The 522,695-nt window shown below is 52.5% G+C and overlaps 8 protein-coding genes across 17 annotated transcripts; 3 read left to right on the top strand and 5 right to left on the bottom strand.

The window, feature by feature from the left end:
* Positions 1–16,963: 16,963 nt before the first annotated feature.
* Positions 16,964–24,775, top strand: LOC311515312 (uncharacterized protein). 2 transcript variants are annotated; one of them, XM_084618305.1, is made up of 7 exons: positions 16,964–17,070; positions 19,020–19,075; positions 19,903–19,953; positions 22,103–22,249; positions 22,577–22,621; positions 23,125–23,169; positions 23,572–24,775. In XM_084618305.1, the coding sequence occupies exons 1-6, from the start codon at positions 17,054–17,056 to the stop codon at positions 23,166–23,168; spliced, it is 360 nt and encodes a 119-aa protein (XP_084474431.1). In that variant the 5' UTR covers positions 16,964–17,053; the 3' UTR covers position 23,169; positions 23,572–24,775. The 2 variants fall into 2 exon arrangements, with proteins under 2 accessions (XP_084474431.1, XP_084474430.1); XM_084618304.1 differs by having other exon boundaries at positions 19,020–19,076; positions 19,895–19,953.
* A 14,020-nt stretch (positions 24,776–38,795) lies between these two features.
* HSF1 (heat shock transcription factor 1) lies at positions 38,796–133,655 on the bottom strand. 3 transcript variants are annotated; one of them, XM_084619904.1, is made up of 14 exons: positions 133,458–133,655; positions 119,644–119,752; positions 105,349–105,485; positions 101,051–101,175; positions 67,379–67,454; positions 66,884–66,945; positions 65,527–65,623; positions 60,790–60,926; positions 58,065–58,289; positions 51,984–52,070; positions 44,255–44,360; positions 44,045–44,110; positions 41,543–41,612; positions 38,796–40,532 (listed from the first exon to the last, which is right to left on the bottom strand). In XM_084619904.1, exons 1-14 carry the CDS (start codon positions 133,584–133,586, stop codon positions 40,327–40,329), a joined length of 1,632 nt encoding a protein of 543 aa, XP_084476030.1. In that variant the 5' UTR covers positions 133,587–133,655; the 3' UTR covers positions 38,796–40,326. The 3 variants fall into 3 exon arrangements, with proteins under 3 accessions (XP_084476030.1, XP_084476031.1, XP_084476029.1); XM_084619905.1 differs by lacking the exon at positions 133,458–133,655 and adding an exon at positions 106,352–106,407; XM_084619903.1 differs by lacking the exon at positions 51,984–52,070.
* A 138-nt stretch (positions 133,656–133,793) lies between these two features.
* Positions 133,794–236,387, top strand: BOP1 (BOP1 ribosomal biogenesis factor; the record flags this gene model as incomplete). Of its 2 annotated transcripts, none has more annotated exons than XM_084619901.1 (16): positions 133,794–133,994; positions 137,481–137,672; positions 155,207–155,332; positions 225,468–225,622; positions 226,491–226,608; positions 227,016–227,117; positions 227,219–227,431; positions 228,267–228,428; positions 228,805–228,885; positions 230,478–230,547; positions 231,714–231,846; positions 232,796–232,976; positions 234,006–234,294; positions 234,755–234,839; positions 235,626–235,733; positions 236,005–236,387. In XM_084619901.1, the coding sequence occupies 16 exons, from the start codon at positions 133,794–133,796 to the stop codon at positions 236,156–236,158; spliced, it is 2,370 nt and encodes a 789-aa protein (XP_084476027.1). In that variant the 3' UTR covers positions 236,159–236,387. The 2 variants fall into 2 exon arrangements, with proteins under 2 accessions (XP_084476027.1, XP_084476028.1); XM_084619902.1 differs by lacking the exon at positions 133,794–133,994 and adding an exon at positions 134,093–134,334.
* Positions 200,853–211,724, bottom strand: SCX (scleraxis bHLH transcription factor). The gene is made up of 2 exons (XM_084621694.1): positions 210,852–211,724; positions 200,853–201,472 (listed from the first exon to the last, which is right to left on the bottom strand). Exons 1-2 carry the CDS (start codon positions 211,371–211,373, stop codon positions 201,434–201,436), a joined length of 561 nt encoding a protein of 186 aa, XP_084477820.1. The 5' UTR covers positions 211,374–211,724; the 3' UTR covers positions 200,853–201,433.
* A 6,598-nt stretch (positions 236,388–242,985) lies between the features above and the next one.
* Positions 242,986–353,265, bottom strand: MROH1 (maestro heat like repeat family member 1). Of its 4 annotated transcripts, none has more exons than XM_084620629.1 (43): positions 353,249–353,265; positions 344,053–344,495; positions 335,105–335,250; positions 334,499–334,630; positions 332,827–332,989; positions 328,807–328,905; positions 323,688–323,839; positions 322,804–322,944; positions 321,590–321,682; positions 316,352–316,430; positions 314,293–314,406; positions 313,110–313,183; positions 312,193–312,312; positions 305,163–305,273; positions 301,533–301,677; positions 301,353–301,393; positions 300,487–300,628; positions 299,385–299,437; positions 298,373–298,480; positions 297,038–297,157; positions 295,598–295,720; positions 293,558–293,704; positions 293,353–293,379; positions 290,772–290,894; positions 290,224–290,303; positions 289,564–289,699; positions 288,204–288,299; positions 287,481–287,585; positions 286,141–286,276; positions 284,709–284,821; positions 281,924–282,076; positions 280,188–280,342; positions 279,060–279,225; positions 278,007–278,203; positions 266,349–266,486; positions 264,453–264,567; positions 260,744–260,890; positions 257,740–257,928; positions 254,948–255,103; positions 254,564–254,698; positions 252,931–253,033; positions 250,357–250,422; positions 242,986–244,042 (listed from the first exon to the last, which is right to left on the bottom strand). In XM_084620629.1, exons 2-43 carry the CDS (start codon positions 344,072–344,074, stop codon positions 243,957–243,959), a joined length of 4,947 nt encoding a protein of 1,648 aa, XP_084476755.1. In that variant the 5' UTR covers positions 344,075–344,495; positions 353,249–353,265; the 3' UTR covers positions 242,986–243,956. The 4 variants fall into 4 exon arrangements, with proteins under 4 accessions (XP_084476755.1, XP_084476753.1, XP_084476754.1 ...); XM_084620627.1 differs by lacking the exon at positions 353,249–353,265 and adding an exon at positions 351,522–351,580; XM_084620628.1 differs by lacking the exon at positions 353,249–353,265 and adding an exon at positions 348,895–348,987.
* Positions 353,266–361,222: 7,957 nt separating this feature from the next.
* On the top strand, positions 361,223–370,574 carry LOC311515670 (testis-specific serine/threonine-protein kinase 5-like; the record flags this gene model as incomplete). Its single annotated transcript, XM_084618906.1, has 8 exons — positions 361,223–361,426; positions 362,922–363,029; positions 364,283–364,485; positions 365,328–365,383; positions 367,878–368,010; positions 368,468–368,583; positions 369,007–369,186; positions 370,111–370,574. The coding sequence occupies 8 exons, from the start codon at positions 361,223–361,225 to the stop codon at positions 370,572–370,574; spliced, it is 1,464 nt and encodes a 487-aa protein (XP_084475032.1).
* A 913-nt stretch (positions 370,575–371,487) lies between these two features.
* Positions 371,488–377,704, bottom strand: HGH1 (HGH1 homolog). Its single transcript, XM_084621966.1, has 7 exons — positions 377,455–377,704; positions 374,966–375,524; positions 374,530–374,630; positions 374,009–374,107; positions 373,664–373,755; positions 373,121–373,243; positions 371,488–372,831 (listed from the first exon to the last, which is right to left on the bottom strand). The coding sequence occupies exons 1-7, from the start codon at positions 377,696–377,698 to the stop codon at positions 372,652–372,654; spliced, it is 1,398 nt and encodes a 465-aa protein (XP_084478092.1). The 5' UTR covers positions 377,699–377,704; the 3' UTR covers positions 371,488–372,651.
* Positions 377,705–412,711: 35,007 nt separating this feature from the next.
* LOC311516072 (uncharacterized protein) lies at positions 412,712–521,899 on the bottom strand. 3 transcript variants are annotated; one of them, XM_084619715.1, is made up of 30 exons: positions 521,803–521,899; positions 505,861–505,988; positions 504,572–504,759; positions 504,225–504,334; positions 503,545–503,616; positions 494,568–501,561; positions 491,495–492,902; positions 485,960–486,185; positions 472,244–472,456; positions 471,896–472,102; positions 470,375–470,556; positions 467,577–467,694; positions 466,472–466,561; positions 459,182–459,301; positions 458,435–458,651; positions 457,893–458,026; positions 455,374–455,574; positions 444,888–445,036; positions 443,576–443,735; positions 443,220–443,328; positions 439,863–439,996; positions 437,984–438,095; positions 437,025–437,254; positions 433,589–433,622; positions 432,618–432,758; positions 431,860–432,059; positions 430,529–430,764; positions 421,548–421,701; positions 421,043–421,091; positions 412,712–414,483 (listed from the first exon to the last, which is right to left on the bottom strand). In XM_084619715.1, exons 2-30 carry the CDS (start codon positions 505,959–505,961, stop codon positions 414,341–414,343), a joined length of 12,432 nt encoding a protein of 4,143 aa, XP_084475841.1. In that variant the 5' UTR covers positions 505,962–505,988; positions 521,803–521,899; the 3' UTR covers positions 412,712–414,340. The 3 variants fall into 3 exon arrangements, with proteins under 3 accessions (XP_084475841.1, XP_084475843.1, XP_084475842.1); XM_084619717.1 differs by having other exon boundaries at positions 431,890–432,059; XM_084619716.1 differs by having other exon boundaries at positions 466,472–466,558.
* Positions 521,900–522,695: the final 796 nt, after the last annotated feature.

Here is a 522,695-nt window from a genome sequence, read left to right as displayed (position 1 = left end):
CAAACAGACTGTTGGGAACCATTAGGAAAGGGATAAATAATAAGACAGAGAATATCCTATTGCCTCTGTATAAATCCATAGTACACCCATATCTTGAATACTGCATGCAGATGTGGTCGCCCCATCTCAAAAAAGATACGTTGGAATTGGAAAAGGTTCAGAAAATGGCAACAAAAATGATGAGGGGTATGGAACGGCTGCCATATGAGGAGAGATTAATAAGACTGGGATTTTCAGCTTGGAAAAGAGGCGAATAAGGGGGGATATGCTAGAGGTCTATAAAATCACGAGTGATGTAGAGAAAGTAAATAAGGAAGTGTTATTTACTCCTCCTCATAACAAGAACTAGGGATCACCAAATGAAATTAATAGGCAGCAGGTTTAAAAGGAAAAAAATACAGTATTTCTCCACCCAACGCACAGTCAACCTGTGGAACTCCTTGCCAGAGGATGTTGTGAAGGCCAAGACACTCATAGCGTTCAAGAAGGAACTAGATAAGTTCATGGAGGATAGGTCCATCAATGGTTATTAGCCAGGATGGGCAGGAATGGTGTCCCTGGCCTCTGTTTGCCAGAAGCTGGGAATGGGTGACAGGGGATGGATCACTTGATGATGACCTGTTCTGTTCACTCCCTCTGGGGCCCCTGGCACTGGCCGCTGTCGGAAGACAGGACGCTGGGCTAGATGGACCTTGGGTCTGACCCAGTCTGGCCGTTCTCTTGTAGAGTTTGCCATGCCAATAAAGTCCATTGCCAGCCAGGCTTTGAAATGTGCAGTGCAATATACAGCCTGCAGAGGGCAGCACAACAGCAGGACTGAGCCATTAGAGCCCGGGCGACAGGTTTGGGTTCCAGGAGCGGGGCTGGGCTGGGCTTAGCTCGCTCAGGCCGGATCCTCTGCAGACACAGCGGGGCCAGCCCCATGGCTCGGCTGGGATCGGCCCACCGCATGGGCGGGCGGGTTGAAGGCTGACATCTGTGCAGGGAAGGGCGAGTCAGCCCATGGCTCGGGGACAGGATTCAGGGCGGCCCAGGTTTGTGCAGCGCCCGGTGGGACGCGGCGGCGTAGCTAGGGACGGAAATCTGGGTGGACCCCGATTTATGGCGGACGGGCAATGACCAAAGTTCTGTCGTCCCGGCCACCGATTTCTATTGTGAGTGCGTTAAACCAATTAGCCGCCGAATACATTAGCTAGAGGCGCCCGTACATCTTCTGACCATGTTTTCAGTCGACAAAAAATAGATTCGGCGGGAATCTGCGGTAAATGTACTTAGAAGCACAGAGCCAGCAGTGCCGCCAAACCAGCAAGAACAGAGTTACTTTAAATTGTAACCAATTCGTAAACTAAACGAAAGTCAGTGAATTACGACAGTGACAGCGTCCTCTTGTCTCCACTCCGCCTGTCTACAGGACACGGCCTCAGGGTTTGCCGGTCAACATGGGAGTTACAGTGTGGTGATGCGGAGAGCGCACGGGTCTCTTTCAAACAGGCGAGCCAGCGTATTCCGGTGACTCGTCACACGGCTGTTTTAATCTCGCGTCTGTCTCCTGTACTGCCGGCTGCTGGGAGCAGGAGGAAAAGGCAGAGGTTTTAGGGGGTTGCCGCTTGCCCATCTGTCTCCCCGGGGGCACTGTTTTATTAGCGCGGATATTTTTTCCCCATGGTTGATTTGTGCTTAATTTGTTGGACGAACACTGAACCGTCAGCTTCACCCAGCTCAGGACCGCACAAGGCCCGTGCTGAGGTGAGCCCGTCGCTATAGCCAGGTGGATCTGAGTATGGCAAGTTGGTGGAAGGGGCTGGGATGGTGACACATGTGGAGGGAAGCAGACAGGGTTAATGTCACTGCTCAGCGCCACTGTCTTGCGGGGACTTTAGTGCTGCTGGGAGATGCTGCCAGCCCAGGGCCTCTCTGTCCTGAGCCAGGCAGTGCCCGCTCCCCCCAGCCCTGTTGGAGGCTATGGGAGGGGAGGGCACCTGGGGTATGAGGCGCTGGCCTGGCCCCAGCCCCATTCAGACTCAGCCGCCCTGCAGAGGTTGCTGGGGATAGGCAGCACCGATCGGGCCCAATCCAGCCCCAGGAAGTGGTGGGAGCCGGATCAAGCCCAGGGCTGAGTCAGTGGTGACCCCAGGAGTCCTCCCTGTCCTTCACTCCACCGCCTGGAGCCTGGCCTGGCCTCACTTGCCCAGAGCCCCCGGGGACCTGTGCTGTGCTGCTGGGGCCCAGGGGGCCACTGTCCCTTGGCTTCTGCTGGCAACGAGGCGGGTGAGGCCTCATGAACCCGCTGCCTTGGGCTTCTGGGGAGAGCCGGTGTCCACAGGGACAGGCGAGAGCTGGACCCAGGCTCAGCTGCCCCAGAGCTGGATGGGGCATGCACTGCACAGGGTGCACAGGGAGAGAGCGGGGCTCGGTCCCAGCTGCCCCCCGGGAGCTCCCCCTACCTATTGGCCCCAGGCCTGAGCTCCCGCCTGCAGGGTGCACAGCTCGAAAATAAATAAACAAATAGAAAAAAAGAGCCCATGAATAACGTTTACTTACACTAGGCTGCCAGCTGGGAGGGCCTGGGGGCTCAGCCGTCTGGCGGCGATGTCTGGGCAGCGAGAGATAGACGCCCACCCCTCGCCTCCCGGAGAAGCCACAAGGGCTGGGCAGAGACATGAGTGCTGCAGAGCCTGGGGAAGCCAGTGCAGAGCAAGAGCACTGGAGGGGAGCAGGGGCCAGCTGTGGGGCAGGGAGCCTGGGGGCTTGTTTCCAGGAGAGGGGGAGGGCAGGGATGGGACAGGCTCCCCCTCTTGCCCTTGCCTCCCTCCCATGCCCAGCCCCACTGCTCCCCTTTCCCCCCAGGCTGGCTGGACTCCAGCAGGGGAGTGTTCCCCAGTGGCTGGGAAGGGCTGCCGGGACCCAGCACGAAATCCCAGCGGTGCTGCCCAGTGACTGACCTAGGGGTTGGGGAGCGGAGCCAGGGCAGAAGGCAGAGCGCAGGGAGGAACTGGCTGGCAGGGGGCTCAGGGGAAAGGCATCTGCGCAGTGGGGAGCCCGCTCCCACCCTGCCCCCAGGGTCAGGCCTCGGCACCCCACGAATGCACCCTGTGTCCTCACACTGGCCGGCAGGGGGAGGTGGGTTCCTGCGCAGCTCTCAGCACTGCCAGGGCCGCAGGAACTCCCCAGGCAGGCAGGAAGGGACCCCCCAGCGAGCACATCTGGTAGGTCAGCGGGATGCCCGCACCTGGGACACCCCAGCTCTGATGCAGCATGAGCCCCGAAAGGTGCCCCAAGGACGAGCAGCAGCCCCGAGTCCCTCCTGGCCAGAGGGAGCCCGGGAAGCTGGGGAGAGGGTCCTTGGAGAGTCGGGCTCTGCTGGGCTCCCACGTGGGGGCTCAGGTCCTACTGCACTCTGCTCCTCCCTTCTGCCCTACGGGTGCCCAGCAAAGGGGGCAGGGAGAGAGCGGGGCGATGCCTTCCCAAGCGCCACCCTCATGCTCCTCATGGGAGATTGGGCAGGGCTCCCTACTGTCTGGGGGCTGCTGGGGTTTGGGGTTGGCTCTCAGTGGGGTTTGGGGTTGGCTCTCTCCCCATAATAACAGAAGGGGGAGGGCCAAAGAGAAAGCAGGATCCTGAGACTGACAGTCCCCAGGGCCAATAGGGAGAGGACAATGCTACAGGTCAGTGCAACTGACAGGGCAGGCAAGCCAATGAGGGAGCCTGGAGCCCGGGGGCCTGTCCCCCATGTGAGCCAGAGGAGGGCAGAGCTAAGGGGAAAGCAGCAGCTGAGCTGGGGAGGAGGCAGAGCAGCAGCCGCGGCTGGAACCAGAGGGGTCCAAGAAGCAGCCGAGAAGGGGGCAGAGCCGCAGCGCTGAGCCAGAGGAGGTGGCCAGGGGGAGGAGCCAGGAGCTGGGGCAGCTGCACCGACAGGAAGTATCCAGCGCTAATAAAACGGTGCCCCCGGGGAGACAGATGGGCAAGTGGCAATCCCCTAAAACCTCTGCCTTTTCCTTAAGCAAAGCAAGCTGTGGGCTCAGAGCCGGGGTAGCGGATGCCGGCTGTGCCAAGCACAGTGAGCGGCCGGGGAGACGAGGGGGCCCTGGGCAGAGGGCCCTGCCCAGGGAGACGTCGACAAACAAGACACCTTGCAGCCGGACGCGGAGGGGGGATGTGACCCCGACGGGGGGCTGATGCTGGGGAGAAGGGCCCTACCCCCCAGCGCCTGAGGGTGTGCGGCCACCACCAGGGCAGGTGTCCGACCCTCGGTATCAGCACAGCCAGGGCCTGGGCAGGGGCCTGGGATGGGTGAGGAACAGCCTGCGAACTCTTCTTACATCCCGGAGCCGGCTGGTCGCGGTGTCCCGTTGCCCGCATTGTTTCTTCAACCTTTCCCGTCTTTCCTTATTTTTCTGACTGTTGCTGGTTTGAACTTAATGCCAAGATCAATGGGTAAAGGAAGCGGCCAGTGTAGAGAGAGGACCCCGGAGCGGGGACCCCCTGTCCCAAGTGACCCCCGACAAGCCTGGGGGGTCCAGCCCCCCAGGAATCCTGGACCCAGCCTTGTCAGGGTTACAAGGACCCCGCCCGGGAGAGTCCTCGAGGTCAGGTAGGCCTCCGGGTGAAGGGAGTGGGAGCGAGGACTCAGTGCCTTTTGCCAGCCGATTCCACCAGGGCACTGCAGGAGCCAGGAAAGTTCCCCACAACAGCGGGGCCAGCCCCTGGCTCACAGGTGTGTGTGAGAGGATCCCCCAACTCACAGGTATGTAACCCTCCCTCGCCTTCCTCTCGTGCTTCACTCAGCAGTGACCCAGGTAACAACCCTGCCACTTAAACCACCATCACTGGGCAGCTGAGTTCACAGCCCCCAGGAGCAGCTTCCCCTCTCGGAGCTGCTCCAGCCGCGCGGCACGAGGGTTGGCCACCTGCGTGTCTTTAACGCAAGCTGAGATGCTGGAGCACAAGACGGCAATCTCCAAAGATGCTGCCCACCTGCCAGGCTGCCCCAGCAGCCCCCTGACTGGCTCCCAGCGGGCGGAAGGGCCAGTCCCCTCACTAGTGTCTGTCTGTGTACGGGAAAGAGGGGTGTGCTGGGCGCTGGCTTGGCAAATGATGCCTGTTTATATAGCCCCGGTATTCCCCCATTGCTACCTCCCTGGCTCGTCTCTCTGCGGGGCTCAGTAACCCGGGGAGTTTCTCTGCCTTTCTCGCGTTGCCCTCACTCAGAGCCCTTGGGGGTTGCCTGGCTCGGGAGCCCCACCGCTCCGAGGGGGTTGAATCAGGGGAAGGGGAGCTGCAGGACACATCCGGATTGCTACTCTGCCTCCGCCCAGGGCCAAGAGGCCCCCTGGAACCCAATCCGGCTCCACAATCTCCTGAGTCATTCCCCAGCAGGATCCTTCCCCAGAACAATGGCCCATTGAGCGACTGCGGCCCCGTGGCAAAGAGCCCCTTGTTCTGCCAGCCCCAGCCCCAGGGGAGGAATGTCGCTAAGTGCAGGGCTGTCGATCTCACGCGGGGACGTTGCCAAGGTGCTGTCAAGCTGCACCTGCCAGCTCAGCCAACGATCAGGTGGCTCTGCCTTTTTAATCAGGCTCCCTGCTCTTAGACTATCGGCTGCCTGCCCCCTGCAGCCGTTTCCCTCCCCGCCGCCCTGAGGGGGAAGCCAGGCAGACGAGGGAAGCTCACGCCGTGAGACAAGGGCAGAGCTGGGCCTTGAACCCAGGCCTCGGGATGCCGAAGCCCCCCCACCCTCTGCGGGGAGGAAGGACGTTCGTGTGACGCCCAAACAGCCGCACTAGAGCGATCCATGGATCAGTGCAGCCAGCGCCAGGCCAGCCCCCAGGAGGTCACTGGCGCCCCCGGCCAAGCCGGGCGAGGCCCACCCCGTACTCGGCTGCGACACCGCAAGAAAGGCCACGTGCAGCAGGCAGCAGTGCTCTCCCCTTGGTTTCTGACCCATTGGCCCCGCGTGATGCCAGGGCGGGCTGGGAAATGTGGAAACCCAGGCCCTGGGCGAGCCATAAGGGGCCCACGGTGGGTCCGTCTGGAGGGTGCATAGCACTGCTGTGGGGCGCCCTCAACTGGTGCCACTCCCCCCTCTGGCCACACCAGCAGAGGGGAGATGTGGGGGCTGGGCTGGGCAGGCGAGAAATTCCAGGAAGAGGGAAGCATGTGCCAGTCTCTTATCCCGGTCCCAATGTCCATCTTGGGACCCTCCTTCTCCAGGCTTAGGGAGGGGCTGGAGTGGAGGTGGGCGAGGCAGCCAGGTGACCTCTGAGCCGGCTCAAGCCAGGTGCAGAAGCCGGCAGTGAGCTACCCACGGGTCTCTCTGCAGCTGCCAGATACGCAGCCCTTCTCAGGAGGGCTCTGGCTAGCGATGGAGGTTTCTATGCTGCCCTGCTTTGAAGGGGACACTGGCCCCATCCCACAGGCAGGACTCTGTGATCCAGGAGGAGAGGCCAGGCCCCAGAAGCAGCTGTTCCACTTCCTTTGGAAAGAGCTGAGGGTGCTGGGTTGGGGTTATCCCCATCTTGCAGGCGGGGAAACTGAGGCAAAGAGCAGGGAAGAGATTTGCCTGTGACTGCACGGCTGGGAACAGAACCCAAGAGTCCTTACTCCCAGCCCCTACTCTAAGCAGAGATCCCACCACTCCCTGCCTAGAGTTGGGAATGGACCGCAGTGTTTGTGCAATAGGCAGGAGGGAGGGAGCTGGGCTCTGCTGGGCGTGCTGGGCAGGGAAATGCTGGCAGGCCCGCTGAGATGGGAAGGGCCGTGCTGCTGGCGTTGGGTGAGGCTTGGCCACAAGTGCACCCACAGGGTACATCGAGGATTGATGGGGCAGCACCATGCAGGCAGGAGTGGCCAACCCAAGGTTTCGGGGGGGGAGGATTTGCTCCTTCCACCCCCCCCCGCCCCCGCATCCTCTCCTGCTCCCTCCCAGGGTGCAGGCAGCCTGCTAGCACTGCACATGGTGTGAGGCGAGCCAGACGCCCGTCGGCCTCCTTGTCCCCCATGGGCCAGGCCTGCAGTGACCCTGTGTGCCAATCCCCCAGCTCCCTGCGCACATGGCCAGAGGCGAGAGCTGATGCTCGGGAAAGGTTTATGAGCCAGGCGGGGAGCCCGGCTGCCTTTCATCTGTTACAAGCCAGGCCCCGATGACGCCGGCTCTGCTGCCTGTTGGAAAGCACCCTGCAGAGAGACTGGGGCTGTGAGTCATGGGGCCAGGGCCCTGCCAGCCCCCACCCCATGGGTAGGGGAGAGGTCCTGCAGGCAGCTCCCAGGGCGATGGGGGCGGACAGCCCAGGGCACTGGGAACCCAGCCATCTGGCTGGGCCCTGGGACTGTAGCTGCCGCAGCTGGGAGTGGCAAAGCAGAGCTGGGACCAGGAGACCAGGGCCCCACTCCCCGCACCCGCAGCCTCAGCCCCCGCCTACCCTGCGGGCTTGGGCCCTGGGCAAGGATTTTGGGGTGAAGTCACTCTGGGACACATGTGGGCGGAAGGATGCTCCGTGGCTGGCGGACAGCGGCAGGGTGCCAGGACTCCTGGATTCAGTTCCCAGCTCTACCCCCGAGTTGCTGCGTGACCATGGGTGAGGCTCGTGGACCTGGATTAGTGGCTCTGAGCCCACGGAGAGGGGCTGTGAAGCAGCAACAGTGCCTGGGGAGAGTGGGGCTGACTGAGCCTGACCCCCTTTGAGGAGGCACAGGCAGGACTGGGAGCTCTGACTCCCCCAAGCGGCTCACAGCCACTGGCTGGGGTGAGGGGAGTGGCCCTGCCTTTGGCTACCGGGAGACTAGGGCACTGCTTGCACCCCCTGCTAGGATTGTGGCTGGAGCCTGTGCTCTCCCCTTGTGCACCTGCACAGGCTCCCCTCCTCCTGCCTCAGTTTCCCCCGTAAAGTGGGGTGATGGGTCCTGACCCCCCGCCAGCAGGCTCTGAGGATGCATTCATTGTCTCCCTGGGGCTCACGCACAGCACTGAGGTGCTGAGCAAAGATCCTTCTTCATGGGGGGGCTGGCACTGCCTGTCTGGGAGATGGGAGATGTCACCGCAGGGGATTTTATTCCCTCCCTCCCTTCGGAGAGCCGTGCTCCTGGGCCTCCCCCCTGAGAAAGGGGTAGCCAGGCATAAAGGCACGTTGGAAGGAACACGCTGGGCTCCAATTCACTGCGATCGCTCAGGACAGGGTCCTGGGTGCCACAGGGGGCAGCTCCATGACCCCTGCTCGGGGTGCAGCTGCGGTCAAGAGAGCTGACAAGCAGTAGCCAAAGCAGGGACTGCCTCTCTGACCCTCTTCTCTGCTGCATTCCCCTTCCTTTTCTTCCCCTTTACCTGATCCCCCACCCCCACAACATCAAGGAACTCCCATGCAGTTTGCTGCCCCGGCATTGTTCACTGTGCCGGTGTGTATGGCCGGCCTGTTATCTTGTCTGTACAGCGCTTTGCACGATGGGGCCTATTCTCTCCCCATAGGCACAACTGTAACACACACGATTAATAATAAATAGGGCTGTCAATTAATCACAGTTAACTCACGCGATTAGCTCCAAAAAATGAATTGCGATTAATCTCACTTATTACGACAGGATACCAACTGAAATGTATTAAATATTTGTGGATGTTTTTCTACATTCTTCAATATTGATTACAGTCAATCACAACACAGAATACAAAGTGTCCAGTGCTCACTTCATATTATTTTTATTATTTTTGCCCTCATTCTGCCATAGATTTCATGTTCTAGCAGTCTCAGATGATGACCTGGCACATGTTCGTTTTGAGAACACTTTCACAGCAGATTTCACAAAACGCAAAGAAGGTACCAATTTTAGATTTCTAAAAATAGCTACAGCACTCAACACAAGGTTTAAGAATCTGAAGTGCCGTCCAGAATCTGAGAGGGATGGAGTGTGGAGCATGCTTTCAGAAGTCTTAAAAAAGCAACAGTCTGACGCGGAAACTACAGAACCCGGAACCACCAAAAAAGAAAACCAGCTTTCTGCTGGTGGGATCTGACTCAGATGATGAAAATGAACATGTGTTGGTCTGCTGCTTTGGATCGTTATCGAGCAGAACCCGTTGTCAGCATGGACGCATGCCCCCTGGAATGGTGGTTGAAGCATGGAAGGACATATGAATCTTTAGCGCATCTGGCACATAAATATCTTGTGACGCCGGCTACAAAAGTGCCATGCAAACGCCTGTTCGCACTTTCAGGTGACACTGTAAACAAGAAGCGGGCAGCATTATCTCCTGCAAATGTAACCAACCTTGTTTGTCTGAGCGATTGGCTGCCCAAGAAGTAGGACTGAGAGGACTTGCAGGCTCTAAAGTTTTACATTGTTTCGTTTTTGAAAGCATTTTTTGTACATAATTGTACATTTGTAAGTTCAACTTTCATGATAAAGAGATTGTACTGCAATACTTGTATTAGATTAATTGAAAAATACTATTTTTTTATTTTTACAGTGCAAATATTTGTAATAAAAATAAATATAAAGTGAGCACTGTGCACTTTGTATTCTGGTTGTAACTGAAATTAATATATTTGAAAATGTAGAAAACATCCAAAAATATTTAAAATAAATATTATTCTATTGTTGTTTAACAGCTCAATTAATTTTTTTAATCACTGGACAGCCCTAATAATAAACAACAACAACATGTCCGAGTGCTAAGGAACAGGCTGGAGAATGGGCCAACCCCATTACACGTTGATGGGTCCCCCTCCCCTGGTAGCCGGGCTCCGGGCTGGTCTCACATAGAACTAGAGGGGGCTCAGAGAGGGGCAGCGAGAATGAGTATGGCTCTGGAAACACTCTCCTATGGAGAGAGATTGAAAAGATTTTAATCGCTGAGCTCCTTGGGGTGGGGCTAGCATTCAAGTACAGAAAAGGTTGTTACAAGGAGGAGGGAGAAAAATTGTTCTCTTCACCTCGGAGGCTGGGACAAGCAGCAATGGGCTTAAATTGCAGCAAGGGAGGGTTAGGTTGGACATTAGGAAAAACTTCCTAACTGTCCTGGTGGTTAAGCCCTGGAATAAATTGCCCAGGGAGGTTGTGGAATCTCAGTCATTGGAGATGTTTAAGAACAGGTTAGACAAACGTGTCAGGGATGGGCTAGATAATACTTAGTCCTGCTGTGAGTGCTGGGGACTGGGCTAGACAATCTCTCACGGTCCCTTCCAGTCCTACGGTTCTATGATTCTATGTTTGTGCAGCCCCTAACACCTAGCCACCTGGGCTGTGGTTTCTAGGTGCTCCCATAACAGCTACGGGGAAGTCCTAAGAAGAAGACTGGGATAGTTACCGTACAAAGGAGCTGCACAGAGGAGCCATGATGATAGCCTAGAGCATACTGACAAGGGACGGTCGATGGAACTAAAAGGCCTGCCACCCAAAGCCGACCAAAGGAAGCAATTTCCTGCACAGACGGCAGAGCTCACTGCCGAGTGGTCAGAGTTCATTCAAAAACACAGGGAGATCAAACCTCGTGCTTCCTGGCTGACATTGCGGTTTGGAAGGAGAGACTTTGGTGGGGCCAATTAACCTGTCTGTCCTCCAGGGGGTTCTTAATCTGCCTTAATCTTAAGCGCCTGCTGCTGCCCCACTCAGAGGCAGGACAGCGGGCCAGAGGGACCCTGGGGCTTGCCCCAGTCTAGCCAATGTCCCCTGCAAGTCAGGCTGCAGCAGAAACTTGGAAACGAAATGCAGCAGGTGGATGGCTGTGTACTGAGCCAGACAGCGCCGGGGAGAGACGGGGAGGAGTGACGGGCCTGTGATCTGCAGGGGGCCAGCCTAGATCATCATCATGGAGCTGTCCGGCTGTAAAGTCTCTGCCGGCTGGGAATGGAGCCAGGCCACCTCTGCAGCGCTCAAGGGGTGGCTTGTGCTCAGCACCGTGGGGCCCAGACAAAGCTGAGCTGACTGGAGATAGCCCAATGAAAGGCCACATTGTCCCAGCCACATGACATGGGCTGTTCTGCACCAACGCCTGCTTTCCCCCTTAAACGGGAGTGGGGCAGGAACAGAGGAGCAGGCCCAGCTCCCGTCCTGCTGCGTTCGCAGGGCTCAGCGGCGGCCCCTGGACAGCCCCAGTCTGGGGAGAGTCGTTCCAGGGGGGACCCCCTTGCAATCACCTCGCGAGCTGCCAAGCCTTAGCCCCACCTCCAGCCAGCCTCCTCAGCCAGCAAGGAGCCTCCCTCAGCAAAGCGGGCCCTGCCAGGGCTCCTCCCTGGCCAGAGAGCGGCGCTGAGCCGGCCAGGCCACCGGTGGGAGTCCCCTCCCCTGGGCAAGCTGCGTGGAGCCGGGCAGGGGTCCCCTTCCCGTGGGGAGGGTCATTGAGAAGGGTGCGGCAGAACGATCCCCGGGGTCTGAGCAGTCCTCCCGTCTCCCTGATCCCAGCCCACCCGGTTACAGGCTCGCACGCCACTGGGGGGAGTGGCTGATGGGCTCCCAGCAATGGCTGAAGCTCAGGGGTGTACGCATCTCCTTTTGGATCTATCAGTGTAAGGGAGCGGGACATAGGCCGTCTGGCCTAGCGGTCACAGCTGGGCAAGTGCCCACCCGTCAAGGGTGGCCACGCGGCGGTGGTCAGCGATCAGAGGCCAGAGTCATGGCTAGAGCTGGGATTGATGGGCCAGAGGCAGGGTCAGCATCAGACCGGGGTCGGAACCAGTGGTCGCTACCGGGCTGGAGTCGGGGCAGGCTGGAGAGCAGAAAGTGAGGCAAGCTCCAGGCAGGCCAGAAGTCCACATGGATGGCCAGACAACTACCTGGGCCCTGCTCCAGGGTTAAACCTTGAGCATGGGCCAATCGGCCGGGGGCAGGGTGCTGTGACTCTGGTCCCTGTGGGCGGTACGTCCTGTAGTGCCTAATCTTCAGAGCGCTCCTTGGGCATGGCTCCCCGGTGCTGAAGTGCGTCTGGCAGTTGCCCTACAGACCTAGGTTCTCGCTCCACTGCCCGCTCCGAGGGTGCCCTTCCCCCAGGCGGCTGCTGGGCCTGGATGGTCTCAATGAGACCTTTTTACCAGGCCGTGGGCAGCAGGTTCCCTGGAGCCCTTGTCGGGGCCATAGCCCTAAAGTGCAGCCTCCCCCTCTGCAGCTTAGAGTCGAGGATAGTGGGGGCTATATATTCCTCATGCCTGTGAACCTGGGCGGGCGGGGGCAGCTGGAAGGGGTCCTCCGGGTAAGGCTTCAGGAGGGATGCATGGAAAACAGGATGTATCTAAAGGAATCGAGGGACCTGCAGTGTGAAGTCAACAGGGTTGTTTTGCTGACAAATCCAGAATGGTCCAAGGAACTGGTGGGTCCACTTGCAGTCCTTGTTCATGTCTTCAAGGTGGTCCGTAAGCTTCTCCTGGGTGTAACGACTCCATTGGATCCAGTAGGTGGCTGCTGGGTTCAGGGAGGCTGCTGGCGAGGCCAGGTGGAACCTCTAATTTTCCAAAAAGGGGCTCTGCCCCGTGGAAGCATGGCCAGCGTTGTGGTATGAGAACTCAGCCTCAGGCAGCAGAGCGAGCCAGCTCTCTTGGTGGTAATTGACAAAGTACCCTAGGTATTGCTCTAGCGCTTGGGTCACCCGCTCGGTCTGCCCACGCCTCTGGGGGTGGTATGCGGAGGAAGAAAAAAGCACAAACATTCAGTAACTGGATCATTTCATGCCAAATGTGTGAGACAAAATCTAGGCCCCTTGTCTGAGGTGATACAGTCCGGAAGCCCGTGAAGATGGATAACATGGAGCATGAGGAAATGAACCGTTGTTTCAGCAGAGAGCAGGCAGTCCCAGAGGGTGAATTGCACCATTTTGGTCAGTTAGTCTACAACAGTCAAGACCACAGGGAGTTTGACTATGAAATCCAGGGGGATCGAGGCCCAGGGTCTAGATGGGGTCTCCACAGGTGTTAGAGTGCCAAGAGGCTTGGCGCGGGGTATCTTGGTGCATTCACACAGGTCACAAGAGTCCTGGACTTGGGCTGGAATGTGGGTGTGACATTACGCTCCATACTCTTCATAGAAATATCGCTATGGTATGAATATGACATAACTAAGATATGTTTTATGGAAGATGGGTCATGTGAGGTATCATTGGAAAGGTTACGATTTACTGAATGTGATTGTCCAATTTGTATGCATGTGTCATTTCTGTATCTAAAGTTAGGAATATGGACTATGTAACAATTTTGACTGTGTCTACTTTGGAAACAGACAGCAGGCCATCAGCCTTGATGGGCCATTAGGAGGAGAACAACAGAACTTTGAAAATGCTGATCGCACTCCTTCCTGAGAAGTTTACTGGGATGCTGCATTGACACAGTGGGGCCAGGTGACTGTCACCTGGTACTGGACAATATCTTAACTTGCTGGTACTTTTCCCCTGTGAGGGGATAGCCAGGGGCTTAATCTTAACTCTTCTCCATTGCTGCCCAGGAAGGGAGATTGCTAAAAACACCTGGACCAAAAGGCAGTGTTGAGTCCAGGCTGAGACAGGGGTCCAGTCTGTAGAGAGAAATAACTGGAACTGTAAGCGACAGAAACTCTGCAACTTGCCTAAAACAACACTGAGGGTGAGAAATTACATTTTGTAACCTCAGGTTTCAGAGTAGCAGCCGTGTTAGTCCATATTCGCATAAAGAAAAGGAGTACTAGTGGCACCTTAGAGACTAACCAGTTTATTTGAGCATGAGCTTTCGTGAGCTACAGCTCACTTCATCGGATGCATTCAGCTGTAGCTCACGAAAGCTCATGCTCAAATAAATTGGTTAGTCTCTAAGGTGCCACAAGTCCTCCTTTTCTTTTTGTAACCTGTTGCTTGAGTGTATTAAGTATAGTTTGCGTGTTTTGTTTTATTTGCTCAGTAATCTGCTTTGTTCTGTTTGCTATCCCTTATAATCACTTAAAATCTGCCTTTTGTCGTTAATACATTTGTTTTTGTTTATTATAAAACCCAGTTTGTGCAATTTATAACTGGGGGGGGGCAAGAACTTGTGCATGTCTTCCTCCCTATTGAGAGGGGGAGTGAATTTATGAGCTTACGTTGTATAGATTTCTCCACAGCGCAAGACAATAGTATTTTGGGTGGACTTTTCAGAGGGGAGCTTCACTTGAGCGTTGGGCCATTTCCTCGCTGAGTCTTCTCGTAGAGAGCTGCTTGCAGACGCTGTGTGATTCTACAGCTGGTGCGTCCCTACCTCTGTGTGTGTGCGTGTGTGTGTGAGCTGCCAGAGGCCGGAGAGCTTAATTCAGCAAAACTGGGAGAGGGAGCCCAGGCTAGCGGAGCAGGCAGGCTCAGTGAAACCCCAGTACATCAGGTGGCATCCATCAGCCTGGTTAGGGGACAGGATGTGCCAGTGTCCCGCAGAGCCAGGCTACCTGGCCGAGACGCGGCCCCAACAAGCGGGCGACGAGGAGGGAGATGGCAGAAATTCTCCTAGCCCCTCTCAATGGGGTGCGGCCAGCGCTGGGCCCTCGGGGTTGCAGCCTGGGGAGCTCCCTGGCTGCTCCAGGGTTCCCAGGGACCAGAGGTTGCCAAGTGCCTTGTCACTGTCTGTGCTCGGCGAGGAGGTCGCGTGTGTCTCAGCCGGACTCAGCCTTCACCGCAGCAATACGCACCCTTGTCACCTGGAGGTCGGGTCACTGCTGGGCCCACTCCCCGGGGCTGGCCCAGCCAACCAGCGCCGCTAGCCAGCGCACAGCAGCCGTGTGTGAAGGGGCAGGTCCTGGCACGAGGCCTCAGCCCTGCACCGGGGGGTCTGCCTGGCTGCCAGGCCATTTCCAAGGGGAGTTTCTGGGGCAGGTTTGGACCTAGGAATCCCTAGCTGGGTTGGGCCCTACATCTCCCATGTGGGGTTGCAGCAGGGACCCTCCTGAGAGGAACCCGTGTCAGCAGCTCCGGGCTAGTCAGGAGGGGTTCAGGGGGTCTCGGTGATGGCTCTGTAACTCGTCTTGCCAGAGCCTGGATTTGCTGAGCTACGGGCCCCTGCCAGGCTCGCTGGCTCTCCATGGCTTTGGGGGAGGGAGAGGCCAGCCTGGAGGGAGTCCTGGGGGGGCAGCTGACGGGACCTGAGGCTAGTCACAGGGCTGGGGGGCAGAACAGAGGCCATGCATGGGGGGCTGGGAAAGGGGGGGATGGAACGGAGCCTCGCACACTGGCTGCATGTAGGCCCGACCTGGGGTGTCCTCAGCAGCTTCATGCCCAGGCCAGTGCAGGGAGGGGGCATGGAGGGGCGGGGTGGCCTGGAACAGGGCCAGCCCTAGAGGAACAAAGGGCTCACAGAGGCCAGGTGATATTCAAGGAGCTGCAATCTCCAGAGGGCCCTGGCACATCCCCCTGAGTCACTCCCTGCTGGGACTCTCTAATCCAGGGGCTCACGGGGAACAATGGCCCATTGAGCTGCTGTCCAGCCATGAAGGAGCCTTTGTTCCTCCCGCAGCACCTTCTGCTCACAAGGGCCAGCAGCGGCAGGGGGGGGCATCCAGGCTAGCGAGCCCAGGGGCTGCAGCCCTCCTGCTGCCATCGCTCTGGCCAGCTCCCCGACGCCCGCGCCTGGCTTCCTGTGTCCGTCCCAGGCTCTGCCAGTCGGTCTCTGCCCAGGCTGTGTGCCTGCCCCCCCCCCCCCCGCCGAGCCGTGCACATGGCCCCATCCCTCGCTCAGCCGCGCTGAGCTAGGGAAAGCCAACCGGGCGCCCCAGGGAGCAGCGTCTGGGTCATTTCCCTGGGGGAGCGGGGGTGCTTGGGGGCGGGAACTGCCCGGCTTAGTGAGTAGGCACCAGGCCCTAGGACCCTTTCCCTCCAGGGCACCTGCTCCCACCCTGGCAGTGGCTGCTATCTCATCGCCCCAGTGGCCCCCCCTCAGGCCTCTCTCTGACTGCCCCCCTTGCCCCAGCTTTCCTTTTGGAACAGGGAGGGGTGGGGGGTATTTTCTGCACCCAGGGTTAGTGTCTGCAGTGCTGTAGCCTTTGTCCCTGCTGCCCTCCGCCAACGAGCGCCCAGCCCCCCGCTGTGACCCTGGGCGCAGGTGGGCTCCGGGCACTGCTGCGGGGAGAGGACGGGGCGTGCGAGAGACCCCAGACAGGGGAGGAGAGGGGTCCGGCCCTGAGGCAGGACTGGATCGCACCATGGGGCAGCTGCCCTCAGACACCAGCCCCTCGGAGTCTGGGACGAGAGGCTGCCCTGGCCCCTTGGTGTTGATGGGGCATTGCTCCCTTGCGGGCTGTGCCGTGGGGAGCAAGCCGTGATCAAAGCCCGCCACTGATCAGGGAGCCACGAATGGTCTGTCACCTCAGCTGGGGGGGCGGGGCGGGGGGGGCCTCCGCCTGCCTTGTGCACCAGTGCCCCACGCCTGCTCCCACAGGGAGGTGCTCCAGGATTTTTCATCCCACGCCCCCCCCCCCAGCCCCTTAGCATACAACGGAATAGCCCACTGCACCCTGGGAAACCTGAACCCCCCGACCCCCCCGGCCCATCCAGGGAAAAGGAGCCCGGCAGAAAGGTCTGTGGTGCCCGCCGGACAGGGGCACCGGCTCTGCGCACTGGCTGGGCCCCTGTTCTGAGGCCAGCTGGCTGAGTCGTCGTGCTGAGCCCCACACCCCCTTCTTTAACCCCGCCGTGCCTGCAGGGATGCCCTGGCGGTGTCTGGCACCCCGCTGAGGCCCCCCCCCCGCAGCACCGGGGCAGGGCGCGCTGTGCCAGGCCAGGCAGGAGAGCAGCTCGCCGGGAGTCTCAGAGCCAGGGGGACGGGGCAGGGAGCCCTCTGTGCAGTCCGGTGCCCTCTGCCAGGTCCTGCCCATCCCTGCAACCCTGAGCACAGGCGGGCCGGGGCAGGGGCAAAGCAGCAGCTCAGGTGATGCCCCAGCCCCCCCTGCCCGCCTCCAGGAGCTGCAATGTAAGACCGCGATGCGGGGATTGGCTGGCCGGCAGCCAGCTGGCTCCTCCCAGCGCCAGGCCCTTATAATGGCCCGTCTGTCGCCTTCCATGCAGGTCGGTGGGTGTTGGTGTCCGAGGCTCCTGCAGATCCTCCTGTGATCCCCAAGGGTCCCTCACCAGCCCACCGCCACGCCGTGGGGAAACATGCAGCCGCTTTGCAGGTGAGTGGCCCCTTCCTTCGCTGCGCCAGGGCCGTGGAGAGCTGGGAGGCAGTGCAGGGGGTGCCCCGGGGCTCTGCCTGGGGACAAACTGCTGGGCACGTCTCACCGGTAATCGCCCCCTGGACAGCGACACCGCTTCACCCTGGCATGCCTGCCATCTTGGACTCCCCTGACACCAGCCCCGGGGGGCGGATCAGACACTCCCCCCAACACACACACCCAGCAGGTTGGCCAGGACACACTAGGCTCCCCTCGTGGCCAGAGCTTATCACCAGCTTTTGCCCATTTCCAGCTCCCAAAAGAATTGCTGCCTTGGAGGGGCAGCCAGCCTCCCAGGCTGGTCAGCGGCTGCAGGGAGGGGAGAGTTTGCCCCCTTGTTCCGGCAGCAGTGTGAGGCGAGAGGGTCTCACGGTGCAGCTCGGGAACAAGGGGCTGCTCGGGGAGCTGAGAGGGCAGCGGGCAGAGAACGGCCATGAGGAAATCCCGGTCCCCGCAGCATAGATTTGCCTGTGGAACTCCCTGCTGCTGAGGCTCAGTTTGCCAGGCCTTGGAGTGGGTCTGTGAGCAGGGTCCGGGTGGGGGCTGGAGGAGTGGTCGTTCCCACCAGGAGATGCCTCCCTTCACCCAGCTGGGACCTGCGGAGGCATCGGGGTGCTGGAGGCGGAGTGCTGCAGGGGCGCCGACCGGTGGCTCACGGGCAGGCACCCGCGGAGCTGCAGGGCATCAAGCCCTGGGGTCTGGAGACGGAGGGGAGCCACCAGCCAGCCTGTCTGCCAGAAGTTGGGGCAGGGTCCTGTCGTGTCCCAGCCCCAGGCCTTGATGTTTCCCCGACTCCCTGAAGCTCCTCGCTTTACAGGCCTGTCCCAGGGCAGGGTAGGCCCTGCAGCTGGCGGCTCCAGGGCCCTCCCATCTCAGCCCTCGGCTGGGGCCCTACAGCCTCTGCCCCCTTCTTGACCCACGGGCAGACTCTAGTCTAGAGCAGGGGTCTGGCTGGGCTTGGGGTGCCCTGGAGCAGGCTGGGCAGTCGGTGTCTGGCCAGCCTCCTGGGGCAGACTCCTTGGCCTCCCCACTTCCTCTGCCCTGGGACCCAATCCCCTGCCCAGCTGGCACATTGCTGGGGCAGGCATGATGGAGTCTCCCATGGTCACTGCCAGCCTCCGCCCTGAGCGGGTTGAGGAGCTAATGGGGGCGGCGGGCAGCCCAGCGAGCCTCGGGGCGCTCTGGCATCAGAACAGCCTCTGAGTGCCAGCCACACGGGAGAAGCACCAGCCTTCTGCCCTGGGGCGGCGTGGGAGCAGCAGGGGCCAGGCCTCGAGCCTGGCAGCTCTGGGCTCCGTGCTCGCCTCACTGGGGAGACGCACACGGCTCGGTGAGCAGGAGCTGCAGAGGAGAAGGGTCTTGCGCCGACAGCAGCCAGAGGGGCCAACTCGGGGCAAGGGCAGGGTGCAGGGAGCAGGGAATGGGCTCCAGGACAGGCTGGGGTCCACAGATTTTCCATGTGGTCTTGTAGGAGTGCCCGGAATGGGGGGCAGCATGGAGGAGGGGGGATGATGGCAGCAGGACCCTGCACCTGCCAGAGTGTAAAGTGCTGGGACCTGGGGTGGCCAAACAGGGGTGTGTGTGACTGGTTGGGGGGAGGAGGGGGAATTTTTTGGCTGGTGGAGGTGACCGATTGGCTGTGGGGAGGGGGGCTGAGGAGCTGGCATTGCAGGGGGAGGGGAGCACTGTGGGGGGAGGGTGCCGAGGAGCTGGCGGAGGGTGCGGGGTGGGGGGCGCTGCACTATTTAAAATGCTGATTCCTTACTAAGTTCCAGGGTTTGCAGGTTATCCCTGCCCAGGCGGGACGCTCCCCTCCTGCTCCCACAGGTCTCTGCCCCCTTCCCCTGCCTGGCACCTGCGGGTGGGGGAGGAGGCCCGTCTAAGGGGGTGACCCCGTTCTCCCATTGCAGGGTGCTGGCTGTCGCTGGGGCCGTGGTGCTGCTCCTGGCCATTGTGGCTGCTGATGGTAAGTGGGGAGGGGGGTGCTGAGGGCCCCCGCTGTAACACATTGGGCCCAGCTGCAGCCGTCCAGCCTGGGCTGGGGAAGGCCCCGGTGGGGCTCTGGGGCCAGCGCCCGCCCCATCCCCCAGCTCTCTAGCGCCCCGTGTCCTGAGGGCGCCCACAACCCTCCCTGCAGGGACCCCTCATGCACCACGAGCCCCGTGCAGCGGGACAGGGCAGCCGGGCGGTGCCCACACCGCAGTGCCGAGGACCCTGCCCGCAGGGGCCAGGGTGGCATCGTCCTCCCCAGAGACTAGCCCCCCCCCCCTTCGGGGACAGGCCAGGGGCCCTTAGCGCTCACGACCCTGTCTGCGTGACGGCACTTCTCCGTGAGCACCTCCCGCGGCACCGTGCCCGGCACCATGCTTCCGAGCCAGCCCCGAGGGCACGGGGAGCGCTGAGCCCCTGCCCTGCTGCACAGCACCCCCTTGCGCCCCCCACAGGTCAGCACTGAGAGGGGAGAGTGCCCCTACTGAGCCCCCCCACCACCCTGCTGCCTGCAGCCCCTGGCGCCCCCCACAGGTCAGCACTGAGAGGGGAGAGTACCCCTACTGAGCCCCCCCACCACCCTGCTGCCTGCAGCCCCTGGCGTTTCCTTAGGGCTCACCCATCCCTGCCGGGTCTGTGTCCCTGGCACTTCTGACAGTCTGGAGGGGAGGGCCAGGGGCAGGGGCAGGGGCAGTCTTGGGGTCCGGCTGCAGCTCCCTGGATTTCCCTCCATGCACAAAGGAGGTTTCAGTGACGTCTCTGTGTCTCCCGCCACCCCCCCTCTCCTCCCCACGGGCCCCGAAGAGCCCACCAGCTCTCCAGACACAACGCCCCCTGCCGATGGCCAGGAACCAGGTACGGCGGGGTGGGGAACGCGGGGCACCGCTGCCGGCTCTGGGGCATGGAGGGTACTGTAGAGGCTGCCGGCAGCTGGGGGCAGGGGGCGGGATGAATGGTAGTGGGCTGGCTGGGCATGGGTGCCAAGGGGCTGTACTGGGAACCCTCCAGGGCAGGGCACCAGATGGCACTGGGCTCTGGCACTCAAGCCAGGAAGTGCTGGCACGCGATCCTGGGTCCAACTCCTGGCAGTGCCCCAGCTCACTCTCTGCCCTGGGGCCCATTCCTGCCCCCTCTGTGCCTCAGTTTCCCCCTCTACAGCCCTGGGGCGGGTGGGGCTGGGGTGGGTGGGGGCCGGGCGCCGACCTTGCTCCCTTCTTGACTCTTCCAGAGCCTGTCAGCCATGGCAAACTGGAGGTGTTGGGAGACAGTAAGCAAAGGCCCCCCCGGCTGGCTCCCCGCTGGGCCGGGGCTCAGGGGATGCCGCTGGCAGGAGAGGTCCTTGCCTGGCCCTGAGAGTGGGAACTGGGCAGGGCTCGCCCCAGGCTTGAGGGCACGAGGTGGCCGGGCTGTTTCGAGGGGGGCCCTGGGGTGCTTGTGCCCAGCCCCCAAGCCTCCAGTGCCCCCACGGCTCAGCCCAGGTCTGCTGGGAGCCGGGCCCTGTCCTGGCAATGGGACCTCGCCCGGCTTCCTGATCCCTGCTCCGGACCCAGCGCCGCAGGGCTGGTACAGGCCAGCTCTGAGCCCCGGGCTCCCTGGCCTGCTCGGGGCTGGTCCAAGGGGCTAACAGCAGGGGCACCAGCTACAAAGCCCCGGGGTGCCCAGCAGGGCCCCCTTGGCATTTATCTCACTAGCCCCAAGGCTACAAGCGGACCCCTGAGGGCTCAGAGTGGGTGGGCCCTTCCCCAGGGCCTGTGGGGCTGCGGGCGACAGGCCGAAACCCCAGAGGAAGCCGAGAACAGCCCTGGCTCCCCCCAGCTGCAAGGAGCCTTGAGGCCCCTCTGGGGGCAGCAATGGGATGGAGGGCAAGTGAAAGGCCAAGGGCCCTGCAGCCCCAGGGCACATGTTTCTGCTGAGACCCTGCCCCACAGGCCTCTCCAGCCCCTGCCCTGGGGCTCTCTCCCGGAGCCCCTTTTGGGGTCTGCCCCACTGAGATGCCAGGCCCAGCTCCCGTCCACACGGGGACACCCAGCACCAGCTGCTGCAGGGGCCTCGTGGGCAGCAGGGTCAGCGCAGAGGGAGCCGCCCACGGCCCTGGCTCTGCAGAGGGCCCCCCTCACCCCTCCCATCTCTCCCCATTGCAGGTGAGCTCAGCACCCCTCTGAGGTAGGGCCTGGGGACCCCAGGGGCGCACGCAGGCTGGAGCTCAGGCTCCTGGGCAGAGAGACCCGCGCTCTGTTCCCAGCTCCGGGCAGGATGCAGGGGGACTGGACTCAGGCTTCCTGGGTTCTACTCCTACCCCCAGAAGGGGAGTGGGGCTGGGGTTAGACCAGGGGCGGGGCTGGGGGTCAGGACACCAGGGTTCTTTTTTCAGCTCTGCCACTGGTTCATGACGCAGCCTTGGGCAAGTAATTTAAACCAAAAAGGTCAAATGTGGTGACTGAAGCCAAGCCCCTACCCCCATCAGGGGGCGGGGGACTGCAATGGGGGGTTCTGGGCTTGGCCTCTCTGGACATCAGGGGCTCATCTGTCTTCACACGTCCACCCTAAGGAACCGAGGTGGGAACCCTGCCGGCCACAGCGTCCATGAGCCCTGAAATGGGGAAAATGCCCAGCCTGCTGCAGGCTTTGCCCTTGTGGCTCCCAGCTTCCCTCCTCCCCCCGAGCCCTTCCGGTGCCCCTCAGTCCCAACCCGCAGCCCCCTGCCCTTCCAGCCCTGGGCTCCCCACATCCCTGCCAGTGCCTCTCACTCCCGCCCCACAGCCCCGACCTCTGTCCCCCCTGGGCAGAAGCTGCGGGTCTGGGTGCCCTGTGGGGTGGGTCTGTGTTGTGCCCCGGGGCTCCACAGAGACTGTGTCACTGGTGACAGGAGGCTGCCAGCCTTGGGGGTGACTGCCCGTCTCCATCCCCTCCCGCCACCGTGAGAGACGTTCCCCGGGGAGCTTCCTCTGGCTTTGCCCCATTCCCCTGCCCGCTGAGCACTGCCCTCACCTCTCCGTCCTCACAGGGGTGACCCTGGTAAGCCTCGGGGGAGCCGAGCGGTTGCTCACTGACGACGCGCACCCAGGTGGCCTGGACGGGGACTCTGCCAGCCTCGACGCCCTCAACAGCGGGACCTTTAACCTGGACCCCTTGGCTGGGGACGCCCAAAGCGGTAACACGCCCACCCCGCGCAAGGCTGCCAGGGGTGGCCCGGAGCCCCCTGGCCCTGGCAATGTCCAATGGGCCAAGGGCATTATGGGGAAGCATCAGGTGCTGGCCACTGGCCCTGGCAGGGGGTGGGCTACTGGGTGGGCTGTCCCAATGGCCAGCGCTGGCAGGGCAGATGGCCCCCACAAGCCCACGCCCCGATTCCCTCCCAGCAGGGGAGGCTGGGGCTGGGCTGGTGGGTTCAGCCATGGGCACCTGGAGGCCTTTGGGATTTGGCCCGAGGCCTGGCCAGGCCAGCTCTGACGTGTTGCTTTTCTTTTCCTCCTTTCAGGTCCTGCGGGGGACCTGCCTGCCCAGTCCAACGAGTCGCAAGAGAGTAAGAGCCCCAAAAGGCCTCCCCTCCCGCGAGCCAGCCCCGGCCTGGCTGAGCCCCTGAGCAGAGCGTGCCCCACGGCCAGACGCTCGCCCCCCGCACACTCAGTAACAAATCACTAAGTGGCCCGTGCTGCACCGAGCAGCCCAGGAGCTGCCGGACCCGTCGGCCGCAAAAGTGGCCCCTGATCTGCTGCGGGCAGGTTCCCCTGGGGCTGGGCGCGGTGGCTGGGCACAACACACAGGGCAGGTTTGCTCCAGCATCCAGGAGAGCAGGAGACAGCTGGGCCCCGGCGGGGGAGCCCAGGGGAGAGGGGGAGGGGCAAGGAGGGGGGACCCTGGTCCCGTCAGGGGAGCCCTGGGGAGAGGGGAGGGATCCTGCAGCTGAGCGAGTGCCCCAGGTTGCTGCTTCCGGCCCGCGTGGCTCGGGTCAGGGGGCTCGGGGCACATGCTCCGGGACGGCCCCCGGGGCCTGGGCTAACCCTGCGTGTTTCCCATCGTTTCCAGGTGTGGACCATGACACCGACTCGGAGGAGGCTGTTGCATCTTAAGGTACCAGGAGAAGCGGGGGGGGGGGGGGGGGCGAACCCTCTGGCCAGGCACAGGGAGGGGCCAGGCCCTGCGCTCGCTCGTGAGCCCGAAGCCAGGGGTTTCTGAGCACGGCCGGGGCAGAGGCTGCAGCCCCTGTTACGGCACGGCCAGTGCCCCCCATCCTGGGGATCGCCCAGCTCCAGGGGGGCGCGTGCTGGGGGAGACGCAGCCGACCTGGCTGCTGCGGGAGGAGCGGGCGACGTGGCTCTGCCTGTGCCACGTGACAGGACCGTGGCGGGAGCAGCAGGTCGCGTGTCCTGCGGCCACCAGCAGGGGCCGTAAAGCTCCCCTGGGGCTGGGCTGGGCTGAGAGCCGCGGTCCGGGCCTGGCGCTGACGGGTCACCCGGGCTTGTGTCTCCCCAGGGATGTGAGGCGCGGGGGTCCCACGCTGGAGCTGCCATGGAGCCCCGATGGACAGCAGCTTCCTGCCTTCCGCCAAGCTTTCTCGCCCCCCGCCCCCCGGCCACGGCACTGCCGGGGTATCGCTCTGCCCCTGCCCCGCTGTCCTGGCTGCTGTTACAGCTCCGGCCGGGAGCCTTCGCATGTCCTGGGGCTCTCAAGGCTGCTTAGAACAAGGCTGCTTCCCCTCCTGCCCCCCACGCCCCACCGTGCAGCCCCTCGGCTGGGGGAAACCAGCCCTGACGCCCCGCAAGCCGCTCGGAGCAACCCCTGCTGGGGGTCCGACCCAGCCCCCAAGCCGGGAGAAGGGCCTGAGACCCCCTCTTGGCCCAGCCTGCAGCTCCCGCTCTCCAAGAGCTGCTCCTAGGCCTGTGCCCGGCTGAGCAGCCACGGGCAGCGAGATCAGCCCAGCGCGGGGTGCGGCTCAGCACCCAGCCTGCCCGCCTGCCTGCCCCGCCCGCACACAGCCAGCCTCAGCCAGCAGCGCCCCGGGGCCGAACGCCGGGTCCCAGCGGGGCGGCACCGTGGCCAAGGCATTGCGGCTGCGGCGGGCAGGGCAAGCGCACGGGCTCCAGGCAGCTCATCTGCTCCAGCCCCCGACGCTCCCCGGGGAGGTGCTGGCTCTGCAGGAGCGCCCAGCCACGGCAGTCCCACGGCCCAGCCTCTCCCAGCAGGAATCCCTGGGGCGCCAGGGGGTGCCCCTCTGCTGAAGGTGCCAGTCGGGTGCTGGTGAGCCCCAGCAAGTGACTTCCCACCATGGATCCGGCCGGGGCCCCTGGCAGGAAGCTGGCTGCCTGGCGTTATCATAGAGATGGGCACTGGCCAGGCCCTGGGGAGAAATTGTGGACACTGCCAGGGGCCTCACCTAGTGCCCCGAGGAGACCTGGAACTGTCCTGCTGCTCTCTGGCCCTCCTGGAGAAGGGGCACCTCCTACATCTGCTTGGCGAGGGGCAGGAGACCTTGTTGTCTGGGCTTCGCGGGGTGCTGGCCCGGCCCGTGACAGCCTGCAGGAGAGGCACCTGCTGGCCCCAGCCGCGTGGACCCCCAGGCTGGAGCTGCTAACCGCTCTGGCCGCTCTGCTGCTGCCCCCGGGAGAGCTCCCAGCACTGCGCGTCCCCTGTATCCCTGCCATGCTTCCCCTGCCAATAAAACCCTTCAGCAACCGTGTGTGTGTCCCGGCCGGGAGACGGGCGGAAGGGCTCCCTCCCCCATGGTCAAAGGGGTAGAGAACCCGGCCTGCGGGGCCAGGTTAAAACCTGGGCACGTTTCGTCTGGAGAAAAGCCCCCGGAGTGGGGAGCTGGGCCAGGGCGGGGGGGGGATCAGCTGCTCTTCGGGGCCACAGGAAGTAACGGGCTGAACCTGTGGCCAGGGAGGAGAACAGTTTTAACGCGAAGGGGAGCTGAGCCCTGAGCGCCGGACCAGGCTTCCAGGGAGGCTGTGGGGTCCCTGTCACTGGCTTTTTAAGACCAGGTTTTGCCAGCCCCCTGTCCAGGCTTGTTCCAGGTTTGGGTCTGTCAAGGCATCTTCACCAGGAGTGCCAAAGAGGCAACAGTGTGCCCTTGTTGCCAAGAAGGCCAATGGCATTTTGGGATTTATAAGTAGGGGCATTGCCAGCAGATCGAGGGACGTGATCGTTCCCCTCTATTCGACGTTGGTGAGGCCTCATCTGAAGTACTGTGTCCAGTTTTGGGCCCCACACTACAAGAAGGATGTGGAAAAATTGGAAAGAGTCCAGTGGAGGGCAACAAAAATGATTAGGGGACTGGAACATATGACTTTTGAGGAAAGACTGAGGGAACTGTGATTGTCTAGTCTGCGGAAGAGAAGACTGAGGGGGGATTTGATACCTGTTTTCAACTACCTGAAAGAGGGTTCCAAAGAGGATGGATCTAGACTGTTCTCAGTGGTAGCAGATGACAGAACGAGGAGTAATGGTCTCAAGTTGCAGTGGGGGAGGTTTAGGTTGGATATTAGGAAAATCTTTTTTCACTAGGAGGGTGGTGAAACACTGGAATGCGTTCCCTAGGGAGGTGGTGGAATCTCCTTCCTTAGAAGTTTTTAAGGTCAGGCTTGACAAAGCCCTGGCTGGGATGATTTATTTGGGGATCAGTCCTGCTTTGAGCAGGGGGTTGGACTAGATGACCTCCTGAGGTCCCTTCCAACCCTGAATATTCTATGGATTCTATGGATAGAGGGAGGGGGCTGGATTTGATGACCTCTCAAGGGCCCTTCCAGCCCCCCATTTCTACAGTGCTCTGACCCCCACCCCCCAGGCTAGGCAGACATCAGACCGGAGCGGGAAGGGAGGAGGCAGCCGAAAGCTCTGGGGCTGAGCGGGCCGGGGCATGGAGCAGTTCCATGGGGCCTGGGGGCATTAACAGGGTCCAGCAGCCCTGTGATGTGTGGGGGGCTGGGTGGGGCGCAGGCTTGTTTGGAGCAGCACATTGTCCAAGCCAAGGCCTGGCTGGGTGGGTCAGTAGCTCCAGGCCCCGGGCAGGCCGGCCCTGTGCCTTCAGCCATCCCACACTCTAGAGCTGGCATGGGGCTTGCTGCCGGGGGACCTGCCGGGGGCAGCTGCAGCCCCTGGCCAAACACCTGGTGTGCGCTGGGGAGAGTGCCTGGTTCCGGTGCCCAGAGATTACGCCAAGGGCGTGGGGCTGAGTGGAGGTCCCTGGGGGAGCCAGTCTCACCCACTGGGCTCTTTTCACATGACCAGCATGAGCTCTGGGGCTGGCTGGGCTCACACGACGAGAGGCACAGCCAGTCCCGGCGTGGCTAGGGACTCCTACAGCACCTAGGGGCAGAGCCGCTGTCTGCTCTTTGCCCCAAGCTCAGTGTAAGGTTCCCAGACGCTGAGCTGTGGGGCTGTCATGGAGTCGCTGGGCAATGCTTTGGAACTGCTCCCCATGAAGCCAGGCAGGACTCTGGCGAAGTCTCCTCTCTGGGAGCAGCCTGTCTGCAGGGCACACAGCTCACCTGGCTTCCACCTTCCTGGGTCTGACCTCGGAGCATTCAGCCTCCTCTGCCCCTCCGTGCGCTTCCCACAGCGAGTCCACCCAGAGGGGGTCCTGGGGAAGCCAGAGGGTCCTGCCCCACAACTCCGCAGTCAGACGGGACTCTCAGCCAGCCAGTAAAACAGAAGGTTTATTAGACGACAGGAACATGGTCTAACACAGAGTTCGTAGGTGCAGAGAACAGGACCCCTCAGCTGGGTCCATTTTGCGGGGCAGTGAGCCAGACAACCACGTCTGCCCTTCACTCCATGTCCCAGCGAGCCCCAAACTGAAACTCCCTCCAGCCTCTCCTCCTCTGCACTTTCTCCCTGTCCCGGGCCAGGAGGGCACCTGATTCCTTTGTTCTCCAACCCTTTAGCTCTCACCTTGCAGGGGGGAAGGGCCCAGGCCATCAGTTGCCAGGAAACAGGGTGTCGGCCATTCTCTGTGTCCAGACTCCTGCACACACCTGCCCTCTAGGGCTCTGCAATGATCATACACCCTTATCCCACCACCTAGATACTTAAGAACTGCCTAGGGGAAACTGAGGCACCCCCACACTATTCAGAGGAAACATAAAGAACAGTCCCACTTCGTCACAGTGACCTGGGGAAGTTCAAAGCCACCAATTTTCCCATGGATGCCCCAGCATCTCTCCCATTCCTTGGTGGGAGTTTCACCAGGCCCTTCCAGTTTCACGCCCTCCCTTAGGTCGGGGGTGGTCGATAGCACTCACAGGCCACATGTGGGAAGGTTTATGAGGCCCGTGCTCTTTGGCCACCCCAAAACCCCAGGGGGTCAAACTGGGATTGGGTCTTCTCCCCAACAAGCTGGCCAAACACAGCCACTTGGTTTTCGGACTGTTTAACTTTCTTAACAGCTTTCACTTCATCTGAGACCTTCTCAAAGCTATCCACACTGGATCTTTCAACAGGACAGTCAGTGGATCCATTCACAACAGAAAATTTCGGGCTGTTAGGAACTGAAACTTTCTTGATTAAATCACTTTCACACTCTCCTTCAGTTGCAGTAAACTGCTTGCAAAGACTCCATGAGGATTTCCCTAGGGCTTTTCTATGCAACAATTCACCCCTCACAGAAATTCTGCTCTTATCCTCTTTACCGAGGGCTTGCTCTAGAGGAACACTTTCCTGAGCAACAACAGACTCTTTCTGGGTCTCCCTTACATCCAGAATTACCTCTGGCCCATCCGGCGGATTCCTACACAATCCCCTTTCAGGCAAACTGACAGACTCCCTAGATAAAAGGTCAGAAGCATTCTCCTTCCCTTTGCCACACACAAGTTCAGGAATCTTTTCCTTCTTGCTATAGGTTTCCACTCCCTCAGTAGGTAACACAATCACACACCTTCATGCTCTCCTTGTGCCCTGGCTAGGATCTCACCCTGATTAGACAGAGTTGCTGCACCCTTTCCCAACAACACACTAGCAACAGGCAAAATACAAGCACCAGAATTGTCTGGGCTCTGGGATTTTACGTAGATACTAACTGGATGCGACCTAGTTACAAGGCCATTCTCCTGAGCAGACACAAACTTAGGACCCTTCCCTTCCTGGGCTTTAGCTGAATCCAGAACCAACTCTGAGACAACTGCACGACCCTCAACCGTCACAGGCTGAAAGGCCCCTTCTGTCTGCTCCACAGACAAAGAAGAGCCGGACACACTTTCTCCTTTACCAGACACACCGCTTGGGATCTCATTCCCCTGGTCCCAGCACACAAGGCTGGTCACAGACAACTGCTTGGAGACCAGGGTAGCTCCCTCCACAGGCAAGTCAATACCCCTGACAGACACAGACACGTTTCCTTCACTGTCCCAATTCTCCACCCAGCTAACAGGTAAGGTCCAGGGACACTCATCTTCCACTCTCCTCGCCTTCCCACCCTGCTGACTGGACACAGCCATCAGCTCACAAGGCTGCCTAGGCTCATCCAGACTTTCCTTACCCAGCACCTTGCCACTCCCCACAGATCCCCTGCCCTGCCTGTGTCTCCCCCCACTCAGCTGGGGTCTCAGCTCCCACTGTGCTCAGCGCTGCCCTTGCTGTCCCAGTGGGGGCAGGCGGGGAGCTTGCTGCTTTCCTCACGGCATCAGAGCCAGCGTGAGCCCCCTCTCCGGTGTGCAAGGGGGACGGGAATCATCTCTCTGTCCCACCCAGCCCCAGGGATCTGGATACAGGCGGGCAGGTAGCCTGAGCCTAGCTGCTCCTCCCTGCTGCCAGCCAGGTCACCTGCATTTTCACTGACCATTTCCCTCTCCACCGATTGGTTCCCTGGATTCAAATTCAAACCTTCGGCAGTTACCGGAGCAGGGCCTGGATCCTGTCCCAAAGAGACACAGTCACCGCACAATGGGGTCTCGCAGCTGGTGTCCTGGAGAACCCCAACAACCAGCCAGCCCGACCCCTCCTGGGTCTGCACAGGGATCTGGGCCATAGGGAAGGCGAGGGGCTTCGTCCCTGGGACCCTCACCCAGCTCACACAGCCCCTCAGCATCTGAGGCTGCACCACCCAGGGTCTGACACCAGTTCTCTCTGTCCCAGGATCTCGCCACCCCAGGAATGTCTCCCCATTGACCATCCCCTTCTGCTCCCACTGGGGGTCCGAGGGGCCTGGCCCCAGGAAACTCCACACAGACATATAGGTTGGGGTCAGGAGTGGGAGCCTGTCCACCTCCCCACCCATCTGGCTGACGGAGTCTATGGCCTTGGGACCCAGCAAGGGAGCTAGACACGGGCTTTTCCGCAGGGTCCCCCTGGTTCAAATCTCCAGCCTGCTCAAAGGCAGTGAGGTGGCATCCACACCCCGCCCCCTTAACCAGGGGCAGCAATTTAGTCTCGAGGTTCCCTGCGGAACTGGCCCCCCGGGGTCTATCCCCACTCACCCCTGGGGGGTCCCCTATGTCTATCCGCTCCCCCACCGCCAGTTCATGCTGCTGCTGCTTCTGCAGCTCTTTCTTGGGCTCTCGCTGTCTCCCACGGTCCTCTTGCTCTCTCAGACTCAGCTCCAATCCCGTCCGTCTCCAATCCGCCGATGGGGAACCCGATCGTGAAGACCCTCGTTTGGTCAGGGACAGGAATCTTGGGGATGCCTGGCTCCCACTCCAGCTGCTCCCAGATCCTGCTATAGCCCCATTTGGGGTCAGGAATCTGTCCCTTAGAGCGGTCATCCTCCTCCAGCTGCACGATGAACTGTGCTTTGGTGAACTTTCCAATGCTCAACCCTCTCTTTCTGCACAGGGTTACAATGTCCTTCTTAAGGAGACGGTGACAGGCCATCACTCCGCTCTTCCCAAGTTGTTGTGGACTCACAGGCCTGTGTGCTCTCAGCTCCCCACGGTTTCCAGGGAGAACCCCTAGTGTGCCAGCCCTTCTCGAGGTCACCACCTCTTTGCCACTCCTCCGCCCCTTGGACCGCTCGCTGCAATCCCCAGGGAAACCCTATTACTGCAAAAGTCCTTCTCTCTCCCAGGGCCAAGCCGCAGACTCCTCCGCCCCTGAGACTGCTCATTGCAGTCCCCAGGGGGACCTCATTACTGCTCAGTCCTTCTCACTGGTCACACACTCCTAGGGGTTAACTGCCCCCCGAAACCGCTCCTCTCTGAGCCTTCAGCATGCCTGGTCCTCATCAATCCCCCTTCGTTTTACTGCTCCCCAGTCACTTACTGCAGGAAGTGCCATCCACGGGGTGCAGTACATCCCACCGCTGCCACCAGTTCTCCCAGCATCCATGGGCAATGCTCTGGAACTGCTCCCCATGAAGCCAGGCAGGACTCTGGTGAAGTCTCCTTTCTGTGAGCAGCCTGTCTGCAGGGCACACAGCTCACACAGCTTCCCCCTTCCTGGGTCTGACCTCAGAGCATTCAGCCTCCTCTGCCCCTCCGTGCGCTTCCCACAGCGAGTCCGCTCAGGCGGGGTCCTGGGGAAGCCAGAGGGTCCTGCCTCCCAACTCTGCAGTCAGATGTGACTTTCAGCCAGCCAGTAAAGCAGAGGTTTATTAGACGACAGGAACATGGTCTAAAACAGAACTTGCAGGTGCAGAGAACAGGCCCCCTCAGCTGGGTCCATTTTGGGGGGCAGTGAGCCAGACAACCACGTCTGCACTTCACTCCATGTCCCCAGCCAGCCCCAAACTGAAACTCCCTCCAGCCCCCCCTCCTCTGGGCTTTGTCCCTTTCCCAGGCCAGCAGGTCACCGGATTCCTTTGTTCTCCAACCCTTTAGCTCTCACCTTGCAGGGGGGAAGGGCCCAGGCCATCATTTGCCAGGAAACAGGGTGTCGGCCATTCTCTGTGTCCAGACCCCTGCACACTCCTGCCCTCTAGGGCTCTGCAATGATCATACACCCTTACCCCACCACCTAGATACTTAAGAACTGCCTAGGGGAAACTGAGGCACCCCCACACTATTCAGAGGAAACATTAAGAACAGTCCCACTTCATCACAGGGACACGCGGCAGGAGCTGCTGACGTGCTGCCCCCCCGCAGGCTGTAAAGGGCTGGGCACGCCCGTAGGCCTGGGCTCGTCACGTTCCCCAGATTTCTCTAGGCCCCTTTGGAAACGAGATCGGCTGCGTTTGCCACTCAGACGGTTTCTATCTCCTGGGAGCTTCCTGACACTATCCCAGAAATATTATTAACCCGGCCCTGGCAGGGCCTCTCCGTTGTTTTCTCCTGACCAATGTTAACCACTGAGTCGAGTTTCCAGATTTCAAATGCCTGCGGAGCTGCTTTATTGGACATTAAGTTCTCCAGTGTCAGACTTGGGGAGCCGCCAGCTCTCCCGGGAACCCCCCCATCACCTTAGCAACCTCGGGTGAGAAGCTGGAGTCTCAGGCCCCAGCTCACTGCCACGGAGACCCCTCTCTCCCCGTATCGGCTGCACCTCATCAGCCAGCCCCCTCCCTCCTTGGCATTCCTGGGGAACGCGCTTTGACAGATCCCGTTACCGCCGGGCTCCCGTGGGTGCGCAGCGGAGAAACGCAGACGTTGCTCTGTGATGTGATAAATCACAGAGGGGGAAGTTTCCATGATTGTGCTGGACTCTGGCCAGACACTGACCTCATTAGCCGGGATGAGATCATGGCAGGCCGGCCCGTGTGTCACACACCATTAGTGTGATCGTTATCGGTGCGCCCAGCGCATCCAGGGGCCCTTTCGCTCCTTGCTCCGTGGGCAGATTACACCCGGCGTCGGGCTCTCCCATGGCAGCGTGAGGGCTGGGCCCCTGCTGGCATTTCTGCCAGTAGCGCGGAGACCGGCTGGCTCGGGCCTAGGGGCTGCAAGCGCATCTGAGAGCGTTGGCTGCTGCCCCTCACCGGGCACCGCCTAGACCCTGCCCGGGGACCTGGGGTCAAACTGCATCACTTGTCTTTCGCTGGCCTAGTGCTGACACGTGCTAGCCAGAGAAGCAGCACTTGTCGTCCCCCACAGCCCAGGCGTGACTAGCCCGGGCAGCGGGCTGGCTGCGGGCTGCTCTTCCCCAGTGTAGGATGATAAACGGAACGGCAGCTGGATTCTCAGGATTTCTCTGGTGGACGCAGGTCAGGGGCCTGTGTGCTGGGAGATCCTGGCCTGGCTGGGTCACCACATGGATGGCTGAGCGCTGCTGGTGCTTTTCCCTGATGAAGCACAGAACCCGGGGGCGGGGGGGAGCCCTGGGATCTGGGTCCAAGCCCTGAAAGGAGAGCTGCCAAGGGCACTGTGCGCCCTGAAGCTACCCGCCTGTCTGAGCACTCACCTGGCCCCACCCTTGTTGTCCCCGAGCCCCTCACCGTCCGTAATGGGTTTATCCTCCCACCCCAGGGGCTGCGCTGTTATCCCCCTGGGTACGGCGCCCAGAGACCCAAGGGCACACAGGAAGTCTGGGGGAACTGAATCCAGGTCTCCCAAGTCCTAGGTTGGTGCTTTAACCACGGGCTCATCCTTCCTGGCTGCCGCCACGTCTGCCACTAGGGAACGGAGCCAACAGCTTCCTAGGAAAATGCCGAGCAAGGTGCCTCCGCCCTAACATACAGACGCCCCCTCACCTGCCTGCCAGGGGGGACCCCCACCCGGCAATACAAGTGGCCAGGAGAGAAGGCCTGTAACGCTGAAACCCTCCTGGCATCAGCACAGACCGCGGGGGCTGGAAACCTGCAAACACGAACAGGTCTGGAGTTGGCCTGCGAGGCCCCTCCTGACCATGTCCCCCACATGCCAGCGTCCCACGGCAGCACGTCCCCTGGCACCGGAGGGGTAAAGGGAGGGCTGGAGATCCTGCAGCCTGACAGCGGAGGAGTTAGCAGACTCCCCACTCACATAGAAGGGAACAGCACCCGTTGCCCCCTCCAAGGGAGCTGTGAATGAGCTCAGGCTCTGCCCTGCCCCTCACCCCGCGTTCTGTCCCCAGCGAGCGCCTGCAGACGGCGCAGCCCTGCCAGCCACGGTCCGACTTCCCAGCAAGGCAGGGCTGCGGAAGGGCCTCGCCTGAGACGCACCGTGACAGCCAGGGCCAGCCAAAGCGCAGCCCAGCAGCACCAGCCACGGGCACTTTTCACCCGAGAGACAAGGACTGTGGAGATTGTCCCGTCCTCATCCCCGGGGCCAGGCTGCGTGGCTTGGTCCTGACGTCCTTCGTGTGCCACCGACGTGTCCCGCCACGAGCTGGGGCTGGTGGCCCTGAGGCCAGCCCATTTACTCTTCTGCCGGCTCAGAAGCAACGCTGGGGGAACCGGAGGAGCTGTCTTTCTGACTGACAGAGACACGGAGCAAGGAGCTGACAGGGTGCCTTGCAGTGGAAACCACCGAGGGGCTAGCTGGCCCCATTGCGAGGAACTCACTCTCCTTGCCTAGAGTGTATCTGACATACTGATCTGCACAGGAGACATGAGGGTCCCTGTCCGCTCCAGCTTTACATACAGCTCCCTTGTGACCAGGAGGCCAGAGCGTCATCTGCTGTAGAGAGACACGGGGCCCAGGGGCTGCGATGGGGTGACTCCTGTTTTTTCCAGCTGGGCATCTGGCCCCGGCTCTCTCTTTAATCTTTTTTTTTTTTTAAATTGTCATTCGCTCTTCTGCTTCCCCGCTGGGGACCCGAAGGCGACAGCGCTGTGTGGAGAGCTGCTGCAAAGCCCCACCAGGCCCCCGCCAGCCCCTCTGCGCAGGGGTGAGTTTCCCCCAAAGCACTGTCAAATGCACCGGGCGAAACACACTGGAAGAACAGAGAAAATACGGTTTCCCCCCCCAAAATGGCTTCCCACCGCAGCCCTCGGGCCTTAGGCGGAACAAGGCGGCACAGAATGTCCAGAAGAAACACGATCCAGCCGCTCACGGGGCCCCGTCACGTGTCACTAGAGATACAAGGCCTGGGACAGTCAGAGTTTAAGGCCAAAAGGGACCATTCAATCATCTAGTCCAGCAGGTCTCAAACTTCAGAGCACCACAACCCCCTTCTGACAACAAAAATTACTACGTGACCCCGGGCGGGAGGGGGGCAGAGCCCGAGCACCGCTGCCCTGGGTGGGGGGTGTGTGTGTGTGTGGGGCAGGGGGGCAGAGTCCAAGCACCGCTCCCATGTGAGGTGTGTGTGTGGGGGGAAGCGGGGGGGGGGGGGCAGAACACGAACACCACTCCTGTGTGAGGTGTGTGTGGGGGTGGAGGGGAGCGGGGGGGGGCAGAGCCTGAGCACCTCTCCTGTGTGAGGTGTGTGTGGGGGGAGCGGGGGGGGGGCAGAACATGAGCACCGCTCCAGTGTGAGGTGGGGGGGGGGCGGGGGGGGCAGAACACGAGCACTGCTCCTGTGTGAGGTGTGCGGGGGGGGGCGGGGGGCAGAACACGAGCACCGCTCCTGTGTGAGGAGTGTGTGTGTGTGTGTTGGGGGGGGCAGGGCGAGGGGGCAGAGCCCTGCCACCCCAGGCTCAAGTCCTCAGGCTTTGGCTTCAGCCCCAGGCCCCAGCAAGCCTAACTGGCCCTGGCGACCCCGTTAAAATGGGGTCCCGACCCCACACTTTGAGAACCGCTGATCTAGTCTGACCTCCTGTAGAGCCCAGGCCAAAGAATTCCACCGTTACCCCCGTATGACCCAGTAACTTGGGTTTGGCAACAGCACTGTCTGGACAGGCAGCCAGGCTGGCTGGGAAGACATTAAGCGATGGCAAATCCACCACTTCTCTTGGGAGCTTGCTCCAGTGGTTCATCCCACTCCCTGTCAGAAATGTATGCGAGACGTGTGGGTGAGGTCAGATCTTTTATTGGACCCACTTCTGTCGGTGAGAGAGACGCTGCACGCCACTCTTAAGCTGCTCTCACAAAAACAGAAGTGGGTCCAATAAAAGAGATGAGCTCACCCGCCTCGTCTCTAATACCCTGTGAACAACACGGCACCCAGACATGCACGCCTCATTTCCCGTCTGAATCCGCTCGGGTCTCACCTCTTGGACTGCAGTGTAATTTGTTAGGCCTCTTTCCCTCAGAGAAAAGAGCCCGTTAGTACCTGAAGATACTTATACATTGTAATAATCCAGTCACTTCTCAGCCTTCTCTTGGAGGAGCTAAACAGATCCAGCTGTAAGTCTCTCGCTGTCGGGCATTTTCGCCAGCCCTCAAATAATTCTTGTGGCTCATTTGTCCCCTCTCCTATTTTTCAACATTCTTTATAAAATGGAGCCCAGAACCCGAAGCAGGATTTTAGTATTAGTCTCACCAATATCGTACACAAAATCACCTCCCTGCTGCTCACGAATTCCCTGTTCGTGCATCCAAGGATCACATAAGAACAGCCAGACTGGGTCAGAGCACAGGTCCACCTAGCCCAGCGTCCTGTCTGCCGACAGTGGCCAATGCCAGGGGCCCCAGAGGCAATGACCAGAGCAGGGAATCATCAAGTGATCCCTCCCCTGTCACCCAATCCCAGCTTCTGGCAAACAGAGGCTTGGGACCCCACCCCTGCCCATCCTGGCTAATAGCCATTGGTGGACCTACCCTCCATGAATTTATCTAGTTCTTTTTTGAGCCCTTTTTTGACACAGCATTGCACTGGGACCTCATATTGAGTTTTGTCCACTGTGACCCTAGATCCTGTGCAGAGTCGTTGCTTCCCAGAATACAGCACCCCCCCCGCAGGTCAGGCCTGCATCCTGTGATCCTAGATGTATAACTTCGCATTTGACAATAAACACATGGGTCTGAATGGGCCCAGCTTGCCAGGCAATCCAGATTGCGCTGTATGACTGTCCTGTCCTCATCCTTATTTACCTCTCTGCCAAGCTTTGCCATCCACGGATTTTATACACAGCGACTTTAGATTTTCTCCCAGGTCACTGATGACAGCATTGAACTGCATCAGTCCTAGAACCAGTCCCTGTGGAATCCAGTAGAAACAGCTCCATGTGATGATTCCCCATTGACAACTACTTTTGAGACCTATCAGCTAGCCAGTTCTTAATCTGTTTCGTGTGTCCTTTATTGATGTTGTATCGTGCTCATTTTTTAAGCAGAATGTCGTGTGGGTACTAAGTCAAAGGCCTTACAAAAAACTCTTAAATCTATTACAACTACAGTTACCTTTATCAACCAACCTTGTAATCACATCAAACAATGAAAGCAGGGTTGTTTGACAAGATCTGTTTTCTATAAAACCTTGTTGACTGGCATTAATTATATTCCTATCCTTTAATTCTTTATTGATTAAATCCTGTATCAGCTGATCCATTATTCTGCCCAGGATTGATGCCAGGCTAACTGGCCTCTAATTACCCAGGTCATCCTGCTTGCCCTTTTTGACTATTGGCACATTAGTACTCTTCCTGTCTCCTGCAATTTCCCTGCTACCCCCAAAATGAACATTAGCTGGCCAGAGATCTCCTTAGCCAGTTCCTTTAGGACTCTTGGGTGCAAGTTATCCTGCTGATTAAACAGTGTTCATTGCTAGCAGATGTCGCTTGTCATCCTCCTAAGTCACTAATGGATTGGAAAACACTTCATCATCCTCATGTGACCTGAATACAGCATCCTGCTTCTCTCCAAATGTAGAACAGAACTATCTGTTGAAATCTTCTTTCTTTTCTGCATTGTTCTAAACCATTTTGATTTTGTATGGCAGAGATGAAGTTGCCGTCTTCCCATCACAGCCTACAAACTCACAAGATGTTAGGTGACCAGTGCTGGAGGAGAGTGGGGAGCACCGACACATCAAGTAACAGAGTCCAATCCAAAGGGGACTGTTCTTTCCCAGTGAGGATGATCATTCCTTTGTCACACCCCTCAACACAAACAGCTCAGCAGGGCGGGGCCCTCTGCAGTCACATGTGTAGTATTTATAGTACAAAGGACTCTGAATTCATGTGTTCTCACTCAAACCCACACAAAGCTGGACTGGGGAGGGCCCGCGTGACGTTCCCTACAACACCAGCATTCTTCTTTTGCCTGACTCATTATGGTAATTTCACTTCATCCGGACAATTCTTTCTGCTTCCGACACACAGAGCTCCTCTTTTCACATCACAGACAGCACAGCTGGGAGGGGGACAGACACATGCCTAAGGACTGCTGGAAACCCTGCCGTGGATGTTGGGATTTCTCACATCGGAGATGGGATCCAAAACTTGGGAGAAGAAAATCAAGAAAGTAGGAAACAGTGCCAGAATGACTTCCTGCCAAGCGGGGGAAGCAAAGACCTGCCATAAATTACATGGGGAACAAGGGACATGGAGCCTGGCATTCTTGGGAGAAGGGAAGAGGCGACTCTGGTGGAGAGGCACGGCTGAGATCAGACAAGTCTGTGAGTGGGAAGCGTACCCATCCACTGAGTGGAAAAGGACAATAGCGATGCCCTGCTAGAGACACACTGGGTGGGGAGCACGTGCCATGCACGAGCAATGCAACTCGAACCCAAATGAGGGAGCAAGTTGGTAACACTGCACAGGGGAAGGCTGCCAGCCCCTCAAGACTGGCCCTCTGCTTACCCAGGAGAGCCAGTGTCACCATAAACCAGCTCGCTGGGAATACACAGGAGCAGGCTGTTGGAGAGGGAAGCGGACGGAATATGCAGGTAGTCAGGTAACACTCAGCTGCGGGCTTGAGGAGCTCCAGAGACACAAAGGGTCTGTCTGCCCTGCAATGAGACCCCTGTGGCTGGCCCGTACCAGCTTCCTTGGGCTTGTGGGGCTCAGGCCCAGGGGCTGTTTAACTGTGGTGTGGACTTTCGGGCCTGGACTGCAGCCCGAGCTCTGGGACCCTCCCACCTTGCAGGGTCCTACGGCCCCGACTCCAGCCCAAACCTCTTCTCTGCAGTTACAGAGCCCCTTAGGCCAGGTGAGCTGGCACGGCCAGCTGCGGGTGGCTACTTGCAGTGTAGACGTACCCAACGAGAACATGACGCTCCTTGGGATGCAGGGCTCTGATACACGTCACTCTGCTCTTTTTACTGGCAGCGCCAATGGGAATTGGACCAGGCCCACTGCACTGAGCACCACTCCCATTGCATGGCTCCCAGGGAGGTCACAGGGGATGTGGCAAGTGGACAGTGAGCTCTACGCTTTGGCCTGCATCTCTGCTAACCCAGGAGAGCCCTGCAGGGACCTCGCCTGCATCCAATGGCTGCCCCTCATTCATCCCTGGGTCCCTCACCCAGAGACACTGAAAGAGCCTGGTGCAGTGCATACACTGGACTGCTAACCCCAGTGCATTCTGGGACTCTACAGCACCTACCCCATAATTCTCAACTGTGTTACTGGGCACCGGACAATTCCCAATGGTGAGGCACTGCATTTTGGGATGGGTCCAAAGGACTGGCGAACTCAGTGCAGAGCAGTCCCTGTGGGAAGCAATGATCGTACATGGTACCAGCTCTGGACCTGACACACACCAGCTAGCAGATGTCGTAACCACTCATCATCACCCAGGCCTGAAGAACACCAGCGGCAGGTTGGCTCCAGGCCTTGTGCCTGTTACAACTCCAGGGGTCTGAAGCACTGGTTTCTTGCAACACTCGTTCACTTAGTGTATGCAGCCCTTGGTCTGATGTCAGCCAGGAAAACCCTGTGTATGAGCTGCTGCCTGCCAAAGTCCCACGAGTTAAAGCAGTCACAGCATCTTCTGTGCAAGCAACAGAGATACAAGTACCACCTACGATTAACCACGACATCAACTACCGACAGAGGACAGAGAGGGAGGGAAGTTTTGAACACACTCAACTTAACAATGCAATTTTTCTTTTATTGTTCTTATTAAAAAAAGCACTCCTCAGAGGCGTGCAAGTGTCCAACACACGTCTGGCACATCGACATGGGCTGAGCTCCACACTCACCCCCAATGGGCTCTAAAACAGAAACATCCTTGAAAATTCAGCCCCTAAACCTGGGGTGGGATTTCAGCAGGGAAACCACAACACGGAATTTAAAGACACACCCCCCCAAAAAATAAACCCCAGATCGTCTATCACCCAAACCTGGAGCCATCCCCTGCTCTGCTGATATGTGCCAGAGAAAACGATTTTGGCATCTGCTGTTTTCTTTTGCAGAAGCTGGAAGCAGGAATGTCGGCTCTTATGGACACAGGTGGTAACAGCTCAAGCTACTGCTCTAAAGGCAGAGCACACGACACCTGGAGCCAGGTCCCACGCGTCAGTGTCCAGGGCTGCGAGGGCAGTTACAGTGGAGGCTGTGCAGCTCTCGGGGCTACGGCTAGGGCCTAGGACCTGCTCCGCCAGCTTTACTCCCCCAACACAGAGAGGACAAAAATAAAGCTTCCAACCACAGAAGAGCCGCCAGGTGAGAGGCCATTTGTTTTATAGATATTTGTATGTATATATATAGATATTTATATATACAGAGATAGATAGATAGAAGTGGGCGCTTCTTCTCTCATGTAAAAATCCAAAATACAGTTTTTACTATTAACAATCTGAAGTGTAAATGTACAAATTTTTACTGCTAAGCAAAAACAACCAAACCAAACCAAAAAACAACACAAAGAAAAGAAACACACACGGAGCAAGAGAAAGGAAAAGAGAAAGTTCGGCTTCTCCGTGGCTGGGTTGGGGGCGCCGAGGGGCCCTGCCACGCACACACAGAGCAGCAGGAGCGAACTGCATGGCAGAGACCACCAAGGGACCCAGCCCATCAGCGCCAGTTTGGGAAACTTGTATTTCTCTTTAAAAAACACCAAGTCCACCTCACTGGGGCGAGGGGGTATTCCCCGCCGCAAAACCACAATCCCTTCTACCTGCCGAGCGAGCCACCTGTTCCTGGGAGCATCGTGCAGCCCTGCCGCCCTGCCCCGTCGCCATGGCAAGGGCGAAGCACCTGTTGACCTTCGCAGACTGTTAGGACCTTGTGCAGGGCATGGCTGCCCCCCTCGCCTGGGGTGCAGAACGAAACACAATCTCACTTAGTGACTAGCTATTCTGTGACCACCCAGATCTCCTGCCTGCACTTCCAAGCCCTGGTGCCAGTCTAGCCTCTCTGGCCGGTCGGATGACAACCACAGCACAGGGGTCGACACTGCTCAGCCCCCGAAGGCTGCCAACCTGGAGGAGCACTATACTGGGTGGCTAGAATCTAAAGCAGATTTCAAAACACCTCATTAAGCACACACACAAATGAAATCCTCACAGTGTCGGGGGAAGCAAACATGGACCGAAGGGTGGTTAGAGCTTTCAATGTCTGTGCAAAGCAAGGAGGCTGGTGGCTGGATTTCCCTTTGCAGCATGTTCTTGAACTCAGCCTTAGGACACAGCAGGGTCCTTAGGTTTGGACTGCTCAGTCCCCGACAGGAGAGGGATGGTGGGGTCTTCGGAGTACTCCTCGCCATCGGTGAAATATGGCCCTTCCCCCAGCTCAAAGAAGATGGGCAGGTCTCCGCTCCCCATGTCGACAGCGCTCGAGTCCACCAGAAAGAGGGGCTGAGCTGTGTAATGCACCAGCTGCTTTCCTGCAAGAAGATGGCTAGCGTTAGGAGGGGGGATCTCAGGGCGGGAGGGAGGAGGGACTTGCAGGCCCAAGGCCAAACACTGTGGGGGAGGAGACATTCTAGTAGCCTCTTAGCAAAGAGCTGAGCACCGGGAGCACAGCATGAATGGGCTTTACCAACAGTCCCCCAAGAGGCAGCTCAGGGACACCCCCCTGTTACAGCTGGGACCCGGGCACACGGCCACTCAGCACGTCTCTGGCCGAGTGTGAATTAATGTGGAGGAGGGCCTGGTTCCCAGCTCAGACCCTAGAGCATGCTGTCTCTGGACTGGGGAGTAGGCATGCCAAGCATCTCCCAGAACACAGGGGGCTCATGGGCCTCGCCTTTCAGCAGTGTGAGCAGCACACAGAGGGGAATGCCGGTGGGGCTGGCGTGTCAGCAGGTAGCGAGCCAGGACCTGTCTCGCTTGTGCCATCAGAGGCCAGGAGAGGAGAGCTCCAGCTTCTGGGGAAAGGAAAGGGTGCACATGGCAAGCTCAGAAGGAAGCAGCCCTGCAGTCACAGGACAAGAGTCACCTGCAAGATTTAAAATGGGGAGAGAGATGGGAACTGGTTGGTGAAAACTCCTTGATGCCCCCTCAGAACCCACAGGTTTTCAGCTCAAGGGTACACACCTCCAGGGAAACATCCCCTGGCCCAGCTTGGGAAAGGGAAGGGGGATGCACAGGTTACCACCAGAGGCTGCATGCCCAGCTTGGGTGGTGGTGGTGAGAGGAGAGCCAAAAGCACTAAGAGTTACCGTCTTGGGGGCACAGGCCCCTGGGGAATACGGAAAATCAAGGGAGAGCCCCCGCCTAGATGTCTGGGGCCCCCACCAAGAATCCCAAGCCGCGCAGTGACAATATGCACACCTAGATTTAATCATCAGTGTTTCTTTGAGAGAAGAAAGAGAATTGCTGCTGCCTGGAGAGATCCTGCCACGGGGCCTTGAGCCCTCTGCTCACAGGTCACTAATGGGAGGGGCCTTCTTACCCATGTCTGTTGTGCTGGCTTCTGTCTCAGCAGGTTTCTGCTGTTCCTGGGACGAGAGGAGATCCTGGATCTGTAGGGAGACAAGTTGGGCTGCTAAGTGCACCGCACAAGTCAAACTCCTTTGCACAGGGAGCCGGGAGAGGGAAGGGGCCCCTGGCTACCTCAGGATAAATGCACAAACAGCTGTGGTTTGTAATCCGGAAGTGCCAGCAGGCGGGAGACGGGCATCAGCATTCAGAAGACTAAAATACACCGGGGACCTAGGGAATATCATCAGGGAGCTACTGCAGGCTCTGGTGGAGTCTGTTCAGCCTGCTCCAGTCTCCTGATGACCAAGGCTGCCTTGTAGAACTGCAAGGACCAGCTCTGCTTTTCATACAGGTGTGGTGCTGCAGTGCTCCCCTGGGTCTGAGCAGGGAGCCACATTGCATGCTGGGATCTGTAGTCTCCAGGGGCAGCCCTCAGAACATGCTTGCAACAGAACATGTTTTATGCAAAGTCTTATTGTTACCAGTACGAAAGGCAAGAGCACTCCTCATGTTGCTGGTTAATGGTCAGTGCGGCCTTTGGACACCTGCCCTGCAATAAGAACCAGACTGGACTGGGAAGGAGGAGAAGATTTGTAGGGTTGTAACAACAGGAGAGAAAGCCGTGGGAGATGGCAGAACGCCCTCGATGGTCCCAAACGTTCAAGTAACTGCCCCAGGGTGGTAAAGAAAACTGGGTCATTCTAAGGCTTGACACGTTCTCTGGGGGGGAATCACTACTAATCCCAGGACCAGACAGGCTGCTGTGTTTGGATCAGGGGTTCTTCAGCTTTTTCACAGTGTGGAAAACTGGTGAATGCAGGGACTGCCTCATGTGCCTGTCATGACTGCAGCAACTGCTTCCATGGAAAAGCCACCTTAGCTTAAATGTATATTTAGCTTCTTTTAACTCTATCTGGCAGCTGGCAGCCAGAAGAAGCTGGCCCCATGTGCACACACCCAGCTCTCTGGACTCAATCCCACCACACTTTGGGAACCTGTGCAGCTGAGTCTGTCCGCAGCACAGAGATGTAGAGCAGTGTTAAGGCAAAGTGAGGACAGGAGCAAATCAAATGCCCATCCCCGCGTCAGAGAAGAGAGAACTATGACATACACACTGCACATCAATCCGAACCACTTCGTTAGCTGAAGAGTTACGCTGTAAATTTTAGAGGAGCCCAGTTAAAAGCCCATCAAAAAATCTCACTTACAAATACGCGACAGCTTCCCTAAAAACCGAAAGGCTGGACAGCCTGGAAATGAACAGTTCAGGGATCCAACCCCACAGCCATATAATTCCTCACCATCCTGCCTGACTTGCCCTGCCCCCAAGAATCCTAGCCACATGCTGCCCTGGCCTCTGATCCCACCCGATCCAGGCCCCCACCTCTTTCTCTGCATAGCAGTCCTTGCAGCAGAGGCAGGACTCAACACAAGGTCCGTTTAAATAATTTACAGCATCAATGTTATAAACATGACCCAGGTCTTTGTAATCCTGCAACTCTCCCCCAGTAACACCCAGGGGCCCCGGTCCGAATCAGCCAGACACCTGGTGTTTGGGGTCAAGCCATTTTGGGGGTAGGAAACTAGGAAAATGTTCAGAGAGTGAATGATGGATATTTGTGAAATACCTTAATTGCAAAACCCCTTTTCTGAAGGTTACCAAACCTCCCAGACAAATTCTACCTGGCCTAGAAGAGCTCAGGGGATCTGGGCATTTTTTGGGGAAGTTGCCAGAAAGTTAAAAACGGATCTTATAGTTGTAAGTTGGGATCAGTCTGAACTATGGAGTGGCTACCACTGGCCCATTACATCCGGGTCAGCGTCTCTATAGTAGCATTGGGCCTGTGAGCATCTCAGGGCTGGGACCGGCCTGTTCCACACTGAGACAAGGGGCTGGGGGAACTATCTTCTAGTGGACCAGCTTCTACTGGGGAGAGAGACATGCCTTCGAGCTGCACAGAGCTCTTCTCCAGCACGGACACATTGCTGGTGCTGGGCAAGTACATAAAATAATAAATAATACAATATGCCGTGGAAATCACTGGAGTTTGCCTTTCAAGGAAACCTCTTCTGAAGGTTTACAAAGAAAGGAGGGTTTATGGAAACCACATGCCGTTCTATAGGCTTCAGTGCAACTCCGTGCTGAGGGAGCAGGGCCTGCATGAGAGATGAAATCTCAGCACCTACTTAGCGCAGCATGAATGATGAGGCAGATCTGCTCCCTGAATGAATTATTCAGAGGCAGCCTTGGTGCTAACGGGATGATTTCCGCCTGGTGGCGCCGCAAGCCCTCCCAGGGCTGAGAGAGACTCTCCCCCACATTGTGGCCCCTCCACGCTGGAGCTGGCCTGGACTCCCTTCAGAGCCTCTCAGGGCCTTCCTTTCACCAGGTGCAGGGGCTGCTGCTGAACAGCCTGAGGCACTTTGTTCTGGCAGCTGTGTGTGCATGGAGGGATGTTTAACAGCTACTCACACTCGCAAGGCTGCTGTCCAGGTCAGGAAGGTTCATGTCTGTAACCGTCATTGAAGGGCTAAACAGCTGCCAAAGGAAAGAATGATTAGTGCAGGGAAGGAAAACACCCCAGACATGCTGTGGAAATTCCGTGGCTGCTGCCCTGACGCACATGGTACCGCGGCCCACAGCTCGGTCCCTGCTCCGGGAGGGAGGGTTTGAGATACTCACATCCAGCAGAGCACTAGTGTCTACACTGAAGCCGTGCGTGGTCAGCATGGTTTGGAGGTTATCCAGGTTGGAATCAATGGTATCCAGATGGTCATTTAGCTCATTCCTGCGTCACAGAAAGGAGAACACAGACCAGGTCAAGGTTAGCAGACTTCTTCTGGGCTCACACAGGGGACTCTCTCACCCCAGAAACAAAAACTCTATGAAAACTGAGCAGGAAAGCAGAGTTTGGACTCCTGGCTAATTACACACATGTGCCAGCCTCCAATTCTGTCCTGGCCAGTGAGCTCAGGTATGCTGATACACCACCGGAACAAGGCTCTCCCCCTCTCTCATTCAACCATCTTGCCTGAACCTTGAGATGTCACCAGGCCTGTTCCTGCTGAGAGGGGTACGGGTCAGCAACTGGGATGAGGAAGAAACAGTGGGTGTCTTATGACAACACATATGGTTAATATTCCCAGAATGCACCAGGACTCCTAACACCATTTAGGACAGGGCCTCACTATACTCGGCACCTCTACAGACGCATGCTTTGGACTCGTTCTTTGGCCCAGGTACCTCAGTCTTGTCAGAGTCCTGCCATAGCTGATATGGGGCAAGTCGAGGGTAAAACCACTGCTGACATCAATCTGGGGGAAAGTGGTTCCAAGAGCCCTCTACCGGTCCGATAAAAGCCCTGACCGCGGAACGGCCTCTGGAAAAGTCTCATTCCATCATCACAAAAGCTACTTATTTGCCCCATGACACTGAAGGTAACTGGAGTCATTCCCACTCATCTGGGAAAGCAAATGTCTCAGCCTGTGCGCACCTCTGCATGGCTACCAGGCAGGTAGGGATGGATGTATACGTACAATGTGTTCAGCACAAGGTTACCACTGAAACCATACCAGGATCATAAGCTAACAGCAACAGCTCAGGATAACCGCTCAGTGCCAACCAGGCCAGGCGGACTGAGTGACAAACATGGCTGACTCTCTGGGCCCTGACTTGGGGGGCCCAAGTCACTCCTAGGAGGTAGGTTGTCCTGGGAGGACTAGAGTTGAACTGACACAGACCTGGGTCTGGTAGATTTTGCTGATCGTTACCTGGATAGCAAAAAGATAATAATCAAAGCTAAACTGGGAACAAAGGAGTAGGGGAGCTGGCTTCAATTCCTGAACATCTCCTGGGGCGGCTTCTTATTCTTGTTCCTTGATGTTCCTATCATTGATGTTCCTGGTGTTCTAGAGCAGCCGGAGCAAACAGATGGCATAAATCTGAATGTTTCCCAGACGCTTGGGTGCAGACTGGGATCACCGTCTCTAAGAAATACTCACAAACGAGACAATCCGCAACCTGACTCCTCTTCTCAGGGCTTGTGCCTTGGGAACACTGGGCTGTGCAAAAGCCCACTGAAGTTAGTGGAGTTCAACAGCAGTAGATGTGGCCCATCGTATCTTCATCTGTGGGCCACAGAAACCCAGAGCGTGAGCTTCCTTCCCAAGTGGACGGCACTCCATGTTGGGAGGGACGCATGGTGCTATTACGGCTCCTTGCACCAAGTAGCTGTATTTTGGGTTGATTCCTAGCCACACGCTGCTTGGAACCCAAGAAAAGCAAGGCCTGCCTGTTCAGGAGAGCCCTCCAAAAGTCTGCAAGGGAAGTCTCAGCTCTAGCATGCCGGAAGCAGACTTGAACATGTGGCTCCAGGTTCAATGAGCACCGCAGTCTCTTTCGTCCTGTGAGGAATCTCACCAGTTCCTGGAGATGGTGACGGACGAGGACTGAAAATGTGTGGTGGGTCATTAAACTTTCAGGTGTCTTTAGCCCAGGGGTTCTGACAACATGGAGCCAGTGCTTGTCTGGAGCTCATCTAAGGAGATGCACTCCTGGTGAATGAAGAGGAAGACAGCAGAGGAACACATATATATTGGGATAGTGCAAAGCAAACTCAGAAGGAGCAGTCATCAGTCACCTGCTCCACAGTGCCTGTGTCGGCAGCATGATGCTGTAAATGCCACGGAAAAGAGAGCGAAAAACTACACAACAGCTACTTCTCCCTTCTCTCTGGAAACCTACACCTGGCTAGGGTTTGTTTCTCCAACTCCTGTGCCCAGGAGTGTCCTGCAGAACAGAATACCTCCTTGTCCACTCCTAATATCTTTACAATTACCTCCCTTCAAGGAAAATAATGCTTCAAAGCTCTTGCAGCTAGAGTATCACCTGCTTGCAAAGAATGGTGACACAAACCACAGAACCAAGACTGAGGAGGACTTGTGGCACCTCAGAGACTAACAAATTTATTTGAGCACAAGCTTTCGTGGGCTAAAGCCCACTTCATCAGATGCATGCAGTGGGAAATACAGGAGGAAGATAGATATATATATATATACACACACACACACACAGAGAACGAGAAAAAATGGGTGTTGCCATACCAACTCTTAACGAGACCAATCGATTAAAGTGGGCTATTATCAGCAGGAGAAAAAAAACTTTTCTAGTGATAATCAGGATGGTCCATTTCAAACAGTTGACAAGAAGGTGTGAGTAACAGTAGGGGGAAAATTAGCATGGGGAAATAGTTTTTAGTTAGTGTAATAACTCATCCACTCCCAGTCTTTATTCAAGCCTAATTTAATGGTGTCCAGTTTGCAGATTAATTCCAGTTCTGCTGTTTCTCGTTGGAGTCTGTTTCTGAAGTTTTGTTCTTGAATAATTGTGACTTTCAGGTCTGTAATTGAGTGTCCAGGGAGGCTGAAGTGTTCTCCGACTGGTTTTTGAAAGTTATAATTCTTGACGTCTGATTTGTGTCCATTTATTCTTTTGCACAGAGACAGTCCGGTTTGGCCAATGTACATGGCAGAGGGGCATTGCTGGCATATATTACATTGGTAGATGTGCAGGTGAACAAGCTTCTGAACGTGGCTGATGTGATTAGGTCCTATGATGGTGTCCCTTGAATAGATATGTGGACAGAGCTGGCAACGGGCTTTGTTGCAAGGATAGGTTCCTGGGTTAGTGTTTTTGTTGTGTGGTTGCTGGTGAGTATTTGCTTCAGGTTGGGGGCTGTCTGTAAGCAAGGACTGGCCTGGCTCCCAAGATCTGTGAGAGTGAGGGATCGTCCTTCAGGATAGGTTATAGATCCTTGATGATGCGCTGGAGAGATTTCAGTTGGGGGCTGAAGGTGATGGCTAGTGGCATTCTGTTACTTTCTTTGTTGGGCCTGTCCTGTAGTAGATGACTTCTGGGTACTCTTCTGGCTCTGTCAATCTGTTTCTTCACTTAGACAGGCTAATTTCCCCCCTACTGTTACTCACACCTTCTTGTCAACTGTTTGAAATGGGCCATCCTGATTATCACTACAAACATTTTTTTTCTCCTGCTGATAATAGCCCACCTTAATCGATTGGTCTAATTAAGAGTTGGTATGGCAACACCCATTTTTTCACGTTCTCTGTATATATCTATATAGATATATCTATATCTTCCTACTGTATTTTCCACTGCATGCATCTGATGAAGTGGGCTTTAGCCCACGAAAGCTCTTATGCTCAAATAAATTTGTTAGTCTCTAAGGTGCCACAAGTACTCCTCATTCTTTCTGCTGATACAGACTAACCCAAATAACCCAGCTAAGAAAATCTACCTGCAGAAATGATTATGCTGTCAGAATAACCACAGGCACTGACTGTAGGAACACTGCGAGGGGACGCAGGAAAAGCAGGGCACAGACAAGGACCAAGAACACATTCCTCTCTTAGTTTCCCTGTGTATACAACCAGGAGTCGCAAAGAGATTTTGCAGTTCTTCCAAGGCCCAGGCTCTGCAAATGCTCCACAGATAAGTCACTTACCTGTGTATGTTCCCCAAAGATCGTACTCTGCACAGATTTCCAGCCCAGTCCTGAGACCTTCAGTACGTAGTACCGGGAAAGTACTGCAGGATTTGAGGTATTTCCAGCAACCCCAGTTGGAAAGCAGCTTTGACTAGCATGGACTGGGGATGCCAAGAGTCACAAAGTGAGGATGGAATGAAGCTAACTATGACATTTGAACACAGCTAGTCTCTTTACTGCCAGGGGTCTTGGAGGGCAGACACACAGAGCAAGGAGTTGACCACGATCACACAACAAGTCAGTGGCAAAGCTAGGATTAGAATATTCAGGAGTTTCAAACAATTTCCAAACCCTTCCAAAGCAGCTTCTTAAAACCTCCCTGCAGCTCTTGGAGGAGAGAAAGGAATTCTGGCCCAGTGTTTTCTAACCTTGGTGATACTGCCTGGTTCCTAACATTGCTGACAGGTAAACCCCTCTTCCTGAACTCAGGCTCTAAGGTCGCTGAACTACACTCTCAAGCTGTCTCTGCCGCCAAATGCTCCGGGGCAGGGAGGGATAATGCGCAATGCACTCATACTCTTCTTCAATGTACTCTGGGTGGGAGTAAGAGGAGTCCATGACGACGCTTGCCTCCAAGGAAGATCAGAGGGAGGGCTGCGTATGTGGCCCTGAGAAGGATGGAGCTTTAAAAGTCTAGTAAGGTTTGCCCTGGTGTCTCTGTATCTTGCCAACTCGAGAGGGATGGTCTGAGGGAACTCAAAAGAGGCAAGGGAGAGAGACACATGCTGACCTCTGAGTATGGGAGGAAGGTCAGAAGACTCCTTTGACAGTGCTGAAATGGGACTAGTTCCTGTTCAAGTCAGATCCTCTGGCAAAGAGGGTTCCTGATCCACACACCTGGCAAAAAGAGCAGTGTGCACTCTTCCTGGAAACTGAAAGCCAGAAGTAGCTGTGAGACACAGCATCTGTCATCACCGCGAGCGCTGAGTGCCTGGAACTGCAGGATTGCTGAGTGGAGACAGGGAATTCTGACATGAGGCAGAACACCCTGGAGGCTCAGGCTGGAGGCCATCTGACCCAGTAGTAAGAGCTATGAAACAACAGCTGCATTTTTGGAGAATGAACCAGACTAATATACAGTAGGTTTGTCTGTCCCCAGGTACATGAATCACTGTGCAGAGAAAGCAGTTAAAAGCTAATGTAAAGAAGAAGGGGAATGATTTCAGTGATACAGATTTATAAGCTTAAATGAACCATCAGAGGTTTCTTGAATGAAAGCTCTGGATATGCTTCACCAGTCACATTCTCCATTCACACACACTTTATAAAACAGTGCATCTTCACTGGAACCACTGCTAGGAGTCTCTTGTCTCTTTCTGTTCTGACTGCCAACTCTCTCATAAGAATAACAAACCTTTGCTGTATACCACACCTCACTGCAGCGCCAGCTCCTTGGCTCCTAGGGGCAGCCTGGCAGATAGAACACATGCTCTCATGAGAGACCCTGGCTGTCTGATTTTCCATCTGAGGAAGCGATGTGGGTTAGCGCATGCAGTGTGGTCTCTCTTTGTGTGGGCTGCCTTATAGTCTGAGAAGTAGCTATGTAAAAATAGCACCTTCTTATTCAACAGATCTGCCCTCTGTGGGCAGGTACGCGCATTGATGCTGGTGGTTCTACAAACTACAACCTGCGGGCTGGATCCAGCCCGTCAGGGCTTTGGATCCGGCCCACAGGATTGCCAGCCCCATGGCACCACAGGGCTAAGCCGCTCCTGGAAGTGGCTGGCACCATGTCCATGCAGCCCCTGGGGAAGGGGGGCAGAGGGCAGGCAGGGAGCCCACCTTAGCCCTGTTGTGCATCGCTGCCACCCCGGAGCCGCTCCAGGTAAGCGGCACCGGACGGGAGCTTGCACCCCAAACCCCTGCAGCACCCCTCCTGCACCCCAACCCCCTGCTCTGAGCCCCCTCCTGTACTCTGCACCCCTCCCTGCCCTCCTGCCCTGAGCTCCCTCCCGCACTCCGCACCCCCTCCCACACCCTGCACTCCCTCCCGCACACCAACCTCCTGCCCCAGCCCTACATTCATGGACCTGCATGCAATTTCCCCACCCAGATATGACCCTTGGGCCAAAAAGTTTGCCAATCCCTGTTCTACATACTATAGGAGAGCAAGTTGGGTTTATGTTCTGCCTCATGCACTGTCAGATTATAGAGTCGTCTGTCTTGCTACTGATGTAGGAAGCAGACAGAACGCAGCTTGACTCAGTCCCCACGGTGAGTTTGCAGGGCTGGCAGGGAGAAAAAACCTTTTTTGACTTGTAAACTGAGCAAGTTTGGATATGGACATCCCTGGGAGACAATTAAACATGTCAGCCCATTATGACAGCATCATGATCACTCTTTTTTTGCACTACACCTAGACTTTTATATGTGTTGTGCTCAACGAGCAGGTCCCTAATTTGCTTGTGTCTGCCACAAGACAAGACACTGTTTACTGCCACTGTTTCCTTTAAGTTGTGTAGTCTACTGTAGTAATGGGAACACATTTGCTAACCATAGCAAGGCTTTCTAGTGGAGCTGTAAAGCTTCAATGCCTGGTGCCTAGGTTCTCCGTAAACCACAGCTAACACATACTGCTTTAGCAATGAGCAGCTCTTAAAGCCAGGAGCCAAATCTTAGCTTCACCTTTAGACATTTGCCTCCTTCCAAACTTTAATTCTACTAATTACAAGCTGTCATCTACATATATTTTATTGTTAATAGCTTAAAAGTAAGACTCTGTTTGGGCACTGCACATTTCAATACAGGCTGGTATCTCCAATGCTTTGAACTTAAGAACCAAGAGAAAAATATCTGCATTACTTCTGGTCACTACAACAATTTCCCTCGCAGACGTTCCGCTCGCAGTAAGACAGGACAGACTGTGGCAATCTGTCTAACGTCACACCAAGGAGACTGTATCTCTCTTGCATCTACCCTACGGTCTCACTAACAACGCACCTTGGTACATGGTGATGGCTGCAGCGGAGAGTTTCATTGTTCCTTCACTATTATATGAAATCATTCAAGCCCTGGGCTCACACTGGATTCCAGTGAAATGATTCATTCTTTGTATGACTGAGTTTCACACAGGCAAGAGATGCCAGCTTGGCAGCTGTCAGGAATCAGGTCCTGCAGCAGAGCCAGACTCTGGGCACTCTAACAAGCACGTTCGAGCTATACCAGGCTGCCCGATTGGTGGGAAGAGTCAGCAGACCAGCTCTTAAGCCCAGCAGCAGCACCAGTTTGGCAGCTGCTCAAAGCATTTGCTCATGGCTGCGATACCGCCATGCCTGCTTGTTTCCAGCCATCACTCCTGGCTTGGACCCAACCTTGCCGCTGTCTTGCCTCACTCCAGGTAACCTGGCTCTGACTCTAGGCCCCCATTCCTAACTTCCTAAGAGCCTTGACTCTGGCACCTGACCTCCCACTTCTGCTCCGACCTTGGGTTCCTATTCCTGGGTACCGATGACTGCTCCAACCCCAAGGAACGACCACCCATGTCCCAGGCCCCAAGAGCAGCCCTTAAGGCTGTCTCTGTCATCCACGAAGAGGTAAGGGCATCAGCAACATCAGTACAGGCTTCCCCGCACCAACCTGCCAAGACCACCCAGAGGGATGAGGAGGGGGGTTAGTCTCCACGGCCCATTCAATACTTAGGCTCTATGATGAGCTGGCCAACAAGGCTGCCATTTAGTGCCAAGTTTGGTAGTGTTTTTTTGTGATATGGACTCCAAAGAACTGCTTAAAAGCTAGTTACAGGGAAAGCTGACCTCAAAGCAAGGACAGCTCTCTGTTTAGCACCGTGTTCCCCTGCTTTCTTGCCCAGAATTGCAATGCCTAGGGACATCAGGCTATTGAAATGCTAACCCTTGCTGTGATCTGCAATGAAGTGAGGAAGAGGAAGAACTGGGGAAAAGACGAGTGACTTCTGACATCTGCGGGGTGCGAGTCAAACTGAAAAATACAAAGAGAAGAGGAATGCTAGATTCAAAAGACTCAGAATCAGACACTTTCAGGAATGAAACATTTGTTACTTTCAAAGACCAGAACAGTTAATCAACCATGCTCTAGTGCTTTAGCTAAAGTGGCATGCACCCAAGTTATCGCAGGGCTTTCCCGAGCAGCCCAGCAACTCCAAGGCTGAGACAAAACTGTTATTGATGATAAAAAACAAATATGAACATTCCCCGCAAAAGAAAGCCAGAGGACAGCACAATTCCATCACAGCCATGCTCAGTTAGAAGGCTCTCAGTCAGACAACTACTTCTGAAGTGGGTTTGCTGTACCTTAGGGGTGGCTAAGGGCTGAAGTGGGGAATTCTAACGCATGGATCACAGCGTTTGCCATCTTTCAGATGGACCTGCAACAACCCTGAGAACACAGGGCCCAGCGTGTGATGCTCCATTTTAATCTGAATGGATGGTTGCTTGGGCCAAGATGGGCTGTAGCCTCCCTGGGATATAGCTCGACATCGGGGTGGGCAAACTTTTTGGGCCGAGGGCCACATCTGGGTGGGGAAATTGTATGCAGGGCTGGGGCAGGGGTACGGGAGGGAGTGTGGTGTGCGGGAGGGGGGTGCGGTGTGCAGGAACAGGCTCAGGGCAAGGGATTGGGGCAGAGGAGGGGTGCGGGGTGTATGAGGGGGCTCAGGGAAGGGAGTTGGGGTGCAGGAGGGGTGCGGGGTACGACAGGGGGCTCAGGGCAGGGAGTTGGGGTGCATGGGGGTGCAGTGTGCAGCAGGGGGCTTAGGGCAGGGGGTTGGAGTGCACGGGGGTGCAGGGTGCAGCAGGGGGCTCAGGGCAGGGAGTTGGGGGGCGAGGTGCAGGCTCCGGCCCGGCACTGCTTACCTAAAGCGGCTCTGGGGCGGCAGCAGTACGCACCGGGGCCAGGGCAGGATCTCTGCATGCCTGCCCTGGCCCCACGCAACGCCGGGAAGTGGCCAGCACCACGACCCTGGCGGGGAGAAGGGGGAGGGGAAGGCGCACGGAACAGGGCTCTGCGCGCTGCCCTTGCCACACCTCCAGGCACCTCCCCCAAAGCTCCCATTGGCCACAGTTCCCTGTTCCTGGCCAATGGGAGCTGTGGGGGAGGGGGAGGGGGGGACAACGCACGGAGCCCTCTGCCCCCCTGCTCCCCGCCCCCGGGGCCCCAGGGATGTGGTACCAGCTGTTTCTGACAGTGGTGCAATCCCACGGGCCGGATCCAAAGCCCTGAGGGGCCGGATCCGGCCTGTGGGCCGTAGTTTGCCCACCCCTGCTCTACATTAATGATACACATGGCAGCATCTTTCTCCATTCAAAAGGCTTTGCTCTGGAGAAGTTGCTTTTGTGGCCCTCAGCTGGGCTAAGTTTGGGCTGAACTTCACTCTCAGTTTTCTCTTTATAACATGCATCGCAGCGTAGTCACCGGCAGCTGAAACATGGAGATGTGACATTCTTGTTCTCTGGGGTGACCTGCAGATTTCTACAAGTGTGATCTCTCGTGGGTTGCCTGTATCAAGAAGAGGCATCACATGCTGGGACCTACAGTCTTGTGGGCTGCACCTCTCTACTAAAGATGAGGGCAAATGAAACTTGCTCCATGAAACAGAAACTAGCTGCTGCTGTAGGATTCCTGGTAAGCTGCCACTGCCTTATTCAATGCAGGAGTCTGAACACCCCTGCTGTACATTAAGGTCTCCTATCATCACTGCACCTTTGCCTTGACACATGCATCTCAGTACAACATGCGAACTCTTGGGAGCTTAAGAGAAGCCTCATGGAAAGGGTGCTGAGCTACTGCCTACCCTTGGTATAATGCAGGCGTTTCACTCGTGCATGCAGCTGTTTTGGTCTCTCAGGGTGAGGAGTGAGCACGGAATGGTGAACTCTGCCCACAGGACGGGACTCCAGGAGAGATGGCGTCACTTAGCACAGCATATTGAGCAGACTCTGAAGTAGGGTCTGACCTCCCCCTGGGGACATGCTAAACATCGTGTGGCCCATTTAATGCAGCCCATTCCCAACATTTGAGTTAGCAGCTCACCCGTTCTATTCAGAATCTCAACCTGACTCGGGCACTGGCTTCAACACCTTCCCGCTGGGCATCCTGGCCATTTGCTGGAACCCTACTGAGACTCTGCTCACACAGCCTGGCGGGGGCTTGTGTGTAATTCTGGTACTAGGGAAAATGAGGCTCAGGTCTTGGTCTTGGAAGAAAACTCATCTGTCTGAGGTTATATAGCTCTGAAATAACAGCAGATGAGGTGTCTACTTATGCAGAGGAACTCAAACGCATACAGGGTGCAGGGAGGCATGGGAGCAAAGGCAAATGCCATCCAAACCCAGATACGTGTGGGGACTGCAAAATAAATGGCCCTCCCCTTTAATTATTTATATGTAGCTTGTTGGCTCTTTGGGACAGACCGTCTCTATTTATCTGTGTCCAGCACAATGGGGCACTGGCCTAGGGCACTGCCACGTTATTGCATGAGAGACAGTATTATTATCTTGGTAATAATAGTAAGAGAGAGTATTATCATCTTAAAAAATGAACATGACAGACGAGTTCTGAGTGATGGGGTGCTCTGGGATTCCTCGCTGGCTGGGAACTCTTACTGGCCGGATTCCTTCATTTTGTCATGCTCCCTAATGGAGCTTCCCAGATGCAAACAGATGAGGTGAGCCAAGCGTTACCTGCAGGTTAATAACAAGTCAGAAAGGGAGAGGCCTAGAGGAAGAGGCAGCACGTGTTCCTCACTCAAATAACCCTAGGACGGCTGTGTGTCTCACTTGCCACTGAGGCAGAGTTCAGAGATGCTCTGTGTTCTTTGCCTGCCCCTTCAGAGCCCGCAGCCAAGTCTCAATGAGTCAGAAGCACTCAGCAGCTGTCAATCTCACTGCATGTCTAGCTCTTTTAAATGGTCATTTACAGCTTCTGTTGAGCCACCTGTCTGTGCTTGAAGACAGCTGGAACTGCCCGTTCTCTTTTGTGCCTAAACGGGTTGCTGAGTCCCAACAAGGATTCTAACCTAGTGCTCCCTAGTGACAAGTCTGCCCTCAGGCCAAGAAGTGGGGGAAAGCCTGCGTTTTCTGACTCCTTGCGATGCAGATGGTCTGAACGTGGGCCTCACAGTTCCACAATGCAGCTAAGAGCCCCTACGTCCTTATTATGGGGCGGGGGGGAAAGGTGAGGCAGCCTTGAGGTGACTACAGAGCCCAACACACAATGCTACATCTTGAGTTCAGCAGCTTTCCACTACTACTAGGACAGGACACTGGATGCTGGGGATGCTCATCTCCTGACATCCCCTCTCCATTACAGAGCGTGGCTGCAACCAGTTCCAATTCACACAAGTTAAGTGCAGCCCTTAGACTCCTGGCAAGTGGCCAATGTGATCCTCAACTGGGCAAAATATGGCTGCTCCTGTCCTGTCCAAAGATGGAAGAGCCCACAGAAAGCATTATACATTACTGAGGCATCTGTAGGCACTCCATAATGTAAGGCTGAGTTCAATGTTTCAGTGGAAGTTGCATTTTAATCTGCTACGAGTGAACATGAAAAGAAATGTGATCCCCGCTCACTCTTGGGGCCAGGAACATGTTCTGCGAAAGCTTGAAGTGAATCAGTTCTGTAGTTTAGGGGCTTGAATCACTTATAAACTAACCGTTTAAAAACCCGTAAAGCTGGTTTTGACCCTGTTTTGGATCCCTCCCACTTATAAACGACTTCATGTCACAGTTCAGACTTCCAGGAGACACCGATCTAAATCCAAATTACAAACTCTTCCTCTTACCAGACATCCATTGCTAAGGCTTTACCATTCACAGACCAAGACAGACTCAAATTAGTGATGCATACATTGGAGAGTTTGTAAGTATGTTTGCAGGTCAAAATTAAAGTTGTTATTGGGACTTGTTAATACAGTTGTTAACCAAGATCTGAACTGTGAGAATAAGAAAATATTTATTTAAATCACTGGAATCAGCAGCCTTAACTCTAAGCTAACATTTTCTTGGTGGGGAGTAATTATTACTAATGAAAGCAGAACATTTGATTGATTTGGCCTTGAACTGCCTGACACCTGCCCAAGTTGACACCAGTCAGAATGACATCAAGATTGCCAGTTTCAGAAGACACAGCAGGAACCAGATTCACAGGGAAACGTTTAGCAGTGTCAGAAAATGATTACAGAAACCCATGTGTCTCTTGTATGAACCCTGACAAGAAGTGATATGTATACGAACAACCTGTATGGCCTTGTGCTTCAAGCAGACAGCAGGACAGAAGTCTTCATAATTTCCAGTGTATAGGGTACACTGAATTTGGGTTGAACTCTGTGAGATAAAGACTCAGAACTTCCGATCTCCTGCTCTGGATAACATTACTCTTTTGTTGCTTAGCTGGCCCATCAGTATGTGCTGGCAGAACAATGCCTGGAGGAACAGGAGACCTGGGCATGTTCAAAGAATGGCTGGACAAGTAGGAAGGTTGCAGGTTCACAACCTGCTGGGGAAGTGATTACAGCTTCCGTGCTACCTCTGCACTCCACATACACCTTTACAACAACAATCAGATTCTTTAAGGTTTCTTTTTTGGGCCTCCCTCATGTGGATCTAAAATACACTGAAGACTTGAAAGCACTGAAGAACCCAGAGCTCATCAGGTGACTAGAAATGATGTCTCACCTCAGGATAGTAAGCTGAGTGAGTCCCCATGACAGACCTGGACTGAGAGCTCTCTACCACCCTCTGGTGCTCTGAAACCAAATTTACTTTTTCAAAATTGCAGGTTTCAGAGTAACAGCCGTGTTAGTCTGTATTCGCAAAAAGAAAAGGAGGACTTGTGGCACCTTAGAGACTAACCAATTTATCTGAGCATGAGCTTTCGTGAGCTACAGCTCACTTCATCGGATGCATACCGTGGAAACGTTTCCACGGTATGCATCTGATGAAGTGAGCTGTAGCTCACGAAAGCTCATGCTCAGATAAATTGGTTAGTCTCTAAGGTGCCACAAGTCCTCCTTTTCTTTTTGCGAATACAGACTAACACGGCCGCTACTCTGAAACCGGTGTTAAGTTTGTGAACTCTGCTTGGTAATGCAGGCAGGGGACCCCAAAGCCCAGCGAACTCTTGCCTAGCAATGATCCATCTGCCACCGAGCCCAGCGTGTCTAGTGGCAACCTGAATCCAGGCGTGGTAATGAGGCTGAGTGAGGGGCTAGAACTGGCCACGCATGGAGCAAGAGGAGCAATCCTGAGTGGCTATGCAAGGCTCCTTCCTCTAGCCACACCAAGCGGAGTTGTGACAAGCAAAGGCAGGAGCACAGGGTACCACAGCAGCAGGTGCCACAGGGCAGCCCACTGCGCACAGCGGCTCTCCTCTTTATATGGAGGTAAAGCCCAGAGAGACTTCAGTTCCCACCATGCACTTCTCCATCTTGAGCTGAGTGGCAGGAAGCTCGCCCTGCGTGCCTCAGCAGGCTCCCAAGAGGAAGTGGGAGCTGCGATCTACCTGGTTCTCTGCAGCTGAGGTCCTGCGGCCCTATGCTGGGTCGTCTGAGCCCTGCTGGCTTTACAGTGGCTGACTTGTACCCTGTCGGAATGGGCAATCTGAACGAAATGATTTTATTTAGCTAAATAACTCTACCCCTTTTTCTCTGGCGTTCCTGGTACTTGTACCCCCTGCCTGCCAGGGGTCACGTCGCCTGCACTGGGGGTTAAATCACTGTGTGGGGCCAGGTGACGGCCTGAACTCACTGCCCCTAGAAGAGCGGCAATAGGAAAGAAAAATAAACTCCACGTTGGCTATTTGCACCCAGGACAGCAATGGGATCTGCAGGGCGCTCAGAGACATGGCACTGCTGGTTTTCAGGAAGCCGGTGACTAGCAATTTAAACACTTCACGAGTGGAGCTGTGATGTGGCCAGCTGGGCCCAGGCACCCGCCGGAGTCCTGGAACGGTACTTACTTGTCGAGGCAGGCAACGCTGAGGCACTTTTCTGGGGGCTGAGGCTGCGTGATGCTGTCGCTGGCAGCGGTGCTGGGTTCGTTCTCCTGGAGGATGGAGTCAATGAAGGTGGAGGGAGACAGAGGGGTTTCAACAGCAGGAGGGTTCCCAGGGCTGGCCTCCTCTATCTGGGGGCTGGGGGTGGGACTGGGGGGCTCTTCTTTGATACGAACCAGAGGGCTGCTCCTTGGAGAAAGAGAAAGAGAATGGTCACCAAGGCAGCAATGGTCTGCCAGTCTCTGCTCTCCGCATGGCATGCAGAGGAGTCCCAGGGCCAGACACTGCCTCCCTCAGAGAGCTGGTCCCTGAAACAGGATTAGCCAGAACTAGGGTGGTGAACTAAGGCAAAGTGTTTTCCGCTGGTTGTGCCCTAGAGCAAAGCCCTGGGCATCAGTGCCACAGGCTGCCAGGTGCTCTCTTTCCAACCCCCACAGCTGTGCCTCTGGTAAGTGTACCAGTCTAAGACCAGGCCTAAACAGATTTAGTCGCAGAATAATTATTTTGGTTAGGGCTGTGATTATTTTCATAAATAGTTTCATTGGTACGACCCCGAGCACATATGGAGTTACACTAGTATAAAGGTGCCATATACCAGAACGGTTTATTCTCCTTCCCTCTGGGAGTAAGCTATAGGGATCGTAGTGGTATGTGTAGCCAAGGCTTGAGATCCACTCTCTCCCTAAAGCACTGTCGTTGCTTCTTGGATTCTGTGTTTTTACGCGAGGGATGATGGCTTCTCTGACCAGCCCTAATTCCGCAGCTGGAAATCCCCTTCCCACACTGACTGAATTAGGGTGTGAGTGGTTCAAGTGGCCGCTCTGGAAGGAACAGCAGCGAGAAAAGAACAAATAAAAGGCCAATTAGGCAAACATATGGTCTATATTTAAGGGTGAGCGCTCCTGGCGGAGGCAGGGTGACCAGATGTCCCGATTTTATAGGGACAGTCCCGATTTTGGGGCTTTTTCTTATATAGGTACCTACTACCCCCCACCGCTGTCCTGATTTTTCACACTTGCTGTCTGGTCACCCTCGGCGGAGGTGTATGCGAGACTATAAATAACATTTCTGTGCGATTCAGCACTGCAGGGGAGGTGCCAGCACCAAGAATACAAGAGATGAACAAAGGAGTCAGCAGAGGAACAGGTGCTAAAGCACGGAGGACATTTCTTGCTGGGGAAGCTCAGGCCCCTGACATCACACTGGGCAGGGGTGGCAGGGAATAGCAGCTTAGAGGCTGAGCTACAAGGGAACAGGCATGGAGGCATACAGGACTAAGAGCTGCCTCGGACACCTGCAGGCAGCGCTCAGTGGAATCAGGGAGCATCATACACACAGAGCTCAGGTCGGGATTTGGCTGAGTATCCAGGATGACTCTTGTGTGCCTTGTGGCAGGAGACAGCCTGACTTTTCTGGGCTGGGACCGGCTGGAAGCTTCTTGCTGTCCAAGGTCAGATACATTTGCTTCAGGTTCTCAGCCTCCCTGTCCTCCTGTATGGTGATGACCCAGCCACTGTCTCTCCGAGGAGGAGGAGTAACTTGGGAAGAAAGGCAACTGCTTTTTAACCCATGCCCTCCTACGCTGGGGGCTTGGACTGCCAAGGTGAGTCTTTACCCTGTCCCCATAGTCAGGAGTGTCACGGAGTGTGGGGGAGTCCAGGCCCTGCCCCCCTCTTCCTGGGATTCACTGAGACTCTCAGCCAGCCAGTAAAACAGAAGGTTTATTGGACAACAGGAACACAGTCCAAAACAGAGCTTGTGGGTACAACCAGGACCACTCAGTCATGTCCTTCTGGGGGAGCAGGGAGCTTAGACCCCAGCCCTGGGGTTCCCTGTGTTCCTCCACCCAGCCCCAAACTGAAACTAACCCCCACAGCAGGCTCTCTCCTGCAGCCTCTGTCCACATTCCTGGGCAGAGGTGTTACCTCCCCCTCCCCCTCCTGGCTCAGGTGACAGGCTCTCAGGTCTCCCATCCTCAGGGCACATTCCCAGGTCAACACTCCCCCCTCCCTGCTGCGTCACACCGTCACAAGGAGTGCTGCTGATTCGTGCACTCTAGTCACTGAGCAAGCAGGTCAGTGCTTCCCAGAGGCCTGAGAGGACAGCCCGATAACTGTTCCAGAACAGCAGGGTTCAGGCTGCATCGACACTGCAGAGCTTATGCTGGCCTAGCCCCCTCGCAGAGCTGCTGCGTAGAGCGACACCTGGAGCTCTCCTGCCAGTGCAGGAACACCGCCTCCCCAGACAACGTTAGCTATGCCGGCAGAAGCACTCTTCTGTCGCCACAGCGGCGTCTGTGCTGGGGGATTCGCTAACATAGCTGCAGTGCTAGAGGTTGTGGTTTTTCCCACCCTGGTCCGACACAGCTTTGCCAGCATAAATTTGAAGTGTGGACCAGGACTCTGATTAGATCAAGGAAACAGGAGTGACTTTGGCATCTTCCATTAATCAAACAAAAGACTGAAACTAAAACAAGAATCTGTGGGGCAAGCGGTGTCCTGAGTAAGAAAGGCCCGAAGCACCTGGTCCAACTCCCAGCAGGGTCAGTGGGATCAGGCTCGAAGGGAATGCCTCCCTAACACAGCAGCTCCAAGGGTGACACCGGTTTCTTGCTGCAACTCCCTACTGCGAGAGACCCACACCCGAGCTGGTGTTCCACAATCCAAACTCATGCTCTTCACACAGATACCTTTCATCGAGACTGCCACTGGGGGAAGCTGAGGGGCTGGACTGGGCTAGTTCCGTCACATCGGAGATAATGGGACCAGAGTTGGCTGAAGAATCCGGGGAGTACAGATTGGAGCCGCTGTATGCCGGGGAAGAAGCCTGAAATAACAATCAGAGCATTAGTGAAGTCATGTGACAGGCACACATGAATAGTCCCATTACCAGGCACGCAGCCTGTGAGAGGGAGGTGCAAGAATTGCCACTGTGTGTAAGAGTACAGAGAGCTCACAGCCGATTGTGAAGACCAAGGCGGGGGTCCTATCTCAATAAAAGCCCGTGCTGGCAGTCTCCAGCATTAAAAAATCAGGACGTTGCCCTAAAAATCATTAAACTGACTTAAAAATCACGAGTTCTTTGATGCACACAACATGTTGGGTTCCTTTTGGAGTTTGGGCCTTTAGAGTTCACACATTTTCCAGTTTTTCTCTGCAGCCGAGAGAGCTAAAAGCTTCCTTTTATGTTTCGATGCCAGCTGAGATTCTCACATATTCACCTGCCTCAGGGAGTTGGGGCTTTAAGAAATATCAACTATTGTGAGTCTTGCCACCAAACTGTGAGATAGCAACACTGAAAGGCAATCCCATGGAAGGAGGGATTTACTAGTGAGGAGACTGAGTGAACCTGGATCCCCTCGCAAGTGCAGGAGTCTCAGCCAGGGAGTAAGGATGTAGGGGCTTTTTACTTAAGGCACCTTTTCAGCTGCTAAATAAACTCCGGATCAAATGATGGACCAAATTCTAGCTGCCTGGTGCACACAGGCACACCCCAAAAAACTGGCAGGCAGAGGGGGATCTGCGGCTTGTGTCCTAATTCAACAGCTCTGGCGCTTACCACACCCACCCTGAGATGACCCATGAGCCCACTAACTCTCCTCCTTCATATCCCTTCTTGAGACCCCAAAGAAATCAGCCACTGCATGGTGGCTAGGCTGCGGGCAGTTGGGAAGGACCAGGAGTCATTATTTATCATGAGGGTATTTAATTAAAATACCCCAGATGTATAAAAACCCAAGCCTATTCAGCTTTCTCCCTCTCCCACTTGTCTTCTTAGACCGTAACCTGTTTGGAACCAGTGTCACCTCGACGTGTGTTCATACGGTGTCTAGTTCAATGGGGTCCCAGCTCTGGTCAGGGCTTCTCGACACCCTCATAATATGAATATCAAACAACAGCTTGTCATTCTGGTGGCCTCCTTATTAGGTGCTCAGATGCCTCTGTGTTGGTGGGAGCTGTAGAAGTGTTAGAGAGAATCACGTGGAGCAGGTATTCTGCAGACCCTCTGCCCCAGGAACTGCCCCGGGCAGTCCTTGGACCATGCGAGAGGTTTGTGTGCATATGCCTCCCGACTTGGCGATGGTCAATGAGCAAGCCACAGTGTGGATGGGAACAGTGTGAGTGAGGGCATTGCCACTCGGAACCTGAGTGCACGGTACAGGTGGCTCAGAAGAGCTGCTCACCCATCACTTCTGCTTTGAGTAGAAAGTCATAAACACTTGAGCTTGAGAGAAGATGGCCAGCTGTGTTTCTCATAATTGGGCCAATCCTGTAACGCTTGGAACAGCTCCTGCTGGCTTTGCTTAAGTGTTTGCTGAATGTAAGAATACGGACACATTTCAAAGGCGGTAACAGGGCTAGGAGGAGGTGGGAATGAGAACACAGAAACTCCCCATGGGGAGCGGGGTGTCGAACTGCAGGGTACAGGGCTAGGAGGGGGTTGGAATGGGAACACACAAACTCTCCACGGGAGGATCTAAGTGCAGGGTAGAATTTTGAATAGGGCTATGTTTTTGGTTCTGGGGTGGAAAACTGGGTCAGGTAACAAGCTACAAGGAGAGCTGCGTGAGTCTGAGTGGCTGCGTGCACACACGCGAAGTTAGTGCAATAACTTTCCCCTCTGGGCCCTTGGGTTGTTCAGTGACACGAGCCTGGTGTTCAGTCTGCTGTCCCCATAATGCTGCAGGACATACATTATTATTCAGCTTCTCGGACACCTTTTATTTTGCTTTAACAACAGGAAAGAATGAATGGGACTCAATCCTGTGGAGGGTGGCAGGGGCAGGACTATGGGGTAGCGGAGCTGTTGGAAACTGATGCTAGTCTCTAACCACGGCTGTAACCCTCCCTTCCAGCAGTACAATGTTCACAGCACAGTACCAAGAAGTGGGCTGGTCGTAAATGCTGCCTGGCAGTTTTGCCCAAAGAATGTTTGCCATTTGGCTCCCTCATGCTAGACAGGTGGGGCCCAGACACAGGCCCTGAGCATAATTAGGGCAAACCCCATGGTGTGGGCACTCTGATTTAAAACAAACTGAAACAGGGCACCTCTGGAATCAAGAGTGGCCGCACCAGGGGATGCACCGATTTAACTAATTACACTATCCCAGAAGCAATCAAAGGCACAAGGTGATTGAGTTTATCACAGCTCCCCCCAAAAGCAATCAACACCGAAGCCAATTAACTCTATCAGCAAATGAACTTGATTAGGGCTCTTCAGCTGCGAACAGACAGGAGGAAACCTCTAATTCCCACATAGAGCCCAACCCCACCACACGTTTAATGAGACCCTGCACTCCAGGACAAAGGGCAGTTAATTACGCTCAGAAATTCAGTGCACTGTCATACCAATTAGGTGTCAATCATGTGTGAATGTGAATAGGCTAAAAGGGGAATCCAACTACACAGGATCCTGTCTCTCTTTCTCTGGCTGGGGCGGGAGGGGGGGCTGCAGCAGAAGCAATGTACATAGCTCTAGGCCTGGAAAGAAGGGAATGATGGGGGTGGGGGCACTGCCCATTCAAAAGAGAATTAAGGACCATGATTGGTGGATTTGGGATGTTACTGCATGGCAAGCTGGTATGCTGGAGAGCCATACCCTGCTTACCCCGCAGTAACATGGGTAGGCAAGTTTCAGAGTAGCAGCCGTGTTAGTCTGTATTCACAAAAAGAAAAGGAGGACTAGTGGCACCTTAGAGACTAACCAATTTATTTGAGCATAAGCTTTCGTGAGCTACAGCTGAATGCATCCGATGAAGTGAGCTGTAGCTCACGAAAGCTCATGCTCAAATAAACTGGTTAGTCTCTAAGGTGCCACTAGTACTCCTTTTCTTTATGGGTATGCAAGTCCACTGAAGAGAACCCTGTCCAGTACGCCTTGGCCAGAGGATGATAGATGGGAAGCAGGACATCAAAGGGATGGATGGATGAAAAGTGGATGGGAAAGGAGAGACAAGAATTAGGGACTTTCAGGAATCCAACAGCAAATTAAAGGCCCATCCAGAAAATAAGCAATGACGAAGCTTCCCATGTGCTGGCTCCTGATGGGTCCCTCTGGGGGACCTGCCTGCGGTGCACCATGGAGCCAGGTAGCTGGCCAAAGCGCCTGGCATCCAAACTCAGCAACAGAAGTCAAGGCCTGAAACAAGTGTCCTGTGTTGAAAGCTACCTGTGTGGGCTTTGGATGGGTGACATTCCCCTCTCACACCGGAACGAGGAGATCGAGGGATGTAATCGTTCCCCTCTATTTGACATTGGTGAGGCCTCATCTGGAGTACTGTGTCCAGTTTTGGGCCCCACACTACAAGAAGGATGTGGAAAAATTGGAAAACATCCAGCGGAGGGCAACAAAAATGATTAGGGGACTGGAACACATGACTTATGAGGAGAGGCTGAGGGAACTGGGATTGTTTAGTCTGCGGAAGAGAAGACTGAGGGGGGATTTGATAGCTGCTTTCAACTACCTGAAAGGGAGTTCCAAAGAGGATGGATCTAGACTGTTCTCAGTGGTAGCAGATGACAGAACAAGGAGTAATGGTCTCAAGTGGCAGTGGGGGAGATTTAGGTTGGATATCAGGAAAAACTTTTTCACTAGGAGGGTGGTAAAGCACTGGAATGGGTTCCTTAGGGAGGTGGTGGAATCTCCTTCCTTTGAAGTTTTTAAGATCAGGCTTGATAAAGTCCTGGCTGGGATGATTTAGTTGGGGATTGGTCCTGCTTTGAGCAGGGGGTTGGACTAGATGACCTCCTGAGGTCCCTTTGGAAAGGTTACTGCATGCTCTGGGATCGAAAGGGTTTAATATCATATAGCCCTACTGATCGAGTACCAGGGACTGAGCACAGCTGCCTACTGCTTTTGCTCCACTCCTCACACTCCAGTCCAGGTCACCCCTGCGGCCCCCCTCATGAACGCCTCAGTTCTGACCCATGGAACCCCCCTATTCCAGGCCTGGTCGTCACCAAGGCTCTACAATGCTCTCAATCCTGACGGCTGGTGTCCAGAGGACAAACCCCAGTTACGCGAGTGCGTGACGAGTTGGAAATGGGAGCAAACATTCAGCAGGGAATTGTTTGATACCAAATGCACTTAGTTTGTGACAAAAAACAAAGGTGAACCCAGGTCAGCAGAGATGAACGAGGCAACCCACCGCTAGGTGTTGATGAACTCGGTTGGTGTCAGTTTGCACGGCACATGTTCACTCCTGCCATGTTCTGCTTCTGAGTTAGCTACAGACTAAAACCCCCTCTCGGTAGGCTACAAAGCACACCCGTCACTTTGCTCTCCTGCCAAATAACACAAAAATCTCCTGAGCAAACTGCAGCGTAAAGAAGAGGCCAGCTGGAGGCGCCACAGATGACCCCTCCTTCCCCACACAGCTCTGCCCTCGTCCCCTCTCTCCAGGACCAGGTGCGCACAGAGCACTTACTGCGTATGGGGATGAACCGTGGACATGCTCCAAAGAGTACTGTCGACTGTATTTAGGCATGGAATGTGCTGAACCGCTGTCGTTCAACATCAGGGGGCTGCAAGAGAAACCCAACACCCATAAGAGCGTTACAGGACTCCAGGTGCTGCATCTCCCTGAGAACACAGGGTCAGACATTAGCCAGGTGACCCACGGACCCAGCATACATCTGGCTGCCCTGGGCATGGAAACCCTGTGACTGGCAGTGGAGTGTGGGGCCTAAGTACAGTACTGCAGAGCAGGGAAGCTAAGGGCATGCAGCAAATCCAATGCATCACACGGTGGCTCTCCACAAATAGCAAAGCAAGTGGTTTGCCATTATTATCAGTCTTCTGAATGCCGCTCTCTGAGTCCTCAGGGTAGCTAGCACCTTATACGCCGAGAGGTCCCGATTTGTGTGCCTGTGGTAAGACTTTACCCTCTTTAGATGACCATAAACAGCAACACCTCCAAGCGAGTACGGAGGAGCACTGGGGAGCATGCACAGCCCCTTCAGCTCTACTTTGGGAGCAGTGATGCTGTAAGGGGAACTGGGCCTCTCTGCAGCTCCAAATCTAGCTGGGAAAAGTCACGTGTACAATTCAGAACATAAGGAGTGAAATGCTTTGCAAATGAACACCATGTCGCAGGGGCCCTCGCTAGTTTCCTTCACCCAGGCCTGCTGGGCAAAGCTTCAAAGCACCCTGCCCTCTGAGCACACCCTTGCAGCTTCTGAACACATCTTCATGGAGTCTCACATCAGCAACGCTGGCGCCCTGCTCTGCTTCAGCTCCGTTCCACCGTCCTACTGCTCCTAGGGCAGCTCATCTGGTGCCACCCACCACCCTGTTCACTTCTGCCGGCACTTCGTATCCTCTCAGAGCGTGAGCTCCTTGGGGCTCTCCCTGCGTGGTCAGAAAGCACTCAGCGTACCTTGGGCACTACTGCTGTATAAAGAATCATCATTTGAGGCTTGTAAGACCACAGCCGTTATCAGCTTTTTACTTTGCAGCCTCATTGGTTACAGCAGTTGATGAGTGAAACGGGTTCAGGAGGGATTCTGTGTGGCTTGGTTTGCAAACCCCGCTGGATTAGTAGCAGAGGCTTGGTTAGCTCCCTGGGGTGGGTGGCATTGTGAGCTGCCCTCTAGCTGTGAAGTGTGGCTGGATGCTGACTCGATGCCAGGGACTCTTGTCCAGTTCTACCACACTGGGAAACATGCTCCAGAAGTGACAGAGGGGTGGGATCACGGAGGAATCCCTTCCCAGTCACTGTTCTGAAGCACTCTCCTGCCTTTCCCACAGGGAATCTGTATCTCAATGTCTGAACATAGACTTACATCTTTCTCTTCACCCCGAGGATACGGTTTGACTGCACCAATGAAATCAAGAACTGGATAAGCTGTGGGGAGAAAAAAGAACTCCTGTTATCACAATGCATACAGTAGCCTGCGAAAGACGATAAAATCAATAGCTAAGATCCCTTGCCAAGGGGTTCAAAGCAGTGTCAGAAGAGGACAAGCTGGAAATGGGGCAGACTGCTGAGTACTTGTGATGGTCTGTAGAATGACACTGGGGTTGCAGGGGAAAATACACCAGCAGTCAATTCAATTCCACTTTATAACATGCCAGGCAAGGACTTGTCTTCTGGTCACGGGCTGCTGATATTCATGGTGCCTCAGAATCTACTCGTCCGAACTAGAACTAGTACCTCTGCTGTTCCAGTTCCCTTCTCTGGCCCCGAGACAGCCCACTGCAACACCAGGCAACCCTACTCCTGAGGGTAGCTCGGGTCCTTCTGTGCTTTCAGGGAGCGGGGAGCTGGCTAGATTTACCTTATTGACGACTTTCTGCTGCTGGGCATGTTTCTGCCTCAAGCTGGCCACTTCCCTCCACAATGCCTCATTCTCACTGCAAGGAAGGAGAAAGCCATCAGACTGCAAAGCGCTGCTTTTGGGGCAGAACAAGCTGATCCTGGGGAAGTGCTGGGAAAGCTGTAGCAGGACTGCAGGTATCTCCAGATACCAGCTCATTTACAAGCTCTTGGGGACATGGGAGGAACTTTTTTTTCTTCACTAATTTTGCTCTGCCATTTGTTACTTGCAGTGAAACTACAGTGACGCTAGACTCGCACATGTGGGCAAATAGATATATTCGTATTTTAAAATGTCTGCACTTTTTGTTTAGCTGTTCCCATCCCTGTAGCATGTGCTCATCTCAAAAAAGAAGCAGTGGAAACAGAAGGGTTCACAAACGGGTGATATAAGCAATCAGAGGCCTAGAGAGACTTACACACAAAGGCTATGTCTACACTGGTAACTGAAGGACAAAACTTTTGTCTTTCAGAGGTGTTAACCCTCCCGCCCCGAAAGACAAAAGTTTTGCCGCGACAAGTGCCAGTGTAAACAGTGCATTGGCAGCAGGAGTGATCTCCTGCCAACAACACAAACGCCACTCGTTGGGGGCAGAAGTATTTTGTCAGCAGCAGAGCTGACAAACAGTGGTTACACTGCATGACTTTTAGTGGCCCGGTTCTGGCGACAGTCATGCCACTAAAAGCTGTGTAGTGCAGATATAGCCAAAGAGACCATGGAAAGACTGGGAGACTTTGGGAAGGACAGGAATAAGGGGGGGACACAATAAAGCTCTATAGAAAATTGAGTGAGATAGGGAAGGTAAATAATGGGCTCCTATTTGTACTTTACTGTAATACAAGAACAAAGGGACTCAGTGAAATTGAAAGATGGCAAATATAACACTGATAAGAGGAACATACTACTTGTATCACACAGCTTGTGCAACTCAATGCCACAAACTATCTCAGAGGCAAGGAGCTTAGTAAGATTTACCGAAGGATTAGACATTTTACAGTACACAGGTAACGAGAACAGACCCAGTTTTATCAGACAGTTAATTAAATCTGTACAGGCTTCGAGGCCAGGACAAGGGACTTAAACCTATTACACAGCACATAACAGCTTCTCTTAGAACTAAAGTCAGGAGAACACAACATTTCCAGCAAACACAGTGTGACCTAAAATGCAGTTCAGAAGTCTAAGGAGCTCATTCTCTCAGTATGTGAGGAGACTCTATGTGTTCGGGGTGGGGTGATCAGGGTGACTGACCCAGGAATGGCTGCTGCCTGTCACATTAAACTTCCCTTGCCAGTGGAGCAGTTGCAGGTCTTTCAGGTACGGGTCAGCTGTGTGCTGGAATTGTCAGACCTTTAGTGCAGGAGCCCTCCAGTCCAGGCCCCCAATACGTCTACACTGCAATAAAAGACCCAGGGCACAGCTGCGCCTGCTGCAGAAGATCTCAGAGCCTGGACTCCAGCCTGAGCCCGAATACCTACAATGCAGTTTTTAGCCCCAGAGCCCAAGCCCAAGTCAGCTGACCAGGGCTCTCAGACTTGGTGCTGGGTTTTTTTTTAATCGCAGTGTTGACTTACCCACAGAGTGTCTGTGAACAGCTTCTGGAAAGGGTCTGTAAAGAGCCCACATTTTCCTTGACACAGCACATTTGAGGGGGTGAAAACACAGGGAATAATCTGACTGTGGCAGCTAGACCCAAACCCGCGCAGGAAGCAGCTTCTGGGGTTTGCTCAGCTCTTAGCATTGGCATCTTTCCTATTCTCGGAGCCTGAAAGTCAAGGGAAGAACCTGCAATCCCACTTTGAGTGCTGAGCTTCAAATGTTCAGACAGCTTGAACCAAGGACACATTCCAGGAATGGTTCCTGCCCACAATGCCTGAGACACATCTAAGCAATGCAATGAAGGCTAAGGTCCTACAGGCCAAAACTAGTGAGAAATAATGAAAGATGGGGGAAAAGAGTGAGAAACAGCTAGAGAAAGGCTCACAAACAGTTAAAATGATTTGAAAGCAGGAGAAAGTGCTTTAATCCTTTCTTTAGCGCAGTCTTTTATGAGGCAATTAAATCCTGGTGAAGAGTTTATAAGGGCCAGTTTTAAACATTTCATTTCAGGGGTTATTAAAAGATCTTAGAAGTGTTTTATTTCTACAATATTTTATAGAACTACATAAACTCAGCCCCTCTCTGCACCTGGAACTTTTAAAACACTGCTCCCCGGGGAGCACTCCAGCCTTGGGTCACATGCTTTGTATTTAAGACCACTGGGTAAGGAGCTCAGGGGTAGCATTTCGAATTCAAGGACGGCTTGCGTGTCCCAGGGCTATCTGTACAAGGGAGTTGTGACTCAGCTCCATGACAGAGTTAGACAGAGTGGTACCATCCGGACCTTTACAAAGGGAGGAAGTTACTGTGCGCAGTAACAATGGTTCTTTGAGATGTGTGTCCCTACGGGGGCTCCACTGTTGGTGTGCGTGCGCCCCCACGCTGCTGACTGGAGAATTTCAATAGCAGCCTGTCCCGCCCGCATGGCTCCCTGCCTGCCACAAGGCTAGCCAGCATGTGAAGGCATTCCCACCTCAGTTCCTTCTCAACTGAAGACTCCAACAGTGGAACTCCAAAGAAGAGGGGAGGAGGGTGGGTCATGGAGCACCCATAGGGACACACATCTCTAAGAACCATCATTTGGGCACAAGGTGAGTAACTTCTTCTTCTTCTTCCTGTCCCTATGGGTGGCTCCACTGTCGGTGACTCCCGAGCAGTGCTGACCACTGGAGGCTGGGACGTCTGACTCAAGTCTGATGTAGAGGACAGTACTGTGGCACTGAATTGGGTGTCTGTAGCCGAATCCCCCAGAATGGCATTGTGTTCTGAAAAGGTATGCACAGATGCCCAGGTAGCTGCTCTGCAGAGCTCTGTTATAGAAATACCCTTGGAGAAGGCAATTGGTAAGGAGACTGATCTCGTGGAATGCATGCATATCAAAGATGAGGGTGCTACTGCATGGAGTTGGCAGCAGAGTTTAATACAGCCAGAGACCCAGCTGGAGAGCCACTGTGCTGAGATCGCTGCATCTTTCAATCTATCTGCAACAGAGAGGAAGAGTCTCAGAGATTTTCTAAAGGCCTTTCTTTGTTCTATCCAAATATAAGGCCAAGGCTCTTCTCACGTGGAGCGTACGGAGGATGGCCTCCCTGTTGTGCTCACGAGGTTTGGGATAAACTGTGGGAAGCTCAATAAGTTGATTCATGTGAAATGCAGAAGTCACTTTAGGGCCAAACTTCAGATGCGGTCTGAGTGTGACCTTGTCAAGGAAGAACACAATAAAAGGGGGATGTGCCATCAAGGCTGCCATCTGCCCTACCCTTCTGGCTGAAGTGATGGTGAAGTGGAATGTCGCCTTCATGGAAAGGTAAGTTAGTGAACAAGTGGCCATGGGTTCAAATGGTGGTCTAGTCAACCTTTTAAACCTTAGATTGAGGTCCCATTGGAGAGTGGGGGCCTGGGTTGTGGGAAGAGGTTTGCTATGCCTGTAAGAAACCTCTTCATAGTTGTGTGGGAAAAGACTGAGTAGCCATCTACCTGTTGGTGGAAGGTTGCGACTGTTGCTAAATGAACCTTCAGTGAGCTAACAGAGAGACCCGCTTGTCTCTGTTTGGCTTGTATACTGAATGTAACCATGCTTGAAGGCATCTCATGCATAATCTGGCACGAGGAATAACAGATGGGCCCACAGCCATGTGTCCCAGAAGCTGGATGCAATGCTTGGCCGAAGTTTGGGGGCTGGCTTGCACTTGTCTCTATCAACATGGAAAGATTGAGAAATCTGTGATGTGGGAGGAGTGCCTTTGCCTGAGTTGAGGTCAGCTCCTATGAATTCTAGTCTCTGCACCGGTATTAAGGTCAATTTTTGTTCGTTGATCTGTAGACCCAGATTCAGAAACAGGTCCCATTTCTGAGTGACCCGTTGAGCCTCTTTGAAGGACCGTGCTGTGAGAAGGCAATTGTTTAGGTAAGGATAAATCATTATGCCCTGAGAGCATAAGTGGGCTGATATTACCGAGAGGACCTTGGAGAACACCCTGGGGGCCGATGAGAGGCCAAAAAGGAGTGCTCTGTACTGGTAGTGGTCCTGGCCCAGCGTGAATCTGAGGTAATGCCTGTGACTTGGTATGATAGAAGTGCGGAAGTATGTCCTGAAGGTTGAGGGCCGAGAACAAATCTCTTTCTTCTATTGCAGGGATGATCGTTGATAGGGTGACCATCTTGAATTTTTGCACTTTGTTGAGCACTCTGAGGTCCAATATGGGTCTCCATCCTTCGTTTTTCTTTGGTATCAAAAAGTAAAGAGTAGAAGCCTTTGCCTCTGCGATGTACCAGCACCGGCTCTATAGTTCCTATGCTGAGATGGTTACCTCTTGACATAGTAGACTATTGTGAGAAGGGTCGCTGATGAGGGATGGGGAAGGGTGTTTGGGAGGGGGATGGGAGAAGAAGTGGATGGCATATCCATTCTAGATCATTTTCAACACCCACTTGTCGGAGGTTATCTATCGCCAGGTGCTGCGGAATTGGGTAAGGCAGTCTCTAAAGGGGGGAGTGGGGTTTCCCAGTGTAAGGTAGCAAGGAGAGCGGCACCTTGACCAACCCATCAAAACTGCCACTTCAGATTGAGGGCTGAAACGAAGTCAGTTGCGGTCCTGATTGCTTTCGCTTGGGGAACTTAGATTTCTTTCTCTGTAGCTCATAAGATCTCTGTGATGAGTACTGAGAGGTGTACTGCAATGACCGGGGCTTAAACTGTGGTGGAGGGCTGTATTTTCTCTTGTAGGCCACCGTGTATATCCCTAGGGATTGAAGAGTCGCCCCAAAATCCTTCAACATGTGCAGGGACGGGTCTTTCTTTTTGGCGAACAGCTTTGTTCCCTCAAAGGAAAGGTCTGCCACCGTGGTTTGGACCTCTTTAGGGAAGCCAGACAAATGCAGTCGCAAAGCCCTTCTCAATCACAGCCATAGAAATTGAACATGCCACCATGTCTGCTGCGTCTCATGAGGATTGGAGAGACTTTTTGCCATCAGCTGGCCCTCTTAATTATGGCCCTAAATTGGTCTTTGTGGGAGTTCAGGAGCTGATCAATAAAAGAACCTAGTTTCACATAGTTCTGGTAGTTATATTTGGCTAACAAGGCCTGGTAATTTGCTACCCAGAACTGAAGAGTGGCTGATGAATATGCTTTTCTGCCAAACAGGTCCAAATGTTTCCTGTCTCAGTCACACGGGGTGGATTTAAACTGGTATTGGCAGCTCCTAGAATTAACCGCATCCACAAGGATGGAATTTGTAGGTAGGCGGGAAAGTAAGAATTCTTTGCCCTTTGCCAGCACATAATACTTTTTATCCACCTGCTTGCATTTCAGTGGAATGGATGCAGGGGTCTGCCACATAACTCTGGCAGGATCCAGGAGTGCCTCACTAACTGGGAGGGCCACTCTGGCAGAGGTGAAAGAGTGTAGAATGTCCACCAGTATGTGGTGTGGCTCAGTCACTTGGTGCAGCTGTATTTGCAGGGCTTCTGCCACCCCCTGAGCTAAGTCCTGGAATGACTTAAAATCATCCGCCATGGATGGCAGAGGGGACATCACCGCCTCATCAGATGAGGGCGATGAAAGATGGGCATGAGAAGTGTCTTCCTTCTCTGCCTCAGTTTCCATTTCCCCAATAGCTCAGGAGGTTCCGACACCTTTGACACTGCAGATGAAGGAGGCTGCCTCCTTGCCTGTTGGTATGCCACACCACGGGCCTGGGAAGCTTGTTGCCTTTGGGCCTGCCATAGGTCCCATTACGGCCATTGAGGGTTGGAGGCTGGTGGCTGGTACCATGGCTGCCCAAACCATGGAGGTTAAGGGGTGGGCAGGTGGTACACCTGGAGTCCATGGTGAAATTGGGACCCATATGGTGGGTAGGATGAACGGTGGGAACCCAAGTCCTCTCGTGCACTATCTGACTCTGATGAGGAGAAACGTGGTATGTGGCATGGAGATGTCACTGAGTCTAATGCTCTGGGAGAACTTGGCACCGGAACCCCGGTACTGAATAGGGGCGAGTCTGGTGCGTCGGATACGGAGAGAACCGTTGCGCACTGTCGTCTGCACTGGCTGATTTCCATCTGTGCCAGTGGCTGTCGGTGCTGAGAGGCTGGTACTGATGGAATTGGAGACGCAGACCTAGTCATGTGGTCCGTCGGTGCTGGTGCCCATGACCAGGTTGATGTAGCCTTCCCCGGGACGGATCTTCTATGCTTTTCATGCCCCTGAGGTACCGGTACTTCTTTGCCTGTACCCATCAAGTCTTTGGGCAGAGCGACTTGCTCTGTCAGCTCGGTACGTCACATGCCTTGGGTACCAACTCCAGAAGCTTTGGCACCATCAGTACCAATGACACCCACAGAGCAGGAGATCGTTTACAGCTTGATTGTGGCTCTCTATGGGGTCTCACAGCCCTTTTCTTAGCGGTCTTGAGTGAGTGGCTCGTCTTCTTGGGATCACCTGCCTTCAACATAGAAGGTTGCGGTGACAGCTCTCGCTGGGACTCAGGAGGTTGAAGGGCTGATTCCATGAGCAGGAATTCTCTCTGTCCTTCCTGGACATGGGTTTTAACTGCTGGGACCAACCACACTTCTGTGGATTGAGCTTTCCCCCCCAGGCAGCGAATGCACTGTGAATGTCCCTCCATCACTAGGATGGATTCTTTGCAGTTAAGGCATTTTTTGAAGCCTGGAGAGCCAGGCATACCCTTGTCCAGGTCCCCCCACAGTGGGGTTGGAGAAAGGCAAACCCGTTCTTCTCTTTTCTTTTTTGGCACGGCCAACTAAAACATAGTACAAAAAAGAAAAAAAGGCTTCAAATAGAGCTAAAATTTGCAAAACTATAGGGAGTTAATGATCTGTGAACAGAGTCTCTAGCTGGGGCAACTGAGAAGGAATTTGCAAAAAGAAAAGGAGTACTTGTGGCACCTTAGAGACTAACCAATTTATTTGCGCATAAGCTTTCGTGAGCTACAGCGAAACCTGAGAAGGAACTGAGGAGGGAATGCCTAGCCCCATCGCAGGCAGGGAGCCACGCATGTGCAGGTGGGACAGACTGCTATTGAAATTCTCTGATCAGCAGCGTGGGGGCACACACACACAGACCTACAGTGGAGCACACTTAGGGACACTACTCGAAGAATAAGCAACTCTCTAGCTCTTTTACCAAACTGAACTGCTTGTCCCTTGTGTACCCTCTATGTCTAAAGGCAGGAGCTACTGCAGCCAATGAACAAGTAACGTGAAACATGTTCGCATTCAGAGAAGCTGGCTAGAATTATCTGGGTCTTCCTCAAAAAGAACATATAATGTCCACAAACACATCAGCCCTTCTCAGCTGGAAGGAAAGTGCAGTGTGTGTAAACTGGTGCCACATAAGGGGATCAGATATGATGGTGATGGGCACCAGAACAAAACCCTGAGACACACACAGATTTTTACACAGCGGGTCTGAGAACCAATTCCCCCCAGAAACAGATTCTCTTCCCATATGTTTGTGCTTGGGCTTACTCCCATCTCACAGAGATCTGATGGTCATAGCATAGAGACAGACATGCACGTCTAGTCAGAAAAACTTGGCATCTTTATACAGAAGCCCAGCTCTCCAGCCCCTCCAAGGATACGTCTACACTGCAGCTGGGAGCAAGCCTCCCAGCCCAGGCAGGCAGACCTGTGTTGGCAGAACTTGAGCTGGTGTGCTAAAAATAGCAGTGTGGCTAGTACAGCACCAGAGGAGTTTCAGGGTAGCCAAGAACACAGCCAACCCTGTGGCCAGCACAAGTCTCCGCCCATGCTGCAACATTCACACAGCTATTTTTGGCATGCTAGCTCTCCCAGCTGCAGAGTAGACATGCCTCAAGAGGCCTGTGATCATCTTCCAAGCGAGACCTCAGCCAGTCACGGCCAATGATGTTTGTTATCTCTTGCAGCCAGAGGAGGCAGTCATTTGTTATTAAGGGCTCACAAGGATCCTCAGGAGAACAGTCCCTCCTATTTGAAGTCTTCCTAGTGCAATTTTAATTATCAGGATGCATTTGGGACAATGATTCATTTATCCTTCCTTCAGTTAAAACTGCTTTGGGTAAAAAAACCCTAAGATTAGCTTTATGGCTAGCAATTACTTGAATTAATTAACCCATAACTGACATTTCCCATCAAATATGTTTTTTTAAACAAAATGCAGTGTTGCCAACTCACACTTTTATCATGACTCTCCTCAATTCCGGTGTTTTTCATAAAGCCCAGCTTCTGGAGACAGGTGATTAGATGAGAACCTCAGCTTTCATTTTTATTATTTTAAAAGGAAGGTTCTAATCCCTCTTGGTTGCACAGAAAAGCTTGAAAAATTCAACTCTAAATGGTCAAAAACCAGAAGGCAAAGAAAAAGAACCTAATCTGTATTCTTTTTCAAAACCCCTGGATTTGGAGCTGTAGAACACTTGGGGATCGCAATACTGAAAACACCATTTTCAATGGTGACATGTGGCTGGGACCATATCCTGGTGTGGTTTACCCTGCAGGGTTTATATTTTAGTCTCTGCTGTGTTCTTTTTCTATCTTTTGACAACCCCTCTCCATGTAAATAACTTTTTCAGGATGCACGTTGGAATCTTATATGCAAATGTAACAAGGAATAAAATTCTCACAGACTGGGTGCAGAGACATACAATAGTATTAGCCAGCACATTACACTAAATTCAAAAATAATATTGAGATTTTTATTATGCAAATCGTAAATCAGAATTGAGGGTGTTGTCACAGCATTGTTAACTATGTTCTCGTGAGTATTTCAGTGATATTTCATCTCATTATAAGGTCACAGAACAGACACGCAGTACTAAAGTGCACCTGGAACATACACCTACAATTGTAGAAGAGCATACCTCCTTCATATTCGTATAGTCTATCGGTTGTCGGATAGTATGCCACATTGTCCACAGCTGCTTGACCCCGAGGAAGATCCTAACCATAATGGGTACGTGCAGGGGCAGTGTTAAACTGATGACTGCCAGCGTCCTGGCCCAATTCCGACTTGGGTAACCACGTTTTTCCTACCTAAATACTCCCAGCAGCTTCATTTAGAGCCAGTGCTCCTCCCAAGCTGTCCTACTGCTGCGCGCTGTTATGCAGCCACATAGCAGTAGTTCGGGAAATGACTCCCGTGTCGCAATGTGTGTGCACGTACAATCTATATACCCACTCGTGGTTTGCGTTTATCGGTACAAGTTTGGGATGGCTGTATTGCTCATGGGTGACAAAATGTGGAACTCTCTCTCCGTTGCTTGATAACCATCTGACTTCCCCTGCATTTAAATCCTTCCTCCATTCTTCAAGGTCTTTATACTGCACCCATCACCATGCCTTGCTCAGACAGTATAATCATTAAAACACAAACTATACTTTACGTTCAGGTTAGAGCCTCAGACAATGTACCTTGCATGTCTTATGTCAGTAGGACATAAGATTGTATCCAACTTAGACTGCAAGCTTCTCATTGGGCCAGGGACTGTATTGTCTGCCATGTTCTGTACTGCAGCGAACACTTATCAGAGCTCAATATGTCATAATGGGTGGGACCACTCCTCTCCAGATCTCTCTGCCTACGGAAAAACAGAGGTGACAGCCGCTCAAGTCACCCTCCTCTGACTGCACGGCAGGTACTCTGCAGGTCCAGCTTCTATACTGAAGGAGAAGGAAGGCTGGAGGGCATAATCATGCAAGCCAAGCTCCTTACAGAGATTTCTTATTTCAGAGTCTCCTCCCAAGCTCGGGGGAAGCCCAGCTCCTTTAGCACCAGGAAGCATTTATTTCTGAGACCTAAACTGGTTCATGTTTCTGGACCTTAAAGCTGCCAATCCTTAAGCTCATGCCAATATCATTTTGGGGGGAAAGTCCTTACTTGGAGGAAAAAGGAATGGCTGCGAATGGCTTTTTTTGTTTTGTTTTATTAAAGTTGAGGTTTGGAATGTTAGTGACTGCCCTGAACAAGATAGATTAGTAGGCAGAGTGCAGGAGAAATAGCTGAGGATGCAAGACAAATGCCATTTGTCACAGGTCCAGCAGCAGTTCAGAAGCAGCATTATGAAACGTCCCAGCATGACAGGATTCCCAAAAGACTGATCAGCTTCAGCAGTGCTGCCGGTAGTGCACCTACCTCAGGAGAAGGTTTTTTGACACTTAGCACTGTCTAGACTAGCATGCAGAAAGGGGATATGAGGCTGAGGGACTAATCTATTGGGCAGATACAGGCACCTTATCAAGTCTCATTCTACGACATGTGTTGACTAAGACTCAAATCTGCTTCCTTTAAGTGAATGGTAAACACACATCCATTAAAACATCAATGAACCAAGCACAGAAATAAGCACCCATGGGGGGGAGGGGGAGGAGGAGGAGAAGTGAAAATACAGGAGCTTACAAGAAAGGGGACATGGTTCTCCCACCAGGAAACACTAGCCCTTACTTCTGTATTCTTTTCCTTTCTCCCACATACCTCAAATTTGTACATAGTGCCCACATAGTACACATTTGTACATAGTGCACAGTCCTGGGTGCTATCCCAATATAAAGATTTCCTAGAATGTTAATACAACCTGCCACATAAATTTGTGAGAGACCTTACTTAGTCACCTAGAGGGTAGATTCCATGGTCAGTAGCTGAAGGGATAACAGATGAGTGTTATCTGCAGCTAGAAACTTATCTTCACTATCAGTAACCTGCACAGGTAGAAAAAATAAGGTTGTGTCCTTGTCTATGATGTGTAAAGGTGGCCTGAAAAGCCCCCCCCCCCCCCCGCCCCGGCAAACTCCAACAGTTTGTGCTCGTTGTTTTTTTCCATTCAGAAATATGGGGCAAGTCTTATTTTCTTTTTGTGATGGTGGACTTCCTGTATAAGTCAGATTGTCTATTAGAAGGTTAACAAAGAGAGGTTTTCATGCAAGTGTGTTTGTGAAACAGGTATTTAAACATATTCAATGGTCTAAATATAAATCCCTCCCCTTTTTCATTAAGGTTTCACTTCTTCAGCATTCATACGACTTCAGGTTCTCCAGTCATCCATAGAATGCTCTCTGGGAAACAAGGGGTAATAACATTTTTGGACATAAGCAGCTATGCAGACTCCTAAGTCACTCAGGCACTTTTGAAAAATTCTACCTGAGATTCAAACACAAAAAGCAAGCGGTATTCATTTTTGTTAAAGCAGTGAGTCAGGCCTCTGTTATAGCATAAATAAAACAAGCCCATTTTTATAGGTCAGCTTTCACACTGCTACTGCCGAAGCAACCCCTTCATCGGAGCAATATCTGAAGATTACAACATGGGAGAACTGAGTGACAGTAAGTATGTGCCAGTGGGTGTAGAGACCTCTCTCTAAAGATCACAATCCCGTAGTAGAGGGAAAGTGTAGTGAAGGAATTAAAGGAAATTTTTATATTCAACTCAGTCATTACCTAACCTCCTTAGAAATGAAATATTGGAAGCTTAAGCAATGAGCTACTAATTTGGACAGATACAAAGCCCCCTTCCCCTCATAAGCATTTTATACCACTCACTCACTAAATACATGTGGCAAGTTAGAATTCTCAGAAATATTAACAGTAACTTATGTTACTTATCATATGATGAAAGAAAGCCAGATATTAGCTATTAATTCAATGAGGGAGTGTGGGAAGGATTTTTGGGAGAAAGCTAAAATGATCTGTTCCAGAGAGAAAACAAAGTTTTTGCTCAGACTGCTGTGGCAAGATCCCTTGGAAGAACCATGGGCTGAACTAGATAAGCTTATGGAGGATAAGTCCATCAATGGCGATTAGCCAGGATGGGCAGGGATGGTGTCCCTAGCCTCTGTTTGCCAGAAGCTGGGAATGGGCAACAGGGGAAGGATCACTTCATGATTCCCTGTTCTGTTCATTCTCTCTGGGGCCCCTGGCACTGGCCACTGTTGGCAGACAGGAGACTGGGCTGGATGGACCACGGGTCTGACTCAGTCTGGCCAGTCTCATGTTCTAGAAATTGTCCAGGAGGATCTTGGTTGTAAGAAGACTTCAGAGAGTGGTGTAACTCTCCCCTCCTTATTGCTTCTACCCACCCGCAAGCTAGGGTGAAACACGTGTCCCAGCCCCTTGAGGCAGCAGCCCAATTGGAGCTACAAACACTGAAAGTTTGTAGTTCTTCAGAACCGATTCAATCAATGGCCCTTTTCAGTTTGAGAGAGTTTCTGGCCCACCGAGATAAGCTGAATTTGTTTTCTCTGCTGAACAGGTCTCCTTCAGGGTGATTGTAATGATGCTGAATTGATTCATCTTTAAGACATGTGTCTCCAGAAGCTTCAGGTAGGCACAGCGCATCCTGTTAGATAGTAGAAATACCTTTTCTTTTCATCTATTTTAATATAAGAGGAAAGGTTCTGTTCTTAATTAACCCGTTTAGCTTAACACTAAGGTAAGCTTTTATAGCTATAGTTCACATTGTCAGTTAACAATGAGGTTTCATTCACCCCTAGAACTCACCCTAGGGCTGGTCTACATTGGGAACTGACATCAGCATAGCTAAGTCTGAAGGTGTGAAAATCTAGAGCCCTGAGCCACACACCTCTGCTGACCTAACCCAGGCTGTAGACAGCACTAGATCAACGGAAGAATTCTTCCACCAAACTAGCTCCTGGCTCTTAAGGAGGTAGATTAACTACAGCAATAGGAAAAGCTCTCCTGTTGGGGTAAGTAGTGTCTGCACTGAAGCACTACACCAAGAATTTTAACTTGCCCCATGTATTTAGCTGCAGTGCTTTAAGTGTAGGCATATCCCTAGTGACCTGGTGGATTCTCCATCGCTTGAAGTCTTTAAAGCACGACTGATCTCTTGTTAAGAGATTGAGAAACACAAATCAGAAGTTAAGGGCTTGATACAAAAAAGTTATGGGTGACGTTCTTGGGCCTGTGTATGGCACAAGGAACAGAACCAGTATTTATTGTGGTTTGGTTCTGATTCAGTTGCACTCAGTGTGTTTGAGTTCAGTGTTGGTTTAAGCCACCAAAAAACAAACCAACCAACCCACCCAGTTGGGTTAGTGGGTCGAGCCAATTCAAATCAAACTTCCATCTTAGTGGAAGTAAATTCAATAAAACAAACTCACTTGAAACTTTTGATTTTTGACCATTTAACTAACTTCACATGACTTTTCCTAGTGTGCGTATGTTGTAAAACAAACAATTATTTTATGAACAATTTGTCTGAGCGCCCTACAATACCATCTTCTAATATGGGCCCCCTCATATTGAACCAAGTGAAAGGATAAATTTGAATTTGGCGCATTGGCCCTGCCTCACGTGGGGCAACTGGAGGGAGGAGCTGCCCAGGGGTTGGGGATGGGTGGCAGAGACCTGTCTAATCGGGAGAAAGATTGTGGAGCCATTATCTTTCTGCTGCAGGTTGAAGAGTTGTTAACTTCTGAGACCAGGGAGCATTCTACCTTCTCCCCCATGGATCTCAGAAATGTCTCATCTGTCTCTGGGGCCCCCTGCTGCCTCATGGGGGGTGTAGGCAGCTGCGAAGCTTCCCCTCTCCTGCCCTACTTTTGTGGGCCGGCCTCCCTTCTATTCGCATTATACTAGGGCAGGCCTGACAGCAGTCATATGCTTACTTGTTACTGCGTTGCCTTGCTTTATGAGGAAAATAAGGTCACAGTAGTTTAAAATATTGAGCTTAAAAAATACTGAACCTTTCCTTTAACTGGGAACTCATGTTTTCTTCAGGTCACTTCCAGGTCCCTGGGTAGGGCTAAATCAAGGTTCCGGTTCTAGTACAAATCTCTGTTTGCGCCAGTGCTCTGGCTCTGGTTCTGAAGGCATTCAGACTCACTCACCTTCCTAGCCCCTTCAGGCCTCAATCTTTGATTCATAGAATTTAAAACCAGAAAGGCCATTACATTTTACCTCCTTACTCCTGTTTTGAGCCCAGTAACTTGAGTTTTGACTATGAGTTTGCATGGACACAGTATGATTCAACTAAGCAAATGAGGGACTGTTAGGGGGCAGTGTTAATTTGAACAGGACACTGCTCAAGGTTGCCACTCATTGATCAGCAGCAGGGGGACCTACGCATCAATAGCTGAAGCCATAATTCCTGCCATTCTAACTGAAAGTCAGCAACTGACTCTGTTGTTCTGTTCTGTACCAGGACTGGCAGCAAGGGAAGATTACCACTGCTCTGACTACACAGGCTTAGAGCCTTCAGCCTCCTGCTACCCTGACTGAATCACAGAGTGGCTCACTGATGAAAGCTGGTTTATATAAAAGCAACAGCCCAACAACTGAATCTGAAGAACAGTGGTGTATTGTATCCTCCTTTTCACTACAATGTCAGAGGCTTTGGCAGCACTATGTACTAGGGGCCTGCTAACAAGGCCTCAGGCAGTTGTACAGCATGTGTAATTAAGATAAGCATCTAAAGCAGTCCATTCTAGTGAGCAGGAGTAGAGAGTTCCTTTGGCAGTTCTAATGGAGCAGCAGGTTACACTCAGCATGGTGGTAGACAGCATTTCAGATCTGGAAGACTGTATTCCAATGAAATTGGATTTGGTTTCTTAAAAGATATGGGCAGCATAGTGGGAAAAATGGAGGATCAGAGGTGACTAAACAGGGCTGGATGTGGTACCTGGCCACACCTACTCACTGTTCCTCACCTGAGCAGAAGGATGCTGCAGAGCAACATGAAATACACTCCACAAGAGAACAAGTTTTCAACTCTGGAAATTCCAGCCAAGCCAGGAGGAAAGCCCAAGGTATGATCACTGATAAACACTCAGGTCAGCCCCTGCTCCAGAACAGTCTGAAATGTGAATCAGCGAAGGGAACGAGTGAAATAGGATGAGCCTCAGTACAAGAGGGCAGCTTGGAGGTAGCTTGCACCCTGCACCCAATGCGGCCCACCCCAGATCAGGAAGTGCGTCTGCGACACACCCACGATCAAGAACTTCCAGTGCAAAGGAGGAAGTTGCACAAAAGGATAGAAAATTGCTCACGCTACAAGCCGAAGTAAAAAGATGTCAGTTGGGTTTAGTTATTTTAACATCAGTATCAGGCCACAGGTGGTAACTAATTTCAGGTTCAGATCACCGCACTCTAAAAACAAGTACTCCACAGGTCTTTAACCTGTAGTTTGGAACGGCCAATAAAACTGACTTCAGATGATCTCAAGCAGTGACTAAGCTCATAAAAAGCAGCAGTGCAGATAATACACAGATCCCACATTATACACAGTGTTATACGCCATCAAAGCAATTTTAAAAATCAAGCTGATGTTTGACTCTGAGCCAACGTAGCTCCCTCAAGACTGGACTGACATGCAGAGGCCATGGTGAGAGAATTAATGTTTTGGCCCCAGCGGCTGGAACAGCTGGATCCTATGCAGCACTCGCACAGGGAGGCCATAAAACACATTACAGTTGTCTAATTTGGAGGTCATGAAAGCATGGACCACAGTCCTAGCATCAGGCTAGACTAGCCAGAGTCCAGCCAAGAAGACTGGAGTAGTTAAGAGAGCACATACAAACCCCATGCCTGCAATTAAGACTACTCGAGAACCACACTGTGCACCACAGCGACTGGGGGAGGAAACCAAATCCCTTTTTTCTGCCACCATGCAAACCTGAGAGGTGAGCAGCTTCCACACATGCAGATCTCCTCCCACCCAGCTTGTGGGAAGAGAAGATAACCATGCATGTGCATAAAACTGGACGTAGCGCTAACTGGGGGAACCCCTTTTCCCGTTCACAGAAAACTTTAGCTGCCCATTCTCTGAAACGGCGGATGTCCCAACTAATGATGCTGACAGCGTATCTGCATTAGGCAGGCTTTAATTTAGTTCCCAATGAAACCTAGAAAGGATGAGGGGAGGGAAGGGGGGAACAGGCTGGGCAATCACCTGGGTAATACCATCACCTCCACCTCTCCGCACCAGCCAGGGCTGGGGGATATCTTGTGATAACAGATGGGCCTCGCTTCATGCGCAACCTGGGAAAAGGGGCTCTGGAGAGGCTGATGCCAGCAGTGATGCAGTTGTGCTCAGATTACCTCAGCACATGAAGAAATGGAGGATGGAATCCCTGCTAATGGAATGCAGCTGGTAGGCAAGAAAGACAGCGTCATCCACACAAGTATGCTCAAACGCTAGCTCTTGCGGTCCTTTGCAGCATGGGGACCCTCTGCTGCATAATGAAACCAAGAGAACCACGTGCTTCAAAATTTACTGTGCCTCTTCCAGAAACAAGACAGTGATGTCTTATTTCCAGACCATAGCCGTATACACATACTGATTTAACTCCTTTGTTGCATTGTCACATCTGTTAAATAAAAGCAATTTGGAAACTGAAGGTAAAATGGAAAACAGGCAGATCTCTCCACAGATGCAGCAGTGGGCCAGAATCTCCCCTGTCAGAGCTGGGCAATATAGGCTTACAGGAACATCATTTGAATAGGTTTTGACCAATTGCGAGATATTTGCAAGGGCAGGAGGTAAGAGTTCCATTTGACTGGCAGATTAAAGCTACTCTCCTGCAGTATGAAGGGGAGGCCTGTGGAGACTAGAGGCTCCTGCATTTAATTCTCTACTTGATCCAGGCAGGCTGCTGGCTCATGACAGATAATGCAGGCTGCTTCAGTCCCCATAGGCCCCACACCTCTGCATTATAAGCAAAAGACTGCACTCTGGCCACCCTGACTGCAGACAGCAAAAGCTGGAATAGGATTAATTGACTTGTAGACAGCAATGCCTCACTCCAGAGTTGCCTGCAGGCAGCAGAGGAAGCATCCAATGTGTTTGGTTTAACTCATGAGGGGTTCATGTTTTGTAATAGAGAACTGGCTTTCAGGAGCTGCTGTTCCAGCTTTCCAGCAGGGCCACAGGCAGGCAAGGAGGAATCTGGGTTACTTCCTGAAGCTACTTGCATCTGTTCAAGTACCAAGAGTAAATAAAAGCTATCAAAAGTGTATCCTGGAAACAGAGCCCTCTTTGGTCAGCTTCCTCATTACTGCCTTGGGAAACCACTACCAAGGAGCTGGGGTGAGGGCCCATCTTTACTATTATTCCCCAAGGGCAAGGTCAACTTAACAGTGCTTGGCTTGTACTTAGCATTACTACACTACCGGCACCCCTAAGTTAGTACTGTGTGGACCTACAGCAACCTGGCTAACAAGTACTGATCATAGTCTCTTTGTGCAGCAACATGTGGAAGAGGTTTGCATGAGGCCCAGGTCTGTGCTTTGGGGCAGTGGAATTCCTTGTTGAAAACTGCTCTCTTGATCCTTGCAGCACAAAACAGGGAGCAGAAGGGGAGAAAAGCAGATACTTCTTGAAAATCGGCCCTACTTTCACTACAGAAGGCTGGATTTCTAATGAAATGGCCCAGAAAGTCCTGATCTCCAGGGTTTTCACTCTGACATTTCTAACATGGCAAAAGCAGCTTCCATTCATGACGGGCACTCTGATACCGTGACAAAAAGTGCTGTACAATGACCCAGACCGATAACCCAGGATTTGTACATTGCAAATTAACTAGCGCACAGCCCACAGTCTGCTCTGTCCATGACGCCAGCTGTGTGCCCTACTCATTTGTTTGTCCCATAAGCACCTTCTCCTCTTTCTATGCTCCTCTACACATAGAACACTCTCCTCCTCCCATTCACCACCCTCTCCTGCTGCAAGTTCCTCATGAAAACACTCACTACTCCCGTGATACCCGCAGTGAGTCAGTAATCACGCTCATTCCTCTCTTCCCTGGAGATTTCCTTTTATACATAAGCAGGAAGGGAAACACAACAAGGTGTGCACATGCCTTAATTGAATACTGGCATGGTCCCATCACTGTTACCCTCATCCTTCCTCTCCCCACTAGCTGACAGACACTTTTTGGGGCAGAGATCACGTGTGCCTTCTGTGAAGAACCCAATCCATTGACGAACACTGTAAAATAAAAGATTAGGGTGCTTGCACAGGATTTGTTTGCAAATAAAAAAAAAGTCCTCCTCCCCCCAGGTCTGCTGCTCAGAAAAACAGAGCAAGTTCCAGTTGGATTTCAACACAATTAAATGGAAATGGGTTCAAAATAGCAGTACAAGGATATGGGGGGTGGGAGGGGCTTTTTTTATGGGTATAAACCCATTTTTTACTCCTACCACCAGTTTACAAATGGAGGGGCTTCAGTTTAAGACACCATGCCCATCTCACTGGAAAGAGGTGTTGGTTAACCACTGACCCACTGGTCCTAGACAGACCTTTTGCCCAATCCTCAGGAATGGACACAAGATTACAAGCTCATAAAGTATAGTGTAAAACACGGAAAATATCTAGCCAGAAAGTTCACACAAGATCCTCTTCTAGATTTTATGCCTTTGCTAGATAGACTGGGCTTCATTTTTCCCCATTCCTATTAAGCCGATATTCAGAGCAAAACTGTTTCTCTAAGAACTACTCAGGAGTGGTAGAGAGAAAACAGGGTTACAAAGTTCTACCTTTTACTCTAATTTTAAATTTAGAACTAGGAAAGTTGCTCAGCTACTCAACCCCCAAAAGATTTCAAGCAGCTTAGTGCCAGAAAGTGGAAGGCTTCCATGAACGAGGTTTTCTTAGACTGACTAAAAGCTTGGCTATCACCTAGTTGGCTTCATTATGTCCTGCCTCAGCTTTTCTCTCACCTAACACTGATGGATTCAATCTTTTCAACAAATGTTCTAATGCAAAACTATCCTCTTAGGGCCATGTCAAATAATAATATATATTATGTTGCTTTTGGAAACCTGAAATGATAAAGAAAGTTACGCGGGTCAAAATTATCTGGTATGATTTACTGGCGGTTTTGCATATGGTAAACGAATTCTGGTGAAGAGGAATCATACAGCAAAGGCCAAGTTCTGGTGTCTGAGTAGATTTATTTTTATCAAGAGAAATTTTAACTTTTAAATTCTGTTAGCAACTGGGGCCTTGTAAAAAGTGGCAGGCCTTGTAAACAGAGTCTGGTCAGCAGGAAGTGCTCTCAGCGTTCCATGGCAAAGCTTCACGCGCCAAGCCAAAGCAAATGCAGTCCCTGAAGGATGCAGGGGGAAGCCGATAAAAACAGGTGCAGACACCATGGCTAGCCCATTGCTTTCAACAATCTGTTTATAATTAAACTTTTGGATACACTTCAGCTCCCACTGGACAAAAGCAGAGCCAATGAATCACTAGGAAGTGACAACTTCTCTGCCTCACCTTCCTGCTTTGTGTTTTGCATGAGGGTAGTAGCACTTAGTAAAGCAAACTGGAGAGAGTGTGTGTGGGGTACGGTCTGAGCATGGGCCATGCCTAGGAGAGGGAGACTGGTACTAGTCCTCAGGTATGGCCCTTCCCCTTCCTCCCAGCAAAGGAGCCTGTCAGCAAGAACAATCACAAGATCCAGGGAGGATTTCTCCATTCCTAACTCAAGACTGCTGGGTTTGCTTCTCCACGCTGCTCCTACTAAATCAACAATCAAACTTTGTTTGTCAGGGTTGTAGCATTATGTGAAACCGTTTCAGTATCTTCTTTTCCAAAACAGCTGCTGACCAGATGCCAATTATACATCACCCTAGTCTACAGAGGGAGCATGCATACAAATGAAAAGGTGTTCCCGTGCATGACTGTGGCCAGGGTAAGAAGTTACAAAATAATTACACCTTCTTTACAGCCACTTTCTTTAGAGGCCTGCTGATAACTCCTACATACACTCCTGTGTTACAGAATTGTTTGTTGTTTGAGACACTAGCTGGTCTGGAGCCAGGAAGGAACATTTTCAGATGAGGAACACTTCAACCCCAGGCTGCGTATGGCACTTTGTAAGAGCCAGCAGCTTTTTAATTTTAGCTGTCAATGTAAAACCAAAACAAGTTCCAGCCTAAAGATCCCAGAAGAAAGATTTTGGCTTGCAAAACCTTCTAAAACTGGAACTAAGGATCCAGGAGAAACAAAAACAGAGGGAGGAGGAATGGAGGCCAATAGAAACTGGAGCAATTCAACACTAGCCACTTTGTCTAATTTTAGTTTATGTATTGGTCACTCATTAGCCTAATTTGAAATACCTCAAGATAACAACCTAGCCACAGGGATAGGGTTAAAACTAGGGCTGTCAATTAATCGCAGTTAACTCACATGATTAACTAAAAAAAATTAATCGCGATTAATCACACTTGCACTGTTAAACAATAGAATACCAATTGAAATGTATTAAATATTTTTGGATGTTTTTCTACATTTTCAAATATATTCATTTCAGTCAATCACAACACAGAATACAAAATGTACAGTGCTCACTTCATATTATTTCTGATTACAAGTATTTGCACTGTAAAAATGATAAAAGAAGTTGTATTTTTCAGTTCACCTCATACAAGTACTGTAGTGCAATCTCTTTATTGTGAAAGTGCAACTTACAAATGTAGATTTCTTTGTTACATAAACTGCACTCAAAAAACAGAACAATGTAAACCTTTAGAGCCTACAAGTCCACTCAGTCCTTCTCCTGGTTCAGCCAATCACTAAGACAAACAAGTTTGTTTACATTTACGGGACATGAAGCTGCCCACTTCTTATTTACAATGTCACCTGAAAGTGAGAACAGGCGTTTGCATGGTACTGTTGTAGTGGCATTGCAAGGTATTTACGTGCCAGATGCGCTAGAGATTCATATGCCCCTTCATGCTTCAGCTTCCATTCCAGAGAACTTGCTTCCATACTGATGATGCTTATTAAAAAAAATGCATTAATTAAATTTGTGACTGAACTCCTTGGGGAAGAATTGTATGTTTCCTGCTCTGTTCTACCCGCATTCTGCCATATATTTCATGTCACAGCAATCTTGAATGATGACCCAGCACATTGTTCATTTTAAGAACGCTTTCACTGCTGATTTGACAAAATGCGAAGAAGGGACTGATGTGACATTTCTAAAGATAGCTACATTACTCAACCCAAGGTTTAAGAATCTGAAGTGCCTTCCAAAATCTGAGAGGGATGAGGTGTGGAACATACTTTAAGAGGTCTTAAGAGAGCAACACTCTGATGCGGAAACTACAGAACTGAATCACCAAAAAAGAAAATCAACCTTCTGCTGGTGGCACCCGACTCAGATAATGAAAATGAACATGCGTCAGTCAGCACTGCTTTGGCTCATTATTGAGCAGAACATGTCATCGGCATGGACTCTTGTCCTCTGGGATGGTAGTTGAAGCATGAAGGGACATATGAATGTTTAGCGCATCTAGCACATAAATATCTTGACACACCAGCTATAACAGTGACATGCAAACACCTGTTGTCACTTTCAGATGACACTGTAAACAAGAAGCGGGGAACATTATCTCCTTCAAATGTAAACACACTTGTCTGAGCGACTGGCTGAACAAGCACTAGGAGTGAGTGGACATGTAAGCTCTAAAGTTTTAGATTTTGTTTTTTGAGTGAAATTATGTAACAAAAAAATCTACATTTGTAAATTGCACTACATTTGTATTACATTAACTGAAAATTTTTTGTTTTTTACTGTGCAAGTATTTGTAATAAATATGAAGTGAGCACTGTACATTTTGTATTCTAGTATGGTAATTGAAATCAATATATTTGAAAACTTAGAAAACATCAAAAACTATTTAAATAAATGGTATTCTATTAACAGTGCAATTAATCACAATTAATTTTTTAAATTACATTATTAATTTTTTTAATCGCTTGACAGCCCGAGTTAAAATATGTGCCCTTTCCCCCCCAGCAGATTCCTAAGATTTTCTAGGTAAAGCTATCAAAGTGAACACAATTTACTATTTTAAGCACAGGTCAGACGATGAAATAACTGGCGAGTACAAATCCATGCAGGGCTGTTAGAGCAAAGGAAACACTGCAACAGGCTGGCGAGAGGAGGTGCAGTAAGGAACCAGAGGTGAAGAAGGGGAAGTAGAGTGGTGTTCAATGCACTGCACAAACAAGCTGTGTGACTGATTAGGGAAGGTGAGTCAGCCATCAAAGCTTGAACTGGACACACAGAACCGAGAGGAGAGGGGGCAATTACACAAAAGTGACAAGCATAGGTTTCAGAATAGCAGCCGTGTTAGTCTGTACCTGCAAAAAGAAAAGGAGGACTTGTGGCACCTTAGAGACTAACCAATTTATTTGAGCCTAAGCTTTTGTGAGCTACGGCTCACTTCATCGGATGCATGCAGTGGAAAATACAGTGGGGAGATTTATATACACAGAGAACATGAAACAATGGGTGTTACCATATGAAGTGAGCTGTAGCTCACAAAAGCCTATGCTCAGTCTCTTAGGTGCCACAAGTCCTCCTTTTTCAAGTGATAAGCATGTGGCTGTAGATAATCACAGAAGTCGAGGGGCTCCAATAACTCTGAGTTAACAGGTTGGTCTTTGCTCGGAAATATTAATTGTTCAAATCCATGGACTGTTTTTGTTGGTCTGTGTAATCACCAAGACAACAAACTACTAGTGCGATGTCACATATAGGACCCCCACACGTCAGCATGGCAGTTTTGAACAGTTATTTCTAACTACATTTCTTGAAAGGTCATGCATGGATTTTAGTCCTCGATGAGGATAAATCTGACACTTTAAAGTGAACCATCTGAGTTAGAGCACAAAAAAGCAACTACAGTTTTAGGCTATGTCTACATTGCACTTCTGTTGGCCGGGGTGTGCCCTCCTGACGGACAAAAGTTTTACAGACAGAAAATGCCAGGATGGACAGTGCTTTGCTGGCGGGAGACTCTCTCCTGCTGACAAAGCTACCACCACTCGTTGGGGACGGTTTTATTTTGCCAGCAGGAGAGCTCTCTCCTGCCAGCAAAGAGCGGCTATATGGGAGACCTTAGAGTGGCACAGCTATAGCGGCTCACCTGTGCTGATGTAAGGTACACATGCACGGTTCTCTGCTGCTGCCGGATTATGTTCTTCCGGTTCCAAATGAGGCATGTGGTTGACTGGTCAGTTTGTAAATTGTGTTCGTGATGCTCTTGCAACCTTAACTCTGAAATATCACTGCAGCCAGCTAGAGTATGAAAGCATCTGAAAAGGGTGCTGCTGCTGCCAGAGTGCCAGAATAAAGATGACTCCTTTAGCAAGAGGCCAAGGGAGTGTTTATGCTTTCTGGGAAACGTAATGAGCTGCTTGGTCTGTGCAATGTAACTTAAGGAGAAAAATCCTGAAGTGATGCGGCCTTGAACTCTACCGAGCCGGCAAGGAGCTGACTGAGCAGCGGACCCTTTCTTAGTGGATGCTGCCATTCCAGGCAGTGTCACCCAAGGCATTTCTGATTCCCCAGAGCCCCAGAAAGGAAAGGGAAGAAAAAGATAGGAACCCCCCTCTTCCTGAGGGGGAGGGGTCAGTACATTTGCTTGTCTGACACTAAGAGTACACGAGCTGAGCTCAGAACTGGAGCAGGTGGGAGTCTGTTGTACTCCAGGGAAGTCATGTCCTAGCCTGCAAACTCTCTCCGCCGCTGTGGAGCACTATCCATTCCTGCTGAATGAGCTGCTGACAAGGATGGATAAATATTTTCATACACCAAAGTTCAGTGTGTCGTCTACTTTCTATCATGGATGCCAATGCTAAAGACTAGCAGCAAACTATCCAGTCATGAGCTGGTGAACTTGTGCTTAATTGCATTCCCCAGTTTTTCAGGCAGACTGTATGAGCTAAACAAGTCAACATGCAAAGACTTGAGGAAGTCTGTTCACAGTGGTGCAATAAAGAGATAGTTACAATGAGCATTATATTGGATTTGCCCAAGATGATGTCCAAGTCAAACCCAATAAAACCGCCAGTCTTCTCTTTGCTGGCTCCAAGCCACATGCACTTTCAATAGGCTACAGAGATCTTACTCTCAACAGGAGACAAGCTGTGACCATAAACTCTCTTTAATGTCGACAAAAGGGTCTGATATAAATTGCATCTGGTGTTTTTAAGATGAGTGAAAAAACTCAAACCAAACCTTTAGATACAAAAAGAAAGAAGAATATAGTGTACTAGGCTCTGAGAACATGGCTTCAAGCTTGTGGTCCAACAGAGGCTACTTACCACACTTCAGCAAAAGGTGCTTTACAACAAATACAAACGCATTCGGTTTCACATAAATTCCTAGGAATGACCATGCTCTGCTCCACCAGCACGCATTGGGCAGACTGAACTCTACCTGAGTAACACGGACCTGAGCGTTTTGTTGAGAGAGATGTGGTTGAATAGTGCAAGACTCACCACTTCTCTCCAGATCTGTACAAGGAGGATAAGACTTGCCAATTTCCCACAGAGTTTGAGGATTTAGATAATGGCTGTTAAACATTTTGGACAGGAAAACATTAGATAACTTAGTATTGTTACAATTCTATACAAATCATTCCAATTTTGCACAAGTGACTCCTAAACTGTTACAGAATAGCTGAAAAGTGCATCGCTGAGCAGCTGATTCAGTCAGATCAGAGGCCAATGTGTAGCCAAATGGGTAAGCAGCATTTGTATACATTCTCATCTCTTGCAATTCCTGCTGGGTGAGGGCATCTTGACCTGCTATGATGATAATGTCCTTACTTCAAAGAGGGGACCAGGGGACTGCACTGCCTGAAATCCAGTCAGAAGCAGGGACAGGTAAGCTTTAAGGGCGGGGGAAAATATTGACAGGATGTCACGTTGAGCATTAGAAACTCAACTTTCATACCAGATATTGTTTTATAGATTCAGAGATTTTAAGGTCAGAAAGGACCATGAACTATTGTGATCATCTAGTCTGATCTGTATATCGCAGACCATTGGACTTCCCTGAATCAACTCATGTTTCAACCCCAATAGGCGTGGTTGAACTAAAGCATCTCTTAGAAAAACATCTAATCTTGATTTTAAAAGTTTCCAGTGATTGAGAATCCACTACTGACCTTGGTGAATTGCTCTAATGGTTAATTACCCTCACTGTTAAATTTGCACCTTACTTTTAGTCTGTCTAGCTTCAACTTACAGCTACTGGAACTTGTCACGTACACTAAATTGAAGAGCTGTCTATCAAATTTCTTTTCCCTACGTAGGTATTTACGCTGATCCAGTCCTGCCGCACTTTCTCTTTGATAAGCTAACTAGACTGAGCTCCTGGAGTATCTCATTATGAGGCATGTTTTAGAATCTTTTCATCGCTCGTGTGTCTCTTCCCTGAACTCCCCAATTTTTCAATATCCTTCTTGAAGCAGACACCAGAACTGGACACGGTACTCCAAGAATGGTCACACTAGTGCCAAACGGAGAGGTAAAACAATCCTTCTAATTGTGAGCCCCCCGTTTATATACCCATTAGTCCTTCTGGCCAGTGTCGCACTAGAAACTCGTTCAGGGTCATGGATAATTAGCTGAAGTCTTTCAGAATCACTGGTTCCTAGGATCCTGTAAATATGGCCTACATTCTTTGTCTATAGACATATGACCTTGCATTTCGCAGTACCGAAATGCATGTTTTAGAAGAAGTATGTTTCACAAGCCTCTTTGATATGAGCTTATCTATTTACAGCAATGGGGACATGGAAGAAGAAATTTTTGCTGAGAAATTCAGGGGCCAAATTGGAACTCTTTACAGGGGAGTTTTGGGGCACTTTTCATGAAACTTCTTCCCACAAAACTGACCAGTCTTCCTTTTGGTCACAATAACCTCTTCTTTACTCTGATTCTTAGCTTCTGGCTATACCTCCTCACGCACCACTGGAGTTCAGGAATATCTCTTTTTTTCTGCAAACTCTCTAAAGTAGTCTATGCTATCAGTACATGAAAAGAGCATAGAAAACCTTACTGCGTTCTACACCCCATATTCTTCATAGAGAGTGTTATATGATTATGGCATAATTATGATGTATTTTATGCAAGATGGGTCATGTGAGATATCATTGGAAAGGTTCTGATTTACTGAATACAATTATCCTATTTGTATGCATGTATCATTTCTGTACCTGAAGTTAGGAATATTGACTATATATCTGTATTACAAATGTGTTTACACCTGGGAAACGCCCACTAGACAAGAGGCTTTTATTCTGAAAAGCTGGGTGTGGAAGGGGCCATTAGAGAAAACAATATGCCTTAGAAGAATCTTATCACAAAATCTATCTTTTGTAGTTAATAAACTTATTTTTGCTTTGTGAATGTGGAAGTCATAATTTGTGGCAGAAAGCTGCTGTATATTCCTCTCTACATTGAGGGAGGGGGCGAATTTCATGAGCTGAAGCCTTCCCATGCAGGGCTGATCACAGCATCTGCATGTAACTGCAGCTGGGTGTGTCCCTGCCTGCCTGGGTGCTGGTGAAAAAGCAGGTTGGAGCCTGGAGAGAGTTTGTCACAGCCATACAGTGTAAAAGGAGCCCAGGCTGGTGGGCTCAGTGGTGCCCCAGTTCCAGGTGGCACCACAGGGGGAACCCGTCACACTCATCTTTAGCCAGAATGAGCCAAGATGTTGCAGAGTAAGGCATGGTCTTCTCCCACGCCCATGCACACTAGTTCTTTCAGATTATTTCTGTAGCACCACAATAGGAAGCCATCACTGGTCTAGTAATCTTATCTGCCAAGTGAAGCAGCCTGGGTGACTAAAAGCTTTGCAGTAGGAGCCCCGAGATGACTGGCTCATACATAATAATGGGGGAGGCCTATTTAGAGGCATTATCAGCATGTCCCAGAATGCTGAGAATTCCTCTACTGTCCATGCCATGTCTGCTCATTTATCTTTTCACCTTTCATTTCTTCAGGTGGCTGGTTTCCTTCACCCCACAAATACATAGTGGTCCCAGTCTCCTGCATATTCTAGCTACATTTTACGCTTGCATACAAAGATTAAACCCCATTATTCCTGCACATCAATACAATTCTCTGCTCATCCTCTGGTCCTGCTAAGGCAGGATTCCAACACTTGAATAAAGACCTGACTGTTGTCTGTAACAGCCCCTGTAGTGACTAAAGGGAACAGTAGTAGGAACAACTGAAAGACCTTAAAATGTACATAAGCTCTATATCAAGTTTTAGAAGTGAAACTTGCAATAGACATCTCAGAGACAGAGGGAGAATAAGAGCAAGGACAGAGTCTAGAGAGATCCCACAGCAGAGGAGATAAGAAGATGTAAAGTGACCACCTGAATGAAAAAGGAGCGGTAAGAGTTAGGGTTCAAACCAGGAGAGAGGGCTGGAGAAAACATTAAAACAGAGTGATCAAGAATAGCAAAAGCTACACAGACACCAGCTAGGATGAGAACTGAGTTGGGTTCAGAGGCCAGATGCAGATCAGCAGCCACAGTACTGAGATTAACATTAAGTATGCTCTGGGAGGGATGTGCAGAAAAGTAAGAGGAGATTATTTTCTTCAGAACCCTGCTAAGGAAAGGGAAGCTGGAGACAGGATGAAAGGGTGGCAATCCAAGTATAATGATGAGTAGGTGCTAAAGGGAGGTAAGAGCAGAGGCATGCAGCTGTATTGATCACAGACAGGGAACCTGCAAGAGGCTGGGAAGATCTAGAATTTGGACAGGGGTAAGGTGGTTGGAAAAATCACAAGAGTCCCTTGTCACGGAGACGTGGCCTATAGATAGCCTTCATCTGAATAGGTATACGTTCTAACTTGAAGGCCATGGAGCATACTCCTCCACAGGGACCACGGCCTGTCAAAGCATTTGTACCATTTCTCTATTTAACGCTTAAGTGCTTGTCTGAAAAAAAACTTAGTTCTGTGAGAGGCGCCTTGCTAGTTTATTACACAAAGTGCAACATACAATTTTGTATTTCTGGGTCAATAATTCTCTTCCTATTTGCAGGGAGACAATGCTGCTCTGAACCCTAGTGCCAAGAACGTGAACCTGGCAGCATCTTCTCTCCAGAACACTGCTGTATGCACTCCACCTAGTGGCTTACACAGGCACGCAGTTCACAGTCGATGATGTTCATTCTATTCCCACAGGGTAGTGCAGTCAGAGTACAGCCTACAGAGATCTACAATTCCACTTCAATGTATTTATCTTTAATATACAAGTATGGTCCCAGACATTAAGTCACTGCATTTGATCCAAGAAGTAGCCACAGAGAGATAAGCACTGCATGCTGGGATCTCTAGTCTCTCTGGGCTGTTACTATCTAGTAAAGATAAACTCTGCAGCAAATTACTCGTATGCAAATTAGATGTGCCTTTTGGCTCCCGGGGAAGAGTTACTTGTAGTTACAGTAGCACCTACAAACTCCTCAATTTGACTGGGGCCCAGTTACACTAGATACTGTACAGACAGGTTACCTGTTTGGACAGTACCCGTCATCTGCCAAAGAGATGGCACTGGGGCTGCTGCTTTTCTCATGAAGCAAGATGCCAGTTTCTATTGCTAAGAAAAGGTGTAGGGGGTAATATCTTTTATTGGACCAGCTTCTGTTGGTTAGAGACACCAGCTTTTGAGCTTACACTGGGCTCTTCTTCAGGTTTAAGTTTCTGTTACTGTCACATCAGCAAGTCATCAGTGGCTGTGTGTATGAATAAATAGGAGTGACAGAAATACATCTTAGAAGCAATGAAGGACAAAGACTGACCAATGGGATCCAGGTTGGCTGCTGTAAGCTCTCAAGCTCTGTATTCCCTACATACAGGGTAAAAAGGAATCAACTGTGCAGCAGGGGTGCTAGAAGGACAGTGCTTTCTACCTGAGCAGAGTGACACAGAGCAGCTGGGTCTAGAGCTGCCAGGAACATAAGCATGGCGATACTGGGTCAGACCAAAGGTTCATCTAGCCCAATATCCTGTCTTCCGACAGTGGCCAATGCCAGGTGCCCCAGAGGGAATTAACAGAATCATCAAGTGATCCATCCCGTCGCCCATTCCCAGCTTATGGCAAACAGAGGATAGGGACACCATCCCTGCCCATCCTCCAGGAACTTATCCAGTTCTTTTTTGAACCCTGTTATAGTCCTGGCATTCACATCATCCTCTGACAAGGAGTTCCACAGGTTGACTGTGTGAAGAAATACTTCCTTTTGTTTGTTTTAAACCTGCTGCCCATTAAAATCACTTGGTGACCCCTAGTTCGTGTGTTATGAGAAAAAGTCAACACCACTTATTTACTTTCTCCACTCCAGTCATGATTGTATAGACCTCTATCATATCTCACCTTAGTCGTCTCTTTTCCAAGCTGAAAAGTCCCAGGCTGCATCAGAGCAAGCAGCAGCCTTAGATCATTTTAGGCAGCTGACTAATTTCCCAGGAAAAGCAGGATAAAAAATTAACTCCCATCCCAGAAACACAGGTATATACTCGAACAGATTTAACACGGGTTCCATTACTGACAAGTCATCAGCTAGAACATGTATGTTTTAGATGAATGTCAAAGACGTCCTCTCTAACGAACATAAACCTCCCTAGCAGGCTACAAACTTGCTGCAATGTGCTGTATCAAGGTAACTCTTGGTCATCTTAAACTCTTACTGCAGAACAGAGCTTTTCATTCAGAGTGGTGCTGGACGAATCACTTTGCTTGCCTGAAGGCAAAAGGAAACAATTGCTCTGCCACCTACCAGAGCATAGGAAAAGCAGATATACCCCTGCATGATGAGGAGTATTTTACATGACACCTTTGCTTACTGGAAAGGAAAGGAAGAACTACTTTTCTTCCTCACTGGCAAGGAAGAGCCTGAGGAGAACTGCATTTCATACAGCTGGGGCTGGGCACTCTGACCCAGGGGCAGGCAAAAGATCAAGAGAATCACTAGAACAGGGGTCTCCAAACTTTATGAGATGATGGCCATATTAGATTTTTGAAGGGGCTTTGCGGGCCGAAGCAACTGTGAAAAAATTAAATATACGCAAAATCGTTAAAGAAATAGTATTTTAGGATTAGTGAGAAGTACGATACTGACAAGTATGGTAATTTCTGACAAAATTGCATTTAGCTGTGGTTTAAAGTTTGTGTTCCCTATTATCAGAATTGATTGTACGTGTTCATCAGACAAGGTCGATCTGTGGTTGGATTTCACGTATTTCATCACTGAAAATGTTTTTCACACTCACATAAGTAGTGCCAAACACTGACATTAATCCACGGACAAAGTTTTATACATGAGCATATTGAACACTTGACAGGCATTCAGAGAACTCTACCAGATTTCCTTCCTTATATTTGTCCTTTAACAAGTCATTGGATTGCAGGTCAATCGCTTCCATTTGAAGTTCAGGTGGCAGTTTTTTGAGATTGCAATCAAATGGCTTTGGAAGATCTGTATTTCTCCTGCATTCACATCAAGGTCAGAGAAACGCTCCTGGAACTGTAGCTTCGGATCAGAAATGATTTCTTGTGCAAACCTAGTTGGGAATCGTGATTCAGTTTCTTGGTTGAACTTTTCACAACATGTAAAATGAGCAAAGCAGTCCCTCATCATCTGGGACTTGAAAAGAACTAGTTTTTGCCTGAATGCTTTCACCTGGGTGTACATGTCACAGATAAACCCGTTTTCCCCCTGTAGTCTAAGACTGAAGTCATTCATGTGCTTGGTCAAGTCTACGAAAAAAGCTAATTTCCAAAGCCATTCACTGTTTGTGAGTAAAGGTAGATGTCTTTTTTTTTTTTTTTTAATTTAAAACATTTCAATTTCAGTTCTAAGCTAGAAAAATCGTGACAAAACCTTTCCACAGCTAAGCTATGGAACTGAAGTGCGGTAGGGCAAATCATGATATTCTGATTCTATTTCCACCAGAAATGTTTGGAACTGACGATGATTAAGTCCATGTGAGCGAATGAAATTCACGGTTGAAACTACAGGTTTCATAACACATGATAAATCCAAATATTTCCCGCACAATGCTTGCTGATGAAGAATGCAATGAAGACTAGGCTTGGGACAGCCCGCACTTTCACAAGCTTTGTAGATTTGTCCAACCAAACCTTTTTTTGAATCACACGTTTCTACCTTCATCGGTTGTAACGTACTTCAGTTGTTTCCATTGCAGGTTGTATTGAGAAGTGACTTTTCAACGTCTTTGAAAAAAATCTCTTCACCTGTGGTTGTTCCATGCATACTATGCACAGAAGCTAGTTCTTCCGTAACTTCAAAATTACTGTCGACCCCGCGAACAAACAACAGCAGCTGTGAAGTATCGGAAACATCGGTTGACTCGTTAAGTGCGAGGGAAAACCACTCAAACTTCTTAACCTTTTCATTCAGCTGGAAAATTATATTACTGCCAATGTCCTCGATTCTGTGAGCAACTGTGTTCACTGAAAGACTAATTGTCTTAAATAAATCTACTTTTTCTGGGTATATTTCTTTGGCTGCTTGAATCATACATATTTTAACTAGCTCGCCATCAGTAAATGGTTTTCCTCGTTTTGCTAACGGGTGTGCCACTCAGAAGCTAGCTCTTGTTGCAGCTTCGTTCTCGATTTTCTTTTTCTTAAATATAAACTGTTGTGACGATAAGCCACGTTTCATGGATTCTAATTTATCTGAATGTAGCTTTCCTGTAAATTGAGAGTAGTTCAACAAGTGCTTGGTTATATAATGTCTACGAATGTTGTATTCTTTTAGCACTGCCATAGTTTCGTTACATACTAAACACAATGCTGTACTACCTGATTCAACAACAAAACAGGCCACACTCCATTGTTCTTTAAACAAGCAACATTCAGAATCAACCTCTCTCCTGTCCTTTTCCCGACATAACTGCCCCAATAGCAATGGACTTAAACACAACGAATATATGTTTGTCACTAGTTTGACATACGCGCTAAGACAAAAACCAAGGGAAACGACTCATCACATGTCCTGTTCCTTCTGCGGCTACTAACCTGTCTACTGTGCTCATCAGCTCTGCAACCCTGGCAGGAACGCAGTGACGTCATGAAGATCTGCCATGGCTACTCGGGGGTTTCCGCTGCTGGCCCCACCCAGCGCCCGCTGCTGGCCTGGGTGAAGGAACCCAGGCTGGCAGCGGGCTGAGATCCCGGCTGGCAGGAGCCTGCGGTGGGAACCCCAGAGCAGGGGTTGGGAGGAGCCCACAGCGGGAACCCCAGAGTGACGGCGGGCTGAGCTGCACAGCCCGCTGCTGCTCTGGGATTCCCGCCACGGGCTTCTGCCGCCCAATGTGATATTGGTTGGGGGGCCGGAAAAAATATAGCCGCGGGCTGGGCCGTAGTTTGGAGAACCCTGACTTAGAACCTGGAGACAAAGCAGGTTCTCTTCCACGCCCATGCATGTGGCCAGCACTGCAGAAGTGACCTGTAAGTACAAGGGGTAGCAATAAAATCCAGGAGAAGGGAGCTCTCCGAAGGCAGTGTGGAAGATGTGCTCTCCATTGGGCATGCACACGTCCAGGTACCCATTGGGCCGGCCTGCTCTGTTCAGCCAGCGAGCTGAAGGCTAGCGCTGCACTTGACAGCATCCTCCCCAGTTCGTAAGCCACAGCAGGTCAGTCCCTAGGAACACTGGTGGAGGGTTCTCCATAACAAAGGCAAAACCTTGGACATTTGCTATCGCTCATCTTGAGGCAAATCTCCTGTGGGAGATGACTTATTCCACCCAGCCGAGATTTGCAAATCTTCCTAAGGCATCTGGATGTTCATTTCCCACTAAAATTAATGGAAATTGGGTCTCTAAATCCCATAGGTGGCTTTGAAAAAATCTCATCTTAAGTCTAACTGGCAGAACATAACTTTAAAATAAATCCGGCCATTGGGCAGGAAAACCAGCCGTTGCTGTATGGATTACAGACGCCAACGTGCATAGGTTACATACTTCTGAATTCTAATCTGACCTGTGTGGGTCAGGAGGCTGGCTTAATCTCAGTAAAGGGGTGATCAACAGTGCTCTGTGATGACCCCCAAAGGTTGACTTACCAAAGAGTGTTAATGGTGACTAGACAAGATCACATGCCCTATGCTCCCAACCAAAGGAAAAGTACTGGGTTGCTGGCAACAAAGTGGAAATTTAAATTGTGCACGTAAAATGGGCTCAAAGACGACTGGAGTATTAGCACAAAGGGGTAAGAATTATTCCGTCACTTGAACACCAAGGTGATGGTCTTGGTGTAAGAACATGGAGAACAGAATGTCCACATTTTGATGGAAGAGAATCAAGAGACAGAACCCAGCCCCATGCAGAGAATCAGACGTCTGGTTGTGACACAATCTAGGAGGTAGACACCACTCTGTTCTTAGCCGTCCCTCCAGCTGACATCTAAGGCCATGCTGGATTCCAGAAGGAAATTATTACAGCCTTACTCTGTCTAGGATTGCAGCGTTGGTCACTACGATACCAAGGTCTTTATGAGGATTTAGAGGTGTTCAGAAGCCCTCCCAAACCCCAGCTCCTCCTTCCCCTGGGGAGAGAGCCTCTTAAAGCAAAGGTTACACTCCTGAGACCACTGGGATTCTGGCAAATATAAGAAAGCAGAGAGCAATGCAAAGCAGTTAGACTCTGCCCAGAGGTGGTCTTGAACACAATACTTTCAGAGGGAAGTCAGATTGAGCACGTTATTCCACATCTCCTGGCCTGCCCATATACATACTGTTTCATCGCTATCAGTTTGGAATCCATGCTCTCTTGCTTTCCTTTCATCATCTGGACGTCAGTCAGTAACTTGGTTACATTATCTTGACGAACCTTTATATCCTCATTCTTTATACTGGAGACCTGGAGACAGAAAGGAAGAGGACAGTGAGGTTTCACCCTATAAAATTGTTCTCTAAGCATCAAAGATGGCAATGCAGATTAACTATCCTCTTTCCCCATCCTCACTGGCCTAATTATATAACGAATCAGACAGGCGCAGATTGGCCACCTATTATATAACTTTTCTACAAGGCCATCGTTTACAGACCCTTCCCTGAAGGAGCAGAATCCTTTTGGGTCAGAAATGCAAATGCTACAGCTGCACTGGAACCTTGGAAAACAGCTGTCAGCATTGTACTGACTTTCTGATTAATTCCACAGTCTTCCATTGCACCAACAGCTACCTAATTTGAAAGTAACATTCTAAGGGTGTCTCTTCACTGCAACAGTTAACTCCTGTACTAACAAGCTAGCCCACTGGAGTGAGGGCAGAGTGAAAGTGACCACTCTGTGAAACACTCCAACTACACAGTGAGATTAGATTAGCACCTGAGGAGTAACTCGAGCTACTGCACTTTAGTAACTCAAAGATCATAAGAATATAAGACTGGCCAGACTGGGTCAGACCAAAGGTCCAGCCAGCCCAGTAATCTGTCTACCGACAGTGGCCAATGCCAGGTGCCCCAGAGGGAGCGAACAGAACAGGTAATGATCAAGTGATCTCTCTTCTGCCATCCATCTCCACCCTCTGACAAACAGAGGCTAGGGACACCATTCCTTACCCATCCTGGCTAATAGCCATTAATGGACTTAACCTCCATGAATTTATCCAGTTCTCTTTTAAACCTGTTATAGTCCTAGCCTTCACAACCTCCTCAGGCAAGGAGTCCCACAGGTTGACTGTGCGCTGAGTGAAGAAGAACTTCCTTTTATCTCTTTTAAACCTGCTGCCCATTAATTTCACTTGGTGGCCCCTAGTTCTTATATTATGGGAACAAGTAAAGAACTTTTCCCTATTCACTTTATCTGCACCACTCATGATTTTATATACCTCTATCATATCCCCCCTTCGTCTCCTCTTTTCCAAGCTGGAAAGTCCTGGCATCTTTAATCTCTCCTCATATGGGACCCGTTCCAACCCCCTCATCATTTTAGTTGCCCTTTTCTGAACCTTTTCTAATGCCCGTATATCTTTTGTGAGACGAGGGGACCACATCTATGCGCAGTATTCAAGATGTGGGCATACCATGGATTTATATAAGGGCAATAAGATATTCTCAGTCTTATTCTCTATCCCTTTCTTAATGATACCTAACATCCTGTTTGCTTTTTTGAGTGCCGCTGCACACTGCATGGACTTCTTCAGAGAACTATCCACGATGACTCCAAGAACTTTCTCCTGATTAGCTGTAGCTAAATTAGCTCCCATCATATTGGATCAGACAGAGCTCAGTCTTCAGTACCAGGAAAGGCCAAGACGAGAGCAAAGACATGGAGACAGGATGGGGAGCCTTTTCCAGTGCTTCCTGAGCAGCAGTCAGACTCAGCCAGCCTCATCATTCCCATAGCAAGTACTTAAAGGGCTGAAGGGAAGCTTCTGAGGAGCCAGTTTCATTTTCCTGACAAACATCTCATGGGGAACAGCACCCTGGTATGAATCGCAAAGGCTTTAACATGCGAGAGCTCTCTGAACCTGCCAGCAATTACAGGGGTTAATACATTTCACCTATTCCAACAGCAGCTCCCTCCCACCTTTACTAGCTAGAAGGCCCTTTGGGATCTGCACCTCACAATGTGGTATATCCTTCGCTGACCGTGCAGCGCTGTGGAGGTACTAAATGCTGCTCGGCGAAAGTGGCACCTAATTATTGCTAAAGTTATTGCAGAGTGCACTGGGACTATCATGCAGCACAGGGTGCTGCCGTGTCTGGGTGGCCTGGAAGGGTTTTTGGAAAAGGATCACTGAAAACCTGACTGGCTGCATCTTCCACCCACATTGCAGAGCTAATGGAGTAGTCTAATAGTTCATGAGAAACGCTTGGCACCTAAAATATCAAAATGCTTCTATAAAATGCTTTTTTATTGAGACCGAACTAAATCCACTCCCAAGACGACAATTATGTAGCAAACGCAAAAGGCAGGACTTGAAAAGATCTAAGGACACAAAGTTTCTGAATAGGATTCCTCATATCCACCAATGAGACAGGAATACAATTTTATACCTGGCAGCACAGCGGGTGCCAAAGTGCAGCCCACAAGTCCAGTTCAGGCCACGGTTGCCTTTATCTTGAATAGATTTGACTTGTGCAGAACCCACATCCCAGCATGGAACGTTCCACTGTGCGAGGGGGTTGGGTCTGCTCCGATCAGAACTGAGTAGCGTGTGTGGAGAGCCCTACCCTAGCCTGGTCATACAGCTATGAAAAATGAAGGCAGTTGTGAGCTGCATTTTGGGGTGTGGGTTTACCCTAGTTTAAAGGAAAAGTGCAGCAGTTAGTATCTGGGACTCCCTGTGGAGGTTAACAAGTTTAAAATAATGTTCTAGTGTGTGTTAAACACCCGTGTTTCTTGCTGCTCCCATTACTCCCAGAAACATATGGAGCCATCTTCAAAGGCCTTATAACAATTTGTTTTCTGTTTTGGACCAGTCCTATTCAACATATTCATAAATGATCTGGAAAAAGGGGTAAACAGTGAGGTGGCAAAATTTGCAGATGACACAAAACTACTCAGGATAGTTAAGTCCCAAGCAGATTGCGAAGAGCTGCAAAGGGATCTCACAAAACTGGGTGACTGGGCAACATAATGGTAGATGAAATTCAATAGTGATAAATGCAAAGTAATGCACGCTGGAAAACATCATCCCAACTATACATCTAAAATGACGGGGTCTAAATTAGCTGTTCCCACTCAAGAAAGATCTTGGAGTCATTGTGGATAGTTCTCTGAAAACATCCACTCAATGTGCAGCGGCAGTCGAAAAAGTGAATAGAATGTTGGGAATCATTAAGAAAGGGATAGATAAGACAGAAAATATCCTATTGCCTCCATATAAATCCATGGGACGCCCACATCTTTAATACTGGGTGCGGATGTGGTCGCCCCATCTCAAAAAAAAATATATTGGAATTGGAAAAAGTTCAGAAAAGGACAACAAAAACTATGAGGGTTATTGAACGGCTGCCATAGGAGGAGTGGTTAATAAGACTGGGACTTTTCAGCTTGGAAAAGAGCCAACTGAGGGGAGATATGATAGAGGTCTATAAAATCATGACTGGTGTGGAGAAGGTAAATAAGGAAGCGTTATTTACTCGTCATAACACAAGAACTAGGGGTCACCAAATGAAATTAATAGGCAGCAGGTTTAAAACAAACAAAAGGAAGTATTTTTTCCTCACAATGCACAGTCTACCTGTGTAATTCCTTGCCAGAGGATGTTGTCAAGGCCAAGACTATAACAGGGTTCAAAAAAGAACTAGGTAAGTTCCTGGAAGATAGCCATCAATGGCCCTATTAGCCAGGATGAACAGGGATGATGTCCCTCGCCTCTGTTTGCCTGAAGCTGGGAATGGGAGACAGGGGATGGATCACTTGATGATTCCCTGATATGTTCATTCCTTCTGGGCCACTTGGCATTGGCTACTGTTGGAAGACAGGATACTGGGCTAGATGGACCTTTGGTCTGACTCAGTATGGCCGTTCTTACGTAACACTCCAAATGAAGACTGCATTTCAGCCAATAACTGCGTTGCTCCTTCCCGTTCTACAGCAAAGGTTCAATTGCCCTCTGACATCTCCCTCTGGGAGAGGAAAGTTTGCCATAACCTCCATTAGGCCAAACCTACATAGACAGTACTTTAAAAGAAAAGGAAATAAATCTGGAGGTGAAGCTGGCTCCCAATTTGCCAAGTCAAAGTGAATTTGGCTTCCATGTTACAGGCCAAATTCTCAGTTGTCTCCAGGGTATCCCAAGCAGCGTCATAATCAAGCCAGATGCTAAGAGAGCAATTGGAGAAATTGGCACACTAAATATCTCCCACAAACTGATTGGCACTGCAGCTTGTGACTGAATGAAATGTGATGCAGGAGTCAACTAGAAAACCACTTGGCAGAGAATGAAAACTACAGTGCCAGAATCCCCTTGATACCCAGAGCATGTGGCTGCTTTTCTGACTAAAAAAGAGACAGTAACCTCCTTAGCGTCACAGGGGTTTACTCACTGGTTGGCCTGAAATATCCGTTATGTACACTTACGCTGGTTACTTTCCTCTTGATATTCTCCAGGAGCTGCTCCTGGCCTCGGATGAAGTACGGATGTTGAAATTCAGTATCGTCCTTCTCTGGCTTCACCAAGCCACCCTGCTCAATGTGGACAACCTTCCGAAAGCCATCTAAAAGTCAAAGATGGATAATTAGAGAAACGCAGGGCAATCTAAAGACTGAGAACGTCACTGCAAGCACAAATCTATCATTGTTCGCCAAGGACAGACACAGAGTGCCCTACTAGTTCAACAGTCTTTGGGATCATTAACCCTTTGAGGGGATGTCCTCTGCCTCCTATGCCCCCTCCTCCAGCCCCTTGCCAGTGTATGAAACCCAACCCAACTCCTCCCCCAGCAGCAGACATTCCAACTCTGCCTACCCTACCCTTCTGCTAGGCTGACAGCAAAGGTGGTGAGTGCCTCCTCAGCTAGACCGCTTCATTTTCCACATGCCAGCTCCCTCCCAAGGGTGCAGGGCAGGGGAGGGGAAGGGGAACTGGAGTCTTTGGGGTTCATCTCAGACAAGAGCCCCAGCCTTGCTACATGTCCCAGTGACAAACCCAGCACAGCACCTCTTAGAAACAGGAAGCCCTAACGGCATTAAACATCTGGGGATCAGGCAATAACCTAACTTGCCTGTTCAGTACAGGGCATCAGAAGGAAAGATTCATTAGCAATAAATTTTTCTTTAAGAGTAATGCCAAAAAGAGAAACTTGAAACAAATACAGGCAATTCTCATGACACCAAAGGGGTTGCAATGTATCCAGTTTGGGAGAGAAGACGGCCTCCGATTGATACACTCAGCACTGCGCAGGACCCACAAACACCTGACCTGTCACTTCATCCACGACTGAAACACCAACACCTTTGTGATGATTCCCTGTCGCTGTTTACCACCACCCAGCAATACTACAATAATCATTAGAGCAGGAAGTGAACATTACATGTCTAACTGAAACTGTGATGGGAATTTAAGGAGGCAGAATGTAATTACCAGAGTTGGAATTTGGCCGAGACATTGGGGTTAACACCTCAAGAGTGCCATGGAATCTGTAATGAAGCAAAGTGATCAGAATCTCGGTTTTGCATCTCGCCAAAAAGACAGGGGTGTTGTGCTCCTATCACTACTAATGCTTCACTGGGGGAGGTACTGATCTACACAGATGGATGAGCTCCCTTCTGGTTTTATTTAGCATTTGTTTAGTATTCTTTGTAGCATCTGAGTATTTCACAGCACCACTATGAGGAAGGGAAGTATCCCCATTTGTGAGATGAAGAACCTAGGCTTGGGTATGCTCCACTACACAGGCTGACATAAGTCTTCTTGCGATGACATGTGTGCATGTGACTACCCCCAAATTTGTCTCTGGCCAATGGAAGTGCCCTATTATAGCACCACAGTAAAAGCACCTACCCGAATGGCATAGAGCCAGGGTTGGCATACTGAGATCAACACTGTGTGAAAGTAGAAACTGAATGACCGGTGTAGACTCTAAAAAGAGAGAGTCCTCTAGCAGCTGTCCCACAGTGCTTTGGTCACAATTTTAAAATGGCCTGGGGTCACAGAAACCTGAAGGCCACCCTCCCCCACTTGTTAAAACTCCTAGTGTGTTTTTGAAATGCCTCTTCCTGATTACTCACCTGGTGAACACACCTAGCAACTCACCCTTACTGCATGCAACCACCCAGCCAGCCAGGCCGGCTCCATGCAGTAGATGCACTCCTGCCTGCTGCAGACAGGAAATACTGATCTCCCGAGCCAGTGGGAAGAAGAGGCTGCGCGCACACAGTTACGGACCAGCTGTAGAAATGTGGACATCTCTGAGCAGACTGTAGGGGGGGATGCAGGCAAAAAGGTAGGACAGGGATCAGCAGCAGTGCCATGTGAAAGGGACAGCACGAGACCAGGGAGTGCAACAATTGATGTAGGGCTTCGCCACAGACCTGCTGCTTGTACAAGGAGCTGCAAACCATACTTGGTGAAGACTGCACCAGTGCCCCACAGACCACTGTGGATACCTCGGAGGAGACTGGGACAAAGACCCTAGCTGTGAACAGAGAAGAGGAGGAAGGGGTTGGAAGATGTGGCGGGGGACTCCAGCCATGCCATCAACCAGGACCTGCTTGAGACTCTGCCCCAGTCTTGCCAGGTGAGTGCGAATGAGCCTGATGAAGGGGAAGGGAACTCAGGTGTGTGCATGCATTTCTCCTTACAACGTTTACATGTAAAAATGATGCCCAGCCTGTCCCCAAGTTAACAAGACAAAGGTATCGACCGTTCCTTGTTTTACTCATATGAGAAGGGGAAGCAGTATAGCAAACAGAGGGAGAGCTGGCATCTTTCATTCCCCTGTTGGGTTAGGCAGTGGGAGAAGGGATGGATGCAGAGCGCTCTGTTTATGTGCACAGGGATGTCCCTTGTACCTGCCTGAGAGAGCTCAATGACACACTATTGGAGATACTCTGCAATCCTCTCCTCCAGGTTTCTAGGGATGGCAGTCTTATTTCTTCCTCCACAGTAGGACATTTTCCTATGCCACTCTGCAATCAGTTTGGCTGGCACCATTGCAGTGAGCAGGCTAGTGGCATACGGGCCCAAGTGGCTTCGGGACACATTCTCTGTGCCTTTGCGACCCTCAGGAGTGAGATAGCTAAAATCCCCACCACCTGTGGACAAAAAAAAGAGTTCCTGCACTCACTGATATTGCCCTGTGCTCAGACCCATAGAATAGGCACCAAAATCTTATAGATCCATGGAGCAGAAAACTACCACACCCACCATAGCTGGGGCTAGAGCGCTGTGCTGAGGTGTTCTAACATGGAAGCGTCAGTAAGGGAAAGGAGTTCTGAAACTCCTCCTTTTCCACTGTGATTGTAAAACCAACAGTACATCTGTTTTTATCAGCAGCTTCTGGAGTGGTGGCCTTCAGGGCTGCCCCCCTCTGCACTCACAGATCCCTGACCCCGAAGAGAGAGAGAAAGAAGGGGATGCAGGAGGACGTTCCGCAAGATCCTGTAAAGCCAGTGCTACATCGGACCATGAACAGAGGGCATGGAGGGCAAATATGACTAACAGCATAGGGAAAGAGGACAGGAAAAAGGCCCAGGAGTCCCCACAGGACAAGGAGAGGAACATGCACTAGGAAATAATGGGTCAAACAAATGCTGCAGACCTTGTTTGACCTACAGGTCAAAATTCCAGATTTTCCACCTTTGCAGTCCTTGGAGAACTGCACGGCTGCTTCACATTATGTCCCTAACCATGTCATGTGGCACAACAGGGCGCATCTGTACCCCCACCACGCCACACAGCAGATTGATATACACCAACAGTGGTTCTCATGGGTTAATATGTGTAACGCCTGTGCGCTCAAAGGGACACATTTACTTCCTTTCTCCTTCAGATTTTCACCTTGTTGTGTTAAAAATTTGTATAATATTGCCTGTGGGGTTTTTTGCACATTGATTTTCTGCAGTGTTTTTTCAACACAATAAAGTTTCACTTTGGAGAATCAAATTATCTTTTAGTTCACAACAAATATTGCAGAATGCGCAGCAGTAGCCAAAACAAACAGTACTTATAGACGCATACTGAGCGCCACAATTTATAGCTTCAGGAAAATACCAGCCGTATTTATAAATGTGGAGCAAGCACTACACAATTCAGAGCAGCATCCCAAGCTGCAGGCCCAGAGAGCTCTCGGCTCAGAACCGCTCTGTGGCCATTACAGTGGTCTCTCCAAACCTCCCTCAGCCGCGGCAGCAGACAGTCGCTCCACCCCCGTCCTCCACTCTGAGAGCAGCTTTCCCCCTTTGCCTCACACATATTAGGTGGCTATAACCACTGGATATTTTCCTCACTGAGATCCAACCTAGTGAGTAATCACCACCAATGTCACTTCAATCTACCAAAAGTACATTCAACTGTCACTCTGCACCTGCTGGGCCAGTAGCTGAACCTTCCCTTGGTGCTGTCAAGGTAACCAGTGTAAGACTTCATGAGCTAGGGGATCAAAGGGTAGGCTGGGTCGCCCAGAATCACTGTTGGCATTTCCACATCAGTCGCAATCTGCCAGTTGGGAAAAGAATAACCCTGCCTGCAGCTTTCTGAACAATCCTGAATTCTTAAAGATGCACGTGTCACGCACCTTCCCTGACCAGCCCTCGCTGATAACAGCAAAGCATTCCCAGTCATCCTCCAACACTTGCCTAACCATTGAAAAGAAGCCTTTTTGGCAAGGTGAGCTCGAGCCATAATAGGAATATGCATGTGGTCTACTGCCCCACCGCAGTTTGGAAACCTCACTGCTACAATGCATCCACTATGTCCTGCATGTTGTGGCGAGTCACAATTTTGCAGAGCAGGAGACAATTAACTGTGGATTTTCCAGCTTCAAAATCATTTCCCCGGGTAGACAGCAATACAGCTGTGTAAGCTTTCAGAGTGTGATCGTCACTTGCGTCTTAACTGTCAGTGCAACTCATTCTGGTGTCCATGCACGATCCAGGAACATGGCCTTCTGCATGCATTCTGTAGCCACTGCTGTTCATTCCAAAGCCACATTACGATGCAATCCCCCCAATCAGTGCTTGTTTCTTGGGCCCAGAAATGGAGCTCTGCTCCATGAATACCAGCACACTTCAATTGTTCGTTCCGTATGTCCCTCAAACTGTCCTTGAAGAAACAGTTATGTCCCTGTTATTCCAGGATATCCTGCAAGTCTGCAAACACGGAAGAATCATGCATCCTGTGCTTGCGGCGTTCATGAGACTAGCTCAGAGCTTTGTGGGCTCCATGTTTGTCTGAGATGGCAGACACTCAAAAGTGCTGCATGGATCCATGGGAATTTTTGTTTTTTTGTTAAAAAGAGGAGTGAAAATGAGGAGATATGGATGGTGTTGTGAGATGGAGACCATTATATGCCGTCGTTCCCAGAGAACTCTGGGCCAGTCACTTCTGTGGAAGTTTCCCAAGAGGCACTGCACAGAACAGCAGCACATGGCACACTGGGATACCTTCCTCACATCGACACCCGCACCCATGGCGAGTACGCACAGCACCGATACCAGCAGGCACACGCCTGAGCAGTATACAAACGTTGGTGGCTGTATCCCGACATACCGTGTGCAGACCACAGCTTGCATGCAGACGTGACGTAAGTAATTTGTCCAAGATCATGCGGAAAGTCTGTGGCAAAGCAGGGAACAGAACTCTGATCCCCCAGGCCAGTGCCTCAACCACAAGTCACCCTTCCTCTGAAGAGCATAGCCTGCTGCACCTTGCAAGGCTCCTGTCTGAGACATGTGGCCCTGAACTTGATATTACACATTCCAGACAGACAATCCATAACATTCCTCACAGGTACGGGGAACCCGAGGCTCAGAGGATAAGTGACTTGCCGAAGACCACACAGTGAGTCAGTAGAGGAGGGAAGATTAAAATTCCACAGTCCCTATGCAGATGCCACAAGAGTAAATACAGCCCATGCTGTCTCTGATTTAAATGCCAGACTGACTTTTTTAAATAGCCAAACACTCATATCCCTGTTACATTTAGATCCTTAAGTTTCAGATATGTACTTTGTTCCTGCTGGAGGCACAGCTGTTACACAGAGACTGGTGAAAACAGGAGGCCCATAACTGACACACATGCTGTGCTGCAGAAATACCACCCTGAAGAGGCAGTCTGGTAACTGAGTATTAGCCTGGGGTTGTGGGGAAGATTATTATTTGTATTGGTGTAGCTCCTAGGTGCCCCAGTCATGGACCAGGCCCCCATTGTGCTGGGAGCTGCACAAAACACAGAACAAAAAAATCTCTGCCCCAGAGAGCTCAACAGCTGGACACAGAACAAACAACAGGGAAACAATGGGATAATACTGGTCAGCATGGCAAGCAGTGGCCTCAGCACATCCGCAGTGGGACTATCGTCAAGTTTTTTGGAGGCATGACAGCAAAGGAGAGTTTGGGGGAGGAACAGGAGGTAGTTTTGAGACTGTTTACAGGAAGCTCCTCCCACGCACGTGGGGAAACCTCGGAAAAAGGCAGAAAAGTGTTTGACAATTTAACAAGCAGGCAACGGAGGCTGGCATCATGGGCTGATTGGAAGACATGATCGGAAGACATGATCAGCCTTTCAACACTGAATGAGAAGTGATAGGTTGGGTGGGGATAGGCCCTGAAGGGCCTTGAAAGTGAAGATAAGTTTGTTTAATATGACAGCAGAGGTAGCCAGCGAAGGGGTGCAAAGAGAGAGGTGACAGGGTCCAAGTGACGGACCGGGGAGGTTGATCTCTGCAGCAGCATTCTGAACGGACAGGAGTGGGGCAAGTCTGCATTTGGCCAGGCCAGAGAAAAGACGCTGCAGGAATTGGGATGAGAGGGTCTTAGCTGTGTGGAGGGAAAGGAGAGGCAGGATGTTAGAGAGATTATTCATGCAGAACGTGCAAGAGTTAGATGTAGCCTGGATGTGAGGTCCTAGAGCAGAGGTCAAAAAACTGTAGGGGGGCATGGAGGAAGTTCCGGGGAGGGACACAGCGGGGACCATGCCAGCCCCCACGGGGGGAGGAGGGAATGCCACCCAAACTCTCTGCCAGCTCTGCTCCATTCCTGCCTCCAGCCACACCCGTATCTCCCATCCCTGCCCCCAGCCTTGGCACAGCTCCACTCCCACCTCCAGCCTCAACCACAGCTCCGTTCCCAGGCTGAGAGCGGAGCCACGCCTGGCTCAGGGGGTGCAGGCTCAAAGTGGCCCTTACCTCAAGCGGCTCCCGGAAGCAGCAGCATGTCCCTTCTCCAGCTCCTACACAGAGGCACAGCCAGGCAGTTCTGCATGCTGCCCCATCTGCAGGCACTGCCCCTGCAGCTCCTATTGGAGCACGTAGGAGCCAAAGCAGGACCATGCCATGGCTTCCAGGAGCAGTGTTTTGCAGGCCCCGACCCTGCGCCCTGGCTGGAGCGGGGCCAAGCCACATGGTGCGGCCCTCGACCCAGTAACCCGGCTGGAGCACCGGAGCGGGGCTGAGTCACCTGGTGAGGCCCCCGACCCAGCGCCCTGGCAGAGCCGCATGGTGCGGCTCACAGGCCACTTAAAATGGCTTGGCCCGCGGGCCATAGTTTGCCCACTCCTGATTTCATGTTTAGACTCTATGAAATGCTTGTAAGTTGCTGCATGTATTAATCTCACTTATAATGTCTACATCCCATGTTATAAGGTAATATTTAAGTGTTTGGTCTGAAACTGTAAAGCCAGGCCCCCCACCAGCCTGGAGAGAAACATTACCCAGTGTGAAATACTAGTTTGCTATAGGAGGTGTTATCTCCTGCCCAACAAAAGAGGGCCCATAGACACCACACAAACCAATGTGGACTTTGTTGATTGCTTCTCCCCTTCTCCCTCCCTTCCTCCTCCCGGCACCCAAGAAGAGGAGACCTGCACATGAACTCGTCCCATCATCTTGAACTCTGGGGGAAGGGAACAAAAATCATGACAAGAAGAAACCACATCTTTTTGGCTGTTTGAACTCTGAAGGGCCAGAGACTCAAAACTGAAGCCAGAGATCCCCAGGGGCTGCCTCCTGGGGCTGCCCTGAAAGACTCTTTGAATAGACAGATCACTACAACTCTGACACTGTTAGAATTTAGACACACCAATGAGTTACTATGTTTGCTTGTTTTAACCTGTAAATAATTTGTTCCTTTTTCCTGCCTTTGGTGTAGAATCTAGAGTACCAGTTGCTCTGGGGTAAGTGACTGGTCTCAGGACTAGAAGCAACCTGAATGTGGCATGATTTTTGGTGTGTGGCCATTTATCACTAAGCCTGGCTTGTCCGGATGGCAAGTAGGGTGACCAGATGTCCCAATTTTATAGGAACAGTCCCGATTTTGGGGTCTTTTTCTTAAATAGACTCTTATTACCCCCCACCCCCGTCCTGATTTCACATTTACCGTCTGGTCACCCTAGTGGCAAGATAGACTGGAGAGTCTAGGGGGACTGTTTGTGACTCCATGGTAAGATTGTTATAGGGGTCCAGGGGTCACATTTGTTACTGGTTTGGTGAAATCTAATATAGAACACACCACCAGTTTGGGGTGTCTGCCCTGTTTTTGACAGACTTTCCTGAGGTAGGCACTCATGGTCGTGAGCCACTCAATAGTGCGACAAGAAGGAGAGAAGTAAACAGCTAGTAGTTTAATTGATGTTTGCAGATGAGGCTACTCGGAGATAAGGTGTAGAGGGAGAAGAGAAGGGGACCAAGGATGGAGTTCTGTGGAACCTTCACAGACAACTGGAGGGAGGATAGGAAGGATCCTCCAAAGGACATGCTGAAGAAGCCATTGTGGAGGAAGGAGGAGACCCAGGAGAGGACAGAGTCATGGAAGCCAAGGGAGTACAAGATTTCAAGAAGCAGTGCATGGTCAGTGATGTGAATGGTGGCCGACAGGCTGAGGATGGGATACAGATTCTGAGCTTTGGCTAGGAAGAAAAGACTTTGGCGAGAGTGCTTTTAGTGGAGTGTAACAGACAGAAGCTGGACTGAAGAGGATCTAGGAAGGAACTCCAGGCAGCAAATGTAAACAGCATATTCAGTGAGGATTAATGAGGAGAGGTTTAAACACCTGGATGATCTTGACATTTCAGCAGAAAGCTACAAATATTAGATGGTCTTTTGTACTGAACTCAGAAATGGATTTTGCTTCAATCCCTCCCCACCCCTGCAAAACAGGAGGATTAAAATAACCATAAACAAGCATACCAACTTGGTCTATACTGTTCGTTTAAAATGTTGAGCCCTCAACTAGGAACTTCCTGGCTTTGAGTGGTTTGTTACAACTGATGTGTTATAAGGGTAACTTTTGATATGGATGTTATATGACCTGCTGGTAAAAAAGTGACATTGCAATTCTACTACTTGGTGGGAGAGGGAAAGAAATGACATGCTGAAAAGTGCTTTCTGAGCAGCTGAGGTAACAGTGATATACTCAAAACTTCAAACACACTCAGAACATCTAAAAACCACTCTCAAGAGCATACAAGTCCACTGCAAATTTTTTTTTTGGAATATGCCAATTTTGTAAACCACTAGGATAAATCAAGAACGGTGGCTCTGAAGTATTATTTAAGTTAGACCACAGCTGTGGTTGAAAAGAACTTCCTGCACTGCAGCAGCAAGTAAATGATTTAGAGAAATTGTACATTACTGTAGTGACATTAGCCAGTTTCTCTGTTATTCAAGTGATCCTTAGAAACCAAAGACCTTGGTCATGAACCATGGAGACATCATGGCCCATAGTTATTCAAAGGACTAGTGTTGAAAGGTAATGAAACTGTCATCATTTCTAACAACACTGGAATACTTTCTAAAGCCCACATCTGGAGCATTAAAGCTAATCCTTGATATAGCCTCCAGGTGAGGGGTATATGAAAGGCATCCTTTATGTCGCAGCCTATCACAAGAATTTAAAGCCAAAAGGTAAATATAGGTATGTGTGTGCTGAGAGGAAGCTGAGCAGACTGCCCTGAAGCAGTGTCTCTAGGCTAATCCCAGCGTATTCCTGCTTTGCTGGCCTGGCAGGGAAGAGTAGACAAAGTCACCTACAGCAGCTGTTCTCAACCAGGGATCCGGGGCCCGCCAGGGGGCCGCGAGCAGGACCAATGTTAGACTCGCTGGGGCCCAGGACAGAAAGCCGAAGCGCTGCTGTGCAGGGCTGTAGCCCAGGGCCCTGAGCCCCGCCACCCTGGGCCGAAGCCAAAGTAACTTCGCTTTGCAGAGTCCCCTGTGGCATGGAGCCCCAGGCAATTGCCCTGCTTGCTACTCTTGAATGCTGGCCCTGGCTTTCATATGCAGAAAAACAGTTGCTGGGGTACTGGTGGGCTGTGGAGTTTTTATAGCATGTTGGGGGGAGTGTCAGAAAGAATAAGGTTGAGAACTCCTGACCTAGAGATCTTTAAGAAGTGCTACAGTACACACACACACACACACACACACACACGTCAGTTCTGCACTTCCCTGCATGTTCTCAGAGTAAAAGGAGCACTAAGCAACACAAGCTTAGACCCCAGAAGAGACAGCACAGTGCATTTGCAGAGACCATTGAACTAGCATTAACATAGGGACAGACAGATTTCTTGAGAACAGAGTAAATGGTTTTCAGGTTTTGAACAGAATGTACTCCCCACTCCTGCATCCCAGAACGCTAGCTCCTACTCTGGAGTATTTCCACGAAAACTCCATGTCCCAGGACAGCAGCTAGCACCGAAAAGAGGAGGCTTCCCCATATTTCCCTTAGAATGTTTATGGTAGATTACTTGCAACACTATAACTAGATTTACTGTCCTAATGCCAGATAGAGAATCCAAACTAGTCATGTTACCATGACCCAATGAACTAATCAGATTAGCCACTAACCAGGAGAACTCCAAATTTACCAAGTTGCACTGTGGGCCAATATAATATTTTTATACTGAAACGTTACTTGGGAGAAACACAAGATTACAGAATTGCAAAATTCTACTAAATAAGCATTGAACAAGTCAAGAAAGATACTACTGCAATAGCCACATTACTATAATATGAAAACCAAACAAGCAGATTCCAATAAACTCACTGAACACCCTCCGCTAATCAACAATTTTAATCCAGGAACCAACGAACTCAACTTTTCTTCCAGCAAACTGGATTAGTTGGTCTGGGACACTCTGAAATCACCTTTCAGTCTGGATTTGTCCAAATTCTTTAACTTCGCTCCTAGCTAAAATAAATTTAAAAACTTAACAGCCACCTACCACAATCCCAAAACCCCCCAGATAAATCAATTCCTGTTGCAACAGAGAGAAGGAAGAACAAGAGCAATATTAAATCCATCAACTTCATGAAAAAACTCGTACAGATACAGACTCAGCTGCTACCCTGAAACCGGTCATTAAAAATACAGTCTTTAAGAATGTTTTGGCTGGCCCTTCAGTTACCTACATGCCAATGGTAGCAAGAACTGTAGTTTTAACAATTAACTAGGACACATTTTTCCCCATCTAAAGCAAGAAGTTATTGTTTGCACCTGTTCTCAGCTCTGTTGTGAGAGGGATTCTGGCAAGAGACTGTTTTCAGGAAGAGCACTGTGTATTTAAAGCCTTGTCAAGGCTTATCTCCCTGGGACCTATTCACCCCCTGACTTTCCATCATCATCATATCAAGGGACAGCACCCAAAAACGTAGATGAATTTACAAGGAAGGCCATTCGAGCGCTAGCTTATTTTTGGAACAGAGTTGTGAGTACAGTCCCAGTGCATTAGAAAAATACTTCTATTGTACAGATGTTTCACAGTAAGAATGGTTTCCCAGGCAGTGCATCTCAGGAAGATTATTATACATCTCAGTAAAAGCAAGAATGTCCAATCCTCATCCTAAAGACAAAATGTAGTGACTAGCTAACCTGGCATTACAACTACCTGACACGACATGAGCTTGCTACACAAAAGGGGTGTGGATTTCAGGCCTATGGACTTTTTACCTTGGAACTCTGGAAATGGTATTAAAAAAAAAAAAAAAAAATCCACTTAGCCTAAGAACCATCTGATGCATGCTGTGAACTTGGTTTTGAGAACTGGACTCATTATCTTCTGAGACTTTTCAAGGTTGCTCTGCTTATGGGGTAATATTGTTTGGGTTAAGACCACCGGACTCTGGAGTTGCTATAACAGATTAGGTAGCTTTCATGGACTATGCAAGTATGAAAGCCAGAAAAAATTCTGTTGGCAGTGGGGATGGAAAGCTCTTAGTTGACTGTGGTTGGTCTTTCAGAGTATCCTTTTTCTTTGCTTTTCTTCTATTCCACTTTAAGGCCCCAACGCTCTACATACAATGTTTGTACCATTTATGGATTCGAGTTATAGGTGCAATTTTTCTACCCGAAATAGATAAATGGTGAAACCTCTGGTATGGGCAAAGTATTATCAGTAAAAAGCACATTCCCCTTCCCTACAGAAGGAAGGAACCTTTATACTGCTAACATTGCATTCTCACTAGGGGAGCTGTATGGCTTTAACTATACTGGTACCGTTTGTAGCACAGTTTGTTTACACAGACCAGGCTTGAGTTACAGTTCGGGAGTGAAAGCTATTGAAGCTTAGAACATGCTATTTGTTGACTTTTAATAACATACCCATGTCACAGAGCCACACAATTGGTGCTATGCCTCTAGCTTTGGAACAGACTCTCAGAGGAACCCCTTCAGGGTGCCAGACCTGCTACGGGTTTCACTCTTCCTCCAGGTAAGCCATGTGGCTCCAGTGCCCTCTTAGACTGGACCTCTGGGCCTTCAGCACTCCTGCTTCACACGGTGAGCTCCATCCAGCAAGTCCCACTGAGACAGATTCCTCATGGAGGCTTGTCCACTCTGCAGGGATTACTGCACCTTGCCCAGCATTGGCAGGGACACTCCCACAGTATCAAAACAGTGGGTTTATTAGTTAACTGGAACCCAATACAGTAAGTCCTTAGGGTAGTCTGGAGAACTGAAGGTTACAGCATAGTCCATTCCTGTCAGCCCAGAGCCCAGTCAAGCTGTAGTGAACGCCTTGGTTCAGGCTCTGTCTCTCCATCTGACCTCCTTGGTCAGACACCAGGTGAGAGGCCCAACTCCTTCCAGCAGCCAACACTTAACCCCCCCAGTCTTCTGTACTCCACAGGGAAGCCGGGCACTGTTCCCCAGCTGGAGAGGTGGGGAAATAAGCATCCCTCGGGGGTGTTGGTTTCAAAGCGTCAATGTCCGGGCAATTGGATTTGCCATTGTCTTCTAAAATGCTCCACTGATATGCGGTCTAATGCCCAGACAACAAGATGATACCCAAGCTTGTGTGTTTTGGCTTGCTCAGAGAAAACAGTCCTTTCCCACCCACTGGGCAACAATGCAGCATACAGGAGAAACTAAGGCACAAACAGGCCTCAAATATTACAAAAAATATTCCCACTGTCACAAGCCACGCTAGTCCTGGATTCTGTCCCAACTGTTTCCTGCCACTGTGAAAAAGGAGGGAACTGACAACTGGGTGAATGCCTAACCCATGTAATTTAACATGGAGATAATTAGATGAGGCTTCCCTAACATTTCCATATCTTCACTTCCCCCTGGTTCTGACAGCATAAGCGGAGGAGGCAGCACTTGCCTTAATACACACCGATGCTTAGGTCAATCCTATTCCAAAATGATCCTGTATTTGTGGCCACCCCACAAAAAGCAAGTTGCATCCTCCTCCCGCATTGGCCAGATGGATGAGCCTGCCTTCTCTCGCAAAAATGGCCTCACAACCTCCAGTCCCCTGCCTGCCAGCAGAGGACAGGAGCTTGGCTCTGCTTCCTGAGGAGGGGACGGGCCGCTCCACTTTCAACAGCAGACCAGGGAGAAGAGTAGAGGTAAGTCGTTGCACAGGAGTCCAATTCTCCAATGTAACCAACTCTATGAGCTCTTCATCCCTATGGCAGGCTTGGATTTCTTTGGTGATGCTTCTCTTTGGGAGGGGACAGGGAACTCTCCACAAGGAGCTCTTACCTCCCTTTTTCAGGGCACTGCTGCCTCCCATTGTCCTTCCCGCATTAGATCATAAGCGAGGGAGGGAACAGAGCCATGGAAAAGAGCAAGTACGAGATGTGGAGAGACTCCAAATCTAGCTGAAGTTATTTTAAACAGGTCAGGTTTGGTCAGTGTCTTAAAGTGACCTACACAGCAGCTGCCTCCTAAGGAAATTGACAAGAAATCAGTGAGCCTGTCAAATATGTTGAGCTCAGTCTAACTGAAAGGAAGTGAGGTTTGGGAGAATTCCAGATGGGATCCCTCTTGGCTACAGGGTGTACATGCCCAAGGCAAAGATGGGTGTCTGCACTGAAACGCTAGTGAAAGGTGAAACAAGGAAAGTGTGCAGGGCTCTTGTTCTAAGAGCCAAGGAATATCAAAATGTGAATGAGGGCTATTGAGAGAAGCCAGTTAGAGGCTGCTTCACCTGGAAAACTTTGTGATGAAAGCTCCTCTTTTCTAAGGCATTAGATTATTGTCCTAGTGAGGTTCTTTCTTCTCAGCAGAGGCTAACCTTATGACTGCACTCAGATCCCCTCCCCTCCCACCAAATCTGATAATGAGAAGCTTCAAAGCTAACATGCTTCCAACCCAACCAATCCAGAATGTTCCTATACTGCCCTTCCAGTTAAATAAAGAGGCAGGAGAGGAGGTGAACACTGCAGAAAGGCATATGCCTCATGATCTGGTTTCTTGAACTGCCTAAGAGGTACTTACACATGTTGAGCTGACGTACGAAGCTGGCCATGTTGTTATGTTTGAAGTACTTTGGAAGCACCTCCTTGGCAAACTGGCCTTGGTCAAACACATGGAAGCTGTTTCCACTCTGTCAAAACACAAAATGAAAGTGACTTGTTATGAACTGCATAGCATCACTGACTAGAGCTTCCCTCAAGTTACTCTTTTTCAATTTAAATGCTACAGGCTGGTCCCATGGCAATTTTCTTCTCTGTCACACAGTACATGGTGGCTCCTTCTGATCAGGCTCACTCTGTGGATTGACTGGAGATGAGCATGCTACAGAAGCAGTGCTTCAAAATTACTCAATAGTAATGCATGAGGTGGTAGTGACAAGAAGAGTCGCAAAGTAGCGAGGAGTATAAGTCATCTAAGCCAGCAATTCTCAAACTTTCACACGCTGGACCGTATCTTCACATTCTCATGGATGGCCTCCCTTCCAAGTTACGATAACACAGACCGTCTCCTCTTACAGAATAGATCCTTGTGGCAACCACAGTTGCTTATGGGGAAGAGTAACATTAGCTTTATATTTAACATATTTTTAGCTATTCACTAATTTAGTAGTTGGAAACAAGGAGATGACCAGATGGTGTCCCCTGAATAGATATGTGGGCACAGTTGGCAACGGGCTTTGTTGCAAGGATATGTTCCACATATCTATTCGGGGACACCATCATAGGGCCTAATCACATCAGCTACACTATCAGAGGCTCGTTCACCAGCACATCTACCAATGTGATATATGCCATCATGTGCCAGCAATGCCCCTCTGCCATGTACATTGGCCAAACCGGACAGTCTCTACGTAAAAGAATAATGGACACAAATCAGACGTCAGGAATGGTAACATTCAAAAACCAGTCGGAGAACACTTCAGTCTCTTTGGTCACTCGATTACAGACCTAAAAGTGGCAATTCTTCAACAAAAAAACTTCAAAAATAGACTCCAACAAGAGACTGCTGACTTGGAATTAATTTGCAAACTGGACACCATTACATTAGGCTTGAATAGAGACTGGGAGTAGATGGGTCATTACACAAAGTAAAACTATTTCCCCATGTTTATTCCCCCCCGCCACTGTTCCTCAGACTTTCTTGTCAACTGCTGGAAATGGCCCACCTTGATCATCACTACAAAAGGTTTTTTTTCTCTCCTCCTGGTAATAACTCACCTTACCCGATCACTCTGGTTACAGTGTGTATGGTCACACCCATGGTCTCCTGTTCTCTGTGCACATAGACAGCTGTCAGAGGAGCAGCCATGTTCATCTGTATCCGCAAAAAGAAAAGGAGGACTTGTGGCACCTTTTTGTGGATACAGACTAACACAGCTGCTCCTCTGAAACCTGTTATTCTGTAGAGTAGCCCAAATTAGGTTTTTAATTATGGTTCGTGGGCCTGTATTACAAATTTGGGGGCAAACACTACCCTTGATCCAGAGTGGATATCTTCCTACCCGATAGTCTGTGGTTTCCACAAAAATCAAATATAAAATGACCTTTCTGTAGTTGCTAAAACTACGTTAGAAGTTACTACTGCATTCAGCATTGCTCAGCAAGGAAGAAATCATGTAGGGCATTTAAGACCAGTGCTATTTCTACCCCTGGTTTACTTGGTCAATTACATATATTATTCAATATGCATGCATAATTCAGAAAGTGCACATACATATTAGGCATTTCTTAGAGATATTTCAGGTTAAAACAAAGTTACATTGTTGTCACATTTTGGATCAGAAACATTTAAAAATGAAAACTTGGAATTCAACATAATCTGAATCAGCCCTGGGGGAATGGACAAGTACACCAAGTGAGCCAGCAGTTTTACACCCTTACGTTAATTAGCATGCAGGCCCTGGTTACAAACAAAGGTCTGGCTGAGTGCCTCCAAGCATAATAAGTTGTGTTTAACGTTGTACATTGGAAGCCTCAATAGTCCGCCTGGCATAAAGGCATTCTGCAAAAACAACGAGAACCAGGGAGAGAGCCAAAAGATGCTATGCCCAAGTATCAAGGTGGAGCAGAAAGCTTTGTAGCCCATGGTTATTGAAACAATAGCCTAGTTTTAGCTTGAGAAGTACTGCTGCTCTGCAGAATCTAGGTCATCTATTATTGTACTGGGAGATTTGCAATTTTTTTTGCGCTGGTTTATGAGAAACATCCTTTAGATTCTGGTCTTTCAGTCTATGAGATTATTAGTCACCCCATGAAACAGATGAGCATAAAAAGTCAAAATCTAGGAAAAAGGTGACAGCTCTAATTAAAAATTTGATTTTTTTAAAATTATTTGCAGCTGTGAAGTAACACCAACTGGCCATTTTTTGTGTTTCCACTCTGAATTGTACCATGTAAATGTTACTATATTAAGATTAGCCCATGGTGGTGAAGTCACACAGATGTGGACAACAGCAAAATTGAATGAGCACACAATTTTAACAAACATCACTACCTTTTATGAATCACATCAAGCACTTAAACTTGATCTGAACAAAAGGGAAGTTGATCAACCATGATAGTCATTTGAAAATGGCATGAGGCTATTAAAATTTTATTTTAAAAAAGCTTTAAGTTTGGTTATGTTCTCACATCAGGAGGTCCCACATTTGTTTTATTAATTTTCAGCCTAAATCTGACCAATTTATACGTAAAAATGACTTTGTAATTGGTAGTCCTAAACATATTATCTGGGATCCAAAAATCCAACAGAGCTTTCTGGCTTCTACCTCACTACCACTGTTGATACACAAGACAGAAAATAATTAAATGCCCTAAGACTTTGCTAACGAGGAGCTAAGGTTCCTCTGTGGTGCCTCACACTTCTCAGTGGCTAAAGAGAAACCTCTGAAAACCATGAAATTCAAACTAAAGAAACATAGATCAATAACCTTACCCCATACTCCCATGAGGTTTCAAGTCGATTCAAATGAACATGTAAATCTGAGTAACTAGAATTGTTGTCTTTTTAATGGTAAGTGACCTAACTTTATAGCAGAACACCTGCTCTGCTGTAATATAATTCATTCTCCCACAGATGTATTGTCTCAAACTGCAGCTTTTACTATAGTAATTTGCCAAAGCAAGCAGATGAGATCTGCAATACACACAGGCAGCTGGTCTATGCCTTAAGATGTGCCATTTTAACATTTTTTTAAAGAATCAGACAACCTTTAAGCCCAGACAGCCAGCTCTCATATAAAAAACTAAGAATGACCAAGTGTAGTTATCTAATTGGTCTGAAGATATAACTTATGAAAACAGAAGTCACTAGATCCAAAGAGGAAACAAATTGAAATGTACAATTTAAAGATTACACAATTAAGACATGGTTCTCCCCACATCCTAAAAATGTCCACACAAGATACAGTAACACCTTTTACAAGTGTCAGAGTAGCAGCCATGTTAGTCTGTATCCACAAAAAGAAAAGGAGGACTAGTGGCACCTTAGAGACTAACCAATCTATTTGAGCAGAAGCTTTCATGAGCCACAGCTCACTTCATCGGATGCATAGTCTCTAAGGTGCCACAAGTCCTCCTTATCTTTTACAACTTAGAGGAGAAAAAGATTGAGATGGACTCAGAAGGTAGTTAGAAAAGACTGTCAACTACAATGGAGGATTGTTAAAAATAGGAAGAAGGTAGAATGCAATGGAACTAGCTTTATTCCATATCTGATTACTTCTCACTTTGAGCCAAATGAACCTGACTCAAGAAGCGAGACACCTGTTGCAGAGAGTAGCTTTTGAATGACCTCCCATGTCCTCCATCAAGAAGATCCACATGGGGGCTGTGTTCTCAGATGGACACATAGGGCATTGCCCTCAATTCCAAATGATATTCAAGAAGCATTCACAGTGTGAAATCCATCCAAAGAGTTTTATACTGCTGCCCAGCACTGTAGTATTGAGTACCTTCCACACAAAATCAGTATCATTAGTGAAGTCCTTAGGGTATGTTTACACTGCAGTTAGACACCTGCAACCAGCCGGTGCCAGCTGACTAGGGCACATAGACAGCTGCAGTCAACCTAATTGCAGTGCAGACAGACTCCATGGAGTCCACTAGGGATGACATCTCCCTTTTCAGAGTAAATGAAACTCTGCTTCGGAGAGGATTTTATTTTTAATTCTTTAAGATTTGATTTTCTATTTTGGGGCTGGCAGGAGCGTATTGGGTAAAAGGGATGTCAGTGTTGCAAGTATCATTCTTACAGTGGAAAGGTTTTTTTGAGAAGAAAGTTTGGTAGCATTTACCAAAGACAGACTCTGGGTTTGCCGGATCTCCTCTGGGAGTTTGTTCCCTACCTGGGTCCCCTTGATAAAGAAAGCTTTGTCCCCAGCTTTCCTGCACTTTGTCCTGAGCTTTCTGATCTGCACTGCCCAGGAGAAACGGCTGTTCATAGACTGAAATTTGATTTTTAATGGAGCTTTGACTTGATCCATTAATTAGTCATACTCTTATTTTGAATTCTTTGAAAGACTTCTGGTCTTGACTTAAAGACTTCAAATGATTGAGACCTCCCTTCCCCCCCGCCTCCATAAGTTGTAACAATTGTTATCCTCTCTGTCAAAAAATTATGCCTTACTTTGTGGTCAACATATTTGCATTGGTAACCACAAATTCAGAAAAAGTGAAAACTTAACATGAATTAATTCATTTTGATTTTAGTAGGAATTTGGATACATTCCTACAAGACACTCTCATAAACAACTAGGGAAACGTGGTCTAAATGATATTACTATAAGGCAAGTGCACAACGGTTTGAAAGATCACTCAGAGTACTTATCAATGATTTGCTATTAAACTGCAAACATGTACCAGTGGGGTCCCACAGTGGTCATTTCTGGATCTGGTACTACTCAATATTTTCATTCATGACATGGATAACAGAATGGAGAGTATGCGTATAAAATTTGCAGATGATACCAAACTGGGAGGGGCTGCAAGCACTTTGGAGGAAACTATTAGAAATCAAAATGACCTTGATAAATTGGAGAATTAGACTGAACTCAGTAAGATGAAATTCAATAAAGATAAAAGCAAAGTACTATACTTAGCAAAGAAAAAAATCAAATGCACAACTGCAAAATGGAGGAATAACTGGCTAGGCAGAGGTACTGCTGAAAAGCATCTGAGGGTTATAGGAGACTCCAAATCGAATATGAATCAGCAATGTGATGCAGTTGCAAAAAGGCTAATATCATTCCAGGGTGTCATATGAAACATGGGAAGTCACTGTCCCACTCTACTTGGCACTGGTGAGGCCTCAGCTAGAGTAGCGTGTCCAGTTTTGGACGCCACTCTTTAGGAAAGAGGTGAACAAAGTGGAGGGAGTCCAGAGGAGAGCAACAAAAATGATAAAAGGTTTAGAAAACCTGACCTATGAGGAGGGTTAAAAAAATCTGGGCACATTTAATCTTGAGAAAAGAAGGGGGGGGGGGGAGAAGAGGAGACATGGCTTGATAAGTCTTCAAATATATTAAGGGCTGTTATAAAGATGATGGGGATCAATTGTTCTCCACATCCACCGAAGGCAGGACAAGAAGTAATGGACTTACTCTGCAGCAAGGGAGATTTACATTAGCTACTAGGAAAAGATTTCTAACTCTAAGGGGAGCTAAGCTCCGGTATAGCTTTCAAGGGAGGTTGTGGAATCCCCATTATTGAAGGTTTTGGAATGGCGTAGGGTTACTTCGTCCTGTCCCAATGCAGGGTGCTGAACTTGATGACCTCTCAAGGTATCTTCCAGCTCTACAGTTCTATGATTCTATGTTTAAGCCCAACTAATGTTTTTCTTGTGAAAAAGTTTTGCAGCATGGCTTACGTTTACAAGACTCTCAATCTTGATCACTACACTGGATCACTTACTCCACAAGACTATGAATATTTTGCTACTATCTATGTATATGGGTGAAGATAAAGCATAAGATGGAACCCTGTATTACTCTTGTTAATTATTTTGCAGATATTATCTGTTAATTATCTTCCTCTTCCAGATTCCTAGCTTTTATGTTAACTTTCACAGATCATAAATTGTAACTATTTGTAAGCTGCATTGGTATGGTACAGTACCAGAATATCTTTCTGCGCATTTCTCCCTCTTCCAACTGTATTTTAAGAATGGTTGTTTGGAAAAATTAAATAATTATACAAAGCAAGTGATGAGAACATGTTCCACCAGGTTACCACCACAATTCTACAGTGGCACAAAAAAGTGTTGTCCCATCTACACTAGAAGGTTTTTGGACCATTGGGATCATCCAATCTGACCTCCTGTACAACACAGGCCAGAGAACTGCCCCATAATAATTCCTAGAGCAGAGCTTTTAGAAAAATATCCAATCTCTATTTAAAAATGGTCAGTGATGGAGAATCCACTGTGACCCTTGGTAAATTGTTTCAATGGATTAATTATTCTCACCATTAAAAATGTACACCCTATTTCCAGTCTGAATTTGTCTAGCTTCAATTTTCAGCCATCGTCAAGACAATGAGGACAAAGACTGAATCCAGGGACGTGAATTAGCCCTTTTGGCTACAACATTGCACTGGGAGCTCACGTTCAGCTTGTTATCCACCATGGCCAAATTTTTTTCAGTCACTGATTCCCAGGATGTAGTCCCCCATCCTTTAAGTATGACCTACATCCTTCATTCCTAGAGGTATATGTTTAGCTATATTACAATGATACAGCATGCTTACACCCACCTAGCTTACCAAGTGATCCAGATCACTCTGTATCAGTGACCTCTCCTCTTCATTATTGGGGGAAAAAGGTAATTTTTTGTTAAATCATTTTGTACATCAGCTGAGAAGGGTTTTGGACATTTTCAGCAAAGGGTACTTTTTCTAGTGTAGAGAAGGACCTCCATGCTGACCTGTCTATTGAGGACTGGCCTGGAATTTGGCCAACAGTGCAGAAAGTATTTATGAGCTGCAAGCATAACAAATTGCTGATTAAGTTACTTCATGAACACTCTGCTTCCCTCCTCATTAAAAAGGCTTTGTTGGTGGGATTCTACTCTGAAATGTGACTATGTAAAAGTGGTACCTTCTTACTCAGCAGACCCGATCCTTGCATATACTCCAAGTCAGATCTGTGGATAGAAAACTGGATTCTTCCTTCTTCTGCAACATAATTGTTTACTTAGTCTATATTACAGTGCTAATGAGCATTCATCTGTGGAAACCTATTGAAAAACATGGGTTTATACAGATGTAATAGCTTAATTTGAAAACAACAGAGAGTCATGGTTGTGTGAGGGCAGAGTATAGCCTGCAAAATCTTTGATGGTAAAGTGTGAAGGAAAGAAGCCAGTGTGATTTTTCAGATTCTGGGATGAATCTGCAGGGTGGAAGTTGGCAAACAAAAGTTACTACTTGTAAGATGAGCAAAGTCTATATGGAACTCACTGAGAAAAGAGTCATAAAAATCTCACAATCCCATTTGACTGAGTTACTTTTCAAAGTAGAGCCGTAATTTAAAAGCGATCTGCAAGGGAAGAGTGGGTTTGTGCCATTCTTGCTTCCTTAACTCTTTTCCACTGCATGCATCCGACGAAGTGGGTTTTAGCCCACAAAAACTTATACCCAAATAAAATTGTTAGTCTCTAAGGTGTCACAAGTACTCCTCGTTTTTTGTTTTTTTGTTGTTTTTTTTGGGGGGGGGGGAGGGGGAGGAAAAACATTTCTTTTCCTGCTTTTTACCCAATCTGCTCCCTTTCCTGCACAAACACAGACAAGACCTGGCTTCCCTCTTGCTAGAGCCTTTCTTGAAGGATCCAGGAATGTGCATTGAGGTCTCAGTCCTTAAAGTGATATGTGGCATATAACTCTTTTTCTACCTGTTTGTTGAGTGAAGCAGATGAAGAAACAAGGCAGTGAAAACACAGGGAAACAGAAAGGTATAAAAAAGCATTGAAGTTTAGAGAAAAAAAAGGAAATGAGCATTGAAGACAAATCAGGGCAAGATACACCATGACATTTTACGGGAAATAAAGTTAAGTGATGAAAGGAAAAAGTATCAAAAGATTGAGGAATGGCAAATTCTAAGTTACCTAAAAACCTGATTGTTATATACTGAATTGGACTGTTATTGTCAAACAGTACACAATGGCTTTACACCCCAACAAAGGGCACTGCAGCATATGGATTATTTTGCGGGGTTAATATGCTTGGTTCCTGGGCTATAAAGCATAGAGTACAATATCAAAACTCTGCCCTCCTTTGAGATCATTTCAAGGTAACTTGCTATATTGTTTCTTAGTTGCACTGTCCGTGTATTTAAGAACAAAAGTTCTGTGTGGTAGGGATCATATCTTTCTTTCGCCATGTCTTCACACAGGACAAACATAAACACAGCGCTCCATAAATGTGTAAAATATTTACATTCAACACTAGGCATAACAGGGAACTCCGATACCAGCTTTGTATCCTCACTCTACAAAGGCAGACCTACCACGTTTCTGGAATGATACCTGCTGAATCTAAGCATACATTTCATGCAAAATGAACTAAATCGGTCTCCAAACCATGTGCTCTTAGGCCTGTCTACACTAGAAGGTTTGTATTGGTAAACCCTCCTTGTATAGATACAGCTTATATCTTCCTAGTGTAGATACAGAGTGCTTTTGCTGGTCCACTAGATCTTTTGCCCATATAAAAAACTTAAAAAATAAAAAACATCTAAGTGAGATTATTATACTGGCAAAAGTTTCTAATGTTGACTAGGCCTTAGATGTCCTGCAACATATGTGGGTCAGTCTTAACTTTCACTACAAACGCTGAATCTACTTTTGGAAGCAACTCTAAAGCAGCCATACAGGACAAAGGTATATTTAAAGTGTTTCCAAAACAGACTGAAGTGCCATGCAAAATTTTTACTGGGCTGTATACATGGAACCCTCCCCCCGTCTAATAACCATCACCTTAAATTTATATACTGTACTTTCTTTCTACTCAAAAGCTTTCATATGAATGAAGAGGGCTCAGTTCACACAGCTATGAAATGGAACCAGTTCTGGAATGGAACATAGCAGCTATTTAACAGCAAAGAGTAATGACAACTATTTGAGCTTGGAAATTAAGACTACTGTATCCAAGTAAAACTAGAGGGTGATTTACAGTTTTGAATGAGTTGGAGTTAAAGACACCAGGATTAACGGTCACTCTCTCAAGAAAATGATCATTGAAAGGTTAAAGTTATGAGCCTTGGTTTTACATCGTATCCAATAACGATCAAGTCAAACTCTGAGTTTTCAAGATATCAGATCATAGCGCAAGGCAATGGGGCTGTTTTCTATTAATTGGAATGAGTTGGGCTGTAGTGGAGAAGGGTTGATACCAGAGGAAAGAAAACACAATTAATTGCTGTCAGAAGACAATGAGGGCTAAGACAAAGGACTCAACAATATGAAAGGATGACTGACAGACATAATTTTCTTAACTTACAACTTGTGTTTGGACCAAGATTTTAAAAACTTTATCGGTGCCAAAAAGAGAAGAGCAAGACTCTTAAAGCTCAAATGTTAACACACTGTTTTTGCATTTATAGTTTAAATTTCCTCCTAGGTCCTCTACTTTAACAGTCTTTCAAGCCAAGAGAAGTTTAAAAAGAAGTAGGTAACCTGGTTTAGCTGTCAACATAACCAAAACATCCCACTGCCAGTGGGCAGCTTAGGTGACACTAGGAACTAGAATCAACTGTGTGTTGGTGGCAGGTGGATGTATTACTTATTTCTGGCAGTAGAAGCTTGACTTGAGAGTGCCTCATTAAACAACATGATTGGCCAATCCATACAGTTAACCACTTCCAAAAAGGCACTGATTCATGTTTCTCAGGTTATTGCTTCAGTCCTGACAGCATAACACTGCCTCAGACAGGAATGTAAACAAGTTCCATACCCAAACGCTGAACTTTCATTGATTTATAGAGGAAACAAGTGACTTGTTTCTGAAAGTTATCACTTCTGAAGTTAGGATGTGTATCTATCGGAAACAACATACTGGCAACTAGATTCAAGAACATGTAACATCGCATGGTACTAGACAGTTAAACAGGAGCTGGTAGAGAGCAGCTCCACCCGTACAAGCTGTCTATTCCTCACGTGAAGTCTATCTTCTGTATGACATTTGTCAATATTAACATCAGAGTTTTATGATTTCATTTCAAAATAAGACCACAGATACAATACTGCAGTTTACACATTGAGTTTATGAATGAAACACTGAGCATTTAACTTACAGAAACATTCAAGAAACTTTTGTGCTTGCTCATTCTATGAAATTAAGAACCAAGAATGAGGAAGCATCTTTCCTTTGAACTCAGAAACACGTGTTGGCTGCAACAGAATTTCTTTTTTGAAAGACTTTACTGCATCAGTCCCTGACACTGTCACTTTTCTTATAAAAACTGAAGTTTCCTCAGCTTGGCAGAATGCAGGGGGATACGACGTTGCACAACTGCAACTCTCATTCTCATGGAAGCCCAGGTTCATGATGAGTACTCAATACGCTGGACCTATCGCACCTGTTTCATAGATTACAAAGCCAGAAGGGACCACCCTGATCACCTAATCTGACCTCCTGTATAACACAGGGTCATAAATATAAAGGGAAGGCTAACCACCTTTAAATCCCTTCAGGCCAGAAGAAAAAACCCTTTCACCTGTAAAGGGTTAAGAAGCTAAAGATAACCTCGCTGGCACCTGACCAAAATGACCAATGAGGAGACAAGATACTTTCAAAGCTGGAGGGGGGAGAAACAAAGGGTTCTCTCTGTCTGTGTGTTGCTTTTGCCAGGACCAGAGCAGGAATGCAGGTCAGAACTCCTGTAAAGGGCTAATAAGTAATCTAGTTAGATATGCGTTAGATTCTGTTTTGTTTAAATGGCTGATAAAATAAGTTGTGCTGAATGGAATGTATATTCCTGTTTTTGTGTCTTTTTGTAACTTAAGGTTTGGCCGAGAGGGATTCTCTATGTTTTGAATCAGATTACCCTGTAAGGTATTTACCATCCTGATTTTACAGAGGTGATTCTTTTACTTTTTCTTCAATTAAAATTCTTCTTTTAAGAACCTGATTGCTTTTTCATTGTTCTTAAGATCCAAGGGTTTGGGTCTGTGCTCACCTAAGCAAATTGGTGACTATTTTTATCAAGCCTTCCCCAGGAAAGGGGGTGTAGGTTTGGGAGGATTTTGGGGGGAAAGACGTTTTCAAGCGGGCTCTTTCCCTGTTAGACGCTTGGTGGTGGCAGCAATAAAGTCCAGGGGTAAAAGGTAAAATAGTTTGTACCTTGGGGAAGTTTTAACCTAAGCTGGTAAAAATAAGCTTAGAGGGTTTTTCATGCAGGTCCCCACATCTGTGCCCTAGAGTTCAGAGTGGGGAAGGAACCTTGACAACAGGCCAGAGAAGTTCCCAAAATAATTCCTAGAGCAGAAATTTTAGGAAAAAAAACAGCAAAAAATTAGCAGTGACGATGGGGAATCCACCAGGACCCTTGGTAATACATTTCAATGCTTAATTATTCTCAGGCCATGTCTACACTACTACTTTTGTTGGTATAAGTTATGTCACTCAGAGGTGTGAAAAAACACCGCCCTGAGCAACATAAATTAAACTGACAGAAGCGCTGGTGTGGTCAGCACTAGGTTGGCGGAAAAGCTTCTCCCACCAACACAGCTACCGCCACTCGTGGGGTGGTTTTATTGTGTCGACGGGAGAACTCTCTCCAGCCAGCAGAAAGCAGCTACTTGAGCAATCTTACAGTGGCACAGCAGCATTGGTACACCTGTGCCACTGTAAGCTTGCTAGTGTAGACATGGCCTCACTGTTAAAAATGTATACCTTACTACCAGTCTGAATTTGTCTAGCTTCAACTTCCAGCCATTGGATCATGTTGGACCGTTCTCTGCTAGACTGAAGAGCCCACCATTAAATATTTGTTCCCCGTATAGATATTTATAGATGGTAACCAAGTCACCCTTTAAACTTCTTTGTTAATCAAAACAGACTGAACTCCTTGAGTATTACTATAAGGCATGTTTTCTAATCCTTTAGTTACTCTCACATCTCTTCTCTGACCCCTCTCCAATTTATCAACATCCCTCTTGAATTGAGGACACCAGTCCTGGGCACAGTATTATAGCAGCAGCAGTCAAACCAATGCCATATACAGAAGTAAAATAACCTCTCTACTCCTACTACTGTTCAGGAGATACAGTTCTACAATGGTTTGTCTACACACAAAAGTTGTACCAATTTAACTATACTGGTATAGCCTGCACAGAGTTATACCGGGGTTCTCAAACTTCATTGAACTGTGACCCTCTTCTGACAACAAAAATTACTACATGACCCCAGAAGCAGGGACCAAAGCCTGAGTCTGCCCAAACCCTGCCACCCCAGGTGGGGGACCAAAGTCAAAGTCCGAGTCCCACTATCCCAGGGGCCAAAGCAGAAGTTCAATGGCTTCAGCGGGGGTGGGCTGTAACCTGAGCCCTGCTACTCAGGGCTGATGCCAAAGCCTGAGTCACACAGCCTAGGCTGAAGCCCTTGGGGTGGGCCCCAGGCAGTGGGGCTCAGGCTTCGATCCTGGGCAGTGGGGCTCAGGCTTCAGCCCCGGGCCCCAGCATGTCTAACACCAGCCCTGGTGACCCATTAAAATGGGGTCCCAACCCCCAGTTTGAGAACCACTAAATTATACCCATATGTTGGTGCTTATACTTACTCCCATAAAAGAAGGGGAATAACGTACCCCAGTATAAGGCATCCTTACAACTGCATCAGCACACTTGGAGTTGTATGGATATAATTATTTAAATTACAAAAATTACCCCCCAAAGGGGGGAGGGATAGCTCAGTGGTTTGAGCATTGGCCTGCTACACCCAGGATTGTGAGTTCAATCCTTGAGGGGGCCATTTAGGGATGTGGGGCAAAAATTGGGGATTGGTCCTGCTTTGAGCAGGGGGTTGGACTAGATGACCCCCTGAGGTCCCTTCCAACCCGGATAGTCTATGATAACAGAATAGTTATACTGGTTTAAAAACTGTTTAGACAGTCCCAGGGTCTCATGATGAAATATCACCTGTGTGGTCTTTTCACAGGTACAAAGAGTGCAGGGTCTTTTCTAAGCAAAAGAGTTGCATCAGTTTCAGTTAAAGTATTCTTTTTAAGCCAGTAGAAATTCCTGTATATCCATTCTTGAAGCTGTTTAAGAGTGGACGATTTTGGTTTAAACTCAGTAAGAGTGCCTACGCAGCCTCTCTTACGTTTTAAAAAAGAGTCCGTTCAACTCAAACCTTCAATTAAACCAGTGCAACTTTCGTGTTTAATCAACCTCTAAGAGAAAGTTGGGGAAGATCAAATCCGCTAATCAAAACCACGTGCTCAATTTGTTAGGTAGTTCAGCGATATCAACTGGAACAGGCAATTACTCCCCGGGGAACATCCTGAAAGATGCACCTTGGGCCTTAAACTATGCTGCTCTGGGCGCTCGGCGAGCGGGTGTGTTGCCTGCTCCCTGCTCGCCCCCCAAACTGCTTCCCGGCCTCCCCGCTCCGAGCCGCCCCACGTACCCGCCACTGGCTCTCGCCAGCCAGTGCTCGGAGTTCACACCACGAAGGGCCGCCCCGGGACTCCCCGGGCCCAACGCCTCCCGGGGCGGCTGCCCGCCCGGGGCGCAGCGTGGGGCTCCCCCGGGGGCGAAGGCCGCGGCCGGAGGGCGGCTGCCCTGGCGAGAGCCCCCCGGCCAGGGGCCCAGCCGCGCGGGACAAGGCCCGGGCCCCGCCACTCACCGGGCTCCAGCAGATGAGCGGGTCGGTGTCGGGATCCTCCACCAGGGTCCACAGCTTGGTGAGGAAGGCGGGGACGTTGCTGCCGCCGCCGGGGCCCGCGCCCACCCCAGCCGCCCCCAGGCCCTCCATCCCCGCGGGGCCGGGGCTCAGCGCGCGGGGCCCGGCCGCGGGCCCACGAGAGGCCGGGGCTCGCCGGGGCACAGAGGCGCAGGGGGCCGCGGGGCCCAGCCGCCGAGACAGAGGCGAGGGGCCCGGCTCGCCGAGGGTCGCTAGCGCCGCCTCCCGCCGCGGCGGGGCCCGGCCGCGGCCTGCGCACGGAACCCCCCGGAGCCCAGCATGGCCGCCGCCATCTTGGGACGCCTCACGGTGGCGGCCAAGCCCCCTTCTGAGCCAGCGGGGCGCATGCGCAGCCCACCCCACTGTCTCCACCCCCTTCCCGACAGGCCCCGAGCTCTGCGCTTGCGCTGTCTGCCTCGTGCGCTCTTCCCCCATCCGAAGCACGGGCTGGAGTGGGGCGCCTGCGCACGGAGCGCCCAGGTAAATGCGCGGGGGGTGGGAATGATAGAAAGCGCATGCGCTGGAGCCACTGGCTCCTCTGACCTTTGACCCCTTGACCCCAGTCCACTTGGGACCGGAACGCTTATCCCAGCCGTGCGGTGCAGAACGGCCTGTCCCGGGATAGGCCGCTCCCCTGGGGAGGAACCGGGAAATATTCCCGAGTACCGCGCGAAGGGGGGGCGGAGCACCGTGACCTCTGACCCCCGCACGTGGGGCGAGGGGGCGGAGCAGCGCGGCGCACGCGGGACTCGGGGAGCCGCCGCTGGAGGAGCTGCCCTGCCGGGAAGGAGCCATGGAGCCGGCGGGGGGGAGCCGCCGGGTGAGGCGGGGCCCGTGGCGGGGGGAGGGGCGCGGGCGCAGGGGCCCCGAGGCGGCGGCGGCGGCGGCGGCGGCGGGGGTGGGGGAGGGGGAGGGATCGCGTTCTGCTCCCAGTCATGCCAGCATGTGCTCGGCGCTGCACACCCCCCCCCTCGCTCCGGCCCCTGCCCTTGAGCCAGGTCTCTTCCTTCCTGAGCGTCCCAGTCTATTTCCTGGGACCAGGGGAGGGGGCCTGCCGCCCGTAGCTGGGGGATGGGGAGAGATTCCTAGGCCCACCGCGGAAGCCGGACATTCAAAGGCAGCTCTCTCTCCGGGGCTGGGACCTTTACGGTCTCTCCGCGTCTCTTGCGTACGCGCTCCCTTTTTCTGTTTCCAAGGTGGGGAGCGAGAATTTTCTGCTGAATGGCACTGGCGAAGCTGAGTCACTCTCCCCTTGTAACTTTGGGGGGACCTGTTTGTCCTCGCTGGTGCTTGTGAGAGTTACAGGGTTGCGCAACTTCAGGCGGGACGGCGCGCGCGGGTGGGGTGTTCGCGATGCACTGCTGAGAGCGGCTGCTGCTCCCCCCCCCCCTTCATTAACAGAATTAGCAGCACATCGGTGAGGAAACTGATGTTTATCCAGGGTTTCAGAGGTAACCGCTTAGGGTGGCCCTTTGCAGTAAGCGAGGCTAGCTCACAGTTCCCTTATTACAAAATCCAGCGTTGCGTGAACTCCCTTTACTGCCCTAGCTGCGCAGGGGTGGAGCTGGGACCAGTGACTGGCTCATGGGCTATGAAAGGCTTTTTATCTGAGGGTGGGGATGTGTATGTGAAGGGACTCTCTGGGAGGACGTTTCCGAGGGGAATCAGTGGGAGGCAGGTCCACAGGAGACCCAGAGGTAGGGAATTGGCCACTCCTGGGCAACCAATAGGCAGCACTGAGTGGCTGAAAGTTTCCAAAAGAGGGGTCACTAGAGCCCAGAGGGAGGCAATGCAAAGGGTAGATTCCAGGAGCCAGAGCTGGGGTTGGAAAATGGTTCAGTGGCAAAGCTGTGCCCTAGCTAGGAAAATAAATACATTAGGTGCAAGAGAAAGATGAAGGCAAGTGTAGGCCCACTACTTAGTGGAGAATAACAGCTAATAACGAGCAGCACCAAGAAGGCTGAGGTGTTTAATTCCTACTTTGGTTCAGTCTTCGCTAAACAGGTTAATAGTGCCCGAATGGTTAACACAATATTAATAACAAGGGGGGGGAACACAGCCATAATGGCTGGGGGGTGGGGAGGGAAGGACAGGTTAAAAGATATCTAAATAAGCTAGATGTATTCAAGTTAGCAGGATCTGACATTATTTGCCCTAGGGTGCTTAAAGAACCAGCTGAAAATCTGGATCCATTCGTGGTCCTCTTTAAGAGCTCATGGAGGACAGGTGAGGTCCCGGAGGACTAGAGAAGGACAAACATTGCACCTACATTAAAAGGGAGAACAAAGAGGACCTGGGAAATGGTAGACCAGTGAGCCCAACTTTGATACCTGAAAATGTACTGGAATAAACTATTAAACACCTAGAGAATAATAAGGTGATAAATAATAGTTAATATGGATTTCTCATGCAAAACCACCCTAATTTCCTAGAGCATGAGGGGAAGCAGTAGACATAATATATCTTGATTTTTTTTTTTTTGTAAGACTTTTGTGGCGGGCCCACATGACAATCTCATAAACAAACTAGGGAAATGTCGTCTTGATTAAATTACTATAGGGTGGGTACACAAATGGTTGAAAGATCATGCTCAAAGCGTAGGTATCCATGGTTTACTGTCAATCTGGGGGAATGTATCTAGTGTGGTTTTGCAGAGGTCAGCCCCGGGTGTGCTTAGGAGGGGTTGCAAACACTTTGGAGAGCAGGATTAGAATTCAAAATGACCGTGACATATTGGAGAATGGGTCTTGAATTTCATCTTGCTGATTTCATAAGTGCTATACCTAGGAAGGAAAAGTCAAATGCACAAGTACAAAATGAGGAATAACTGGCTAGGCAGTAGTACTGCTGAAAAGGATCTGAGAGTTATAGTGGGTCTTAAAATGAATATGAGTCAATATCCTGAAGCAGTTGTGAAAAAGGCTAATATCATTCTGCGGTGTATTAACGGGGCCTTCATATGTAAGACACTGGAGGTAACTGTCCCATTCTACTTGGTGCTGGTGAGGCCTCGGCCAAGGGTAATGTGTCCAGCTTTGGGCACCACACTTTAGGAAAGATGTGGAAAAATTGGCTAGAGTCCAGAAGAGAGCAACAAAAATAATAAAAGGTTTAGAAAACCTGACCCATGAGGAGAGGTTAAAAAGCCCTAGGCGTGTCTAGCCTTGAGTAAAGCAGACTGGGGAGAGATCTGATCAGTCTTCAAGTATGTTAAGGGCTGTTATAAAGAGGATGATGATCAATTGTTCTCCATGGCCGCTGAAGGTAGGAGAAGTGGCAATGGCCTTAGTCTGCATCAAGGGAGATTTAAGTTAGACATTAGGAAAAACTTTCTAACTACTTAAATACTAGAACAGGCTTCCAAGGGAAGTTGTGGAATTCCGTCCTGGGAGGCTTGTAAGAACAGGTTGGACAAACAGCTGTCAGGGAAGGTCTCTGTGTTCTTGGCCCTGCCTCAGCACAGGGGGCTGGACTAGCCAACCTCCTGAAATCCCTTGCACTTCTGTGTTTCTACAGTTAAGGGAATTGGCATGCAGGTGAACCGTGTCTCGCTTGTACGGGTGAAGCAGGCCCTCTGGAGACTTCTCCTAGCAGGGAGGGGCATCATCAAATTTAAGTAACAGCAGCATTTCTGGGAAGCCATCAAGTTTGTGACCCTTACTCGTGTCCCTCTTAGGCCTGGTCTTTGCAGATAAGTTTTACCAGCATAGCAATGTACTGCTGTAGCTATGGCAATAAAAGCCCTAGCATAGTTCTACACAAGTTCTATTGCCAGTTCCCTGAACCGGTGTAACTCATTTACACTGGTGTAACTGTGCACACAGGAGGGTTTGCTGGTATAACTGTACTAGCCAAATCTTCCGAGGGTCGACAAGGCCTTAGACTGTGGCTAACTGTGAGGATATGATCTCTTTGGGTGCAGACCGTTGAGGGTTCTGTGCAGTGATGTTTGCGCTTTCCTTTCAGCTGTCCATTCCCAGTACCCATGTGCTGGAGGAGCAAGCCCAGGAAAGTGATGACCTGACAGACAGCGAAGAGAGCGTCTACTCTGGGCTGGAGGATTCTGGAAGTGACAGCAGCACAGAGGAGGAGGCGGAGGACCAGGACAGCAATGATGAGGGGAAGCGGAAAGGCAATTCGCTCTCAAAGAAGGCACAAGTAAGTGTGAAATGTCAGAACGTGGCCGTATAATACTGGTGCCTTGTAGCTGTGCCCCGAGTTCTCTCTTAAAATGTAACTTTGCCTAGAAAGACAATTCCATGCCCAAGAAATCAGTGCTCTCCCCCCACCCTCTCCTGTCAACAGTTTATGTGAGTCACATGCCAAAGGATTTGCCAGGTAGGGAGACTCCTCAATGAGAAAGCCTCATGGCTTCAGTTTGCAGGCCTTGGTGGTAGGGGAAGAAAGGGAGGTGGTTTGTATGCATGTGACCCAGGATAATGAGACACAGCTCATGCGGACGAATTTCTTATTATTGTGGGGGCGCTTATTAAGCGTGTGGTTTATTATTCTGTGTGGTGACAACATAGGACATGCTTCTCAGATTCCTGGCTGGGATGAATTAGTTGGGATTGGACTAGATGACCTCCTGAGGTGTCTTCCAACCCTGATATTCTATGATTGTATCATTCAGCTGCCGTGCAAAAATAGCTTGAGAACCGAGGTTTGGGGAGCAGCAGTTCTGGCAGAGGAGATGTGCGTTTACTGCAGCGAGATGGTAGAGGAAGCTGGAGTGTTCCTTGCGTGTTGATAACTAAAGGACGTCTAGGTCTCCTGCCATTTCTAGAGTGAGATCCTCCACTCTCCTGCACCGCCTTCCAGCTGAATACAAATACTAACCTGGGTACAGCTCCTGTGAGCTGCTGCTGTGATTCCTGTGTCACAGATTAGGAAACTGAAGCGCAAGATCACGTCCAGAGAAAGAAAACAAGTAATTTACAATGAGCAAGTTAAAATTTTGTAACTGCCACATTTTTAAACACTAATATAGTCAGTGTTTATATAACAGTGAAACCCCTGTGCATGCTAACGCCCTGAAAGAGCAGCTCTGGGATTGCCTTGCTGGCCAGGGCGGAACACAGGTCTGGTCTCTGACAGGTGCTTTGGAGGAAGGTGTAAGCACCCCACATAGGCAGCGGTGGGATAATCCTGCCTCCACATTCAGTCTCTTTCTAACTCCTTGTGGTGAGATTAGTTTAACCCCTGAAGGGTGAGGTTTAATGGCTTGTTTTCCTTGCCTTGGCTTGGCCCAAGAAGGGAAGTGATTTACAAAAAGCTCACACAGCCAGTGGCAGAGGCAGAAGTAGAACCAGGGTTCTGGCCTTGGAGCATGTCCCATGAGTAAGGCTCCATGTCCGTCATGGAAGTCACGGATTCTGCGACTTTCCACGAGCTCCATGACTTCTGCAGAGGCCAGTGTGGCTGACTCCAGGGCTGCTCGATCAGCTCGCCTCGGGGCCAGCTGCTCAGGCTTCTCCAGGGACTGCCACGCCAGCCGCTGCTTGGGCAGCTGGCCCCGGGGACCACCCGAGCAGCAGTGCCCCGGAGGCCCCCCAGAGAAGCGGTGCCCTGGGGCCCCCCAGCTATGATTTAGTCAGGAGTATTTATAGTAAAGGTCATGGACAGGTCATGGGCTGTGAAATTTTGTTTGTTCCCTGTGACCGGACCATGACTTTTACTAAAAATACCTGTGATTAAATCGTAGCCTTACCCGTGAACCAGACTGTTCCCTGTTGTTCTTCTCCTAGACCTGTAGCTGTGTCTAGGTGCTAACCACACAAAGAGCAGCTGGTGTGCAGGGGTGGAGGTGAGCAGAGTGCCTTCAGTAACTGAGGATTGCTGGGTAGGATTGTGAATTCAGCATCTGCCTGACTGAAAGCCACAGCTTGGCTCCCGGCTGGATGCAGCCCGAGTTCTTGACCTCTCCTCAGTGTTTCTGTTGCCCCTCAGCTGTGCTGGAATTTACTCCTCTTGGGTTCGACTCCACGCTGGGTAGCGCTGCTGTCCTTTAGGAGCCTGCGTGGCAGGCAGCTGGGAAGCAAAGCCGTGAGGGTACTGCTTAAAGTCAACCCCAGCGTCATCCTGTGCACGGCGGCGTCTCGAGCGCCCTTTGTGCTGCCTTCTTTCCTCATCAGCACAGCCAGTGAATGGGCTGGAGTCAGAGCAGGGAACGGGCACGTCTGAGGACACATGGCCTTGCATAGGGCTCCTGGCTGTGTCCCCTCTTTCGCCTCCCTCCTGTTACGAAGCAGGAGTAACTGGGTGGCTGCAGCGGCATTTTACCAAGGCAAGAGCTGTTTCCCCTCCCTGTCCTGCACCTCACTTCGTACTCTGTGCGTCTACGCCCACCACTGCCCTGGCGCCAGGAACAGCCCCCATTGGGCATTTTGTGGTGACTGGAGACATGGGAATAGGAGGGCCCTGTCGGGGGCCTGCTTCCAGCCCGTGGGCCTGTCGGGGGCCTGCTTCTGGTATACGGGATGCCTATGCGTTGCAGGTCGGCTCATGCAGAGGGTTCTGTGGCACGGTAGGCTGGGAGTGTTGAAATCCAGTTTAAGCAGCCGAGGGGTTCCACACAAGGAAAAGCGATCAGACATGTCAGACTTGGCCGGGAATCCGATTACTTTTTGATTTCATGTTTAAAACAAAACTCCTTACCACAGTCACAGGAATTTTCCAGTGTGTGTTAAACAAGAGCCTCCTCTCCTGTCCTCTCCCCAATTCTGCAGTGAAGTCACAATACGTGATTTATCATTCGCAACCGATGTGGAACAGACAGTAAATGGTGAGAGGTCTTGCATTCCTCCAGCAGCTTGCCGATCCCCAAGCACTTTGTGGACAGAGCCCATACACGAAGATGAATGCAGCCATCTGTAGAGTGGAACAGAGCAGCTGTCTAACAGCACATGACAACCTTGTGTAATTGAGGACCCTGTGTAGCATTAAGGGGCATTTAGGGAGGCAGAATTAAATCACTAATGTAGAAATTTCCTCCGGACCCTACTCCTCCAGAGGGAGACGGGGTCTTTAATAACGGCAAGAAGTTAGTAAATAAACAAACAGAGCTGGTTGTGTCCCATGCGAAGGATGCCACCTCCAGCAGCGCTGCACTTCGTAGTGACTCTGCTGGGGCACGGGTTTGGTGCCGACTCAGGAAGACTGGCCTTTCCCCCTGAAATGTCCCCTGGCCATTACCACTGGTCCAGTGTAGACAAGGAGCCAGCAACAGCCCGTATCTTAACCACAGTACCCCCTAGCCCTGCTGCTAGTGCAGTTATGAGGTGGTGGTTCGGATGCTACCAGCTGGCCTACCAGAGCGCCCCTCTGTTGCTACCAGAGTTGCCTAAATTATAGCAAGGGTAGGAAACCTGAGGGGAGCAAGGCCCAAAGGAAGAGCAACACCTATCAGATTCTCCACTGCACCTCTGCATGCCTTGGTCTCTTATCCAAACACTAACCTGACCCTGCTTAGCGTAGGAGATGTGACAGGCTCCCAATACAGGGCAACGGACCGGATCCTCATGTGTATTTGCACTGAGGCTTCCCTGTGTCAGGCTGAAAATGGACTTCTGACTTTGATGCAGGAGTGGGTGTGAGGCAGAGAGCTGCAGTCAGACACAGTCTGACATAAGTGTAAAAGGAACCACAGCTTACTGGCACTGGGTAGAAAGGCTTCATTTTGTAGACGCTTTCCCAAGTTCCAAGGTTAAAATGAATATTTGAAAACGTTGGCTGGATTTGGTGCCCTGTTCTAAACCAGCCTGGTAGTTCATGACAACGGGCTGCTCGCCCTTTCTGCAGTGGCTGTTGAATGCTGGCTTCTGCGAGTTGCCGGAAGAAAGCCTCATCCACCGGACCAGGGGGATGAGGTGGATGAGGCTTTCTTCTGGCAACTCGCAGAAGCTACTAGATCGCACGCCCTGGTTCTCATGGGTGACTTTAATCTTCCTTATATCTGCTGGGAGAGCAGTACAGCGGTGCATAGAAAATCCAGGAAGTTTTTGGAAAGCATAGGGGACAATTTCCTGGCGCAAGTGCTAGAGGAGCCAACTAGGGGGGGAGCTTTTCTTGACCTGCTGCTCACAAACAGGGAAGAATTAGTGGGGGAAGCAAAAGTGGATGAGAATCTGGGAGGCAGTGACCATGAGTTGGTTGAGTTCAGGATTCTGACAAGAAAGGTAAGCAGCAGGATACGGACCCTGGACTTTAGGAAAGCAGACTTCGACTCCCTCAGGGAATGGATGGGTAGGATCCCCTGGGGGACTAACATGAAGGGGAAAGGAGTCCAGGAGAGCTGGCTGTATTTCAAGGAATCCCTGTTGAGGTTACAGGGACAAACCATCCCGATGAGTCGAAAGAATAGTAAATATGGCAGGCGACCAGCTTGGCTTAACGGTGAAATCCTAGCGGATCTTAAGCATAAAAAAGAAGCTCACAAGAAGTGGAAGGTTGGACATATGACCAGGAAAGAGTATAAAAATATTGCTCGGGCATGTAGGAATGAAATCAGGAGGGCCAAATCGCACCTGGAGCTGCAGCTAGCAAGAGATGTCAAGAGTAACAAGAAGGGTTTCTTGAGGTATGTTGGCAATGAGAAGAAAGCCAAGAAAAGTGTGGGCCCCTTACTGACTGAGGGAGGCAATCTAGCGACAGAGGATGTGGAAAAAGCTAATGTGCTCAATGCTTTTTTTGCCTCTGTCTTCACTAACAAGGTCAGCTCCCAGACTGCTGTGCTGGGCATCACAACATGGGGAGTAGATGGCCAGACCTCTGTGGAGAAAGAGGTGGTTAGGGACTATTTAGAAAAGCTGGACGTGCACAAATCCATGGGGCCGGACGAGTTGCATCCGAGAGTGCTAAAGGAATTGGCGGCTGTGATTGCAGAGTCATTGGCCATTATCTTTGAAAACTCGTGGCGAACGGGGGAAGTCCCGGATGACTGGAAAAAGGATAATGTAGTGCCAATCTTTAAAAAAGGGAAGAAGGAGGATCCTGGGAACTACAGGCCAGTCAGCCTCACCTCAGTCCCCGGAAAAATCATGGAGCAGGTCCTCAAGGAATCAATCCTGAAACACTTACATGAGAGGAAAGTGATCAGGAACAGTCAGCATGGATTCACCAAGGGAAGGTCATGCCTGACTAATCTAATCGCCTTCTATGATGAGACTACTGGTTCTGTGGATGAAGGGAAAGCAGTGGATGTATTGTTTCTTGACTTTAGCAAAGCTTTTGACACGGTCTCCCACAGTATTCTTGTCAGCAAGTTAAAGAAGTACGGGCTGGATGAATGCACTATAAGGTGGGTAGAAAGTTGGCTAGATTGTCGGGCTCAACGGGTAGTGATCAATGGCTCCATGTCTAGTTGGCAGCCGGTATCAAGTGGAGTGCCCCAAGGGTCGGTCCTGGGGCCGGTTTTGTTCAATATCTTCATAAATGATCTGGAGGATGGTGTGGATTGCACTCTCAGCAGATTTGTGGATGATACTAAACTGGGAGGAGTGGTTGATACGCTGGAGGGCAGGGATAGGATACAGAGGGACCTAGACAAATTGGAGGATTGGGCCAAAAGAAATCTGATGAGGTTCAATAAGGATAAGTGCAGGGTCCTGCACTTAGGACGGAAGAACCCAATGCAACGCTACAGACTAGGGACCGAATGGCTAGGCAGCAGTTCTGCGGAAAAGGACCTGGGGTGACAGTGGACGAGAAGCTGGATAGGAGTCAGCAGTGTGCCCTTGTTGCCAAGAAGGCCAATGGCATTTTGGGATGTATAAGTAGGGGCTTTGCCAGCAGATCGAGGGACGTGATTGTTCCCCTCTATTCGACATTGGTGAGGCCTCATCTGGAGTACTGTGTCCAGTTTTGTGCCCCACACTACAAGAAGGATGTGGATAAATTGGAGAGAGTCCAGCGAAGGGCAACAAAAATGATAAGGGGTCTGGAACACATGACTTATGAGGAGAGGCTGAGGGAACTGGGATTGTTTAGTCTGCAGAAGAGAAGAATGAGGGGGGATTTGATAGCTGCTTTCAACTACCTGAGAGGTGGTTCCAGAGAGGATGGTTCTAGACTATCCTCAGTGGTAGCAGAGGACAGGACAAGGAGTAATGGTCTCAAGTTGCAGTGGGGGAGGTTTAGGTTGGATATTAGTAAAAATTTCTTCACTAGGAGGGTGGTAAAACACTGGAATGGGTTACCTAGGGAGGTGGTAGAATCTCCTTCCTTAGAAGTTTTTAAGGTCAGGCTTGACAAAGCCCTGGCTGGGATGATTTAATTGGGGCTTGGTCCTGCTTTGAGCAGGAGGTTGGACTAGATGACCTCCTGAGGTCCCTTCCAACCCTGATATTCTATGATTCTATGTTGGGAGCTGTGTTTGATGGTGGGTGCCAAACGCAGCTAGCATAGATGGAGCCTGCGTGTCCGGTCTCGGCTGCCCTCTCCTCTGGCTAGTGGCTGTACGGGTGTGTCCAGGCTTCGCTACGGTGCGAGCTGTGCTGCTAACCTGTCCAGCAGCCCATGGGCGGTGTCAAAGAAGCAGATCAGTTAGTGTGGAGGCGTAGGATGCTGGGCGTAGGGCCTGGTCTGCGGTGTACACTGTGTCAAATACTGCTGCTCTTGGGCACCCTCCCATGTGGCTGAAGAGTTTGGCCTTTGCCCTGGAAATAGCACTCAACTCAGAAAACAGGCCTGGCCTGTCAGAACGAACTAACCGGATGGGGCTAGAGCAGGGCACCTCACCCACGCCAGTGTTGGAGACCGCTCATTTAAACCTGGCTGTTTTGCCCCGGGTGGGACGTGTAATCTCCAGGATGCCTCTCCATGGCCCTCAGTGGCAATGTAGACTCCTTTGAACTGCGCTCATACCTGCCTTCCCTCGTCCAACTTCGGAACAGCCTGCTCTTCTCCTTGTTCTTTTGCTCAAGTGCTTTGCCGGGGGTCTGCTGTTGGTGCCTGAGAGGGAGACGGGCCCAGCAATGATCAGTAACTGCTGGTGTGGAGGTTGTTGGTTTGGTACAGACCCATGGGTCCGCACTCTGGGGCCTGGCGGGGCACAGGACCCTCTTGGGGTTTGCATGGACCCTGGTGCTGCCTGATCTGGGTAGCTTTCTAGCTTCTGTCCCTGAAAGGAAGTCCCAATATCAGGCAACGTACGGTGACCTGAGGTGCCGGCTTCTCTTCCCCTCTCCTGCATTAAAGCCCTTCTGTGGTAGCTTCTTCAGCTAACCAAGCACCGGAGATCCCCAGACACTCCCAGGGACCTCTATCATCAGGCCAGAGTTGTTCTCTGGTCCACGCAGAAGGAACAAGACGCCTAGACTGCATCTTGAGTCTGAACTAGGAAGGGGATTGGGTCCTGTCAGAGCAATGTCGCAGCTGTTGGGGAGCAGGGTAGGGGTGGGTTGCCATTTTGGGCATGGGTCAAGGAAGGAGAGCAGTAAAGGTGGGGAGAGGCTGTGAAGAGAAATGTGCCCCACCCCCCGGATTGTGGAAGCTTCAGGGAGGCAGGCCCAGGATGAGTGCCTCACCGTCCTGAGGTCTTGTGGATTCTCAGAGGCTCCTGGGCAGTTTTATGGACTCTGACGCCTTACGAACGGGGCGGGAATGATGCTGGTATTCTACCTTGCAGGGAAAGTTTCAGGGCGACTCGGTGTCCTGATGAGTAAATCCATCTGTTTTGGTCCACCACGTCTTTTGCCAAACTTTTGACCTACATGCACTTGAACCAACAGTGGGGCAGTTTGAGGGCGATTTAGCTTTGAGCATAAAACTGACACTCTCCATTGCCGACCGTCTGCCGTTCTGCTTTCTGCCTGCATGCAGCGAGGGGGTGGAACTGGCAGGCCAGGACTCCTTTACAGTCAGCGTGTGGATGTCCGAGAGCTCAACTGTCTTGGCAGCCTCTTAACGCATGTCTAGCCCTTAGAGCTTGGCCATCTCTTTTGCCAGAGCTTTGTATCTTTGTCTCACGGGGCGTCCTTCTGACTTCATGGCTAGTAGAGTAGGGACCAGATCCAGGAGCAATGGTGCAATATAAACGGTCAGGACACTGAAATGCAAAATAATCTGGGTTGGTTTTGTGGGGGTGGAAACTGAGCGACACCACCCAACAAGTCTAACGTCAGCCCCGGTGACCCCATTAGAGCACAGTCATGACCCACTTTGGGGTCCCAACCCAGCATTTGAGAATCCCTGGTTTCCATGTAGAAAGCAAGCTGAAGTGAGAGTGGGCCGGGGGGGCTGTTGGCTTCTGTAGTGAAAGCCTGGGAGAACAGCTCTCTGGTTTTGGGGTTGTGTGTTCCATAGGCCTTCTGTTGATCTCTGGTGGTTGCCTATGGTCATGTGCTCCTCTGGTTCGATGCTGTGAGACAAGAAGTTTTGAGAGAGTTGGTGCTTCAGAAACCTACCCGCTTTGGTCATGCGTGTAGGGGATGGAAGTGTACGAAAGACGTACTGAATTCTGAGTCAAAGTGACTAAGCACTGTTGGTGTCTGACACCTGTATTTCTCCGTAAATCATGACCTGGACGTTTCACTCGGGGCAGGAGTGCTTTGCAAGTCTAGGGCACTAAATGCCAGGAAGGAGACCGCTTGTGGAGAGCTTTGTCCTGTGGCAGGGGTAAGCGAAGACTCTTTGAATGCTCTGGGAGTGTACACCAACAGGATTGGCCTGTCGTCTTGTGAAAGGGAAATCAGCGTGTGCTGCGACAGCTGCCAGGCGTAGGGGCTGTCTCCTTCCATACCCACAGCTAGTGTCTGTTATGCACAGTAGTTCCTCGTTCAGCTATCTAATGGGGGGATAGGGGTGAAACTAGGGTGCCTGGACGCAGGAGAGGGGCTTAGGCTGCGATGTAGAGAGAGAGTAGCCAGCGTGGCCAGGAGGGTGTTCTGAATGGCCAGAGTGGCAGAGGAGAAGGCTCTCCTGCACACATGGCATTAAAGCTCTGAGCTTGTTCTCCCGCACTGGCAAGGCCCGGAAGCTCTTGCAATGGAGCAGAACACACAGTGCCGGGGCATCCTGCTAATCCACCGTGGTGGGGGAGGACGCTTCTGGGAGGTGACTAGACGGAAGCAGCTGGGAAGCAAAGCTCTCCTGTTCAGGAGCTATGCAACAAACTTCCATCCCTAGCCCCCTGCTGTCTCGCTGCCCTGGCTCTCGTTGGGCACCTCCCGGACAGCAACAGCCACTTGAGTCCGTTGATAAGCCAGGATCCAGTCTGAGTGGGGAGGCGCTGGACGGAGTTGAGCCGCCCCGTTCCCTTCGGGGGCCCAGAGCCAAAGGGCCACTGCCCCGCCTGTCGGCAGGCTCGAGGCCTCTGTCCTTCGCGCCTGCCTAGGTTACAGGACTGTGCAGTAGTTAGGCTGTTGCCATCAGGTTAGATTTCCTGCTGAGGGCTTCCAGCACGTGACAGGCCATGCTTTCCTCCCGGGCAGCCCCTGTGCGGAGCAGAGCGGCCTGATTCCGGGGAAGCCCAGCTGCCTGCCGTTGAAGGCCACGCTGAGTTGTTTATTGGCTGCTTTTATAATCCAGGAAGCCCCCTCGGCTCTGCCGGTCTCTCTGGGGCACCGTGAAAGAGTCCGGAATCCGTCTGTGCCACGCTGGGGATAGGCAGCCCTGGGACGCTATCCATGCAGAGCTTGTGCCAAGACTGGCAGTAGGACCCTGCTGTCCCGAGGGGCCCCCCGAGAGCTTGATGTCACACTCCACGGTTCAGCAGGGAGGTCCGATCGGATGCTCTGTTTCTAAAGGATTCGGGGCACCCCCTGCGACGAGTGAGGCCGCAGTACGTTCCCCTCCATGCTGCCCAGTCGCTGCTTCTCTTCCCTCCGCCCCGTGCAGTGCAGCACTGAGGTGGTCAAAGGCCCAGAGCTATCAGGTTGGTCTGTCAGCACTTGCGAGGCCTTCCTGGCCCTGGGACACCCCATGCGTTCCCAGAGGCAGGCGCTGCTTTCTCCCTGACCGAAGGCCTTGCCTGCCATGCTTACGAACCCTAGGCTGGTTTGTGGCACTCGATGGCTGCTGCTGTTTTTGTCCGCGGGCGTCTCAGCCAGTGTGCTCAGGGGTGTCTCCCCGCAGCTGATCCCGGCAGCATGGTGCTGCTGGCAAGGCGGCTTTGGCCTGGGAAGCTAGCGTGGTGTCTGCAACACCTAGCCAACGCAGCTGGCCGCGAGGCTAGAGCAGCTCGGGGTGAGTTAGCCCCAGGCTGGTTAACAGCCTTACTAGCTTCGCTTTGTTTTCGTGACTGATCAGCAGCGGCTGCAGACCCCCACCCTTTGACTCACTTCCCCCAGGAAACAGGTGAAGCTGAGGTGTCGGCTCCTCCAAAGGAGAGACCCTCTCCCCAACCCCTGGAGCTGAAGGACCTGCCTCTTCCATCCTCCTTTTGGTTCTCTCGGGTGCTTAGCTTGGCGTGGCGGTTGCTTTGTCAAGCCCGGTCAGGAAAGCAGCAGGCAATGCTTCTTTGGGGGGGTGTCTGCACAGCTTTCTCTTGTGCCACGTCCTGGCCTCCGTGCTGGGCCGGAGCCTCTCCGGGCTCGGCATCTCCACCACGCCTAGGGCTCAGAAACTTCTTTAGCAGCTATCCTCCTCATCAGACCTGGGCTGCACCAGTCGGTACATGCTGCCTGCGAATTCACTGCACTGGTGGGCCGTGGGCTGCTGCAAACCCCGTTGCTGGATGTTCCAGGGCAGTGGGGGCAGCTGGATGCGGGGGAGCAGCAGCACAGAGACTCCCCGTTTCGGTAGCAATGGGGAGCCTAGAGGTCTAGTTCTGGTGCACGTACAGGGCCGTGAGCTGGGGAGAGCTGCCCTAATAACAGCTGGTCAGAGCTAACCTCAGTAGCCCTTCAGGCTCCTGAGAGAGGCCTAGACTCCCGAGGCTAATTGTCCCGTTATCCCTCCTTTGCCTCCTGGAGGCCCAACCCAGTAAGACCCCGATCAGGCTGGCCTGAGACGCTGCTGGATGTCTGGTGGCTTTCACACAGCTACTGGGAGGGAGGCTGGGGCTGGTGGGAAGAGGCTGGGGCAGCTGCAGCCAGGAAGATGAGCCGTCCGCCCTCTGGGGGGAGTGGGGGGGCCGTTCGCCTCCATCTACAGCTGGAGCCCCCAGCATGAGGGCTCTGGGCCAGGCTAGGCAGGTCAGCAGACTAGATCCTCAGCGTCTGTCTGCTCTTTAACATCAGTGAAAGTTTCAGACCCATGCAAGCAAATTCTCTGAACTGCGATGACCGACGTGCCCGAACTCTCCCGCTGTTCGGAGAGCACAGTCCTGGCCGGTCCAGGCTCTCGGCAAGGGGCTTTGCTCTGAGCTGGCAGACATGGCCGTTCCAGCTGCTGTTTCTGTATAATATGGGGGATTGGTTCGGGCCCGCTCGTGTCTGGGCTCACAGAGCTGCTGTAGAGACTTGAACTCCTGCATGCCTCTGCGGGTATGTCTGCCCTGCAAGGAGAGCCCCACGGCCGGCCCTCCCACCTCGCAGGGTCCCAGAGCCTGGGCTCCAGCCTGAGCCTGAAAGTCTGCACTGCAATGAAACAGCCCCTTAGCCTGAGCCCTGCGAGCCTGAGGCAGTGTCCCGGGCCAGCCGCGGGTTTTACTGCCATGTAGACCGGGGGGGGCAAACGTTTTGGCCCGAGGGCCACATCGGGGTGCAAAACTGTATGGAGGGCCGGGTAGGGAAGGCTGTGCCCCCAAAACAGCCTGGCCTCTGGCCCCTATCCCCCTCCCACTTCTCGTCCCCTGACTGCCCCCTCCCGGGACACCCCCTTTCCCCCCGACTGCCCCCCAAACCTCCATCCCATCCAATCGCCCCCTGCTCCCTGTCTGCCTCCTGGGACTCTCTGCCCCTTATCCAGCCCCCCGGCCCCAGCCCCCTTACCATGCCGCTCAGAGCAGCATGTCTGGCTGCCGTGTCGCCCGGTTGGAGCCAGAGAAGCTGCCCTGCGTGAGCAGGCAGCCCCGGAGCGCTGCCTGCATGGCAGAGTGGCTGCAGGGGAGGGGGGACAGGAGGGGAGGGGCCGGGGGCTAGCCTCCTGGGCCAGGACCTCGGGGGCCGGGCAAGACGGTCCTCTGATGTAGACAGATCCCGAGTGTGCTGGCGACTGAGGCCCAAACGCGGACGTGGCTCACTAATGAAAGGGGCTTCGGCGGTTTCCTCCTAAGGCATATCACAAAGCTACCATGCTGTTTGGCCAGGCCCACACAACTGGTCAGCAGGGGGCCCGCCCCAGACCGGGAGGGGCTGCTGCAGGTCAGCAGAGAAGTGCAGTGGGAGAGCTGTGGGGCGCAGGCTCAGAACCAGGAATTTGCAAGTCCTAATTCTGGCCTTCTCCTGCCTCCCTCTGGTAATCCTCCCATCCTTGTACCAATTCTCTGTGGGTGACGGGGTGTCTGGCTGGTCTGCCTCCCAGAAGGACTGCCAAGAGAAATAGGTTAACAGTTTGTAAAGTCTCACACTCGCGCGCACACACCCACCCCTGTGGGGGCACCGTTCCCAACACACAGACACCTACACCCATGTGATCGGCAGGTTGGACTTGAGTTTTCACCTTTCCCAGGTCAAGGCTTCCCTGGTCATTTGCAGGCTGCAGAGAGGAGCATAGACCCGATCCCAGCCCTTTCCATTCAGCCGTGGGCATGTCCCAGCCTGGCAGAACTGCGAAGGAAACCCAGCAGTCCAGACACAGCTCTCCCAGCAGGCCTCTGCCATAAACACCAGCGAGTGCAGCCCCCGCTGCTCCCAGCCACGGGCCCACCGTCCCACTCACGCACTCCTGGACTCTCTCTCGCATTCGCACATCACACTGGACTCCTGTGCACACTTCATGCTGCTTTCTCCTGCCCTGGACACCCACCCCACCTGCCACTAATCCCGCACCTGGCTCGCTGCTCCCATTCCTCCTCTTCCCTGCCCCCCCCCCCCCCAGTGCTGTCACCAGTCACCCCAAATCCATCCCTTCTCCTCTCTCGGCAGCAGCCCCTTCCCCAGACGTCTTGCATCCGCAGCACCTCTTCCCCAGGCCTGCCAGCAGACCAGAGATTCACCTTCACCCCTCCTCCTTTTGGAAGGGGGGCTCCTGGAGGGGTGGGGGGTGCAGTCGTTGGTCCCTCCCTAATGGAGGATAATGAGCCAGGTATTTTCCAGCCTGTTCAGGCGAGAGGGGAGTTCTCTGGTGCTGGTTTAAGTCGGCGCGGGGGGGTGAGGAGAGAGCAGGCCTGGGCTGGGGAGTGAGGAGCCCAGCGAAGCCGCTGAGTTTTGCTCAGTCTCCTTGGGTGTGTCTATGCCGCAGTTAAAGCCCCACGGCTGGCCTGCATCAGCTGGCTCGGGCTGCAGAGCCCTACCACGGCTGTGTAGACGTTCGGGCTTGGGCTGGAGTCCGGGCTCCAGGACCCTCGTGGAGGCCCAGACCCTGGCCCCAGCCTGCACATCTGTGCTGCAGTTAAACAGCCCAGAGACCCGTGAGCCTGAGTCAGCTGACCCGGGCCAGCCCTGCGTTTAGACCTACCCCTGTGGCCAGGCCCAGGAGCTACTGCTGAGCTGAGGCAGTGAATGGCACTCCCCCCCCCCACCCCCCCCGGGCCCTCGAGTGTAACCGCAGCAGCCGCTCTCGCCCCACTCAGCTGCAGCATAGGCCATGCTTCGTTCACCTTTTTCACGGCCACGTGGGCTCGGGGCTCTCTCCGTGCCAGGTGAGAGGATGCAACAGTGGCTGGTGCTGGCTGGACTTTGCCAGGAAAGCTGGCTGCTTGCTCTGGTCCAGCAGACGAGGGGGTTACGGGGCTGAATGCCAGGCTGCATGTCAGATGGGACATGGGGCGCCTGGATTTCCGTGTAACTTCTTGGCAGTCGCTCTCATTATGTTTTTCAAATGTAGCATCCTACGGCTGTGCTTCGTTGTGCTTTATTGTTCTCTGGCTCTTTTTAATATGCGTCTCGAAGTTTGTTCTGCCGTCCGTCTCCTTCCTTCTTCCTCGCTTTCCGTTCAGTATTTTCCCTTCTCGTTCGTTCTTTTTCCTCCCTTCCCTGATCTTGTCCCACGTCTCCGACTGCAGTCCAGGATTGAAGGGCATCAGCAGAGCTGGATGTGGGGTGTGCAGGTCTGCAATAGTGGGGGGCTGCCCCAGGGACAATTGTTAGCTTGTCCCTGTTAGCTTTCAGCGCTGCGTGCTGCCCTCTAGTGGACTGCAGTGTCCCAGCAGCTGGGCCTATTAGAGGCGCTCTTTGTTGGTTTGATCGCCGAGCAAAGCCCCCGGGTTACCCACCACTCCCGATTAGTTCAAGCAGAAGTTAAAGGGCCCTAATCTACTAAATGGTTGCACTGCTGCCCCCTGGGTGAGCTGAGCCCCGTCGCACTGATTCCTAGCAGAGCTCTTCCAAGCACCAAAACCAACCGACCTGCGAAATGCACCGAAGGGTTTTCCAGTCAGCCCTTGATAAAGGAATGACCTGTGAGTGCACTCGGCATGTACCCAGCCATCTGGATCATCTCTGCAGGGGTGAGCTGGCTTCCCCCGACGAGTCCTGAGCCTCCTATCAGCGCAAAGGCCTGCCTAGCTTCCGGGCACCTGTAGACGTCGAGAAAGCAGCTCCCCAGAAAGCCTTTGGTCAAGAGCAGGGCAGGGTCTCTGCCAGTCTGTGCTCGAATGCTGCCCTGTCTGTGGACTTCCTCGTGGCTTTTGGGGACCATTGCTTTGCTAGGGAGAGTTCTCCGCAGCTGGTTAATGCCCGGAGATGTAGTTAATCGCTAAGCACTAGAATCCTGCCTGCATCCCAGATGTGCTAGAGGGTGACTTGGGACGGATTTTACGCAAGGGCTCTGCTTAAGCAGCCCAGAGACCGTGGTTTGATCTCCGCTCTCAGGGAGCGCACAGCTTGTCTCCTCTTTGCTGGCTAGGTCACTGCTGAGGGTGTCGGTGGGCTATGCAGCCCGAGGGCTCTAGGAAGGGGCCGGCGCTGAGGGCGGAGGATGGTGTGCCACTGGCTGTCAGAGGCAGCCTGCAGCGCCAGTGACCTGGTTTGGCAGTGCGAGCTCTTTCTCCAAAGCTCACCGTGGTGGCGGGGGGAGAGGGGAAGTGAGTGGGGGGGGAGATGGAAACTCCGGTCCAAAGCCATCTGAGCGCCAAAAGCCTGGAGAAAAACTTATCTCCAATCTCCTTCTTAAAAAAATTTAATAAAGCCTTTTGTTTTTGCAGTAATCTCATCCCCTTGCTGGCCCTGTATTTTCCAGGCTCTCTCCCACCCGGCTCCCTGCGGCTCGGCGGGAGCGGCGTTGGTGTTGTGTACAGTCGAAGGTGATCGCACGCTGTGTGGATTTTACTGCTCCCCTGAGGGGGGTGTTCTGGGGCTGTTTTTCTGATTATTTCATTGACTCCTCTGGTAAACCCGATCCAGCCTGGGTCCCCCGAGGGGGGCTGGGGGAGAATCTCTTTTCCAGGGCCGGGTCTGCAGGTCAACGAGTGGGCGCAGTCTGCAACGTGGTGTTGTCTGGTTACCCATGTCAGAGTGAGGCTGAGCCCTGCCCGGGCTGCGCAGGGTGGCTAATGCCTGGAATGCCATGGGGGCAGTCCCGCACGCCACACATCCCAGCATGCAGCTCTCTGACTCAACATGCAGGGTGTGCGGACACCGGGGGCCTTGCCAGGCTGCCCTGTGCTGTGCTGGAAGCTGTGTTGGGCGCCATTTCAGGCAGATCCGATCTGATCCCATCGCTTCTGACAAGCGGTCAGGGGGACCCATGGCTGGATATGCTGTGGGCACCCCTAGGTACCGTGGAGATGCAGGTGCGCGTCGCTCTGGAGCGCTGCCCGGGGTACCCTGAGCTGCTGGGAGGCGCACAGTTAGCAGAGGGCTGTGAGTGCAGCCTTGTGCCTGGCCCATTCTTTGCTAGAATTGCCTTGGGCACAAAGAAAAACTTGTGGTTACGAAATGGCAGCACCCTTGGGTGTCATCAGCGAGCCCACACCTTGCAGGGACGCTTTGGGGGCTGGCTGTACCAGAGGGCATCAGACCGAGCAAAGGCCCATCTGCTGCTCAGCCCGTGTCTCAAATACATTGTCCATGGGCTTTAGACACCCCAGTGTGAATCTGGGGTGCCAGCACCTGCAGTGGCCTTAGCCTGAGACTTTCTCCCATCACTCTGGACCTTACTAACGTCAAGATATACCACGTCTACTGCTTCCCCCCTACCCACAAGGGTTGTTACCCTGTCACAGAAAGCTATTAGGTTGGTGTGACTCGATTTGTTCTTGACAAATCCATACCCACTGTTACTTATCACCTTATTATCCTCTAGATGTTTGCAAATTGATGGCTTAATTATTTGCTCCATTATCTTTCTGGGCACAGAAATTAAGCTGACTGGCCTATAATTCCCTGGGTTGTCCTTATTCCCGCTTTTGCAGATGGGCACTGTATTTGTCCTCTTCCTATCCTATGGAATCTCCCGTCTTTCAGGACTTGTTGAAGATGATCACTAATGGCTCAGATATCTCCTCAGTCAGCTCCTTGAGCATTCTCGGATGTATTTCATCAGGTTTAGGTTGGACATTAGAAAAATCCTCCTGTCAGGGTGGATAAGCACTGGAATAAATTGCCCAGGGAGGTTGTGGAGTCTCCGTCCTTGGGGATATTTAAGAGCAGGTTGGACAAACCCCTGTCAGGGATGGGCTAGAGAATACTTAGTCCTGCCACGAGTGCAGGGGACTGGTCTAGACGACCTCTCGAGTCCCTGCTAGTCCTACGGTTCTAAATCTTGGTTGCCATAGTTAAACGGGCTGTGGGTGGGGAGTCTGTAGGGACATGTGGGCGAGCATCAGAAATCCTGAGGCTGCTGGTTTGCAGGGAAGGGGATGCTGAATGCAGAGCTGGGTCCGGCTTGCTCTGGGAATGTGTGATGTGGCCTGCAGGGGCTGCCCAGGCCTGTGTGCTCTGAATAGCCAGACGTTTATCTCCCGAGCTGCTAGCCCCCTCCAGGGCCTGAGGAGCCTGCACACATCCCTCTCCGCTGTTCCTGGGGCGGGGCAGGGCTGGGCTAACCAGAGCATGCCTTCCCCGTCCCCATCCCCATGTCCTGTCTGGCGCCCCATCTCTGCAGTAGCCTTGTCTGGGCGTGGAATGAGCGAGTGTCCTCTCAGAGGGGGTTATGCCATGGGCTGCGTGGGGCAGGTGCCTGTGGTTTGACCCTTGGCTGGGGGATTTAGCAGAAGGTGACCGGCCAGCAGAAGCTGCAGGGGGGAGAAAAAGTCAGTCAAGTTAGAGGGTGTTCTCCTCTGTGGCTGGGGAAGGCAGTACAGCTGCCTAGAAGATTGCCCCAATGGCTAGCCCCCAGGAGGTTGGGCTAATTCCTTTTTCTCTTCACAGCCCTGGGGGCTGTAAGGGTGGGCTGTTCCTGGGGGCTGTAAGGGTGGGCTGTTCCTTTTTTAGAATCACCTAGTCTAATAAACTAATTCCTTCCTTGGGTAATATGGTGACCCTGGTCTACCCAGGATCCTGAGGGTAAGGGCTTGGGTGGTGGGGGGAAAAACTTGGGAGTTCAGTAGGTCCTGGCTTCTGTGATGCTCTGCAGCTGACGGGCACTCTGGGAGCTTCATTGAAATTCCCAAATGGGGGAGGTTACCGAGTCAAACAAGTGGTCATGTCACGCACAGTCGGTGTAATGGGGTCACACTGAACCGAGTCTGTCTTCTCATTGCCTTGCAGGCCAGGATGGCTTCCCAGAAGAAGGAACAAGTGCAGTGCCAGAGCTTGGAGACCGACTCAAAGCCCAGCGCCCAGCAGGAACTGCCTCTGAAGGGTGAATACGAGGAGGACAGCTCAGACGAAGAGGTAGGACCCAGGTTGAAGTGGCATAAGCTCTGCTGTGGTTGAGACATGGTGGGCTTGGTCAGCCAGGCATAGCTTTGTGAGCTGGGCGTTTCCTCGGGCCCATTGCAAAGTGCTGTTCATGGTGAGTGGTAAGGCTGTGGAGTTGGTCCCTGCTTGCTATAGAGCCTGCCGGTCTCCAAGGGCTGGGGCAAGGCGAAAAGAACTCTTCTGCGGAGACTGGGAAGCCAAGGGAGAGTCAAGAGGTCGGGAAGTAGTTCTTGGCAGCAGGAAGGAATGGGGAGGCGGCTGATACTACCTGGGAAGCAGTGGGATTTTTTTTTTTTTTTTTGCATGTGCAGTTTGCTCTCGTATACCTTGAGTAATTCATTGTGGGGTCCACAGCCTGGAAAACTTAGCTTCAGGCCTGTGACGTCTGATCTGTATGGAGTGTTTTCAGGGCAAGGAGGGAAATCCTCAGCAGTGTCCCAAACGGAGCGGGAGCTAGGGGCCATGCTGGAGAAAGCGGTGCTGTAGTCCCCCTCCATAGTGTGTCGGAAGATCTGGCATGTTGGCGTGTGGCAAGCTGGTGCTCAGGAAGGCCAAAGGAAAGGGAATTGAGACTAAGTGCTCGGTTAAAACAGGCAGCAGGATGGGACGAGATCAACAGGGAGGCTTTCTTGGCTCGCCTTTGGGGTGAAGGGGAGAATTTCCCCCACGCTGGCTGCTCTGTGGGCTGGGGCGGGGGGGGGGGCATACATGCCATTTCACCAGTTCCATTGTGTGTCTGGGAAATTGGTACCCAAACTGCTTTGAACTTACCCTCCACAAGACCCCTACGGTGAGTGAGCCAGGCCCGTGAAAGCGCCTGGTGCACTTAGCTGTGGGGAAAGCCATGCGTGGCAAGGGAAGATGCTGCTGTCTGGAGGGCAGGCCCCGTGCAGTGCTGAGGCTGCTGGCTAATGCCTGTCGAGTGCCACAGAGAATTGCACTGAAAAGCCAGTGTGCACTGGAAACGTTCGCAAGGAGCGGTGAGCCTGGCAATCGCTCTCAGTCTGCTTCGGACCCTGGTAAAATAAGGGGATGAAGGTTGAGAGCCAGTGTTCACGTCCGTCCATCCATCATACGCCCGCTCTGTGATTACGGCGGGTCTGGTCGCCCCAGCTCAAAACGGACACTAGAAGTGGGAAAGGAACAGAGAACAGCAACAAAAATGGTCAGGGGTCTGGAAGAGCTTTTGCGTGGGGAGAGATTAAAAAGCCTGGAACTGTTCAGCCGGGAAAAGAGACGACAAAGGGGGGATATGACTGAGGTCTATAAAATCAGGACTGGTGTGGAGAGAGTGCCTAGGGAAGTGTTGTTTACTCCTCATAACACAGGAACCAGGGGTCACCCAATGAAATGAATAGGCAGCAGGTTTAAAACAAACGGAAGTATTTCTTCACACGGCGCACAGTCAGTCTGTGGAACTTGTTTCCAGAGGATGCTGTGAAGGCCAAGACTATAACAGAGTTCAGAAAAGAACTAGATAAGTTCATGAAGGCTAGGCCAACAATGGCTATTAGCCAGGATGAGCAGGGGATGCAACCCCATGCTCTGGGTGTCCCTAAACCTCTGTGTGCCAGAAGCTGGGAACAGGCGACAGGATGGATGACTTGATGATTCCCTGTTCTGTTCATTCCCTCTGGGGCACCTGGCACTGGCCACTGTGAGTGGACTGGATGCAGGGTTAGAGGGATCGCTGGTCTGACCCAATGTGGCTGTTCTTATGTTCTAGAGGATAATGGAGCCATCAGCGGTAAGAGGGGATACAGAGGCCCAGAGAGGCAAGATACGTGGGCAGGAGAGAGCCAAGGACCCACCCTAGGCTCATAAGGCAATAGGCACTGGAGTGCTTTGCCTCTTGGGTTAGGCTGGGAGAGAAGGCTGCTGTAGCTTTCTGGGGATTGCGTAGCTGGAATCGCAATGGGGCTCGTCGCTCTTGGTTCTGTGATCGTTAGTTTGCAGTCCCCCAAGACTGCTTAACCGTCTTCAGCCTGCCTGTTTTGGGGCAGCGGTTGGGTCTGAGGCTGTGAACCCAAGGGTAAGAGCTCGCTCGGCCCAGAGCGTGGGATGAGGAGACGGTGCAGTGCTCTGCCTCCCGGGGCCGCACCGCCGAGGCTGGCGGGGTGTCCAGAGCTACAGGCTGCTGTTCCGAGAGCCGGGATGAAATTACCCGAGCAGGGGCTGGCTGGGCCGCGGGGCGGACACCCCAGCTCTCATAAGACACGCAGCAATTGCAAGAGGTCAGGACCTTCGTGTTAAGTCTGCTTTGAGAGGAGGGGGCTTGGGAGCCTGCTTGCCTGTCTGGTCCCATGAAGGCCCTGGAGGTTAGATGTTAGCGGGCTTGAGGCCCACCTGGGCCAGGGCTGTCCCTGCCCCCAGATCTGGAATAGAGATTTAGAGAGAAGTGAAATATACGACTTTAGAAAATGTACACTTGTGTAATGGCTGCAGCATAACCCAGGGAAAAACCCTTTCATGCAGGAATTCAAGGTCTGTCTCCCCAGCTGGTCCTATTTCAGGGCCCCAGTGGGGGAAGCACTGATTCAGAACCTGCTGACATCAGAACAACTTTCAGTGGTTTTGTTCCTGACTTCCCTCCCCCTGCCCCCAACCCCCTTTCTGTGATTGTATTTATCTCTCTTCCATAAGAGCCCGGAGGCTTCCGCTTCCTGCGGCTGTGATGCGCACACTGTATGCTTTGTGTTTGCCTCTGCTGAGAGCCCTCGCTTGCCTATAGCTGGCTGAGGGCTTGGGGCCCAGCCACCCCTTCCCCCTAAGAGAGCGTGGAGCCAGCCCCCCTCGGGGCCAGCCATGTTTCCCCCAACAGGGCGCCAGTTTCTCACTGAGCCTTGACTCCAGCTGACGCTCTAGGTGTGGCCTCGCCCTCCAGGGTGAATTAGAAGCTCTTTTGAAGTCTGTGTAGGAGGATTTGTTTAGAGACACTAATGCCCCCTCCCCACATCTGGTGAGTTATTGCCACTAGGTGCTGTGGGGAGCAGCCAGCCTCCCGACTCCAGTCCCACCAGCAGGTACTGGGCACTCACCCCACAACCTGGGGCTTCCTTCTGCCCAGCCACTGTGGAAGCTACCGAGCCAGTTGGATCGTTGAAGGAGTCGCCTGGCTACGGTCTCACTCATCCCCCGACCGTACGGCTGCGGTCTGGTGGGTTGGGCTGTGCGTGTGGAGGGGAAGGAGGGGGCCTTTCTGCAGAATTGCACTGCAGGTTGCGGCTCTCTTCTCAGAAGGGGCTCAGCGAGATCTCTGCTCCTGCTGCCTCTTCCCGCCTGCACTGGACTTGCCCAGGGCACTGCCTCTGGGCAGGCTGCCTCCCCCATTTCTGTTGGGAGGGCATATTGCCGTGCTTGCTGTGAGATCCTGGACTTCAAAACCTTCTAGATTTGTGATTGTTCCTGGGGGAGGGTTCAAACCCTTCCTCTCTGCAAAGGTCATTGAGTCCAGCTGGGTGTTCCTCAGCACAACTGTGCAGTTAGTCAAGTGAACCAGCCCAGGCTGTGTAAGGGCCTGGGCTGTAGGTGGTGTTGCCCAGCGGTCACAGCTGGGCTGAGGTCTGCCCAAGGGCAGTAATCACCAAGCTGGAGTTGGAGGAATTGCAATAGCCAGGTCCCGTAAGCAAGAGTCGGGTTCAGAGTCAGGCCAGGGTTGGGAGGCCGGAGCTCAGAGCTGGTACCGGGCTGGAGTCGGGAGGCTGGAGCTCAAGCAAAGGGCCAAAATCTGTGTGGTTACCTGGACAACTTCCAGGGGCAACCCCTGAGGATAAATCGGGTGCTTGGCCAATCAGAGGGCTGTAGGGTACCGTCAGTCTGGGTCTCTTGGGTGGTCTCCATGGTGCTCCCTGGCTGTACCTCTGCATGGTCTCCTGGTGGCGCTGTGGGAACATCAGCTGACCCAGGCTCTGCAGACCCGGGTTCTAGTCCCCGGATCCTCACAAGCTGTACCCAGGAAATCGGAGTGGGGCTCGCCCAGGCTGGCTGCTGCTGGCAGAGGATTTCAGCCCTCAGAGCTGCTGGTCCCTGTCAAACCAGGGGCATCCAGGCTTTGCTAAGAGAGAGGGACAGGTTGCAACTACCTTCACCTTCTATAGGAGAGAGCAGTCTGCACAGCTGACAGGACTGAGAGCCAGTCCTCCCGCTCCACCAGCATAGCAATGGCCTGACTGGGTCAGACCCCAGGCCATCTAACCCAGTCTCCTGTCACTGACCCTGGCTGGCACCAGGTGCTTCATAGGAAGGTGTGAGAAACTGGACACTCAGCAGGGTCATCTGCCCCCTCCCCAGGTGTCTGATCCATTGTCTGAAACCCCTACAGCAGGAGGTTTAATACCCCTAATTAACCAGAGCTCTGGATGTTCCTGCTCTGCACAGAAAGGTCCAGCCCCTGCAGTGGAGGTCTGAGTGAGCAGCCTGCATGGCATGCTGGGTAATGTCGGCTGCCGAGCCCCCAGGGCTGCCCGTGGCTGGTGCTGTGCTGGCTGCCCCCTGGGAGCTCCTTTGCCTGTTTCCTGGCGGGTTTCTGTGCCGAGCCGATGACCTGCGGAGGGGTGTTTTGTGCATAGCACGAAGCCGGTCCCATGTCGCCTGTAACAGCCCCCGGCCTCCAGTGGTGAGATGACACTTGGATAGTTGGGAAGTGGGGCGCTGCGTGGTGGCGTCCCCGGGCGTGGGCTGTGACTCGGGCTGCCGTTGGGCTGGCTGGCTCTGCTGCTGTGGGTGCGTGGGTTTCGGAGCTCTGTCCTAAAGAATCCGAGCTGTGACCCACAGTGCCCCCGTGCTTAACGCAGACTAAATTTCCTCTCCCTGAGCTCCCGCTCGCTTGGCAGGCGTCAGCGCCTGGGCTGGCCAGGCGCCCAAATCACACTCCACTGTGTGCTCTGAGAAGAGACACAACAAAATAACTTGGTTTCCTGGCCGGGTGCTCTCGGGCACGGGAACTCCGCATTGCCCACGGGGCCCTCTCCCTTCGCACCCGCTCTTGGTTGTCAGTGCTCAGGTCCCGCGTGGTGAAGGACATGAAAGCACAGGATGTGTAAACGTTTCCCTGGGCAGGTTGGCAATTAAGGCAGCTCCCTTTGGGGGGGCCGTTCCCCACCTCCAGGCCCCACAGCCACTTCAACACTTGTCGTCCCGTCCAAGTGTCTCTTCCTCTCCACGGGGCTGAGATGAATGGCTGCAGGGGCTGTCAGGCCTCGCTGGGAGGAAGCAGTTTGGGGCTTTTGTTTGGTTCTGTTTCCTCCCGCAATGACTATTCCATATGTCAGTGGATAATGAATGAAGGTGCGTTGAGTGCTCCTCAGTGAGCCGCCGGCCGTTCCAAGCCCACTTCCCTCCTCCGCAGCGCAGCTGACCCGGGCTGGGGGAGAGTGCCGTGGCTGGCGGGGCTGAGGGAGCTCTTCTTTCAGTAGCTGATTAGCCAAGAGAGGGGAAAAAACCCTTCAGAATGTACTGCTGGCAGACAGCTTCTTAAACTCATCACTGCGGGTGCGTGTGTGTGTGCGTGCTTCCTGACCGGCTAGCTGTAGCAGATGCCTGGGGCTTCCCACTTCCAGACCGTATTAAACACTTAGCACATCTCGTTGGAGAGGTGCCAGCCCTTAGCCCCACACAGTGGCCTCAGAGGGGTGTGAGGTAAGGCAGCCGAGAGGCCGTAATTAGCCATACGGCCATAAGGCCAGGGATTGCTTGTCTACACCCTCGCTACTTAACCCTGGGGACAGGTGCTGGCCGGACTGCCCGTCCTCTCCCCTGCCCCAGGACTGGGGCATCAGGGCACACCTCCCCCACGTGCCGACCCATGGGCTGCATGGCAGGGGCATTCAGTCCTTTTCACCGCCGTGGTGACTGTCTCGTTCAGCAGTGATGGGATGGGGTGGAACGCCTCGTCTCCCTGGCTGGGAGCATCTTGGAGCCAAGTGCATGGTCTCCTTGGAGGAGGAGGCCCGGAGGCTCCTGACCTGCCCCCTGCGGATGACAAGGCTCGTGCTGGCTCTGTGAGAGCTGGTTTGACTGCGGGGGGAGCGGTGCGGACACCTGCGCTTAGGGGTGCTGCAGTTTGCGAGCCTGGTGTAACAGGCCAGCCAGCCTCGCTCTTCTCCTGCGTATGTAGGCTCCAAGTTCGCTCTGCCCGCTCCACGCATCTGCCGCACTCTGCCGCCCTGCGTGGTCTAAGGAGCAGTGTGTTCTCCAGAGAAGTGCGCCTCGGCCCAGGGCTGGTGGGCAGCTGGCCCCATCCTTCCCGCTCAGAGCCAGCAGGAGTCCTGCTCTGTTTGTGCCAGGCTGAGGGCCAGTTCGTGCACAGCCCCGCTCACACATCTCTTTGGGGTCTCTTCTCTCCCGCCCCCTGCTCGTTGATGCAGCTGAGGAAAATACGTCATGATTTTGCTACCTTCTCCTCCAAAACATGCCCATTCCTTTCTGCTCCCATCCCGGAAACATTAGAGACCCTCGTTCATTTCAAGCCAGGGCTAGAGAAGCATGGGAGGGACTTCAGACCCTGCTAGGCTAGGTGAATGGGCAGCATGTTCATCAGTAGCGCCCGTTGCGAGGAATAGCGTGAGCTCTTCTCACACATCCAAGGGCTGTCGGAGGACAAGGCCATGAAAGCCTGGGCTTGGTGCCCAGCAGCAGAGAGAGCAGCCCACCAAGTCAGGGTGCGTAAGACATGGGATGGGGAGATATTCAGAAAATCATCTATGAATCAATGTGGTGTCCATCTGTGGAATCATGTGCTCACTTCTGATCTCCTCATCTTGAAAGGATACCGCAGAAATGGGGGGAGTGCTCCAGAGCGGGCCAAGGGGAGCAGTCCAAGACCTGACACGACCTTATGTACGCAGAGGGGTTTAAAAGACTGAGGTGGTTTAGTTTAGAGAGGAAATGGGATCTAAGGGGACACTCTATCGGTGTCTGTAAAATAACAGAGTATGGGTAAGGTAAATTGGGCAGTCCTGCCACCATCTCGGCTACAGGAGTAAAGGGATAATCAATGAGATGGAAAAGGCACAAATTTAAAACTGATTTATTCACCCCTCTTCCCACACATAATGTAAAGGGTTTAACACACAATTAGCCTGTGGAATTCATTGCCACAAGATATTGATGCCAAATGCTTTGCAAAAGTAACGAATGCTAGGCATTCCCATGGATTATGAGAGCACCAGAGTTCTGTTTAGCGACAATAAAAGTGTAAGGGCTTTAATCATGCCTGCATCAGGGTGTAAGCCAGCCACGGACTGAAGTTTCTCCCTGTGTTTTGCTATTTCATAATTGTCCACTTTGGAGTGAATTCTGCCTTCCTCTGAAGCACCTGGTCTTGGCCGCTGTCAGAGACAGGATACCAGGCTAGATGGGCTCCTGGTCTGCAAAGGGGCTGGCTCACCGCGGGAGCGCCTCCTCATGGCCAGGTGTGGCGTAGTGGCCGTTTCCCCATATGGTGCCCTCTGCCAACAGTCGTTCTGTTGCTGCGGTGGTCCCTCCTGCTGCAGGGAGTCCAACTCCGTGATAGTCCAATGACCTTGCAGTGGGATTTCCATCGGTCTCTGGGCTCCATGGTCCCCACACCCCTAACTTCAAGGGATTTCGCCCTACCTTTCTCCGTGGCCGGTAGGGGAACCCAGGCTCTCACTTTACTCCGGTTCCAGCCCCGGGACCCTGGAGCTGGCAGCCAGGGTCTGCTCGCTCAGGCTCCTTGCCGTCTCCCCAGACGGCTTCCTACCTCTTGTGTGCCTTGGAGAGTGACAGCAGACACTTGTCCTGCAGCCCTTTTCTTCTACAAACCTCCTGGCTCTCTAGTCACCATCCAGCCCCTCCCCAGCTGGGCTTCAGTCTCAGTTTAGCCTGGCTTGCTCTCCCCCCAGTGCTGCCTGGTGCGTTAACTGGCCTCTCATGCCCAGATGAACCCCCTCAGGGGCTGTGTGGGGTAGGCATCCCCTCACATGGTCCGATTCGGCGCGGCGGTTCGTCCTCCCCTGTTTGTCTTTGGTTGTGAGGCCTGAGCAAAGAGCCATGTGCCCCTGTGGCAGCGTAACAGGAGGCCAAGGGCCCGGTGCAGCCTGGAGCAGCTCTTGTCCCCTGCTGGGGGCGCTGGGCGGGTCCATGGGCTCTCTCTGTAGGTTGCTTGTTCCCACTTTGCCTTTGCAGGAGGAGCTACACCTGACTGTCTGGCTGGGGACAGCAGAGGCAGCCAGGTGGTGAACCTCTCCGCGTGCGGCTGGGCCCTCAGATGCTGCCTCTCCTGATGGTCTTGGCTTGAGGCGCTCTGGAGCTTTCTTCGGAGGGCGGAAAGCCTGGGTCTGGGCAAAGGGCCGCCCAGCCCAGCTGCTACGCTTCCCAGCTTTCCGCACGCCCTGGCTTACCCACCCTGGATGGGGCGGGAGGGGTCTGAGCTCTGTCCCTTAGTTCGTTGCTCCCTATTAAGGGGTTTGGAGGGATCTAGCACCAAGGCGTTCCCCTGCCCTCAGCGTCTCAGGCTGGACTCTGGGCCGTTGGGAGGATGGTAGAGTGGCTGGGGCTCGCCTGAGTGGGGCAGCCTCAGCAGCTGCAAGAGGCTGGCGAAGGCTCGGCCTCCAGGTCCTGCAGCCAGAGTGGAAAGTTTCTCCCTGCGCCGCGCCTGTGTTTCGGGGGCGGGGGCAATCGGGGTGTTGGAGCTGCAGGGATTTGATAGCATCGAGGCAGACTTGTTCTGCACGCTGCCACCCCAGGATAGGTCGGCGCTGCGAGACTACCTCCTCCTGCACGCCGTCCCAGCTGGGTTCTGTCTGGGCCAGGCTGGCATTTCCAAATGGAAACTCAGGCTGGCTCTGTGCCGCCTGTTGGCACTGGGCGAAAGTGCAGTAACCCTTCTGCTTCAGGCTTGCTCTGCAGAGAGCTACCCTGAGCAGAACACGAGGCCCAAGCGGGGCTGGTGTGTGGCGTAAGGAAAAGAAACCAATTAACTGGTGCTGATACAATCATAAAAAAGAGGAACTCAATGACTCTATTTTCTGGCTGCCCCAGACTTGATATTTAAAGTGTTCGCACAGCAGCTCAATCGGGACAGGAAAGACTTTCTTACTCTGGAAGGAATTACATCAGTGAATTACACTGAAACAATCAGGTCTCTGACCCAAAAAGAGAGAGAGAGAGAGAAAAACCCACAACAACTTTCAGCTGAGGAGCGGAAACTTTTTTCCATTTATTTTCCCCCTCTGTGTGCGAGGTCTGCATGCTCTGCTCCGGCTCAGTTTTCAGCTCGTCCCTTTTGAAGCAAATCTCCTCCTCCCAAGCAAACCTGCTGAGATCTCGTTCCCGCTGCTGGAAACTCACCGGCATCGTGTCTGCTGAAAGGAGAAGGCGCAGGGTTTACACTGAAGAACTAACCCCATTAGATCCTCCCCTGTCTGCACTTTATCGGTCACGCAGGTTGCCCAGGCTTTATCCAGCCAGGGCTCTTGTTGGCCAGAGGTCCAAAGGCTGTGCCTGAGCTGTACAAATTGTTGCTGATTGCAGAGCGTACCGCAGTCCCCCGAATGTAGGCAGCGCGGCATGCTCGGTTCTGGAGCCAGGCTCGCCACTGTAGAAATGTGGGTGGTTCTCCCGTGACGCCTAACGTTGGGTCTGTATTCCCCTGTGGCGGCCCAGTGAGGCCAAGGTATTGCATGTCGTTCCCGGTTTGCAGTGTACCCAAAGGGCTCTTCAGCGAAGGCCAGGGCAGTGTAACCATTGCACGTCTGTAGGCCTGGCACAGAGGAGCTGAGAACAGTCTGAACGTTCCCCTAGCCCCCAGGCAGGGCAGGGATCACTCATAGCCCCTGTGGCAGACGTTGCTCCCCCTGCAATGGCTGTGGTCCCCGCCATGGTACAGGTGAAGGTGCATGCCAGCCTCTCCACCATCTTTCCAAGGCACAAGGGCCACAGGGAAGTGTGGAGCACTCCCCCTGCTTGGAGTGCCTGGAGCGGCTTCCCTAATGTCATGGGCAGAGCGCTGGCCTGGGAAGCCAGAGATCCAGCCCATGACCTCCCCTTCTAAAGGAATGATGGGTCTCTGCTCCAAGCCTGCCCAAGCCTCCAGGCAGCTATCGCGGGCCTCTGCGCAGCCCCTCCAGAGATTACATGGGCTCAGAAAGTCATGCTGTCACCCTGCTGTAGGTGGTGGCCTGAAGGGCCCTTCCCCAGAATCAGCATCTGAGCACGGGGGGCTGGCTTAGCGGATCGGGGGCGCTGCACATCAACACTGCTCTCTCCTCCCAAGAGAGGAGCTCATTCAGAATGAACCTGTGAGGGAGGTGGCTCTCCCCGTGAATTGCTGGCCCCAGTTCCAGCATCCCGCCTCGTCAGCCTTGGTTCCGTTTCATGAGTGAGAGGAAGAGCTGGGGGTGGGGGGAGGAGGCAGGAGGCTGCTTCGGTCGAATCCAGGACCTGAAGTGGCTCTGTAAAGCCAGGTGCAGGGCTAATCAACCAGCCCCCGCGATGTCTGGGCCAAGCTCTGTCGCTCAGGCAAGGCAGTGGCTGGCCGTTGAGTCTGTGGCTCCAGGAGCTGCGCCGGGAAAGCCGGACAGGGATGGTTTCTGATCTCAGGCTGGTGCAGGGAAGGAACTGATGTGCTGTGATCTGACCCATGGTTTGGCTTCGTACTCCATGAGCGTGGCCAGGGGCTGCTTGGGAGACATTCTGTGTCTGCCATGGCCGCACCCAGCCCCTGGGCCGGCTGGGCCTGTGCTCTGAAGGCTACCGGCACAGTGGCATTTCAGGGCCGGACTTGAAGCTGGTTTGCCCAGCTCCCTGTGGAGCCTGCAGTGCCGCTGAGCAGCCTGGACCAGACTAGGGTTCCTGAGCGGGGCCCGCGGTCAGCTGGGTGTCCCCAAAAGCAGGAGCTAGGATAGCCGCTGTCTCTCCCTGGCCAGCTGCAGCCAGGCAGGGCTGCTGGGGAAAGGGCAGCAAGCTGGGCTGCCCTTTGCTTAAGGGGAGTACAGGTTGGTGTGGCCGGGGGCTTGGAGAGCTGGCGGCTTTGCGGGCGAAGGAGAGGTGTGAAATAAACTCATTGGACCCATCTGAGCTCCTGAACTCCTTTTCGACAGGCTCTTTAACAGGGCAAGTAAAAAGCTTGAACTACGGAGCACCAGGTAAACTTTCACAAACTAGCTGCTGGCTCTGTGGCCGTGAGAAGAATACAGAGAGGAGCTGGTGGCTGAGCTGGGCCGTAGGGAGCACGGGCAGTTACCTGAGAAGTGACAGGGTGAAGGCCTGACCCTGTCAATTTCAGTGGGGCCAGGATTTCACCCCGGGAAGTCTGGGGAGGGGATAGGAGAAAAGAGAAACGTGTGTGTACTGACGTCATCCTGGCTCTTGCTAGCTGGTGAGCAAAGTTCACTCCCTGCTGTGCACAGAAGGAACGACCTCAGGATGCTCAGATTACCCAGAAGGTGACGCTCCTGTAGGTAGTAAGCAGCAGTGGGAGGTGTGTTGGAAATAAACGGGGTCCCAGCTGGAATACAGAATTGTGCCCCTCTGTGCTGGGCACTGCACAGCCCTGCTTGGTTGGTTGGTTTTTTGGGTTAAAAATCCACTCAGTGAATCAGCGTGGCCGATTTCCAAATTCCCATTGGTTCCCTGGGAAGGAAATACATATGCCCTGCATGGGCCAGACCTGAGCTCTGGCAGCCAGAGGAGCGAAAGCATGTTCCAGAGCTAAGAACTGATCACCAAGCAGAGGCGCACTGGACTGTGACTGGGACGTGGGGTCCATTCCCAGCTCTGGCCCAGGCCCTCCATGTGACCTGGTGAAGTCACGTCGGGCATGTCCTTCACAACACCGGGAGCTGCCTTCCAGTCCCCATGCACACATCTACCTCCAGCCAAGTGGCGCTTTAAGCTGGAGCTAGCGGGCCCATGGGAGCAGGGAGCAGGTTGAGTCTCTAGTGCAACATCTCAAGTTACAGTGATTCACCATCAGCTACTCTGATCATTCAGCTGCTCACATCACTCTGGATAACTCAAGTGTCCTATTGAAGTATGGCCACTTGGGCTAGGCTGGCCTGAGGGCAGTAATCCCTGTACGAAAGCCTGGTCTACACTGTAAAACTAGGTCAGGCCAGGGTGTGAACAATCCAAGCTCCTGAGCAGCATAGTCAAGCCGACCCACGTCCCTGTGCGGCCAGTGCCAGGTCGACGGAAGAATTCGCCTCAGGGAGGCGGATTAGCCAGGCCATGGGGAGAACTCTTCCCATGACGTACAGCCCTGTTGCTGCTGCTTTTTAGGTGTAGATGAGCCCTCACGCATCCGTGGAAGATAAGCCCGTAATCCCTCCCTTCCTCAGTGGCATGGGGCTGACCCTTGCTTTTCCCCACCAGGCTCTTATCTCTTTGGCTTTGCTCTTCTGGAGGGGGCTCTCAGTATCTGGGCACAGCACCTGTCACGCATGGGCCCTGATCTCCGTTGAGACGCTATTGTAATAATGTTCTGCCTCTAGCTAGCCAGTTCTGCTCGTTCCGGGGGAGAAGCCGCTTCTCCCATAGGGCCAGGAGTCTCTGTACCTTGGCTTCCAGTGAAGATTTTGCTACAGTATTTCTCAGAATGCAAACGGGCTCTGCCGCCGCTTTCATGTGGCTTGGGAATTGGCCCAAGGGTAACTTGTCCTATTGCATTGTGGGGCGTGTGGCTCTGTGATGAAGCGGGACTGTTCTTAATGTTTCCTCTGAATAGTGTGGGGGTGCCTCAGTTTCCCCTAGGCAGTTCTTAAGTATCTAGGTGGTGGAGTAAGGGTGTATGATCACTGCAGAGCCCTAGAGGGCAGGTGTGTGCAGGGGTCTGGACACGGAGAATGGCCGCCAACCTATTTCCTGGCAATTGATGGCCTGGCCCTTCCCCCCTTGCAAGGTGAGAGCTAAAGGGTTGAAGACAAAGAGATCAGGTGACCACCTGGCCCGGGAAAGGGACAAAGCCCAGAGGAGGAGGGGCTGGAGAGAGTTTCAGTTTGGGGCTGGCTGGGGACATGGAGTGAAGTGCAGACATGGTTGTCTGGCTCACGGCCTCCCAAAATGGACCTGGCTGAGGGGTCCTGTTCTCTGCACCTACAAGCTCTGTGTTAGACCATATTCCTGTCGTCTAATAAACCTTCTGTTTTACTGGCTGGCTGAGAGTCACATCTGACTGCGGAGTTGGGGGCAGGACCCTCTGGCTTCCCCAGGACCCTGCCTGGGCAGACTTGCTGTGGGAAGCGCATGGAGGGGCAGAGGAGGCTGAATGCTCCGAGGTCAGACCCAGGAAGGTGGAAGCTGTGTGAGCTGTGTGTCCTGGAGACAGGCTGCTCACAGAAAGGAGACTTCCCCAGAGTCCTGCCTGGCTTCGTAGGGAGCAGTTCCAGAGCATTGCCCAGGGACTCCGTGACAGGCTCCGTGTTAGGTCTGATCTTCATGAGGGTCACTAGTGATCTGGGAGAAGGGAGTAGACAGGACAGAGAGCACTGAACTGGGGAGAGCTGCCAGGCTCAGGGAGAAACCTGGTGGCAGCAATGGCTGAGAGCGAGCGCGAGGGGCGAAGGTGAACAGCTGACTGGCTGCGCAGGCCATGGAGGGACCCTTGTGCCTCTGGTCGGCCTACACAGAGGCTCTGGTATTGCCACGGTGGGAACACTTCACGTTGAAAGGGCGTGGGGAGAGGAAAGGAGAATCCTGGACCAGAATCTCTCCAAGGTCTCGCTCATCGCCAGCAGTCCTAACGGATCTGCCCCCGGAGGCTGGGAGAGAGACCCAGCCACTCCCAGCATTCTCCCCACTCTCCCGCTCTGTTGGGGCTGGAGGCAGGAGAGGGAACCTGAAGGGTGAAATGCAAACGTGCTGAGGTATTTCCCGCAACAGGCGATCCCTTTGGGACAAAGATCTGATGCCCGCCCCGGTCCACGTGTGTGTGTGTATGGCCGCGCCCGTCCGGCACGGCGGCTTGGCTGGCAGAGGCGAGAGCACTCGCTCGCTCCTCACCACGCTCAGGAATGCCTTGGCTCCGGCGCCGCTCGCTGCTGTTTTTAAACCCCACGTCATTCTGTCCTGTGTCTTTTCCTGCTGCTGCTGCTGCTGCTCCATTGGTTTTCATTTAATCCCAGCATGAAGTATTTTATTTTTCTGGGAAGCGGGGATAAGGTTACGGAGCTTGGCTACTTAACTGAGCTGTAACGAAGAGAGATTGGGAAAGATTTATTTCACCAGAAAGGAAAGCGGCTCCTTGGCCGCGCTAGTTTCGTGGTGGGAATTCGGCAGCCCCGGGCTCTGCTACAGGAGAGGCTCTGGGCTCACGCGAGCAAAGCACAGGCACCCGGCCCCATGGAGGAGCGGCTCTGTGCAGGCAGGCCCCTCTTGTGGAGCGGGAATAGAGGGGGAGGTTTAGCAGGAGAGTGGGACTGGGGCGCTCTGATGAATTCCCACCTGCAGGTCTGGGGGGTTTATTTATGTAAGGCAGGCTCAGGGAAGGGGTCTGTGTTAGCAGGGGCACATCGCCTGGGGTGCTCAGGGGTGTTAGCACCTGCCCAGCTCTGGGACCAGACTCTCATCTCTGTACAGCTGTGGGGAGCAGGAGGAATCCTGGGAGCCTTGTCCAGGGGTTCCTGGTGGGTTCACAGTCGTGCAGCATTGTGCCCTGCCCTGCTCAGAAACGCACTGCAGGGAGCCCTCCCGCTCCCAGGTGTCAGGGGAGCTGTAGGGATTTCCCTCGGCGGCTGTCTACATGGCAGGCCGCTGCGCAGCAGCCAGGGGTGACTGCACCACACCAGCCTGCTGGGCAGGAGCGGCCGCTGCTCCGGCGCTGGGAAAGTCCAGGAGTGCCGTTCGGCATATGACTCCTTCGAAGGGCAGGTGCCAGGCTGCGCCCCGGGACATCTCACCGCACTGGAGCAGGGTCCGTGGGGCAAGGTGGCATGCTGCTCATTCAGCCCCCGGTTTGCGGCGTCAACGAGCCCTACGTCCAGTCGCTGAGCGCAGCCGTCTCTCTGCACAGGCTGGGAGTCAAGGAGGGTCCCTGCTGCTGAACTGGCTTCTCCGGGTGGCTGCATGCCTGCTAGAGCCGGTGCGCTCTGGGTTCCAGCCCCCGCAGTAGCCGCAGTAGCCGTGCAGCCTGCACTCGCCCCCGGGGCTTGGCTGTAACTCTAGAGCGCACGGAGCCTCTGCCGAGTGCACGCCCGGGAGCCGTGCTTTGCTTTGCTCTGCAGCCAAGCGCTGTTACTGGCTTCTGCTGGCTACTGAACTGACAGCTGCCTGGAGGGTTGGCCGCTGCCCCTGCTCCCTGAGTGTCCCCCGTCCCTCGGTGTCCCACCCCCAGCTGCTAGGCTAGCTCCCAGTCTGCCCTCTGGCAGAGGGGGTGCTTTCTCATGTTTCATGAACTCTAGAGCAAGTCCTCTTTGTTTGGGAAAGTGGGTCTCCCGATTCCAGCCGCATCTTGAAAACCATTCACGTCCCCGGCTCTCGAACGCCACCGCCACCGCTTCACCCTCTCACCTCGGCGGGAAGGGTTGAGTTCCCGTCTCCGCAGCTTCCCCTCCTTCCCAGGCTGGGGTGTCTGCCCCAAACCCCCTTTCTGTCCAGCTGCCCCCGCACTGGTCTGTCTTGTTTCTTTCCTCTTCTCCAGTCAGGTTTTCCTACCACAGCCGGTTTTTTCATTACGTGTTACTCGGCGCAGTGGAGGTGGGTGACAGTCAGGCCCTGGATTTTATAGCAAAGCAAGTCCATCTGCGTTAAAGAGAAGAGCTTCCTTTCCCTTGGATGGCTGCTGCTGAAAGCCTGGCCTCCTTCCGGAGCGGGAGCCGGATGGTAGGACGGGGAGGCGGCACACAAGGGACATGGGGATGACTAGAACCTCACTTTCCTTTGGTAAATGGCAGAGGCCCTTTAATCCCTGCTCTGACGGACTCGCTTGGTGGCCTGGGCAAGTCACTTCCTCCCGCCCCGGGTTTCCTTTTCCCTATGTGTAAAGCAGGGAGATCACCCCACTGGGGAGTGTGGGGCTAGCGTTTGCAAAGGTCCCTGTAGGAGCTGGCAGGCCATAGTGAGGAGATTGCTACAGGAACCTGACTGGAATGACTCCAGCTAGCCTAGCATTGGGGCCTGGGCAGGCCCTGAGGAGCTTACCAGGACCCCCGTTGTCCCCTGCTCATCTGGCTTCTGCCTCTCTCGTCCATAGGGCCTTCACCATTGCCTGTCTTTTTCACCAGTCTCCTGCTGCAGGCTTAGCTTCCTCCCATGTCCTTCTGATAGCTTGCAGCTCTGGGTTCTTCTTGGTCCGCCTTGTCACCTCTTGCCCAGGGGTTCAGTGCATCACCTGTCTTGTTATGCCCGTGCTCATAACAGGGCGACACTGAGTAGGCATGGTGCATTTCGGCGAGAGATGGACTCTGTCTGTTCACTCTCCTTTGGGCTGAAACTTTCCAGGCTTGGCATGGGGCTAGGGAAGAGTCTCCTCTGGCTCCCTTTAGCTGCGTGGGAGGGGGTTATGAGGTCCCTTTGCTCGCTTCTGACTTTCTTGTGGCCACTCTGGTTGTTTAAAGTAGCAGCAAGGGGGCTTGAGGAGCAGGTAAGGCTGGAGTTCCTCTGTAGAGGTTGCCATCTCCTGGCCATGAGGCTACCCCCACTTTCCGATCCTCCAGTTGCAGCCCCAGATGGCTTCCTTCACTGAGGAAACCCTTCTGTACAGGGAGCAGGTTTGTACGGCACCCACCCTGGCTGTCTCTTGGCCAGCCAGTGTCCCTCCGTCTTGTCTCCAGTAGGGTTTGGCCAGCCCATCCTGAGCCAGGTGTGGGAGAGCCACGCCCCCCTGCCTGTCAGCTTCCCATAGAAGGAGGCTGCTCCCGTGGCTCAGGAGAGGGGACTGATGGTGCCCTGGGAGCCGCTGCCCAGCTCCCCGCAGTAGAGAAGGCGCACAAGGCTCCAGCTGGAGTTCATCCTAATCCCTTCTGGGTTGTAACCCCCCCTCTGCTGGCATTCTCCTGGGCCTGGCCTCCGCCTGGAGGGGAATGGCGTGTCTGCCGAGTCCGAGCCATTCGAGGACTAAAGGGCTGGAAAATACATCCTGGGCTGGAAGATGACAAAGCACCTGCAGGGCTCTGGTGCCAGGACAGGTGTCTGTTCCCCCCAAAAACAGCCCTTTGCCATGTGGGCACCTGCCAGGAGCGGGGGGTGCTCCTGGGGAGGCTGGCTGGTTCTCCTGAGGGGGCGATGGCCTGGCATGGCACAGCCCTCGTTTCTTCTCTTCTCTGTAGTGGTTCAAAGGGTTGCCCTGGTAGGGAGGGACGAGCTCAGGCTGGATGCCCCTCATGAGCCCTATAAGGGCCCGGGCACTGATCTGCAGGCCTTGCTAGGTTTGGTACTTTACCCAAAAGAAGTGGGGAACGGAAATCCTTGCCTAAGGCTATGTTACAAAGAGAAACTGGGCCCACCCACGAACGCACGGCTTCTCCCAGCAGCACGACAGTGAAAGCAGAATGGCCAGACCTGTGCGTGCACCATTGGAAATGCTAACCCCTGGCACTAAGAATCTGGCTGGGGAAGGGCCAGCTGCCCGAGCTGAGGGGATGCCGAGGGAAACCAAGCGGCCAGACACAGCAATGGGGCTTTGACCGTTGTGTTGCTCATTGTCCCCTGGGGGTTCTCAGTAACGCAGGGGCAGCTTTGGATCACAATTCTAACTTCATGGTGGCCCTTGTATTTTAAATATAATAAGCAGTCAAAACTCAGGACTTGGCCTCTGTGTGGCTCAGTTTCCTGTCAGCAAAATGTGGATTACAGCACTGCCCAACTTGAGGACACTAAGGACCGTCCTGTGCTTAGATACTAGGGCAGTGGGACTGATATGTGCCGTAGAAAAGACATGAACAGGTGTAGGTCCTTGGAGCAGCCAGGGTTGGCACTGCTGTGTGTTTGCCATCTCTTGGGGGCTGGAAGTTTCTTTGGTTCTGGGTTTGTCCAGCACCTAGCCCAGTGGGGCCTGGTCCATGGCAGAGTTAACTTCCGCTCTCCTGTGTTTTTACAACAGACCTAGCCAAGGCTAACAGTGGGTTAGGGCCCAATCTGGTGTAGGCACGAGCCAGAGGGTGATCAGGTGCAGGTTTATCTTGGCCAGTTGCCACACCTGTCAGAGTAGCGTGGTGGGGTCCCAGGCCTCGTTCAGGCCTTTGGTGTTATGGAAGTAGGGGTAGTGCCCAGCAGCATTTAACTTCACAGAGGGGAACTGAATGCAAATAAGGAAGCTAGTTAAATGGAAATGAAAAGGAACAATCACAAGAGTGAAATGGCAGCAAAGTGCACGGACTATTTAAAAATACAGTAATAAAGGCTCAAACTAAATGTATATACCATATAAAACAAATAGGAGGAGGACCAAAAAAAGTTACCATGGCTAAACTGTGAGGCAGTTAGAGGCAAAAAGGCATCCTTTAAAAATTGGAAGTCAGATCTACTAAGGAAAATAGGAGCATAAACTCTGTCAAGTCAAGTGTGAAAGTATAAGGCAGGCCGGCCAAGAAAGAATTTCAACAGCAACTAGCTAAGGACACACAAATTAACAGCAAACCTTTTTTAAGTACCTCAGAAGCAGGAAGCCTGCCAAACGTAAGTGGGGCCACTGGACGACCGAGGTGCTAAAGCAGCACTCAAGGATGACAAGGCCGTTGCAGAGAAGCTGCATGAATTCTTTGCATCGGTCTTTGTTGGAGAGGAGGCGGGGGAGATCCCTCTACCTGAGCCCTTCTTTTCCGGTGACAAATCTGAGGAACTGTCCCCGATTGAGGTGTCAGTGGAGGAGGCTTTGGAACAAACTGACACACTGAACCGGAATAAGTCACCAGGCCAGACGGCGCCACCCGAGAGTTCTGGAGGGTCTCAAGTGTGAAACTGCAGAACTACTAACTCTTGCTTAAATCAGCTTCTGCACCAGGTGGCTGGAGGGCAGCTAATATAACAATGATTTTTAAAAAACAGGCTCCAGAGGCAACCCTGGAAATTACTGTCGTTGGGCTCACTGGCCCGCACCGGTAAAGGCCAGAGTGACCAGACGCAGAGATGGACACCATTTCTTGGGGAAGAGTCAACACGGTTTGTGTAAAGGGAAACCCTGCCTCCCCAATCTACTAGACTCTTTGAGGGGGTCGACAGGCATGTGGACAAGGGGGAGCCAGTGAGTAGAGTGCACTTAGATTTTCAGAAGGCCTCTGACAAGGTCCCTCGCCAAAGGCTCTTAAGCAAAGCAAGCTGTCATGGGATGAGAGGGAAGGTCCTCTCGTGGTTAAAAGACAGGAAAGAAAGGGTAGGACTAAATGGTCAGTTTTTACAATGGAGAGAGGTAAATAGTGGTGTCCCCCAGGGGTCTGTACTGGGGCCAATCCTATTCAACATATTCATAAATGATCTGGGAAAAGGGGTAACCAGTGAGTTGGCAAAATTTGCCGACAATACAAAAGTAGACAAGATAGTTCTAAAGCTGACTATGAATTTCAGCTGCCATTTTGTTGCCTAGTCACCCATTTTAGTGAGAACCCTTTGTAACTCTTCAATGTTGATAAATGCAAATTAATGCACATTGGAAAACATCATCCCAACTCTCCATTCAAAATGACGGAATCTTAATTAGCTGTTACCCCCTCAAGAAAGATCTTGGAGTCGTCTGAAAATATCTGCTGAATGTGCAGTGGCAGTCAAAAAAGCTGGTTAAATGTTAAGAACCATTAGGAAATGAATAGATAAGAAGACAGAAAATATAATGCCTCTCTATAAATCCATAGTACGCCCACACCTTGAATACTGCGTGCATTTCTGGTCAACTCATCTCAAAAAGATATATTGGAATTGGAAAAGGTAGAGAGAAGGGCAGTGAAAATTATTAGGGTTGTGGAACAGCTTCCATATGTGGAGAGATTAAAAAAGACAGACGGTTCAGCTTAAAAAAGAGACGAAGGGGGGATATGACTGAGATCTATAAAATCATGACAGGTGTGGAGAAAGTGACTAGGGAAGTGTTATTTACCCCTTCACATAACAAGACCCAGGGGTCACCCAATGAAATTAATCGGCAGCAGATTTAAAAGAAGCATAAGGAAGTGTTTCTTCACACAATGCAGAGTCAACCTGTGGAACTTCTTGCCAGAGGATGTGGTGAAGGCCAGAACTGTAACTGGGTTCCAAAAAGAATGATACACGTTTCTGGAGGCTAGGGCCATCATCGGCTGTTAGCCAGGATGGACAGAGACACAATCCCATGCTCTGGGTGTCCCTAAACCTCTGACAGCCAGAAGCTGGGACTGGACGACAGGGGATGGATCTCTCGATAAATTGCCCTGTTCTGTTCATTCTCTCTGAAGCACCTGGCACTGAGCAGTCAGAAGACAGGACCCTGGGCTAGGTGGGCCATGGCACTGGCCAAGTGCGGCCGTTCTTATGTAAATAAGGCCGAGTTAGCCGCCTCTCCGTTAGGGATCGGTGCCCATTTCTGAATGCGCCATGGCGTTCTCTCGGCCCGGTCTCTGGTGGGCATGTGTCTGCTGCACGAATGGCACTTCGGCAAAGTCTAGGTCTGTACTGGCAAAGCTGTTCTGGGAAGTGGGGGATGGTTGCTCCAGATGTCCCTGACTGCCTGATGCTGGCACTGGTGACAGGCATTGGAAATCCCCCGTTCAATGGGCTCCATCTGAAGCATCTGGCACTGGCCGCTTTCGGAAGGCACTGGGCTGGATGGACCCAGTGCAGCCGTTCCTATGTGTTCTTTTTGGAAAGCCTGGAATAGTAGTGAACTGCCACGGGTCAGGACTGAGGGGCGCTGGCAGAGCTGGGGGGAAGCCCAGGGCTGGGTGTCGGGGTGCTGTGACTCAGGATTGAGGGGTGCTGGCAGAGCTGGGGAGAAGCGCAGAGCTGGGGAGAAGCCCAGGGCTGGGTGTCGGGGTGCTGTGACTCAGGATTGAGGGGCGCTGGCAGAGCTGGGGAGAAGCCCAGGGCTAGGTGTCGGGGTGCTGTGACTCAGGATTGAGGGGTGCTGGCAGAGCTGGGGAGAAGCCCAGAGTTAGGTGTCGGGGTGCTGTGACTCAGGATTGAGGGGTGCTGGCAGAGCTGGGGGGAAGCCCAGGGCTGGGTGTCGGGGTGCTGTGACTCAAGATTGAGGGGCGCTGGCAGAGCTGGGGAGAAGCCCAGAGTTAGGTGTCGGGGTGCTGTGACTCAGGATTGAGGGGCGCTGGCAGAGCTGGGGAGAAGCCCAGGGCTGGGTGTCGGGGTGCTGTGACTCAGGATTGAGGAGCGCTGGCAGAGCTGGGGGGAAGCCCAGGGCTGGGTGTCGGGGTGCTGTGACTCAGGATTGAGGGGCGCTGGCGGAGCTGGGGAGAAGCCCAGGGCTGGGTGTCGGGGTGCTGTGACTCAGGATTGAGGGGCGCTGGCGGAGCTGGGGAGAAGCCCAGGGCTGGGTGTCGGGGTGCTGTGACTCAGGATTGAGGGGCGCTGGCGGAGCTGGGGAGAAGCCCAGGGCTGGGTGTCGGGGTGCTGTGACTCAGGACTGAGGGGCGCTGGCGGAGCTGGGGAGAAGCCCAGGGCTGGGTGTCGGGGTGCTGTGACTCAGGACTGAGGGGCGCTGGCGGAGCTGGGGGGAAGCCCAGGGCTGGGTGTCGGGGTGCTGTGACTCAGGACTGAGGGGCGCTGGCGGAGCTGGGGAGAAGCCCAGGGCTGGGTGTCGGGGTGCTGTGACTCAGGACTGAGGGGCGCTGGCGGAGCTGGGGAGAAGCCCAGGGCTGGGTGTCGGGGTGCTGTGACTCAGGACTGAGGGGCGCTGGCGGAGCTGGGGAGAAGCCCAGGGCTGGGTGTCGGGGTGCTGTGACTCAGGACTGAGGGGCGCTGGCGGAGCTGGGGAGAAGCCCAGGGCTGGGTGTCGGGGTGCTGTGACTCAGGACTGAGGGGCGCTGGCGGAGCTGGGGAGAAGCCCAGGGCTGGGTGTCGGGGTGCTGTGACTCAGGACTGAGGGGCGCTGGGGAGAAGCCCAGGGCTGGGTGTCGGGGTGCTGTGACTCAGGACTGAGGGGCGCTGGCGGAGCTGGGGAGAAGCCCAGGGCTGGGTGTCGGGGTGCTGTGACTCAGGACTGAGGGGCGCTGGCAGAGCTGGGGAGAAGCCCAGGGCTGGGTGTTGGGGTGCTGTGACTCAGGACTGAGGGGTGCTGGCGGAGTGCCAATTTGAGGTACAGCTGGACACTCTCTGCGCGTGGCACTTGCCGTCTCTCTGGAGCGGGGCTGTGAGCCCGGTGCAGAGCATTGTCCTGGGCTCCCATCCTGAAGGATGGCTCTGAAGGGGCTGTCGTCCTGGATGCGCCCTGGGCCCTCCTCTGCTCTCTCCCCGCACTGGCAGGAAATGTCTCTTCAATGGGCTGTGCTGGGGCAGGGGCTGTTTTCCGAGCAGCGGGAACGTTGACACAGAAGACTGGGGCTGGTTCTTGTTGGCAGGTCCCTGGGAGCTGCTCTGCTGGGTTGTGGGCTGCGCTCACCATGCCGCCTGGTCCTGCCTAGCGTGGTGGAGCCAGGCTGGCGGGGGGGAAAGATGCAGGTGCATATAGAACCTGCGGGGGGGGCTGTGGTACCCGTTGAACCCATCATCTGACGGCAGGGATTTAATCCCACTGCCTTTCCTCCCGCTCTAGCTCTGCACCCAGCTGGCTGAGAGAGGAGGGTCCCCCGGGGTTGTGCGGGGCCTGGTTAGAGCCAGCATGTGGCTGGCTCTCTGTGGGAGTGAGGGGCAGAAGCATCTCTGAGCTCGCCCAGAAAGAGGGTCCCCCGCCTGAGTCCCGAGCAGAGCAGAGGCCCTGGGCAGGCGTTAGCTGGTGCTGCTGGAACTGTTCCTGCCCCGGGGCCGGGAAAGCTGGCCAGCCCTCCTGTGTCCACTGGCCCCAAGCAGTGTCCTACAGGCCGCTGTCCGGTGGCTTGTGCCCTGGGCTGCCACCCACCTGCACAGGGCCCCTTCCCGCTCTTCCCCCTCCCTGGCCTGTTCTCAGAGCCAGCAGAGGAGCTGTGCTCAGCCTTCGCCTCTCATAATCTTTAACGAGCTGGGCCTGCTCTGCAGAGAAGCAAGATGCTGGCAGTTGCTTTACAGGGGAGGCCAGCAGGGGGTTCTGGCATCCAGGCTGCAAGCAAGGCAGCCCCGTGGGTGCAGGCAGCGCCCCGAAGAGGAGTTACTGGTCGTATTCAGATCAGATTGACACTCGGTGTCTGGGCACAGCCCTGGGTGCTGGCTGCAGCCAGCTCAGGCTGTCGGCTGGTGCTGGCAGCTCCCCTGTTGATTTGGATCCAGTCCCCACCCTAAAATCAAGTAACTGTCTTGTGTGGGTTCCCCCTCCCCCCCGCTAGAGGACCCCGAACATCCCTCCCGTGCAGTGTTCACTGGCCTCCCCTTTGGCCCATGCCTCATTAGCTGTCCTGCCTTGAACTGTGGGGTTCGGCCTGCTGCCCCAAGAGCCATGGAGGGGGCCCTGTAGGGTGAGGGTTGGGGGAATGGAGATATCCCCTCCCCAAAGGGGTCTTTCCCAGCAGTGCAGCCACTTGGAGCAGCTTCCGAGCTGGGCTGGCCCAAAGTGCTGAGCAGGGCTGTAGTGGTGAACCTCCCATACGGCCTGTGGAAAGCTGCGTCCCCTTTCCCCCCGCACCGTGAAGCAACCCGTGTCCGGCTCAGAGCAGTGGGGAAACTTCGGGGGGTGGCCGGTGGGGGGGGGTGTCTCCACCTCTGGCCCTGGTGTAAATTCTCTGTGGTCGTCCCTTACCACAACCTTCCTCTACAGCGATGGGACCGGGCTGTTCCCTGCAGCTGTGTGGGTGCAGCCCTGCCTCTCCAAGCCCCCGCTTGCTGGTGTGTGCCCGGCGGGGTAGACGCGTGGTGGATGAACAGCCTCGGCCATTGAGGCGGTGTCCCTGTGTCTATGGCGAAGTCCCAGAGACACCTGCCAGGCTCCGGGCTCTAGCGAGGACGGCAGAGTGCCGTGGGGCATGCGGGGGTCTGCGTCCCCTTTGGGAGCAGCTCCCAAGGTGTCGAGAACGGAAAAGTCCAAGCAGCGTCAAAGCAGAAAGTGGAACCTGCCAACATTAACACTTGATTTGGGCTTGTGGGAGCAGAAGCCAAAACGGAGGAATCTTGGCTGCGGAGAGGGAAACTTTCTGCTGCGGGCAGTAAGTCGGCCGGGGGTTGGGGGGGAGCCATTGACAGGCTCGTGCACCGGCTGCCGGCATCTGGGGAGCAGGGGCAGTGCTGTGGGGCGTGGGTGGAGGCTGGGGTCGGGAAGGCCCCTTGGCTTGTGGCTAAGCAGCATCTGCCTCGGTTGCTTTGCTGTGCCTTGCTCGGTGGCCCTGTCTCTGGGGCTGCACCATGGGGGGATAGCGGTGCGGGCGTCCTGGCTACATCACACTGGCCTGAAAAGAGCACGGTCAGAGGCCCGTAGATGGCCTAGCGCAAGGGGGCTGCAGCTCAGCGGGGGGCTGGCCTGAGGGGGGACCCCACGTTTGGGTGCTGCCCAGCGTGGGGTGGGAGGGCAGCTTTCTGCCCAGAGCCCACGTGTGTGCCTGCCGCTCGCTCTCGCTCCGAGCCCGTTGGGAAGAGGAGGTCTGGCCCCGAGGCCCACGGCCCTTCCAGGTGCAGGGTGAGACGCACCGACAGGAAAGCCGCTGACAGCTGGCTTTGCTAAAGAAAACAACCCTCCATAAATCAGGCCTGGCTGCGGCTGGGGGAGAGCACCAAGGCAGCCTCTGCCGTCCCCACCATGGTCTGGGAGGAGAGGAAGCAAGTGAGCGCTTTCCCCCTCATTAACTGCCTTAAAGCTTCCTGTGTGTGGTGGGGGAACCCAGCTGATCGTGCCTCTTTGCCAGGAGATGCTCTGCCACCCCCACTGCCACACACACACACCCCCGGTTTCGTGGCATGGGGACCCCGCTTGCCAGCCTTAGCGGTGGGGGAGCAGGGCTCTGTCTCAGTCCAAGCCAGGGCTGGGGTGTGGGGAGAGGTGGTGGCCGGGACCTAGGTGCAGCTCAGGGCGTAGAGCCAGGGACCAGCCTCTTGGGCTGCAGGACTGCTCCCCCTTGCTCTTGTGCCAATGCAAGGGAACAGCATTTGCCCCAGGTCCTGCTCTGCTGCCAGGCTCGGGGACCCGGGGCTGTGCTGCAGCCCCATGCCCTGGGTGTTCCTAAACCTCCGACCGCCAGTAGCTGGGAGGGGACGATGGGGGATGAGTCACGCGGTAATCCCCTTGTTCTGTTCACTCCCTGTGAAGCCCTGGCCCCCAGCCGCTGCGTCTGCCGGGCTAGGTGGACCATTGGTCTGGCCCGGTGTGGCCGTTCTCGTGTTACGGTGAGATTGCCACTCTGGGGGCACAGCTTCCTGAATGCTGCTGGGGAAGCTGCCATTGGCGATGCCCGGACTCGGCTCAGCCTGGCCAAGGGGGAGCAGATAGCCATCAGGGGGCCAGCCCTGCTGATGGGCACCCGCAGGAGGTCACAGGCGCCTTGCAGGCTGTCCTCCCATGCTAGTGCTGAGTGGGCCCTATGCTATCCACTCTCTGCCTTTGCCGCCTGGTCCTTGTGGCTGTGACAGGGCCAGGAAGAGGGGTGAAGCGGAGGGGGGTGGCCACTGGCTGTGAAAAGCTCATTTGTGCTGGGGTCTCCAGGACACAGACCTGCTGCCCCTTCCCCCCTGTCTCCAGGGAGCAGAGCCAGCAACCAAGCGTGCTCAGGAAAGTGACTCCTGTGGTTGTCAGCCAGGTGCGTTCTGAGGACAGCCCGTTAGCAGCTGGGGGGCAGCTTGCACGTCCAGAGGTTTGTTACTTACAGGGCTGTGGGGCTGTGGGAGTCACGTACTGATCAGCCCATGGGGAAGAAGGCTGCCTGCAACCAGACCAGACAGCTGCGGTCTGGCTCGGCTGCCCAGCAGGCCGGCAAGGGCTGCATCCTCTTCCTGCAGAGGGAAGCCATTGGCCCAGGTAAGGCAAAGCCGAGGCCTGCTTCACCCCGTGGAGGGGTCCAGAGTCCTGCGCCCGGTCCCTTCCTGCGCTGTCATCCGTGGCCTGTCCGGTGTCTGTGGAAGGTCTCCTTCCAAGTTGGGGCCCGGTGAGTACTCTCCTGCTGCACCCCTGCCGTGGGATCCCACACAACTTTGATCTGGGGGCAAGGCCTGCCCCCTGAGCAGTCGCCCCAGGAGTCTGTCCCCCCGGTGTGCTCCTCCTACTTACCACTAGAGCGTTGTACAGCCCTGCCTCATAATGCCACCTTGTGAGGCCAGCTGGTAAGATCCCCTTTTACAGAGAGGGAAACTGTGGCATGGGGGCAAAGTAATCTGCCCTAGGTCACCCAGAGAGTCCGTGTCAAAGCTGGGAAGGGATCCCAGGAGTCCTGCTCCAAGCACTGGACTCCGATGCCTCCCCTTTGGACTCTGGAATCGATATTGGTTTTAACACACCAGCCAAGGGCTTGGGGAGGGGCCAGGGTGTCTGTTCTGAGCTCTCGGGACTCATTGTGCTGTCCAGCTGACCCCTGGCTCCTGGTCCGCATGTCTGCATGCTCGCTCTCCTCCTGGGATGCCGGCTGCTCCCCCAGCCCCTTCCCCGTCCCGCTCGCTCCAGTTGGAGCTGACGTGCACTATTTGTCAGAGATAAAAAATAGCGGAGAAGGCCTGGAAAGACAGGAGGCACAGGAAGGCAGTTTGGTAGTTCGAGACAGAGGAGCAGAATTAACGTGCAGTGGGGGATTTGGAGTGAACACTGCCTGCATTGTAATCCGATAGGGGCAAGGGAAAAAAGAGAGACCGAGAGAGAGAGACTGACCCCGCGGCCCCAGGAGAGAAGTGGGGAGTAGGAATGAGGAGAGAGTGAAGAATTCCAGAGGTGGACTGGCTTCCTCTTTCACCAGACAGACACAAGGGAGCCGGGCAGCGAGCCAGCCCCGTACCTGCACTTCCAATCTGAGCCATTGACAGCTGGAGCTGCTTTGGAAGGGGGAAGGGGAGGAGATGGAGGCGGGGAGGGGGGGTGCTCCGGCACTGGAGGGAAACCGCACAGCCCAAGCCAGAAGCGATTGCTGCTGTCGAGGGGAGAGGCCTGCTTTCTAAACAATAGGATTAAAGCAGGCAAATGCAATGTGGGGCGGAAGGGGGGCATCCCCCGGGCACCCTGTGCTCCCTCAAAGGTGTCGTCTGGGCCTGGTGCTGGGTCTGACGGGCTCCTTTCTTTCAGCCCAGGGAAGGGGCAGCCTGTGCCTGTGTTGGTCTCTCGGCCCCGGAGCCAGGGCTGCTGGTGTTGGCGCTGGGGAGTCCCACCTGGCCGGCATTGAGTGTGCGAGCCCGGCAGTGGGGTGAGGCAAGGCAGGGGAGGAAAACACCTAGCAGCAGCTAAATCAGGGGAAGAAAGGGCTGCTGAGCGCTCGCCCCAGCAGGGTCACATGTGTTTCCTGGCAGCCTGGCAGGTGCGGAGCAGGGATGCCGGCAGAGCGCCGTGTGATGGATCATGTGGTGAGCGCGGCAGCTCGTTCCCTGATGCGTGGGGACAGGTAGTCCACAGCGGAGGGCCTGGCTGGGGCAGACTTTCCGTGGCTGGGCCTGGGTACCCTGTCAGGCTGGGCAGGCCAGCTCCGGGAGTGGGCGGGGCTGGGGCAGCAGGGGGGCCTACCCCTGACATGGCAGATTGCACCACGCAGCTGTTAGCCACTCTGTGGAGACGGTCTGCTACATGTCGACACCCCCGTCCGCCGTGCAATTGCACAAGAGCGGTGGAGGAGCAACAGCCCCATCAAGGTGGTGCGTGGCTGGCTTGTCCCTCTGCTCCCCACAGGCAGCCAGCTCACACAGCTTCGCTCCCTTCCCTGTTCCACACGCGGCCCCCACGTGGGCTGCACGCAGTGCGTGGAGACCGAGAGCTTGGAGCCTCCAGCCCGGCTGAACTCTTGGGGGCTGCTGGGCCAGACGCGCTCTGCATGCCTTAGCCAGGAGTGCTGTTGGAATACGTCCTTTCGGGCTGCTGGAGCTAGGCCTGCCCGTGCAGGCTCTTCCCGACTCCACGGGGAGGGTGACATTCACAGACAGTCCAAGGGCTTCCCTCTGGCTTCTCTTTAGCATTTTCTTTACACCTTCCTTCCCCCACGGTACCTGCACTGAGGCAGGGTTAGCCCTGCTGACCCTTGCGGTCCCTGGGGTTCTCTGATTCTGCCCGTATGGCTCGCGGCACAGCTGTCTGCAGGTGCCCACCGCTGCTTGCTGGGCCTACGGTACTTCAGGGGAGAAACTCCAGCTCTGTGGCCATTCTCTCCAGGACGATGCTTCCCCAGGTTCCGGCTCAGTGATTTCAGAGGAAACGGCAGTTTTCTAAAAGCTGTGGCCAGCAGATCTAGGCTTGCAGCTTTGGGTGGCAGGGGCCAAGAGCCAGTGCTCTGGTCTTCCCAAGCCCTTTCCAAGTTACCTGCTGCCACTCCTGTGACCTCGGGTGTGACAAAGTGGGACTGTTCTTAATGTTTCCTCTGAATACTGTAGGGGTGCCTCAGTTTCCCCAATGCATTTCTTAAGTCTCTAGGTGGTGCGATAAAGGGGGGTAATTGTTGGAGAGCAAAGGGCCAGTGTACATAAATGGCTGACACTGTCTCCTGGCAACTGATGGCCGGGGCCCTTCTCCCCTGCAAGGTGAGAGCTAAAGGGGCTGAAGAATGAGTCAGTTGGGGGCTGGCTGGGGTCGTGGAGTGAAGTGCGGACATGGTTGTCTGGCTCACTGCCCCCCAAAATGGACCCGGCTGAGGGGTCCTGTTCTCTGCACCTACAAGCTCTGTTTTAGACCATGTTCCTGTCGTCTAATAAACCTTCTGTTTTGCTGGCTGGCTGAGAGTCCCGTCTGACTGCAAAGTTGTGGGACAGGACCCTCTACCTTCCCCAGGACCCCGGCCTGGGCGGACTCACTGTGGGAAGCGCACGGAGGGGCAGAGGATGCTGAATGCTCCGAGGTCAGACCCAGGAAGGTGGAAGCCGTGTGAGCTGTTTGCCCTGAGGCTGCTCCCAGAGAGGAGACCTCACCAGAGTCCTGCCTGGCTTCGTAGGGAGCAGTTCCAGGGCATCACCCGGGGACTCCGTGACCCCGGGCCAGAGGATGCTGGGCAGTTCTTGGCCAGAGGGGGGTGGTGGGTGTGACACAAGGGTCTCTAGGAAAGGTGCATTGAGTCCTGGGGAGGAGAATCAACGCTGACCTCCCTCCAAAGGTTGCTTTATGGAAGAGCTCCACAGGCTGACAGTGGGGTTTGTTTGACCTGTCCATGTTGCATTCAAACCCAGAGCCTGGTGACTAGAATCAGTCAGGCCCTACTGCAACTCCTGCCCCGCAAACCTCCCTGCATGCACAGCGTAACCAACTGTACAGGGAAGTGGAGAGGTCAGAAAGCCGCAAAGAATATAGTGAAACATGGTAGGGTGTAAGCGGGTCCATCCCCGTGTGCTGGGTTTGGGATTTGAAGAAGAGGGTTGGAGGCATGGGCCATATGGCGTGTTTGATCCCAATGCATCTGAGACCAGAAGAGATGTATGTGGTGGTGGATTTCCTCTTAACCAGCAAGATGAATGTTGCATCCGTGTAGGGCCCCAGGGTGCTCAGTGTGGAGCCGGAGAGCTACCGAAAGCAGAGATGGAGGAAATCAATATGCCATGGCCGTTTCAGATGGAGTTCCCTGGTGGCCTGAGGGAGCAGTCCTGCCTGTGTTCCTGTGTCCAGTCCTGCCCCCACTTAGCAGTCATCCGCACCTCCCTCTTCCCGTGGTGCTTCCTGGGGGCTAGCCTTGTTTCAGAGCGTGGGGGGAAGGTGGGGGAATGGCAGAGAGACAGCCCCTGTTCAACTGGCTGGGCACAGCCCCCCTTCCCCAGCCATCTGCGGGTTCCTGGTGGATTAAGAGGAGGAAATCTGGAATTGGGTTACTCTCAATATTGAACCTGCCATTATGGTGTGTTTTATTTTGTTCTGTTCCGATAGGATTGGATGCAGCCTCCTTTTTAGCCCTTAATGGCTTGGCTTTGAGAATTTCCTTCAAAATTACACCACTGGCTTCCTGTTCTCAGAGCTCCCTGGAGCCCCGCAGCCTTGTGCAAGGGTTGGGGGAAATTGATCCCTGGAGCAGAGCTGGAGCCTGGGACTGGTGCTGCTGCCGTTCTGTGTTGGGTTTTCTTGTTTTTTCTTTTGAGTGTTTCACTCGCCCCGTGGGAGCAGGGGCTGAGCGCTTGTAAACTGAGATCTTGGTTAGTGCATGCGTTTGCCTGGGAGAACACCCCGCCGCCGGGAGTCTGCAGTGCAGCTTCCCCCTTCCCGGCTGGGGCCTGAGGGGGTCCGGGCGTAAGGGAGAAAGGGTCTGTCACCCCAGGCGTGGTCGCTGCTGCTGTTCTGATGGGCTCCCACTTCCATCCGCCTGTCCTGGGGCCCTCTGCATGGGCCGCGCCTGGCGGTGCTGGCGGCATAGTGAATGACCAGGCAGGTGGGTGAGTAGGGCACGGGCTCCAGTCAGTGAGAAGTTGAAGTGTCATCTGAGAGCGGGCGGGGGGTCCTTCCCGTTCTCGCCGTGAGGCTCCCCGTTTGGTGACTGTGGGTGGCGCTACCCAGACCCTCTAGCCGGGCTGACTCCATTTGTGTAAACCCGTGTGTTCAAGGGTTGCAGTCCCTGCTGCAGAACGGCTGTGTTTGGAGCCAGGTGTGCACCTTTGCATTTCTCTCACCTCCTTCCCTTGCCCTGCGACCTACATGCGGGTGCTCTCCTCCTGACCGCTTGCTTGCAGGCAGCCAGGGCTGTCTAGGTGCCTGGCGGTTCGGCCAGGCCCTGTCTCCACCGTTGCAGAGAATGCCTGGAGCTGGCGATGCCAGCTGAACCGGCCATGCTGCTGGTGCTGTTTGCACTGGAAGCCACGGGGCTGCCCCCACTGGCCCAGTGTGCCGAGCTCCATTTGGGAACTACCCCAGAGCCCTGCGTGAGCAGTGCGGCTGGCCACCGGGGACTGTCCGCGCTGGAGTTCTCCCTCGATGGTAACTCAGGGCAGTTAACATGCTTGCAGAGGTTATTCCGGACATTTCCCAAACGGCTGTAGCCTGAAACAAGCCCTCGTGGTTTACCCTGGGGATCAGCCCATCGCTCAGCGCTTCCTTGGCAGCCGGTGACCTTGACATTAAAAAAAACAGGTTAGTGATGGCCAGCGCGGTGGGGTCGGTGCTCTGAAGTCGCAGAATGCTGTGCTGCAACAGATGGCAGGGCTGCCGTGTGTGGCTGTACAAAACCACAGTGCTGCTGAGCGTACTCCCCAGTAGCGGAGGAGCCCGGCTGTCCCTGACCTGGGCTTTGCAGGCCTGGCCCTCCCCGATTGCTTTCCCATGCTGTACGTCCGGCCCGCAGCCAGTTCCCATCGGTAACGCTGAGATTGTTGGGGAAAGACCCTTCCTCGGGTGAATGGACTGCGGGCTGTTCCCGCTGGGCAGCTCTGATGGGGCTCCTCACCGGGCCCAGCCGTTCGTCCCCAGCTGCGGCCGCCTGAGGTGGGCGGTGAGCCCCGCTTTCGCCCTGCGTGTGCGGTGTGGCCCGTGGGTGCACGGCGCCGGGCAGAGAGCCGGCGTAGGCCTGGTCTTCCCCAGCGAACGGCCCGATTCAGCCCTGGGGCAGCTCCACCTATGGTAGCTGAGGCAGAAGCTGTACGGTGGGCAAGGTGCAGACGTTCTTCTTGCCACGCTGGGTCTGCGCCCGGCGGCTGCGACAGCTGCCACCAGCGGGGGCGCGTGCCCGTTGTCCAGACGGCGGGCATGGTGAGCGCTCACGTCTCCAGACCGTTTCCGTTCTCTGCTCACTCAGAACCGCCGGTCGCGTTTCTCGCGTTCAGTGCGGGGGGAGAAGGAACAGCTGCTCCAGCAGGATTTGTTGGGCACGCACCTGAGCGGGGCAAGGCTGGGGGGTTCAGGCGGGCCCAGAGAGAACTCCTGTCCCTGCTGGTTGGAGAAACGTGAGTCTGAAATGTAGACATGGAGGGGTGTTCGAAACCGTGGGTTGGAGCTGAGTGGGAAGCCGAGGGGGCCGTATCTTCCTCACCAGTCACTCCCCAGCCAGTCGGTGATCCGCTGGCAAAGACAAGTGAGGGCATTTCCTGTTATTCCCTGTCTCCCACTTAGGGGACAAGATCCCAAAGCTCTGTTACCGCTGAGGGTTGCAGACTGTCCTGTTATATCCTGCCACCTGTCGTTCAGTCCCTACCACAATGTGTGCAGGGTGTGCAGCCCTGCTGAATTAGGGGGTGTTGGCAGCTAGGCGCCTTCCTGTTGACTCTGCAGTTTGAATGTGGCATGCAAGGTTTTTTGTTTTGAATATTAGCTGTTCTATACTTTCCCACACACCTGCTCCCTCCTCCCCAGAGCTGAGCCCTTGGTAAGTCTGTGACACGTTTCTAGGTGTGCACCCCGTCCCTTCCAGCCCCAGAGTGCAGCAAGGGAAAAGGTGTGGGAACTGGAAGCATAGGAGCTATACAGACGTTTCTCTTGCAGCTGTCTTATCAGATTAGCTCTCTCCTCCAGCACAGGGCTGCAGCAGTCCTGGAGGAGATGGTTACAGAGCCAAGGCCGGCAATCCCTGGCTGGGGTGTTCCCCGCTGTTCTTTTTTCAGAGTCATAGCCGTGTTAGTCTGTATCAGCAAAAACAACGAGAAGTCCTTGTGGCACTTTAGAGACTAACCAATGTATTTGGGCATGAGCTTTCGTGGGCTAAAACCCACTTCATCAGATGCATGAAAAATACAGTAGGCAGGTATAAATATACAGCACATGAAAAGATGGGAGTTGCCTTATTGTGACGAAGCGGGACTCTTCTTAATGTTTCCTCTGAATATTGTGGGGGTGCTTCAGTTTCCCCTATGCAGTTCTTAGGTGATGAGGGTGTATGGTCATTGCAAAGCCCTGGAGGGCAGGGGTGTGCAGGGGTCTGGACACAGAGAATGGCCAACACCCTGTTTCCTGGCAACTGATGGCCTGGGCCCTTCCCCCCTGCAAGGTGAGAGCTAAAGGGTTGGAGAACAAAGGAATCAGGTGCCCTCCTGGCCCGGGAAAGGGACAAAGCCGAGAGGAGGGGGGGCTGGAGGGGGAGTCAGTTTGGGGCTGGCTGGGGACATGGAGTGAAGTGCAGACGTGGTTGTCTGGCTCACTGCCCCCCAAAATGGTCCCAGCTTGAGGGGTCCTGTTCTCTGCACCTACAAGCTCTGTTTTAGACCATGTTCCTGTGGTCTAATAAACCTTCTGTTTTACTGGCTGCCTGAGAGTCCCGTCTGAGTGCGAAGTTGGGGGGCAGGACCCTCTGGCTTCCCCAGGAGCTCCACCTGAGTGGACTCGCTGTGGGAAGTGTACGGAGGGGCAGAGGATGCTGAATGCTCCGAGGTCAGACCCAGGAAGGTGGAAGCTGGGTGAGCTGTGTGTCCTGCAGACAGGCTGCTCACAGAAAGGAGACTGCCCCAGAGTCCTGACTGGCTTCATGGGGAGCAGTTCCAGATCATCGCCCAGGGACGCCGGGACAACTGGTGGCAGAGGTGGGATGTACTGCTCCCCATGGATGGCGCTTCCTGCCATAAGTGACTGGGGAGCAAAACGAAGGGGGATTGATGAGGACCAGGCGTGCTGAAGGCTCAGAGAGGAGTGGTTTCGGGGGGGCGGTTAACCCCGGGAATATGTGACCAGCGAGAAGGACTGTGCAGTAATGGGGTCCCCCTGGGGACTGCGGTGAGCAGTCTCGGGGGCGGAGGAGCCAGCGGCTTGGCCTTGGGAGAGAGAAGGACTTTTACAGTAACAGGGTTCCCCTGGGGATTGCAGCGAGCGGTCCAAGGGGCGGAGGAGTCTGCAGCTTGATCCTGGCAAAGAGGTGATGACCTCGAGAAGGGCTGGCACACTAGGGGTTCTCCCTGGAAACCGTGGGGAGCTGAGAGCACACAGGCCTGTGAGTCCACAACACCTTGGGAAGAGCAGAGTGATGGCCCATCACCATCTCCTTAAGAAGGACATTGTAACCCTGTGCAGAAAGAGAGGGTTGAGCATTGGGAAGTTCACCAAAGCACAGTTAATCGTGCAGCTGGAGGAGGATGACCGCTCTAAGGAACAGATTCCTGACCCAAATGGGGCTATAGCAGGATCTGGGAGCAGCTGGACTGGTAGCCAGACATCCCCAAGACTCCTGTCCCCGACCAGACGGGGGTCTTCACGATCGGGTTCCCCATCTGGGGATTGGAGACGGACGGGATTGGAGCTGAGTCCTAGAGAGCAAGAGGACTGTGAGAGACAACGAGAGCCCGAGAAAGAGCTGCAGAAGCAGCAGCAGCATGAACTGGCAGTGGTGGGGTGGAGAGGCCTAGGGGACCTCTCTGGGGAGAATAGGGATAGACCCTGGGGGGCCAGTTCCACAGGGAACCTCGAGACTAAATTGCTGCCCTGGTTAAGGGCCCGGGGGGGGGATGTGGATGCCCACCTCTCTGCCTTTGAGCAGGCTGGAGATTTGAATCAGGTGGACTCTTTGGGAAAGCCCCGGTGTCTAGCTCCCTTGCTGGGTCCCAAGGCCATAGACTCCGTCAGCCAGATGGATGGAGAGGTGGACAGGCTCCCACTCCTGACCCCAACCTATATGTCTGTGTGGAGTTTCCTGGGGTCAGGCCCCTCGGACCCCCAGTGGGAGTGGAAGGTGAAGGTCAATGGGGAGACATTCCTGGGGTGGCGAGATCCTGGGACAGAGAGAACTGTTGTCAGGCCCCGGGTGGTGCAGGCTCACCAGATGCTAAAGGGCTGTGTAAGCTGGTCCCAGGGATTAAGCCCCTTGCCCTGCCTATGACCCAGATCCCTGTGCAGACACAGAAGGGGTCAGGCTGGCTGGTCGTTGAGGTTCTCCAGGATATCAGCTGAGAGACCCTGTTGGGGAGTGACTGTGTCTCTTTGGGACAGGATCCAGGCCCTGCTCCTGTAATGGCCGAGGGTTTGAATTTGAATCCAGGGAACCAGTTGGCAGAGAGGGAAATGGTCAGTGAAAATGCAGATGACCTGGCTGACAGCGGGGAGGAGCTGCTAGGCTCAGGCTGCCTGCCTGCCTGTAACCAGCCCCCTGGGCCTGGGTGGGACAGAAAGATGCTCCCTGCCCCCTTGCACACCAGAGAAGGGACTTGTCAAAGTTCCTTCCTGACTCTGAACTCTAGGGTACAGATGTGGGGACCTTCATGAAAACCCCCCTAAGCTTATTTTTACCAGCTTAGGTTAAAACTTTCCCAAGGTACAAACTATTTTACCTTTTGCCCTTGGACTTTACTGCTGCCACCACCAAGCGTCTAACTAATATATAACAGGGAAAGAGCCCACTTGGAAACGTCTTTCCCCCCAAAATCCTCCCAAACCCTACACCCCCTTTCCTGGGGAAGGCTTGATAAAAATCCTCACCAATTTGCATAGGTGAGCACAGACCCAAACCCTTGGATCTTAAGAACAATGAAAAGCAATCAGGTTCTTAAAAGAAGAATTTTAATAGAAGAAAAAGTAAAAGAATCACCTCTGTAAAATCAGGATGGTAAATACCTTACAGGGTAATCAGATTCAAAACATAGAGAATCCCTCTCGGCAAAACCTTAAGTTACAAAAAGAGACAAAAACAGGAATATACATTCCCTCCAGTACAACTTATTTTATCAGCCATTTAAACAAAACAGAATCTAACGCATATCTAACTAGATTACTTATTAGCCCTTACAGGAGTTCTGACCTGCATTCCTGCTCTGGTCCTGGCAAAAACAATCCAGACAGACAGAGAGAACCCTTTGTTTTCTCCCCCTGCCTCCAGCTTTGAAAATATCTTGTCACCTCATTGGTCATTTTGGTCAGGTGGCAGCGAGGTTGTCTTAGCTTCTTAACCCTTTACAGGTGAAAGGGTTTTTCCTCTGGCCAGGGGGGATTTAAAGGTGTTTACCCTTCCCTTTATATTTACGACAGGGCTCATGCTGGCTCTGATGCTGTAAGGAGAGCAGAGAGCCACTGGAACAGCAAGGGCAGCGCTGAGCACAGTGGGAGCTGAGACCCCAGCTGAGTGTGGGGAGACACAGGCAGGGCAGGGGATCTGTTGGGAGTGGCAAGGTGCTTGGTAAGGAAAGTCTGGATGAGCCTAGGCAGCCTTGTGAGCTGATGGCTGTGTCTAGTCAGCAGTGTGGGAAGGCCAGGAGAGTGGAAGATGAGTGTCCCTGGACCTTACCTGTTAGCTAGGTGGAGAAGTGTGACAGTGAAGGAAATGTTTCAGAGTAGCAGCCATGTTAGTCTGTATCCGCAAAAAGAAAAGGAGGACTTGTGGCACCTTAGAGACTAACCAATTTATTTGAGCAGAAGCTTTCGTGAGCTACAGCTCACTTCATCGGATGCACGCAGTGGAAAATACAGTGGGGAGATTTATATACATAGAGAACATGAAACAATGGGTGTTACCGTACACACTGTAAGGAGAGTTATCACTTAAGGTGAGCTATTACCAGCAGGAGAGCGGGGGGTGGGGGGGGGGAGAAAACCTTTTGTAGTGATGATCAAGGTGGGCCATTTCCAGCAGTTGACAAGAACTTCTGAGGAACAGGGGGTGGGGGGGAATAAACATGGGGAAATAGTTTTACTTTGTGTAATGGCCCATCCACTCCCAGTCTCTATTCAAGCCTAAGTTAATTGTATCCAGTTTGCAAATTAATTCCAATTCAGCAGTCTCTCGTTGGAGTCTGGTTTTGAAGTTCTTTTGTTGAAGAATTGCAACTTTTAGGTCTGTAATCGAGTGACCAGAGAGATTGAAGTGTTCTCCCACTGGTTTTTGAATGTTATAATTCTTGACGTCTGATTTGGGTCCATTTATTCTTTTGCGTAGAGACTGTCCAGTTTGACCAATGTACGTGGCAGAGGGGCATTGCTGGCACATGATGGCACATATCACATTGGTAGATGTGCAGGTGAACGAGCCTCTGATAGCGTGGCTGATGTGATTAGGCCCTGTGCCCCTGAATAGATATGTGGGCACAGTTGGCAATGGGCTTTGTTGCAAGGATAGGTTCCTGGGTTAGTGGTTCTGTTGTGTGGTGTGTGGTTGCTGGTGAGTATTTGCTTCAGGTTGGGTGGCTGTCTGTAAGCAAGAACTGGCCTGTCTGCCAAGATCTGAGAGAGTGATGGGTCATCCTTCAGGATAGGTTGTAGATCCTTGATGATGCATTGGAGAGGTTTTAGTTGGGGGCTGAAGGTGACGGCTAGTGGCGTTCTGTTATTTTCTTTGTTGGGCCTGTCCTGTAGTAGGTGACTTCTGGGTACTCTTCTGGCTCTGTCAACCTGTTTCTTCACTTCAGCAGGTGGGTATTGTAGTTGTAAGAATGCTTGATAGAGATCTTGTAGGTGTTTGTCTCTGTCTGAGGGGTTGGAGCAAATGCGGTTGTATCGCAGAGCTTGGCTGTAGACAATGGATCGTGTGGTGTGGTCTGGATGAAAGCTGGAGGCATGTAGGTAGGAATAGCGGTCAGAAGGTTTTCGGTATAGGGTGCTGTTTATGTGACCATCGCTTATTAGCACCAAAGTGTCCAGGAAGTGGATCTCTTGTGTGGACTGGTCCAGGCTGAAGTTGATGGTGGGATGGAAATTGTTGAAATCATGGTGGAATTCCTCAAGGGCTTCCTTTTCCATGGGTCCAGATGATGAAGATGTCATCAATGTAGCGCAAGTAGAGTAGGGGCATTAGGGGACAAGAGCTGAGGAAGCGTTGTTCTAAGTCTAAGTTTGGGGGTTGGACTAGATGACCTTCTGGGGTCCCTTCCAACCCTGATATTCTATGATTCTATGATAAGTCAGCCATAAAAATGTTGGCATACTGTGGGGCCATGCGGGTACCCATAGCAGTGCCGCTGATTTGAAGGTATACATTGTCCCCAAACGTGAAATAGTTATGGGTGAGGACAAAGTTCAGCCACCAGGTTAGCTGTGACATTATTGGGGATACTGTTCCTGACGGCTTGTAGTCTATCTTTGTGTGGAATGTTGGTGTAGAGGGCTTCTATATCCATAGTGGCCAGGATGGTGTTTTCAGGAAGATCACCGATGGATTGTAGTTTCCTCAGGAAGTCAGTGGTGTCTCGAAGGTAGCTGGGAGTGCTGGTAGCATAGGGCCTGAGGAGGGAGTCTACATAGCCAGACAATCCTGCTGTCAGGGTGCCAATGCCTGAGATGATGGGGCGCCCAGGATTTCCAGGTTTATGGATCTTGGGTAGCAGATAGAATACCCCAGGTCGGGGTTCCAGGGGTGTGTCTGTGCGGATTTGATCTTGTGCTTTTTCGGGGAGTTTCTTGAGCAAATGCTGTAGTTTCTTTTGGAAACCCTCAGTGGGATCAGAGGGTAATGGCTTGTAGAAAGTGGTGTTGGAGAGCTGCCGAGCAGCCTCTTGTTCATATTCCGACTTATTCATGATGACGACAGCACCTCCTTTGTCAGCCTTTTTGATTATGATGTCAGAGTTGTTTCTGAGGCTGCGGATGGCATTGTGTTCTGCACGGCTGAGGTTATGGGGCAAGTGATGCTGCTTTTCCACAATTTCAGCCCATGCACGTCGGTGGAAGCACTCTATGTAGAAGTCCAGTCTGTTGTTTTGACCTTCAGGAGCAGTCCACCCAGAATCCTTCTTTTTGCAGTGTTCGTAGGAAGGATTCTGTGGGTTAGTATGTTGTTCAGAAGTGTGTTGGAAATATTCCTTGAGTCGGAGACGTCGAAAATAGGATTCTAGGTCACCACAGAAATGTATCATGTTCGGGGGGGTGGAGGGGCAGAAGGCCCCAAGATAGGACAGATTCTTCTGTGGGCTAAGCGTATAGTTGGATAGATTAACAATATTGCTGGGTGGGTTAAGGGAACCACTGTCATGGCCCCTTGTGGCATGTAGTAGTTTAGATAGTTTAAGGAAACGTGCCTGTGTCTGTCAGGGGTATTGACTTGCCTATGGAGGGAGCTACCCTGGACTCCAAGCAGTTGTCTGTGACCAGCCTTGTGTGCTGGGACAAGGGGAAAGAGATCCCAAGCTGTGTGTCTGATAAAGGAGAAAGTGTGTCCGGCTCTTTGTCTGTGGAGCAGACAGAAAGGGCCTTTCAGCCTGTGATGGTTGAGGGTCGTGCAGTTGTCTCAGAGCTGGTTCTGGATTCAGCTAAAGCCCAGGAAGGGAAGGGTCCTAAGTTTGTGTCTGCTCGGGAGAATGGCCCTGTAACTAGGTCACATCCAGTTAGTGTCTATGTAAAATCCCAGAGACCAGACAATTCGGACGCTTCTATTTTGCCTGTTGCTAGTGTGTTGTTGGGAAAGGGTGTAGCAACTCTGTCTAATCAGGGTGAGATCCTAGCCAGGGCACAAGGAGAGCATGAAGGTGATGTGATTGTGTTACCTACTGAGGGAGTGGAAACCTGTAGCAAGAAGGAAAAGATTCCTGAACTTGTGTGTGGGAGGGGTTCTGCGGCCCCTCCGTTCTGTCGCGACCGTGACTAGCACACAGGGCTGCAGGGCCCCGAGGGCAGCATGTCGGCAGCCGCCAGAAAGGTGCCTTGAAAGAGGCTTTTCCCTTTCGTCTCAGAGACCTTTCCAAGGCTTTGGTGGCTAATCTGTAATTGTTACCTGTGTTGTGCCCTGTGGCAGGGAAGGCAGCTGGCAGGACGGGGGAGGGAAGCATGCATGGAAGTGATTGGGAGCAGATTTGATCCAATGCCTCCAGCAGCCCCAGGACTTTCCGCTTTAAACGCAGCTGGCTTTTTAGGGGGGGCTCTGATGGGGGGGTCAAGAGAGTGCTGGGTGTGCCCGTTTCCCCGCGTCCAGGCCCCCAACCCGCTGGTAGTGAATGTTTAGTTACCATCCGCCCTGTGTGGCAGTGGGGGCGGATTCCGGGCTGTGATTGGGAGGTTGGGGGGGACAAAGATCAAGGAGGGCTGGGGGGAGCTGAGCAGCGAGCGGAGCCGAGCAGTGGCTGCTCGGAGCGGCCGCTGGCAGGAGAATGATCCCTGGGCGATCGTCTGGCTAACAAGTATGAAAGTGCCATAAAGCTGCATGGCTGGCGGCAGGCCCGCTGTCTCTGCTGTTGGTTTCAAGATTGCTCCTGAGACATCCCAGCCACGCTGGGGAGCAGAGGGGGTCAGCGCATGTGTGTGGGGGGTGCGACACAGACGGAAACCTCAGGCAGCAGAATCGGCGACGGCTTCGGCTCGGGTTGCTACTGGTGCTCGGGTGTCCCTAATTCACACCAGATCGGAGCTGTTGATGGTTACCGCCGCGGCTGCTGCTCATCAGTGCAGAGCATGGCACCAAGGAGCCAGAGGAGGCCAGGCCGAGGAGCCAAGGCTACAGCCCTTGACTTGCGGAAGGCTGTCCTCTTGTCCTGGCCGTGTCACGCTGAACTAATGCCCACCTAGCAGCCCGGACACTCTGGGCATTTGCTTTCCCTTGCCGGTGCCAAGGCCTTGGTCCAGGGAGGCGCTGAGCCCCTTGCAGGATTGGACCCTCAAAAAGCAGGACTGGCTAACTGGTGACATTAGGCCAAATGCAGCTGCCCTTCAGAATCTGCAGCACCCGGCTCCAGATGGAGCATCGTGAAGTGAGACTGCTCATTTATTATCTGCCCGTAGTGCCCACTGCGTGGTAGGCAGAGCGCTCACACACACACCACGGTCCCTGCCCCAAAGAGTTTCCAAGGCCTGTGCTAAAGGGGGAGAGAGGGAGGAGAGGGAGACAGCTTAGAGCTAAAAACATTTGGTTTTGGTTCAATATGAATCAGTCCCCTCACCCCACCGTCTTTCCACCTCTGCCATGGGTTACCTGGTGCCTTTGCAGAGCGGTGGGCACTTACCGGCAGCAGTCGCTGGCCCGGCACAGCACTTGCTCCAGTGGTTCCTCTCCAGCATAACTCGGGGAGTGGGGGTCGGTAACTGCGCCCCCTGTCCAGGCACCGACAGGGATTCGTGCCATCCCCGTGTCTCGTCAGGGTCGACATGAGCCCATGTGGGAGGCGGGGTCAGCTGCCTGCAGCAGGCCAGGGGCGCTCAGTTATCGATCTTGTTCTCGTTGATGCAGCCACGCCCACAGTGCCAGCTTGCCTGCGAGAAATCTGCTCCCAGAGGAGGAGCAGCTGGCTCCAGCAGAGCCCAGCCAAGGCCGGAGCCATGCTGCTCTGCACAGAGAAATGCCTTGAAGAACCGGCCTCTCGCTGAAGCTGAATGGGAGGGTCAGGCAGAGGCTGTGGCTGGTACAGAATGAGGCTGCCTGCCTTGTCCACCGTCCCAGCTGCCATGAGCACATCAGGCACATAATCCAGCGCCTCACTTGGCCCCGGTCGGCTTCTGATCCCAGTCTGAGGCTTTGGTCTTAATCATCCCCCTAGTTAATGGCTCAGCCCCCAGCTGCTTTGAAGCTGAACGTTGATCTGTGACCAGCTGAGGTCGCTGCGCTCCTCGGGGAGTGCTTGGGACAAAGCGTCCCCCAGGGGAGCGCACCTATGGAACAAACTCCAGAGGAAAAGAGGGGAATCCAGCAGCTTAGTGAGTCTCCCTCTGGGACCAGGAACCCCAGGACCATGGGTGCCGCTGCCAAGTGGCTGCAGGGAGCCAGTCCGTAGCTGCGGAGCGGCTTTTGCCAGGGTCTAGGAACGAGCACTCGCCATCCCACTGTCAGGCCAAAATGCAGCAACCATCTGTGCACCCAAGGATAACCCTAAGCTGAGGGACGGGTTCAACGGCCTGTCGCCTCTGGAGCTTGGCTCCAGGGACTGCCCTGCCCCTCGGGCTGCCAGGAGCCCCCTCCGATCTTGCAGCAGGTTCATTTTCAGAGCAGGAGGAAGAACTTGCTGGGCGAAAGGGGGGACCAGTCACCCAGTTTGAGCTGCTGTTTATTCCTCTGTCCACCTGAGCTGTGGATAGGAGAGTCCTGGACCTACCTGCGCCATCACCAAGCAAATATGGGATGGAAGCCAGGGGCTGGCCTGGTGCAGAGCTGCCCTGCAGCTGAGGACAATTGCTTCTCAGCTCCGCACAGATGTCCACTTGTCTGCCTAGTGCTGGCAGGGGAATGGAAATGACCTCTAGGGCAGGAAATACTCTTCTGGCCTGCTAAACCTGGGAGCGTGTCCTTGGGCACTGGCCTCTGCTGGGCTGGGAGTACGCGGGCAGTGCACCAGGAAGGGTGGCTAAGTTATGTGGGCGCGCTCAGCCGTTCTGCATGGCGGGTCGATCTGTCTGTCATCCAGGAGCTACCAGGTGGGACCGAAAGGCAACGTGTTCACTAACATCTGCCCAGTGTCTAGTGCGGGGCCACGGGCAGGCTTGGCCTCTGATGGATCTCGCGTGTGGTCAGCCAGAGGGGGAAGCCCCATCCTCTGGGTGTGTCTGCAAACATTTCCCTCCCAAACACCCTGTGCTGAATCCCCCCCACCCCCCCGCTGGTCCCAGCCCTGTGCCAGCCGCCCGCCCGCCTTTGCATTGCGCCGTGGGGGGCGGGGCAGAGTGGCAGCAAAACACAGGCGCAGAACAGGCCTGCGTTGGATCAAACGGCTGGACACACTGCAGCTGCTGCCCATACGGGCCCCTGGCGGTGGTGTGGGAGCCCAGCGCTGAGTGCAGCTGAGATCCCCGCTATCGGCTCAGCGCTGGGCCCAACTCCCACGCCACTCGGACCCCCCAATTCTCTCTGCAGCAGGAGAATGACCCCAATGACTTCCTCACTGCTGCATCTGCTTCTGCTTCCTCGTTGGAGGGCCAGCCCTGCCCCCAGGTTCGCACCTGTGACGTTCACCTGGCGTGAAGTTCTTGGCACATTCTTGTGGAAGCGGCTAGCGGGACCTCTGGGGGCAGGAGAGGGGCACACGCACGAGGGGAAGGCCCACACGTTTGATCGTGTCTTCCGCGCACTCCTCGCTGTTCGGGCTCGTGACCTTGCACCCCCCACGGAATGCTTTTGGGAGCTTGTGAACGGAGGAGGTTGCATTAGAAATCCCCTTCCAGCCGTAACTAGTGTGTTCTCGCGGCAGCACGGTCTAGGGACTCTGCTGTGTCTGTGGGCCCAGGTTCTAATCCTGCCTGTGTGGCCTTGGCCAAGGCTCTGTCCCGTCTGTAAAACGGCATCCCTTGACCCTGGCGGGTGCAGGGAGTCAGCCGGTACCGTCTGCTGGCATGGGGAAATGCCCTTTACGCGCTGAGCGTGAGGACTTCATCTGAAGGATCTAAAAACGCTGCCCTGAAAGAGTCTCCCCCTCCCCACTTGTTTTTAATGATAGCGTGAGCTGCCTGCAGCCGCCTCTGCCAGGCTCCACGCTGGAGGCCGAGAGTCATTCCTAACCCCTCTCTCCAGCCCTGCCACCGTGAACAGGAACGCACAGAATAAGTCTCCAGCTCTGTAAAGCTGAGCGGTTCCCAATGCCGACCTGAACCCCCCCAGCCCCGGTCCCTGGAAGGGATGGGCACGTTCGATGTGTCAGGCTCAGGCACCCCCCAGTCCTCGGACACGTTAGGCCTGAAACAGGACTGGCTCTGCCTGCTGCGTGACTGCTGGGGGAGCGGGCTCGTGCTACGTCCCCGCTCAGCTCGGACGGCTTGTCTGCACTGGCTTTGTAGCTAGCGGCCCCACAGACTAGCAGGGAGAATGCGCTTCCCCCCTCTCAAGGACCAGCCTGTCTTTGCAGCTGCAAGGCCAGAGCCTGGCTCAGCCTGCAACGGCCTCCTGTGCCAGGGAAAGGCCATGCCAGGTGAGCCCAACCTGCTTTCTGGCCCTGGCTTGCCAGGAGCAGAAATCCCAAATCCCATCTTCCTCTGCACTGATTTACTGGGGGAGGGAAGCCAGCAAAATGTCCTCCCCTGCCTGGCCCGCCTGCGTCCCAGCGCTGAGCGTTCCTGGCCGGCGAATGTGTTTACCTCCCACTCTCACTTGCCGTGGCGTGGGTTTTTCCCCTCCGATGCTCTGCCTGGCTCCTCGCCCCCACGTGGGACTGTCCCGAGCTCACAGGGTGTCTGTTTCCTTGGCAGTCGCCCTGGAGCGCGTCGGCTCTCGGAGAGCAGCCCTGGGGAGCGGGAGCCCTGCTGGGTGGGTGAATAGCTGTGGTGGTTGCTTCCTTTATATTTACGGGCCTCGTCTCTTCTGCCCTGTGCCAGAATGGGACCAGGGGTGGGAATCACCAGGCTCCTCCTGGGTATGTCGCAGCCTGGGCTGGAGTCTCGTTAGACGCCCCTTCTCCCCCTTTCCATTCTGACGTACGGACCCTGCGAGCTAGCGGGAGGTCTGTGCTGCGGAGGCTCGCGGCCTGGGCTTGTCTGTGTTCCCGCTGGTGGCTGATGCGTGCTGGCAGTGAGCGGGGCACACCGTGACATGCTGGCACCGAGGTTACGCTTGGGTAGGGTGGCAGTCCCGGCACAGTGTCCCTCTCTCTCCCTGGCTGCAAGCCAGGGCCCGGACTTGCTAGCAGAGAAGCAGACCTGCCAGCTTTAGCCATGCACCTCTGGTGAGGCCAGGGCTTTGGCGCCAAGACCTTCAGCCCCATCCCCTCTTGGGGCAGGGAATGCTTTCCTGCCTGGGGTGGGTACTGGGTGCCCTGGCCCAGCCCAGCTCCTGTCCTCCCCCACGACCACCCCCCGTGTTGTGTGCTGCTGCTCCCCTGTGGCCTCACCTTCTCATTTCCGGCCTCTCACTTTCCTTCCTACGCCTACCTGCCTGTCCTCCTCCTCCTGGCCAGTCGCCCCCGGCAGAGCCTGGCTCTGGGCAGCGGGGCCACTCGTGCTTTGAATGGCTCCCACGAGAGGCTCCGTCTTTGCCAGCCTGGAGCCTTGCAGAGAAAGGTGGGGGCCATGAGTGCTCTGGGTAAAGTACATTCCGGCTGACTACGCATGGATTAGCCCCCGGGATTCAGATACACCCCGGTGCTGTCGGCTTTGCGGTTCTGCTGGTGACGTGAGTGGGAGCCCAGCACTTTCTGCGGCCCCCTGGCTCCAGGGGTGCTTCCCTCCAGCCTCTCAGAGCCAAGGGGGGCCAGGGGTAGCTTTGCAGACCAGCAGAAAACCCAGAGCCCCTCACCTGCTGCCGAAGAGGCTTAGAGCACAGTCTCCCACTGCAGCTTTTGCTCTGCCTGGCGCTTTGAACTGATCCTGCCGCAGCCTACGTGTGTAATTTATTTCCCCAGGAAACTCAGCTCAGCTGCAGCATCTGGTTTTCACTGAGTCCCTGCTTTTTACCTTGGTCTCCAGCTGCATTTAACTGGGCCATATGGGGACCAAACAACTCGCCCTGGGCCACGCCACGGGTCTGCGCTGAAGGCCCTGCTGGCTTCCGGTCCTGTACTGTGGCTCCTTGCTTCCCTAGAGCAGCAATGCCTCTGTGGCCGGAGCCTGGGGCTGGCTGGGGCCTTAGAGCTGTGTGAGCCCGGGGATGGGGGGAAGGCTGCAAGCAGACACTGGTGCAGGGAAGCTAAAGGTTTATTGTGTGGCGCTGGACAGGGCTTGGAAGGAAGGGAGCTTGTGCCTCATCTCTCAATCATATTTGTTTTAATTTTACAAATTACTCCGGCTTTATATTATTGTATCAATGACATGAACCACCAGCATGTATTGATCAAGCGCAGCACCTGGGACTCAGGGTACGGGGCAGGGTGGAGGAGCGGGGTATTTTGTACATAGTTTTTTCTAGTGCTGCTCAACAAAACCCGGTGAAGGGCAGTGTCCTCACTCCCTCCGCAGGAGCGGTCCTGGGTCATTCCCCAACATCAGGGCAGGGGTCCCATCCAGGGAGTCTATAGATCATCTTTTCCAGCCCCTCTGGTTCACTGGGCTGGAGCAGGCATGGTCTTCGCCGTCGCAGCCGTGTCCCGATGCCGCCGGGCATGGTCCTTCGAAGTCCTGCCATCTATGAAGCCTCCTGGAGCTCCCAGGTCCCTGTCTGCCATCTGCCACCACAGCCTGGCCAGGAAGATGTTCGGTGTGTCCGGGGTCGGCGCGTTCCCCCGGTGCAGCTCTCCATGGGCAGCAGGGGGAAGGCAGGAATGTCTGTGTCTTTGTTTGGTGTGTGTGGCTTTTCCATCCCTCCTCCTTCCGCTCCTCCTTTCCGAATCTGTCTAGCTCCGAATCGCCGTCTTCCTGTCTCGGTCTTTACTCTGCAAAGGGGTGGGGGGAGAGGCCGAGTTAGAAAAACACACCTGGTCTAGGAGCCTAGCCAGCACCCCTCCTCCAGCAGGCATTGGCCGCCTTCGCCCCCAGGGGGTCTGCTCTCCCTAGAGAAGCCGTGGAATGGCTCTCATTGCTTTTGCCCTGGTTGCCATGCTGGACATTTAAAGGCATCACCTGGTTACGCAGACCATCCCCTTCCCGGCTTGTAGGAAGTGCTCTGACAGCCCAATTCGCCCTGTTCCCCTGTCTGGTCTCACTCTGCCCCCGATGCCCGGACTCACATCCCTGCCCCGTGTCTCTGCATCATGTCCCTGTCTTTGGCTGCCCTGCTGCCCACCTCCCCTCCTGAGCGCTCCCCCAAGTCCAAGAGCAAACGCAGTGCGGTTACTCCGCCAACCCTACAGCAAACTGTGGGGCTGACAGAGCCCCTCTCGGGACCCAGACCGCCCCCCCTTCCCCCCCCGCATCCTTCCCTGCATTCTGGTGCCCATTGATGTCTGCTGGGGCACGTGGGGCAGCTGGGTCAGGCCCTGACGCTGCGCTCCTTAGGGCACAGCTCTGGCCCTTGGTTTGTCCGTAAAGCACCTTGCACGCAGTCACAAAACCGGCCCAGGCACGGCCCCTCCTTCCCTTCCCTGGGGGTGGCCAGCGAGTAATAGAGGGCGAGCGAACCACTGGCCGGGGCAGGCAGCTCAGCGAGTGCTCGCTCTACTCTACCGCTGCACTTCGCCGCGGGGAGCGTGTGCACCTTGGGTGGGTCTCCCCGCCAGGGGCCGTGCCCCGGGGGTGGGGAGTCAGGTGGCAGTTCTACATCTTGGCTCTGCCAGCTGCGGGATTCTCCCATGTCCTCCAGCTTTCGGCAGGGTTTGCTGCACCGCCGAGGCACCCCGGGTACTGCACATGCAGCCTCTGTTCCGCCAGGGGATGGGGGAGGAGGAAGGGGGGCGTTCAGCTCCAAAATGGCCAAATTAAATTTCCCAGATGTTCAGGCCCCAGGAGTTCTTGTGCTGTCTGGAGAGGAAATGGGGATTCGGAAAATCCCGCCTCATATTTCCTCCCCTATCACCTTGCCTTTCCGCTGCCATTAAGTGCAGCAGGAACAGTAAATTACAGGCTTGAGGAGCTGGCCCATCTTGCAGATCCTGGGGGGGAGGAAAAGGCATCCAGCCGCCATGCACCAGGAAGGGGCGCCGGCTGACTCCGGGCTCTGGCTACCCCACTGGGCATTGGCGAGTCCAGGCCGCCACCTGCAGGAGGCCTCTGCAGTCAGCCGTAGCCCAGCTGCTGGGCCATTGGTCACACAAGCCACAAGCCCAGCACTGTCCCAGCCCACGGCTCTCTCAGGACACTGTGGGCTAGCCAGCTATTTGGATTCACTCCCCACCCCAGCAGCTGGGTCATCATCAGGTGCCAGGGCTCAGCAAGTGATTTAATGCCTGCTGGGGAGTGTCTGCCAGGTCCCAGCTCTCCAATGCCAGCTTCGCAGAGTGTGGGTTTCCCGTACGGGGCTGCGGGGGCCATGGCCTGTGTTTGTGTTACCCAGAGAATAGCAGCAAATCGCTTCTCAGCACGGCACCTGTGAGTTCTCCTTCACGCTGGTTACCCCCAAACCCTTCCCAGTCTCCCCAGGTCTGTTGGCTGTGAATCCACCTACACCGCGCCGTGATGGGGAGGGTGCCGAAGCTGTTCTGGATGGGCAGGTCCCAGCCCTGTCCGGGGGAATGGTCAGCCTTCCCGCCTCTGACTCTGGAGTTGGGGGAGGTGGGTAAAATACCCACTGGCCGCTGAGCTGGCGCTCAGGGGTGCCCCCACCACAGATGGGGGGCGGTAACCAGCTCTGGCTGCTGGAAGGGTCATTCAGCCTGGAGCCAGCGCGTTCCTAGCCAGGGTCTCTCCAGCACCGTCCGGCTGGGATGAGGCAGGGGTTCTCTGGCATTGCAAGGGCGTGGGGTGTTGTCACCGGTAATGTGCAGGGCTCTGTGCCCCCCTACCCACCCCAGTGCCTTCCAAGGGGCTGCCAAGCTCTCTGGGCCCAACACAGGTTGTAGGTTCCAGGGCATCTGCTCTTCGGGCCGCCCAGGTCGTCCTGCAGCTCTGGCTCAAGGCGCAGGTGCCCTGAGGAAGGGGCCTCCCTCCTCTAGGAGTCTCCGGGCCACAGGTACCAGCGGGGAGGCCAACGCCCGGCTGACTAGGTCTGTTCTGGGCACCCCAGGCTGGGGCAGTTCCAGGGTTAATCATTTCCCCTCCTCCAGTTTGTCTACCCCTCTTCAGAGGGGTGCCGCTGACAGAGTGGCAGGGGGGTAAGGTCCAGGCCGACTCTGCCAGTCACCTCAGTCCTGTCCGGCTGTCCCCTTCCTGGTCTCTTCCTCCTTCTGCCCCAACTCGCCCGATGGCCCTGCACGGGGAAGCTGGGTCAGAACAAAGCGCCCCACTTTTGCTCAGAAACTCCTCTCGTTTGTGCCCCCAGCTCTTCAGGGGGTGAGGCTGGTTCCTCAGCTTTCTGTGCCACTTAACCTCCTGCCGAGCTGCGGCCCCCATGCGGCCGCTCCTAGAGACCCAGCAGCTCTGGGGTGGAGCTTTCTGGGCCAGCCGAGCTGCAGATACAGAACCCCTTTGTGCTGTCTCTTGTTTCTCTTGCGGTGCCGGGTCAGTGCCCCTCTCGTCCGAGGGGATGCCGTCGTAATGGCTGTGTACCCGCGATGGGTGCTTTGTGACGGCCTCTGCCGGTCTCGGTGCCGGGGTGCTAGGCAGAGCTGGCCTCTCTCTGCATCCCAGCCCATCAGTTCCTAATAGCGGCTGTCGCTGTCCAGTTACCCTGACAGATGCAGGGCCCATGGCAGCTCCGCTGGTCTTCCACATCCCAGCCCTTTGCCCTGTCCTGAGCAGGGGACTGATGGGCTGGGAGCTAAGTGATAGCCTGATTTGGTGGGGGATTGGTCCTGCTTTGAGCAGGGGGTTGGACTAGATGACCTGAGGTCCCTTCCAACCCGGATAGTCTATGATTCTGTCCCGGCTGTGGTGTGAGGACTGGCCATGGGAAGGCTTGGATGTGACCCATCTCTGGCCCCTTCTCCGCTCGCCCAGGGCCTGTGCACTTTCTGGTCACGTTGCTGGGTCTGGGCTTACACGCAGTGCATCTGCATCTGACCGGGCTCGCCCAACCCCACCCGCCCTCAGTGGCAAATCAGCATCATGGAGCCCCACACGGCTAGAACCCACAAGCAGCTGCCCATGCCAGCTGCTGCTGAGGCCCGTCCCCCTGAGCCTGGCTAGGAGCCCCCCTGCTGTGAACGGGGGGCGTGGTGCCCGTCCTGGGCAGTGTGGAAAGAGCGCCGACTTGCATGCCATTCCTAATGGTTTCCAGAGCCGTCAGCTGAGCCCCCATCTGTCTGTTCGGTCAGATATGGCCCATCCAATCGCACCTGTGGACTGACTTGGGGTCCATGGTGCATCGGGGGGTAGGGGTGTCTCTTCGGTCTTCCCATGTCCCTCCCAAGGGCTTAGCTAAACACAGAGCCAGTCAGAAACTGCTTTTCGTAAGTAACTCCCTGTGTGGACATGCTTGTTCCAGAGTAAGGGGGCCTCGCTTGTGAGGACATGGCCCACTGGCATAGAGCCCTGCTGGCGGAGCAGCCCTCCCAGTGAGCTGTGCTTTCCCACCTTGGGAGGGCAGAGGGGCCTGGCAGAGCGGGACGCCTGGCTCTGATGCTCTAGGAGGCGTGGAAGCAGATGGCAGAGTGGTTTCCCCAGTCGCCCCAGGGGCTCGGTGGGGCTTTGCTGCCCGGGGCCAGGCCTCTCTCAAGCTAGGTTCCCAGGGTGAAGGTTGTTTTCCAGCCAGTGGGGAAGGTTACAGGGGGCGGGGGCGCAGAGTGCCTCTTCACCCCCTGAAGCGGGTTTTCCAGGCCTTATTCTTGCTCCCGGCCTTTCCTGCTCCCCAGCGGCCTTTAGAGGCTGCTCAGTTCCCAGGATCTCCATGCTCCCTGGAGTGGTGCCCCGAGACCTCGCTTTCCTGGCTGTAAACTCTGCATGCGCCCCCTGCTCCATCTTCCCAGAGCAGATGGTGACTCTCCCCCGGACCGCAGAGGCCGCGGTGCTGCACTGACTGGCTCCGAGGAGAGCCTGGGGCTTGCCTGCCCCAGGACCTGTCCCTGCCGGTGCTCTCGGCCATGCTGGCGTGTGGCTGGGATCTTGCTGGGCCTGAGGCACGGGGCCTTCCCAGGAGCAGCTTCTTTCCTGGTGGCAGAGCCAGGCAGGCGCCTTCAGCCAGGGGCCCGGCAGGGAGCTGCGGTTCTGTACAGGTCAAATCTGCCTGCAAATCAGGCCCAGCAGGAATCGCCTTGCCCCGCCCTGGGTGGCTGCAGCCCAACGGTGCAGCGCTGGCCAGAAGCGAAGGGAAATGGCCTGTCACTGGCTCAGCTCCGAGCAGCACAGACGGTCCCAAGGTTTGGTGGGGACACGCCAGCCAGCTCTGCCGTCACTCCGCCGGGACCTGAGGACGGAGTGTTGGCAGCGTCCCTTTCTAAGTCCCTAATAAACCAGCCGAGGAACCTGTAACACTGCTTCCCCTGCTTGTCCTCGGGTGCTCAGAGCCATTTCCCTTCAGCTCTTCGGGGTTTGCTCGTGTACCACAGTGCAGTGAGCCCTAGGAATTCCCATGTCCCCGACGCCGTGGTAGGGCGGCTCCCTGGGAGAGCAGGGGCCTGTAAGCCACGCTGGGTCAGACCAAAGGTCCTTCTAGCACAGTGTCCTGTCTTCTGACAGTGGCCAAGGCCGGGTGCCCCAGAGAGAATGAACAGAACAGGGAATCACCAAGTGATCCATCCTGTCGCCCGTTCCTCGCTTCTGGCAAACAGAGGCTGGGGACACCATCCCTGCCCATCCTGGCTACTAGCCATTGATGGACCTATCCTCCAGGAACTTATCTAGTTCTTTATTGAACCTAGTTATAGTTTTGGCTTCACAACATCCTCAGGCAAGGAGTTCCACAGGTTGACTGTCCATTGTGTGAAGAAATATTCCTTTTGTTTGTTTTAAACCTGCTGCCTGTTAATTTCATTTAGTGACCCATACTTATTGTGTGATGGGGGCTGCAGCCCCCAGAGCAGGTGCAGCGTGTGCATGGAGGCGCGAAGGAGGTGCGTTCTTTACCGAGAGCTGAGCCCTGGTTTCCCTCTCCTTGTGCTGTGTGCACAAGACCCAGACAAGTAGGAATGCCATGCCTCGTGTTTTCCCATCGCTCCCTCCTGCTCTGCGCATTCCCTTAGCTCTGCATGTGCGCCAGGCAGCAAAGGGGGGGCAATCTGGCACAAGCCGTGAGCAGGTCGCAAAGCCAGACCCTCCTTCCCAGACCCCTGCCCCATTAAAGAAGTGGGAGCTGCAGCCATGTGTTGGGGTGGGCAGGTCGGGGAAGCACCGAGAAAGAGCCAGCACGCCTCCCGCTTCGGCCCTGGCCTCCTGCACATTGGAGGCTCAGTCCCAGTGCAGCGTACGGCCCTGTCCTACCCCTGCAGCTAGATCTGTTTAGAGAGTGGCCTGGGTCGCCCAGGCCTGCGTGAGGCGGTGTAGCTGAGCGGGGCCTCGCCTTTTGGGGGTGGGGGTTAACGGAGGATCTTTGCAGTACGGGAACGTCTCCTGCACTGGATGCTGAAGTGAGAGTCTGAGCGCCCCCGTGGGAAGCCACGTCACCCCTTTGTCGGTTGCGCCGTTCATCACGCCTGTGGTGGAGACGCGGCAGGAGCGTCAGCTGGTTTGTGCCAAGTCCCAGCCCCCGGGGGTATTTGCAGCTGTTCGGGACCCTAGACCGGGGTGGGTTACCCTGCCTGAGCTCCTCCCAGGCTTCACTGTGTGACTCCTGCCAGCTAGCCAGGGTCTCTGCTCTGTGTGCCGCGCTCTCCCCCCCCCCGCCCCAGCCTGGAGCCAAGCCTGCTGGTTGCCTGCAGCCCCAGCCCTACGTGCCAAGCTGCTCCCTCTTCGTTTGGGGTGAGGGTGCTTGGAGGAGTGAGGACAAAGCTAGCCAGGGCCTGGGCCCTCCCTGCGCCTTGCATCCAGCTCCCGCAGCTCCTGTCCTGGTGGGCTCACTGCCTCCCCGCCTGCCTCACAGAGCCGCCAGTGGCAGCTCTACGTGTAGCCGTTTACAGGGGGGATTTTGTACTTGGCATGTACCAATAAAATAAATGTAAAGGTCTGTGTACACGGGCACATGGGCAAATTCCCCTCCCGGTGGGCTCTGCGATGAGAGGAACTCATGTGTGAATGAGAAACGTTTTCTACGTCATAATCTCTGAGCTCTTCCTGCCCGTGTCTGATCCCTGGCATGTGCCCGGGCAGCGGCTCTGGTTTTTAGAGTGCATGGAAAGTGGGTTTATAGGGAGCTGATTTCTCCAGAATGTGGATAGCGTCATCTTTCTAGCACTCAGCAGCCAAGAGAGGTCCCTTCCACTTAGTGTCAAGAAGGCAGGCAGGTCCCCAGGATGCTGTCTTTACAACTGCTGAGAAGATTAATTTCACTTCCTTGCTATGTGCTGAAAACCCTGTGACTGAAGACTTGGTCTTTGCTGCTGAAAGCGGTGGGGAATTTTTAGAGCAAGATAACAAGCCCAGAGAGTTCTCCTGCGGGAAAATTTGCCGTGGAGACCAGGCAAGATCAGCACTCTGCCCTCACGCAGGGTTCCCCTCGCGTCCACCAGCGGGATAGCTACCCTGCTATGGCAAACACACCTTTCTCCAGCCTACGTGAGAATCCAGCCAATGGCCAAATCTTAGAGAACTGTCTCGAAAAGCTAAAGGTCAAATGAGGCTGCCGCTCTCCGATCAGGGCTCGGGCATAGCTGTGCTTTTCCGTGCCTCTGGGCATGGGGTGGCTAGGCATGCCCAGCGCGGGGTTTGCCTCAAGGCGGGCGGCTCTAATGGGCCGTGGTTTATAGGAATCGAGGTGACGGGCTAGTGTCAGCAAGAGGGGGAACTTAGCGCGGCATGAGGACGGGCGGTGGTACACAAAGCACAGGGCTAGTCGTCAGAAGGAGGGTCCGTCGCGGCTCTGCTGGGTACCAGGCTTCCCACTCTACAATGGGATCTTGCCAACCTGCCTCGGGGGCTGGGCTAGGAGGCTGGAAGTGTGTGGCTGTGCTCTGAGATCCGTGGCCGCAGGGCGCTTGAGGTGGGCAGCGAGGGGTGGACTGATTACCCTCAAAGCATGGTGCTTTATACCTGTGCTGTGCTGCTGAGAGTCCGTCTCTGTGACCTGAGTCACTGCTGGGGGGGGGCCTCTCTCTGAGGACTGAATGGAAGTGGTCCCTTGCTGTCGTGTCCACCCCCCACTCGTTTATGGTAACAGGAGGGATGTTTGTGGGCTCTCTCCAAGGCCCCCCCAGTTGCTCATGAATCTCCCTTCCCTGTCGCCACCGTTTTCTGGGTCCCCAGAGGCTCCGTATGGGTCCCCTGCCCTGGTCGGATTGGGTAGGGAGCCGCCCCTGAAGCCCCTCTGGAGTGTGTCTGCTTGGTGGGGGGGTTTCAAACCCCCCCGGTTGCCAAGCAGGACAGATCTGCCTGGGGTTTCCTGCCTTTTTGTCCCTCGGGTTTCACTCTTGACCTGCCGTGCTGCAGCCTCCAGCCCCTGAGCTAGGCTGCTCTGTAGCCACCCCCGCTGCAGGCTCCCTGGGGTGACCGGGTGCTGGGACTGCCCCTTCTCCTGCCCGACTCCGGGCTGACTTTCTCAGCCCATCACTCGCTCCCCTGGGGCCCCAGGCCACCCTGGCAGGCAAGTCCTGGACTTACGTTAATGACGAGGAGCGAGAACTTCCCACCTGCTCCCTTCCAGGGCTCGAGCACCTTGGGGCAACCTGGGCAGGACCCTTTTAAAAAAACCTCTCCCTGGAGGCTGGACATAACTGCGTCCTCTGCAGATCCGCTCCCCTCCCTGCCCCTCTGACTGGGGTGTGCCCCAGCCCCAGGGCTCTCAGGGGTCAGAGCTGTCCTTCAGGTCCTGCCTCTCTCTCTGCTATGCTAGGGGGGAGCTCCCACGTCTGCTGGGAGAGCCGGGGGGCAGCTGGCCCCACACCATGTCTCCCTGCAAGCTGATGGGCTCGGGTGCGGGGCCGCTCCAGCTCCTCGGGGAGTCCCGGCTGAGCAGCTGTTGTGGGCGCGTGTGCCTAGTCCAGCGAGTCTGGGGCCTTCTCATCTCTGCCTTCCCACTTCTCCGGAGGAGCAGAGGCCTTGCCATCCTGCCCCTGATCCTGGGCTGTGCATCCCAGCCAGCAGCTAGCAGCCCGACTCCGGGGGCAGCAGGTGAGTGCCGGGCATGTGAAATCACTGGCAGAGGGCAGGTACCAGGCAGAGGCCACGTTCCCTCAAGTGTTCTGCCCTGCCTGGGGAGCTGCATACCCGCCACACCGGAGACCTGACCTGGGAGACCAGAGGAGAACCGCACCCACACACTGGAGCTGACTTAGCCGGGCCTGGGCGCTGCGTGCCAGGGAGCAGCGTGGCCCAGGCCGGTTGGCATGGCTGCTCTTTCTGCAGGGACGTGGGTCCCTGAGCAGCGAAGAGGGGCGCGCCAGAGTGGGGCGTCTCAGGAGCATTTGGGGGGCATTGGCTTGGTATGAGCTGTTCCAAGTGCTTCCCCCCCCCATCAGGTGTCTGTCCAGCTCCCCAAAACGCCACACTCGGCAGGCAGGCACTGAGCTCTCCAGGGGCTGGAGCTGGCTAGCAGGGGCCCTCGGCTCCCTCGAGTGGGTGGGGCAGAAGGGAGCCTGTGGCTGAAATGCTTAAAGCCCTAGAGATGGTCCGTAGCGGAGACCGGACGAGTTCGCCTCCTGGCGTCTGCCTGTGCAGTGCTAATGAGGAGACCTCCCTCTGCAGACACTCTCTGGATTTAAGCTCTTTATCCTCAGCCGTCCCCTGAGTATGTGAGCTCCTAAAATTAATCTCTAGCCCCCAGATAGTCTCCCCGTCTTGCTCCCGCATCCAGCTAGTAAGGGCAGGAGTTAGCAGCCACCGGCGGGGGCTTTGGAGAGAAGCTAGGTATGCCGGGGGAGGCAGCGGGATTGGCTGTGTCTCTTTCTGCCTTGCCCGAGGGGTCTGGTTTGCAAGATCTCCCCAGCTAGAGTCAGGGCAGTTCCCAGCGTCACGGGGATTTCCTCCTGCTGGCTACGTTCCCGCTCTGGCCCTGCCGTCTCCCCCACGCTCTTGAGCGCCGATCGACGGCAACGGCGCTGAGCTAGTTCTAGCTGGAGGCGCCGAGCGTCCCCGGGCGGGCGGAGGGGCAGGGTCCGCTCCGTGTTGGGCTCTCGCTGCTCCCCCGCCCTGCCTGGCTGAGCACCCCGGCGCGCCGCCCGAAGGCGCAGAAAGAAAGGCCGAGCAGCCACTTACCAGCTTCCTCTGGTTGCTGAGGCAGAAAGTGCAGATCTGTTTGGGCTGCGAGTTCTCGCTCTCCCGCAGCGGGGGGCTGCTGCTGCTGCTGTGGTGGTAGAAGGCTGGGGTGGTGTGGCAGGGCTGCCCATCCCCGCAGGCCTCCCCGAGCAGCAGCACGTTGCCCAGGTGGGAGATGTAGCTGGAGGCCAGCCGCAGCGTCTCGATCTTGGAGAGCTTCCTGTCGGCTGGCTCGGTGGGGATGAGCGTCCGTAGGGCGGTGAAGGCGGTGTTGACGCTGTTGGTGCGGTCGCGCTCCCGCGCGTTGGCCGTGTGCCGCTGCCGGGGCTCCCGGTTGATCCGGTTGGGTTTCTTGCCGCTCCGGCGCTTCCCGCCCTTGAGGCCGTAGGTGCCGGCGTCCAGGTGGTAGGGCTTCTCCTCGGAGCCGGAGCTCTCGCTCCCGTTCTCCTCGTCCTCGGACAGCATGCTGATCTCGGGGTAGAGGTACCGGCTGGGGGCCGAGCGCAGCATGGCAAAGGACATCTCGGGGCGCACCTGGCAAGGGCAACGGCGAGGCAGCTCCGCTGGGAACGGGCTCCCCAAAGTTCCTCCGGTACCAGAACAGCTCAGCTCCACTCACTCATGCTGACTCCGTCCCTGAAAGCGCTGGAGCCCCGACGCAGGCGAGCTGCCGCCTGCCCCCGAAGCCTGGAGCTCCTCCGCTGGCTTTCAGAGCAAGATCCGGCTTCGCAGCAACGGGATTCCTTCCCCTCCGCGCCTCCAGCCTGGGCGGCCCAGAAGGGGTTAAGTCCCCTCACGGTAACAGCTGGCGTTCCCTTTCTGCACACATGTGCAGCTGAAAGCGCTGAGTGTGGCAGGAGCCGGGAGCTTTATAGCACCAGCCAGTGGTCAGCCAGGCCCCTCCTCCTGCTCCGCGCAGGCAGAACCGGATCCCCGCACATTCACGCCTACCTGAGCTGCCTCCGGCTGGGGCTGGGGAGCGTTAACCCTGAGAGCACGGGCTGGGCGGGGGGCGGCCCCGGGGCGCTGAGCGCTCGGCCCAGCAGGTCTGTGGATTTCACGCCTTGGCTCCCGGCCTCGACTCCGCTTGGCGAGCGGGCACACGTGTGGGTCTGCTTCGTGGAGACGGACACGTGTGCCCATAGAACCGTGGGTGCGTGCGAACGCACTCTGCCTCTCTCCCCTGGGGAATCTGGCACATCCCGATACCCCCGTGTCCGATGTGAGGCCCCGTCTGTCCTCGGGGAGCCCTCGCGGGGGTCCAAACATAGCCTCCCCCCCCCGGAGGTGGCGGCTGGGTGGGGGGGGTGCCATACAGCAGCCTGTGGGGGCTCGTGAAGGGAAGGGGGTTCCCCCTGAGTGTGGAGGGGGGGGGTGGGCTGGGAGCTCTCGGGGAGAGGGGCTCTGATTGCTGGGGAACCGACCCCGCAGAGGCTCTCCCTGCAGTGTGACCAGATCAGTCCTGCTGCTGCTAATGGGGCAGAGAGGGAGCGTTAACCCTCGAGGAGCCAGCCACCAGCAAGGGCTGTGCAGAGGACTCCTGCTCAGTGCACGCTGGCCCCTTTAAGTTTCTCCCTCGATGCAGAGCTTGGCCTTTGTCTCCATCAGCTGGCTAGACGCCTGCCTGCGGGCCTGGAGCCCCCTCCTGTCCTGGGGACACGGGCCAGGAACACCTGTTAAAGGAGCAGACCTCGGAGGCTAACCCGCTGCTTCCTTCTGTGCACCAGACTTGCAGCACACGTCAGCACGGTGCGCACGCCACGGTGTGCCAGGGACACCGGGGTCCCTGCGGCAGGGATCAGAGAGAGCCTCAGCTGGGTGCCAGGACTCGGTCGCATCCTCAGGGAGCTTGCGGAGGAGCTCTGGTGAGCCCCAGGCCCTGCCTCGCTCCAGGGGGGTGGGTGCTCTCCACCTCGCTGCCGCCGGCGGGGGGCTGTGTCCTGGTTGCAGGGTCCTGAGCAGCCACGGAGCAGTTAAAATGTGCCAGTGTGACTCCCCCTCGCACACACCCACCACTCCTGGGGCAGCAGAGGGGCCTTCCCAGCCTGCCTGGGGGTGTGCTGGGCCCACAGTAAAGGCTCCTCAGCTGGAGGGGAAGGAGAGGCAGGAGCTGAGCAGGTCAAAGCCAACCCCTGGGATCGACCCCAGGCAGAGGTGGATTAGGGGCCAGAGCAAGTAGGGGCCCCTCCCCACCCCTTTGGCCTTCAGTCCACCCCGCGCACCTGCCAGGGAAATGGGGTCACAATGCAGGGGTTTCCCCTGTTCCACGGCAGGAGCACCGGGCAGTCGGGGTGTGGGCGTGTCCATTTTTCTGGGGGCCCGCTAATTGGCAGGGGCCCCTGGACACGGGCACTGTTGGCCCATACAGGAATCCACCTCTGACCCTGGGAAGGGAGGAGAAGCCGGAGCAGTGGGCCAGGCTCCCTGTGGGGAGTCTGCCAGGGCTCCAAGTGTGCACCTCCCCATGGACCTGCCCCACTGCTGGGGGTCGCAGTGGGAGTTGTGCGGGGAGGAGGGTGCAGACAACAGGGGAGGACCCCGCCTTGCTGACTTGGGGTTCAAGTCTTGCTGTGACCGGCATCTCCAGAGGAAAAGGCCAGAGACTACAGGCAAGTTGGGGAAAGCCAGAGACAATGCTGGACCCCCTCTCTGCAAATGCCTGGCTAGGCCCCGCGCTGCTCAGCCTGCACCTGCTCCCACCGGAGACGCTGGACTGGGTGGGGATCACGTCTGGCGGGCAAGGGGATTTCTCTCTGCAGTGGCTGGGAGCCAGCCCGTCCCTTGGGCTCAAGCCAGGCACTGGAGGCTGAGGCAGTAGATTCCCCGCTGCGGGGCCGTGTCTCTGCGTGTGCTGCAGGGCCCTGGCTCCCGTCTGCAGAGTGACTCTGCCTGAAGGCCAGGGCCGCTTAATGAGTTCCAAGGCTGGGGTTAACCTGTGCGTGGCCTCCCGAAAGGGAGAGCCCTTTTACGGTGCCTGGGGCCTGTACAGAGAGCTTGGGGCAGCCGCGGGGGCTCGCAGGATGCTGGGATATCGCTAGGGATGGGGGGTGCCCAGAGCTCCTGGGCCGGACCTGGCTTGCAAGGACCAGATGTTTACTGGTAAATGTCGATAATCCCAGACTTCACTGGGCGCACCCCCACCGGCACCAGGCCCAGCGAGGTAGAGGAGCAGGGCTGCCGGAGAGCTCGCTGATGGCTGGGTGTGGTTTGCATGTGAGGCTGACAGTCGCCATGTCTGCTGCCAGGACATAACTATTATCTGACTCCCCCGGGCCCCCCATCTGAACCCCACTTCCCTTGCTCAACTGGGAAAACGTAAATCCATGACGAGCTGAACAAGTGCTTGGAAATAGACGGTGTGATGAAGTGGCACGGTTCTTAATGTTTCCTCTGAATACTGTAGGAGTGCCTCAGTTTCCCATAGGCATTTCTTAAGTCTCTAGGTGGTGGGATAAGGGGGTGTAATTGTTGCAGAGCAAAAGGCCAGGGTACATAAATGGCCCACATGCTGTCTCCTGGCAGCTGATGGCCTGGGCCTTTCCCCCCTGCAAGGTGAGAGCTAAAGGGTTGGAGAACAAAGGAATCAGGTGACCTCCTGGCCTGGGAAAGGGACAAAGCCCAGAGGAGGGGGGGCTGGGGAGAGTTTCAGTTTGGGGCTGGCTGGGGACAAGGAGTGAAGGGCAGATGGTGTTGTCTGGCTCACTGCCCCCCAAAATGGACCCGGCTGAGGGGTCCTGTTCTCTGTACCTACAAGCTCTGTGTTAGCTCATGTTCCTGTCATCTAATAAACCGTCTGTTTTCCTGGCTGGCTGAGAGTCCCATCTGACTGCGGAGTTGTGGGGCAGGACCCTCTGGCTTCCCCAGGACCCAGCCTGGGCAGACTTGTTGTGGGAAGCGCACGGAGGGGCAGAGGATGCTGAATGCTCCGAGGTCAGACCCAGGAAGGTGGAAGCCGTGTGAACTGTGTGTCCTGAAGACAGGCTGCTCCCAGAGAGGAGACCTCACCAGAGTCCTGCCTGGCTTCATAGGCAGCAGTTCCAGAGCATCGCCCGGGGACGCCGGGACAGACGGCTAGCCTGCGTCGAGAAGCTAGCGACAGGCATTGTGGTGACCGGGTGGCAGGGGCCGCACCTCGGGCTCGGCCTGACAGCAAAACGGGGGCAGATGCAGAGCAGCCGTGCAGGCTGGGAAAGCCAAGCACACCCCCGGAACTCTGCCTCCTCCCTGCAGGAAAGGCAGAGCCCCCCAGCACGCTCCAGTCTGGAGGGCTCGGGGCCCAAGCCCAGTCTTCCCAGCTCATCTCATGGGCTCCGCCAGAGCTGCCCCAGAAGGTGGTCCCAGCCGGAGATGAGTAAACTCTGGCAAGGAAGGGGTAAGACAGCGATGCGGAGAGTAGGGTGGATTTCCAGGTGTGGGGATGGGGCCTGTGAGCTGTCCCAGCGCGGCTCTGCACCCTGGTTTCCCTGTCTCCAGTGCAGGCTCTTGTCTGACACCAGGCAGGGGTGAGAGATGGGTGCCCTCTGGGGTCTGTCTGCAGCTCAGCCCAGGGTTGCTCTGGCCTCTCCTGTCTCTAGGGCTCAGAGCCTGCCAGGTGGGGCACCGTGTAGTGGCTGATGGCTGGGGAGAGACCTCCCCTGCTGCTGACCGGGCTGGCCCCTTTGGGAGAGGGGCCGGTGCTGTGGGCGTGCTTTTTTCTCTGGGTCTCCCTCCCTGATCGGCCCCGGGCTGGCTTCTCTCTAGTGACTTCGTCCTGGCCAAAGCTCGGAACTGACGTTCGAGCTTCAGTCACCTGGCGCAGCATCGACCATGCTCGTCTCCTGGAAGTCGGTTCCCCCCCTTGGTTTCCACAGCTCTGTCCTCTCCTGGTTCTCCTGCCTCTCTGACACTCCTTCAGCGTGTCCCTCGGAGGCTCCTCCTCACCCCCCTGCAGCCCACAGGGCTCCGTCCTTGGTCCCCGTCTCTCCTGTCTCCTACTCACACTCACACCATCCAGCTCTGTGCTGGGACTCACAGAGCTGTCTCTGCCCCAGACCTGCCAGCTTCCGTCTCAGCCCATCTCTCTTTCCTCATGGATGTCCAGCCATCACCCCCCTCAGCAGGGCTCAGACAGAGCTCTTCATCGCCTGTCCTCCCCGCAGCCTCCCGTCTACCCCACCGTCCTGCCCGTCACGCCAGCCTGGAACCGGGGCGTCTCGAGGCCTCACAGCCAGGTTGTGTCTGAGTCTTGCCAGTTCTTTCTGTGGAGCATCTCTGGGATCCGGCCTCTCCCCTCCGTCCACGCAGCTAAAACGCTCCCCCAGGCTCTCACCGGCTCACGTCTCGATTAGTGCAACCTCCGGCTCTCTGGCCTGGACAAACGCAGCCCGGCCCTGCCCGGCAATGCTGCTGCAGAGCTCCTTCTCCCGGCCTGCTGCTTGGACCGGGTCACCCCTCGCTTCGCCTCCCGCTGCCGGCTCCCCTGCTCTGCCACGTCAGACACGAGCGACTCTCCTGCACCGTCACGGCCCAGCCTCGCCCGACCTGTCACCTCATTCGGTGCCGTTCAGTCCAGGCTGCCAGCCTCCGGCGCCCACGGCTTACATTTTCAAACAAGCCCTTTCGTGCTTCTCCCAGGTGCACCCAGGTGCTGTGGGATCGTTGCTGGTCCAGAGGGCCTGGTAGGACTCTCCACATGAGACTCCAGCTACGGCCCTTACTCTTGGGGCAGAGGGAGACGCCCGTCTGGCTCCGGCCCAGTGCTCGGTTGGCCCAAGGGGCGCCCCCACCCCAGTGCTGATAACGGACTGGGGGGGTCTCCGGCCCCTTTACTACCCACACCGTTGGAATCTCTGTCCGTGGCTCCCCCAGCTCAGGGTACCCCGGCCCCCCACCCTGTCCCATGAGCCGCGGTGCCTGGGGCAGGTCATGCCCCCCAGCCCAACATGGAGATTGTCGAAGCTGCCCAAAAGAAGGCCAGGGTGGTCACACTTTGAAGATCACAGAAATGCAACTCCCTCTGGGGTGAATGCTGCCGCTGTATGTGAGCCATGCAGCAGCCCTACGCGCAGGTGGATTTAAAGAGGCTGGCGTCCGATTACCAGCGCTGGAATCAGGCCAGGAGCTGGAGCTAACCACTGATTTCCAGAAACTCTGCCTCTTTAACAAGCATAGATGCCAGGACGGGTCCCTCACAGCACCCCGTCCCCCTGGCACCATCCTGCACGCTTCAAGCAACTGTCTTACCATCCCCCTGATTCCAAATATCAGGCGAGTCTGTGCCTTTTACATGCTCCTCTGGAGACTGGCGTGGCCTAGCAAGGCCCTGCGGTGCCGGCTGTGCCCTCCGCCTTTGCCGTAGAGTTAGCGAGGCCCGGCGTGTACTGTTGCCACTCCCGGAAAGCAGGGGGTCGCTGCTGTCTGATCAGCCACGCAAACGAAGTGCAGCTCTTGGGTTCCCAGCAGGGATCCGGGTTCCCTGTGTGTTCGTGACCAGACACTCTTCCTGGCCCTTCGCTAGTCGCTTGGCAACCTGACCACTCAGAGGGCGTGGGAGTCTGCGTCCCACCCGGGGCCTGGTGTGGGACCTTCTCCACGGGAGGCAGCGGCTGTGCGGCAGTGTCTGGTGGAGTCCGGAAACTCCCTGCTGGGATCCCTCCCCTGCCCCAGGTTTTAGCTGCTGTGTGGGGCGATGCCTTTCAGGCTGCCTCTCTGGCTGGAGGGGTGCTTGGGGACAGTCCCCCAGGGGGCAGCTTGGATTGCTTCCTCGGAAAGCACAAATGGGACCAGGGTTCTGAGAGCGCTCCCCAGTGTCTGAGCCTTTCCTCACACCCAGGCAGGAGTGAGGGGCCCAGGAGCTGCAGTCCCTCCCTGGGTGGCAGGGAGCATGGGAGATGGATGGCTGTTACCCCAGCCAGCACCCCCTCCTGTTGGGCAGCCACCAGTTCTATCTAACCCCCTTCTTGCCCCGCTACCGAGCGTCGTTCTGAAGGGCAGGGCCCGCTCAGCCCCCTCCCTGGATCCTGTTTTCCTCTCGTCTGTCTGGCCCTGCAGCCCTGAGTGCCAGCACTGAGCCAGGCCTGTGGGCTGTCCGTGGCTCAGAGCGCTCGCCCCGTCCCCTCTCCTCCACGTGGACCGGATATTTTCAAGAGAATGCTGGGGAAAGAATCTTTCCTAGGACGCTTTCCAGCTGCCAGGAATGTGCGCCTAGGAATGCCTGGGCCCGCCCAAGAACAACTTCCAGCCGTGAGGCTGAGTGACAGCAGCCTCACGCGGGGGCTGCCGGCCGCGCCGCCCGCCCGCTCACTCGCTCGGGGATGTGTTAACTACACAGGGCGCGGCCGAGGCCGTCTGAGAGTGAGCGTTTGCTACTGCTGGCTGCCGGGCCTGCTCGCTAGAGGGATGTGTGCCGGGGCAGACCCACTCGGCTAGTGCTGAATGGGGCTTAGAACGGTTAGCGACACGCAGCTGCGGGGTCGCAGCTTGGCTGCATCCCGGGAGCCAACTCCTCGGCACCCCCACGAGTGCCTGTCTCTGCCTGCAGCTCTGCCCCGTGCGCCGGGTCTGAAGCGCCGTCACAGGGCTCAAGGTGCAGCATGTCTGGCTGGCCCCTTTCCTCCCAGGGGCGTCGCCTCTTTAGCCAGGAGAAGAAGGCTGCATTGTGGCACTTGGGGCCATGCTGCGGCCCCTCCAGTCTGTTACCCACCTCCACGCCCAGGGCAGAGATCCTCCCAGCGCAGCCTGATCCCGGCCGGTCCGGTCTGTGAGCCATAAGCACCATGCACCCCCTAACGCTCTGGGAGAGGGGAAGTGGTCCCAGAATGGGCCAGCGTGAAGCTTAGGGGCGGTATAGGGGGCTGTGGGCTAGGACAGGGCTGCAGGTCAACAAGGACACACACTGGGGCTGGTCTGTGAAACCCCTCACTCGTCTGTGGGGCCAGGAGAACACTGGGACCATAGGGCTTGTCTTGGGAGGGGAGGAACTCCCGATACATAGATGTTAACGTTCAAAGGGACCATTACGATCTTGTCTGATCTGCTGTCCAGAGAACTCCCCGTGTCTCCTGCCTTCAGCCTGTCCATCGCTCCTGGCTGGACTAGAGCAGATAGTCTAGGAAGAGATGCCCAGGGTGGATTTACAAACTCCAAGTGGTAGAGAATCCACCGGGCCCTAGGTGAGCTGTTTCAATGGCCCTCGCTGTTACAAATCTGCATCTTGTTTCCAGTCTGAGTTTTTTACCTTCAGCGTCCAGCCCCTGGATTTCCTGCCAGGCTAAGGAGCCACCTGTTGGTGGAAATCTCTTCCAAGTAGGTGCTTGTGGACCACGATCACGTCACCTCTCAGCCTTCTCTGGGATAAGCTAAACAGACTGAGCTCCAAGTCTCTTGTGACTGGATGAGATCAGGGTCGCTGCTTGCCCTGGCTCCATTCTCCAGCCTGCAGGGCCCAGAGAAGCTCCTTGCATCTCGGCTCCACCGCACCCTCCACAGGTCTTCTGTTTTGCTCTTTGCTGAGGCCACCTTGGGCCCTTTTGGGTCCTCCCTGCCTGCTCTGAGGCAGACAAGGGTCCAGCAAGCTCTCTGCCTGCATCTCAGCCCCCCTGATTTCAGCTGCTGCCCAGGATCAGATGGGCTCCCAGATTCCCATCTCTTGCTCTGCGGAGAGTAGCTGGCTTTGCCCCGGCACCTCACAGTGCCGTGTGCTGGCACCTCTGTAAGCTCGTCCTTTGAGAGGACACGAATCCACCTGGGTTCGGCGCTCTCCTTGGCCCGCCCAGCCGCTCCCCAGGAGCCTGCGAGCCAAGACCATGGTCAGCCATCGACGGGGCATGTCACCGTCGCGTCTGCAGCTCCTTCGAACGCGCCGAGCACTGGAGCCCTGCCGTGGCCATGCTGCCCTGCCTGGCTGCTACCTCCAGTGCAGGTAGGCCCGTGAGATCTCCTCCCCGGGGCAGATACCTGCGCGTGTGCCCCACCCTGGGATCGTCTGGGCCTCACTGCACCAGCTACAGGGCACATTGCCCAGCTCATCCCCCCCACCAGGAAACAGCCAGTGACGGCCTCCTGCCTGCCTCGGCCAAGGAACGACAGCCCCCGGCTCCCCGCCGTTGGTTTGGTTCTGGCGTTGGAGTCGGGGTCCGAGGACCTTCCCCGGGAGCTGCTGCTGTGTCGTTGGTCCAGGGCCCTTTGCTCTGGGACCCCCCATCACCAGAGGCCAGGGGAAGCCAGAATGGGCACAGGGCACCCTGGTCCCCTCATCACTGTCTGCAAGCTGCATGGCCAGGCTGCTGAAGAGGACAGTGCTGGGTGGCAAGCTGGATCTGCCGCGGCTCGCTCTGTGCCTGTCTCCTCTCACCCGCCCCAGCCCAGGTACCCCGGAGCACGGGGGCGGGCAGCGTAACACCCACGGTCTCTGCTCCCCTCGAGCCGTTGTTTCTTCCTGCGTGTGCAGCAGGCGGGTCCCGTGGCCCAGCCGTTCCTGAGTGGGAAATTCCTGGCCGAGTCCCAGCGGGGCCGGAGCACGTCCGGTGCTGACGTGTGCTTGGAGCGTGATGGATGTGGCCCCAGAGGCTGCTGCTCTGCCTCCGCGGGGCCCCTGGCCTCTTTCCTGGGGAGGCTCTGTTGTGCTGCACGTGTTTATGGGGACCAGATGGTGCAGCCGAGTGAGCGTTGCCCCTGACTGCAGAGTGTGGGGCGCAGGTCACGTTCGCACCTTCCTCCCCGGGGGGGTGCGACAGGGGGAGCCACGGAGTCTGCTCCTCAGCCCAGCTCACTGGCCCCCTCCTCACTGGGCAGCCTGTGCCCCATAGAGCCTGTGCCCTGCACCACCGGGGGGCTTGGTCCTTAAACACCCCTGCTTCACTTCCTGCCCCAGAAGCTGCTAATTGGGGGCTGGCTATGCTCAACCCCGGGCCCGCCAGGCGCCTCCAGAGGGGGCGAGCGGGAGCCACCGCTGGCCCCGCGCCTGGCCCAGTGCAGAGAGCCAATGGGTGGGTTGGAGGCAGGTCACAGCCATTGGCCTATTGAATGCAATGGGGTGCTGTCCTGAGCTCCCTGCAATGACAGGGCACCACCCACATCCCCCCGCTGCCCTCTCCTTTAGATAGTCCCAGCCGGGTCCCAGCATGCAGTGCTGCCTTGACCGAGCCGCGCAGCTGCATGGCATGCTGGGACCTGCGGTCTGTGCCGGCCGCGGGTCCCATGGGCTGCGCTGGGCTGAGTGAACGAGGGTGTGCTGCAAACCCCGGTGTGGCTGGGAGGAGGGGGCTGTCCGTGTTCTCGGTACGGTTAATTGTGTGTGTTCAGAGGAACTGCCAGGTGGGATCAGAGCCGAGGTCCAGCTAGCCCGGGCTCCAGGCTCTGATGGGGGCCAGCCCCAGGGCTGCAGAGGAAGGTGCAGGAGCCCCACTGGAGCAGACGTGCGACTCTCCCTGCACTGCGTGCGTGTGTGTGTAACCCAGCGGCACGGCCGTGGTCGCTCTGTCTATGGGCGGCCGTGTGCGGGCGTGCACGTGTGTGTCACCCAGCGGCACGGCCGTGGTCGCTCTGTCTGTGGGCGGCCGTGTGAGGGCGTGCACGTGTGTGTAACCCAGCAGCACGGCCGTGGTCAGTCTGTCTGTGGGCGGCCGTGTGCGGGCGTGCACGTGTGTGTCACCCAGCGGCACGGCCGTGGTCGCTCTGTCTCTGGGCGGCCGTGTGCGGCCGTGCACGTGTGTGTAACCCAGCAGCACGGCCATGGTCGGTCTGTCTCTGGGCGGCCGTGTGCGGGCGTGCACGTGTGTGTCACCCAGCGGCACGGCCATGGTCGCTCTGTCTGTGGGCGGCCGTGTGTGGGTGTGCACGTGTGTGTCACCCAGTGGCACGGCTGTGGTCGGTCTGTCTCTGGGCGGCTGTGTGCAGCCGTGCACGTGTGTGTCACCCAGCGGCACAGCCGTGGTCGCTCTGTCTCTGGGCGGCCGTGTGCGGGCGTACACGTGTGTGTGTAACCCAGCAGCATGGCCGTGGTCGCTCTGTCTGTGGACGACCGTGTGCGGGCGTGCACGTGTGTGTCACCCAGTGGCACGGCCGTGGTCGCTCTGTCTCTGGGCGGCCGTGTGCGCGCGTGCACGTGTGTGTAACCCAGCGGCACGGCCGTGGTCGCTCTGTCTGTGGGCGGCCGTGTGCGGCCGTGCACGTGTGTGTCACCCAGTGGCACGGCCGTGGTCGCTCTGTCTCTGGGCGGCCGTGTGCGGGCGTGCATGTGTGTGTCACCCAGGGCCACGGCCGTGGTCGCTCTGTCTCTGGGCGGCCGTGTGCGGGCGTGCACGTGCGTGTAACCCAGCGGCACGGCCGTGGTCGCTCTGTCTGTGGGCGACCGTGTGCGGCCGTGCACGTGTGTGTCACCCAGTGGCACGGCCGTGGTCGCTCTGTCTCTGGGCGGCCGTGTGCGGGCGTGCATGTGTGTGTCACCCAGGGCCACGGCCGTGGTCGCTCTGTCTCTGGGCGGCCGTGTGCGGGCGTGCACGTGCGTGTAACCCAGCGGCACGGCCGTGGTCGCTCTGTCTGTGGGCGGCCGTGTGAGGGCGTGCACGTGCGTGTAACCCAGCGGCACGGCCGTGGTCGGTCTGTCTCTGGGCGACCGTGTGCGGCCGTGCACGTGTGTGTCACCCAGCGGCACGGCCGTGGTCGCTCTGTCTCTGGGCGGCCGTGTGCGGGCGTGCACGTGTGTGTCACCCAGTGGCACGGCCGCGGTCGCTCTGTCTGTGGGCGGCCGTGTGCGGGCGTGCACGTGTGTGTCACCCAGGGGCACGGCCGTGGTCGCTCTGTCTCTGGGCGGCCGTGTGCGGGCGTGCATGTGTGTGTCACCCAGGGCCACGGCCGTGGTCGCTCTGTCTCTGGGCGGCCGTGTGCGGGCGTGCACGTGCGTGTAACCCAGCGGCACGGCCGTGGTCGCTCTGTCTGTGGGCGGCCGTGTGAGGGCGTGCACGTGCGTGTAACCCAGCGGCACGGCCGTGGTCGGTCTGTCTCTGGGCGACCGTGTGCGGCCGTGCACGTGTGTGTCACCCAGCGGCACGGCCGTGGTCGCTCTGTCTCTGGGCGGCCGTGTGCGGGCGTGCACGTGTGTGTCACCCAGTGGCACGGCCGCGGTCGCTCTGTCTGTGGGCGGCCGTGTGCGGGCGTGCACGTGTGTGTCACCCAGGGGCACGGCCGTGGTCGCTCTGTCTCTGGGCATGTCTGCCCGCGTGTGTCTGTCTGTGCAGGCGTGGGGGAGCGGGCCTGGCGGCTGAGGCCTGGGAAATGTGGCACGCTCCGGTGTGAGGGACTGGTGCTGGAACGTGCGCGGCTGACCAGCCCCTGCCCGTGTGTTTAACAAGCCTGCGAAGGCCAATGGGGGACCTCCCTGTGCTGCGGGTAATGAGCGCTCTGCCCTCGGCTGCAGCCTGGCCATGGTTCCAATCAGGAAGCCGTTAAAGGCCTTTAAACTCTCCCTGGTGGGGTCAGTGAGGCGTGCCAGGTGCTTACCTTGATGTTGTTTCCGCGGCAGGCAGCGGAAGGCTGGGAACGCTCTGCTGGCCGAGGGGGGGTTGCAGGCATATCGCCCCCAGGGCTCTTTTGTTCCCTTTACATCCGTAGTGAGCAGGGTTTGCTCTGCGCTGCTAATGACCCAGGGCAGGATGGGAGCCCCCGGAGCCATCTGCAGCCCGCAGAGCCCTGGGGGAGGGCACCACATGCCCAGCATCTGCCCAGGGCCTTTGGCATGCTTTGGAGTCCTGGCTTGGCTGCTGGCAGCTCTGGGGCTGTCAGTCTCCCCCCCACTGCAGGGACCTGTGGCTCCGTTCCCCCGCCCAGGGCTCTGCATGCTGCCGGCGGTGTGCTGGAACGAACGCGGCAGCCATGGAGCACGGCATGGGGGAGCCAGGCGCACCGGTGGGTCACAGCTGGGATTTGCTGCACGTCCGCTGGGAGGGCACAGAATGGCTTCAGTTTCTGGAGAGAGTGTCTCAGCTGGGCGCAGGACCCTTCTCCATGCCCATTCCCCTGCAGGGCAGGCCAGCTGGGGCGAAAGGGTGGGGACTGGCTGGGGAGAGTGGAGCCGGACGGCATGCCAGCTGCCGGGGAAATGATGCCCTGGGTGTTTGCAGCTGACCTGCTGAGGGGTGAGGCCCGCAGGCGGGAGCCTTTCCTAGGGGGCTCATCCCCATCTGCACTTGTGTTGGCTGCAGAAGTTTCTGCAGAGAGGGTGCTGACGCTGCGGCCGGCTGTCTCCTACGCGTGCACCGGGGCTCCCAAGAAAGCTCCTGGCGCTCCCTGGGCTGTCGAACACAGTCACAGCCATCTTTGGGACCCTGCAGCCAGTCAAGCCGATAGGTCCCCGTGGGCCTTGCGCCATCTTGACCAGGGTTTCTCAAGGCAGGCCCGGCAAAAGGAGAGAAGCGAACCTGGGTCTCTGCCCAGGCCGAGCAGAGCAGAACGCTGACCTGCAGCCAGCCGGAGGGGTGGGTGGGGAGCGAGGGCTGCCAGCCGTCCAGGTTCCTGGGGGGAGGCGGGGCGGGCACACGGGTGCAGTAGCACGTGGACCGAAGGGGGAGGAGGTGACGGTGGTGCTGTGATGTGCTCAGACGGCGGGATGGCATTACACACGCTCTCCAAGTACAACCATACGCAGGGAATGCTCCCCGCGTGCGTGAGCTTCTGGAGGGCTCCCCCAGGGATCGATGTTTGGCCCTGCGCTAGTTAACACTTCGATCCGTGACCTGGAAGAAAACATCAAACCATCCCTGGTTCCGGTTGCCGATGACTCGGAAACGTGGGGGAGTGGCAGATAACGAAGAGGCCAGGCCGCTGACCCAGCACTTGGGCTCGCTTGGTGAACTGGGCGCAGGCAAACAAAACGTGTTTTCATCTGGCTAATGTCAGCGTAGCCCTCTGGGGACAGAGCAGGCCGTACTTCCAGGATGGAGGGCACTGTCCTGGGAAGCAGTGACTGAAAGATTTGGGGATGGATAATCAGCTCCCAGTGCAACTCTATGGCCAAAAGGGCTACTGGGATCCTTGAATGCATAAATGGGAATCTCGAGGAGGAGCAGAGAGGTTATTGTACCTCTGTATCTGGCCCTGGTGCAAGCGCTGCTGGGATCCTGGGTCCAGTTCTGGTGCCCATGGTACAAGGAGGGTGATAAATGGGAGAGGGGGTGCAGAGAAGAGTCAGGAATGATTAACTGGTTAGAAAGCCTGCCTTCGAGCGAGAGACTCCAGGAGCGCCGTCTGTTTTGCTTAACTAGGAGCTGGTTAAGGGGTGAGTTGCTCACAGTCTGTAAGTACCTACATGGGGAGCACACATTTAATCGTGGGCTCTTCACGCTAGCGAAGAGAGGTCTGCCCTGATCCCGTGGCTGGAAGCTGACGCTAGACACGTTCACACTAGACGGAAGGCCTATATTTTGAATAGCGTAATTAACCCTTGGAACGCCTTACCAAGGGGGGGTGAATTATCCATCGCTGGCAGAGTTTCAGTCAGACGGGCTGTTTCTAACAGCTCTGCTCTAGGAGTGGTCTGGGGGCGAGTCTCTGGCCTAGACGGGAGGTCAGACTGATCCCCTCTGAGACCCACCAGGGAGGAGCACCGTGCGAACTCACCTCCCGCTGTCTGTCCCACTGCAGGATGTGCGAAACACAGTGGGCAACATCCCCATGGAGTGGTACCAGGACTACCCGCACATCGGCTACGACCTGGACGGCAAGAGGATCTACAAGCCGGTCCGAACCAAGGATGAGCTGGACAAGTTCCTGGACAAGATGGAGAACCCCGATTACTGGTGAGGGGCTGGGGTCCCGCTGCTTCCCCCAGGAACGCCCTGAGTTCCAGGCCAGGGGCATGAGCGCTCCCACCGCCCCAGCCTGGGTCACGCTCCCAGGCAGGCTAAAGGGGTGCACGTCCCCCTCTCCAAAGCCTGGGCAGCCCCAGCATGTACCTCCACCTGCCTGGTGTCTGAAGCCTGCTGCCCCGGGGAAAGCTCGACGCACTGCCGTGTTCGGAGCCCACGGGGCAACCCTTCAGCTTTCGGCTGGCTCCTGTGTGTCTCCTCCCCAGGCACGGGATCCGGGCTGCTTCCCTCGCCTGCTGCTGCCCCTGTGCCCCGTGGTGGAGGGAGCAGAGCCCAGGCACCCTCTGTGCCGCTCTCTGCACAGCAGTGAACCCAGAGCAGACTCTCCCGCGCCCCGTGCTGGCCGGGGGCTGGGACCCTGGGCTCTCTGCCGTGGCTTTCCGGCAGCTCTCCCCCTGCGGGCCGGTGGACAGAGCGGCACAGCCTGGAGAATGAGCTCCCCCCGTCCCTCTGCCTGCACCCTGCAGAGCCCTCTGTGCACTTGTGGGGGGCGGGAGCCGAGCCATAGTCCCGCCATCGCCCACCCGGGCCCAGCCACCTCCCACTCACTCCCAGCCAAGGCAGGGCTGGCGAAGGGGCCAGGTCTGCAGCCTCGCGTCCTGCCCCTGCCCTGGAGGAGCCGGCTCTGGGAGGAGGGGACTGCCGGTCGGGGCCGGTTCGAGGACGCGGGAAGGGGGCTTGCCTCCTGCAGGACAGCGCCGAGATGGGCTTTGGGAGCGGAGCACCCTCCTGACGGGCCCCACGGGGACAGACCGTGCGGCAGCCTGGCCCTCGCCCCTCACGTGCCGCTTTCCCGCAGGCGGACGGTGCAGGACAAGCAGACGGGGGCGGACCTGAGGCTGACGGACGAGCAGGTGGAGTTGACGCAGCGTCTGCAGAAAGGGCAATTCGGAGACGCGCACGCCAACCCCTATGAGGTAGGGGACCCTGCTGCCGCCTCCGGGGCTGGGCCTCTCGGGGGCTCCCTCCTCTCCCCCTCCCGCACGGCCACCACCTCCGGGGCTCCCTCCCCTCCCCCCTGGGGTTGGTCATTCCGTGCACCTCCCTCGCAGCCTCCCTGGGCTGGGCCTCATCTCCGCCCCTCATGGCCGCCCCCTCTGGGGTGGGCCTGTGTGGGGCTCCCTCTCCTTCCCCTCCTCCACCCAGGGACACCATCTCCAGGGGGGCTCCCTCCCCTCCCCCCAGGGACGCCACTTCCTGCAGCCCGTCGCCCTCCTGCCTTCCCAGGCTGGGCGGGGACCCAGTGGGCCGAGGGAAGGAGCCGGGCTGATCCCTGCTCAGCGGGCCGGGGCAGCCGGAGTGACCCCTTGCTCTCCCTTCCCAGCCAGCCATTGACTTCTTCAGCAGCCAGGTGATGATCCACCCGGTGACGAACCGCCCAGCCGACAAGCGCAGCTTCATTCCCTCCCTCCTGGAGAAGGAGAAGGTAAGAGCCTGTCAGCGCCAGCTGCCCCCGGAGCTGGGCCCCCAGCCAGGCCCCCCTCAATCCTGGCGCTGACCCGTCTGTGGCCTCTCCCTGCTCGGCAGGTCTCCAAGCTGGTCCATGCCATCAAGATGGGCTGGATCAAACCTCGCAAGCCCAAGGAGGACACGCCCACCTACTATGACCTCTGGGCCCAGGAGGACCCCAACTCCATCCTGGGGCGCCACAAGATGCACGTGCCAGCCCCAAAGCTGCGGCTGCCGGGCCACGAGGAGTCGTACAACCCCCCGCCCGAGTACCTGCTCAGCGAGGAGGAGGTGAGGGGCGAGGAGGGGGTGCTCTGTCTGTGTATGTGGGGGGGTGTTCCACGAGGGGGGGGGGCTGTGTGTGGGTATTGAGGGGCTCATGGGGCTATGGAGGCTGCACTCTGTGTGCGGGGAGCTCCCGAGGGTGCTGCAGGCAGGTTCGGCATGGGTGAAATTCAATACAGACAAGTGCAAAGGTACAGCTACCCAGTGGGGACCCCGTGGCGAGGCCGCGGCACTGAGAAGGGGCCGGGGTGACAACGGCTCCCATGCTGAGCATGACCCAGCAGTGGGGTGCAGCTGCGAAAAGGGCTAATGTCCTTCCGGGGTGCACACACGAGAGGTCACTGTCCTGCTCTGCTCAGCCCTGATCCCCAGCCTCTACCACAGGCCTGAGCCCGGCTGTGCTCCGGGGCCACTGAGGGCCGGACAGGAAGTAACGGGCTCAACTTGCAGCAAGGGAGCGTTAGGTCAGAGATTAGGAACAGGCTGGGGAGTTAAGCTCTGGAACAGCCGGCCCAGGGGGGCTGTGGGGTCCCCGTCCTTGGCTGGACAAACTCGGGTTCCTCGGCCCTGCCCCAGCGCAGGGGGCTGGAGTCCATGGCCCCTCGAGGTCCCTTCCAGCCCCATGTTTCTGTGAGTCTGTGGCCAGTGCAGGGGAGCAGTTCTCTGGGCCGGGCCCCTCGGCGCTGCCATGGGCTTGGTTCCCAGGCTCTGACACTCCCTCTGCCCCAGGCAGCCGGGCTCTGGGCGCCTGAGGCCCCCCTGGGGAGGGGACGGAAAGCAGGTCCTAGGAGAGGGGCCTGGTTTGGGGGCCAGCTGTTGACCTTTGCCCTTTGCCCCGCAGAAGCTGGCCTGGGAGCAGCAGGAGGCGGCGGAGCGGAAGCTGAACGTCCTGCCCCAGCAGCACCGGTGCCTGCGTGCAGTGCCAGCCTACGCCCGCTTCATCCACGAGCGCTTCGAGCGCTGCCTCGACCTCTACCTGTGCCCGCGCCAGAGGAAGATGAGGGTGAGCCGGGGGGCGCTGGCTCGGGCGGCCTGGGCCACTGGCCCAGCAGAGCTCGGAGCCAGGGCCCGGTCGCTCCCGCAGCAGCAGAGCCAAGGGCAGGACACCCACCTCGCACGCCAGGGACTGGGGAGGCAGTGACTCCGGGGGCTGGCTTGGAGCAGCGAGGGGCCAGCTGAAGGCAAACAACCCCCCCGCCCCACACACACACACAACTCACGAGCTCTGCCTTATGGCTCCTGCTTGCTGCCCCTTTACGGAGTGGGATGCAGCAGTGTCCCCTGGCCAGTAGCCTGCTGCCCGGCACCCCCAAGTGGGGCGACCCTGTGGGGGGCAGACTGAGCCCCCTGTGCGCTACATGGGCTTGGTTCTCTTGCAGGTGAACGTGGACCCGGAAGACCTGATCCCCAAGCTGCCAAAGCCGCGGGACCTGCAGCCATTCCCCACCACGCAGGCCCTGGTAATGCCGTGCGGCCCTGTGGTGTTCAGGGCTGCCGTGAGCGAGGGGAGGGGGCACACAGAGGAGAACAGAGACCAGGGTGGGGCTGGGAGTGAAGGAGGCTGAGGAGTCTGGAAGAGGGGGATTAGTTAGGCTGGAAAGAAAAGCTCAGAAGGGGGCAGTGAGCAATGATGGGAGCCTCCTTCCCCATCCCAGAACACAGGGCTTAAGGGGGCACATAGGGACCAGGGCAGCTGCAGAACTCCCTGCTGCAGGAGGCCACCCAGACACCCCGTCACTAGGCATATAGGGGAGAATAACCTTGACTCCTGACATTTGAAGCTGTGATAAGGGGTAACGAAGGCTCCTCATCCGGGACATGAACCAGTCCCATTAGGAATGGGACAGATAGTAAGACAGCAAGTATCATAATGTCCCATCTCAGTCTCTGGTCTGCCCATACCGTGAGTACTGGGTGCAGGTCTGGTCCCCCCACCTTAAAAGAGATACGTTAGAATTAAGAAAAGCAGAGATGAGGGGTCTGGAACGGCTGCCGTATGAGGAGGGATAATAAGACTGGGACTTGTTCAGCTTGGAAAAGAGACATCTAAGGGGGGATATGCTAGAGGTCTATAAAATCATGACTGGGGTGGAGAAAGTGAATGAGGAAGTGTTATTTACCCCTTCACGTAACAAAAGAGCCCAGGGGTCACCCAATAAATTTAATAGGCAGCAGGTTTAAAACAAACCAGAGGAAGTATTTCTTCACACAACACAGTCAGCCTGTGGGACTCGCTGCCAGGGGATGTTGTGAAGGCCCAAAGTATAACTGGATTCCAAAAAGAAAAGTTCCTGGGGGATAGACCCATCAGTGGCTATTAGCCGGGATGGGCAGGAACACAACCCCCTGCTTTGGGTGTCCCTAAACTTCTGACTGCCAGAAGCTGGGACCGGGCGTCCCTTGGTAATTGCCCTGGTCTGTTCATTCCCTCTGGTGCTCTGGCACCAGCCCCAGTCAGAAGATGGGACCCCGGGCTAGCGGGACCCTTGGTAGGGCCTCGTCTGGCCAGTCTGATGTTCTTGTGGACCCACCCCTGTCCAGAGGTTGAGTGTGGCCTGGGGCATCGTCCTCTGAGCAAGAGAAAGGACGTGCCGTTGCCAGGACCAGACGCCGTGGGTGGCCAGACCAGTCCCAGAGCTGGCATGGAGCTGGCCCCAGCGGGAGAGGGGGGTACAGCAGCTTCACATCGCGTGTGGCCAGCAGCAGTCACAGCTCTCAAACCCCACGTGGGCCTGTCCGTCGCTCTCCAGCCTCCCCCATGGCCCAGGCCCATCTCTGCCCCAGGGCTGGAGGCAGCTGTGGCCATTGGCAGGCCTGAGCTGGGGACGGACGCTGGAGCAGACTGAGCTCGGGCTGCGCGGAGCTGCTAGCCCTGGCGTCAGCGTCCCAGTGCCTCCAGAGCTGCCCGAGCCCGTTAGCCGGGGGAGAAGGGCACCTGGAGCCCCAGCCGCCAGGCCAGGGCTCGTTGCTGCGTGCGCAGGGGCGTCCCGGGCGAGCTGAACGCTAGAGAGTGGCACTGGCGGCTCCTCACCCTTCTCATTGTCTCCCCCAGGTCTACCGTGGGCACACCAGCCTTGTGCGCTGCCTCAGCATCTCCCCCAGCGGGCAGTGGCTGGTGTCAGGTAAGTTCTCTGTGCCCAGGGGGTGGCGCCCGGCCGGCCCGGAGCCTCGCAAACCCCTCAGTGGTGGCGAGGGGCGAGGGGCGGCACCCAGCAGCCTGGGCTCCTCCGCATGTGTCTGTCACAACTGTGTGTGTAGCCGAGGAGCAGCCACCTCCCGGCCCGCCGGGCTCTCCCGTGGCACTGCAGCGGGCAGGGGCCAGCTGGTTGAAAGGGGATGTGAAGGAAGGAGAGGCCTGGAGCTGGCTCCCAGGGCAAGGGGAGATTTGATCCCAGACCTTGCCCGTGCGGCCTCTGGCCGGCCCCGTGCCTCGCTTCCGGGGCGCTGAGTTCCACTGGGCACGAGGCAGGTGCCAGTGATAGGACCATCGCCCGTCCCAGCGCACGCTCGTGGCAATCCCTGATTCCATGGGATTTCCCATCCACTTCCGGCGCCCCAGGCCGAGGCTGCGTCTCCTGCGTGGCTGGGCCGCGTGGGGAGTGGGCTGGCACGCAGGGCATTGGGAGCAGAGGGCAGGTTAACGGCACATCGAGCTCCAGCGGTTCCGGGCTGGCGGCTCCCGTGGGGTGGCCTGCGCGCCGTCGGGAGTTTCACAACCGCTGGATTCCTGGCCACGGGCTTGGAAAGTGGGTGAGATCAGGCGTTAAGCGGCGAGCGTGGGAGGGGATTGCCCCTCTCCCTTCACACCCAGCCCCGGCTCTGGGTCTCTGCAGGGGCCCAGAGCAAACCAGCCTAGGCAGCAGCTGCTCCAGGGGGCTCACAGCCAGGCCAGTTCAGGGCCCCAGTGCGGCGCCAGGAGCCCGGTGCTGCCGGGGGGCGGCTCAGCAGGGGCGCTCGTCCTGGCTCCATGCCGACCCACTTCCCCTTCAGGGAGCCCGGGCTGCTGAGCTGCCCCTCGAGCGGCTGTAAATGGCCCTGCCCAGAGCTGGGGCCAAGGCCTTGTTGGGAGCTCACCATGTTCTGGCCACAGCCCAGCCCGGTAGGTCCTTGCCGCTGTGAGCGGAAGCGGGCTCCCTGGCGCCCCGCGGAGCCCTTCCCATCCCTGCTCTGCTGCTAGTGCCCTCGGGGCCAGACATGGCGCTCTCCCGCTGCCTGCCTTGGCCGGGGGGCGCGGGACGGGGCCTGGCCCCTGCCTGTTTGGGGACCCACCCGCTGGCCTGTCCTGCAGGCTCCGATGACGGCACGGTGCGGTTCTGGGAGGTGAGCAGCGCCCGCTGCATGAAAACCCTCCCGGTGGAGGGCGTGGTGAAGAGCGTCGCCTGGAACCCCAACCCCGCCGTCTGCCTGGTGGCCGTGGCTGTGTGAGTGACCCCCCGCCCCATCTTCTCTCTGTGACCCCCCCAGCCCTGTGACCTCCCCATCCCATCTCATCGCCGTGTGACCCCCCCCAGCCCTGTGACCTCCCCATCCCACCTCATCACTGTGTGACCCCCCCGCTGCGACCCCCAGCCCTGTGACCCTCCCGTCCCATCTCAGTTTGACACCCCCCAGCCCTGTGACCCCCTCCCCCATCTTATCTCCATGTGACCCCCCCCGCTGCGACCCCCAGCACCTCCCCAGCCCTGTGACCCCCCCAACCCATCTCATCTTGGGGTGGGGGGTCACACGATCTCCTCTCTGTGTGACCCCCCCCAGCCCTGTGACCTCCCCATCCCACCTCATCACTGTGTGACCCCCCCGCTGCGACCCCCAGCCCTGTGACCCTCCCGTCCCATCTCAGTTTGACACCCCCCAGCCCTGTGACCCCCTCCCCCATCTTATCTCCATGTGACCCCCCCCGCTGCGACCCCCAGCACCTCCCCAGCCCTGTGACCCCCCCAGCCCATCTCATCTTGGGGTGGGGGGTCACACGATCTCCTCTCTGTGTGACACCCCCCAGCCCCTCCCCAGCCCTGTGACCCCCCACATCCCATCTCATCTCTGTGTGACCCGCCTCAGCCCGATGACCCCCCCCCACTCCAAGCCCCCTCTCATCTCCAGGTCACTGGCCACCCTCAGCCCACATCTCCTCTCTGTGTGCCCTCCCGAGGCATCACTTGCCCCCTTCCCCTGCTCTCTGCCAGTGCTGGCCCCCAGCGTGCAGCTGGATTTCAGAGCTCTTGGGGGCAGAGGTGGGACACTGGCAGGCCCCCTGGGGCCCAGCACTGGTTCCCCTTCCCATAGGCCTTGGCCGAGGCTGTCGTGAGCACGCAGGGCAAGGAGGCAGGGCGAGGCCCTGTCCCCGGCTCTGACCCGCAGTGCCCCGCGCAGGGAGCAGTCTGTCCTGCTGGTGAACCCCTGCCTCGGGGACAAGCTGCTGTACGCGGCCACGGACCAACTGATCGAGGGCTACGTGCCGCCGGAGGAGGAGCGGCTGCAGCCCGTCACCTGGGCCGTGGCGGCCGGCGCGGAGCACGGCAGAGGTGTCCGTCTGATCATCCGGCACGGGAAGGTACGGGAGGGGCTGGGGCGCGGGGGGCCTGGAGCGGGGTGGGGAACTCTTCCCAGCGCTTCGTGGGAGGGTGAGTGTTGTCCCCACATGCTGGGCCCATGTCACCTCGCCTGGCCTGCTCGGGTTCTGCCAGCGGCCACGTTCCCGGGGGGTCCGAGCGCCCCAGGGACTGAGCCAGGTTCCCGGGGAGTCTGAGCACCCGTGTCCGGAGCATCCCAGGGACTGAGCCAGGTTCCCGGGGGGTCCGAGCGCCCTAGAGACTGAGCCAGGTTCCCGGGGAGTCCGAGCGCCCGTGCCCGGAGCGCCCCAGGGACTGAGCCAGGTTCCCGGGGGTTCCGAGCGCCCCAGGGACTGAGCCAGGTTCCCGGGGGTTCCGAGCGCCCCAGGGATTGAGCCACATTTCCGGGGGCTCCGAGCGCCCCAGGGACTGAGCCACGTTCCCGGGGGGTCCGAGCGCCCCAGGGACTGAGCCACGTTCCCGGGGGGTCCGAGCGCCCCAGGGACTGAGCCACGTTCCCAGGGGGGTCCGAGCGCCCCAGGGACTGAGCCACATTCCCAGGGGGGTCCGAGCGCCCCAGGGACTGAGCCAGGTTCCCGGGGGTTCCGAGCGCCCCAGGGATTGAGCCACATTTCCGGGGGGTCCGAGCGCCCCAGGGACTGAGCCACGTTCCCGGGGGGTCCGAGCGCCCCAGGGACTGAGCCACGTTCCCGGGGGGTCCGAGCGCCCCAGGGACTGAGCCACGTTCCCGGGGGGTCCGAGCGCCCGTGCCCAGAGCGCTCCGAGCCAGGTTCCCGGGGGGGTCCGAGCGCCCCAGGGACTGAGCCAGGTTCCCGGGGGGGTCCGAGTGCCCCAGGGACTGAGCCAGGTTCCCGGGGGGTCCGAGCGCCCGTGCCCGGAGCGCCCCAGGGACTGAGCCATGCAAACAGCCCTGGCCCCGCCGCTGCCGTGGGGGCCCCGTCTCCCAGCCCGGCTGCGCGGCTCCCCGTGGCCCCAGGCCGCAGCTGACATCTGGCCGTGCCGCTCCGCAGCCCGTGAAGCAGGTGACCTGGCACCCCCGAGGCGACTACCTGGCCAGCGTCCTGGCTGCCGACGGCCACACGCAGGTGCTGATCCACCAGGCCAGCAAGCGCTGGAGCCAGAGCCCCTTCCGCCGGAGCAAGGGGCAGGTGCAGTGCGTCCTCTTCCACCCGCTGCGGCCCTTCTTCTTCGTGGCCACCCAGCGCTGCGTCCGCCTCTACAACCTGCTCAAGCAGGAGCTCGCCAAGAAGCTGCTGACCAACTGCAAGTGGGTGTCCAGCATGGCCGTCCACCCCGCAGGTACGTGGGGCCCCCGGCAGCTGCCCTGGGCGCTGCCCCGCCGTCCCTTGGCGGGGGGCGTCCTGGGGATGGGGCCCAGCCACCAGGCCGACGCGCGCTCCTTTGCCCAGCCCCGGCCAGGCTGCGGAGGGAGGTGGGGGAGCTCCTGTAGGACGGGGGGTGGCAGGAGGATCCTGTCCCCTCAGCCACGTGGGCACAGTCGGGGTGGGGGGGGCACATTGCCGCAGGGGGTGGGCTGGTGTCAGAAGGGCACGATGCTGCTGCGGGGGGGGCCTGGTGGTGGGGGGAGGGGTGCAATGTTGGGGGGGTTCCCGGTGTTGGGTGGGGGCGAGTTGCTGCCGCAGGGGGACATTGTCGGGGGGGGTCTGACCTCTGCAGCCGGGGACCCCGGTGCGTGCGACACCCCTGCAGGGGCCGTGGCTGCTGGCAGTGCCCAGCTCACTCCCCTTCCCTCGGGCAGGAGACAACCTGATCTGTGGGAGCTACGACAGCAAGCTGGCCTGGTTCGACCTGGACCTGTCCACCAAGCCCTACCGCGTGCTGAGGTGAGCGTGCCGCGGCTGGGCCCGAGCTCACCTGCCCGGCTGCCCCCCCCGCCCGCATTCCCCCCAGCCTCACCTCTCCACCCGGCCTCCAGCTGCATTCCCCCCAGCCTCCCCGCCCGCCCCGCATTCCCCCCAGCCTCCCCTCTCCACCTACCCACAGCCACCCCCTCCCGCCTGCCCCGCACGCCCACATTCCCCCCAACCTCCCCTCTCCGCCTTCCCCACAGCCCAGTGCAGCTGGGCTCAAGCTCACGTGCCCCGCCACCCCTCCCTCCACTCCCTGGCCCAGTGCAGCCTCTTGGTCCTGCCCCCGGGCTCCTGCGCCCAGGCTGCTCCCTGCCCTTCGGGGGCTGGCACCCTGCCCAGGCTCCAGGGAAGGCCCAGCTCTGCCGTCACCCCCTCTGGCATGGGGGCGTTCTGGGGGTCTCCCCAGAGCACTGTAGGGACGAGGCGTCTCTCCCTGCTGCGTGCCCCCCCACCAATTGCCATCTCACTGCTCACCTGGCCCAGCACCGGATTCCCTCAGCTGGATCAGCTGCTCCTTGCCCCCTTTGGGGAGCCCCAAGGCAGTTCTCACCCCCCTGGCTGCCCCAACCCACGAGCAGGATTGTCAGACCCCATCTCCCCCTCACGCCCAGGCTGGCGTCGCTCTGTCCCAGGTGGCTCAGCGGCTGGTTGCTGCAGGGCCCCTAGGCACCGCCCAGCCACGCAGGGGCCCGTCGCAGGGTGCTGAGGGGGACCCCGCGGGTCCTGGCACTGACCGGCGCTTGCGGGGGTCTCTTGCAGACACCACAAGAAGGCGCTGAGAAGCGTGGCCTTCCACAGGCACTACCCACTCTTCGCCTCGGGCTCGGACGACGGGAGCGTCATCGTCTGCCACGGCATGGTCTACAAGTATGCGCGGGCCCGGGGGGGAGGAAGGGCTTGGCGCCACGGTGCGACCAGACGTGGGGAGGGGGAGACAGGGGGCAGCCCCCAGTGCCAGAGGGCGAGGGCAGTCAAGCAGCCAGCATTGCCACCCATGGGCATGGACCCTGGGCATCTCTGGGCCCTCTGTGGGCTGGAGCAACCCACGTCCCTGGGCAGGGTGTGTGGGGTGGGCAGCCAAGTACCCGAGCGCGTCTCGGGGTCACAGCCCCCCCTTACCCCGTCCCCTTTGTCCTAGTGACCTGCTGCAGAACCCGCTGATCGTGCCCGTGAAGGTGCTGAAGGGCCACGCGCCGGCCCGGGACCTGGGCGTGCTGGACGTCCTCTTCCATCCCACCCAGCCCTGGCTCTTCTCCTCGGGCGCCGACGCCTCCATCCGCCTCTTTGCGTAACCCCAGCGCGGCCACCGGCCCTGCATGGCACCGGGGCTTCGCCAGGCCAGCCTGGGGACTGCGAGCGGCACCGCGGGCTTCTCTTCACCCGTCCCTGCCCTGCCCTGCCCAGGAGGGGCAGGGACGGAGCCCAAGCCGGGGCTGGAGCAGGCTGCCTGCCTTGGGAGCCATGCCCTGGGCTCCACACCGGGACGCACGGGGTCTCTCATTAAACTCCTCTGGACACAAACAGGCTGCGGTACTGTTCTGTGTGGGCTGGGGCCTGGGCAAGGGCCCACCTCCCCTGGGGGCCAGCTCCAGACACAGGTGGTCCTTGCAGAACCTCCCTCCTGCCCTGGGGGGTCCTCCAGCAGGGCCCCTTAGTGCTGCCAGCCCTCACCCCAGCGCCGGCAGACAGGGAGCTGGGCTGAGGTCACATCAGCTCCCCGACACAGCTCCGCAGATCCACTGCCAAGGGCAGCTAACCGCCAGGCCGGCTGCCCTGGCCCTAGCAGTAACCCCGCCGGGAGCTTTCTGCAAGCCACCCTCGCTGCCTGGGGGGCAGGGCTCGGTGCTGACAGCCCGGCGGCAGGAGGGTTTAAAAGCCCCAGAGCTGTGACCTGGGTGGCAAAGCTGCCTGCGGCCCAGTGGATTTCTCTGCAGCCCTGGGCTCCCCAGCAGCCCTGCTCCTGTCCTACATCCCCCCCACTCTGCCAGTGCCCCCTCCCCTACCCTGCTGGGCCAAGGCCAGCCCCCCTGCTCCCCAGCCCTGGGCTCCACTCCCCTGCAGGTCCCACATTCCCATCCTCCCCCACCCTGCTCTGCCAGGGCCCTGATCCCCCAGCCCTGGCTCCCTGCACACACACGCTTGTACCATAGGGCAGAGCAGCTGCCCCCCAGTAACTCAGCTGAAGGCTGGAGCAGGATCCCTGCCCTGAGCCCCCGGCCCGCACTCAGCGGCCGTAGCCCAAGCAGCGCTGGGCCAGAGGCACCGGTGCCTTCACTGTGCTCTGTGGGCCGTGCCCTGAGCCTCGCTTCGCGGTTCAGCTGGCCGGGGGAGAGCCGGTGAGCACCCAGGAGCCTGGGTCGGCCCAGCCCCCGGGCAGTGCAGTGCCCCACTCGGGCTCTGGGGAGCCCCCCTGCTGGAGCCAGGCTGGGGGAGGCAGCATCCTGCCCAGGTCAGGCTTGTTCCCTCACCATCCCTTGCTGCACGGGCAGGGCCTTGGGCCGGGGCAGTGAGCTCAGAGCCCCCCCGCCCTTTGCAGTTATTGAAATGACAAGGGGCCAGGCGGGGGCTTGTGCTGCCCCCCCCCACACCCGGCTTAGCTGCCAGCCCAGGCCACCTGGTGAGGTGGGTCTGGCAGGGCCCAGGGTGGCCCCAGGAACCACTTCTTGCTCCCAGCCCAAGGTACCGAAACCCCCCGGCGGTAGTCACGAGGCAGCCGGGCAAACCCAGCCCCCCTGGCCGGGTGGAACCAGGGGGCCAGCAGGGCAGCTTTTCACAGTGGTCAGAGGCCCGAGCCGGGGGGGAATTGATACCTGAGCCTGCTGCACAAACTGGGCCTCAGGCCACCCTTCCCCACCAGTGCTGGGCTGCAGCTTGGTGGGGGGGGGGGGCATTGCCTTACTTGCCCCTGCCTGGGCCAGTCCCTTCCTACGGGCTCCAGCTCCAGAGCAGAGGGAAATGTTCAATGGCTGAGAGGCCCCAGGTTTCTGCCCCTCTGGCCAGGAGATGGGGGGGGGGGCCCCAGCACAAACCCAGTCCAGGTACTTCCCTCTGCCCCCCCCCCACCCCCCTCCGTGTTTTTCCAGCCTCAGCTATCCTCTGGCACCCATCCTGGCCAGGGCCCTGCCTCCCCTTCCATGCACCCCAGGACCTTGCCTCCCTCGAAAGCACCTGCCTGGACCGAGGCCCTCAGCTCTCTCTCCCGCACTCCTATGCTGGCAGGTACCCGTACCTGGTGCCAGTGGGCACTAGCCCCCCGCAGCAGCCTTGTCCCCACGGCTGCAGGAACAGCCTGAGCTGGAGACACTGACCAGCCGAGCCTGAGCCCTGCGAGGTCGGCACAGGGCAGGCAGCCGTACTCACGCCCCCTGCACACTGCAGCTCGGGAGGCAGGACTGCTTTACCACCACCACCCCCCCACACACACACCCCTCCAGGCTGTGGGCCTTGCTGCAGGCCGGCCTCTGAAGCCAGCTCCAATGCACCCATAGCCGCAGGGCCAGGGCTTGGCCTCAATGCTGGGCACTGCTAGGAGCAGGAGCAGGGCCCCCTGGGCCTGCCTGGGGGAGCATCAGGAAATGCCGCCCAACCCCCAGAGCCAGACGAAAGCAATAAAGCGCCCGACCCTCGGGCAAGAACTTTAACAAGTGGAAAAAGACGGAGTCTTCCCGGCTGGCCAGGGAAAGGGCCAGCCCCCAGGCTAGGGCCCACGTGAAGCCATCTGAGGAATCCGGTTTGGCTGCCGAGCGGCTGACGGGGAGGAGGCGGAACAGGTAGTGGCAGCTGCTGGGATGGAAAAAGCAGGTCAGGCAGTGGCAGGAACACGGGCAAGTGTGCAAAGGCCCCAGCCAGCCTGCTCGCGCCGGCTCCTCTCCACAGCAGGGCTCTGCCCAGCTCACACGCCAGCCTTGCCTCACACCCTGCCAGGAAAGCCGGCTCTGGCTGCTCCAACGTCTGGCTCCGGAGCTGCTGCCATTCACTGCATTGGGCTGTTCACTCTGAAGCCTACTGGCAATGCAGGATGGTTAATTCTGTCATTCAGGGGGCCCAGCACAACTGGGCAGAGCTGTAGGCCCTGCCCCAGAAATCATCCAGCCCTTCTTCAGGCCAGACCCAGCCTGGGAAATGCCAGCAGAGTGGTGATGGGGGCTGAGGCCCGTTTCCCATAAGGGGTGCGGGTGGGGGGGCAGTGAGACTCACCCAGAGATTGGGTCTCACAGCACGCAGTTTATAGCCAGGCCATAACAGCAGCCCCTCCGCTACCCGGCCAGGGGCCCAGCTCAGCTCCACCGGCCATGCATGGGCCAGCTTGGCCTAGCACCAGACCAGCAGCCAGGCCCTGTCTGCCACTGCCTGGCCACAGCTTGCTGGGGAGAGGTCGCCATGCCCAGCCCCTCACCCAGCATGGTGGGCACAGGGCACCATGCCAGGCCACAGCCCACCTGCAGGGACCAACACCGGCAACAGCCTTTTTCCTGTATGAGAGAGAAGCTGGAAGGGTCCCAGCTCTGTGGCCTCAGGTGAGTCATGATCGTAAGGATCTTGGCCTCAGCAATGTCCGGTGGCCATGAGGTCCACAGTCGAATTACCCATGGCATGAACAAGTATTTCCTCAGCGTGGTTTCAAATCCTCCATTTCATCAGACGTCCCTCTTCTGTGTCAAGAGACAGCCTAGGTCAGAGATGGGCAAACGGCAGGCCACATCCAGCCCATGGGACCGTCCTGCCCGGCTCCTGGCCCGGGAGACTAGTCCCCCGCTGTCCCCGCAGCCTCACCTCGCTGTTGGCACAATGCTCTGGGCGGCAGACCCCAGCCTGGCCCAGGGCTCTGTGCTGCGCGGCTGCCTGTCCTGGTGCTCCAGGCAGCGCGGTAACAGGTCGGGTTGGATAGAGGGCAGGGGAGTTCAGGGGTGTGGATAGGGGTCAGGGCAGGGAACGGGGGTTGGATGGAATGGTGGGGCGCAGTTAGGGGTCTGGGGGCAGTCAGTGGACCAAGAGCAGTGGGGGTGGATGGGGCAGGGGTACCCAGGGGGCTGTCAGGGAACGGAGGAGGTTGGATGGGGGAAGGAGTCCCAGGGGGGCTGTCGGGGTGAGAAGCGGGAGGGAGGGTGTCATAAATATAAAGGGACGGGTAACCACCTTTCTGTTCACCTTCTGTAGTGATGATCAAGGTGGGCCATTTCCAGCAGTTGACAAGAACGTCTGAGGAACGGGGTGGGGGGGAATAAACATGGGGAAATAGTTTTACTTTGTGTAATGGCCCATCCACTCCCAGTCTCTATTCAAGCCTAAGTTAATTGTATCCAGTTTGCAAATTAATTCCAATTCAGCAGTCTCCTGTTGGAGTCTGTTTTTCAAGTTCTTTTGTTGAAGAATTGCCACTTTTAGGTCTGTAATCGCGTGACCAGAGAGATTGACGTGTTCTCCGACTGGTTTCCCCCCACCCCCACCCCTGCTCTCCTGCTGGGAATAGCTCACCTTACCCCATCACGCTGGTTACAGTGTGTACGGTAACACCCATTGTTTCATGGTCTGTGTGTATATAAATCTCCCCACTGTATTTTCCACTGAATGCATCCGATGAAGTGAGCTGTGGCTCACGAAAGCTCATGCTCAAATAAATGGGTTAGTCTCTAAGGTGCCTCAAGTCCTCCTGTTCTTTTTGCGAATACAGACTAACACGGCTGTTACTCTGAAACATTTCAAATCTGGGGGGGGGGGAAGGCTTTTGTTTGTGCTGTTTGTTCAAATGGTTGTTCTCTCTTGGGACCAAGAGAGGCCAGACAGGCATCCATCTTCCCCAACCCATCCTAATCCAAGTCTCCAATATTGAAACCAGTAGAGGTAAGTCAGGCAAGGCGGGTTAGTTTATCTTTTGTTTTATGGGAATTTTCCCTGCATTAAGGTGGTTTATTCCCCTTTTCTGTAACTTTGTTTTGCCCAGAGGGGGATCCTCTGTGTTTTGAATTGGATTAAAGTATTTTCCATCCTGATTTTACAGAGGTGATTCTTTTACCTTTTCTTTCATTAAAATTCTCCTTTTAAGAACCTGATTGATTTTTCATTGTTCTTAAGATCCAAGGGTTTGGGTCTGTGTTCACCTGTACCAGTTGGTGAGGATTATCATCAAGCCTTCCCCAGGAAAGGGGATGTAGGGCTTGGGGGGATATTTTGGGGGAAGACGTCTCCAAGTGGGCTCTTTCCCTGTTCTTTGTTTAACACGCTTGGTGGTGGCAGCATAGGGTTCAAGGACAAGGCAAAGTTTGGTAAGAATCAGCTTGGCGGGGGGTCTTTCATGCAGGTCCCCACATCTGCACCCTAGAGTTCAGAGTGGGGAAGGAACCCTGCCAGGGGTGGGGCTACGCCCAGCTATCTGGGGACGCACAGCCTCCCCTACCCGGCCCTCCATACAATTTCTGAAACCCAGTGTGGCCCTCAGGCCAAAGTTTGCCCGCCCTGGGCCTAGGTGCTCAGAGCAGCAGCCCCAAGGGCCAGCCCAGCCCTTTCACAAGCTTTCCCCAGGCCTTTGATCTATCTCATCACCCCTCTCCGAAGCTGTGACCAGCCCTGCACAGGGGCCCAGATCTGGCCACACCAGGCATCCAAGTCTTGTGTTACTGACTGAAGAGGGCTCCCTGGGCTGTCGCCTCAAGACCCAGGGCCCTGGGTGATCACAGGGCTGGAAAGGGCCTTGAGACATCGTCTAGTCCAGGCCCTGCACTCATGGCAGGATTAAGTCTTATCTAGCCCATCCCGGACCAGTGTTTGTCCAACCTGCTCTTAAAACATCTCCAAGGACAGAGATTCCACAACCTCCCTGGGCAATTTATTCCAGTACTTAACCACCCTGACAGTTAGGAAGTTTTTCCTAATGTCCAACCTAAACCCTCCCTTGCTGCAATTTAAGCCCATTGCTTCTTGTCCTAGCCTCACAGGTTAAGAACAATAATTTTTCTGCCTCCTCTTTGTAACTAAACAAACCCCATGTTTTCAATTTTCCCTCAGAGCTCATGTTTTCTAGCCCTTTCATCATTTTTGTTGCTCTTCTCTGCACTTTCTCCAATTTGTCCCCATCTTTCCTGAAATGGGTGCCTAGAACTGGACACAATGCTCCCGTTGAGGATCTATCAAAGCAGAGCAGAAGAATCACTTGCTTACAACACTCCTGCTAATACAGCCCAGAGTGATGTTTGCTTTTTTTTTGCTACAGGGTTGACTCTGATTTAGCTTCTGGTCCACTATGACCCCAAATCCCTTTCCGCAGTGCTCCTTCCTAGGCAGTCGTTTCCCATTTTGTATGTGTGCAACTGATTGCTCCTTCCTAAGTGGAGCACTTTGCATTTATCCTTATTGAATTTCATCCTGTTTACTTCAGACCATTTCTCCAGTCTGTCAGATCATTTTGAATTTTAATCCTGTCCTCCAAAGCACTTGCAGCCCCTCCCAGCTTGGCAGCGCCCGCAGACTGCACAACTGCACTCTGTGCCATAAGCTAAATCACTGATGAAGTTGTTGAACAGAACCGATCCCTGCGGGACCCCACTCGTTAGGCCCTTCCACCATGACTGAACCACTGCTCTCTCCTCTCGGGGAAGGATTTTCCAACCCGTTTTGCACCCACCTTGTAGCTCCGTCTAGGTTGCGTTTCCCTAGTTTGTTTAGGAGAAGGTCGTGCGAGACCGTATCAAGCGCCTCACTAAAGTCAAGATTACCACGTCTACCACTTCCCCCCCTCCACAAGGCTGGCTGGAGCCCCGCTCCCGCTATGCCAGGCTTGGGCGAGGAGGTGGCAGGATCCATGCTGGGACAGCCGCGTTCTCACCCACCCCAGCTCTGCCCTGGCCCCCGGCGCTGAAGCAGGTGCAGGTGTTTGTGCAACCGAGGGCCTGGGGCACCTGCCTTTCAGGCGCTAGCCTGCAGCCCCTTTCTCCACCCAGGGAGTCATTTGAAGGGGGCAAATCGCTGCCAAGAGGGCCCCCCGGCGATCTCTAAGGCCAGCACTCCCCCCCAGAGCAGCCAGTCACTGCAGGCCAGGCTCCAAGGCCCCTGACCTGCCCTTAGCAGCACCCAGCCGAGCCAGGGCAGGCTCCACCTGGCAATGAGACTCCAGCACCAGCCCCTCTACAAGAAGGAAACAGCTTTATTAAAAAATAAGTCCAGTCTGGTTTCTATACAGGTTCCACGTGGAGGGGACAGCTTGACTCAGCCAGCAGAGAATGTGGAGCGCACCGCTGCCATCAGGGACTCTGCTGTGCTGGGGGGGCCAGGGGAAAGTACCAGGCAGTGCCAAGGACCCCGGGGACAGCTCACCGGCCTCACTCGTGGAACAATAGTGGAAGGAAGGTGCACGTGCAGCGATGGCCAAGGTTTCTCACCATCCTAGGACATCGGGTGGGGGTGGAGGGGAAGGTCCTCAGAGGCCATCCAGGGCCCTGCAGGGATCCCCATCAGGGCAGGGTGCCCCATCCAACCTCCAGACCCCACACAGGGCACTGGCCCCAGGCTGTGCAGTGCCCAGGCTAATGCTAACCAGAGTCAGATTGTAACAATCACACGTCCCAGTGACTGGATGGGAGCGATCTGTGCGAGACGACCAGCCCTGAAACATGCAGTGACAAGGGGCCTCAGCAGGGCTGGTACCTGCCCCTCTCGTGCCAGGGCAGTGACCCAGGAAAGCCAGAGGGGCTGCACTCATTGGGACGGACCCTGTGCACACCCCAGAACAGTTCCATGTCCTATGGCCCAGTTTATTCGCTCGGGGATGCCTGTGAGGCGTGCAGATCGCGGGAAAGGCTGGTGGAGAGCTGGGACCGGGACGCTTGAGCCAGCAGCCAGAGCAGAGGGAAGGGCGGAGTCCTGGCCCTGTGGGGCGGGTGCCCCAGGCTGCAGTAGAGAGCATCCACACAAGGCCCCTGCTCCAGGCAGCGGGCATGGGAGTGAGCATAGCACGGGCTGCTCTGCAGCAGGGCCGGCTGAGCAGAGCCCAAGGCACCGGTTCCGGGCCCTGGAAGCCGTGGCATCTCCGGGGCAAGGAGCATCCATCCAGCTGACCGCCGTCACGGAGCCCGGGCGCCCGCAGGTCCCATCTGCCGCTCACACAACCCGGACCAGGCGGCCCAGAGCCTCAGCCACCTTCATGCGGACGACAGGAGCCGGGTCCTTCAGCAGCACGTTGAGAGCTGGAACGAGAGCACATGACTCGGGCAGCCCTGACTGAACACGCAGCCGCGAGCCCGGGGACCGGCGCCCACGGAACCAGTCTCATTCCAACAGCCCTGGAGCTGCTACAGTCCTGCCCCAGCGAGGGCAGGCCAAGCCGTGCCCCACTCTGCAGCAGGGCCAGCCCCTCCCTGCACTGGAGGTCAGCTCCCCCTCCCATCAGATAGGAGATTGGGGCACTGCCCCAGGCCCGGGCTCTAGCCCCGGGCTCCAGCCCCGGTCCGCACAGCCAGGCATTGAGCCTGACCAGCCAGGGGCAGCGCCTCCCAACCTCCACCTCTGCTCCCCAAACCAGGGCCCCAGGTACAATCAAGGCTTGCCCCCCCCCTTCCACCCCACAGGGCAGTGCTCCTCCCCAGCAGGAGCTGCCTCAGCCCTGCATGGAGAAGAGCTGCCATGGCCCCGGCAAAGCCCCCTCTGGAACACAACATCCATTACCCAAAACGAGCAGGGGGGGGCCAATGGGGCAGCAGGACCAGCCTTGGCACCGGCTTCTCCTAGAGCCTCCACACAGGCCACCCCAACCCCTGCAGCCTGTGACAGGGAGCCAGGCAGGGCAATAGGAACCCCCCACCCCCCCATGCACTGATCTGGCTGGCCCCATCATGGGGGACTGACCCCTGGCGCCCACCCGTGTTTACCCTCGGCCCCAGGAGGTAGGGCAGGGCTCACCACCTTAGAGGGGGAAATGAAGCACAGAGGCTGCGTGACTGGCCCCGGGTCACATAGGGCAGCTGCAGCAAAGCCCGGCTCGCCAGCGGAGAAGCGGGAGCCCCACGGGAAGCTGTGTGCCCAGCCCCTGCACTCTGCCCGTTCCCCAGGACCCACCCTGAGCTTGGCGGGGCAGGGGGTGCTCTGGGTGTACAGCAGCAGCAGCCCAGCTGTGCTAAGGGACACCCACAAGCAGCCTGGCAGGGGCTTGGAGATGCCGGGGGGGGGCGCTGGTTACTTCATGCCCCGCCCCAGCACTAAGGGGGGTGGTTGGGCCCTGGAGGAGAATCCTGTGAAGACAAGGAAGCAAGGCAGCAAAGCCCTTTCGCTGCAGCCTCCACGCTGGGCTGGGGGTCGGATTCCAGGCTGGTCCCCGGCCGCTGGGCGAGCGCTGAGCAGACCCTCAGCTCCACGTGCTCCCGGGGGGGCGGGCAGATCAGGAACCCAGGGCAGGACAGTGGCCTGGTTCCCCCAGACAGCAGCAGGAACCGTTGGGCTGCACAGACTGTGCTGCGGCACTCGCCTGAAGTTGGGAGCGGGTCTTTGGCCTTCTGCTCGCCAGCGTCCCCCCGCCGGACTCTCCCCTGCTAGCGCCGATGGGCCCCCGAGCTGGGCCGCACTCAGCCTGCCAGACTACTGGGTGCCCATGGACAGGGCAGGGGGCGACGTGACCCCGCCGGTGTTCACAGCGCCTCGCCTAGGCCCAGCCAGGTAGGGTTTCCTTGCAGGGAAGTTATAATATTTTCCAGTAGCTTGTTTACAAAGCTGGGCGCCCCCCATCCCTCCAGCTCCCCTCTGCCATGAGCCTGGATGAGGTCCCTGATTTATGTGCCGACTCGCTTCCTGTTGCAGCCGTCCTGGTGATTAGCCTGGGCTAGTGCAGGGGTGCCCCCGGGGCTGGGCTGTAAATCAGAGCCCAGAGCTGTCCCCGGACCCCAGTCAGCTAATCCACTCAATACGGGAAGCTAGAGCAACCCGATCCAAGGCTGCTAACTCCAGCTATTACTCACAGACACACGTCTTCTCTTTCACTTGTTTCAAACAGACAGGCCTCTCTCTGCTGGAAGGGCTCCGGGAGCCAACGGAAAGATAGTTTTTCCTTTTTTAGTGTTTTTTAAGCTCTCTTGGAACAATCCAAGAGTTTCCATGCATTACTATACACTATGAGGTCACTAGTGACAGGGAAAAAATCCCTGAAATCCAGGAAAATTACTTAACTCTGCTCCAAAATGCCACCAGCTTCAATTGGACTTTTTATGAGTCCTTTCTAATGAGCTGTAGCTGGGCCTTTTAACGGGTAACACGTTACAAACAAACCCGGAATTTCCTTACGCGCCAACGTTGCAAATGCCACCCATGCTCTGAGCAGATGCCCGAGCTGCAGCCCGCAATGCCGCAGGCAGGAGCCGGAATTTCCGCCTCGGGCCGCTTCGCCAGCGCCGGGCCATGCTCGGCTCTGTGCTTGGAGCAGTTTCCGTGGGTCAGGCTCCTCCGGAGCCCAGCACCGGCAGCAGCCAGGGCGGGGGTTAGTCACAATGCACGCTGCCACGACCATCACAGAGCTCTCGGGCTGGGTCTCCCGGGCGAAGCAAACCCTCACTTGCTGATCCAAGCCCTGTCCCCAGCTAAGCGAAAGGGAGCTGAGCCACTGGGGGACTGAATGTCACAACCCCACTAAGTCACTAGCACAATGTGCCCTGCCCCTCACTCGCTCGAGAGAGAGGCCGCCAGGCAGTGGCCAAGCAAGCCCTGCACGGGCAGCTTGCTAGGATCCTGGCACGCACAGTCGGCTCTGATGCTCAGAGGTCAAGGAAACCAGGCCTGCGAATAAAGTCCGTGAAGATGAGTGACCTTGCAGCAGGGCACACTCTGGATTGGCCCGTCCACCCCCCTGTTTCCATCTCCAGAGGGGAGGCCGGGCAAACCCAGAGTCGGGCTGTGACCATGTGTGCCAGGAGCGGGGACCAGCCTGTGGGGCAGGAGCCGATGCCGCAGGGTTGGCTTGTTCTCCAACCCCCCTGGGCCGCACCGGCCAGCGCCTACACCGCGCTCTTGCGTACGTTGACACAGCACATGATCCCGGTAGGGACTTTTCAGTGACTCGTTCCCCAACTCCCGAAGACACCCACCTCTGCTGTGAAACGGGCTATAAATGTCCAAGCCAACATCGGAGACTTACGCACCAGCTCCATCGGTAACATGCCAGAGGAGGCCACAGGGTGCAGGCCCAGGAGCCTCGAGGGACTTTGTCTAAAGCTCTTTGGAATCTGCCAAAGTTACTCCCCCAGGTCTTCACCCAGGACCGTGCAGACGGTCCAGGAGAGGGACGACTGTCCTTGGCAGAAAAGGGACCATCTGCCCGGCCACATTACATTGCTCCTGGGGCAGTCGAGCACCAGACAGAGCTCCCGCCAGTCGATCTAGCGGTGATGCAAGTCTCATCCGATCAGTGATCTACAGGGTTCAGCCTGTAGCAGCCCTCTCAAGACAACAGTCCCTGCCCCCGCTCGGATTGCCTAGGCAAGTCTGTGGCTTGGGGGTCACTCGTTAGCAGCTCAGTCTCATCGTTCTGCAGTATCCTCCCACCACCACAGTCTAGCCAGCCTTGGCCGCAACGTGCTGCACAGAGAGTAGGGCTCGTCTATGCCGGGATGCTGCTGCTTGGCAGCCCAGACACTGCCCAGGCCGCCGGGGGGCTCCCCCCCGGTAATCCAGTCGAGGCAGGAGCCAGGCTGATGGAACCAGTGCTGTGTACACAGGCCCTTAGGCTGGCTTGGCTGAAATCGCTTGGAGGGGTGGCGGTGGGGATTTTTCACACGTAGCCAGGTTGAGCTAGTGTCTAGTGTTGACCAGCCCCTGCTGTTTGTGAGGGTTCCCCAGACTCTGTCCTTGGTCCCCTCTAATCTCATCCACAACACGAACTCGGCTCCTGTCTCTGTGACCGTGCCCAGCTCCAGCTCTCTACGCCAGCCTCCTCCTGCCCAAACTGGTGTCTGCACCGCTCTCCGAGGTCTCCTCAGGGCCTCTCGTCACCAGCTCCAACACAACAAGGCTGAAAGCGAGCCATCTCCTCAGTCACTAGGGCCAGCCTGGCATGCAGGCCCAGACACTGGCCCCTGGATAGGTCCTTACATCCACACCGCAGCCTGCCCTGGCCAGCCGCCAGGTCACACCTCGATTGCTGCAAACCCTTCCCCCTAGCCTGGACAAACGCAGCCTTCTGCCCACGCTCACTCCCAATGCTGCTGCCGCCAAGATCCCGCTCCTAGCCTGGTCCCCTGCCCTGGCTCCACCAGACAGGAGCTACTTGACCTCACTTCCATGGCCTTCCCCGAGCTATTCCCCCTCCCGCAGCAGCCGGTCATCTTGTTCACGGGCGAAGCGCTCACTCCCTGCCCATGGCACCAGCCTCCACTGCCACTTACGAGTCTATAAACAAACCTCTTCATGCTTCCTCGGCTGCTGCCCCTCAGCCTTGGCAGGAGCTCCCCCGCCCCACCCACCCTCCTTTAAACACTCCCTTACGGTGACACCAACAAAACCCCGAGGAGTTAAGCCCTGGGGGCTGAGACCACCGCCTGCCACGCTGACCAGCCCCATCTCCCTGCTTCTGCAGCCTCTCCAATCTGCCTGGAACTTTGAAATTTCAATCTGTGCATGTACAGCGCCTGGCGCAGCAAGCCCCTGGGCCACGCCTAGGGCTGCTAGGCACTCCAGTAATACAAACTGATTAGTTAACTAATGAGCTCCAGCCAGAAGCCAGTGATCAGTGCCTGTCTACCCAGGTCATCCCACAGCACAAGATGGGCCTGTGACAAGAGCTGCCAGCACACCAGGCTGCACAGCCCTGGCAACAACCCACAGGGAGCAGCTCGTCGCCGGCTCCCTCCCCAGCACTGGAGTCCCCTGCCTCAAGGCCTGAAGCATTGGTGAGAGCCCTCGCAGGCCCTCGTTCAGCCAGGCTCGTGTTTAACAGGACTGTGCTGTGCTAACATCTACCCCCCGGGCCCCGAACCCAGGGAGCAGAGCCCTGCAGCACCAAGAGCCCCAGGGCAGTGTTCCCAGAGTGAATGGAAGGGAAAGGGCCATGGGATACCAGCTGGGAGAAGGGAGCTGGGATCTGTTCTGCAGGGAGCATCAAGGGCCCCCTCCAGCCTGTGCAGCACCATGCCTGCTGGACCTCTCAACTGAGCACCAGGCAAGGACCGAGCACACATCTCGTGCCCTGCACCGGGTACAAGCTGGCACTGTGACGAAGTGGGAATGTTCTTAAGATTTTCTCCACATACTGCGTAGGTGCCTCAGTTTCCCTCTATGCCTTTCTTAAGTATCCAGGTGAGGGGATAACGGGGTGTGATTGTTGCAGAGCCCTAGGGGGCCAGTGTGATGGTATCTACACAGAGAATGGCCGACACCCTGTCTCCTGGCAACTGATGGCCTGGGCCCCTCCCCTGCAAAGGTGCCGACTAAAGGTGTTGGAGAACAAAGATCAGGTGGCCTCCTGGCCCGGGAAAGAGAAAGGCCAGAGGAAGGGCTGGGGAGTTTCAGTTTGGAGCTGGCTGGGGAAATGGAGGGAGGCCCAGATGGTCTGGCCTCCCTGCCCCCCCAAAATGGACTGACTGAGGGGTCCTGGTCTCTGTACCTACAAGCTCTGTGTTAGAAGGTTTATTAGACGACAGGAACATGGTCTGTTTTCCTGGCTGGCTGAGAGTCACATCTGACTGTGGAGTTGGGGGGCAGGACCCTCTGGCTTCCCCAGGACCCCGCCTGGGCAGACTTCACTGTGGGAAGCGCACGGAGGGGCAGAGGATGCTGAATGCTCCCAGGTCAGACCCAGGAAGGTGGAAGCCGTGTGAGCTTCTTGCCCTGGGAACAGTCTGCTCCCAGAGCGGAGACTTCCCCAGAGTCCTGCCTGGCTTCGTAGGGAGCAGCTCCAGAGCATGGCCCGGGGGCACCGGAACAGGCACTAGGGAACCCAAGAGGAACGTTTGCTATTGCAGGCGGGCCTGGCAAGGGAAGAGATGCCCCCCAGCAGGGGGTTTTGCTGCTGCTCAGGAGAACGACCTTGGACTCTGAAGTCAGGGGGGGCCAGTGGCCTCGACTCAAGCCAAGACCAACTGTCCCTTAGCCCAGTACCCAGCCCAGCCCTCGGGGGCACGTGCACCCTGGGGAAGCCCCTGCCAGCACAGGGGTTTATAGCCCTGTACGAAGGACAGAGCAGAGGTGCGGCGTGACCCTGACTTGGTGGCAGCAAGCAGCAAAGTGCCAGAAATGAACTGGAAGGTGAAGCTGCTCCGGCTCCAGGCCCATTAACCCCCTCCTGCCCGATGCGGTAACCTCACTGGAAACCGCTGCAAAGCCTGAGGCCCGCCAAGAACCTCACCAATGACGGGCTCCCAGCCCTGCCTTCCCGCACTGCAATCTCCCTCCCATTTCACACGCAGGCTCCTGGGGCTCTGCACCCGCAGCTTCCAGCCTCGGCACAGGCCAGTGACAGGGCTCCCACAGCACCCACCGGTGCCCAGCCCACAGCAGCACAGCGCTAAGGGACGCTCTTACTCACAGGAAAGGAGTTGGTCCAGGTCCACTTGCTTACAGTGCTCTTCATCCACGTGCAGAACGAGGAAGCCTGGAGTCAGAAGAGATGGAAAGTTACGGCGGAGTTTGCAGCGCAGGGTTTTGAGGCCTTGCTTCACCTGGCCAGGTCACACCAGAATTCGGGTGTTCTGCAGAGCAGCAGCTGCAGCACGTCAGTGCAGAGGCACCAGAGCACCCTCCCCGAGCGTCGCCAGCATCCGCACAGCGCTGATCTGCGAGGGGAGAAGGCTGGGGAATGTCGCAGATTCCAAGGCCAGAAGGGACCCGAGAGATTATCCAGTCTGACCTGCCTAGCCAGAGACCCGCCCTAACATCATCCCTAAATCCAGCCTTGATCCAAGACTTGTCAGTGATGGGAACTGCACCACGACCCTTGGTAACTGGCCCACGGGCTAATCACTCACAGTTAAAAACGTATGCCTTATTTCCAGTCTGAATTGGTCCGACTTCAAATTTCCAGCCACCGGATCGTGTTAGACCTTTGTCTGCTAGACTGAGGAGCCCATTATCCAATATTTGTTCCCCGTGCAGGTATTTATAGACTGATCCAACTCACCCCTTAGATATCTCTTTGTTAAGCTCAAGAGACCAAGCTCCTCAAGTCTCTCACTCTAAGGCAGGTTTCTAACCCTGGAATCGTTCTCGTGACTCATCTCTGACCCCTCCCCAAGTTATCAACATCCTTCTTCAACTGTGAACACCAGAACTGGACCCATGATTCCAGCAGTGCTCACACCAGGGCCACAGAGATAAAATAACCTCTACTCCTACTCGAGATTCCCCCATTTATGCATCCAAGGATCCCATTAGCTCTCTGGCCACTGCATTACACTGGGAGCTGAAGTGCAGCTGATTATCCTGGGAAGCAGCGACTTTGAAAGATGCGGGGGTCCTGATGGATAGAGGCCCCAGCTAAGTTTGGTCGACAGCCTTTGTCCCTAGATGGTCCATTTACACCGAGCCACATTAAAACGCATGTTTGCACTGTATCTCTGGGTAAGCTGTGGGCAAGCAATCTTGATCAGTGACCTGCCCTCTTGATTTACCACTCCAATTTTTATATCCTCTGCAAACTTCAGGGACAATTTTTTTTATGTTTTCTTCCAGCTCATGGATTAAAAAGTAAGTAATGTTCACTAGCATAGGGCCAAGAACCCATCCCTGCGGGACCACACTAGAAACATGCCTGCTCAAGGACTCCTCGTTCCCAGCCCTATCGGCCAGTTTTTAACCCAGGTAACGTGTGCCCTGATGATTTTAACTTGATCTAGTTTCTTCAAACTTGTGTGGTACCAAGTCAGCGCTGAACAGAAGCGTAAGATCTTTACTCCTCATGACCATGGTTAGCAGCCAGACTGGTCATCACAGCAAACAAACAGTTTGACAGGATCTAGTGTCCCCGTAAACCCAGGCTGAAAGAGAATTAAAGGACGACGACTAATGTCAATCAAGTCCTGTATCGGCCACTCCATCATCCTGCCCACAACTGATGTCAAACTGACAGGCTTCTCATTACCTGAGCCAGCCTGTGTGCCCTTTTCCAACACCAGCACAATATTAGCTTTCTTCTCGTCTTTTAGAACTTCCCTGGCGTTCCAAGACTTACTGAAAAATCAACATTAGCCATCCAGCCAGCTCTTTTAAGACTCTTGGATGCAAGTTATCCAAATCTGCAGATTTAAAAATGTCTAACTTTAGTAGCTGCTGTTACTCTGAGAGACTGGAGAGTGGACTGGAGAGAGAGAATCATCGTAGGACATGACATCTCACCGGTTTTATTCCCAAGTACAGAACAAGTGTGTATTGAACAACTCCTGCTTTGCAGGAATTCTACCACCATTTCCATCTAGTAATGGACCGAGACCACTGGCAGCATTCTGTCTGCACACACTTAAAAACTCCTCCTTGTCTAACTCTGCTAGCCCCAGATTTCCTCCAAAAAACAGAGCTGCCTTCACTCCCCCAGTGAACTGGGTCAGTCTTTTCACCAATACAGCCTTCTTCCTCAGCTGTGGGGTGCTGTGCAGCTGATGAAGGGTTCTTAAACCATTCCCAATCATCATTCACATCTTTCTGATTAAATTCCTCCTCCCTGCTGGCCTGGCTCTCACTTGTTTTCATCCTTGTGAAATTGGCCTTAGTAAAGCACCATGTCTATGTTTTACTGGTCTGGACTTTACCTGGCTGGATCAGGCCATGGTCACCTGCACCTGAGCTCCCAGGAAGTTCTAGTCCTAGGATCAGTCCCTCCTTCTCTGTCAGCACAAGATCTAATAAAGAATTCCACAGGTTGGCTGCAACACTTCGAGTTAGGCAATTGTCATCGAGCAGGTTTAGAAATTCCAAGGCTGTTTCCATATTGGCAGCATGAGACCTCCAGCATGTGCCACTCAGAGAGAAGCCCCCATAATCTGCCCCCCGCCCAACACATTACAGATACAGAGTTAAGCACCCAAACCCCAGTGACTTTCAAACCCCTCTGCCAGTCCCAGCCAGCGGGAGTAGGGCTGATGTGGAAACAGTGCCAAGGCAACCTTACCTATAAACATGGGTGCTGCTGCTCGAATGTCAACCCAGTTGCTCTTGAAGTAGAAGAGGTTGGTTGAAATCAAACGATTCAGCATCTCTGGGTAGTTCTGCATCTAAAGGGAAAACCAAGGTAATGAGAACGAGCTGGGCTCCCAGGGGCACCCTGCTTCCTGTGGAAAGGGGCAGCCGTGCAGGGCATCCCCAGGGCTAAGGCATTCCAGCCCCCACAGGGTCCCCGCCATCCCAGCCCCAGCACAGACCTCTGCTGTGCCAAGTCGCACCCCCAATGGGCTCGGTCAGGTTCGTATGACTGTGCCAAGGCTCCTGAGGCAAGTGACCACGTTAAGGCAAAAGAGAAATGGGAGGGAAGGATCCAGGAGGTCATTAGCCTGGCCGGGAGAGTAGAGAATGGGCCCTGTGGGCACTCGGCTGCTCCCTTTGGAAAGCAGAATGTGCCTATGGGCATGGCAGTGACTGGCTGGGGCGTTCCGGGAGCTACCCGGCTACTCTGGGCACCCTTCCAGGCAGCTCTGTGCCAGGGCACATGCCTCCTGTGGCATCAGAGCCGGGAGCCTGAGTCAGAAGTGGACCAGGGTGCAGCCTGCCGGGTTGACAGAAGAGCGACTAGTCTGCTCAGCAAGGTTCAGAGAGTGTAATGGTCCCTTCTGGCCGCAAGGCATCTCCTCTGCCCTCTGGTAGATCCCTGGCCAGACGTTTCACCCCCACGGGCAGCCCGAGGACTCGGTGAAACTAAAGCACGTCAGTGCTCAGGACACTATGCTGATGTGTGCCACGGCAGAGAGGAGAAACCAAGGGGCCAGCAAAACGGCCAGTGCCCCAGCAACCGGGAACCGAAGAGGTGACGTGTGCCCAGATGATCCTGCAGGCAGATCTATGCCCCACGCTGCAGAAGGCAAAAAAGGCAGAAGGCCCCACGCTGCCAGTCTGAGCTGGGAGAAACCCCTTCGCAGCCCCTATGTCTGGCCATCAGACCCACCAGCCAGGCATGTGAGAGAGGGTTCCCTGCACCAGCTCAGAGCACCAGGGTCCCATCTCCTGCTGGGGCTTCAGAGGAAGGGAAAGATTCTTTCCTGACCCCTGCACGTGACTGGTTGAAACACTGGAGCATGAGAGAGTCAGATGAACAGGTCAAGGGCAGTGCAGACTGTCTGTCCCCCCCCAGGCTGCAAAGGGAGTGGTGACAGGAGGTCCACGGGGTCACAGAGTCCAAGGCCAGATGGACAGCATGCAATGCTGCAGCTTGAGCCAGGCAGCCCTGACCTCTGCACCTGGGCCAGCACTTCTGTTCACTCCGTTGGGGCATCAGAAAAGGGCCAACTCCAGGGACTCTCGAAAGACCCCCCCCCTTTCAAGGGGGGGACCAAGCCGCTGTCATGCTAGCGCCACTACTGCCGGGGAGCGTCAGCGTCTTCCTGATGTCCCAGAGGGGCTTTGCTCTGGGTCCTCCAGCTCACTAGGCTGGAAGTGCTGCTCTCTGGCTAGCCCCAGGGCATTGCAGTGCTGGCTGTCAGCAAGGGTCAGAGTGGGGCGGGCTGGAGCAGGTTAGTTTCGCCCCAGCAGCGACTGCTCGCAGGGCTGTCAGCCACTCACTCCACCCACTGTGAAGCCAGAGTCTCACTCACCAGGTGTTTGCAGACATCGTTCATGAACTCTCCGTAATGCAGGCTTCGGTCTTCATGCAGGTGGTTCAGAAACATGTCACAGAGCCCCTCGCAGCCCATGTTGGGGCCACACATGCGCAGAGCAAATTTACAGGCCTGCAGGACAGGGCAGATGAGGAGACCGCAATACCATGTTAGTCACTAGAAACTCACCAGCCCGCAAGTCTCCTTCCACCCTGGCAGAACATTCCATGCCCAGGGACCAAAAGCCCTGGTTACGGGCTCCCAGCCATAGGAGTGCTTAGCAGAACACTGTCCTGGCTGAGCTCGCAGGCCAGCATGGCAGCTGCGCTTGAGACACCAGCCAAACGCCTGCTGGCCCCAGTCTAGCAGCAAGGCACTCACTTTGATGACCTCTGGCTTTGGATCTTGGAGGTGAAGCAGCAGCGTCACCAGCCCATTCAAGATCTGCTCAAAAAAGACATCTTCACAGTTCCCAGCACTGAACTTGGTCAGGTTCCCGAACAGAACGATGGAAGACGTGCGCAGTTCGTGGTTTTCCTGCAGGCAAAGGGCACACAAGGCGAGTGTCGCTGTGATGGAGAAGCACAAGAGGATCACAGCAGGCACCGTCTCAGTGATCGGTACAGCCCCACTCCAGCTGCTTGCTCCTGGGGACACCCTAGCATGAGGGAGCACAGGAATTGTTCCCTCCTCGTTCACTGGTTCCTTCCCACCCAGCCCCCCAACCTGCTGGCCGTCTCCAGTTCTGAGCAAACAGACAGCAGATGCTGGAGCTTTCTCACGATCCACTGGCTTCTTGGGGATTGGGTGAAAAGCAGAGAGCAGGGATGAGGTTTCAACCTCCCCTGCCTTGGTTCCCTCCTCCGTAGAATGGGGCTAACAGCCGCCCGGGGCAGAGATCCGCCGGCTGTCTGGACCGTGCTGGGAGTCCCCTGGATGGACATTACTTTAGCACAGAGAAACAGTCACCTGGCCCTGCTACAGACTCGGCTGCTACGTCTCCCACAGTACGTCACCTGCTCCTGCTCTGCCATCTTGGTGGGTCTTTCCTTCCTGCCCATGGGCACAGAGCGTTCCTCTCCCAGCCCCCGTGAGCCACAGCCAGCATGCCAGGGTTGTTCCCTCTCACCCACCCCCAGCTCCCACTTCTCTTTACACAGGTGTGCTAGCACACCAGGGCCTCGCAGTCACGCCCACGAGGCACCAGGCTTCTCACGCATGAAGGACCCTGCTCCCAGCTGGCGGGCAGAGGCAGGGGAAGGACCAAGGGAACGGTAGGGAAGTTGCGAAGCCTCCAGCACTAGTGGGTCTGAGATGGACTTCAGTGAGGGCAGACAGAGCTGGGCTCCGGAGGAGCACAAGAACCCATTGCATGGCCACCTGACGGACGGGTAGCTGAGGCTGGGAGCAGCGGTGCGGGGCGAGCAGGGCTCTGGAGGCAGTGACTCGCGGAGACTGCAAGAGGGGCGTGACCCGATTCCACCGGGGCATGCTGGAGTTCAGCGGCAGCACGTGCTGGGAGGCCAGCGCAGGGGGGGCAGAACGAGGATCTGAGCACCAAGGCGGAGGGAGCAGGGGATCGAGCTATGGTTTGACACAAGGGAGGAGTTGCAGGCCTGAGTGCTGGGGAGGCGGGTGGCGTCGGTGACAGCGTCAGGCAAAGGGAGAAGGCGGGAGCTGGTTTTGGGCCACGGACAGTTCGGGAGGGCAAGCTGTCCCTAGAGGGGGTGTCAAACAGGCGGGATGGAAGAGAGGTTGGTGGCAGAGCGAGCTCTGCGAGCCGTCAGCAGAAAGTCCCCCAGGGCCGAGTGCAGAGCAGGAGAAGGGAGGATGCAGAAAGAGCAGCCAGAGGCAGGAGAGGCAGTGTCCGGGTGGCCCAGTGGGCACAGGGTGTTCTGGAGACGGATGCGCAGGACAGAGCCGAGGCCCTTAACCGTGGCCATGAAGAGGTCGTTCAAGACCGGAGAGTCAAGCACAAGCCAGAGCAGGAAGAGAGAAATCGGTGCCTGTCAATACTTTGGAGAGGTGAAGTGTAGGGGGAGGGGAGGGAGTGAGATCTTTGGAAAGGCAGGAGCACTGCAGGGAGGGAGCAAGTTTCTCAGAAGGGGAAGGAACAGAACAACCCGATGAGGCGAGGGAAGGGATCACAAGGCAGGTGCAGAGAAGGGCAGAGACTGGGAGAGCTCAGCAGACTCGCAATCCTCTCTCTGAAGGAGTCAGGAGGATCTGGTGCAGAGAGCAGGGTCATTGGTCTCACCACTTCCTGGGGGCAGGCCCTGTGCACTCGAGTGCCTCATGCTCCGAGAAGCCCTCACCCCTTTCGTTAACTTGCTCCAGCTACATGCTGCTCATCTCCACCACTCAGGCCTTCAGGTACTCTTCTCTAGCTTTGTTCTTTCCCTGCTTTGCCGTTCCCAGGACAGGTACATTGCCGCCCACAGAACCACTGGCCTGGCCTACTCCCTTCTCAGAGGAATTGTAACCTTGAAGTATTGACCTGCTCCTCCAGCCTCTCTATCCTGGAGCACTAAGCACGTCCTCCTAGGAGGCCAAGCTAGACTGACTCCCTTCCCATGGTTAACACCGCTGGCCTGCTGCACACCAATGCCCCACTATGCTGAACCAAGCAACTCCCGCACACTGGTACCAGCAAGGCCATCCTCACCTTCCCCACTCCTCCCTGTGGCCAAGAGGTGAGCCCACAATGGCATCTACTGTCTAGCTTAGGATGCCACCTATTTACTGGGAATGGGCAATGGGATGGATCACTTGATTCCATTCCATTCATTCCCTCTGAGGCACCTGGCATTGGCCACTGTCAGAGGACAGGATACTGGGCTAGATGGACCTTTGGTCTGACTCAGTCTGGCCGTTCTTATGTTGTAACTTAGCCTCAGATGATCCCTGCTTAGCTACGAAGCAGCCCAGATCTCTCCTGGGTAGGACAACCTGCCAGGACTACACTAGCTTGTGGTCTAAAGCTCTGTGCGCCCCCTCAGCCCTAACTCCCAGCATCGTGCTGAATCAGCAGCTCTGTTCTCCGAGATGCTGGAGAAGGCTGACCCCCCATTTCAGAGCAGGTACCTCTTCTCATTACAGCCCCCAAGCCCTTTGCACCCTGGCTAACGGCTCACGCTCCCCTGACCCCAAAAACAGTCACGGTTCTGCCTTACGTTGTCAAAGAAGGGGCGGATGCGGATGGCAATATGGAGAAGCATGGAGCGGATGTCCCTCTCCTCCACGTGGTCCAGGAGTTTGGACAGGCTAGACATGGCCTCCAGAGCGACCACGTTGTCGGGATCATCCTTGTCGTCCATGCCATTGACCATGGAAGCCAGGAGCTGGGCCCCATGTTTCCTCACCTGCAGAAGGAAGTGGCACATTAGAAGCACTCCCTGCTGTGGGACACATGCCAGGATATGTGGGTGGGATCCAAGTGGCACCCTCAGGGAGGTCATGATGTCACTGCCACATGGAAGGATTTCTCCTAGGTGGAGCTTGTAGCATCATCTCTAAGCAAACGTCACTAGCACTTTCTATTACGAAGAACCAACAACAGGGGCCTGTAACTTTGCCAGACTAAGAACGGAGCTTGTTTCTTTTCACGCCTGACAGTTTCAGCTAAAACAGTTCTGAAAAATGGCTGAATGAGGTTAGGGAAAAAAGAAAAAAACCCACAACATTTTCTCCTGCCCTGCCGTCCCCTCCAATGCTTTGGCACAGGGATGTGAAATTTGGCAGGGTCACCCTGGCATCACGGATGTGCCTTTTGCCATCTCCATGAAAATCTGCCCAAACGTGGCCCAGGGATAAGAAAAGTCAGTTTGCACATGCTCAGTAGAGAGACTTGTTCAGCTGCTAAATTCTCTGAAGATTCTATCTGCACTGAGCATGCTCCAGCCCAGAGCTGTAGGACTTCCCTGGAATTGCTCCTCTCCATGACCGGGCTGCTGCGGGTCCAGATACAGGAACAGAGCCGGGAGACTTGTGCTCTCAGTGCCCCCTGCTGGTGATCAGCAATGTGGTTTGAACACACAGGGATGGGGCAGACAGCCTGCAGGAGAACATGTGAGGGGTGGGACAGAGCACAGCTCACTCCAGAGCCTGGAGCTGAACCCAGGGACCCTGAGTCTCCCCATTTCTCTGCTGTCTGCAGATAGCTGTGAAAACCACTGGCAAAGCACATCATCCCCTGTAGTTACTGATCCACAGAGGAGACCAGCCTACTACGGCTACCAGTTACTCCATCAGTGCAAGAAGTGGACATCTGTGTTGTGGAACAATCCTATGTGAGGACATAACTAAAGCCCGTGTGATAATGTATAGGAACAAGGAAGCCGAATTACGTTTGCACCAAAAGACTCCATCCTGACCACTCCTACCTTCTGGGGGCTTGACTTTTGCAACCTAACCACCTGCGGTGTAACGGATGTAGTAATACAAGCCTGGGGCAAAGCTTTCGGAACACTGTGGCCATCTGGCCACAAGCGCCCTGGAGGACCGGATGCCCCTCTGCAGTTGTAAATGGATACAGGGCCTTTTACTTCTAGTTCACCACCTCTGTGCAACCCAGGTCAGGCCAGCCCTTGGATCAACTCGTAGCTTCCACAGGGCACCCGACCTTATAAAAAAGACATGGTCACTGCCATGTGCTCCATTTTATTGGCATTAAATGCAGCACACACCCCCCGCCCCCGGCTCCTGGCCTGGTGCCAACACAGCCGTGTGCTGGGCAGATGGTGGGCGTGCTGCTCTGGGCATGCAGAGCAGGTGTAAGCACATGCAGCCACTCTCTCGGCTGGGGAAGTTCATTCAGTCCCTGCTTGCCCGGGGAGCACTTTGCTCTGCTCCCGGCAGGAGAAGGCGGAGGAGCTGGATGCTGTTACAGAAGGGACTGACTATGGCTACGCCAGCAGAATGGTATTTTTAGTAGCTACTTATATTTTAGTGTCAAGTCACAGTAGCTTATTGTCTGTCTTAGGGGTGACCTGTCCATGACCTCTTCTTGGGGTTTGGCACAAGCCTGAGTGTAGGAACAGCGCTTGCCAAGTCACTGTGCTGCCGAAGATCAGACAGCAGGTACAGAAACCCGAAGAGTGCGTGCAGGCAGTTCAGGGCCACGTGACAGTCAGCAGGGCTGGGCTCCTCTGCTTACAATGGGCTGCGATGCAGATTCCAGGGCGGCCTCTCAGACAGGAAACAACGGTTTTAAAACAGTCATTTCCCACTGCAGGTGTATCTGGAAACAAGCGGCAACTCCTCACTCTCCCAGCAACCGAGATCTCACACGCTGTAGTTGCTGGGAACAGCAGCCAGCCACCCCTGCAACCGGCTGCATCAGAGGAGATGTCGGAGTCGGGAGAGAACAGACAAGTCTGACCGCAGGCCTCGAGAGGGGCAGACACCGTGCTAAGGTGGGGCTCTCCGGATTCCCATGATAAGCATCCCTGGCTGTCAACGGAGGTATCCACTGGCGGACAGAGTAGAGCAGGAATCGCCAGTAACCAATGGAGACAAGTCTGAGCACTTCTCCCGGTGGCGTGCTGGCTTTCCTTTGCACAGCCTCCTTCAGCTGGCGCCTGACCAGGGCCCAGCGAACTCGGGACTTCCCAGGAGGCTGTAGCCTGAGCTCCAGAATCTGGGCTCATGTTTTAAGTTAAGAAACCTTCAAAAAATGGGAGTCAAATCAATCAGTGCCTGCCTGAGTCTCTGCAAAGAGCCAGAGACAATAGTTGGGGGGGGGGGGTGTTTTAACCGCCCCATTCATCTCCCTAGGGTGTCAGCAATCAGGGGTCAGAGCCAACAGTGCTGGCATCTCCCTTTGCTGCCGATCAAAGCAGGTCCCGGAGGACGGTGCTGTCCGAAGAGCTGCACGGTGCTAGTTGCATGAATGGGTGGAACCTGGGAAAGCAAGGGTCCTTCCCCAATTTGGGCAGTACTCCTGCCCCTCCCCCGACACCTCCACCTAGTACAGGTCAGACACCACCCCGGGGCAGCAGGCAGGAACACGCTTTAGTCTGGGGCCAGACAGAAGTACCCTGGCTCTAGCGAAGAGAGCCTGGAGCCAAGCAGGACCGTTCGCTCAAAGCCCTGGGCTCCTTTCCAGTCAGCATCCAGGCTGCAGCTCTGCGTCAGGGGGATTTCTTGGTGGTGCACTAGTGCACCAGCCGCTCTCACCTTGTCCGGCGACCCAGAGGAGATGTTGCCCAGCCCCCGGAGAGCCAGCATGCGCACCAAGGTACAGGGGTCCTTCTGCCTGCCCGTCATGTTATCCATCATGGACTCCAGGAGGATCAGGTCACTCACCACGCTGCTGTTCAGAAGCTAGAACGGACAGACAGCCTTGGTGTGAGGCACTGCCAGGCTCCGCAGCGACCTTCCCCAGCCAGGCCACATCAGGGGCAAGGTCATGTCCAGTGCTTAGAAGTTCCTGGCCCTACACAGTGTAAAATGGACTCCTGACCTTCCGGCTCCCTTGCAGAGAGGCCAGAGAGCCTCGCTCAGTGACCAGTAACCCCAGAGATGTCCCCAGCCATATACCAACCTGCACAGCTCAGTAACCACACAGCTGCTTTCCTCTCCAGGGAGCTCTCATCCATGCCCTGGCTGGCTGGGGCAGGAGGGCGCCCCAGGCCCATGGCCTTGCTAATGCACCTTAGCCCAGTGGAGAAGAGCTGCCCTCTGCCTCCAGCTGGCGGATCTGTGGCATGCCCACCCATGAGTGGTGCAAGGGGCCAGCTAGCCTAGGGGCGACAGGAAAGGTTCCCCAGCAGAGCGGCTTGGTATCACACACACACCCCCCTTTACTCACAGCAGGCGTTTACAAGACAGCGACCCAGCCTTGCTTCCACCCTCACCTCTGCCCAAAGCTGCCTGTGTCCCTTCTCTCCCCAAGAGAGAGGGGACACCAAGGCAGACGTTACACTGACCCACCCACAGGAGGGCAGTGAAGGGCTTTTAGATCCTTAGATGGAAGGTTCTGAGAAGGGCAGAGTACCACTGTCCCGGGGGCAGCCCTAGTTCCTTCCTGGAAAAGGAAAGGTTAATTCTCAGGAGGGGTCCTGGAATGAGACCCTGCGCAAGGGGGCCTGCAAATGCCTCTCGCTCCCTTATGCATCCCCGGGGCTGGAAACCAAAGTGAGACGAACTGAGAGTGGGAATAAGGGACAAGTTGAAGTGAGGGTAATTAGCCACTGAATTTACCAAAGGATCTAGTGGCTCCTCGGCCACTGGGAGCCTTTAAAACCCTGTGTTAGCTCAGCAAGATCTGGTGGGCTTCAGACAGCAAATACCGGGCGAAAGGCCCAGGGCTGGGTGCGCAAAGCGCCAGATTGGAGGACAAGGGCCCCCTCCGGTTTAACGCCAATGAACGTTTGGCGTCAGGGATTAGCAGCTATTGACCCAGCTCTTCACGGTTTCCTTCCCACTTACATGAAGAGAGGGGCTGGAGAGCAAAGCTGAATCGAGCAGACCAGAGCTAGTTACGGGCAAGCAGTTCCTCCACGCAAGGGCTGTCAGCACTCAGCACCCCACGCCCGGGAGGCTAGCGAGCGGGAAGTCGGAGGAGACCTAGCTAAATGGAGATCACAGGGCCGCTCTCTCAGTGGGCTCCAGGCCCACCCCCTCAACTTGAGGGTGATGCTGTGTACTTGAGAGGAACGCACTGCCAGGAGCAGCTAGACACCCCACAACAGAGATCCTGGAGACCTCTAGGTCCTGGGGGAGCGTGTGCCAGGAGGAAGCACCACCCCTGCCCATCAGCTCATATAAAAGATACAGGCCAGCGGTGGTGTCCGCCCTGCGACATGGAGCTCAGAGGACAGTTTGAGTCGCATTCCAGGGCCAGAAGGGACCACTGTGATCAGCAGTCCGGCCTCCTGTGTAACAGGTCACGGAACCGCCCTAAAATCTCCCGAGAACAGAAGCTTTGCAGGGACTGACAATGGCCAGTGACGGAGAATCCACCACCACTCTGGGGAAACTGGCCCAACAGTTAATGGCCCTCGCTGTTAAAAGTCTAGGCCCGGTTTCCAGTCTGAATTTGTCTAGCTTCAACTTCCAGTCACTGGATTGCGTCAGACCTCTCTCGGCTAGATTGAAAAGCCCATTATCAAAAGTGTGCTCCCCACCTAGGTACTTACAGACTGTGATCCTGTCACCCCTTAACCTCAGCTAAATAGACCGAGCTCCTGGAGCCTCTTGCAGTACGGCAGGTTTTCTAACCCTTTACTCATTCTGGTGGCTCTTCTCTGACCCCTCCCCACAACTGAAGAAGGATGCTGAAAAAAACTGGACATCAGAACTGGACACTGTATCCTCGCAGTGGTCACGCCAGGGCTCAGTACACAGGTAACATAACAGGGAATCAGCAGAGAGGTTAACACACCTTTGAACCCGAGTCCCCAGGGGTTTGTATGGTGATCTATGGACCCAATCACAACTGGTGGCCAAGGAGATCCCAGGCAGCCGCCTTGCGGGGGTGGGGGTGCGGAGACGGACGGGACGATGACACTGACTGCATCTCTGGCTTGAGCTGCACTCACCAGTGACCGCAGACCACTCTGCCCAGGGAGAGGTGCTACTCTCGGCCAGGCTTGCAGGGGCCTCAGGGAAAGCGTCCATCCTTTACACCCTGCACCACGATCGCACACGCAGGAGAGGCCTGAGGGCTCAGGGGAAGCCTTAGTACGAGCTGCAGCTTGGGCCAGCAAGGCCGCCGACTTCAGAATCTCCCCCACGCCCTGAAACTGCTCTAGGGCAATTAAGCCACTGCAGACTTGGGACCCAGCCCCAGGTTGGTGTCTAGGTGGGTTCCCCTCCCCCACTCATCCCCAGGCTGGATACCGGCCAGGCAAGCGAACTTTTGGAGGGTGGACTAGCTCCCTTGGGCCTTTGGCAGCTGTTTTGCTGGGTCAGACCCGTGGAGCGTTGGAGATCCAGGCAGAGCACTGGTCCTCATGACCGACTCCAACAGAGACCGAGCGCCCCAAAGCAAGGTTGTGGCTTTGAGAAGAGGCGAGGCCAGGGCCACCACGCACACCTTGGATCTCGTTCCATTGGTGCAACACCATAAACCCTCCCCTAGCACTGCTGGGTCTGGAGAGGGAGAGGGACCGGGAAGGGCGAGAGCCAGCGGCAGATGCCCAGGCAGGTCTGGCAGCACACACGCCCGGCGACACACCATGCCCCAGCTGCTTGGGGGCCAGCCCACACCTCCCGACTGCCGCTTGGTCAGGTCAACCCCTGGCAAGGAAGGGACGGCAGCTCTCACCTCATCAGCTTTCCGAGAGGGAGAGACACAGGCGGCTGCTTCCTTCCCCACAAGCTCGAGGGCGAGGCAGAAACTGCTATTTTAAACCCTGCAAGGCCCGAGAGCCAAGCGCACTCGAAAGCTGAAGCAGATTGTGGGGCGGCAGCCAAGAGCAGGGCCATCAGCCCCCCCCCAGCCACACAGAAAATAAAAACAGGGCCCGAAGCCCAGGCTGCTCGAACCACTGAGCATTTACGAGGTGGTTAGAAGCAGGGCTGGAGCTCTGAGGATGGCAGGCCGCGCTGCTCTAGGGAACATAGACCACGGCAGCAGCCCAGTGTTATAAGAGCGCATTACGGTCGGCTGGCCTTGCAGCAGGAATGGCCTGAGTCACCTCATTCTTTACGGTGGTATGTAAGGAAGGGTAAGGTTATGTCTTGCTGGCTCCTGGCCCCGATGTGGTAAGAGCTGGACTCCTAGGAGCACGTCTATGCCATTCCCTTTAACGGAGGGCCAGGGAAGCTGAAGGGGACTGATCAGCAGCACCAGCCTGCTGGACTCAGCACTGCCTCTGGGCTCTGCTAACCCCTCGCCCCGGTGCCCAGGAGCCAAGTGGGGCGCCCCGGCCCTGCTCACCTCAGCGAAGAAGGCGGTGGTGGTGATCCTCTGGCGGTCATACACACTGTTGAGCATCGGGAAGAGATTCTTCACAATCAAAGGGAGCTTGGGGCCAGCGTGTTTAGCCATTGCCCTGGAAGAGAACACCCCATTACACGGCATACAGGGCAGGCTGGCTGGCGGCATTTGCCTTTTTAACTCAGTAGCACAAGAATCAAAGTAATCCCCTAGCTCTCCAGAGGCCAGCGTTAAGGGCACAGTAGCCAGCCTGAGCCCATTGGAAAAGCCAGTTCTAGGCAGTATAAGCAGCCATCCAGGATATCTGACCTGGGCAACCAGAGCCAGCCCTGGGCAGAGGCCCAGCCAAAACGCCGGCACATCCCACCTTCGGTGGCGCAGAACCCTGACAGTGGCAGCTCTGACAGGGAGATTACAGCCATGGGGTCTCCTGGCCTCCTCCAAAGCTCAGGCTGAAGTGCCAGGAGCCACCGGACAGTTTCACTTGCTTCTCCCTAGCCCACATCAAGCTTGGTAGGAAGTTTGCTTTATTTTGACAACAAAGGGAGAGTAACACCAATACCCCACCCCCCTCCAACCTCCATGACCATGTGTCTGAGCTCCAGGTGAGCACCTCCAGCCGCGAGGAGCTGCGTGGACACCCCGGGGAACGCCGGCTCAGGGCTGCCTAGCCCTTTACACACAGGACAGGCAGCTGGAACATGTGTCTTGGCAAGAAGAGGCCTCCAGCAGAGCCCCTCCCTGACTGACTGCCCCTCCCCCCATGCTCAGGAGCTCCAGTCCAAGCCTTGGACACCCTCCTAACAAGGGCCAATCACCTACAGTGCAGGGACTCCTCCCACCCTCAGCCTGGGCGGCCCTTGCTCCTGGTGGCCAGAGCCTACAGCCTGGAGGTCTCCCAGCCCTCAAATACAAACCCAGGAGACATCTGAGCTCTGACCCGTGTCCTCTGTCAGCACAGAAATCTCTCCTGCTGGCCCTTAACTGGGTCCCCCGAACCCGCCTCCTCTGCCCTCCAATCCAGAGGGAACAAGCTGCCAAGAGTCTTGCTCCACTGGCTCCCCTCCTCCACTGCATTCAGGTCAAGCGCCTGTCCTTGCCTTTCAGTCATGAGTAGCTTTGATCTTCATATTCCCACAGACCCCATCCCGCCTCTTTGGTGCTGCATCCATTAGCCATGCGAACCCCAGTGCTCTCAGCCTGCAGCGCCCTCCCTTCTCTTGGCCCGGTGCTGCCAGGCTGCCCACAAGGGTAGCCAGCTGTCACTGGGAGCAGGGAAGCTGCGGGTAGCTTCACAAGCCTGGAGCCCAGTGCTTCCAAGCCCTGGCCCTAACACACCGATCCACCATTGCCCCCAGTGGGAGCTCTGCAGCCACAGCTGCCTTAGTGCATTTGCCCTTTGTCCCAACTGCCCGCTGCACACCTGGTCAACAGGCGCCGGGGGGCTCTGTGCAGCACACGCTGAACCAAGGTATAGCCCTGTGCCCGGAGCCTTCCTTCGCCCCGCCTCCACCTGACCATTCGCCTATTGCTGGACGCTGGAGAGGGGCGGGGTACAGAGAGAAGGCGACGGGCCGAGGCTCAGTTTTCGATACCTCACCGTGTAGGTGTCTGCAGAGAAAGGGCTGAGTCCTGTCCACTCCAGTCAGCCACTCCCCCCCGCCCCGGATGGAGCTGGGCGCTAGATGATTTCGCTCCAGATCTAAAGGAGCGACGTAGGTCTGGAAGCACTGAGATCTGCTGTGCCACGGCGCCCTTCCCAGCTTCCCCTTTGTCCTGCATCGCTCCCCATTTCCCGGGGGCTGCCCTACTCCAGCAGATCTCACCCAGCCCGTGCACTCTGCTGCTGATCCCAGGCTGCAGGGGGACAGGCTGCCTGAAGAACTCCCCTCTTACCTTGCAAGCAGCATAATGCCATCATGGTGCCTATCAGAGCTTTTCATCAGCTCCCAGCCTCCTGCACTCTCCACAGACTTCACCACCTCGTCACTGCCCCCTTGGGTCAGCATGGCTCTCAGGGCTTCCACCGCACAGCTGGACCGAGAGAGAGAGAGAGAGAGATTGATTCTTTTATGAAGCCTGCATGCAACTTGTTCGTAGTGCAGCGAACAGGGGTGCCAGCCAACGGGGAGTGCTGGCCAACACACACCACAGTACATTAGAGAATTCTGCACAGTGGCGCATGGGGTTATTCAGAGGCGCGAGGGTACCTGAGGACTGAATGAGTTATGTGAAGGCTTTAGTTGGAGTGAGACAAACCCATAACTCACGGCTACCTCCATTTCCACCAGGACATTTGCCGTTAAAGTGATCCAAGACAACGGACTGAAAAGTGAAGAAGTCCAGAGCTACTATAAGGAGGTTTTTTTTTTTGCATTAATATTTTATTGGTAGGGATTATTTTGTTGCAAGCAGAGAGCAACATATGGGAAACATACATTATCCTGTCAGAACAAAACAAATATTAGTAATGACTAAATCTTAGGCTTCTATACAAGAAAGAGGACTGTGTTTACCACACATGTAAAGAAAACAAAATCCCGGAGAAAGAACAGCTCAGTGTCAGGGACTTTTAACCCAAGACTGCCATGCTCATGCTATTCGCTTTGCCTGGAGAACAAATGAATATAAACTGGCCACCAGGAAATTTAGACTAGAAATTAGATGAAGGTTTCTAACCATCAGAGGAGTGAAGTTTTGGAATAGCCTTCCAAGTGAAGCAGTGGGGGCAAAAGATTTATCTAGCTTTAAGATTAAACTCGATAAGTTTATGGAGGAGATGGTATGATGGCATAACATGGTTTTGGTAATTAAATATTCATGGTATATAGGCCCAATGGCCTGTGATGGGATATTAGATGGGGTGGGATCCAAATTACCCAGGAAAGAATTTTCTGTAGTATCTGGCTGATTAATCTTGCCCATATGCTCAGGGTTTAGCTGATCGCCATATTTGGGGTTGGGAAGGAATCTTCCTCCAGGGCAGATTGGAAGAGGCCCTGGAGGTTTTTCGCCTTCCTCTGTAGTATGGGGCATGGGTCACTTGCTGGAGGATTCTCCGCTCCTTGAAGTCTTTAAACCATGATTTGAGGACTTCAATAGCACAGACAAAGGTGAGAGGTTTTTTGCAGGAGTGGTGGGTGAAATTCTGTGGCCTGTGTTGTGAAGGAGGTCAGACTAGATGATCATAATGGTCCCTTCTGACCTAAATATCTATGAATCTATGAAAAAAAGCCTAAACCGCGGTGACGGAGGCTCAGCAGGTTTGGAGGGACTGGCTGCAGAAAGACCCGCGTGTGCGCAGAATTCGTGAGCGCTGAAAGTTCTCTTCTGCTGCTGTAAATGCACTCGCCATGTTCTGCAGCAAAGTTGTGTAACTGCAAAAAACCCCAAAAGATCCTGGCTCTCCTTAGTGACAGTATATAATCTTTTCTCCAGCATTGTCCAGAATCCAGACTAATGACGGAAAATATAGAATGAACCATTGTACACATGGAAATTAAAATGGATACACATGACTGCTAAAGAAATATTTCTTCAGCCTTGTTTTTATTTGTGTCCTTTTATCTAGCTCTCTCCGCCCCAGCGCACACACAGGGTGCGTTAATAACACGAGCTGTATACATGGAAAAACCTCTGCATGCACGCGGCACTAAACTAACGGCAGCTGCTGGGTTAGCCTCTTTTTGAGACATCCCCTTTTATAGGCAAACTCTTGATCACCCGCGTGGGGCAGCTGCTGAGCGTGCTCCTAGGATGGGTGAGTAAGGAGACTAACTAAAAAACAAGGGGTGCAGCTGCTCTGCACTAAGTTGCCCTTTCTCACCCAGAGAGTGTTTCCACTCCATGGGTGCAGGACAGACCATGCGGCTTGTTGCCTGCAGCTTCCCACTTCTTGGAGGTGCCCCAGTGGACTAGCCATGTCCTCCCACAAACACAGGGAGGCATGGATCAGCTGCAGAGGGTTCTGAGCAATCCATACAGAAAAGAGTAGCTAGGAACAAGAACCAAACCAATCCTGGACATCTGCCATGGGCAGGAGTTTCCCAAACAGGCCGTCAAGCATGTTTTAACTGGCTACTGGCACAAGCCTACCTTATTTGGCAATCCTGGCCTCCATTTTGGACCCCGTGTATAATCTGGCCCATCAAATGCTGCCGTTCTCTACTTTTTCCATCACAAATGTTTTTCCTACAGAACTAGTTTGCATTAACTTTAGGGACTGAATTCTGGGGGTAAAATGCTCTTTAGAGCCTTACAACTGCCATCAATAACCTCCTACAGCAGCTTTCAGAAAAAAGCAGTTGGCCTGCATTTACAAATGATCAGTGCTGGCAAATCCACCACACCCTGTTAAATTAACCATTGGAATCGTTACCCTCACTAGGCCTCATTTCCAATCTGAATGGGTCTAGCTTCTACTTCCAGCCATTGGATCCTGGTAGTCCTCTCTGCTAGATCGAAGAGCCCATCGTCAATAGTTGTTCCTCATGTCGGTACTTACATAGTGATCAAGTCTGCCTTTAGCCTTCTCTTGGGTCGGGTGCATGGATGGAGCTCCATCACTCTAGGGAAGGGCTTCTAATCCTTTCATAATTTTTGTGGCTCTTCTCTGAACCCTCTCCAATTTTTTTGGCATCTTTCAAAAGAGACACACACACACACTCCTACAAGAGGACCATTTAATAGTTTCCCTACCATTGCAGGAGCCTCAAGCACCGGGGCACCCCAGTGCCTCCTATTCTCTACCTGGGGCACGGAACAGTCTAGTCTCCTGGGGGGCTGCAACAGTTGGGTCCGATTTCTGTGGCTGGGTTTAGTGCATGGGTCGCGGCCTGAGCTCACCGGGGTCAGACATGATGATCTAATGGTCCCTTCTGACCTTAGACTCCAAATCCACCTCCTATATTTGAGATCATGGATCTATCAGGCATTAGTCTCTACGTAGAGTCAAGGGACCCTTTGTCTGGCATGTGTAGGTGCTGGGCAGGAGACCACCACCAACCTTGGACAACATCGAACCGCACGGGACACCACCACACACTTCACGCAGCGACTGACCACACCCATCTTGGGATAGGAGATCCCTTGAATTTAAGGTGACCCAAGCTGTTCCCTTCTTTGTCGCTGTACTACATGACTGCATCCAGATACAGGTACTGCTCATATCCAGCACCAGCTTCAGCCTCCTTGCAGCTGAAGCCTCCAGAAAATTAGTTTCAGAAAATGAACGGCACAATATATGCAACTAATTCCCATGCCTTCTCTTTCACGATGGCTGAAAATGGTTTTAGCTGTAAGTGGAAGAATGGGAGAGCAGGTGATCTAGCATGCTAGGTTACTTGGGACACCAGCTTCATATATACACAGAACAGCTCTCCACTTCAACATCCACAGGAGAAGCGTACACCAGCTATCCACAACTTGGATGTCAACGCCCTTTGACTGGGGCAATGTATCCAGTCACCCAGCTCCCAGGGGCAGCTGTTGAATAAGGAGAACAAAGTCACCTTATTTACATGTTCTGTACATTCCACTCAATACTGAATCCCAAGTGTTTCATGTCAGTGTTCTTCAGACTTGTCTGCAATAGCCAGTCTTAGCTACATCGGTCATGCCAAATGCTGAACTGCCTTTGGAAGAGGCTATATCTGCCCAGTGTGTTAACACAGCAGCTAGTGCGTCCTGAACCCGGCTGTAATACCAAGAGCACCCCTCTCTCACCATCCCGATGTCAGGGTGACCTGTAACCTTTCTGCTGATCAGCGTTCCAGCTCTACAGAAGCCTCTGAACTTTTCCAGCTGCATTCAACGCAAGCAGCAGCCTGGGCCAAATAGAACCCAGGGACTTTAAGTAGTGATTTTCTTGGTGCACAAGGAAATTAGCATAAAAAAATAAATAAGATATGCATGGCTTTGGGTGGTGGGACAGTAACTTTCTGGCCATTCCATACAAGGGTTCCAGCAGCAAGTTACAGAAGCTATTTTGCATATAGACGTAATGCTGCATTTTAGGGACTGTGCTGACCTTTTTGTTTAGAAAAGTGTTTTCATACACCTTTTCCTAGCATGGTATGAAAAGTTAGTCCAGATCCACTTCTCTGTAAGCTGCCAGCCCAGCCCAGCCCACAGGGGCTGTGTATCCAGTTAACAAGGGAGCTGCTTTCCCCACTCAGTTTTTGGTTATCAAAGGCCCCACAGGGAGGAAGTCCCGACAGCTGGTAAGTCTGACTTGGGGACTGGCGAGATCTGACCAGCACATCCAAGGTACTGCATGAGCTGGGAGAGGGGTTTGTTCCTCATGGTGCCCAGCGGGGACAGACTGCTGGTCAGTCAGGAAGACAGGAGTGTTTAGGAATGGCACTCTATAGCTGAGGGCACCCAGTCAGGAAGAGCTGGCCACACCATAGCGTAACCCTGGATGGCCAGTAAATGTTCCTGGCTGCATCACAAGAGGTATGGGGAGGGCTGTGGTTTGAGGGGACTAGCAGGAAGTCGAACAGCTGCACTGTGGCCAGACTTGCGGTATAATTAACAGCATTCTGATCAGGGTACAGCAAGGAGAGATCCTGGTATGTTCAATTGTGTGTTTTTCTGCATCAGTCTCCAAATAACTCAGTCCCCACACAGCAGCTACCTCAAGGGAATGGATTCCACGGAGCCCAGGCAAGGACCTGCTGGAGGCCTGCCCGATGAACTAGGTGAAGGAGACAGTGTTCTGAAGCTGTCCTGGAAACTGTAGACTTTGTGAGCAGGCCATAAGCCATGACCCCTCAGATGAACAGTTAAGAATGCAGCCCCTGCCCAGTTTGACAAGCCATGGATATTAAGGTGCTCGCTGGCCCTACAGAAAGCAGAGGGCAGGTAATTGTGCACAGAAGAGTCTCAGCTCAAGAATCCCCCTATCCTGTGACAGGGATGGTTAAACTGAAGCAAGACACAAAGCCAGTGAGCCACATCAATAGCCTCGAAAGGCAGCTGGTTAAAGTCAGTCGTTCGCTAGGTTTGCTTTTTCCAGTGTCCTATAGCCACTTCCTGGCTTCCCAACAAAAGCCCATCTCCTCCAAAGCCTTTTCCTGCCAAGCTATCGTATTCACCTTGACCAGCTCTTTGGCATTTAAATATCAGCAAGACTTAGAATTCAAAACGTGTACAGGAAATTATGAATATTGCAACCAGCTCCTGGGAGCAGCCTGGAATTTCACATCTCTGCATTTTTCCTGTACCTGGGACAAAAGCAATTTTCCCCGCATTAATCAGCAATGACTTCAGATGTAGAGCCAAAGTTCCCCTGTTTGCACCCAATGCAGTAAGAGCAGAACCAAACCCCAGGGACTGGGACGTTCTGCTGTCAGCGTCAAGGGCCAGGCAAGTCTGGATGTGGTTGGTAAGAGACCCTCCCCCCACCTCCCCAAATGTAGCCATTTGATCAACCGATATCACCGCAGCTTCCCGCCCTGCAGCACTGCTGTGGCTCTGGAGTAACACCTGCAAAATTCAGCAGAGACCAGAGAGCACTTGGCCTTGCCTATGTCGGGTTTCTTCCGGTTGGTAGCCAAATCTCTAGATCCCCAGAAAAAGCCACCTTTTCACTTGAGCACAAAGGCCACACTCAAGACAGTCTTCAAGGAGCTTTCGTCACATGCCTGCTATTGACCTACTTAACCCTGTATTGGAACCCTTTCCAGTCCCGCCACTCACCTTCAGTCTCCACTGCACCCCATGCCATTCTGCTAGGTGCTCTTTGGGAACGTTTGCTAACAGAGTTGGAATAGCGCCGCCCCCCAGGGAAGGTATGAGTGCCTCACAGTCCACTCCTAACTACCTGAACCAGAGAGAACCCTGGAGAGCCCCCCCCGGGAGCTGCAATGCAATAGTGACCCATCTGCTCTCTTCCACCTTCAGCTCTGAAGACTTCAGGATAATTCAGGGACTCCCTATCCCTTTTGCAGCCAGCATGTTGCAGGGAAGAATAACCAGTTCCCACTCAGCAGAACTGGGTCTTCTTGCAACCTGACATTCTCTTCAACAGGTCTGGCCTTTGCTCTGCCTGACAAGGGATCAGAGAGGCCAGTTCCCGTACTGCTAAAGGGAGGCACTCGGGAGGAAGCATTTTAATGCTTGATCCAATCTGTGGCCAGTGGCACTCTCAGACAGGACAGCAGCAGTCCCACTGTATTTGGATTCTTGCCCCAACTGTTCCAAGAGTCAGTTTTTTGGAGGAAGATCTGTAGTTTCTGGCTCCTGCATCTCCCTCCCTGGGAGGCAACCAATTGCTCCAAGTTCCTTTAAGTGTTCCTCATGTTATGGTGGTCTGGGGTCTGGCTGAGATCTCTCACTGTGCATCTTTTCCAGAAGTAATTAAGGAGGAGGAAGAGCGATTTGAGAGAACAGACAGTTCTGGGTGCACACGGCCAAAGCCACAAAGAGTGCAAGTGACTTAAGGAATGGTGAGAATTTCGGTCAGGGTTCACAAATAGGGTGGCTGTCAAGGCTCCTGCGAGCAGATCCCAGAGAACAGAACCCTCCCAGAGCTGGGCTGGAGAGTGGAGGACGCAGCCAGGAGGAGGAAACAGCAGCCGTGTGGAGCAAGCTCAACTTTAGCTTGAGCCACTTGAGCAGATTTTCTTTTAAATTTTGTTTTAACATATGGTCTAAATAAAACACTAATCAGAGAGCAGCTTTGCTAGCCAGCGTAACAACCTGTTTCCATTCATTACAACTTTGGGCTGGAAAAGCTACCAGAGGAATTAGTGGCAGCTTTCCAGGCTGAACACAGGGCCTATCAGGCTTCGTCAGATGCAGTTTGCATCACTTTAAAGTGTGTCATGGGCAGCCACTAATTCAGACTCTGTCTCTCCGCCCCCAGCAGACAGAGCACAGCTTTTCCTTGCCATCGTCCCAGCACAAACTGATGAATGGAGCTTGACTCCCCTAAAGTGGCTACAAGTCCCAGTTCTGGGTCCATGCAGCCTTCCCCATGCAAGTCGGATTTCCCCGAGTAAGAGGCCACAAAGAGCCACAGTAAAATCTGCAAACCGCCCCCCCAGGCCAAGGGGAGTCTGGCATAGCTTCCCCTTGCCTGGTAAAAGTGGGGCAGGAATCTCCAAACATCAAGTGCAGCACGTGCCTCACACACACGATCCAGCACACAGCAGCTATGCAAATCTTACAGTCCGAGGGCAAAGGAGGGGTTTTCCCCCCAATCAGATTCTGCACGTTTTGCTGTAGCCGCCCTGGGCCTGTGACCACCGCTAGTGACTGCAATGGATCACGGAGGCAAGGCTTGAAGAGGGGTTGCCAAGGCATGGAATTTGGTAAGAAGATGCACGTTTACCGCCTAGTTTTCCTGGTTCGCTGGCGTGCTCCCCATGCGGTTTTGAAGACGGGTGCCCCATAGCAGCGATCTCCCCAGGAGTGTTAAGGGTGCAGCAGGACACAGCTTTGCTTTGCTGCCACTGGGTGCATCAGTCAGAGCCTCAAGGTCATTTGAACGGACTGAATTCAGACAGCTTGTGGGCACGGCTGAAACCTGCAGCCTCCAGCATCCTAGTCAAACCAGCGCCATCTATTGGTACCAATAGAGAACTGCCTGTCGCCTCTCCCCAGGCAATGAAAGCAGCGCTGCTCGGGATGCAATGAAGAGCGTGAGTTTTGTTTCCTTCATGCCAGTAGGTGAGGGGGTGCTGGGCACAGCAATCCTGGTTCAGTGCCACCTAACGTGGGCATTGTCCAGCATCTGCCTGGGGAACAGCCAATCAGGCTCCTCTTCAAGATCACATCGGCCCCAAGTTTTGCCCCTCAGTGCCAAAGAGGAGAGTTTACAGAATCCCACCTGCTTGGGAGGGAAGAGGGGTTTGAAAGCATATGGTGCTTGTGCAGGTCTTTCACACGGCAACAAGGGAGGGGACAGCGCTCAACAGGGAAGGGACATTGTAAGAGCCCAGACCCAGAGGAGTGACTTGGGAGCAGGGACAGAATCTGAAGTTACCCAAACTCCTTTTTGAACACTGCTGGCCCTTCGTCCTGCCTGCGACCCCCAGAGGTAAGATCAGAAAGATGGCTTGTGTCCCTCGAACCCTAGACACAAGCCAGCAGCATGTCCTGACTGGAGCTGGCCAGTAGCCAACGGGAATGCCAGGACTGATGAGGCTTTGCTGTGAGGCACATGTGCTGGGTGTAGATGCAGTCAGTGAAGTTGCACCATCCCTCAGCTTCCAGCCGCCCCATGATCAGCAGGGCACAGGGCTGGGCTCCCTCAACACATGCTCAGACACAGCTGGGAGATACAGCCAGCCCCATACACACCGCATGGCAGCGGGGATACCAGCAGTCACGGGAGTTTGAGGCCACTGCATCAGCCAGCAAGTCTCTTCAGCAGGTTTGACTGTGGCCAGCGCCACTGTGCTCATCAGCCACATCCCACCGAATTTGTGATTTGCGCCTCCAGTTCTGGGGGAGGGGGGAGATGGACTAGCCCACACTGCATGCTGGGCTTCCTGCTGGAAGTCACAATCCATCCAGGAAGCTGGTGGATGAGGAAGAGCGCCAGGCCAGGATTGGCAGTGCCAAGGAAGCCGTATTGGTGCCAGAGGCAGCAGAGCCCTGATGAGCAGAACCATAAAGCATTTTCCAGGCCACACAATCCGGCCAAAAATGGTGCAAGTTTAATATGCTCAGGAGCGGCCTCGGGGCACATGACACTAAAGTCCCAGAAACCTGCCTGCCAGTCAGCAAGAGCCATCTCATACACACCGCAACCTGACTGGCTCTTGTCTGACGGATCACCCTGCTAGAGGGTGCCCTCCCTCGGACATGTTCTCTCCCAGCCATCAAACACTCGGTGCCCTGTAGGAGGAATCAATGCTTGGATCTACATTTGTTATTGACCAAGACATTTGACAAAGAACTCAGGACTGATCACGTTAGACGAGGAACTCTGCCCACTGAAATCCAAGTTCAGGGCTTGTCCACATGTGCAATTGCTCTGGAATAGCAATTCTGCTTTAAATTCATGTCCTAACTTATTCCAAAATAGCTGTCCTGTGCAGATGAGCCCTGAGGATCACGAATGCATTAGGCTTTCCCCCAGTTTCCCAAACTCTGCCAGAATATTTCATTTATAAACACAGCGCACAGAAGACACTTGCAAGCAACCTACTCATCAGTAGCCACATGGGAAGCAGCTCCAGCATTGCAGGGAGCCAGTCAGAAAGTACCTTAGCACGTAGCCCCATTTCGGCTTCACGGACAATAAAAGAAATGTCACTGTGCAACCCGGAAGGAGAGACAAAGGTGTGGAACCCGAGCAAGAACTGGGGAAGATCTGGTGGAGGAGGGATCTGAGTCAAGCTTGAAGGGAACTAGCCATACAATTAACTCACTCAGAGGGGCCACAAACCATGACCAGACTGAACGGAGGGATCCAGATGAACTGGAGCATGAAGGGCCCGACTCTCAGTCACACATGAACGATCCTGTATGTGCACACAAGATGATCAAGAACCAAGGTCGGAGTAGACATATCACAAGCAGAAGCAACTCAACATGTCACTCATTTAGGCACAAGACTTCCTGAAGAGGTGGCTTAATGCTACTAGCGAGAACGGGTCTGGACAGGCCAGTCTCACCTCTTGGGCAGCTGGAGAGTGTGGATTAATATCCTGTAACTCCTGCTGTCAAAGCACCTGAGCCAGTGGTGTGAGGCAAAAGCACACAATCACCTACAAACCGCACGCGTAATCCTTGCCCTTTACTAAATGGCAAGGGACAAAGCTCCTTAAAGAAGTCTCTTCTGTTTGCAACAGTGGTATAAATTTTCTGGCCCATGAACAACATAAGCCCAAAGAAAGATTCAGCCTCCAGCTGTCCTGTCCATGGGAGAAGGGTGTGCAGATCAGACCTGAGCATGTGCAGGCCACTAGCTGCCTGAAGGGGGGAACCTCTAACAGCTCCAAGGACTTTTGTCTAGAGCAGCACACAAGTGTGTTCTCCAGCAGCACCGACAGCTTGGGGGCTGGGTTACTATTCTGCACAGCCAGCCTCTAACCTACTCTACAAATACAACTAAGTCCTTTCAGTTGGGAACTGCGGAGTTACAGATTGTGCAGGGATCTACGTATTGCCGCTGGATACAAACCTTGGCTAGAGACGGGAGAGAGAACTGCTGAGTAAGTGGATCACGTGCTTGAGGGCAAGGGAAGAAAAAGCTTTGGGGGATGCCCAGTAAGACAAGAGGCAACGCTTGTGGGTCTACCTGACCATTGCTGCTGTCCCTGGAGGCGGCCCTCTTCAGACTGCTGATGGGGTGGTAGGTCACCCAATGACCAACCAGCTTTTGGAAACCAGGCCTAGAAAGGGGAGTTTGCAAGACAGCCATTACCATGCAGTGATCTTCACGAAGGCACTGCCATGCAGGTTCAGGGTACGCACGGAGAGAGCAGCGGCTTTTCCGTGATGCTCACCAGTCGTACCCAAGCCCCCCATCCCCAGCCCCACTGAACGAGCAGGGAATGAGGCAGAGGAGTCAGGAGGGCAGCACAAGATCAGACAGGAACAGAAGCCAGGTCAGCGTCCACCCACAAATCCAACTTTCCTCGTGAGGGCAACAGAAGCCCTTTGGCCCAAGGCACTGCAGAAGAGTAGTCTGGTGACCGGAGGAGACTAGAAAGGCTGAAGACACAGAGCTTGGAATATCCTCCATGCACCAGAGCCATGAGTACTGCCAAAAGCAGGCGTTCCCCAGTAACGCAGGAAGGGATGGTCATCGGCAGGCTAAGCCCAGAGAGTCAGGAGAGCAGTCTGCCAGCACGGTCACAGGGAGCCGAGGACCAGCGGCTGGGTGCTGGGAGGGTGTTGGAGGCGATGGGCGGTACCTAGAAGGGACAGGTCAGAGCTCTGCCACAGCGTACGCAGATCACCGAGTCAGAAGTCCAGGGACTTTGGCCACTTTCCCAGCCTGACCCCCTCCCTGCAGGTTGGCAGCCAGAGCACTCAGGACAAAACGTCTCATGAGGGGGCTGCGCTGCCCCCTCTGCAGCAGCCCACCCTGAGGGGAAATGGGGAATGCGACTCCCCATTCCAGTGCGTCAGTCAGCGATTAAAATGTGCCAACGTTTGGGTCTGCAGGAGACGGAGCAGTTTGTACCCCAGTTTCCCCCGGGCCCGGTTTCCAAAAGGAGCGTGCGTATACAGGCAGTTTGGCAGAGGGGGTGGCTGCCCGGAGGACATGGGGAAGAGCTGCAGGGCTAGGTCGGGGACACCATGCCCTGGAAGTAGCAGTAGGCCAGGGCACGGCGCCCTCCACCTCAGCACATAGGGAACAATGTCACAAGCACAAGCGTGGCTGGAGATTGATCCTGTTCTGTGGAAAGCCGAGCTCTAGCCAGCCTGTGGCTCAGGCCTTCATCCAGAACCGGCTACGGGCTTCCTGTGATTCGCCAGCCATCCGATTACACGCAGGCAGCATGTGTGTGTTTGTGAACAACAAAGATCAGTTCCACAAGGCAGGTAAAACCAGCTGCCTCCAAGCCCCCAGCACCCTCTGCTCTTTACCTGCAGGGGTCCAGGTTTCTGGTCCCTTGGCTCCGGCTGGCACTCTTCCTCTCCTTGGACTGCAGGTTCTTTGGTAGCTGGACACCCACAGTGCAGCTGACTCGCAACAGGAGAGCCACAAACAAGTGCGGGTAGAGCCCCAGCACGGCTGCCCCAGACTCTGGAGCAGACATGATCTCATGCAGAGCACATGTGGCCTGAGAAGAAAGAGGATTAGGAAGGGCCGGGGCGGAAGAGAGAAATCGTCTACTCCCCACTAAGACCTGTTAACGATATTCGATAGGTTATCAACTACAGCAAGGAGAGCTGCGAATCCCCTCCTCCAGTTCAGAGGCCAACAAGACCCCAGCAACCAGCCCATTGTTCAGCAGCCCAGACATGGCTCTGCTGTAGTCAGAGCTGGAAACAGAGCAGAAAAGCCACCATTAGAACAGTTGGATTTGAAACTTGCATGTTTCTAAATCGGGGTCTGAGATCGGCACCTGGCAGGGAGAGCACAGGAGATCTCATAGCTGGAGTTTTCAGGCAGGAAGAGTGTGTGCACATCACACACACAGCTTGCAGAGCCCTGCTCCGGCTGATTTAAAGAGCTGTAATTACATGGCCCAGAATACACAGGGCTGTAAAGAGGGGAGGTGGGGAGGGAAGGAGTGTTTGCTTTCAGCATGACGGATTCTGTACCATCTGCACTTGGTGAGGAGGAGGAGGAGGAGGAGGAAATTGTCACAGCTGCTTTACTCCTTAAAAAGCTGCCAAGCAGGGATTAGGTTTTTGACAGGATAAAACGCAAAGTGATCTCCCTAGAGGATGAACACCTGAGAGGTTTTTTATGAGCCCGTGGATTAGCTCTAATAGGCATTATACAGTGATGCGTTATTTCCAGAGTCCAGGCCTGGCCCAAACACCTGAGCTGAGGAAATGAACAAAGCAGGCCAGGTGGGGGGGGGTCTGGAATGCCATCTTCCCTGGGGGCTAGGAGCCCAGCTAACAGAAAGTATGGCCCCTTTGTGCCGGGGGAAGGGTGGCAAGGCATGGGAGTGGCAGGATACTTACAGCAAAAGGGAGGGGAGTTGCGATGCGCCCATAGGTGCCCCCCAACAGGAAGGATTTGTTCTCTTTGTATGGCACATCCCGATTCACCTTGTCCAGGAGCAGCTCCAAGATCTGCGGTGTGAGGGTTGGCTCCGTGGCCAGCGCCTTCCACATAGCACAGGTGTGACTAGGTTTTGACAAACAGGAGGGTTAGTTTTGTACCCAAGCTGCCCCCGTTAGTTTGGTACTGGCTCCTAGCTTTGAGCAGCAGCAAGCCTGCGAGTGTCCCGGCACGACGCTGCACAGCTCCCAACTTGGGGACAGACATGGGTCTCCTCTCCTGGCCTGCAGTCCAGAAATAGAGTGAAAGGGCTACCTACCATCCTGGGGCTTTCTGCCTGGCTCTGTAGCCGTACTTGCAGCCTAGCTAGGACATCCAGAATCCCGCCAGATGAGAGGCAGGAGACAAGCCTGTGAAGATCCCCATGGATGGAGGGAATTGGTCTGTGACATGGGGGGTAGGACAGAGCCATGAGAAGAGAAGAGGGATGTTCAGGATTGACATCAGATGAAGCCTCCGGGCAACCCAGTAGCTCCCGCTGCGCACTCCCCTCCAAAGGGAGGGGCTGGGGGCCACCCAGCTGCAGTTGGATGAAACACTCCCTCTGCATGACACCCTAAGGATGGCAAGGTGCATTACGGGGTTTTCCCCTTCCTCAGGCCATGATCAGCTGGCGGGGCCTTTGCTTTCCCCATTCCCTTAATTCCTATGCCGCTAGCACCCCTGCTCCAGCAGGGTCACAGTGGGGGTCACATGCAGGGAGGGGGACACGTGCAATAGAGGTGTGAGGGCAACCCCAGGGCCAGGGCTGGATGACTCCGGGTGGGTGGCCTAAGCCATAACAGACTCACTAATGCAGGCTACCGCACTAAGCAATTCCAGGCCCTTTTTAAAGGCAGCTCTCCCGACAAGTGGACATGCTGATCCCCGAGCACAGGAAGGGCATTCCAGCAGGGTCCGATTACCAGGGGCAGGAGCCAGAAGATTAGCTGCAGCTTAAGTGAAAGCTTCTCCGAAGCCCAGCTCCTCCGAGAAGGAGAGCGAGAGCATGCAGCGCACCAGCCAAGGCAATGGCGCGAGCCGAGTACCTGTCAAAGGGCAGGGAGCTGCCCAGCAGGCTGGACACAACCGCTGTCTTATGCTGGGAGGCCAGGATGTAAACCGTCTGCTGAGCTGCCTTCCTTAAGTGCTCCTCATCCACCTCCTGCAGCTTGCTGTGAATCAGAGCCATGATCACAGGCACCTGGAGGACGAGAGACAGAAGACATGTAGAGAAGAGCCGGGATGGGTTCCCGGCATGCTGCTCAGACCCAGGGTGGCAGGGCATGGGGCCCTCCAGGCAGGCTGCCAGCAGAGGAGGTCATATTAGCTGGCTAAGCTACAGTCTATGGTACATCTTACATCCTGCTGTGCTGGGGGCCGGCAGTGATCTGGGGCAGGGCCCTTAGCCCTCTGGGGTCCCGAGGAAGGGGAGAGGCAACAAAAACAAACGTTAGCCAGCAGTCCACTCCATACGAGCCCCCCAGCCCTGCTTTTCCTTTGCTGCGTCCAGCAGCAATTCTCTGGGTAGAAGGATGGAGGGGGCTGCATCTGAAGCCCATGAACACGACTCCCCAGCCCTCCAAGCACCCCCAGGCCCTGAGCAGCTCCCAGAGGGACAGGATGAAAGCTCAGCTCCTGTACCACGCCCTCTGCATAGAGCCCAGTGCCACAGACAGGCTGCCAGCTACGTACGCTAATCACATTGACCCAGTCATAGGCCCAGCTCCTAGAAAGAAGCCTGCAGGCCGAATGGTGGGAGCGAGCCGCACAATGCAGTCAAACAGGGCGGTCACGCACAGAGCAGGCCTGGCAGCATACTCCAGACAGGAAGTGCAGAGCGGCAGGGTGCTCTGTCCCAAGCGGTGCTCAGGTTTGGCCCTGGACTCAGAGGCTTCGCACCAGTTTGGATTTCAGACGCTGGGCTGGACAGCTCTGACCAAGAGATGAAGCACATAAGCTGGAGCAGCCCCAAGCAGGATAGAGGCTAACAGGGAGAGAACAGCCCAAGGAGTGCAGAGGGAGAACTGCTTTTTCCAAGAGGGGGAAAAGGGGGAAAAAAGCTTGGCCCAGAAGGTAGAGGAATCAGATGAAAGAAGCCTCACATCCAGAACCTCTCACCCCCCTGGGCTTCCAGCCCTCCTGCCTGGCAAGGCCCCCCAAGGATCTCACAGGGAGCCCCAGTAAAGCACCAGAGGCCAGAATGGCTGATGAACCCAGGGAGCAGGCCTGGCAGGTGGCAGCTTCCCCACACCCGCCAGCAGGTGACTCCAGTTCCAGGGCTGCAGCTCCTGTTCCAGAGTCGCTCGGCCAGGCTGGGGAGCAAGACGAGGATGCTGAGTGATGGCCACTGACTAAAGAGCAGCACTGATGGGGCAGAGGCACAGACATTCCTCTGCCCAAAGTTCTTTGCGGCCTCGTCCTGCTGCCACCATATTTACAGCCAGAGCTCTTCAGGGCAGGACCATGGCGTGTCACCTAGCTCAGAACCTGCCCCATTTCCCCTCAGCCGGTGCACAAACGTGCCAAGTTCCTGCCCTGCAGAGCATATTCCATAACCTGACTGCACCCTTCATCTGGCAGTAGCACCCAGACACCAAGCCCTTCCCCAGAGTGGGGGCTGCTAGAACTGGTAGGGACCAATGCCCTGCTCAGACCCGGCAGCAGGGGAGAGCACGGCATAGCAGAATCCAAGAGCCAGCTCTCTAAAGGAGGTCTCTTTTTGCCCTGGAATCCAAAGGTAACCGAGGGAAAACAAAGGCCAGGAGAGAACCTAGGGCTTTACCTTTTCCAGTAACACCCCTCCACGCTCCTTCAGGAGGGCGTTGATCATGACAGCAGCAGCTCGAGAGCAGTTCTGATCAGGATCTGCCAGCCCTTCAAACATCGTGAGCAGAAGGCTCATCAGCTGGTCAGGTGGGAGGCGCTTCCCAATCACCTAGCAAGGGAGAAGGGAGGAAGAGATGTTAAATCTAACATGCTGGGGATTAGAGCACCTTTAACCCAACGTACTTGAAGGTCACTGAAATGCAGACACCTGGGGCGAGACACAGCAACACACACAGCAGTGCTGCACAACTCACAGTCGGAATAAAAAGCCTTACGCCTGGCTACCGTACAAGGAGGCAGAACGCAAGAGTTGGAATTTGGCCAGAATACAGTCGGTCACATGCCATAGAAAGGGTCTCAGAATAGAGAGAGACTGGAAAGGCTCAGGCCCCTGGTTTGATTGCCACCCCACCCCAGCTGAAAGACAGTAGCCCCAACCTCCCACTGCGGGCCTGGTTCCCTACCGACAGAGAAAAGACCCCAAAGGAACACCTGGGTGTGCCATGGATTACAGCTGTCCGGCTGAGACAACAGGCTCACGGCTCCAGGCCTTTGCCACGGGGATCTCCGTGTTCTTTAAAAATCAAGTCTGGCCCAACCACCGTGTGACCTGTGGGGCTAGTGCCACCCTCGCTATGCTCTAGGGGGTGAGACTGAGAAAAGGAGGAGCAGTTCCCCAGCCAAGGAGCTGACGGTCTAGCTTAGACGAACTTTGAGACAGCCAGAGGTGCAATCTCGGAGCAGCTTCGGGCTGACCCTCACGAGCTGCTTGCTCTTCGAAAGGAGCGGGGACTGCACTGGGCAGCATGGACACTACTTCTGCTCTGGAGTTAGCTGCTCTGTGACTAAGCCAAGGACGTCAGTGTCCAGAGCTTTCATTCCATTAGAACTGGACACTTCACAAAGGGAAACTGAGGCAAAACTGGGCATTTAGAACTGTCCACTCCACACTCAGATGCGGCACCAAGAACCTGACGTATGCCATGGGGCTGGTGAGGGGGTGTGGCAGCCATGCTACTGGGAGAGATGTGGCCCCAGCAGAATCCAGACACTTCAGTGCTCACACTGCCGGAGAGTTCTGTTCACCTCACCCGCTGGGGCAGCTCCTCCACCCCGCAACGGGCACCTGTGCTCCCAGGCCGGGTACAAGGACCCCGAGAGCTCACAACTCCCCTGCTCCTATGTTCATGGCCGCTATCAAAAGCGGCCACAGCGACGGGTTGATGGTCACTCCCATGACAGCACATCAGGACCCTCTTCAGGATCCCCATGGCACGGACAGCTCTGGGGCACTGCAGGACAGCTGCCATTTTCCTGCTACTTCCCAGCAGGAAGTGCAGGCTGCTGACCCTTTGTGAGAACAGATGTGCTCACTGGGGGGCACACAAGACAGGCTGGGAGCTCCAGGCCAGTGGTCCAGTCCCGTTACCATTTGGGTAGGAGGCAGACCCCCGGCCCATTGTATACGTTTAGTCTCAGGTGTGGACCCGTTTCTTTGGGGGGTAGGGTCAGGTTAGTACTGGAGTCAGAGGGGCAGGGACAGGAGACAGGCGAGCGATTGGCCCTGCTCCGGCTGCCCACCCCCCTCACCAGGAGAGCGGCTCCCACGGGCCCAGACGTGCATGTTTTAACCGCCAAGTGCAGAGACTGACCCTGCAGCAGGTCTGCTCTCGCTAGCAAACGTACCTGGCCAGGGTCAGCTGGGCCTACGAGCACATCAGATCCTACTGGCGGAGAGGGCATGATCAGTCCTTATGCCCACAACCCCCATGCAGGAAGGCAAGAACATTGTACCACTGCACAGACGAGGAAGTGGGCAGGGAGGGACTCCCAAAATCTAGACACCTCAGTGGCTAACCCAGGAGTGACAGCTTGCTGATGGACCATCCTCGGCCCACTGTGCTCTCCCACAGCTTCCTGGGGCACTCCAGGGTACAGCTCGGCAACTGGAAAGGCTTCTGGTTACACCCTCAGCCGTCAGATCAGGACATCTGCTATTTCCACACCAATAGCTTCACCCCCCTCAGCCAGCGTCTAGGGCCAGGGCACACCACCAGCCACAAGGAGCAGTCAGCTCCCCTTAGGCAGGTTGGGTTACTTACCTGAGCCCAGGTATTTTGCTTATTCACACAGAGGTGAAGGCTAAGGAGTTTGGAACGAGGGGAAGGAGCTCACGGGGGCAGGCTTGAAAGAAGCCAGGTGTTCCCACTCTCCCCTGTGGGTGTCTCCTATGAACTCCCACAATGAGAGGTAGGGCACCATTTCCAGGATAAGAACCCTTCTCCTTAGGGGGTAAAAATTCACTTGGACCAAGCTGGTTAGCGCACTTGGGGACAGAAGCCAGGTCCCCCGGTCCACTGACACAAGCATGTACAGGACACACGGACAGGCACTCCTGTTTGGAGCTCTGGATTTGCAGTTTATAAAACAGGTGCCCAAAGGCCGTCACAGGGTTCAAAAGCAAAGCCCCTCACATGCCATGGCCTGGCAGTTCTGGACACCGGTGTTCAGAGCACTTCTGTCACCGAGTGCTCCAGGCTCCGAGCAGCCCCCTCTCTCAGTCATCCAAACCCAACATGTGCCGTCAATAGCCCACAGGTGGGAAGAGCAGATTTCAGGGCGCAGATGCCTCCAGGTCACAGACAAGGGGACTGGAGCCTTCGTGGGCTCCAGCCCCAGAACGCGACATTTACCCTGAAGAGACCAGGATTCAGTGACAGGCGCAGGGCTCTCAGCCTTACCATGGCAATGTTGTAGCACGTATTGAAGAGAATGGTGAAGTCAGGGTCCTCCAGGCCTTTCTTCAGGTCTTTCAGCCTCTCAACCATCTCATCTCTATAATCATGGGCAAATCCTACATGCGAGACAAGCAGCAGCAGACTTAGCAGAACTGCTCCTCAGCAGTGACTTCACCACATGCTTTATACCTGGCACCAACACAGCACCTCTGAAGTGGTCGGAGGTCCCCCAACAGGATCATTACGCCTCTTGGCTGCCTGCCCTCCCCCGGGAATTGGCACCTTATCTTCCCCACCTGAAAGGGGGGCTCTAAAGCTGAAGTGACTCACTCCAAAAAGCCCCCTGCAAGCCAGGACTAAACCCAGAGTCTGAACTCCCAGCTCTGTGGTCGAGTCATGTTTGCTAACCAAAAAAGAAGGGGAAAACAGAAACCCCTTATGTCATATACAGCCTGCTTTTCCTCTGCAGCATCCCACAGCTCCACGAACTCCTTCCCAGTGGAGGAGCGCCCTCTCCTGGACAGAGAATTTTCTCCTCAACTCCAGGATCACGGCTATTGCATTATTTGTGCTGCACAGCGTCAGACAGCTCCAGTCACAGACCAGGGCCCAGTTGTACTACTTCCGTTCGTACAGCACCACCAAGAAACATCCATAGAGTTGACCAAAAAAATAAAATGCATTTTTCCCCAAAAAGATTTTCTGCAAGAAAATTTCAGTTTTGCGAAAAATAAATCAATTTTCCTGTGTGTGTGTGTGAGATCAAAATGACTACTTCCTGGCTCCCCATCTGGAAGGCTCTTGTCAATTTCACTCTTGACCTGTGGGCTAGCTCCAGGAGGTGGGGAGGCAGGAAGCGAGGACTGTCTGCCTCGCTGCTACCTGGAGCTGTGGGGTCAGGCTGAGCACCAGCCTGGGAGGCGCTTGTCAATTTCACTTTCGGGGGGAGGGGCACAGGGAAGGTGGGAAGCTGAAAAATTCCACTGTGGTTCTCCCGGAACAGAAGCTCTTTAAATCTCAGAGGAAACATTTCATATTTTTGGTGTTTCATCCTGATTTGGGACAATTGTGTGTGGAAAGGGATCCCCACCCTCCCCTGCAAGCTCTGGGCCTAACCCCGCTCATCGCAGCACAGAGGATATTGAAGTGATTATTAGGACATTTGAAACCTGAAGCTTACAGGTCAGATATTCAATGTCTTCAAGAGGGAAGAGGGCTATTCCTTTCCTTTTCTGAGCATGTCCCACATCCCACTCAGAAGAAAGCATCAGCATCTAGTTTCCAAGCACTCCCTGGTACCAGGCAGTGACTGCAAAAGGGGGATTTCCCTCCCCACTGTCTGCCAGGCAACAGGGAAGAGGGCTCCTTTGGTACTAGCTGGTGCAGACAGTCTTAGGTAGCGACACCGCTCTCCCTCCCCATCCCATTCATTTACCTTCATAACATAGCTGTATGTAGAGCAGATAGTAGGCACAGTCCACAGCACACAGGCGAATGCTGGCAAGGGAGTCTGAACACCGGGGGGAGAACAGTGCAACCAGCACCCCGAGGTTATAAAAGGGCACCACAGTCTGACCAGGAGAGAGGAAACACATGGGTGTTAATAAATGGCATGTCCTTGGTATGCAGCATAGCAGGGCAAGTGGAACAGGTCAGGAGTTACTAAGGGAGGGTATACAAGTGGGGTCCCTCTGGGATCAGCTCTGGGCCCGGTTGTGTCCAATATCTTCATCAATGATTTAGATCATGGCACAGAGAGTACACTTATTAAAAAGTCTGCGGGCAATACCAAGCTGGGAGGGGTTGAGAGTGCTTTGGAAGACAGGATTATAATTCAAAATGATCTGACAGCCTGGAGAAATGGTCTGAAGTAAACAGGATGAAATTCAATAAGGATAAATGCAAAGTGCTCCACTTAGGAAGGAACAATCAGTTGCACACATACAAAATGGGAAATGACCGCCTAGGAAGGAGTATTGCGGAAAGGGATCTGGGGTCATAGTGGATCACAAGCTAAATACGAGTCAGCGTAACGTTGCTGGAAAATGAAAAATAAAAAACAAACAAAAATGAACATCATCTTGGGATGTATTAGCTGGAGTGTCGTAAGCAAGACACGAGAAGTAATTCTTCCACTCTCTTCCGTGCTGATTAGGCCTTAACTGGAGGATTGTGTCCAGTTCTGGGTACCACATTTCAGAAAAGATGTGGACAAATTGGAGAGAGTCCAGAGAAGAGTTTAAAAAAAAATAAAAAGATAAAAAGGGCTAGAAAACATGGCCTAGGGACAATTGAAAACACAGGGTTTGTTTAGTCTAGAGATGAGAAGACTAAGGGAGGACATAACAGTTTTGAAGTACATAAAAGGAGGGAGAAAAATTATTCTCCTGAACCTCGGAGGCCAGGACAAGCAGCAATGGGCTTAAATTGCAGCAAGGGCAGTTTAGGTTGGACATTAGGAAAAACTTCCTGTTAAGGAGTTAAGCACTGGAATAAATTGCCCAGGGAGGTTGTGGAATCTCTGTCATTGGAGATGTTTAAGAGCAGGTTGGACAAACACCTGTCAGGGATGGGCTAGATAATACTAAATCCTGCAGTGAGTGCAGGGGACTGGACTAGACGACCTCTCGAGGTCCCTGCCAGTCCTGTGGTTCTATGGACCAGTGCAACAGGGGATTGAGTTTCCTGCTCTCCGCACCCCATATTGTGAGCGACGTGGTGCAGGATCCCCATTACTGGGTGGGATGGGCATGTCTTTACACTGCATTTACTTACACTAACATTCAGTTTGTCCCGGTAGAACTCCAGCAGTGTGGCACTGACCTCCACTGCTCGCTCACGCTCGTGCTCTTTGTTCGACCTGATCCATGGGCCTAGATGCTGTAGAGGCAGACCCAAAGACAAGAACTCAGAGAGGTGGCTGAAGGCTTGCCCCTAGACCATGGAGTTCTACGACACAGCCCAGGGCCTATGGCATCTACAGAGCATTGCGTGCTGGGGTTTATCAGGGTTAGAGTGAGCCTACACAGGACACACGGTTATGCTCAGGAAGATAACTGCAGTCTGAGGGATGGGCCAATTCTCACTACTCTGGGTTCAAGCAACTCCCAGGAACAAATCTGCCAAGGGCAGATGTTGCCACCTTCCATCTCTCTATGGCACACGTGTCCTTTGGTCCACAGACTGCCCAACTGAACTCCCAGTCTGTTCTGTTGAATGAGGAGAGTATTGGGCCCTGAGACTAGGGGTGCTGCTGTGTAGGGCTGAGCAGGCACGGGCAGCACAGCTAGCCATTGTGTGGCTAGTGAGTACCAGAGGTGGCTGAGATATGGGCACCTCACCTTAGGCCCCAAATACCAGAGACTAATGTTGAGAGAGTGACCAGAAACCCACATTATCTTCCTCCCTTTGCTCAGCATTAGGGTGGTGAGCAGCCAGCTAGGTGGTAGCCAGGAGCCTTCCCACTCTTCCCCCCGCCCAGACTCTGGGGCCACCCACCTCGAACATGCTCTGTAGTCCATGGGGAGTCAGGTCCTTCTGCAGCATGCTCTTCAGCAGTTCCTTAAGGGCACTGATGGTGTCATAGTAGAGAGTCTATGAGGAGGAAAAGGCACAACATTACCACCAGGTGACCGCTCAGCTCTGTCCCAGTGGAGTCGGTCTGGCCACAGAAGGGCACCAAGCTTTGCGTGAGGCCTGTGCTAGCCGCTTGCTGCATGGCATAACAGAGCAGCAGCAGCTGCCTTCCTCTTGGGCACAAAGGTGCAGCTCTCAGAGACACAAGGCCCAGCAAGCGAGGCCTCCCCGTAACTGGAACTGCTTGGCCACATGGTCTAGTGACCCTGTGGGGTGGAACTCTCAGAAACGAATGGCTCTAGCTTAGACTGCATGGCACCTGCTAGCTAGGGGCTGGAAAGAAGTTTGCTAGGCTGTAAAGACCCTCCCCTTTCTGAAATCCAGAACTTCCTGGCTCACTAGCCTTTCTCCCAAGTCCCAGGAGCACCTTCGGGCCCCACATGGTGCATTCTGGTTCACAGAAGGGATCCCAGAAAACACAGAGGGTTTCAGACTCTTGAGGGAAAGTTTTAGGAGCTTTATTAAAAGCTGGTTTGAGCTGCCTGCCCCTGACCTCTGGTTAATGGGACAAGCCCAGAGACAGCTTCAATTCCTTCTTTGCAGTTCATGTGAAAGCTGCCCTCTAACTGCAATATGGAACTTTAGGGGCTACTCTTTAGCGGCATGCTGCAATGGCTGGGTGGCAAACAACCAGGCTGTTATTCGTTACTGCTCAGCCGTATATAGATCTTCGAACAAAACCCCATTGCTTCAGCCCTATGGGCTTTCAAAGGCTGCTCAGAGAAAGATGCCTTTTCCACCAAACAGACAGTTTGCTGGGTGCCTGGGTTGTTCTGATTTGGCTCTGGGAACGTGGTGTTAATACACCTGGAGTTTTTGGAGGCTTATCAGTGAATCAGTGTTTTCTTACTCATGTTTTGTGTGTAGGAGTTTACGGGCCAGGTTTCCCCAACAGGTGCTGCACTAGTCAAGTGAAGGAGAATTGAAGCGCGTATTACACACCGGAAAGGCACCAATGACAAAGAACTAAGTGGCTCATGGGTCTGGCCTGGCACACACAACTTTCCACCAGTGAGGCATCAGTTCCAGTCCAGCTGAGATCAGTGACTGGCACCATCTCAATGCTGTTCTTCAGAACAGACATGACCGGACACCAGCTCTGAATCCCATTGGTGCACTGCCAGAACTAGCTAGGAGCAGAGAGGGCCCCAAACACCACACAGACTGTCTAGCTCAGACAGCTCCCTTCCCACCTCAGCCTGCTGGCAGTTCAATTCTCTACCTCCTTGTGCAAGGCGTCTGGCACGTGCCCATCTCTTTCCTTCAGGACGTCCAGCGGAGGAAGGGCCAGCAAGCTGCTCAGGCAGGTATCAATCAGTTCCCTGTGCTCAGGCTCGCTAAGCGGAGGCTCCAGTATGCTGACAGATGAGTTAAGGGAGCAAGTGAGCAGACACATGCCATTCGCTAAAGGGAGCTACCTCCATACCAGCCACCATTTTAATTTGCATTCTTGCTGATCTCGCTGCGCGGCCAGTGTCGGAGCTGTTCTCCACATCTGTGTCAGGGACGGACACGTGCTGCAGGATGTTTAACTCTAGCTCAGAAACAAACTCTCTCTCTCTCTCTCTCGCAGAGTTTAAGATGAAGAGTGAGGCCCTTGGCTTTCTATTTTGCATGAAGAGATTTCAGTGCAGAGCCTGAGCAAGACAACCAAGTGCATAACGCAGGTGGGGAGCGGGGGTGGGTACTAGCGAGAAGTTTTCTGCAAGAATTGTCTCAATCTAAACTCCTGGGGTGCACATATGGAATGGGACACGCACTGGCCAGGCACTGCAGATTTGTACTTGGTTTTCATACCACTCACGTGAGACGGCAGCTCAAGCTGCCTCGGCAGGTGGTTTCTCGTTATTTCCACGGAGGTGGGAGTACAGGGAAAGGATACACCAGGTACGTGCAGGAGATCATGGCTCTCTGGCGAATAGGAGTTCTCAGCAAGTCCAGTGGTTCTGTTTTGATAAACTCCTAGCATGCAAAGGGAGAGAGGTTAGCAGAAATCCACCACCATCTCAAAGACAGCTCGCCCTGAGCAAACCACAAACGTTTGGACCCAGAAGATAGGCCACACAAGGTCCTGGAACAACTCCACCTCCACAGAACAGCCATGCGAACAGCCATGAACCCTGCCTTCCAGCCAATCTCCACACACCGCCTCCCACGCAGACCACCACTGACCTGGACAGTCACCACACCTTCTTCCCACGTTCAGCCTGCTCATTTGAGAGTCTGCAAACCATGCAACCGTCCTCCACTTCCAGTCTCCGCACGCCTCGTTCCCCGCCTGCACTAACTCCCTCCCTGGCCCCAGGAAAGGGGACAGACACCCAAGAACCTCCCCCAGAATCCCTGGCTGAGGCAGAGTTGTGTCTATCTAACCCAGCCCCCCAGTCCTGACCTAGGTCTCAAGAGAAGTAGCCCAGAATTTCCTCTTACCATCATCTGAGCTAGGAGCTCTGCTTTGTGGGAGAAGAGGAAGGCACCGGACTGCACGCTGTTATAAACGGCCTGGCTGATCATGCAAATGCTCCGAATGAGGCTCAGCTTCAACGTCAAATCCTAAGTGTAGAGAGCACAGGACGAGCAGTGAGGTGCAGGTCTAAACCCAGTGGCATCTACCCACACGCTGACCGGGGTGCACTGGGCTGGCAGGCTCAGCCACCCGTCAAAAGGTGAGCACAGCAGCTCTTTCCTCGCCTGCCTCTATTCCAGTTGCTCTGCTGTGGGCTCCGCCAGCTCTGCCTCTCGTCCAGGTTACAGCCGCTGAGGCTGGTCTACACCTAAAATACAGGTCGATCTACGAGGCCAGCCAGCACTGGGAAAGCTTTAGTACCCTCAGAACAGTACCTAGGTCAACTCAGGCTGTGCCCACGCTGCCGAGGGAAGTCGACCTACGTGCTGCAACTCCAGCTACGTGGAGAACGTAGCTGGCGTCCACGTGCCTTAGGTCGAGTTACCGCAGGGTCTACGGGAGAAAGTCTCCCGGCGACTTACCTTACTTTTCCCCTCGGGGGGTGAGGGGGTAGAGTACAGGGGTCGACGGGAGAGCTATCTGCAGTCAATATGGCAGGTCTTTACTAGATCGATCTCAGAGCGTGGATCCCGGCTGTAGTGTAGACCTGCCCTTGGTTTTAGGTGTAGATGTGACAAGGTTGACAAAAGGATTCTTCGTCAGCCTGGCTTCCGCCTGTCAGAGGCGGATGACCTGCATCGACCGAAGGGGCTTTCCTGTCAGCGTAGGAAGCGTCTGCACAAGGACGCTAGAGCGGCACAGTGACAATGCTGTCCCTGTAGCATGGACATCTCCCCAGCTAGCACGCATCCCAGCCCCCGAGGGCTTTCCAGCCCGTGAGCTCCTGATCCAAACGCAGCCTCCACCCAGCCAGCAGTGCGCCCGAAGAGACGCCTTGCACCTCCCACCTGACGAGGTGGCACCCAAGGACAAGGTGCACGTGCTGGAGATTCAAAGTGCAGAAGCTGCCACCTTAAAGGGAGCCTTGCTCCAAGCCCAGTGTTTTTAAAACGAAGAGCTCGGGAATCTGCACTTCGGACAAGGCCTCCGAGCCTCCCGAGGAAATACCATGGAGCCATCCAGCAGCAGGGCCGAGACACATGCCTCACCAGCAGACAAATGTGTCCCTGTCCATTACTACTTACTCTGCTGTAAAGAGCCAGGCTAACCCCCAGGCCCACAGCAGGTGGGAACGTTCCTCGCACTGCCCGTGGCTTTGCCAGTCACCCCATGAGACAGCAGTCAATCCCTTGCAGCACCAAAAAAGGGACTGCTGCAGGGATTAATGTAGAGGGCCCCGATCCCTTTAGATCTAGGGTATGCGATAAAAGGACTAAGGCCTGGTTCTTCTCCTGGGTACATGCAAGTTGAGACACTGCTCTACTCCAGCCACAGCTCCCCAAATGAAGGCATAGTCCTAGTGCCCCCCCTTCACCACCCCTCTCCCCGTGGACCCTATGGAGATGGCTGTGGAGCCAGCAGCGTGTTTGCCAGGGAGCATCCCGACTGCTCAGAGCGTGCCCAGAAAGCCATGGTACAGAAGTGGTTAGTGCCAACAAGAAACCAGAAGGAAAAAGACATTAGTGAGTCTGGAGAAGGAGGTGTTCTGGCCTGAGATTTTAACTTGAGCTTGACAAATGCCACGTTTTGTTCCTCAGTCTTTTATAGTAGCAGAACGCAGCTGCCTTCCCCTCCCCAGACAGTGACCTGGGTATCTGGCCACTGAACACCTGTTCTGGGTGGGTAGGGACTTTTAGCCGAGCTGTGAACTGTGGCTAGACCTCGGGGGTCATTAAGCTTCCCCACCTAGTTACATCAGTGCTGCTCAAATGAGCTGGGGCGGGGGAGAAATGGCACACCAAGGTCTAAGGGGCAACTGTGCTCTGGGAAGCAGCAGTGCCGGAGTGGCACCTGGGCTCTGGGGTTATTCTCCCATTTTTGCAGCACAATTTGAACACGTGAGGCTGACAGACCCGACCACACTGCCTGCGGTCTGAGAGCCAAGCTGAGGGTCTCCTTTTCACGCAGTCGCCAGTGAGAGGTTCTGCAAGGCAAAGGAGGCTGTCCAGGACATCTATGCAGCCCTGTAGCTTTCAGTGAGTTTGCACAAAAACTGAGTGCGAGAGGAAACCTGCTGAAGGCACACAAAGGAAGGAAGACACTCCAGCTCCCTCCTGCTGACTCTGCGGGGCTTTAGTGACTACAGCCAGCCGACCTGGAGAGCGGAGTGCCATTTTAGTCTCTTCCAGACCAGAATCATGCTTTCGGCTCTCAGCCCCTCCGATAACAAGCACTCGGCCACAGGGCAACTCTGCTGTTCACCCTGTGATGGTCTCATTCCTCCCCAATGCCAGACTTCCCTGCTGAGAGCACTGCACAGAGACCCCAATCACGAGCACTGGTATTTAGTAAGCTAATAGTCTCCTCTCTAGAGTGATCAAACAGAGAGACAGAGAGAGGCAGGCAGAGCAGAGAGTAGGTCAGATTTAATGCCTCACACTGTACCTTGGTTTCTACCTTTATTCCCAGAACCTGAACAAGTAAAAGAAAAACATGTTAGCAAGGTTAGCAAACACTGAAGTGAGCTGCCTCCTCCCAAGACACGGCATGAGCCCCTCCAGGGGTTGGCATGGGCCCTTTCAGATGCAGTATTTGCACACCCAGCTAGGCTGTTCTCACTCGTTCACATGCACACAGGCAGGTCACCTACCTTGGTGTCAAAGTAATGGAAGATGTTCCTAAGAATGTCTGCTTCAATTCTGGACAGCACGAGTTCTTTGGGGGCATACCTAGCTACGTAGCCATAGCATAAGATCAGGGTGCTCTTTATCTTCTCCGCTTCATTATCGTTGCGGTCCTGAGACAAGAGATAGGAAAGAAGCTAAAGAAGGAAATGACCTGTTGGGCCACCCAGTCCCTCTCCATGATAAGGCAGGACTGGTCCCCTTGGCCAGTCTGTCTGTGGTCCTGGGATGGGACCTCCACACAGGGGGTGGGGCTCAGACTCCTGGTTCCCTTTGTATTATTTTCCTGTCCATGCTGCTGTTTGCAGCTCCCCTGCAGATTTCATTACCATGCTGTTTACATGCCTCTGCCGGAGTAACGTGGTTACCAGACATGGGCCAAGAGAGGTCTGTGGCATTCCCTAGATTGCCTCCAGCGCCATCCTGTGCAGGACCATAAATGGAGTGATGCTAAATAGCCACCAGTTTGCAGAGCACATGAACCCAACTTGAGAGTATCCATGTGAGAGACCGGCTGCCTATGAGAGTTCGGGTTCTGTGCACTAGAATTACAGTCAGCAGGGTGGGTTAGCCAGAGAATTCTTTCCAGCTGCTGGCACTTTGCATGCCCCATACCAAACTAGAAAGCTATTCTCTTGCTTCCTTTGCGAACACTTCCGCCATGTACTGCCCTCACTTTGCTCTGCTGTTACATGCACGCAAGGTAAATATTTGACAACTGTAGTTTCTGGTGATTGCCATTAGGTGGCACACACTGATAGCCTGCCACAGGTGGGTATGTCGGTCACTCCATGGAGAGCAATCTACTGCCCTCCCAATAAGTGCAAATTCTTGGTTTGCCATAGTGGGCTGAGTCAATGGTCTGAAGCAACAGTTCTCAGACTGGTTTGTTTCCTAGGGGGCTCCTTTCTCAAGATGACCTCCTGAGGTCCCTTCCAACCCTGATAGTCTATGATATTCTATGATTCAAGAGGTTTCACAGTAGGATGTGGGGGCTGGGGTGATGGGCCTTACACAAGGTGGTCAGGAGAGCCACTGTTCTAGAGGGCGGTCAGCTCAGAGTAACCTTGGAGGGTCGACTCCCCAGCACAGCTGGGCCCCTGGAGTGAAAGCATTGCAAGTTCCCCCTCCCAGCGTGGAAGAGCAGTGACCCTTCACAGGCTGCTCTTTACGAGCGGAAGAGCTTCTGCGTCTCTGCAGAGCGGCTTGGCCCCCGTCAGGACACGGCCCTCCTGCCTCAAGATGGGTTCCTCCCCCCAACCTCATACCCATTATACTGTGTGCACCTTTGACCAGAATCAGACTATTGACCCCTAGCCTGGGTCCGTCTGTTGCATGTGAAGGGCCCATAATTTGGGCCCAAGGGGCACAAAGCACAGTGGGGGCGAGGGCAGGAGACTATTCTGCCACCTTCCATCGGCAGCCACCACACCTCTCAGGACTTAGACATTAACCAGACCTTGTCAAGGGGGGCAAGCCCAGGCCAAGTCCACTCTGCACATCCCTGTGCATCGGACTCCCACCAGAGACAGGGACAGTGCAAATGCATTTAAGGGCAGGCTCTGGCTGCCAGCTCTTGTGCACTCCCTAGTCAATAGCTCCCCTTTGGGGACGTGCGAGGCTACGGCCCACACATGGCTCTGAACAGGTAACGCACTGGTGTTATTCACCATCCAGCCTCGACCTCTCAGGAGACTCCCTATTTGGCGGATACAGACACTGAAGCTGTGGCTTCTCCAAGGCCTCCCAGCAAGGAAAAGGCAGAGCTGGGACTGGAGTTCATAGGAGGTCCCAGTTCCCAACCCTCTGCTCATTCCACTCCTCCCTGCAGCCAATGACACTCCTGTGAGAGCAAGGGGACTGGGCAGCCCCCGTAACATTCCCTTGAGACACAGGGGACTAGGCCTGTTTAGTGAAGAGCTGCTCAGGTGTGGAGATCTGACTGTGTTGGGGCTCTGGAAGCACCTACCCCCATCACCCCACTCCAGGTTACTTGGCCCTTTTACCTTGAAGATACTGAACAGTCCCACTGATTTTTTGAAGATGTCGGATTTGACAAAGTCTTCTAGTTTGGCCAGGGTTTCGTCCAGGTGATTTATTGCACAGATCCCAAAGCTGGAGGCAAGTCCCTGGAGGATGGGGAGAGAGCTATTAATTCACCAGCCCTGACTGGCCTGTTCAAAACACAATTCTTGGTGGTTTAACACCAGGCTTTCAAAGCGTGCTCAGCTGACAGCGGGCTTGGCAGTTTACGCTCTCCACAGAGCAGCGGCTCAGATATCTTCATATGGGGACGCAGCTTGTGAAAGGCTCTAATCTTTGCATACAGCCAAGCCACTCAGAGCAAAGTGGAGTCTCTCATGTAGTCTAAATTACTAGAGGAGTGAAGCTTTGGCCTGCCTAGCAGACCCTAGTGGGTCATGACACACCTGGCCACCCAGGCTAGCCACATCTGTCAGTATAAACAAGCCAGCTATACTATGTTCTCCAGAAGTCACATGAGTTTTGCTTCCCCAGCAGACAGACAGGAGCAAATTCAAGGGAGTCCAAATCTACTGGGAATCAAAAGCAACTTTAGCAGGTTGCCTTCCGCATCATAACTCCCCACACCAGGTAGTCCAGCAAGTTGGGCTGAAACTCCATAAACCGTTTATTAAAAACTGGCCCTTACTGGATCAGAGCCAGTCACCATTAACTTATGTCTGTGCTGCCCTTAAACATGACTAGATGCAGGGGTAACACTCACCCCGATACATCTGAACAGTGCAAAGTAACGCTACATGGCAGCTTACGATAGCGACAGAGAATCCTGTACCCGGGTGACAGCTCAGGGGAACTTCAGGGAGCCCATGTAATCACCAGGGAAAGAGACCACCAGAGGCAGGCACCCCAGGGCTGGTTTCCTCTCTCACCCAGAACACTGCGGCACTAGCAGCCAGGCGCTAACATGGTTTAAGGTATTACTCTGTGACTGACCCAGAGAGCGTACCTCTTGGGAGTTCAACCTCTTCCCGCGGTACCCCATATTCCTTGGATCCCCCTGTACTGAGCCAGCCTGTTCCAAACTTCGCTTCTTTATGTAGTCTGGCAAGCACCACTCCCCCCCCAGACACTAGCTGGAGTGGGTAGGGAGACAGCTTTAGGTCTCAAACGAGGCCATGCGCTAAGAAGGGATCGTTAGTGTGGCACTGGGGAAAGGGTAGGAAGCAGCTTTATCTCCAGGCCACATCTGCCTGGCCATTGAGTCTTGGGCCAAACCCAGAGGGAGACATGAAGAGGTGGAATAAGCTGGTTATAGAAGTGCCTAGGGGGGCAGAGGGCGGGAGCCCGCACTAGTCTGTCATTCAGTGGGTGTGTGACACACAGAAGGAGGAGGGGCATGCAGTGGGGAAGCCCCCTTCTCACTAGAGGACATGGTGGTGCTGGCCCACATGCTGTCTCCTCACCTCCCTTTCTGCTTCCTCCTGGTACCTGGCTGTTTCAAGCAGCTCTTGAAGCTGCTTTTGCACCACATCCTTGTTCGAACAGACCCCAAGAGCTGTTCCAATGCACTTATACAGGAAGTTCTGGAAGACAAGAAGAGGAGCATTGTGTTCTATGGAACCAAAACACCAGCAGAGCCCTTGGGAGAGCAGACATCACCCATGGCCTTCCACTCAGCCTCCAGCTACCCTGCAATGCAAGCCACGGCTCAGGAGATCATGTATTGACTGTACGGCCCAAGTGCACACATTGCTCTGACCCCTCTCAGCACCCGAGACTCCAACTGGCCAGTTTTACTCTTGCAATAGAGCATTCCCAGGCACAAGGGGAGGACAGGATGGGACCTTGCACAGGGACAGAATAGGACAGGACACAAGAACCCAGGGTTCACTGGCGCCAGAAGGGAAGGCGTTGCAGGGTAGGGGTCAGGCAGGAAGCAGCAGCGAGCTTAGGCTACAGCAGGGAAGCTGCAAGTTAAGTTTTTAGCTCAAACAGTCCAGACGCTAGAACCAGCTGCTCCCACTGCAGCTAGCCCGTGGCACGTCTAGCCACTCCATGCACACTCCAACCCACGCCTGCCATTCGGCTGCCGCTCTTGGGGGGACGGGCCCGCGCACGCACCGCTCTCGAAAACCCCAAACTCGGCCAGCCCTGCTTCAGCACACTAGGACCACAGCAGAGACAACTGGTGCAATTCATTAACCCCCCTTGGCGGCTCTAGGCTTCCGCTACCACATGTACACAGGAGACTCACGTCAGCCTCGGCACCCCTCACTTCCACAGCCTCACCTCACGTCTCTCCTCCCACGACATTTCTTTCTTTCGTGCTCTTCGCTGCCCAGGAGGGCCAGAACCTCGGTGACCCTCAACACCGCACTGAGGCAGACCCTAAATCCTGCTCTGTTCTTCTCCAAAAGATCGCCAAAGCCACCCACTCCTCCCTGGCTGCACCCATGAGATCCTGGCTCGCTCACGCAAACATGGACCAATTCGCCACAACTAGAGTAACTGAAATGTTGGGCGATTCCTTGACTCAGGGGCCCGAACGCCCCTCAGAGGCGGCGCACTGCAAGGCACTACCGTGGTGACACCGCGGCCGCCACTTCTTCCAACGGCGCCTAGAATCCACGTCATTGGCTGTATGCGGCAGCTGACCAAGATCAGCCCCAGGCTTCCCCATCCCCTCCAGCTGGGCCTGGCTGGGAGCAGATGCTTCCCTCTGAATGCCAGAGTACCCAGCCCCTGCACCCCAGCCGCCTCCCCAGGGATACAAGCCCAGGAGGACGGCGACGACAGACCTTCTCGGAGGGAAAGCCATTGTAGCTGCTCAGCTGCTTGCACATTTCCATGCTGAACTGACAAATCCAGGCGTCGTCAGAAATCGCCGTCAGCGTCTCCCGGAGGAACTGCAGGGGAGAGAAATGGAGAGAACGGATTTCTATTCAGAGCCTCCCGGCGTGTGAGGAGAAGAGAGAGCCCCTGCCCAAGTGCTGGGCGTGTTTAAGCCTCTATTTAAAGCTCAGAGCCTAGAGTGTCTGAATTCAACACACACGCAGAGATGGAGACTCCCGAGAGGCACCGCTAAGACAGACGTTCAGAGCACGGGGACGCATGCAGGCTCCACTCTGCTGAATGGAGGCAGGGCCCCAGAGGTTAGTGACTGTCATTATCCGAGGCCGGCCCAGCTAACTCTACTCTGCCTCTCAGCTATTTCCTTCCAGCTCTCAGCACGAACACTGGTGCTGCCTTGGAAGGAGTCTGAGGGAGGAGGAGGAGGAGGAGTTCTTCCTGGAGAACAGCGTGCTGCCTCTTCCCGGAGCAGGAGGAACCCCTGCACTAGTTCCTTGATTGCTCCAGGCCTTATTTTAAACTTTAACAAATCCCCTGCGCACACACTGTTCTGCGATTCGTGCCCTCTGGCGACCCAGGAAGCCTAGAGAGGAGACGGCTCGGGTACTTCCCCTACCAGGCCCTGCCTGAACCCATCAGCAGCTACGCTAATCTGAGCCCCGTCATTTGTCCGAGCCAAGACGTCTCTTCAGAGCCGTCCGTGGCGACTGGGGACACACAGCTGCCTTGCAGTGGGGGCAGAGGTCCGGGTTCTAGGCCTACAGCCTTGCACATGGCGTAAAGGCACGCTCCCTCTGCCGCACTGACCCTCAGAGGAGGCTCAACGGCCTCTTGAGCAGACACAGTGTCGCCAAGTGCTCCAGGCTGCATTTGGGACCCCCCGACCCTGCCCCCCACGCGTGCACCCCCACACACCCCCATTAACAATACAGGCTATTACACCCCTTTGAACACACTTACCAAAAGCAGCTTGTCTTCCCACTCCTTCGGGGACAGGGATTTCTCCGTATTTGCTACAAGAAAAACCAAACCCTTCGTGTGTGTCGGTTTCTGATCAGCACCCTACAAAGCACAGAGCGCAGCAGGCAAAACAGGCTCTCCTGGGGATCGGAGCCAACGCTCCAAACACAGCCATGGACACGTTACTAGGTCTCACAAGGAGGCTGGTGTGTAAATGCAGTGTGGAGAGGAACCCAGTTAAACTGTGTGTTAAATCAAAGGTAAGTGCAATATTTTGGGAGACCTAAATGGAGTCCAGTTATCAGTTACAGTGGCAATAAGGGTCATTAAATCAAGGTGCCAACTGAAGAGTTTGCAAAGAACATGAACTTACACCAAAGAACCTCTGCGCTTTTTGGCATGGCTGGTCACACTGCCCCCACCCCACTGGTGGGAGCACTGAGATTATTTCACTGAAGTGTCCCTAGCCTCTGTTTGCCAGAAGATGGGAATGGGCAATGGGATGGATCACTTGATTCCCTGTTCTGTTCATTCCCTTTGGGGCCCCTGACATTGGCCACTGTTGGAAGACCGGACACTGGGCTGGATGGACCTTTGGTCTGACCCAGTACAGCCATTAGGTAAATGGAAGGATTAGCTAAATGCAGGAATGGCATTGGCCTTGCAGAAGCAGCAGGGATCAGAGGATGTGTGTAGCCTTAATTGGCCAAGTGTTTCTCTTCTGTGGTTTTCTAGACTTTGCTCCTCAAAGCTCCACAGGCTTCAAGGTGTGGCTGGCCTCCTGATGCCTGAAGGCAGGCTTTTCCGGGATACAGCACTGCACACCAGCCCCGTGTGACAGGGCAGGAGGGCTGCCTCCTGGAAGCTGCACATCGAGGCTGCTGTCAGAGGTGGGAGACAGCCAGCCAGAGCAGCTCGTGGGTTGTTTACAGTGATCTGCATGGCCTCTTCGTGTTTGAATAGTTACAGTTTAATGCTGAGTAGTTCCAGACTGCTGCTCATCCCCACAGTATCCGAGTGCAACAGCGCACCTCAACAGCAGCCTTTAGATATCACAGGCCTCTGAATAAGACTTTCGCTTGTGGCCCCATTAATGCCTTACCTTCCAAGTGCTCTACTAAGGGGGGAATCTTCTTATTCCACAGCTGGCCCAGCATGGGATGGATATTAAGGTGCAATACATTCAGTAGACGCAGGGCAGCTGCCCCCCGACCGTCTCCTAAATATGGCTGTGAAGACACAGTCTGGGGGAAATGGGGCAGAAGAGAATTACAGCAGGTGAATTCACAGTTGTGTATATAATTCCTGTAAGCACTGGAAGGCTACAGAAAGATGTGGAGGTTAAGTATAGCTTCGCTCCCCTCCCCGAACCCAGCACAATTGCTTTAGCCATCATGGAAACACCAGCAGCCAGGACACAAGCATGCAGCTGACAGAGGGGAGACAGGATGTTTTGCCAAGGACGTGGGGGCAAATCCTGTTTCCTGAGACACGCTAGAAAGTTCCCAATATCAAAGAGTAGGGGGGCCTGGTTTTAAAGAAGCTCCTGGGTAATATTTCCAAGAGTGCCCAAGTCCCATTTTCACAGATGATGTAGGCACATGGAACCCCAAGTGCCTAAGTCACTTATGAAAACGGGACGTTTCTGAAAGTATTTCCCCTTGCTCATAAAAGGGCCGACAGACTACAGAGAACTCTATCAGTAGAAAGGACCCAGCTGCTGCTCCCTGGATCACAGCACGTCCATCTCAGATTACAGTGATGACAAGAGCGGTAAGGCCATAGGAATGATTATCCAGGCTTTTACAGCACCCCTGGCTTGGAGGCACCAGGGCCTGGGTAGTCGGGGGGCACTAGTACCAGGGCAGACCATTCTCAGCCTGGTCTTCCCACCCCCTCCAGGGAAGAAAATGCTGCCTTCTTTCAGTACAAAGAGAACCCAGACAGACCAGCCCCAACCTCACTCACCAGCAGCCTCGCCATTAGAGCACACGGCGATGGCAGGTTTGCTACAAATACAGAAACAAGTGTCAGATGGGAAACTTGCTCACCTAGAGCTTGAGCACAAGACTAGACGCTCTGGATGCTCAATGCTTCCTGCTGAAGCAGGCACAGAATCTGCCCAGGAGAGCAGCTGCCGATACAAACCATGTGTGTCGTAGTGGATGAGGACGGCATTCTCTCCCTCCTCTTGTTTCTTTGTAGCCAGGTGCATTAAGCTCCTGCATAGGGGGGTCAGGGCACCGGTGAACTGTATGGGGGTCACGAACTCCAAGAGATACGGCCAGAGAACCTGCGGAGAACAAGTCAATCATGTTTGTCTAGCACAGGAGCGGGCTTTTTGGACTGAGGGCCGCATTGGGTTTCTGAAATTGTATGGAGGGCCGGTTAAGGGAGGCTGTGCCTCCCCAAACAGCCAGGCATGGCCTAGCCCCCACCCCCTATCTGCCCCCCCCTCACTTCTCGCCCCCTGATGGCCCCCCTCTGACTCCTGCCCCATCCAACCCTCCTTGTTCCCTGATGGCCCCCCCATGGACCCCTGCCACATCCACTGCCCCTGCTCTCAGTCCCCTGACCACCCCCAGAACCCCCACCCCTAACTGCCCCCTACCACCCTATCCAACCCCCTCCAAGGATTTTAAAGACTCCTTATTGAGGTTGCAGGAACAAACCATCCTGATGTGTAGAAAGAATAGTAAATATGGCAGGCAACCAGCTTGACTTAACAGTGAAATCCTTACTGATCTTAAAACTCAAAAAAGCAGCTTACAAGAAGTGGAAGATGGGACAAATGACCAGGGAAGAGTATAAACATATTGCTCGGGCATGCAGGAGTGAAATCAGGAAGGCCAAATCACACCCGGAGTTGCAGCTAGCAAGAGATGTTAAGAGTAACAAGAAGGGTTTCTTCAGGTATGTTAGCAACAAGAAGAAAGTCAAGGAAAGTGTGGGCTCCTTACTGAATGAGGGAGGCAACCTAGTGACAGAGGATGTGGATAAAGCTAAATGTACTCAATGCTTTTTTTGCCTCTGTTTTCACGAACAAGGTCAGCTCCCAGACTGTTGCACTGGATAGCACAGCATGGGGAGGAGGTGACTAGCTCTCTGTGGAGAAAGAAATGGTTCGGGACTATTTAGAAAAGCTGGATGAGCACAAGTCCTTGGGGCTGGACGCGCTGCAACCGAGGGTGCTAAAGGAGTGGCGGATGTGATTGCAGAGCCATTGGCCATTATCTTTGAAAATTCATGGCGATTGGGGGAGGCCCCGGATGACTGGAAAAAGGTTAATGTAGTGCCCATCTTTAAAAAAGGGAAGGCGGTGGCTCCGGGGAAACTACAGGCCAGTCAGCCTCACCTCAGTCCCCTGAAAAATCATGGAGCAGGTCCTCAAGGAATCAATTCTGAAACACTTAGAGGAAAGTGATCAGGAACAGTCAGCATGGATTCACCAAGGGCAAGTCATGCCTGACTAATCTAATTGCCTTCTATGACGAGATAACTGGCTCTGTGGATGAGGGGAAAGTAGTGGACATGTTATTCCTTGACTTTAGCAAAGCATTTGATAGTCTCCCACAGGAAGTTAAAGAAATATGGGCTGGAAGAATGGACTATGAGGTGGATAGAAAGCTGGCTAGATTGTCGGGCTCAACGGGTAGTGATCAATGGCTCCATGTCTAGTTGGCAGCCGGTATCAAGTGGAGTGCCCCAAGGGTCGGTCCTGGGGCCGGTTTTATTCAGTATCTTCATTAATGATCTGGAGGATGGTGTGGATTGCACCCTCAGCAAGTTTGCAGATGACACGAAACTGGGAGGAGAGGTAGATACGCTGGAGGGTAGGGATAGGATACAGAGGGACCTAGACAAATTAGAGGATTGGGCCAAAAGAAATCTGATGGAGGTTCAACAAGGACAAGTGCAGAGTTCTGCACTTAGGATGGAAGAATCCCATGCACCGCTACAGACTAGGGACCGAATGGCTAGGCAGCAGTTCTGCAGAAAAGGACCTAGGGGTTACAGTGGACGAGAAGCTGGATAGGAGTCAACAGTGTGCCCTTGTTGCCAAGAAGGCTAATGGTATTTTGGGATGTATAAGTAGGGGCACTGCCAGCAGATCGAGGGATGTGATCCTTCCCCTCTATTCGACACTGGTGAGGCCTCATCTGGAGTACTGTGTCCAGTTTTGGGCCCCACACTACAAGAAGGATGTGAAAAAATTTGAAAGTGTCCAGCAGAGGGTAACAAAAATGATTAGGGGACTGGAGCACATGACTTATGAGGAGAGGCTGAGGGAACTGGGATTGTTTAGTCTGCGGAAGAGAAGAATGAGGGGGGGATTTGATAGCTGCTTTCAACTACCTGAAAGGGGGTTCCAAAGAGGATTGCTCTAGACTGTTCTCAGTGGTAGCAGATGACAGAAGGAAGAGTAATGGTCTCAAGTTGCAGTGGGGGAGGTTTAGGTTGGATATTAGGAAAAACTTTCACTAGGAGGGTGGTGAAGCATTGGAATGGGTTCCTTAGGGAGGTGGTGGAATCTCCTTCCTTAGAAGTTTTTAAGGTCAGGCTTGACAAAGCCCTGGCTGGGATGATTTAGTCGGGGATTGGTCCTGCTTTGAGCAGGGGGTTGGATTAGATGACCTCCTGAGGTCCCTTCCAACCTTGATATTCCATGATTCTAACCACCCCTTCTCCCTGACCGCCCCTGGATCCCTAGCCCCTAACTGCCCCCCCACCCCCCCATCCAACCCCCCTTCTCCTTCCTGACTGCCCCCCCTGGAAACCCTGCCCCCATTCAACCCCACTGTTCCCCACCCTCTAACAGCCCCGACCCCTATCCACCCTCTGAACTCCCCTGCCCTCTATCCAATCCCCCCCACTCCCTGCCCCGTTACCGCGCTGCCTGGAGCGCCGGTGGCTGGCAGCGCAGCTGCACCAGGACAGGCAGCCGCGCAGCACAGAGCACCGGGTCAGCCGTGGTCTGCCGCCCTGCCGCAGTGAGCTGAGGCTGCGGGGGAGGGATGACAGCCTCCCAGGCCAGGAGCTCAGGGGCTGGGCAGGACAGTCCCGCAGGCCGGACGTGGCCCATAGTTTGCCCACCTCTGGTCTAGCACCATTCATGCTTCACAGGAGTGTGATAAGATCCCTGCCCAAGGCACTGAACTGAAAGGACTCCGATAGCCCCATGAGAAATGCCTGACCACAGGGATTGGCTGGACGGGAAGAGGAGGGGGGGTTTCCATTGAGGGACACCATCCATGTGGCATCAGAGGTGGAAGAATAACTAACTGTCTGAACATTCCCCTCCTCTGACCCACCAGCTCTCTTTTCAGGAAGGACAGAGCCCTTCAAGTTGGCTGGCACCTTGTACACCTGCTCTGAACCCGGATGCTAATGGACATCAAGGCCTTCTCATCTTCCACCACTTCACAAACTCACCTGAGACAGTTCCTTGTTCAGAGTTTACAAATCCAGGTGCCCTCAGCTTAGAGGAAAGAGAAACTGGACTCTGTCACCAAACGATTCAGTGAAGAGCCTATTTGTTCTCTTCTCCGACGAGAGAGCAGGGAGATCTGTCCCTGGCTTTGGAACTGCAGCAGTCTGGACTTGCCTAAAAGCAGGCCTGACAGCAGATTGTGCAGGCCAAACAGCACCCCCCGGCCAGCTCTTACCAAGTGCATTAACACTGGCAATTCCCAACTCACGCACTTGGTAAGGCAGGCAGTACAGGGTACGGACCGAGTTCAGCCCCAAGCAGGGAGCGACAGTACTCCACAGACTCACCTCGTCCATCCTGTCGACAGTGGTGCTGATGAGAAAGAGAGTATTGATGCTGATGTTCTGGACGCTGTCACTAGTTAAGTCATCAGCTTCTGGCGTCTGCTTCCTGGGTTGCTGTAAGGGAGCACGAACGCAGGTTAAGAGAGGAGCACAGCTGTGATCAGGCCCAGGAGACAGTGGGCAGGCAACAGAGGCCAGCTCCCTCTCCCCTGGGGCTGTACCATCACCCCCTCCCCACACCTACACAGGCTCACATTTTCCAAGCCATCAACACAGCATGCTCAGCAGACAGCAGCGTTACTCTGGGATCATGACAGGCCTCTGCCTTCCCTGCCCCATGCTATTTTGACTCCTTGCACATCAGTCACCTTGTCTCTGGAAGGAGCTGCAGGCTGCCCTCCTGCCAGATTGCACCCATTTTACTGATGGGGAAGGAAGCACTGAGTGTACGGCCTTTTTGTTTATTTTTAAGCATCTGTGTGTTAGGATATAGAAATTCAGGCCTGTCTGTAAAGGCCTGTACTCTAAGAATTTAGGAGTATTCTTATCACTTGGCAAGTTATAGAGGTATAAAAGAATCAAAATTACTGTCTGCTGGTGTAAGGTCCTTCTCTTACTGTGATAGTCTGAGGCCCTGTTCTTAGGCTAAGATCTTTGGCTAAGTAACAGAGGCAGCCATAAGCTGGGAAGTGACCGGTCACCTCCTCACATTGAAATAATGTGCTATTGGGCTGTTAGGAATACAATCCTGTCCTGATAATGCCTGTGGCCTCCAAAGAAAGGGAAGTGCTTAGAAGATGTAAAAGGAAACAGTTTGAGACCATCCTGTCTGGCAATAACTCACTTATCAATAGGTGGGATGTGAAATCCTCATTTCTGTGTTGTTCTATCATTGTGGTCCCCATTTCCCTATTGTTTGTCTGTACAATCTGTCTGGTTCTGAGATTGTTTGTTTCTGTCTGCTGTGTAACTAATTTTGCTGGGTGTAAATTAATTAAGGTGGTGGGATATAATTGGTTACATAATCATGTTACAATATGTTAGGATTGGTTAGTTAAATTTCAGGAAAATGATTGGTTAAGGTATAGCTAAGCAGAACACGTTTTACTATATAGTCTGCAGTCAATCAGGAAGTGGGGGGATGGGAAATGGGAGTGGGGAAATTGGAATCATGTTTTGCTAAGGAGGGAATGGGAACAGGGACACAGGTAAGGCTCTGTGGTGTCAGAGCTGGGAAGGGGGACACGAAGGAAGGAAACTGGAATCATGCTTGCTGGAAGTTCACCCCAATAAACATCAAATTGTTTGTACCTTTGGACTTTGGGTATTGTTGCTCTCTGTTCATGCGAGGACGACCAGGGAAGTAAGTGGGTGAAGGAATAAGCCCCCTAACATCTTGGTGCCGTGACTTGGATGCATCGGATAGGTGAGTGGCAGCCTGTAAGTCCCCCTCCCCAACAGTCCGGGCAGCTGCTTGGAGGGGGTATTGCGAACTCTCCTGATGGTAGTTGCAGGTTCTGGCAAGCCAGGGTAAAGGATTTTTTGGATAAATGGGTAAGGAAGAACCAGGGCCCCTACCAGGTGCAGGGGTCACCCTGGGATGAGATTAAAAAGGAAATGGAGGCAGTGTTAGGGGACCCAGAGGGATGGGAGGCGGCTGAGGAGCCCACCCTCCTTTGGTATACGGGTAGTGGAAGAAGGTCCCTTCCCAAGGGGACTGGATGCCTTCTAGGGAAAGGAGGCACTTCAGTCCCCTTGTGAGCGGTTTGAAGTAAGGGCAGCATTATGGGAAGCTGCCAGGAATCTTTCAAGTTTGTTGCTGCTCCAGCAAGGGCTGCTGAAGGGTTGTAAATTAGTTAGGGGTTGTTACACGTGATTTGGCACAACAGGGTTTAGAGTCCAAAGAAGAGTTAACAGACTCCCTTAGAGACTGGAGCGGGACTAGGTCCTGGGGGAGTGGAGGGGGGAGGGAGTTTCAAAAGTGCAGAATGGCAGGGTTTGCAGGAGCAGGTAACAACCCCCACTCTTCTCCCAGAGCCAGGATGAGAACCTGGGGATAAGGGTTTGCAACTGTTTCAACCCAGGGAACCTACCCTTGGCTCAGAGCTAACGATGTCCTTTTCTTTTCTCTCGGTTTAACTTAATTTGCTGCTGGTAGCCTATACTTTAAACTGACCTGACAGGCTTAATTGGTTTCTTGCCATCTCTTCCCCCTCCTCTCCCCACCCTGGTCTTTCCACACTTTTGTTCTTCTGAAGTTTTAATGAAGGGTACTTTGGATACTTATGTGAGATTTTTGGGGGGGTTTTTGGACAAAGCATGAGGGAGTTCTGCTATATTCCACTGGAATTTTTTTTTTTTTTTTTTTTTTTTTGGAGTAAAAGATCCATGGGCATCCATGGAGACAAATGTTTTACTGCCTCTTTGAACAGTCTCAAGGCGAAGACAGCACAGGTTAAGGCAGCTGTGTGGCAATAATTGTACTTGGTGGCTGAGTTGTTACAGACAAATTGCACCACCTTAAAGAACTGAATGTAGGAGTAAGTGAGTGAAAGGTTAGAAATAGCTTTTGCAAAAATTGATGATACAGGGTTTGGGGGAAAATAAACATTTGGGAGTTGGGGAAATGGTAAAAGGTAACTGTTGTGAAGACGTTAAAAGAGTGACAGTTGTGGTGTTACAAGAAGGAAGTTTTTGTTTAATGATCAAACCCAGTTATATCAATGTAACTGTGTGTGCAACTCTGTGCAGTCACATTGGATGGAAGCTTGGTAATTAAGTTATCCCAGGGGGTCAGGTAGAGTGGCTACCACCACCACTAGGCTTCTGTCCCCAGAAGCCTTTACAGCAATTTTGAGGGAAAACGGGCCCTTTTCCCGCAGAAATGGTCTATAAAGGGACTGCTACCGGCAGCAGGAGTAGAGAGAATCTGATCAAAATTATTTGACTATTGGGTAATGTAACCAAAATCACTAAAGGATGTAAGGGGTTTCTATTGGAATTTAACTTGGCTGCCCCTGGTTGTGTCTAGTTGTACAAGATGGGAGTGTAATCGGGGTACACTTGTGTAAAAAAGAATAATCACAGCGCAAGGGATGTTAGGCAAAAGAGAATTTTATGTGCGCACAGGAAAAGGAAAAGGGGAGGAATGATAGGAACACTGAGCCTTGGGGTAGCTCTGGGGGATCAGATTGTCACTTTGGTGGGTGTGCATAAAAACTCTGTGGGCACGGGCGATGCAGTTATCCCTTGTGTAAAATTAATATGGCTAATATGTTGTGGAGGTTAAACTATGGAAGGAATGTGCATTTTCCCAGGACGTGTGCAGTGTATATTGGAGAAGGGGTTTAAAAAAACACCACGCAAACAAAAGATGGTACTTAATTAAAATCCTATTAGGGCTCCAAAAGGAGCCACAATAGGTTGTGCTTTCTTTTTCAGATCTGTGTGTGTTTTGGAGCAGGAGATGAAAGTGGAAAGTAATCAGAACTCTGGTGGAAGTAGAATGTGTCCCTTTTAAGACAGTCTGAGCTGTTAATAGCTTTGGATCCAAAAGCAAGCCAGAAAGCCTCTGTGTAAATAGGTTTCAGAGTAGCAGCCGTGTTAGTCTGTAACCGCAAAAAGAAAAGGAGTACTTGTGGCACCTTAGAGATTAACAAATTTATCAGAACATAAGCTTTCACAAGCTACAGCTCACTTCACGAAAGCTTGTGCTCAAATAAATTGGTTAGTCTTTAAGGTGCCATAAGTACTCCTTTTCTTGAAGCTACTAGAAGACTCAGATTATGGCCCTCCAGGAAAGGGAGGTGAAAACAAACAAGGGGAACAGGTTAACCCTAAGGGGGTGGTGGGGGTGTGCACTGCTAAAATCTAAAGCTGTGTCTCCATTACCTGAGAATAAACATAAAGCTTGGTACAATAGAGAAACTATTGCAAACCTGGCCTCTTGTACAAGAGGGGAAACTGAGGTACACCACCTCATGAATGACCAGTGAGTGGGGTAATTTACTAGCCTGATTATATAACAAAATAGGACAGCCTGGAGGTAATTCTTCTGTTTTTCCTGCAATTAGCAAGAAGATTTGTAAAAGGAAGTGGTATTATTATTAAGCAATAATTTGTCCCCACTAGCGAATGGTGGAAATTGTTTCTTTTGTTTTTCCAGACACTCTACAAGCAAGCTGGCACCAGCAAAAGAATAACCCACAATACCATGGATCTATGTTTTGTGTTGTTTGTCTGTGGTGTTTGTCTCATTGCTAGCATTGTTGTGTTTCAATGAACAAAAAACCTAATGACATGGGTGGGGGATGGCTTCAAAAGGCTAACCTTGGTGGGGGTGGAGTGGGGGGAGGGGAAGAGGTGTATGGGAATGCAAAATGCTCAACTAGGAGGCCAGCACCTGTGTAATAGCTACTGAACAGCAGTTAAGGTGGTCCCCACAAGCCCTATGGGAATAATGAGAAGGGGAGGAGCTCACTGGGAATCAGTAGAGGGGTGTGTACAATAGTGTACAGCAAGAGAAGATATTTGGATGTGCCCCTCTCCTATGACTATGGAGGAGCAGGATCAGTGGCCTATGGCAAGGGGTAGACAATTGCGTGTACTGTGTATGAGGGGTTTTGGTGGGAATTACACCAGCCCATAACCAAACAACACCCATCTACATGCTGCTATCTGGACTTTGGTGCACAAATGGATCTGTGAATCTTATTGCTGTAAATAATCAAACCAGGGCATACGGCCTGATTCCATACCAAGTCGTTAAGCTGGTTTGGGCAATATCCCATTTCTCTGTGAACATTCAATGGACTTATGATATGGACAAAAGCATGCAACAAGCTGCCCCTGCAGGTTTTGCAACTGGACACAATAAGATCTTGACCCTGTCGAAGGAGGACAGACAGTGTTTTGGTGGTGGCCAGGATATTGGACCATACCTCAGTGGTCAGAACTCTCGGTGTTGCTGTAAATCATCATAGCAGCTGCTGTATTGTTAACAGTATTTGTATGTTATGTTGCATATGGAAATGATTAAGGGGGACACAACCCCCTAGAAAACAGCCACTAATTATAACCTATAAGTAATGTAGTAAGCCCTCCACACCCTACAGTGTACTAGACAACCCGGACCCAACCTTCTCAGGCCCACTGTAATGGGAAGTCTGGAACACTAATTGGAATAGGTGTGGTATGCCCGTGTGAGAGAAGGTGCAGGGCACTATATTACACAGGGGCAGTGGGACAAACTGAATATTGACACCTTCCACCTTGATGCCTGGCCCTATCAGGAAATGTCTTATTTCACCATATGTCTTATGCTTTTCCAGGGATACCTGGACAGGAGGATCCCAAAAGAAAAAGGGGATGAGAGTGTTAAGATATAGATATTCAGGCCACTGTGAATTTTGGGTGCCAGTCTTGACACCGTCGGCTTTCCCAGATGCAAGCACTCCCCATTCCAACCGATGCCTTGGGGCTGTAGGCAGCCAGCCTGGCACCACGTCTCAAGTGGACACTTGAGAATTTGGGCCCAGATGACTAGGCCCATGAAGCCCATGAGAGGCAGGCAAGGCCTAACCCTGGCCTTTTAGCTGGGTGCTCAAGCTTTCCCCCCCAGCTTTTGGCTAGAAGCTAAGGAGGGGATTATCAGTTGCCAAGACCCCCACCCCTGCTTCCCCTGCCAGTCTACCTCAGTTATTCCCTTTTCCTGTGGAAGCAGTTGGGGAGGAGCCTGGAGGAGCCATTGAGGAAGGAGGAAATTCCAGCAATTGCAAAGCAAGATGCTTCAGCCTGTGATCGAGGGACTGTGTGAGGGTGAAGACCGAAGAAACCAGAAAGGACTGGCAGGGACAGAGTTCATGGGGTACAAGAATAATGCACGCGTGGAGAACTGACAGATGGGAGGAGCGGGGGTGCAGTGGATTGCCCACCTTGGGACCACGTCTAGAAACGTGCCAGCTTCTCAGGCTCAACAGCCCCAAAGTAGGCAGTTCTGTGGTGCAAGCAGCAACAGAAACCCAGTTTCCAGACTCCCAGGCCTGCCTGCAGAACTCCACAGTCCAGTCTGCGGCCACTCTTCTCTTCAGCAGAGAGGAGAGGTCCCTGCCAGGCAAGGCCACCATCTTCATCCAACTGGGCTGGCCACACTTTGCTGGACTTGGATCTCCACAGCCCCACCTCCGCTCCCCAGGCAAGAGCGGCTGCCGTCTGCTCCATCTCATGCACCTTTGGTTTGGCCACTGAGCTCCTGGCCCAATCTCTTTGGCCATTCGTATCACCCCTGGGCAGGGGGGCCATAGACCTCCCACTTTTTGAAGTGTGGAGGCCAGCTGGGGAGCCCGGGCAGTGGTGGGAGCCGCATGGACCCAGAAAGGAGCCCCCGGCCCTGCCCCTACCCCCTGGGCTCTCCACCGCTCTTACCCGGACAGGTGGGTCCTCTGAGCTGCAGCCCGGCATGGTAAGAGCCATGCGGGAAGCTGTGGGAGCCACGGCGTGGACCCTCTACCTGTCCTGGGTGGGAGTCTGGGGGGTGGGGACACAGGCTGGGGGCTGCTGTCCTCAGCCCCACCCTCACCGTGGACAGGTAGAGGGTCCACCGCAGCTCCCCACAGTTGCCTGAGCAACTTTTACCATGGCCAGGCTGTGGCTGAGCCGGGTCAAGGAGAGCTGTGGGGAGTAGGTCCCTCTACCTGCCTTGCTCTGGCTTTGGGGAGGGAGGGGGAGAAGAGAGAAGGAGTGGAGACAGTGCCTGGGGAGGTGCCTGTGGCCCCCAACCCCACCACTTTTGGGAAGGCTCCAATGTCCTTGATGTGCTGGCTAGAATTAAAACCAAGATTTGCTCTCACATGGGCCCAAGAGACCACACAGGCCCCGCTGAGAGAGCCTACTACCGCCAGGCTAGACAAATGAACTTTACACCCAGGCCAGCAGCCTGAGGGTGCAGAGCCAGTCCTCACAGAGTCGCGTGCCCTGATCCAGAAGGACAAGGCAAGGGTAATCGTAAGAACTGGCTGTATAATGGCAGTTTTACCGTGTCAGGAGGAAGGGCGCACTGGTGGACGATGTACTCAATCATGACTTCCCCGCCTGCTTGTTCCAGATAGCCATGGTGAGCCATCGCGCTGATCACCTGGACCACGGCCCGTTTCACCTAGAGGAACAGAGGGTGAGCAGTGCACTCCACAGTGGCAGCCCCTCGAGCAAAGCAGAGGCCAGTATCCTCCTTGGCTGGAGCAGGCGGGAACGAGTAATCGTCCTTGACCTCCGCCCCAATCCCTGGCACCCATCTGTTCCAGGAAAGGCCTACACGAACACAACCCAGCTGCTGGCTATGCAGCCATGCACACCAGAGGGGATTCTTAAGCCATTTAAGAGCCTCCCAAGGCTGCACAAGTCACTGCTCTAGAGGCCAGGCATTTAGATTGAAAACCAAACTCTGGTGCTTTGCAAGCAGTACCACACCCTACAGAGCCAGATTAGCTACAGGAACTCTTCTCACACCCAGGGCTTGAGAGAGACGTGGCAGAGAGCTGCCCCCAGCCAGCTTGGGTCTAAACCAGACACCTCCCTTTGTTCCACTGACAAAGGGAAGGGGGACAGAGGACAAGGATCACAACAGCTGGTCATGAGAGAGGCTTATTGTAATTCTTAGTCTTAAAAGAGGAACCCACTGGAGAGGTCAGCATGGGAGTCATGAGTGCTCAGAGGAGGGAGCTGAAGGAGAGAGAGAAGGTGACCTCAGAGGACCCAGGGGGCATGTTCCAGGCATAGGGGCTAGTATGAGAAGAGGGGCAGAGCTACAGGGAGCCCCCAGGCGAGCTGGGCTCCTACAGCATGGGGCACCTGCAGAGTGCCACAGGGCCCTGAAGGGGAGCCAAGTCCCAGAAAAGCCTAATTCACCACATGACCAGCCGGGAGTTAAGGATAGACGGGGGAGTTTCCAGTTACCTTATTACTGTTGTCCTGCAGAGGAAGTTTCATAGAAGAAAGAATAAAGGACTTTTTAATCTCCATCTGAGAGGCTGGAAGAAAGAACAAAGGCTCAGCAACTCATCCCTGCCCAGACTGAAAGGACCACAGGGCCTGGCCCCAGAGAGCATCCAGCACTGACCACCCTCCCTGGCCAGATGTGTGCTTCTCTCCTTTCCCCTCTTGGAAGGGCCACTGAGTGGGAAAGATGCTTGTTTTCCACCTAACAAGCAACTGGATACAAAGCCACGCTGCAGTCTCCATGCAGGTTCTTCACACTGAGCAGGAGTGGAATTTAGAGGCCAAGAGGGTTGGGGCAGCATTGTGCCAGCAGAACGTCCAAGCTAACATTTAGCAACTCCACCCAGACTAGCCAACAGTTACACGCCTTGGCTTTGGGAAGGGAACAGTTCTATTCCAAGAGGCATGGATGAGGCCAGAGCAGGCTTGCCATCCGGCACCAGGAGAACATTCCCATGTGGTGGAAGTGGAGATCACCCATTAGTAAACGCAGCAATAAAGGGTTGAGTTGGCCTGAGGCATTTTGGCTACTAAGGGAAAGGCATTGTGTAGCGGATTACCCTAGGCCAGGTCTGCTCAGAGGAAGCATCTGGACTACTCACAAGCTGCCCATCTGCCTGGGGGCTCCCAGGCCTAAGGATCCCTGGCTCCCTCCACCCCCCCAGAAAGAGCGAGCATTATTTTCTCAGTGTTGTCTGCCCACAATGGGATGGGAGTAAGGAACAGAGCTTAAATCCCAAGCCACATCCTGCAGGGTGGCCTCAAGGTTCCTGCTTTGTGATGCTCTACAGCGGGTAACAGTGGTGTGCATACTAAATATCACAATTTTGGCATAAGGGCTTGTCTGGGGCACAAGGCCGTGAAGGGTGTTTGTCTAAGAGATGTGCTAGGAAGTTCTCTGGCCTGCACTATACAGAGAGCCGGACTAGATGATCACATGGTCTCCTCTTGCCCCAAAGGGACATGACCAAGAAGTCAGGGACTGTCTGCCAGAATGAGGTCAGTCCTCTGAAATCCCAGCCCCCAGGTCTAGCTACCCAAGCACATGGCCTAGCACCGAGCAGAAATTCCCACCTGGGTGCTAGCACCCTGCATGGATACGACAGGGCCGCTGGAGGGAGCTGATCCTTTTGGTACTTACAGGCACAGTTGATGATTTGCCTCATGATTATCAGTGTCCCCACACGTATTCTCTCATTGTGGTTCTCCAGCTTTGGGAGTAGGAAGCCAAGCAAGCGATCAGGAAATGTACAGGCTGCAGAAGAACAAGGCCACCATTATGGACACTCTTAGCTCAGGAGCAGCCAGCAGAAAGACCTCAGGCCAAACGCGGCCGGCAGTCACCTTAGTCTGACAGGCCTGCAGCCCAGAGACTACAGGTCCCAGGAAGCAATGCTGCCTCTCGGCATGAGCAAGGGGTATTCTCCTCAATTTGGTGCGCTGCATGCTGGGACAGGCCCCTCCGCAACTGAAGGCTGTGGCTTTGCAGTTTGTATTTCAAAAGTCATTAGTATACCCTCTATTTCTGCTATCTTGGCTCACATGGCCAATACTCCAGTGGAAGCTGTCTGCTGATCTGTGTGATGCCTCTGCAGTATTTTCAGCACGTCTCCCCCACTGGTTATGCATCTTAGCGACCTTTGCTGAACATTCAGCAGAGTTGTCCACAAGTGGACAAGCACATCCTCTTCTTCCCAAACCACCAAGCAAGCCGGTGGTTTAGAACCCAGGACCGTGCAGGAGGAGGTCAGGTTACACCTTCCAACACCTTGCATTTATCACGGATGCATTGGCTGATTTCAGGCTCAGTCCCAGGAGACCCAGCTGAAGCAAGGTGCACTGGCATAAGTCAAACTCATCATAAGAAAAGAAAGGAATCAGAACTACTCTAGACATCTCAGAACTAGTGTTGCTACTTTGCATAAAACCAGTTGGAAGTGCGGCTCAGCTGTCAGGCTTTCAAGCACAAGGGCTAAGGACAGAGGGAAGTCATCTGACAGTGACTAGGCAGACGTCTGGCAGGATCCTAATCAAACTACTGCTGCTTTAGTGGCAATTCCACAAGCTTCCCTTAAAGTATGAATCATTCTAAAGGGAAGCTTGCCAGAGCTGGGGGCTACAGGACTCAGTCCATAAAGGCTCCCACATACAGGAGGCAGGGCTACAAGCAGTGCTAGAAATCACACCAGGGCTCTGTTTTATGCAGGACTCTAGTAGCCAGAGACATAATTCAACTAGCTCAGTCCTTCCACAGAGCTTTCATCCAGAGGCTAGCAGACAACCTGTGCGCTACACATCAGAGTGGAGTTCTGCCCTGAGGGGCTCCCTGGAATCCTGCCACCTAGTCTGGCTGCTGCCATCTGCTGCTTTAAGCAAAAAGAGGGTAAAGCAAAAACCGTCAGGGTACATACAAAGCCAGTCTCTGTCCCCGTTATCCCTTCCAGCATACCCGGCTAAGCTAGAGGGCTAACTGGCATGTGCTGCGTTACTAGCCTCTATTTGTCTGAAGAGGCAGCAGAATCATCGGAAGTTACTCTGCTAAATGGCCCTCAGGAACGTGAGCAGTGAAACCAGATGCCTTCGGAGAGCGATGAATTCGCCACAGAGGTTGGAATCCTCAGCATCCCTGAGACATGCCACACCAGCAAACCTTCATACTCGAGCCAAGTCAGTCCAAGGCCAAGTTTTAAATGGCCAGATCTCAGCAAACCCCTCAGTTAAGCAAGTGGTGCCCTGTAATCTGCCTGCTTTTGGCACAGTCCCCACACGGGATGTGAGCAATTGCTTTCACCAAGCCTGAAGCCAGGGGGGACAGTCGAAACAAGAATCTGGTCAGTCTGTCTGTCCCATTTCCCCATCCCCCTCCCAGAACTGAAGTCTGCCAAACCCAACTGGACACCCAGACAAGGCGAGAAACTGGTTTTCTGCCTTCCCCCTGATGCAGCCAGATCTCAGGTGGAGCTCAAACCTTCCTGAACGTGCCAGGAGACTGGCTCAGAGGGGGTCAGGAAAACCCCTTTCCCACAAATGCTGAACACTGACCACGAGAGTTTGCGGTTATGATTGGCATTTCCACAGGGAGGCAGAGAATCTCTGCAGATTTCAAACCCACACACAATGCCATAGACAGGCAGGAGGTAAGTCACAGCAAGAGTCCACAGGGGACTCGGCCTTCACCCCTCAGCCCCCTGCACCCTTACCAAGGACAGTGAAGCATCGAAGGACCTCGTTGTGGTTCTTTAAACTCAGGGGGACAGAGGGCTCCACTGGGGCACAAATCTGTTGGGGGAAAAGAGTCAAATCAATGAGAGCTGGGCAGCACTTGGCATTAAGCCCCACACCAAACCCTTTCAGCTTGAGGTACATTCGCAGGCACCGAATCCACACTCGCAGCTGGACTCGGCCAATGGAAGAGCCCAGCATTTCACAGTCCTGGAATCCAGGCCATATGCTGCACGTGCTGCTCCCAGAGCACTTTAAACATTTGATCATTGCGAAGTAGCCTGGAGAAGCTGCGTGTACCTGCTAGCACAGACCTTCGCACTCTTCAGTCATTCAGTGCTAGCAGAGAGCGTAGGTTCCACAGACAAGGCTCATTCAACAAGCTGGGGGGGGTGGAAAGCGGTGTGCAGTGGCCTTGGCATATGGGATCAGGTAGCTTTTGGGTTTGGTTTGGAGCTGTACACATTTCCATTTCATGTGCAGTTTAACATGATCAGAGCACAATCTATTTCCTTTGCAAGTCATTGCAGACTCCCTTCTTTTAAATACTAAAAATCGCTCTCTGCAGACTGCTCTAATATGCAGTTTATCTGGGGACCCCCTCCCCATCTGCTCCCTCTCCAGCTTGCAGACAGGACATATTTCTTACTGGCATCCAAAGCAAGCTGCTCATTGTCTGTACTTATGCCAGAAAGTTCCTGGCTGTTCAGGTCTTTTTGGCTAATGCTACTGCATAACTGTATTGGTTAAAATCAGTGACTCCACTCTCCACTTCTGATCCTGAGAACAAGCTCTTATGAGCAGCCATGCTGAGTCAGACCAATGGTCTATCTAAACCAGTATCCGGTCTTCCAGCAGTGGCTGGTGCCAGGTGCCCCAGAGGGAATGAACAGAGCAGGTAATCAAGTGATCCCTCCCCTGTCGTCCACTTCCAGCTTCTGGCAAACAGAGGCTGGACACTCAGACCACGTGTTACACCCCTACCCATCCTGGCTAATAGCCACTGATAGAACTAGATAAGTTCCTGGAGGACAGGTCCTTTTTTTAAACCCAGTTATAGTTTTGGCCTTCACACAACACACAGTCAAGCTGTGGAAGTCATTACTGGGGATATTGTGAAGAAATATTTATTTTGTTTTAGACCTGCTGTCTATTAATTTCATTGGGTGACCCCTAGTTCTTGTGTTATGAGAAGGAGTAAATACTTCCTTACTCACTATAGACCTCGATCATATCCCCCCTTGCTTGTCTCTTTTCCAAGCTGAAAAGTCCCAGTCTTATTAATCTCTTCATACAGCAGCTGTTCCATACCCTAATCATTTGTTGCCCTTCTCTGTCTCTTTTCCAATAGATCTTTTTTGAGATGGGGCGACCACATTGGCATGCAGTATTCAAGCTGTTGGCGTACCATGGATTTAGAGAGAGGCAATAGGATATTTTCAGTCAGGTTCTCTAGCCCTTTCCTGAGGATTTTTAACATTGTTTGTTTTTTGGCTGCTGCTGCACAGTGAGGGGATGTTTTCAGAGAACTCTCCACAATGACTCAGATCTCTTTCCTGAGTCACAGCAGCTAATTCAGACCCCATCATTGTATATGTACAGGTGTATCTAGAGTACTATTTCATTAGCACACAGTCTGCACAGGGTTGGCAGCCATTACCTTATGGTCTTATTTTGTCTTTGTGTAAAACACAAACTTTTTAAACAGTTCTCACCACCTTCAGTTCTTCTGCCATAGCCACAGGCCTGCTGGCTGACTAAGGCACTTACAAAGACCAGTTTTACCAGACATGCTAGCGCAGCTAGCATTAGACGTGTGCGTTTATCAGTGTGACGGGCTCTCCTATCAGAAACTCCAGCCGGGAGAGTGGGAAGCCAGGAGCCTGGGCAAAGCAGTAGTGGAGGAAGGGCACTGAAGAGCACACGTCAATGCCTTGCATATTGCCCATCCCCCAGCCATGTGGAGCCCAGGGCTCCCGATCTTTCGGGCCCCAAAGGGGAAAAAAAAATTAAATATTAGCTTAAAAATATATTAACGTGATTTAAAAGGGTGCCACCCTATAGACGGAGGCCATCTGATCAAGGGGGATCAACTCCCTCCCCCATGTTCGGTTTGGCATATGGAGTCAGCAGCCACAGGCTGGCCCAACCGAGCCCAGGCCAGGCTGAAGAGGAATGTGGGGTTATCCCTCAGCTCCTGTAGATTCAGGCACCCATAGCCAGAAGTGGGCTGGGGAGCAGGTCGTCCCAGCAGTGCCTAATCTTTAAAAGTGGGCCTTCCCCAGGTGTTGTACCACAAACAAATCACAAGTCAGCCCCTGGACATCCTGGGGGGCCACACAGGAAGGCTGAGTGCACCCCCTCTGACAACTGAGCAGAAGCAGCTCTAGGGATTCACTGAAGTTTCTGCTTTTGACCCAGTGACCAGGCCTGGAGTTAGAGTAAGTCTGTGCAAGCGGCTGGATTCAAACCGAGAATCGCAGTTCTTTTCCAGGCGAGCCGGCCTCCTTCACAAAGCTGAGCCGTACATGTACTTCCCAGCACTACAACGGCATTACCCCATTGGAGACCAGCGGTTCTGTCAATCCACTCAACAGCACCAGAGTGGTTTGCTCGAGTAGAAAAGCAATTCAAACAAAGGGCTGTCTGCACTTTGCGCATGGTTATTCCTGCAGAGCCCCCTCCATTAGGGCAGCACGAACACTCCTCCAGCTGGTTCGGAGAATCACTGGACCCAGACTTCTCTAGAGCACCTGGCTCCGCTCCACAGCCATCGCTTGTCCTTCAGGACTTTGGTAGCACCTCCCACCCGGCTCATTTCAAGCAGTTCTCTCCAGGCCACATCATTTAGCTCTCGGGCCGAGTCTCCAGAGAGAGTGAAAGAGGGTCTGTGCTTTTAGAAAGGACCATGACACGTGGGGACAGCGTCAGACAGAACTCTTCCAGTCCAAGCACCAGACAGGGTGACCAAGTGCAGCCCAGGACCATTTACTTAGTGCCAACGTCCAGACAGGACGTCCCTGCCTCAGGGGCAGAGTCTCGGAGCTAGACGCTGAAGGAGGGATGCACAGCAATGGAAGAGGGTTTAGTGCTTTTTCCCCTAAAGTTATAAACACTTGGTGCCATGAGCAACCTCGGCGTTAACAGAGTACCTGCTCATAGGGCCAGGTTGTTAGCACAGATCAGGGCCTGCTCCTAGCACCAGATTCAAGAGAAGGCTTGGCTGCATGCTGAGGCATGCGCAGTCCATGGGCTAACACTCCCCGTGGGAGAGCTGGACACTGATCGACTCTAGGTTATGCAGCCCGAGTGCAGCAGAAGCAGCCCAAGAGCACCCTCTCCAGCTAGGGCAGGGGTGGGCACACTTTTTGGCCTGGGGGCCACATCTGGGTGGGGAAATTGTATGGAGAGACATGAATGTAGGGCTGGGGCCTGGGTGCAGGAGTGTGGGGTGTGACGGGGAGCGGGGGGGCTCAAGAGTGAGCTCAGGGCAGGGGGGTTAGGGTGCAGGCTCCAGCCCAGCACCACTTACCTGGAGTGGCTCTGGGGTGGCAGTGGTGCGCAGCAGGGCTAAGGCAGGCTCCCTGCCTGCCCTGGCCCCGCACCACTCCCGGCAGTGGTCAGCATGTCCGGCAGTGGCTCCTGAGGGTGGGGTGGGGCAGGCTGCTCTCGCCTGTGGGTAACGCCCCAGAAGCTCCCATTGGCTGTGCTTCCCCCTTCCTGGGGAATGAGAACTGAGTGGGGGCGGTGCCTGCAGGCGAGGGCAGCGCAGGGAGCCCTCTGCCTCCCCCTGCATGACGTGGTGCCGGCCGGTTCCGGGAGCAGTGGGGGGCCAGGGCAGGCAGGTAGCCGGTCTTAACCCCGTGGTGCCATGAGGCTTTCAATCTGGCCTATGGGATTGCCAGCCCCAACGGGCTGGATCCAGCCTATGGGCCACAGTTTGCCCTCCCCTGTGCTAAGAGCTTGGAGGGCAGGGAGCATTTGGAGAGATTAGATACTCGAGGGCATTAAAAAGCTCATTTAGGAGCCTACAATAGAAAACTGGTTGTTGGTGGGAAAGCACTTGGACTCTTCAACCAAGTCCATGAGAGCTGTCCAAGAGGTGGGCAATCTGGACATCCCAGGCAATTCAAACCTACCCCGAGGTGCATCCAACAAGGAACACTCCCAGCCAGTTACAGACCTCCACCACGGGCAGCTAGCCACCTCCCACCTTTCCGACCTCAAAACAAATGCACCACTTCCCCACCTTCCAAGGTCTGGCAACCCACCCAGAAAGATCCCAAAGACACCACACACACAAGATGGAGCCAACAGTCCTGCCCTACCAGGATGAAGGTGAAACCTCAGTTTCTCAGTAGCATATACAGGAACCATGGACAACTGGTGCTTAACAGTTACAGGATTAATCTAAAGGTTGATGCCAGAACACCACTGTAGGGTTTCCATGTGAATAAGATGCTCCATGATATGTCCATCTAGCTCCCTGGATTGTTAGCAGTACTAGATGTTGCTTGCTCCTAGTTTTCAACCTTTCAAGGGTTTTTTTTTCCCCTCCACATTTGTTTGAGAATTCTGCCTTTACTGCTTCACTGAGAGGGGTGTGACCCTTGTTCAAGACAGCTGGAGCAGAAGAGCAAACAGCTTCTGATCCTGCTAGCAAGGGACTGGCTTCTCCTCTCCCCTGCCAGGGTCAGGCCATCTGAGAAGGAGCTCTCTGCTAGCAGGAGCACCTCAGGGCAGCTAGGAGGCACCAAGCCAACTCTCTCTCTCTAGCAGAGAGACATGCTCTATGTTCCTCAGCAGCTCACCCTTACCTGTGCTGGTAGCTGCAGCTGCTCCTTCCAAATACATCCCGCCCCTTCTGGGACATGCACAGGCTGGCCAACCTGACCCCTGCCCTCAAAACAGAAATATGGTCTCCACTTAGAGACATTTCTCCTTCCTCATTCCAAACTGGAGACTGGGGCTTTCTAGACTGGGAAGTTCCCTCTGCAAGATGGGGAAGAGTTTAGGGTATGAGGCCCCTAACACACCCAGTTCTCGGCTTGACACAGGTGGCTGTAATGCTTGGATGGGAACTCCAGCGCCAGGCTCTGGATACCGTGTGCCATTTCCTGAGACCCCTTTCAGGAAGTTCTTATGAATGTCGGGTCTCACCAGCACCCAGCCCCAGAATAGGCCTCCCAGCCCTGCTGACCCATCTCGATCCTTACCTGGGGATGCAGGTTGCTCAGAAGGGCATCAAGCTGCGCGTCCAGAGTGCGGCTGCCAACGTTGACAGAAGCCTCAAGAATCTGGCACAAGCTCTGCTCAGAAAGAGACATTGCAATGCTGTGATTAGCACTAGGAAAAGGAATGGCCACTCCACTGGAAATGGAAGGGCAAAGACTTGGTGATCAGGAAGCAGAAAGACTCCGTGACAGGGATCCGAACATAGGAGACGCTATCCCAGTGCACACTAAGCTAAGGGGACGGGGCTGTAAAACAGTCACCTCCAAGTGGGAGCATAATCCAGCTGCTGTGGGTAAAGCACTGAGGTGGTTTCTGGAACGCACCCATCTCCCGCCATTCTCCTGCTGCAGCCAGCCACAGAGCAGCACCTCCGCATACTAGCTGCTGCAGCCAGCCATGTAGGTCAGCAGACTTCCAACCCAGCCATTATTTCTCTGCTAACAGCACTCTGTCTTAGGGGGCTCTACTGGAAGGCCTCCCCTTACAGGCAGTGGGAGCCAAGAAGCAGAGCAAGAGGAATCCAAGACAGAAGGAAATACAGTGGTCCCAGCAACGGAGTAGGGCATGGGGTGGAGGGAGTGGTAGAGAGATCAGCCTGACAGGTCATCTGGAGGGGACTCCCAGCCCACCAGAGAGGTTGCTATACTCTGGCTCAGTAGCAGTAAGTTTGCCCCTCCCCAACAAAGAGGCACATGGCAGAACTAGCCTGGTCCCTGCCAATGGCAGGTTCAGCCTTTGCGGAAGAGGTATCAGAACCTGCCAATGCCACACTGGCCAGCCTCAGTGGTGCCATCCCTGGTGTGATTCCAGCCAAGCCAGAGTGTTTAGAGAAGGCAGGATTTGTCACCGTGCCGCACCGCATGGGTCTGGGCACATGACCCGGCCTGTGGTATGAAGAGGAGCCTTCGAATGCTCCTTTGCTGCCAAAGCCTGGATCTCAGTCTGACTGCGCCGGGCAGGCGAGAAGACCGAGCAGGGAAAGAAGCGACAGGACTGTGGATCTGCGAGGGGCACCCGGCTTGTACAGAGCATGTGCACACACATGGGGAGCCTATCTTACAGGCAGTCTGTGCTCCTGTCCCACCCACCCTCACTGGGAGCACCCTATTCAATGCTCCATGGATTACAGGTAGCCGTGGGGACACACAAGAGGGTGCCCCTCTGTCTCACGGGAGCAGTGCGCGGAGCAGTTTACCTTGGTCACATAGAAAGCCTCTGTATGCTTCTTGTAGAGTGCGAGAATTCCCGGGACCAATTTCGGGAGCTGCTCCTCGAGCTTTTCGCTGGGCAGCAGGTGACTCATGGGCCCAAGAGCCTTCACGACAGCGAGTCTCAGCTGCAGGGACAGAAGCCACTGGCAAGAGTCACAGGCTTCCCAGCCAGCCCTAGCCCTGTAGGCTGGGTCACACTGCTAGACTGGCTCCAATACTGCCCCCCACAGCAACACGATGGTCAGAGGGGGTTGGTTTGTGCCCCTCTGGCGCCAGGAGGAGGTCTCAGGCTAACCACCACACAGCCCGAGCCTGCTCCAAGGACCCACTGAAAGGTACAGTGGCAGTGTAAGTTTGCCCACAGTGCTCCATCAACCCAAGGGCAAGGGGCGCTGGGTCTCACTATGCATTCAAAGGAGCCATTGGCATCAGGTGCTGAGAGAGAGGGTGGATGGCATAGCCAGGCCACCTTCCGTCACTCCCAAATCCAGATAGGTGGAGCACGCCCAGTTTCTTCATGGATAGGATTTGGAAGTTTCCCCCTCTCCCTTAGACTCAGCTGACACACTGATGGTAGCAAGGGGTACACGCACAAGACTCTCCCACTCCAAGCTGCATAACTTCGGGACGGAGTGACAACTACAGCTGTCCCAGAGGGCAAACACTAGCATGGCATTAGAGAGCAAGACAGGTGCTTCTTCAGCCACCAGACTAGAGTCTTTAGGGTGGGATGGTGGAGAAAGGCAGACTCCCCTGCATGAGCAGTAGGAGGCCCAGTCCAATAGTGGAGATTTAGGGGGAAGGTAGAAACCCACTGCCACACCCAAGCCTCACAAGCTAATAGCACTAGCAAATGGCACAGCCGCACCTTGGCCTCCCGGCTCTGCAGCCAGATGTTGAAGAGCACATCATAGGCACTGAAGATCTCATTGGAGAAGGTGTCTTTCCTTACAGTGGGGTCAGGCGCTTTATCCAAGTTTGCCAGGTATTCCTGGATGCTCTCACTGAAATGCTGCAGAGCTACAAGACACAGGTTTACTTACATTTAGATGCTACACACCCAGGGTTAAAGTTAACAGTAGGCTTTTGACTGAGGTCTGAGATGCTGCTGTTTGAGCAACATCCAGCATCCTGGTGCTGGAACAATCCCACTTTAACACCACAGACCTCCAGCACTGAAGGTGCAGCCCGCAGGAGAGGTCTGCGGCTGTCACAGGTTGACAAGATCCTTTTACTGGCCTACTCCTGTGCTCGAAGGCCTGTATTTAAGCCCTTTAGTCCCCATTTTGGTGCAACGGCTCCTGACAACAGCCATTTAGAGGTCGAAGCGGGGCCGATGTCTCGACTTAGTCCATTTGGAAAGCAAAGAGACCACCTGGTGTTCAGGCTCAGTGCAGAACCCAACCCAGAGGGGTCCCCTGGAGGGTGGATCCTCCTCATCTTTGTATCAGGCTTTGACTAATCAATAGGTCTGACCAGTAGGTGTCTGGTAAAGTTTCCTAATCAAATACACAAGGGGTGGGCAGGAAGCATTGTGCAGAGAAGAGAGGCGAGAACACACACAAGGCAGGTGATGGCGTGGGAGAAGCACACCTGGGTTTAGGATGGGAAGGAGAACAGGGGAAAGACAGGAAGGAAAAGAGGGGTTTTGTTTTTAAACATTAAAATTAACCATGCTAGCCAGACTGACTGGCTACTACAGTAGCCGTGGCCCCCAACCTCCTCCTTCCTTTGAGATGCAGTGACCAGGCTGGTACAGGTTCTCACCCAGCTGATTTGTTTACTCCTTGGGCCAGCCATGTAGTTTTCTCAAGTCCCACCTTGCTATTGTCAGGAAAAATCAGGACTTTTCAGGTAAGCCCAGAGAAGGGCCTAGACCCTTCATGTGGGATTTCCAGGAGCGCGTCTCCAGCGTGGGATGCAGGGCTACCCTTCCCACACCTCACTTTGGGTGCCCGTATTTAGTGTCCCCTCCAGCTTCCCCTGGGCCCTGCAGCAGAGGACACTTCTGCCAAATGGGAGCCATTCAGGCATTTTAATCAGTGCCAGTGTGAAGAGTTTGGTGAATTTTGAGGGCTTGCACTTGTTGCCTTCATATCCTTTTACGCACCCAAAACCAACACGAACATCCCAAATTCATCATTTGAGTTAAAGGAAGAACATGCTTCCCACCCTGGGGCACGCTGCTGCCAGAGTCCCTGTAACACAGCTGAGGCCCTGGCACGCTGAAGCCCAGGAAGATTGATCTGCAGGTACCTGGAAGTTTCCTTTCTTACAGAACTAAGGTCCACAGAGCCAGCTTGCCCTGGCACACAGGGTATGTCTACACTGCCCACTCGGCGCAGACCGACTGATTTGAGCCCAACCCCCCTTCCATCCACTCACAAGTCTGTCCGACTCAGGTCGGCAGGCGCACAGGACCAGAGTCCTGGGACCCTGCTGGGGAGAGGGTCAGAGCCAGAGTCTCACTGTGACCCTGGGCCAAGCCCTGTCACACTGCAGCTCGAGCCACAGACCAAGTCCGAAGGGCTGCACAATGCAGCACGGATGCAGAAGCACGGCTGGGAGACCCTGGTCCAACAAGCATAAGCCCAGGGTTACAACGCAGTGCGGACGCTCAAGTGCGGGCTTGGAAACGTCAAGTCCACAAGCCAGAGACCCGGGTTTTCAGTGCAGTGCTGCCACACCCAGAGGAGAGATGGAAACGGACGTGCAAAGACAAGGTCTGGTTCACTAGGGAAGTGATAGCCGTTTCTCCATGGCAGAGACTGGGCGAGCTTTTTCTGGGATTCAGGAAAAGGGAATATGAAGGATCCTGGCTGTGGAAGGGGTCTCAGCTGGAGGGACCTCGTAAGGATAGGGCATTCGTGGGCTGCCAGGTCTTGTTCCACCCCGAGCTGCATGCAGGGGTCTGCAGCCACTGTAACAGCTCCGTGGGCTTTAGCAGGTTGAAGATAGGAAGATGCATCTACAGCTGCTCGGGCTCTGTTCCCTGCGGCCTCCTTCCCATCACTACTCACTAGGCAATTGGCAGGGAGGCGACCCACAACCAGTTACCCCTGGACATTAGCAATCCCAAATCTCTTCACATTAGTCACCTGACCTTTGGTTCCCAGTTGTTTAGCTTTTAGCTCCATTGCTAGGCATCAGCCCCCCAGCGTGCTGGGCCTTCCAGCCCTGACCCGGGGCAAAGCCCTCTCTCCCATGCTGCCCCTCTCCACAAATATCTAAAACGCTACCTTGCCCTTGATGGCTACAAAAACCGTGACAAGGGTTAGGCCTCTGGTGCACAGAGGCTTCTGCAATGCCATGCTGGCCAGTACGGTCTCCTTGGATCCAGGCCGAGATGGGAGTACCTCTGGTGTTTTACACTGCCACTGTATGCTCTTTGGGACAAGGGCCATTTCTCTTCTGTTTGTACAGCACCTAGCACCCTGGAGTCCTCAAGCCCTGATGAAGGTGCTATGGTAGAGTACACACCATGAATCATGTAATTCCACTAAGTCAATGGGGCAAGCACAGGCTTCAAGTCAAGCACGTTCCTAAGTGCTTTGCTGGACCATGCGAGAGCCCGCAGCCCTTGGGAGACCTCAGCACCTTGTGTATGACAAAGGCTGTGTTCTCTGAGGAATGAGCACAGGACTGGGGATCAAGAATGCCCAAGGGGTGCTCCATGCCTTGATACCAACTCGCTGACCTTTGCCCAGTCACTGCCCCTGGGTGCTGCAGCTTCCCTGAGGAAACAGGGGGAGACTGAATGACCTTTTGCAAAGAGGGGGAGCGTTGATGATTTGCAAGACGCTGAAGATATTTAGCACTTAGTGCTAAATGGCAGCACTAGACGAGAGAGCTTCATTATATTGGAAAGACAAGTCACCTGCATTATAACCAACTTCCTCCTGGTGGACTCAGTGGTGACTAGCCAGGAACTGCGACCTTGCAATTCTATCAACAGCACTGACTCAAGCACCAAATCGCTGGCTGAGTGAGGCACAAGAGGGATATTTAAAGGAGCTTCACTCACAGCTTCAAATATTTTTCCTCCTCACAGCAGCTTTACCCTAACTCCTTGGGAAACCTGCAAGGATGCATGAACGCTGTTTGGCAATTTCCATTATGCTTCAAACTGTTCAGTGCATCAGCATTCACTTTCAAGGAGCCCACTGGACTGCGTTAGTCAGCACCGGAGAGAGATTTTGATTACTGCATTCTAGCAAACTCAGAGTCTCTCCATATCACTGTGTTATTCCAGCAACAAGAGCTAGTTTCCAAGACTAGCTGTGCTGCAGAGCGGGGTCACAGAAATCTCCCCCCTGCAGCCTGAGGGCCATTCAAAGGTTCTGCCTGAATCCATTTGTTCCCAATGCAGAGCTGCCCCAGCACTGAGGCCCCTGCGCTCACACATCAGTGAGTGGGGATGCTGCGGTGGCCAAAGAGGCTGCTCGCCCAGCAGAGTTGAGAGCAAAGCTGCTGCATCTGGCAAAGCCTTTGAGAATAGATCAGTGCTCGCACAGACCTGCCCTTCTCTTTTCAGCTGGCTGATGAAGGAAGCCACAAGTTTGAAGCATCCTCTACTGGGATATTTGAGACTACAGTTTCACCTCCAGGTTCCTGTGATGACTACAGGACTCTGTCTTGGGCCGTAAGACAGTAACACAAAAGCCCAGAAAAGCCTAACGGGGCAGGTGGTTACAAAGCAACTGAACAAAGATGCAGACGTAACCCACCAGCCAGACACACCAAGAACCACATCAAACTTGACCCAATGTGCAAGATTGCCAACAGAACGCAGGCCCAAAGCCTGCTCTCAGCTCTGTGGGCAGCTCCAGCTGGCGTCAAAAGGAAGACCCAGCATCGGCGTCAGCTACAGCCGACAAGCACGAAAAGCTCAGCTCATCTGTTGGCCAGACCCAGACGCTCTGACCCCCACACCCTACCCCAGCTGTAGGCTCATGTTTTCCACTCTGGCCCCCCCACTTCACATGAAGTGTCACTGAGCGGAGGCTGTTGGCGAACTCCCAGGGATGTTCAATTCTATACATCTTCAGTAAATTTCACTGAGGCAAAAACCTCACTGAAAGCCAAGAACACTTGGTCTCCTGCCTCTGAGAGCAGTTTTGAGACCAGTGAGCTCACAGTACAAGCCCCCCCACTCCAGAAAACAGTTAATAAAGCTCTTTGGGGCAGGACTCAAGTTTTCTGAAGTACTTTGCCCATTTTAGGTGCAGAGATAATCGGCAGAAAGGAAGAGCCGGGAAATCCTGGCCCAGTGATTACTTTGTTCAGAACTGTGACTAGGTAAAGGCATAAGTTTAGTTCACCTCCTTGAGGGATGGGGAGAAAGAGGAGGGTTCCTAGGCCTGTTGGAAGTAGATTTGGGGGAGAAAATGCAGCAATGGTGCTGCCATAATTTTGAGACTAGGACTGATCCGTCAAGCTTTCATTCAAGTTCTCCCACCTCAGTTGGCAAAAGGGGACATTCCTCACCCCCTACAAAGAGCCATTTTAGTCCTGTGCGGCTTGCCCCCCCAAAATTCGTCACCCCTCCACCACTCACATCCTTGCCCAACACGTCTCCACGCTGCCCTCAGCTAGGAGAGAGTTCAGACTCCTTGTCCACTGCCCTCAGTCCACCAACTGCAACACAGAGACCACATCCCGAACCAAAGATCCCACTGCTTCCTCCTCACCCATTCTATAGGGCACTGAGCAGGCAAGAGGGCGGAATGGACCTGGGTTAGATTCAAGCCAGTGCCCTAGAAATGAAAGGCTCAGTATCCTACCCCTGAGACAGCCATCTCCCAAAGCCAAGTCATTTAAAATACTGCAGTTCTGCTCTGAAACAACCTTCCCGGCCTTCGGGCCGAGTCTTTCCTTCATAGGATGAAGTAAGTTCCTTTATAGTGAAAGCTAAGGGAGATACAGCTCCCAAAAACAACCCTTCAGAAGCCAACACAGCCTCAGTAAAAAGGAACAAGCCACCTTACCATAGCAAAACACAGACTTCATGTGGTCCTGTTTAGCCATTCCCAACATTGGCAGCATGGTCCCAAGGATGGAATTTAAGAAAGGCACCATCCCAAACACTGCAAGGGAAGAAGAGAGAAAGATATAGTGGAGCAAGGTGAGTTGAGGCCGGGATCCTGTGGAAGAAGGATATGTAAACATGTAGTTGGAGACTGCCTAAGAACGCATATGTGGAGCTGATCAAATGAAGATTGAGCAAGCAACTCGCTTTGGCATCTAACATTGGAGCCCCCGACTCTGCAGCCTTGACAATCTAATGGGGTTTGCATGCTTGTTCTGAAGCACAAAAAGGGCAATTTGGTGATAAAAAGGAAGCTGCTGATTTCAAGAGCTCAGGTACAGAGCCTACAACCCCAAAGTTATAAATGGAGTTTCAGCAGCTAGCAGCCCCTCAAGTGCCTGGAGTTGTATCAGTTTAGACTGCCCCCAAGATGCAGGCTTCTGACCAGTCAAGAGCCACTTACTGCCAGACATTTCATTAGCCAGCAGATCAATTTGGAAAACAGCAGATAGGCAGGGGCTTTGGAATCTGTGTAGCCCAACAGCAGGCTTGGTTTTAGTGAGGCTTTCAACACAGTCCTATGGGACATGCCCATAAAAAATTAGGGAACTGGGTTGAGATTAGATTACTAGAATGGTGGATCTCAACCTTCCCAGACCACTGTGCCCCTTTCAGGAGGCTGATTTGTCTTGCCTACCCCAAGTTCCTGCAGAATCAAACATACAAAAGTGTCACAACACACTAGCACTGAACAATGGCGGACTCTCTCCTTTTTACCACTAATTATAAAATAAAATCAACTGGAATACAAATATCGCACTTACATTTCAGTGTATAGTCTATAGAGCAGTATAAACAAGACATTGTCTACGAAATTTGAGTTTGTCTTGACTTTGCCTAGTTTTACAACAGGCTACATAAAAAGCACTAGCGAACATCTAGATGAGTTGATGTATCCCCTGGGAGACCTCTGCATACCCCCAGATCCATTGTACCAGAAGATAAGAACATAACTGCCATACCTGGTCAGACCAATGGTCCATCTAGCCCAGTATCCTGTCTTCTGACAGCGGCCAATGCCAGGTGCCCAGAACAGAACAGGGAATCAAGTGATCCATCCCATCGCCCATTCCCAGCTTCTGGCAAACAGAGGCTAGGGACACTTCAGTGAAATAATCTCAGTGCTTCTATCAGTGGGGTGGGGGCAGTGTGACCAGCCATGCCAAAAAGTGCAGAGGTTCTTCAGTGTAAGTTCATGTTCTTTGCAAACTCTTCAGTTTGCACCTTGATTAAATGGTTCTGACAAACTATCCCTGCCCATCCTGGCTAATAGCCATTGATGGACCTATCCTCCAGGAACTTATCTAGTTTTTTTTTTTTTAACCCTGTTAGTCTTGGTCTTCACAACATCCTTTGGCAAGGAGTTCCACAGGTTAACTGTGTGTTGTGTGGAAAAAAAATACTTCAGGGAGGTTTAAAACCAAAGAAAAGGAAGTATTTTTTTCTACACAATGCATAGTCAACCTGTGGATCTCCTTGCCAGAGGATATTGTGAAGGCCAAGACTAACAGGGTTCAAAAAAAGAACTAGATAAGTTCCTGGAGGATAGGTCCATCAATGGTTATTAGTCAAGATGGGCAAGATGTGTGAACAATTGGTTCAAAGCTCAAGCTCAAAGAGTAGTTATCAGTGGCTCACTGTCAGACTAGGAGGGCATATCTAACGGGTCCCGAACAGACCCTGTGGGACCAGTACTCCTCAATATTTCCGTTAATGACTTGGATAATGGAGTGGAGAGTACACTTATAAAGTTTTTGAATTATACAAGCTGGGGGGGTTGCAAGCACTTTGGAGAACAGGATTAGAATTAGAGAGGATCTTGGCAAATTAGAGAACTGGTCTGAAATCAACAAGATTAAATTCAATAAAGACAAGTGCAAAGTACTACATTTAGGAAGGTGGGGGGGAATCAAATGCATAGCTATAAAATAGGGAATAACTGTGGCTAGGTGGTAACACTGCTGAAAAGGGAAACATGGGGGTTATAGTGGATCACAAACTAGGAGTCAAGCCTTTCTTGCCATTGCATCACATGAATATTCTGGGATGTATTAACAGGAGCATCTATGTAAGATAAGAGGTCACTGTCCCACTCTACTCAGTACTGGGGAGGTCTCAGCTGCAGGACTGTGTCCAGTTCTGGGCCCCACACCTTAGGAAAGATGTGGGCAAACTGGAAAATCCAGAGGGAGCAACAAAAATGATAAAAGGTTTAGAAAACCTGACCTAGGAGGAAAGGTTTAAAAACTTGATAAGTTTAGTGTTGGGAAAAGAATACTTATCCAGTGCCCCCTCAGCTGTATGTGCTGAGGGCTGTTCTAAAAAGAAGACAGAACAACTGTTCTCCATGTCCACTGGTGGTGGGAAGTAGTATTGGGCTTAATCTACAGTAAGGGCGATTCAGGTTAGAAAGCTTTTAATATCTAACTCTAGGGGGAGTTAAGCTCTAGACTAGTCTAAGGAAGGTTGTGGGATCCCCATTGCTGGAGGTTAAGAACAGGCTGGACAAACACCTGTCAGGATGGTCTCTGTTTACTTGGTCCTGTCTCAGTGCAGGGGACTGGACTAGACGACCTCTCAAGATCCCTTCCAGCCCCACATTTCTGAGTCTAGGTCTGCCCTCTCCACTAGTGATGCCCTGCCCTAGAGATATGGTTTCTAGCTGATCACCAGGTAGCCTGTAAGGAATGGCTGGAGACAGCAGCACAATACTAATAGACACTGCTCGACTTTCATGACTACTTTGCCCACAAGCAGTGACAGGTCGTAAGAGCGCACATCATGATTTAGTGTCACTTGTGAATTCCACACATTAACCTGGATTTGCACGATATGGATGCTGAGTGTGGAAGGTGGCTACCTGCTACTCAGTGAAAGCTCAGTGCTCAGAGCACTAGACAGAGGCCCAAAAAGGGGGTTGGAGAGACTCCCAGAGGCAGAAAAGGGTCATCCAATTCTTCGGTTTCAGAAGAGGAGCAGCTGTGCCTGACCACCGGAATTAGAGACCGCGTACAGGGCACTTCCAAGTACTTGCATAGTCTCACTGGTGCCTTGTGTGGCCGTACATCCTCTTGGGCAAGTAAACCTCCAGGATACAGAGGGGGAAACTGAAGGCAAAGCGGTTACGTGTCCTGCCCAGGGTCACAGCAGGTCAGTGGCAGAATCAGAAGTAGAACCCAGATCGGACTCCCAGGCTCTCGCTCCAGCCACACTGAGCTAGTGACTTCACTTCCGTGCTCCAGCAAGAACTGGAGAATCCCTAACTTTCAAGGACACTCTGGACCACACCCCGAACTGCTGCAAGGCAGACCCACAAAAAGCTGGTGCAATGTCTGCCTCCAGCTCCACTCAGTCGGAATCCTCGTGCAGCAGCCTCAACTTCTCAAAATGGGGCTGTCTGGCCTTTAATTTACCAAGGGCCTGGCTTTCAGCCACCATGGACTAAAACAAACAGCCAGGCAGGACAAGTTCTGGAAAGCACCACCACCACGGGCTCCAGGCATGGTCTCCTCAGCCCATCTGGAGGCAGGAGAGGCACGGTAAGCTACTGTATAGCAAACAAGTAAATATTCCCCCCTTCGGATTAGAGGGTTGAACCTGCAGTGCCTCTTCCTAGCACAGACTTTCCAAACCCTCTGGCTGTACAAAACCCAGTTTTGAGTGAAATCCAGTGTGGTAGTTTTTTTTTTTTTAAAATAGGAAGTATGCCAACTGCATTAAACTTCTTTGCAGAAGTTCACCACACCATGGAGGTGGCATAGTTTATCCTGGGACTATACCAGCTGAACTGCTCTCAGAACAACTCTTCCCACAAACAAGCGGTATCTCCACATTTACCCCCAGCCCATGGAATCACCTGCATCTCCAGTCGTCCTCTTCCTAACAAAAAGGTTAGCTGCAGATAGGGCAGATAACCTACCGTTTGACACAGAGAGGTTTGCAAAAGTCTGCATGATGAAATAATGAGGCAGGATCCCTGGCTGAAATTTGGTCAGCACCTCCTCCATCACTTTGTTGATAAAACGCCTCCCCGCAGCAACCAGGACATTGCTTGCTGCTTGCTGCCAGTCATAAATGATTTCCTACATCAAACAGAACAAGACCACATTCAACAAACAGTTACAGATCACCCCTGCAAGATGTTCTCCGCACAATAGTTCCTATTATCAAAGGAGAGCATATGCACTTTCCCATGCTGCCTGGTCAACTCAAAGTTTGCAGGACAGACCACATATACAGAAAAATGGCAGATTTGGGGGCAGGAGGGCACTGGAAAAAAAAGTCAGTCCCCAGGCAGAATGCATGCCTACCTGGGCATTTACATGACACCCCCTGGAATAGCAGCTGCCTGTCATGCTCATTACAGTGTGCATACAAACAATTAACAAGCCAATTAAGATTTACACACACAAAACTAAACATCTACCCAGATATGCAAGTCTGTGCAAGACTAGAAGACCGACAATCCCAGGCTTTTCCTGAGCACCTAGAGCCCCTTCTGCCACTCAGCTGTGGTCACTTAAGCAAGGCTAAAGGGATGCCAAAGGAGAGAGACAGGCCCACCACATCCAGAAGGGGAGTGGCAGCAACTGACGTGACGCAGGGAGGAGAGAGGGGAAAGAACGAGGAACGGGTCAGAACCCTTGCAGCTCCTAACTCCAGATCAGAAATGGATACGGTAAGGAGACAATATAGGAGGAGAAATGGTGGGAAGCATCATGGAATGAGTCAGACAGATAAAAAATACAGTAACTCCTCGCTTAATGTTGTAGTTCTGATCTTGAAAAATGCTACTGTAAGCGAAACGATGTTAAGCGAATCCAATTTCCCCATAAAAATTAAATGTAAAGGGGGGGGTTAGGTTCCAGGAAAAAAATTTTTGACAGACAAAAGATTTTTTTTTATATATATATATATATATATTATATACACACACACACACACACACAAAGTTTTAAACAAACAATTTAATCCTGTACACTGCAATGATTGTGAAGCCTGGTTGAGGTGGTGGAGTCAGAGCGTGGAAGAGGGTGGGATATTTCCCAGGGAATGCCCTACTGCTGAATGATGAACTAGCACTCTGCTGAGCCCTCAAGGGTTGTGGTTAATGTAGCCTCACATGTTACAAGGCAGCCTGAATGGAGGGAGGGAATGGGCTTGTCAGCACTCGTTCTCCACTTGTAAGTTAACTCTCTTCGCGTGCCAGTATATTTATGCTTGTATCGGCAATTTTCACTCCATGCACCTGAAGTGGTTTTTTTACCCACGAAAGCTTATGCCCAAATAAATCTGTTAGTCTTTAAGGTGCCACCGGACTCCTCGTTGTTTTAGGGAACTTAGGGGAGCGGGGAGCTGATGGGGGGCTGCCGGTCCACCCTGGTTCCAAGCCCCCACCAGCTAGCTCCAAAGGGCTGCTCTTTCTGCCAGCAGTGGACAAAGCAGGCAGCTGCCAAACAATGTTATAAGGGAGCATTGTGCAACTTTAAACGAGCATGTTCCATTGCTAATCAGTTACAGAACAAGTTAACCGGGACGACGTTAAGTGAGGAGTTACTGTAACAGAACTACCTACAGCTTCCAGCTCATACCTTTGACTTGGTCATTTCATTGGATGCCAGAAAGATAACGATTTTGGCCGTGCTTTTGTCCAGATAAGCAATGTTATTCTTCACGACCGCTTCCATTGCCTTCAGGATTATTGTACGGTGGGGATAAGCCATCTGAGGAAAACAGAGCCACACACGAGTCCCAACGCTAAACACAAGTCAGACCATCAGCTAGATCTCCACCCGAACAAAGCGCTCACCACCCTTTGAACAGTTTCAGCCTGTACAAGGGGTCTGCAGTGCACACATTGGCCTCAGCAGACAGCCTTGGGGGCACCCTCGGTTAGCTTTGGCCATGCTGAAAAGCTGACTAGTCCTACTCTTCTCTGCCTGTTTCTGATACGCGACAGTCCTTACCTCTCTGTTAGCACCTCTTAGACCAGTTAGTTTCTTGAATAGACTCTTGGGAGCAGCTTTGACAGATTTTTTTTTAGAGTCCCAATGATAGTAACCCATATCCCTTTAGGCATTGCTCCTGCACTCCCCCCAGCCGTCCGCTCAGGTTACTGACAAATCTCCTGATTGGTACTGCAGACGGACGGGATTCTTTCTGCATCCCGGCCCTAAAGGCAGAGAGCAAAGCCATACCTTTTCATGCTGCCGCAGATATTCATCACAGGAGTTTAGGATCTCTTCAGGCTCGCTCTCTCCCAAGTAGCACAGAGCATTGTAGATCTGTTCTTGGACTAATGGGTCCTTATCAGTAGTGGCATCCATCAGTGTTACGGCAAGTTCTGAGAAAGATACCCTAAGCATGAAACACGCTTTCCAACACCAACACAGGAACCTCTCTTCCTAGGAGAGAGGGAAAAGCCACTGCTGCCCCTACCACAGGCACATCTGTTCTCCCACGAGCAAGTGGCAAGCCAGGACTCCCAGCTTTCCTTTCCTCTGGTCCACAAGAGGCCATGGCTCTGATGGAACATCCCTGCCACAGCACCTGCCTCCCAACCTTCAACTCCTCTGGGGTGAATCGCTCACCTCCACCCCTTCTAAAAAACCCCACACCTGACCCCTCCCTCACCTGAGCAGGGTCCAGAAACACAGTTCCCCCAGCATCCCCATATATGTTTGACAGTTCCCAGTTAAGCCCCCTTTATCCAGTGCTGAGGCTCCACTTCTCCTGGTGGTTCAGCGACCTACATTCTCTCCAATTAGAGAGCTCTCAGCTCCTATTTTGTCTTAAGGCAGCTTTCAACACAGCTGGCTCCTCACTCACTCACCTCTTAGTTTAACTTTGCTTTTTGAGAAGGCTACGTATGTGGTTACAGCCAAGTGCAGAGTACAGACACTGCATGGGTACGAACAGCACAGCTTAGATGAGCAACGTGCCCGACACACTCAAACCCCCAGCATACACATCCTACGGGCAGGCTCTCGACACACCCAAGCAGGGTCTCCCACACCTACGCTGCTATTTTTAGGCAGCCTCTGCCTTTCACCAAGGCATGTGGCAACACATGCACTGGCCGTCTTCCACATGCAGCCCTCAGTGTAGACAGAGCCTTAATGGATCAAACACCAAGTCTCTTTGCAAAACAGGTTCCATAGCCCTTCTCAGAACCCTCTCCAGTTTTCAGATACCATTTGTGAGTTCCCGCTGCAAAATCCGTCAGAGAATCCCCTTCTCAATATGGACTTCACTATCAGGCTGCTTAGCTTTAGCTCCCAAGGCTGTAAGGGTTGAGCCATCTGTAGCACTGGAGGAGCTTAGAATCAGGCTGCACAAGAAGCTCTCAGGAAAGAAACCTACACTGGCTCTCAAGGGATGAGCTGAGGGGATCAAGGAGGACTTTTCTGTCCCTAAACTTCTGTGATGCCCAAGTCTTCTTAACCTGCTGACATCCCCTTTGATTAGCCCTGTCTGGAAGTGCAAGGAGTCCAAGTCAATGCTCTGGCAGCTGGCAAGAATGGAAGGATATCCATAGCTGCAGGGGCAACAGACCTGGGACCAACATGCCCAAAAAGCCAGTTCAGGAGCTGAAAGGTAGGCTGCAGCACCCTGCTTTGGAGAGCAGAAATCCACCACCTAGAGGGCATTTTATAAAGAGTTATTTACTGCAGAAGGTCCCATTAGGGCTCCTCAGGCCCCATCTCAAGGATGGTCTGAAGATTGGGCTCAGGGAGAGGGCACCAGCTAGAGATTCCTACTTCAGCCAAGCAGGTACACTTGTTACTACCTTTATGGCTTGTGACCAGCATTCCCCCAGCAATGGCACGCAGCACCAGAAGCATGCAGACGTTCAACACCAAAGAGGTTGACTGTAGTTTGAGGAGAAGCAGTGTATTTCTCATCAGACTGAATTAATCCAAAGATTATTCATTGGCAAAGGCTTTGAAAGGTCAGTGATGTTAATAAGATCAGATGTACAGCAGCAGCCTCCCTGCAAGCATCCTGCATGAAGCCAGCAGCTCAGTCACAGACCAGGAAGGATGGCTGCTAACCTTTAGAGCCAGTCGATAGGAATGTCTATGGAATTAAATCTGTAGACACCAGGGTGGGCAGAACGGAAGATTACAGAAGAAGTTCTATGGTTAATTACTCTCATTGTTAAAAATCCAGACTAATTTGTCTAGCTTCAACTTCTAGTCATTGGATTGCGTTAGACCTTTCTCTGCTAGAATATCAAATATTTGTTCCCCATGCAGGTATTTACAGACTGAACACATCACCCTTAACCTGCTCTTCTTTAAGCTAAATAGACTCATAGGAGTCAATCTAGCACTTTTGAACATTTTTACAAAGCTTATTCTCATGACTCTTCTCTGAGCCCTCTCCAGTTTATCAACATCCTTCTTGAATTGTTGATGCCAGAACTGGACACAGTACTCCAGGAGTGATCACAACAGTGCCAAATACACAGTAAAATAACCTCTACTCCTACTTGAGATTCCCCTGTTTGTCCATCCCAAGATTGCGTTAGTCCTTCTGGCCATAGCATCACAATGGGAACTCAAGTTAAACTGATTACCTACCATCCGCACCAAATCCTTTTCAGAGTCACTGCTTCCCAGGACAGAACACCCCATCCTGTAAGCATGGCCTGCAATCTCTGTTCCTAGGTGGTTACATTTAGCCATATTCAAATGCATATTGTTTGCTTGTGCCCAGCTTACAACCTGATGTGGGTCGTTTGGTATCAGTGACCTGGCTTCTTCATTTACCACTCCCACAATGTGCGCCATATCAGCAATCTTTACCAGTGATGATTGTTTTCTTCCAGGTCACTGATGAAAAGAAGTTAAATAGCCTTGGGCCAAGAACTGATCCCTGGGGAACCCCACTAGAAACTCACCCACTCAAAGCTCCGTTTACAGTTACATGGGGGTCTATTATGTAGTTCTCTTTAAGCACTGTCCAGAGTGCAATTCACACAGAGGTACAAAATAGGACTCACTGAAGCTCAAACTCAGATATTTAATACCCACCAGCTGGCCAGGTCCAACCTTGACAGTCAGCTTCTCTTGCTTGCCTCTCAGAGAGCTAAAACATGAGGCATTTTGCCTTGACTCAGTCTCTATTACCTACATTTCCCCTGGTTTCTAAAAAGGAGGCATTTTTCTAGCTTCTTGGTCTTGCACCAACTGTCTCCAGATTAGCAAGTCTGCCCCGTACTCAATTTTGCATATAGAAGCTTTGCCAAGTTTAGCACGCAAGAACATAAAGCAGATTATCTGGATCCTGCTCCCAGAGCAAATCAGTGTGAATCAGATAGGGCTAGACTAGGATAACAGAAACCACACAAGGTTTGCTCACTGCAGAGAACCAGGTAACATTCCCTACTGCCCACGCTGTTTTAAACATTGAATCAGCCATACGAAGCCTGTTCTGAGGTAGCCCATAGGCATCTTCTCAGATACCTGAAAAGAGGTGCTCAAAATACACCAGGACAACAGGGAGTCTAGGGAGGCTCTTTGTGCCGCCCAGCAGAAGGCGCAGGTCGGAACTCCAGGCCCTTCTGCTCGGAGCCAGCAGAGGTGTTTTTGCTCTACCCTCAGTTGAGGACGAAACCACCGTCCGTCTTCTCTGTAGCCCAACAGCACATTCCAGCGGCGCTGGGGCTGCACAGCAGGAGGGCAATCCAGGCCCTGAGGACTTGGGAGTGGGGCACAAGCAGCAAGGGCTGGGAAGGGAGGACATCCTATAGTTTGACTTAGATGGCTCTGCGCAGGTGGGCCAAGGACGCTGGGTTAGTGAGATACAAACCGGTAGCAAAAGGGGCAAACCGGTAGCTACCAGATTTGGAAAAATGCCACCATCCTTGGACAGCCACTAGGGCAGGCCGCTCTTTCTCCAGAGTGGAAATTGTTCTGGTCAAACCCAGCAGTGTGTACTACTCGTCCAGAGTATTCCTCCCAGCATGCATTGCCTTCCCTCTATTAACACTGAATTCTATCTGCCCCTGGGCGCCCCTCTTGCCTAGATTTGGGTCACAGATTAAGACCAGAAGGGACTATTGTGATCATCTAGTCCAGGGGTTCTCAAACTTCATTGCACCACGATCCGCTTTTTACAACACAAACTACTACATGATCCCAGGAGGGGGGACTGAAGCCTGAGCCCGCTCGAGCTCCAGTGCCTTGGGTGGGGAGGCCAAAGCTCAAGGGCTTCAGGCTGAGCCCAGGGGCCTGTAACCTGAGCCCCACCATCAAGGGCCAACGCCCTGGGCCCCAGTAAGTCTAATGACAGCCCTGGTGACCCCACCCTGGGGTTGAGACTCACCCTGGGGTCGAGACTCAGAGTTTGAGATCCACTGGACTCTAGTATCCTACTTAAGAGGCCATCAAACTCCACCCAGTAATTCTTCTATCAAGCCCATGGTTTCTGGTTGAGCTAGACTAGAATATCTTTTAGAGCAGAGGTGAGCAAACTACGGCCTGCAGGCCACATCCAGCCCGTGGGACTGTCCTGCCCAAGCTCCTGGCCCGGGAGGCTCGCCCCCTGCCCCTCCCCCACTGATCCCCCTCCCGCGCAGGCAGCGGGGCTGCGAGCTCCTGCCGCTCTGAGCAGCACAGTGGGGGGCAGGGAGCGGCACGCATGCACAGTGGGGGGGGGTCGGGTAGGGGGTCCCCGGGGGCAGTTGGATGGGGTGGAGGTTCTGGGTGGTCGGGGGGATTGGATAGGGTGTGGGAGTCCTGGGGGGCCTGTTAGGGGGCAGGGGTGTGGATAGGTTGGGGCAGTCAGGGGACAAGGAGCAGGGGGAGTTGTATGAGTCAGGTGTTCAGAGGGGGACAGTCAGTGGACAGGAAGTGGGAGGGGGCAAATAGGGAGCAGAGGCCAGGCTGTTTGGGGGGCACAGCCTTCCCTACCTGGCCCTCCATACACAGTTTCACACCCTGATGTGGCCCTCAGGCCAAAAAGTTTGCCCACCCCTGTTTTAGAGCAAACAGCCAATCTGTAATTGAAAGTGTCAAGAGCCTGACGATCTACCACTCCCCTTGGCAAGGTGTTCCAGTAGTGAGCTACCCTTGCCGTCCAAGAATGTGCCTTGCCAACTCCCTCAAGTTTCTCTAGACCTAATTAATTAACCACCATAACCAACAACATCTACAGGTTTACACTACCTCATGGTCCACTCCTGTATCCTGCTCAATACTAAACACCCAGGGGTGGACTGTTAGACTCCTGCCATTTATCTGCAGCACTGCATCTAGCAATGCAGGGCCTACATGGCCCTAGCCAGGGATCAGCGCCCCACCGTACTCAGCATTTTGCAAGCATGAAGCAGACCGTGCCTGGGCTGGAGACTTCAGCAGCTCGTGTGGTGATAAGATGCAACAGGCGAGAGAGACAAGTGTGGCAGAGGGGTAACAAGGTAACAGTGCAGACAGATCTGCTCCCCAAACTAATCATAGGTGGCCACCAGCCCAGCCAAGCTCAGATGGGGTGATTTACTGGCACCAGAGCAGAGGTGTGTGTGATTGAAGAGGATATGGTGGTGGCTTTATGACCAATGTCAGGGAATTTCACTCTCATACAGTCTCTTACAGATGGGTAAAGTACAACCATGTTTGTGGGAGAAGTAACCAAGCAGGTGATCCAGCCTTTCTGTGTCTTGGCCAGTTTCTAGTCCACATCAGCACTTAAACGCTCACCACACAATGACTTCATTTCTTTGATGCTTCTTGTGAGGACCTTTGCCAGGAGGCTTTTAAATTGGTTTTAGGCACCAGCTCTCCTTTAACCACTTTTGTGGACAAGTTTGCAGATTGTCTATGCAGCTCCATATTACTGGATTTTATTGTTAGCACATTGTATTGCATAATCACAGCAAGCATACAGCCCTCTCCCTGAGCTTTGCTACAGCCCGTGTCTATGTCCCACTGAAGCAGATCAGATGCCCCACTCCATCTATTGCCATGAGGCAGAGGGAACACATGTCCCCTCACTTTGAGAGCTGAGAAAGAGGTAGGAATGTGCATGTTGCTTTCCCCCCTTCTCAGGTGATTGTAACAGCTCAGTCTTCAGTCACTCAATTTTAGGAATCATTTGTCTCCTCTCAAGGTCCCTTCCAGTCCTATTATTCTGTGATAGCCAACAAGGCTGTCAAGTTAAACAGAGCCAGACCTCATTAACTCAATATACTGCTGTTTATTGTAACACTCTTATGGTCCTACAGAAATTTTCAGTCCAAGCCAGCTTGAATGTTCCAGGAGCTCTAGATCTTTATCAACTGCTTTAATTCTAGACCTTTCATTATCCTGCACTCCCATCAGACACCCATGTTGTATATAATTAAAGAGCACAGCATGTGTGCTTATAATGCTAAAGATTTTTATTTGATGTTGTGAAGCAGTCACTCTGGCTGTAGTCAGAATCTGTAGCAGGAGCAGCTGTGCGCACAGGTAAATGGCAATGTTGAATCATTTAAAGGAGAGTTGCCATCTACCACAACTCTTGGCTTCCTCTTTTTGATGCTGAAAGATTCTATTTCCACATGTTTGTGTAGAGTCACTAGCCAATTGTCAGGATCACATTTTCTTCTTCAGAGGGGAATTAGTCCTCTGGCTCCTCCCCTCTTAGACTGTGTTCCTTGAGGTTAGGACAGGATTCTCAGGACAGGAATGTCAGCCAGAGAGCACATGGGAGTCATACCCCATTTACACCCAGGGTGAAGCCAGGTAGGGCCATCAGGGACAGGCTTATTATGCCTTGTGTAAAGGCAAGGAAATACATGGGAGTCCCTAAAAGACAAAAGGCACTGAAATAAATGAGACTCCCTGAAAGCCACTGCAGGGATAACCTCCTTAACACAAGTATTAGAGAGGACTGTGTTCCTACTATCTGAAAAGAGCCTAAGGAATGTTTGTTTGTGCATCCCAAGAACAAGGACTGTTGAAAATATGCAGATCCCAATGCAAGTCAGATCCCAATGCAAGTCAAAGCAGTTATTCCCCCACAGCCGACAGCTTTATACCTCCTGGTTCTAGCATGCCAGCAGCAGGCACTTGTCTACTGCTGGATCAAAGCAACATGCACCCAACAAGACAGACCTGTTGTGAATAACCCACATGAGTGGCTATTAACATAATGGTACATTATGCTGTTAGAAACATTCCAGGTGGAGATCAGGATTTCGAAAGGAGCAGGTAAAGACTTGGTTATATTACAAGTTGCACTTTTTCTAACTTGTAATTTTCCAAATTTGTTAGTCTAAGGTGCTACAAGTCTTCCTGTTCTTTTTTCCACAAGAGAAGTCTTAAACTGTTTTTTTTTTTTAAACTGCACAAATATCAGAGTTTACGTAAATCAGCAAGTCACTTCTCCACTGACTTCAGTCGATCAAACCAAGCCATGTTTGCATCCACCTAAAAAAATGTGCTCACAATTTCAGACATTTAATAACTGATTTTGGTTAAATTGGTGCAGTTTGCAATATAGAGAAGGCCAAAGATTCATTTCTAAATAGAAGAGTTAAGTGCAAAGGAGACTTGCCACCTCCACTCAGCCCTGCCAGGTGTACACACTTCTCCAGAGGCTATCAAAAAATTAACTTAGAGCCATGAGCAATATATTACAGTTTGATGCTATTATATCTCTTGCAAGTCACTCGCGAGACCACAGACAATGATGATACAGTGCCAATGGGCTCTCAAGGGAGCCCAGACAGTCAAGTTTAGTCCCATTTGGAACTGCTTCCTGACATGCAGATTAGACTGTGGAATAGTCTCCCTAGGGAAGTGGTGGAAGGGCCATCAGATGGGCCATTTAAAACAAGACTGGACAAGGTACAGACTCCTACTACAAGGAACAATCCTGCCCTGACCTCCAAGGGACAGGCTAGATGAGATCTTAGTTTATAGGGCTTACAGTAGCAAGCCAGAGGAGGGAAGGGAGGGAAATGATTCAAGGTGAAAAAACATAAGAGCACAAAATTAATGCTGGTGTCACAACAAGAGTCAGTCATTCTGCAGCCAGACAGCTGCCACCACGAGCAGGGGGCTCTGGATACCCACTGTAGTTAGAAACTTGATTTCAACTGTACTGCAGTGGATGGTCTTGGCCAGTCCACCTATGGGCCAATTATAGTTGTGGGTCCAGCCATTCTTTTGCTACCCTGCTCATACTCATTGTCCACAAAGAGCTGGGCTGATTTCCTCTGCTGCTGCTCCTTACTCTGAGCCTCCCCTCCACCACCAGAGACCCCACACCCCTCTCTCCTTTGTAATCTTTCCCCACTGTTGCAGTCTGGTATTGAGATGCTCAATACCATCCGCACCTGGAACATTAGCTCTGATTTAAAAGCTAAAGGAAGTGCCATGGATCTCCTGGCTCTGGAAGAGTGAGAGGTTACTATAGGGGATCCAATGAAGTGAGCTGTAGCTCACGAAAGCTTATGCTCCAATAAATTGGTTAGTCTCTAAGGTGCCACAAGTACTCCTTTTCTTTTTACTATAGGGGAGCGGACCACGAAACAGCCCTCAGCAGGGTGGCTGCCACGTATCCCGGTAGCAGTTCTTGGAGCAAGGGGGACAGTCTGAGCATGGGGGAATGAAAGAGGACCAGTATATAGTAAGGACAGGAGTTACACTTCAGAACAGCCTCAGATTCCCAAGCAAGAGAGCCATACCTTGAGCTAAACAAAATCAACACCAGTGTTTGACAGCCTGGAATATAGCTATTACCTCCTACACAGGGTGCATGCAGCTGCCTAATTATCTGATTTTAGATGCAGCGAGATATTTGAGCAAACTGGCGATGTGTTATTCAGCCTTGCTCTTCCTCGCTAAGGTGTTCACACTAGCAGAGCTCAGAACAACTCAACATCATTGGAATTGCCTTTGCTTCTCTCCATTACTCTATGTCCCTTTACTACAAGTCCCTGAAAAGATGAATTTCCCCTCCCCTCTCAGAAGATAGTCACTGTCAGTGACACAAACAAGGAGTCCTGCCAGCTAACAGGGAGCATGTCACCTGAACTGTACAATACCCTTATTGGAAGTGCCCATTTTGGTGTAAGTATCTACCCAATTCAATCCAGGTTTCTTAGCCTGACTTCCACAAAGCAGAGCAGCGGGAGTAACCCGGCACTTACTTTTCACCCGCAACTCCGTCATGCTCCTCGTTTTGAGCTTTCCTGCCCACAGAGAGTAATTTGAAACTTCTTGCTCCTTCTCAAACAGGGAAGCTCCTGGGGAACCTATTTTTACGGTCTGTCTTTGCTCCTCTAGAGAGCAGTTTCTCTTTTAAGAGTCTCTTGGACTAGAGGTTTGTAAGTCAGGAGCGTTTCACACCATGAAGCATAGGATACTAGTCCAGTCACAGGGAAATAAGACAGTCTCTTCAGTTTCTTGTGGGCAGCTAACAATCTCCAGCTGCCTGATCTCTCCAGGTTTCTGAACCTCTGGCAGTTTCCTGATGGTGGGTAATCAATGCACTCTCCAATGCCATCATAGTTCCAAATGAAAAGCCTTGAGAGGGCGAGGCCGGAGGGAGAGCATGTGAAGTACTGTTCCCTACAGCTTCCTTCTTCTAGGCCTGCAAAGACAGACATTTCACAACATGACTTACAACAGACTTGACATACATTTATTTACCTATAACATTCAGTACTGTGTGTTCCCATCCAGCAACTGCTTCTATGCCTTGATTTCCAGAGTCCCCGCATTTCTTTTTTGGCCAGCGATAACAAGCCTGTCCACTATCATACTATCAGCCAGTATGGCTGCAGAAAGCATGACTACTTCAGAAAGGCCTAGGCTGTACTCATTTAAGTGACCTGCCTCTGAAGGGACCATGAGGATGGAAGCGACAGATATCAGCAGTCCAGAGGCCCCTGTTCAGGGGAAGTTTTCCGGATCTCTGCCTTTAAATAGAACCGCTTTGCCCTGCTTGTATACAGCAAGTGGCAACAGCAGGGCTTAAAACAAGTTTAAGATACATAAATGTGGAGAATCAAAGTCCAGGCTTGCCTTTGTACAAAGTAGCAGGGTGTATATATACATGTAGGTGCCACAGCACACATTGATTGTTTCTAAAAATACATATTGTAGCTTTGATCCCTTCTCTTCAACTGGGTCAGAACAGAACACCAGTCACGCTCACTCTGAAGCCTCCTTAACCATTAAGGAACGGTTAAGAGTTTCTAAAACACAGAATCATAGAACATCAGAGCTGGAAAGACCTCAGGAGGTCATCTAGTCCAATCCCCTGCTCAAAGCAGGACCAACCCCAACTAAATCATCCGAGACAGGGCTTTGTCAAGCAGGGCCTTAAAAACCTCTAAGGTAACGCATTCCAGTGCTTCACCACCCTCCTAGTGAAATAGTGTTTCCGAATACCCAACCTAGACCTCCCCCACTGCAACTTGAGACCATTGCTCCTGGTTCTGTCATCTGCCACCACTGAGAACAGCCGAGCTCCATCTGCTTTGGAACCCCCCTTCAGGTAGTTGAAGGCTGCTATCAAATCCCCCCCTCACTCTTCTCTTTTGCAGACTAAATAACCCCAGTTCCCTCAGCCATTGGCTTGCTATTTCTCTACCACCACCAAGTTTGTCTGACCAGGTTTACCTCTAGTGAGCAGAACACTCAGCTTCTCTCCTACCCCAGCACATGTTAAAGAATTGATTCCTCTCCCCACCTCTGTATAGTGATACTCATCTCAATGCAGATAATCTGGTCAAGAAGGAAACAGCAGCACAAGGGAGTGACCACAATCTCACTTGTGTTTAGGAAGTGGAAGTTTAACATTCACTATCTTACTGCCTAGGGCAACTTATCTATTTTGACAGGTTTCAGAGTAACAGCCGTGTTAGTCTGTATTCGCAAAAAGAAAAAGGAGTACTGTAATTGCGTGACCAGAGAGATTGAAGTGTTCTCCGACTGGTTTATGAATGTTATAATTCTTGACATCTGATTTGTGTCCATTTATTCTTTTACGTAGAGACTGTCCAGTTTGACCAATGTACATGGCATCATGTGCCAGCAATGCCCCTCTGCCATGTACATTGGTCAAACTGGACAGTCTCTACGTAAAAGACTAAATGGACACAAATCAGATGTCAAGAATTATAACATTCATAAACCAGTCGGAGAACACTTCAATCTCTCTGGTCACGCAATCACAGACATGAAAGTTGCGATATTACAACAAAAAAATTCAAATCCAGACTCCAGCGAGAAACTGTTGAATTGGAATTCATTTGCAAATTGGATACAATTAACTTAGGCTTGAATAGAGACTTGGAGTGGCTAAGTCATTATGCAAGGTAACCTATTTCCCCTTGTTTTTTCCTACCCCCCCCCCCAGACATTCTTGTTAAACCCTGGATTTGTGCTGGAAATGGCCCACCTTGATCATCATACACATTGTAAGGAGAGTGATCACTTTAGATAAGCTATTACCAGCAGGAGAGTGGGGTGGGGGGGGGAGGAGGTATTTTTTCATGCGTTGTGTGTATAAAAAGATCTTCTACACTTTCCACAGTATGCATCCGATGAAGTGAGCTGTAGCTCACAAAAGCTCATGCTCAAATAAATTGGTTAGTCTCTAAGGTGCCACAAGTACTCTTTTTTTTAATCTATTTTGGCATTTCGAAACATCTAGCAAACACCTACTCCCCACAAGTGGGTGTTTTACATCCGTTAACGGGTCACATCATCAGAATAATCAAATCATACAAGGGCCTTTGCGTTTGGTTTACACATGACCTATTAGTCCTTAGAGTCCCCAATTATTAGGCCTGTTTTAAGATGTGGCCAAGAGGGGCAGTGACTTGCCCCAAGTTATCACAGCAAGCCTGTGGCAGAGCTGGAGCATCTGGCCCTCTGCTCAGTTCACTAACCAACTAATTAACGAGAGAGGCTCCTCCATCTGCCTCTAGTAACAATGCACCCCACTAAGCAGAGTACCGGAGCTGTAGCCAGCACTCATTCACCTGTTTCCTGAGTGTCATCAGACTAGACACTGCGACCCATGCTGGTGAAGGCAGAGGAATGGGTCTAAAGGGAGCACAATACTGCAGAGTCCCTGCAGCAGGGATGAATCCAGATACTCCTGATATAGCACAAAGCTGGTACTCATGCAAGAGCCATCAAGCCTTAAGAAAAATGTAACATTAACAGAGAAAGTCCAGCCCAGCATGAAGCCATGTTGTTAAAGCCTTGGAAACTCAGTGCACCAGATTGGGTCTGGCCAACCTGCAAGCCAGAGGGCAGCAGTGCATAGTTACAAGGCTCAGACAGCTGGACAAAGCTACATCTCTGATCCTTAGAGACTAAGGAATTTATTTGAGCATGAGCTTTCATGAGCTACAGCTCACTTCATCGGATGCATACTGTGGAAACTGCAGCAGACTTTATATACACACAGAGATCATGAAACAATACCTCCTCCCACCCCACTGTCCTGCTGGTAATAGCTTATCTAAAGTGATCTTCAAGTTGGGCCATTTCCAGCACAAATCCAGGTTCTCACCCTCCACCCCCCCCCCCCACACACACTCACTCTCCTGCTGGTAATAGACCATCCAAAGTGACAGCTCTCTACACAATGTGCATGATAATCAAGGTGGTCCATTTCCTGCACAAATCCAGGTTCTCTCACCCCCCTCCAAAAAACACACACACAAACTCACTATCCTGCTGAGAAAACCTGGATTTGTGCAGGAAATGGACCACCTTGATTATCATGCACATTGTGTAGAGAGCTGTCACTTTGGATGGGCTATTACCAGCAGGAGAGTGAGTTTGTGTGTGGGGGGGGTGGAGGGTGAGAACCTGGATTTGTGCTGGAAATGGCCCAACTTGATGATCACTTTAGATAAGCTATTACCAGCAGGACAGTGGGGTGGGAGGAGGTATTGTTTCATGATCTCTGTGTGTATATAAAGTCTGCTGCAGTTTCCACGGTATGCATCCGATGAAGTGAGCTGTAGCTCACGAAAGCTCATGCTCAAATAAATTCCTTAGTCTCTAAGGTGCCACAAGTACTCCTTTTCTTTTTGCGAATACAGACTAACACGGCTGTTACTCTGAAACATCTCTGATCCTGGGATTTCAGTTCTGTATCAAGAGAAAACTGCAGATCCACAGGTGACAGAGATGCAGGTGAGAGAGGAAACAGACCAGTGCTCCCAACGCCTCCTGAAGTGCACGCAAACAAGAACTAGACTAGCAGCATGGACCCGGAGAAGCTTTGTCATTTCCAAAGTTGCATGCAACGCAGCTAGCCATAGGACAAGTAACCGGTTCAGTACAAATAACTGAGGCTAAACCAGCCTTCCCATCTAGCTATCAGCCAGACTGTCAGAGGCCAGTCCTTACAGCCACCTGACTGGAGTGGCATTCACTAACACAGGCCCGAACAGATGCAGACCCTGACCCAGCACTGAAGAGCTTACAGTGCCAGTAAGCCACATAGCTGGGAGTAGACAGATGTTAACTAGGGAAGCTACTCCTACAGACAGCTACAATGCCATTCACAGGAGCAGCAATAAGCATTCACCAGCAGCAGCGTGGTATGGAGAGGTGATCTCCTGAGGATTTATTTCAGGATAAGCTACTTATGAAAACTGTTTCCTATCATGAATCAGCATTTTTTAAAGATGCAACTGGCTAATGACCCCATTAACAACAGCGATAAGCTACAGAACGGCAAAGGAAGATCATTCCCGGTCAGCCTTCCCACAGCAAGCAAGTACATCCAGTGGCCAGTTTCCTGTAAGGTGGAGATTGCATAAAGCACTCAGCAGTCCCATAAGGGGGTCACTGAGCTAGGAACAATCAGGCACCCAAACTGCCATGAAAGGAGCCCAGCCCATGGGATGTGCTGCTGCCCTGCTGAAGCAGAGCTTTAAGGACAGCCTGTGGGTGAGGAAAGCCCTGCAAGACAGAAGCCACAAACATCCAGCACAGAATTCCCCCCACACACATACCCCGTAAGTTTTGCTCTTGCTCCCTGTTCGGTGCACGTGTGTGAACCGATCCAGGTTCTCTCTAGCCCAGTCCTGCAACACATCGCCATTTCTCTGAGGCAAAAGCCCCAGACCCCAAACTAGGACCACAGCCCAGGAGCTGAAGTGCTGGGGACATTCCCAAAAGCCCCATCCCAGAGCCAGGATGCTTAGTGATGACAAGTGAGCCTGGCACTGCTCCCCAGGGCCGGGAGGAGACAGCAGGTCACAGGCTGCTGGACCAAGGAAGGCAGCAGGAAGCCTGGACGTCTGGGTTCTCTCTCCAGCTCTGGGAGGGGAGTGGGGTCTAGTGGGTAGAGCGGGGGGGGCCATTGGGAGCCCGGACGCCTGGGTTCCATCCCCGGCTCTGGGAGGGGAGTGGGGTCTAGTGGGTAGAGCGGGAGGTGGGGGGGCCGCTGGGAGCCCGGACGCCTGGGATCTCTCCCTGGCTCTGGGAGGGGAGTGGGGTCTAGTGGGTAGAGCGGGGGGGGGGGCACTGGGAGCCCAGACGCCTGGGTTCTCTCCCCGGCTCTGGGAGGGGAGTGGGGTCTAGTGGGTAGAGCGGGGGGGGCCGCTGGGAGCCCGGACGCCTGGGTTCTCTCCCCGGCTCTGGGAGGGGAGTGGGGTCTAGTGGGTAGAGCGGGAGGGGGGTCCGCTGGGAGCCCGGACGCCTGGGTTCTCTCCCTGGCTCTGGGAGGGGAGTGGGGTCTAGTGGGTAGAGCGGGAGGGGGGGGCCGCTGGGAGCCCGGACGCCTGGGTTCTCTCCCTGGCTCTGGGAGGGGAGTGGGGTCTAGTGGGTAGAGCGGGAGGGGGGGGGCCGCTGGGAGCCCGGACGCCTGGGTTCTCTCCCTGGCTCTGGGAGGGGAGTGGGGTCTAGTGGGTAGAGCGGGAGGGGGGGGGCCGCTGGGAGCCCGGACGCCTGGGTTCTCTCCCTGGCTCTGGGAGGGGAGTGGGGTCTAGTGGGTAGAGCGGGGGGGGGCCGCTGGGAGCCCGGACGCCTGGGTTCCATCCCCGGCTCTGGGAGGGGAGTGGGGTCTAGTGGGTAGAGCGGGAGGGGGGCCATTGGGAGCCCGGACGCCTGGGTTCCATCCCCGGCTCTGGGAGGGGAGTGGGGACTAGTGGGTAGAGCGGGGGGGGGGCCGCTGGGAGCCCGGACGCCTGGGTTCCATCCCCGGCTCTGGGAGGGGAGTGGGGTCTAGTGGGTAGAGCAGGGGGGCCGCTGGGAGCCCGGACGCCTGGGTTCTCTCCCTGGCTCTGGGAGGGGAGTGGGGTCTAGTGGGTAGAGCGGGAGGGGGGCCATTGGGAGCCCGGACGCCTGGGTTCCATCCCCGGCTCTGGGAGGGGAGTGGGGACTAGTGGGTAGAGCGGGAGGGGGGGGGGCCGCTGGGAGCCCGGACGCCTGGGTTCCATCCCCGGCTCTGGGAGGGGAGTGGGGTCTAGTGGGTAGAGCGGGAGGGGCCGCTGGGAGCCTGTACGCCTGGGTTCTCTCCCCGGCTCTGGGAGGGGAGTGGGGTCTAGTGGGTAGAGCGGGGGGGGGCCGCTGGGAGCCCGGACGCCTGGGTTCTCTCCCCGGTTCTGGGAGGGGAGTGGGGTCTAGTGGGTAGAGCGGGGGGGCCGCTGGGAGCCCGGACGCCTGGGTTCCATCCCCGGCTCTGGGAGGGGAGTGGGGTCTAGTGGGTAGAGCGGGGGGGCCGCTGGGAGCCCGGACGCCTGGGTTCTCTCCCCGGTTCTGGGAGAGGAGTGGGGTCTAGTGGGTAGAGCAGGGGGGCCGCTGGAAGCCCGGACGCCTGGGTTCCATCCCCGGCTCTGGGAGGGGAGTGGGGTCTAGTGGGTAGAGCAGGGGGGCCGCTGGGAGCCCGGACGCCTGGGTTCCATCCCCGGCTCTGGGAGGGGAGTGGGGTCTAGTGGGTAGAGCGGGAGGGGGGGCCGCTGGGAGCCCGGACGCCTGGGTTCTCTCCCTGGCTCTGGGAGGGGAGTGGGGTCTAGTGGGTAGAGCGGGGGGGGGGCCGCTGGGAGCCCGGACGCCTGGGTTCTCTCCCTGGCTCTGGGAGGGGAGTGGGGACTAGTGGGTAGAGCAGGGGGGCCGCTGGGAGCCCGGACGCCTGGGTTCTCTCCCCGGTTCTGGGAGAGGAGTGGGGTCTAGTGGGTAGAGCAGGGGGGCCGCTGGAAGCCCGGACGCCTGGGTTCCATCCCCGGCTCTGGGAGGGGAGTGGGGTCTAGTGGGTAGAGCAGGGGGGCCGCTGGGAGCCCGGACGCCTGGGTTCCATCCCCGGCTCTGGGAGGGGAGTGGGGTCTAGTGGGTAGAGCGGGAGGGGGGGCCGCTGGGAGCCCGGACGCCTGGGTTCTCTCCCTGGCTCTGGGAGGGGAGTGGGGTCTAGTGGGTAGAGCGGGGGGGGGGGCCGCTGGGAGCCCGGACGCCTGGGTTCTCTCCCTGGCTCTGGGAGGGGAGTGGGGACTAGTGGGTAGAGCAGGGGGGCCGCTGGGAGCCCGGACGCCTGGGTTCCATCCCGCCCCTGACGGGTCGCGGGGCCCCACGACAGCCGCGGCCGCACTGGGCGAAGGAGCCCGGCCGCGCGGCGCCCCCGCCCGCACCCCGGCGGCGGCCGTACCTGCCCCCTCCCGCTCGGCGGCCCGGACGCTGCTGCTCCGGCTGCTTCCGGGACAGCCTGGCCCCGCCCCCACCCGCGCGAGGGGCGGGGACTCCTCGCCCCGCCCGCCCCCTCACGTGACCCCGCCAGTTCGGCCGGCCGTTGGTACCGAGGCACCCAAACACCGTCATGCGCATGCGCCTGAGCTGAGAGCAGCCCCCCCCCCCGCGACTGACCGAGGGCGGGGTCTGGTCACACCCGCGGGGGAGGGGAGCCCCACCCTCTCGGGGCGTGGCAGCGTCAGGCTCCTCCCCCGAGACGCCCCTCCCCCATCTGGTGTGGCAGCCCTGCCCCCCCCCGCAAGAGACCCCCTCCCACCTCCCATGCAGGGGGGCCTCTCTCCCCACCCCCCACAAGAGACCCCCCCACACACACACACCCCTCCCATGCAGGGGGCCTCTCTCCCCACCCCCCACAAGAGACCCCCCCCCACACACACCCCTCCCATGCAGGGGGCCTCTCTCCCCGCAAGAGACCCCCACCTCCCAAACCCCTGCAGGAGACCCCCTCCCCCACACTGGGGCTCTCTCCCCACCCAGCCCACTATGCTCTGGGGGAGACACCCCAAGAAGGTGCCCCCCACACCCAGCCCCGGGGGGAACAGGGCACGCACCGGCGGCTCCACCCACAGCGGACGCCCCCCCAGCAGTGCAGCTCGGTAGAGCCACGTCACGCCCTGGACGGCGCACGTCTGTCACGCCGCCGAACACGCGTGGAGGCTGGGGCTGCTCGACAGGCACTGCGCCTGGGCCCCCCGGCCTCTGTGCCCCTCTTCCCCTGCCCTCACCTCCCAGCCACGCTCAGAGGGAAGCCTGGTGCCCAGTCAGAGCAGGCAAGGCCATCCTTCACCCCGAGACACACGTCTCCTTCCCCCCGCACCCACCAGCACAGGGCTCAGCGCAGCAGTCCCCAGCGAACATGGCAGGAGTTTTCTTTCCCACTGAGCATTACCAGCAGCTAATCTAACACCTCCGCCTCACGGAGTCCGGCTGCTGCTGCCTGGAATCCAGCCTTGCCACAGCCTGGCCTGAATGGCCCTGGTCCCCACAGCCACCATCTTACCCATAGCACGGCACGAGGGGCAGCGAGACCAGCCCAGGAAGCCCCCGATCAATCGCCAAAGCCAGGCGGACACAAGCTGGATGGCACATGGGCGAGGATCTCGGCCATTACGCAGCAAGGTCCTGCCTCATCACAGCATGCCATGGGCTCAAAGACACGCCAGCTTTGCAGGGCTGTGGGCGCTGTTCCAAAGGGGCACTGGGGAAAGGAGATAGCCCTGCGCTCAGGGAGAGCAGGAAGGGGGAATTCAGGCATGAGGGATGCCATGTATTCTTTTGGGGATTTTCCCCATTTGTGGGGAGGGGGGAAGAAAGGCATTATACAGATAACGCCATACGCTTCTGAGAGGGGGGGCCACAGATGTGTGTGATAGGGAGGTTCCAGCCCACGTAGCCAAGGCCTGTAAAGGTCTCAGGGGAACAGAAAGCGCTAAGGCTGTTTGCTACCCTTGAGTATTAGCAGGAGGAGGAAGGCAGGACCCTTGGAAAAAGGCTCCAGAGGGATAATCCCCACCAGGGCTCCAAGCCCCCACATCGGGGATTGCATCCTCTAATCACCCCTTAAGTCTTCCTGCTGGCAACCCCACAGGCCCTCAACACCCTGCAGCAAAGGGACTGCATGCTTACCTTTCCCCCAGCACTGCTTCTTCCACAGGCTCCACCTGCAGGAACTGATTTAGCAGCTGGGCTGGCTGCAGAGTCTGCTTTTAAGGGGAGCCAGCTGGGGCACGCTGGCTGTGGGGGAGGCAGCGCTCCCTGGGGGAAGGGAGGGCAGTGCTGTGGCGGGAGCCCAATGGGAAAGGTGGATGTTGTTTGGTGTAGCTTAATTTGCCATTCCTAATAAATGGGAGTCTGAAGAAAAAGTATCTCTGTAAAAAGTATACAGTCAGCTCTTCCTGGCCAGTCCTTCACAACCACAGAGCTCATTGCCAGCCATTAAACTGACAAGCAACCCTCCTAGCATAGCCTCAAAGGGGCAGGTCTGTAAGTGTCATCAGCCCCATTACACAGAGCAGCAAACTGAGGCACAGAAAGGGGAAATGACTTGCCCAAGCCTAGAGCCAGAACTAAAGCTCAAGCATTCGTAGGTCACAGTGCTGGACTCTGCCACTTAGGCCAGGCCAGCAACCTCTGAGAGCTGCACCATGTTCTACAGTACCAGCCCAGCACACTGTGGTGTCCCAGCTGCAGGAGTCTGGCCCATCACCGGTGTGTACTGTAGCAGCTTTAATAAGGGTCAAATGGGGAATATTTAAAGATCAAATCTCCTTTTCAAAGAGCAGTGTCTGTTCATCACAGTATTCTTGTCAGCAAGTTAAGGAAGTATGGGCTGGATGAATGCACTACAAGGTGGGTAGAAAGCTGGCTAGATTGTCGGGCTCAACGGGTAGTGATCAATGGCTCCACGTCTAGTTGGCAGCCGGTATCAAGTGGAGTGCCCCAAGGGTTGGTCCTGGAGCCGGTTTTGTTCAATATCTTCATAAATGATCTGGAGGATGGTGTGGATTGCACTCTCAGCAAATTTGCGGATGATACTAAACTGGGAGGAGTGGTAGATACGCTGGAGGGGAGGGATAGGATACAGAAGGACCTAGACAAATTGGAGGATTGGGCCAAAAGAAATCTGATGAGGTTCAATAAGGATAAGTGCAGGGTCCTGCACTTAGGATGGAAGAATCCAATGCACCGCTACAGACTAGGGACCGAATGGCTAGGCAGCAGTTTTGCGGAAAAGGACCTAGGGGTGACAGTGGACAAGAAGCTGGATATGAGTCAGCAGTGTGCCCTTGTTGCCAAGAAGGCCAATGGCATTTTGGGATGTATAAGTAGGGGCATAGCGAGCAGATCGAGGGACGTGATCGTTCCCCTCTATTCGACATTGGTGAGGCCTCATCTGGAGTACTGTGTCCAGTTTTGGGCCCCACACTTCAAGAAGGATGTGGATAAATTGGAGAGAGTCCAGCGAAGGGCAACAAAAATGATTAGGGGACTGGAACACATGAGTTATGAGGAGAGGCTGAGGGAGCTGGGATTGTTTAGCCTGCAGAAGAGAAGAATGAGGGGGGATTTGATAGCTGCTTTCAACTACCTGAAAGGGGGTTCCAAAGAGGATGGCTCTAGACTGTTCTCAATGGTAGCAGATGACAGAACAAGGAGTAATGGTCTCAAGTTGCAGTGGGGGAGGTTTAGATTGGATATTAGGAAAAACTTTTTCACTAAGAGGGTGGTGAAACACTGGAATGAGTTACCTAGGGAGGTGGTGGAATCTCCTTCCTTAGAGGTTTTTAAGGTCAGGCTTGACAAAGCCCTGGCTGGGATGATTTAACTGGGAATTGGTCCTGCTTCAAGCAGGGGGTTGGACTAGATGACCTTCTGGGGTCCCTTCCAACCCTGATATTCTATGATTCTATGATTCATTTGTCATCTTGAGGTTTGCTTGCGAGTGAGCGAGCTCTGCAAAGCAGGGTGGTGACTGGGAGGTGAGAAAGATCTGCTACGAAGGGCACTGAGCCAGTGGGAGCCATGCAGCCCTCAGAGAACGACCTGGGAGGTTGGGTCACTGGTTAAGGGAAAGAACATGTCCTCTTGAGGGAGGTTGACCCTGTGGTTAAGCCACAGGACTGGGAGTCAGGAGACCTGAGTTCCCAGCTCAGCCCCAAGCCAGTCACTTTCCCCTCTGTCCCCCGCCCTCTGCCGCTGTGGAATATGGCCTCCCACACGGCGAACTAGGAGGCTGCCCTGGTTAACATTAGTGAGGCAGACTGCGCTCCGTGGATGGCAAGTGCTGTGGCAAGGCAAAGGGTTATTCTGGTGTTATGAGATCATCACTCCATACATTAATAAATAAACTGGTGTGACTGTGTCTCCAGCATCTGGCTTTGCACATGAAAGCCTCTGCCCCGTATCACAGGTGCCAGGAGGATGGCTGTCCCAGCAGTCAACAGCCTGGAGCCCTATGTGTTCAGGGATACAGGCTGGCCTGGCTGTTTGAGGCAGTGCCCTGAGTTGCCCAGTGAAGCCATTCTCCTCTCCATCCTGTCCAGCTGCTTGAAGGGGGAATCTTCTCCCAGATCCTGGAGAAGGGAAATTAGGCTGGACCCCGAGTCACAGCGTCCGTGCAGCTCTGCAGGTGCCTTCAGAGCACTGGGCACCGGGCAGTTGTCTGGGCCTAGGGCTGGCCCTGGCATAACACCACAAAGTCATTCGTTGCTGTGCCCGTTAGTAGACGAGGCTGATAGCACCAGACGCGCAAAGCCTCCACAAAAAGAAAAGGAGGACTTGTGGCACCTTAGAGACTAACCAATTTATTAGAGCATAAGCTTTCGTGAGCTACAGCTCACTTCCTCAGATGCATATCGTGGAGACTGCAGCAGGCTTTATATATACACAGAGAATATGAAACAATACCTATTCCCACCCCACTGTCCTGCTGGTAATAGCTTATCTAAAGTGAAAGCTTATGCTCTAATAAATTGGAGTAGCTCACGAAAGCTTATGCTCTAATAAATTGGTTAGTCTCTAAGGTGCCACAAGTCCTCCTTTTCTTTTTGCGAATACAGACTAACACGGCTGCTACTCTAAAGCCTCCACAGCGATCCAAAGCCACCTGTGGGAAGCGCTGCCACGCCACCCATGTTAGAGGGCTAGAACGGAGAAGGAAGCAGTTTCCGGTATCCAGGAGAATCTAAACCCGCTTAGGAGAAATATAATTTATTCATCTAGCAGTAGCAAGTTCTCCCTAGGGCTGCTGGCCCCAAATCTCTCCTTCTTCCCTATCACTTCCCTGCCAGCCCAATGTAAATCAAACTTCCCATTTCCTCCCCGCTCTACATCAGCATGTTCCCCTGCTGCGTCCCAGACTGCCTCTCCCATCTGCCTTTCTCACTATGCCAGGCTGACTGAGTCGCACGTCAGATGTGGTGTGGAGGTCAGTCTAACCCAGGTACCGGCGAAGATCGATTATCTGTGCCTCGGGGTTTGGGTGCCCAACTCAAGGCCTGGTTTTATACAGCGCTGAGCACCCTCTCTCTGAAAATCAGGCCCTTTTAAGGAATCTCAATTTGGATCCCCCAAGTCACTTCAAAATCTTGGCCGTGACATGTGGTGTCCACCCAGATTCCACCCACCAGAGCACCCGCAGCCCCTCGCTGAGATGCTCCTAACACTCGCTGTCCCCTTCGCAGCAGCCAGCTCCCTGTGAGCACGCTCCCTGACTGCATGTGCACGGCCAGGCCTTCGGTGCTGTGAGAGAAAGGGAGAGACGGCACCAGTGCCGCCTGTGAGCCTCCAGACGGACAAGCGGCTGAACGGAACATGGGGTGCATTAAGCAGTGGGCTCCATCCTGACGGGGCATTACTGGCTAGTAACCTGCAGATTACATGTAATGTTGTGTTCCGGTTTCCCCATCACTGACTCTTGGTGAACTTTGCTATCCCAACTAAATCGGTTCCTGCTGACCGCTTCCTGGCCAGCCCTGCAGCATAGAGAACAGCGGCTTGGCTTCGCTGTGTATTGGGACAGAGGATGGAGGTAAGGGACAGCTCGAACTCACCAGCTGCAAGAAGATGCTCCTTTGCTAGCTCCCATTTCTTGCCATCAGTTTGTTTGGGTCTTGAGCAACTCCTGAGCGGGAGGATGGGAGGAAGAAGAGAGAAATCCCAACTGCATTGGTCATCCTGCCTGGTCCAGCACCGCAGGAGCGACAGGGCTGGGAAATACTGCAATAAACCGGGGATGCACAGAAGCCTCATTACAAATAGGTGAGAGAAATGCATCTGTGCCACCTGCTGGAGAAACCTAGACAGCCTTCCCCTCGCTGCACAGAGGAGACCTCCCCTCTCCCCACAAATAGGCTCCAGACCCACACTGGAGATGGAGGAACACCGGTCACGTTATCGTCTGCCCCACTGTTGGGAGGTTAACGGACGCATTCTTCTGAGAAGGGCAAAGATCCACGTCCTCTGCAAGGCCCCAAAATGCAGGGTGACCCCGATAAGAAGATGATAGCTAGTATGATGATGAATGCCTAGGATTTGTATTCCCATAGCACCTAGGAGCCCCAGGTATGGACCAGACCCCCACTGTGCACGATGGTTTACAAATATAGAACAAAAGGACAGTCCCTGCCCAAAAGAGCTTACATGGAAGGATAAGACAAGAGACAACAGTTGAGTACAGAGCGACCTGGGGGGGAGCACGAGGAAACCCTGAGCCGACATTGTCAGCCGGGCAGGCAGTGATCTGAGCACACCAGCAGCCAAGCCAGCCTCCAGCTTCCTGTAAGCTCCGCAGCAAAGGGGAGTTTTCGGGGGGGTTGAGGTAGGATAATGAGGTACTTTTGCAGATGTTTATGGGGTGCTCCTCCCAAGTATGAGGGGCAGCACAGGAGAAAGCACAAAGAGGCTTGTCTGAAAATGTAACAAGGGTGATGGAGGCTGCAGGAGCTGGGTAAAACCTTGTTAAGGGCTGAGTTAAAGCCTCATTCAAACGGATGTGTGAATATGCCCTTCATTTCAAAGAGTTGGGAGAGAGAGTTAAGGGGCCTGTCCTGGAGCGTGGGGGAGTCCAGGCCCTGCACCCCTCTTCCTGGGATTCACTGAGACTCTCAGCCAGCCAGTAAAGCAGAAGGTTTATTGGACAACAGGAACACAGTCCAAAACAGAGCTTGTGGGTACAACCAGGACCCCTCAGTCAAGTCCTTCTGGGGGAGCAGGGAGCTTAGACCCCAGCCCTGGGGTTCCCTGTGTTCCTCCACCCTGCCCCAAACTGAAACTAAACCCACCCAGCAGGTTCCCTGCTGCAGCCTCTGTTCACATTCCTGGGCAGAGGTGTTACCTCCCCCTCCCCCTCCTGGCTCAGGTGACAGGCTCTCAGGTCTCCCATCCCCAGGGCACATTCCCAGGTCAACACTCCCCCCTCCCTGCTGAGTCACATCATCACAGGGCCACACCTAACACAGGGCCTTTTTGAGTCTGTCCAGAAAATAGCACCATGCGGACAGGGGACTCCACTGGGTAGTGTGACCAGGGGCGCTGGGACGGGGGGGCCAGGGGGCGATGGTCCCATCACTTTTTACCGACCATAAGGACAAGTGATGTGGGGCACAGAGAAGCGAGGGGGGACGGGGTTTTGGGGGAAGGGGCAATGCGAGGGCAGGGGCTCAGGGGGAAGGGGTGTAGGGTAACCAGACAGCAAGTATGAAAAATCGGGACAGGGTGGGGGGTAATAGGAGCCTATATAAGAAAAAGCCCCAAATATCGGGACTTCCCTATAAAATCGGGACATCTGGTCACTCTAAAGGGGCGGCACGGGGGCAGAGGGTTGGGGGGCAAGGGCAATGTGGGGGGCGGGGCCAAGGTTTGAGTGCCAGTGGCCCTCGCACTTTTAGGGAGCGTCCGTCACGCCTGATTTTGACCAGGTGTGTGCATGAGTGAACACACAGAAATGGAGACCAGGCAAGAATGGGGGAGAGGCAGAAAGCAAGAATGCTGAGCAGCAGCCTGTAAGCACAGCGTGACCTTGGAAAAAGCTAGGGAGAAACTGCTCCTTTTGTTCTTGCTTCCTTCTGCATTCAGAGAAGCAGAACTTTGCATATTCCTTGTTAAGAAACAAGACTGCATTGAAGAAAATACCAGACTTCACCAATTTCTACTTCCAACTGGAACATCCCGGCCTGGGGCCCTGAACGTTGAGTAGCCACTTAGGTTGAAAAGGGGACAAAATAAATAGATCTGATTCCTTCTTCCAGGTTTCCAAGTGCTTTTTGCCTTTTTGTTTGTCTTCCAGAGTGCAAACTCCCTGGGGGGGGCCACTTTGTTGGCATTTGTGCAACAGTATATCCTCAGTTCCCTCCCGTAAATGTCCACAGGCTACTTGGGAATACATCCCTGAAGCTTGCGCCCGAGTTATTTCAGAACTAGCCCTTGGATGTAGCCAGTTAGTTCATTTGCTCATCCAGTTCCCATTGTGTTATTTAGGGTTATGGTCAACTCCTATGCAATAGGCTCGTAGGCCACAGGAGCAAAGTATTTAAGGTTTCTCGATGACGTGGAAGCCCAGAGCCCTCCACCTTCTGGTCACTGGTGGAAATCCAGCCCAAGCACTTTGCAAACGCAGTAATTCTCACAGTCCTGTGATGCAGGTGTCATGGAGTGTGGGGGAGTCCGGGGCCTGCACCCCTCTTCCTGGGATTCACTGTGACTCTCAGCCACCCAGTAACACAGAAGGTTTATTGGACAACAGGAACACAGTCTAAAACAGAGCTTGTGGGTACAACCAGGACGCCTCAGTCAAGTCCTTCTGGGGGGCAGGGAGCTTAGACCCCAGCCCTGGGGTTCCCTGCGTTCCACCACCCAGCACCAAACTGAAACCAAACCACCCCCCCCCAGCAGGCTCTCTCCTGCAGCCTTTGTCCAGTTTCCCGGGCAGAGGTGTTACCTCTCCCTCCCCATCCTGGCTCAGGTTACAGGCTCTCAGGTCTCTCATCCCCAGTGAAACTCCCCTGCCACATTCCCAGGTCAACACTCCCCCCTCCCTGCTGCCTCACAGCAGGCTGGTCAGAATCATCACTCCCACTGTGCAGATGGGGAATTTGAGGCAGAAATGGAGGCAGGGACTTGCCCAAGGCCACAGATCAAGTCTATAAGAGAGCCAGAAAAAGAAGTAATGAACTCTACTAGTTGTCCTTTGCTCCAGCTAAGGGGTACCCTGGGTCCGAGCCCTGTACTCCTTCCAGACGCTTCTCACTGAGTGATGAGTGTGTTGGGGACACTGGGCATGGCCACTCTAATCTCCCTGTACCTTCTTTAAAGCTTCAAATAAACTTTTCTGCTTCTCCACCCCGTTGTAATTATTAAGTAACGCATACCGGGCAACAAACCCCCTGCTGTTGCTCGCCTCTGGCACTAGGTGCCGGCAACAAGTGGTTAAGCATCAGGTTTGCCTTAAACTCCCTGGTCGCAGATACATTCAGTTCCATTCGCATTCCTGTGTGAACTCTCTGAGGTGAGGGCTCTATGTGGCTATTAAAAATCCCCTGGGATTCATTCCGGAGTTCTTGGCCAAAATATCCCTTCCCCTCCCCAGCTGTGCCAATCACCCACCTGGCTGCAGTGCTCCAGCGCCGAGGTGGCTGCATTTCCATAGGGGAGGGATTCCTGGCCATCTCCAGACCCACCCAGGGAGGGATGATTGCTCTAGAAGGGACACGATGCTCTGGAGCCCGGGCAGCGTTCTAAAACAGCTTGTTACACGTCAGTTCTAGAATGCTGCCTCCAGAACACTCATCCTTCTCCCATCTCTGTGGAAACATCTCCCTCTAGACAGCAGCGAGGAGCCCGTGGCCTTGCCCTGCACCACCGAGCCCTCGGGGCCCAAATTGAAAGATGGGGAGGGCAACGAGCTAGAAGAACCCAGTGCTTTGAGTTTCTCCTGTGTCCTTCACCCTCATGGGGAGCTAATGGTCATATTTGGACTCTGGTTCCTGTGGCATTCCCTCCAGCCCCAGTGCAATCACCGTCCCCACACCCACTCCAGCAGGATCGCTCTGCTGCCCTTTCTTTCGCGAGCCTGGGTGGAGCCAAGAATGCCCATTGGGCGCCATGAAAAGCTGCGCTAAGCGAGAGGCCGACAGGAAGACTTTCATGGAACAGGTGCGGGAGAGCAAGGAGAATGGCTACCTCCTCTCCTCCAGGAAGATTGGCTCTGGGGCCTTCTCCAAAGTCTACCTGGGCTACGCCACGCAAGAGAAGCTAAGACAGAACTACAAGCTGGCTGCAGACCTTCGGAGCAAGCGGCACTCCATGGTGAGGACAGCAGGGCCTGGAGGCACAAGTCTCACTCAGACTCCTTGGCTGGGAAAGCCTAAGGGGAGACGCCAGCGAACCAGCGGGAAAAGGAGCTCAGTCACTGAGGGTACAGCACCCCTGGGGGCTCTGCAGGATAAGGCACCTCTCCAGTCCTGCTCTCAGCTCAGAGGTGCAGTGAGTTTGGGGGCTCTCATCCTAGCCCTCCTAGGCACTGATCCATGGGATGTGACCAGCCCGTCTGGTTGCCCAGGAGAATCCCGGGTCCTGGATAGCAAGGAGTGCTGTGCTCCTGGAGGGTGGGCTATTGGCAGGGGCATGCAGGGGGCCAGCCCCTGGGAAGCTGGGGCTGTAACTTACACACCAAGCCGGCTGGGTGGCGGCTGGCATGTGTCCAGATAGTTCTGTCTGTTTCTTAGGCTCAAAGGAGCCAAAGGGAGTCTGGTGCCTGGAATGGCAGCTGGGAGACTGCGTCCCCTGGATGCCCTGGGCAAATCCCAGCCCCACATATCAGCTCTCTGAGCTGGGCCGAGTCCCACGTCCTGTCCCAAGCCCTGTCCCTCGCTGCGCTGGCCGTGCTGGTGGGGGGTGGTGTTGGCGAGCCCCATGCTCCCTGGTCAGGATTTTACCCTGGATGGGTTGTTCTCTTTCTGTGCAGAATGTTGTCAGTGGGATTGTTACTAAGCACTCGTGGTGGGGTTCGCTGTTGTTCCCCGGCCATGTCTCTGGCTGTAGTTGTATTCTGAATTCCCACTTTGTCCCACTCGTTTGCTCAGATTCACCTGAGGGTTTTCTAGGCTGCTAATGATTTGCCTTTATCTCCCAAGCCTTTTCTGCTGTTTGCCCCCAGCCAGCACCTAGCGCACTGGGGTCCCGGTCCGTGACTAGGGCTGCTGGGTCAGACCCAGAACAGTAAAGAACAGCCACTTCTGGCTGCTTTCAGGGATCCTCTATAACCTGGCCCCATTTCTGGTTTCTTTAGACTTAACCCCCGCCTTTCTGGGTTGATTGGTTCTTGCCCTGTCTCTCCTCACGGGTTGGGTAAAGCAGGCGGGTGACAGACGGGCCCTGGCAGCTACTGAGGGTTTCTGGGGGGTGCTGAGCTTCCTACAAGGCCAGTGAAGAACTCAGATGGGCAGAGGATGCACATAGACACTCATTCCCAAGTGATGTGCCCAAGCGACACCCAAACAGCCCCCTGCCCCACCTTCACTTGGGTTTCCCAGACTCGCCTGCCCCTGCTGGCTCAGGCGGACGATATTTCACTCCACACGGTGCCGTACATCTGATCACCCCCACCAGTCCTTTCCCCACCTGGCCTCCCTCCAGCCTGCTCCTCTGCTGGGCCCGCCAGCGTCTCCTTCAGCCCGATACTGGACTGGCACAGAAGGAGCCGCTCTCTCTCCAAGGGCCAGGAGGGCTCAACGTCAGCAAAACTAACAGGAGCTTCCCAGTCTCCTGCGTGCAGCTCAGCAGCCGCCCTCTCCTCTCTCAGGTGGCCATAAAGATCATATCCACAGCCAAAGCCCCCTTGGAATATTCCAGAAAATTCCTCCCGAGAGAAATCTACTCCCTTAATGCAACCTACAAGCACATCAATGTGGTGAGTCCCAGCTGCTTCCCCCTTCCCCACCCTGGCTACCTCGGCCTTTTGTTGTGCCTACCAGAGCGGTGTCAATAGGGCACCCAAACTGCACCGGGCGAAGGCCACACTCCAGGGATGCTCATGGGCTTTCCTTCGGAGGGGCAGCCTGCAGAGATTGCAGCGATTCTGAGTCTCAAGCAGGCAAAGCCCAGCACAGATTAGGGGGGTTAGACACACCGTTCCTAGGGGAATAAATTGTAGAGCTGTGTCTCCTAACCCCCTTGTCAGGCTTGGAAATCTCAGCCTAGGGGCTCAGCCACTGCGTCTCGTCTTCTCCCAGCTCCTCTAAGGTTTTGGGGCCGCCCTTAAAGCACCAGCCCAGGCAATGCTTCCTCCACGGGTACCCTGGGGCCTCGCGCCTCCCAGCTCCTTGCAGGAGACCTGGGTCTGGTTCCGAGGCCTGGGCTGTCGCTAAGCAAGCCTGCCTGGCTGCCTAGGAGCCAGGGCCGTATGCTGCCCTGCTGGAGACCCGGGTGCCCTTCCCCGACCCAGCCTCCTGTCCTGGGCTGACAGCAACCCCTCTGGACGGGACTGGGATTGTCTGGCCTCCAGGGAATCTGGTCCCGTCCGCCTCGGCCATCACGTTGGCCTGGGGACATTGGTGCCCCGGAGAGACGCTGCCCCACGCCGCTGGAGGGGCTCTCTGTCCAGGAACGGGCGCGTCTCTCATTGCCCTGGGGCCATTGGTGCCCCTGAGAGACGCTGCCCCACGCCGCTGGAGGGGCTCTCTGTCCAGGAACGGGCGCGTCTCTCATTGCCCTGGGGCCATTGGTGCCCCTGAGAGACGCTGCCCCACGCCGCTGGAGGAGGGGCTCTCTGTCCAGGAACGGGCGCGTCTCTCATTGCCCTGGGGCCATTGGTGCCCCGGAGAGACGCTGCCCCACGCCGCTGGAGGGGCTCTCTGTCCAGGAACGGGCGCGTCTCTCATTGCCCTGGGGCCATTGGTGCCCCCGAGAGACGCTGCCCCACGCCGCTGGAGGAGGGGCTCTCTGTCCAGGAACGGGCGCGTCTCTCATTGCCCTGGGGCCATTGGTGCCCCCGAGAGACGCTGCCCCACGCCGCTGGAGGAGGGGCTCTCTGTCCAGGAACGGGCGCGTCTCTCATTGCCCTGGGGCCATTGGTGCCCCCGAGAGACGCTGCCCCACGCCGCTGGAGGAGGGGCTCTCTGTCCAGGAACGGGCGCGTCTCTCATTGCTCTGGGGCCTCGGCAGATCCAGCTCTACGAGATGTACCGGACCAGCAGGCGCACCTACCTAGTGCTGGAGCTGGCCTCCCGGGGCGACCTGCTGGAGCACATCAACGCCGCCTCTGACCGCAGGGAGTGCCCCGGGCTGGAGGAGGAGGAGGTGCGAAGGCTCTTCCGCCAGATCGTCAGCGCCGTGGCGCACTGCCACAACGTGGGCATCGTGCACAGGTGGGAGGGGCTGCTGGGGCCCGTGCCATCACTCCAGCACGGGGAGCCCAAACCCGCAGGGGCCCTGCCAAAGGCTGCGGCAGCAGCTTGACCGGGCAACGCCTGGTGTTCATCACCACCCGCCCGCATCTGGAGAACCCAGGAGTCCCAGCGCTCACCCCCCTGCGCCGGCCTCTGGACACGCCCTGTCCCATATGGCTGGTGTGCTGTGGGGTGGGGAGGGGGGGGAAGACCTGCAGAGCTCCATCCAGCTGGTGCCCCAGGGTCGAGGGCGGGCTAGCTCCTGAGCCCCAGCCTTGTCAGGCTCAGCGTTACTGTCCCAAGGCTGGGGCTGCCATCGCCACTCCAGCACGAACATCTTTAAAAACCCAGAGACTGTAAGAGCTGCTGGGCAGGGGCCCTGGCCAGCTCACGGCCCCACCAGGTCCCTGCCTGCCCCCGCCCAGGGGAGCCTCGGCAGGTGTGAAGCTGCCATGGTCAGTTTCACACCATATGCCCCCTCCCAGCATGGGGGGCACACTGGGAGTGGGGGGCCAGACCAAGCGCAAGAGGGGGCAGGCCTGGAGCCCGCAGTGCTTCACCCGGTGAAGCAGTCCCTCTGGGACCACTGCAGCCAGTGTAACTTAGTTCAGCCCTTAGGCTGCTCTACAGTATGGTTAGGGCCATTGAATCCCCCGCTGGCCGCAGGATCAGGGCTGATAGAGCCGCCTTCCTGCTGTGCACGCTTAGCATGGCTGGTACCTGGCCCCAGCAGCCTATTGCCAGGGATATACATGTGTGGAGGTGTGCGTGGGACAGGGGATCCCAGTGACCCCGCTGCTCCTGCTTTGTGTTCCCTGCAGAGACCTGAAATGTGAGAATATCCTGCTGGATGAGCGAGGCTTCATTAAGCTGACAGGTGAGTGCGGCCCATTCCCAGCGGCAGGAATTGTTTCCCTTCAGCCAGCCCTGGCTAGGGGTGCGGGAGCCGCTCAGCGCTCCATGCTGGGAAGCTCAGCCTGGGCGCAAGGGAAGAGGAGCCATTGCATTTAGGTTACTTTTGCCTGCGGTGACTTTGCTTGTGACACCGGGCGGAGCCCAGCTCCAAACGGGAAGCCAGCTTCCATTCAGCTCCTCCCTGCCGAGGTTTCACCCGGCTCTTTCTCCCTCCGTTCAGCGTGTCTCCTTTGTGCATTTGCCAGCTCTCAGAGCAGAGCCAGCATCACTCTTCGTGTTGAGTCAGCCACTCTCCCACCACAACAGGGAGAGACAAACAGGGAAGAACTAGGACCTTGTGGCAAAGCCACAGAAATCAGCTGGGGACTGCGGGGAACCTCAGACTGCTTTGAACTCAGGGTCTTAACCAATTAGATTTCAGGTTTCACAGGCAAAAAGGCCCCTCAGATCATCTAGCTTTGTGTAACAAAGGCAAGAGACCCTCCCCTCGTGATCCCCGAATCCAGCCTATAGCTTCTGTGGGAGCTAGAGCAATCTTCCGAGTCTAACTAAGTAATGGCAAACCCACCATGATCCAATGGTTAATATCATCACGGTGCACCTCATTTCTAGTCTGAATGTGTCGCTTCATCTTCTAGCCATTAAACCGTGGCCTGCCTCTGTCTGTGAGATTAAAGAGATGTCTGCTCTCAGACATCTCTTCCGCTCATAGAAACCCACAGGCTGTACTCAAGTCACCTCCTAACCGTCTCGGGGATGAACTCGCTAGACTGAGCTCCTTCATGCTCTCACTCTAAGGCCGGTTTTCCAGCCCTCGACTCATCCTTGTAGCTCTTCTCCAAACCCTTCCCCATTTGTCAAAGTCTGTGTTCAAGTGAGCGTCCAGGGATGGGCTCACTCATGCTGTCCGCAGAGGCAACTCCCCTCCCTGCTCCCAGTCCCCCTTCTCCTGCTCAGCCATCCGAGGACCACGTTCCCTCTCTCAGATACAGCATTGGACTGGGACTGGGTCCCCTAAGTCCTATTCACTGCCACTGCCTTCCAGGACACAGCCCCCATCCCACAAGTGTGACCTACGTTCTTTCTTCCTAGGTGTGCAACCTGGCATTTGGGGGTGTGAAACACAAGTTGTTCAGTGACCATTGACAGCCTCCCTTTAATGTTCATTTAATGGTCACATGGCCCATCAGCCCCCACCCCACAAAGACTCAGCCAAGTAACCCCCAGCTTGAGTAACCCCCTGAGCTGTGGGGTCCACTGGGAACCGGCCCTACCTGCGTCAATGCAGTATCAGCATTTAGTGCAGAGAAGCGGCCACATCAGTGCATTTTGCCCTGGGGCGGCATGGCCCCGGGTCTTGTGTTTCTTTGGCAGGGAGGTCCAGAGTCTAGGTCCATCTCTGGGGAAGGCTCTGTTTCCTACACTCATGTGCCTCCCCCGCTCACCTGGCAGTTTCATGGCTCCATTGGACTGTAAGGCATGGTCTCCCTCAAGGGGAATCCAGGCTCCAGGCCCAGTCAGCTCCTGGACTCCCCTCCAAGACCACCTCTGAGGGTGCACGCTGGCAACAGCTGCAGTCATGGTTCTGTGATGTGCCACTGGGAACGGGACTGAACTCATTCCACCTGGGCCACTGAGCGGCCATCAGACAGCAGGGCCTTTTCCTCACTGCCAGTCTGGGCTGGGTTCCAGACAGGTACCGAGAGGTGAAAGGCTCTGGTGCCCAGGAGCAATCCCTCGAGTCACCTGCTCCTCTGGGTGCAGCTTTACCGGGTGACTCTGAAATCAATGCAAGTTAGGTTTCAGAGTAACAGCCGTGTTAGTCTGTGTTCGCAAAAAGAAAAGGAGGACTTGTGGCACCTTAGAGACTAACCAATTTATCTGAGCATGAGCTTTCGTGAGCTGCAGCTCACTTCATCGGATGTATACTGTGGAAACTGCAGAAGATCCACTTTATGCATCCGATGAAGTGAGCTGTAGCTCACGAAAGCTCATGCTCAGATAAATTGGTTAGTCTCTAAGGTGCCACAAGTCCTCCTTTTCTCAATGCAAGTTAGGGGCCTAAATACCTTTGAGGATCTGGGCCTAAGAAAGGGGGGGGTGGAAGGCCGGGGGTGGGGGGAAGGCTTATTGTCCTTCGGCTGGATTCAAATCAGCCATTAGGTCACTGCCGAAACTGAGTTTGGGGGCCTGATCCCTACACCTCCTACCACACTGGCTATTGTGAATCAGCCACTTCCCCCAGAGCCCCAAGCCTGGACAGCCCAGGCTGGACATGGGCAGAGCTGTGTGAGAGCCCTGGACTGCGGGGTCAGACTGCTGGCCTGGTCGGTTGGCGGACGGTGGAGAGAGAGGAATGCCACGGCCCCCTTGGTTCCCATACAGCCCCCATCGCTCCAGGGGCCATGCCACGGAGCACTGAGCAGGCATCTCACCGGTGGGTCGTTGCATTACAGATTTTGGGTTTGCCAACCGCTACTCCTTGAAGAATTCCCTGATGAGCACGTTCTGCGGCTCTGTGGCCTACACGGCCCCCGAAATCCTCATGAGCAAGAAGTACAACGGAGAGCTGGCTGACCTGTGGAGCCTGTGAGCGCCACGTCCCCTGCGGGGAGGGACATGGCCTGCGGGAACTCCGGCCTGGAGGGAGCAGGGAGAGGAGTCAGTCACTTCCTGGCACTGCGAGTACCACGAGGGAGGGGCGGGGTGGAGCCGGCTGCACCGTGGGGTCCGTTAGCACTGTGTAGTGGGGGACGAGGGGGCTGCCCGCAGGGGGGTGAGAGCACCAGGGCCCCCGCTGGCCAACACCCTGGGGTCTGAACCGGGGGAGCTGCTGGAAGGCTCCGTAGCCAGGGCCGTGCCAGCTGCTGTTCTCTGCGGATGGGCGCAGACGGGCCCAAGCCACGCTCACCGGTACGCTACGGGGAGGGCAGCGCAGGCTGCCCCGTGAGGACCGGCTGCTGGGAACTGCCGTGGGCCATGCAGCCCACGCCCTGTCCCTGGGGAGGCTGGGCCTGGTGTCCTGACCCCCAGCCTCCTCCCGCAGCGGTGTGATCCTGTACGCCATGGTGACCGGGAAGCTGCCCTTCAAAGAGCGCCAGCCTCACAAGATGATCCACATGATAAAACAGGGCCTCTGCTTCCGGCAGCCCGTCTCCCCAGGTAACCCCCGCGCCTGCCCCCAGAGAGCCGCAAGCCCTGCTGCCCCCGTGCGGGGTCCCCGAGCAGCCAGGCGGGGAAGGGGACGAGAGCAGCGTGGCGGCCAAGCGTCAGGCTTTGTGGAGAATCAGCCAGAGCCGGGGCAAGGAACGGGCCGAGCCCCCCTTTGCCCCACGGCGCCTGCTTTGCGCTGAGGAGCGAGGGCCGCCCCCCGCAAGCCCTGCCCCAGGCCGACTCCAGCCCCACCGGCCTGGAGAGCAGGGAGGGAAAAGCCAGCCAGCGCGCGCGGGGTTGGCTGAGGGCCCACGGAGCCCAGCACTCTGCAGAGGGCACCAGTGATCCTGCCCCACGCCGGCGGGGAGGCCGCCCTGCCAAGCCGCGGGGCAGGTCTGGCCGTCAGTCTTCAGCCCCTCTCTTTGCTGCCAGAGTGCCAGAACCTGATCCAAGGCCTGCTGCAGCTGAAGCCTGGGGCCCGGCTGGGCTTGCGGCAGGTGGCCACGCACTGCTGGATGCTGCCCGCCACCTCGGCCATCTTCCACCAGGCGCTGAACGCCACAGGCAGGCCCCCGGAGCTCGGCCCAGCCCTGGAGAAGCCGTCCGCCCAAGGTACGTGCGCGCCCAGCCCCAGCTCTGCCTTCAGGGCACCCCACAGCTGAGGGCCCGGGGGGAGCGCTGGGCTGAGCACAGCAGGGAGTGGCCTCGCCCGTGCCAGGTCTGGCTCTGGGACGAGCCAAGGAGCCCCAGGCCAGGAGTAGCTCCCCTTGGGGGCTCAGCCCCCACCTCCAGGAGCCAGCAGCACCCCAGCCCCACATCTGAACTGAGCACTGCTGCCCAGCGGTGTCCCTGCCCCAAAGAAAAGAGCTGCCCCCCTGAACAGCCCCTCAGCTAGAAGCACCAGGAGTACCCCGGTCACCCTTTCCCTGGGAACCCCGCAGGACCTCACCCCACCGCTGGGGGAACATGGCCCTGGCCCCCCTCCCTTGGGTACCCTGCAGGACCTTGCCCCCCAGCTGGGGAAACATGGCATCAGCCCCTCCCCTGGGCACCCCACGGCTGGGGGAACACAGCACCAGCCCCCAGTCCTCCCCGGGCACCCCACTGAACATAGCCCCACAGCTGGGGAAATGTGACACCAGCCCCCTGCCCCTCCCCTCCGCACCCCACCCCACCGGACCTCACCTAGCAGCCAGGGGAACATGGCACCAGCCCCCTATCCCTCCCCTTGGGCACCCCGCAGGACCTCGCCTGGCAGCTGGGGGAACGTGACACCAGCCCCCTGCCCCTCTGCACCCCGCAGGACCTTGCCCGGTAGCCTGGGGAATGTGACACCGGCCCCCTGCCCCTCTGCACCCTGCAGGACCTTGCCCGGTAGCCTGGGGAATGTGACACTGGCCCTCCACAGGACATAGCCCCACGGCCAGGGGAACACAGCACCAGGCCCCATCCCTCCCTTGGGCACCCCACAGGACATAGCCCCACGTCCGGGGGAACATGGCACCAGCCCCTCTATCCCTGCCACTTCCTTTGCAGGTGAGAGCGGAGGCTCCGTCTCTGTCTCTTTGCTGCCAGACCTGGAGAGCTCGGCCAAGCTTCCCGAGGGAGCCGCCAAGGGAACCAAAGCCCCAGCAGGCCCTCGAGCCTCCTCTGCTCAGGACTCCTTCCCTGGCCGAGCCGAGATGGAAGCCAAGGCCCCCGAGCTGATCTCTGCCGGCTGCCTCCTTCAGCTGCCGTCGCCGTGCCAGGCTGAGCGCCCTCCCCGATTCTCCCTGTACCGGCCCTGCCTGCTCTCCAGCCTCCGGCCCTTCCACCACCTCCCCAACTTCCGCAAGCCCGGCTCAGCCACCTCGGCCAGCGCCTACGTAGCCAGCCGGCGGCTGGGCGAGAAGAGCCCCGCTGTGGCAGCAGCGGTGGGCAGCAGCTCCTCCAAGCCAGTCATCTCCCTCCACTCCATGTCCATGATCCGGAAGCCCCCGTCAGAGCCCATCACCAACTAGAGGGGGCCTCGCCCAGGGCCAGACCAGAGCCGCCACCGCTTGGCCCTACCCTGACAGAAACAAAGCCCGTAGGGACGGGTGCAGCACGCACTATTAAATGTTATTCAGTCGCGGGCTCTCAGCTGTCCCCCTCTGGGCTCCCTCTAGGCCCCGTACTCGGCAGCAGCCGGGTCCCAGCTTGCCCCAGACCCGTGTCCCACAGGCCTGACTCCTCGTTCCTCTATGCGCCCCTGCCTCTCCCAGCCATGGCTACACACAGCCTCTCTCCTCCCATCCCCACCGGGGCCTTTCTTCTCCAGCCACCCTCCCCACCGGTCCCTCTCCGGGAGCCACAGGCTGGCACCCTCGGCACAGTCTGCGCAGGGAGCAGCTCAGGCCATATACACAGAGCAGAGGGGTGAGAACTTGGGGAGAGGAACCCAGCCACAGGGCCTGGACCCCTTGGTGATGGGCACCCTGGAACGGGACTCCGGGGGACCTGCTGCCGTGAAGGTGGTGCCGAGGAAAACACCCTGCTGGGGCAGAGGGAGGCGGCCCCAGAGGGAGGCGTGGGCCCTGCCAGCACCGAGACAGAAGCAGTGACGCACTAGGCCTCGCCAGTCTTATGGGGGGCTGGAGAGTCCTGCAGCTCCTCCCGTTCACAGGCCAGACCACTGAGCCGGGGCCCACCCCTCCATACCCCCCCAAGCTCCACTTGAGGCTGGAGCGAGATGGGGTGGTTCATGTCCCCTTTACAGCCCCCCCAACCTGAGGGGCAGGCTCAAGGCAGCGCTGACTTCCAGCCAGCTGGCTGCAGGCCCCAGGGCCATGCCCGGACGCTGGGGGACACAGAGCCGCTGTGCTAGGTGTCACGGAGTGCAGGGGAGTCCGGGGCCTGCCCCCTCTTCCTGGGATTCACTGCGACTCTCAGCCACCCAGTAAAACGGAAGGTTTATTGGACAATAGGAACACAGTCCAAAACAGAGCTTGTGGGTACAACCAGGACCCCCTAGTCAAGTCCTTCTGTGGGGCAGGGAGCTTAGACCCCAGCCCTGGGGTTCCCCGCATTCCACCACCCAGCACCAAACTGAAACCAAACCACCCCCCCCCCCCCAAGCAGGCTCTCTCCTGCAGCCTTTGTCCAGTTTCCCGGGCAGAGGTGTTACCTCCCCCTCCCGGCTCAGGTGACAGGCTCTCAGGTCTCCCATCCCCAGCGAAACTCCCCTGCCACATTCCCAGGTCAACACTCCCCCCGCCCTGCTGCGTCACACCAGGGTCTTTCAGGCAGGAGACAACACACGTGGGGCAGTTAGGGTGTCCGGCCTCTCAAGTATATTTAACAGCTAAGAACAGGACCCAGCCCAAAGCCACTGTCCAGCTCCTGCCTCCCAGCGCCTGGCTCTGCCTCCCCATCCTCCCCTCATCTGGAATTAAATGCTGTTCCGTGGGCTCAGCGTCCATCTCCCCCTCGCTAGAGACACAGCCCGTGCCCAGGCAGGGCTGGAAGCAGCCTCCCAGAGGCTGTGTGGACACCGCTCAGCATGTGCACCTGCCCGTTCAGGATGGGGGGCTGGCACAAAGCTGGGTGCAGGCGAGAATCTCAGGCCACAGCCCAGGCAGCCGCCCGCCACCATTCCTCTGAGCCACGCTGATGGCAGGGGGCAGCCCCACAGCCGGGGAGCAGCATCACTTTGTGTGCGCACCACCACCTCCCACTGAGCCCCAGCCCTGCCCTGCTGAGCAGCCCCTCTTTGCCAGCATTGCTGCACTGTGCAAGGGGGAGCCCTGGCCCTCCCGAGCCTGGCTGAGACCCCCCCGATTCATCTTGCCTGGGTCAGGCAGTGGCAACTGATGTGGGCTGGAGCGAAGCAAGAAACCTCAAGGGAAGGAGCTCCCAGTCCCAGTCCCCTCTTGCTGCTCCAGAGCCACCAGGCTGAGCTGGGAGCTGCCGTCTCTACAGGGCTCGCAAGGGTGGCTGCATCCGGGTCCGTTTGGTCCGGCTGGGCGTGGCTCCCACGACGGCTGGCAGGTCGCAGCCCTCAGCTGGGCAGAGTCCGAGCGGCCCCTGCTGCCGGGGCAGGGCAACCAGGTCAGCAAGTCACCTCGACAGCCCCTGGGAGCCCATCTGCGCCCCAGGCCCCTCACTCTGCATCTCCTGCTGCCTTTGCTGCCGCTCCTCCTCCCGATCCAGGCGCTGCAGTTGCTCCTCCACGTCCTCGGGGATCTTCACCTCCAGCAGGTTCTCCATTCCGGCCTCAGGCTCATCCCCAATCAGCACCTGCCCAGGGCACAGTATCAGGGCTTCAGAGGGGAAGCAAGCCACTGCTCCCTACCCACACTGACCCCCCTCTCCGCCGGGCAGAACTCACTGTGCAGTATGACTGCACCACCAGGCAGCAGCATCGAGCCCCTGCTTGTCTGCATTTGCCCGGCAGAGACCGGACCCCACCCTGGAGTTTAATAGAGGGGGAGCCCCCAAAGACCCCAACCTGGGTGGGACCCATTTGCCCAAGCCCCCTGCCCTCCAGATGCTGAGCCACATGGACACGATGGGCCTCTGCCCCTACCTGGATCAGCTTCTCGCAGGCAGCCAGGACATCGGGCTCCGTCTCCCACTGGTGGAGCTCCCGCACGACCAGGTAGGTGCCCTTCTCCTTCACCAGCTGCCGGCCGGCCTTGGTGGCTGTGAGCTGCGTGGGAAGCAAGCCAGGGGGAGGGGCCAGGCCACAGATCAGACCCAGCCACAGCCAGCGTGGGCAGCACAGGAGGAGCAGCATAGGCCAGGCCAGCCCCAGCTGTTTCAGAGGGGGGCCAGGCCCACCCTGCAGTGGGCAGTTGTGGGGAAGCCTCTTCCTAGCCCCATCAGAGAGTGGTCGGCTGCTGCCCTGCAAGAGCAGGGGTCCTAACCCTCCAGTGTAAGTGAGGCTGGGGATCCTCAGAGCAGGGAGGGTTGCACAGATAGGGGGCAGCAGCAGGTGGGAGGGGGTGTGGGGGGCCCTGCTGCAGGAAAGGGGGCATCTGCAAAGCAACCCTCTCTGCCCCAGCCTCTTGTCCCCCCGCCCCGTGCTCCCCTCCCCCAGTGTTCTACAGCGACACAGGGAGGGACCCACCAGCAAGACTGCCTCCAGCAGCATCTTCCGGATGTCGGGGTCCTTCTCCCGCTGCTTGTCCTGCGGCAGGTACTGCAGGTCCACGGGCAGCCCTGGGGCAGAGCCAGGCAGGGGCGTTAGAACAGGAGAGGGGATTTAACAGGGCACACGGATCTACAGGCTCCTGCCAGAAAATTGCAGCAACCCCCCCCTCCCCCCAGTCACTTTACCACCCCACAGCAGAGGGGAAATGAGAGCAGAAAACAACGAAATTCTTTGTTCCTGGCTGCACAACTCTGCCACTGCTAGACCCCCCGCCCAAATAGTAGTCCCCAGAGCCCCCCTCCCAGCATCCCCCCTCCTCACTTTCCATTTCCGCTTCAGGGAATTCCTCAGGGCCCGCCAACGGCAGCAGGAGAAAGGGGAGCAGGTCCACCTCAGCACCTAGTAGCCACTCATGGTATTCTGGGAACAGACACAGGTTGGGATTAGAAGAGGGGGAAGAAATCACCAGGAGGTGGGGAGTAACAGGGGGGCTCTACAGTGAACCCACCAGACTGCCTGGCAAGAGCCAGACAGGAAACTTCATGGGCCACACGGGGGCGCTGGCGAGCAAAAGCACAAAACACCCCGCCAGTTCCTCTGGGGAGGGAAGGGACAGGCAAACCATGACTGGGGCCTGTTTGTGCTGGGGAGCCAGAGGCCAGGCCTGGGCACTGAAGCCAGAGGTCCACATGGTGGGGCAGAGCCCTGAACTCTAGGGCACAGGCTGGTTCAGGAACCAGCTGATACCAAGAAGTCCCCTCAGGGCTCGGCCGAGGCAACGAAGCCAGCAGGATCCCAGGAGTGAGGGACACTAAGTGCTCCCCCAAATGTAAAACACTTACTGTACTCGAAGCAGCAGTTCCTGAGCGTCCCAATCACCCCCCCTCGGCGGATGGCGGAGGCCTCGTACAGCGTGTAGGGCAGCAGCCGCTGCACCACGCACCTGGGCAGAGGAGGGGCTCTTGTCAGAGATGGGCCAGCACACGCTGGGCCCTGGCGCATGCATGCCCTGGGGCACTGCAGAGCTGCGGTAGCCACCTCAGTCCCAGGACATTAGAGAGACGAGGTGGGGGAGGGAATATCTTCAACTGGGCCAGCTTCTGCTGGGGAGAGAGCCCCGCTTTCGAGCTACCCAGAGCTTCTCGCCAGCAGAAGACACGACCTCCCTCCAACCTTGTCTCCATTACACCAATGGACTAACAGTCCGACCTGGGGCAGCCCTGACCCCACGATTCTCCCGCCCGCCACCACGTTCCCAGCTCGCAGGCCAGCACCTACCTGGATCTGTCCAGCAGGAACTCCCGGGTCTCCGGCAGCTGACTCAGATTGGAGAGCAGGGGGCCCAGGTAGTGCAGGGCTGCCTTCTTGTTGTAGCCTTCGGTGCAGAACGCCTCCAGGACCTGGGCCAGCCCCAGCCCCTCCTCCTGCACGGCCCGGAAAACCTGGCGGCAGGTGGCCTCCTCCCGGGACAGGTTGGAGAGGAGGGTGCAGACCTGGTCGGCGAAGGCGTAGCCCGGGTCCAGCAGGCGATGCAGCAGCGCTGGCAGCCCCTTGGCCAGGGCCCCGTGGGTGGCCGCAGCCACAGACAGGTTGATGAGCGAGTGGTAACTGTCCTTCACCACGGCCAAGGAGCGGTCGCCCGTCAGCAGCAGCAGAGCCTCCAGGAAATCCGGCCTGCCCGCCAGCAGCATCCGCCCCTCCACGCTGCCCGTCAGCCCCAGGATGTAGCCTGTGGCCTGGCCCTTTATATCAGGCCGGGTGTCCAGGTGGAGGAACCCCAGCAGCTCTCTGGCCTGCCCCTCGTCCATGCTGGGGCAGGAGGCCTGGAGGCACCACCCTGCAGACAGAGGGACCTGTCAGGTGGGTGTAAGGAGACCGTGGGCCCCTCATTAACACTCAGTGGGGGTTTTGGTTGCTAGCTCCCAGGGCCAGAGGAAAGGGGAAGGGTGGATGGGAAATCAGGACCCTGAGACTGACAGCCCCCAGGAACAACGGGGAGAGGCCAAAGCTTCAGGTCAGCCTGACTGACAGGGCGGGCAGGCTGAGGAGGGGGTCAGGGGGTCCCCATCTTCCCTGTGAGCTGAAATTGCCTGGACCACAGCAGAGCAAGCCAGGGAAGGAGGGAGCAGGAGCCTGAGCTGGGCTGGGGAGCAGAGCGGGGCTAGCCAGAGAGAACCAGCCCAGGCAGCGGATCCGTGCTGGGAGCAGAGCCGGGCCAGCCAGAGGGGCCAGAAGCGCAGCCCAGGGAGCTGGAGGCAGAGCAGCGGCCGGGCCGGGCCGGGGCCGGGGCTCGGGGGGGCCGGGCCGGGGCCGGGGCTCGGGGGGGCCGGGCCGGGGCCGGGGCTCGGGGGGGCCGGGCCGGGGCCGGGGCTCGGGGGGGCCGGGCCGGGGCCGGGGCTCGGGGGGGCCGGGCCGGGGCCGGGGCTCGGGGGGGCCGGGCCGGGGCCGGGGCTCGGGGGGGCCGGGCCGGGGCCGGGGCTCGGGGGGGCCGGGCCGGGGCCGGGGCTCGGGGCGGGCCGGGCCGGGGCCGGGGCTCGGGGCGGGCCGGGCCGGGGCCGGGGCTCGGGGCGGCCGGGCCGGGGCCGGGGCTCGGGGGGGGCCGGGCCGGGGCCGGGGCTCGGGGGGGGCCGGGCCGGGGCCGGGGCTCGGGGGGGGCCGGGCCGGGGCCGGGGCTCGGGGCGGCCGGGCCGGGGCCGGGGCTCGGGGGCGGCCGGGCCGGGGCCGGGGCTCGGGGGGGGCCGGGCCGGGGCTCGGGGGGGGCCGGGCCGGGCCGGGGCCGGGGCTCGGGGGGGGCCGGGGCTCGGGGGGGGCCGGGCCGGGGCCGGGGCTCGGGGGGGGCCGGGGCTCGGGGGGGGCCGGGGCTCGGGGGGGGCCGGGGCCGGGGCTCGGGGGGGGCCGGGCCGGGGCTCGGGGGGGGCCGGGCCGGGGCTCGGGGGGGGCCGGGCCGGGGCTCGGGGGGGGCCGGGCCGGGGCCGGGGCTCGGGGGGGGCCGGGCCGGGGCCGGGGCCGGGGCTCGGGGGGGGCCGGGCCGGGGCCGGGGCTCGGGGGGGGCCGGGCCGGGGCCGGGGCTCGGGGGGGGCCGGGCCGGGGCCGGGGCTCGGGGGGGGCCGGGCCGGGGCCGGGGCTCGGGGGGGGCCGGGCCGGGGCCGGGGCTCGGGGGGGGCCGGGCCGGGGCCGGGGCTCGGGGGGGGCCGGGCCGGGGCCGGGGCTCGGGGGGGGCCGGGGCTCGGGGGGGGCCGGGGCTCGGGGGGGGCCGGGGCTCGGGGGGGGCCGGGGCTCGGGGGGGGCCGGGGCTCGGGGGGGGCCGGGCCGGGGCTCGGGGGGGGCCGGGCCGGGGCTCGGGGGGGGCCGGGCCGGGGCCGGGGCGGGCCGGGCCGGGGCCGGGGCTCGGGGGGGGCCGGGCCGGGGCCGGGGCTCGGGGGGGCCGGGCCGGGGCCGGGGCTCGGGGGGGCCGGGCCGGGGCCGGGGCTCGGGGGGGCCGGGCTGGGGCTGGGGGGGGCCGGGCCGGGGCCGGGGGGGGGTTTCCTGCCCCCGGGTCCCGCTGGCTGGCGGAAACCCCGCTCCCTGCTGAATAGGCTGCCCGCGCTTTGAGCCGCCTGCGCGGGGCGGGGCAGAGCCCCCTGGGGGCGCCCCTGCGCCAGAGCGGGGGGGCGGGGAGGGCTCGGGGTGGGGGGGGCAGGAAAGCCCCCCCCAAGCGGCACCTGCAAGGGCCCGGCCCGGCCCCCCCGGGACCCAGGAGTCCTGGCTCGCGGCCCCGCTGCGCTCACCCAGAGGCCAGCGCGATGCCCGGGCCGGGCCGGGCCGGGCCGAGCCGAGCCGAGCCGAGGGCCTGCCGCCGGACCTCGCCTTCTCGCCGCCGCGTGGGCCTTCTCCGGGCACGGGGGGTCCGCTCCGCTCCTCGCCGGACTGACGCGCTCTCTGGCCAATCGCTGGCTGCGGTGACCCAAGGGGGGCGGGCAAGAGGCGAGTACCCGGAGGCTGGGGCCCAATCAGCGGCGCCTCGGACGGCATCGCGGCGGAGGGGATTCTGGCGGTTGTAGTCACACGGAGATGCTTCTGCGCATGCCAAGCCGGAGGCCCCGCCCAGGGCCCCGCCCCCGCCCCCTCAGAGCCCCGCCTCCGGCCGGGCTCCTAGCGATCGGTTTCGATTTCAGGCAACGGAGCGAGCGGGCCGGCGCCCGCGGGGTCCTAGCGCCCGCTCGTTCCCTCCCCGGCCGGCGTCCGCGGGGTCCTAGTGCCCTGGGCCGAGCCCGTGCTCCACACAGACCCTCTCCCGGGAGACCCCTGCGGCTGAGCTGGGCCGGGGGGCGCCGACTCGGGCACTGCAGAGACGGGGCAGGGCTGTGGGGGGCTCAGGGGGCCCAGCAGGCTTGGGGCCTGAGGCTGCCTTGCTCCACAGCACCTGCTGGCAGCGGCTAGGTCAGTGCAACCAGGGAAGGGCTGGCTGTGACCTGCTGTGAGGCAGCGCCCTGTGAGGGCACCACGCTGCCCCTTCTTCCAGACTCTGCCCCTGTCCTGCAGGCTGCCCCGGGCGTCCCATGCCCATGCCTCAGTTTCCCCTCCTGTCCCATGTCTCTCTTGTCTCAGGCTGTGAGCACTCTGGGGCAGGGACGGACTCTCCTGGTGTCTGTGCACAGCGGGGCCCTGGTCTGGGTTGTGGCTTCTAGGTACTACTGCCGTGCAAACAGCAGCGAACCCCCTGGCCCCGGGGATGAGCCGGGCAGCTCAGTCCTGTCAGAGCTACTACTGCAGGCCAGCTCCGCCACATTCCCCAGCCTGCTGTGAAATCAGGGGGTTGAGTCCACAGTAGTTAATGGCTGATGCCAGCGGGAGCAAAAACCGAACTGCAGCCCACCAGGGCAGGGACAGAGCCCAGTTCTGCTCTGCAGCACGTCTCACCCAGCCACCGAGTTCCCTGCAGTCCTGCCTTTGTGCAGTGCCCAGCACCACGGCCCTACACCTCCGCAGCTGCTGCCTCGACTTTCATTGTCCCTCTTGTTTTCAAAACAAGGGAAGTACATGGGAAAAGCCTCACCTCCTGTCAAGGTTCCTCCACCACTCTGAACTCTAGGGTACAGATGTGAGGACCTGCATGAAAAACCTCCTAAGCTTATCTTTACCAGCTTAGGTCAAAACTTCCCCAAGGTACAAATATTCCACCCGTTGTCCTTGGACTGGCCGCTACCACCACCAAACTAATACTGGTTACTGGGGAAGAGCTGTTTGGACGCGTCCTTCCCCCCAAAATACTTCCCAAAACCTTGCACCCCACTTCCTGGACAAGGTTTGGTAAAAAGCCTCACCAATTTGCCTAGGTGACTACAGACTCAGACCCTTGGATCTGAGAACAATGAAAAAGCATTCATTTTTTTACAAGAAGACTTTTAATAAAAATAGAAATAAAGAAATCCCCCCTGTAAAATCAGGATGGTAGATATCTTACAGGGTAATTAGATTCAAAAACATAGAGAACCCCTCTAGGCAAAACCTTAAGTTACAAAAAAGATACACAGACAGAAATAGTTATTCTATTCAGCACAATTCTTTTCTCAGCCATTTAAAGAAATCATAATCTAACACATACCTAGCTAGATTACTTACTAAAAGTTCTAAGACTCCATTCCTGGTCTATCCCCGGCAAAGACCCAGCCAGGCTCCAGCAAGAAACTGCTGAATTGGAATTCATTTGCAAATTGGATACTATTAATTTAGGCTTAAATAGAGACTTGGAGTGGCTAAGTCATTATGCAAGGTAGCCTGTTTCCTCTTGTTTTTTCCTACCCCCCCCCCCCAGATGTTCTGGTTTAACTTGGATTTAAACTTGAAGAGTGGTCAGTTTGGATGAGCTATTACCAGCAGGAGAGTGAGTTTGTGTGTGTATGGGGGTGGGGGGGATGTGAGAAAACCTGGATTTGTGCAGGAAATAGCCCAACTTGATTGTCATGCACATTGTGTAAAGAGTTGTCACTTTGGATGGGCTATCACCAGCAGGAGAGTGAATTTGTGTGAGGGGGTGGAGGGTGAGAAAACCTGGATTTGTGCTGGAAATGGCCCACCTGATGATCACTTTAGATAAGCTATTACCAGCAGGACAGTGGGGTGGGAGGAGGTATTGGTTCATATTCTCTGTGTATATATAAAGTCTGCTGCAGTTTCCACGATATGCATCTGATGAAGTGAGCTGTAGCTCACGAAAGCTTATGCTCGAATAAATTGGTTAGTCTCTAAGGTGCCACAAGTACTCCTTTTCTTTTTGCGAATACAGACTAACACGGCTGTTACTCTGAAACCTAGCATACAGACAGACACAGACCCTTTCTTTCTCTCCCTCCTCCCAGCTTTTGAAAGTATCTTGTCTCCTCATTGGTCATTTTGGTCAGGTGCCAGCGAGGTTACCTTTAGCTTCTTAACCCTTTACAGGTGAGAGGAGCTTTCCCCTGGCCAGGAGGGATTTCAAAGGGGTTTACCCTTCCCTTTATATTTATGACACGCCCCCCAAATCTCAGCTAGGGTGAAACACTGGCTGGGATTTCTTCCTGGAGCTCTAGGAAAAACAGAGTTAATAAGACACATGCATCTCTAAATATACTACCAAGTACATAAAGACTAACAATATTTTCCACATCTCAAGGACGATTTTAACCAGTTGATTCTGGGAAACTTTCACAGGAGAGTGCATCAGCCACTTTGTTAGAAGCTCCTGAGATGTGTTGGATGTCGAAATCAAAATCTTGGAGAGCTAAACTCCACCGAAGAAGTTTTTTGTTAGTTTCCTTGACAGTGTGAAGCCACTTCAGTGCAGCATGGTCGGTTTGCAGTTGGAAACGCTGTCCCCAAACATATGGGCGTAGCTTTTCCAGAGCATAGACAATGGCGTAACATTCTTTTTCAGTGACTGACCAGTTGCTTTCCCTCTCAGACAGTTTTTTGCTGAGAAACACTACAGGGTGGAATTCTTGATCAGGTCCTTTCTGCATTAAAACTGCTCCCACACCACGCTCGGACGCATCTGTGGTTACTAGGAACGGTTTGTCAAAGTCTGGGGCCCTTAGTACAGGGTCAGACATGAGTGTCGCTTTAAGCTTGTTAAAGGCCTTCTGACACTTTTCGGTCCACTGAACGGCATTTGGCTGTTTCTTTTTGGTTAGATCTGTCAGTGGGGCAGCGATTTGGCTGTAGTGCGGTACAAATCGTCTGTAATAACCGGCCAAGCCTAAGAAGGATTGAACCTGTTTCTTTGACTTTGGGACAGGCCACTTTTGGATAGCATCCACTTTGGCCTGTAGGGGGCTGATAGTTCCTTGACCCACCTGGTGTCCAAGGTAAGTCACTCTGTTTAGGCCTATTTGACACTTCTTAGCCTTAACAGTTAGTCCTGCCTCCCTTATGCGCTCAAGGACTTTTTGTAGATGTTCCAGGTGGTCTGCCCAGGAATCCGAAAATATGGCCACGTCGTCAAGGTAGGCGACTGCATATTCTCCTAATCCCGCTAGGAGACCATCTACAAGTCTTTGGAAAGTGGCGGGTGCATTTCGCAGCCCGAAAGGGTGCACATTAAATTCATACAGCCCGAGATGCGTGATGAAGGCTGACCTTTCCTTGGCAGATTCATCTAGCGGTACCTGCCAGTACCCCTTGGTTAAGTCCAAGGTAGAGATGAACTGGGCCCGTCCCAGTTTCTCTAATAGTTCATCTGTGCGTGGCATTGGATAGTTGTCTGGGCGAGTTACAGCATTTAGCTTACGGTAGTCCACGCAAAAACGTATTTCCCCATCTGGTTTGGGAACTAGAACCACTGGAGATGCCCATGCACTTTCAGAGGGGCGGATTACACCCATCTGTAACATATCCTGGATCTCCCGTTCTATGGCAGTTTTAGCTTGAGGAGACACCCGGTAAGGTTGGACCCTAATTGGGTGAGCATTACCTGTGTCAATGGAGTGGTATGCCCGTTCAGTCAGTCCTGGGGTGGCTGAGAACGTTGGCGCGTAGCTAGTGCACAGCTCCTGGATCTGCTGTCGCTGCATACGCCCAAGGGTCATGGAGAGGTTCACCTCTTCCACACCACCAGCACATTTCCCTTCGTAATAGACACCTTCAGGCCACTCAGCGTCGTCTCCTCCCTGGGCTGTAAACTGACAAACCTTTAATTCTCTGGAATAAAAGGGCTTTAGAGAATTAATATGGTACACCTTAGGCTTTCGGTTGGAGGTGGGGAATGCTATGAGATAATTAACAGCTCCCAGGCGCTCCTGGACCATGAATGGCCCTTCCCACGATGCTTCCATTTTATGGGCCTGGAGCGCCTTTAAGACCATGACCTGGTCCCCTACTTTGAAGGAACGCTCTCTGGCATGTTTATCATACCAGGCTTTTTGCTCTTTTTAAGCATCCTGTAAGTTTTCTCTAGCAAGGGCTAAAGAGGTTCGGAGGGTGTTTTGTAGGTTGGTTACAAAGTCCAGAATGTTAGTTCCTGGAGAAGGTGTAAATCCCTCCCATTGCTGCTTCACCAACTGCAATGGCCCCTTAATCTCACGGCCATATACAAGTTCAAATGGGGAAAACCCTAAACTGGGATGTGGTACAGCTCTGTAGGCAAAGAGCAACTGCTGCAATACTAGGTCCCAATCATTGGAGTGCTCATTTACGAATTTACGTATCATGGCCCCCAAAGTTCCATTAAACTTCTCCACCATGCCATTTGTTTGATGATGGTAAGGAGTGGCAACCAAGTGATTTACCCCATGAGCTTCCCAAAGGTTTTTCATAGTTCCTGCCAGGAAATTAGTCCCTGCATCTGTGAGGATGTCGGAGGGCCAACATACCCTGGCAAAAATGTCTGCTAGTGCCTGGCACACACTTTTAGCCCTGGTGTTGCTTAGAGCTACTGCTTCCGGCCATCGGGTGGCAAAATCCATGAAAGTCAGTATGTACTGCTTTCCTCTGGGTGTCTTTTTCGGAAAAGGACCCAGAATATCCACAGCTACTCGATGAAATGGAACTTCAATGATAGGGAGTGGTTGTAGAGGGGCTTTGACCTGGTCTTGGGGTTTTCCCACTCTTTGGCACACCTCACAAGACTGGACATAGGTAGAAACATCCTTGCCCATTCCCTCCCAGTGGAATGACCCCCCCAAACGGTCTTTGGTCCTGTTCACCCCAGCATGGCCACTAAGGTGATCATGGGCTAAGCTCAAGAGCTTGGCCTGGTATTTAGTTGGAACTACCAACTGTCTCTGAGGATGCCAGTCTTCCTGGTGTCCCCCAGAAAGAGTTTCCTTGTATAAAAGTCCTCTTTCTACAACAAACCTGGATCGATTAGAAGAGCTGAGAGGCGGTGGGTTGCTCCATGCCGCCGTCCAAGCTCTCTGGAGGCTTTCATCCGCTTCCTGTTCGGTCTGGAACTGTTCCCTTGATGCTGGAGACATCAGTTCCTCATGGGATTGTGGACCTAGGCTTGGTCCCTCTGGAAGCGATATAGGGGATGGAGCTGTTTCTGTTGACTGTGAACCGCTCTCCGCTGGTGCACTATGTTGGGATTCAGGCTCCGGCTGAGCCTCTTGTGTAGGGTTATCGGCTGCTGCCAGTTCAGGTTCGGTGGGGCCCTCTGGTGTTGAGGTTGCAAGTACTGGATTCAGTGCTGACACGGGGTCTGGTGTTGGTTGTTTGGCTGGTTCCGGTTCTGGGACTGGTTCCGTCTGGGTCTCTGGGACTGGATCCACTACTGCTGTTGCAGACATTGGCCTGGGGTCCAGGTCCATCACCTCTGACCGGGTCCTGATAGAAGTTTCCGGAACAGAGCTAGGCCTCACGGCTTGTTTAGCCTGGCTGCGGGTGACCGTTCCCACCCTCTTGGCCTGCTTCACATGATTGGCCAAGTCTTCCCCCAACAGCATGGGGATGGGATAATCATCATAGACTGCAAAAGTCCACATTCCTGACCAGCCCTTGTACTGGACAGGCAACTTGGCTGTAGGCAAATTGAGAGAGTTGGACTTGAAGGGTTGAATCGTCACTTGGATCTCTGGGTTGATTAAATTGGGGTCCACTAAGGAAGCATGGATAGCTGACACTTGTGCTCCGGTGTCCCTCCACGCGGTGACCTTCTTCCCGCCCACACTCACAGTTTCCCTCCGCTCCAAGGGTATCTGGGAGGTATCTGGGCCTGTGGACCTCTGGTGTGATTCCGGTGCAATGAACTGTAATCTGTTGGGGTTCTTGGGGCAGTTGGCCTTTACATGCCCCAGCTCGTTACATTTAAAACATTGTCCAGCTGACGGGTCACTGGGGCGAGGAGGGTTGCTGGAGAACGGGGTGGTGGGACGATAAGGGGTCTGGAGGGTTCTTTGGGAGATAGGTGGGGCTTTGGGCGGCCCCCGGTAATAGGGTGTGATCTGGGGTGGTCCCTTCTGGTCTCCGCTCCAACTGCGACCAGTTTTCTTCTTCTCTGCCACCTCCACCCATCTGGCTCCAATCTCTCCTGCCTCAATTACAGTTTTGGGTTTCCCATCTAGGATGTATCTTTCTATTTCCTCAGGAACACCCTCTAAGAATTGTTCCATTTGCATTAGGAAGGGCAAATTTACTGGAGAGTCAACACTTGCTCCTGATATCCAGGCATCCCAATGTGGTAGGCATGTCGGGTAAATGACATGTCTGGTTTCCACCTTAGGGCTCTGAACCTCCGACGAGACTGCTCGGGTGTTATCCCCATTCTGACTCTTGCCTTGGATTTAAACAGTTCATACTTGTTCATGTGTTCTTTAGGCATTTCAGCTGCCACCTCAGCTAAGGGTCCACTGAGCTGCGGCCTCAGCTCTACCATGTATTGGTCAGTAGAGATGTTGTACCCAAGGCAGGCCCTTTCGAAGTTTTCTAAGAAGGCCTCAGTATCATCACCTGCCTTGTAGGTGGGGAACTTTCTGGGATGGGAAGTGGTACTTGGAGAAGGATTGCTAGGGTTTGTTGGGATATTCCGCTGAGCCTTTATCTTCTCCATCTCCTCCACATGCTTCCTCTCTTTTTCCTTCTCCTCCAGTTCTTTGGCCCTTGCTTCCATTTCTTTGTCCCTTGCTTCCATTTTCAGCCGCATGAGTTCTATCTGTCTTTCATGTTCCCTTTGTTTTTCCGCAGCCTGAAATCTGGCTAATTCCAGCTTTTGGCGAGCCGTGGATTTTGTCATTCTAACCTCTCTGTTTTTAACTAACTTTACACCCAAGGTTTAGAAATAAACAAAACTTGGCTGTAAAATTTTGCTGTGCTGGAATAGAATACCTATTCTCTGATAGTGATTGTCAGCCTACAGAAAAAGACAATTCCCTTGTCTCTGCTCTGGGCCCAAATCAAAGCAAAAAACCTCCAACTACTTGGAAACCTGCTTACCAGCAGCCCAAAGGAAAAAAAAAATCCTTTTCAAACCTGTGCTCCTTGTAAAACAAAAAAATCAAAATCCTAAAAAAAACCCCCTGCCACTTTTGTCTCCAGGCAAATGGGTAGAACACACACCCCCTATTTACTTTTAGGAAGAAAAGAAAAAAAACCAAAACTCTGGGTTGGAAGACTGTGAATTTCCCTGCAGGAGTTAAGTACCCTGCCTCCAGGCAAAGAAAACCTGCAATTCACAAAGATAATCCCCTTTTGTCTCTGCTTGGCCACAAAGCAGAGAAAAACCAAGCTGCTTTCAGTTTCAGCTGCTTTCTGGACTTCCTTTCCAAAGGAAAAAAAAATTTCCTTTTTAAAATCTGTATTTCTAGTTCAAAAAATCTCAACTGGATCTCAAAATGATTTCAGGTTAATCCCACCACTATGCCACCATGTCAAGGTTCCTCCCCCACTCTGAACTCTAGGGTACAGATGTGGGGACCTGCATGAAAAACCTCCTAAGCTTATCTTTACCAGCTTAGGTCAAAACTTCCCCAAGGTACAAATATTCCACCCGTTGTCCTTGGACTGGCCGCTACCACCACCAAACTAATACTGGTTACTGGGGAAGAGCTGTTTGGACACGTCCTTCCCCCCAAAATACTTCCCAAAACCTTGCACCCCACTTCCTGGACAAGGTTTGGTAAAAAGCCTCACTAATTTGCCTAGGTGACTACAGACCCAGACCCTTGGATCTTAAGAACAATGAACAATCCTCCCAACACTTGCACCTCCCCTTTCCTGGGAAATGTTGGATAAAAAGCCTCACCAATTTGCATAGGTGACCACAGACCCAAACCCTTGGATCTGAGAACAATGAAAAAGCATTCAGTTTTTTACAAGAAGACTTTTAATAAAAAATAGAAGTAAATAGAAATAAAGAAATCCCCCCTGTAAAATCAGGATGGTAGATATCTTACAGGGTAATTAGATTCAAAAACATAGAGAACCCCTCTAGGCAAAACCTTAAGTTACAAAAAAGATACACAGACCGAAATAGTTATTCTATTCAGCACAATTCTTTTCTCAGCCATTTAAAGAAATCATAATCTAACACATACCTAGCTAGATTACTTACTAAAAGTTCTAAGACTCCATTCCTGGTCTATCCCCTGTAAAGACCAGCATATAGACAGACACACAGACCCTTTGTTTCTCTCCCTCCTCCCAGCTTTTGAAAGTATCTTGTCTCCTCATTGGTCATTTTGGTCAGGTGCCAGCGAGGTTACCTTTAGCTTCTTAACCCTTTACAGGTGAGAGGAGCTTTCCCCTGGCCAGGAGGGATTTCAAAGGGGTTTACCCTTCCCTTTATATTTATGACACCCCCAAAGCCAGCCCGACCCGAGAGCCAGTTCAGGGAGGAATGTCACCCCACCAAGTCCGGCAGTGGCCAGGTTAGGGCTCCTCCCGCAGTGCTAACACGGCGGCAGGAGCTGCTGGTAAATGCCAAGCTGCACACCGAGTCTGTTCACTTTATTCCACTGTTGCGGAGACGGGCCCTGTACCCTGGGGCCCTCCCTTAGACAAATTATAGACAGGACTAGAGCTGGACCAAGAGCCACAGACCATCCCACGGGAAGCTCCCTGCTCCGTCCCTCTAGGGGCAGAGAAATGTGGGGAGCAACAAGTCTAGGCTGAGGTAAAGGCATTTGCCTGCCTCGGGGGCCCCCATGAGGGGGTGGGCTATTTTAATGAAGGAGAAATCTGGACAAAGTCACTTAAACACTAGCCCCAAAGTAACCCAAGCTGTTTATTTAAACAAACTTTTGTTATGAACACTGTGGTCCGTACATGGAAGAACAAACAGGAGATTTCACTAGATACCTAGCACAGATTTGATTTTTTTTTTAAAACAGCTACAGGCCCCCAGCAGGAGTTTGTGTTTTAATTGCGAAATATCAGATTTTACCTCTGTTTTTGCTGGAGGTCTCCTTTTAGGATACAGATGGATTGGGAGCTTTGTCAGCCATTACTTGAAGAGGGAAGAGCATTAAACAATTGGAACAAAGATTTATTAGTTAAATAAGTTCATAGTTCAATATGCATTAATACAAACCAGGGTTTTAAATGTTCTGAATAAAAAAGACTTACTCTGTAAGATGACAATCGGATGTCAAACCAACCCCCCGACACTGGTACTTGTATCCCATTTGAGGGTTGGCAGATGGTTCGGACAAAACAGGATGAATGAAGTTGGCAGATACCAAACCTGAAAATGCTTTAAACCTACTTCCCATGTATTGTGTGCAGCTGTGTCTCTGTGATGTTGTTGACATGAACTGTGACTGTATAGATTATTGCAACCAAGGTCATATAGTGGCACCAAATTTTGTACAAAGGAGGTTAAGTAAGATGTCTATGACAAGGTTATGATTATGCTATCTGTTTGCATGCATCATTTTTGTATTTAAAGTTATAAGTATTGGCTCTAGACTGTCTGTATTTTAAACTTGTGCTATACAGTTTGGTCCAAACTTGTGCTATGCAATCCCAGACAACGTGGCATCAGCTCTGCCTAGCCTGCTTGATGGCCCATTGAGGACCATCAGCTACACAAGTGACCCATTGAGAGAAGGCAGACACCCCTGGGGACTCAGCCAGGCAGGCAGGGACATGCCTGTGGACAGAACTCTGAGGTTTTTCCAGGCCATGGGATGGGTGGCTTGTGATTGGAACAAAGGGAGCCCAGGCCACATGGCAAGAGACTATAAAAGGCAGCTGCATCATCTCCATTTTGTCTTCAGTCCTGCTTCTTACCTCTGGAGGACTTTGCTACAAACTGAAGCTCTGAACAAAGGACTGAATGACCCATCCCAGATGTGGATGTTCTCCAGAGACTTGATTTGAACCTGCAGTTTATTCTGTCACTGCTGCAAGCCTGAACCAAGAACTTGGCCATTGCTGTATGTAATTGATTCCATTTAACCAGTTTTAGCTCTCATCTATATTTCTTTCTTTTTATGAGTAAACCTTTAGAGCTGTAGCTCACGAAAGCTCATGCTCAAATAAATTTGTTAGTCTCTAAGGTGCCACAAGTCCTCCTTTCCTTTAGATTTTAGATTCGAAAGGATTGGCAACAGCGTGATTTGTGGGTAAGATCTGATTTGTATATTGACCTGGGTCTGGGGCTTGGTCCTTTGGGATCGAGGGAACCTTTGTTCTTTTACTGGGGTATTGGTTTTCACAACCATTCGCCCCCATAAGGAGCGGTGCTGGTGATGATACTGGGAAACTGGAGTGTCTAAGGGAATTGCTTGTATAACTTCCGGTTAGCCAGTGGGGTGAGACCGAAGTCCTCTCTGTTTGGCTGGTTTGGTTTGCCTTAATAGTAAAGGAAACCCAGCCTTGGGCTGTGACTGCCCCGCTCTAAGCAATTTGTCCTGAATTGATACTCTCAGTTGTGTCCCGCCAGAGGCAGCATAGTTACAGTCTCTACTTCCTTTCCGCCTGGCTCTGAGTGGCTCAGAAGCACAGGAATCAGTGACAAATGTTAACTCAACGCTCCAAAGGCTTTCTTGTAAAAAGCGTGATCCTTTCCCCTCCCCTTCCTCCAAACTCTCGAATACTGCATGTATACGAAGATCACAACACATTTAATATTCAGCTGAAACCACTCCTCCACCAAAAAGAAGTAGAATGAAGGGCTGCAGCAATCCCATACTCAGTCAAAAATTTGTATATGATAGCTAATAGCTAACCCGTTGAGCCCTGTCCACTGTATCTCTACAGTTCCCTAAAGTGGACATATTGCTAAGATCAAGTTAAAAATTACTTAGACAAGTTAGATGTCTGCAAGTCACCAGGGCCTGATGAAATACATCTGAGAATACTCAAGGATCTGACTGAGGAGATATCTGAGCCATTAGCAATTATCTTCAAAAAGTCCTGGAAGATGGGAGATGTTCCGGAAGACAGGAAAAGAGCAAATATGGTGCCCATCTATAAAAAGGGGAATAAGGACAACCCAGGGAATTACAGACCAGTCAGCTTAACTTCTGTGCCCGGAAAGATAAGGGAGCAAATAATTAAGCAATCAATGTGCGAACACCTAGAAGATAATAAGGTGATAAGAAACAGTCAGCATGGATTTGTCAAGAACAAATTGTGTCAAACCAAGCTGATAGCTTTCTGTGACAGGGTAACAAGCCTTGTGGATAGGGGGGAAGTGGTAGATGTGGTATATCTTGACTTTAGTAAAGCTTTTGTTACTGTCCTTTTGTTACACGACCTTTTAAAATCACTGTATGTATGTATTACAGGGATTACATAAAGTATGTAATCCCTGTAAACAAACTAGGGAAATGCAACCTAGATGGAGCTACTATAAGGTGGGTGCATAACTGGTTGGAAAACCATTCCCAGAGAGGAGTTATCAGTGGTTCACAGTCATGCTGGAAGGGCATAACGAGTGGGCTCCCGCAGGGATCGGTTCTGGGTCCGGTTCTGTTCAATATCTTCATCAATGATTTAGATAATGGCATAGAGAGTACACTTATAAAGCTTGCGGATGATACCAAGCTGGGAGGGGTTGCAAGTGCTTTGGAGGACAGTATTAAAATTCAAAATATCTGGACAGACTGGAGAAATGGTCTGAAGTAAATAGGATGAAATTCAATAAGGACAAATGCAAAGTACTTCACTTAGGAAGGAACAATCAGTTGCACACATACAAAATGGGAAATGACTGCCTAGGAAGGAGTACTGTGGAAAGGGATCTGGCGGTCATATGGATCACAGGCTAAATAAATATGAGTCAACAGTGTAACAATGTTGCAAAAAAAGCAAACATCATTCTGGTCTCTATTAGTAGGAGTGTTGTAAACAAGACACAAGAAGTAATTCTTCCACTCTACTCTGTGCTGATTAGGCCTCAACTGGAGTATTATGTCCAGTTCTGGGTGCCACATTTCAAGAAAGATGTGGAGAAATTTAAGAGAGTCCAGAAAAAAGCAACAAAATTGACGAAAGGTCTAGAAAATATGAGCTATGGGGGAAGATTGAAAACACTGGGCTTGTTTAGTCTGGAGAAGAGAAGACTGAGAGGGGACATAACAGTTTTCAAGTACATAAAAGGTTGTTACGAGGAGGGAGAAAAATTGTTTTCCTTTAACCTCGGAGGATTGGACAAGAAGCAATGGGCTTAAAATTGCAGCGAGGGAAGTTTAGGTTGGACTTTAGGAAAAACTTCCTAACTGTCAGGGTGGATAAGCACTGGAATAAATTGCCCAGGGAGGTTGTGGAGTCTCCGTCCTTGGGGGTGTTTAAGGGCAGGTTGGACAAACCCCTGTCAGGGATGGGCTAGAGAATACTTAGTCCTGCCACGAGTGCAGGGAACTGGTCTAGACGACCTCTCGAGTCCCTGCCAGTCCTACACTTCCCTGATTCTATGATTCTACCCACACTGTGATCACTAACATAGTGGAGGAGAGCTAGAAAGAGCCGTCGCATTCATATGGAGGAGAGGACAACTCCCTCCTTTGCGATAAATTTGTTAGGAAATTTGAAGAGTCTCTCCCTCTGGTGACAAATGTGTTTAACAGGCTGGCTATTGTTTCCCTCAGCCAAATCACAGTTTTATATGACAGCCCCCAGGCCAAATATTCCAGCTAGTCAATTGCTTCTTGTTCCACGCTCCATTGGGAAAGGAAGTACATCTGCGCTAACCCAGGGATATGGTACACACTAGGAGGTATGTCTGGCCGCTTCCCCAAATATACACGACATACCAGTACATCTACTGATGATCACAAAGTGCAGGGCACCAGGTCTCTCAGTTTCGATTGCTGACTTGCTCTCTCAGTTTCAATTCAATGACTCGTAGTGCGGCCCTGCACGTCGACAGAGACAACCCTGCACAGTTGGTTGTTACACCTGTAACCCTTCTGCCCGTCAGAGCTGGCAGCAACAAGGGCCGGGTTCAATATCTAGGGGTTCCATTCCAATAACACAATGCAAACCGGCTCGAGCCCCCACCCAGTGACCTGGGACAAATATATACCACCCCCGCTGGGCGCCTCTAAGAGGCAATACTTCCCCTCTCGCAAGCACATAGTCTGAGTGTAGCAAAAGTCTTTTAATAACAGAGAGAAACAATGTGGCATTATGTTGGGGAAACACCACCAACCGGATTCATAACACAACCCATGAGCAAAAACAACCCCACCCCAGGCAAATTGGGGCATGCCCTTTTCCCTTTGGTTCTTGAGTCCAGCAACCCCAAAAGTCCAATGCCCCAAAAGTCTCTGTCCCTGGTCAGGGCAGCCCCAGAGTTCGAAAGTTTATCGGCGGAGCTTTACCTCCCAACCTGGGTGGAAATGGGACGGGGGTAAGAGGCACCTTACGTGATCTGAAGCTGACCGCCCCATAGCTCCATAGCGGCGCTCCGCTCCGCTCCGCCAGCCGCCCCACAAAACTCCTTCGCGCAGCTGCACTCCGCTCCACCAGCCGCCCCACGAACTCCTTCGCTCAGCTGCGCTCCGCCAGCCGCCCCACGAACTCCTTCGCTCAGCTGCGCTCCGCTCCGCCAGCCACCCCACGAACTCCTTCGCTCAGCTCCACGGCCCACAAGCAACTCCTGCCATCCACACACTGCTCCGTGTCGAACTGCTTCGCCAGCCGTCCCGCAAACTGCTCCACAAGATATCTTCAGGCTCCCCCACTACTTAACACAACACTCAGTGATTTCAGCACTTAGGTGAATTCAGCTTATAATAGGGGAGCCCCAGTGCTGGTGCACTGTCAGCCCAAAGTGAGCTCAGCAGCCTATAACTAGACTTCTAATGAAATCAAAATTAGCTCTGATATTCCACAGTGGAGAGAGAAGGAAGTGCAATTAGCATGTAAGGCCCTCACCAAGGGGCCCATGCCACCAAGTATTAATACTTGTCCCCAGCCTCTCTCCATTCACACAGTTTTGGAACCCATGACCCTTGCCTAGCGAGTGCTACTTAGATGATGGTGAATCCCTCCATCGTAACAAAAGGCCACGTACAGTTCCAAGCACAGTTCCCATAATCAGGGTAATAACAATTTATTCTTCCTGCCCCAATAACAGAGACACTGGGGATCCCACAGCAGCCAAAGTGACCATTTGGGCAGCTATGGTCTCATTCTAGGCGTGGTGGGTGTGCCTATGCAAATGAGATCGGCCCCTGAAGTTCTTTTCCACAACTTGCCACACCTCACCACCAGATGTCAGGGTGGAGCTCATCCTGACACTGCTTACACACCTAAGAGGTCTACAACTGACAGACAGGAAAAAAAGTGTCTGTTTTTCTTTTTCAGTTTGTTTTATGCGTTGGACTGTACTTTGTGTCACAGTGCTGTCAGTGTCTACCGCTCCTGTACATTCATTTCTACCTTGCTGGGGAGACCATTATGGATATAAGAACGGCCAGACTGGGTCAGACCAAAGGTCCAGCCAGCCCAGTGTCCGTCTACCGACAGTGGCCAATGCGAGGTGCCCCAGAGGGAGTGAACCTAACGGGTGATGATCGAGTGATCTCTCTCCTGCCATCCATCTCCACCCTCTGATAAACAGAGACTAGGGACACCATTCCTTCCCCATCCTGGCTAATAGTCATTAATGGACTTAACCTCCATGAATTTATCCAGTTCTCTTTTAAACCCTGTTATAGTCCTCGCCTTCACAACCTCCTCAGGCAAGGAGTCCCACAGGTTGACTGTGTGCTGAGTGAAGAAGAACTTCCTTTTATTTCTTTTAAACCTGCTGCCCATTAATTTCACTTGGTGGCCCCTAGTTCTTGTGTTATGGGGACAAGTAAATAACTTTTCCCTATTCACTTTCTCCACACCACTCGTGATTTTATAGACCTCTATCATACCCCCCTTCGTCGTCTCTTTTCCAACAAAGCAGAAATACCCTTGCAGAAGACGTGAAAAAATCTTAACAAATTCCAAAGATTCTGCTCTGTCAAAAACTGGAATGATTTTCTTTTAAAAGACTAGAAATGTACAGTATCACTGCTTCAGTAATCCCATCTGTAAAATGGGCTTCTCAGCTACAGGAGGGGTTGAAAATTGTAGTGTCTGTAAAGCACTCTGAGCTATAGAGCAAAACTGAGCTGATCCCCTGACTTCCCCGGAAAGTGGACACCAGTCCAGCACTACACGCCACCGCTCACCGAGCAGCCCGCTCAGCAAGTGGGAACAGAATCTCCACTAAAAGCCCCGATCAAGCGCAAACAATAACAAGTCCACCCCCTCCACAGCCCTCAGTGCCGTTATGAACTGGGGAGAGCCACCGGGGGTTCGGGAAAGGGCACTGCAAGCCAATGAGGCGGTAATGTATTTTTGAATAGTCATCTACAGATAGTCAGCAGCAATGGCCAGCTGTGGGAAGAACGGCGACTCTTGCGCTAAGAGACTTAAGGCCAAATGTGGCTGTGAGACACGTGTCTGCAACTCCCAACAGAACGAGCTGGGGAAGAATTTGGCTCTTAGTGCCAGGAAGGAAATCTCAGAGCCAGCCCTGGGGCTCGCGGAGGCACAAGATGGCCGTATTGCAGGGGAAGGCGGGGTTAACGGAGATCCCCAGGGTCCCCCAGGCCTGCTGCCGGGCAGCACAGAGCAGTGAGCTGTGCAGCGTGCACAGGTCTGGGGCCACGGGCCACAGGGTCCCCACAGGGAGTCCAAGCCAGGGCTCCTCTGCTGGTCGCAAGGCCATCGAAAGGAGAGAGGGGAGCAGAACAGTGAGGGGCCCGGTCGCCCCCACATGCACCCGCAGAACCCGTTCCCCACCCGTTCTCCTCGGCATTCACCGGTCGAGGGCCCCGAACCAGGCCGTTCGGCCTGGGACACAGACATGGAGCCCCCCAGGGGGAAGAGGCAGCAACTCAGGCCCTGCACCGGGAAGCCGGTGGACAGCCCAGCACCCTTGGGAGAGACCCGGACACAGCATGGCCCCTCGCCCCCGCCAACCGGGCCCCGGCATCCATGTGTGCTGGACCACCGCCCCCAGGGCTTGCGGGCCCAGGGTTTGAATTACAGCGAGTTCTATTTTTTTCATGGATTTAAATCTAAGCAGTCCCAATGTAGCTGACTATGAGCAAACTAGTCCCAAATACCACATCCTGCGACGCCGGCTCAGGAAATACCGCAGGGGCATCGCCGACTTGGCAACACGTCCACTCAAGCGCCTGGTGCCACCAGTTTCCTCAGCCCGACGGGAGGCCAGGGCTGGGCCCGCGAGGGAGCCAGGCCCAAACCATCAGTGCCTACAAAATAAAATGCCCCCGACATGGGTCAGCAAATGGTCCCCACCCCGCCCGTGTCGCTCACCCCCCAGCTCCAGGGCAGTGCCCTGCTGCCCCTGCTCGCTGGAGGGAGCGGGGCGTGGGCGGCCCCTGCCCCTCGCCAGGCCATCGCCTTTGGTTCCTGACCAATCCATACCAGCTCCTCCCAGCTGGGCATGGGGGGACCAGCTGGCCTGGCGCAGACGCCCAACCCAGCAAGGCTAGACCCTCGCTCACGCCGCCAAGCCCAGGGCCGGATGGTGACCTGTATTAGGACCCAGAGGGCACCAGGGCAGGAAATATAAGTTTCCATTTCTCTGCTCAGATACTTAAGTCGCTGGGCAGAGCAGCCAGAGACAGCACCTGGGCGGGACCTAGGGCTTCGAATGGTCTCTTAGTACAAGGGACCCTGCCTGGCTCAGCACCGGCCCCGGCTGCCCACAGCCTCAGTGCCCTGGACATGACCCCGTCCGGCTCAGCGCCGGACCCGGCTGCCCACAGCTCAGCACCAGGGGAGGTAGCAGGGGCAGGGGCAGGATGAGACCTGTGCCAGGTGAGCAGAGGGGTGCTAAGCTCAAAGGCTCAGGCTGCTAACGGGACGGACCCTCCGTCCCGGAGACACAACGGGGCAGGGGGACAGAGTGGGAAATGTGGCTGTAAAAGCACAGAAACCGGCAGGGGGGCTCAGGCACAGATGCCGGCGGGTGCACTGGGGTGGGAGGTGGGCAGATGGCACAAGCTGCGGGGTGGGGGGTGTGGATGAGGGCAGGTGACACTGGGGGCTGGGAGAGGGTGGATGCAGACAGGTAGCATTGGGGGCTGGGGAATGGAGGCGGGTGGGTGGTCCCGGGGGCTGGGGAATTGGGGACAGAGGCAGGTGGGTGGCCCCTGTGGCTGGTGGCTCGGGGACGGAGGCGGGTGGGTGGCCCCGGGAGCTGGTGCCTCAGGGACGGAGGAGGGTGGGTGGCCCCAGGAGCTGGAGAATTGGAGATGGAGGCGGGTGGGTGGCCCTGGGGGCTGGTGCCTCGGGGACAGAGGCAGGTGGGTGGCCCCGGGAGCTGGGGAATCGGGGATGGAGGCGGGTGGGTGGCCCCCAGGGGCTGGGAATCGTGGACTGAGGCGGGTGGGTGGCCCCGGGGGCTGGTGCCTCAGGGACGGAGGCGGGTGGGTGGCCCCGGGAGCTGGAGAGTTGGGGATGGAGGCGGGTGGGTGGCCCTGGGGGCTGGTGGCTCGGGGACGGAGGCGGGTGGGTGGCCCCCAGGAGCTGGTGGCTCAGGGACGGAGGTGGGTGGGTGGCCCCGGGAGCTGGTGGCTCGGGGATGGAGGCGGGGGGGTGGCCCCCAGGGGCTGGGAATCGTGGACAGAGGCGGGTGGGTGGCCCCAGGGGCTGGTGGCTCGGGGACGGAGGCGGGTGGGTGGCCCCCAGGGGCTGGGGAATCGGGGACGGAGGCGGGTGGGTGGCCCCCAGGGGCTGGGAATCGTGGACGGAGGCGGGTGGGTGGACCCCAGGGGCTGGTGGCTCGGGGACGGAGGCGGGTGGGTGGTCCCCAGGGGCTGGGAATCGTGGACGGAGGCGGGTGGGTGGCCCCCAGGGGCTGGTGGCTCGGGGACGGAGGCGGGTGGGTGGCCCCAGGGGCTGGTGGCTCGGGGATGGAGGCGGGTGGGTGGCCCCCAGGGGCTGGTGGCTCGGGGACGGAGGCGGGTGGGTGGCCCCCAGGGGCTGGGAATCGTGGACTGAGGCGGGTGGGTGGACCCCAGGGGCTGGTGGCTCGGGGACGGAGGCGGGTGGGTGGCCCCCAGGGGCTGGGAATCGGGGACGGAGGCGGGTGGGTGGCCCCGGGGGCTGGTGGCTCAGGGATGGAGGCGGGGGGGTGGCCCCCAGGGGCTGGGAATCAGGGACGGAGGCGGGTGGGTGGCCCCAGGGGCTGGTGGCTCGGGGACGGAGGCGGGGGGGTGGCCCCCAGGGGCTGGGAATTGGGGATGGAGGTGGGTGGGTGGCCCTGGGGGCTGGTGGCTCGGGGACGGAGGCGGGTGGGTGGCCCCGGGGGCTGGGGAATCAGGGACGGAGGCGGGTGGGTGGCCCCGGGAGCTGGGGAATCGGGGACGGAGGCGGGTGGGTGGCCCCCAGGGGCTGGGAATCGGGGACGGAATTGGGTGGGTGGCCCCGGGGGCTGGGGAATCGGGGACGGAGGCGGGTGGGTGGCCCCCGGGGGCTGGGGAATCGAGGACGGAGGCGGGTGGGTGGCCCCCAGGGGCTGGGAATCGGGGACGGAGGCGGGTGGGTGGCCCCAGGGGGCTAGGGAATCGAGGACGGAGGCGGGTGGGTGGCCCCAGGGTGCTTGGGAATCGAGGACGGAGGCGGGTGGGTGGCCCCGGGGGCTGGGGAATCAGGGACGGAGGCGGGTGGGTGGCCCCCAGGGGCTGGGAATCGGGGATGGAGGCGGGTGGGTGGCCCCGGGGGCTGGGGAATCAGGGACGGAGGCGGGTGGGTGGCCCCGGGGGCTGGGGAATCGAGGACGGAGGCGGGTGGGTGGCCCCGGGGGCTGGGAATCGGGGACGGAGGCGGGTGGGTGGCCCCGGGGGCTGGGGAATCAGGGACGGAGGCGGGTGGGTGGCCCCCAGGGGCTGGGAATCGGGGATGGAGGCGGGTGGGTGGCCCCGGGGGCTGGGGAATCGAGGACGGAGGCGGGTGGGTGGCCCCGGGGGCTGGGAATCGGGGACGGAGGTGGGTGGGTGGCCCCGGGGGCTGGTGGCTCGGGGACGGAGGTGGGTGGGTGGCCCCGGGGGCTGGGGAATCGAGGACGGAGGCGGGTGGGTGGCCCCGGGGGCTGGGAATCGGGGACGGAGGCGGGTGGGTGGCCCCGGGGGCTGGTGGCTCGGGGACGGAGGTGGGTGGGTGGCCCCCAGGGGCTGGGAATCGGGGACGGAGGTGGGTGGGTGGCCCCGGGGGCTGGGGAATCAGGGATGGAGGCGGGTGGGTGGCCCCGGGGGCTGGGGAATCGAGGACGGAGGCGGGTGGGTGGCCCCGGGGGCTGGGGAATCAGGGACGGAGGCGGGTGGGTGGCCCCCAGGGGCTGGGAATCGGGGATGGAGGCGGGTGGGTGGCCCCGGGGGCTGGGGAATCAGGGACGGAGGCGGGTGGGTGGCACCGGGGGCTGGGGAATCGAGGACGGAGGCGGGTGGGTGGCCCCGGGGGCTGGGAATCGGGGACGGAGGCGGGTGGGTGGCCCCGGGGGCTGGGGAATCAGGGACGGAGGCGGGTGGGTGGCCCCCAGGGGCTGGGAATCGGGGATGGAGGCGGGTGGGTGGCCCCGGGGGCTGGGGAATCGAGGACGGAGGCGGGTGGGTGGCCCCGGGGGCTGGGAATCGGGGACGGAGGTGGGTGGGTGGCCCCGGGGGCTGGTGGCTCGGGGACGGAGGTGGGTGGGTGGCCCCGGGGGCTGGGGAATCGAGGACGGAGGCGGGTGGGTGGCCCCGGGGGCTGGGAATCGGGGACGGAGGCGGGTGGGTGGCCCCGGGGGCTGGTGGCTCGGGGACGGAGGTGGGTGGGTGGCCCCCAGGGGCTGGGAATCGGGGACGGAGGTGGGTGGGTGGCCCCGGGGGCTGGGGAATCAGGGACGGAGGCGGGTGGGTGGCCCCGGGGGCTGGGGAATCGAGGACGGAGGCAGGCAGGAGGCCCTGGGGCAGTTGAGGGCAGGGGGAGCTGGGAGCAAGGGGCGCAGGGGCAGATGTGGGGTGGTCCTCCTGACCCCAGTGCCGTGTGGCTCCCTGGAGTGTTCGCTAGGGATGGGCACATGCCCCCTAGAGCCTGGCCCCTGGCAGGGAAACGCTGCCCGGGCGGGATCTCATGCCAGCCTGTGGGCACCTGGGCACCGGTACCGCCATGCCAGGCTGTGTGGGTATGACACAATCCAGCCCGGCCCGCATGGGCAGCAGCTGGACCTAGCGGGGTTTTCTCAGCCTCGGCAGCCAGGACTCAGGGAGCCCTGCTGGGATTGGGGGGTTCGGGGGCCATGCACCTGTCGGGGGGTCTGGTTCCCCCAGCCCAGAATCAGGGGTTTCGTGGACTCCTCCTCTCGCTGGTCTCACACTCCGGCTGCTGCTTCCCTCAGTACCTCCAAGATCCAGCCCTTTCCATCCCGCCAGCTCCCCGCCTTGCAGCCCCCAGAGGCTGCTGCCCCACACAGAGCTTCCCTGCAGCTGAGCTGGCCCAGTCACCCCCATCTGTGTTATCCCAGCCCCTCCCCTGCCCCCCGCCCTTCCCCTGCCCCCCACAGCTCTGCCCCCCAGTGCCCCCTGTCCCATTGCTCAACCAGTGGCGCTATCTGACACCAGTTTCGGTCGGTCAGGTCCCTGTACGGCTGAGCTGTCTCCACCGCAGGCCCTCCCGGTCCCAGCACCCCTTTCTGCCCCCGGGCAAACACTGCATTAGCCGAACCTCCCTGTGCCAGGCTGCCGCCAAAGTCCTCCTGCGCCTGCTTCCATGCAGGCCACACCCAACGCCCATCTGCCCTGGTAGCCCCCCCACGCCCGTCTGTCTGTCTCTCTGCCCTGGCAGCCACCCCCCCCATGCCCATCTGTCTGTCTGCCCTGGCAGCCCCCCCATGCCCGTCTGTCTCTCTGCCCTGGCAGCCACCCCCCCCGACGCCCATCCGTCTGTCTGCCCTGGCAGCCCCCCCCCATGCCCATCTGTCTGTCTGCCTGACCTGGCAGCTGCACCCCCAACACCCATCTGTCTGTCTGCCCTGGCAGCCCCCCCCATGCCCATCTGTCTGTCTGCCCTGGCAGCCGCCCCACCAACACCAATCAGTCTTTCTGTCCTGGCAGCCACCCCCCCCCAACGCCCATCTGTCTGTCTGCCGTAGCAGGCCCCCCATGCCCATCTGTCTGTCTGCCTGCCCTGGCAGCTGCACCCCCAATGCCTGTCTGTCTGTCTGCCCTAGCAGCCACTCCCCCCCCGACACCCGTCTGTCTGCCTGCCCTAGCAGCCGCCCCCCCAATGCCTGTCTGTCTGTCTGCCCTGGCAGTCCCGCCCAACGCCCATCTGTCTGCCCTGGCAGCCCCCCCCCCATGCCTGTCTGTCTGCCCTGGCAGCCGCCCCACCAACACCCATCTGTCTGTCTGCCCTGGTAGCCCCCCCCCACGCCTGTCTGTCCGTCTGTCTGCCCTGGCAGCTGCACCCCCAATGGCCGTCTGTCTGTCTGCCCTGGCAGCTCCCGTCCCCTATCTGTTTGTCTGCCTGGGAACTGCCCCCCCTCCCCTTGATCGGAGAAGACCTGGCAGAGCGTGGGGGCCACCTAGGCAGGGTCACCGCGACTGGGGCCGGTGTCCGCCCCACTGCAGCCAGGGGAGGGAGGAGCTGGAGCTGGGCCTTTGCTGGTTTCACTCACCCAGAGGCTGAAATAAACAGGCCCCCTGCCCCCCACGGACCTCCCACAAGGGACTTGCTGCTGCCATGCAGCCCCCCCACCATTCAGCACAACCTCGCACAGTCGGCTGTCATCCAGCCAGTCCCCCCCCCACAGAGTGTTAAGGAAAAGTTAGCACATGTGACTCCATTTTGGTTTGGGGCCCACCGTTGTGTAAATGCCAGCACATCATGCACCAGGAGGAGTGATCCTTAGATATTGAATCCCTGTGAAAATCCTCCTCCTTGTCTCCAGCCTGCCTTGACTCCCAGTATCTGTTCTTTGTCAGTCTCTAACTCCCTGTCTCCTGGCCTTTGATGTGAGGCCTCCCATCCTGATAATAAAAGTTACTGATGCATAGCTTTAGGACCATGCTGTGTCATTAACATACTGGTTTAGCACGAGGAATGCACCAAGCAGGGATAGGTGGTAGATAAGACAAGGGTTTGTTTATTGGCTAAGGTTTCCGATGCACGAGGGCAACATGCTTTGCTAAGAGGTATATAACCTTTGTATAATCTGTATTCGGGGTCCTCTCCTGGCTAGCAGGGGGGCACCACGCTCGAGCGTAATAAACTAGGTGTTTTTTTGGGAACTCTGCAGTTGTGGACTTTGTTTCTGTGCCTCAGCCTAGATTCGAACTGTGCGTGTCCTCCCAGGTGTAATTCGCAGCCCTGGTGTGCGTGTCCTACCAGGTGTAATTCGTAAAAAGAGACACACACACCCACACGTACGCAGGCAGAAACACACCCACACCCATGTGCACACGCAGACACACCCACACGTACAGGCAGACATGTGTGCACGCAGACACACCCGCACACAGGTGCACATGTATAAGCACAGACTCACGTGTGGCAGACGCACGCACACACACACGTACACACTCCTGGGAGTGTCACTAAGCTCTCCGCAGGAAAAGATTTGGGGAGGTTTCGCTCGCCGCTGATGCCTGCCAACCCTTCCAGCCTAGGGCGGGCACAGGGGTGCTGGGTGCTGAGACACCTGCCTGGCCCCAGGAGACAGAGTGTCGGCCATTTATGTATCCTGGCCCTTTGCTCTGCAACAATTACACCCCCTTATCCCACCCCCTAGAGACTTAAGAAATGCAGGCACCCCTACTGTATTCAGAGGACACATTAAGAACAGCTCCACTTTGTCACATCTCTCTCCCCTTCGAGACCAAACTGAGCAGGGTCACTTTAGCTGGTGACCTGGGGAAGTTTGAACCCACCAACGTTCCCATGGATGCCCCAGCAACTCCTTGGTGGGAGTTACACCAGGCCCTTCCAGTTTTACATTCTTCCTGTTTCACGTCCTCCCTTAGGTTGGGTGTGCTCGATGGCACTTACAGGCCACATGTGGGAAGGCTTATGGGGCCTGTGCCCTTTTGCCACCCAAATACCCTTGGGATTCAAACTGAGATCGGGTCTTCTCCCAGCGCTCCAGCCTGGAGGGCTGCAATTCGGGCTCTCTTGGTTAAGAGCCCTCATCTTGACCTTGGCCAGCTCTAGGCTTGGGCAGCCACTCCCCACCTTGTGACCCAGGTATGACACCTCTGCCATCCCCACCTTACACCTTCCAGCTTTTACTGTCAGTCCGGCCTGCTTCAGGCAACCCAGCCCCCTCTTCACCTGGGACACGTGTTCCTCCCAGGTCTGGCTAGAGACACAGGTATCATCAATGTACGCCAGGGCCAAGTTCTCCACCCCCTCAGCTTGTCTAGTATCTTACCAGGCCTAGGCCTGGGGTAGGCATCAGACATGGTGATGGCTTTAAGCTTTCAATAGTCCCCACAGAACCAGATCGACCCGTCTTCCTTGGGGACCCACCCCACGGGTGAGGCTTGCAGGCTGTTGAATGGCTGGATCACCTCTAAAGCCAGCATGTCCTTGACCTCTCTCTGCAGGCTCTGGGCTGTTTTCCCAGTGACTCTGAACGGGGGACACCTGATGGGAGGACTGGCTCCCACCTCAGGGAAGAGATCCACCTGGGGGTCTCCCCCCTTCACCTCCCAACCGTCCCTTACCAGGTCCAGGGGTCCCCTCACTCTCCTCCCACACAGCAGCTCAAAGGGAAGAACCCGGTGGATTCCTGGGGCACACCCCCATACCACAAGTGGGGCAGGTGCCTGTCCCCGTCCTGTGGATGCTGATTCATAAAAGTCCTCAGCACCATCCCCAGGGCCCCATAGACTCTCTCCACCAGCCCGTGGGATGGAGGGTCACCTGTAGAGGCCCAGGTGGGCCAGACCCCCCCATTTCTCCCACCAGCCCTGGAGCCGGGCTGACAGGACATTGGACCCCTGGTCTGTAAGGACCCCGCTCTGCTGAAGATGGTCAGCAGCGCATCTGCCCTGGTGTCTACCTCGGTGGAGGACAGAGCCCCCGCCCCTGGGTAGCGGGTGGTGAGATCCATCACCTCCAGGACGTATTTGTTCCCCGACCGGGTCGCCTTGCTGAGGGGCCCCACTATGTCCATAGCCCCCTTCTGGAAAGGTTCGTCTGCGATGGGCAGGGGTCTCAAGGGAGCTTCACCCTTATCCCAGCCTTCCCCACCCGCTGTCCGGGGTCGCAGGACCTGCCGTGCCACTGGGCCGCGTCCCAGGCTCCGGGCCAGTCACGGTTCTGCAGCAGCCACTGCCTGGGGCCTGGATCCCCTGGTGTCCCGAGAGGGGGACATCGTGGGCCAGGTACGACAGCCTGCGGGGGTACTTCTGGGGCAACCCCAGCTGCCTCCTGATCCCCCACAGTTCTACTTCCCCTGGGGGAGCCCCTTCCCAGTACAGGAACCCCTTCTCCCACAGGGATCTGTCCCTGCAACCTTCCCCAAGGGGTTTGCAGCGCTGTGGCCAGCAAGTCCTCTCAGCTCCTCCAAGGAGGGATCCTTCTGCGGCTCGGTCTGCAATTCAGCTGCTGGGGGAGGGAGTGGGACTGCTCCCTCTCGTGGGCTGGGCCTGGGGTCACAGTCCCACTGAGCCCTGTCCCTGGTCGCTCCCTCCCTGCTGTGGGATGACTTTCCAGCAGCGCCTCTGGACCAGGCAAACCTGGTTGGCAGCCGTCATGCCCTGCCTGTGGGTCCCCCCATTCAGCTGGGGTCTTATCTCCCCCCTTGCTCAGCGCTGCCCTTGCTGTCCCAGTGGGGTAGGCAGCGAGCTCGCTGCTCTCCTTACAGCTTCAGAGCCAGCGTAAGCCCCCTCTCCGGTGTGCAGGGGGGCAGGGAGCATCTCTCTCTCACACCCAGCCCCAGGGGTCTGGTTACAGGCAGGCAGGTATCCTGAGCCTAGCCGCTCCTCCCTGCTGCCAGCCAGGGCATCTGCATGTGTAGGGGACAATTTCCTGGTGCAAGTGCTGGAGGAAGCAACTAGGGGCAGAACTCTTCTTGACCTGCTGCTCACAAACCGGGAAGAATTAGTGGGGGAAGCAAAAGTGGATGGGAATCTGGGAGGCAGTGACCATGAGATGGTCGAGTTCAGGATCCTGACACAGGGAAGAAAGGAGAGCAGCAGAGTACAGATCCTGGACTTCAGAAAAGCAGACTTTGACTCCCTCCGGGAACTGATGGGCAGGATCCCCTGGGAGAATAAGATGAGGGGGAAAGGAGTCTAGGAGAGCTGGCTGTATTTTAAAGAATCCTTACTGAGATTACAGGGACAAACCATCCCGATGTGTAGAAAGTATAGTAAATATGGCAGGCGACCAGCTTGGCTTAACAGTGAAATCCTTGCTGATCTTGAACACAAAAAAGCAGCTTCAAGAAGTGGAAGATTGGACAAATGACCAGGGAAGAGTATAAAAATATTGCTCGGGGAAGCAGGAGTGAAATCAGGAAGGACAAATCACACCTGGAGCTGCAGCTAGCAAGAGATGTTAAGAGTAACAAGAAGGGTTTCTTCAGGTATGTTGGCAACAAGAAGAAAGCCAAGGAAAGTGTGGGCCCCTTACTGAATGAGGGAGGCAACCTAGTGACAGAGGATGTGGAAAAAGCTAATGTACTCAATGCTTTTTTTGCCTCTGTCTTCACAAACAAGGTCAGCTCCCAGACTGCTGCACTGGGCAGCACAGCATGGGGAGGAGGTGACCAGCCCGCTGTGGAGAAAGAAGTGGTTCGGGACTATTTAGAAAAGCTGGACGTGCACAAGTCCATGGGGCCGGATGCGCTGCATCCCAGGGTGCTAAAGGAGTTGGCGGATGTGATTGCAGAGCCATTGGCTATTATCTTTGAAAACTCATGGCGATCCGGGGAAGTCCCAGACAACTGGAAAAAGGCTAATGTAGTGCCCATCTTTTAAAAAGGGATGTAGGAGGATCCTGGGAACTACAGGCCAGCCAGCCTCACCTCAGTCCCTGGAAAAATTATGGAGCACAGGTCCTCAAGGAATCAATTCTGAAGCACTTTGAGGAAAGGAAAGTGATCAGGAACAGTCAGCATGGATTCACCAAGGGCAAGTCATGCCTGACTAATCTAATTGCCTTCTATGACGAGATAACTGGCTCTGTGGATGAGGGGAAAGCAGTGGACGTGTTGTTCCTTGACTTTAGCAAAGCTTTTGACACGGTCTCCCACAGTATTCTTGCCAGCAAGTTAAAGAAGTATGGGCTGGATGAATGGACTATAAGGTGGATAGAAAGTTGGCTAGATTGTAGGGCTCAATGGGTAGTGATCAATGGCTCCATGTCTAGTTGGCAGCCAGTATCAAGTGGAGTGCCCCAAGGGTCGGTCCTCGGGCAGGTTTTGTTCAATATCTTCATAAATGATCTGGAGGATGGTGTGGATTGCACCCTCAGCAAGTTTGCAGAGGACACTAAACTGGGAGGAGAGGTAGATACGCTGGAGGGGAGGGATAGGATACAGAGGGACCTAGACAAATGAGAGGATTGGGCCAAAAGAAATCTGATGGAGGTTCAACAAGGACAAGGGCAGAGTCTTGCACTTAAGACAGAAGAATCCAATGCACCGCTACAGACTAGGGACCGAATGACTCAGCAGCAGTTCTGCAGAAAAGGACCTAGGGGTGACAGTGGACGAGAAGCTGGATAGGAGTCAGCAGTGTGCCCTTGTTGCCAAGAAGGCCAATGGCATTTTGGGATGTATAAGTAGGGGCACTGCCAGCAGATCGAGGGACGTGATCGTTCCCCTCTGTTTGACATTGGTGAGGCCTCATCTGGAGTACTGTGTCCAGTTTTGGGCCCCACACTACAAGAAGGATGTGGAAAAATTGGAAAGAGTCCAGCGGAGGGCAACAAAAATGATTAGGGGACTGGAACACAGGAGTTATGAGGAGAGGCTGAGGGAACTGGGGATGTTTAGTCTGCGGAAGAGAAGAATGAGGTGGGATTTGATAGCTGCTTTCAACTACCTGAAAGGGGGTTCCAAAGAGGATGGCTCTAGACTGTTCTCAGTGGTAGCAGATGACAGAACAAGGAGTAATGTTCTCAAGTTGCAGTGGGGGAGATTTAGGTTGGATATTAGGAAAAACTTTTTCACTAAGAGGGTGGTGAAGCACTGGAACGGGTTACCTAGGGAGGTGGTGGAATCTCCTTCCTTACATATTTTTATGGTCAGGCTTGGCAAAGCCCTGGCTGGGATGATTTCGCTGGGGATTGGTCCTGCTTTGAGCAGGGGGTTGGACTAGATGACCTCCTGAGGTCCCTTCCAACCCTGATATTCTATGATTCTAGTGTCCCAGCCCTTCTCGAGGTCACCACCTCTTTGCCAGGGTCGAGCTGCAGACTCCTCCACCCCGGGACCGCTCGCTGTAATCCCCAGGGGAACCTTGTTCCTGCAAAAGTCCTTCTCTCTCCAAGGGCCAAGCCACAGGCTCCTCCGCCCCCGAAACCACTCCTCTCTGAGCCTTCAGCACACCTGGTTCTCATCAATCCCCCTTTGTTTTAGTGCTCCCCAGTCACTTACTGCAGGAAGCGCCATCCACGGGGTGCAGTACATCCCATCTCTGCCACCAGTTGTCACGGAGTCCCTGGGTGATGTCTGGAACTGCTTTCTACAAAGCCAGGCAGGACTCTGGTGAAGTCTCCTCTCTGGGAGCAGACTGTCTGCAGGGCAAGAAGCTCACACAGCTTCCACCTTCCTGGGTTTGACCTCCGAGAATTCAGCATCCTCTGCCCCTCCGTGCGCTTCCCACAGGTGTCCACCCAGGTGGGGTCCTGTGGAAGCCAGAGGGTCCTGCCCCCCAACTCCGCAGTCAGACGTGACTCTTAGCCAGCCAGTAAAACAGAAGTTTATTAGATGACAGGAACACAGTCTAAACAGAGCTTGTAGGTACAGAGAACAGGATCCCTCAGCTGGGTCCATTTTCGGTGGCAATGAGCCAGACAACCATGTCTGCACTTCACTCCATGTCCCAGCCAGCCCCAAACTGAAACTCTCTCCAGCCCCACCTCCTCTGGGCTTTGTCCCTTTCCTGGGCCAGGAGGGTACCTGATTCCTTTGTTCTCCAACCCTTTAGCTCTCACCTTGCAGGGGGGAAGGGAAGGGACCAGGCCATCCGTTGCCAGGTGTGACTAAGTGGGACTGTTCTTAATATTTCCTCTGACTAGTGTAGGGGTGCCTCAGTTTCCCCTATGCAGTTCTTAAGTATCTAGGGGGTGGGATAAGGGTGTATGATCATTGCAGAACCCTAGAGGACAGGTGTGTGCAGGGGTCTGGACACAGAGAATGGCCGACACCCTGTTTCCTGGCAACTGATGGCCTGGCCCTTGCACCCTGCCAGGTGAGATAGCAGCTGTTCCCCCAGCAAACCCTGTCATTGCGGCACAGCTCAATGCTGCCGTCCCTCTGCCCTGCCCCTTGGAGGGGTCTGGCCCCTTCGCGGGCGCTGAGCTCCGGGCACGGCCGGCCCCCTTCGCGGGCGCTGAGCTCCGGGCACGGCCGGCCCCCTTCGCGGGCGCTGAGCTCCGGGCACGGCCGGCCCCCTTCGCGGGCGCTGAGCTCCGGGCACGGCCGGCCCCCTTCGCGGGCGCTGAGCTCCGGGCACGGCCGGCCCCCTTCGCGGGCGCTGAGCTCCGGGCATGGCCGGCCCCCTTCGCGGGCGCTGAGCTCCGGGCACGGCCGGCCCCCTTCGCGGGCGCTGAGCTCCGGGCACGGCCGGTCCTGTCGCGGGCGCTGAGCTCCGGGCACGGCCGGTCCCGTCGCGGGCGCTGAGCTCCGGGTATGGCGGGTGCTGAGCTCTGGGTATGGCTTGTAGTCCATCTTTGTGTGGAATGTTGGTGTAGAGGGCTTCTACATCCATAGTGGCCACAAGCCGTCAAAACACTATCCCCGATAATGTCACGGCTAACCTGGTGGCTGAAATTTGTGACTTTGTCCTTACCCATAACTATTTCACATTTGGGGACAATGTATACCTTCAGATCAGCGGCACTGCTATGGGTACCCGCATGGCCCCACAGTATGCCAACATTTTTATGGCTGACTTAGAACAACGCTTCCTCAGCTCTCGTCCCCTAACGCCCCTACTCTACTTGCGCTATATTGATGACATCTTCATCATCTGGACCCATGGAAAAGAAGCCCTTGAGGAATTCCACCATGATTTCAACAATTTCCATCCCACCATCAACCTCAGCCTGGACCAGTCCACACAAGAGATCCACTTCCTGGACGCTACAGTGCTAATAAACAATGGTCACATAAATACCACCCTATACCGGAAACCTACTGACCTCTATTCCTACCTACATGCCTCCAAGCTTTCACCCTGACCACACCACACGATCCATCATCTACAGCCAAGCTCTGCGATACAACCGCATTTGCTCCAACCCCTCAGACAGAGACAAACACCTACAAGATCTCTATCAAGCTTTCTTACAACTACAATACCCACCTGCGGAAGTGAAGAAACAGATTGATAGAGCCAGAAGAGTTCCCAGAAGTCACCTACTACAGGACAGGCCTAACAAAGAAAATAACAGAACGCCACTAGCCGTCACCTTCAGCCCCCAACTAAAACCCCTCCAACGCATCATCAAGGATCTACAACCTATCCTGAAGGATGACCCAACACTCTCACAAATCTTGGGAGACAGGCCAGTCCTTGCCTACAGACAGCCCCGCAACCTGAAGCAAATACTCACCAACAACCACATACCACACAACAGAACCACTAACCCAGGAACTTATCCTTGCAACAAAGCCCATTGCCAACTGTGCCCACATATCTATTCAGGGGACACCATCACAGGGCCTAATAACATCAGCCACACTATCAGAGGCTCGTTCACCTGCACATCCACCAATGTGATATATGGCATCATGTGCCAGCAATGCCCCTCTGCCATGTACATTGGTCAAACTGGACAGTCTCTACGTAAAAGAATAAATGGACACAAATCAGATGTCAAGAATTATAACATTCATAAACCAGTCGGAGAACACTTCAATCTCTCTGGTCACGCAATCACCGACATGAAGGTCACTAGCTTAAAACAAAAAAACTTCAAATCCAGACTCCAGCGAGAAACTGCTGAATTAGAATTCATTTGCAAATTGGATACTATTAATTTAGGCTTAAATAGAGACTGGGAGTGGCTAAGTCATTATGCAAGGTAGCCTATTTCCCCTTGCTTTTTCCTACCCCCCCCCCCCCGACGTTCTGGTTAAACTTGGATTTAAACTTGGAGAGTGGTCAGTTTGGATGAGCTATTGCCAGCAGGAGAGTGAGTTTATGTGTGTGTGTGTTCCCGGGGGGGGGAGAGCGGGACACAACCTGGATTTGTGCTGGAAATGGCCCACCTTGATTATCATGCACATTGTAGGGAGAGTGGTCACTTTTGATAAGCTATTACCACCAGAATAGTGAGTTTGTGTGTGGGGTTTTTGGAGGGGGGTGAGGGAGTGAGAGAACCTGGATTTGTGCTGGAAATGACCCACCTTGATTATCATACACATTGTGAAGAGAGTGGTCACTTTGGATGGGCTATTACCAGCAGGAGAGTGAGTTTGTGTGTGGGGGGGGGGGGCGGAGGGTGAGAAAACCTGGATTTGTGCTGGAAATGGCCCAACTTGATGATCACTTTAGATAAGCTATTACCAGCAGGACAGTGGGGTGGGAGGGGGTATTGTTTCATGGTCTGTGTGTGTATATAATGTCTACTGCAGTTTCCACGGTATGCATCCGATGAAGTGAGCTGTAGCTCACGAAAGCTCATGCTCAAATAAATTGGTTAGTCTCTAAGGTGCCACAAGTCCTCCTTTTCTTTTTGCAAAGACAGACTAACACAGCTGTTACTCTGAAACCAACATATTCCATAGTATTCAAGATGTGGGCATACCATGGATTTATACAGAGGCAATATGATGCTTTCTGTTTTATTCTCTATCCCTTTCTTAATGTTTCCCAGCAGTCTGTTTGCATTTTTGACTGCCGCTGCACATTGAGTGGAGGTTTTCAAAGAACTCTCCACAATGACTCCGAGATCTTTCTTGAGTGGGAACAGCCAATTTGGACCCCATCATTGTATATGTATAGTTGGGATTATATTTTCCAATGTGCATTACTTTGCATTTATCAGCACTGAATTTCATCTGCCATTTTGTTGCCCAGTCACCCAGTTTTGTGAGATCCCTTTGTAGCTCTTCACAGTCTGCCTGGGACTTAACTATCTTGAGCAATTTTGTATCATTTGCAAATTTTGCCACCTCACTGTTTACTCCCTTTAGTGGTATGTATAGATCACTGGCAACTTGTTGCAATAGTCCCGGTAATGGCAGTGGTCATTCGGTGGAGAAGGCTGTTGTCAGTTGTTGGCTGCCTGTGTTCTCTCTGTGTGCTGAACCTGACCAGAGCTGGTACAGCACATGGACTGTTGCTCAGAGTGTAACTTTTGCTCACTTTGGTTCAGGCCTCAGGCCTCGCACCAGGCCCCGGGCTCTCTTTCCCTATTACAAAAACAGAGGAGGAGTGACCACCTCATTCGAGGATGATGCAGAGGCACCCATCAGGACCTGTGAATCCAGTTCCACTCCTCCTCCTCGTCTACTGACAGAACCGGGAGGCGAGGAGCAGTGGGACTCGAGAGAGGCGCAGATATCTGCCATAAGGAACTCACAGATCCCAATAATGCAAGAAAGAGGGATCGATTGGTTGCAGGAGAACCCCAAGGAAATCTGTACCAGCAGTCCCTGGGGGGGAAGGGGTGTCGTATCCAGCAAGATGACGAGGGTAACCCTGTCACGGAGTCCCTGGGCAATGCTCTGGAACTGCTCCCCATGAAGCCAGTCAGGACTCTGGGGAAGTCTCCTTTCTGTGAGCAGCCTGTCTTCAGGACACACAGCTCACACAGCTTCCACCTTCCTGGGTCTGTCCTCGGAGTATTCAGCATCCTCTGCCCCTCCGTGCGCTTCCCACAGTGAGTCCTATCAGGCGGGGTCCCGGGGAAGCCAGAGGGTCCTGCCCCCCATCTCTGCAGTCAGACGGGAATCTCAGCCAGCCAGTAAAACTGAAGGTTTATTAGACCACAGGAACATAGTCTAAAACAGAGCCTGTAGGTGCAGAGAATAGCACCCCTCTGCTGGGTCCATTTTGGGGGGGGAGTGAGCCAAACAACCACGTCTGCGCTTCACTTCATGACCCCAGCCAGCCCCAAAACTGACGCACTCTCCAGCCCCTCCTCCCCTGGGCTTTGTTCCTTTCCTGGGCCAGGAGGTCACCTGATTCCTTTGTTCTCCAACCCTTTAGCTCTCACCTTGCAGGGGGGAAGGGCCCAGGCCATCAGTTGCCAGGAAACAGGGTGTCAGCCATTCTCTGTGTCCAGACCCCTGCACACACCTGCCCTCTAGGGCTCTGCAAGGATCATACACCCTTACCCCACCCCCTAGATACTTAAGAATTGCATGGGGGAAACTGAGGCACCCCCACACTAGTCAGAGGAAACATTAAGAACAGTCCCCTTCGTCACAAACCCCTTGACTATCAGGGTTCAATTGCCTCAGAGAGTCCTCTGAGTCCAAGACCTGCTCCACTGGTAGAAGTGGTGACGTTGGTACCGGGACACTCCTGCCAGATGGCCGGAAGGGAGATGGCTCCTGGGACAATGGTGCAGACTCCTCCTCCGGAGTAAGAACATCCCTCTGGAGGGCTGGGCCAGAGAGAAGTGGAGACTACAGATAAGGGAGGAATATATGCTCTGGTGTTGTATAAGTCTCGGGACACCCTGGTGTTCAAGAGGTTCCTGTAGTTAAATCTGATTGACCTGGTTCATCAGCTGGTGTTTAGACAGACGAAGCGATACAGACAATAGGTTTGGACCTGCACTTGTAGATGGAACCAGTGAATATCTATCCTTATGCTTCAGTACCAAGGTGACCAACAGAACCAGCGGATCCTTCTTTCTATGTGTCTTGCACTCTGATCCAGGAGTCTTCAATAGAGTCAGTTCCTTAAGTTCCATATGTGACGTCTTACCCAAGCTGGACAGACTCAGGGAGGAAGCGTGTTTTTCACGGACAGTCCTCAATGGGGATCTGTCCTTACACCCAGGAGAGTGCTCTCTACCATCAAGGGCAGCCCTGAAAGAAGAGATCTTAGGCTTAGATGTTGAGGGCTTTGCTCCAAGGCACGTACTTGGAGGGGCACTGTTGATCAGTTAAGGCTGATTACAGCGGGTCTCCCTGGCCCAAATCGGAGAGGGGTCTCATAGCCTTCTCCATCACGTGACTCCATAGGTGAAACTCTCAGGCTTCTTGAGTTCTGGGTGGGAAGGAGCAACAGAGATATGCGCCTCACCCAGACAATATAGGCAATGCTGATGTTCATCACTGATGGAGAAGGATCGAGGGACTCTGGGCACAGTCCTGGCGCTGGGGAGGCGTTTCCCAACCAGGGAGAAAGAAATACTCTAAACTGTACTATAAACTTTAACTGCTAACTACTAATCTCAGAATATAACTATTTACAAATGCTTTCTTTATAGGTTATGCACCAAAGTGGAGGGCACAGTTCTGACTTGGGCCAGGCAGCGGTAAGAAGGAACTGGAGAGGTATCAACACACACGGTCTCTTACACCCCTGATCAGGAGCATGAGGAGAACTACTGCACATGTGCGGGCCAATGGACACTGCTCTGAAAAATTTCTGGACTGGGGTGCATGGCGCGCACTCATACCCACATTTAGAATACACTTAGAGACCATCAATCTATGAAGAATGTGCACCTAAGGGGTCAGATGGGTCTTCAATATGGAAGCTGAAGTCACCAAGGATGAGTGTGAAAGACTGGGAAGGTAAGAGAGCCAAGATTTGAAATCGAAGAGGAAGGCTGAGGGGGAGGAACTGGATGGACAGTAGATGACAGCAACATGTTGGGGGGGGAGCGGAGAGTCGGGTACAGTGCTGTTCAAAAAGAGAAGAAAGTGGGAAGGGAGAGGGTGGAGGGACTTGAAGCAGCAGGAACAGGAGAGAAAAAGCCCAACACCCCCACCCTGGTCTGTTCCAGGCAGGGAATGAGAGAAAAGAAGAGACCTCCTAAGAGGGCAGCAGCAGAGGCCATGGCAGACAAAGGGATCTAGGTCTCAGAAAGCCAAGAACTGGAGGGAACAAGATACAAAGAGGTCATGGATGACAAATCTTTTCAGAGAAGGAGCAGGTGTTCCAGAGAGTAGGTGTTCCAGAGACAGTGGGGAAGGGGGGGTGGGTGGTGGGTGTGTGTGTGGTGGTCATGGGGAGATGAATATGGGAAATAGAAAGGGGGTTAAGGTAGGACTTGGTCTGTGCTAGTGGAAGGAAAGGAGAGAGGGGAAGAGGAGCAGGTAGGGATGGTGGGAACTGTAGAACGGTGAGGGTACCAAGGATGGGAAAATGGAGCCAGTGGTGGGGAAGGAGGATGGATTAAGAATAGATGCAGTGACAGCCACTCTCAGTATGTAACATGTCCCCACCTCCTCTACACACACACACGTACAACCACCAATACCTGTATACTTTATTTTGGAAGAATATCAAGTATTTTTATTTTATAAACACAAAAAGGCACAAATACAATGCATGATTCAAGCAATGCTACAAATCATCATATTGGTATAAGGCAAAAACAGTTTGTCAGCTGAAGTGATGCACCGAGAGACATTTTCAGTCAGGCTGGGTCTCTGACATCCTAGTAGTTTATCTGCTTTACCTCAAAGCGTCCTGCATTCAGTTAAAAACAAAACAAAAAACAACCCTGCCCAACAGCATAAAAATTCTTACAGCACTTGCAAATTTAGCAGCAGGCTGCACTACTCATCCTGCAGTGAGGCAGCATTGCAAGGAAAGGATGGAAACACATTAAAAAGGAGAAACAAGACAGTGAAAACACAAAGGGTGGGGGCAATACTATTAAACAGATCACTGTGCTCCATAGCTCTGTTCAGCAAAGACTCCATTATGAACCTAATCAGAACTGGGAATATTTAGAGAAAGCAAAACTGAACAGTTAATCCAGGAAGATTTAACTGTACTACACAGATTCCTCTTCAACAAAATTCTCATCTTCACTGAGACCAGCTCCAAAGACCACTGAAATCATTGAGAGTCTCTACTTGATTTCAGTGGGCTGTGGATCAAGCCCCACTTGCATCCACTGCCACTGTAACACTGCAGGGCTTTATGATACAGAAAAGTATAATGTGACTTCAGGCTCTCTCAGAAACAATGTCCTTATAGGACACAAAACTCAGCAATTTCTCACACTTGACACACAGTAACTCCAAGAACTCACTCTCACCACATGGAAGTTTTGGTTACACCTCACCAGAAGGCCAGGGAGAGGTTTTAATGTAGATTAGCATAATCCCCTAAGTAAACAAAACACATTATCTTTTCAGGTTAGACCTTTCCTACTTTCTTTCCACTTCTGCTGAAGTTCGAGCACAACCTGTCTGTATTTGAAAAGCTCCATAACAGGCAGGATAAGCTGATTCTCCAGCACCATCCTAACTCAATTTGGACTTCATCCATCCCCTCAATTTACAAGGAACAACAAGAAGCTGTTCTTTATTGTTGCAGAAGTTTTCTGTTGATCAAATCACAATCTGTTTTCCTTTCCAAAAATCAGTGGGTCGATGCTTTGGATTAATTGCTTTGGATTAATATGTAGGCTACAGTGTTTTAGCATTTGACTCTATGCATTTTGGATGAGTCTTTGCCTGTTACTCTAAGTTTTTCTTTACCAAAATAGCTTTCACTGGCAGAGAGTTGCTGGCTACACTCTAGAGTCAAGTGTCTTAGCAAAGAGGGAGTCTCGTGAATATCACTTCTGCATGCAGCTGACTCACTTCATTTCTCTTTCAAGAAACAGCCAACCATTGTCCAAATGGATACTTCAGCTTTTCTGTTGTACGCAAACTCCTCCGTTCTGAAAAGAGGCACTGATGCAGCAGGCTACTTCAGAGACAGTGCTCAGAATGCGCTCAGTCAATCGTGTTAAATTATCAGTGTAAGATTACATGACAATCAGTTTCAGAATAATTTTTCAACAGGAAGGAGTCTATTTCTACAGCCTTTTGGTACTAATGATATATGTACATATATTGTGTGTATACAAGTCAGGTAACAGTCTTTGAATTATAACTAACTAGTGTGGGCTCCATGAATCTTTTGCAGTGTGCGTGTTTCCATTGGTCTCCATTTTATCCACATCAGAACTGTTGTCTTCCTGAGCATTTGGATTTTCCCACTTTCCCCAAACACCCTCTTTGGCTCCGCCATGAAGGATACCTTTATTGTATGCAAGAGGAGAACAAAACATGAGATTGAGACACACCAGTCCTGCTTTGGCACCTGTGCATTTTGGTGCTCTCGTTTGGTGGTTCCCAACCTTTTGCTGGAATCCCATTGGGGAAACACTAATGGCTGGGTGTGTTCTTCTGTTCGGTCCCCCTTGGAGCACCCTTTAAAACAACACTGTCTTTCCCCTCTGTCCATTCTCTCTTTCATCGGGTCTTTATCCGTCCCATCCCCTCCGCCTTTTTTGTCTTGCTTCTTCCTTGTGTGTATTTTTCTCTTTTTATTACTTTTTTTTTTTTAATTCTTATCTGGCAACTGTCTATCCTCTCCCTAGTCCACAAAAAGTCAGCTGTGCCTAACCTATGTACACATGAGCTGCTCCCAGCATTGGCTACAGCAGGGAGCAGTGCAGGGACAGAATGCAGCTCACTTTCCGGGGCCAAACAACTTTCCCTGCCTCCAGTTATTCCTCTTCTCTGCTGCCTTCCCCCTCAACAAGCCTTAAGGTTCCCAAAGGGGTCCCACGTCCCAGTACTCCCGTCATTTACCACGATCAATGCTACCTGTGAAACACATGCAGGAGCTACCGATAGCTGAGGGGAAACAGGGTGTTAACATGTATGAGGGGCTGCTATAGAAAGCTCCTAGACTTGAACAATCCTCCTGATAGCCATGTCATAATTAAGACTGGCAATAGTTTGCGAAGAGCCATACAAAACTCTGGCTTGCAGCTAGTATGAAGATTTACTCCCCCTCAAGGCAAGCATTCCGCTTTGTAAAGCTCTGCTTACAATGGCATACAGCCCCTCAATGTAGGCGCACCCTAGTCCTGCTATTACATGAGCATCTACTGAAAGTCCTCTTAACAAGGACCTGTTTAAAAAGAAAGATCACTCACCTTTACAGTAACCAACGTTCCTCGAGATGTGTGGCCCTTATTTGTATTCTATTGTGGTGCACATGTGCTCTGTGCAACTGAGACTGGAAAATTCTTCCTAGTAGCGTCCTTTGGTCCGCACCTGTGCCCTGTATCTCTTTGTGCTCCAATCCGAAGGCTTTAGGGGTGGTGTGGACTGAATGCCTCTCCAATACCTTCCGAGAGTGATTTGTGGTAGAGAAAGGATCTGACGCAGGAGAGGAGGAGGGTGGGTAGTGGAATACACATAGGAACCACATCTCAAAGAACTCAGGTCATTTACATTACTGTTCTTTCTTCAAGTGATGGTCCCTGTGTGTATTCCACTGTGGGTGACTCCCAAGTAGCATTCAGCAAGGAGGAGGGCGAGAGGACCTGTATTGCACCATCAACTCTAGGACCACTGTACTGAAGAACGCAACCGCAGAAGAGGGTTGCACCAGTGCAGAATGTCTAGTAAAGGTTTGCACAGAGTTCCATGTTGTCACTGTACAGATCTCCAGGAGGGAAAAATCCTGAAGAGATGGCCCTGAAGCAGTCTGGGCTCTGGTCAAGTGAGCCCTCACTCTGACGAGTCATCATCCCCGCAAGATCATAGCAAAGGCACACAACCAGAAATCAGTTTGGAAAGACTCTGTGAGAGGAAACTGCTTCTCCTTTCACCTGCTCAGCAAAGGAAACCAAGAGTCTCAGATTTCTGGGAGGGTTCAGACCTTTGTAGGTAGAAAGCTATGGCTTGAGGGACGTCCAGAGAGTGGAACTTCCTGTCCTCCCTGATGGCGTGAGGTTTTGGGGAGAAGACCAAAAGGTGTATGACCTGGTTAATGTGGAATTCAGAGGGAATCTTTGGAATGAACTTGCGGTGTAACCTCAAAACTACCTTACTCTAGGGAGCACTACATAGGGAGTCTGCCATAAAGGCCCTGAGCTCACCCACTCTTCTGGCAGAGGTGATTGCAGTCAGGAAGGCTACCTTCATATTCAGGTGAAGAAGGGAGCAAGGGGCCAATGGTACAAATAGAGGATTCATGAGTGTTGACAAAGCCAAGCTGAGGTCCCAAGACAGTGCTGGTTTCAATACTGGAGGAAAAGTTCTGGCAAGGCCTTTCAGGAATCTTAGGGTTGGGCTACACGTGTGAGTTAAGGCGCATTAAAGCAGCCCCAGGCACCCTAGCTCACTACCCGTCCACTAGGGTGCTCCTGGTTCTCCACCTAGGCGAGAAGATTAACACTTGGTACACCCTGGCTGAAACGCCCAGGCATCAGTGTGAACATTATTGCGCTCTGATCGGCCTCCGGAAACGTCCCCTAATCCCCTCAGGTCAAGTGGCCACTCTTCTCATTGTTTTTGAATCACTGTAGGAATGCGGATATGCCCTTTGAAAGCTCAGTTTCTGACAGCCAGCTGCTTATCTACTCCGAGACAAAGCAACCCTTACTGTGGAATGCTGTGCGAGAGAGAGGGGTGGGGGGTCTGCTGCTGTCTGAACTTACAAGACAGCATGCTGACATGCTCTCAGCCCCCCCAAAACCCACTCTCTCTCCCCCCACATACACACAACACACTCCACCCCCCCAATTTGAAAAGCACGTTGCAGTCACTTGCATGCTGGGATAGCTGCCCATAATGCACCGCTCCCAATGCCGCTGCAAGAGCCGTAAATGTGGCCACGCCAGTGCGCTTGAAGCTGTCAGTGTGGACAGACTTCAGCGCTTTCCCTACTGCACTCTCCCAAGGCGGCTTTAACTCAAAGCGCTCTACATCTGCAAGCGTAGCCATGCCCCGAGTTGTAGGTTGGGTGAAGACTGAGTAGCCGTCAACCAGGAATTGGAAGGCGTTAATTGATGTCAAATGCACACACTGGAAACAGAGATAGCCCCAGATTCTTCAGGGAAAGAAGGTAGTCTAAGAGTAGGAATGTCCAAATCCTCTGGGGTTATGTGCCGAAGTTGGCACCGGACAAAAAATCTCTTCCATTTAGGCCCACAACACTGTCTCGTGGGGAGTTTTCTGCTATTACGGAGTACGGATTGTAGCTCCTTGGAGCACGATTCCTCTAAGCTCGTCATCCTTCCCAATACCAGGCTGTTAGAAGGATGCTGGGTTAGGATAGTTGATCCTACCTCTGTTCTGTGTTAGAAGGTTTGGAAATGGATGGATATGCATGCCCGGGAACACTGACATCTGAAGGATGCTAGTGAACCAGAACTGCCTCAGCCGGTAGGATGCCATGAGAATCACCAACACACTGTCCTCCTTGATTTTCTTTAGGACTCAGGGCAAAAGGGTGGCGGGGTGGGAAGGCATACATCAGCAGCTCCAAACACTGAACCAGGAAAGAATCCCCTCTGGAAACGTGACCCCAAGCTGCTTGGGAATATTAGGTCGGGCATTTCTTGTTGTCCTTGGGCATGAAGAGATCCCATAATGGGAATCCCCACTGGAAGATGTTTTGTACCACCAAGTTGTGTAGTTCCCACTTGTGGTCCTGCGGAAGCTTGTGAGTGGAATCCTGGGCTTCCTCCAGAAGAATCTGAAGAGACTCTGGAATTCACACCTTGAAATTGCTTGTAGTCATTGGGTAGTGATGATGTGGCTGGTATCACCACCTCATCAGGGAATGTGGAAGAGTGCTGCATGGGGGTTGAGCCATTCTGTCTGCTTGGGTTGATCTTCCTCACAGTACTTATGAGGGAGCTGAGGATACTCCCTTTGCAGTGATCCTTGTGTAGACGCCTGCAGAGATCCCTTTAAGTCAGGCGGTCTGCAGTAGGGATCCCAGGAACTCCAATGTCCAGGGGATGGGATCATAATAAGGAAGTGGTGACAAAGGGGAGGGTACCAGGAGAGTCTGGAGCCCCTATCTTGGCAAAAATTTACTCCTGGGGAAATTCCGCGCCACTGCAGGTGCGCATAATTAATGAGCCGTGCATACTTTAATTTTGTTGCGCAGAAAAAAGCTTCTGCTGAAAAGTGGCTACAGTTCCATCTTTTGCCCACCAGAGGGTGCTGTGGCGATAGAACACAGCAGCAACTCCCAGCCAGCTAGGGAAGAGAAAGAGCCTGCCTTCTTCGCAGCACCTGCCAGGTCAGGAGCTATGGAGAGACAGAGCATGGGGCGCTGGGCGGGGGGTCAGATAGGGGCTCACAAGGGCTAGTGTGGGAGGACAGACTGGGGCAAGGGCTGAATGGGAGTGGAGGCACAGGGCGACATGGTAATGGGGGATGGGGTGCAGAGCTACATAGGGATAGGGGGTGGCTGGGTGGGGGCACAGACACATTGGGACAGGGGGAGGGGGTACAGAGCCACACAGGGACAAGGCGTGGTTGGGTGAGGGCACAGAGACACATGGGGATGGGGGAGGGGGTGCAGGGCACCATGGGGATGGGAAAAGTGGGTATCTGAGTGGAGGTGGAGGAACACATGTGGACAGGGGGTGCAAGGACACATGTGGATGGGGGGGAGTGGGTGTTTGAGTGGGGGTGGAGGGACACATGTGCCTGACTGAATGGGTGAGGCTAGGGGTCAGCCAGGCTCTACATGGGGGAAAACTCTCTAGCAGTCCCTCCTTGCCCCCCCCCCCCCGAAAAACCTGTTCCATACTTTTCCCACCCATACCCGACAACCCTCCAAGTTCACACCCAGTCTCCTTCCCAGTAATTATTTCCCTCTCCCTCAGCTTCTCCGTTACCCCTTACTCCCCGCAGACTTTGCACTGCTTCTGTGGGAGGTGCAGGAAATATGGTTCTGTATTGTAGTTTAAATCAATTATTACTCAGAGTTCTGTATTAATATGCCTAGTAAGGAATCTTTTTGCCAAAAAACATTTTCTGAATCTTTTTTGTTGTCTGTATTGTTACAGAACACACTTGTTGACAAATATTTTGAAATAAATGACCAAAAATAATTGAAACTGGTGTGATTATATTGTGTTATTTTGACAAATAAAATATGCAGAATTTGAAAATATCGTGCACAGAATTTTAAAATTTTTGTTACAGAATTTTTAGGCACAGAATTTCCCCAGGAGTAAACATTGCTTCTTGAAGCAGGTAGAGGGACACTGACTCAGTCTCTATCTCACCAGAAGAATAGGATTCTTCAGACTCCACGGATAAAGCCATTGACAATACTGGCAAATGGTGCCTCAAAAGGTATGGGTATCTCCTTATAGATCACTGGTTCCACAAGTATCAGCAACTCTGTGTTGGAATAAAAGCCAGATCCTCCAGGACAGTGAGCCCAGGTCTACCAGAAGGAGAGCGGGAGGGATTGCTACCTCCCAGTGGAGCTGACAGTAGTGATTTAAGTTGGGTGCTAGACGATGGAACCACCAAGTCCCTTTTGGTGCTGTGGTGCAGTGCCGACAGTGCAGCCGGTGCTCACTCCCTCCTGTTTCCAGTACTGGGGCTGGTCCTGCCCCTTCCACAGCTGGCTGCTTAGGGCTGCTCTTGGCCCTCAGTATTGACAGATCAGCCCCTGGGTCCCAGTGAGCTCCGAACATACCAATACTGGGATGTGATTTGGAAGGTGGAGGAGAAGTGATTCTCTTTTCAGAGGCCTTATGAGCGGACCTTTCCTGTTTCTGATGGGGTGTTTGATCTTACCCTCCTCCTGTCTCTTGTCAGCGTTCTCAGGCTTGGTATCAGACGATCCAGAGCTGGAGTGTGTCAGCCTGAAAGGCCATTATTAGGGAACTGCTGACGACGCACGAGGGGGTCTGTGTTTGTGCGTGACAGAGAGAGAGAGGGACGTGGGATTGGACTGGGGCTTCATTGACTGCTCCATTAGGGTATCTTTGAAGCTGAAATTCATGGGATTGCCATGTTCAAGGTGAAAGTGAACAGCAAATATTGCACATGGAGAGAACGTGGGAGTCTCCAAGGCAATATAAAGCTAGAGGTAGGTCATGCAGGATTTAAAGCCTGGGATCTTAGGCATCCTGAGAACCCTAAATGTTATGGAGGAGAGACATGGGGGGAAAACACAGACCACAAAACACTAACAAAATTAACTACTAAAATACTAGAACTAGCTATTTAAGAAAACTATTTACACCCCCTTGCCCCCCCCAGATTTTTTTTAGCAGGAATGGTAGCAAAAGCTGCAGACAATGAGGAGTTCGGTCTCAGACCGTAAGCTGTAGAAAGGAATTTGAGAGGCAGTCAAGCCACACCTCCCCTTATGCCCTCGATTCGGAGCCCCAGGACACACAAGATGCAGGCACAGACCAATGGATGCTGCTAGTAAGAATTTTCCAGTCTCAGGCACATGGAGCACACGCGCACATAGGGACCGTCACTCAAAGAACCACACACTCGTCCATACACCTAACCAAACACATTCAGAAACAGAGTGGGGTCCTCTGAAATAGATCACTGAGAAGGCAACAAGCCAGTTAAGATTCAGAATGCAACCACCCTTATCAATATGGAAGCAAGGCTCACAGAGATGACAAGTCCAATATAGTTTGCCTTGATCAGAGCAGACATGCTGAGATATGTATGCCCCACAGGCTGCATCTCTTAATTGACTGTAGGCTGCAAAGGTGGTGAAGTTCCTGGTTGGGCACATTTTGGGTGTCCCTTGCCTAGCAAGGACACAGTAACCATTAACAGTTGCCTTTGCTTACCAGCTGCACTTGGAATGGTAAACAGATCGCTTTCATCCTTCACAGTTACCTGAGGAAATAAACAAGAGTTAAAGTTCAGTATACACCCAACTATATGAGCTCCCATGTCTCTCACCCTTCTCTTTACCAGCCACCACAGAAGTGGTTCATTTTTAATTAGCTGCTCAACTATGGCCTATCAGACTCCAATAAATCAGAGAGGGCTGGGACCTATGTTTGCAAGGAAAGAGAAAGCCCTCAAGGTGGTGTTATAAAATAGAAGGGATGCCCAGGGCTCTGACAAGGAAACGAAGCTCTCATGTGGGAAGGCATAAGATGCTCTCAGCAGTAAAGATGCATGGAACTATGTTCCTAGTTAAGGATGAAATCCTCCAGACCAAAGTCAGTGTTCATAGTACTGCACAAGGTTCCAGTTGCATAACTCCCATGAAAACCACAGCCCAGCTGATGGGACTGTCATTGCCCCCCCACAACAGCTGTAACACTCTCCTAGCAGGCTGCTTACATGAGAACTGGATGGTGCCTCAGACATGGACATTCCTGGAAAGGAGGTTGTATTCAACTCGTAAAACGCAGGTGCACACTCTCTGCTTGCGTTCTGCAGGTGACTTGCCATGGACTGTCTGGCTGAGACTACCAGTCTGCCAGGAATGTGTTGGCTGAATTAGAGAAAAAAATATCAAGGAGGGGTATTTAAACAGCAGAAGGCTGAGAGAGATTAAAATAGAGGTCACATCACCGCTAATTTGATACCCACTGGAAACATAGGCCTTGTCTACACTACACAGTTTTGTCGGCAAAACAGTGGAGGGGTACACACTACAGTGAAACTTTTGGCGGCAAAACTCTCGTTTTGCCGAAAACCACCTTGACGAGAGGCGTAGAGATTTTTGTGGCAAAGTTAGAGTTATGAAGCGTCAGGGTAGACACTGTGTTCACCTGGCCTCCAGGAAGGATCCCACAGTGCCCACCGTGACCAGTCTGCTCACTATTTTGAACTCCACAGCCCTGCATCCAGCTACACAGGCATGTGCTCCTCCCCTTCCAAAGCTCCAGGAACTGTGGAAATTCCTCAGTGTACAGAGCTCACATAGCTAAGGCCCCCTTGAGCACTACAGCAGCAAACACACTCCTGCCTAGACTACAGGGGAGGGGTAGATCATCTTGGTCTGTAGGCAGACGAGGCTGTGGGAGAATTCAGAGGGAATCTCAGAATCATTAATGTGGAATCCTGCTCTCCTCTGCACTAGGAACACAGTGGCAGGTAGGTAGGGTGGAGGGCGGGAGAGACACTGCTGTGCAGAGCTGGGGTTGATGGCGGGTGGTGTATCCCCCTCCCTCTGCCTCAGGATTAGTTGCTTCTGGCTGCTCTCTGAACTTAAAAGAGACCACATGCTGACACTCACTCTCCCCCAACACACGCACTGTCTCTCTCTTCCCCCCCGCCCCATCACACACACTCCCCCGCTCCTGTCCCCCACTTCAGATGAAAAGCAGCTGGCAACCTAATAGGATGCCCATGGAAGGATGGGATTGAGAAACCTGCCCCATGTGATGGTGTACCTGCCCCATGAAGCACTGAAAATCCTTCTCAAAGCATCCTGCGGCCAGTTGCACAGTGGGATAGCTACCCACAAAGCACTGCTCTCTGTCTCAATGCAAGAGCTGCTAGTGTGGATGTACTCTGCCGACACAGGGAACATAGTGTTGCCACAAAACAGCAGTTTAATTAAAGCGGTGGTGTATGTTGGCATAACTTGCGTCGACAAAACTCTGTGGCATAGACAAGGCCTCAGAAGAAGGACAAAGGTGCAGCGATACCCTGGTGATGCGCCAGAGAAAACCCTAAGAGAGAAAGCAATGAGCCTGAATAGCCTCTTATATTTATTCTGGACAATAAATTTAAATTTAGATTTTCTGGATGTGAAACAAAGACCTTAACTGGAAGAGGTTCTTCATTTACAAAGAGAGGCTGTAGAGACATTGTACTGTAACATTCGGGGCCAAAGCAGTATAATTAATACCAGCTCACAGTAAAAGAGGACTTGTCAAACAAACTTGGTTTTTTTTTTATTTTTGCCTTTTTACTTTCTACTGTCTTCTGCATATTCCCATCTGCAGGGATTTAGCCAGCAATACTAAGAATGTGGATTCTAGCTGGAGAGAGATTGGACAATTGCCATCCCAAAGTAAGCACCCTCCACAGATGCCAAGTCGATGATATTCCTGAGTAAGCCTGTGTACTCAACTCCAAGGAGCTGTATGGAAGTCCTGTGAAGGCAGGGCACTAATACAGCCTTTGCCCTAATGGAATAAGCCCAATCTTCTCAGGAAAAAATGGTTACTCACCTTCTTGCAACTGTTGTTCTTCGACATGTGACGTTCACACCCATTCCAACCAGGTGCACGTGCGCTTTGCACATGACAGCCAGAAGATTTTCCCCTTAGCAGTATCTGGAGGGTTGGCCTGGGCGTCCCCTGGAGTCATGCCTTCATGGCGCCCAATATACGGCCCTGCCGACTTGATACCCGCCTCAGTTCCTTCTTCCCAGCGACTCAGACAGCAGGGTAGGTGGGTGGGTATTGGGAGGGACATGAGCACCACATCCTGAAGAACAGTTACGAGAAGGTGAGTAACCGGTTTTTCTCCTTCGAGTGCTTGTTCATGTCCATTCCAGTCAGGTGACTCCCAAGCTCAAGTTCAGGAGGTGGGGTTGGAGCTGTCCACTGATTGGAGCACGGCTCTACCAAAGGCCACGCTGTCTCAGGCCTGCTGGGCGATTGCATCATGCGCGGTGAAAGTGTGTATGGAGGACCATGTCGCTGCTCTGCAAATTTCTTGGGTGGAAACGTGAGCCAGGAACGCCGTTGAAGAGGCCTGAACCCTGGTGGAGGGGCAGCAACACCTACCAGGTTATAGCACTCATTATGCAGGATGTGATCCATGATGAAATCCACTGAGGAGAGACAGGAAGACCCTTCATTCTGTCCACCACAGCCACGAAGAGTTGGATGGACTTTAGGAACAGTTTTGTTCTCTTGATATAAAAGGCTAGCGCTCTGCAGACATCCAGTGAGCGACGTCTCTGTTCCCTACCACTTGAGTGCGGCTTAGGACAGAACACTGGGAGGAAGATGTCCGGGTTGATGTGAAAATGGGAGACAACCTTCGGGAGGAAAGCCTGGTGAGGCCTGAGCAGCACCTTGTCCTTATAGAACACAGTGTAGCGAGGCTCTGATATTAGTGCCCTGAGCTCAGACACCCTCCTGGCTGAGGTTATCACTACCAGAAACGCCACCTTGTATGTGAGAGAGAGAGCGAGAGAGCGCGAGCGAGCAGGGAACACGTCGTCAGTGGTTCAAAGTGTGGACCCATCAGTTTGGAAAGGACCAAGTTAAGGTCCCAAGGCAGGATCGGCTGTCTGACCTGTGGATATAGCCTGTTGAGTCCTTTCAGAAAATGACAAACCATAGTTGGCGAAGATCGACCATCCCTCTGCACCTGGATGGAAGGCTGAAATGGCAGCCAGGTGAATCCTTATGGACGACATGGACAGTCCCTGCTGTTTGAGATGGAGGAGGTAGTCCAATATAAGCGGTAAAGAGTCGAGGATGAATGATGCTGTGTCATCCAGATTTAAAATCTCTTCCACTTGGCAAGGTAGGCAGCCCTGGTGGAGGGTTTCCTACTGCCAAGGAGGACTTGTCTAACCTGGTCCGAGCAGGCAAGCTCCACTGGGTTCAGCCATGGAGCTTCCATGCCGTGAGGTGCGGCAACTCGAGGTTTGGGTACTGAAGGCGGCTGTGGTCCTGAGTTATTAAGTCCGGGAAGAACGGAAAGGTGACTGGGGCTTCCATGGACATTTCCAGGAGTGATATGTACCAGTGTTGGCAGGGCCAGGCTGGAGCTATCAATATCACCAAAGCTTGATCCCTCCGTATCTTGAGGAACACCTTGTGAACGAGCGGAACTACGTACAGGAGATGGTCTCCCCACAGGAAGAGGAATGCGTCCACTATGGAGACCGGACTGTGGTTCCGGAAGGAGCAGAACTGCTGACATTTCCTGTTGAGATATGTGGCAAAGAGGTCTGTCTGGGGAAAGCCCCACCGTTGGAAGATGGAGTTCGCACATCCGGGCGTAGGCACCACTCGTGGCTGTAGAACAACCTCCTGAGGTAGTCCGCCAACTAGTTCTGTGCTCCAGTCTAGGTACGATGCTTGCAGGTGGACTGAATGCTCTACACCGAAGTCCCACAGCATGAGGGCTTCCTGGCACAGGGGAGAAGAGCGTGCACCCATTTGTTGATATAAAACATTGCTGTGGTGTGTCTGTCATAACTGATACACATCTCCCTGTTAGGTGGGCTCGGAAAGTCTGGCATGCCAGGCGCACCACTCTCAGGTCTCTGACATTGGATGTGGAGAGCCAGTTCCACCTGAGACCAGAGGCCTTGCGTCCTGAGGTCTCCCAGAGGTGCTCCCCAGCCCCAGTCTGATGTGTCAGTCACCAGTGAGAGAGTTGGCTGGGGGCGGGCGAAGGGAACCCCAGCACACCACCTTTGGGTCTAGCCACCACAGAAGATAGTCGAGGACAAGGTGAGGCAGAGTCATGACCCTGTCCAAACTGTCCTGAACTGGCCGATACACCGAGGCCAGCCACCACAGGAGCGGCCGCAGTCTGAGCCCGGCGTGTTGCACCACACAGGTGCACGCTGACACAGGTCTCAGGAGTCCGAGGCAATTCCGTGCTGTGGAGGTGGGAAACTGCCTGAGACTCTGAATGTCATCGCCCATGGCCTGGGTTGAGTCCAGCACTGCCCCTATAAACTCTATCCACTGAACGGGGGACAGAGTCAACTTCCCCGTGTTCAGGAGAAGGCCCAGTGCGTTGAATGTTGCCGTGATGAATTCGACTTGTGCCTCCACTAGGGCCCTGGAGCGGCCCTTGATCAGCCAGTCGTCGAGGTACGGGAACACCTGTACCTGGCGCCTGCGCAGTAACGCGGCTGCGATGCCGTGCACTTGGTAAATACTTGAGGCACCGCTGACAGACTGAAAGGGAGGACTGAACTGGTAGTGGTTGTTGCTCACCACAAACCTGAGGTATTTCCTGTGGGACGCAGTTATTGCTATATGAAAGTAGGCGTCCTTCAAGTCTAGTGCAGCATACCAGTCCCATGGATCCAAAGAAGGGATGATGGAGGCCAACAAGACCATGCGGAATTTGAGTTTCTTCATGAACTTGTTGAGTTTGCACAGGTCTAGAATAGGCCTTAGCCCACCTTTGGCTTTTGGTATTAGGAAATACCGGGAATAAAAACCCCTCTCCCTGTAGTCCTGAGGAACCTCTTCCACTGCTCCCAGTGAGAGGAGTGTTTGCACCTCTTGGATAAGGAGTTGCTCGTGAGAGGGGTCCCTGAAGAGGGACGGGGTAGGGGAGTGAAAGGGCAGGAGGGCCAAGAATTGGAGTGAATATCCCCTTTCTACTGTGCAGAGCACCCAACAGTCCAACGTAATGCGAGCACACACAGGGTAGAAAGGGGATAGATGGGACGAAAAGGTAAGGTGGGATGGAGCCAGTCTCTGCACTGTTGTGTCGCCCCAAAGCACACCTTCAAAAGGCCTGCTTCTGGCCTGAGGAGGGTTTAGGCTAGTCAGAGCCCTGGCTGGACGAGGGATGAGGTCTCTTTCTCGAGTTCCTGTTCCTCGGGGGGGGGAGGGGGAGTGAAGAGAGGAAGCCTGAAGTGCTTCCTCTGGGTCGCAGGCATGTGGAGGCCCAACAGCCTCAGGGTGGCCTGAGAGTCCTTGAGGCTGTGCAGACGCGAGTCAGTCTTTTCTGAAAACTGACTGACCTTCAAAAGGGAGATCCTGACTTGTCTGCTGCACCATATATGGTAGGCCCGAGAGCTGCATCCAGGAACTCCTCATGGCCACCCCTGTAGCCACTGTACAGGAGACTGCGTCCAACGCCACCCACAGGGACACAAGGGAGATCAATTTGCCCTCCTCCTCTAGTGCGGAGAACTCCGCACAAGAGTCAGAAGGCAGAAGTTCAAAGAACTTTTGCATAGTCCTACAGGTGTTAAAAGTGTATCTGCTAACCACCGCCTGATGGTTAGCAATACGGAGCTACAACCCCAAGTCGAGTATATTTTCCTCCCCCAAAAGGTCCAATTTCTTGGCCTCATGATTCTTGGGAGAAAGTCCCTGGTAGCCCTGCTGCTCACGCTGGTTAGCAGCATCAACGACCAGGGAGTTCGGTTGGGGGTGGGTGTACAAATGTTTCATACCCATGTGAGGGAACAATATACCTCCGCTCGTATCTTTTGGAGGTTGGCGGCAGTGAGGAAGGGGTCTGCTACAGAGTCTTGGTGACATCGCTAATTGTTTTGATCAGTGGCAGCATGATTCGGGGTGGCCCAGGAGGGGAGAGAATATCAATTACTGGATCAGTTTTCTCCACCACCTCCTCCGTTTTGATATTCAGGTTCTGGTCCACCTGTCTCACTCAGCAGCTGCTGAAGGACCCTAAGGTCCTCTAAGGCCGGAGCAGTTGAGGTACCCTCCACCGCCTCGTCCGACGACTAGGATGAGAAGGTGGCGGGAACTGGATTCTGTTCACTGCCCTCAGCCCCTCTGGAGTCCTGCGGGGCAAGGAGCAATGGCACTGTGGACAGCGCTGGGATCGGGGGCCAGGGACGACGCCGAGGACAGTGCAGCAGCTGACACTGTTGTTGGCTGAGGCCATCGACACCGATCTGGAACCCTGGCTTTGATGATAGGCCCAGGGTGTCCAGAAGGGCCACTGAGGAGCCTGCCACTAGCCTGGCCACGGCGCCAGGTAGGGATGTCGATTGCACCGAGAGCAGGATCTTCTGCTCCTACTAAAATGCAAAGACTCTACTTCCGATTCCAAGGTCTCTGACTGAAAGGACCAGGGAGGAACGGAGCCTCTTAGTGCCAGGGATTGGTGCCAAGTTGGGGACCAGAGCAGCTCTCCTGCATGGCCCCCAGTGCCGCAGGCTGATGCAATGGGGATGGCCTCATGGCAGACATCATCGCCGGCTTGCCCACAGAATGTATAGGGCCTGGTATCTGTGCCGGTGACCTCTCCCTCCTAGGAGACAAAGGCAGAGCCGTGAGTACTAACAGGTCCGCTGCTGCCTTGAATGCCTCTGGCGTGGAGGGGAACTGCATGTCCTCATAGCAGCAGGCCGGTGAGCGATGTGGGTCCGGACTCAACTGGACCCCTCCTGGGGCAGGAGTTGATGGGATCCCAGCCAATTGAGCACCCAATGGGGGCTTGCTGGTTAAATGGTCCTTGGATCTAGCTGGGGAGCGCCTCTGTCTGCCTTTTTCTTTTTATGGGGCACCACGGAGCGAGAGCAGTGCCTTACCGATGCCTGCCTGTGGGTGGAGCCATGGCGGTGCTGAGGGTCTGTAACTGAATCCTTCCTCAGTGCCGGCGTGCTGCACACCAAGGATGCGACTCTCGAGGCCAGGTCCGGCGTGGGGTTCCGACTGTGGCCGAAGTGCTGCCTCCATAAGTAAGACTTGGAGTCACTGCTCTCTGTCCTTAAGGGTCCTGGGGCGGAAACTCTTACAGATTTTACAGCGGTTCCTGAGATGCCCCTTGCCAAGACACTTAAGGCACAAGTTTGGGTCGCTTCTTGGCATAAACGTGCCACAGTCTGAGCACAGTTTAAAGCCTGGGGACCAAGGCATAGCCCACTGCCTGAGAAAACACGTTGGGGGGAAAAACCCCCCGCAAAGGAAACTTATAAAAAAAGCTAACTATAAACTACTCTTCTGCAAAAATCTAACTATGTACACGAAGAGAGATATTGCGATGCATGTGTTTGCCGAGGCAAGAGCGGTAGGGAGTTCCAGCTAGCCGCACAGGCAGTAAGAAGGAATTATTGGGGAAGGGGAGATGGTGTTGGGTTGGCAAGGCACTATATTGGGCACCATGAAAGCACGACTCCAGGGGGCACCCAGGCCGACCCTACTGATACGGGAAAAATCTTATGGTTGCTGTGCACGCAGCACACGCATACCTGATTGGAATTGACATGAACAAGCACTCGAAGAAAAACTAGAGCTTTAGCTGAAGTGCAGCAGATCTATCCCCAAAACGCTTCCATCCAGATCTTAATGACAGCTTGTATCGAAACCTACAGGCAATCCAGGACAGAAGCAGCCCTGGCACGGAAGGACTTCCTCCAGCTTGAGGACAGCTAGTTGGAGTCCTGGGGCAGCACTGGAAGAACAGGAGGAGCCGTCAGCATAGAAGATGATGGAACGAAGGTCCTGGAGCCAGTCATTTGACCCAAGACCTATCTGTGTTTCCTTGTTGTCTTTAAGAAAGCCTGCCAAATGAGGGAACACCCCAGAGCTCTACTTTCTCTTGCCTGAAGGCAGAAGAACCAACTCTTGGCCCAACTGCATTATATCACAAAGACTGGGCAGCTTGCGGGAACTGCACTAAAATGGAATATCGTGGGTTAGCTGGGAAGACACTGTCTTAGGCGATGTCTACACAGCAGCTGGGAGAGGGTTTCGCAGAGCAGGCAGGCAGACACACGCTAGCACTGCTCAGGCTGGCATGCTAAGAATAGCAGTTCAGCCACAGGAGGCTGCCCAGGCTACTGCCTGAACACAATCCCACCTGACCCTCTGGTTTGGCGAGCTAATCCCAGTCATCCCAGCCACGCTGCTATTCTTAGTGCACGAGCCTGAGCAGAACGAGTGCGTCTGTCTAGCCGTGCTGGGAAGCGCCCTCCCAGCTGCCAGGTAGCTATCGCCTTAGGCAATCAACTTCTACAAGAAAATAAACTGGATTGTGTTATTAATCTATTCCTCTCTTCATAAGACAATAACCGAGTAAACAGAAGTATAACATTTTAGGTGGATGAAACCAGTTTTTCAAGTTAACACAATTTTTTTCTTTAATAAGGGTGCAGAATCAAGAAGGGACAGAGGAGACAGGCTCATCTTTTCCCCTTGCACCAACGAGGGCTCTACAGCCATGAGTCACAGTGTACTGAGAGTGCCTATTGGGAGGTAGGAGGTAAATCTCCACATGGTTCCCACACGGAAAGACTATAGGGAACTACACTTTAAGGGGCAGACGAAAAGTGGAGGGCTGGATTGGCTGAGCAACCAGTAATGAGAGTTTTCCAGCTTTGAAGCCTATACACTTTAAAATATCCCATTTTAATTGTATTTACATTTTGTCACCAAGTCTCTCTTCTGAGCTTGGCTTTTGCAGGGCACATTTCAATCTTGAGCTGAAATTTTTGTACAGACTTTTGAGCTTCTAAAAATGTGATTTTCTGACAGGGCCTGCTCAGTATTTACACTGTAGCTGAGACAGGGGGTCAAGTATGATAGTGTGCTGCAATATCTGCTGATGCTGTTGAGACCTTTCACTGAAAGTACTGCTATGTGAGCAGTGAAGCCCCGAGATCACCATGCAGTTACCTCGGTAAATGGAACCCAGCAGGCTCCACTTCTGGGCTTTGTTCTATGGTTTTGCCTTTGTGCTTCTTCTCCGGCTGTGACTGGATCTCTCCGCCTCCTCTCTTTCTGCCATATGAATACAACTTCACACCAGGGAGCAGGGGCTGCTGTGCAATGGTGAAGACGGTTGGTTGATCTGATGGCGAACTGGAAGGTGAGACCTCAAGAGTCTTTTCTTCATCATCATATTTTAAGTCCTAGGGAAGAGAAAAAAAATTAAATACTTGCTAAACTGAAAGTACTAAAATGCAGCCTGCAGCAACCTTAACTTTTGCATTCTTAACCATGCATCTCTAAGGCTTTCTTAACGTATTTTGTATGGAATTTCCACGGGTTCTCTCTTTGGTTTAAAAAAAGAATATGGATGATTTTTTTTTTCCCCAGAATTCAGCGAAAACACAGCAAGAGTTCCAGGAGCACTAAACAAGATGAATAGCAGCTGAGCCCGCAACAGTTTACAATTCAACAGTATGCAGCTTGATACCTGCATACGCATGCACAGCATGGCCGCCTTTTGCTGCACGCTTTATAAAAACAATGAGACGATGAATGCAGAAGTCTACTGCAAAAACAGTACAAATATTTCAAAGGCTCGTAAGTCAGTTAAATTACAAAGCTTTTGTTTAAAGACTTTCCAAAAATAATTCACCATCAGATAGAGATCAACCCTCAATAATTTCAACTCAAGAGATTAGGATTCCTGAAAGATGAGTGACTAAACACCATGAAAGAATATTTTATCTCCATCATCACAAGATTCAAATCAAATGAGAATTCCTGCAGGTGGGATATCATCCAACAGCTGGCAGGGGCAGAGATCCATGATCAAACTGTGGATGTTAGAGTGGTTACATTCAAGAGTCTCCCAGAAGCGAAGCCTTGCAAGAACAGCACAGAAAGCTTGTTGTGGTGGCTAGCTAAACTAAAGGCACAAATACACTATGGGAGTTTGTAGTTAAGTCATGCATGTCTGTCTGATTAGGAAGTAGGCCTGATAGATAAATACGAAAAAAAAAACCAACCCAAAAAAACAAAAATCATTGTAAGACAGTGAGAATTCACTGTGTCACTAGAACTAGATTCTACTTGAGGTTGAAGAATCTGTTCAAGAGTAGGTGATCTATTAACATGTAGGGGAAGCCCCCAGTCTTCCAGAACAATTCTTCAGGACTGGCTGACTCATCTGTGGAGCTCAAGTATCTGATAATACCAGCATTCCCAGCAAACAGCCTCTAACTCATTCTCTCTTTGGAAACAAGCTTGTTTTCTGATAGTCACCCTGAAATTCCCACCTCTAGCATGCAGAACTCATGATGGCTCACTTTGACAGTGTAATACACTCCCAGCGATTCCAGTTTCTCTCTTCCCTGCTGCAGATTTAGTTCCCGGAACCACGGTATGCCCCCATGTCTTGCCGATATGAATTCTACCAAGCTATGGAAAGATGACGGGTCCTGGGGCTTGTCCAGGATAATGAGCACCTCCTGGTTACCTAGGTATAAAGACAGTACAATTAAACTACATTACATAGCACAACATAAACTAATCTCAGAAGTGTGAAGGAGCTTCTTCTATCACTCCCCCCACTTCCTACTAGCTGTTGTTTCTAGGAATCCAATATGTTCCGAGGTAGTCTCAGGATGTTTATATGGTTTATGTAGCACAGCGATACTAGGTCTATGGAGTAACTCAAATTAGCATACATACTGCTCCATACAGAAGACACAGCAGGAGATCTTCAAAGAAACTTCTGCTGGCTCCACACATCATGATGATAATGACAGATAGAAAAAGCTAATGTGGGTGTATGTGTGGTTTCCCGCTTAGGGCAGGGAAGACAAGGCACACCTATCACTGCAAAACACATTAGCCGATTGTAGAGGTTCAGACTCTAAATTATAATATATGGTACATTTGTCTGGTGGAGGTGAGGGAAGATATGGAAAACAAACATTTTACAAACAAAAAGCCCTTCAATAGTTCACAGGTTTATCTAGGTTGTTTTTCAAGACATCACCACCACCTGGGAAGCATTCCCATTTCCACTCACTTGGGTTGGATGCCTGGGCTCCCAATCTGGAGTAAATGTTCTTGGCAAACTCAGGAGAGACATGAAGGATCAAATAATACAGGTGGAAGCAACATTCGCAAAGATACACGCTGCTGAATGGAAGAGTCATGGTGGTATGATCTTTGGAGGAAGAAAGATGAGAATTTAAAAGTATGCTCACATTTATGCTCCTATGATAGCCAAACTGTACTCAGTGTTTCAAAATCTCTGAACGTAATATGGTGCCACAGCCAAAGGATGGTGCTGTCACTGCTCTATTTATATTATGTGCTTTGTCCAGGTGGAAAGAGAATATCCTCATGTCAAAAACCTACTTAAGCCTCCCACATGAGAGATTAACTATCTGTTCATTTAATATTCTAAAATGAAGTCTAATTTTAAAGTGTACAAAGAAAAAACCCTCAATGGAGAATGGCAGTGGGTATTAAACACTGTAATGACTAACTCCTTGAAGTCAGTGACCAGGAGCTTTCTCAGAGCATCAATGCAATCTGCCGGGCTGGGAACTCCTGGTTACTAAGATTTACCTACAGGGTATCCCCAAGGTGCACCAAGCCCTAAAATGGTGTGTAGGAAAAAAAGTGGCATGAAGTTCTAGTCTCTGTCTCTTCTGAGAGTACAGATGGAGAAGTAACAGGAATATTTCCAGCTGTGCCAGAAAAAGTGTGAATGGATTCAGTGAGACCAATGATTCTAAAAGTCAATCATTCTGATCCAATTCATACTGCCCATGGAATGTCCCCACACTAGAGGGACCTTGCTTCTGTGTGCTGAGTCCAATGCTTCATAGCCAAGGCAGAAGCAATGGTCAAAACAGTTTCTTTCTTGGGAGTTTTAAATACCAACTTCAAGGGATTGAAGAAAACCTCTCTTTTCTGCAGTTTATACATGGGGGGGGTGGTGGAAAAGAGAGGGCATGCACAAAGTTAAAAATGATGTAGGCTACTGACCTGTCATAGTGACAGCGACTTCTTGCACAGATATCTTAAAAATACAAGAGACAGATTTGTTAGGTGATAACTTATTGATTGGCAAATAGAACAGTGAGAAAAGACATTTAAAATCAAGGTTCGTGGCTGTCTTTCATTTTACAGTATTGACCCCCAAATGGAAATCTAAGATATTTTCATAGAGAAGCCCTGAAATGGACGACAGGCTTTGCTTTCTCCTGAAGATCAGTTTTTGAATTTATTTTACTAATAGCCTCTATGAGTTAATAAAGTACACTGCAACTGAGAACTGGATAACACATTTTGCAGTTAAAATATTTCATTTAGAAACTGTTAAGGATGTAAATATATGATACAATTTTATTAGTTTTAGAAAAAAAAACCCTCATGTTTCAATTTCCAGATTTTCATCATTCAGATCCCCCAAACAACTTTATCACTAACTCTATAATTCCACCAACCATTGCTGAGTAAACCCAGGGTTTACTCAGCAATATAGATACAGAAGATGCAAATGGTAAATATGGCAGGCGACCAGCTTGGCTTAATGGTGAAATCCTAGCGGATCTTAAACATAAAAAAGAAGCTTACAAGAAGTGGAAGGTTGGACATATGACCAGGGAAGAGTATAAAAATATTGCTCGGGCATGTAGGAATGATATCATGAGGGCCAAATCGCACCTGGAGCTGCAGCTAGCCAGAGATGTCAAGAGTAACAAGAAGGGTTTCTTCAGGTATGTTGGCAACAAGAAGAAAGCCAAGGAATGTGTGGGCCCCTTACTGAATGAGGGAGGCAACCTAGTGACAGAGGATGTGGAAAAAGCTAATGTACTCAATGCTTTTTTTGCCTCTGTTTTCACTAACAAGGTCAGCTCCCAGACTGCTGCGCGGGGCATCACAAAATGGGGAAGAGATGGCCAGCCCTCTGTGGAAATAGAGGTGGTTAGGGACTATTTAGAAAAGCTGGACGTGCACAAGTCCATGGGGCCGGACGAGTTGCATCCGAGAGTGCTGAAGGAATTGGCGGCTGTGATTGCAGAGCCATTGGCCATTATCTTTGAAAACTCGTGGCGAACCGGGGAAGTCCCAGATGACTGGAAAAAGGCTACTGTAGTGCCAATCTTTAAAAAAGGGAAGAAGGAGGATCCTGGGAACTACAGGCCAGTCAGCCTCACTTCAGTCCCTGGAAAAATCATGGAGCAGGTCCTCAAAGAATCAATCCTGAAGCACTTGCATGAGAGGAAGGTGATCAGGAACAGCCAGCATGGATTCACCAAGGGAAGGTCATGCCTGACTAATCTAATCGCCTTTTAGGATGAGATTACTGGTTCTGTGGATGAAGGGAAAGCAGTGGATGTATTGTTTCTTGACTTTAGCAAAGCTTTTGACACGTTCTCCCACGGTATTCTTGTCAGCAAGTTAAGGAAGTATGGGCTGGATGAATGCACTACAAGGTGGGTAGAAAGCTGGCTAGATTGTCGGGCTCAGCGGGTAGTGATCAATGGCTCCATGTCTAGTTGGCAGCCGGTATCAAGTGGAATACCCCAAGGGTCGGTCCTGGGGCCGGTTTTGTTCAATATCTTCATAAATGATCTGGAGGATGGTGTGGATTGCACTCTCAGCAAATTTGCGGATGATACTAAACTGGGAGGAGTGGTAGATACGCTGGAGGGGAGGGATAGGATACAGAAGGACCTAGACAAATTGGAGGATTGGGCCAAAAGAAATCTGATGAGGTTCAATAAGGATAAGTGCAGGGTCCTGCACTTAGGACGGAAGAACCCAATGCACAGCTACAGAATAGGGACCGAATGGCTAGGCAGCAGTTCTGCGGAAAAGGACCTAGGGGTGACAGTGGATGAGAAGCTGGATATGAGTCAGCAGTGTGCCCTTGTTGCCAAGAAGGCCAATGGCATTTTGGGATGTATAAGTAGGGGCATAGCGAGCAGATCGAGGGATGTGATCGTTCCCCTCTATTCGACATTGGTGAGGCCTCATCTGGAGTACTGTGTCCAGTTTTGGGCCCCACACTTCAAGAAGGATGTGGATAAATTGGAGAGAGTCCAGCGAAGGGCAACAAAAATGATTAGGGGACTGGAACACATGAGTTATGAGGAGAGGCTGAGGGAGCTGGGATTGTTTAGCCTGCAGAAGAGAAGAATGAGGGGGGATTTGATAGCTGCTTTCAACTACCTGAAAGGGGGTTCCAAAGAGGATGGCTCTAGACTGTTCTCAATGGTAGCAGATGACAGAACGAGGAGTAATGGTCTCAAGTTGCAGTGGGGGAGGTTTAGATTGGATATTAGGAAAAACTTTTTCACTAAGAGGGTGGTGAAACACTGGAATGCGTTACCTAGGGAGGTGGTAGAATCTCCTTCCTTAGAGGTTTTTAAGGTCAGGCTTGACAAAGCCCTGGCTGGGATGATTTAACTGGGAATTGGTCCTGCTTTGAACAGGGGGTTGGACTAGATGACCTTCTGGGGTCCCTTCCAACCCTGATATTCTATGATTCTATGACACCGCTGCATCAATAGCAGCAGTGCCGATTTAGCTGTAAGTACAGACAAGACCCGAGAGGCAGAAGATTGTACTCTAGTTTGGTGTAGAATGGCAATTAATAGGTTTGTAAAATATTCAAGCCAAGTGTTGCAACTGACAAACTTTATAAAAAGTGCTGCAGGAAGCCACAGTGGTTCCAGGTCTGTGGTAGATAAATCACGATCTAAAAGCCAGTCAGCCAGCGGCATTTCAGAAGTACTCAAAGGCACTAACTTTCATGGAGGACCAATGAATGAATAAAAGGGGGTGGAGGGGAGGCTGGGTTCCTAGAGTCTTAAAAAAAAGTTAACTTATCTTCTTGAAGTCTGTTTTCCAACTTCTCACATCTCCAATTAATCACAAACATAAGAAAAAAAACTCTGTGGCAGAATGCTCCACACAAGAAGTTTCTGGTAGAAAGGATTTATTTTGAACAAGTTAGGGCTGTGCAAGGGTCCAAAATCAAACTTACCTGGGAAATCTAGTTAAAACTCAACTACTGAAAGGAGAAACAGCTTCGCAATGTGTACAAACCTGCCTGAGGGCAGAGAGTGGTCACAGAAAGAATGAACATTCCCAGTGAGGATAAATTTCAAGAGGAGAAAAAGGGAGAATCTCTCTCATCTAATATCGGTGCAGAAAAAAAAAAATCCTCCCTGTTAGCATGGAATCCATGGGTATACTATATTACGCCAGTGAATCTTTTGAGACAGGGAAATAGGATATACCATATATTCTGACTGTGTAGCACTTGGAATAATAGGGCTCAAAGTTTCACACCACTTTGGCAGAAATATTTCTGCTGGTTTCTCTTGTGCCTTCTCTCTTGGACTCACAAATCTCCTCCTACTGAACATCCCTCCCAACCCAAGGGAAGAGGTGCTTTTAAATTCAGTACCTGAATGGGATTAATGTGAGAAAGTGTCATGGTCCCAATGTGAATGATATTGCACTTTCCCAAGAAGTTTGGGGGATCCAAGCCTTCCTGCAGCTCCCTCTTTAATGGCAACCTTCTCCCAGGAGAAGCAGGTACAGAACAGCTCTCTGTCTGGTTGAGGTTGGGAAGAACATAATCTACACGGGATATTTTACAAATCTTGCTGACTTTGGCACAGATGTTCACTAAAACTGGACAAAACATTAAAGGAACAAATGTTATTCCCTCCGCTGACCAGCAGTCCTACCGGTTCAAAGCTGCACCTGTTATAAATGCAAGACACATTGAAGCCAGGCTTTCCACAGCAAGAAATGGGTAGCATTAACACGAACTGTACCGCTCCCAATAAGCTATGTAACCGCTTAAACTGGAACACTGTAAGTAACCAATTTCGTGCAAGACTTTCCAGTGGATACATGGCACCTGGTTCTGTGTAGAAGACACACCTGGTGCGGCTGGCAGCCCATTCCCAGGAGAGTAGAGGTACCATTGGTCATGTCTGCCATCCTTGTGGATCTTCCCCTTTCAGTTGATGTATATACAATTATGCTTGTGTGTGAAAAGTCTGCCTCTGAGGACACACCACTAGAAGGGGCAGGAACGCAGCCCAAATCTAACAAATGCAAAACTCTTTTTTTTTAGGGATGGTAAAGTACAGTTCAGCACCCTTTTTAGTATGAGAGCATTACAGTTCAAAACTTAAAGACAGCACAATTTCGATCAGCACACTCTGAAGTATGAGATTACTGAATCAGCTGCAGCAATGCTTACTTGTTATAGCTCACATATGTAACCACCCTCTAACTGCTCCACAAGACGGTGCTGAGTGCTGTGATGTTCTGTCTCTGTGTGCAGCATTCACTCTAAACATTGTTTACAGGGACGAGAGGAAGCCTACGTGTAAGCAATAGCCTCTTTACCTGGAATAATTCCATCATTTTTCTGGACACGCTTCAGCATTGGTTCAAACTGCAGATTCAAGGATTTAGTCAGCTCCTGAACCAAGCACTCAAAACTACCACCGATGTCGATCTAAAACAAGACAAGGCTTCAAGGTTTCATGTTACACTCTAATTTTCTTCAAAATGGATATTAATTCTCTTTTAGTCAGCAGGGCCCTTTTCGTTTAGTAGGCTCCTTCACCACTAGATCACTCTAATCAGGCTAAATCTCTTTGATAATCCCCGTATAAGAGCAACAACCAAAACAAAACAAGTGAAACTCAGAGGGGAGAAGGCTCAGGTTGCAGTTTTATACGGAAACCTTGTACATTAAGTATCCGGGACACAAGCCTCCCTCTCCCGTTTATCTACACATAGTCACTTGGTGAGCTCACATTTTTCATGGCATGGGACATGTTTTTATAGTCTTGTGGCCTGCCTCCTCTCCCTTTTGCAACCCGATGGACCCGCTCTCCTCCAGTTCTCAGTTACACAATGTGCATAGGCTAGGCTGGCTCCTCTTCCTTATTTCCAGCTACTTGTATAGGGCACCAGGGCTCTTTGCCACCAATAGCCTAGAAACAGCTGGAACCAAAGAGGAAGAATCTGCATAATGTGACCTATCAAGACCCCTGCAGGTCATGGGCTGCAGTTTGAGGACCATTTTAGCGAGCAAACAACCAGTTAGTGAGACTACAAATAAATTTTAAAATCTGACATGTTTAAAATCAGGTCCAAATTATACGGTTGCTCATGCAGAGGTACTCAACTTTGCTGAAGTACTACAACCGCAATTTTATCATCGTCTTTAATATAAAAGTCTGACCCCTGGAGATGACCAAAACCAGCATGCAATGCTTTGTCTGAACTGTAGATTTCCTGTATTTCTCTGCCTCTTCACTTCTTTTCAAACCTCATTCGAAGATGGAATTAAAAAATAAATGAAATATAAATACTGGTTTAACTCTAAAGCATACTGAAATATACAGCAGAGCCTCAGAGTTCTGAACACCTCGGGAATAGAGGTTGTTCGTAACACTGAACAAAACGTGATGTTTGTTCTTTCAAAACTTTACAACTGAACTCTGACGTAATACAGCTTTGAAACTTTACTATGCAGAACAAAAATGCTGCTTTCCCTTCTTTTTTTATAGTTTACATTTAACACAGCACTGTACTATATTTGCTCTTTTTGTTCCCAGTCTCTGCTGTTCCTGATTGTGAACCTCCAGTTCCAACTGAGGTGTGTGGTTGACTGGTCAGTTCGTAACTCTGAGGCTCTCCTGTAACAGGCATGTATGACACTATGAAGAGTTGTTTGTAATAATAGAAATCTGATTACTAGTAGCTCATCAATAAGTCAGCTTACTGATTCAAACAACCTAAAAGCAGTAGGAGTCAAGTGTGAAAGAAACTGGAGACAGCAATCATGGTATGTAGCCCCATGGTACTGTCCCCATATAGAGACTCACTTCAAGGAGGCATCCTGCACAAAGCTTGTCTATCAGTGTTTCACACAAAATCTTTCACAGACAGTAGAAATCTTTCCATCCAGTCACAGTTTCTTGAAAGTTATTCTCCCTTCTCCACACTAGACAAGATTATTAATAGCACTGGAATCTCACCAGGGCTAAAATCCCAGTAAATACTGCAACAAGAGTCAAACTAAACACAACGGGAGGGGTTCACTTCTAATACTGGCTGCCATTCTTGCTACTTAACTGCAAATGGAAAAGCTACAATGCTTCTTCCAAGTCATACTAAATAGCATGGTCCCGTGACCTGAGAGACAGCAGTTATATCACATTGTACAAGGTCAACTACTTTCCAGAAGAAGGCTAATTCTGTTTCATCTCACCTGGAGCAGGTCAAGCTGGTGCCGTAACTTATCAGTGACACAGTTAAACATGGTCTCCTTCTGATTGCGGACGTGCCTCTGCATAAGATCTTTCATTCTCTGGAAACAGCCAGGACCATTCAGTTGGCTACAAACTACAGAAGAGAGATAGTATTTAAATGTCAGCACATAATCTTACAAGTGTTGGTGCAGCCTTGCCCACATGCTACTCAACCAACGGCCTGAATGGCAATCTGTCAGGATGCCTGGTGCCACACAATGACTACTAAAATGGAAAAGGCAATCTAATAGAGGTGTGGCCTACAGGGACTGCAAGTGCCAACCAGAGATGACCCATGCCTGCTGATAGTGGAGGGGGACAACCCCAGAACAGCCCAAGTCATGCCCCGCCCCCAAAGCAGTGCCTCCCTCCCAGAAAGCAGTGGCCCCTCCCTGCACCAGCTGTTCCTCCTGCCTGCTCAGCTGTCCTGTAGGGAGGAGGCCTGACCGCACCATGTGATCAAGCCTCTGGAGGGGGGCACATGACCCTACACGTCCCCCCCCCACACACACGTATTGCCTCTGGTCCCAGCATATGCTGCTTCATTTTGATCCAAGTGGCCATACTACACTGCACACTGGGACGGCGTTGAAGGCACTAGACAGCCTTACGATTTGTGAATCCCCAAGCTGTCATGAGGAGAGAAGTTCTCCCTCTCGGGAGCAAGAGGGGCAAAGCTTGCATGCGAAACAGGGCTCCACACTGAAGATAAGGTGGGACATAATCTTCATTGTAGAACTCTGCTATATTTAGCTTGTAGACCACACAGACTGTGAACTACACAGCCAGAAGCTTTGTGGTCATGACACGGAGCACTTCTCTAGTGCTTTTATAGCAAACCATAGCGGCATATATACAGGCATCATAACCGTCACTGTGGGTTAAACTTAGGATGTTCAGCACCAAACCTCTACTACCTGCATTACTGACCCTCTTTAGCTGTGAGAAAGCAGCAAATTGTATGCTCTGCAGCTAGTCGGTAGGGGGAGTCATCAGCACATAAAAAAAGCCAGGGTATTACACGTTGATCCCTCAAGCTCTTTTCACCAAGGAATGTGAGAAGCTACAGACCTGACAGCAACTTCAGTAGAATATGGTAGTGGATTGGTTACTAGGTTGTCTTCTGGCACCCTTAAAACATACCAGTACATTTCAAAACCCATAAGGTCTCCACAATCCCTAGACTTCTAATCTCAAAACAGTGGACAGCATTTGACCTACCACTCTTCTGCTTTCATCATCACATGCTTCCAATTTTAAATTAGCCCAGACCTATGCAATCATAAACACAGCAGCAAAGTATTACTTCATACATGCCACCATATGAAGCAATCACTACAGTGTCTCTGAAGTCCTTTATAAAGTTTCCAGAGACTTATTTTGGTGTGGCTCCTAACATCCAGAAGGATTACAGGAACAGGATAGCCTTCCTGTATTTCAACTGTTGTTCTTTGGTGAGACTGCCATTTCATAAAAACGTAAGAATGACCATATTGGGTCACACCAAAGGTCCATTTAGCCTAGTATCCTGTCTTCCGATGGTGGCCAATGGCAGGTGCTTCAGAAGGAATGAACAGAACAGGTAATCATCGAGTGATCCATCCCCTGTTGCCCATTTCCAGCTTCTGGCAAACAAAGGCAAGGGACACCATCCTTGTCCAATCTGGCTAATAGCCATTGATGAACCTATCCTCCATGAATTTATCTAGTCCTTTCTTGAACCCTGTTATAGTCTTGGCCTTCACAACATCCTCTGGCAAGGAGTTCCACAGGTTGACCATGTGTTGTACAAAGAAATATTTCCTTTTGTTTGTTTTAAACCTGCTGCCTATTAATTTCATTTGTTGACCCCTAGTTCTTCTGTAATGAGAAGGAGTAAATAACACTTCCTTATTTACTTTCTCCACACCAGTCATGATTTTAAAGACCTCTATCTTATCTGCCCTTAGCTGTCTCTTTTCCATTCTGAAAAGTCCCAGTCTTATTAATCTCTCCTCAGATGGAAGCTGTTCCATACCCCTAATCATTTTTGTTGCCCTTTCTGAACCTTTTCCAATTCCAATATATCTTTTCTGAGATGGAGTGAGCACATCTGCACGTAGTATTCAAGATGTGGGCTTACCATAGATTTATATAGAGGCAATAAGATATTTTCTGTCTTATTATCTATCCCCTTCTTAAGGATTCCCAACATTGTTTGCTTTTTTGACTGCCGCTGCACACTGAGTGGGTGTTTTCAGTGTCAGATTTCACTGTCAGATGGAGGCACGCACCACACCTGGGTGCTACTCCATTGCTGTGACAGACTCCAGCTCTAGCTCTGTGCCGTTCCACAGCACTGCTGTGGAATTTCATTCTCTGCTCCTTCTCTCCCTTTTGAAGATGCTAAGTGATCTACAAATACACAACATTATTACTCGGCTGCTCAAGAATAAGAATGTAAAGTGATCCCTTTGAGCTAGGCCTTTGAAATGTAAGAAATGAAAGTGGGAAAAGCAGACTCAACAGGCGGAGTCATGTAGTGACTCTACTACCAGCCAGGTTTCAGAGGAGCAGCCGTGTTAGTTTGTATTCGCAAAAAGAAAAGGAGGACTTGTGGCACCTTAGAGACTAACCAATTTATCTGAGCATAAGCTTCCGTGAGCTACAGCTCACTTCATCGGATGCATGCTGTGGATCTTCTGCAGTTTCCACAGTATACATCCGATGAAGTGAGCTGCAGCTCACGAAAGCTTATGCTCAGATAAATTGGTTAGTCTCTAAGGTGCCACAAGTCCTCCTTTTCTTTTTACCACCATACAGATTTCCATACTACCAGCTTGGGAACCATTCTGTCCAGTACTAACTGGCAGAATTCACCACTGCACAGATGTTTAGCGTCATAGAATCATAGAATATCAGGGTTGGAAGGGACCCCAGAAGGTCATCTAGTCCAACCCCCTGCTTGAAGCAGGACCAATTCCCAGTTAAATCATCCCAGCCAGGGCTTTGTCAAGCCTGACCTTAAAAACCTCTAAGGAAGGAGATTCTACCACCTCCCTAGGTAACGCATTCCAGTGTTTCACCACCCTCTTAGTGAAAAAGTTTTTCTTAATATCCAATCTAAACCTCCCCCACTGCAACTTGAGACCATTACTCCTCGTTCTGTCATCTGCTACCATTGAGAACAGTCTAGAGCCATCCTCTTTGGAACCCCCTTTCAGGTAGTTGAAAGCAGTTATCAAATCCCCCCCTGCGTCACTGCTACAATTTGGTTCCCAGGTCAGGAACTCAATGCACAGGAAGCCAGACTTAGCCCAGCTATAGGATTTTCCTACCTGCATATATTGGTTTCATGCTAGCCTGTATTTCTGGCGTCAGGACACGGGATATACCACGCTGCCTTTTATTGATGTACTCCGTCTGATCCAGGAGAAAGTTACACATCTGAGAAGTGAAGGAAGGAAAAATCAGTATGGTTTGCTACAAAAAGTTCTCTCATTTCAAATGAAGTGGCTGCTTACCAAACGTTGCCTATTACCCACAACAGTTATATTACTTGAGCATTTGCAGATTCCCTATAGTAAGCACAGGGCAAACTGTAAACAGTGAGGCATCCTCACCATATTTACCCAACACAAAACAGACAAGTTTTGAAGGGCATCCACTGCATGGACCCCCTTGCCAATCTTACCAAAGCCTGGACAGCTTCCATTTGATGCCTCTGAATGACGCTTACTGGCTCTGTGTTTCTGCCTTTTTCCTGGAGCTTGTTCTTGAGATCTCTGAAGAAGTATTTCAATTTATCTAAGATGGCTTTGCTGAACTGTTTGATGGACTCCGCCAATCTACAACTGGAAGGGGGAAAATACATTCAAGGATTAATCCAGGCACCTAAGGGCATGAGTAACACGCTGCAATGCGAAAAGGGGCATTTGGGGGCATGATCACCATGCACTTAACTGCTCTTGGAGGAGATAAAATGGTGGGGTCATACTGATGACCAAATGATGAAGTTATGTCCAGAGAAATGAGTTCTATGAAACATCTGCATTTTTTTCCACAGGGTCTAAAGTCTCACTACAAATGCTAGGTGCCCTTTCAGGGAACCCTTGCTGCATCAGATCTGTCTGTTTCTGTCCTGGGCTTTCCTACTTCTATAACAGCTTCCATCAGAGGATCTCAAAGCACTTTATACCTTTTAATGAAGCGGTGTATTAGTACCTATAAAAGATAGACCACTATCCAGTATGGCAATTTATATTATGGATCTACTGTTCCAAAGTTTGGATCACATAGGCTACAAGTGATTGATTTCTTAATTCAGAAGAGGATATTTTAAATAAGTACTGTTACTCCATGATATAAATAATATTCTCCAAAGGATTAGTAAATTTTACGTTCACTTAAGAGTTTCAGAATTTAACACTTTCATCCTTGTTAAGACTTGCATTACAATACAAGTTATAACTAGTACACAGATACAGTGTATAAAGACTGTATTTTTAAAATAGTAATTGAATACACGAAGCGACTAGAGAATAGGGCCCCCATTCTGCAACTGCACTTAAGAAAACTGGGCTCTGTGCCAGCACTCTGGCATTTGGTTGCAAGACTAGGGACTGTGTGATACAATTTAATACAAAAATACCAACGAGTGCATAACTAATCCTTTCCCATTTAGGAAGCAATGCAAATTAGACACTAAATCAGCCATGAGGTGATCTCCACCTTTTGGGAGACAGGAAGTGAATTGGAAGGCTCAGCCCCTCAGGGGAAGAAATCATCAAGTTTTGCCTTTCCCTGTATCAAATGCTGGAATATCATTTCACCTACGGCATAAAGTGGCCTGAGGACATTAGAGAACAGAGGCCATGCATTTTGTACCAGCTCATCTCACTGTTTTTGGCAGACAGCACAAAATTGTGTTTGTTTTTATACCAGAGAGGTTTGCAAGTGTCTTGTGTTAGTCAGAATGTCCGAGTGTGCAGTGAAAAGGAGGGTACCTGAAGACGTCATTCCATGTCATGGAGATTGCACTGGATATTGGCTCTGTGAGTTGCTCATTGAAATCAACAAAACCACATGCTCCAGAGCTGTAGACACCTTGACGAGCGCACACAGCTCGATACGTAGCATAGGGGTATCCAATAACCTGTGAAATAGAAAGCAAAGAGAGAGAGGGTCTCTCACAGTATTTCAATGTACACAGGAGACAGCGGTTCAACTCTAAGACACGAATATGCTCTTTGGTTGCTCACAGGTGAGAAATGTACCTTTGGGATAACCATATCATATCTGTGCAAGGCACTGACAGGGTATGATTTAGCTTCTGAGTGCTGTAAAGTAATACAAATAAAAAGAGCAGCTCAAAAGGGATAGTCAACTTACCATGACAATTCCTTGCCCACTTATGGACTACTAGGTGCTGTTCCCCTACAGAAATAAGACAACTATGTATGTGCCAATGCAGAATAGTTTTCAGGGAGGTGGCGTGAGATACACTAGAACAGCGAGCAGACTAAGAGGCAGGAGTGCAGCACCCATACAATGTTCTATTATTTGTATTCAGGTAGTGGTTAACGGCTCCAATCACAGCTCCATTGTAGTGGGCACTGTACAAACACACTTAATACAAAACTCAGAAGTCTAGATTACAAGTGAAACTGGCAGATGGATGAAACTCACAAATGGCTGTTTCAGAGTAACAGCCGTGTTAGTCTGTATTCGCAAAAAGAAAAGGAGTACTTGTGGCACCTTAGAGACTAACCAATTTATTTGAGCATGAGCTTTCATGATCTACAGCTCACTTCATCAGATGCATACTGTGGAAACTACAGCAGACTTTATATACACACAGAGAATATGAAACAATACCTCCTCCCACCCCACTGTCCTGATGGTAATAGCTTATCTAAAGTGATCATCAAGTTGGGCCATTTCCAGCACAAATCCAGGTTTTCTCACCCTCCACCCCCTCACACAAATTCACTCTCCTGCTGGTGATCACAGAATCATAGAATATCAGGGTTGGAAGAGACCCCAGAAGGTCATGTAGTCCAACCCCCTGCTCGAAGCAGGACCAATTCCCAGTTAAATCATCCCAGCCAGGGCTTTGTCAAGCCTGACCTTAAAAACCTCTAAGGAAGGAGATTCTACCACCTCCCTAGGTAACGCATTCCAGTGTTTCACCACCCTCTTAGTGAAAAAGTTTTTCCTAATATCCAATCTAAACCTCCCCCACTGCAACTTGAGACCATTACTCCTCGTTCTGTCATCTGCTACCATTGAGAACAGTCTAGAGCCATCCTCTTTGGAACCCCCTTCCAGGTAGTTGAAAGCAGCTATCAAATCCCCCCTCATTCTTCTCTTCTCCAGGCTAAACAATCCCAGCTCCCTCAGCCTCTCCTCATAAGTCATGTGTTCTAGACCCCTAATCATTTTTGTTGCCCTTCGCTGGACTCTCTCCAATTTATCCACATCCTTCTTGTAGTGTGGGGCCCAAAACTGGACACAGTACTCCAGATGAGGCCTCACCAATGTCGAATAGAGGGGAACGATCACATCCCTCGATCTGCTCGCTATGCCCCTACTTATACATCCCAAAATGCCATTGGCCTTCTTGGCAACAAGGGCACACTGCTGACTCCTATCCAGCTTCTCGTCCACTGTCACCCCTAGGTCCTTTTCCGCAGAACTGCTGCCGAGCCATTCGGTCCCTAGTCTGTAGCTGTGCATTGGATTCTTCCGTCCTAAGTGCAGGACCCTGCACTTATCCTTATTGAACCTCATCAGATTTCTTTTGGCCCAATCCTCCAATTTGTCTAGGTCCTTCTGTATCCTATCCCTCCCCTCCAGCGTATCTACCACTCCTCCCAGTTTAGTATCATCCGCAAATTTGCTGAGAGTGCAATCCACACCATCCTCCAGATCATTTATGAAGATATTGAAGAAAACCGGCCCCAGGACCGACCCTTGGGGCACTCCACTTGATACCGGCTGCCAACTAGACATGGAGCCATTGATCACTACCCGTTGAGCCCGACAATCTAGCCAGCTTTCTACCCACCTTATAGTGCATTCATCCAGCCCATACTTCCTTAACTTGCTGACAAGAATACTGTGGGAGACCGTGTCAAAAGCTTTGCTAAAGTCAAGAAACAATACATCCACTGCTTTCCCTTCATCCACAGAACCAGTAATCTCATCCTAAAAGGCGATTAGATTAGTCAGGCATGACCTTCCCTTGGTGAATCCATGCTGGCTGTTCCTGATCATTTTCCTCTCATGCAAGTGCTTCAGGATTGATTCTTTGAGGACCTGCTCCATGATTTTTCCAGGGACTGAGGTGAGGCTGACTGGCCTGTAGTTCCCAGGATCCTCCTTCTTCCCTTTTTTAAAGATTGGCACTACATTAGCCTTTTTCCAGTCATCCGGGACTTCCCCGGTTCGCCACGAGTTTTCAAAGATAATGGCCAATGGCTCTGCAATCACAGCCACCAATTCCTTCAGCACTCTCGGATGCAACTCGTCCGGCCCCATGGACTTGTGCACATCCAGCTTTTCTAGTCCCTAACCACCTCTATCTCCACAGAGGGCTGGCCATCTCTTCCCCATTTTGTGATGCCCAGCACAGCAGTCTGGGAGCTAACCTTGTTAGTGAAAACAGAGGCAAAAAAAGCATTGAGTACATTAGCTTTTTCCACATCCTCTGTCACTAGGTTGCCTCCCTCATTCAGTAAGGGGCCCACACTTTCCTTGGCTTTCTTCTTGTTGCCAACATACCTGAAGAAACCCTTCTTGTTACTCTTGACATCTCTTGCTAGCTGCAGCTCCAGGTGCGATTTGGCCCTCCTGATATCATTCCTACATGCCCGAGCAATATTTTTATACTCTTCCCTGGTCATATATCCAACCTTCCACTTCTTGTAAGCTTCTTTTTTATGTTTAAGATCCGCTAGGATTTCACCATTAAGCCAAGCTGGTCGCCTGCCATATTTACTATTCTTTCGACTCATTGGGATGGTTTGTCCCTGTAACCTCAACAGGGATTCCTTGAAATACAGCCAGCTCTCCTGGACTCCTTTCCCCTTCAAGTTAGTCCCCCAGGGGATCCTGGCCATCCGTTCCCTGAGGGAGTCGAAGTCTGCTTTCCTGAAGTCCAGGGTCCGTATCCTGCTGCTTACTTTTCTTCCCTGCGTCAGGATCCTGAACTCAACCAACTCATGGTCACTGCCTCCCAGATTCCCGTCCACTTTTGCTTTCCCCACTAATTCTACCCGGTTTGTGAGCAGCAGGTCAAGAAAAGCGCCCCCCCCAGTTGGCTCCTCTAGCACTTGCACCAGGAAATTGTCCCCTACGCTTTCCAAAAACTTCCTGGATTGTCTGTGCACCGCTGTATTGCTCTCCCAGCAGATATCAGGAAAATTAGTCACCCATGAGAATCAGGGCATGCGATCTAGTAGCTTCCGTGAGCTGCCAGAAGAAAGCCTCATCTACCTCATCCCCCTGGTCCGGTGGTCTATAGCAGACTCCCATCACTACATCACTCTTGTTGCACACACTTCTAAACTTAATCCAGAGACACTCAGGTTTTTCTACAGTTTCGTACCGGAGCTCTGAGCAGTCATACTGCTCCCTTACATACAGGGCTACTCCCCCACCTTTTCTGCCCTGCCTGTCCTTCCTGAACAGTTTATAACCATCCATGACAGTACTCCAGTCATGTGAGTTATCCCACCAAGTTTCTGTTATTCCGATCACGTCATAGTTCCTTGATATCACCAGGACCTCCAGTTCTCCCTGCTTGTTTCCAAGGCTTTGTGCATTTGTATATAAGCACTTGAGATAACCTGTTGATCGCCCCTCATTCCCAGTATGAGGCAGGAGCCCTCCCCTCACAGACATTCCTGCCTGTGCTTCCTCCCGGTATCCCGCTTTCCCACTTACCTCAGGGCTTTGGTCTCCTTCCCCCAGTGAACCTAGTTTAAAGCCCTCCTCACTAGGTTAGCCAGCCTGCTGGCAAAGATGCTCTTCCCTCTCTTCGTAAGATGGAGCCCGTCTCTGCCCAGCACTCCTCCTTCATGGAACACCATCCCATGGTCAAAAAATCCAAAGCCTTCTCTCCGACACCTGCGTAGCCATTCGTTGACTTCCATGATTCGACGGTCCCTACCCAGGCCTTTTCCTTCCACGGGGAGGATGGACGAGAACACCACTTGCGCCTCCAACTCCTTTATCCTTCTTCCCAGAGCCACGTAGTCCGCAGTGATCCGCTCAAGGTCATTCTTGGCAGTATCATTGGTGCCCACGTGGAGAAGCAGGAAGGGGTAGCGATCCGAGGGCTTGATGAGTCTCGGCAGTCTCTCCGTCACATCGCAAATCTTAGCCCCCGGCAAGCAGCAGACTTCTCGGTTTTCCCGGTCAGGGCGGCAGATAGATGACTCAGTCCCCCGGAGGAGAGAGTCCCCGACCACCACCACTCGCCTTCTCCTCTTGGGAGTGGTGGTCGTGGAACCCCCAACCTCAGGACATCGCATCTCATGCCTTCCAACCAGCGGAGTCTCCTTCTGCTTTCTCGCCCCAGACATATCATCTGGTCCACTCTCCGCAATGGTACCTGTGGAGAGAACATGAAAGCGGTTAGTTACCTGTGTCTGTGTTACTGGAACCCGGACATTCCGCTTACCTCTTCTGGAGGTCACATGTTGCCAAGCTTCTTCACTGGCCTCATCCAAAGTGATAGCCCATCCAAAGTGACAACTCTCTACACAATGTGCATGATAATCAAGTTGGGCCATTTCCTGCACAAATCCAGGTTCTCTCACTCCCTCACCCCCCTCCCAAAAACCACACACACAAACTCACTATCCTGCTGGTAATACCTCATCCAAAGTGACCACTCTCCCTACAATGTGCATGGTAAACAAGGTGGGCCATGTCCAGCACAAATCCAGGCTTCTCACCCCCCCACCCCCACCCAAACTCACTCTCCTGCTGGTAATAGCTCATCCAAACTGACCACTCTCCAAGTTTAAATCCAAGTTAACCCAGAACATCTGGGCGGGGGGGTGGGGGGGTAGGAAAAAGCAAGGGGAAATAGGCTACCTTGCATAATGACTTAGCCACTCCCAGTCTCTATTTAAGCCTAAATTAATAGTATCCAATTTGCAAATGAATTCCAATTCAGCAATTTCTCGCTGGAGTCTGGATTTGAAGTTTTTTTGTTTTAAGATAGCGACCTTCATGTCTGTGATTGCGTGACCAGAGAGATTGAAGTGTTCTCCGACTGATTTATGAATGTTATAATTCTTGACATCTGATTTGTGTCCATTTATTCTTTTACGTAGAGACTGTCCAGTTTGACCAATGTACATGGCAGAGGGGCATTGCTGGCACATGATGCCATATATCACATTGGTGGATGTGCAGGTGAACGAGCCTCTGATAGTGTGGCTGATGTTATTAGGCCCTGTGATGGTGTCCCCTGAATAGATATGTGGGCACAGTTGGCAATGGGCTTTGTTGCAAGGATAAGTTCCTGGGTTAGTGGTTCTGTTGTGTGGTATGTGGTTGTTGGTGAGTATTTGCTTCAGGTTGCGGGGCAGGCTGTAGGCAAGGACTGGTCTGTCTCCCAAGATTTGTGAGAGTGTTGGGTCATCCTTTAGGATAGGTTGTAGATCCTTAATAATGCGTTGGAGGGGTTTTAGTTGGGGGCTGAAGGTGACGGCTAGTGGCGTTCTGTTATTTTCTTTGTTAGGCCTGTCCTGTAGTAGGTAACTTCTGGGAACTCTTCTGGCTCTATCAATCTGTTTCTTTACTTCCGCAGGTGGGTATTGTAGTTGTAAGAAAGCTTGACAGAGATCTTGTAGGTGTTTGTCTCTGTCTGAGGGGTTGGAGCAAATGCGGTTGTATCACAGAGCTTGGCTGTAGACGATGGATCGTGTGGTGTGGTCAGGGTGAAAGCTGGAGGCATGTAGGTAGGAACAGAGGTCAGTAGGTTTCCGGTATAGGGTGGTGTTTATGTGACCGTTGTTTATTAGCACTGTAGTGTCCAGGAAGTGGATCTCTTGTGTGGACTGGACCAGGCTGAGGTTGATGGTGGGATGTAAATTGTTGAAATCATGGTGGAATTCCTCAAGGGCTTCTTTTCCATGGGTCCAGATGATGAAGATGTCATCAATATAGCGCGAGTAGGGGCTTTAGGGGACGAGAGCTGAGGAAGCGTTGTTCTAAATCAGCCATAAAAATGTTGGCATACTGTGGGGCCATGCGGGTACCCATAGCAGTGCCGCTGACCATGCGGGTACCCATAGCAGTGCCGCTGCTATGCAGGAAATGGCCCAACTTGATTATCATGCACATTGTGTAGAGAGTTGTCACTTTGGATGGGCTATCACCAGCAGGAGAGTGAATTTGTGTGTGGGGGGTGAAGGGTGAGAAAACCTGGATTTGTGCTGGAAATGGCCCAACCTGATGATCACTTTAGATAAGCTATTACCAGCAGGACAGTGGGGTGGGAGGAGGTATTGTTTCATATTCTCTGTGTGTATATAAAGTCTGCTGCAGTTTCCACGGTATGCATCCGATGAAGTGAGCTGTAGCTCACGAAAGCTCATGCTCAAATAAATTGGTTAGTCTCTAAGGTGCCACAAGTACTCCTTTTCTTTTTACAAATGGCTGTGTAGATTTACTAGTGGTTGTGCAGCATTTTTAAAATGCACGATGCTGTTTAACTGGGAGAGGTGAAGCAAACAGTGACAGTAAATGAAACACATCTTAGCACAATTAGTCATTCACTGAGCTACAGCAGCCAACATCTTCTCTATTACCCACAAAACCCTTACATGACTAAAGTCTACACCATCTACCCAGAGCAATGCACATTTTTGCTAACAACCCTTGGAATTTTCTTCATTTCAATGGAATGGGGGTGCCAGGGTGCCATACCTTTCCTTCCATAAGGTATTTACTAAGAACATAAAAATGGCCAGACTGGGTCAGACCAAAGGTCCATCTGGCCCAGTATCCTGCCTTCCAACAGTGACCAATACTAGGTGCCTCAGAGGGAATGAACACAGCAGGTAATCATCAAGTGTTCCATCCCATCACCCATTCCCAGCTTCTGGCAAATGGAGACTAGGGACACCATCCCTGCCCATCCTGGCTAAAGCCAACGATGAACCTATCCAACATGAATTTATCTAGTCCTTTTTTGCACCCTGTTATAGTCTTAGCCTTCACAACATCCTTTGGCAAGGAGTTCCACAGGTTGACTGTGTTGTGTGAAGAAATACTTCCTTTTGTTTTAAACCTGCTGCCTATTAATTTCACTGGATGACCCTTAGTTCTTATGTTATGAGAAGTAAACAACACTTCCTTATTTACTTTCTCCACACGAGTCATGACCTCTATCATATCCCCCCTCAGTCGTCTTTTTTCCATGCTGGAAAGTCCCAGTCTTATTAATCTCTCCTCATATGGAAGCTGTTCCGTACCCCTCATCATTTTTGTTGCCCTTTTCTGAACCTTTTTTCAATTCCAATATATCTTTTTTAAGATGGGGCGAGCCCATCTGCATGCAGTATTCAAGATGTGGGAGTACCATGGGTTTATATAAAGGCAATAGGATATTTTCTGTCTTATTATCTATCCCTTTCTTGATGATTCCCGACATTCTGTTCGTTTTTTGACTGCCGCTGCACACTGAGTGGATGTTTTCAGAGAACTATCCACAGTGACTCTGAGATCTCTCTCTTGAGTGGTAACAGCTAATTTAGACCCCATCATTTTATATGTATAGTTGGGATTATGTTTTCCAATGTGCATTACTTTGCATTTATCAACACTGAATTTCATCTGCCCTTTTTTTGCCCAGTCACCCAGTTTTTCACAGTTTGCTTTGGACTTAACTATCTTGAGTAGTTTTGTATCATCTGCAAATTTTGCCACCTCACTGTTTACCCTTTTCCAGATCATTTATGAATATGTAGAACAGCACTGGCCCCAGTATAGACCCTTGTGGGACACCACTATTTACCTCTCTCCATTCTGAAAACTGACCATTTATTCCTACTCTATGTTTCCTGTCTTTTAACCAGTTACCAATCCACGAGAGGACCTTCCCTCTTATTCCATGACTGCTTACTTTGCTTATGAGCTTTTGGTGAGAGACCTTGCCAAAGGCTTTCTGAAAATCTAAGTACATTATATCCACTGGATCCCCCTTGTCCACATGCCTGCTGACCCCATCAAATAATTCTAGTAGATTGGGGAGGCATGATTTCCCTTTACAAAAATCATGCAGACTTTTCCCCAACAAATCACGTTCATCTATGCGTCTGATAATTCTGTTCTTTAGTATAGTTTCAACCAGTTTGCCTGGTACTGAAGTTAGGCTTACCGGCCTGTAACTGCTGGGATCACCTCTGGAGCCTTTTTAAAAAACTGACATCACATTAGCTACCCTCCAGTCATCTGGTACAGAAGCGGATTAAAATGATAGGTTACATACCACAGTTAGTAGTTCTGCAATTTCACATTTGAGTTCCTTCAGAACTCTTGGGTGAATACCTGGTGACTTATTACTGTTTAGTTTATCAATTTATTCCAAAACCTCCCCTATGACACCTCAATCTGGGACAGTTCCTCAGATTTGTTACCTAAAAAGAATGGCTCAGGTTTGGGAACCTCCCTCACATCCTCAGCTGCAAAGACTGATGCACAGAATTCATTTAATTTTTCCGCAATGGCTTTATCAGCCTTGAGTTCCCCTTTAGCATCTCAATCATCCAATGGCCCCACTGGTTGTTAGCAGGCTTCCTGCTTCTGATGTAGTTAAAAATTTTTTTTGCTATTACTTTTTGAGTCTTTGGCTAGCTATATTTCAAATTCTTTTTCTATTTTTACACTTCAGTTTATGCTCCTTTCTATTTTCCTCAATAGGATTTAGCTTACATGTTTTAAAGGATGCCTTTTTGCCACTTACTGCTTCTTTTACTTTGTGGTTTAACTGCAGTTGCACTTTTTTGGTTCTCTTACTATGTTTTTTAATTTGGGGTATACATTTAAGTTGAGCCTCTATTATGGTGTCTTTAAAAAGTTTCCATGCAGCTTGCAAGGATTTCATTTTTTGCGCTGCACCTTTTAATTTCTGTGTAATTAGCTTCCTCATTTTTGTATAACTCCCCTTTCTGAAATTAAATGCTACAGTGTTGGGCTGATGCGGTGTTTCCCCCACCACAGGGATGTTAATTATATTATGGTCACTATTACCAAGTGATTCAGCTATAATCACCTCTTGGACTTGATCCTGTGCTCCACTGAGGACTAAATCAAGAATGGACTCTTCTCTTGTGGGTTCTAGGACTAGCTGCTCCAAGAAGCAGTCATTTAAAGTGTCAAGAGACTCTCTGCATCCCATCCAGAGATGACATGTATCCAGTCAATATGTGAATAGTTGAAATCCCCCATTATTATTATGGAGTTTTTTATTTTTATAGCACCTCTAATCTCCCTGAGCATTTCATAGTCACTATCACCATCCCGGTCAGGTGGTCGGTAATATCTCCCTACTGCTACGTTCTTATTATTCAAGCATGGAATTACTATCCAAAGAGATTCTATGGTACAGTTTGGTTCATTTAAGATTTTTTTCTTCATTTGATTCTACGCTTTCTTTCACATATAGTGCCACTCCCCCACCTGAACGAACCTATTCTGTCCTTCTGATATATTTTGTACCCTGGTATTACTGTGTCCCATTGATTATCCTCGTTCCACCAAGTTATGCCTATTATATCAATACCCTCATTTAATACGAGGCACTCTAGTTCACCCATCTTATTATTTATAGACTTCTACCATTTGTATACAAGCACTTAAAAACTGTCACTGTTTAGCTCTCTGCCATTACATGATGTAATTGAATGAGACTTTCATTTGACTGTTTCTCATCAGATCCTACTCATATTTTATCTTCCATCCTCTCCTCTTTACAAGGATATAGAGAATACCCATTAATAGATCCTCCCCTAAGGGATGTCTCTGTCTGAACCACATGCTCCTCCGCACCTGTCGGTTTGCCCCCCAGCTCTTAGTTTAAAAACTGCTCTACGACCTTCTTAATTTTAAGTGCCAGCAATCTGGTTCCATTTTGGTTTAGGTGGAGCTCATCCATTCCGATGTATAGATTCTTTCCTTAAAACTACCACCACTAATATCCCACCCCAGTTACATAGCATTTTTAGAGTGATGCAAAAAAACACTAGATAGTCCTCATCACACCGCTCCAACATAGATCAGCATTAGCATCATTTTATATTTGGCTTTGTACAGAACACAGTACATGGAGAGCAGAGGGGTACAATAATGTAAGTGCAGAAGGAAAGAGCAGTGAAAGGCAGCACTAAGCTTGAGAGGCAGGCAGGATGGCAAGGGTGTTGACAGTGACAGCATAGGAGAGGGTTTGGCAAACAGAAGCACGTATCTTACAGGTAAACCCCAACTTCTGACTTTGTCTTCACACAGCTCCTCTGCCCTTCTGGCTCCTTTCTTTAGGCTGGCGAGAATGAGGACAGAAAAATAGTACTTGATGTCATGGAGGCTGTCTTCCACGGCCTCCTGAAAGAGCGTGGGTAGTCTTGACAGGCACTCCTGCACGATTTCTTGAACCTGGGCCCGGTGAGAATTGTCCTGAAAGGCAAACAGAGAAGATCCTAACAGGGCAATGCAATGTAAAAAGCTCTCAGTGCAACAGGCACATGAGGCCATCTACATCCCTGCTGAGCTCTGCCAGTTGCTTCAGAAACATCCAGAGGCCTGCATACAATGCGAGCAATCAACGTGGGCCGCCTGCTACATTGCTTCAGGTCACTAGATGTTGGCTAAACAGCACCTAGAAGAATTAAAGAACACAACTGAGAGCTAACTTCGTACAGAACCCACAGCTCTGCTGGTCTACTAGATCCACATCCAGAGACAAGTTGGATGCTGTAATATCTTTTACTGGACCAACTTTTCTCAGTGAGTGAGACAAGCTTCTTAGCTATGCAGAGCTCTTCTTCAGGTATCTGTGTAAGCTCAAAAGCTGGTCTCTCTCACTAACAGAAGCTGGTCCAACAAAACATATTACCGCACCCACCTTGTCTCAAATATCCTGGGACCGACGCAGCAACAACGCTGCATACAGACCTATATCCAATAAGTCTACACATCTCTCCAGTGGAAGATCCTGTGACCATCAAAGCATGCACACACCACAGATATGTGGGCACCCTGCATTACATTCAAAGGCAGCATAACACAGGGCAGCAGCAGCAAGATGCCATGAGCCAAAGAGCTATAGCTACTTAGCCACCCACATCTTTAACAAAGAGGTACAGCCTACAGAAACTACAGGTCCCATCCGGAACCCTAACCCTAACCCAAGCATTCAGGCCACACCTCATATGCTAGGAACTGGAGTCTTCTGGCCACAACTCCATATGAAAAACAATAAAGTGGGCACAGGCTGCACTTCAGAATGTTTGGAGCTGGATATGACGCAGAGAATGCCATTTGGCATCCCTTGGTTTAGTGACATGATTAAATACCTTTGCCTTCCTCACTCTGCTACAAAGTGAACCTATGGGACCCATCCAACAAGTATGCTTCACAGGCCAGTACTGGACCAAGAACAATGGCATACAGTAGTACCTCAGAGTTACGAACACCAGAGTTACAAACTGACCAGTCAACACCTCATTTGGAATTGGAAGTACGCAATCAGGCAGCAGCAGCAGAGAGCTCACCCCGCAAAAAGCAAGTACAGTACTGTGTTAAATTACTAAAAATAAATAAATAAAAGAAAACAGCATTTTTCTTCTGCATAGTCAAGTTTCAAAGCTGTGTTAAGTCAATGTTCAGTTGTAAACTGTTGAAAGAACCATAACATTTTGTTCAGAGTTACGAACATTTCAGAGTTACAAACAACCTCCATTTCCGAAGTGTTCATAATTCTGAGGTTCTATTGTAGTTACAATTTTCTCTCATGTATGAGTTTGTCTTTGGTTCAAACTAATGACTGCCCATTGTCTGCCATCATTGCTGTCACAGAGGAGTTCCATTTGGGTTATGTACTAGAAGTCAGTCAACGTGAAATGCATTAAACAAGTAAAATACAAAGATTAATTTTAAAAGAGAGAAACTCAGGGCTTGTGCTGCAAACAGAGAGAAGACAGTCTCTTCGGTTCCCTAAATACGTATATTAAGCAGGAGTCTACTAGGCCATACTGTTCATTTTGCTGGCCGCCATTCCAGCATTTCTTCTTCATCTTGAGTAGGACCCAGGACAATAGCACTAACAGCCAGCAACATGTATCATGCAATAAACCTAGAGTCCATGCAAGTCACTGCAATATGTCTATTCCAGCGGTTCTCAAACTGTGGGTCAGGACACCAAACTGGATCACGACCCCATTTTAATGGAGTTACCTGGGATGGCGTTAGACTTGCTGGGGCCCAGGGCTGAAGCCGGAAGCTCTACCACCCGGGGCTGAAGTCATAGCCCCAGGGCTTCAGCCCTGCATGGCAGGGCTCAGGTTACAGGCCCCCTGCCTGAGGCTGAAGCCCTTAGGTTTCGGCTTTGGTCCCCCCGCCCAGGGCGATGGGGCTCGGGCTTTGGTTTTGGCCCCAGACAGTGAGGCTCAGGCTCCAGCTAGTCTAACGCCATCCCTGGCGACTCCATTAAAACCAGGTACTGACCCAGTTTGGGGTCCCGATCCACAGTTTGAGAACCACTGGAATAGACATATTGTCTGGGATTGTGGAACTCAGGCAAGCTCAGGCTTCGGTCTCCACTCCTGGGGTTGTGTAGTAATTTTTGTTGTCAGAAGGGGGTTGCGGTGCAATGAAGTTTGAGAACCACTGGTCTATTCCGTATTTTGCATTTGCAAATACTTATCAGTTTTGAGGAAACTTAATAGTTGCTCAACCCAAATAAAAGTAAGTTAAAAACATTAGTGTATGCTTACCTCTGCTCTCTGATTGGTCAGATAATTGACCACTTGACTTATGACACGAGCCACATTTCTGATCACCTTCTCTGTTGCCACCATGCTATGCTGCAAGGCAGTTTGAATGGCAAACTTCTTCAGAGCCGGTATTTCTGAACAAAGAGACAAGAGAACATGACCATTCCCCTGCATGGACCCTCTTCCTCAGAAATTATTTAGCACTCAGAAGCCTCAGTCATAATCGGGACCCCATTGTGCCAGGCTCTGTACAAACACCTAGTAAACAGACAAAATATGAAAAGGAAGACTCGGGGAAGAGGACTAGGAAAACAGTGATCGGGAAACATTTTGTTGCAAGAACTGGACGTAGAGATATTTTTAAAGAAGAAGATATAAAACAAAAGTGATATCTGTAATGCCCATTGGCCATGTACCTGGGAGAACACTCAAACCGACCTCAAAGTTACAGGGGGCAGATCATTGTATTAGTGAGCAATCAAGACAACAGATCACTAACTCAGCAGCATGATACTTGAGCTCAAGTTAGCAGGTGTTAATACCTGTATCCTCCTCATTGTGGAAGACTTGCGGCTGCCCATCTCGGAGCAGTTTTCCATGCAATTTTAGATATTCTGTAGAGCTGACTGTGAAAACCAGAAGTTTCCCATGCTGGGATTCAACTTCACCAGGGTCACTTGTGTCTGAAGTAGTTAACTCTTCATCCTCAGTCTCCTCTTCTTCCTCATCTTCATCATATGCTGCTTTCCTTCTCATTTCCTGCAACAAAGAACAGCCTCCATTTCACCTCTACTCAAAGCAGACTTGTTGATCAGCTGCAGAGGCTTTAGCTAAAATCTAGTTTAGACACTAGAATGAGTATTTCTTGTCTTTATAAGAGATATGTGCTAGTTCTACCATGAGCTGCATTTGGTCCGGTTCTCTGGCCTGTGTTATTCAGAAAGTCATAATGGCAATCTATGGATGAACATACAACTCGTCTCCCGAAATTAGCCAAACAAGAACACAGAGGCGCTCTCTGCTAGATAATGTGCTTCTCATTAAAAAGGTGCCCTAACCATTCATTAGTAGTACACATAGAAACATCAGTGATTCAGATAAAAGGAGTGGTAGCACCAAAAACATATGGATTCCCTTTAACTTTTCTGTGAAAGTTGACGACATTTCAGATTTCAGTTATGGTTCACTGCATCCACTCACTACTTTAGAGCAGCGAAATCCAGATGGTGGCCCGGAAGAGCTGTCTCCCCTTCTGCAGAGATAGAGGTGGTGTTCCCATGGATTCCTACCTGAAGGCCGTTGTTGAAATCCACCCAAATCCGCTGTTTGGAAAATCTGTTTCGGGACTGAACGCAGATCAGACTAATGTCACGAAGCTTCATATCTTTCTCTCTCTGCAATTTACTAATCTAAGTAAAGAAGAAAGGGGAGAAACGAGGTTATATCCAGAACAGGTGACATCATTTAAAAAAAAAAAAAACACAAAATTTCAACTGCAACCAAAAGCTGAAGCTGCATGTGACCTGCACAGAGAGGTTGTTGTTTTATTGGGGTGTCACTGCTGTTCAGGGTGAGGAATGACAAGGTTGCCCAAGGAAGTAACTTAAAGGAACAGGAAGTTACGTTACTTGCTGGTAACTGGAGGTTCTTCAAGATGTGTGGTCCCTATCTGTATTCTACTGTGGATTACGCATGTGCACCATGCGCCTGGAACTGGAGAATTTGAAAGTAGTGTCCACTGATCCATGCATGCCTCCTGGATCACCTTGTCTCTCCAACCAAGGGGATAAAGGACAATGTGGACCGACTGCCTCTCCAGTTCCTTCTCCATCATGAATCGGAGGAGATCCAAAGGAGAGCAGACAGTTGAATAGGGACCACACAATAGGGACTACACATCTCAAAGAACCTCCAGTTACAGGTAAGTAAACTCCTGTTCTTAGAGTGATGGTCCCTATTGTATTCCAGTGTGGGTTATTAACAAGCAGTACTTAAGTAGGAGGAGAGTGTGAGGATGTTGATGGTAGGGCTGAGCAAAGGACTGCTGTCCCAAAGGAGGCATCAGCAGAGGAGTCCTGGACTAGGACAGTGTGTCTCGTAAAGGTGTGAACAGAGTCCCACATGGCTGGATTACAGATATCAAGGAAGAGTACATCCTGAAGAGATGCCATACTCGCAGCTTGTGCTCTTGTGGAATGAGCTCTTCCCCCATGTGGGAGAGAGGCTCGATATTTGGTAACAGTAGAAAGCAGCCAGAGATCCATTTGGAGATCCTCTGAGTCGAGATCGCTTGTCCCATTAGTCTTTCTGTTAGAGCGATGAATAGTCTTGGGGACTTCCTGATTGGTCGTGTTCTGTGTAGAACAAAGGCTAAGGCCTGCCAGACATCTGTCCCTCTGAGGAAGTGTGCGGTTTAGGGAAGAGCACAGGTAAGTGGATTGAATGGTCCAAGTGAAATTCCAAGACAACCCTGGGAGTGAATTTGGGGTGTAAACATAACAAAACCTTATCTTTATGGAATGCAATGTAAGGAGGATCTGCCATCATCACTCCAAGTTCGCCAACCTTTCTGGCTAAGGTGATATGGTCTCAAGTTGCAGTGGGGGAGGTCTAGGTTGGATATTAGGAAAAACTATTTCACTAGGAGGGTGGTGAAGCACTGGAATGGGTTACCTTGGGAGGTGGTGGAATCTTCATCCTTAAGAGGTTTTTAAGGCCTGGCTTGACAGCCCTGGCTGGGATGATTTAGTTGGGGCTGGTCCTGCTTTGAGCAGGGGGTTGGACTAGATGACCTCCTGAGGTCCCTTCCAACCCTAATCTTCTATGATTCTATGATAGCTACAAGGAATGCGACTTTCATGGAGAGAAGAGACATGGAGCAGGAAGCTAGAGGTTCAAAGAGTGATCGTGTAAGTGCTGAGAGAACAAGGTTCAAGTCCCACTCAAGGGTAGGCTTGTGAATAGTCAGAAAGGTTCCAAGTAGGCCTTTCCAAAATCTGGTGATTAATGGATGAGCAAAGACCAAGTAACCCTGAGAAGGAGGACAGAATGCACTAATCACTGCCAGGTGGGCTCTCAAGGAGCTGATGGATAGACCTGATGTCTTTAGAGAAAAGGTATCGTCTAAAATGAGAGAGATATCTGATGTGCCCAAGAAGAAAAATATCTCCACTTAGCCAGGATGAATCATCCAGTGGAATCCTCCCTACCATTAGAAAGTACGTCTCATATGGCTGCAGAACATGCATGTTTCAAGAACAACGTCCATCCAAAAATCAAGCCTTGAGATGAAGAAAATGCAGATTGGTGTGCTTGGTCTTGCCATTCTGCTAAGTCAGGAGAACGTTGGGAGGATGATTGGTATTCAGAATGACATGTGCAGAAGATTCGGAAACCAAAACTGTCTAGACCAGTAGGGAGTGATCAGGATAACCTGTGCCCTGTCCTGCCGAATTTTGGAGGGTGAGAACGGTTTTTTGGGATTTACACCCAGGGAAGACTCATAGAATCACAGGATTGAAAGGGACCTCGAAAGGTCATCTAGTCCAGTCCCCTGCACTCATGGCAGGACTAAGTATTATCTAGACCTCCCTGATAGGGGTTTGTCTAACCTGCGCTTAAAAATCCCCAATGATGGAGATTCCACAATCTCCCTGGGCAATTTATTCCAGGGCTTAACCAACCTGACAGTTAGGAAGTTTTCCTAATGTCCAACCTAACGCCCCCTTGCTGCAATTTAAGCCCATTGCTTCTTGTCCTAGCCTCACAGGTTAAGGAAAACAATTTTTCTCCCTCCCCCTTGTAACAGCCTTTTATGTACTTGAAAACTATGTCATGTCCCCCTCAGTCTCTCTTCTCCAGCCTAAAGAATCCCCATTTTTTCAATCTTTCCTCATAGGTCATGTTTTCTAGACCTTTCATCATTTTTGTTGCTCTTCTCTGGACTTTCTCCAGTCTGTCCACATCTTTCCTGATATATGGCGCCCAGAACTGGACACAATACTCTAAGTTGAGGCCTAATCAGCACAGAGTAGAGTGGAAGAATTACTTCTCATGTCTTGCTTACAACACTCCTGCTAATACATCCCAGGATGATGATTGCTCTTTTTGCTATTGTGTTAAACTGACTCATATTTAGCTTGTGATCCACTATGACCCCGAGATCCCTTTCTGCGGTACTCCTTCCTAGGCAGTCATTGCCCATTTTGTATGCATGCTACTGATCGTTCCTTCCTAATTGGAGTACTTTGCATTTGTCCTTATTGAATTTCATCCTATTTACTTCAGACCATTTCTCCAGTTTGTTCAGATTGTTTTGAATTTTAATCCTATCTTCCAAAGCACTTGCAACCCCTCCTAGCTTGGTATCGTCCGCAAACTTTATAAGTGTACTCTCTATGCCATTATCTAAATCATCAATGAAAAATTTTGAATAGAACTGGACCCAGAACTCATCCCTATGGGACCCTACTTGATATGCCCTTCCAGCTTGACTGTGAACCACTGATGATTACTCTCTGGGGACAGTTTTCCAACCAGTTATGCACTCACCTTATAGTAGCTTCATCTACATTGTATTTCCCTAGTTTGTTTATGAGAAGGTCATACAAGACAGTATCAAAAGCCTCACTAAAGTCAAGATACACTACATCTACCACTTTCCCCCTATCCACAAGGCTTTTTACCCGTGTCAAAGAGAGCTATTAGGTTGAAGAGGAAGTGTAGAATCATTAGAGTTGATGCATGGGCCTTCTGGCATGACTTATGAACAAGGAGCCAGTTGTCGAGGTAGGGAAAGACAAGGAGACCAAGGAGTCTGGCGTGAGCTCTCACTACCGTGAAGACTATGCTAAAACGGAGCACTCTGTAACGAAAATGGCCAGGGCCCATCATGAATGTGAGGATGATCTGTGAACAAGATGAATATCTACATGAAAGTAGATGTCCTTCATATCAAGAGCTGTAAACCACGTGTCCTTTTTTGGGGATGGTATTACAGAGGCCAGTGAGACCATACAAAACTTGAGTTTACGGACAAAGTGGTTGAGGTGGTGGAGGTTGAGAACTGGTCTCCATATGCCCTTCTTTTGGGATATAAAAAAATAAGTCAAGTAAAAGCCGTTTCTTTGGTATCTATGGGGGACATGTTCTATCACTCCTCGCTCTAATAGGTAGCCCACCTCTTGCTTGAGAATAGTTTTGGGAGAGTAGTCCCTAAAGGAGGTAGGAGAAGGGCGTTGTGGAGGAGGTAGGAAAGCAGACTCAATCACAGAGCCAGCGCGGATGACATTCAGCACCCACTGGTCTGGTACTACATTCTAAGGGTTGAGAGCGTGCCAGACAATCTACAAAAGGCATGTGAAGGTCCGACAATGTTTGGCCTAGTGGTTCACAGCTCTCAAGGTCCCTTCAAAAATTGTGCCTCGCTGCCGGTTGAGATTGGAAGGCCAACCCTGTTGCAGAAGGTGCAGGAAAGTGAGTTCTTTGAACATTCCGCCTTTTGCATGGTGCTCCATAGGGCATCTGATGGGGAAAACCTGTTGAGCCACATAGAATCACAGAATATCAGGGTTGGAAGGGACCTCAGGAGGTCATCTAGTCCAACCCCCCGCTCAAAGCAGGACCAATCCCTAATTTTTGCCCCAGATCCCTAAATGGCCCCCTCAAGGATTGAACTCACAACCTTTGGGTTTAGTAGGCCAATGCTCAAACCACTGAGCTATCCCTCCCCGCACGTCTAGGTCTAGATGATTATTGATGGAGCTTTCTCTTGGGAGGTGTATATGTCGCCAGAGAGTGGAGGATAGCCCTAGAGTCCTTCAAACTACGGAGGAATTCATCCATCTTCTGACTGAGTAATTGTGGTTCATCGAAGGGGATTTCCTCCACAGTATTCTGGACCTCTCAAGGGAACTTTGACACATGGAGCCATGATTCTCTGCACATGACAATGGTAGTAGCCATGGCTCTAGAGGGTATGTCAGTGGCATCGACTCTGTACTGGAGGGCAGCCTTGACTATTAGTTTGACTTAGTCTATCGATGCCTGGAAACAAACACTGTCCTGTTGTGGAAGGCTGTCGGTGAACTCCGTAAACTTAGAGTAGTTCAAGAAGTCGCACTCGATCATTATTGCCTGATAGTTGGCTATCCTGCACTGGAGATTAGATAACAGGAAGACCTTTCTCCCCAGTAAGTGTGGGCACTTCTCCTCCTGCAGACAAAGAGCGTACCATGGGTGTGGCCGTAGAGCCCTGTCAGAAGCGGCTTATGCCAAGGACTTGGGAGGAGGGCGAGAAAACAAAATTTCAGCCCCTTTGGCCAGTGCACAACATTTCCCCACCCTGTTGGGGATGGAAGCACAGGCGGCGGGAGTGAACCAAACAGCCTTAATGGGCTCCATTATAGTTTCGTTTACGTGGAGCACTATTTTGCTGGAGACAGATGGGTGGAGGATGTCAAGGAGTTTGTGCTGGGATTCCTGAAAAACCCTTCAAGAGGAATCGTAGTTACCCAGCAACTCTACAACAAAGACCCTGGAACTGCTTGAATTCACTGGGGGGTGGGAGGGAGGGAGATGTGGGGGTTACCACGTCGTCCAGAGATGAAGATAGCAGTCTTGCTGGTTCCGGCAGAACTGTTGGGTCCAGTGCATATTGCTCTTCCTCCTCTAAAGGATCCGGGGGGGAATCAGAGTGTCTCAAATCAAGAGGAGGCAAGGAGTGACTCCCTAGCAGACCTGAGAGACACTGCAGAGCGGTACTGGTCCCAGGGCCCTCAATATGGCCAGTAGGCAGGGTTAAAAGGGGGACATGGAAGCCCCAATGGCATGAAGTGCCAGCGGCTCCAAGCTAAATACAGAGGTTGTTCCCAAGCAGGTGTAAGTCTTTCGGGTGGTGGAAGATATGTAGGGTAAGGAAACGAAGGTTCCTCGGGTGGTTTGGAGTCTCCGGATGAGGAGAAAGCTGATTCCTGTTCCAGAGGTGGTGCCACTGAAGGGAAGGTGCACCTTGAGGAAGGAACAGGCAATAAACTTCTCTGAGCTGTTGATTTCCAGGTGGTGTTATAACATCTCTGGAAAGGAACAGACCCAGTGGAGGGGATGCCAGAACCAGGAATGTGAAGATGTCCTGTGAAGCGGCCTGGGACTCAGTTTTCCCCAGTGTGAGAGTGGCTGTCTTTGTCTGGACCATCAGAGCTGGAGAGGGTGCTGTCGAAGACTGTGCGACAAGTCGGAGGTGAACGGTCATTGTCAGAGCCAACAGATCCTGAGGTCTGGGGAGGTGCCGAGAACAATACAGACTAATCGCTTTCCAGTATTTATGGAGCTTGATATTTATGGACTTTCTTGTCAAGCCTCTGGGACTTAGGATGTACTACAGTAGAACCTCAGAGTTACAAACACCAGAGTTACAAACTGACCGGTCAACCACACACCTCATTTGGAACCAGAAGTACACAATCAGGCAGCAGCAGAGACAACAACAACAAAGAGCAAATACAGTACAGTACTATGTTAAATGTAAACTACCAAAAAATAGATTTGACAAGGTAAGGAATCTCTGTGCTTGTTTCATTTAAATTAAGATGGTTAAAAGTTGGATTTTTCTTCTGCATAGTAAAGTTTCAAAGCTGTATTAAGTCAATGTTCAGTTGCAAACTTTTGAAAGAACCACCCTAACGTTTTGTTCAGAGTTGTGAACAACCCACATTCCCAAGGTGTTCGTAACTCTGAGGTTCTACTGGAAGTCCTCTTCAGCTGAGCTTCTTCAGAGCCAAATCCGGTGTTGTTGAAGTCCCAGGCATATGAGAATGCTTCCTGGGTTCCCGAGAATATCCTGCTGGGGGCGTCTATGAGGGTAACATCTCTGGAACCAGTGTCCGACTTCGCAGCAGGAAGGCCAGGCCTTGCTTCGTCAGGCTGGTGTACAGGGGGGGGTTTCCCCCATCTGGGCTGAATTGAACCCTCTCAGTCTTTTCCACGGAGGTGTTTTCAAAGGTGGAGTTCCTGCCCTTCCCAGGCACAGCTGGGGAATGAGTGGCAGATACTGCACCTCACTGCAACGTGAGCTTCCCAAAGCAATAGTGGTTGTCACTGACAAAGAAGGATTGCAGGCAGGAAACAGAGTTTGAAGCCCCGAGTCTTGGGCTGAGTCCAGTACCCACATGGGGCATTAGGGGGAAGTGAAGTGTTCCCCCAAAGATTAATCTGGCACTAAAAACTATGAAAACACTAACATTATTAACAGTACAAGGCGCTAAAAACTATTTACAAAGCTAAATAGTATCTTAAGGGATGAAGCCAAAGCTACGGACACAGAGAGGTTCCGACCTGGCTCATGCAGCAGTGAGAAGTTGGTCGATTTGCCCCGCCTTTTATCCACTTGGTCAGAAACACGAGCTGAGCCAGGGCACATGTGCAGACTAGCGGACAATACTTTCAAATTCTCCAGCTCCAGGCACATGGTACGCACGCATAACCCACAGTGGAACATGTTAGGGATCATCACTTGAAGAAGAATCCACATTTCCTTGTTTGAACAAAAAGTTGGTCAGATCATGGCTCCCAAGGGCACTCACTCTGAATTCCTTCTCTAGGATTTTCTTCCTAAGGTCATTTTCTTTCTGGAATGAGGCTGGATTTTCTGCACCAGGTCCTTGCCGTTGCTGCTATGAAAGAACAGAATACCGGAAGCATTAAAAACATTAGAAATTTAAAGTTCCACACTGCCCCAATCACCAGGCTGTGTCCCATAGGTAATTTAGACCTTAAATGGGTTTTATGCATTTTTTTAAAAGTGATATTTCCTAAGGTTGGGGGGCGGGGGGGAGAGTGTTTAAATCAGAAAAATTCCATGAACTAGAAACATTTGGCTAGACACAACTGAACACAACAAAGCTTTCAACGGCACAAATCACAGAAGTTCCCAGAAGAGAACCTTGAGGGAGTCCTCAAGACTCATCACACCCAAGCACAGCAGTGACTGGCACTCCACACCAATGTTATAGTGATAAAATTGAGATTAAGTAAAAGACAAGTAACTTCAACTTTATTTTGTGTAAGCCTCACTACCCATCTTGCCTGAGGACATGACACAAGAAGAGAAGGCATGTATCTAAGGTTGGCTCCAAGCTCTTGAGGCAGAGATAGTTTGTTTATTTTCTCTATAAAAGGTCCCTATACAATCGTACTAATGAAGTACAATGCCTAACTTTCATTCATCTTTAGACTATGAGATGAGGAAGCTCTATTGCTTAGGCTGTTTCAAACCTACGGGGTAAAACGCTGGAGGAACATTTTGTAGAGTACAGTTCAGCACTGTCTCCTGGATGATGGACTAGATCTAAGAGCATTTTCCTCTCTAACCTGGCAATCTGAGAGCTGAGGATCCCACTACATCTTCTCTTATTGCACAGCTCCCAAGGCTTGAGTTAGATTTTCTTCATATGCGATTTCTGGATTATCCATCCTCCTCTTCTCCCCACTGGAACAACTAACCATGAAAAGCCTTTCTCCGGGTTTGAAATACAGCCCATCTGAGTGGCAGGGGTGAAGTTAGCTGGAGGAGAATAGCTGTTTTAACCACTAACAAACACGACTTTCTATTGCCTGGAGGCTGTTTCCAGACCCAATTATACCTGCCACCCACTGTCTTGTACTAGGAGGAGGGAAAGAGTTACCAACCTCTTGCTGGAGCTGAGTATAAAGTGTGTCCTTCTCCATTTCCATTTGCACCCGCTGATTTTCCAGCTCTTCCAGTGACTTTTCCATGGGCTGGATTTCATCTCTTAAATCCAGGTCACTGCAAGATCCAGGATACTTAAAAGTTAGGCTATAAACAAAGTGACCCGCTACAAAAAAGACATTGCATGCACTGATATTCTACTTTAAGTGGATATTTTTTCTGTAAAAGAATTACACTGATATTTTGCTTTAATTGCTTGATTACTAACAGCAATTCACTGTGAACAAATCTGACAATCCTGTGCCACTCATTTTGTTTGCAAAGCTTTTCAAAGATGGGTGAGTTCCATGGCTCTTTGGTTTGCACATCACATTATAATCTAGGGCACTCATACAATAGGGCCTGATCCAGAGCCCACTGAAGTCATGGAGAAGACTCCTCTTAACTTCAATAGCTTTTGGATCAGGTTCACAGCCACCAAAGCTGGGGACATTACATGTAAAAACTTAAGTTTCCTTGCTGGAAATAAATAACCCAAGCAAGTATTTTCCAAGATTACATGTAGCATACCAAAACAAGCCAGTCCCACAGGCAGGAAGGTTAATGACAAGGCAAAAGGACACTACCCATTTTGTGTGTCCATGTGCGGAATGAATTTTGTTGTGTGCACCAATATGGAGGTGATGTGTGACACACTGAGTGCAGGGGACTGGAGTAGATGACCTCTTGAGATCCCTTCCAGTTCCATGATTCTATATTGGTGCACATAACAAAATTCATGTGGGGGGGGGGGCGAGGGGTTCGGAGTGTGGGAGGGGGCTCCAGGTAGGGGGTGAAGGCTCTGGGGTGGAGCCAGGCATGAGGGGTTCTGGGTGTGGGAGGGGCACTTCTCCCCACCATGGCAGGTCTGTGCTGGGGAGAGGCATCTCTCCCCGCCGCAGCCCTGAGCCCCTGCGTGGGGCTTAACCGGCAGCGGCGTGGCCACGCAGCTTAGAGGGAACTTAGTAACACTTATCAATTCTGCTTCCCAGACAGTACCCAAGTGTGTGCTCCCTGAATCCACTCTAGCCTTTTAAAGGTTAGAGTGTGAACAGTAAGACAACAATGATTTACATCAGCCACCATGAACAAAGACAAAAAGACTGCATCTTGGGAGAGGTGGGGGGGTTACAATCCAGATCTCTGACTTGCACTGAAATCAGAGGAAGCTGAGAATGTTAACACCTCACAGAACTAAGCTCTTGAATTTTAAGACAAGAGACAGAGAACCTGTTTGTTATGGGCCTCTAAAATGATCTACGGAAAGCACAAGCCAAGATACTAGAAAGCCCAGCACACAGACACTCTGAGGACAGACAAATATTTCACACTTTTATAGCCATTTATATCTTGAGACCACTGTACTAGTGCAAGCTAAAGGTGGTACAGTCCATTGTAATTCAACTGAAAGGTTAGGGACATATCAACTTTTCCAATAGTGATGAACTTAGTGCACTGCTGTGGCCAGTAATCCATACAGCCAGCCACCAACCTAGCCCCAACCAAACCAGAAAACTTAATTGATCTTTTTTTGAACTCTGCACACTTAAGGGCTGATTTACATGGCAAGCCCTACAAGTTGTAGTATGATTAGGGCCCTACCAAATTCATGGTCCATTTTGGTCAATTTCACAATCATAGGATTTTAAAAATCATAAATTTCATTTCAGCTATTTAAATCTGAAATTTTACAGATAATTGTTGGGGTCCTGACCCAAAAAGGGGGTGGAGGAAGAGAAATCACAACGTTATTATAGGGGGGCTGCAGTACTGCTACCCTTACTACTGCTCTGCTGCTGGCAGCGGCGGTGCCTTCAGAGCTGGGTAGCCAGAGCCGTGGCTGCTGGCCGGGAGCCCAGCTCTGAAGCACAGAAGTAAGAATGGCACGGTGTGGTGTTGCCAGCCTTATTTCTGCGCTGCTGCGGGCAGAGCTGGGTGCCTGGCCAACAGCCGCCACTCCCCAGCCCTGAAGCCAGTGCAGAATCAAGGGTGGCAATATCACAACCCCCCTAAAATAAACTTGTGATACCCTCCCCCCCGTAACTCCCTTTTGGGTCAGGACCCTCAATTTAAGAAATGCTGGTCTCCCCTGTGAAATCTGTATAGCACAGGGTAAATGTACACACAAGACCAGATTTCATGGTAGGAGATCAGACTTCAAGGTGCATGACTCGTTTTTCATGGCTGTGAATTTGGTAGGGCCCTAAAGGCAGGTCTACACTACCGCTTCCGGTCGATCTAAGCAACGCAATTTGAGTTACATTAGTAGCATAACTTAAGTCGATGTAGCTTAGATCTACTTACTGTGGGGTCCACTCTATGCTATGTTGATGGGAGACGCTTTCCTGCCAACATTGCTTCCGCCTCTCGTTGAGGTGGAGTACAGAAATGCCACTGCATCGATTGCGGCAGCACTGATTTAGCTCCATAGTGAAGACAATCCCTAAGGCTGAGGAGCCACACTGACATTCACTGTATCTAGCACTGTCCACACAGAATGTTAGTGCACAGCAAGCTGGTGAGCTGCAGAGTCAGACTCTGGCTTGCCGCACAGTAACTTGCGAGCCCTTAGTCTCAGTGGGATCACCTCTACGTTCTACCTCTACCTGTAATCTGTCCCATTTTATGAAAGTTAAGAGCATCTCTTGTACCCCTGGCAAGTTGCTGAAGTGGTTCCCAGTTTAACAGAGCTTGAGTGATCAACCACTACCTCATGCAAGACATGCTACTGCAGCAGGCTCGGGAGAGTTGAAGTTACCTCATTATTTCTGTAACATTAAAGCTATCAGTCTTCGTACAAACAAAAGCTAAACTCCCATATTGGCCATCCATGAGCAGCTGCCTCCGCAGGTTTGCACTCAGCATCTCCTTGGCAGTCTTGTCATCCACAGCTCTGGTGATGTTGGCTACTACCCACACTGCATTGCAGTTCTTTAAATACTAAAGGATGGCAAGAAAAGTCAGTTTACAGGAAAACTATAGTAATTAGTTCTAAAGCTTGAGAGTTTCAACCAATTCTTACGAAATAATACATTCAGAAGAACTGTCCAAAAAAGTTTGCTTTTTTTAAAGAAACACTGTTCACGGTCTCAGAATCTCCAAACCCGCATGGGTGTCTAAGTCGTAAAGTGACACTTAGGGCAGGTTTACACTACAGGGCTAAGTTGACCTAAGTCACGCAACTCCAGCTACATGAATAACATAGCTGCAGTCGACGTACTTTAGATCAACTTACTGTGGTATCTACACCGCACTGGGTCGACGGGAGAAACTCTCCTGTCGACTTACCTTATGCTTCTTGTTCCGGTGGAGTACCAGAGTCGATGGGAGAGTGATCGGCAGTCGATTTACCGGGTCTTTACTAAATCGACCCCCGGTGGATCAATCGCCGAGCATCGATCCCCTGCTAAGTGGAGACAAGCCCTTAGAAATATTAAGTGGAAGACAAGCCCTTAGTAATATTAATATTAATATCCAGCTGGATAATGCAAAAGGAAAGAATTCCAAACCTATTTACGAGCCAAGGCTTTCAGAGTTACTATATAACAGTTACATGTGTCTATCAGTGGTTAACCATTTTCCAAATTTAACGTTAATCAGGTTTTTTGGCACTCTTATCTACTGAGGCACTATAAGACAGTTGCCCAGATTTTCGCAGAATGCACTAATACAAACACAATTTAGCAGTGTTGCTGATGGAGATGTACAAAAGGAATTGAAATGGCAGAAAAGGTCTGCGTAAACACAAACACAGATGTATTACTTCTGACTGTACTATGATCAGTCCCTAATAGCAATGCATCCTTCTAAGGGAGGGATAAATGTCCTCAAGGCACCTAAGAGTGCAATATGATAGCATCTATGGTGATTACTTACAGACCTCAAATAACAATCAATGTATGCCCTGAAGCACAAGGATGGATAGCACTTGTAATTTTATCCTAATTAGTGCAACTGTGGATGCCACTTATCCATAGAAGCTACTAATCCTAGAGTTTTAGTAATCAGCTTGTCACTATGGTATCATGCAGCAGCAAGTGCCACATGTTAATTACATGGTGTTGCAAATGTTTATGTTTGAAAAACAGAGGAAAAGGGAAGAGGTTGCTCATGTGCCCAATGCATATTGAATGACATGATGTGTGCAAAACCATTATATAGCAGTTAAGGAGGAAGATGCTGCTTCCAATGAAGATCAGGTCTGGGAACCAGACGGGACATAAGGGCTTAAAAAAAACAAAACAAACCACAGACTGAAATTTCAGAGATGCCATTGTACCTCTTTGGCAGCATTATCCCTGGCAGCATTGGAATCTCGTACTCCAGGCAAATCCACCAGCACTGCCCCAGTCTTCAAGACATTAGCACCGGGAACACGGATTTTGACACATTTAACAATGGGCCAAAATTCTCCACCTTTCATGTCGCGTAAGTTATCAGTCCGAGAGTCAATGAATTTCTCTATTTTTGTGCGAAAATCTGCTGCCTAAGCAATAGAGAGAAAACAAGAGTAAGGTTCACTACAGGCAATAGGCTGAGCTACTCCATTTATTCTCTATATCAGTGTGAAATAGCCTGAATGGGTGAAGATATAGGAAGGCCACACCTCAAATCATGCTGTGTTTACCTTCTCTGCAGAGATGTGCTTTACTGTCCCAAGATGCTGAGTCACCTCCTTCATCTCCTTCAGCTTTGGAAGTTCTGCTATCGTCCCATATACAGCTTTCACACGACTATAGGCAGCGCCAGCTTCAGTCTTGCGATCTGGGCATCGTTTCTTTAAGTTACCAGATTTGTCTTTCATATCTTCTAGGAGAGCTTTCAGCTCATTATCCCACTCCTGAAGTGGGAAATACAGAAACAATTGAGACAATACTCCAAAAGAGTAAGTTTGTCATTTGTTATATGTAGAATAACTATTCAAGTTAAAATGAATCAAGACCAGATGCTGTTTGCCCTAAGATATTTTTACCACATACAGAGGAGTGAGTTCTATTACTATTGCTCTGCTGAGACCAAGAAACCCTTTTTAACTGATTACACTAGCTAGTCAGTAAAACAGGAAATATTTTCAAACATTTTTTAAAGCTTTTTTTGTTTGTTTTTTCCCCTTGAAGACTGATGAAAGTTTTCCACTCAGCTCCGATTCTCTCCCTCAGATATTTATACAGCTCCCTTTTACCACAGTACCTAAGCACTAAAATTAAACATACAATATGAACAGCATCACCAACGACTGGTACAAAGAACGGCTACTGAAAAGATCCAAGATAGTTCCGACATGTAGCATGAGCAACATTCCTATTTTTAAACAGGATGACAGAGGATCGATTTAAATAATTATTTGAATCACCAAGAAGAAATCCTCCATTTCAATCCTTGATTTTAATCTACTTTTCCACTTGTACTTCAATTATTTTCTGAAGAAAGGTGCATTCTCACTGGTTGATATAATCATTAAAATATGTTGATTTACAACTAGACAGAGCCTCTATACTAGCTCTGATACATCTTTTTGCTACCTAAGAGGGTACACTATAACTATATACATTTATTTAAGCAGTTATATGGCTTAATATTTTCAGATCCTTCTTACCTGCATTTTTAGTATGTTAGAAAATGGTGAATGATATATTGCTTACTTATTAATAAACATTTTGCACATAATTTGTGTCAATCTGCATTAGAAGGGTAATTTGAATTTAATTAAACACACAAAATAGCATATTTATTATTTAAATGTTTTAGAATCCTAGAAACGTAGGACCGGAAGGTACCTCAATAGATCATCTAGTCCAATCCCCTGTATTGAGACAGGACTAAGAATTATCTAGACCATCCCAACAGGTGTTTTTCTAACATGTTCTTAAAAACCTCCAATGACACAGATTACACAACCTCCCTAGGTAATTTTTTCCACTGCTTAACTACCCTAAACTTTTCCTAATGTCTAACCTAAACCGTCCTTGTTGCAATTTAAGCCCATTACTTCTTGTCCATCCTCGGTGGATAAGGAGAATAATTTATCACCCTCCTCTTTATAACCACCTTTTATACACTTGAAGACTATTATGTCCCCCCTCACCCAGTTTTTCCAATCTTCCCCCATAGGTCATGTTTTCTAGAACTTTGATCAGTTTTGTTCCTCTCTTCTGGACTTTCTCCAATTTGTCTTCATCATTCCCAAAGTGTGGTGCCCAAAACTTGATGCAGTACTCCAGCTGAGTACTGAGTAGAATGGGAGAATTATTTCTCATGTCTTGCTTACAACACTCCTGCTAATACATCCCAGACTGATGTTTCCTTTTTTTGCAACTTGTGTTACACCATTGACTCATATTTAGTTTGTGATAGATTATAATCCCCAGATCCCTCCTAGCAAGTAATTTCCCATTTTATATTTGTGCAATTGAGTATTCCTTCCTAAATATAGTGCTTTGCATTTGTAGTTATTAAATTTCATCCTATTTATTTCAGGCCATTTTTCCAGTTTGCCATGATCATTTTGAATTTTAATCCTGTCCTCCAAAGCACTTGCAACCCCTCCCAGATTGGTACTGTCAGCAAATTTTAAGTGTACTCTCTATGCCATTATCCAAATCATTTATGAAGACATTGATTATAACAAGACCCAGGACAGATCTCTGTGAGACCCCTTCCAGCTTTTCTGTGAACTACTGATAACTACTCTGAGTACAGTTTTCCAACTAGTTGTTCACCCACCTTATAGTAGGTTTGTTTAGGCTATGTTTCTCTAGTTTGCTTATGAGAAGAACATGTGAGACCTTACTGAAGTCGAGATATATCACATCTACGACTTCCCCCCATCCACAAGGCTTATTACCCTGCCAAAGAAGAATATTAAGCTGGTTTGACATTTGTTTTTGACAAATCTATGTTGACTTACTTATCACTGTATCTGCTAGGTGCTTACAAACTGATTGGTTATTTGCTCCATTATCTTTCTGGGTACGGAAATTAAGCTGACTGGTCTATGATTCCCTGGATTATCCTTATTTCCCTTTATAATAGATAACTACTGGTTCTACTGTATTACCTACGAACACCAGAGTTACAAACTGACCAGTCAACCACACACCTCATTTGGAACCTGAAGTAAATAATCAGGAAGCAACAGAGACCCCCACCCAAAAAAACAAATACAGTACAGGGCCGTGTTAAACGTAAACTACTAAAAAACAAAAAACAAAAGGAAAGCAGTATTTTTCTTCCGCAAAGTAAAGTTTCAAAGCTGTATTAAGTCAATGTTCAGTTGTAAACTTTTGAAAGAACCATAATGTTTTGTCAGAGAAGTGAGCTGTAGCTCACGAAAGCTCATGCTCAAATAAATTGGTTAGTCTCTAAGGTGCCACAAGTACTCCTTTTCTTTTTGCGAATACAGACTAACACAGCTGTTACTCTGAAACCGAACATTTCAGAGTCACTAACTACCTCAATTCCTGAGGGGTTTATAACTCAAATTCTACTCTATATTTGCCCTTTCCCAGTCCTCTGGGATCTCTCCAGCTGTCCATGAATTCTCAAAGATAATTGCTAATGGCTCAGAGATCTTTTCAGCAATTTCCTTAAGTACCTGGGATGCATTTTGGTCAGGCCCTGACACCTTGAAGACATCTAACTTATCTAATTAATTCTTTAACTTGCTTTTCCCCTATTTTAGCCTCAGATTCTACCCAATCAATGTTTACCATGTGAATACCGAAACAAAAACGGCAGTTAACATTTCAGCCATTGCTGTGTTTTCCATTATCGTTCCCTACTTGTTGAGCAATGGACCTAACCTGTCCTCGGTCTGGTCTTCCTTTTGCTCCTAATGTATTTGTAAAATGTTTTCTTGTTACCCTTTATATCCTCAGCTAGTTTAATCTCATTTTGGGTCTTGGCCTTTCTAATTTTGTTGCTACATGCTTGGGGTTTTTTGTTTTTTTTTTATATATTCATGCTTAATAATTTGACCTAGTTTCCACTTTTTGTATGACTCTCTTGAACATCTCTTGGTTAAGCCAGTAGATTTTAAGAGATTATAAGAAATGTTGCCCTTCACATATTTTGTACTAAATTCAGATTTCATTTTAAACAGGTTTATTGCTAAGAAGAGAAAAACCAACAATTTAAATAAACAAAAAATTGAAAAATCTGATTCAATAAAATTAGATTTTTAATTATTTTTTTAAGTCACTGATTTTTATCCACCTTGCAGGATGAATTCATCTCCGACATTAACTTAAACAAATCCAACACTGCACCAAGGATGAATCCAGCCTTTCAAGTACCACTTAGGTAACCAGTCTAAATAGATTTCTGCTCCGGAGGCAGTGGAGGAAGATCTGAACAGCAGCTGAAATGACTGAAAATGATAAAAGGAAGCTAAACCTGATACAATATACAGAGAAGGACCCATTGAAGAGAAATCAAGTGGAATAAAAGGAGACAAGAGAAAATACTATACGCTATACACAGAAAAGAAAGCCATTTAACAGTGCCCTCAGCAGGTATTATGGAAGGTAGAGAGAAGGGTTCAAGGGAGGTTGAATGGAGAGCTGAAAGTCTTCAGGATTTGGGGATGGGAAGTAGTAACTAGTAATCCAGAATGTCAGCTCGATAGCGAGGGGCTAGGGTAGAGATGTAAATCTAAATAAAATCTGTACTTTATCCCTCACTCGGCCTCTGTTTTTGGAGCCTCCTTCCTCTGAAAAGCTCCAATGTCTGCCACCACTGCCACTCATAGCCTTGCCAAACAGCAGCGGAGTGAACTCAGACTCCTCTCCATTTCACTGCTCCCCACAGAGGTCTAAATAGCAGACAATGACAAAAGCTAGTCACTCTGCTGCATCTTGGAAGAACTAAAAAGTAGCAGTAGCAAAGGCAACAGAGCAGTCTATCTGCAAAAAACAACAAACACAACTGCATCAGTTTACTCTCAAATCAAGTTTGGAAGGCTATCTTGTCAACCATAAGTGATATAAAGGGAAGTTATTTACCATAAGGTAACTGAAGTCCTTTGAGATGTGTGGTCCCTATCTGTATTCTCCTGTGGGTATGCATGCACTCCACATGCTTGAGACCAGCAAATTCTTGCAAGTAGCATCCACTGGTCCATGCCTGCATCCTTGCTCTCCTTGTGTTCCGTATCGAGATTGAGAGGCAGGGTGGACCAAATGCCTCTCCAGTTTCTTCTCTACTGCGAACCTTATGATCCAAAGCACAAGGGAAGGAAGCAAGGTAGTGGCATACAGAAAAGGACCAGGCATTTTGGAAAAGTTCTAGTTACAAAAGGGTAGTGACTTCCCTTTCTTCTTCACGTGCTGATCCCTATGTGTAATTCACTATGGGTGACTGACAAGCAATACTCGGAGGAGGTGATGCAAAGATGCAGGTGATATAGCTGCTTGTAGAACCACAGTCCCAAAGGATAAGTCAGTGGAGGAGTCTTAGTTCAGTGGGTAATGCCTTGTGAACATATGCACAGAACTCCATATTGCTGCCTTGCAAATATCAAGTGGGGGTACCTTCTGAAGCGATGCTACCGAGGCTGCTTGTGCTCTGGTACCAGTGAGCCCATACTGCATGTAGGGGAGGAAGATGTGCCAAATGATAAAGCAGGATGCAGCCAGAAATCCATCTAGAGATTGTCTGGGAGGAAATAGCTTGTCCTCAGACTCGTTCTGCTATAGCAACAAACAATCAAGATGACTCTCTGATCTGTTCTGTTCGCTGCAGGTAGATGTGCATTGGCCTCGTCACATCAAGGAACGAAGCCCTTTTCTCTTCAATGGAGGCAGGAGGCTTCGGAAAGAACACCATGAGTGGACTGTCTGGTTTACGTGAACTTCTGAAACTGCCTTAGGGATGAATTTCAGGTGCAGCTGTAGCAAGACTGTGCGTCTTTATGGAAAATTGTATAAGGTGGGTCTGTCATTAGGGCCACAAGCTCACCTGCCCTTCTGTCCAAGGTGATAGCAACAAGATAATGTTCGTTGATAGGTAAGACACTGAACATGTAGCAAAGGGGTCAAAAGCTGGCTTAGTGAATGCAAAAAGTACTAAGTTGAGGTTCCAGTGAAAAGTTGATTTTGTTACTTGCAGAAAGGTTCTGGTTAATCCATCTAGGAATCCAGAAGTTACTGTGTGAATAAAAATAAAGTAGCTATCTGCTGGTTTTTTATAAAAGTTGCTTGCCACCAGGTAAACCTGTATCAAGCTAAGGGAAAGACCAACCTTGTGGGTAAGGAGGGAGACTGCAAGAATATCCGCTGTATCTGCAGATATATGATTCTGCTGGTCCCGAGGGAGAAGCGCTTCCACTTAGACAGCTAACATTTTTCTGATGGAATCTTTTCTGCTTGTCAAGCTGTCTCAAGTGGGTCAAGAGCACGAGTGCCAACCTCGGGCAGTCTGTCAAGGAGCAGGGCACAAGCCCCAGATTGATTGATGGTTCTATAATTAGATTTCACCAACCAAGTAACAAGTGTGAACTCCTCAATGACTATACCAGCCTTTCCCTGGAGTCACAGACAGCCCACTTGGGCACTCTGGTCTATCTTGAACCCAGGCAAGCCTGCCTTTGTGACAGATGGTCCTTTACACCAAAAATCACAATATTCAGGTTACTCCCAGTCCCCAAGGGCAAGTCACTTATCCCGGGTCAATTGTACCCATGCGCACTCAAAGACAAAACTTGTAGTCAATCGTGTAATAAACTAAAGATTTATTAATGAAGAAAAAGAAACAAGAGTTATTTGCAAGGTTAAAGCAGATATACATACTCAAATGAGTTACAATCTTAGGTTCCAAAAGGTGATTGTAACTGCTGTATATGCCAGATCCATATGTCCCCTAAGGCAAGCTATGCAGCTTGAGGATCCCCTGCTTATGTTTAGAAATCTTTGCCCTTCAAAAGTTCAAGCCACACAGAGCTACAGTTCCTTCTGGTCGGGCATTTTTATTTTCTTCCTCCAGAGTTCAAACTGATGGCAGAGTGTCCAAGTGCAAGCCTCTCTTTATGGGTAGGGGGGACCATGGGGGGCAGGGAAGCAATCAATAAAGTCTGTCCTTTGTTGTTTCACAATGGCTCATTTACCCTCAATGGACCTTCTTGTGTGCAGAACAAGCACTTTACATTAATGAATGCTTCTTTGCTGTTTGGTGAGTAACTCAACTGCAAATGCAAACTCTCAATATAACTTTATACCATGGGCTAACAGAGGTTAAGTGAGATCAATACATGCAGCATCCTACAAGCATTTCATCAGGTCTAAACACTAAAACACATTCTTCCTGTCGACTTAACATCTATTTCACAACAACACAAACACAGAGGTAAGCCAGACTGGTTCCAGCTATGCTTTTGTCAGTGTTCAGTGAGACCTGGGCATAAGCTGGCACCTGGTCTGCCAGCATCACACTGCTGTTCTCGAGAATGACTTGCTCAGCCTCAGAATAGGAACGTTCCACATTCCAGGCCCATCCAAATACGAAGCCATGGGGTGAAAGGCACCTGAGTTGGGATGCCTGAGCCTGCCATTCTCTTGAGTCAGACAATCTGGGAGGGTTGAATGCTGATGAGAGGACGTGCTGACGTTTTTAGGAGGCTTATAAACCAGAACTGTTTGGGTCCTTTGGCCTCAATGAAGATGACTCAGGCTCTGTCTGGCTGAATTTTCCAAAGAACCAAGGTAGCAGCAGAATGAATAGTTCAAGTGGTGTCCAATGGAGTAGGAAGAGTGTGTCACCCCTGGAGCAGCAAGTGTTGCATTTCTTGTTTTCCCGGGAGGTGAAAGAGTCCCAAGTGGGGGTTCCCACTGAGTGAAAATGCTGTTCACCACTGAATCAAGCAATCCACATCATACTGTATCAGTGACCTGTCCACTTAATTATTTACCACTCCACTAGTGTGTGTCTCATTTGAAACATTTATCAGTGATTATTTTATGTTTTATCAAGAGCTATGAATCATGAGTTCTTTTCCCGGATTGGTATTATCAATACCAATATAACCGTGTGGAATTTTAGTTTGTGAATAAAAACATTGAGTTGTCACAGGTCGAGACTGGGTCTCCATACTGCCTTCTTTTTGTGAACGAGGAAATATTTCACACATAAACCTCTTCCCAATGCTGAAGAAGTACCTGCACTATTGGTCCCCGTTGGAGGAGAGAGAGTATCTCCTCGTAAGAGTGGTCCCTGAAAAGGGAAGGGGAAGGAGGTTTTGGAGGAGGAGGAGAGAAGCTTGATTGTATAACTGAAATGGATTATATCCTGCACCCACTTGTTTGTTGTTACTGCCCTCCAGCTGTGGGGCAGGGGTGGGAGGCAGAAGAGTGCTAGGCAGCTACCAAAGGAGACCTGGGAATTGGGTAGAGATGGCATCAACTTTGGTTCACAACTCCTGAACATTTTGTCAAAAGTATCTTTCGGCCAGGAGGTGCGGTTGGGCTGATGTGGTTAAGTGGAGGGTGCAGGGTACCATGCCTTTGGGCCTTCTCTGTCTTTTATGAGGCAGTTCATAAGAACACTGATGGTAAAATGGTTGAGGCATAGGCCTCTATATGTATGGTTATTAATGGTATTTCCTCTTCAGGGTGAATATATATATATATTTTAAAAAAAGATTTGGCCACCAGTGTGTCTTCACCGATAAGGGCCAGAAATTTAGCCCTGTCCTGCTAGGATAGTTTGTCCTTAAAATCTAGGAACTCTGAATAATTTAGAAAAATCATACTTAGTCCAATATTCTAAATTGGAGGTTAGTAGATTTAAACACCTTCCTCTCTAACAGATCCAGATGTTTGGCCTCCTGGTCAGTACCAGGCTCTTGGTGGTGGCTCTTGGGTGTTGCTGCCTAGATCTTTCAGTGACATCCTGAACAACCAGAGTTTAGTGCAGGATGGGTAAATAAAATCTCTGCCCCTTTTGCAAGCATAAAGGAACACTTCTCAGCCCTCTTGGGGGAAGGACACAGATTACTGTCGTATGCCAAATTGCTCTTGCCAATTCCAGTATGACTGTGTTCCCTGGGTGTGCTATCCAGTTGGATCCCGTGGGTTTTAGGATGTCCAAAAGCTTATGTTGAGCGTCCTGGATCTCGTCAGGAGACGTGGAGCACTTGGGCAAAACTCTGTAGCAGTTCCTGGAATAGCTTGTGGTCACCTGGAGAGGATGGCGAAGCTGGGGCATCTGCCTCATTCAGAGAAGAGGAAGATGATGTAGGAAGAGAGCCTGAGATATAAGCGCTCATATCAAAGGCCTGAGCTAAAGCCATGGGCCAAGCTTTGCTGATATAAAGCGAAGTTAGCACAAGTCAGGCTGTAAGCAAAGATCAGGCTCTGCCTGTGTGCAAGCTCACAGAATCTGGCAAGCACAGGGCCGATATTGCAGAAACGCACACTCCTAAGAAGAGCTAAGCACAGAGCACTCAGGCATCCCGATTTCAAGTGGTACCAGAACATCCCTGATATCAAGGACGGTACAAAAACATTCCCAAAGGATAACAGGAACACACTGACCCCTCCAATAAGATAAGGTCAGGATGACAGGGTGATGAATAGAGATGTTTTGATCGAACCAACATGTACGAGGAGCTGGGTAATAACTAGCCCTGTGTGGGGGCAGTAACTATGTCAGAGGAGCACTACGTAACTTGTTTGTGTCAGGGTCTAAAGAGGTATCTCTCGGAGTGTGTGTCTTGGTCCAGCCGAGGGGGAAAGGAAAGTCCCGCTATCCACTGGGCTGCATTCATTGTCACAGGCATACATGTCTTAGTATCCTTGTAGAGTCTGCCAGGTGCTATTACCATGCTTTGTCGGCAATAAACCTGGCCTGGCACCTTCGGATCTTCTGGTCATTGAGTGGTTTGCTCGATGTCTGCTGTGCCGGCTGTCTTCACAGAGCTGGGGCAGCACACAGGGAGAATACACACACGCAGCTGAACATCTAACCACAGAAGATACCCTTGTCAGACCAGCAGAACCATACTCTTCCTCTTCTGTAGGCTCAGAAGGAAGTTCTCGTTGTTCTCTTGGAGCGGAGGGGTGATCTGACTCCTTATTAGATTACACAGACCTTGGGTGTTGTGTGCATTGGGTCCCATGGACCCAACAGAGCCAGAAGAAAGGTTTGAAGGTGGGTTGCAGAGGTCCCCAAGACATAGGGGGTACCACCAGTCCCAAAGGGGGGGATGTCCTGGTTTGGGTGGGGGAGTTTGGTTCCAGGAAGCTCTTGATCTCCTGTTTGGATTGTTCTCCATCAATGAGGCAATGACAGTTCCTCCAGTAGATTTGACTCCCCCAATAACAAGGTCAGGTCTGACAATCAATGGTGCAGTTGATCCTATCAAAGGAAAGCTGTAGGTGGTAGACTGGATAGGGTCCCATAGCTCACGTCTCCAGGTGGGGTCAAGATCTCTCTGGTAATGGCTGCTCCTGGCAACAGAGGAGACTGCAGATCCAGGAAAACAAAGACATCCCCGGGAGTGGAGTCCTTCTGCTCTACCCGCGGTGTGTGCGGTTCTGTCCACCCACACCAAGAGAGCTGACGTAGGAAGGCTCTGAGTTGGCGGATCCATATGGGGTTGGAGCATTACTGCCGGTGGCTGAGGTTCTCGACGGGTGCTCTTTGTCAGTACTGGTGGTTCTCTGCCTTTCGACCTCAAAGGTGGTGTTAATGCTGCTGGGTGTCTGTGCTGCTCCTATGCTGTTTGTGGCACTCCAGGATTAGCTGCACCAGAGTAGCTTGCAGATTCAGAAGACCTCTACGTTAATCATGAAGACAGACCACAGACTTGGTTCAGTGACGAAGGTGCCCTGGCTCAACACATATGCCCACAACAAGAACTAAGAAGCAGAAAGTCACATCCTCACATTCCATCAAAACAATGTAATATTGGGCTGTTAAGGTGGCGATCCTGTCCCAAGAGTACCCACCACCACCAGATAAAGGAACAGATCTTAAGATATTTAAAAAAAAAGGAGTACTTGTGGCACTTTAGAGACTAACCAATTTATGTGAGCATAAGCTTTCGTGAGCTACAGCTCACTTCACTCTGAAACTTGAAGATATTTAAAGAAAACTTTGTTTGATAGCATCTGTCTGGCAATAGGGTGACCAGATGTCCCAATTTTATAGGGACAGTCCCGATTTTTGGGTCTTTTTCTTATATAGTTCCTATTACCCCCCTACCCCATCCCGATTTTTCACACTTCCTGTCTGGTCACCCTATCTGGCAAGGAACCACTTCTCACTAGTTGTGACTGTGAAATCTACATTTATTTATTGTTTTGCCTTTATGATCCCTACTTCTCTATTGTTTATCTGTAGGGTCTCTGTCTGATTCTTTAATTCTTCTGTCTGTTGCGTAACTAATCTTGCAAGATTAAAATCAACTAAGGCGCTGGGGTCTGATTGGTTAAAGAATTGTTTCATAATGGGCTAGGATTGGTGAAAAATACTGTTTTGTAGGACTTCAGTTTAAAATGATTGGTTACGGCACAGCTAAGCAGGACTCAAGTTTCACTATATAAACTGGGGTCCAAAAGGAAATTCTTTGGGAACCAACTCCAGGACACAGCCCAAGCTCAGAGCTGCCAGACCTCAGCACTCTGCCGATGACACCTTGCAGAAACTGGAGTCCCTGGATGACCTGATCCTGACTGGCCACCAGGAAAAGTTAGTCTGATTTATTGGGAGTGGCGAGCATTGTATGCTTAGTATTTGTATTCTGTTGTAGTAACTGTTAATAAATAGAGGTTAAGGATATTACTGTGTAAGGCTCTTTCATTGGTAAAAAACCCCACAAAACCCACAGAAGATTACACCCTGAACCCTAGGAATTGGGTATGGGTGGCCTTGAGCCTAGGAACTGGGTTAGGGTGGGGGTGCCTAAATTAACCCTTGAGCCCACCAAAAGGTAAACGTGGGGTGTCCTAGAGCGTGCGGGTAACACTTGTACCTCCTAGTTTGAACAAAACATCCTCGTCTGTTATTCTGTCATCCCATCCTTAACTTTATGAGGGGCCTGCGTGTTCCTGTACCATCCTCTCCAGTCAGGAACATGTTTACCTGGTTAGCTGATACCCTGATGTTACTATTCTGACAAAGCCTACTTTGCTTCACCACCTTTGGTTCATACTGCTAGGCGTGCCTAGGGCTCCCCTACAGATGGTACCTGCCGATGGCAATGCTGCCAGTGCAGAGTCTAGTATCAGCAGAACCTTGTTCCTATGCATCTTTATATTGTGGCCCTGGGACTCAAGACATGCTAAGTCTTCGGGACCTGAGGATGAAGACTTGCCTGACTTGGATGGAGTTGGGGGGGGAAGGGAGGATCATCCTCTTCAGAGTGGTCTGCTTTTGTGCTTATGAGAGTGTCCCCTGCTTTCCTGAGCAAACCCTAATGGAGGGTCCATAAGTATGATCTTCCTCACACTTGCGTCAGGCCTCATGCTAGGAGACGCGCTACTTGATGACTCTGGCCAATGTACAGGGAGGTTCCTCCAGTCTGGGTCTGACTGGGGCCTTATAGCCTTCCCCAGGAAGTTAGAATTCCCACACCTGACAGGTCCAGCTGGGGCAGACAACAGATACGGCACTTGGTGAAGAGATGAGCCTCCCTGAGGCAAGTGCAGACAATGTTGATGGTCATCACTGTCAAGAAAAGAGGAGGGACAGGAGACGCAGCTTTTAAAGCCCAGTATTCTGGATATAATCTGATTTCAATACCAGAAAGCTGGGAAGGTTCCCCATGGTGGGGACGCTATCTAACCACTAACTAGTATTAATAGTTCTATTAGTATAGCTACACTGAAGATAAAATTGATGAAGAAACTGGAGAGGCAATTGCTCCACCCCACCACTTATGATTTTGGTGCAGAGCATGAGGACAGCAGGAGCACAGATGCAGACCAATGTACATTACTTGCAAGAATTCTCCTGTCTCAGACACATGGAGCACACGTGTACTCACAGCGGAATACACAGAGACCAGCATTTGAAGAAGAAATTAAGTTTACTTACCTGTAACCTAAGTTTTTCAAGATGGGCTCTGCATATTCACACTCATGGGATGCACCTATTGGGTATGCTCAGACAGTGGAATTTTTCCTAGCTGTACCTCCTGGAGTGCTCACAAGCTCCCCCAGTCTCTCCCCTCACCATTCAAACATTCTAAGGGTGAGACCACTCGAAGAAGAAACTTAGGCCGTGATTGTGTGCACAAAACTTGAGACATTTTTCAAAGGGTCTGATTTTCACAGGGGAGCAATTTCTGAAGATCAGGCTCTTTCAAATGGGCACCCAACAATTAAGGCACCCAAAACCATTTTTTTAAATTAAATGCAAGTCTAAGCTTATATTAGGAAGAGGCTAATGGCACTTGCCTGGGAAAAACTTCAAGCTCACCAAGGACAAGTGGAATTTTCAAACCCTGGCACAGTAAATCTTAAAAGTACCATCCAACTAAAAGGTCAAATTACCATCATCACAGACCCCACAAGCCTTAACATCTCTTTGGAACAAGGCCAGAGAGATTTTTATCTCATTATATTTAGTTATGTTACTTCTCTGTTTAGAAACCTATTAACTTCTAACCAAAAATAAGACATACATTTATAACAGTGAGTAACCACTGGAACAAATTTACCAATGGTCATAGTGCATTTTCCATCACTGATAATTTTTAAGTCAAGGCTGGATGTTTCTCTTAAAGATACGCTCTAGGAATTTTTGTGGAAATTTTATGGCCTGTGTCATACAGGAGGTCAGACTAGATGATCCTTTTTGGCCTTGGACTCTATGAAACCCCTACAAATTATAATACAACCCCAAAGATCTAGAAGGGTACCCAATATTTTCTGATGAATAGCATTCAGATGATAGTAAAACTGTTCAAACGGCATTGAAAAGATTGCGTGACAAGTTGCTAACCTGCCCATGCAATGAAGAACATGCCCGTTAGTTTTGCAGATTGGCTTTAAAGGGTCTCTGCAAACTGGAACATTCACTCAGGAGTGTAGTGAAACCCATAAAGGATGGAGGCTGGGAGCAAGACAATACAACTTAGATTAATGGGTTTCAGGATTCAAAGTTAGAGGACACATCCATGAGGAGACAGGGAGCGAGAGAAACAGACAGACACGTCATAGATTTCAGATTTTGCCCATGAAATGTTGCGTGCCAACACAAAATGCATCTGCACTCCACAGGAAAGAAATTACTCTTCTTTAACCCCTTTACCCTAACACCATAGGCTCCCAATGTCGTCATACAACCATTCTGCTGGCAGAATTTAGCCATTTTAGGGATATTTAGATTTATCTTTGCTACCTACTTCTTTAGAAAGAAACTCCACATCTGCTTCATATAGACTCTTCCCACCGGTTTTGGAGATCTCCACCACCACAGCAGTGCAGGCTCTCATGGCAGATGTAGGCAGCACGGCTTCCTCATCCAGCAAGGCATTTAACAAGCTGCTTTTCCCTGCCCCGGTGTTCCCCACCACTGCAATGTAGGTCTTTGGCATTTTTGTATCTTTCTGCAACTTTTCAATCTGTTCTCTTTATTTTATTTAAAAAAAAAAAAAAGGCAGAATTATGAAGCAGTCACCTGGCAACATTTAACTTAAGCTTTCAATTTGCATAAGCAGCTATTCTGACTGATGGAAGTTGAATTACCTACCACACTCCCAAAATTACTCCACCAGAGATCAAATCAGAACTAGAGGGTTGTATCCTACTTCTGGTATTTTTGAAGTCACCACCACCCTCAAACATTTCACTTACAACATACAGCAATACAACCACCTACTTTAATCATGAGGGTAACTAACTACTGGAACAATTTAGCCAGGCTCATGTTGGATTCTCCATCACTGGTAACATTTAAATCAAGACTGGATGTTTTTCTAAGAGGTCTGCTTTAGGAATTATTTTAGGGTAGTTTATGGCCTGTGTTATACAGGAGGTCAGATTAGATGATCACCATGGTCCCTTCCAGCCTTGGAACTTAGGTATCATCCGTTCTTACCCTGGTAGGATCGTTGCCCCTGCTAATACTGTTATTTACTTGCTGCAATGTTTGACAAATCCACATGACTTCCAGGCTTGGTCATAGCTTAACAACCTAGGCACATGAGCAAATCTCATCTCTCTCAAACACTGTGGTTTCTTCCCTCCCCTCCCCCCATAAGCCACTCTTCAGCAATCAACAAGATTTAATGTTATTCTACAGAATAACTGTCTGCCTCCAACATTTACACCTATGTAAATAAGCAGCCAGGAAGGTGGAACAAGCCAGGACATCCAGAACAAAATCAGTAAAGCCAGGAACACCTTCAGAAGCTTAAATACAGTCTGGAAATCATTGAAATACAACACCAAAACCAAACTCAAGATTTATCAGAGCTGCGTACTTTCAACACTACTTTATGGTGCAGAATGCTGGAGAATGAGAAAGTAGGACACATCCAAACTGATTCCATCACCAGAGTAGCAATAAGATGGACACCAGAAGACAACTGAAAACGAGGCTGCCCGAGAACAACATGGTGAAGAGCTGTGGAAGCCGAGCTGAAAAACCTGGGGAACCATGGAAAGACTCGCCAGAAACAGACAGGAATGGAGGAGCATCATCACTGCCCTAAATGCCAGAGGCGTAATAGGAACATGAAGATGATGCAATAAGCAATTAATAAATATCAGAGAAGTGTGACTCAATCTTCTGCAAAGGATTCAACTCAGGTTTTCTTTAAGAATTGAAGAGCTCTGTTAAAATACTAGCACGTCACTGCACCACTGACAATACAGAATATATGTATGCTGCAGTTATATTCAATATAGAGGAGAATTATTTTTATTGCATTTGGACAGAGCACCCCCATGGAACTTATTGCTAGTATTTATGTGCTGTCATCTTGAGGGACCTCTATGCTTATCCCTTGCTAAGATATATTGCTTTCTTGGTTTATATAACAATTCATGATACAGTTTTAAGTATTTTAGTGCTCCTGAGACCACAGGAAAACTGAAAATTGCAACTATCTTAAGAGTACTTATGTCTGCTCCAGACTAACAGAAAAGTATCACAGTTGTGCATCTAATAAATTCCAAATTACAGAACTATGCTTACTTAGGAAGTATGATGGGATGTACTAGCTCTTTGGGGTTCAGCAAAGAATCTTCTGTGACAACAGCATCCTAATCCAAATGAGCCTTTGGAAAGAAAATCCATTACCGCTGCATCTATTGCAGGGATTTATCCGAGGACTAGCAGGAGTTCACAAAGTGGGTTTGCTTTAGCAAGTGACCTTTGGCACCCTGTCAATTAACCCAGCAGGAATCATAACACCTGCTGCTAGCCTTCCTTAGAAGCTCAATGAGACAAGCCAGTGAGTTTCAGTCAGAACATTAGCCTATAGAGTTAGGAGGAGTGATTTTTTCTGCAGTTTTGACTGTTTATTAGCAGTATTTATCCTGCAGTAGCTCCCAGAGGCCCTGATCAGGATGAGTGTTCCAGTCTGCTGTAGATTGCACAAATTCATGACATGGTTCTTGTCCCAAAGAGCTTGCAATTTAAGTTTCCATTTTAAAAAAAAACAGGTGCTGTTGGTCTAGGACTGTAGTTAAAGAGACTGGCCTAGAAGCGTAGGTAGGAGAAGTCTATGGTATGCCCTTAGGCCCTTCACAGAACAAGAATGCCAAATAAAGCACCCCAGAACATTGGAAAGACTTTGTTAGCCAGTGTGTGGTGTGTCTTAGTGTATGAGGGAGTGGAGGTGGCAGAGTACAGTATTACCGGAAGGAAAAGAGGGACACAATATTGTACTACTGTATTCCAGCCATACTCGTTATGCACATTAATTAGACATTTCCAGTGATATAAAGCTTCTGTTTCTAATTTTTAGATATCACAAGATAAACAGACCTTAAACCGGTCTCTGGTGCAGAACTGAATTACCAGTCTTGGGTTTCAAGAGGGTGGGTATTTTTGTGTTTAACTTTTTAGGGAAGCTGTGTGTGAAACAAACGTACATCTGAGGAAACCTAAACATGCATTTATAAAATTAAGTTAATCCACACCTTGGAGGCATCTACCCCCAAGAAAAATATTCTCCCATTAAAATAATGCAACATAGTGAACTCATACAACTTTAATGAGTGAGATATACTTTGAAGTCCTTTGATTTGAGGAAGGCTATGGTCATTGAGCATAACGTCAACATTATGTCAATACTAAAGAGAGAGACAGAAGGAGAATGAGAGATGGATGGATGGATGGAAGGAAGAAAAACGAGCGGCCCATCCACAATACCCCTGCTCGGGGCTCTAGGGGTGTGTCTGTGCGGATTTGTTCTTGTGCTTTTTCAGGGAGTTTCTTGAGCAGATGGTGTAGTTTCTTTTGGTAACCCTCACTGGGATCAGAGGGACCATCTGCTCAAGAAACTCCCTGAAAAAGCACAAGAACTAATCTGCACAGACACACCCTAGAACCCTGACCTGGGGTATTCTATCTGCTACCCAAGATCCATAAACCTGGAAATCCTGGACGCCCCATCATCTCAGGCATTGGCACCCTGACAGCAGGACTGTCTGGCTATGTAGACTCCCTCCTCAGGCCCTACACTACCAGCACTCCTAGCTATCTTCGAGACACTACTGACTTCCTGAGGAAACTACAATCCATCGGTGATCTTCCTGATAACACCATCCTAGCCACTATGGATGTAGAAGCCCTCTACACCAACATTCTACACAAAGATGGACTACAAGCCGTCAGGAACAGTATCCCCAATAATGTCACGGCAAACCTGGTGGATGAACTTTGTGACTTCGTCCTCACCCATAACTATTTCACATTTGGGGTCAATGTATACCTTCAAATCAGCGGCACTGCTATGGGTACCTGCAGGGCCCCACACTATGCCAACATTTTTATGGCTGACTTAGAACAACGCTTCCTCAGCTCTCGTCCCCTAATCCCCCTACTCTACTTGGGCTACATTGATGACATCATCATCATCTGGACCCATGGAAAAGAAGCCTTTGAGGAATTCCACCATGATTTCAACAATTTCCATCCCACCATCAACCTCAGCCTGGACCAGTCCACACAAGAGATCCACTTCCTGGATACTACGGTGCTCATAAGCGATGGTCACATAAATACCACCCTATACCAGAAACCTACTGACCGCTATACTTTCCTACATGCCTCCAGCTTTCATCCAGAGCAGACCACACCACACGATCCATCGTCTACAGCCAAGCTCTTTGACAACTGCATTTGCTCCAACCCCTCAGACAGAGACAAACACCTACAAGATCTCTATCAAGTGTTCTTACAACTACAATACCCACCTGCTGAAGTGAAGAAACAGGTTGACAGAGCCAGAAGAGTACCCAGAAGTTACCTACTACAGGACAGGCCCAACAAAGAAAATAACAGAACGCCACTAGCCGTCACCTTCAGCCCCCAACTAAAACCTCTCCAACGCATCATCAAGGATCTACAACCTATCCTGAAGGACGACCCATCACTCTCACAGATCTTGGCAGACAGGCCAGTCCTTGCTTACAGACAGCCCCCCAACCTGAAGCAAATACTCACCAGCAACCACACACCACACAACAAAAACACTAACCTAGGAACCTATCCTTGCAAAAAAGCCCGTTGCCAACTATGTCCACATATCTATTCAGGGGACATCATCATAGGGCCTAATCACATCAGCCACACTATCAGAGGCTTGTTCACCTGCGCATCTACCAATGTGATATATGCCATCATGTGCCAGCAATGCCCCTTTGCCATGTACATTGGCCAAATTGGACAGTCTACATAAAAGAATAAATGGACACAAATCAGACATCAAGAATTATAACATTCAAAAACCAGTCGGAGAACACTTCAGTCTCTCTGGTCACTCGATTACAGACCTAAAAGTTGCAATTCTTCAACAAAAAAAACTTCAAAAACAGACTTCAACGAGAGACTACTGAATTGGAATTAATTTGCAAACTGCACACCATTACATTCGGCTTGAATAAAGACTGGGAGTGGATGTGTCATTACACAAAGTACAACTATTTCCCCATGTTTATTCCCTCCCCCTCTACTGTTCCTCACACGTTCTTGTCAACTGCTGGAAATGGCCCACCTTGATTACCACTACAAAAAGTTGTTTTTCTCTCCTGCTGGTAATAGCTCACCTTACCTGATCACTCGTTACAGTGTGTATGGTAACATCCATTGTTTCATGTTCTCTGTGTATATAAAATCTCCCCACTGTATTTTCCACTACATGCATCCGATGAAGTGAGCTGTAGCTCACGACAGCTTCTGCTCAAATTAATTTGTTAGTCTCTAAGGTGCCACAAGTACTCTTTTTCTTTTTGTGTATTCAGACTAACACAGCTCCTACTCTGAAACCTGTTTCTGAATTGTAATTGAAAAGACTCAAGGTACGTTAAGTGTAATACATCCACAGGGCCACAAGAGGGCACACTGGAACGGCATGACAACAGGTTCCTGGATATTTGAGTAGTTTCTTGTCCTGACCCCATTAATTTAGGTTTTCATACTGAGAACCCATATTGGCTGGATACCATTTCCTCAACAGTTCCTTAAGAAATTCACCACTGGGATGACACCAAATTTGCCACAGTAGCCTAAAACATCCCTGTGAAGTGGCTACTAACACTATTTTACAAATGGATAAACTGAGGCAGAGAAGTTAAAGTGACTTGCCTAAAGTCATGCAGAGAGTCATGAATCCTGCCTTTCAGTATGCTTTGACCAGTACAACCCTGCCTCCCCCTAATGGTCTCATTAGTTTGACAACTATGGACTCTCAAAAATAAAGCTTTACCTCCATTCCTCCATGTGCACTTTATCAATGCCCTCCACAGCACACAGAGTCTGGGAAATGTCATCAAGCACAGTTTGACATTGACTCAATTGGAACTCAATGTCTCCCTCTGATAAAGCCCAGGCTTTCTGAAGCTCACTCTCCGTTATATTTGTATTACTGGAACTTGCTTTGTGAGCAGATTTTTCAGCATCAGAGAGATTGCCCAGATTTTTAGTTTCAGACAAGAGGCCAATAGCACTTGAACTCTCTGTAGACATGGATGGGAATTCTTCCATATCTTCACTTAAATCCTCGGAATGACAGGAAGCTTCTTCATCCGAAGAGCAAACATGTTCTGAAGCTGGTTGGCTAAACGTACATGCCTCAAACGTACAAGGAGAGAGGACCCGGTCTTGAATCTGAAGATTTGCCATAGACGTTGGTTGAAACGAATGGTCTGGCAGAGAGCTTACTGAAGTCTCTGAGGCACCACACTTGTTCAAAGTTGAGATTACCGGAGAGAAAGTTGTGGGATACTCCTTGAAGTCCAGGCTGCAATGACCAGAAGTGTCAGAAAGCGTCTGTACTTGCAGAGAACACTGCAGATTTTCTTCTTTGAAACCAGGAAAGGCAGCAGGTTCACAAGCTAAACTGTTCAATGTTGACCTAGACAAATCCATACCTTCTAGTTCTGGCACACTGCTCATACTACTAAAATCATTAGTAGTCTGTAAGTCACTGCGGTCTTTCGATCCCACTGCAATACAAGGCTCCAAAGCAACTCTTCCATCCATGTAATCATATAGGTTAGTTTGCCCTTTCTGGTTTTGGGGGCCTCCATGCTGGTTATCTTTAGCAAAGTCCTCCTCTTTGTCAGTTCTCTCATGGTGGCTATTAATCATCTCAGCAGAATCACTTGCCTCAGGAGGAGGAAGCTTAGAGGAAGAGAGTTCCAACTGACTGTTGACATATGAGCTCTGAAGACATCTGCTTACATTACTATCTACAGTCTTTTGAGAAGAACTGCTCACTTTGACTGCAGAAGGAGGGATGGATGCATATGAACTTTTCAGTTTCTTCAGTGATAAAGAGTGTTTGGCTTCAGGCTTGGATGGCGTTTGGGTAAGATGTTCAGTAAGGCTTGTCTGAGAAGTGCTGCATGATCCTGAAGCATCAGGAGAGCCAATTTCCTTTTGATTTGGTGCTGGTTCCTCATCAGCAGACTCTGAAGAAATTGCAACAACAGGGGGACACATTTTGGATGGAGGGGAAATGCTGCTTCTGTTACCACTATCACCATGCTCCTCATGAGAAAGCTCCCTTTTTAACTGCGCCTGAGAATTAATGCATAGTCTTATATGTGACGTAATTTGTTCTTGTATAGGTGAGTTAGCGTTCCAATCCACTGTGGCTGCAGGTGTTAAATCTGGAGGTGAAAAGAAAAAAAACACCAAACATTTCATTTGGGATTCACAGAAATCTAGACTATTCCAATGCCCACTTCGGCTCCTTATATGCCTATCAAATTCAAGCTTCTGCTACTTGCTTCTCAGCTACAACCTTCTCTCCTTTTGCTTTCCCTCCCATGTGCCCTGAATTCTGCCAATGATGCCAGCCTAGATACCCCCTTCATCTCACTCACACTCTGCTACTTTCTGCCTTCTTCCAAGCCACCCCCATACGTGGAATGCCCTCCTTAATGTTTACCAGGTCACCTCCCTCTCTCTCACTCTCAAACCCCACCCCCATGACTTGTCTCTCAAAAGGCCGAGGCAGATTTAAAGCCAACAATGGATCACTGCTTTACTGTGTAATCACGTGATCTTTTTGCTTCACTTCTCCCTTTCCTCTCCTAAATTCTGCTATTTCATTTATCCATGTCCCACACTTGTCATCATATCCAAGTTCAGACTGCACGCTCTGGGGCAGGGACTGTATACTTGCTTTTGTGGAGTACCCTGGCATGTTTCTGGCTGTTCAAACAAATAAAAAATATAACTTGAAACATTTGGGTGCCCTCTACCCTCACCCCTTGATTCAATGTTAGTTTTGCACCAACAGAGAACAGCTGCATTTTAGAGTGAGCAACTTCATTTGTTTAGACCCTACTAATAGAGGCTTCCTTAGTGGAGAATATCATTTTTACCCTCAGATTTAAGGATGAAAATGGATCAATCAACTTTATTTGTTTTTGTCTCTTTACAGACTCAGGCGGGGCACTGGTTTACATTTTTGAGGCTATCTTCACAACCATACGGGTTAAAACTGTTTTGTTTTTTTTTAATGAAAGTTGAGATTCTGGAGCACAATTCCAAGTTAAGGGATGAATTCTGGGATAGAGAAATATGCGGGCCTTGTGCTTATGTGTCTGCCTAAATATGAGGCCAGCTGAGCACATCTGTTACATCTGTGCTAGAGTAGGTCCAGGCTGTAATCACAGCTCAGGAAGACATAGCTAAGTTATCTTTAGTGTAGCTACCTCAGGTACCAGAGCAGTGAAGCTGCAGCAGTGTGCACGTCAGTGTGGACTGTACAAGATGGCTCAAAAGCCCGTGACTGCAGTGTAGACGTACCCTTAGACGGAAGCCAGTGCTCCAGAACACTAGTAAGCTAGAGAACTACAATATTTGTAAACTTCTCAGCAAATTCAATCTGCATTAGCCATACCACTCAGGCTGCTCTGTCCACAGCCACGAGGAATGCAAGAAAAACCACGCTGGAAGATGGAAAGAGTGTGTGTCTATATAAAAATATAAACACATTAAATTTATAACTGAAATGCAGGAGCCAGAGCAACCGATGTAAGCTACTTCCAAGTTTGTAGGATAAGGCAAATTTGGTTCCAAAACACTGTGAGAGAGACATTCCTCACACAAAAAGGGAAGTTTATCAATGTGAAATCAGACAACTATAATTTCTCTATACAATAGGGACTATGCGCCATAATAAATATGACGTGCTGTGATAGCCAAATTAATTTATTTCTGGCAGTTTTCATAGCCACACACCCAGCCCACAACATATGCCTTCTCAAATGCATTTTTCTGCCTTAAGACATGTATTTTTTATGCTTTTAAAAAAAAATTACCACCTTTGCAGGGAGAGCATACAGATTTTGTTTGAAGACAGGAGATTTCACTATTTTGTGTGTTGTTGTGACCATCAAATTCAGGGACTTCATGTTGGTCTGCATCACTTTCTACCTTCAAGATGATCTTCTGTGAACTAGAAACAGCTCCAGTTATTGAATTCACACAGAATGCAGGAACTGATAAGTCTTCTATATTGGGTGTTTTGACACCATCAAGTGTTCTCTCAGCCCGGTGCAGTATTGGCATGTAATTTTTGTCTTTGATGCTTTCAACATGGTCTTCTGACTCCAACTGCTGCGGCAAGTTACTTATAACACACTGGCTGCTCTCTCTAGACGTCTCAATGAGATCTGAAGTTATATTTGTGTCTTCATCACTCCAATACACAGCTGAAGCTTCTAAGGAGTTACATGAAAAACCTGACTGTGTGTCAAGACCAGCTGCTTTGCAACTGTCACTGCAAATACCTTCATGTAGCCCGTCACCTGTTCCACTAGAACTACTGCTACTTAGTTTTTGGGCAAGTTGATGATGCTCATTTTCAACAGAGCTATTTGATATGTCAGAGAATATGAAGTCCAAATCTTTGATTTTGGTGCTCTGTTCAGAATTTATATCAGGAGACTTCAGGGGAGATTTAGCAGAAGTATATAGATTATCTAATGCTAAACACACCCTAGACTGAAACTGTTCCTCTTCAGACAGGGAATCTGCACTTGGGCTTTCTGGAATTTTATTTACCACATCTTTTTCTAGTACATAAGTCCACGAATCTTCTGAACTGGCAGCAAGTTCAGTAAACCCGGACTGACTGTCAAAGGGGAGACTCTGGGATTCAGATATTAATTTAACTGACTGTTTTTCATTTACTTGAGGTTCAATACTTGAAAGCAGAAGTAAACTGCTTCCATCTCTCCTTTCACTGTCTACTTCACCTATAGATTTACAGTCAGTGTCTTCTTCTACTTTACTTTTAATGGATGGCACAAACCTTTCAGGTTTTGTGTTTTCATTTACCAGGTTCTCAGAGTCATTTGTTTTTTTAAAAAATTCTCTCACCAACTGGGCAATATTTTTACTATTTTCCTTCTCCACTTCATCACGATGCTGAGCCGTTTGAAGAATGGGGTATTTTTTAAAGAACTTCTTAACACTACTGCTAACAAACTGATCATGACACTCCTTCAAATCAGTGGGAATGGAAAACAAGATTACATTAGGACTGGGCAGGTCAGATACAAACTCCTGCATGGAAAGAGACCCTAAAGGGCAGTTTCTCTTTTGGGAGCAGCACTGCTCATCTTCAGAAACTGAAGTTCCAGAATATTCGTTTCTACTAATGTGTCTTTTTAGTGTTCTGAAAGAATTATTTTTGTTTGCCTCTTTATTCTGAGAATCTTTATTCTCCTCTTTATGAAATTCCACTCTGTTCGTAAAGTTAGACTCTGAAACAGTTAAATCTTCGTTACTGCCTTCAGAAAAGTCTGCACATCCTGTGGGCTGGCATATCTTTGCTTGGGATTTTAGGGGTTCAGAGTCTTTGCTTTCTTCATGCATATATACCAGTTCATTTGTTTCTGTTTTCTGATTAAATTTGTCTTTTTCTGCACAAAGGCTTGTCAGCATTTCATTTACTGGAGAGTCTTTAACAGTTTTTAGGGCTCCAAGAGGCACAGCTAGTGTCCCCACCTCTAGTTCTTGAATGCAACCATCAAGCAAGCTATGCGCAGGCTCCGGATTCTCCTCTAGATTTTTTCCAGCTTGGATAGAATTAGAATCAGCATTTCCTACATGTTCATCTGAACAACCTGCATCTCCCTTATTCAAACCAACCTCTGCATTGCCTTTCACTGCTTCCATTTCTCTCTGGCTTCCCGGTACACAGGGAAATTCTATAGAATTATATGGATAACGTAAGGATCCAAGATCACGTTCTGCAGTTATTTGGTTCTCTGTTTTTTCTTGTCTCAGTGTTGGGCTTTTTACTAAGTGACTGAATTCACCAACTACCACACCTGTGCTACAATTTTCAGGTCCAGCAATTCTAACTTCACTTAGATCATATTCTGCATTGCAAAGAGAATAGCATTTTCCCTCCAAACTCCTATCTGTTGATGTTTCTGTACCTATCACTGATTTGATATCAGCTGTTTCAATCACTCTGTCAAGCTGATCTTCATTTGGCTTGCAGTCCAGGTCAGCTTGCAGAATAATGCTGCCAGAAACACTGTTTGGATCAGAGATGACAGTATCCTTCTTCAGGATTTTGCTTCTATCATGCTGCATTTCAACTGTATTTTTCATTCTCATGCTATTGTTTTCTTCCTTTTCCTTTTCAACTTCAGAATCTGAGATATATAAATTAAGTTCCTCTCCACTGAATAACTCAGACCCCTCTGTAGGGTCATTTTCAATTTCCTTTAGGTGGTTTTCAGCTATATTTTCTTTGGCAGATTCAGGCTTTCCAAATGCAATAGCCTGCATCCCGACTGCAAGATCATTTTTGTCTACACTGCATGGTTGTGTGTCCATTTCAGAAGTTTGCAGTTTGATTCCACCTTCCTCTTGGCATATACTTTTTTGATTACTCCTTTCCAAAGCAGTTGGTGTCAAGATTTCAGTAGTCATATTTTGTTCACATAGCTTCTTCAAATCACAGTCTACAACAAAGTCCTCTGGATAAAGTGATTGTTTCACAGGATCCTCTTTGGATTTCAAGTCTATGTTACTTTCCAAATGCTGGGACTCTACGGCATGGGAATCTGTCTCCTGCTGGTCATGAAATGCACTAGACTGCTGTCGTAATTCCAAATGGGCAGCGCTAACAGAAGAGTTCTCATTATTTTCTTGGTAATTATTCAGTGTTCCCAAATCAAGCTCACTAAAATGTGCATCAGCATTATCTTTTTCCAGTGTAACTGATTTTACACTCCATTTACAGTTTACTGCCTCACCTGTATTTTCATCATTCAACTTCATACCTTCTTCATTCCTGGTGTCCTGCTGGGGCAAGATGTAGTCATTTACAGGTTCTGGATTGTTTCCCATGTCCCTTTTATTCACATAGTAAGGGGACTGTGTTTGTGAACAGGAATAATCATTAGTAGCAGCAAGAAGCTCTGACTTTAGAGAAGTCTGTTTGGGTAAGCATAATGGAGAAAGATCATTTGCTATTCCTCCCTCTAATTCTGAAGAGTAATATGCTGTATTCCCTTCCAGCCTGTTTGTGGGTGCTTTTGTAACGCTGCTGTGATTAAGATTGGTTTGTCCAACATGCATATTTGCCATAATCTCCATCTCTTTATCTATACCTTTGTTTTCTATATTTTTCTGTTCTTCAAATATGCTATCATTAATGGCTGTTCCTGAGTCATGTCTCTCTTCTGGTATTTTCATTATCTCTTTGCTTTTGATACTATCTTCATCTGTCTTTTTATAAAACGTATTCTCAATACTAACTGACTGATCAAGCTGCTTCTCCCCTGATGCTGTATCATCCACTACTGAGCAAGCAGTTTTCAGTTCCTGGCAATCAGTATCATACATCTCATTGTTATCGTTAAGAGTGGAATCCAAAGTATGTCTGACAAGGATTTCAACTGTTTTAATACACCTGGTGTTAGTGGTTGAAAGAGAATTGGAAGAAAACACAGAGACATATGACTCGTCCTCTTCTTTTCCTGGAGACCTCTTTCTCTCCAAAGTACAGTCACTCTTCTGTAGAAGACACCGATCAAGAAATTCTTCACCTACATTAATCGGTGACTCAGGATTCATCGCTTCCACCAATTTCTCTGTGTTTTCCCAAAATGTCACTGTATTTGGAGAAGAACACGAAGCTACAAATACTGTTTTTTCATCAAAGGTTTTTATCCGTGTTTCTGAAGGCAGCTTTTCCTCTGCTTTGGAATCTATCTCCATCTGTTTAGAGAACTCTCTCCAGGAATTTTTACTTGCATTGTTAAACAGTATAGTTCTTTCATATGCCTCTGAAAATTGTTGAAGACTCAAATGTGTGTCCACAGACATATTTACTTCTTCCTCACAGATACTAGTGTTTGACACACTATTTTTGTTTCCATTTACTGCAGGTTTTGTAGCCAGTAAGTTTATGGCCCTCTCATTTATTAGCCTACTTTGAGTTCCCACTTCTGCATATGATATTTCAACACAATCTGTAACTAAAGATATTCTCGTCTCTGTATCCATGGAATCCATCTTTGATTCACTCTCATCTTTGTCTCCGTATCTAACAGGACTACCCATTGTTAAAGAGATGGCATTTACATTCATACCTGTTTGCTCTTCATCCCCTTCAGAAGCACTTACTTCCAAATGTATTTTATTGATACCAAAATCACTATCCTCCTGTGGCACACCTTTTGTAGATACGGATGTAGTCATATATACGTGGTCTGACTGAAAGCCTTCAGACTCTATACACACAGTGGCATGAGAAATATTTGCCTTATTGCATGCATTCTGTTCCACAGAAGTTTCAGTTTCATTTTGAGACAATGGCTGGATGTTTGTTTCCTGGCTCATCATTTCACTGATGGACCTCTTGACAGATGTAAAAGCTCCAGAGTCTTCATACCTGCAAGGATACTCAGGAGAAGTCATTTCTACTGCTGTGGCCTGCAAACTGCAAAATGTTCCACTCAAAGGTTTGACAACTGCCCCTGAATTACGTAATTCCTCTTCCTTTGGAGCTGGTTGGTGAGGTGAGCTCTCACTGTGCAAAGAGCCAGAGGAAGACGGCACACAATTACAGGGAGAATCATAAGTTACATCTTCCAAGTATGTATCTTGAGAAAGGATATGGTGTTTAGAAGGAGAATGTACATGATAGTCTGAGATATTCTCTGTACACAAGGGCAGGTTCTCTGGTGCTGTGGGATCTGAATTGTTTTGAAGTTTCTTTGTTACAAGCCCATCCAGTGCCACATGAGAATCCATTGATGATTCTTCCTCTTCTGAATGAAGCATATCCAGACACTGGACAATATTTGTTCCACTGGCTCTAGAGACAACTTGTTCTGTAACACAGCTCTGGAATAAGGCAACCCCACTGACAGTGTCATCCTCATTTTCTTGGAATTTAGCAGAACCAATATTACACTCAGAACCGGACATTTCTTTTGCTGCACACATTGTCAGAATTTTATGAGCATCAGAAGAATTCTGATGTTCTAGGTTAATTATTCCAGTGTCTGAAAACATATAGTCCTGATCTAAAGCATTTTGCAACTTGTCCTCAAAAACATGATCACTATGTATTTCTCTCACTTCTCTGTTTGATATCATAATGATTTTATCAGTGTTAGGTTCAGCTCCTTCTTGAATATCCAAAGTAGTTTCAGGCTTCTGAGTTTCCATATGTAAGGTATTATTTAAAGTTTCCAATTCTCCATCAGCCAAGGAACAACTTTCACGTTCTACAATATCACTACTTTCTTTTATTGCTTCCTCATTTGGCATAAGGCTGTCTTGCTTTATAACTGAAGTCAGCTCATCTTTGCAGATCTCATTTTTCATCTCAGAATGCCAAACACTATGTGGAAGTTCTAAGTCTGGCACAAATGATATGTTTACTTCCCGAGTTCTGTCTATGGTCACAGCAGTTTCAGAAGGCAAATCCAACTCTTCTACACAGGTTTTACCATCTGCATTCACTAGTTTCTTCGGACTCACCACTTCTTTTGCAGGAGACCCACCATCCAGATCTTTACCCAAAGCAATGTCTTCTGGGACAATGCTTATTGCCATACAGTCACTGTTTTCTGAATAGTTTTCTACTTCAACAATAACCAACTCTGACAGGCTATTTACACGAAGACTACCCTTTTTCTTTGAATGAGATTCACAAGTTTCAGCACCAGCAACAGATACAGCCAAACATGGAGTTTCATGTACACAAGCATCACCAATATGCTGCTCCAATGAATACCTATTCTCTTCTTCTGTTGAACTTTCCTTTTCCATTAAATTCGCCTTATAATCACCGACTGATGGCACCTGAACATTTTTCATAGCTTCATTTATCACTTCTGTGACTTGCATTTGAATATAAGGTTCTGAATGCCCCGAAGTTTCATGTTTAGCTGTTTCTTCAGTGCTGTTAATAACGTTAATCTCCATCACTACGTCGTCGTCAGAGTTTGCACAACTTCCAAGCACTGACTTATCAGCTACAGGAACTAGTGGCTTGGAATCAAGGTTGCCTCCACTTTCTACTTGAAAAGAGTCTGAAAGATCTAGACTATTAACAGAAAGACTAGTTCTGACAATTGCTTTTCCACTCGGGTCACTGTCATGTGTCTCTACAGCACCTCCTGAGTGAGGAAAAGGTGGTGAAGGTTCCAGATTGTAAGTTACAGGAGGTTGTGTTTCTATTTCACCACTGTCTTGTCTCTCATCCAGGAATGGTCTGTAAAACTTTGACATGCTTCCTAATGTGCATGGTTGGGCTCCGCTTGGTTTCACACAGAGAAAGTCAGAATTAGCCAGTTCTGCTGTCCTTGCAGCATTTTCGTGAAACGAAGACTGTGCAATTTCAAAGACTCTTTGTTGAGAAGGCTCTGTGGTGACTGTTGAGTCCTTCCGATGGACATATTCAGGTGAAGAAGAACGTACAATCTGAGAATTAGGTCTAGTGTAGTTTTCCAAAGAAGTATCTGCTGTTGCAGCTGATGTAGATGTTGCAGGCATTTCTAATTTGTTTGAAGTCACATTAACAGAATTTGTACAAAGAGAAGACTTCGCTGAAGACAGGACTGAGCCAGCTGATGTTAACGGCAGAGTCACAATGACCGTGGGAGGCTGCATATCACCACAGTGTGTGCTAGATATAGATGGAGCTCCACTATTTGGGACTACTTGAGAAGTCCATGCCAGCTGGGATATAATGGGAAGGCCAACATTGTTCTCGAAGACCAGACCTGCGTTGTACACTGGTGGTACTTCAGGAGATGTCAACAGCGGTAACTGAACCTGTAGAAAAGAGACAAGAGTCACAGCACCATAAAATGCTAAGTATAAGTAACTGAAAAGGAATGAACTTTGGTTTTACATATTAATTGTGAAAACAGAAACCCATGTAGAATGGATAACTTGACATTTCATATCTACTTAATCCCTCTTCACCACCACCACCCACTTACTCGGTGCCACCCTCCACCACCCCACCCCCACACTACTACACATTAAGGGCACATAATTTTTGACTGGAGGGAGCATAATAACCTTCTTCCCCATACACAACTGATGACCTCAGTTGCTTTCAACTACCTGAAAGGGCATTCCAAAGAGGATGGATCTAGACTGTTCTCAGTGGTAGCAGATGACAGAACGAGGAGTAATGGTCTCAAGTTGCAGTGGGGGAGGTTTAGGTTGGATATTAGGAAAAACTTTTTCACTAGGAGGGTGGTGAAGCACTGGAATGCGTTACCTAGGGAGGTGGTGGAATCTCCTTCCCTAGAGGTTTTAAGGTCGGGCTTGACAAAGCCCTGGCTGGGATGATTTAGTTGGGGATTGGTCCTGCTTTGAGCAGGGGGTTGGACTAGATGACCTCCTGAGGTCCCTTCCAACCCTGATATTCTATATTTATTACACTCCAAGTGTAGTCAGTGCTATTTTTCAGGAAGTGGTCCAAGTTCCAACAGCACTTCTTTCTCGTTCTGTCTGGCCAACGTAGGCACCCTTGAAACAATTCAGAAGCAGTGCAGGAGTGATCAGAGGGAACTCAACAAGGGGCGGGGGAGCAGTGCTTGCTGAAGACAGGATCGAGAAATGTATACACACACAATAGGTATTTATTATTTTTTTCCATTTGTAATATAAATGTATTTATTATAACAGAATCTTCAAGATGTGCACATAAACAGTATGACATTTTTGTAACCATTGTCCTTCTTTCCCCAATTCCCCATCTTGTTTGTTGCTAGCATTCATTGTATCTTCTCTAAAACTTAGAAAATAAGTACACTGGGCCAGGATCTGGGTCTTATTTGTCTGAAAAGCGCCCATTACACTTGTGTATTGAACAAACAACAGCATGACTCTTGCAGTGAGCAGGGGAACTGATTCAGGAGGTCAGAGAGCATTTCACAGATTTCCACCATTAGTTTTCTTAGCTGAAAAAAGGTGTAGATAAATCTCTGCATTATGCATCTTCACATAACTTTCATATGACTTTGTATTATGCCTCTATTTTCATAGAACTTTGTATCAGATCCTTATATAGAAAACTTTCTATTGAGCCTTGGTATAATGTTAAAAATGTCTTTTTGCTAGGAGTAGAATAAGATCTCCCTCCCCCCCAAACTCTCTTAATCAATTGCCCTGTTGAATGAACGAGGTGTGAAAGGCAAGCACCTCCAGACAGCTGCAACAGAAGGGATGGAAACCAGACCCAAGAACAATAAAACTTGTCAAGTGGGCTCACTAAAGAAGAGCAGATATATTGATGGCCTTGGGGGTTAGAAGCCAGCACTTTCTTTTGAAAGTGCCCTTTGTAGCATTAAGACCACACCCAGAAGGAAGCAGCACAAAGGACCAATGGACACAGACACAGATTTTGTATCTGATATAGATTTGCATGAGAGGGAAGCAGCTATAAATATGACGGGTCTTGCAGAGGACCCTGGGTCTCGTCTTGTCAACATCGGAGCATCGATCCGGATCGACAGAAGCCCGGCTCCACCCCTCCCCCATTTAACTCACCTGGCCAGTGAAGTTAAGGGGAGCAACTCGTTGGTAACAACAACAAGACGGAGCGTGCGTGCGTGTAATATAGATAACATGCATATGATACAGTGTTGATTGATACATGTATTACCCATAAATGTGACGCTTTGCCTTATTCCCCCTGAAAAGATCCTGTGCAGTACCTTAAGTACAACAAAGGAACACTGTTTGTCAGATGAAATACCCTGAGTACTGCTAGTAATTTCTTTTTCCTATGCTTTGCCTCACCTGTGGTAGCGAATTCCTCATCTCTCCACATGCACTTTGCAGCTGATCGATTCTACAGTAACAATGTTCAAACTGAAACAGAAGTGCAAGAGGTTTATCTGAAACACAACCTCACTTTAATTCAAGATCCAGAAGAATAAAATGAAGAGGAGGCCTAATACCTTGTAAACTGCATCATTTACTGCTTAACAGATTTCAGTTTTCAGGCTTAAAGGAAGTTAAGTTTTTTCAAGTCTTCCAATTTTAATGGAAGTTAGTCTTACTTAGTTACCTTTAAAAGTGAATCATTCTCAGAGTCTGTAGCATAAACAACTATACTGATGTATTAAAAGAATACAAGTTATCTGAATACTAAACTTATGGGAGTTCTCTTCAGTATCACTAATTCGAACAGAGGTCTCTAAAACTTTGATGTACTGATTGGACCCCGCCAGGAGCACAAGGGCAACACTTAACTTATTTACATGAATCAGATCACAGCCACCCCCATCCAGTCTGCAATGAGGACAGGACATTTAGATCAAAATAGAGCACAGCATGCTAGGACTCATGGTTCCCACGGGACCTGCCTTGTATTAAGGAGGAGGGTAGCCACAGGCTGCACTGTGTAACAATATGGATCACATTTGACCCATGCTTTAGCTACTCTTAAAACAGATCAAAAAAGGAATAAAATGTACCAGAAAGTAAAATTCTGAATTTGGCTGACGAATTTGTGTTCCAGACCTGATACCATTCCCTGCAGGATGTCCAAAGGTCACAGTATCTCCTTCCTGCAAGTTAATTGTACCTGAAAATTTAAAACAAAAACAAAAAAATATTAGACATCACAACAAACGATCATTCTTTTCAAAAATTCAGAACTATCATTGGATGTATTACATCAGGCGATAAAGAAGCCGTAATATAAATGTTAAATAAGCATCAAATAAAGTGATCTATTATGTATATCCTAACATCTAATCCTAAAGAGAAGAATGCACAAGATTCCTCTGGATGCCCTTGAACATCTTCCTTCCACACTTACCATTGATTCTAACATCGTTCACATAAACGCCTGTCAAACTGGAATCCACAAGTCTGTAAGTATCATTGGTTCGAATCACTCTGGCATGAGTCCGGGAAATGTAATCTCTTCTCTCTGAAACTGGACCACTGATGAAATAGTCCACAACATCTTTGTTTCTTCCAATCAGGGTAACTGCCTTATAAAAACTTTAAACAAAGTTTAAAAAAAAAAAAAGTCAGATTTTTTTCTCTGTTACATATAGCTTCTCCTGCGGAAGTCTGGATTTCATGGAAAGCAGCGTGATTACAAGAGGCTAGAGACAACACCTCTCATCGAACCACAAATAGGTACAATAGAATTTCCAAGGTCTAGTAACTCAATTACAGTTGGAGTAATGAATCATCATTTTCTGGTCACTACCAGAGAAGATGCATAGAGCAAAACTAACTCAGCATAATAGGGAGTGGTTTCAGAGAACACAGGGCTCACATTTTCAGAAGTAACCAGTGATTATGGGCGTCTTGATCTGTGGCTGCCCAACTTGACACACATTAAAGGAGCCCAATGGGGGAGGAGGGGAGCAAGAGGTAGTCTGTACTAAGTCCACAGAATACTGTGAGGACTAAGTTACAGCTGATTTTATACAGCATTTTTATTAATGATCTAAAAAAAAAGAACAAACAGCTAATAAATTACATTCACAGGCAATAATAAAGTAGGAGGAGTCAAACACCTCTCAGGGCATAGAAATAATAATACAAAGGAACCTAGAGAAACTGGAAACATAAGCAGAAAAGAAGAAAGATTCAACTTATACATCTGGGGGGAAATAATCAACAAAAACCCACTGCACTGACCGTGCCAAGACTGTTCTGTTAAATATTCAAAGTGGCAAAGTCAAAACTGTCCAAGCAAGCTGTGAGAACCAAAGACTTGTAAGGGGAGCTGGTCAGGCTTTAAGGTTGATCAGCTGGTATCTAAGCCAGGCCCTCAAAAGGTTCTGGGACCCATACTGAGAGAAATTCAATACAATTTATAAAATTGATAGAGTTACAATTCTCAAACTAAAATAAAATCAAGAAAACAAAGGTAAGCTACGATTAATAATATTAAACTAAACTAAGAAACATACTCTATCAAATCAGACTCACACCATAACAAGTTAGTCTCAATACTGGACACAGTCTACAATATGGACCATCGCCACTCATATTTAACATGGAACACAGCCCATAAAATACAAATCCCAGCATGTAGTGTTCATTCTTGAGCAGAGCAGCCCAAGAGCTGTCTTACACAGTACTCACTGGATAACCTCTGCAACACCGAAGACAGAAGCTTTGCGGCCTATACTGCGCAGGTGACACTGGTTGAGCCCCCCTCCGTGCGTTTGGCAGATGGTTGCCATTTCAGAGAATACGAGCTTCCTTTACATCTGGAGGGGGGAAAAATAAATTAAAAATAAAGTGAATGAAGCATGTAAGTTTCATACCGCTCACAAAAACACTCCCACTTTATCTACAACCCTTCAATGCATTTATCCCAGAAACATCAAATATCACCATCCACAAAGTGAACTGAAGAAGCAGTCCAGGGTCAAAAGTGGAGGACCAAGTTCCACGGCCAACAAGTAAAGTTAACATAGCTTTTTCTTTCTAGGGTCCCTCAGTTATACAGTGCTTTCCAGCCCAAGGATCCCAAAGGCTTAACAAATTATGTATATATTTCCATGCCCATTATGGAAATATAACCAACCTTGGTATAGAACGTCGTAGATCTTGCACACAACAACATTATACAATCATTATTAATTTTCTGGTCCTAAAAAAGAGTGTCCTTTTCATAGATTCAAAGGCCAGAGAGGAACACTGTGGTCATCTAGTCTGACCTTCTGTATAACTAAGTCAGAGAACTTCCCCAAAATAATTCCTAGAGCATAATTTTCAGATCAACATCCAATCTTGATTTAAAATTGCCAATGATGGGGAATCCACCACAACTCTTGATAAACAGTTCCAATGGTTTATTACCCTCACTGTTAAAAAATGTATGCCTTATTACCTGTCTGAATTTGACTAGCTTCAACTTTCACAGTCATTGGATCGTGTTATACCTTTCTCTACTAGATTGAAGAGTTGATTATCAAATATTTCTTCCTTACATAGATATATATTGTCAGGGTTCCTTCCCCACTCTGAACTCTAGGGTACAGATGTGGGGACCCACATGAAAGACCCCCTAAGCTGCTTCTTACCAGCTTAGGTTAAAAACTTCCCCAAGGTACAAACTTTGTTTAAAACACTTGGTGGTGGCAGCATACTGTTCAAAGCCAAGGCAAAGAACAGGGAAACAGACCACTTGGAGACATCTTCCCCCAAAATATCCCCCCAAGCCCTACACCCCCTTTCCTGGGGAAGGCTTGATAAGAATCCTCACCATTTTGTACAGGTGAACACAGACCCAAACCCTTGGATCTTAAGAACAATGAAAAAATCAATCAGGTTCTTAAAAGAAGAATTTTAATTAAAGAAAAGGTAAAAGAATCACCTCTGTAAAATCAGGATGGAAAATACTTTACAGGGTATTCAGATTCAAAACACAGAGGATCCACCTCTGGGCAAAACCTTAAAGTTACAGAAGACAAGAATAAACCTCCCTCTTTACACAGGGAAAATTCACATAAAACAAAAGATAAACTAATCCGCCTTGCCTGGCTTACCTCTACTGGTTGTAATATTGGAGACTTGGATTAGGATGGGTTGGGGAAGATGGATTTCTGTCTGGCCTCTCTCAGTCCCAAGAGAGAACAAACATGTAAACAAAGAGCACAAACAAAAGCCTTTTCCCCCTCAAGATTTGAAAGTATCTTGTTCCCTTATTGGTCCTTTGGGTCAGGTGCCAGCCAGGTTAGCTGAGATTCTTAACCCTTTACAGGTAACAGGATGTTGCCTCTGGCCAGGAGGGATTTTATAGCACTGTATACAGAAAGGTGATTACCCTTCTCTTTACATTTATGACACATATAGAATGTAATCAAGCCACCCCTTAACCTTCTCTTTTTTAAGCTAAATAGATTGAGCTCCTGGAGTCTATCACTATAAAGTGTAATTTTCCTGTCCTTTAATCTTTCTAAAGACTCTTCTCTGAAACCTCTCCAATTTATGAACATCCATCTTGAACTGCGGACATCAGAACTGGACACAGAATTCAAGCAGTGGTCAAACCAGTGCCAAATACAGAGGTAAAACAGCGCCTCTATTTCTACTCAAGATTTCTCTGTTAATGCATCCAAAGATCACATTAGCACTTTTGCACCACACAAAGATCACATTAGCACCACAGCATCACACTCGGAATTCATGTTCAGTTGATTATACACCACAGCTTCCAAATCTTTTTCAGGATATAGTCCCCCCATACTGTATGTATGGCCTACATTCTTTGTTCCTAGATGTATACATTTACCTATATTAAAATGCATTTTGTTTGCTTGTGCCCATTTTATCAATCAACCCAGATTACTCTGTATCAGTGACCTATCCTCTTCATTATTTAACCCCTTCCCCAATTTTTGGGTCGTCTGCAAACTTTATCAGTGATGGTTTTATGTTTTCTTCCAAGTCATTCATAAAAAATGTTAAATACCATAGGGGCCAAGAACTGACCCCTGCAGCACCCCACTAGAAACACACCTGCTCAGTGATTCCCAGCTAGCCAGCTCCTAATCCATGTAATGTATGCCATGTTAATTTTATATCATGCTCGTTTTTTTAATCAAAATGTTTTGCAGTACCAAATCAAATGCCTTACAAATATCCAAGTACAGTAACTCCTCGCTTAACGTAGTTATGTTCCTGAAAAATGCGATTAAGTGAAACGATGTTAAGCAAATCCAATTTCCCCGTAAGAATGAATGTAAATGGGGGGGGGAGGGTAGCTAGGTTCCAGGGAAATTTTTTGGCCAGACAAATGACTATATTTTACACACATACACACACACAGAGTATAAGTTTTAAACAATTTAATACTGTACACAGCAATGATGATTGTGAAGCCTGGTTGAGGTGGTGGAGTCAGAGCATTGAATAGGGTGGGATATTTCCCAGGGAATGCCCTACTGCTGAATGATGAACTAGCACTCTGCTGAGCCCTCAAGGCTCAACACGTTGTTAATGTAGCCTCACACTCTACAAGGCAGCGCGAATGCAGGGAGGGGAGAGAGCATATCAGAGACAGACAGAAAGACACACCGTGTGTGAGAGAGAGACAGACGTGCACTGCCCCTTTAAGTACGCTGGCCCCACTCTAAGTACATTCCTTTTTAAAAAGAAAAGGAGTACTTGTGGCACCTTAGAGACTAACAAATACAAGTACTCCTTTTCTTTTTGCAAATACAGACTAACACGGCTGCTACTCTGATTCCCTTTTAAGTAGATCAGCAAATTGAGACAGCAGCTGCTGCCAGCAAGGTCCCTCTGTCCTGAGCCCCGTCGTGTCCCCCCCGCTCCCACTCCATGGAGATGGCCCGATGGGGTAAAGGAGCAGGGGAGAGGACGAAACCCTGACATTAGCACCCCTCTTCCCGCCCCACCCCCGCCACTTGCACAGCTAGCAGGAGGCTCCCGGAGCAGCTCCAAGGCAGAGGGCAGGAGCAGCACAGGGCAGTGCGGGAGCGACAGCTGAACTGCTGGCAATTGCTAGCCTGCTGGGCAGCTGTTGCACAGGGAACTTAGGGGAGCAGGGAGCTGACTGGGGGCTGTCAGCCCACCCTGGTTCGAAGCCCCCACCAGCTAGCTCCAATGGGCTGCTCTTCCTGCAAGCAGTGGACAAAGCAGGCGGCTGCCAAACAACGTTATAAGGGAGCATTGCACAACTTTAAACGAGCATGTTCCCTAAATTGATCAGCAACCTAACAACAAAACAACATTAACCAGGACAACTTTAAGTGAGCAGTTACTGTATGTTACCTCAACACTATTTCCTTTACCCACTAAACTTGTAATCTCAAAAAAATTATCTAGTGTGATTTTCCATAAACCCATGTTGATTGGGATTAAATTACCCTCCTTTAATTCTTTACCATTGAGTCCCATATCACCTGCTCCATTATGCTGAAACATCATTAGTTATTTAGGCCAGAAGAAATTTGGCCAGAGTACTGAGTTAACAAAAAAGCCACAGATCTTTAATGAAAACTGGACTAGACCCTGGTTTTATGTCTCATCTGACAGACAGCAGCTCACCGACTCTTAGCATCATACAAACTCAAGGACCAATACAGCAGCTCTTACAAAGGCAAATGGGCATTTTGCCCACACAAGGAGTGAAGGATTAGCCCATGCCTGGAAGTTCCAGGAATCAGCAAGTCTACATCCAACTATTCAGTCATTAAGAAAGGAGGGGAAAAAATGCATCCCACACAAACTTCCAAAAGCTCATACTGATCTTTTAATCAATGACTTGTGACTAGTAGTTTATGTTTATCATTTACCAGCTTAAATCTGTCACTCTGAAGAGGTTTTATATTCATTACTAACTAGATGAGCATCAGTGGCCACTGCCATCGCAATCATCTCTTGCCTACCAGCACTTAACTATTCCAGCATTTGGGTTAACATCAACAACTCCTTATTCACCAGAAGAAGAAAAAGCAGAAAGGATTGAAGCTAGATTTAAAACCTGGTGTATTAAGTCTTCATACTCCTCTAGCATCCTAGAGGATCTTAAAACTTGTTACACTGGTACCCTCTCCCTCACCCCAGCCCTGCTCCCTCCCGATGTCTGTCAGAAAGTTGTTAGCTCTCTGGGGCAGAGACAATGTCTTTCAAATGGACGTGCTAGTTCAGTGCCTACCACAATGGGGCCCCACATCCCAAACGAAGGCTTTGGTTGCTACTGCAATTCAAAATAATACGTGGTCAATTAACATAGCATCTATGGCTTGGGATTATTTGCCTGCGTTGGTTACCACTACAGGGGAAAGAGCCTACACTTTCTGGAGAACAGTGTTCATTTGTACGCACCCCGGGCAGGACATACAAGAGCGAGAAGCCCAACTATCTATCCTGTTATTTCTAAGCTCTACTAGCAGTATGCCAGAACTACTTCCCCATAGAGTTCTGGCGCAGGAAGGTCTGGACACAAACCCAGAAAGCTGCCTTACATATCACTAAAACAGAAACGTTTGAGACATGTGGTAGAGCGCATCTTAGACCTGGTAGAGTGAGATCTCTAGCTCATAGCATGCATCAACTTGGACAGTCTTAGAATAGAAATTAGGCAACGTCTAGTATCCTCCATGCACAACAAATAATCTGGGTGATCTCTGTAGCCGGACACGGCCCCGTCCATGGCTTGGCCTCTGCCAGGCAGAAGCAGCTTCTGCTCCATAGGGAGGAGGGACAGCCCATGCCGCGTCCCTCCCCCAAATCTGTCTGTGTAGGTTTCTGCATCTGTGTAGGTTTCCTGTTGTTACAAAACCACAACCAGCGGAAGCTCTTAAGGGCTTGCTTAAAGCTATACTACCAATTGTATTCATGCTTATGAATATGTAATCAATATGTAAGGAACGAGCGAGATAGTGAGTGTAAGAAACCAATCGCAAGGCTTGAACCGAAATATTACCGTGTAAGGATAATCAAGGTGTATATGGGACTGTATATAAACCTACGGCAGTAGCGGACAGAGAGATGTAACCTATGACAGCAGAAACTCAGGACCGGATCGGAAGCAGTAAAGCCCTCCCATGTATCCGAAGGGACGTCAGGGGTTTTAGTCGCCTAGCGGCTCGATCTCTGGGAACCTGGAACCTGGCCAGTCTCAGTCACCTAAGATCGAAAGGAACATCTGGACCTGCAGCCTGCCACCAGTATGAATGGAATGTGTGAGAGAGTATAATTGCGTAAATAAGGGAAGCAAACAATAAATCAGCCCTCAGTTCTGCTTTAGTTCAACCTTTGTGGTTATTTCTTGGCTGGTTCCAAGAACAGGCAACAATCTCTAGTTTAGTCCTATTTAGAGACTAACAAACCAATGTTTTCACAACAGATGTTTCAAGTTAGGCAGGCCCCTAAATTGATTGTACTGGAAGCTGCAGGAGCTCAGCATGAAATTCAGGCCACATTTAGGAGGCTAAACTTGGGTCCTCAGGTTTAAAAAAAAAATTACCTCATAGACTTATCTAAACATGTAACGGAGCCTCCCTTCCATTAACACAACTGTCTAAGTGGAAAGCAGAGATCACTTCAGAGATGAACTAGAGAACAGAGGACCACCACATCCCTGCAGAACATGATTACTGATCCACCATATATCAGTACCTGTATCCCACAGCTTCTCTGGGCTGATACAATCACCATCAGGAATGCAGTCTTTTGCAAGAGACTATGCAGGGACCATTCCATTAACGCTGGTTCCATTAGTTTGGCAAGCACCATATTTAAGACTCAGGACAGTGACAGCGCACAGACAGGAGGAAAGTCCTGAGGTAGGGTGAGCACACAACGGAATTCCAGACAGGAGGAAGAGAAGCTAAAATGATAATCTTATGAACTCTTTTAGAGCTAGGAAAAAGAAAAGGAGTACTTGTGGCACCTTAGAGACTAACCAATTTATTTGAGCATGAGTTTTCGTGAGCTACAGCTCACTTCATTGGATGCTGTAGCTCATCGGAGCTGTAGCTCACGAAAGCTCATGCTCAAATAAATTGGTTAGTCTCTAAGGTGCCACAAGTACTCCTTTTCTTTTTGCGAATACAGACTAACACAGCTGTTACTCTGAAACCGGTCATAGAGCTAGGAAAGAAACTGAGTTGTCTGAGATGAAGTACCAACAGCACAGAACAAAGGAACTGGAAGACTTTCCTTCAATCGTACCCAGATGGAGAACGATTTCAACTTCAGAGAGCAAAAGGCTTTTGGCCAAAGGCTTTCTGATCTCCAGAAATTTTTAAGGGCCTTTATCAAGAGAAGAGAGTTTGTCCCAGGTGAGAAACTTAGCTAGTGTTACTTGGTAGTTAGCTTTTGACTTCCCTCCCCAGAAGTGGGTAGTGAGAAACAAGAGGAATCAAAAAGTTGATTTCTCTGTGGCAACTGAAATAGAAATATTCAAGTCCTTGAGGAACCAGATACCCACAGGTTTCAGCCTTAGATGGAGAGGATATGGAAGCTGGAATTAACGAAAGATTGTTTTGCCCGTTAAAAAAAAATCCCCTCATTTATTGGGAGGGCCACTCTGCCAGGTTGCTTTATCTAATGGATGTTGAACATGAGAGACTTTTTTTTGATCTGGTGTTCTTCTTGGCCCAATGTCTCAGCCTCCAAGACTTCTTCCAAAAGATTTTAAGTCATTCAGAAGGGGAGAGCAAGAGAAGACGTTGGTGATGTTACAGCATAATCTGATGAAGAGAATACAGATGGGAACCCTCTGGGATAGGGCTGTCTGGGATCTTTTGACCCTCCCAATCCTCTGAAAATCATGGCTAAAAAAAGTCAGCTGCCAGCAAGAATGTCTTGAGGTTCTTTTTCCCCCCTTCCAGACGAGCATAAACGAATCTTGAGACATACATTGTTGAGCTCACATTGCCCAATAAAGCCAATATGCCTGTGGTTCATAAGGATATGGTAGACTTACCTCTGAAGAAATGAGCAAGCTGACAAACACTAGGACCCAATCCCCAGCACAACCAACACAACATCATGGACAGAAAAACTAATATTGTGACACCAAAGCTTCAATTGCTTGGAGCATCTGACACAGGATCCCCAGAGCCAGAAGCCATCAATGCTGGAAACTCTGATGTTAAGGCACTGGCAACAGATGTTGAAAATGCTAGTATCAGTAAGAGTTCAGACACACAATCACAGGCATTGTGATAGACAAACCACTGAGGAGATTCTTGAGCTTAATGACTCTTTCTCTACCTCCACAACCCTCAGGGAGACTAGCAAAGCAGTCTCTTTGGAAGACACAGCAAGTTCATCATGAGAGCTCCATGGCTGAGGCAGCACTTCAGGCAAAAGCCAACCCTGTCAAGCTTACAACTGTGGGTTTCAGAGCACTACAGAATCAGAAATGTAGGGCTGGAAAGGACCTCGAGAAATCTTCAAGTCCATCCCCCTGTGCTGACACTGGACCAAGTAAACCTAGCCCACCCCGATAGATGTTTGTCTAACCTGTTCATAAAAACATCCAATAATGGGAATTTCTCAACTTCTTTGGAAGTCTATTCAAGTTTAACTACCCTTATAGTTAAAAAGTTGTTCTCAATTTCTACCCTAATTCTCCCTTGCTGTAGACTTCTCCTACCTTCAGTGGACACAGAGAACAATTGATCACCATCCTCTTTATAAAAAGCCCTTAACATATTTGAAAATTGTTACAAAATTCCCCTTCAGTCTTCTTCTCTCAAGACTAAACATGGGTTTTTAGGTTTTGTTTTTTTTAAAAAGTCTTTCTTCTTAGGTCAGATTTTCTAATCCTTTTTTCACTTTTGTTGCTCTCCTCTAGACTCTCTCCAATTTGTCCACATCTTTCCTAAAGTGTGGTACCCAGATTTGGACAATACTCCCAGCTGAGGCCGCAACAGTGTAAGCAGAGTGGGAAAATTACCTCCTGGGTCTCACATACAACACTCCTATTAATACACCCCAGGGTTATATTAGCCTTTTTCACAACTGCATCACATTAAATTTGTGATCCACTATAACCCCCAGATTCTTTTCAGCAGTACTACCACCTAGCCAGCTGTTTTTTGGGGGTTTTTTGGCTTGTACATTTGATTTTTCCTTCTAAAATGTAGTACTTTGCACTTGTCTTTGAATTTCATCTTGATTTCAGACCAGTTCTCTAATTTATCAAGATCATTTTGACTTCTAAGCCGACTCTCCAAAGTGCTTGCACAACCCCTTTCAACCTGGGGTCATTTTATAAACAAATTCCACTCCATTATCCAAGTCATTAATGAAAATGTAGGACTGACCCCTGCTGGACTCCACAAGATACATGTTCCCAGTTTGGACAGCGAACCACTGATAACTGCTCTTTCAGTGTGGTCTTTCAACAAGTTGTGCACCCACCTTAGTTATTTCATCTAAACCTTTTTTTTCCTAGTTTGCTTATGCAAATATCATGTGGAATAGTGTCAAAAGCCTTCCTAAAAATCAGGCTGTATCATTTCTACTGCTTCCCCCATCCATTAAGCCAGTAACCCTGTCAAAGGAAGGAAATTAGGTTGGTTTGGCATGACCTGTTACTGACAAATCCATGCTGGCTATTCCTTATAACCCTGTTAATTTGCAAGCACACACAGATAATTGCTTAGTTAACTGCGAGAGAAAGGAACCCTCTAAGAGTCCCCTTATTAGTGTTAGTAGTCCATCGCTGACAAAGACGACGATATTGTTACAATTCTCATTTATGGTTAAGCATATCACTCCAAAATCCAAACCCTGATGCACAGAGTCGGCCACACCAAGGGCATGGGAAGTCCATATCTATGATTTTTGATGATGCAGCTCTGTGGCGTCTTTCACATGCAGCCTCAAGATTTTGCCTAATCCACTCAAACCTGATAAATGCTGATCTTACTAGAGAACGCCAGTGAATCCTGTTCTAAGGCATTTGCTTGAGTTGAGACTGATGCCAGATCACTGGAGACTGTTCTTCAGGTTATCTTTGAAGTGCTTATACGGAGGACCCTTCTTTCTTTTGCCAGACTCTGCTCCCCATACAAGATCTGTTTTGGGAGACGGTGGTCTTCCATTCTGATGACATGTCTGATCCACCTACATTGTGGTCTCAGTAGCATTTCTTCAATGCTGGTTGTGTTTGCTCTCTCAAGGACCTTAATATTGGTCGCTCTGTCCTGCCAGCGAATGCTCATTATTGAGTGGAGGGAGCACATGTGAAATTGCTCAAGCTATTGAATGTGCTGTCTATAAAAAGTCCAAGTCTCAGATACATAAAGGAGAGATGTTAGAACCACAGCACTGTAGATCTTCATTCTGGTGGAGACACGAATGTTGTGTTGGTTAAGGACTTTTGTTCAGAGTTGGTCAAGGACCTGCCTGACTTTGCCTCCAGAATTAGTAATTTCCTTATCCAGGGAACCATCACTCAAGAGGGTGCTACACAAATACTTGAACTGATCCACATTTTCCAGCTGTGTGCCTTGGATGAAGATGGCTGGTACTAGGGCATTGGAATGAGGTGCTAGCTGGAACAAGACTTCTGTCTTCCCGAGAGTGATGGTGAGGCTAAAGAGCTGGGATGCTGCAGAAAACCTATCAATGATGACCTGAAGGTTGTCACGTCTATGGGCTATCAAGGAGCAGTCATCTGCAAAAAAGTGCCTCCACAAGAAGTTTCTCAAGTGTCTTGGTCTTAGAGAGGGAGCCACCGAGGCAGCAGCAGATGTATATCTCCTGATCCAAGTCCCTTGTGGCATGGCTGAGGACACAGTGAAAGAACAAGCTGAAAAGCATTGGAGCAAGTACACAGTCTTGCTTCACTAGATTTGAGATTTCAAATGCATAAGAGTCACTATTGGGGAGCACTTGCACTGTCATGTGGCCATAGAACAGACAGATGATTTGTATGAACCTTCTTGGGCAACCCAGTTTATGTATAATAGCCCATATACCCTATCTGTTGATGGTATCAAAAAGCTTTGGTCTAGTCAATGAAAACTGCATACAGGTCCATGTTCTGCTCTAAACAAACATTTTTCCTGGACTTGCCTTATGACAAAGATCATGTCCATAATACTACAACCTGGTCTGAAACCACACTGCGCTTCTGGAAGATTCTCCTCAGATACGTTCACAATGAGTCTGTTCAGTAGAATGCGAGCTAGTATTTTCCATGCCATACAGAGAAAAGAAATGTCTCTGTAGTTTCTACAGTCAGCTTTGCTGCCTTTGTTTTTAAACAGTGATAAAATAATATAATCGTTGAAGTCTTGTGGCATTTCTTCTTCCTCTCAAATGCTAGACAAGATGGCGTGAAATACTTTGATACCCTTTAGGCCTGCTACTTTGTACAATTCTGCTGAAATACCATCCTTTCCAGATGCTTTGCCAGGGTTCAATTGTTTGATGGCTTTCATGACTTCTTCAACTGATGGAGGGAGGTCGAGATCCTCTTTGATGGGTCTAACTACACTGGTTCTGGTGGGACCCAACTGAGAGTGCCAATTCAGGACAAACTGCTTAAAGCAGGGCAGTTACAGCCCAAGGCTGGGGTTCCCGTGCACACCAAGGCAAACCAAACCAGCCAGACAGAGAAGACTTTGGTTTTACACCACTGACTAACCACAAGTCACACAAACAATTCCCTTAGACACTCCAGTTTCCCAATATCACCACCAGTGCCACTCATTATGGGGACAAATGGTTATGAAAACCAACACCCTAGTAAAAGAAAAAAGGTTCTCTCGATCCCAAAGGACCCAGACCCAGGTCAATATTCAAATGAGATCTTACCCACAAATCACGCTGTTGCCAATCCTTTGGAATCTAAAATCTAAAGGTTTATTCATAAGAAGAAAAAGATATAGATGAGAGCTAGAATTGGTTAAACGGAATCAGTTACATACAGTAATGACAAAGTTCTTGGTTCAGATTTGCAGCAGTGAGAGAATAAACTGCAGGTTCAAATCAAGTCTCTGGAGAACATCCCCAGCTGGGATGGGTCTTTCAGTCCTTGGTTCAAAGCTTCAGTGTAGCAAAGTTCCTCCAGAGGTAAGAAGCAGGACTGAATACAGGATGGAGGAGCTGCAGCAGCTTTTTATATTCTCTTGCCATGTGGTGTGTCTTTCTTTGTTCCAAAGACAAGCTGTCCATCACATGCCCTTAAAAACCTCAGAGTTCTGTCCATAGGCATGTCCCTGCCTACCTTGCTGAGTTGCAAGGCGTCTGCCTTCCCTCAATGGGTCAGTTGTATAGCGGATGGTCCTTAATGGGCCATCAAGCAGGCTAGGCAGAGCTGACACCAACCTGTCTGGGGTGTCATCCAGAAGCATAGCAGAAGTTTGAAATACAGACAGTATAGAGCCAATATTCATAACTTCAACTACAAAAATGATACACACATATAGACAACACAATCATAAACAGCAAACCATAACCTTGTCTTAGATACCTCATTTGACCCCCTTTATACAAGATTTGGTGCCACTACAGGACCTTGGTTGCAACCATGTTCTATATGGTCCCAGTTCAAGTCAATAACGTGACAATGGGTTTCTCGGATAATTGATCAAGGACACCCAGATTGACTGTGGATGGTCTACTGAGTAGACTATTGAAGTGTTCAGCCCTTAATAGTACCTTTGACATAAAACGCAACAGAATGGGACAATTAGCTAAAACCCTGAATGTTGAGGTGCTTTCAGGCACAGAGACCTTTTTTTGTTTGAAAGTTCTATGATGCAACCTTATCAAATCACATGCAGGACTCATCTGTCTGATGTGGAGAGAGGCCATTGGTCCTTGAATTTTAAGTCTCCCCACTAGGTGGGGCTTGTCAGACCTCTCCTACCATTATCAGGCACTATTTCTAGTGTTGGAATTTGCATTGCAGGAAGACTAGTCTCTGCTCTTTCCAGGTTTAGACTTGTTCCCTTTGCTTTTGCTGCAATCTCACCTACCATACTTAGGAGTAGCCATGAAAAAAATATTTAGACCTGTAATAAGGTCAGCTATCCTTTTTTGCAGCTTTGGCGTTAGGAGGGTTCAGTAAGGTCTTTTTTGATTTATCTGAGGATTCCATCACCACGTTGTCTAACAGCTCCCCAATAACTGACCTCTGAATATTTCAAAGCCACTAACATTTTTGGCACATATCACCCTTCCAGGCTCATAACCAGAGGTGCCATCTGGTCATCACATTCATGTCTTCAGCACGTGCCACGACCTCCAAAGCTTCTCTGGTTGCATTGGCTATGAATGCTCAAGCCACTGAGATTTTCTTTAACTCTGAACCTCATTGATCTATCCTAACTTTTTTTGGCAGTCTGGCTACCAAACTCAGTCCAGACCTGTATTACTATTGCAAAAAATGTTGCAACAGCAGAAGACCTCAGAGGGGAAGATGCAGCCTCAAACGTATGGCACAGTGGTATTTCCATTCTACGGTTGTTGGGTTCTTTTGGGAAAAAGTCCCCTTCCATTTGGATAGCAGTGTCTTTGACTAGTGCTGAAACTGCCCTGTCCACTTTGGGAAGAGACCCAAGATCTGCTTGTCTATAATGCATTTTCTCCAGGCTTCCCAAAAAAGTCTACAATCTCAAAGACTTTGACGGTGTTTCCCTTTCAGATTTAATTATTTTTTTCAAAAAGATGTGAAGGGGAATGTGTGGTTCAGATTTTAAACAGGCTGGGAATTTTTTTTTTTGCAATTTCTGTAGCAATCTCCTCTTCTCCCTCCTAAGAATCTTTTTTAATGGGCTCATCTGACAGAATACCCAAGTATCTAATCACCTTTTGTAACGTCTTCTCAAATGATTAAGCTGGAAAAAAATTCCTCTTGCATTGCTTCATCCTGCGTTTCAGATGCTGAGATTGAGAGTTTCATCTCTCTCTTGTGAAGATCTTGAGTTTCCACTTAACTTCTCTCTGACTTAGATTGAACAGATTTCCTAGCCAGTTTTTTCTTTGATGGCATGAAGAGGAGGATGAAAATGAATCAAATGATGAAGAACCAGACACAAACAATTCTCGTCCCTTTAAGCTTTTTCTTTCCAAGTATGAAAACCTTGTGAGCAGAGCTTTTAAACTCTGGTGATCAGCCAATGGAACAGCTATCCCCAGAAGAACAGACCAGTTTTCTCCTAAGTTTCTGAGACAATTTCTTGAACCCTTTTCCCCTTTTTCAAATTTTACTTCTTTAGGGAAAATGGGGATTGGAAACCTGAATCCCGTGAACCTCTTCTTCTAGCAGGCATCTCTTTATCTTTGCCCATTTGAGAGTGCATAGGATGCATGTAAGGAGACAATGCAGCTACTGCCTGGGGCTCTCAAGATGGCAGCCTCTGAGGTAAAAGTGCTAATAATTTTATTAAGATGTTAAAATAAAAAGAAAACAGTACAGAGTTTAAGCATAGAAGTTTCTGGTTATCAGGGAATAAGGTACAGATTGTCAAGGGGTGTGAAGTTCGGTTTAGGAACAGGTGGCGTAAGAAATACATAATCTGCAATATCCTCGATTGGGGGTAAAAGGTTAACGGTCAAAGTACAGACATGGAGATATGGGGGTATGATGTTCGTATAATCAGTGGATACGATGAGGAGGATAGATTTGCCCTCATTTGGTGAGATTTAATGTTCAGTGAGTTTATGGTTCCAGCTCATATGGTCCAATGGAAAAAGTCTCTTGGTCGCTTTCTCATAATTGATGCACAATGTCGTACCGGCACACATCTCCCGGTACTGTTGGTGGCTGGTGAGGTGTTCGATGTAGATGCCCCTGGACCATCGGATGGTGTCCAAGACCATGTTCTACACCAAATCCAAGAGCTCCATAGCCCACAGAGGAATTTCTTCCCACCTCCATGAAGAATTCCTGACTTCCCCTGGGGCTAAACAAAGGAAATCAAACTGCCCACTGAGGACTTGCGCTGCAGGAGGGAACACACATGTAACTGTCTTACCAGCCTGCTTTGTCTGTGACAGATTCAGCCATGGGTTGCTTATGAGTTCCCTGTACATCAAAAGGCAGCAGCCTGGGGTAACTGCCTCCAGGAGAAGAGCTCTCTCCATTTTTCCACCATTCTTCAAGACATTCACAACCTGGCTGTCAGACTCCCCACAGATGAGGAACCAGCTCCTGGGGCAGGTTAAGGTGGCAAAAGTAAAACCTTTCTGACCTTGCAGATGAGACAGCTGGAGTGCACAATACACACACCATTCCTTCTCCATCCTGGATACAGACCAGGAGGAACAGAGCTTTGGTCTTCCATTTGGACCTTTCTCCAGCATCCTCCTAGTCTGAGCTGCCAGGGGGAAGGGGTTACAGTAATTCCAGGCAGGAGACAAACTGACTCTTCAGGGTGTTTTTTTTTTGTTTTTTAATTCTCTCTCTTGCAGTAGATGTTACAGGAGGCAGAACAAAACTAAGGAGTCTCCAGAATGTGGGGACTAGTCCCATGTCAGCTGTCCAAGCAGCTCAGATTCTACTCCCTATAGCTACAGACTGGTGAGGACCCATACTGAAGACCTGTGGCCGTACCCCTGAGAGAGAAGAGGTGACATGGACCAAAAAAAAAAAAAGGCAGAAGAGGAGGGGACAAAGCAATTGCCACACCTGGATAGACCAATGTCCATCTAGCTCAGTTTACTGTCTCTGAAGTATCAGAGGAAAGTGCAAGGAACTCCAAAGTGGATAACTTTATTCATTGTCTTACAGCAATGCCTAGTGGCCCCAACTCATCAGATCTCATACAAATAGGTAGTGAGAGTCTCAACCCCAGAGAGATGACAATCTAAATACCTAAGACAAACAAGGAGGTAAGAAAAAGTTTCTTCCTAACCCCTGATACTTAGTAGCTGGCTTAGGCCCAACAGAAGAGGGTTTATGTACCTGGTATTAAAACCATACATATTTTACTTCTATTTCATAAAGGAATAAGCAAGTAGAAGTGCTAAATGGACTCGGGCAGTGCTTCCCAAACTGCAGTCCACAGAGAGCCAGCGGGTCAAATGAGTCTGTCTGTTAAAAATCACCTTAGAAGAAATTAAAATACATTAAAAGCTTTCCCCAATACTCGCTTTCCAAGCAAGCAAGCGCGGCTGTTGCCCGCGGGACACGACGCCGCGGGGGCAGGGGGCCCGCGCTCTGCGACAGGGGCTGAGCCTGGAGCCTCGCCTCCGGCACCTTAGCCCCTTCCCTCCCGCTCGCCGGACCGGAGCCCGCCCACGCCAGCCCCTCGGGGCGCCTCACCCCACGGGGAACCGCGCCCCCCTCCCCCCACGGGGCGCCTCACCCCACGGGGAACCGCGCCCCCCTCCCCCCACGGGGCGCCGCCCCCACACACGGGGAGCCGCGCCCCCCACACACACGGAGAACCGCCGACCGCGGGGGCCGGGAGGGACCCCGGGAGGTCACCGCCGCATCCCCACCGGCGGGCGGGGGATCGGGCCGGGGGGAACCAGCCGCTCGACGCGTGGCAGGGCCTGCGGCAGGCGCCCCCGCCTGGGCCCGGTCACCGCACGGGGGCGCCCCTCCCCCCGCCGGCGCAGGGCGGTTCTCACCGGCTCCAGCTGGCGCGACGCTTTCCCGCGCTCAGGCCCGCGCCCCGGCCGCGCAGTCACCGGCCTTCGCTCCCGCCCAGCTCGCGGCCCGCACCCCACGTGATCCGGGCTGGCCAGCCAATCCGCTGCGCTCCTCTCGCACCCGGGCACGTGGCGCTCGGCGGCCGTTGATTGGCTGCTGGGGGTTGGGGTGGGCGGGCGCCAGGCCGGCGTCGCGGGAAGGGAGGGAAACGAAACCGAAAGGCGGCAGCGGGCTGCGGGTTGCACCGGGACAGCGCTCAGGGGCTCGCGGGGGGCGGGGCCTGGCGCCTCGAAGTGACTCCGCTCGTTGGGGGGTCCCCACGCCCAGCCCCCGTCAGAACAGCGTCACCCCGCCCCCCACGTCACCCCTCACATCACCCCCCGCCCCCCACATCCCCTGCCCCCCACGTCACCCCCCGCCCCCGAGCAGCCTCTGAGCCCCGCCCCCACATCACCCCCCGCCCCCCACGTCACCCCTCACATCACCCCCGCCCCCCACATCCCCTGCCCCCCACGTCACCCCCCGCCCCCGAGCAGCCTCTGACCCCCCCACGTCACCCCTCACATCACCCCCGCCCCCCACATCCCCTGCCCCCCACGTCACCCCCCGCCCCCGAGCAGCCTCTGACCCCCCCACGTCACCCCTCACATCACCCCCGCCCCCCACATCCCCTGCCCCCCACGTCACCCCCCGCCCCCGAGCAGCCTCTGACCCCCCCACGTCACCCCTCACATCACCCCCGCCCCCCACATCCCCTGCCCCCCACGTCACCCCTCACATCACCCCCGCCCCCCACATCCCCTGCCCCCCACGTCACCCCCCGCCCCCGAGCAGCCTCTGACCCCCCCACGTCACCCCTCACATCACCCCC

Source organism: Lepidochelys olivacea (genome assembly GCF_965140295.1).
Source record: "Lepidochelys olivacea isolate rLepOli2 genome assembly, chromosome: 2".
NCBI classification, from domain to species: domain Eukaryota; kingdom Metazoa; phylum Chordata; order Testudines; family Cheloniidae; genus Lepidochelys; species Lepidochelys olivacea.
The sequence above is the reverse complement of the archived record's forward strand: the minus strand, read 5'-3'. Positions and strand labels throughout refer to the sequence as shown.

Excerpts from the sequence above, each read along its gene's own strand:
- LOC311515312 (XM_084618304.1), top strand. Across the intron at positions 22,250-22,576 it reads GGCTGGGGACGCCCAAAGCG|GTCCTGCGGGGGACCTGCCT; the intron begins GTAACACGCCCA and ends TCCTCCTTTCAG. Across the intron at positions 22,622-23,124 it reads GTCCAACGAGTCGCAAGAGA|GTGTGGACCATGACACCGAC; the intron begins GTAAGAGCCCCA and ends CATCGTTTCCAG.
- HSF1 (XM_084619904.1), bottom strand. The coding sequence starts at position 133,586 with ATGGAGGGCCTGGGGGCGGCTGGGGTGGGCGCGGGCCCCGGCGGCGGC. Across the intron at positions 67,455-101,050 it reads AAACTGATAGCGATGAAACA|TGAGAATGAGGCATTGTGGA; the intron begins GTATGTATATGG and ends CCTTCCTTGCAG. Across the intron at positions 44,111-44,254 it reads ACACTAGTGCTCTGCTGGAT|CTGTTTAGCCCTTCAATGAC; the intron begins GTGAGTATCTCA and ends TTCCTTTGGCAG.
- SCX (XM_084621694.1), bottom strand. The coding sequence starts at position 211,373 with ATGTCCTTTGCCATGCTGCGCTCGGCCCCCAGCCGGTACCTCTACCCC. Across the intron at positions 201,473-210,851 it reads TCAGCAACCAGAGGAAGCTG|AGTAAAGACCGAGACAGGAA; the intron begins GTAAGTGGCTGC and ends ACCCCTTTGCAG.
- MROH1 (XM_084620629.1), bottom strand. The coding sequence starts at position 344,074 with ATGACGGAGTTGCGGGTGAAAA. Across the intron at positions 316,431-321,589 it reads TGAGCAACCTGCATCCCCAG|ATTTGTGCCCCAGTGGAGCC; the intron begins GTAAGGATCGAG and ends TTCCCCCAACAG. Across the intron at positions 293,705-295,597 it reads GACTGTTCAGTATCTTCAAG|GACCGCAACGATAATGAAGC; the intron begins GTAAAAGGGCCA and ends CTCTTGTCTCAG.
- HGH1 (XM_084621966.1), bottom strand. The coding sequence starts at position 377,698 with ATGCCGTCCGAGGCGCCGCTGATTGGGCCCCAGCCTCCGGGTACTCGC. Across the intron at positions 374,108-374,529 it reads GAACTGCTGCTTCGAGTACA|AATACCATGAGTGGCTACTA; the intron begins GTAAGTGTTTTA and ends GTCTGTTCCCAG. Across the intron at positions 373,756-374,008 it reads CCCTGAAGCGGAAATGGAAA|GGCTGCCCGTGGACCTGCAG; the intron begins GTGAGGAGGGGG and ends GCTCTGCCCCAG.
- LOC311516072 (XM_084619715.1), bottom strand. The coding sequence starts at position 505,961 with ATGGCAACCATCTGCCAAACGCACGGAGGGGGGCTCAACCAGTGTCAC. Across the intron at positions 486,186-491,494 it reads GTGCACATGGAGGAATGGAG|AGAACAGATTGAAAAGTTGC; the intron begins GTAAAGCTTTAT and ends AATAAAATAAAG. Across the intron at positions 421,702-430,528 it reads GCTGGGTTCCATTTACCGAG|CCAACACATTCCTGGCAGAC; the intron begins GTAACTGCATGG and ends TCTCTAATTCAG.